This window comes from Mixophyes fleayi, chromosome 2 (assembly GCF_038048845.1).
Source record: "Mixophyes fleayi isolate aMixFle1 chromosome 2, aMixFle1.hap1, whole genome shotgun sequence".
NCBI classification, from domain to species: domain Eukaryota; kingdom Metazoa; phylum Chordata; class Amphibia; order Anura; family Limnodynastidae; genus Mixophyes; species Mixophyes fleayi.
The window spans coordinates 303906768-304483483 of NC_134403.1; the positions used below are offsets into that span (position 1 = coordinate 303906768).

The window sequence follows — 576716 nt, forward strand, 5'->3', positions numbered from 1 at the left end:
GATGAGTCCCATATAGCCAGGGAGATTGTGGGATACCACATTGATTTTTACAATACTGATCTTCCCCTAATCATACTACTACCCATACAATCTATTTGAATGCAGCAGTTAGACTAATTTTCCTCATAAAACTTTGTTGTACTGCTGTTCCACAATGCAAGTTTTTACATTGGGTGTCTGTATTATACAGAATCCAAGATAAATAAAAACTTCTATTAAACATGCACGGCTATAAGCAAAACTGCACCAAAGTACATGTCATCACGTGTTTTCAAAATATCTCTCACATCGATGCTTTCACGGTGTCTCTCTCAACCATACTCATTACCATCTTCCTGGTTCCGGCAGCAAAGAGCAAGCGGTCATGGATAGCCCTCTTGAATTCTTGGGGCTGGGAAAATAAAGGGAGGGCAACACACAGAAGGGAGGACATGCCCTGTTCTTCATGGCACATTTCTAGAGATTTGTCCAGAGTAAAAAGGGACTGCAAATGTGGCTAACTTGGTTGATGTGTTGGCCCCTAGGTATTTTGTCAAACTACAACTGCCAGTGGTACTTCCCGAAATGTAACAAAAAAAACAAAACAAACCAACACATATATAAAAAAAAATGTTTTATTTACTAGAGTACATAATAATCAAATTGGCAAGCTTTAAAATAAAGAAAATACAAGGAGGTCAAACCCTATGTGTAGACATGATTTGTACATACACAACATTTTTTCCTTCTGTCTTTCATGTGCCAAGTGTAACCACCCACCTGTTATGTCCCGAGTGAATTTTGTGTAGCTTGGGGGAAAGACTTGACAGGACATTGCAATTATCACTTCTAGTTATGGCAAATTATAGTAAAACACTTCTGACACCAGTTACGTTGACAGTATCTAGCTCTAACAAGCCAATATTAATAATCTAAACATGTAATGGTTCATTATCTAAAAGCTTATTATAAACATAGGGCTCGTACAACGGGGAAGAATAGTCAGCAGCATCACTTGGATGCCATTTAAGAAGTGGTGTTCAACCTTATTTTTTTAGCAAATACCTCAACTGTCAGTGTCTATATCCCAGGACCCCAAAAAGAGAAGATTCCCAATAGAACGCATTACATATCTGACAGTCAGGGGACCACATGAACAGGCTCTGAAAACTTACAGCCTGCCAATAAAGAGAATGAAAATGGATAAGTATGTTTCTAGTGACCCAACATGTTAAAATGTACTCTTAAGGCTGCACTACCATGTAAGTAGAACATTTCAGTTTTCCACTTTAAAATGGCTGTGGAAAGACAAGGGGTAGAATTTCTGAGCATGAGAATCAATCAGGAGAAGCAATATCTATGATTGTGGCTCCCGATTGGTCCTTCTATTTGGACCCTGCTCAACCACAGATCTAGCCAGGACTTGAGACTAACCCATGAGTCACAGGAAAAAATAGTTGCAGAGAGCAACCCCGGGGCTTGGTGAATGGGGTCTTTGCTTGGGCAGTTTTTCACTCTAACTGCAAGTGGTAGCTTTAAATGGATTAATGTGGTACTGCACACATATATAACACAATTGTGGCAATTTAATGTTAACGTTTTAGAATTCAAGGTCTATTTTTCTGAACCTTAAGAAATGCCAGCGGTAGAAAGCACTATGTGGGAGGGCACGGGGCTCAAAATGCCTTGCTGAAAATTAAAGAACTAAAAGTAAAATCAATTAATGTAAGCATTTAAAAAAAAACAAAAAAAACCCAAACAAGTAAAACAAAAACAATTTAGGTTCAAATGCAATTTTAACAAAAAAAATAAGAAAGGCAAAATGGACTCTTAAAACCCATCAAAAATACACAATTTTCAGCTTTCATTACTCAAATATATATTAGGCAGAGCTCAGAGAAGTCCACAAAAAATCCTAATTGTGCTGCATTTTGCTGTCCACTAAACCTTGGTTTTCAAAAGCCTCGATTGGGGGGATAAAAATAAAAAATAAAAACTCCCTCCAGGAAATATGTTTCTGTGGGCAGCTTTGTGGGGCAAGTTCATAATTCTTCACTCCAGCATTTACTTTGCAAGTAGAGTACTTTGAACTGAAAAAGAAAAAAGAAGCCATTGTAAAACCACTGGAATACAAAGCAAATTTTAAAACCACCACAGGGAACCCTTCATTCATAAGATGTAGCCCCATCACTTACAAAAACAATAAATCTATGATGAAACTGTATGTCTCTAATAGAGGAGGAACAGAACATCAATTATTTTAGTGTGTGGTATATTAAAGGAGAAGTCCAACCTTAGGAGAATTGTATTTGGGCAGATTTGTTTATTTCGTTGCCCACAGTTATGACAACAGATCAGCTTTTTGGCTTCAGTTAATGCTGGCAACACAGCAAGTCTGCTGTTCAGCTCAAGATTTGAGCAACGGCACTGTCCAATCCCTGGGGTCTGTGTTGTATTTTATTTCCAACCAGAGGCAGAGATTTGTCATCTTCAGACAATTTACCAACATGCTCCATATAAAAATCCATTAAACTTTGAGAGGTTCATAATCTGGGCATTACATTTTACAGACACACACACCAACTGGCCAATAATTGTAGAAAATAACCTTAAACCTGGCCAAACACACAGATATCTGATAATTTGCAGATTTAAAACAAAAATAAACAAATCTGCCTTGATAGAATTCTCTGAAGGAGTTCCCTTGTAAAATACCCTATTTATCCAGTTAATTAAATGTACATACTCTAGAAGAAACCCTTTAAGCTATTACGTCTACAAAACCTGCTTCACCATCTGAAGAGTTCTAAAGTTGGTTTTAAAGTTTAAAAGCCTGCTAAAAAAAAATATTTGCTAGCTAAATAGTTTTCCTGATATCTTAGCATTAAAAAGATTAGTTATTGTGGGATCTATCTTGGAGGTTGCAATCTTTCACTCCGCCACCACTAAGGCCAATATCATTGTAATTTCCAAATCAGAACGTGACATGACTATGCAGCAATCACAGACCCATCGCATTGCTGAATTAAAATTTTCTAGCAAAATTTTGCCCATTGCATCAATTCTGGAAAATTATGCAACATTCTTTACCTTTCAGTCTCCAATGGCACAACAGAAGAAGGACCCTCTCTAAAAATCCATGTGAACCGAAGGAGCCCACCCTCTATTTTTGATGCACCGAGAAATATACTCTATTACTACAAAACCCTCTCATTTGTAACTTCTTAGTTTTGCTTATTTGCGGTCAGACTCCTTAATTACAACTTGGATACAAGCAGAGGTCCAAGTGGAAATATAGAAGAGACGGTATGAAAAATGTAATGGAATGGAATTTAATAGTTTTACAATGAAGACAGTAGGAAAAGTGATAGTATGGCATAGCACAGTATACAACGCTCTTCATCTATAACACTATTTTTGGGCTGCAACCTTAATATAATTCTTCCTACTTGTAACAGTCTTGCAAGCTACATTGGAAGATATGTTGAAAGTCATTCAGTTTATTGAAAATAAACAGCATTTATTTTTCAACTTGAACAGGTGCATGTTAAACAGATGTTTTTATTCTTTATGAGCATCAGGAAGTTGTTCAACTAAATGAATAGTCTAAGACCAATTACGAAACTAATTAGGTGTTTTTTAAACAACAAGTCAAATAAAGTCTTTAGATAAAAGTGAACTATGCCCTTCTACCAGAGCTCACTTATGACCACAACTTTCTAACCGAACACAGAGCTTGCAAGGAATGTATAATTCTAAGCTGTTGCAACAATTTAATAAAAACATATACAGCACGACATCAGCAGTGGATACATAAATACTTGTGATCGTGCATTAGACAGGCTGATATTGATAGCAATAATTTATAAGCTTTAATTCTCACCTTGTGGTTCTGACTGATCGCCTTTGTGAGTGTCTACGTTCACATTTTCTGGGTCATCTAAAATGAAACATTGGCAGACTGTTAGTTCTGAGCTTCCCATTGGGATGGATAGCAAGCTGACAGTGAAAGACTAGACGGCCTTAGGAACTAGAGAAACAACCACCTGAACAAGGAGAGAGACTCTCCTGCTAGGACTATTATATCCTGAAAGAGTATCAGGGGAGGGAAACATTTTTCTTCTTTTGTCTTCCATAATGTTACCAAAAACTAAAAATTAAAGTTGTGGAGGACGTTCTCCTTTAGTTGTGGAGAGAGGGGTTTAATTTGGAATCCTGACTGGAAATATCCTTTGAAGATATAGCAGGAAGCCCCCAAATTGAGCTCCTCTGCTCCCTGCATTCACCTGCTGCCAGTTAGACACGACTTGCTTTACGATTGCCATGAAAGGATATATAATAAAAAAACAAAAAAAAAACAAAAAACACATTTCCTGATTGGCAATTTTACCAACACATGTATGCAATCAGGGATCTCTGTTAATTATCAGTCTAATTTTATTACTGTCTTAGTCCCAATTTGTGAACTGCTAGAGTGTATGTGCTATATAAATAATTGCAAATTAACAAAAAAGTGAAAGTATCTGAAGGTTTGATGACAATGTTGGAAACCACTGCTTTAATGGAGGAGAATTTCTTGGCAAACAAAATTTAAAAAGCAAAAAAACAAAACTCCCTTTATCTTAATTGTTTTTAGGGCACCTCTGAGCTATTGAGCCCAATTTGTAAAGGTTGCAGCAGAGCTAGGTTGGTCTGCCACTAACTACCTCACTGAAACACTTATGGGGGTAGAAGATGGGACCGACAAGCTACTCTGCTGCCTTCTACTATGAAATCATTCACTCGTGTGGGAGTAAAATATCCTCAGGGACCCAAACCACACAGAGCAAGTGGTTCCCATGAGTGTCCCCTACAATTCCAGTAAGGAAAGCAAGGGAATTATTCTATACTGTCAAAAAAACGTATAGTAAGGTTACCTGCTGCTGCGCCTTTGAAACAAAGCTTTTTCTTCTGGTAAGCAATGAAACTTGACACTGCTCCAACAGCAGCCACAGCCACAGCACTCACAATACCAGCTACAACACTCTGTTTTTCTGCAGGGAACAAGATATATTGGTGAGGTTAGTAATTTCAAGACATCACTCAATGTTTAAATTCGGCTCTACCAAAGAATGTGAAACTGTGTCTATGACCGTTATGGGTCATTTTATTTAGCAAATCTATCTTGTTCACAAAGTCATGGATCCGAGAATGTTACAGATTATGATTTATTTGCACATAAAAGGTTTTCTTACACAAGTGCTATATATTCCTTACATGCTCTGTTCAATCACAAACTGCAAAGTACACAGATCTCTAGATGGACAGGTGAGTACACAACGACAATCTACCAGGCGTAGTAAACAGAATATTTTATTGAACTCACAATTTGACTTCCTTCCTTATAATGGAGTGAAACGTAAGTACATGGTGCATACTATGCATCCATCAGGTCATAGGAGTGTCCTAGATTTTGCATTTGAAACTCATTGGAGCCGTATTAATATTACCAGGAGAGATATGTGGGACAGAAGCACTGTTTCCTCACAGTGGTCAGTGTACGTATAAGTTATACAAAACAGATGGCTATGTGCACTGCTCCTCTTGTTCATTTATACATACACACAAGCTTGTTGGCTAATGGGCGAGTTTATTTAATTATGCCTACCCCTCCCCATTTTTTTACACTAATCCATGCCCTTCATTCCATACCATGTCACCCAATACTGACAACCATGGCACATAATTCAATTTAAGTACTATAGTTCTTATACGAGTGGCACTATGCTGTTGCCCATACATACAGAAAACAAATTATAACTTCAATTTACAATCAAAGTGCCAGCATCACTGATCAACACATTGCCCATGAAACAACATTTTTTAAATTAAAGGTTTTTCCTCAGGTTCAATTCTGTTCCCTTATCCAGGTGATCTCTTTTTGAATGCTACACACTGCACAGCCTCAAACTAGTTTTGTATGCAATCTTGCCTCTAACTCTTGCTGTCCACCCATAGTTACATCATGAGTCTGTACCATTTAAAAAAATATTAGTTTTTTAAACAATCATTTCAGGCACACAAAGGCTGCAATGTTCATACAGTTTGGTCAAAAGTTTCTGAACTGTCCGGATCTTAGAGTGTGGTCTTCTTCATTATTGTTGATGACAGCAATGGAGACCAATGGAACCAACAGGCTAGTAATCTTGGGGATGGGAGGAAATTAAAGCTATATGAGAAAATGTATTCATGTACAGTTTTTATGAAAATAATAAACATGTTTTTGCCAATTTTAAGAGTCCATGATCTTTCATTAACAGCCTTTTCAATGTTAAAGGTGGACCTTACATAATTTATCATGTGATGAGGAAGATTTGTCCCATACTATACTCTATTGTATTTTGTTCACAAGTTAAATGCCACACCAGAAATGGGAGGGGGAAATCTCAATTTATGCCACTAAAAAAAGATTTTATATACTGTGTTTTGGTGTACACCTATGACCCCCCCCCCCCCCCCCCCAAATTTGTAAATACACATTTGAATTTACTTTACCTTGAGGCGGTTCCTCTCCACCTCCTGAACAATAAAAAAAAGAAATAAGTTAGCAATAAATGGATGTTAAGCAATTGTAAAATTTGCTGCACATGGCTCTGTTCTGATGCATGAAGCAGAGCAAATTGCAGGAGTAGAAAAGGAACATGCATAGTATGCGCTACAACGGCATTACCCTACAAACATGCAATTAGCAGAATTTTCGGACAGCAGTGATAAGTTAGAAGAGGTAAGTAGATTTAATTTCCAAAATGGGTTTCATAGTTGGTTTCCCCTAAAATGTCAATTCCACAAATTGGAGGGCGATTTTTTAATTTTTAAAGAAGAGAAGACAATACCTCATTAAGAAAACAATTACAGCTTTTGGAGGAGAAAGAAAAAATAAAAAACAAACAAAACACAACCCCCCCCCCCACACACACACACAAAAACAGCTATACAAGTTGGGAAAGCATTAACACATACCCGATGATGGTTGCTTTGCAGGACCTATCAGTAGTTACATGTAAAAATCACATATGCACAAGTAGATAAACCAAATGACAATAAGTTGGTTAAAAAAAAAACAAAAAAAACTAAAAAACTAAAATCCCACAGCCTTTCTGCAATACCCAGGGGACTTTGCCAATTAATTAATAATTAGTTAAGTGCAAGCATGGCAAGAAGCATTTTAGAAGGCAATTCAAGTGTGAGTGAATGTTGGTAGTAAACATTACAAACATCAGTTTCACATAAATGAAAAAGATATACATACATATTTATATACACACACACACACACACACACACACACACACACACACATATTTACATATAACGGCAACTTACCACTTGGGTTATCTTCGTGTGCTGAAACAATGCAAAGTCTATATGTTAGATGTATGTATAAAAAAAGAAACATAATACAATATAAATCATACATGCCAACTTTCAAAACTTCTCACCCAGGGGAGAAGTCATGTGACAGGGGGTAGGAGGGAGCGTGGTGACGTCGACGCCTCCTCTATAAAATTCAGAAATTCACGGCATTGAATAGTGGGGACTGGGTTTAATTATCATTAAGCCTCGCCCCCACTATTCAATGCCGTGAATTTCTGCGAATCTGGGAGTTTTGCCTACTCTTTCGGGGAGGACTCCCCGAAATTCGGCTGCCTCCCGGGCCAGTAGGCAAGTATGATATAAATTTTTAGTCTTTATATTAAAAGTTTTCATTTTTGGCAAAAAACTGGGTAACAGTAGAACTCACTGTTTTTTTCTAAACAGAAAACCATGATGTTCCATGAATAAAAGTCATCCCGTGCTTCCCTTTTGGATGATAAATGCAATTCATGTAGATGCAGGTACACTAATCATGCTAACTCAAATCTCTAAACAGGCAGCACGATGGCTAAGTGAGTAGCACTTCTGCCTCACAGAGCTGGCGTCTTATCTGTGTGGAATTTGCATATTCTTCCCGTGTTTGCGTTCGTTTCCTCTGGGTGCACTGGATTCCTCCCACACTCCAAAAAATATACTAGCAGGTTAATTGGCTGCGATCAAATTAACCCTAGTCTGTCTCTGTGTATGTTAGAGAATTTAGACTAAGTTCCAATGGGGCAGGGACTGATGTGAGAGACTTCTCTGTATAGCGCTGTGGAATTAGTGGCACTATATAAATAGCTGATAATCATGATGACAGATCTAATATCATGTGCTTATCTCTTTAGAATTCTAAGTCAGCCTGTTAATAGGTTTGAAGCATAATAAGAGTGCGCTCCAATGTATGTCTTTACCAATGGTAATATTGTTAAAAACAAAAACATCCCTAGGACACTTGCACACATTGTTCACTTCTCCTTGTGTTAGAGTCAGCGGATGCGGCCTCCTATTTCACTTTTACTTTTTGTGTTAGAAAGTGGAAAGAAACTTCACTTACATTTCAGCAAGTGTACAAAAAAACATAGGAATCAAAGTAGAATGTACTTCAAAGGCCACCATTTATATGCACACATACTCTTTTAGCGATGCATCAGTTTGTCCATGCATTGAGTGGGACACACCTGCCAAAAATCTTGTCAGAACAATGCCATAGAAATCAGGAATGTCTCATCGAAATCATAACAGTTGGGAGGTATGATTTACATGTACCAACCTAAACCATTTCAAGAGTTCTAGTTGGTAATCCAGACAACTTATGATGTAGAATAATGTAGAATACTTGACACTTAAGATAGTTGCACATAATCTAATTGTTTACCAGGAATTACATTACTTTGCATCAGTTTAGAAAACCCCAGCAAATATCAATGATTGCTTGCTATACAATGCAGTATTTTTGCCTTGTGCACCAGTTTTCCATATGCGTTTTCGAACCTCTAAAGTTTGCCCAAATAATCCACTTTTATAAATAACACATGGGACAAACAAATAGGACTAAAGTCACACTGAAAATATATGGCTTGTTGACTAATGTTCCATTATAATAGCTCTGTAAGTGGCAACTAATAAATAAACCCTAAAAGAAATTTTATGAAAAAGAATGATGTGCCTGGGACCAGCGTTGGTTAAATACACTCATACTATTCTAAACTGTATCTAGTATTTTGTCAGACTATGTCTTGGTTTGTTCAAACACGAATAATGTTCCTTCAAAACCATTGTAAGAAGTAAGGGTTAAGTACATTCTAAACAGCTTATTCTTTTGCAAGAAATTAATTAAGGCTTTTGATAGGAGAGTTGACTATTAATGGTATATAGATGCCTACCAAGTTTAAATTCTATACAAGTACATTATAGGGTTTGCGGTTAACAAGTAGTCATGCTGATTGCAAAACTAAACTATTTCAGAGGGCACTGTAGGTTGCATTTGTTGCCAAGCAATTCATAACAGGGGAAGAAAAAAAACAAAACTAAAACCACAAGTCAGCATGTAAAGAATCTGATTCATCAACACTAAAACTATTCACAAGTGGGGAAGTACAGGACATGTAAGGAAGTCCTAATTTCAGAAGTATGTGGCAGGAAGCACATGTTAAAGTAATGCCAGGACAAAACCCATAGATATTAACTTCTTGTTTATAATAAACATCTATATTACAAAATTGCATCATGTGCACTTTCTACATCAGTAAGGTTTATAGGAAGCCCGAACTTTACTGTCCATGTAGATGTGTTTATTTTCATTGCCTTTTGCTACAACAGATAAGCTTAGGTCTGGGCACTGTATTCAATTGTATCTGCACAGCGGTGGTTTTTCTAAGGACAACAAAAGTGAAGAAATCTGCCTGGTCAGCAATATTCTAAGGGTAGAGTTTCTGTTAACACTAGCTCAATAAACACATAGATATGTAACACATGCACTATAATAGACAACACTGAAACATTCACATTTCCATACAATTACATAATACAATAATTCCAGCAGCAGAAGAAAAAATTGCATGGTGTCAGGATAGAAGAAGGTAAGTGTAGGGTGGCTCATAGGGTAATGTGACCATGTTGATATGTGGGGCCGTAGGGTATAAATTATTGATGGCAGGGCTGGTTGTAAAGGAACCATTTATTAAATGTGAATGCTTTTAATTATATGTTGGTGCTGAGGGGAAATAGCCTATTTGTTAAATGTGAATGCTAGTAATTTGATTTTAGGGCTATTTGGGGGCAGTGAGGCCTAATTGTTAAACGTACTTGCCAGTTATTTAACGTCAGGGATGGCTAGAATGTTTACTCGTTGTGCAGTTTTATTTCATGCACCAATCCCTTTTCTAAGGGATCCAAAATTTCAGCATCTGGCCAAGCAGCATCAGACTTTAAGACACCAGCAGCAAGTAGTCAGAACTGAAACAATAAGTAGGAGAGAGCACCACAGCTGGCTAAATATATAGATTCTGATGGTGTGACTGTCTCGCTCAATCAGGACTTAGATGGGATGCACAATGCTGCTCTTCTCAGCCACTCATACAGTGGCAGGAAGTGACAGGAAGTTGTTTGTGCAAAGCACCGGTGAAGTCATTAGTGGGAGTAACCTGTGCTGGCACAGTCTCCTTTCCTACATACTGATGGAGTTGCACTTTGAAACTGCCTTCTGACCCCCACTCCCTACATCAGACACCAAAGCAAAGTAAACAATGATGGAGAAAAGGGAAGATTAGTCTTTATATTGCTGGAAACACTTTGCATTTGAACACGTCCCCAAAGAGGGTAAATCCATGCCTCCAGAATAAATGGCATATTCCCCAACTGATTAGGCTGAACACAGTGAGTATTTCACTATTTTACACGTGTGTGCTTTAATGTCTTTGGGTGCTTCCTATAGATAAATGGTAGTTGATCCTCATCAGTGGCTGCAGGAAAATACTCAATTGCACCTCTGGCTTAATATCTAGCCAGCAGCTCACTCATGGAAATACCCAGAACATAGCTTGTCTGAGTGGAGGGAGTAAGTATTACAAAGCCACTTTGAGAAAGTCCCAGAGGGTAAATAAATCAGCAGGGAAATTCATAATCTCCAAATTTCAAGCAGCAAAACAGAATAACCACACAGGCCCAAAAACTATTATAAAATATACATTATGACAACATTACTACAACCAACATCACTACCTTACCACTATGGTTACATTACCTCACAAATGTGTCAAAAATGTCAGCATTATATAATATTATGAGATACTCTCTGTATAGTATACGGGTGACTAGAATGCCCTGCGTATTGCACTGATGACAAATATTTATGGCAATAAAAATGTCTTATTATCATGGTGGAAATTCTATGATCACACAACCCAATGGAGGAGGTACGTCCCTACTTCACACTCCTCTGCTCAAGAAGGGAGAACTACATGCACCTACCATTGGTGCACACAGTGTATTCCATTGGGAAGGGAGAGGAGAGCAGCCTAGCTCCGAATAAAGTAATAGCCTTGCCCTTTCCATAATGGCCATGCTTAGAAACAATATATCCTTACCATTGGGATCTTCATGTGGCATGCCACCAGCAGCATCAATAAGATCCGCATCCCCAAAGCCTTAAAAAAAAAATCAAAGAGGTTCAGGAGAAAATTAAAAATTGTACACTTTCAATGGATTAAAGAAATACATTAGTTCTGAGATAACAGGTCTAACTGCAGGAAAGTTATTGTTCATTCATTCGTAATATTAAACTCCTGAGACCCTATGGACCACTGCTATCCATAGAAAATTAAAACTACCACATGCCATGGGCTAAAAATCTTTAAAAAAAAATAAATAAAAATGAAATAATCCAGTGCTATATATTCTTGGTAACATTAGGCTACTCCGATTGTTCTGGGTGATTGTCCTAAAACCCCCAAAAATTAAAAGTGAAAGATATTATACATCAAATCAGTGAAAATAATAAGATCACACCAGGTTCTTCATAAGACTGATGAAATATCTGATGGGCTGGCCTAGGCTACCACACGGATTGTAGATTGGTAAACTGAACTCCTAATATAAGCTGGCCGGGAGACTTTAATGACAATAAAGAACTTACCCGCACCACCACCTGGTTGAGGCTTCACAGTTGGCTTGTCTGTTAAAAATCAAAAACAAATATACACTGTTAACAGAACCTTTTCATTACACAACAGTCCGATGCAGCAATGTAAGTATGTAACAAATGTATACCCTTATTGTCAACATTTATATAGCACCCACATAAACATTCTCTGTAAAGCACTGTGTATTAAATATTTACACCATATCATGACCCCCCAGCATGTGATCTACAGGGCCTCTCTGAGGTACTTATAACATGCAAATTATATTATTTCAACATTTCATCATATCGAATCAAGAGAAATATGATAAAGTTGTAGCTGTGAGGGAAGATATATTTCTATGCACAACAAATTGTCAATCACTGAAGGACACTGCAGAGGCAGCCTTAATGCTCATTTTTTGCAGAAAATGGTTGATAATAGATGATTCAGTTTTATTTACAATTGCTAAGCAGCTGAATATCAAATATCCCAGGTTCTGTCACAACTTTTATATATAGAATTGTGAATGTTATTAGTAGCTGTATTTGGACCACGCTTACCTATTCTCCTGGGATGTCCAGGAGGGTCCCGAAATGGGCTTAATGACCTGTTTCATGCAAGCAGTAATCAGACTTCGACAAAGACGACAAGATTTGCGGAGCAGGCACTTGCCGTGTCATTCCACCCACATAATCAACACCTTCAAATCCCACAACCAATTGTGATCACACTGTCATTTTCAAACATAACATAATGGCGCCCCAAGGCAGTAGACAGACCTCCTGGAGGCAGGGTCGACATTTTGCTCCAGTGCAACCCGCCCAGCAAATCAGATCCTACTTGTAGAAATATGGTGAATAAATAGCGAATGCTAAAGTAACCACCATCATTCCTTTGCCGGCACTCAAACATCCCAAAACTCATTCCTAATAGTTTTTACTGGAGCTTATCTGGGAAGTAAACCACACTCAATGTCAGCACTGTCTTGGAGAATTGGGTTTAGACGAATACAGATGTCATATACATTTAAATAACTCACCAGCTCCAGATTTCGGTGTAGGAGGCGCATCTGCTTTAGGAGTAGGATTTACTGCAAATCAAACACAAGCATGCTTAAATAAAAATGGTCTTTGTCGATACAAAATATATAAAAGGGTAAAGTAATTAATATACCATCGGCATATCTCCCACTGTTCAGATTAGGCAGTATAGTTCAGATTCTAAGGGGCCAACTTACCTTTTCACAATACCCCATTGGCTACTCTGCGGGAAGTTCAGTACCCAAAACACTACAATTTTTTTTATATGAAAAAAAGATCTTCGAAAAAAAAAAAACAAAAAAAAAACACCACATCACGTGGGATTCTACTGACCTTACACTAAATTAAACCCCCCTAAAGGTCTGTCCCGACTGTTTGGAGAAGCGACTGACTCGCCTGCCATGAACGCATGTGACAATAGATAGGTGTTTGTAGGGGAAAGGGCGGCTTATTTCTTCATAAGCACTTGCAAAACGTAAAATATAGAGATATAATATAGAGATATATAGATATATATATATATATATATATATATATATATATATACATATATATATATATATATACATACACACACACATATATACACACATACACAAGAAAACAGGGATACTGTGCACTCTCCAAACACATAATCCAGTACCAAGTACTGTTCTATATTAAGAACAGGGAATGTTAGTTCCACATATTGCAATATATGTTAAGCTGACCAACTCACTCAAAGTTATATATATATATACACACATATATATATTCTCCTATTGCTTCTGTCTCAAAAGAAAGGGGATCATTCTTTTAATAGATTATCAAATATCTGAAGATGAAGTATACATCTGGGGGTAAATGTATCAAGCTGAGAGTTTTCTGTCGTGTTTGAAAAGTGGAGATGTTGCCTATAGCAACCAATCAGATTCTAGCTTTCATTTTGTAGAATGTACTAAATAAATAATAGCTAGAATCTGATTGGTTTTTCAAAACTGCCAGAAAACACTCAGCTTGATACCCCCTGATCTTTTTTGGGAATATTTCAGGTACAAGATAAAGGTTCAGTGTTGTCTACCTGCCATTCTTATGTAAATATTTAAAAACAAAAACAAATAAACACCTTTTCTTATTAGTGTATTATTTACAGAGGTGTAGCTACAAAGTTTTGCAAAATACTGGTTCCTTCCATAAAATAACATTTATACATTTTAAAGTTAAAGTTAAATTGCTTACTTGGTAGCAGAAAGTTTGTTAGTTAATTTTGTTATTTTGATTTTAAATGGTTACCTAGATCTGGAAAAGTTAACAAAAAAACAAAAAAACACACATTTGCTAAGTTTGAATAAAATAATCATAAAAACTGCACACATTACATCAGTGGATATCATCAAATTAAGTCTTGACTGTTCCAGTTTGTATGAGGCATGTTTTCAACTCACCTGTATGATCATCTATAACATAAAAGACATACATACAATAGTTAGTTTTTGATACAGTTACTTTCATAAAACACAGAAATTATAGTGGTCAGCTTTAGCATATAGGCTAAATAAGTATATGCCTATGGCAAACAGTGTAGGGTCCAGCACAGAAATAAGATTAACTGTTCATGAATGGGTGAGTGGGGCAATGGGGCATAAGTTTGTATGTGGGTCAGAGAGGGGGGGGGGGGGGAATACTAATTTAGTGTATTCACTCGCATTATCTAGGGCAGCACCCACTGTAAATACAGAAATGCTGAAATACAGCCCTGCCTTGATAGTTTATAGCAATCTGTAACAAAGTGGCAGCAGATGTCAATTATAATGCACCAAAAGAATTTACTATATTTATGCAAGGAATGTAGGATAGGGATAAGCACATCAATATCCTGATGGTAGGTCAATATAAGTAATAGACAAAAAAGAATGGTCATTACGTTTTAATGCAATCACTCATTTTTTTTTTTTAGAGAGCAGTGTTTTATAATCCGTATCATGACACGGTCATCACCTGCTTAACACACTAAACACATTATTATATGCTATTTATTAAACAATTACCACAGGTAAAAATTAAGCATACCAAATAAAAAGATATGTCTGTAGATAAAATAGTCTATGGACATCACATTGAGTTACCACAAGGAATTTGACAAGTCTTTAAAATCTCTCCATTCCATATATTCCTATGCCATGGACCAGTGCAAAACAAAGATAATGACACCAAGCCACATACACTCCAGGGGTCTCTACATAGGGGTAAGGAGAAATGTCACAGTTTAACTACTATAATTAAGCTTGGAATGTCTTCAACGGTCTCATCTTCTGACCGGCTTTACCACTCACACAAGGTTAAGCGAGGGGATGTTAGAATGTCCGACTTGAACATTTGTAGTATTACCCTATGATAATCTTGCATAATGCTTTCTTGAGCAATGTGTCACCTAGCTGCAAGCCCATGACATGCTGTTTCAGCAAATGCAGAAAATAGTTTAACAGTCCACGCTACTATAGCCATATACAATTCAAGGCTTAATGGCTTTGAACACTATGATAAGTCATATTATTCAACTTACCAAATGCATCACCCAGATCAAAGTCCTCTTGACCTATATATACAAAAAAAAAAAATAGAAAAATAAAATCAGCCTTTTAATATATTCACTGTACAGATTATTTTCTGCAAATTTAGTAATTTCCAGTTCACAGAAATAAAACTCAAAAGAATTTGCACTGCATTGTCAAACATATCATGTCAGGTGATAGACTATAGAGCATTCCCATCATTGTTTGAGAAGGAATTTAGCTGAATTAACATTAGGTTTTATGTAAATGAATATTTCATCTAAACATTGGAAAATATGTGAGACTAATCAGCTACCATCCAAGTCACCTAACCTGGCGAGACCCCATTTCAACAACAATTATGAACATTCTTTTGCTCTCTATGTAACCATCATTCTTAAATCACCAAATTTCCCAGCACGAATTAAATGGATAGAGTCTAGTTTTCTCTCCATGTCTAAAGACAGTAGATACGCAAGATGTAGGGAGTGCAAGTGGGGTGTGGCCCCATTGTACAAATGGAAAAACAAACAAAAACGCCAAAGACAGAGGAGAAATTCAAGCAGGTGTAAGGTGCCACAATGTGTCTCCTGTACAGTATGCGGAGGCACATTGTAGTGAATATTATTTTATTTTTTTTATCAAATCTCTGCTCATTTTCCCTTGTGTCCCATAGAAATGCTGTGGCTGGTTCACTTATAAAATAACTTATTGTATAAATATATTTAAATTATTAGCGCAGTGCACCAATTTATATCATTGCAAATGTACTGATTTTTTTTATATTGTGTGTATTTCAGTATAGGAAATGTATTGATTTCTAAAAAAATGTGTCAGGTTAGAGGAAGTCTGTATTGCTGAAAGCAGGCAATGCTAAGTAAGTCTTTTCATCACAGAAGTGACAAAACTGCGTTAGCCTGAAGGCCCAGCAGGAGGTTACCTGTTATGTCTTGTTAGAGAAACAGGATACCTCCCAACAATGTAGACAGTAAATCTGAGGAAGTCACAGGTTGATGTGAAAGTTAAATGGTGTTAAATGCAAGATAGATGAGCTACATAAATAATGCAACCAGCAATTCATTTAGGAAATTGATATAATTTTAACAAAATTTACATTAACTGCACATCTAGAGAAATATCACATACTAATGTTAAATTATCTTAGGAGTTAACACGCGTTTCGGTGCCTGGTCAGATTAGTGGACTGGGCTATCCCCTGACAACATATGTATAAAAGGAGGATTGTTTGACCGTGTAATGTATCAGTTTCCAACTTCTGGATCATCACCAGTACCACAAACTGGTGTGTAAAGTCTTTGTCAGGACTCCTGAGTAATAGAAATATAAAAAAATTACTGCTTGAAGATTTGGCTACGACTATTACCTGCTGTATCCTGTGACCAACAGATAAGAGCTTACACTCTAATCCATTCCCTGGCTGACCTGTGTTGAATCCAGCGTCTGTGTCAACAGTGTGCCTAACCAGCAGCCCTGATCCATAGTACACAGTCAGGAGGTACCAGTCATCCCACAGCAAAGAGGCATTACCTACAATTCTCCTACAACTATTGTGCACTTCGCGAGTGTCTGGTGGCAAGATGACACCAGTAGGAGCGGTCAGTAAGAGTCGGCTACTGACGGTGAGAAGGAAACCAAGATAAACTGTGCAGGAAGAACATCCTTCAGTTCTACCTGTGCCCCTACAGATTGGGTGGTGAAGTAAGCCCATCCAGTCATGGATGCAAAGAGAAAAATTATCAGAGATTCGGTACCGTATTGGTCAGCAATGCGCGCAGCCAGACATCATGGTGGCATCCGCAGCACACTGCCAGCAACTGAATTCTCCCAATTTTATTCCACTGCAGCCATTTTTCAAGAAGAATTTAATTATTAGTACACCAGTAGGAATCCACAGCAGAGCAAGCAAGACTGATTTATCACTGCACGGATACCATATGCAGGAATGTATTTATGACTCATTTCGGGTGGATCATTAAAACAGTTACTCATCCTTTCCTGACTAGTTGTGTTAGGGAGTAGAACAACAACTCGTCTTTCTGCCAAAGCCCCAAGTCACATCACAATACAGGTCAGAAGAAAGGGTTCACGTTGATTTAATGATGGCACATGAAATACCATGGATGCCAAAAAGTTTGGCTTTTTAATAAAACACAAATTGCACTAAAAAGGTCTGATTTTGAAATCCATGCATTAGTTGTACCCATGGTTGCTTACTCTCTGGAAAAGTCTGACTTAAATTCATGGAAGACATCCCAGATTCCCATGAAAGCAGGCAATTCCCCAGGTGACCTTCCGTAAGTTGGCCAGGGACATGATGTAAATCATGCATTCATTCCAGCACCAGTACATAAACACCATGGGGGAGATTCAATTAACCGTAGAGAGCAGCAGGAGCCTGTGGCAGTGCGCTCCTGCATACACTTCCATTTAATAAGGTACTGACATATTCATCTTCTGACTGTGGCAATAAATCCAGTATGACCAGTATAGAAAAGCAGTAACCCCACAAATTTGTATTCCTCTTGACGTTGGGATGCAGGCTTGAATCTTTTGATCAAAATATGAACTAATATGTTTTCATTTTGCTAGACACACACAGATATGCAGTTTAAAGGTTGAGCGCTGACAACTGTTTTTTGTTTTTTATTCCTTTAAGTCAGAGGTAGGTAACCTGTTAAACTTCAGGTGCTGAACGGGTGGCCCTCTAGCTTCAATAAATTAATCAGAAATACAAACAAAAAGCCATTTACTCAAGAACTTGTCAGCAGGCATTTTAAATTAGTGTTGCCAGCTTTAATAAATAAATCTGACAATAAAGCAGGAAGGAGCTTGGCCTAAATGCTTGAGGATAATTTTGAGACACACATAAGCAATAAAATCAGCTTCCCAATATTTTCCTTGGATCAAATGTACAAGACCTGTTTGTGTATCCCTGGTAACTTGTATTATTAGAGCTAGGAGAGATATAGATATATACACACACACACACACACACACACACACACACATCACTGTGACAGACATAATTATATATATTTTTTCCCATAAGTTCCCTGAGGATACTGCATCATTTTACAGGCTCGACCAAAACCCCAAGGATATAGTAGCAGGTGCTGGTACAATGGCAGCAACAAACAGCCACAAGACACTTTCAAAGTAACCAATGCAACCAAGTAGCACCTACACTGTTCTGTCATCCCGCTACCCACCGTTATTTTTCTAACATTTCACTGTATAGAATTATTTACCAATGCAGATTTAGTTAGACTAAAAAAAATAAAAAAATAAAAGCAGTAGACCCATTATATTAAATAGTGTTAAACCCTGACAATTTTGTAGTGTCAGATTATAGTTTGGATATAATAAAATTATTGTTATATCTATAGATACATAACAAAAGAACAATAAACCATGGCACTCAGTCCAAAACTGCAAACACAAAATCTATGTCTGTACACACCAAAAACACTCCCTTCATACAAGGTGGCAGCCTTCCTTCAATGCTTCGGGTGGTAAGGCCGATGTAACAAATTTCTAAAATACAAAGAGAAGGAAACAAGGGTGCCTGATAGTGTAGAATTTCAAAGTCAATAATCCCAAAAACCAAAAGGTGTATATATTAACCAAAGGTGTATATGCGTATCCGATATATGTATCATACAAGCTCAAACTAAGGATCCTGGATCGTTCCACTAGAACTGCATATGCTTTCTCCAGGTTAGTGTACTCGAACGGATAAGAAAAGAGAAACCAGACTAGTGCAGTATAGTTAGATCAAACAGGTTTAAAGTGCACCCAACCACCTATGCATGTGCGTACCAAAGCAACATAGACAATCAGCTTATCCGTGGAGGTCCATGTGGTTCCAACACTACTTCATCCGCAGGGTTGTAGTTTTAAGATGTATATTAGGGATTGAGATCCTGTGTCCATGTTGCTTTTGTACGCACATACATAGGTGGTGCCCTTGTTTCCTTCTCTTTGTATTTTAGATATCTATAGATACATTTATCAAATGGTCTTTTGCATGTCATATGCGCACTGGCATGTCAAATACATGCTTTACCAAGAACAACCAATTCTATGTTGGCTTCCATGTACTGGACTAAACTTGACTCCTAAAAGCAAATACTCGGTTGCTGTAAGTTGTAATGCTCTTTAGATCATGTTATTGAATCAATACCCAAAAGTATTAGTCATCAATGAAAGGGTTAACCGTAGTTTAGAAGGATTTTCAAATATTTTGTCACACTTAATTAATCATAATAATTGTTTGCACCAAGCTGTCACAACACATCAACATTAATTTTGCTTTCAAACTTACATGACTGTGGCAATCTGTTGTGTGTACTTTGTTTTTCATATTTGGAACAAGATTTAATTGGATAGCGAAACTTGCATTCTCTCCAATTATACATGTTGAGTACTTTGCACTTATTGAAGTGTAAAATGTATGTGAAAAGCTTGTTTTGTAACAATCCCTGTCTTTGTCAGTGGTTACATTTAATATCTAGGAATTGGACTTCACCAGCAATGGTTCAGGAGATGCTGTAGCACGTGACTGTAAAGCACTATTGCTAGCTAATGGACTCCCCTGAATGTAATGCTTCCCACACATGCTGCAATATGACAGACAAAAATGCAATACCACCTAAGGAAATTATTTTCCCAAGGTGAACTGACAACTCTAAACTTATCCCCTGGAAAGACGCGAGAGGAGGAGGTGTGTGTTAACAGGCGGACCAATCACAATCTGTTTCTCTTGATTGTAGCCTGTAATAGGCCCTGCCGCTCAACCCCCTTCACTCCCCACCCATGTGACCATACTTGCTGCTCTGTTTTGAGACTGTCATAGAAAGTTATGAAGGTAAGCTTCTTTGTTAACTAACAGCACATAAGAATAACCAGTAACTGATCCCATAACAACCAACACTTGCAGACAAGGGAAACCTAGGTACCTAGTAACAGTGCAGTCGCGGGCTACACAATCAGATCACTATTGCAAAGCACTAACTTAAAGAAGGCTGTTGATGTAGTTTTAATAAGAAAATCGGTTTCATTCTTTTGGGAGGAATCAGTGTCATCTTCTAATTACAAACATGCACCTATATCAATGAATAGTTTTTGCAAAGGTGGGCCATTTTCACAGTGGCCACATGCTAACCAATAGAATGTCTTATTTTCTCAGACATCAGATTACGATTAAGCCAGAAAGCACAGGGATTTAAATAATTTCATGTGACCAAGTCTCAGTCATATAGCAGATGACTCACATCTTTGTGCTCAGAAAACTTAGCACAGTTGGCAGCATATCATTTTAGAGAGTCCTTAAAACTGGAAATTGTTTAGCAATAACTATTTGCATGGGCAAAAATTAAACATGGTACCATTATTCAAATAACAGAGGTCACTTATCTATAGTCTAGCAAGCTTAATATTTGTGGTTGAAAGCTACAAGAGGAGTTGCTAAGAACAAGTATTCAAGAATATGTTCTAGATAATATCATTAGCTACAGCATAGATTTATGTAAAATGATATTGTCAAACAAATCTACTTGAATTGTTGGGACGTTGTGAGAAGGAACTTGGACTGAGGGGTTGGCAGTGGATGAAGTATCTTTAAATTTTTCAAAAGCATTTGAGACTCACTTAATGCACACTGTCCTACAGATGTGGGAAGAGACTTCAGCTGTTATGGAGTAGGAAACTAAAACTTTTTTATTTATTACAGAGCTGCAGTGGAATATCAAGGTTAGGCTGGGTACACACTACAGGGTTTTCAGACAATTATTGGACCAATCACACAATAAACAACCGTTCGGTCCAATATCGCATTCGTGTGTACGCTGCAGCGATGAAAGATTATCGTTTTAAAGCACATCGATTTATTTCATTTGATTTTTAAACTGGACTAAAAATCTTGTTTTACAATGGAACGAGGTTGTTCCTATTATGCAGTGTGTATATACTCATGACCGGCAGTGTCCAAAGATCTCGATGGAGTGTACAAAGTCACGATCTTTTCAGGTGATAGCTATGACAGATGAAGAGCACAGATCTGAAGGTAAATCTTTGAAAATCCTGATCAGCATGCCAATAGTGTACACACTCTACACGTTTTCAGTCGTTGGTAAAATCGTTAATGATAACTCATCGAGAGAAATTTTCTATAGTGTGTATTCAGCCCAACACTGGCCAATATATTTTACATTCACGGTTCATAAATGAAAGGTAAATTAAGTGGTCCTTTAAACAAGGCTAGAACAGTTCCAAACATCAATCCTATAGTTGAACATGGCCCTTTAACCATATCATAAGAAGTAGTAAAAATACATAAGTAATCATGTGCCTGTTCATTCTCTGTGAAGTACATGCAGGGGAAATCCTGACTCATACTTCCCTTACCACCCTCAAGGCATAGTATAAGCAGAACGCCTCAACTCTATTCTTGACAATTCTTACCAGTGAAAGTACTAAAGAGGTTAAAATGGAATTGATCATAGCTCCCCGATTTCTTCAGACACAACTTTATTCTTGGAGTACATTTTTTCATATACAAACCGCAAGCCACTGCAGTTTTAGTTGCATAACCACTAACTATGCACATGAGCTCACATCTGGTACCTTTTAAAACTTGCCAAAAAATTAAAGTTTCCAAAAACTGCAAACTACGTATGATTCATATCCTCCGACTGCTTTTACAAATCTACTTAATTGTGACAGGATGAGCGACTAGCACACATTAACAAAAAAAAAAACACAAGCGACGAAACAAAACAAAGTTTATAGTTTGGGAAATTCTGGTCGTTATTCATGGCAGAAAGGTAGATAATGATAGTCATTGCTAAACCCTATGGCAACTACATTAGAAATGAGGCGTTTAATTATCACAAGTACAAAGGACAGCACACTAAAGAACAAGCTGGATGTATGGATAGGTTATTGGAGGCATATTTCAACCTCTGCTCCCTTCCTGGCTACACAATCTATTTCCCCTACTTTGCCATTCCCTTCACCCTGGATTTCCCTTTTTATATAATTGCCTTATAGATACACTCAGCAAGACTCACATCTGAATCTTGCTCGGCCCACTTAAACTAAATTGTGATTACAATATTATATGGCACCCAAATGCAACATCTTAAGTTAAGCCGTCAAACTAGCTAGACATGTTTCTGTAGTGTCAACCTTAATGAAATCTGAGACAAATTTATTTTGTTATACAAGTTGCTTATGCTGCTTCTCATTCAGTGATTAGAGGACATGCTTTTCTCTTAAAGCTTTTCTTTGAAAGCTGGAACGAGTATTGTGCATCATATAACTTTCCTCACATTGTACATATATATGCATGGAAATATCACAGGTTGAAATATCTCCTAAGTTAAGAAAACGCAAGTTTGTGTTGAGCAGACTTTTCCAAGTGTTTAACAGGGCAGAGTTATATGCTTCACTGAACGGATGCAGAGCCCCACAGCTCCATGTCACACACCAGCAGACAAGAAGCTATCATGTAGTGAAACTGCTTAACAGTGATTGATCAATAGAAGTCAAATATTATCAAATATTATCTGATAATATTCATTACAAACATTCATTTAATAGTGAATTTTGACAGAGTGGATAATTGCCCTTCAACTGCTTTTCATAAACAAACTGTTTTGCTCTTTAACTTTTACTCCAACAATAAAATGTAAACTTAGTTTTGGAAATGCACAAAATTGTAGTTTTATTTAAAGTGTGAAAGTGCAGACATCTGTTTAAGGGTGTGGCAAAGAATAGGATATGGAATGGAAGAGAGGAGCATCCTGACAAAGAGTCTTTGTTCTACTTTGAATCATCTGACTAAATTGCATTAGCCATATTTGTCTACCCAAGCATGTATTAAAGGTGCAGGCTCCTAAACAATATTAAGTCAAAGACACAAGTTTATGCCAGAATGCAAATCATAAAAATCATCAAAGACATAAAAACCATCAAATAATAAAAAAAATACATTTTACCCCATCTACTAGCATTATAAATTAAAATCCAAGTTGGAAGTGCAATGGAAAGTGCATTTGAAAATAGGTTTTGAGGAACCTCATATCACTACTCTGTACTGTTGGGGGACACTGCCCTTTTCACCATCAAATCCTCAGTCTGACTTCATGCTTACCTCCAATGCCCTCCCAATATCATGACATTGCCCATTTGTTGCATTCCTGTTGTCAGCGTGTGGAAAGGCCACAGTCTCACAAATGTTCAGTACATTCATCTACTGGTGGGGTGAACATTCAGATGATCTGATTGGCTACAGACAGCTCTATTTCTGACCCCTTCTAAACAAAGGATATTCTGGGCAAGCAGACGATGAATGTTGAATACATTATGCATTTTTTACCCTAGTCAAAAATACTTCAAACAAGTTTTATATTCCTCTTATTGAGCTGGGATATCATCGTGTGCACCTGCAGCTCTTTAACCAGTATAACACTGCATCCTGTTTGGTTTTGTTTTTATAACTGAAGTGCATTGTTAATATTGTTGAGAATAGATTTAAGTTTGAGAAAATATCAATACAGGCAAAAGCCATTGCATTTAAATAAACACGACAAGCAATAACCATGAATGTACAAATGTCTGCCAATTCGGGCCAGAATAAATTATACCTTGTAATACATTTGTGAAATATTTTTTCTATGCACACCAAACTTCCTGTATATAAAAGTTTTCTTTAAAAACACATCGTAAAATGTTAAAATAAAAGCTGCCATTCATATTGCTAGCAGGCCACATACAACCAGTCGTGAATAGACCGCCTATGGAATAATTTCATCAATGAACAGAACAAACAATAATATTAATAAAAAGTTGTGTAAGGCTGACAAAACTGAAAACTAATAAAACATGGAAGATATTTAAAAAAAAAAAATTTTTAAAGCTTTTGTTGGACTTTGCACACAAAATGGTTTCCAGTAAAATTTCTGACAGTTATTGGATATTTGTGGTTGAACAGTTTGACCGTTCCATTAACAGATAGTCCAGGATTTGGTCACCCCAGCAAAGTATACCAAGATTGGCCACTGACATGCCCGCTTGGGTAACAAGTCATTTAACCAGGTGGTGTGTGAATATGTGGTTTCTAGGGAGTCATCCCATAGGGGATCGGACACACTTGTGAATATTACAAGACTTTGTGTAATTTTTTTTTAGTCAACAGTAGGTTACGTAAGCATATTCAAGTAGAACAACTAAAATTAATATGTTTTTTTCGTAATGTAAATCAGTTACAAGACTTTTATATTGCATCAATGTATTTGTTTTCTTGATAAAAAAAAATAAAAATGATATAGTTATACAATAAAGGAAGCATAAAAGATTTGTAATTAAGCATAAATGGAGCAACAATGTGAAAATGTCATTCTATTTTGATTTGTTCATCCAAGACACATGTCCAAGGTCAGTAAGTGCTGACTTAGATCCCAGCAAAGGCTTCTTTAAAAGCAGAAAGGCCCACGGAAGACAATAAAACACAAATAAGACTGTTTTACTCTATAAAAACAGGTTTTATAAGTCTGCTAAAGTTTCTACCATTTTCTTATTAACAATATAGTTGCATTAAAACATATTGGTGAACATACATTTAAAAATTTGAAGCTACTATGACCACGAGGGCACACTACTTCATTGCAGTTCATATGATAGTACGTTTTTTTCTGGGGAAACAGTACACAGAGCAAAGGAAGTGGGAAATATGGCCTCCTGACAGAGAAGGCTTATTATACCCCATTCATACTGCACCAAAATCCCGGGTTTTTGCCGGGGCGAGCTCAAACGACCCGGGTCTTGGTGCAGTATGAATGGTACAAGTCAAAAATCCCGGGTCTAAAAACCCAGGATTTATCGAGGGGTAATTCCCGGGTCGGACCCGGGTTGCCTGCACTATGAATGGTGCAACCCGGGTTTTTCAACCCGGGTTGCACAGAAAACAAGCTGATTGGCTGTCTGCCTGTCTCTGGAGGATGATGTCATCGGTGGGAGCCCGTGGAAGATTCGAGAAGGAGTTTAGGAGAAATGGTGGATGGTGGAGTGCAGATCAAGCTGAAGCAGAATCGGAATTTGTTGGAGAAAATTGCTTTTATTTCACTGAATCACCACCCACTTTTGCATCATCTTTATGCGTCAAAAAAACAGTCACCTTTCAATGACATCACCATTTTTCAGCCAATGAAAACTGCTCTGGTGATGACTCCCACAAATTGCCAGGGCACAGACTTGTGCAGTATGAATGGGGTCAACCCGGGAAATTCCCGGGTCCAAGGTGCAGTATGAATGGTGTTTCTGAGCTGGGACGCTCCGAGCCCCGGCAAAAACCCGGCTTGAAAAACCCGGGATATTGCCGGGGCGGCAGTATGAAAGCGGTATTAGTTATCTCCACAATTGTGAGGAAGAGGTCATTTGTCAATATACCCCTCATTCACAAGAGAGGTAAAACCCAACTGGCAGCACCACAACAGTCATCCACAATATCACTAAAATAACTTGACATATACAAAAAAGGTGATCCAAGCCAAAACAAAAAGTAATAAAAAATATGGTGCCCTCCTTTTTAGATGATAATTCCTCTGCTAGGTGAGAACTTTTTGTCCGAGATGAAATACAATTAAATTGTCCAGAATTTCACTACCCCAAGACACACAGTAAGGGTCATTTAGGAATTGACAAATCTGTGCACCTGTTAAGCTTCTTTTTGTGCACACTCGCTCCACTCAGTGATGCAAACTGTGCCTAGTATATTGGTCAGCAGCCACACCAGAAAATGCACATCATGTAAATGGCAGGAAGGTGCTAAGTGCATTTTATTGTAAACATAATGTGGTAGAGAATCAAAGATCTTTTTGTAGGGAAAAGGCTGCGTGACCACCGGTAAACAAGAAAATGGGCCTATAAATGCACATTCTCCACCCATATATATTTTAATCCTGTCCTGCAAAATAACTTCATGCTCCCTTAGCAAGAAATGCCCTTGAAGCAACAAACTCTCCCATTGCAGAGAACACCATCTAGGCCTACAGAGCTCCTCAGACCAGGCTGGCCTACCAATCTGCTACTTACTACTAGCTCCCTCTAGGCTCTGGACAGGCTCAGCTGGTCCTCTAAACCAGGCCTGGCCAACCTGTGGCCCTCCAGGTGTTGTGAAACTACAAGCCCCAGCATGCTTTGCAGGTAGACAACCAGCTGATAGCTGCAAGGGCATGCTAGGACTTGTAGTTTCACAACACCTGGAGGGCCACAGGTTGGACAGACCTGCTCTAAATCATCAATACTATTTTCTCTTCCACAACATCATGCTGCTTCTACACACTAGTTATCCGAGACTCTCAAACCCTCAGATTAACTGGTTAATTAACAAAAACAGCCAATGAACTGGAAACTAATCAAAACATGTTAAATTGTTTCAGCATTTAATTAACTCATAATTGTGGCAAGAATCATGTGCCGAGTGAAGAGGATGTTTCTCCATTTCTGGAAAGCAGTGCATCCTGTATTAAAGGGAAACTTGTAACAAATGAAAAACAAGTATGGTATAGAACATCCCCATTTTCCACCTACTATAGCAGCTCATAGGAATTTCCTCTACACCAGAGGTAGAAGTGATAATAGGCTAGAACCATTAGTTGGGGGCTGTTACAATTGAAAGGGTCCATGCTCAAACATTTATGCTTATGCAGTATTGTTAAAAGGGACCAGTTTCCTGCATTTCATAGCCTGGAGCATAACTGCACACATGATTGTTACACACCATTTCCTCCAGAATGCTGTATAGCTGTTATGCCAGATACATGCTTATGGGTGTGATTGCAATGCAAAAGTTATGCAATAAAGAGGTTATGAAGGTCCTCAGAAATGTACAGACTATAAAAATATACCAGTGGTCCAACTGCTGGTCAGCTCTGCTCAAATTCATTCTGAAATCTAAACATTTTCTATAGATGGAATATCACACCTTTTGTTATGGTTTAATTTCAGCTGGGTCTGATGACTTGTACAGTGGACATTAGAACACTCAAGTTGGACTAATCTTGAGAACACTAATCCAGTATTCGCTCAGATCTCTGCTCACATCACAACAGACAATCATCCCAGTATAGTGTGCCTAAGAAGCAAGGCAATAACACATCTGAAAAACAATTATGGCAAAGCCATGTGAATAATTGGGGAGCAGAGATTAAAACCCAGGGGACAAAGTCACCAGACACTTTGTCTATATCTCCACCTCTAGGACAAAAACAAAATGGAAACAAAGCTAAAACCTTAACAGAAGCAAATAGACAACTATTCACGGATTAAAAGCAGAAACCAAGGCTGAAAGCCAAGAGCTGTAAATACAAGACTACACAAACACCTTCAGCTTAGATTGCACTAGGCATGTTCCTAAGCAATGCTGTCTTTTGCAGCTGTGGTAAAACACTTTTGTTGCAGCAGGTGATGAGATAAATTGGCTGCACAGAAAAACAAACGGTCACATAATCTGCACAAAGCCTGGGGGATGGCACGTAAATGCTAAGCAGAGCTGCTAGCTTTCAGTTAAAACACATTTTATTTCTTCAGTTCACAGAATAAAATGATTATATCATCTTTACAAAGGAGTCAAGAAAAGTCTGCCGTTATTCTACTGAAGTGCACAAGCGCTCAATCATTTATACAGCATTAAACAGGTACAGCATTTTGTGACTGACATCAAGGACTGGTCAGAATTCACCACCTATGTATGTGTAGCCTGAGAACAGACTGCAGCAGTGGTAAGGACTGGTAGTTTTCAACCACAACAACATTGCTTTTAACCCTCCCCCCCATGAAATTCTGAATGCATGAGTCATACTGTAACTCATGCAGGGTTATACCAAAGCCTTAAATTGTCCTGGAGCCTAAGGCTGGGTACACACTACAGAATTTTCCAACCAATGTGTTCTCTATAACTATTTTACAAACAACTTGCAAAAAAAAAAAAAAAAAGTCCTGATCAGCATACTATACATTATACAGGTTTTAAAAGATTTAGGGGTATATTTACTAAGCTGCAGTTTTGAAGAAGTGGCGATGTTGCCTTTAGCAACCAATCAGATTCTAGCTGTCATTTTGTAGAATGCACTAAATAAATGAAAGCTAGAATCTGGCTGCTATAGGCAACTTCTCCACTTTCAAACCCGCAGTTTAGTAAATATATCCCTTACCCTGCAATCTGTCCTCTTAAACTGTGATAAGTCGGCTAAAAAAAAAATCATGACTTTGTAAACTCTATGGAGATCCTGATTAAGAGTACATACATACTGCAGGATTGGAAGGACGTCATTCCATAACTGAATGAGACTTATATTTCAGCTGACCAACCTAAGCAAACGGTGGTCCATGCTTTTGAACAACTATCGTTCATCCTCTAAGTGTACACATTAATGTGATTTCTGGCTGAATGGTCGTTTATCGAGTGAATGGCCCCATACATGGCTGAAAAAACTGTAGTGTGTACTCAGCTTAACTGCACACATGATTGATACACTCCCATGAGTGTTTTATGAACTTAACTTGTATTTTATTTGCAAAACTTTTTTATTCTATAAAAAGATACTAACAATAATAGGCTAGTTTATGTTAAATCAAACACTGCAATCTGCCTGTAACCTAAAAATGGGCACCAATATAATGGTCAGCAAATGTAAATACAATAGTAAACATTTTAACAAGATAGAGGACTGTTTACAAATGTACACACATTACCTCTGATACTATTTATTTATTTTATGTATAATGCAACTTGTATTTTTAAGTTTAGGGACCTAAAAGTGCACCTGCCACATTGTCAACACTACAACATAAGCTACCTGGTACATGGTCTGTTCCCTTTTTTTCCACTTATTTTACAGTTCTAGTAAAATGTTGCTTGATATTTAAAAATAATATCAAACAAGAGAAACTAGAAATGGGCAACAATGGAAATATTGTGTGGGCAACCAGCCAGTCAAAACTAAAAATCAGCATAATCTTTTAAGGAACTAGCGAACACATGCATCCTTTGGCCTGAGAAGGGACTCTAAAAATTAGCGGACAGCATATATATTTTTTTTTGTGTTTTTTTTGTTTAAGGGAAATTGACTACCTACTCTTTCGTTTCCCCCCACCCTGGTATAACAAAGGAAAATAATAAAAAAAAAAACCAAAACACATGTATGGTATGTATACATTGGAATTCAGTTTTCCTGGTAACTGAACAATTATATCAGTCACAACCACATTTGTGGACAAACTGAATCTGTGAGCAGTAATTGTGGCAGACTAATCGAATTGGCAACGTGTACCCTAATATCATGATTAGCTTAATCATAATAACTATGAAAATGTTATTGTTTTTATATCTATCCCAAACTCAGAAGTTACTTTTGTCAAAATTGATTCCAGCAAATCACTGTTTAAGCAATAGTTCAAAGCATTTTGGTGAAAAAAATACCTAGAGGTTTTAAGTTGCTCTATGTCAACTTATCATGATTGTTTACTCAAATCGATAACATAGCTGCAATTAACCCTTTTTATTACCCAGTTAACATTTCAAAGGACCTTAAAAGATTGGCTGAAAATCCTTCCGCAAAACACCATATGAGGGGAAATCAGCTCACTATATATTCCATATGAGAAACAGCATTGATCAAAGAAATACATTTGTAGCCTCTGAATGCAACAAAATAACAATGTGTAAATACTGGAAGAAACCTATAGGGATGATGCATCTCTCCTAGGAATCAATATAAATAAAACATATTTCATATGTATATATGCAGAAAATTATACCATGTTTACTGCAATTAATGTCTCATGTTCCAAAAGGGAGTTATGTTATAAATTTGGAACCTAGTGATAGAACTGTTGGAAAGGGGCAATAAATTAGTCTTAAAACAGATTGGCAGGTAAGCACAAATCTCTCAGGGAGGTCACAGAAGAGGGGTGGTAAGATTAATAATAAAAAAAAAAAAAGCATTGAAATATGTTGCAATGATCAGTCCACTATAGAGAAATTACCCAAACCTTCTAGCAATGCGCTCAGGTGGCACGTAAATGAGTACGAGAATCTTTGGATAGGCTACATTTATGCAGGGAATGCTTTAGTTTATAGTGTGATTAAATTAGGTTGTGACTGCATTTTAGGATAAGAGCTGACACTCTTCAGTTGATTTAACTAAATATTAGAGCTGGCAGTATTTTATGTCCAAGACATTGATTTGTTATTTTCTGGACAAGCTATTTGAACATTGAAAGACCAAACTGATGTCCAGAGTTTAAGCACACAGCAGACAACCACATTTTAAATAATCTGTGTGCTCCCTGATCAGAAAGAAGCAATCACCAGTTTTGATTAATCTAAATAGAATTTAAAAAAAAACAAACACAATAGTAGAATCCTATCTCATACTGGATTTTTTTTTTTCTTTTAAAATGTCCACCAAGGATGGTGTATGCATACTGTTGTGATTCCCGAATGTTAATGGTTTTTGCTTTCTCAATAGGTTGGGTGATCTACTAAGAAAATAGTAACCAAATACATTGACAAGAGAAGCCTGTTCCTTATTGCAGTAGCCCAGTGAGATGTGAATCAAATCTCCTATTCTGGTCAGTCCTAACAGATCCAGTGTTCTCTCCACCCAGATAGTTTTACTTGCCACCCGGCTATTGAAACCCATCAGAGTCCTATTATAATAGAATAAACCATTTGTTTCTCCTATTTGAACAGGCACTATGTGAGCACTACAGCCAGCAGTAGACTACTGACCACTAGTTTGATCAGTCCTGGTTGATGTGGGCAATAACCTCCAAAGTTTTTCAATATTATTGCAAAGTATTACAACTGCCCCCACCCAGCTACTTCTTAATGCCACCCAGCTGGCAAAATTTTCTGGGGAGAACACGGAGATATAATGGTGTATGGCTAACTGCCCTGTATGGTACTAAAAGATCCATTTAACAAGGTTTACAAAAAGAAACACTTACATGTGGCCCTTTAACTAATGTAGTTGTGCTAACTGATACAGAAAACAAAAAAATCAATCTTCTAAAAACTTTGTTCGATATATACATTATCACTGAATACTCAAGAATATATTTCTTCCAATGAAAGCTTCAAAAAAGCCTTCTATGTCCTAAAAATATAAACTTACCGGGTTAAACAAACATATTGTAACTGGACCAAATTTTGTAATTTACAAAGTGTGAAAAACATTCAGCCATGAAGGGGTTAAGCAAGGGTATACAGACAGCTGCAAACACTTTTAAGGTTCACAAGGTTAAACTGACAAAAGAAATACAACAGTTCATTGAATTTTTGGAAGTGTTTGCACAGAGTAGATAGTGAACAGTGAGATAACAGTATTAATGACATTAAATTTAAATATTGTGTTGAATTTAAGCATTTGTTTTTTGTAAATTACTCAGTAGTAATTTGCAGAAGTTTGTAGGTGGTCAAGTCATATCACCAGAGTTGTTAACCTGACAAGCAAGCTTATACTCTGGCAAGAGGGCATCATTTCACATAGGAGGGGTGGGTAGCCTGAGGTCTTCCAGTGTACAGAGTGAACCCAAAACTGCTTGATGAATAGAAACCCCACAAATATATTAATACTTTACAATAAAGGCAGTTAAAAAAAGAAACTGTCAATTCCGTCACTAATTTGTTCTGTGATGTAAACAAGCCCTACACATGTAAATAAAGCTTAACTATTATACCAGTTCTAGCTCAAACTCATTTGCATGTGTGTCATTTACTATCATTGTATTTATATGCACTGAACCACAGCAGTCAGACATTTTTTTGCAGGACTAGGAAATGAAAGTGTAGTTGATTGAAAAAAATGCAAACATATAGAAGGGCCGCATCTGCATTTGAAAGGGCCATTAATTACTCTTAATATAAAGAATTAAAGAAAGAAAAAAGAAATCCCTATATGCCTCTGGTATGTGGGGACACTGCCACTAGTGAAAACACTTCCATCTGGAGCATGCAAAAGAAGGAGTGATAGTATGTGAAACATAGAATTTGATGGCAGATAAGAACCACTTGGCCCATCTAGTTTTCCCAATTTTTAACCTATGGTAACCCAACCCTATTTAATCCTTATTTCTTTTTAAGGATATCATCATGTTTATCCCAAGCATGTTTAAATTACTCTACATTATTACCCTCTACCACCTCTGATGGGAGTCTATTCCACTTATGCACCACCCTTTCTGTGAAGTAATTTTCCTTATATTTCCTTTGAACCTACTTCTTTCCAGCTTGTCCTCGTGTTCTAATACTTCTCCAGCTTTGAAGATTATTTCCCTCCTGTACCTTGTCTAACACCCTTAGTTTATTTGAAAGATTCTATCATGTCCCCCCCCCCCCTTTCTCTTCTCCAAACTATACACATTACGATATTTTAGTCTTTCCAGGTAAGATTTGTGGTGTAGGCCATGCACTTCTTTGTACAGCCTCTAATATATTTATATATATCCTTCTGGAGAAATGGCTTCCAGTACTGGACACCGTATTCTAGATGAGGCTATAACAACGGCTTTATTACCTCTTTCTTTCTGCTATGGATTCCTCCCCCTATGCAGCCAAGCATCTGACCTGCCTTTTCCATTGCTTTCTTACATTGCTTACCTGCCTTTATGTCACCGGAAATAGTGATGCCTAGATCCCTAGATCCTTATCCTTCTCAGTACTTTCCCTTATAGTGTCAGTAAAACTTTGGTTTTTTTGAGACCCAAGTGCATGATTTTGCATTAAACTGTGGTGGTCATGCTCTTGTCCATTCCTGGATCATCAATCATTCGTTTTAGCCTTCCTGGTGCATCTACCCTGTTGCATATCTTTGGGTCACCTGCAAAAAGGCATACTTCCCCTTCATTTTCATTTGCAATGTCACCAATAAAGATATTAAAAAGCACTGGTCCAAATACATATCCCTGGGGTACTCCACTGGTAACCTTTCCCTCCTGTGAATGTACTCCATTTATTACAATTCTCTGTTTTCTATCATGCAACCGATATCTAATCCATTCAACCATCTTAAGCTGGGTACACACTACAGAAATTTCAACCAACTTTTTATGCCGAGCGATTTTACATGCGATCGATGGTCCGATCGCTCGGTCCATGGACTGCATACACACTAGCCTTGTCGGCTGATTGAGCCGATTATTGGACGAAAACCGTGTAGTGTCTACCCAGCTTTAGAATCCAATCCCAAGCTTTTGAGTTTATTTAATAGACTGATGTGGGACAGTGTCAAAAACCTTACTAAAGTCTAATTAAGCTACATCAATGGCCCACCCTTGATCTTTTACTAATCAGTCAAATAAAGTCAATAAGATTTGTTTGACTTCACCCCCCCCCCCCCCCCCCCCAATAAATCCAAGCTGTGCAAGATCCTGTAAATTGCTGGATTTGAGATATTTTACAATACTCTCTTTTAAGAGAGTGTTTTCAGCAATTTCCCTATACTGTGCTCCCTCTTCTGGTGTGCCGCACAATCACCCTGTGTTGGGCAAATGAGGCCAAGTTATGCGGTGCTCCCCTTCAGCCTTATTCTCTGCTTTATAAGAACACAGACAATACATCAGATTGGGAGCAGTCAGCTGGGGCACGCAGGTGAAGATTCGACGGGCTGCCTGTTGCCCACCACTACACTAAGGCAATCAAATCTCATTGGTTATTAGATGCTACCACAATACTAAAGTAAACTCAAGTGTCTTTGGGCACGCCTTAAATCAAAGCCTTGCTCTGTTCAGTCTGAGTAATATAGTGATTCATAAAAAATAAATTCAGATTCTAGACTACCACAACGATTCATCACAAATGACTCGCATGAAGCTTAAATGCTGCAGAGAATAAAATAAAGAACAAATCCTGGTGTGCCCTTCTGCATGCACATTCCTGGAGGATTTTCTCACACCCAAGGCACAATCCCTTCCACTGTGCAATACAATTATTTGTAATTCTGATCCTAGCTGCTTATCAATTTGAAAGAAAGTCTACATTTTATATGGATTTAGTTGTTAGGGTCTTCAGTTAGGACAGCATAAACTAGCTCTGGTGCAAATATTATTATTATTATCATCATCTTTTATTTGTAAGGCGCCACAAGGTTTCCGCAGCGCCGTACACGTTACGAACAGTGGACTATACAGGGTAAAACAGTACAGAACAATAAACAAAAAGTACCAGTACTTCAGGGACTCAGGGCAGGCATATACAGTAGAGACGGAGCTAAAGAACAGGTTTGGAGACAGGAGGGAAGAGGGGCCCTGCTCATACGAGCTTACATCCTAAGGGAGGGTAAACAAATCAGGCACAGAATGGAGCCAGTGAAGCAAAAGGGAGAGAAAAAAGGGGCCAGGGGAGAAACAGAAGAGATGAGAGGTTAAGTGGATGGTTGGTGGGCCTTAAGGGACAGGTGAGTTTTAAGTGCCCGCTTGAAGGAGCACAGATTGGGTGAGAGATGGATGGAGCGAGGGAGGTCGTTCCAGTGAAGGGGGGCAGCGTGGGAGAAGTCTTGGATTCTAGAGTGGGAAGAGGTTATCAGAGTGGAGGAGAGGCGGCGATCATTGGCCTTAACCACCTGCCAGAGAGCAGGTGGGTGAAAAGGACTAGGTGGGTCCAGAGTACAGGTGGGCCAGAAGGATAAGGTGGGCCGATTTGGCCTCAACCACCTGCCAAGGCAGGTGGTTGAGGCCAAATACAACCTCAACACTTGACCCACAAAAATACCTACTGAAATTTAACACCCAAAACTGCTGGCAAAATCCCATATAGTAACCAAAATAATGATCACAACGACTACATTTAAAAATGTGTTTCTTTCTGTAAATCCCTTAGGTCAAGCATCATTTACTAGAATACTCCCCAAATTTGGATATTATGGTAGTACCACCTTAGGGAGGGGATGGGGGAGTAAGTGGTGGAAGGTTTTAAAAGGCTTTTGTACCTCTAAAGGGTTTCCAACAGCTCTAAGGGTCGATCTAAAGCATCTTCAAGTATGACTAGTGCCCAAGTTGAGTACAAGTTCGAGACAATCCTGATAGTCTTGATATTCTCTGTCAGCAGACCAGAGCTACTCTGAACTAAGAGCTGATAATAGAGACAATGGCATAGCTGCAGTAGAGCGATGTATTCAGGGCAAAGTCCTAAATACGAGACTAGAGATACATGTGGAGCTGCAGACACATTGAGCACATTTACTGGCATGCTGGGAGCGATAGTGCACCAACTCCCAAAATTATTTAGTCAATCCACTGATTAAGACTGTAAAGCAAATAAACCTGAGCATATAGAGTCCAGGTACCTATTTGCATAATGTCCAAGTCTAGAGAGAAAGGGGCAAGCGACACACAAGTGATGTGGAAACAAACTGATGCAGGGAGATCAGGGCAGTGGCTAAAGAGGAGTGCAGAAGTAGAGAGGGAATGAGACTATCCCTAAGGCGTGGAGCTTTTGTGTATTACCTGTCGGACATTTATTTACTTGCAACTACTAAGTATGAGCTGGAGGTATTCGATAAAGAAGCTGACTGATGAGAGATGGTTTAGTGACCATTATTTAAAAACTGTGATGTGAACTGTACTTTATGCCAGTGTCATCAGGAAACAGACTGGTTTATAAAAAATTGTATCAGAAAGGACCCCATCTCACCTTTTCTACAGACATAGCCTGAGGATAAGAAACCAAGCTTAGCTGGAGGAAACCAGAGGTAGGTAACATAGTAACATAGTTGATGAGGTTGAAAAAAAAAAAAAAAAAACAAAGACACCAGTCCATCAAGGTCAACCTATTTTTGATCTCCTACGATCCCTCACTTATATTTGAACTTGATCCAGAGTAAGCAACTCAGACCCAATATTGCAGTCCAATTTTTACCCTATATCCACTACGATCGTTCATTTTAATAAACGATCGTATCCCTGGATACACTTTTCCGCTAAAAATTTGTCTAACCATTTCTTAATCATACCCATTGAATCTGCCATCACAACCTTCCCTGGCAGTGAATTCCATATCTTGACTGCCCTTACTGTAAAGAACCCCTTCCTTTGCTGGTTGTGAAATTTCCTCTCCTCTAACCTTAGGAGGTGACTGCATGCCATGTGTATAGTTCTTGGGGTAAATAATTCCCATGAAAGTTCTCTGTATTGATCCTTAATGTATTTGTACATAGTAATTATATCTCCTGTTAGACGCCTCTTTTCTAAACATGCCTAAACTGGCTAATCTTTCCTTATAACTTAATGACTCCATGCCCTTTATCAATCTTGTCGCCCTTCTCTGGACCCTTTCTAGTTCCAAATTATCTTTTTTATAGAGTGGTGCCCAGAACTGTACTGCATATTCAAGATGAGGTCTTAAAAACTATTTATAGTGTCAAAATTACATCGTCTTCCCTTGCATCTATGCCCCTTTTTATGCATGCCAATACTTTATTTGCCCTTGCAGCTGCTGCTTGACATTGAGCATTATTGCCAAGTCTACTGTCTACGAGCACTCCCAAATCCCTTTCCATTATAGATTCTACTAAATTAATTCCATTTAATTTATAGATTGCGTTCTTGTTTTTGATCCCTAAATGCATAACCTTACATTTATCTATGTTAAACCTCATATTCCATTTGGCAACCCAATCCTCCAGTTTATTTAAGTACCTCTGTAGAGAAGCTACACCTTGCTCTGATTTTATTACCTTACAGAGTTTAGTGTCATCTGCAAAAATAGAAACTTTACTCTCTAAACCATCATCAAGATCATTAATAAATATATTAAAAAGGAGTGGCCCTAGCATGGAACCTTGAGGCACTCCACTTAAGACTTTTGACCAATTAGAAAATGTTCCATTTAACAGAACTCTGTTCCATATTCTCTAACCAGTTTTTTATCCAAGTACAAATGTTGTTTCCTAGACCCAGCTCCCTTATTTTGTAAACCAACCTCATGCGTGGCACTGTATCAAAGGCCTTTGCAAAATCTAAGTAGACCACATCTACTGTGCTGCCCTGGTCTAAGTTCCCACTAACTTCCTCATAGAAACTAATTAGATTAGTTTGACATGACCTATCCCTCACAAATCCATGCGGATTCCCACTAATAATCTTAATGCGCACCAAGTAATCCTGAATACTATCCCTTAATATACCTTCCAGTAGTTTCTCCACTATTGATATCAGGCTTACAGGTCTATAATTTCCTGGTTGTGATCTCGTCCCCCTTTTAAACAATTGCACCACATCTGATATTTGCCAATCCCTTGGTACTGAGCCTGATCAGATTGAATATATGAAAATTAAGAATAACGGTCTAGCTATTTCCGAGTTTAGCTCCATAAGAACCCTTGGGTGTATGCCATCTGGACCTGGAACTTTATTAATCTTAATATTCTTCAGTCGCCTTTGGACTTCTTCTGTCAACCAAGTAATAATTAATGGTACAGTTTAATTTGCATTTTTATGTATTATTTCCACCATTTGTTCCACTCTAGTAAATACTGAAGAAAAGAAAGTGTTTAATATTATTTCCTTGTATCATTTATCAATTCACCCATCTCACTTCTTAGGGGTCCTATATTATCTTTTTTAATCCACTTGCCATTTATATACTTAAAACTTTTTGGGGCTTGTCTTCCTTTTTTTTGCAACGTGCCTTTCATTTTCTAATTTATCCAATCTAATTTCCTTTTTGCATGTTTTATTACATTCCTTGTGCTTACAGAAGGACTCCTCAGACCCTTCAGACTTAAACAATTTAAATGCACGCTTCTTCCTTTGAATTTCTTCCCTTACCTTTTTATTTAGCCACATTGGTTTAGACTTAATTCTTTTACATTTACTTCCCATAGGAATGAACTTATATGTGTACGTTTCCAACAACATTTTAAAGACAGCCCACTTTTCTTCCGTATTTTTTTCGTTCAAATACTTTGTCCCAATTTATGCACTTTATAGACTCCTACATCATATAAAAATTTGGCTTTCTAAAGTTTAAAGTCCTAATTGATCCCTTATACAACTAGGACTGAAGGGCACCCAGGTGGCACACACCAGTAAGAAAGGGGCGACAATTCAAGTAGACAAGCAGCTACAATTAAGAGCATGCTAAGACGTACGGACTGGTGCCCTGAGAGCTGATTTGCAAGGAGTGAGGGTACAGGCCCTGGGTTTACATTTTTTTGCACTCCAGAGCCATTTTTCTCTGCTGCTGCATACTTCTACTATGGCCGTAATACTACATGGCTCACACCCCCACTGCATCCCATCTGCATAAAAACACATGGAAGTAATTCAGCTCACAGTTAAATACTGTATATAAAATCAAAACATGCAAATGGAGCAGAATGTGACCCCTGCACCCTTGCCACTATAGACTTCGACCTCTGTGACCTTTCATTACCTCCAGACATTAAGAAGGATAGGTGCGATACCATCCTTAGGTAGTGGCACTAGTGCTTTTTCTTTGTGTTTATCAGCACATGGCAGGCAATGTAGATGTAAATGGTAGAGAGAAAGTAACCTATTGTTTACATTGCATAAACAACCAATATAAGCAGATAAATTCCAGGTTCCTGTAACTGCTAAAGGCAGAGCTCAGAAAGTGCCAGCGTGCACTATACTCGGGGGCGCACGCAGGATTGTTAGCAGCTCCGTTTCAGCAGCACTGTACTATACAGCAGCCGCGGTGCTGTCAAAGAAGCGTCCTCGGCGGTGCTCTATACAATACAGCACCACCGCGGACGCTTCTTTTGACAGCGCCGCGGCTACTGTATAGTACAGTGCCGTATGTATGAGCACTTTGTTAGCGGAGGGGAGGGGTTTCTGGAGACCCAGAAAACCCCCTGCGTGCGCGACTGATACTTTCATGTCACCATGATCCTCTAAAGCTTACCTGAGCATCTAAAATGATCGTACTTTTTTTCTCATAGGCCCATCAGTGGGATATCGTAATCAGATGCCCCTCCCAACAGTCCCTGACCATTTAAAATATGAAAAAAAACTATTGTACAGGTGTTTCTAGTACAGAACAAGTTCTTGTATTTACAAATTTATGCAGGAGAGTGTACTATGCATACACAGATATTTGCTATATATACTGTATTTAATATTTGTAAAATATTCACTCATAAAAGCCAAATATTATAGAGAAAGTCAATGTTGATATCACCCTTAGATGAAAGCATAAAAGAAAACTTTCTCTGTAAAGCCTAAACAGCAGAAGAGTAAAAACAGTTATATTGACACTTTTGTCCTTTTCCTGAATCCAGATAAACCAAAATACTAACCAGTGTCCTAGACTTCCCCCTTCATTAGTAAACCTATTTAATTGAGTATCCCCTACAAACCAAACTCTGCTTTATAGGAATATGTGATTTCACATATTAACCACATGTGATTTTGCAAAGTAACCAAACCATCAGGTTTGCAGGATTTAGAACAAAGAGTTGAGGAAATGGGCTAAAAAACATCTTTTAAAATGGGACCTTCTTTAAGCTTTCTTTGTAATTCATATTTCTGTCAATTGTTACATTTTTAGCAAAAATAAAAATATACTCTTATTAGAACTCTTCTACGTTATGTTGAGAACAAAGTCAACAATAGTAATGCATGGAAAGTAGGTCTATTTAAAACCAATTGTAATAATATTTACCAACAATAAGAAACTAGATGTGTATGTATATGTCCCTTCTATACATGAAGTTGCTACTGATGTCGTCATAATTGGTTTAAATGACTACCTACCACTTAAAATTGAAAAAAAAAACTTACATAACAAAAAATTTAAATATATTGATACAACTACTGTAAGATTCATTGTCCCTATGTTTATTTAGACACGCCCCATGATAGCTGACTTGTTCCTTGCCATTAAGTAGGTAGGGCTGCTCCAGTCTCAATGAATACTCAGTAAAGCAGATATGGGGTCTCAGGAGCAGATGAACCACCATCACCAGACCTCATAGCCACCACACCCCTCTCCCCAGCAACAGCGGTAATTCAGACACTGATGTGGGCAGAAAAAAAATTCTGTGATTGGCACATCACAAGTTGATCTACAGCAATATTACTATAGCCTGGTCATATTGCTTTTTTGCAATAGCATCACTGACCACAGATCATTTTTACTGCCCATGTTATTTGCTGCAATGATTAGCCGTAAAAAAACAGAGCTATAGGTTTTTAACAACAGAGACAATAAAAAGGTCCTGTGACCAGCTGAACTCTCACAATGCTATACACCACACAGAGCATCAGGTAGCCATCTACCCTCTCAAATGACCAGAAAGTGGCTGGGTTATGACAGAGGCGTGGGCCAAATAAACAGAAGAAAAATATATATATATGTTTTCACTACTTCACTTTCATTTTGAAGTGGCAAGGTAACTTGAGGCACTTCTGAGAATTATTCTGATCACCCACTGAGAATTTACTACACCCCCTCATATGCACCTATACAATGAGCTTTCTGCCCCACCCAAATGCAGACCGATGGGACAAAGAGCTGGCATTTTACACACTGGTATACATGCTGGGTGGAGGGGCACTCATTACACATTCATACTTCTATACAGGTTATATTTAGAGCAAACTAACATTTGTCAGCTGCTGCAAGCCAAGCATGGAAAGTGGACAGAGTACACAAAGGGGAGTTGTAGCTAACAGCTCAAGTACTAAGCAGTATAGAGAAATAGAAAACTAAGAGAAACCTGGGTAGGGAAGCTTAAGTTTTCTTACCTCGGATTCCTGTTGTAAGAAATACCAAGCAAAGCAGAACGGAGAGTCTCAAAATCATGCCTGCGTCACGTCTCGGGTTCTCAGCCAGCTGTCTGATGCGCACCCGCAGACACAACTCTATAAGCAAATAGGTAAAATACTCAAATATCGACCCTCCAAGGATTGATCAGGGTTTCAGGCTGCTCAGAATAGCAAGTCAATCAACTTTAGGAGTAACACACTGCCTGATTCTGTATTCAGCCTGCAGGAAAGTTTCCACCCTATTAAAATGCAAAGACTTTAAATAACTTTCCATCCCCCTGTACCATTCCCCTCCCAAAATATGTCCATGAGATGAATAGGACCAATGAACGAGTCTGCTCAGTACTAGCTCCCCCCTCCCGGCTTAACCATCGTACTGTTTTTTTCAAAGCGTTTTAGTAACAAGACACTGGCAGCAGGGTGTGGCTCAACTAAAACAGCCTAAGTCATGATATCATATTTTTTGCTTTTAAGTTTATAAATAAATATATATATATATATATATATATATATATATATATATATACATACACACATATAGATATATATATATATAGATAGATAGATAGATATATATAGATATAGATATTATATATATATATATATATATATATATATATATATATATATATATATATATATCCACTTCACTTTTTAAACGTCTAAACATACTTGTAATTTCCATGAAAAGATACTTTTGTTTTTAATGTATCCATTTTTTAAGACAGAGCAGAACTGGAATAGATATGAAAAATATATTACGTTTTTTTTCCTTTACCTACATGTTTCTTATAAAATGCATGTACAGTGGTAATGCTGATATCTTTATAGTTTGCTTTGTTTTTTTGTCTGGCTTTGAAAATCCTGTCACCTTATTTAAATTGTTTGTTATTATACTTCTTTTTATTTGTCTTCACTGTAAATGCATAACAATGCCCGTCTTTAAACTGCTTTCATCCTCTAGCCAACAAATTTAAATTCACATTTTAATACATCTTTCGACAGTCCTTCTTTCAGATCAGCTTTGCTGAGTCAACCCTGCCGTCTGCCTAGTAGTCCCAAGCCATCATAAGCATTCAAGAAGTATTCAGCCACAGCAATCAGCAATGAGGTGCTGCAGTAGCTACATATTGCCTAAGAAACTTGAGTGGCTCCAGATGTTGTTGAAGGAGCCTGATGGTAGCAATCACCCTACTAAATCTGGGAGCAACAATGTATTTATTTGAAATTGATAAATATATGATCAGGGGTGAGGAGATAGATTCAATTCAATTTATTTTACATTCTTAAGTGACAGGGGCAGTACTGTGCTATAAAATGTATGGGAATATCTATTTATTTTTAAACAATGTGTAAACAGGTAAGGGAGGTAAGTGCCCTGAAATGTACATTATTTTTAATAGGCTCCTTTATCAGGGGTATGGAACCCCTAGCCAAAATACAGTATTTAAAGTGATTACCAGGGAAACTCACAGCAGCAGGATTTACCTGGACGAAGAGGGCATCCCAGGATTAGATGTGAGCATTAAGAAATCAGCACATATCCAGCCCTGGGACTCCATCAGTGGCCAGATAATCCAGCTGAAGTCACTTCTGGACATCAAGAGAACCTTTTTCATATTCTTGGACAGGTAAGGTAGTATAGTTCACTCTCTGTTACATTATGTCAAGCAAAACAGGGGTGGTTTAATTCTTCTTCAATTGGGGCAATGCCCCCCCCCCCCCAATCAGAGCAGCCGGGGAGCACACTGTCCCTGCCTGTCTCAGCCGAATGGACATGCACATAGTGTGCAGTCGCAGGCAGCCTTAGGTGTCAAAAAGGGGTCGGGGACTAAATGGCCCAGCCCCCCTAAATCGCCCCCTTTACAATTACTTTCTAGATTCGCCCTGGAGCACAGCATTTTATTTCTTTGTTATTTCTGAGTTTGATTCCTGACAAAGGCCTTATCGGTGTGGAGTTTGTATGCTCTCCCCGTGTTTGCGTGAGTTTCCTCCAGATGCTCCGGATTCCTCCCACACTCCAAAAATATTCTAGAAGGTTAATTGTCTGCTAGTTTGTGTACGCGTGTGTGTGTTAGGGAATTTAGACTGTAAGCACCAATGGGGCAGGGACTGATGTGAGTGAGAGATATCCTCTGCACAGCTCTGCAGAATTAGTGATGCTATATAACTAAATGTTTAGGATGATAACGTACTATAAATGGAAACAGTCAGATTTATTGTGAGAAGGTACAAGCTCAAGGCATAAAAGGCAAGCAAATGTTGTTGCCCAGGATTCCCAGGTGTTTGTGAATGATTTTGCTAAATTGTTATTTATCGCTGTGACGAATTACTTAGAAATAACTTATTATATAAATTTATTTCACTTAGTGTTGCAGTGAGCCATTGTTTATCATTACAAATCTACTGAGTTCTGTATTGTAAATATACTGATGCCTTGTTAGAGAAAATTTCTTTTCATAAGTTCCTGAAGAAATTTATATTAATTTGGCCTTTTCATTTGACAGTTACAAACACATTTTTTGGCTTGAATGCACAGGAGGGGGGTCCTTAGCCTTTCATCCTGTGTCTTGGAGAGATAGGAAACCTATCTGAATAATGTAACCACAAGTAATTTAGGAAATCACAGATCAATGTGAATTTTATTCCATTTAATTTGCGTTAAATCTTAGTTTAGAGAACATCTTACATCCTGATGCTAATCATTGAATGTAATATCTCAGGCTTTGTGGTGCCAGGTAGGAAAGTGGGCTGGTTTACTCCCTGCCAACATGTTTGTCAGAAACAGTATATAAAGAGTTCTGTTTGACCATGTAATGTAGTATATCATCTTAACTTCTGGAAGAACACTAGTACCTTTAACTATTGTGTAAATGTCCTTGTAAGGAGCAATAAACATCACTGCTTGAAGATTCTACCTGACGCCTATTGCCTGTTTTATCATGTGACCAACAGATAAGAGTTTACACTCTAATCCGTTCCCCGGCTGTCCTGTCCAGCACCTCTGTGTTAACACTCTGTCCGATAACCAGCAGTCCTGATCCATAGAATGCAGTCATGAGGTACCAGCCAGCCCAAAGCAAAGAGGCACTGCAGCAGCAATACCAGCTACCCAGAAGTAAGCGGTTCTAGGTGCTTTGAAGTAGCCTAGTTGTGGCAATGAGATTCTCCTACAATTATTACGCAGTTGAACATTCGCAGTTGGCGAGTGTCTGGTGTCAAAGTGACACCAATAGGAATGGACAGTAACAGTTGGTTAGAGTCGGTGAGAAAGAAACCCAGATAAACTGTGTAAGAAGAATATCCCTTCATCCGCCTTCCTCCAAAAGACAAGGTGGCAAAGTAACCCTAACCGGTCACAACCTTGGTCATGTATTCCATATGGTATACATCAGTGGTCAAAGTGGGAAATTAGAAATGCTGGTACGGAAAACGAAGTGAACAACCAGGGGCCTTGGGAGCGCCTAAGCCCCCATAAAATTTAGAAATTTTGATGGTGTGAAATTAATGCTTTTTAACAATCCTTAACTCTCCTGTCACCAACTGAGATAAACTCAAATCATGTACACAAGAGAGCATAGTGCCTGTACTTTACTTATAACTACGAGCTAGGTAAGCATAATAAATATTTCAGGTATAATGTGTTAAAGTAATTCTATCGTTTTACAATAAGCATTGCCCAATCAATTGTATGTGTTTCCAAAGCACAAAGTTATTTATTTTTAGCAGGTGTAAATAGTCAACAATTCAATACATTATTATATTCTAATACAGTACAGTACAGCACAGCCAATACCAAAAGATAAGTACATACCAATGCACGCTGCGCACCCACGGGACCCGGTGGACAGTATATCTGTTTAGAATACTGTGTCAGAGTTGACTGAGGGCCAGGGTGTGTGCAGCTATTATTATATACAGTACAGTGTTACACTTGAACAATAGAGATGACGTAGATTGTTTCTATAGGTCCAGACGTTGGGTGGGTCCAGATCAGACAGGTAATAGGTTGATTCAATCTAAGGAATCCAAAGGTGGGGGTCTTCTCTCCAGGGGGTCTGCTCCTTTCATAGCCAGTATCATACAAAGGTTTACTCTCTAATATCAATAACTAAAGTATGCAATGTGCGATCTCTTCGCTGACTGCACCGGACAGCTGCTGATGATTAGGGCTTCAATATGATATCAGGCATCACACCTTTCCTATAACCTAAACCTTTAATAACACTACAATGTACATATAATCACTATATATATATATATATATATATATATATATATATATATATATATTCATAGACTAATAATAAACTAAATACTATCTGCTCCTGAATTACAGTGTAACAGAACCAATATGAAATTATATAAATAACTAAATGTTGTAATGAGAGTGTGTGCGTGCGCATTTTACCGTTCGAACGCACCACGCCACGTAACACGTGGCCTACGCTTCGCAATACGCACGGCAAACCAATATTAAACCAATATACTTTCGTTCATCCAATTATACGACTTCAACAAATGACAGGTAAGTACTCTTCTGCCTATAACAATAACCCAGGTAAGATGACAGATTTCTTTCCAGTTATTCATATGATACAAGTATAAGTCTCGGCATAATGCACCCCTCCTTGTAACTATAAGTCTGGTAAGTACTTAGCAGCATTGCTTCTACTCCGGGACGGGCCTGCACAGACATTGATTTGAATCTGTCCCTAAGAATCTTGCTTGCTGTGAAATTTTATTAGAGGACTTTTAAATTGGATCCACTGATTTGCTTTGATGATAAATCAGTTCATTAAGTTCAGGCTTGAATACCTGCTCACTGTGGAGGTAAAATAAAACCTTTTCATGTTCCTTTGTGTGTGACACTTTTATCAGAAGGTAAAAAAAACCCAGAATGTCCATTTTAAGCAGATCATAGCTGTGACAAGATGGACCGCCTATGCCACCCTGTCTGTTGTTGCCGGGAACTGGCTGGGGTTACTTTGCCACCGTTCCCTTTCGGTATCCCAAATGTACCCTCTAACCGCAGTAGGAGGGGCTTACAAATGCTGCCACCACTGGACTCCTTACCGGCATCCAGTACCGGGTTTCTTCTGGGTAACTGACGCTGCTTGTGTACCCTGTTACTGGTGTTCCTGGGCTGTTGCTGTAGATGGATCCCCCCTGGCCTATTACACTGAGCTGCTGGGTAGCAGGCAGAGCAGTGGTACCGGAAAGCTGGGTCCAAACCTCAGAACAGCCGGTAATAGATTAGAGTTGGGTCTAATCTGTAGGTCACAGGGATAGATAAGTTTCCAATCAGGTCTTTGAAGCAAGTGATGTTTATTTGCTCACACTGGTTGAAGGTACCAGTAATCAGGTTAGATGAAACAAGAAGAACAATTTCAATACAAGCCTGTGATTTTTTTTATACAGTTTTGGACACAGTATCACAGGGTAAACCAGCCCCCTGAGGTCTGAGTTATTTTTAGTATCAGGATGCTATATGTTTACCCAAACATGGATTTACATGCAATGCAAAGCTAGCAATATTTACACTTATCTGTGATATCCTAAAACTTGCTGTGATTTCCTGCATCTTGTTTTAGACACAGAGGACATCTAACAACAAGTCTAATAAAACCTTTCTGTGCCCTCAGGTGTGTTGGACCTCAAACATCAACATCTCTAATTAACATGAGATTAACATGGGTCCTTTCTTCAGACAGTTGCAAAATATACTTTTCCTCCACTTGAGAATTCCCCCAAAAAAGTTGCAAAACCCCAAACAAGTCATTGCTCTACACCAAAATATACAAAAGACTTCCTCAACAAATGCTAATTTTATCAGATATATACCTCATAAATAATGCATTTCCTCTAGCAAAGTCAAAACAAAACAATTTTCCTCCCCTGAACTCAGAAATAAAGATATTTCCTTTACCAAAATACACACAATATCAAAAATGAGTACATATGCAATTATATAAATATTTCCTTTAAATAAATTTATACCATAAGTTATTTATAAGTAATCCAGTCACAATAGCCAATTAGTGGTAACACCTAATTAAGCAAACTATCTGTAAAATCTTGATTTAATGCTTACAAAAGACTGCGATAGAGATAATTAATAATCAAAATAGAATAACTGCTAAAATGTTAACTCCTTTGAATAAATTTAATCTATCAATGGAGCTGACTTCAAACATTTCATACAATTTATTCTAATCATCATAACAGCGTAAAAAGTAATACAACTGAATGTATGCTGTGTGTTGGTGTGAATCTGGATCACGATCTTCAGCTGATAATTGAAAGCGTTCTATACATCCTACACTAAAATCTGTCACTAAGCAAATCACCAGGGGGTAAATGTATCAAGGTCCGATTTGTTCAGCGTGTTAAAATCGCGGGTGATAACCTGCAATTTTAGTCCAAAATTTCTCAAATGTATCAAGCTGCGATTTTTACCATGATGTTCAAAATCGCTGGTCATCTCTGGCGATTTGCTGCAATGTAAAACACTCCCATGTTAGCTAACTCTCCTGTTTTGTAGCAGCGTGTTGTATAAACACATCACTGTTACACTGCCTGTCATACTGCCGGAGCTCCGGCAGCTGTTAAAACTGTAAAGAACAGATAAAAGTGGAAAAACAAATTGTGGGGTCCCCCCGCTATTCAGTATTAACCCTAGTGCTGCCAGACTACTGCTGGTTCCCTGAAAATTGGGGGTGGGCGGGAATTTGTGTGGGGTCCCCCTGATTTTCACGGAACCAGCACTAGGCAAGCCAGCCAGGGTTGGTGGCACTGTAGCAGGGGGACATGCGGCAGAGGTCCCCCTGCCATAATGACAACAAACCCCAGGCTGATCAGCGCTGGGCTGGATTCTCTAGGGAGTAGAATCCACCGAAAAAAAACGAGCGGACCCCCCTCTAGGGGCACCCAGCCCAGTGCTGAAAGCACTATGTCTCTTCCTATACCCCTGGGTGGTGGGTGTAGGGTAATAAACGACGATTATGGTAGAAAAAAATTAGCGGACGCCATTTTGTTTTGTGGAACAAGTCAAGTCCCAGCCAGCCCGGGTGCCATAAATAGTGTGGGCATGCTGCTACTTGTATAACTACAAGCACTAGCATGCCCATGGCAGCCAGGGCATGTTGGCACTTGGAGAACCACAAGTGCCAACATGCCCAGACACCCATGGCTGGCTGGGACCTGTAGTTCCACAAAAGAAAATATTTACAAAATCACAACACCCTCATTTAAGCCACTAATATTTAATAAATATTTCTATATATAGTTCTATATATAGTATTAGGGATTTCCCACGACAGTGTGGGAAAATCCCCATATACTATAAATAGACCTCGCGCAAGAGCTAAGCTCATTGCGTATCGGAGCTTCTACATTGTAGAAGCTGTTTGCGGCGGTCCAGCCGTTTTATTTTTTTTCTTCAATCAAGAAAGAAGAATCGTGGATTTTACAAATCATGGATTTTACAAATATGGGGCCCTCCTGGCTGAAGCAAGGAAGACCTCTATCAACAAGGGGGCCCTCCTGGCTGAAGACTGCAAGCAACAAGGGGGGCTTTGTGCCCAAGAAAAACAGAAGAGATTTCAAGCAGGGACTTTTGGATACAAATACTTTGGTGACATTTCAAGCAGGGACTTTGGATCTACAAATTTATTTTGGACTTTTCAAGCAGGTACTTTGGATCTACAAATTTATTTTGGACTTTTCAAGCAGGGACTTTGGATACAAATTTATTTTGGACTTGGATGACAGCAATTTTTGGATTAAAAGCTGCTGACGACAGATGAAAACATCTGGGGTAAGTCTAGGGTGTTTATTATTTTTAATAAAAATATATGGTATACATGATGGTGTTTACTATCTTTATTGCGGGTTTATTATTTTTATTAAATGTTAGTGATTTAAATGAGGGTGTTGTGATTTTGTAAACATTTTCTTTTGTGGAAATACAGGTCCCAGCCAGCCGTGGGTGTCAGGGCATGTTGGCATTTGTGGTCTCCAAGTGCCAACATGCCCTGGCTGCCATGGGTATGCTGGTGCTTGTAGTTATACAAGTAGCAGCATGCCCACACTATTTATGGCACCCGGGCTGGCTGAGACTTGTAGTTCCACAAAACAAAATGACGTCTGGTAATTTTTTTCTACCATAATCGTTGTTTATTACCCTACACCAGCGGTGTAGGAAGAGCCCTAATGCTTTCAGCACTGGGCTGGGTGTCCCTAGAGGGGGAGCCCGCTGTTTTTTTTGGTGGACCCCACTCCCTAGGAAATCCCACCCAGCTTGGACAGCCTGGGGTTGGTTGTCATTATGGCAGGGGGACCCCTGCCGCTTGTCCCCCTGCTATAGTGCCAGCAACCCCGGCTGGTTTGCCTAGTGCTGGTCTGTGAAAATCGGGTGGACCCCACGCAAATTTACCCCCGATTTTCACGGAACCAGCAGTAGTCTGGCAGCACTAGGGTTAATACTGAATAGAGGGGGGACCCCACAATTTTTTTTTTTAAAAAAAACCTTTTATCTATTCTTTACAGTTTTAACAGCTGCCGGAGAGTTAGTTAACATGGGAGCGTTTTTCATCGCAGCAAATCGCCAGAAATGGCCAGCGATTTTGAAGATCAGGGTAAAAATCGCAGCTTGACACATTTGATAAATTTTGGACTAAAATCACGGGTTATCACCAGCGATTTGCTGCAATTTTAACATGCTGAAAAAATCGGACCTTGATACATTTACCCCCTGATCTCTAATTCATACACTGACTTTTTTTTGTTTTTCTTTAAAAAAAGATATTGTCTTTGAAGCAGCCTGTAGTGAATAAACATTCTCCTCGTTTTTGACCAAGAAGTTCAGTAAACTGGAATAGGCTGTCTCAGTGCAGATAAAGCAATTAACTTATCATTTATTTTTCAGTCAAGAACTTATCCAATATACAGCAACAAAATATAAAAGTAGTAACTCATTAAGCAGCTTTTTATTTTGATATTCATGCATAATCATTTTTATTCTTCACATCCTTTTTACAAACAGCTGGGATTTATATTATTTCTTATGCTTCTTAATAGTGTTAGCAATTTATTTATTTTTCCCATGTAAGGGAAAAGGAATTTTTAACAATACAACTAAAAAGGATATTGTATTGTCTATTAGACCTCTATTATTATCCAGATCGGAAGAATATAAGTGTGAGTGATCCCCAAATATAGGTTAAAAAAAACAAAAACAGATTCAATCATATTGCAAAGCAAAATATAAATGCACAAATATAAAAATAAACAGGTGTATACCTAGGCGGGGGAACTCAGCCACCATGGATTCCTTGGGGTCGGAGAGGACAGTATATCATACCGACACATACTTTGAGCACTGGTATAAATACCAAATTATCTTCAGAATAGCAGTAAAGGAGGGGAGGGGGTTTGGAAGCTGAGAATAAGTGCATAAGTTTGCTTTGGTGTTTTTTTTTAGCATTGGGAGGGGCTAGAGGAAGTAAATCAAACTTAGGAGAAAGTGGAAGGTCAAATTGTAGAGCTGAGTGTATTAAGTCTCTCAGAGCATACCACCCTGGTGAATTTAAAAGCCATAACTTCATAGTAGATAGTAAACACCCTGGACTCTGTCTATTAAGATAGTTGAATATGGAGTATATTGTTTTAAATAAAGTTATGTGAGGCTCTTTATGGTCATTTGAGCTATTATGGGGCCATATGAGGCTATATGATGCCATGTGAGACTACAGTTGTGTGCAAAAATCTGGGCACCCTTGATCAAATCACATGTTTCACTGAATCTCTGAAAAATAAGTTCTCTGTGGAGTCCATTATTACTAATGGCTTATTTCAATGTACAATTACTATTTATTTGCTGAATTTCTGGATCATTGTCTTGCTGAAATATTCAACCTCTTTTCAGCTTCCATTTCTTTATGTACTCTTAGGAATAAGCTTGTCGGATTTGTTATTATTTTGTTGAATCCATTTCAACCACCCAGACAATATCTTTGCTGCCACTGACTGCCATCCATCCTCAATGCACAATACATCCACTCCCATGATTAATGATTGGCAAGAGGTTATTTCTTCAAATGCTCCACCTTTCTTCAAACCTATCTTTTGTGCTTGTGGAGAAAAAGTAACATTTTTGTGCTATTAGTCCACAGCATTTTGATCCAAAAAGTTTCTGGCATAACTAAATATTTTTTTTCTCACATCAGACATTGTCTTTTGTGATGAGGAGAGGTGTCCTCCTGACAACTCTATTATTTTTATTATAATATTTTATTTATAAGGCATTGACATATTACACAGCACTAATTATGACACAAACAAATGATATACAAAGACATGGAACAGAAGGTAAAAATGGCCCTGGCTAAATGAGTTTACAATCAAATAATTTTTGTATAAACAGCACGGTACTGTGCACCTCGAATGGGTTGAAAGCTAAATCTTTGGGCAGGGCCTTTGCAGTGACACATGGGTTCTGCTTTACATACCTGATGCCCATTGGTCATTTCTTATGAACCTTGTCGGGTGTTCCATGTATATGGGCGTGCACAGCTTCGGACTGGCCTGCCGGCCAGCCAGGCTGTACACCGGTAGGCTCGGGCGCGATTAAGCCCCACCCCCTCTGCTGTTGGGGCGGAGCTTACCGGAGGTCAGATGTCAGCGTGGGGGGCATAGGGGGCATGTGTCCTGGGCCCCCCTCTCTCCGAGGCCCCCCCGCCACCCGCATCAGATGATCTCTTCAGTTGTACAGCAGCTGCGGTGCTGCTGTACTACTGTCAAAAATGTCAGAATTGGAGCTTCTGCGCATGTGCAGCAGAAGCAGCTTCAGGAAGCAACAAGAAAGTTAGCAGGTGAGTGTCAGTTTCACTGGACACATATTTATACAGTTAAAAACAAATCAATCATATATAAATAAATATCAAGAAGGCCCTTCACAGCATAGCATGTTTATTGTTTATTGCTTGATTAAATATGTCACCTATAGCAGTGAGAATATATATATTTTCTTGCTGCTATAGGTGGCTACATTTGACATATTTAATCAAGCAGTCAAGTAATAATCATGCTATGAAGGGTCTTCTTAAATATGTATATACATATGTTTATTTTTTTTATCAGCTATATCTCAATAAATATACACTGAACATTGATATTAATGTTTCATTAGTAAAGTAATCACATTAGCCAGGCACTTATATTAAAGCTTGAATGAGAATTTAGTGTATATATATATATATATATATATATATATATATATATATATAGTGTGTGTGTAATCTAATTAAAGGCTTTAATATAAGTGCAGGCTTCGACAATTGCTTTACTATTGATTAATAAAATAGAGGATCCTCTAACATAGTTGCTGCATTTTATAAGGGTATACATACATAGCTACACACATACAGACATATATAGTCAAAATTGGTGTTATGTTATCAATGTTTATTTTTTTATGTTAGTTTTAGTGTGCAGTATAATTGCTAGTTTTAGTGTGTGGTATCAGTTGTATTTTTAATGTGCGGTATCATTGCTGGTTTTAATGTGTGATGTCAATGCCCATTTTAAAGTGGGGTTTTGATGATTGTTTTAATGTAAAGTATTTTAGTTTGTGGAAGTAATGAGTTTTCTTGTGCAGACAAGCTAGGCGAGCCCTCTGGGAGAGCTGTAAATGTCGTACTAGCGGGCTATAGGTGTCGTAATGCAGGATGTGTCAATGTTTACAGCCTTATACCCAATGAAGACACTTTGCTCTTAATTTTAGATTTTAGGGGCCCCCTCCCAAAGCCTTAATCCAGCTCTGGGCGGCGGGGCCATTTCCGTCACAAACTCACTACCGCACAGGTGTAGAGAGACGTGTCTGGACTCTCTGCATCTGCGCGGTAGTGTGTTTTTCACTTCAGTAGGGGAGGAGGAGTGTGTCTTCTTCCTGGTATCCTGGCTGCCCAGAGGAGCAGGATGCTGGAGCTTTCCACACAGGTAAGTGAGTGCCCTCCCAAGCCAGCCAGCCTGTCATTTTTTTTTTCATCCGAAAGTAGCAGAGAAGCCCTGAGGGAAATGGGGGAATGGAATCAATACACATACTGCAGACCCCATCTAAATGGCGCCTTATTATGAATATATATATATATATATATATATATATATATATATATATATATATATATATATATATATATTGTCACGGTCGTCTGAATTTCTTGATCCGATTCGGGACCCTTGGGACCAGCTGGAGCAGGAGTGAAACAGAACTTAGCAGCCTGGATGAACTTCTTGCTCATGTTCGTGCTGATTGTAGAATATAGCAGGGGAATTAGCAGTCTGGAAATGTAGACAGGAACACTGCACTTGTAATGCAGTCAGGAACACTGCACTTGTAATGCAGTCAGGAACACTGCACTTGTAATGCAGTCAGGAACACTGCACTTGTAATGCAGTCAGGAACACTGCACTTGTAATGCAGTCAGGAACACTGCATTTGTAATGCAGTCAGGAACACTGCACTTAGGAGTGCAGACAGGATTACTGCACTTGTAATGCAGTCAGGAACACTGGAGCCAAGAACTATCCTCTGGAGAGAAGTGTGTTGTTCTGGCAATGAACAGATCACAGCAGCAGGTTTAAATAGGATGTCCCAAACAACTATTGGCTGATCAGTTCATGTGATCACAGCTTCTGAATCTGGTTGGTTTGGAATGATCACCTGACTGCATCCAAGATGGCCGCGCCCATGCTGCAGGACAGACAGTATGTGTTTGTTTACAAATGAAGGTGTGGAGAACGGGAATGCTGCAGATGACCAGAAGGGACCCAGGTAGCCGTGATATGACAGCGGCGGATGAGGTAAGTGCGGCTAAGATCCCGATTTGTGACATATATATTTACCAGGTGTCCCTGTTCTTTACGTTGTAAGTTGCCCTCCATGGGCTGACCACACACCCTTGACAGGCCCCACCCACTCTTACAGTTGGCCACACCCCGATGTAGTGGGCCCCTATCACTACATTCCCCCGGTGGGCCCTTCATGCCCCAGTCCGACACTGGGCGTGCATGAGTTGCTGAGTGGGTCCATTTAATAAACACTCTTACAGTTACTCATTTTAGTTTTAAGTTTGTTACCTTGGTGCTCATATCTATTTTTGTATTTGTGTACCGACCTTAACTGAACCCTAGATATTTAGCAATCTCCACCAGCCATGACCATTTGCTTCTTCTAGTCCTGCCTTTGCCTGCTGATTTTGTAGTTTAATATCTGAATCCTGACCCTGGATTATTAGACCTTGCTTTTCCCCCCCATTTGGTAACACCAGTAACTCTATGCAATAGTCCCAGTGAGCAAAAACCTGCCATTGGACATATCTGTTTTTAAGGGCAAAGTGGCTGCTTTAGGTGAAGAGAGATGTAGCTTGATTATTGTTATAGTTATTAAAGTAATTCTATCGTTCTCAAATAAGCATTGCATAGGGGATTGTATTGTGTTTCCAAGGCACAAAGGAATTTATTTTAGCAGATGTAAAGTTTAACAGTTCAATACATGATTATAATATAATACAGTACAGTACAGCCAATAACAAAAGATACATACATATCGCTGCGTTCGCAATGCGCTTCGCTGCGCTCCCATGGGTATCAGTGGACAGTAGTTCACTCGTGAATACTGTGGTCAGAGAATGACTGAAGCTAGTGGGAGCGCAGCTATGACTATATACATTCAGTGTTATAGAGAGAACAATGCAGATGACGTGGTTTGCTTTTATAGGTCCAGACTTCGGGTGGGTCCAGGGTAAACAGGTCATAGGCTAGTTCAAACAACCCCCTCAAAGGCTGAGGTCAGCATTCCAGATGATTCTCCCACCCAGAAACCAGTTACAACTAGTCCATTAGCATTTTACAGTTTGATATCACTTTGACTATTTATTCCCTAACATCAAAAACTAGAGTATGCAATATGTGATCTTTACGGCGAAAGAACCGGACAACTGCTGATGAATAGGGGAATAAAATTATATCAAACATGACATATTTCCTATAACCTGAACCTTAAATAACACTAAAGTGTACATATAATCATAATATATAAACTAATAATAAACTAAATACTATCTGCTCATAAATCACTGTGGATCGGAATCATTTTATATATGAAATATATAAATAACTAAATGTTGTAGTGCGAGTGTGTGCGTATTTTACCGTGCGATCGCAGTATGCCACGTGTAGCAATCCCACAACAAAACAATATTAACTAATATACTTTCGTTCATCCAATTATATGACTTCGACATAGTGTCCACAGAAAGGGTTTTGAGTAGTCTGATATTAAAATTTCCCTTAACTCCCATCTTTTAAGGATGTTTCTGACAGTGGGAATTCCAAGCTTTTCCCTGCTTTGTAACAGTTAAATACTGCTTCAAGGAGGTCATGGTTGACAAGAATAGGCACATGTTCCTGAAAGGTTAGAAGGATTGAAGTATTTATTCAACTCTGGAATTGTCATCACCTGGCTTTATTTAAAGCCTAATGTAAGTTCTTGAATACTCTGGGATTGTACAACAAAATAATAGCAGGTAAATTCAAATAGCAGTCTTACCTGTCTGTACAAGAATTGTTGACAGTCCAAAGAGTAGCCAGTGATCAGGAGCCATGATGATAGTCTACCATAGCCAAGGATCAAAGGGCCCAAATGGTAGTTACCCAAAATAAAAAAGGTCAAACACAGGTAAGCAATTAGAAGGAGAGTTAAACAGGTACACTGGTCTAGAGAAGCTGGTTCAATAAACAGTGATTTTCTGATGGTCAACCAATATCTGTTATAGGGGCTGTTTTGTTTCCAGTTTGTGACGTGCCCAATAATATCATTGACAGGATCTCTAGCATGAAAACCATGGAGAACAATGTAAAATGAAACAAAGTAGTTTATTGGTACGAAGCACACAGGGTGGACTGAGATAAAGCAAATAACAAGCAGATAAACACAAGTACTGGATGTTGGATGGCAGGATTGCCAGATAGAATTGAAGACTTTGGTAGCCAGGCTCGTGAGATAATCAGCAGGCAATGAAATCCTGAATGTTCAGCTTAAGCAGGGAGCTTTGGAGCTGTGACACAGATGGCAACAGTCTGCAGGCACAGTGGTACGTGGAGGGCCAGGTAAGCAGACAGCTGGAAGGTTGAAAAAGATAAGGTGTAACAGTCTGCAGGCAGGAGTACACAGAGGTCCACATATGCTTGGAAGCAAGTTGACTGAAATAGCAGAGGTGTAACGGTCTGTAGCAGGAATACAGAGTGGTCTAGGTGTGCTAGGCAGCAAGGAGACTGGATCAGCAGAGATGTAATGGTCTGCAGCAGGAATTTACAAAGTTTCAGGTATGCTTGGAAGCAAGGTAACTAGAACAGCAGAGGAGTAACAATGGGAGGACTAGATAAGAGGCAGGTCAACTAAGCCAGATGGTCCAATAGTGCCTGGAAGAAAGTAGGAGCAAAGTCAAAGCAAAAACAGGGTCTGAGTCATAAGCTGAGATGCAAACAGAAGAACAAGAAGAACAGTCTATACCAGGAAGACAGTCAGAATCAATATACAGGAGTACACAGAAAAAACAGCAGCATCTAAGACAATAGATGAACTGGCCAAGACTGCTGGGAGAGGTAGTCTTTTTTTTTTTTATAACTATCTATTTTGAAAAATAACAATGATGTACAGATAAGAATCAAAAATTAGTACATTTGGAGGAATAAAATCAAAAACAGAGAACAATACATATCATGGGTATATGTCAATGGAGCTGAAAATATTTGAGTAGCAAATACCAGAGACAACAACAGTATGCCATTAAACAGACAGGTAAGTATACAATTGCTATCCAGAATACTCAAGATATTGTAACATTTTATAACAATATAGTGGGGGGGGGGGCGGGGGCACTGGTCGTCACCGAGAAAGAAGGAAAAATAGAACACACAACACACTTCCCTTTATCTTCACATTTCCTTACCCTTATCCTTCCCTTTCCCTTTTTAAGAAGAGAAACAAATAAATAAAAAAGGGGTAATAAAAGTTTTGAGGGAGATTATTACCTAGATACTCTGGGAAGGGAGACAGCATCAAGAGTCAGGTCACCTATGAGCATAGGGAGTTCTTCTTAGGAGGAAGGAGTTGGTACAAGAGGTATGGGGTTATAAGTAAAGCCAAGGAGCCCAAATCTGGTGAAATTTATCATCCTTGTCATGTAGGTGGTATGTAATCTGTTCCATCTGGGCAATAAACCAAATATAGGATCGCAGGGCCGCCATAGTGGGGGGTTCAACTTGTTTCCAAGACTTAGCTACTAGACATCGCGCAGCAGCAAGGACATGGGAAGCCAATTCTGCAGACTGTCTATCATCATCAATCAGAGGATAACAGAGAAGAAAAGACCATGGGTCTTTCCGAAAGGGCATGGAAGGAGGGAGGAGAGGAGGGTCCTAACTCGATCCCAAAAGGAGGATATTTTAGGGCAGTACCACCAAATATGTAAGAAAAATCCCATCTGGGCACAACCCACCCAACATAATGGAGAATTAGAGGGGAACATTTTAGTGAGTTTGTCAGGTGTGTAGTACCACCTATAGTATACTTTATATGTGTTCTCCTTCACCAAGGTGGAAATAGAGCTGGTGGCAACTTGATCCCTTATGTTTTCCCAATAATCCTCCTCTGGGGGAGGCCCAGATCCCTCTCCGACTCCCTCTCATGCCTGCCACCTGGAGGTAAAAGTGCCCCTATCCAAAGGTGAGGAGAGACATAGGGGTTCAAAGGGAGAATTAAGAGAGGGGAGAGGAGCCCCCCCCCCCCCCCCCAGGAGAGAGCCCACAAAGTGTCGTAACTGGAAATAATCGTAGAATTTAGGATGGGGACTTGGATATTTAGAGAGCAGATCATCCCAGAAGATATAGGCCCCCTGAAATAATAGGTCACCGACAAATCGAACTCCCGCAGTGACCCAGGGACTATAGAAGGCAGAGGAGAGCTCAGGAGGAAAGGCAGGGTTACCCCAAAGAGGTCGAACAGTAAGAGAGGACACCAGTATATTGAGATGGGGCCGGCAGGTCTCCCATATCGCAGCTGAGAATACTAAGGTAGGACATTGGGAGGTGAGGGGAGATCTAGCTTGTTTTGAGAGACCCCATATACAGGACAGAATTGGAAATCTAAGATAGGTGGATTCGATGTCAACCCACGACAGTGCCGCAGGGGGGGGCAAAGGAGGCAACAATCTGGCTCAGATGAGCCGTCCAATAGTAAACTTTAAAATACGGGAAACCCCTACCACCACCTCTGGTGGGTATCTTTAAGAGAGCCAGCTTAATCCTGGGAGACCGGCAGTTCCAGATAAATCTAGAAAGACATTTTTGGCTAGATGACAGGTCCGAAAGGGGGACTCGAACAGGAAGGGTCTGAAAATAATAGAGAAGCTTAGGAAGGAGGTTAATCTTGACAGATATGATCCTGCCCTGCCACGAAATGATCAATGAGCGCCAGGAGAACAGTTCAGACCTGATTTTAGCAAAGAGGCCCGGGTAGTTCTCCCGGTAGAGGGAGTCATAGAAGTCGGTAATAAAAATACCTAAGTATTTAATTTTCTTTCTCTGCCACCAAAAGTTAAAGCGGGAGATGAGTACCAGTCCTTCCGAGGAGGGAATCTTAAGGACGGCTTACGATTTCGTAATATTGATCTTGTAACCTGAGAGGTTCCCATATTGGTGTAAAATGCTAAAGAGTCCAGGAAGCGACTTCCCTGGCTGCAGGAGAGTCAGAAGAACATCATCTGCAAAAAGAGAGAGCTTACTCTCCAGATTCCCCGTTCACACACCCTGTATGTCCGGGCAGGCCCGGATAGAGGCAGCAAGAGGCTCTATGATGAGGGAGACGATGAGAGGAGACAGAGGGCATCCCTGGCAGGTACCATTGGATATAGTGGTAAGGTCAGAGGGAGAACCGTTGATCGTGACTCTTGCGGAGGGTCGAGAGTATAAGGCTAGAATACCCATGAGGAGGTTACCCGAAATCCCAAATGCCGACAAGGCTCGGGACATAAAGCTCCAGGAGATCCTATCAAAAGCCTTCTCTGCGTCAAGGGAGAGAATAATAGCCAGGGCCTTCCTGGTATTAATGATATGAATCAGATCAACAACTCTCCTGGTATTGTCTCTGGCCTTACGTCCCGGTATAAAGCCAACCTGATTGTAATGTATAAGGGAGGGAAGGACCGAATTTAATTTATTAGCCAAAATTTTAGCATATAATTTGACATCTGTATTAAGCAGGGAGATAGGACGATAACTAGCGCAGTCATGAACATCTTTACCCTCTTTATGAATGACGGAGATCCGAGCCACCAAAGAATCCCTAGACCAAGAACCCCCAGTCAAGATTGAGTTGAATAGGATGTGCAAACGGGGGACCAGAAGCCCAGCAAACCTCTTATAATACACAGCAGTAAAGCCGTCCGGCCCTGGAGCCTTTCCTGATTTCTGAGACTTTATGGTCTGTTCAATTTCATCTCTAGTAATCTCATCCCCCAGAAGAGTACTAGCCTGTGGAGAGAGTTTCGGAAGCTTAGCAGAAGAAAGAAAAGATTCAATCAACTGCGAGTGTTGTTGGGACACTAAAGGATCAGACAGTTGGGGAAGGTTATAAAGTTTAGTGTAGTGGAATTGGCAGCACGTATCCGCTGAGGGTCATAATGTAAAACTCCATCGGAGTCCCTGATAGCCAGGAGATTCCGGGCCGCTATCTTAGCTCTAAATTTGTGGCCAGCAATCTATCGGCCTTGTCACCCTTTTCATAATAGCACTGATTGAGCCACTTCAATTTATTAGCAACCTGGTGAGATAGTAAGAGATTTAGTTCACCACGAACAGAAGCAATTTCCTGGAGAATCAAGGGATCAGGGTTCAATTTATGGTGTTGCTCTAAATCTCTCAGCGAGTCCGTCAGTTGAATAGTTTTAGCCAGACGGAATCGCTTAGTCTGAGACGCCAAAGCAATAAGATGACCCCGTATTACCGCCTTATGGGCATCCCAAAGAGTCATAGGAGAGATATCAGGGGTGTCGTTCATCTCAAAATATTCAGAGAGAAGAGAATGCAGGTGAGTAGTAGTTTCTTTATCATGCAGAAGTGGAGAGGTAGTCTTTTAAAGGCCAGAGACAGGTGAAAAGTATCCAAAAGTAATGAACGTAACTCCTACAGGTAGGAGAATAGTCTGAGTGCAAAAGCAGCCCCTTGCTGATTCAAAGGTACTGCAGATTCATGTAATGTGCAAAAGAAGAAGAAAAAGAAGCTGATTTTAAATATGGTGCATAAACAGTCTTCATTCATATATATTATTTTGTATGTTACAAGTAACCAAAGACTGTATTAAAATGTAACTTTTATTTGTGATCACAAATAAAAATCTCTTGAATTATAAACAGTGAAATATTTTAGTGATAGAGTGAATAAAGTGATTCAAAATTGTTTTGTGTATCCTATGATCTCTTTATTTATTCTTGTTTCTCATTAGTTAGAATTAAAGGGTCAGTTCACTTTTATAAATATTTAATTTCTGATTTATTATCCCTTTAATAGTTATTCTGATCTATATCATCTGCTGATAGTATATAGAATACACTATATTGCTTAGTAGCAATCTGCCCTTTTAATACCCCCATCATATATAGCTCCCCGCAGCTCATCTCCACCCTCCTCCAACCCCCTGATCCAGCACCCACCAATATTTAAAGAGAGAAAGAGCCAGGGGTTTGCCCAGGGAGGGGAAAACACTGTGGAAATTTGACCCTAGATATAAGTAGGGATGAGCGGGCTCGGATATCTGAAATCCGAGCCCACCCGATCCTTGCCGATCCGAGTCGGATCCGAGACAGATCCGGGTATTCCCGCCAATTGCAAAACTGAAAGCGAGGCTCCGAGTCATAATGCCGTTGTCGGATCTCGCGATACTCGGATTCTATAAATTCCCCGCTGGCCGCCGCCATCTTCACTCAGGCATTGATCAGGGTAGAGGGAGGTTGTGTTAGGTGGTCCTCTGCCCTGCTATATCCTGTGCTGTGCTGTGCTGTGCTCAGTCCAGTGGTGCTGTGTCCTGTGCTCTGTCCTTCTGAGTTCAGTGGTGCTGCTGGGTCCTGTGCTGTGTCCTGTTCAGTCCAGTGGTGCTGTGTCCTGTGCTCTGTCCTTCTGAGTTCAGTGGTGCTGCTGGGTCCTGTGCTGTGTCCTGTTCAGCCCAGTGGTGCTGTGTCCTGTGCTCTGTCCTTCTAAGGGCATTGTTATTTCCCCATTATTCCCAAGTTATAAAACATTTAAAAAAAAGTTATAAAAAAAATAAAAAATTATAAAAAAAAGAAATTAAAAAAAAATATCCAAAAACAATCCTGCAGTATAAGTCCATTGGTACTGCAATATTACAAAGTTCACTGATTCTGCAGTATAAGTTTACCAGTGGTACTGCAATATTACAAAGTTCACTGATTCTGCAGTATAAGTCCAGTGATACTGCAATATTACAAAGTTCACTGATTCTGCAGTATAAGTCCAGTGGAACTCTCCTGTGCCCCATATAATTTTTAAAGGCTTTGCTGAGTATGTGTGGCTTAGCTTACGGGTACGCTCTCTTGTGCTACATATAATGGAAAACAAAAATTTGGAGGATAAAGCTGCGAGGAAAAAGCTCAGTTTTCCTAAAAGACCCGATGGCGGGGATGCTGATGACATCTGGTCCGGACTGAAGGACCTGCCAATCATTGCAGACATGTCTACTGTTGCTGCATTGGATGCTGTCACAATTGAAAAAAATGATTATTTTGCTGACACCATCCAAATAGACATGTCAGACAGTCCATATTGTTACTGGCAAGGAAAAAAAGGCAGTTTGGAAGCCCCTATACAAACTGGCTCTATTTTACCTGAGTTGTCCCCCCTCCAGTGTGTACTCGGAAAGAGTTTTTAGTGCAGCGGGGAACCTGGTCAGTGAGCGGCGAAGGAGGTTGCTTCCTCACAACGTTGAAAAAATGATGTTTATAAAAATGAATAATCAATTCCTCAATGAAGTACAGCACTGCCCTCCAGATAGTACAGAGGGACCTGTGGTTGTGGAGTCCAGCGGGGACGAATTGATAATGTGTGAGGAGGAGGAAGTACACACTGTAGGGGGAGAGGAATCAGAGGTTGAGGATGAGGACGACATCTTTCCTCAGTAGAGCCTGTTTAGTTTGTACAGGGAGAGATGAATTGTTTTTTTGGTGTGGGGGCCCAAACAAACCAATCATTTCAGCCACAGTTGTTTGGTAGGCCCTGTCGCTGAAATGATTGGTTTGTTAAAGTGTGTATGTCCTATTTCAACAATATAAGGGTGGGTGGGAGGGCCCAATGACAATTCCATCTTGCAACTCTTTTTTTGGCATTATGTGACCATTCAACAGTCGTTTGCCATGTTCAAAAAGTAAAACAAAATGTCAACAAATTCAAAAAATTAAATCAAAAGTTAAATGCCCTGTCATTATTTAAAACAAGAGGTATTGACATGCTAGAATTAGTGTAGTGTTAATATGTTATAAACACTACACTTGGAACTTGGAGGAGGTATTGTGGCCCCGGTACCAAATTTAGTACCGGGGCCACCCCACTACGCAGTCCAGATACTTGTTTGGTGGAATTCTGACCAGTTGAGGGTGTATTAATTATATTGTGGCCCCGGTATCAAATTGGGTACCGGGGCCACCCCACTACGCAGTCCAGATTTTTTTTGGGGGAATTCAGACCCGTGGAGGGTTTTTTATTAATTATATTGTGGTGACCACTCCTCTACGCAGTCCAGATAATTTTTTTGGTGCGATTCAGACCAGTTGATGGTTTTCTTATTATATTGTGGTGACCACTCCTCTACGCAGTCCAGGTACATTATTTGGTGCGATTCATACAAGTTCAGGGTTTTTAAATTATATTGTGGTGACCACTCCTCTACGCAGTCCAGGTACATTTTTTGGTGCGATTCAGACCAGTTGATGGTTTTCTTATTATATTGTGGTGACCACTCCTCGACGCAGTCCAGGTACATTTTTTGGTGCGAATCATACAAGTTCAGGGTTTTTAAATTATATTGTGGTGACCACTCCTCTACGCAGTCCAGGTACATTTTTTGGTGCGAATCATACAAGTTCAGGGTTTTTAAATTATATTGTGGTGACCACTCCTCTACGCAGTCCAGGTACATTATTTGGTGCGATTCATACCAGTTCAGGGTTTTTAAATTATATTGTTGTGACCACTCCTCTACGCAGTCCAGGTACATTATTTGGTGCGATTCATACCAGTTCAGGGTTTTTAAATTATATTGTGGTGACCACTCCTCTACGCAGTCCAGGTACATTTTTTGGTGCGATTAAGACCAGTTGATGGTTTTCTTATTATATTGTGGGGACCACTCCACTACGCAGTCCAGAAAGATACCTCGTTGCAACGTTTTGGACTAATAACAATATTGTGAGGTGTTCAGAATACACTGTAAATTAGTGGAAATGATTGTTATTGAATGTTATTGAGGTTAATAATAGCATAGGAGTGAAAATAAGCCCAAAAACTTGATTTTTGAACTTTTTATGCTTTTTTCAAAAAAAATCCGAATCCAAAACCTTAAATCCGAACCAAAACACTTCGGCAGGTGTTTTGCGAGACAAATCCGAACCCAAAACCTCAAGCAAATCCGAATCCAAAACACAAAACACGAGACACCAAAAGTCGCCGGTGCACATCCCTAGATATAAGGAGCAACTCCAGTGGGGAGGTGATGGTTATTCTGTGGATTGATTCCTGGAAGTTGCAAGTGTTGAATCTAAATCAGATTGTTCACCTGTAAGTGTCAGTTTATCAGTTTACGAGCTCATCAGCTGGAGAAAATTAAATACATTGCATGTTTTGCGTGTACAAATAGCTCTGCTTTATTAGTTATAAGTCCATATCTATATAGCACAAAATGACGTATTACAGAAAACTACGCCCCAAAAGGTTTTAACCACTCATGCTTTCTTTACACAGATCTTGCTACATTCTCACATTTTCACACAGGAATACTCCCCAGGGGGGAGTTGGGTTATCTCCTGTTCTGCCATATTTAAGGTCATGGACATAGTTTCTTGCAAACAATGAATAACTCCTACATACTAGCTGTATCTAATCTGTCTTTAAGCTATAAGAGAACAAAATGGCTATAAGGCTACAAGATGGCATCAGCTTAGCAAAATCACATTTCTCACAAGGTCTGGTGTTGAGTTGATATTCTGTACCAGAGACTACATATGCAGATGAGAGAGAGATCCATGGGTCTGCAATTTAGGACAGCCAGGTGACTGTAACTCCTTAAGCTAGTGGGGTAAGTGACAGATTATGTGGTGAGCCTGCCTGGCATTTATTTACTGTGTGTATATAATATTCTAGTGAGTGTTTTCATTACAATAAAAGTATTGTTTTACTTTCTAATTGCATTTGCCTGAGTGACTATACGAATCCCAGAAGGTACTGGGTAGGCTTACCTGCCATAGTAAGGCACTCCTGGGTGGCCAGCCAGTGTGAAGTGGGTAGAATTGGGCCACACTTTAAGGATGGGCTGCTACTTATGGGCCACTGCAATGTGCTTTCCCCCCGGGCTAGTCTGCCAGCCAGCCCCTGTCTGTCAGCTCCCGTCCACTGGTAGGGTACCAGGTGCCAAGCAGGGAGGCGGGCAATCACAGTGCCCTGGCCACCTGCTAACTAACAATGTCTCATTCAGAGACATTGTGAGTGTGTACCCAGCCACAGTGCTGCCCCCCAGAGCCCGGCGCCCTAGGCAGATGTCTAAAGCTGCCTAATGGTGACACCGGGCCTGCCCCATATAGGTATATGTTACAAACACAAGTACTGCTGTTACCCTCACACTTACAGAACTCATGATGGTTTGGCTGATTAGACCTGCTTCCACATTTCCCATTTTTTGAGTCATACACAGATTTGTCACTTTCTTTTTTATCCTTTCTTTAAATCAAAGTAGTTAGTTATAACTTGTTTTCTTTGCATAAAATTAAGTGGTACAGAAGTTATTGCACTACATATAAGATATCATTTGATAAACATTGCAAACAAGTACATGATAAAACAAATAGAAACAAATATCAAGATACCATAAAATATTACTCCAAAGCAACTAAACTCCTTGATTTATGTTGATGCAACTTTTCTAATTATCTTGTAATGTGTTCAGCACGATCAAATACCTCTTCTGAGTTATCAGTAATACAGACACATCATTCCTTTCCTTTCCAATTAGGGCACACACTCCTTTTTCTGTCTAGACCTCTCTGTTCTGCAATGTCGCAGTTCTAATGGCAGACTGTTCCACAGTGATCTTTTGTAATACACTTGCAGTTTCATTGCTAACACTCTAGATAATAATGTAATTTTCGTCATAGTCCTACTGACGCCATGACTGGGATATAAAATACCAGTTTTAGACATTCCTTTCTTATTCATAATTCTATCTTTAGGAAGAGAATTAGTATGCAGGAAGTGTTACGAGCCGCCGCGGCACTCACAGCCGCCGCGGCTCGCTTCCTGTTCCTTTTAGCGTCCTGGCTGTTACCTTGACGACCGGGACGTCATTTCCGCTGAAGACCCGACCAGACACTAATCTCCCCGGCGCCGCGTCCTGGCAAGATAGGAAAGCCGGGCGCGTTTGCAGTGTACCTACCAGTCTGTGGGCTAATTAATCAGCCTATAAATTAATTAGCAGGGGCCTGTGTGTTCTTTCAGAATTAGGCTCTGATTGGCTGACTGGGGTATTTAGGGCAGTGAGGTCTGTAGCCTCACTGCCGGTTATAGCGTCCAGTTTGTCTGTCTGCTAACCTGCTCCTGTGTCGTGTTGGTGAGAACCTGTGGATTGATTTCTTGTGTATGACCCCTGCCTGGATTTTTGACTCTGCCTGCTTGCCAGTGACCCTTGACCTTTCAGCCTGTACCTTGGACCTTGCTACCGTGCCTGTGACCCCGACCTTTGGCATGTTTACGACTATTCCTGCTTGCAAGTGGCCTCGACCTCGGCTTGTTCTCCGGTTACACTGTCTACCATAACTCTCTGTTCCTGGGTTCTCCACAGCCGGTACACATTTCACGACCCTCCGTTTGTCTGCAGCCAAGTCTGTCCCCACCACTAGGGGCAACAGTGAACACCAGACTTTCGGAGCAGATTCCGGGTTTTGTGGTACCGGCTGGAGGGATTCCTAACAGGAAGTATATATATTAAATGGCAACTTCATGGTCAGTCTATTTATAACCACTGGTAAGCTTTGCTTATGCAAATAATATAGTATTCCTGGTAAGTGCTTAGTTCTTTGCACTAAATCATGGACTCATATGTGCAGTCTTATTTTAAACTGTAGTATTTAGATGGGTCCCTACAGAGACATTACTATAACTACTTCCCACGGGGATAATTCTATTGTTTTCAAAGCAAATTAAGCCAGAAAAAGTTGTGACAAATTGTAGAGACACAGTTTTGTTAAAATATTTAGCTCTTGACCATGATTGCTTTTCCTAAGTTGCTGCAAACTGTTATTTTGCTTACTCTAGATCTAAATAATTGGGACCAGCATCATCGGTATATCCAAAAATTAGTGTTTTGAAAGGTTTTGGCATAATGATGCAGTATAGCTAGACAGGAATTGGAAGAAGGCAATGGTAATGTCATAAACTTACCTGTCCTTGCTCCAGCGCTGTCTGCTCTCTGCGATCGGAAGCTGCACTTCCGGGTATCGGCGGTCAGATGATCGCTAGCTCAGGGCAGGGATTTTGAACTGCTGGTTATTTAAACCTCACTCTGACACACGGTGAGTGTTAGAGCAACTTGTATGCTTCCTGGCTCCTATCCTTCGTGGATCTTTTTGCCATTCTGTTCCTGATCTGATTCCTGTTTACCAGTTCTGCCTGTTTGACTTCTCTGATTCCTCTGCGTTTCTGTACCTACCCGGCTTGCTGACCACCCGCTGCTGTTATCTTGTGCTCCTGACCCGGCTTGTCTGACGTTGCCTCTGCCTGCCTGTTTTGTACCTCTGATGCCCGATTGTGTACCGAACCAAGGAATCCCCTCACGCGGAGACTGCCTGCTGATTCTGTACTGTGCCTTCTGTGTGTGTACCAGATCCGGTTGTCTGACTATGTGTGCCTATCTGTTCACCTCATCAGCTAGTACTACATCCAGAGGCAGATCAGAGGACCTTGCGTTGGTTCTTGTTGAACAGTGGAGAGTTCGTGAGACTCTGCATCTTTGGTAAACCAGTGTCAATCGAGATTAGCACTAAGATCCAGCCTAATCCGTTACAGTTTGCTCTGACCATGGATCCAGCGGACACTCCCTCTCCTGGGGATCTCTTAGATCATCTGGTAGGAAGAGTGGAGAAGCAAGAAGCAAATCAAGACCAGCTTCTAAAATTTCTTCAGAGTCTATCCGTGCATATGGATGCTATCCAGAATTTCTTAGCAGCTTCCGGATCATCAGCACCTGTGGCCTCTACTCCTGACCCTCCTCCAATGGCTGTTGAAACCACCTCCCAGCTGTGTATACCTAATCCTCTTAAGTTTGATGGGGATCGCAAACTTTGTAGAGGGTTCTTGAATCAATGTTCCATTCAGTTTGAACTTCTGCTGGGAAATTTTCCTTCTAAAATGGCTAAGGTAGGCTATGTGATTTCACTTCTGTCTGGTCAAGCTTTAGCATGGGCCTCACCCTTGTGGTAAAGGAATGACCCCATCTTACACAATTTTGCTACCTTTCTGTTCATGTTCAAGAAAATATTCGATGAACCTGGGAGAGTCTCCAACACGGCTAATGGTATTCTATGCCTACACCAGGTAGCCCAGTCTGTGGGACAGTATGCTGTTGAAATTAGAACAATGGTGTCAGAACTCCATTGGAATAATGAGACTCTCGTGGCTACCTTCTGGCAAGGCCTATTGGACCGTATAAAGGATGAGCTGGTTTCACGGGAGCTCTCCACATCCCTAGATGATCTGTTCTTGCTCTGTGTCAAGATTGACCTACGTTTCAAGGAACGTAATTCTGAGAGAGAGCAGTCCCATCGCAGTCTGATTCATCTGGCCAGGCAAACGGCAAGGCCTAACGAGTTTGGGAGAGGTATTGTTTGGCCTTCCTAGTCAGTCTCTCTCTACTTACCAAAGTAAAGACAGTCTTGTTATTCCCATTCATTTACGAATAGGGCCCTCTACTATTTCCCAATCTGCGCTTCTCGATTCTGGAGGTGCAGATAATTTTATCTCGGCTGCCTTGGTGAAGCAATTCTCCATTTTCACCCAACCTCTAGAGCAACCTATCTCTCTTATGGCTACAGTTGGGAGTAAGATTTCTGAGGAACCCATTCTGGTTCATACATTTCCCATAATTCTTCAGATTGGCGTTCTACATCAGAGGCTATTTCCTTTCCAGAGGCCTACCAGCCCGGTCATTCTAGGGCTTCCCTGGTTACGCCTCCACTCTCGCACCTTGGACTGGCAATCTGCCCATATATTGTCCTGAGGGCAACATTGCCATTCCCATTGTCTTCAGAAAGCGGTTCCCAGACTTTCATTGCAGCGTTCCAGGGATATTCCCCTTGCTCTTCTTCCCGCTCCATATCAAGCTTCTGCTGATGTCTTTTGTAAACAGGTGGCCATGAGATTACCTCCTCATAGCGTTTGGGATTGCAGCATCGTCGTCTTACCTGGCAAACCCATTCTTCAAGGCTGTGTAAACCCAAATCTAATGCTATGGAGGAGTATACACAAGAAAATTTAAAGAGGGGCTTTATTCGTAAATCTTCCTCTCCTGCTAGTGCAGGCTTCTTTTTTGTGCAAAGAAGGATGGGTTCTCCGCCCTTGCATTGACTACAGAGGACTCAATGCCATTACGATGAAAAATTGATACCGTCTACCCCTGATCTCTGAATTATTTGATCGCATTAAAGGAGCTACCATATTGACCTCAGAGGAGCGTATAATCTCATACGAATAAAGGAGGGGGACGATTGGAAGACGGCCTTTAACACTCCAGATGGTCATTTTGAGTCCCTGGTCATGCCCTTTGAGCTATGTAAGGCTCCGGCTGCATTGCAAGGCTTTATGAATGAGCTTTTTCGAGATCTTCTTTATCAATTTGTGGTTATCTATCTGGACAATATTCTCATCTGCTCCCTAGACCTGGTAACCCATCGTAAACATGTGGCAGAGGTTCTGTCTCGTCTTAGGGAGAATCGATTATTCTGTAAATTGGAGAAATGCACGTTTGAACAGAAGCAGTTACCTTTCTTGGGCTATATCATTTCTGGGACTGGACTCCAGATGAACCCAAATGAGCTAAAAGCCATACTTGATTGGCCTCAGCCCTCAGGGCTAAAAGCCACCCAATGTTTTTTGGGATTCTCCAATTATTATCACCAGTTTATTAAAGGATACTCTACTTTTGTAGCACGCATCACAGCATTAACTCGTAAAACAGCCAACGCCAAGGTATGGTCCTCTGAGGCCGTTAAAGCTTTCAAGACTCTTTCAAGACTCTTTAAAGTCTTTCTTCTCCTAGGCGCCCATTCTCCAACAGCCTGATTGTCAACACCCCTTCTTCCTTTATGTGGATGCATCATCTGTTAGTACTGGAGCTGTTCTATCACAATGAGATTCCTCTGGTAAACTCCATCCGTGTGGGTTCTTATCTCATTGCTTATTACAAGCCGAGAGAAATTATGGAATAGGCGAAAAGGAGCTCCTGGCCATTAAATTGGCTCTTTTAGAATGAAGACATCTTTTGGAGGATGCACAATATCCTATAACTATTTATACAGATCATAAAATCTGTTTTACATATATCCTGCCTGTTGTTTAAATCCTCAGCAAGCAAGATGGTCTTTATTCTTCTTTCGCTTCGACTTTAACATCACCTTCCGCTCTTATATAAGAATGTCAAGGCGTATTCTCTGTCTCGTTCATTTGCTCCAGCTGATTCAGAACCTCTTGAGGATAATAGATCCATTCTGGACACTAGCCATATCATAGTGGTTACACACATTGTTAACAGAGGATGCCCTCCAGACAAGACCTTTATTTTGTGTCATCTCCATACCAGGTTTCTTTGTTGGGCCCATCGTTCTCTCTTTTCCGGCCGTGCTGGCATTTGTCAAACCTGGGAGTTGTTATCTCGAAAGTTATTGGTGGCCTTCCTTATACGATGATGTTAAAAAAAAATTCAGCCTGTCCTGAGTGTGCACAACATTAAACTTCTCGGAAAAAACCCTATGGACATTTAATTCCGATACCAGCGCCTTAGTATCCTTGGTCTCAAAGTTCTATGGATTTTATCACCGACCTTCTTCCTTCCAAATCTTGTACAGTTATTTGGGTCGTCACTAATCACTTTTCTAGAGTAGTTCATTTCATTCCCCTTAAGAACCTTCCATCTTCCTCCTCATTGGCAGATATTTTCATTAAGGAGATTGTTCGCCTCCATGGCTGCCCATTACACATTGTTTCCGATCGAGGATAACAGTTCATATCCAAGTTTTGGAGGGCTTTTTGTAACAAGTCTAGAATTAAACTTGATTTTTCCTCTGCATACCACCCTCAGTCCAATGGGTTGATTGAGAGAACAAATCAAGAATTAGAGAAGTTTTTAAGGTTTTATGTATCAGCTAATCAAGATAATTGGATAGTTTTTCTTTCATGGGCTGAGTTTGCCCACAATAATCATTACCACGATGCTATATCTATTTCACCCTTCTATGTTCTTTATGGCGGTCACCCCAGATTTCCCACCTTCTCACAGATATCCTCTTCTGAGGTTCCTGCAGTGGATTCTTTGTTTTGCAACTTTTAACACATCTGGAAACAAGTCAAGATTAACTTGGCGAGATCTGCCATTCGTTCTAAAGAATCATACAATAAGAAAACTCCAAGACCAATCCAAATTTGGCTATTGGAGACAGGGTATGGTTATCCACCCAAAACATCCATTTGAAAGTTCCCAGTAAAAAATTTGCTCCAAGGTTCAATGGGCCTTTTGTAATTTTGGAGGTTATCAATCCAGTGGCCTTCAGGTTGAGACTTCACCGCTCCCTGCGTATACCCAATGTTTTTTACGTATCCTTGCTGAAACCAGTGGTCACTAATAAGTTCTCCACTTTCTCCAGAACCCCACCTCCTATTGTTGAAAAGGATCAGCTGGAATATGACGTAAAACAGATTCTAGACTCTCGTGTATCCAGAGGTTCCTTACAATTCTTTGTGGACTGGAAGGGTTATGGGCCTGAGGAATGTTCCTGAGTTAGAGCCTCTAATTTTCATGCTTCCCATCCTCTGAAGCAATTTCATAAAATTTTTTCCAAAAAAAACCCTTTAAAGGTGTTCGGAGTCCACCGTTATGGCAGAGGGTACTGTCATAAACTTACCTGTCCTCACTCCAACGCTGTCTGCTCTCTGCAATTGGCAGCCGCACTTCCGTATATCGGCGGTCACTTGATCGCTAGCTCAGGGCGGGGATTTTGAACTGCTGGTTATGTAAACCTTACTCTGACACTCGGAGAGTGTCAGAGCAACTTGTATGCTTCCTGGCTCCTATCCCTTGTAGATCCTTGTGCTATTCTGTTCCTGATCTGATTCCTGTGTACCAGTTCTGCCTGTTTGACTTCTCTGATTCCTCTGCGTTTGTGTACCGACCCGGTTTGCTCACCACCCGCTGCTGTTATCTTGTGCTCCTTACCCAGCTTGTCTGATGTTTCCTCTGCCTGCCTGTTTTGTACCTCTGATGCCCGAATGTGTACCGAGCCAAGGAATCCCTCACACTGAGACTGCCTGCTGATTCTGTACTGTGCCGCCTGTGTGTGTACAAGATCCGGTTGTCTGACTACGTGTGCCTACCTGTTCATCTCATCCGCTATTGCTATATCCAGAGGCATACCAGAGGACTGGCCTAATTCGTTACCGGTAAATTCTCTTGACGATTTTTCGCAAGACCCGTCCATGCTTCTAAGCACTGAGGACCACAATATCTTAGGTGATGTAGAACATGGACTTTATTGTGTTTCCTGTGAATTGTGAGACCTACTGAACAAAACCTTATTTTTTCTTTTTTACCAGTATGTCTTAAAAGAATGACAGAGTTCCAGGCACTTAAACTAGGAGGGGAAACTTTGGCTAAGTGTCATCTATGCTCAGGCACAGGATTCTTGTCTAGGTGAGGGGTCATTGTAATCTTGCAATGTGATGTGTGTATTCAGATATCCAACCCATAGCAATTCACAGCTGTATGAGTGGTCAGCAATACTTGATATGGACCTTTCCTAATTTTCTGGCTGGATGAAATTACACAGTTGGTTCAGTTCTTTAAGCAATTGGAATAATTAGAATAAGGAGAGCCATAATACATTTTTGTAGGGCCTAGCATATAGTTCAAGAGACCGACAAGAGGATATTATTATTATTATTATTATTATAATTATAATTATGCTTTATTTATATGGCACCACAAGGTGTCCGCAGCGCCGTACAAAATACAAAAATACAGTACAGACAGTATACAAAAGTACGACAGTACAGAGTAAAACGAGTGTAGCCAAGACTTCAATATCTCCAAGCATAGCAAGTAGAGTGACGAAGGAGTAGAAGAAATGGTAGTGAGACAGAAGGGAAGAGGGCGCTGCTCATACGAGCTTGCATACTAAGGGGAGGGGAAACAGACAGCAGGCACGAGGGGAGTCAGTAGAGGGGTTCAAGTACAAGAGGAGAGAGGAAATTGGGAGGTGATAAGAATGATAAGGTTATGTGGATGATTGGTAGGCCTTAAGGAACAGAAGGTTTTTGAGAACCTGTTTGAAGGAGCCAAGATTAGAGGACAGGCGAATGGAGGGAGGGAGGTTGTTCCAGTGAAGGGGGGCAGCACGGGAGAAGTCTTGAATTCTGGCATGGGATGAGGTGATCTGTGCAGAGGAAAGGCGATGGTCATTGGCCGAACCCAGGGAACGGCGGGAGTGTGAATGGAGAAGAGGTTAGAGATATAAGGGGCAGCGGAATGTGAGAGGGCCTTGTAGGTGACAGTGAGGAGTTTAAAGAGGATTCTGAAGGGTAAAGGGAGCCAGTGAAGTGCAAGGTGTGAAAGAAAGATAAGTCTCGCAGCCGCGTTAAGAACAGAGTGAAGAGGGGCGGGATGGGAGTGGGGAAGGCCGGTGAGGAGAAGGTTACAGTAATCGAGACGGGAAATAATGAGAGCATGGATGATAGTTTTAGCAGCCTCCTGAGAGAGGGAGGGTCAGATGTGGGCAATATTTCGTAGTTGGAAGCAACAGGATTGGGCAAGAGATTGAATGGGGGGGGGGGGAGAAAGGGAGGAGCCAAGGATGACACCCAGGCAGCGGAGTTGTGGAACAGCAGAGATGGTAGTGTTATTAACAGTGATTGAGAGTTTTTTTCGAGGGGAGGTCAGGAGAGGAGATGTAGAGTTAAATGTCATCAACATAGAGGTGATACTGAAGACAAAAGGAAGAGATGAGATCACCCAGGGAGGTGGTGTACAGTGAGAAAAGAAGATTGCCAAGAACAGAACCCTAAGGGACCCCAACGAGGAGGGCGGAGGGGGGTGAGCATGAGTTAGGAGTGGAAACAGAGAAGGAGCGATTGGCAAGGTAAGAGGTGAACCAAGTGAGAACAGTACCAGAGAGGCCAAGAGAGAGAAGGATCTGCAGAAGGAAGTGGTGGTCCACGGTGTCAAAGGCCGCAGAGAGGTCCAAGAGATTGAGCAGGGAGATAGAATGGTTGCAAAATAGTAGAAAAATCAACTGTGGATTATTTTGTGTATTACGAACTGCAGTCGTGGTAATGGAGGCAACATATGTGCTACTTTTGATCTGTAATACATTTGAAGTGAGGAAGCCATGTCGTTTCTATAGTTCTTCAAAATCATTTACTACAACAAATGCAAACTGAGAGTCAGTGTAAATGTATGAATAGTTTTCCTTAAAATAGTTGTGGTATTCTATAACTCTAGAATAAAAATACTCAAGGGACCAAATACTCAAATGTATAATACTGTATAGAAACACTGTATTGAACAAATGAAAACACTGTGGTAAATAAAATCCATACTTTTACTTTTATTCATAGCATAATAAAAACATGGCTGCACCCAAAAGCGCAAATAACATATCCAAAAAACAATTATTTAGAACACTGTGATAGTCAAATTTATGGCAATGACATATTAAATTACTTGATTTTGAGACAACAATTATTGATTGTTAGATGGTATCCAATAAATTGATTACATTTGCATAATTGTATTTTATGATTTTAACTACAAAAGTAATAAATCATATTCATAGTCAATTTAAAATAAACATGATTATGTCTAAATAGTCCAAGGGACCACAACAATAAATGTACTTATACGTGTAAACACCAGTAGGTAAAGATAAGAGGAAGGCAGAGTTTTATACTGACCTCTTGCTGAGGGTGATATTTTTTAGTAGACATTAAAAGAAATTTATATTTTTTCAGTCTGGCAGTCTTGGTTTTAACATAAGACCAGCTACCAGAACAGCTACAATTAGTAAACCCAGAACAAGAGATGCTAAGGGTATCACAATAATTGCAGCTGGAACAGCCACAAGACAAGGTAGGAAACCACAGGCAATAGGGGTGTGTGTTGTAATTTTCAATAGGACAGTGTTTGACATAATGCAAATGGGTACATACCTCAAAATCCACAATCTCCTTTTCAATTCAGTAAATAGTGAATGATTTAGAGCAGTCTGGAAGACCTAGAGCAGAGAAAAAAGTGTCTGAGTGATGGGCGTGAAAGCTTCTTCTGCTTTTGTGTCACAGTAGGGAGGTTCTGAGATGTTCATATGAGTCAAAGCTTTAAGGAGTTTTACAACTGAAACAGAAACATTGGTGCCTGGCCATACCCAAAAAGGTACTCATCTGAAAGACGGTGGTAGCTGTAGGAGCCCTAAGAATGGCTTCTATAATCTCAGCAGAGAGGTATCATTCCGCCTTCTGTAATATCACGCCCTGAATAGTGCATTTTAGGTTAACATATCTGAAGTTTTACTCAGGAGGCCTTGCATTTCTTCTGAGCAAGGTAAAAAATGTGTTGCAATTAGGATGAGCCTAGCCACAAGTTATATACATACTGCTTGAAAACTATGTAATCTAGGTCTTTCTTTAAGATTTTCAAGAAGAGCAGCTTTCTGTGTCGATTTCCAGCAGTGTGGTGCAGGTATGCTCAAACCGATGACTGGTGAATGTAAACTGGAATTGGCTGTCATGGTGAATAGGTATAGAAAAAAGCAGAACATATTTTATCCACATGACAAAAATTGACTTAGGTGGTATACAGGATAGAATATTTGCTGCATTTGGATCAACAGGAATAGCAAGTAACACAACTTTTTAAACCTTCTTTGACTACGGAAGATACATTTGAATTTCAACAGGTTGGGCAGTGAGAATTTCGTCTACTCATTTGCATGTTGTGACCACAAACAAAAATCTCTTTCTGTATTTCAGACTGTTGTATAGCTGGAACAGGTGGTTGGTCTAACAAAATGATTATTATGAGATCAGTAGGCAAATCAGAGGCGTTCACTTGTGACTTCAGTACAGTAAAAGGAGTGCACGTCTAAGGGAAGAGATGTGTCATATTAAGACCTCAACACACCTATAGATATGCCTCTTAAGAGCCATATCTGTTATACTGTCCCTAATGCTGATGTAAATATATATGTGTTGAAGATGATGACAGCATCAGCACCTATCTTCACAATGTTAAAAAAAAAAGTACAGGCGCTATAGCATCAGGCTGACTACCACTAATGCAGGTGGATAATGAACATGGGGGTCCCACTGCTAAAGTGGTATCCAATTTTAAAGCACTTAGGAGTATGCTATATAAATAAATATTAATAAATTAATAATAATCTAGCTAAGTCAGACTGGAAAAATTCCACCATAACAGGGAAGCGCACATAGTGGGGTCCATCTGCCATAGTGGAAACTAGTCCCAACCCATTCAGCATGTGCTGGGCCTCTAGGGGAATGGGTGATGCAAAAAAGGTACTTCCCTCCTAGAGCCAAGCATCCCTTTCAGGAATAGCACTAGGACTATTCTTGGCATTCCTAGTGTGGTGGATGCTGAGATAATAGTATTAATACAAAAAATAGGGACCAGTGGAATGGCAAATAATACACCCCAGTGTTCCCAACTAATGTGTCATCAAGCCCTGCAAAACATTGGCTGTTTGTACATGAGAAAGCTTGTCCATGACTGCCAATGGCTGTTGCAGAATGTGTAGTTCAAGTATAGCTGAAATAGAAAAATAAAAAGAATGACACAAAGGGCCAAAGTCATTAAGGAAAGTAAGGCAAAAAAAGAAGTAAATGTCCTCTGGGACAAACCGGGAAGGTCAGCAACAAATACATTGGAGATGGTCAGCAGCAATACATTGGAGAGGATCAACTGCAATACATTGAAGATGGTCAGCAGCAATACATTGGAGAGGGTCAGCAGCGGCAATATCAGAGCTCATTATCGGACAGCGTTGGCATCAGTACACATTATTTAACAGATGATGAGAGAATAAGGGCAAAGATTATATTGTCCTTGGGACCACCCACCCTCCCATATGATGAAACTTGTCATGTCTGAGGATTTGTCTGTACCCAGACTGAGTTGTGTCTCTGTAGCTGGACTGGTGACTACGTGGACAGGGCTGGGTGGCCTGATAATGTTTTTCTGCATGTAAAGAATGGACTGGCGCAGATGGTGATTACACCAGCAGGTTAGAGCAAACAGAAACTGGAACGGACTGGAACCGGAATGCTGGACCGGACTGTAAATGGAATGCTGTAACCGGAATGCTGTAACCGGAATGCTGAAAGAGGATTGCTGTAACTGGGATGCTGAAAGAGGATTGCTGTAACCGGAATGGAACAAGAATACTATGACCGGAATGCTATAAGAGGATTGCTGTAACTGGAGTCAAACCGGAATGCTGTAACCAGAATGCTGCCGGAATGCTGTAACTGGAATGCTGGAAGAGGAATGCTGTAACCGGAATGAAACCGGAATGCTGGAAGAGGATTACTGTAATTGGAATGCTGTGACCGGAATACTGGAAGAGGATTGCTGCAACCGAAATGGAACCAGAGTGGATGGAGGGGGAGAGGGAAACAGAAAGACAGGCTGGGGGGAGACAGGCTGGGAGGGGGGAGACAGAAAGACAGGCTGGTGGGGAGAGAGACAGAGAGACAGGCTGGGGGAGAGAGAGACAGAGAGACAGGCTGGGGGAGAGAGAGAGACATAGAGACAGGCTTGGGGAGAGAGAGACAGAGAGACAGGCTGGGGGAGAGAGAGACAGGCTGGGGGAGAAAGAGAGACAGAGAGACAGGCTGGGGGAGAGAGAGACAGAGAGACAGGCTGGGGGAGAGAGAGACAGAGACACAGGCTGGGGGAGAGAGTGGCTGGTGGGGGGGCAGAGACAGGCTGGTGTGGGGGAGATACACAGGCTGGTGGGGGGGGGGGAGACAGGCTGTGGAAGGATAGAGACAGGCTGGGGGAAAGACAGGCTGGCGGGGGGAGACAGGAAGGGGGGCAGGATGGGAGGGAGACAGGAAGGAGGGGAGAAAGGCGTGGGGTGGGGTAGGGAGAGACAGGCTGGGGGGAGAGACAGGAAGGGGCAGAGAGAGACAGGAAGGTGGGAGGAGAGAGAGACAGGAAGTGGGGAGAGAGACAGGAAGGGGGGGAGAGAGACAGGAAGGGGGGGGGGAGAGAGACAGGAAGGGGGGGAGAGAGACCGGCTGGAGGTGGGGAGACAGAGAGACCGGCTGGAGGTGGGGAGACAGAGAGACTGGCTGGAGGTGGGGAGACAGAGAGAGACCGGCTGGAGGTGGGGAGACAGAGAGCAGAGAGACAGGCTGGAGGTGGGAAGACAGATACCATCTGAGGGGGAAACAGAGAGACCATCTGAGGGGGTGACAGAGAGACCATCTGAGGGGGAGACAGAGAGACAGGCTGGGGGGGAGAGACGGGCGGGGGAGAGACAGAGAGAAAGGCTGGGGGGAGAGAGACAGAGATACAGGCTGAGGGGGGAGAGAAAGAGAGACAGGCTGGGGGGGAGAGAAAGAGAGACAGGCTGGGGGGGGAGACAGAGACAGGCTGGGGGGGAGAGAAATAGAGAGCGAGGCTGGGGGGAAGAGAAAGAGAGACAGGCTGGGGGGGAGACAGAGAGAAAGGCTGGGGGGGAGGGGAGACAGAGACAGGCTGGGGGGGAGACAGAGACAGGCTTGGGGGGGAGACAAAGACAGGCTGGGGGGGAGACAGGCGGAGGATTACTTACCTACATGCTGGAGCTGCCGACATGTCTATAATGGAGGACCGCCCTCGCTACGTCCCTGGTAGTACATATTAAGCAAAATCCTAATTGCAATGTGGAATTGTTAGTACACATACTGGGCCTCATTCATTAAAGCACGCAAAATGAACGTAGTATGCAATTTTTTAAAAAACGCACGTAAATTGGGCGCACAGATGTCGGTATTCAACAAGGATGTAAAGATACATCTGTTGCCTTAAGTTTCTTAATGAATCAGACCCATAGTCATCAATGTCAAAACATTAAAAAAAAATTATTTTATTCAACCTCCCCCCCCATAAAATACATTTATGAGGATATTATGAATGTTTATTGTACAAATAATGCATTTTTACATTTGCACCTGATTGCAAACATATGTTCTAGCATACATACACAACCGTCACCACTAGTAATCAGCACTTACACCTGACCTGTAGCTGGTATGTAAGTGCTGATTACTAGTGATGACGTGTAAGCGTTGAGACAGAAAAACATGTACCTTTAGGATGCCCAAAGCTTGAATCAGACGTTGCTCCGTGCACTGAAGCTTGGCACTCCCTTAATGTACAGTACATTGACTACGTGCATACGTTCAGTCAACTCCACGTTCCGCCCATTAAATCATAGGCTGTAGTAAGGGTACTTAGCGCAGAAAGAAGTGCATTTGCGCACAAATATATGGTCCGGTTCTGCATTTCCGTTCCTTAATGAATCAGGCCCACTATTACTGAGAAAAATAAGCTGAAAATCAGTACCCATCCCTCTGTGTTGTAATTGACTTAAGAATATTTTAAAATAGCTGTTGATGTGGGTAGAAGTTTCTGTGATACTGAGCTCATTCAGAGCAAATGTACTGAAAGCAGCCAACTTGCTAATGTCACAGGATGTTTCTCAGAAGCACAGGGAGTATGAGCATGTTCCTGCTAGTACACGGGCTGTTCACATTCTCATTAATACTTATGAATACTCAAAGGTGGCTACTGTATGTAAAAAGGTAAATACAGAAGACATTATGTAACTGTAAAACATAAACATAAATATAAACATATATTTTGATATGTGCTATCTATTCAAATATCTTTTAATGTGAAGTTTTGTATACGCAAAATATTGGTCTGCTCTATCAGACAAAAGACAATGTTGCCAAACAAATTGTGCCCAGCTGTGTAAAAACAGACACCACCGCAGTGTTCCCTCTAAGCTGAGCAATCTGGAAAGGAAAGAGTTAAAATGTTACTCTAATGAGGGCTCCACCCCGAAAGGTTTGTATTCACAATCTGCAAAATAACCATGACTTACTGTGGTCAAAACTACATAGGACATAGAAATTTTTCATGTATGTGAGAAGGATACATATCACATATAGGTGTGAAATCTAAGATGACATATCAGTGGCCTGCTTTAAAATGCTTGATATGTAAAAATGACACATATATGATTTCATTTTGAGTAAATGCATTGATGATGACATCTGCTAAGAAGGAAACAGCTCAATTTAATTCACATGCATAGGTAACAAATATAGTAACTGGAACTTGTCATAAAGATCAAACAGGGTCGTAGGCAGGTTACGTGTTTTAGTGCTCCACCTTGGTTGCAAAGAAACAAAATAAATCTTTTATTTTATCAGTATGATTAAATGTATTTAGTGTTTTGGAGTTTTAGTTAATACATCTAAACCCCACATTTTAACCCCACTAACTGTGTTTGTTGTTGTGCATTTAAAGAGAAGTAACAAAGTTGTCCATGCAGTTTAAACCAAATTGGCTACTATTCTCAGAGTTTTACAACTACCAATAAAGACAATATTTGGTCAACAACATTCACATATTGATCATGACTGTCGTCCAAGTGCCAAATGGCCTGGATTTGTCCAATTGGTCGATTTAGCTTAAGCAATGTATGCATCTATGCATACAGAATAATCTAATGAGAAATGAATAAAGGCTTTTAGTGTAATTAAATGTCTTAGTGTAAAACTACAAATGTTGCTCACTATTCTTATTTAACCTTATTTAACAAAGATTAACTATCTAAACGATAAATGTACAGTACAATGGAAAAATAAAACAAAAAGTGCTGAATTTGTTGGCTGTGGCTTTGCATCAAATTTACACAAAACTTAAATTTTAAGAAGTAAACTTTATTAATTCAAATGTTACAGTTAATTGATGAGTAAGGCTACAAAACAGGAGCTTCAAATATATGGAAAGGGAGTTTCTCATTCCACCATTCTTTTGTTCTACGAAATTGAGTCTGTTCTTGAAATTGTGACAGTACAAACCCTTCTGAGTCATCTATTTACTTTTCAATTATATGGGCACAGCACAGAGTAATCACTAAATATTAATGAGGTATTTATGTAAACATATGATTAAAATAAAATACAAATGTAAACATAAAAATATGAAGGTTTAAAACCAAGCTTGCTCCAGCTTATTTATTTTTGAGTGAATTTTAACTTTATAGTCTTTAAAGTGTCTAAAGATACAGTATGTGCAATTCAAAATGCTTACATAAGGAAGCAGCTTTGCAGTCTACTCTAACTCAAACCCATGCACTCATATGGAGTGTTCAGAGTAACAAATACCATAATCCCCCTACACGTAGATCAATAAGACAATTTGGGTGAAAGGCAAAGGTATCATCAGCCCTGTGAAAATTCTGCACCTGCACAATACGTATCATCCGCTCACATTCCAGTGAATTCCATTATATATATCCAATAATATTTTACATGCAAATATGGCATTTCAATTAAAATGTTATTCCCTAATGTCATATAGAGTCAAAACAGCTTTACTAGGAAAAAAACATTTATACATACGAAAGTAGTAATCATGTTTTTATACCTAGTCAGGAAAGAGTCATAATTATTACAAAGGATACTTGTTCAGATCCTTCCTGCCATTCAAAGTAATATCCTTTTCACACATTAGTGTTAATGCACATGTTAATGCACATATTTAAAGCGATATGCCAAAGTGTCAAAATCCTACTTTTACAAGGAAACGTGCTGAAAAACCTGTGACCTTGACTGCATTGACTTGTCAGATGCGTAGTAATCATAATGGGGTAATACTTACCCATTATATCTTATGCATATCTTTTAATATGCAGAATTTTCCTAAACAGTGTTCATGTATGTGTGAAACGTGGAGCAGCTGGGTACAGGAAGGAGGACCTCAGTCTGCAGAGAGGGGGTCTATGCACTATGGGGGGAGCAATTAGGACAATTTGGTAGCGACACATTTGTTTCCTTATCATCCTAGAACGGAAGCAAAGATGGGGAACCAAGGGTCACGTCCATGGTCAGAAAAGCAGTATTGTTGTGGACAGAGAAGTGACCTTTTATAAAACATACTCTGGTTATATATTGGAGACTGAGACCAGTGTTTATACAAACTTATATATCTGTCATTCCTAAGTACACACCTATTTAGTGATATAGCTATACATACACAGTCCTGGGAGAACACTACTTTTTGTACTGTGACCGATTAAATAAATTGAAAGACTATATTTGTAACCCTGATCGTCACTTCCAGTTATTCCTATAACTAAATATTCTGCAGTTCATATGTAACTGAATTACCAACATACACATGCACCAACAGTACCTAACGTTTTCAATACCATTATATTCTTTAGCATTTGCTAGCTAGCCGGGAGTCTTAGGGGTGTATTTACTAAACTGCAGGTTTAAAAAGTGGAGATGTTGCCTATAGCAACCAATCAGATTCTAGTTATCATATATTTAGTACATTCTACAAAATGACAGCTAGAATCTGATTGGTTGCTAGCAACATCTCCACTTTTTCAAACCAGCAGTTTATTAAATATATCCCTTAGAGAGAGAGTGTGAGCCCATTGTCATTGTGATGGATGTGTAGTGTGGGCCAGTCAATTCACACCAATACCTTCAGGGTATTATTGCTAACTTTATTGTTGGCATTTATTTATTGTGATATTGTAATGCAATTGCTAGCTCCATTGCATAGTGCATGGTTTATGTCTGTTGTTGCTACACACCTCTTGTCTCTTTCCAACTACCCTTTACCCTTCAATAAACATATCAAGGCAATTTTTACATAGATTTGTCTGTGTGTGTGCTCTATGTGTCGTCTGTATTAGGTACAAGGGGTCTCCCGTGTCGTCCTCTGGTGGAAGAATCCAGAATCCACATCCACACAAGTTCTGGAGAAAAGTTTGAGACACTGTTCTAAAGTAAAGCAAAATAATACCCATTCACACAAACACTTTCTGCAACACCCCTCAGAGTGTCGGGGTCAGGGGATGCTACATATACTTGTCCCTATGAATTAGGGATGAGCGCACTCAGGTTTATGAAATCCGAGCCCACCCGAACGTTGCCGATCCGAGTCGGATCCGAGACAGATCCGGGTATTGGCGCCAAATTCAAATCTGAAACTGAGGCTCTGACTCATAATCCCGTTGTCGGATCTCGCGATACTCGGATCCTATAAATTCCCCGCTAGTCGCCGCCATCTTCACTCGGGCATTGATCAGGGTAGAGGGAGGGTGTGTTAGGTGGTCCTCTGTCCTGGTAGATTTCGTGCTGTGCTGTTTAGTTCTGTGCTGTGCTGTTTAGTTCTGTGCTGTGCTGTGCTGTGCTGTGTTCTGCAGTATCAGTCCAGTGGTGCTGTGTGCTGTGCTCTGTCCTTCTGAGGTCAGTGGTGCTGCTGGGTCCTGTGCTGTGTCCTGTTCAGTCCAGTGGTGCTGTGTCCTGTGCTCTGTGCTTCTAAGGGCATAGTTATTTCCCCAATATTCCCCTGTGTTTAAAAAAATAAAAAAAAGTTTTTTTAAAAAATACCAAAAACGAATTTAATTTTTTTTAATTACCACAAAATTTGCACAACCAATCCTGCAGTATAAGCCCATTGGTACTGCAATATTACCAAGTTCACACATTCAGCAGTAAAAGTCCAGTGGTACTGCAATATTACAAAGTTTACACATTCTGCAGTATCAGTCCAGTGGTGCTGTGTCCTGTGCTCTGTCCTGCTGAGTTCCGTAGTGCTGCTGGGTCCTGTGCCGTGTCCTGTTCAGTCCAGTGGTGCTGTGTCCTGTGCTCTGTGCTTCTAAGGGCATAGTTATTTCCCCAATATTCCCCTGTGTTTAAAAAAATAAAAAAAAGTTATTTAAAAAAATACCAAAAACTAATTTAATTTTTTTTAATTACCACAAAATTTGCACAACCAATCCTGCAGTATAAGCCCATTGGTACTGCAATATTACCAAGTTCACACATTCAGCAGTAAAAGTCCAGTGGTACTGCAATATTACAAAGTTCACACATTCTGCAGTATCAGTCCAGTGGTGCTGTGTCCTGTGCTCTGTCCTGCTGAGTTCCGTAGTGCTGCTGGGTCCTGTGCCGTGTCCTGTTCAGTCCAGTGGTGCTGTGTCCTGTGCTCTGTGCTTCTAAGGGCATAGTTATTTCCCCATTATTCCCAAGTTTTTAAAAAATAAAAAAAAAGTAAAAAAAAATAAAAAATTAAAAATTAAAAAAAAAAAATATAATTATAACCAAATTTGCAAAACCAATCCAGCAGTATAAGTCCATTGGTACTGCAATATTACCAAGTTCACACATTCTGCAGTATCTTGTGCTACATATAATGGAGACCAAAAATTTGGAGGATAAAGTAGGGAAAGATCAAGACCCACTTCCTCCTAATGCTGAAGCTGCTGCCACTAGTCATGACATAGACGATGAAATGCCATCAACGTCGTCTGGCAAGCACGATGCCCAATCTCCTAGTACAGGGCATGTAAAATCCAAAAAGCCCAAGTTCTCAAAAAACAGCAAAAAAAGAAACTTAAAATCATCTGAGGAGAAACGTAAAGTTGGCAATATGCCAATTATGACAAGTAGTGGCAAGGAACGGCTTAGGCCCTGTCCCGTGTTCATGACTAGTGGTCCAGCTTCACCCAAGGATCTAAGCCCTCCTCCCCCCCCTACAAAAAATTTAAGAGAGTTATGCTGTCAGCAACAACAACAAAACAGCAAAGAACTCTGCCTTCTAAACAGATGACATCACAAATCCCCAAGGCGAGTCCAAGGGTGTTGTTGGTTGTGAACCCTGACCTTCCCATCACTGTACGGGAAGAGGTGACTCCATCCAGCATTTGCAGCACGCCCTCTGCATATGCTGGAAGGATCACCCACAGTCCAGTTACAGATTTGGCTAATGAAGGTGTGAATGTTGTACACTGGGAGGAGGATATTGATGTAGCTGGCGCTGAGGGGGATGTTGATGATTATGATGCAGACAGATACCAAATTGCATTTCTCAATTTCTATTTATATTCTAGATTATATAACGGCTGAAAAGTTTTCTGTTTTACTCCTAGTGGAGAGGGGATCTGATGCAGACAGATACCAAACTGCCTTTGTCCATTTCTTTGTATATTTGAATTGCTAGTTCTACAGTCTATGCAGGCTGCTTTATTTATATTCAACTACAAGTGTAGGGCGGGGGGGGGGGGGCATAGATAGCCACCAAAGTAACGTGGTCCATTTAATTTCACTTTCTAGCTCCACAGTCTGTGCAGCCTGCTTTTTTTTATCTTCAAAGTATTTATATTTACAAGCCTTGCAATCTAAATTAACTAGAGGTAGTGACGTGGTAGAACTCCAAAAGGCAGTTTGGAAGCCCCTGTACAAACTGGCTCTATTTTTTAACTGAGTTGTCCCCCCTCCAGTGTGTACTCTGAAAGAGTTTTTAGTGCAGCGGGGAACCTGGTCAGTGAGCGGCGAAGGAGGTTGCTTCCTCACAACGTTGAAAAAATGATGTTTATAAAAATGAATAATCAATTCCTCAATGAAGTACAGCACTGCCCTCCAGACAGTACAGAGGGACTGTGGTTGTGGAGTCCAGCGGGGACGAATTGATAATGTGTGAGGAGGAGGAAGTACACACTGTAGGGGGAGAGGAATCAGAGGTTGAGGATAAGGACGACATCTTTCCTCAGTAGAGCCTGTTTAGTTTGTACAGGGAGAGATGAATTGTTTTATTGGTGTGGGGGCCCAAACAAACCAATCATTTCAGCCACAGTTGTTTGGTAGGCCCTGTCGCTGAAATGATTGGTTTGTTAAAGTGTGCATGTCCTATTTCAACAACATAAGGGTGGGTGGGAGGGCCCAAGGACAATTCCATCTTGCAACTTTTTTTTTGGCATTATGTGACCATTCAACAGTCGTTTGCCATGTTCAAAAAGTAAAAGAAAATGCCAACAAATTCAATAAATTAAATCAAAAGTTAAATGCCCTGTCATTATTTAAAACAAGAGGTTTTGACGTGCTAGAATTAGTGTAGTGTTAAGATGTTATAAACACTACACTTGGAAATTGGAGGAGGTAATGTGGCCCCGGTATCAAATTGGGTACCGGGGCCACCCCACTACGCAGTCCAGATACTTGTTTGGTGGAATTCAGACCAGTTGAGGGTGTATTTATTTTATTGTGGCCCCGGTATCAAAATGGGTACCGGGGCCACCCCACTACGCAGTCCAGATACTTGTTTGGTGGAATTCAGACCAGTTGAGGGTTTTATTATTATATTGTGGGGACCACTCTATCTATACCACACTACAACTCTATACCACTCTATTTAATACTTTAATTCTATTTAATACTTTAATTCTATTTAATACTTTAATTCTATTACTAATTACCATAAAGAGGAACTGCCGCTTCTATTTAATACTTTAATTCTATTAGTAGTTACCATAAAGAGGAACAAAATAAACCAATTTTACCAAAAGTATAATATGACTTAGACTTACAAACACTACACTTGAAAGATGGTGCCTTTAAATGAAAAAGTCAGTCTTCATTGCACGACTATTTGCAACAGGGAGAGTTTTTTGGTTTACAAAGTCAACCAATAACACTTCGACCCTGTCTGTCTTTAACATACTTGATGGGATCTCAATGACGAATTGTCTGTACCATGTTTGGAGGAGGTATTGTGGCCCCGGTATCAAATTGGGTACCGGGGCCACCCCACTACGCAGTCCAGATACTTGTTTGGTAGAATTCAGACCAGTTGAGGGTGTATTTATTTTATTGTGGCCCCGGCACCAAATTTACTACCGGGGCCACTCCACTGTGCAGTCCATATTTAGGTGTATCATATATTAAACAACGGTGACAGTTGATGCCCAAATTTTTCATTATATTGTGGCCTCGGTACCAAATTGTGTACCGGGGCCACCACACTACGCAGTCCATACCCTTTTTTGGTGGAATTCTGACACGTGGAGGGTTTTTTAATTATATTGTGGCCTCGGTACCAAATTGTGTACCGGGGCCACCACACTACGCAGTCAAGATAGATAGATGCGTATCATAGATAAAGTACATTCAGTGGTGTGGGGCAAATTGAAAAATATTCAAAATGCACTGACATTATCAAAAACAAGAGGTTGTCACACGCTAAAACTCCAACATGTATATGATGGAGAGGATGGAGGAGCAGCCGTATGTGTAGTGTAATGCAGACCTGTTGAAGGTTTTTTATATATTTTATTGTGGTGCCCAGTGCCCACTCCTCTAGGCAGTCCAGGTACATTTATTGGTGCGAATCATAAAAGTTCAGGGTTTTTAATATATATTGTGGTGACCCACTCCTCTACGCAGTCCAGGTACATTTATTGGTGCGATTCATAAAAGTTGAGGGTTTTTAATATATTGTGGTGACCCACTCCTCTACGCAGTCCAGGTACATTTATTGGTGCAATTCATAAAAGTTCAGGGTTTTTAATATATTGTGGTGACCCACTCCTCTACGCAGTCCAGGTACATTTATTGGTGCGATTCATAAAAGTTCAGGGTTTTTAATATATTGTGGTGACCCACTCCTCTACGCAGTCCAGGTACATTTATTGGTGCGATTCATAAAAGTTCAGGGTTTTTAATATATTGTGGTGACCCACTCCTCTACGCAGTCCAGGTACATTTATTGGTGCGATTCATAAAAGTTCAGGGTTTTTAATATATATTGTGGTGACCCACTCCTCTACGCAGTCCAGGTACATTTATTGGTGCGAATCATAAAAGTTCAGGGTTTTTAATATATATTGTGGTGACCCACTCCTCTACGCAGTCCAGAAAGATACCTTGTTGCAACGTTTTGGACTAATAACTATATTGTGAGGTGTTCAGAATACACTGTAAATTAGTGGAAATGCTTGTTATTGAATGTTATTGAGGTTAATAATAGCGTAGGAGTGAAAATAAGCCCAAAAACTTGATTTTTAAACTTTTTATGTTTTTTTCAAAAAAAATCCGAATCCAAAACCTTAAATCCGAACCGAGACCTTTCGTCAAGTGTTTTGCGAGACAAATCCGAACCCCAAAAATAACGAAAATCCGGATCCAAAACACAAAACACGAGACCTCAAAAGTCGCCGGTGCACATCCCTACTATGAATTCATTCATTCTCTGATTCCACAGTAGGTAAAAATATACACTGTGTCATGCTGTTAATCTGATCCACTTTAAAGAAACTCTGGGGTCTGTTTATTAAAGGGAGATAAGTCCTAAATCCTGCAGCTGTCCTCTGATTGCTAATGCCATCTCAAGGTGATAAAATGCATTATTATTATTATTATTATTATTATTATTAATATTATTATTATTATTATTATTATTATTATTAATAAAATATAATAAAGCATTTTTCTGTTTATTACATTTGTTTATTTTATCTTTGTAAACTTTTTTTCTTTTCTTTTTTTTGTGTAGACTATGGAAGGGCTTCCATTTCCACTTCTCATGACCGAGACTCCTCTTGCTGCTACTCGATGGAGGAATGATGGAGCTTCACACATGTGCAGTGCATATCAGTAGTCAGACAGTAATAAACGTCATAGGAATGCAATGTACATAAACTGAGATAACAGAGCACACAGATTCCTAACATAGCCCTCCAGCTTCACAGGGGCCACACAGAGTAATGAGGGAGTGCACAGTGCACTCCCTTCTCCACTGGGTATGCCACATGATCTCCCAGCACTGAGGAGGTAGTCAGCTGCTGGCCACGTGTTATCCATTTCTGATCTCTTACATTCTAGAAAATGATTGCTAGAATTGTATAGTTGCTATGGGCAACAGCTCTAATTTTCTTTTTTAGAAGTTTTAGTAAATCTACTCCTTTAGGTCATTGTCGAAGTCAGTAAATTGGATAAAGTCATTTCAATTAAAGTCTAGCAAACTTGGTTGTCTTTGTTTGAAAAGATGCGTACTGTACGCATCGACGTACAAGGGCACGCTACGGCGTGAAAGGGCGTACGCATCCACTACACGTGGCAGCAACAGTAATTGGTCTTTTACCATACATTCGCACAAACACGCATACTTATAAAATAGTACACATTAATGGTAGTTGCAACACATAGTCAGTTATGTCGAAATATAGTAGTATTTATATGTTATATCAGAGTTACATGCATATTAGTAAAATACACGGAACGGGTTAAAGGAATAACATCATGAGTGGTATCATAATGAACCTTGTTACATATCCTACTGTTTGGTTCACTCTGCGAGGGAATTGCAGAGTGCATACGCAAGTTATGAATGATAGGGAATTATGAACTACTTAAGACTAAGGAATCCTGGCGGGAAGAGCAGAGCATACCCCCTGCAGAGATGACCCCCTCCTTTGGATTCCTTAGGATGAACCAGCCAATGATTGACGACCCCTTGGACATTCCTGAGACCCGGACCAATAGATGCAAGCCATACTATCTTCATTGTATTACTGTATTTGATTGTGTATATAAGCAGCAGCTTGTGATCCAGAGTGCAGACATCTTGTCCCCAGACTTCAGGATTGAATGACTGCACTGGATCCAGAGCGCCTGCGATAAGTAACGGCTGTATTTACTATTACTTCGCTTGAGCATATTTTTCCACTTATTGCGAATAAATCTTTGTGCTTTGGAAACACAAATCGAGGTTCGACAATCGTTATTGGTTAGCGACAATACGCACATAACATCATGAAAACAGATCCATCTGTAATCAAACACATTATGATGTATAAACCTACATGCAACTGAATGTTACAAAAAGCCACAAGAAAAGGCTAAATTTTCACCACTACTCTGTCAGAATCAAAATCAGTGAATGTAGAACTGATAGCATGTGGCTAATATAGAAAGCCTGCTGATTCTTAAATGTGTTTATTCTTCTTTCAGTCGGCTGCAAAGCTTGAAAACTTTAACAGCATAACCACAGAAGGCTGAAATAATGATAAAACATTTTTGCAATTGACTTACATTGGTTGCATGCAAGCAGACACTAAAATGTTAGTTACATTATTACGTGTCTTTGTTCCTTACTCTACTGTACTGGTGTGACAATTAGGTAATATGTCACAGTCCTGTCAATCGCAGCGTCTATTACCTTTCAATCGTGAAGCAGAGCAACACAAAGGGGATTTCTTGTCAGTTGAGATAACTCATTGAAACTCCTTTTCCCTGACATCTGTTGTGGCTGTTGTATGCGAGAAATCTGTTGCACAGTACTTCTCATTCATTTCAATATAACCTTACTTACAGGAGCTTTTTGGGACTTACCTTATATCTTGTGTTTTCCAGATAGCATTCACAGCACTCAAATCGCTCTGCGCTGAAACATCCAAGTGATAAGGACTGTTCATCTGCTGTCGCATAGGAGTGATTATACTCCCATGATAAATGTTGCATGCAACACTCAGCGCAGTATAATACAAATCTATTGAAGTAATCAATACATGGAATAACATGTACACTATGTTGCAGATAGACTTTGAGAACACCCTTTTATGCTCTATTAAAAGCAAGAACAAAGTACAAGGGGCCTGATTCATTAAGGATCTTAACTGAAGAAACTTCTTATTTCAGTCTCCTGGACAAAACCATGTTACAATGCAAGGGGTGCAAATTAGCATTCTATTTTGCCCACAAGTTAAATACTGTCAACCACTAGATTTAAAATCTGCTATTACACTAACCACCAGATTTGAAATCTGCTATTACATTAACCACTCGATTTGATGTATTACATTAACCACCAAATTAGAGACCTGTTATTGTACTAACCATCATATTGAAGATCTTATTCACCTACATGAGGTGAGCTTACCCCAATATAGCAATTGTGACCTGGTAGGGGGGCCCAGTACCATTTCCTGGGGTAGATGGTATTTATAGCAGCTGAGAGATTTCACACAAGTCCAAAGGTTTCATTTACCTGGCCTCATCCAGATTTATTCAGTACGAAAACAAAAGAAAACTCCAAATTAAACAGCTTGCCTTACCTCTGGCTCTAGGTCAGGCCTGTCCAACCTGTGGCCCTCCAGATGTTGGGAAACTACAAGTCCCAGCATGCCCTTCCAGCTATCAGCAGGTTGTATATTGGCAAAGCATACTGGGGCTTGTAGTTTCACAACACCTGGAGGGCCGCAGGTTGGACAGGCCTGCTCTAGGTAAACACTGGTCAGTCCAGACTAACAAATTAAGACAAAACAAAGGGACATTATAGTATCTTACAGGCAGATATCAGGCTTTCTCTCACAGAGACTATGCAGCCTCAGTCCCAGACAATGAGAAACTGACTTAGCTGTCTTGTAGCCTTTTACTAGCACCACTCAGGTGCAATTCCTAATTATCAACAGAATCACTGGTATCTTGGAAGACCCAGTTAATAGGCCTACTGGATGGAGCCTATCCTCTCTCTCCATCCATAAACCACAGGACCCTTTTTTTCGGCTTTTCAACAAACCTATAGCTCTTCAGCAGCTCACAGACGATAACAAGTAGGTTAGGATCCTAGATTAAATATACCTGCCATCATAAACTAATCCAGTGACTTTGTCACACTATATTGTGCACAAAATTCTCCTATTTATGTATATGCTGACACATAGTGAGTCATATATTGGGTGTTTTTAAAGCGCCAAACTATCTTTTCTTTTGCTCTATTAGGATCCCATGTTCCACAGTTTCAAATGCTGAAGAGAGGTCCAGGGGGATTAAGATTCAAAAATCTCCCTTCTGTTTTGCCATCAGAAGATCATTAAGCAAACATACCACGGCTGTTACAGTGCTTTGTCTTCTCTTGAATCCTGACTGTAATGGATCATAAATATTGTGGGTTGACAAAATGATTTCCACCACTTTCTCAATAACCTTCCCTAGAAATTGAAGATTTTCTACTCGTCTGTAATTAGTCACACAGTCTTGGATATAGAAATATTTTTTTTAGAAGAGGTCTGACAACCGCTTCTCTTAGTGGTTCAGAAGAAATGCCTGTCTGCAAAGACCATAGTACTATTTTGACAAATACTGGACCAGTCACATCAATACACTCTATTAGAAGGTTTGCTGTGGATGGGTCCAGATCATAGGTGATGGGCTCAAACTTAAGGTAATTTCAATAATTGCTTCTACATCCAGGGGGTCAAAATTAGTCCAAGGGGTAAGGTAACTCACATTTGCAAGATTCTAACATAGGAACATATTTGATGGCACTGTTGTGACTCCAGCCCAAATGAAGGACACCTTATCAGTAAAGATTGCAAATTCATTGCACCTTGACTGATAGAGGGTTGTATTCGGCTGCAGACATTCCGGTCTGTAAAGCCTCTCCACTGTATGGGAAAGCAGAGCAGGACTGTTGTTTGCTGCCATAATCTCACTTGACAGGAACTTGGACTTCTTACAGGTGATTGTGGATTGGTATTCTTCAGTGTGTTTGATTAGGTTAGCTTTTCCTCTACCATGCTAGTCCATCATTTTCCTTCAAGACTGCAATTCCTTTTTAGCTCCCCAATAATGTCATCAAACCAATGTGCTTGGTGGTGTACGCATGGTTTTATACAAAGGGTCATTAGTATCCAATGAGGCGATCACACCATTGTATAGTAATAGACAAGAGAGCGAGGATCCTAACGAGAACCCATTCCCCCAGAAAGATACAGATTTGCTGTAAGAGCCTGGGGAGTAACATCTCTCATTGGACGATACCTGGTCATCTCTATGGGTGAAATTCTATTTTGAGGGGTTACGATTGAATAGTAAAAGGGGCCAAGTAACTGGGTTTATCGCTAGGTCGTTAGGTCAATGACTTCTGATCTCTCTGGAAAACAAAATCAAGTGTGTGATCATTAGGTGTCTAATAATACACTAGCTACAATGTTATAGGATTCTGTTTTGTACATCTTTGTATATTCACAACCAGAATGTTATCTGTTTTGTGCACTACCCAGTAGAATAAGCTCTGTATTGTTGAGTATTTTGGAAGATAGGGGTCCTGTTTTCAGGTTGAAAGCTGCCCCAAGCTTTTTGATAGTAACCATGATTACATTTTGATCTGAAATTTTCCTCGCCACATTGGCAACATGCCCAGACAGTGACAGTGACAAATTTGCTAGGGATGCACAGATATTACTTTCAAAGGGAATGTGAGTGTTCCAGGTTTCAAAAGTTATTTTGGACTAATTATGCTGTGAGGTAGAGGGCCTGATTCATCTTCGAATGCAGCCTGTTTTCAAGTTGCGTTTTTAAAATGAGCATGGAACTTGAGTGTACATGCGTCTGTATTCAAATCCAAGTGGGTATCATGATACATTTCCATTTGAAACTGGGTATAAGTATGCTGTGCCTAAACAGTAGTTGTTGTATGTTAACAGACCGACCAGACTGCAGAATATGCACATGCATATTTTCAATATCAGGTCCTATCAGAATGCATGCAAAAAAGAGTGTTTGTAAAATAAAATAACAACTAATAATTAGAGATGCTCAGGCTCGGTTCTACGAGAACAGAACCCACCCGAACTTAGTAGATTTGAGTACCAAGCTCGGCTTGGTACTTTCGCATGCCCTCGAAATTAAAAATGAGGAAAACGTTATCATTATGTCATCGGATCTCGCGAGTTTTGGATTCTATAAGTACACAGCGATCCAGCACCATCTCACAGAGAGACACAGAAGGGGTAGCACAGTTCTTGGCAGTCTCTAGTGCAGTTTGGCAGCGTCATAGGTAGAAAAGAAAGAGGAGGGGTAGCAGTGTTCTTCAAAATCTTCAGTGACATTCTACTGAGTTATAGCTCACACAGAAACAGGAGAGCTCCATAGCTAAGTGTCATTGCTGAAATAGAAATAATAGGGCTGTCAGTGTTCTTCAAAATCTGCAGTCACATTGTACTGTGTTATATAGCTATCAAACAAACAGGAAAGCACCATTGCTTCATTGCTAATTGAAATTGCTGAAATAGAAATAATAGGTCTGGCAGTGTTCTTCAAAATCTGCAGTTACATTGCCATAGGTCAAACAGAAACAGGAGAGGTGGCAGTGTTTAGTGCTACAACAGAAATTCAAATAATAGGGCTGGCTGTGTTATTAAAAGTCTCCAGTCACATTTTACTGTGTCATAGTTCACTCAGAAACAGGAGAGGTGGAAGGGTTCAGTTCTGAAGCAGAAATTGTAATAATAGGGCTGTCAGTGTTCTTAAATGTCTCCAGTGACATTCTACTGTGCTATAGTTCATACAGGAACAGAATGGGTGGCAGTGTCCTTGTCACGCTCCAGTCTTCAGTCACATTGTTCTGTCACTCTCCAGTCTCAGTCATGATTATACTAATCCCTCTACCTCATGTGCTAAAGCCTATGTTCAAGTGCATAGTGCTTTAAAGTAAGGGAAACAAAAATGTAAATAAAAAGCTTGTACCTTTTTAAAGAAAAAAAACTCCTCTCTAATAATGGTGAAAGTTTACTGTAGAAAAACATAAAATTGCCAACATGCCATTCTACCCAAAATATTACCAAGCATTCCAGCATCAGCTAGCTCCCTTCTCTCAGCTAGATCTCAGTATCAGCAATCTACACTGTTATCATAATCACCCTCATCAGTGTGTACATCATCCTCAAACAATATTAAATTATCCCCGCTGGAATCCACCATCACAGAAGTCTGTGTACTTTGATGTAATTGCCGGTAATGGCCTTCCTCATAGAATTTGTAGATCATTTTACCGCAGATCTATCACGATTTTTGGGCAATTTTATTTAGACCAGACTAAATGTCAAAATGTTGTGCTGACTCATCTGCATCACCACTGGGTGTCTTGGGAAAGCTACATTTTTTCCTAGAAGCAATTTCCAGAGAAACTGAAGGAGGAGACGTTGTTGTGTCATGTACCAATTCAGCTAAGGGTGGGTGGGAAGTCCCAAGAACAATTCCATTTTGCCTCACTTTTCTTTTCTGCTACTGCTGTGTGGAAATGTTTCCTAGGTGTGCTATGAAATGCCGTGTGTTTGTGTTGTTGCTCGTTCACTTAGCATCCAGCCAGCTCGGTGCAGTCTTTGCCTGAGAGTGGATGAAAATAGTATTGTGACCGGTGAGGAGGTCAAAATTGACTGTAAATGACTGTAAATTAGTGTTATTGAGGTTAATAATAACAAAAAAAGAGCAAAATTATATGATTTTAGCATATTTTAGCTATTTTTTCCTAAAAAATACAGATCCAAAACCAAAACTAAAACACACAAGGGTGGTTTTGCCACAACCAAAACCAAAACACGGGGGTCAGTGAACATCTCTACTCATAATATTATATTATAATATTAATATTATAATCATAAACGTGGTTTAAACATTTTTTTACATTAAATAAATAAATTAGGATTTTCTTAATGTGTACTGTACACACAATTCTTTCTATAGTTTACCCTCCTTGCATACACATGTTCTGAGTTATCTAGTGGCTCGCACACGTGTAGTTTTTAAAACAAAGACAATGCTCTGAGAGTCATTACTGTCAGTCAGCACTTACACCTAGCCAGGGCCGGACTGGGACTAAAAATCAGCCCTGGCATTTAAAGCACACAGGCCCACCTCTGTTGAAAAAAATGTGTGCGACAGTGCAGTGGCGGTGCCGCCAAGGGCGTAGCTACATTATGTTGGGGGCGTGGTCAAAATGGTGCGTTGATACATACATTATAATAAAACATTACATTTATCAGACCCTCCCCATCCACATTACGCCACCCCCCCAGATACATTATGACACCCCCAGCCCACTGTACTTATCTATGCTTCTGATGCTGCTGACATTCCTGTAGATTGAGCAGGGAAGCTCTTAGTTTCACGAGATTAATAAATCTCATGAGACTTAGAGCTCCTCGGCTTGCTCTGCAGGCTGTGCCCTGGGCGGAACTGGATTAAGGCTCGGGGCCCGGCACTTAAGTCATAGGGGCTCCTATAATGTAATTTGGCTATTAGACAAATTTTTTGACAAATACACAGGCTATACTGTGTGCATTACTGTTAGGTGCACGCAGTTCTGCCTTAACAAGCAGTACAGTGTGAAGTAGGACATATCTCCCAACTGTTCTTGTAGTCAGACCAAATCCTGACTAAGCGGGACAGTCACCCACCAAATTCAGAACAGTTGGCAGACTGTCCTGGTCTCTCCTACCTGTCTTGTCATGGTCACCACTTGTGGCTGCTGGTGTCTTTAGATCAGTTGCTGCTTGTCTGGATCCTGGAATGTTGGATGCCCTATTAGGAGAAAAAGTACATGAGTAAATGAAATTTAGCCCTGGTGTTAAATCAATATAGCATCCACGTTTTAAAATTAGGCCTCACTGCAGCCACTCATTAAAATACTAGTATTCACATTTGATAAATAAATCTATTTCCCTCCAACTAGCCCTGACATTAAATAGCATTCCCATTTAATAAATAAAAATATTTTCCTCTCTCCAAACAACCCCAGCAAGAAATTAAATAGCATTTAAGTTTAATAAATATATCCATTTCCTACAACCACCCCAGGCATTAAATAACTCATAATCACATTTAATAAATAGACCTCATTTTCCACACACAGCCCCACATTCAATTAATAGCTCCCAAACCACCCCAGCATTAAATTAAAAATCCAATCACCCCATCTTAAATTGATAGGCCCCAATATTAAATTGCCCCTCCATCCCCCCACAAATTGAATAGCACCCAATTATTAGCCCCTACCTGCAATTCACCATTAGATTAACCAGCCTACCTCCCACACATTATAGTCATACACCGATCCCCCCCCCCACACACACACATTATAGTCGTACGCTGGCCCACACACACACACACACACACACATTATGGTCATACACTGACCCCCACACACATACAATAGTCATACCCTGTCACACACAAAACATACTATATTTTCACTGTCACACACATACACACTATAATCATACCCTGTCACACACACATACTTTACATACCCTGGCACCCACATACTTTACATAATCTGGCACATAAACTACCCCCCTCCCTCCTTACCTTGTGCGCTCCGCGGCGCGCTGTGCAGTCTCTCCTATCACATGGGACGGCACCTATCACGTGGTGCGCGTCCCATGTGACATAGCCAGATCCATTCATAGAAGAGGAGGGGAGAAGAGGACGCGCGGCCACCAAGAAGTAAGTATACAGCCGGCCCCATTTCTCAGCGCACAGACTGTCATGCAGGAATTCTGGCATGACAGTCTGTGCGCTGAGCGATGGGGCCGGCCAGCTAGTAACCGGCCCATCTGGCCATCAGCCTTTCTGGCATTTGCCAGAAGTGCCAGATGGCCAGTCCGGCCCTGCACCTAGCTGATGCAAGTGATATGGCTAAAAACACATACTTAAGAGAGACCCAGGCCTTGAGTCAGTCCCATTTGTGTTAGCACACCTCAGCACGCCCTTACTGTACATTGCCTTCCTTTATTCATAGGCAGTAGTAAGTGTCATATGAGTTCATACATGAATTGCATGCAATTGTGTTCATTAGCGCAAGGTCCATTCCTGACCTTGCACAGAGCTATTTCATGCAAGATTCTCCTGCTAGAAATTACTAGCAATGAAGCATTTACCTTAAATGTAGCCACTCGAACGTTGGCTGTATATATATCTCACCAGACACATCTGGATTTGCTGGGAAAAAGCAAATCTAGTGCTCTCAAACATTTTACAGTGATCCATCAATTATGTTCTTTAATTATCAAGGGATATATTCGGAACAGTTCAGAGCCCAGGAAGAAACCTATATGAATATTTTGTGAATCCAGGGCAAAAGAGGTTTTACATATATTCTATTTATTTAAGAGAAATTCACCATCTAGGAGAAGTCAACGCAATAAAGGTGAGTAGGGTGGCCTATCACAGACCCAGGTCCCAGGAGCTGCTTCATTTCCATAATATAAAACATACTTACCAACTTTTGGTTGGTTTGCTCCGGGAGATCCCTGGAGCAGGTGACACGTGGGGGTCTGGGTTGGCTGAATTGAGTCATTCAGCGATGACACGATAATCGCGTCACTAAGCCCCGCCCCCACCATATTAACTAACGAAGGATGCTGCCCTGCTCTCCCGGGAGTCCGGAAAGACTCCCAGAAATTCGTAAGTCTCCCGGACATTCCGGGAGAGTAGACAACTATGAAATAAAATAGGAAAATCTTTTTAAAAAAAAATGCTTAGGTGATAAGGCAGCTTTAAACAAAAGGCTTAACTAGGAAATGCTTAAACTATACCCTTATAGTTTCATGTGGAAGAGAATGATCATTGTAACCTCTTCATTGCTAAGAAAACCTGGGACTCATCCTCCATCTCATCCATAGCACTCATGGGGTTCAAAGATGTAAAATTAATACTTAACTGTCCCCCACCGGTATTTCCTGTAGGAGAAACTAGGAGAAGAGTCAGCTAATGAAGATGTGCACAATGACTTAACAGAATGCGGGCACTCAGCCACTACGCTGTGACGAAAAGAGTTTGATAACACCTTAACCAGCCTGTTCCTCGTTTTCTTACATAATGTGGATTATAGCAAGTACTTTTTATAGCCTTTGCTTTTGTTCCCCAGCTCAACAGACTGCAACTGTAGTGTCTAATTACATGTAGATAAGGGGACATTGTAGCTCATTGTAAATATGTATATTGTGTATTGTATATTGATGATGCTGCAGTGAGGTTGTTATTCATTGTCCTTAAAGTGAAGCTGGATGGGTTATGGGTAAAGATAGATATTGTTTTGTGATCAAATGTCATCACCAGGCAAGAACACCCTATACTACAGAAAACATTAAGCCCAGTGATGGGTGAGGGGTATTTTAATGCCCAGATCTCTCCCACCCTGGCTCAAAGAAACTAGGATCCCCTTCTTTGAGAAGTCTCACCTTTAAAATTATGTTCCCCTTAGTATCTATTTTCTGGTGATCACCAGACAGCAACACCCTATACTACCGAAGTCATAAGAAGTCCAGAGATGGAGGGTTATAATACTCCGATCTCCCCATCCTGGCTTCAATATACTCCTTTGACTGTTGTAGGTTGTCTAGTTTTCAAAATTGTATGTCTAGTTGGGCTACCCATATTATTCTTGCACATTTTATGCATTTGATTCAAGACAATGCAAACTAGCAAAACAATGCATTATCATTTTAAAATATAGATTTATTATGTAGAATTCAGCTTTTTGCTGTTTTGGATTGGGCCAGAACAAGAACCCAAAAACTTTCTTGGTGATGTTTACAAAAAAAATGAAATTCATTTAGATCACCTTTTAGCAATTTCAATAAAAAGAATACAAATCTTGTTCAGCACAAGAGCGAGAAAAGCTTAATTGGAAAAGGGTTTAAATAAGGAACACATGGGGGTAAATGTATCAAGCTGAGAGTTTTTGAAAAACCAATCAGATTCTAGCTATCATTTATTTAGTACATTCTATAAAATGATAGCTAGAATCTGATTGGTTGCTATAGGCAACATCTCCACTTTTCAAACCCGTCGGAAAACTCTCAGCTTGATACATTTACCCCATGGTGTAAATTTATCAAGCTACGAGTTCAAAAAAGTGGAGATGTGGCCTATAGCAACCAATCAGATTCTAGCTGTCTAGCTAAAATCTGATTGGCTGCTTTAGGCAACATCTCCACTTTTTCAAACCTTCAGCTAAATAAATTTACCCACATAGTCTCTGTCACGCATCAGACAGGCTGATCGACGGGTTCCCCGCTGTCATTTACTTTTTTCCCGGTGGCTGTACTCCTCTAGGATGGACGCCGCGGCTCTGTTGACAGGACACCATCTTGCTGGGTGAACTGCGCATATGCGAATTGGCATTTTTCTCCATTCATTCTTTCCAGCCAATCAGCTGGCTGCTTTCCCTATTTTGACACATCTTTTGCCCTAGTATGTTGCGAGATCTTCAGGTCTCATCTCCTAGTCAGACATCCTGTACCCTGGCTCCTGTTCGCTACCTGCCTCCTGAGTCTCCAGCATACTGGTCCGCAGACGATGTCACCCTGTGGGTCTACTCCACTGTCTACGTGGTAACGCTCTCCAAGCTCCTGTGTCATTCTGAGCCCGCTTATCCGTGTTACTCCTTTTGGTGTCTTTTGTTCTCATCTCGGTCTGAGGTTTAGGAGCTGCAAAGTCCAAACTCCCTTGCGGAACTCCCTGGCGAAAACATTTCTCTCCGTTAGACTCTGCAGTTCTTGGAGGGTAGTACCAATTCGATCAGATCGTAAGGTCATTCTTCAGACCTTTGTGATCATGACAGTCTCCTTTATGAGGTATGTTTAGATATAGCTTAGGATGATGTTCCCAAATCCACAGCTTGTTGAAGTTTATTTAATTCTACCTTTGAATTTCATACCCTAAAGAAATACATTAGACAAGATTAAAAGGCCAACTTGGTGACCGCTATTTGACCTACACAGAAATTGAGTATTTAGAGTATTTAAACACTCTAAATCCTTGGAAAGTTTGCAAAATAAAGAGGGTTATTTGTTTTAAGGGAAGAATAGGAAGGGATACCTAATGCCCAAATGATTAAACAACATTCAACATGCAAACAAGATGGCCACTGGACAGGTCCACATCACTTATATCTATTCAAATCCACGGTCATCGTGATATATCTCACCTCATCTCTCAGCTGGTCTGCTGCAAAACCTTGGGCACAGAATGTGTCCAGCAAGTACAGCTTCTTCAATGGCTAACCAACTCCGGCAATACTAGGGCTTACTACTACCATGCCTACCTCCACTTCAGTATCCAACCTGCTCCTATCCATCAGGCACTGTTGATGTCCATTGCTGTGACTGGGCATGGTCGGGCTGTCATCCCCTGCCAAAAATGATGTCCTCCCAAGCCTGGTTTGCCTTCAACTCTAGCACAGCACTGGCAGTGCCCATCCTCACCTGGGCAACCTGGGCCCAGCCTCTGTACTCCACAATGACTGATTCAATTTGCATGGCTGCTTTTCTGCTCAGGCTTCATCACCAGCCCCCACCCTCAGCTCTGCACCAGTACCACTCCTCAGCTAGAGATTCTGGTCTACCTGGGCCTGAGACCCCATCATCATGGCTGCTCCGTATACATCAGGACTCCCCTGTCCCCATGACAGCCTGGAATTGCTACCTGCCAACTATCTGCCCCTTAATCTGGGGCTTGTCAATTTGGCCATCTTCTCCCTGCCAAATACCCTCGACCCAGCACCACTGCCCTCCAGTAAGGGTCTCACCTGAAGCCCAATTGCCTATTGACTCATCACAACTTCTTGTAAGAGGGGGTACTAACATTCACTAGCAACCTCTGTTCCATAACCTGGTCCATACGCCAAACTAAATTGTCTCAGTTGATCCAACAGTCTCTCTTCACCTCCCCTCCCTAATATGTAAGCTCTCAAGGGCAGGGTCTCTAATGTTCCATGTGTGTCCTCTATCCATCTCCTATGTCCCTTGTCATGTCTGATGCTGAATTTAGTCTATATGTCATGTGATTTGTTCTGTTAATTGCATACATGAATATATTATTCTGCTTAATTATACCCATGTATTATGCCTGCTGTATTTATTTATGTCAAACATGTTAGGTGCTATGGAATCTGTGGATTCATTTAAATAAAAAATGGCAAAATATCTCTTTTACATATAGGGCCTGATTCATCTTCGGACGTAAGTCCCTTTGTGTGCAGTATATTACACAAAATAGCTCTGCGCATGCTCAGAAACAGACCTTACGCCAATGTACACAATTGCATGCAATTTATGTCTAAACACAAAGGACACGACTGCCTACGACTTGAAGGGCAGAACGGGGGAGGGAAGGGGTAGATGAACGTAGCCAGTGTACAGTAAGGGCGTTCCAACACAGATGCATCCGATTCAAGTTCTGGGTATCTCCTAAGTACGTGTTATCAGTAGCAGCTGCTGACCCATAGTGATGACTGTCATGGCATCTTCTTTGTATTAAAAAACACATGTATGCATGCCACTAAATAGCACAGAACATGTGTATGCAAGCAGAAGAATATATAAAAATGGATTGTATGTACAGTACTCATGAAGAACATCCTGATTTCTGTATTTAACGAAAAAAAGTGAAAAATTATATATATTTTCTAAAACACATTTTTATTAATGATTACAGTATTATGAGTGGGTCATTTATTTTATAAAAAATGTTTTGCATGTGTTCTGTGGGACTTTATATTGCTCATATGCATGTGTGAATCCTGCAGTCTGTTCTGTTTGTTCATATACGACAATTACTGTTGAGGCATATTCCAATGAAAACGTATCTTGAGATCCACTTGGATATGAAAATGGCCGGTCGTACACTCAAGTTCTGTGCTTGCTTTAAAAAAATGCAACTTGCGTATAGTTTGAGTTCGAAGATAAATCAGGTCCATAGAGTCCTCTCCTCGTGGTATTCAGGATGGCAGCCTGCTTTGAAGTCATTTGTTTGCCAGCAATCGTCGCAATTTGTATATAATATACAGAGATGAAAAAGCAAAATTATGTGATTTTAGCAAAAAAAATAGGGATTTTAGAAAAAAATAGGGATCCAAAACCAAGGGCGGTTTGGCCAAAACATAACGTTAATCCAGATCCAAAACCAAACACAGAACACGAAGGTCAGTGAACATCTCTACTCTAAACAGTTCACAATTTACCAAAGTAAATAATTACAGTAAACAAATAAGCTATACTGTATCACATGCATGTAAATCACTGAATTCCACTAGATGGTGCTATAACACAGATTCTTGTGTTGCACTACAGACTTGTAATTCTAACATCCCTTTTTCCACTAAAAATCCTAAATACAACCAAGTGCACATAGATTATTTACCTTGGCTCTGGTGTTTAAGCTCTCTATGAGATGCCCCCACCAGCATGTTGTTGTTCAGCAGAAGCATGTTGAAATGAGCGGAGCTGAATTAGATATGTGGAATATACTGGGGATCCTTCAGATAGTCTGAATACCGGACCCCAGTTAAGTAGTCTTTTAGGACCAGGTATATTTAATATTCAGTTTTGTGTGAAATTATGCTTTGATGACTAAACAAAGGTTTTAAATAGCTAAATATTCAACATATATTTGTGAGTGTAGGGCCAATTTAACTGCAACATTTAATATGTGATGAAAATAATATTAACTGCAGACATGAGCGCATCCTTGAAAAATAGAATATACAGCTCTGTCTCTCTCACTCCCTATATTATAATCCGAGATGTTTACTTCATTGCTTGTCCTTTAAGTCTTGGTTTGCCATTTATTTTATTTTATTTTAGTGTATTTTGTATTGTTCTCTATTTTTTACAATTACCTTTATTTCTAATTTTTGCATCTTACTCCACTTTATGCATTTCTTTCCCGAAAACTAAATAAGAGACAAGTTAGTAACAATAATAACAACAATAATAATTAATAATAATGTAGCATTTATTCTATATGCATTCTTGAATTGATTAATAGGATTAATATATTGTATTTGTTGTACATGAGCACAGTAAATGCCTGTAGATTGTAAGTTTTTGGGTCAAGGACTCCTGCCAGTAAACCATGTAGAGCAGTGATGGGCAAACTACGGCCCATGGGCCAGATTGGGCCCACTTTGATGTTCTATCCGGCCCGCCAATATTTTAAAAAATGTCATCAAAATATGCATAAAATTATTAGGGCCGACCCTGTATATCAGAACCTTCATTTTTATGCCTTCCCAGCTATTTCCTCCATTACACTTCGGGGCGTATTCAATTGTTAGCGGTAACGCTGATAAACGAGCGCTCAAAAAATATTATCGTTTATATGGTAATATTGCGCGCGAAAAGCGTTAATACGGTAGTTTACTCGCGAAATTTCAGCTCGCCGCTCAGGGGGCTGCGAGCTGAAATTCCGCGAGTAAATACCGTATTAACGATAATATTTTTTGAGCGCTCGTTTATCAGCGTTACCGCTAACAATTGAATACGCCCTTTCATCCTCCTTCCTAAAAGGACACTTCGTATGTCAATCACTCAAACACCTGCCCGCCCCCTAATGGCTGAAAGTCATGTGAGAAGAGATGGGCTGGGCCATATACTAAGGTGGATTTCAATTGGCTGCTGTGTTGTCAGTTAGTGGCTCACCAGAAAGACGGATCTGCAACAACCTGCTGAAATAAGTGCTGTGTCTGTACGATCACTGCACTTATAGAGGTAACACTGCTATATAACACCCTCCCATCCCATTCAAAAAATTTGTATTATATATTTCGATATTTGAGTTTTTTAATAAATTATATTGGCCCGCTAAAGTTTTTCTTTTTTATTTGGCCCGCTCCTGAAAAAGTTTGCCCATCACTGATGTAGAGCATTTAAGGAAGTGAACAAAACAATGGAGACTTATATATATGAAATGTAGAGCTTTCACACAGGTAATCACATGTAGAATATTTTAATTAAAAATACTTCATAACCATCATTGATACTGTGCAGTCAAGTCTGACCAATGTGTACCTTCAGTGAAAAAAATAGCATACTCTTAAGCTGGGTACACACTACACTGTTTTCGTCCAATAATCGGCTCAAACAGCCGACATACGACCGCTCGTTTAAAAGTCAGGTCAGTGTGTACAGTGACACAATGGTCGAAAGTCTGCCCAAATGGACGATTATCGCCTCATTTGGTTGGTCGTACCGTTTAATATTTTCGTTCCAATCTCGTTTCCGCTGTGTAGTGTGTATAAACTTCCGACCGATCCACAACAGTGAGTGCGAAATTACAGTCATTGCTCACGACAACATGGCTGTAAAAAGTCGCTAAAGGGACATCCGCTCTTCCCTTTATCGTCCTAAACAAGGCTAGTGTGTATGCAGTCCATGGACCGAGCGATCGAACCATCGGTCGCATGTAAAATTGCCCGGCATAAAAAGTTGGTTGAAATTTCTGTAGTGTGTACCCAGCTTTATTGCGCTCCTATCATTGAGATTAACTCTTCCATTAATGAGCTCACTTAGTTTATCTACACTTGGTTCCTTTGTAACCACAGTAAATATCTTAAGGTCCATCACCAAACTTAACCTACCTCACTTCTTATTACCCACCTTTGAGACTATGGGCCTGATTCATTAAGGTACTTATCTGCTAATTTTGAGCATATACTACAAATCACTCTGCTCGTACCTAGAACCGGCAGATATGACCAAGAAACAGAGAGATACGGATATGTACGCAAGCAATGTTCCTGCGATAGTGAGCGCAAGCAGCAATTACAGGACCGGATTAAGATATTGTGGGCCCCTAGGCTACAGGTACTGTGATGGCCCCTCCTTCTGCCAATTCATCAGACAGTCCCATCACATTGAAAACAGTCTATTTCCTACCTGTTCTTGCAGTTTACACTACCTGTTGGTTTCTTAAGCTCAGCTGCTGCTAGTCCGGATACTGGAATGTTGGGCCCTGTTTGGAAAATGCATAATTACTGGAATCCTGGAAAACTGAGCAAATAATATACACCCTAACCGGCTCCAGCATTAAATTTACATAGAATTCACATTTAAAAAATGGTCCTATTTCTCCTAACTAGCAGAGATACACTCCACCACAATTCAGCCAAAAATCAGGTATACTAGTCCCACACTATGGCAATACTACCCTCACTCTCGCTGCGAACTGCACTAACACCACTCCTCTCCCCACACTGCCCCAATGCCATACTTGCCTACTTTTGAAGGCAGCTGTCCAAGAGGGGGTCTGTCGAGCGGCGTGGCGTCCTGTTAGGCCCCACCCCTGTCAATCTTAGACAATTTCGGCCAATCGTAGTGGGGGCGGGCCACAATGACACATTTAGCCCCACCCCCACTCTCTTCAACAACAGAGATGGCTGCATCTGGGATGTTTGCCTGCTTTTCTCGGGAGTACAGGAGAACTCCCAAAAATTCGGGAGTCTCTTGGACATTCCGGGAGAATAGGCAACTCTGCCCAATGCACGTATCTTGCAATTACTTATCAGGGGTGTTAATGTGCAAGTAAAGTACAAATGTGGCATGCAAGTGTAGCGCCTGTGGGGAACAGGACAGATGCACACAGATGAACTTACCTTACAAACGATGGTCACCTCCCGTCCGCTTCCGATGCACCCCAGCCGCTGTCCTATCCCAGTAGACGAGCAACCAAAACCTCTGTCCCTCCAACCACTTCCCTCTGAGGAAGAAACAAGAATTAAGGCCGTGCCTACCAGGGAAGGGCTGTCCGAGACCACAGCAATGAGCGAAGACACTCTAGTCAAGCTCGCTTGCCGCCACCTCATTTTTCTCTTGCCAAGGCGCGGGACTACGGGTACCTGAGACCAGGAAGAGTCCCGCCTCAAGTACCCCACTCACCTCTCGGTGAGGGCCTAACCGAAAGAGGGAGTCGAGCATTATACTCACCGGGCACTTCCACTTCTTCCCTGCTCCTCCCCGACACCTGTGGGCGACAGATAACACACAGCCTCCCTCTGCTCTACCAGTGAGGCTAAGATGTACACCCACAAAACTACTTACTACAACAGGCAACCCGACCCTAACAACTACTAATGGCCGGTAACGCAACTTAACAACTCTAACTGGGTGGGGTGTACTACCGGGACCTACTCACTGTACTCTACGGGGAACACCAGCCGGTGTTCACGGGCTATTCTGGATGGCTGATCCTAACACCCTCACCCAGGTTGTACCAAAAAGACTGTCTTCTTGCTATGGGGTCACCCACTGAATCCTAAGGACCGGCTGCACAAAGCCAGAAAGAGGCTCACTGGAACAGCACACCACCAGGGTGTCGACTGCCGCACGGAACCAGCGATTGTCACCGCCGGAACTCGAAACAACTGCCTCCACTCAAACAGAACACTTATCCAACTCCGGAACCGCCAGAGAACTTGCCGGAACTGTGGACTGGGACACTCAACCAGAACCATGGGCCGCCCCTGGAACTCAGTTGAGCTGTGCCACACTGCCAGTGAGGTACCCAATCACCACCTCTGGAAACCAGCGTAAACCCAGGGTCCTACCAGACGGGAAAACTGTGGTGTTCTTCCCTAGCTATGTGTAAGCTTGTAACTACACCTTGTCCCCACATTACAGGTCAATACAGGAAAACAGCAAGTAAAAGAGCCTACCTTTAATGGGGGCCTGACGTCTTGCACCTGGAAAGAAATATACAGCACACCAAAATACAATATACAAGACAATATTCGCAGCACAGACGGAATAAAACTCTGTTACTGTATATGGCAGGCTAACCACATGAGTAGTATCATGGAGAGAGATGGGGAAAGGGTAATGGGAAAACCGCTCCGCACAGGATAGTACCCTACCTCACTAATAGATATACTATTGTGTGGGGGGGTGCTAAGGTCATGTGTACAAACATACAATACAATCCAAAGGAGGAGAAACAGAATAATGACCTAAACAAGCACTCCAGGTACGTATAAGTAGTGGATTAATACATATTATTTTTATTGGTATGCATTAAAAATGGTACGTATAGATATACCACACAGATAAAAAAGCGAAATATAAAAAAGATTATAGTGTTGAAAAATATAGAGTTTAAAAATAAGTTGACCCTGTGGTGGAGCCGATCAGAGTTTATAATATTTCCAAAAGGAAAATCACTGATATAGGATCTCTTGTGGGAATATACAACACAAATTAGTCCATAAGTATCAAGATAGAATGGCAGAGATTAAACGTATTCTGCCTAGTGACAGCGTATCACTTGTATAGCCCTCAATATTTAGTGTTGTGTATAGTATAAACTGTACATGGCAGTGTTGGCCTAATATATTCCCCATGTATAGAGATTTTATCAGATTACCATGTATCTTAACAAGTATTAGAGATTCATAAGGCAGGAGCCATATCTAATATATCACAAGGTAGCCAAGTGTCTAATGGCTAATTTTCATTTATATGCACCTACTTAGGCTGATGAATAGTAGCTCTAAGAGTAATTAGGTAACTCGTATTTAATAAGTAATCTCTATACCAACGGTCTCCTCATCAAGGCGCTAAATCACTAATAATATATTCCCATATAGTATTTCATTGATCTGCTGTATTGGGATGGCGAATATGATAGCGCTAATGGAGTGTTTATGGAGGAATCTGAGTTAGACATATTCTGCCTGGTAACAGGCACCCTGCCATTTCCGGCATGTTTTTGACTGAAGGCCTCTCCGGACGCCCCATGACATCCTCTCCTTTCTCCACCAATGAACTTCTGGCAAGATGGTGTCGGCCGGCGGCTTATATACTCGCCAGCACAACGTCATTACTGGACGCAGCCGCGAGCGCTCATTGGCTCGCTGAACGGCCGGAGGTGAGCCGTGATTGGCTCACCTATCCGGCCGCTGATTGGCCAGTGGAGAAAAAAGAGCCCTGATTGGCTTATCCTTCCTCCGCTGCCAAGACTTGCGGAAAGGAAGAAATACTCACCGCTGGAATGCTGGATCGGTGAGTAGCTCCTCTTCTGTTCTTTCTTTGCCCTCTCCATGGGCAAAACAGCCAGGGCAATCTTCAGTCCCTCCAGGGTCGCAGCGGCAGCCTCCATCTTCGCCCTCCTCACGGGCATCGGATCCAGAGCTCTGGGGCAGATCCCTACACAAGCACAAAATACACACCCCATTTGAGATATATCTTATTTTACACGGATTTTGAAATATTTTAGTGGCAAGGTGTACATTTTGAATTACATAAACAAGTTTTGGAGTCAATGATGATGGTTGCCGTATATCTGCTCAGGACACGTTTGAGTTAAATTTAAGTTTGGGTAAATTTTTATCATTTCTACAGTAAAAAGTAACGCTCACTTTTGCCCGTGTCTCTATGGGGCACGAGCGAAAGTAATAATAACAGGGCAGCATGCATGTTGAAGTGAACAACATAACTAACAGATGTCATTCCGTTTATAGCTGTCACTGTACTAGTTCTGTCTCAATATGGATTTCACATCCAGTAAAGAGTAAAGAGAAACTGTATATAAGAACTGGCATGTAGGAACAAAGGTTGTCTCATCTTATCTAAAGGCACATTACAGAAAGAAAACAGATGTAAAGTCTAAGAGATTAGGATGGTAACAAACAGTACTCCAGATAAATGCAGGCTCAAATATGCCACGCATGAAAAAAAAAAATCTACAGCACAGCTCTACATAGGTAAAGCTATAAAGTGAAGATGGTAATACGAATTCTCTAGATTATCTTGGGCAACCCACATATGCAGCAATATGCACCTTAGGTGTACATCCAATTAAACCACTAGCAAAAGTTTAAAATGTAATTTTAAATGTTTCAAACAATTTAAAATGTAATTTGCGCTTATAACAAATTAGAAACTGCAGGGTTAAAACCTGGACTTATTCAATATGTATAGATATAGAGGATCATAAACACACTACAAAGTTCTTTAAAGCGCTGTAGATTCTCTTCTTTAAGTAGACTAATGACATTCCTCTTTTTCTAATATTACATGTGCAAAAAATAAAACGAAAGGATCATAGTGCAACACTCTCTGGGTAATTCCAATAACACATACATGTTACCAGATATTAAATGTGGCATTTCACTATGACTCATTAAAGGACAAATCCACTCTAAGTAAAGCATTCATTAATTAAATATTCTCCCAACATACCATTTCCTGACGTCAAGTGCCTGCATAACACCACCAGCTAAAGCTCATGCATTGCTCTAAAATATAAGCCATTCCACATAAATATATTGAAATCTATGGACATCATTGCAGTGAGCATGTTTGCACCTTTCATCGATGTTAGTAAATATCCCCCATTATACAAAGTATAATACAGCAGTCATTCTATATAAGCAAAGCTTTATGAATACAGTGCATTGTTAGCTGCAATAATTCAGCAAGTCCGTGGATTGCTAGTGAAGTGTTTCTTAAAGGGGCACTCCCATGAAAATTGACAAGTATGTATATAAGTTTATAAATACATTTGCACAAAGGTCTACAATATATTTGTTTAATTGTTGGAATTAACTTTCTTACATGGTACAGCTATAATTATCATCACTAGTTGTTTTCTCTCTTTGGCCTACATAATTATCTGGCTGGGAAGGACTTATAGAATAATTGATAGCTGATAGTGTTGTCTACAGTTGAGAGTCTGTAGCAAATATCTTGAATAAACAAAAAATTGTATTCAGTGTCAGATTATAATAAAGATGATGTGGTAACCGCATTGTTTAACAGGTGTTATGGCTAACGACTATTATCATGAGCTTGTAGAACAGGATGAAGAGGTTTTCACCTATTGCAGCCACCTTTCCCATAGAGCTCGTTGTGCTCACAGGTACCCAGATGCCCCCAGGTCTTACACTCAGCGTAGTACAAGCTTATGAATGTAGCGCAACGCAAGATAGCGGATGATGACAAGCAATGCATGGTCAGGAACAGGCCGTGGCCTAGGGTCCAAAGCAATAACTAGGTCTCCCTATGCTCCAGCACTTCTGTATCCTCTGCAGTCTCCTGCCTGATCTTTTGTGTACCGAACCGACTTGTCCTGACATTGCATTGGATCTCCCTCTGGTCTGTTTCGTGTTTCCTGGTTTTGACTGTTGGCTTCCTGACTTCGCTTTGTCTACTCCCCGGTACCTCACTTGCCCGCACGGTTACGACTCCTGCCTGTACAACTACAATTGCTCACCACTCACCTCGCTGGCCTTCCTTGGAGGGCTGCGACCTGCATGACATCTGTAGTACCTGGTGAACCGTCGCCCCACAGAGTTGAGAAACAAGAATGTGAACTTGAGTCCCTCCAAAGCTCTGTAGCCCCCTCTCAGGCGGTACAAATAACCCCTTCCGAAACTACTCCAACTACTTCTTCGTCTGCCGTTGTTTATTACCTCTACTCTGCATCTTCCTCCTGTGGAAAAGTTTGATGGGGATCCCAATAAGTGCAAAGGGTTCTTGAATCAGTGTCTTATCCACTTTGAGTGCAACGCAGCATCTTTTCCTTTGGAGCGAGTAAAAAATTGCCTTCATCATCTCCCTGCTGTCCGGGCAAGTTTTAGCATGGGTCTCTCCCCTATGGAAACGAAAGGACTCTCTCCTGCAAAACGCCTCGTCATTTGTTGAAGCCTTTTGCAAGATCTTTTAAGAGACCAGCCGGGTTTCCTATGTGGCCTCCAGTCTTTTAAACCTGCGCCAAGGTACTCAGACGGTTGGTCAGTACGCGATACAGTTCCGTATGTTTTCCTTGGTGGCAATCTTCTGGCAAGGTCGTGTCAAAGATTAATTAGTCTCCCGTGAGCTTCCAGCAGACCTGGATTCTATAATTTCCCTGTGTAACAGGATAGATCTGCGTTTTCGGGAGCGTACTCTTGAACGGTCACCTACCAGACAGTCCTCTCCTCGTCTTGCTCCTCACTTTCAGAATCCAGTGCCTCCAGAGGAACCCATGCAGATTGGCCATTCCTGGCCATTCCTGGCTCTCCCCTGAAGAGATAGAAAGACCCTTCAAGCAAAATCTCTGCCTATATTGTGGGGAACCTGGTCACGTTTGTCTACTTGTTCTAAGAGACCAGAAAATGCTACCTCCTAGCAGGTGAGCGGGAGGCCGACCTAGGAGTCAAAATAACTACTCCCTACACCGGTTCTAGTTCAGACTTTCTGATGTCCATCTCGCTGGATACTCCTGTTGGTGCCTATGTAACTTCAGCCTTTGTGGATTCTGGCTCATCCGGGAATTTCATCTCAGCCACTTTAGCTTCGCAACTCCAGATATCTACTCTTAAATTGCCTTAGCCTCTCTTTCTCACTGCCGTAGATGGGAATCAAGTCACTAATGGTTCTGTATCCCGGATTTCTGCTCCTGTACGGCTGACAGTAGGGGTGCTGCATTCAGAGTCTATTGAGTTTTTGGTGCTTCCTCAGTCGGTAAATTCTGTCATTTTGGGATTGCCTTGGCTCAAACTCCACTCACCCCAGTTTGATTGGAGTTTTGCTCAAGTTTCCTCATGGGGTACCCGAAGCTTCAAATCTTGTCTGTCTAGAATCGTAAACAACCTACAATTTCTAGTCAGATTCTTTCGTCTCAACCTGAGTTGCCTTCTCCCTATTCCTCCTTCCAAAACGTTTTCTGAAATGTTGATGCTGAGACTCTTCCTCCACATCGTCACTGGAATTGTCCCATTGAATTGCTACCTGATAAACCTCTTCCTAAGGGCAGGATATATCTACTATCTCTTCCAGATCATCAAGTTGTGTCTACATATCTTGTCGAGAATCTCCAACGAGGCTTCATCAGGAAGTCCTCCTCTCCTGCAGGTGCTGGCTTCCATTTTGTAAAGAAAAAAGATGGGACCTTGCGTCCTTGCATTGATTATAGGCAGCTGAAGACCATCACCGTAAAAAACAGATACCATCTTCCGCTCATCTCTGAGCTGTTTGACAGGATCAGTGGGTCCAAAATCTTTACTAAACTGGATTTACGTGGGGCCTATATCTAATACGCATATGGCAGGGGGGGGGCAAATCGAAGACCGCCTTCTGTACACACGAAGGACACTTCGAATATCTTGTAATGCCTATCAGGCTGTGCAATGCTCCTGCAGTATTCCGGTCTTTCATCAACGAGATTTTCCAGGATCTGCTCTAGAATTCTGTGGTTGTGTATTTGGATGATATTTTGATATTCTCTCCTGATCTGTCATCTCACCATTCTCATGTGAAAGAGGTCCTCTCACGTCTCCTCTCCTTAAACTTCGGGGTGCACTCCATGAAATTGACACCACGTTTTATTGGACCTTTTCCTATGATCCAGATTGTCAATCCGCTTACCTACAGACTCCGGCTCCCCCCCTCTCTAAGAATTCATAACACCTTCCACATTTCATTGCTTAAACCTTTGGTACTTAATTAATTTTCTCGTACTTCATCTTATCTACAACTTATTTCAACCACGGCTGCTAACGTGTTTGATATTAGTCAAATATTGGCTGTACATAAGCTTGGTGGACGCTCCCAATACTTGGTTCACTGGAAGGGCTTCGGTCCCGAAAGAGAGGTCTTGCGTGTTTGAAGAAGACTTGCATGTTCCTCATCTTTTGGCTACCTTCCAAAAGAAGCATTTGTTGACCATTGGTTTTCCCAGTTGAGGGGGGAGGGTACTGTCAAGCGCCGTCTCCACTTCTCCTTTGCCGGGACAGTCGTTGCCCGCTCCTTCCTGTGTGCCCCATTGCTAGGCAACGGGATGCTTCCTCCAGCCGGACCCAGGGCGAATGCGCGGACGTTGCTACGGCAACGGGACGCACTCCTTGGCTTCCTGTCCACCAATGGAATCCCAGTAGCCTCTATATCAGGGAGATTCTGGCACCCTAATGGTGCCAGAGTAACTAGGTCTCCCTATGCTCTTGCACTTCTGTATCCTCTACAGTCTCCTGCCTGATCTCCTGTGTACCAAACCAGCTTGTCCTGACATTGCATTGGATCTCCCTCTGGTCTGTTTCATGTTTCCTGGTTTTGACTCCTGGCTTCCTGACTTCGGTTTGTCTACTCCGCCGGTACTTCGCTTGCCTGTGTGTGTTTTTGACCGTAATTTTGTTGACTGCAGAAGTCAATGCAAGGCCTCAAGCTGACATCTTTCTTTGCAACAAAGAAACACCCGGGCCCCATCGGAGACTTGGAAGGTTGAATAAATCCTTTCTGTAGATTCTCTTCCACATACTGCTCCATTGCCTAGGTCTCAGGAATGGACAGGGAAATAAGTCTGCTTTTTTTCTTGGAAAATATATCATGAAATTCCTGGTAGGGAGCAGGAAGGGATTACAGGGTAGGCTGATGTACTCAAAGTGGTAAGGTCAAGCAGGTGGAACAACACTCAGGACTCCAGTGAACGATCTCTCCTTTCTTCCAATATATGAGGGGATTATGACCTTGAATCCAAGGCTGCCCTTGAATCAAAGGAGCGGAAGGACATGAGATCAAAAAGAATGAGAGAACCTCAGAATGAAGAATACCGACAGATAACTGAACAGGTGAAGTCCTGGCAAGAATCCTGCCTCCAGTGAAAGTTTACCGTCTAACCCACAGATGGTGAAGCTTGAGTCTTAATCATGGGAATGCCAAGACCCTGGGCCAACTTGAGGTCAAGGAAATTACCGGTTGCCCCACTGTGAAGAAAGGCTGAAACATCAGTGGACTGAGTACCATAGACAAGCCATGCAGGAATCAACACAGATTTTTGTTAAGTGATTATTTAAAGACCTAGGCGCACCTCTTCTCCAACACCTAGGCCTGATCTTTTCCAGGCTTATTAGGACAAGCACGAAGTAGGTGGCCTTTGTTGCCACAATACATGTAAAGGCACAGGGAACGTCATCTGGATTGTTCTTCTGAATAGAGACGATAGGCGCCTAACTGCATTGGCTCTGGAATGTACAACAGTGCAGTGTAAGAGGTTGGCGAAGAGCCAAAAGAGATGGACATATTTCTCTCTGCTTTCCTTTCCTTGATCCTACAATCAATCTTGATTACCAACTGCTTCAGATTTTTCAGGGAAGTTGGTATAGTGTACTCCACTAAAGAATCTTTAATTTGTTTAGAGAAAACTAGGCAGAATTGATTCCGGTGTGCCGAGTCGTTCCACTCACTATCGGTGGACCATCGCCTAAACTCTGCGCAATATTCTTTGGTGGTGAGGCGCCTGACTAAATGCCAAAGACAGAGGGTCTCCTTGGAGCAGAGAGATTATGATGCTGACTCTTTGCTGCTCAGAACCTGAAGATCGTGGTCTTAGACAAAACTAGAGCTTACAACTCTCTTTAAAATTGCGGAATAAGGCTCTATCCCCAGAGAAACAGTCAGGTAAATTCAATTTGGGCTCCACTGCGGGACCTGAAGAAGCTTGCTGGGCTTGCGAGGTTCTAAAGGCCTCTTCTTGTGCAGAAAACCAATGCGGTCAAAGTTTTCAACAAAACGGACAGGAGCAGGCAAGCTAACAAACTAGACGCTATAACCGGCAGGGAGGCTAAGCCCTCCCTGTCTTAAATAGTCATGCTGCCCAATGAGGGTGCAGGATCCCAACTGCACTAATCACCCTTAGGAGGCTGTAATTCCTTTCACCAATCAGCCTTAGGAGGCTGTAATTACTTTAAAAGATCTGCACGTTCGTGCCCGACTGTTTGACAGCTCACCGTGTGTGCCGCGGCAGAGAGGAGAAAGTATCCCGACTGTTGCCCAGACAACCGGAACGAGGAGGCAGAGGTGACATCCTGGTCGTCATGGAGACGGCCGGGATGCAGACAGGCTGGAGCAGTGAGTCGCGGTGGCCAAGGGAACCGCCACGGCTCGTGACAATAGGGGCGCCTACGACTTTGTCACCACCCACACTATGTTACCATGGGATATATCACCACCTGTCTAATTGTTTATACTGTGTACTACTGTGATAGGGTACTGTGAAATACTGTGATAGGTGATGTCAGAGCAGCAGAGCTAGCTCCAGGTGGGCAGTCTGGCCAGAGCACTGGTGATGACATCAGTGTAGGCTCTACACATGGAGCAGCAATAGTGTGAGCTGTGAGACTTCCCCATTGGATACCTCAGCAGTTAGAAATCTGTGCAGATGGGGGGGATATGTGCAGTGATGGGGGGTGGTATGGAGGGAGGGGAGAATACATGACAAAGGGAGAACATGTGTGACAATGAGAGGATAGCTGGGGGCTCCTATGTGACAAGTTGATATAGGAGGCATAAGTGACATGTCATTACATTTTTCATTTTCGATTCTAAAATACTGCTTGGTTTAGCTTCATGTATGCCTTAAATTATTATAATAGTTTATAAGCAAATTCAAATATTTCCAACTCAAATTAAGTAATATATAAAAAAAACATTTATTTTTCACATATACCCCAATGCTTCATCCCTTAGTTACATATGTACCTCAATATCACATATCCCCATACCTTCTTGTTTTCTGTCTATTAATGAACCCCTGCTTTGGAAAATGGTTTACCCTTGACTTATGCCTGCCCACAACTTCTGCCTTGGAAAATGGATTACTTTGAGAACTTGAGTTATTGTATCTAAGAGGATAACATCAAAAGATGTATGGATGCGATACAAAAGGGCGGTTTTCCCACCGGAATACACTGAGGTATATCACATTTTAGGCAAAATGCAGAGGGTACAGGTAAGAACACGCAGTGTGAGGGTTTGGTAATATGCAATGGAAAAGACAGAATTTGTAGGCACTGTAGGAAGTTTCCCTTTACAATGCAGCGCCGCTTTAAATTTAATCGCCGAAGACGCTAAACTCGCGGGTGTTGAAGAACCCGCATGTTAATACATTTACCCCTAGATGAGAAACAAAGTTAAATGTGGGGTGATCATTGTAATTTAGACTAATTGCATGTAAATGAATATAAACTATACAGACATTAAAGTAGGAATAAAAACTATAAAATGACATGATTTTGCCCTTATTATCATTGTTTTGCATCAAAAATACCAGCTTGTTTGCCAAAACCAACACTAAAACATGGATGGATTTGGAAATAAAACCACAGTATGGCTCATTCCTATCTAAATTTCTAGTGTGTTTGGGGAGTGAAAATGGCTCTGTGTTCTTACACAAACCAAGGAACACCCCAAAATGTGCGCTTTGCACCCCTATCACTAAATTAAGTAAACTTGAATGGCAAAATGAAATCATCTAATCTTTGCACTATGCAGGAAAACTGACAACAGCCGTTCACCTACTCCAGAAAGCTCTGGATTTACCCAACTCCTCCCATTTGCTGTATAAGCTTCTGTTTCTCTGCAAATACCGCCATCTTGCTCAGCAAACCAATGCACTTTGGCCAAATTAGGCCTGAATTGTTGGGTTATTCAAGGGTGCACTTAGGGGGGTTCCAGTTACCTAGAAATGAGCAAGTCTAATGGATATAGCACAGTCTTTGAATACAACCTGGATGGGTAGGATTAAAATGATGAACTTCTTTTATTGATTTTGCAACACAAAATACATACTTGATAGTATTGAACTCTGAAAAAAACAGTGATTGACATAATACAAATTTCTCAGTAAAATATATGAATATAAAGTAGTGTACATATACAAATTGCATATTCTCTTTTTTTAAAAAATATAACAAGTGCAAAGCATATTATTTGACTGCCAATATAAAATGAATACCATGAATAGACGGAATAGTACCAAAGAGTAACCCTTATTTTATCTTTTAAAAAATAGCCGTAGAAAGCATATTATTATAAAGATAATTCATTTATGGGTATAATAATCATTCAATGAAACAAATGGATATTGTACATTGAGGACATTTAGGAAACTTAAGACTTTTCTATTTTTTCCAGTTAGAACGGGATTTATTTGCATTGCATGCATTATTTTTATGACTATGGGGACATAATTATGCTTTGCACTTCTGACTTCCTGATCATGGTTGTTTTCCAATGAAAGCTTTAATATATAGTCAGGATTGCAACCTTCAAAGGAGGGATATTGTATACCTCCCAACATTAAGAACAATGGAATCGGGATAAAATAAGAGTCGTCCCTGTCCACCCAACCTCTGCCAACAAACTCACAAATTTTGTTAAAACACCTCCCACTTCTGCTGAAATCATACCCATTTTGCAACCCACAGATTGGGATGTACCACTGTAAATGGGACAATTGGGAGGTATGCTATTGTCTTTAAATAATAAAGTGGTCCTATAAGATTGGCTACTTGTTTACGGAACAATATATCCCATTTTAAATGTAGTATATTTTTTCCTTTAAAATAATTAAGCGCTTTAAATCATACTATGATGATTAATAATTTTGCTAACACTCGAGGACATAAAAAAGTTCTTGGTTGAGAACAGCTAGCTTCATCTGTTTCTAAGACAGCAAAACACTACTGAGTAGGTCTCCTGTCATTATATGATTAAGTAGTATAATGAAGCAATAAGTGATTGTGTTTAGTATTCTGCGCCCATTTTACAGTACGTGCAAATGTTGGCCGGTACGGATGACTTAAGGCTTCTTCCTGCAGAACTCTGAAAAGGGTTCCCAGTAATAAGCTTTTCTATTTCTGTCTATGTGATTGCATTAGTTAATGGCTCATTGAACTTCCTAATCATATGGCATTAGGAGGATTCCTGCTCTGTTTGTGTTTGTACCAAAGAAAGGTATGCCAATCAACTATAAATATGGATTAACCAGTAACAATATATTAATAATAAAATTGTAATTGACAGTAAGTACTCAGTCTGTCGCACAAGCTATTGACATGAGCAGCAAGTAAAGCATTTTATCTATATTTGAGAATAGACAAGACGAAAACCTATTAAATATACTATTATATTATATTATAACAATAATAAACATATAATAACTAACATTATATGGTTATACTCTGTCAGAGTATTAATATCATCAGTTATAATTGGTGAATAGCGACATCAGTTTAGTATATAGGGCCCAATTAATATAAATTGCAATTAATATAAATATAGCATTGCATGAGTTCTGGTTTTGGAAATTGCTGAATTCCAGAAGAGGAGCTTCAGTCTAAAGTCCCTAATATGAACTCAGACTAGGGTTAATTTTGTCAGAAGCCAATTAACCTACCAGTATGATTTCGGAGTGTGGGAGGAAACCAAAGCACCCAAAGGAAACCCACACAAACATGGACATACAAACTCCACACAGATAAGGCCCTGGTTGGGAATTGAACTCAGGACCCCAGCTCTGTGAGGCTTTGGATATTGGAGACTTCTGGTTCTGATTATTGACTTTGGATATGGACGGTTTCTGGCTCTGATTACTTGGCTTGCGTACGGACTACTGCTTCTTTGCAGCATTCTACAGGTATTCTTACCTTTACTAGTTGTGTCTGAATATATATGTTCACTGAGGGGCTTTGGGACCTTTACAGGAGTGGCTGAAACCTTGTAGAGTACTGTGCATACTGAACCCTGGTGGCTGGACTACATTATGTTGAAGTAAGCAGGAGGCAAACTCTGAAAAACTTTCCCCGTTTCACTATGGGGACAGCAGCAGCAGGCGAAACTGTAGTGACTGCTGCAGATATCTGATATCTAAATAGCCCCAAAGTTTAATTTTGCCATAATCTTGTGAAAAGGATGTTTTCTCAAGATTTAAGGCATAGCAGAGTTTTATTAATAGGGCCCATGGTATTAAAAATAATATTATGACTCATGCATTATAAGGAATAACATACTTTAAACATAAAGATATTTGAGATCACCTTGCAGTTCTGTCCCTGTATAACACATTTTGTTTGTTGCCTCATGTCTTTATGTAATCACAGAATTTTAGATAGTTACAAGATCACACAGTTATTTCTAAGGTCCCAATGTTCTATAGAAGGAAATACAGTGTCATTATGTATTAGCAGTATTATTAATATGCAACAGGTACTGACATAAATAGAGATTGTGAGAAGCACCCACGAGCACACTGTGGATTGAGATTTGCTGTAGCAGGGCTGCCTGCATTTCATTTATGAGTTACTTTTCAGCTCCAGTCTTGACAACTGTATTGCCACATTTTTTTTAACATTAAATTCAACACCTACAGACAATTACCAGAGGAAAAAAAATCTGCAGAGTCGAGAATGTGTGATGACAGATGACTGTGCACTGTAGATTGCATAGGGAAAATACAGAATAATGTGCTTGACCTATCAAGGTTTGACAACATTTTGTTTATATAAAATATGCTGCTTTTATTGGCAGAACTACATGATGCACAGGGTTGTGGGTGCTACAGGACCAGGTATTGCCAGGTTGCACCCCCTTCCGAGGGTTCTGCATCCCCTTCCACCACAAGGCCCACGCTCTGCTCTCAGAAGCCCAACAACATAGACCTTATAGAAGCTCATAGTTTCTCCGTTAATTTTTGTACTAAATTTTCTGATTACTAACATTTCCGGAGAGATGCAGAACATTTCACTGTTCCAACTACCGATCGAAGGATAACATTTTTCAAAATAGCTCATACCCAGAAACCTGGAAAAGCCTGGATTTCTGTACACCATGTAATTACATTAAACTTACGACTGAAGAAAGATTGCGGTGGTACTTGTACCACCACAATCCTTATGAATTGACTTCCTGTGCTTTACCAATGAGTCCAAGAGATTCTTACCACAAGTTGGAGCCGCCACTAGCCCTTGATGTATAGGGTGAAGCCTTATGTCCAGTTAAAACACATGTATTTGCCGGAGATAGCACTATATTAGACACCTCAATCTGCTTATAGAGTTGAATTGTTTAAGTTTCACTAAGCACTATTTGCCTCTGTAATCTGGCTGGAACAATATGCAGTATGTGGCATGTAGCCTCATGTATCAAATTACTATTGGCCTCTAGATTGTAAGCTTGCAATCAGAACTCTCTTACCTCTTTATCTCTTTATTAATATTGAGTCACAGTAGTTAACATTGCTGCCTTACAGTACTGTGATTATGAGTTTGATTCAGACCATGGCCTTATCGGTTGTTAAGGCTAACAGCTAATATCATAAGCTTGTAGAACAGGTGGTAGAGGTCTTCAACTATAGCAGCCGCCTTTCCCGTAGAGCTTGACGCACTCACAAGTACTCAGATGCCCCCCAATATACCCTCCCTTGAGGAGGGGTCAAGGCACCCCGACATTCAGATTTCCCAGGAAATATCTTAAAAAACTCTTTAATAAGCTTTTCAGTGTGGAGGTGCCTCTGCAGAACCTAGGATCGTTTTTAGAGACAGTAGCCTTTCCAATGTACAAAAAACTGAATTTGCCCTTGAATTCTCCTAGAATCGAGAATTTTTTCCACAATGAATTCACAATTTCCATCAATACTGACTGGCCGTGGTCTGTGCGACCTGTGCCGATTAAACTTACTAGAGGCGACAACAGGTTTCAAGAGAGAAGAGTGGAATGTGTTTTGAGTTTTTAAAGATGGAGGCAATTTAAGACTGAAAGCCACAGGATTGATCGTCTTGATAATAGTAAATGGTCCAATGAACCAGGGTCCTAGTTTCCTACAAGACTGCTTGAGCTTGATGTCCCGGAGGGAGAGCCAAACATTATCACCAACTTTAAAGAAGCAAGCTTTATGATAACGATCCGACAAGGACTTGGATCTGAATAAGGTCTGAATCAAGGCAGAGTGGAGATAACTATGAGTGTGAGGCAGTAGCAGGAGCTCTGCAAACTCCAGAAGATGTTATAGAGGAGAGAGAATTCGCCCTGGGATGGAAACCAAGGTTGCAGAAGCACGGAGATATACGGGTTGATGAATGACAAGAGTTGTTATAGGCAAACGCAGCCCACTAGAGTAAAGAGGATTAATTATCATGAAACTTGGAGATATACAAACGAAGGTACTGTTCCAGGAACTGATTAGTTCTCTTCGTCTGGCCATTGGATTGAGGATGGTAGGCGGATGATAAGCTAACCTTTATTCCCAGCAGGCTACAGAAGGATCTTCAAAAATGGGGAACCACGGTCAGAGACGATGTCCTCAGGAAGACCATGTAACTGAAAAATATATTAAATTACCAGCGAGGCCAGTGTTCGTGCATCAGGTAGTTTAGGTAACGGTACAAATCGGGCCATCTTGTTGAAGCGATCCACAACCACCCATATGGTATTGTGACCAGATGACCATGGTAGATCAGCAATGAAATCCATCGAATGGTGTGTCCATGGTTTAGCTGGAGTAGACAAGGGCATCAACTGACCTGAAGGAGGATTTGCTTCTGGCACATTCTTCACAGGAAAGGACATAACTTTGAACATCAGAAGACAAGGTGGGCCACCAAACCCAACATGAGAGGATTTTAATGGTCTTTGATATTCCTGGATGCCCAGCAGATTTGCTTTTATGGCATTTGGCCATGTCACAGTTTCCACACGAGGTATCAAGCTAATGAAGCGAAACCTAGGGTTCGTACAGTTTAGCACTACTCTAGCAGGGCGCGGAGTCTAACGAGGAGACGGTGTTCACCAGGAACCGCCACAAAGCAGTATGGTCTTAGCTGCGTCTGCCTCGCAGGTCGCGGCCCCCACTAAGAGTACTGAATGGAAGCCCTTGGGAAGGCTAGAGAAGAAGGAACTGTAGGAGTAGTCAGCGGTGCTGATAGCTAGATAGGCACATAGGAACAGTAGATGGAGTGTGGGCTCTGCCGTTAACAGAATACAGGAACAGCGGATGGAGCATCAGCTCTGCAGTCTAGCAGGTTACCACTCAGAAATGGAGTGGAGAGAATCATCCTAGAACAACTGTAGAGGGTCAGCTCTGCGGACAATAATATACGAATACAGCAGGTGGAGCGTCAGCTCTGCAGACGGTATAGGAAAACAGCAGGTGGAGTGTCAGCTCTGCAGATAACGGTATAGGAATACAGCAGGTGGAGCATCAGCTTTGCAGACAACGGTATAGGAATGCAGCAGGTGGAGCGTCAGCTCTGCGGACAATAGTAACAAACAGGGCACACAGGGAAGCCACGTCTATCCCCAGAGGGCGACTCAAAGAACAGGCACTGGAGGTAGTGAGGAGGTGCCTTTTAAACTGAGCGCTACAACAGTCCACCAATGGGAGAGGAGGAGACATTTTATTATAGACGGCGGGTCTGCGCATGCGCCCAGGACGGAGCGGACCGCCAGTGGCAGGTAAGTCTGCCAGGTGTCGCGTGCGCTGCCAGATCACCCGGCACGTGACAGGCCAGTGCCGACTTCCTAAGTTGAACTGGAACTAACAGCCTGCCATTAGGGGTTTCAGCAGGGGCAACTCTTTGAAATTAATGAAGCATAATTTCAAGGTCTTGGGTCAAACCAGCAATCAAGGAGGACAGAATGATGGGTTGAGGATCCACTGGTGGAGCATGACATGAAGCTCCGAGAGAGTGAATCGGCCTTGAGGTTCTTAGAGGTAGGCAGCAAGATGTGGCCCAGGTAAAGGGCGGGGCCGGCAGAGAGACAGGATATCCAAGAAACATGCAGAGGTCAGGGTCACTGTGATGATTATGTAGTATATCTAATGACTGATTGTTAAGTTCTGTTGAATTCATGTATGACCATGTGAATATTTTATGTAACCTTGTAATGTAATCTCAACGTGTGCTTTGCTAGATGACATAAGTTTGAACTTATACAAGTGTCATTAATCTTTTGAAATAGCTGGCTATTTCAAAAGTCTTGGAGGAGTTTGAAGCCCAAAGTTGTAAACCATCTAGCCTGAGCAGAAGGAGCAGAGGTGAGAACTCAAGGCCCTGTGAACATTCTGATCTCAGGACATCCCTAGCACTTTGAAAACCCTGTGACATTTGGGAGATCAATCATCATCATCACCACCATTTATTTATATAGCGCCACTGATTGCGCAGCGCTGTACAGAGAAATCACTCACATCAGTCCCTGCCCCATTGGGGCTTACAGTGTAAATTCCCCAACACCCACACACACAAACAGACAAGGGTCAATTTTGATAGCAGCCAATTAACCTACTAGTATGTTTTTGGAGTGCGGGAGGAAACCGGAGCACCCGGAGGAAACCCAAGCAAACACGGGGAGAACATACAAACTCCTCACAGATAAGGCCATGGTTGAACTCATGACCCCAGTACTGTAAGGAAGAAGTGCTCACCACTTAGACCCTGTGCTGCCCATCAATCTGTCTTTATTGACAGCTAAACTCCAATGATGAGGGGTGGGGGCTATGTAGATAAAAGGGTTTTAAATCTTCCTCTGTAGACATCAGAGTGTACATTTTCATGAGGGAGTCTATCAAGACTGAAATGTCTTAAACTTCTCAGTTGTGTTCCCTCACACATCAGGGGGTAAATGTATGAACGTGCGGGTTCCTCAACACCCGCGTGTTCTGCTTGTTCGGCGATTAAATTTTAAGCGGCGCTGCATTGTAAAGGGAAACTTCCCTTTACAATGCAGCGCCGCTTGAAATTTAATCGCCGAACACGCGGGTGTTGAAGAACCCGCACGTTCATACATTTACCCTCAGGTCTTAACTAGTAAGTAGTAACTCTGATTTTATTTCCTTATTTATTTTTTGAAACTCATTTGTGTAACATATTGAATGTATTGTTATTAATTTTTGCACTTAAGCTTTGGAAACATTTTTCAGATTAAATAAATTTAATCTAGTGTATTCTCCGTGATTCTTTGTGAACTTACGAAGCCCAGGGAGGCTCATGCTACATATGTATGTGATTTAAGTGTGAAACATCAATAAGTGGTTTTGGTGAACGTAAGGACACCATAATAAATCCTTCGTGGTGGCAGAAAAGGTGTATTCATTGCTAAGTGAATAAGGTAACGCTAGTCATGGCTAGCTGTTCAGATTGCTGTTTCTGGGACAGGCTGGGCTTTCGTGACAGTTACCAGAAATAAATCACGGTCCAAGGAACAAGCAGAGGTCATACACAGAAGCATCTAGCCAGGAATTCAAGACCAAAGCACAGAAGCAGAACAGCAGCCAGGAAACTGTACGCTATAACAGGCAGGGAGGCTAAGCCCTCCCTGCCTTATATACCCAGACTTGCTAGTCACAGGAAGGAGACACAAAAGAGCCTAATCAGCCCCATAAGGCTGCTAATTAATTATTTACTCTGCGCACGCGTCCAACTGTCAGTTTAGCCGGTCCGCAGCGGTGAACAAAAGAAGTGTCCCGGCTGTTGCCCTGGTGACAGCCAGGACGTGTGGGAGGTATCTCATCCCGGCCGTCACCATGATGACCGGGACGCGATACCCAGCAAAAGCGAGCCGCGGCGCCCTGCAGTGAAACCGCGGCTTGTGACATCTGTCTAAAGTCTGTGGTGGTTTCCTCCAAGTGCTGTAAATTCCTCCCACAGTTTAAAAAAAAAATAGTTGGCTAAGAGACTTTTGACAAAATTGCCACACACTAGGGGGTGTGTGTGTGTTGTGGCAGGGAACTTAAATTGTAAGCTCAAGTGGTTAAGGTACTGATGTGAATGATATTGACACTATAGAAATAAACTAAAATGATAAGAAAGTGTAAACATATTATGCACTACATTACAGAGAATAGTTGTAATCACTTTCTCTCCCATTGGAGCTGTCAGTCTCAATTCTACACAGACAGAAGATGACAGTGGCAATACTACACACACACACACGACACACACACACACACACACACACACACACACACAGAATGTCTGGGAGACTCCTAATTTCTGGGTAGGTCTCCTGGACTCTGGGAAGAACAGCCAATTTTACCACAACTTGCCCGTAGGGAGACTAAAGGATGCAATTGGTGATGAAGTACTTCATTATGGCCCCATCTCTGCAACAAAATCTACATTTTGTCACAGGGGCGTGGCCAAAAATGATGTGATTTGTTGCACCCACCTCGACCCTTTCACCCCCCTCCCTCCAAACATCCCCTCCGGGATCTCTTGGAGGGCAACAATAAAAAGTTGTCAACTATGCATAAAACTGTGCCCAGCAAATACATTCCTCTAAAATATTTGGCAAAAACAAAAATGTTTGACGTCAGTGAGTTTTTTTTATTTAGATTCTACAAGATTCCAGATTACTGGAACATTTTTATAGCGTAACATATAGTATTACACAGGTTGCCATACATAAAATAAAAACAAAACAAAAAAAACAATTTATAGATTTGGCTCCATTTGCTTTTTTTAATTGATCCTACGTAGCAATATATTTTTATTTATAGTTCTGTAATGTTTATTGCCATAAAAATACACAGCACATTAATTATTGAAATAGCAACCAATAGCAATAGTTGCCAATGAATACAGATACCCCTTCCTCATAGTGTTCAGGGTGTGTTGGACTTGTGGGATTAATCAGTTGAAGTAGAACCGTAATGCTATGTTCAGATGCATAGCAGTATGGAGGTCTCATAGGAAAATTCACAGTTGATTCAGAGTGATCAAAAGGTATTGCAAATATTCATTCACTAATTGAAGTTGAGGGTATTCTTTTTATTTCTTATGTATGAATTTACAAATGGCAGCTATCCTTAAGGGTGCACCTCCATTAACTTTCATCAGGCTCACACAAAAGTAAATTATATATAATTAATTTGATGACTCAATAATAAATAAGCTTAAGTGTCCTATATCTCTTATATTTGTCTAATGAGAAATAATTACGATAGAAGAGTAGAAGTCTGTTGGGACTAATGCACTCTGACATTATAGAGTTCCTTAATCCTATTTATTCTCATATTCAGTTTTCAATTAATAATGTCAGTGTGCTGTTGGCTACATGTTAAGTATTGTTTTATTAACACATAACTGTTAGCTGATTAGATACTTATTTATGTATCACATGTTACTACAATACTTGACAGTTTGCAGATACACCTCAAATGACATGGGACCCAGGAAACAGGTTAAAAATCCATTGGTATAAATATATTTGAATTCCAATGTCTTCATATATGAAAGATATTAAATGTATAAATAGAAATTATGCAAAGTGTGATATACTGTATCTACAAGCAGGTGCGGGCTGGGAGAGGGAAGCCGGGGGGGGGCACACAGGCGGCCGCATTACATGAAAAGGGATGCGGCCGCGTCATTGATGACGCGGCCGCATCCCCTGTCATATGATGAGTCCGCCTGTGCGCTGACACGGCCGCATCTCATGTCATCAGATGTGGCCGCCGGGGAAAAGGTAGTATATTACATCCGGGGGGCGGCCAGCCAGCCTACCCCCCGGCCCTAATAGCGGTCAGACTAAGAGGCCCAGGGGGGCGCTGCCCCCCTGCCCCTCGGGCCAGCCCGCCCCTGTCTACAAGAAAATGTGAGTCTTCCACACATACTGGGACTTCATGCCATAAGTGCTGTGACTCTGAAATCAAAATCATTTTACAGTTTTCCATTTCTTTTCCACTTGACTCATCATTGCCACATAAATATGACATCCATCCAACTAGAAATCCAGGGACTTTTATAAGCCTGTGAGGTTGGTATATTGGGATGATAGATGTATTGATGGAGGAAGATGTGGTTCTGCTGGTAAGAAATAGGTTCATAAAGGAAACAAGAGTTTAAATGGGTCAGATGACTGGTATAAACTTAAAATATGTGAATGATATTTACAAACAAGTGTAATACATATTTCGGTAAATGTAAAAGAACCCGTATTTTACTCTGTAATTGCGCACGCTATCTTATTTTATGTCTTGTTACATTACCATACCCTTTTACAATTTTACTCTTATCACACTCCTACTTCAGTCCTTTAAACCTAATTTACTGTATTACACAGATTTCTACATATAATATCTCCTGTATTAAGACATTATTAATTCCTAACCACAATGCAGATATATACGTATGAAACAGAATCTTTACTTGTACAAAAATGTAATAATATAATTTCGATAACATACGCTTACACACGGTACATATAATAGATGACATTCTGTGTGTAGGTACAAAATCTTATTAATTTCTTGCTAATTATGTATGTGTGTGTACGTGGATGTGACTGTGTATATGTATCTCAGACCATTTCCATGTTAGCGGCATTATCTCCATCTTACTCCTAATTGCACTATAGATCTATATATCCCTATTCCAGTACATATACTCATAATGAAACTTCTTACAATGCAAAGTCACCATCCAAAAGAACTGACTTAACAATGCTTTGTTACTAGCACATGTTGGCTCAAAGGCCTAATTTACTAACACTTCAAAGTCAGTAACAGGCCCTTAACCTATAACAACCAATATTAGCCAGTCCACCACAAATAGCTCTCTATTCAGCAGTTATCACATAATGTCCAATAATATTTCTTTAGTCTAACAGGGGAGGGGATATCATACAAACTTCCCAGCAACATTGCCTGATAGTGGGGTCCTAAATGGTTAAATACAACTAACAAAGTGTAAAACCTCATAGAACAGCATACCATATCTGAGTTTCCTGTATCAATTTAAATGTTTTATTAACCACATTTACATTAACCACACAAAATAACAATCATCGTGGTGATTTTCCCGTTTACGGCTCTCGCCAAACCATGGGCACACTGAAGTTTAAACTTTTCCTTTCTCAATGTTTCCCTTGTCATAAATATTATACACAGGTTTGCCAAACTTTATGAGCAGCCCAAGACTTGTCTTGGTCTCCAAGCGCCACACCAAAATATACAAGAATCACTTGCTTTACAAAGTCTGTGATGTTTTTTCTTGGTTTTTGAAAAGAGTTTATGCCACAAATGTAGCAGAATGCATTAAGATTGTTTAAGCAGTCTCTTCATGAAGAACTCATATTTGTCAGAAAAAAACAACCCAACAAAAATAGTTTATTTAATATGATATGCTCACATGGGCGTTGTAACGTTTTATTATTAATTGACTTTAATCTTACTTGACATACTTTGGATATATACAAATAGTCACTACAACCACTATATTCAACTATACTTATTTATTCAAATTACAGGACATATATACAAATATTACATGGGCAAGAAATAAAAAAATACTATAGACAACACAGACAGCTCAGCTGTCAACTGTCAACTGACTACTGGTTGGGTGACCAATTTGCCAAATTCTGTCTCTTAATTCCTCAAAACGTGGACTTTCAATTTGAATTGCATTGTCTTGTCCAGGCAGATGTTTGCCAGCTAAATCTGGATCAATGTGAGTTATATACAAACTTACTTGTGTGGGAAGACAAATTATTGCCCAGTCTGAACTGTCAAGGTACATTATTTTTTACATTTGCCTAATATAACATATATGTATTATTTATACATTCCATATTTATATACATTCCATATTGATATACATGACATATATTATATATGACATATTTATATGGTTGCAAATAAATACAAGTGACGAATCTCCTTGTTTGATTCACAATGTCAGCATTACGGCACATACTACTACTATTCAGTCAGGTCTACCTTACACAAACCATAAAAAAAACACTTATAGTAAAACAAGGTTTTTGAAAGCCCTGCTCTTGGCTCCCGAGGAATACTCTGTCCAGCGAGAAGAGCCTAGTAAAATAACTAGATGAAGGTGCAGGCCACCTTTGTCTCTTTTTATTTTTATCACTAACTGTATTAATTCTACCACTGTCCATCCAATAAACTCTGTCTGTTTCTGTAGCATAAGTGTCTAAGATGGATGATCGGTTATGTTCCACATTTATTGTATGCCAAGTTTTTTAAGATTTTTACAATTGGGTATCTATCTACTTGTCTAAATATCTACTCATGCCGCTGTCTATCTAGTGATCTTTGCGTCTTACTACCTTTTTACTCTCCAGGATGCTATCATGCATCTCACCGGTTTAGTTCCATTCTGATCCTTGTGTACATAGGTTTCCTGTGGTTACTCCTATCTGTTGTACAGCCTGGCGTTCCTCTATCCTCAGACGCCACCTTGCCAAATACTCTGCACATGCGCAACCCTGAGAACCCTTAAAAACCTCTGTTCCACGGTGATAAAAAGAACCCCAGCCAGTTCCCTTTATAGGGGTCCTCCTACTTTCTATTGGTGTCAGATATTCAGGTCCCCCTACCTGATAGGAAGCATCTTGTCAGGCGCCGCCTGTAAGTCCGTCCAGGGCACCTCATATCCGCGTGTCTGGTTGCCTAGCAACCAGACGCGTCACTTCCACCCTGCTCGGCCACCCGGCTACAGCAGTGAAAGCGTTCCCGTTGCTAGGCAACGGGACGCTGTACTCAGGAAGCGCTAGGGCGCTAATATGATGACAGCGCTGCGGCGCTGAAGCTGATTGGGCATCAGATGTATTTAAGCTTTCCATGGTCCCACCTCCAGTGCCAGAGTTTCAGGTCCTTTCCTGTCCTCCAGCGTTCCAGTGTTCCTGTGATGTCTGTCTCCTGACCTTTTGCCTGTCTTCAGACTATTGCCGTATTGCCTGTGACCCTTGTGACCCGGATTACCTTGACTACCCTTTTGGATCTCCCTTTTGTACCACGCTGCCAGAACGCTACCGACCCGGCTTGTCTCACTACCCCTTTGGATTCTCCTCGTGTACCTGCCCTGCCCACACCGTTGCCGAACCGGCCTGTCTGACAACTCCTCTCGTGCCTCGCTATCTGACTCGTGGAAGGACCGCGACCTGCGTATTTCCTGCAGCTGAGTCCATACCTCCTTGGGGTCCCTGGTGAACACCAGGGGCACATTAGACTCCTCGCCTTCCTCCGAGTAGTGCCAACGATAGCAGGTACGCTATACTCAGTCGTGACACATCTCCTCTGACTCCTGTCTATGCTCATACTTACCTTTGTTCCTGTCTTCACGAGTTAGGCTGTTCTCTCATCGGCTGTTCAGCTTATTCCACAGTCAAGACCTGTGGCCTCACTGCAGCGTATCGCTCATCATCGGTCCTGTTCTAGAGTTATAAAACCTGTGTGGATCGTAGTACTTCTGCTCCCTGCAGTTCATCGCTTCACAGCAATACCTGTTCAGCTTATTCCGCGGTTAAGACCTCTGACTATAGTGCTTCGCTCAGTATCCGACCTGTTCCTGAATTACTACACTAGCGTATACCTCAGTCCTTCTGAGTTCTGCAGCCCATCGCTTCACAGCATCATCGCTCAGCTTATTCTGCTAAGACTTGTGACTATACTGCATTGCTCAGCATCTGTCCTGTTTCTGAATTTCTACACTAGTGTATACCTCGGTTCTTCTGAGTCTGGCAGCTCACCTCTTCACAGTACTACCTGCTCAGCCTATATTATTATCGAGATTCATGGCTATACTGCTGATCATCGCACAACATCCGTCCTGTTCCTGAATTCCCATACACCTGAGGCTACATTTCATTCTGCCTTACAGTTACTTCATGGTTCTCCAAATTATCTGTTCTGCACCCCCTAGAGGACCGCAACCTGCGGTTGAGAGCAGCTAAGACCATATTCCCTTGCGGAATCCAGGGTGAATACCTCTTCTCCGTTAGACTCCGTACATCTCTGGGGGTAAGCTGTCACTCAAGCAGAAATAAAGACCATTCCAACTATCTGGCTTTCGTGACAGATGCATGCTGTCTATGGTTCAATATATACTGTTTCTGTGCATAAGTGTCTATGATGGACTCTCTATTATGTTAAAAAATTATTGTGTGCGTAGTGTTTCAATATTTTTATCTCTTGCAACTTACACTCCATACACTAAATTTTTGTTTGTTATTTAATATATCTAATTAAATTCATTTCTAATCCTTACACAAACCATACACTGATCCCAACCCTACATAAACCACATACTACACTACACAACACACCACCAGTGCATTTACAGGTCACCTCTGAGCCATGTCTCCTGGAGGCACAGGCACCTCGGGCTCCAAACACCACTGGCCTTCTGACATCAGACCAAGGAGACACACCCATTCCAGAAACAACAAATGCTACACTTGAGCTTAGCCAAAAAGACCGAATGGAGAATGATATTTCAATTAAATACATGCTAACTGGCAAACATATACAAGTCACCTTGATTGATTCACAAGGGTAACATTACAGAACATATTAATATTCAGCCAGATGTACCTTATTCATAAACAAAAGCTAAATAAAATAAATAAAATAAGGTGTTTGCAAGCTCAGCTTGCCCAATGTAGTTCCAGTCTTTGAATTTTAATATTGTGGGTACAGGCCACCTTCATCCATTTCATTTTATAAATGTCTAACTATGCATTTTACCACTGTCCAATGACCTCTGGCTGTTTCTGTAGCATCAGTCAATGATGGATGCCCTATTACGTTCCATATGTATTGCTGCTGACCATCTCCAATGTATTGCTGCTGACCCTCTATAATGTGTTGCTGTTGACTCTCAAAATTGTGTTGCTCCTAACCCTCTCCAATGTGCTGGTGCTGACCATCTCCAATGTGTCAACATACTGCCTAACAGTTACCTACATGGTGTATCTTCTTTTTCAAATGAAAATGTAATTGATGTAGACATCTTTGATGAGAATGATGAAGATGGTGATGATAACAATGTCATTTGTCACCAATGACGAAGATGACCGCTGTTATCCAAAGCTGCTTCTAGTTTTGTACACCAGTGCAAAATGAGATTTCAATTTGCATAGCAAGATTATTGAACTTAGATAAATTGGTTTTTGTACCTGCTCAGACTTGGCAGAGATTGAATCTTATTTCATATATTTTACACCCTCCAACTGCATTTCAGCGGAGATATTTGGTGGAGTGATGACTGTGTCATGTACTTGTGCCATTGCTCTGTCACTAATTTTAGCGAGCCAGATCGCTGCAGACTTTGGTCAAAATTGGTGAAGATTTGAACAGTTGTGAAAGAATCATTAGAAAATACACTGGAAATGAGTGTTAATGCTATGCATAGTAATATTGGAGCAAAAACAGCTCAAAATCACATAATTTTACCTATTTTTCACAATGTTTAATTAATTGCAGATCCAAAATCAAAACATTTCAAAATTTTGGGGCAAACCCTGTCACAACACCAAAATACAAAAATGTTTTAGAACCAAAACCACACCCAAAACACGGGGGTCAACGTACATCTCTATTTTTTACTGGATCTTATATTACAGTGGAATGTTCTGAATCTTTTCTGTTTCTGTCTCTGTAGTACATGGAAGCAATATGCTGTGGTACAATATAAAGGTTACACAGAATACATTTGTAAGATTATGAAATCAACATGAGAACATATCATTGCTCGTTTGCAATGCAGAATCTATTGCCTCTGAAATCCAATCATCCAAGCATATATTACTTTGCAGAGTACAATACCAATAATATAGTTAAATGTCAGTTTCTTATGTAGGAAAAAATGTATTTTAGCAACCAATCAGCACAGTGCTCAAAGGTATATTTACTAGATCTATACTTATAACATGCAATAGGTTTTTTCTTATGTATGGAAGATACTAGATGAATATAGTCAGGGCCGCCGAGAGGGGGGGGGAGCGGGTACATTTTACCCGGGCCCGGCCATGCCAGGGGGCCCGGGCCGGGCCCTCTCCGCTAATTTAATTTTTTTTTTTTTTATAATTTTCTTTTTTGCGATTTTTATTTATTTTTATTTTTTTTTCCCGCGGGGGGGGGTATTCGTTGGTGGGGGGAGCTGGAAGAAAAAAAGAAAAAGAAAAAAAACGATACTCACGTGATCGCGCGGCGCCGTGTCCCTCCTCTCCTCTTCTCCATTCACACTGACTGCCGGGCGTGACGTCATCAAGTCACGCCTGTCAGTCAGTGAGGAGCGCTGCAGCCAGCATGAAGAAAGAAGACAGAAGAGGAGATAGAAGAAAAGAAAGGAAAGAAGTTGACAGAAGAGAAGAAAAGAAAGGAAAGAAGTTGACAAAAGGTAAGTAAAGAAACGGAGAGGCAAGGGGAGGAAAACAGAGAGGGACAGTACTATAAAGAAAGGGGAGAGAAAAACAGAGGAGGGAAAAAAAGCAGAGAGCCACAGAGGAATTAAAAAAAAAGTGGGAAAGAGGAACAGAGGAGAAAAAAAAGGAGAGAGGAACAGAGGAGAAAAAAATGTGGGAAAGAGGAACAGTGGAGGAAAAAAAAAGTGGGAGAGAGGAACAGAGGAGAAAAAAAGTGGGAAAGAGGAACAGAGGAGGAAAAAAAAGTGGGAGAGAGGAACAAAGGAGAAAAAAAAGTGGGAAAGAGGAACAGAGGAGGAAAAAAAGTGGGAAAGAGGAACAGAGGAGGGAAAAAAAGTGGGAGAGAGGAACAGATGAGAAAAAAAAGTAGGAAAGAGGAAGAGTGGAGGAAAAAATAGTGGGAAAGAGGAACAGAGGAGAAAAAAAATTGGGAAAGAGGAACAGATGAGGAAAAAAAGTGGGAAAGAGGAACAGAGGAGAAAAAAAAGGAGAGAGGAACAGAGGAGAAAAAAATGTGGGAAAGAGGAACAGTGGAGGAAAAAAAAAGTGGGAGAGAGGAACAGAGGAGAAAAAAAGTGGGAAAGAGGAACAGAGGAGGAAAAAAAAGTGGGAGAGAGGAACAAAGGAGAAAAAAAAGTGGGAAAGAGGAACAGAGGAGGAAAAAAGTGGGAAAGAGGAACAGAGGAGGGAAAAAAAGTGGGAGAGAGGAACAGATGAGAAAAAAAAGTGGGAAAGAGGAACAGTGGAGGAAAAAATAGTGGGAAAGAGGAACAGAGGAGAAAAAAAAGTGGGAAAGAGGAACAGATGAGGAAAAAAAGTGGGAAAGAAGAACAGAGGAGAAAAAAAAAGTGGGAAAGAGGAACAGAGGAGGAAAAAAAAGTGGGAGAGAGGAACAGAGGAGAAAAAAAGTGGGAAAGAGGAACAGAGGAGGAAAAAAAGTGGGAAAGAGGAACAGAGGAGGAAAAAAAGTGGGAAAGAGGAACAGAGGAGGAAAAAAAAGTGGTAGAGAGGAACAGAGGAGAAAAAAAAGTGGGAAAGAGCAACAGAGGAGGAGAAAAAAAAGTGGGAGAGAAACAGAGGAGAAAAAAAAGTGGGAAAGAGGAACAGTGGAGGAAAAAAAGGAGAGAGGAACAGAGGAGAAAAAAAGTTTTGGGGGCTATTGAATGTTGGGGTGAGTTTAGGGAGAATGAGGTCTATTTATTAAATGTGACTGAATTATTTAATGGCAGTGATGGTTGCAAGAAATAGGTACTGCTGGGGCTGTTTGCAGGAAGTTTATTTATTAAATGTGAATAGTATTATTTTAATGTTGGGGCTGGAGGAAGGCCTAATTATTAATTGTGGGTGCTATTGATTTAACGCCGAGGCTGGCTGTAATTTTCTAAATGTAGCCATTTTTTTTTCAAAATAGGTCCTTCAACATTCCTGGATCCGGACAAGCCACAACTAAAGAAACCAGCAGCCACAGGTGGAGAAAGTGAGAAGAACAGGTAGGAGAGAGCAGCACAGTGTGTGAAATGTTGTGATTCTAGTAGGGACAATGGCAATTTTTGTTGACTGTTGTGCCCAATGTAAGGTGTAGGCCAAGACTGAACTGTTTGTGTACACACTGCATTCTTTCTATACTACCCTGTGGTGGTAGATGTCCTGAAAGTCAGGAGTGCTTGAACATATGTGACACTCCGGCGAATTGAGAGTCTAGTGATTTTGATGCTAGCCACGCCCCAATGGCACATTTGCCACGCCCCCAAATGCATGACCACACCTCCGAAAAAATTTGCACCGCCGTTAGGCTAGCCACGCCCCAACTGCCCATAGCCACGCCCCTGAATGCATTACTACACATCCAAAATTTTGGGGCTTACTCGACTATGAGGGGGGGGCCCCATGAATTTGTTGTACCCGGGCCCTGAATTTCTCTTGGCAGCCCTGAATATAGTACATTGTCAGAAAGGAAATTAAAATGAAGCTATCATAGAGAAGGTATAACTGAAAGTAGAGATAGTGTTATGCTATGCTGCTTAGGCAGGGCAGTTTAGACTGTGTAATAAGAGATTCAGTAGCACTCCAAATGTGATAACCCTTTTAAAACACATGTACATTATAGTTAAGAGGTGATACATTTTTCCCCAATATTTTTTTTTAATAATAAAAAATATGTAATAAATTGATGACAATTGTGAGGTAAAATTCTATAAAATGTATATTTTCAAAATAAATCATGCCCCTAGTATCCAGAGCTCATGAAAGGAAAAATAGTTTTTGCTTTTCACCAAGTAACTTTTGACTATTTTTGACTATTGACTAACAGGATATTCTCACAGTTTACTCAGACTTTTTAGACATTACATAACCTAGTCAGCCCCACTACCGGTGTGTTTTATTTTAAATTCTCTCTATCTCAACACTTTATTTTTAAATATTTCGCCTGTGTATCATTTTGGTTGAACACTCATTCATGTTTTTAATATATACCAATAAAGCTTTGACTGAATTCCTGAAAGAAGTCTAATGAGACATGCATGGAAGATGTATAATGCCAAACCTATATATAGTATATACTAACACAAAATAACCAGGTTTAACTGGGAAACTGGAGTCCAGGCATAACAGAGTGACTGCAGGTACAGGATCAGACAAGAGGAAGGTCAGACAAGCCAAAGTCAGAAGCCAAAAGATCCACAAACAATACCAAGGAGTAGACAGGAGCAAAGTCAAATAAGCCGGGGTCTGAGTTACAAGCAAATATTCAAAACAGTGGAACAAACAGGAGTCAGCTAATTAGGACTAGATCACTGGAGTTTCACATAGAGTCCAGCAGCAGTGACAATTGATGAATTAGCCAAGTTTGCAGGAAAATGCAGTCTTATAAAGGCCAGACACAGGTGATCATAATCCAGATCCAATAATGAGAACTTAACTCCTTGCAGACAAGATCTGGTATAGACAAAACCGCATCCACAGGAGAGATGCTGTACTGCAACAGAGGCAGATCGTGACAATGCCACTATTCTTTGCTGTAAGACAAAAACAAACCCAGCTATGACTAGTTAAAAAAACCAGGATTTTTTGATATCTAAAAATGCACAAATGTGGCAGTATGCGAAGCAGCCATTTTGATTTCCACAAATGTGAGTAGCATGCAGAACCTCATGTCTGTTTTTTAATATATTGAATGTTACTTATAGTCAAATTAGCAGGTTTGATGGTAAAATATTACCTTGATAATAAAAAAAGAAAAAATCTGCACAGACAGTGATCTAAACACACAGTAACAAATGCCTCTTTTTTACATTTCCCTATTTGTGTCTTCCAGTTAAGCTACAAACAATGCATAGCGATGTTCTCAATTAACACATTTTGTAATTGATGGCCTCAATGTGATGGATTTAGAAACAATAAGTATCTACAACAGTCTGTTGAAGTTAAACTTTACTTAGTAGAAATACTGCTATTTGTTTTGTTTTTCTGTTGGGAGACATTCCTAAATAACTTTAGTTCATAATACTATGCCAAAAAATGTGCAATTAAAAGTACTGCATTCATAAGAATTTGTCATTATAAATATCCCCCAAAAATGGATATTGCAGTAACATATTAAAATGAAAGAAAGTCACACAATAAAAAGCACTGCTGCCCCATAACCCTTGCATTGTAACATGGTTTGTCCAGGTGAAAAGTTGCTCCTTTTCTTTGCCTTGCTCCTAACTCAAAAACAGGCCCACAAAGTGAATTTGTTTTCATGCCATATCCAGATTTTACTAATTAGTGTAAATAAATAATACTCTTAAAAAAGCAATGATGACATTATGACTGTACACAGTGGCTAAGTGGTTAGCACAGTGCTGGGGCCATGAGTTCAATTCCCGACCATGGCCTTATCTGTGTGGAGTTTGTATGTTCTCCCCGTGTTTGCGTAGGTTCCTCCGGGTGCTCTGGTTTCCTCCCACACTCCAAAAACATTCTAGTAGGTTAATTGGCTGCTATCAAAATTGACCCTAGTCTGTCTCTGTCTGTGTGTGTATGTTAGGGAATTTAGACTGTAAGCTCCAATAGGACAGGGACTGATGTGAATGAGTTCTCTGTACAGCGCTGCGGAATCAGTGGCGCTATATAAAAAAATGATGTTGATTATGAAGGGTTACAAATTGACTTATTTTTTTGCATGCAAAGGAAATACTGGCTGTGTTTTCATGTAGCACAAAAATACTTAATAGCTTTATTTTTATGCTGCGGACGCCTTGTGGCGCCTTATAAATAAAAATTAATAATAATAATAAATGCTGAAATTAAAGTTGATCTATGACATGCTGTACCCCAACTACAAATCTGTTCCTATTTTTTAAATTTACCTACCCCTCCAATGCAACATGGTTTTCCCAGGGTGCATATTTTCTCCTTTTCTTTACTTTGCTCCTAACTCATAATTAGGCCCTCTGTGTAAAGCAGAGGATAACTGCAACTTGCAAAAGTTTAGGATCTTTCCCATCTTTTTAATGACCTTTCACACTTCCATGATATAAGTGCAATTTCAATTTTATCTTAAACATAAAAAGAAAGCGATTTGACTGTGTGATGTACTGCTTTACAATTTTATCATTTCTGGGAAAAACTTCAAGAGGCATACAGTGCCGGATTAAGGGAATGGAGGCCCCTGGGCTGTAGCCCAGTTAGCCCTATGGTTAATCCGGCCCTGGAGGCATACCATATGAGATGTTCATTTCTTGGAATTGATCAGAGAAAGGTTTGTTTAACACTTCCCATTGTCAGTGTTCATTTTGCACCTTTTAAAAAGAAAATATCATCTCTGCTATTGCTTAACATGGACTCGCTCCAGTCAACTAAAAGTAAGGTAAACTTATACTTCAATGAGATTTCTCTGATTTCTTTATTTTTAACATTTTCATGATATAGTAAATTACTGTATACCAGATTTGCACTAAATATAATACATCCAAATACAGTTTATGACAATATGGACACTGTTGAGTTATTACTGTCTCCTCAGAGTATTCTCAAACTTATCTTAACTTCCTAATTTGTAAATTAATTCTAATCTTCACTAAATCTGTTCAACTTTCACTACAATACTCTTGATTCGCAATGACTATATATATTTGTGGTACTCTTGTTGGGCTATTCTAGATGCCGTCTATTTTTTCTCTACTTCTGGGAAGAGTGTTTCCAGCGTCAGTGCAGGGAGAGGTGGGACCTCCAACAAGACCCCAAACAAATTAATACTTTTAAAGGAATTGCATTTATTACTATGAGCTGAGGGAAGAAGCTGGGGGGATAATTTGTTGCAAACATTGTCACATTCTAACTGACACAACAGTAAAATATTACATAAATTGCAATAAAAAGATCTTCAGTATTAATAAATTATTATATAAATTAACCTATACATGATCAGAATATTAGCATATTACTCTATAAGTAAAATCATGATGATTTCATAGATGATTTGAACAATAAAAAATATGACATTCATTTTTTTTCTACTCTTATAATTTCTCTAACGTGAGATTAAGTATTAAACACTAAATATAGGATACCAGTTTCCAATACTGTAATTTAGGATTCTATCCCTCTGGTAGACCAAAATTAGTTCTTAATTCCCTTTTCAATTCCGAATTCAATCCTTTTGAATTCAGGATTGAAAAGGGAATTAAGAACTAAGGAATTTGGGTCCTTTTTCAATCCTGAATATACTGTGTGCTGAAGGGCATTGACCTTTACTCTTACGCCCAGTCTCTATTAAGTGTAAGGCACACGTCTATAGATATTATCGCTTATCTATCTGGGGATGTATAAGGCTTGGTACACACTGGAGGTTTATCAGCTGATTATTGGTCCAATCACCCGATAAACGACCGATCGGCCACATATCGCATTAGTGTGTATAATCACACGATGAACAACAATCATTCCAAAATGTCGATCGCCTTCCGATCATGTAGTGTGTATACACTCACAATCACGATTTCCCTTCGGTTTACAGAGTCATGGTCTTTTCAGCCAATGCTGGCAATGAACATCTCCTGATGACTAAATGTAGAGAGTGCTGTAAATGGAATAGTTTGTTTGTTCTGATACTGAATATTTTGTTTCAGAATCACAGAAGCTAATGAAATTCGTAAGGATATGTGGATAGCTATAACAGGCAGTTTTAATCAGTGTGACAGGAATGAATGAATGAGTAACTTTTGTGCTGTCATTCTCTAAACGACTAGAGGAGCAGGCAAAGATCACAGATCTAAAGCTATATTGTGCGTAGTGTGTATGCATGAATCACCCGACCAGTCAGACCTTCAGTTGTAGGTACAAACGTTGTAGATAACTGATTGGTCGAAAAATTCTCCTTGGTGTACCTAGCCTAAATCAGGGGCGCCGACAAGAAGGGGGGGGGCGGGTACTAACTACAGTGGCCCGGACATGCCAGGGGGCCCAGGCCCGCACTGCAGACAACAAGTTTTTCTTTATTATTTTTTTCTCCCCCATTTACCCGGTCGGGGGGGCAGGGTTAATCGGAAGGGGGCGGAGCTAATCGGAATGGCCCTGTCAGTGACAGGCTGTCACTGAACTAATGGATACTGTGTGTGTATGTATATGGCAGCATGTATGTGTATGGAATCATGTATGTGTGACATTTTGTATGTGTATATGGCATTATGTATGCATTGTGTGTGTATGTATATGGCATTGTGCGTCTTTGTGTTGTGTCTAGGGGGGTGACGTGGTGTGTCTGGGGGGTGGCGTGATGGGTGATGTAGCTGAGTGGTGGCGTGATGTAGCTGAGGATTGGCGTGATGTGTGATGTAGTTGAGGGGTGGCGTGATGTGGCTGGGGAGGGTGTGATAAATGTAATATTTTATTATAATGTATGTATTATATACTACATGATCTGTGTTATGTACGGTGTTCACTTATTGCTCAGTTTTCCATATTTACATTTTCCAACAGCTCCCAAAATTCCAGGATCCATGCAAGAATGCATTACCAGGTTGTGATAGCTGCAATAACAGGTAGGTGAGAGTAACACGATTTTAATACATTAATAAATTCAATTATCCGCAATGTGTCTCCGGAACGTCTGCGAGACACTTTGCAGCGGACATTTCAAAGAAATCTTCTCCCATTTTTCGTTGCACCTCTATGGGGTGCGAGGAAAAAATGAGCGGAGATTTCTACCGTAATTGCCGGCAATTGCTGCTCACCTGTGCGGGGGGGGGGGGGGGGGGGCAAAAAATTTGCTGTACTGGGGCCCAAAATTTCTTTTGGCATCCCTCTTTACTCAGATGGTAATTAACTCTCAGGCAACCTTCCCCTGTCATATCTCTCTGCTGATGTCTCAATAGCTGCTGCCTTTGTAGCTGCTGTCTCTGTAGCTGCTGACTCATTTCTGTTAGCTTTCAGCCTCTCTCTTTTCATTGTGAACTATTACTTTCTGAAATGTTACCAATCTCTCTCTCTCTGTCTATATGACTCTAGTGTCTGTGTCTCTCTTTAAGTTTTCCTTCGCTCTACCTAATACTTATAATTTCCCTGCAATGCCTTACCTGGTTTTCTAACTGGACACAGCACCATTAAATTTCCCCTTCTTGCCCTGTGTGGGAATTGTCTCTCTGCTACCACTCTTCTTCCTTCACTATAATCTCCCTGATCAGCAATATGTGTCTTTCCAATTAATTTACTTGGTTCTCTCTAAGTCCCCTCACAAACCTCTATTCCTCCTTATCTGATTTCCGTTTCTACCTTCTGTACCAGTTTACCAGTCTTCCTATTTACCTCTCTCACTCCATTTTCTCTCCTCTTTCTGTTTCTTCCCCACTAATTCACTGTTTCTCCCTTTTTTGTGTCCCCATTAACAGTTTTCTTTTTCACCCTTTTGTTTCCCTCTCCACTTTGTTTCTCTCCCTATGTGCTCATCTCCATTTGCACAAACAGCTTTCCAGAGGCTCAAGGCCTTCTCTGATTGGTGGAAAATATAGGAACGGCATAGGGCTCGTTGTTATTGTGTAAGGGGCCATGTTTGCTCAACAGACACGTTAAGCAGCTGTCTTTTGCATCCCTGTTATTAGCAAACTGCTCTACTCTGCACTTTCTCCATTATATACATTTTAACCATCTAATTATAAATGTAATTGTAGGTGTTCCTCCTATTGAACACCACAGTGTCCTTTTTCATTATTCTGACACGTGTATAACATATACAAAACTACTTTTTCTAATCAGCTTTACCACTTTATATCAATAAAAGTTTTCCTTACACCATTATGTAATTGAAAGAAGAACATGCAGGGCCTATTTATGGAATGTAAATGGCGTTACGTGCCGTATTTTGTGCAAAATCACTCTGCGCATGACCAGAACCGGACTATACGCCAATGAACGCTGCAAAATCCAATAAATTTTCAAGTGCAATGGAGCCCTATGACAGCCTATGATTTCAGGGGCAGAATGGAAAGGGGACTGGGCCTAAGCATGTAGTCAATGTACAGTAAGGGCGCACCAAGCTCAAGCGCACACAGCAGTGTCCCAATCAAGCTTTGGGCATCTCAAATATACGTGTTTTTCTGTTTCACTTGCACCAGGTAAAAGGCCAGATGTAAGTTCCAAGTTATAGTGATGACGGTCATGTATGCAGGCTAGAACATTTATTTACAATCGGTAACAACTGTAAAAATGCATTTTATGTACAGTAGACATTAATAACATCATAAAAATGTATTTTATGGAAAAAAAATATGATTATATTATTAACAGGAGACATTAATTGAATACTCTGATGGGACTTCATATTCCACATATGTATTGGACGTATCCTTCAGTGTGATGTCTGTCAGAGCAGAATGTACATAGACCCGTATTCAACAAGATATGTTTCTTCAGATCCCCTCCCTGTTGAATACAGATGTGCCTGATTTATGTGCGTTTTTAATAAAAAACAAGACTCACAATATACGTTTACTTTGCTTGTCTTAATGGATCCGGCCCACAATGTTTAAATTATTACATATTTATCTGCTGTACATTTGTATGCAACTTTAAGTTAGAGCTTTTAAATACAGTTCTCTACTTTGCCATGTTCACAAAAAACTTCAATTGCTAATCCATTTGGCCACACTACATAATCTACTGTTTCCACTAAAGGTCTGCTCTTAAATATGATTGTATTGTAATTATGTCGGGCAGTCTACTGGAACAAAATGGCTGACAAACTCCATTCTCAATTGTACCTTAATTATGTTATTCTATTGTATCCCATTATTAAAATATGTTCATTGCACAAAACCATCAATATGAATGTGAAAATCTCACTCCTGAATTTAATTTAAGCATAATTAGCAATTCTCTTTTTTTAATTTTCAGTAGAATGCCTGTCAACATTACAAGCCTGAAAAAGGATATTTAAAGTTTCTCACACATGGACATCTTAAGTTTCATATGAGTTTTGTTTTTGTATCCATCTGCTTACAATAATGTTTATGTATATGTATGATCTGTTCAGCATAGGGGTAGATGATCTCTATCTGAAGTTTGGCTTCAGCCTTATTCACCCTGCAGATGAGACCAAAAAAATTTAATGTCAGAGACCTATGTTGGTGAAATACTCACTTTACTTTAGAATGACAACTACACAGCATCAGTTCTGCAATAATTCATAATGCATATGATTATTTTGCTTTTATGTATTGCTTGCCTACATTGACAATTGTAGTGAACAAAGCGATTGTTATTAAACAACAGTACACAGGTTTCAGGATGCAATTCGGTAGGGTAAGGCAATAATAGCAAGAGAATTGACAGATACTGAGGCCGGAGAGGCAGGTGAAATCACAGTTATCAGGATACCTGGATAACTCAAGAGGCAAAAGACACTGGAGGAGTCACGGGTGACAGGACTCAGGAGACACGAGGCACCGAGGAGTCACAGGTGTCAGTACTCAGGAGACACGAGGCACTGGAGGAGTCACGGGTGACAGGACTCAGGAGACACGAGGCACCGGAGGAGTCACAGGTGTCAGTACTCAGGAGACACGAGGCACTGGAGAAATCACGGGTGACTCAGGAGACACGATGGTGTAACTACTGCAGACATGGGTGCTAGAATAGTTGGGTAGCTGCTTCAGACTGAGGAAGCTGGGTAGCTGGGGAAGCAACACACTGCATACACAGTGACATAGAAGAGTCAAACAGGCCAGGGACCTGAGCCAGACGGTTCACCGCAATACAAGGGAGAAGCAGGTGCAGAGACACAATCAAAGCCGAGTCAGGGGTCACAGAAACAGGTGCCAAAACAGAGTGACAAGCAGAGGTCAGTACCAGGAGATCAATCAGGAAAACATACAGGAAAAGCAGCACAGGTAATGGCAACAGATGATCTGGCAAAGGCTGCAGGGACAAGCAGGCTTTTATAGAACAAGGACAGGTGTTAAGCATCCTCGAGTAACGAGCGCAACTCTGGCAGGTAGGAGAGCAGTCTAAGTACCACAGTGGCCACTTTGGTGGAACAGTGGTACTACAGGCAGGATACATACAAAGGCAAAAGTCCAACATGGTACCGGGCAGACAGGAGTTGCAGGAGGTAGATCATGGCAGTACCTCCCCCCCTTTAAGAGCGGATGTCAGATGCCCAAATTTCCAAGACCAGTCAAAAAAGTCAGAGTCATAATCCAAAATTGGGCATGTAGCTGAAAAGTCCTTGTCTAAGGACGGAAAAGGTGCAGAAACTACGCCAGAAGAGAGTTGATACCCAGAAGACCCTCTCTTCTTCTTCTTTGCTTTTTTTTTAATGAGTCTTTTTAGGGACACATGGTTGTTCAAATTGAATAGAACATGAAGCCAACTCCAAGGCTTGGGTAACTGGAGACAAAGAAGATGGCATAGAAGACATGCTGGGAGTACGATTGGCAAGTGAAGGAGCAAATTCTTTTATCACTGCATCAGAAAAAAAGCTGCAAATCAGAAAAAATGGGATCTCTGGTGTCAATAAAGGGCTTGTCCATTCCAGAGCTTTTCCTGTAAAGTTGAATAACAGGTAATACACTTGCTTTTGTTGGGTATCTAGGAGGTCAGGTACTGATGAAAAATAAGATATACAAAATTTTATAAGAGTATTAAATTGCTGGATATCCCCATTGAAGGTAGGTGGTCGGAAGTCTGGAACAGAAGATTAATTTGGTTTAGCACAAGACTTGGTCAGCTTGGGTTGAACACACGTCTCTGAGGACTCGGGCAGGACACCCTTGGCAGAAGACAGCCCGAACTGGGCCGTCTTCTATATATCCTCCATACAGCGCTGCTGTATGGAGTATATATGCCAGTCTCCAGTCTGTGCTCAGCAGGTACGATCCAAGCCAGTTTGACCTACTAACAGCACATTAGCTCCTCTTAGTACAGTACTTTGTTTCCATAACCGGATGAATATTCTACCATCTTTCACACTCCACTAATCGCAGTGGAATAGGCAGTTTTGCCAAGGGGAGAACCTCTAATGATACAATTTTCTAATTACACTTTTACTCTGTCTTTGGGGTCTATTTATGACCCTTCGTTTTTTTCAGTTGCAACTTTTCAATCCTTATTTCCTTGATAAGGATTGTATGTATTTTTAATGTATTAAAAAACTTTTCAGGGACTGCAGTGCCGATAACCTGCTGTCCCTAAGAAGTGACTCACTTGTTCACCGCAGTCTTTTCTCAATTTTGAAAGCTGCGGTGATCTTATCTTTTTTTTTCTTTTTTTTCTTTCTACTCTTCGTTAGTGCGCATGCGCCGACCAAAAACTTGGTACATGCGCACTAACATCCTGAAAGGCAAAAGGTACGATATGTGACAGGGAGGGATCGCATGATCCCTCCACACATGCGCTGTCCAGCTCTGCTCTGAAGAGCAGAGCTGACAGCTGCGATAGATTTCTGATATGTTAATGTACGCCAGCTTCAGATGGCGCCAGCTTCAGTTGGCATACATTAACATGTAGAAAAGGAAATACATTTCTCTAGTTTAATACATAGCGTTACTGAGCACTTCCCATACACTGTTATGCGGAGTGCTCAGTAAAACGGTGAGAAATTCAAAGCAGCAGATATCTTAGATATGTGTTGCGATGCTAGAATAATACATAGTTATTTAGCGGTCATACCCCGAAAACTGTTGTTTTCTGGAATTTACCTCAAAATTATAAGAGGGAGATCTTTGATAAATAGGCTCCTTTATGCAAAATGCCATGCTGTACTATTGAATGAATACAACTAGAATAACTACGGTCAATGTGGTTGGGGTGGAACTGGGAACACAGTTCTCTACAGAAGAACTTTATCATTTGCTTATTCAGCAACCTGTAGATGGATGGTGTGAATCAGCAATAGCCGTAAAACACAAATGTGCTTTGGAAGTGATGGATCAAAGTGTACATATTTACCAAGTGGAAAAATAAATGTCTAAGTCAACCATTGCACACCACACCTAATTAGGGATACCATCAGATCTAAAACCACTGAGGAATTAAACTAAAATATATTGTCTGCTAGGACTGAATGTATTAGGAGAAATTTTTACCACCTCAATAAAAACTAATAGTCTTCTATTAGACAGACAGAATATTCTATTTAGAACACTAGTCACTTTAAAGCAATGTTTTGACATTGAAGTAAAGGTGACATAGTTAACAGTCTTATATAGCATCAGGTATAACTGTTCTGGCTCTAAATGTATGTCACTTACCATGATACCTGATGCACTAACAAGTATCTCCCATTTATATCCCACCATGCTTATGTTATGTTGCAGCAGAACAGTGTGATCATTCACTGCACAGACAGAACGTCTCTGCACTGTACTCTGCTTTTGTATTTATATTGTAACCTGCAGCGTGCTGTCTAAACACAACATAATAATGACACCAGAGGAATGGGGGAGAGTGTGCCGTTCAGTGAATGATAGAGAAGCAGGGGAGGAGTTTTGCAGTGAGAAAGGGGGAAGACAGAGGGAGATATTGAGGTAGAAGAGGGAGGGAGAGACTTTGCTGGGTGGAATACTAATCAACCTAGTTCTCAGTCTGCAGCAGCCTAGCTGCAGACACACACACTGGAGTCTCTCACACAACACATGCTAACAAACCTTCCCTTTATCATACATGCATGCATACTGACTAATTGCCACATATATGTATGCTAACTCTAATTCGACTATAATAATACTTGTTTTGCCAGCACTGACTCATCATTAACTCCAACATCTCGTCTTATAGGTAGTAGTGCTGAACCTCACACCTCTGACCTTCTTAACCATTGCTTCTCCAACTTTCACGCCTCTTTCCAGTTATTCTGCCACCTTCTCTCTGTTCTCAGCTGATGGCTTTTGATGGAAGCAACAGCAGGAGTTCACATCAAGTTCAATTCAACTCTTTTCGCTAATTTTTTTTGTTCTTCAAGTTTGAATGTGTCCTGTGTCTTCTGCTAGGATAAAGGAAGTCAGGAGGATCAGGGCTGCTCCCATGGCAGGATTATTAGCATCATTAAGTTTCCTCCACGCCGTCCTTCTCTTTGCTCTAGCTAAAGCTTTGATCTCTTATGCTGGAGACTCAGATGGACGTGTGCAGAGCAGATTTTGAATCTGTGTATAGACAAGCTGTCATTTTCTTTCCCTTTTCCCTGTCACGGGGAATAAAGCACCGTTTGTACATCTCATTCAAGTTGGCACGAAGCAATGCAGATGATCCACAGGTCCTAGTTTGTACCTTGCTCCACAGCAGTTGCATGTCGGTGCCAGAGACCACCAGTTAACCTTTGCTTCATTAATCACAGTAATTGCAAACTATTCTTCTTAGACTAAACCTGTAGGTGAGATGCAGTCCCTCATATCTCCTGTGACCAAGGCTATTCTAGTAGCTTTGTTCATTTTTGCCATTCTGTTAATCCTCTATGTGATCTTGTGGTATATTTGCCGAGATGTGGATTGTGATCATGGGATTTAACCTAGGATGTTGGACAATGGATTAGGCAACGGAGCTGGTCACTTAAGGAATAAATGAGCCACTCATTAACCACTGTTTTCCATGAAAAGCAAAGACCAGAAACTGACCTTCAGAAGTAACTCAGGGTGACCTGGTAAGTCGTCTTTTGTCATTCCGAGGAAAATATGAGAATATATATTGCTTAACTGTCAAATTATGTAAATAGTAGTACATATTATGTAAATAGTAGTACATATTACATCGTTTCCCCACAGATGCAATGTTCCTGTATTAATATGAATTATTTCACTGTCCATTCAGCAACTCTGTAAACAAAGCTATTAAAAAGTTGAATTATATTAAATGGTAAATTACAGAACTAGTCAATCAGAATAGGCATTTAATCAATTCATCTATGTGTTAATCTGAGATTAAAATCTCAAAGAAGAATCGTCTTCAGATGACGGGGTTATCTCATGGTATTTGCAAAGGGTTAGAGGTCATTCAGGGCAACAGTTAAGGTTAACAGGTCTAATAACTATTCCAGTCCAAGTAGTGAGTCCAGACTTCCTATACTCTACTTGGTTAATAATTTGACTCTTGAAATCAGTATTACATTACAAAACAAACCTTATATCACACAACCTGTTTGTCCTTTATAAATATAGATTTATTTTGAGTACACTATGAATTAGAATTTTAAAGATTCACTGCTCATTAATGAGTTCATTCATTTAGATACTGTATACTGAAAGCATTTAATAAAAGCTATGATATTTGAGAATAGGAAGGTGTCAGGATTTGGTGTGAGCCTGTATGTGCAGCCTTGATCCACGAGAAACACAGCGCACATATGATTTATTTTGTCTCAGAACATTAATAAGGGAGACAAGGAGCGACAGATAGCGCAGTCCAAATTGATATGCAAGAGATAACAGCAGCGTTCTCAAACTGATGATGAAGGAGAACCCTTGGGATACAAGCAGGAGAGTAATTGAAAAGACAAATAGTTTATCAACACAAAGCTTGAAACGCTCACAGCAAAGATGGCGAGGCAGGAAGATTGGACACAGCTTCTTTAAATGAGGTATATTTATCAAAATGCGTTCCATCTGCAGAAAAGCTTACCTCAGACATTACCCTTTGATATGGTGTTCTGTCAAACCCCCCAGCACTGGCAGCTTTACTGTGACTGATAAGTATACACCATACTAATCCAACACTCTCAGTCTGTAAAATGAAAGTCATTTTTTCTCATCACCCAACTAATGTTAATTCATTAATCTATTTGTATATATACACAGAAACCACAATGTACACAGTGTTGTGCAAAATTACAAGATATGTACAAGAGACAAGTGTAATTTTGCATAACAACCAAAGCAAATAGGATTTTTTTTTAAATGATGATGATGATGATTTTTTTGCCCCTAAGAGCTAACATTTACAAGACATATACAGGGTGGCCAGCGGTAGTTTGAACCTTAATGACCAAACACAATTTTTGTGTATTTCTATTGTGCTGTGAATATTTTTTTATTTAGAAGTCTAAGAAAGCTATATTTTTAGGTAATTTTTTTCAGAAGAGATAGGGATATTATTTTGTAGCATAGTTAATTATTTTATGGGTATTAGCTTGGGAAAAATAGATGCAATTAGGACTACCCTAGACAATTATGGCAATATGCCTAGCTTTTCCAGGTATGGGGGATACCAGATATGTGTACAATTTGAAGGTTTGTGGTACTTTTAGGTCCACTGTATGATTTTCTCCCCAATTTCTTTATGTATGTGTTATTACCAGGAGGAGCCCCTTAAGAGTCTTTTCAATTTTCAAATGTATTTAGCGCCAACATGTTACACAGCGCTTTACAGTGAATGTTTAATCATTCTCATCTGCCCCTTCCCCTGTTCCCCAGTGCCCTATAGTCTAAATTCTCTAGCACACACATACCTGCATGTAAGATCATTTTTGTAAGCATTACTAATGCTTTGAGGGGCCTGATTCAAGTTTCAAATGCAAAAATGAGACCGTGGGGTAAATGTATCAAGCTGAGAGTTTTCCGGCGGGTTTGAAAAGTGGAGATGTTGCCTATAGCAACCAATCAGATTCTAGCTGTCATTTTGCAGAATATACTAAATAAATCATAGCTACAATCTGATTGGTTTTTCAAACCCGCCGGAAAACTCTCAGCTTGATACATTTACCCCCTTGTGACTAATTGAATCTGCCCCATGGTGTTCTTTTGAAACACTGCATGCAATTACCATGGGGCCAGTAACAACTCAGTATGACTCCTGGTCTTCCCACTGGACCTTCAGAATGTTATTAACAATGGTGGTCCAGTCTCATAGGCTGTCTCAATATCTGATGAGCACCATTTAATGGTGCTGTTTATAAATGGCACCAGAGTTTAAACCCACGTCCAGCATGTACATATGGCATGAGTTGTATTATGTAATCAACAGAGGTATTCAAATTCATAGAAATCATCCTGAGGGATTATTTCTTGTCAAATACAGCATTGATTAGGTCACTGTCTATCTGGGAAGTCCACTACCGTAGTTATATACTGTATTTATATTGTGCCTTATTTCTACAAATATTCACAAAGTAAAAAATGTCACCATTTTGGCTTAACCACAGTATCCATTTAAAACAAGGACAATGACTCTGGTGCATTACACACTTATGTGTGTAAGAAGTAACCCCTTAACCTGTTGCTTAAGTACTGAAAACTGTGCATGTATTCAAAACTGATAATCTTTCATGTTGGACTATAATATCACTAATTTATATATTTGTACCAGGAAACTGCAATATTTTTAAGTTAACTACCTTAATTTTGCTGCCACCAATAAAACTTGTTGTCTGACAAAACTACTTTAGGGCATCTCATTATAGGAACCCCCGTACCATTTAGGAATACACAGAAATAACCTAGTTTCAAATAGAAAGCTAAAGATTCCAACATGATCTCTAAACCTTCATTTTGTTACTACAGACAGTGGGCCTGATTCATTAAGGGACATAAATTCTGATTTTGTGCGTATAATCCTTATAATTATTCTGAGAACGCCCAGAACAGGGCAGTACACTATAGAATGTAGCAATGTTCAATTAATTTGTAAGTGCAAAGGACACTTACAACAGACTGCGATCTTTGGGAGGGAAAAGGACGGATGACTGTAGTTAATGTACAGCAGGAGCGTGCCGTACTTAAGCGCACAAAGCAGCACCCAATTCAGGTTCTGGTCAACTCTCAGTTACTTGTTTTTCAGCCGTATCTCTGTGATAATGGTTGTGTATGCATGTGCATGCTATGACAAGTGTTTGCAAACAGGAGCAACTGTAAAAATGTATTTTATGTACAGTAGACATTCAAAGCATCCAAACAAATATCTTTCATGGGAAAAAAACAAAACAAAATACTTTTTTTATTTTTTATATTTTTTAATGTTTTATCATTAATGTCAATGTTATTAAAAGGTGACATTAATTGAATACTTTTTTTTATTTTTCCTGTACGTTCTTTTGTGAGTTTATATTCCACATACGTATTGGATGTATCCTGTAGTGTATTGTTTGTTAGAGCAGAGTGGACCTAGACCCGTATTTATCTTCACAGATATCTTCAGATCTGCACCTTGTTGAGTGTACTTATACCCCATTAACGTGTGTTTTAAAACAAGCATGTTAACATGTTCATTAACACAAACAAATTTATGTATTTTTTGTATTTAGCCAAATTAAATATAAATTAACTTCGTAATTTATTTAACACATTTTTATTATAATTCTCCAGTTGTAACAGTACAACTTAGAAGCATACCTCTCTAAAACCAACAGCACAACCAACTTGTACTAAGCCACCCATCTGGACAATTGACCTGATATTGCATTATGTCTGGTCCCAAAAAAACCGTAACGTTGATCAAAATTGATAGAAGCAATATCAACTGGAAGATAAATGATAGATCTGGCAACCAATGAATGTAGCCAAATGAAACAATGATTCTGCCGTTTGATTCTTGGGTTGAGTGGAAGGATTGGCCAGAGTCTGGCCAGCTTGAAGCATAGGTAGCTAACATAAGGAGCACAGATTAATTGTGATCATGTAACTGATTATGGAGGCGGTTTGACTCTGTCACAATAAGATTTTAGTCTGCACAGTGTTTACTTAATTAGGTCATGGAGTAGAAATGTGACAATCAGACTATTTGGTTATATGAGAAGCACTTATCACTTGGATAGAATTAGAAAATAGCATAAAAACATAATAGCAAACTGCACTGAGCTGCAATATATTCCATTACTGGCAGAAGACAAGGAAGTGTGGCCATATGCCTGGGTTACTGGAGCTGAGCACATGAAAACATGCAAAGTTGTCTCTATGGCATATCAATTTTGATCAGGCATATTCAGTGTGCTCGCACCGCTAGATGCTGTATACTAGACTGCACTTAATTAAACAGGAACAGGTTTACCAACTGTTAGAAATATTTGCTTGTTGTTTTTCAAAATGTGTTGATTAACCATTATTTTTATTCACAAAACTTCTCCAAAAGTTATCAGTATCTGGATGAGAGATTGTAGGGAAGTGGTAAAAAAAAACAATGGTTTAGTACTTGTTCCTGTGTTGTCATAGTGTTACCTAACACATAGGAATTTTAAAGATCTCCGTTTTGGTCTTTCTGTCGGAAAAAAAATGTTTTTACAGCTGGTAAGAAAATTACATTTTGTATACTCTTGAAAGCGGCAGGATGTAATTTAAGTAACATATTTTAAGGCGAAAGATATGAATCAAAATTTGCAATATTTAATCTTAACAAATTTTAAACCCATGGTATTTTTTAAATTAAAATGCATTGATAATCAGCAGCAACTCTGTTGAAGTGTCAAATTTGATATTATTTACCTCCATTTTTTTTTTAAATAGTTTATCCCTAAACAATGAGTTCATGACACTTCTGAAACTCTGAAAGTATCTCTGTAAACAATTTACTTTTATAATTAAGTATTAATTTGTGGAGTGACTTACAAATCCATAAAACTATGGTTAAGTATTCAGCTAAGTATTTACACTAATTACAGAAACATATTCCCCAAAAGAAGGATGCACTAGAATTTATAAAATGAAACAAAAGAAAAAAAAAATGAACAGTTTGTATATATGAGTACTAAACAAGATTTTGCTGGAAACATTTATTAATACATATTCCTTTCCTTTTGGTAATTACCCAGTTAAGTTTACAATTAAATCTAACGTCTCCATCTTGAATATTGATCTTTATTCTCTAGTTTTCTACACATGAGATTTTGTATCTAATTACCTACAACTCATATACATAATGTCACACTACATAATGCCATACAGAAGCATGTACAGATGTCACATTTACACATTCCTTTACATCTTCCCTTTGCATACCCTCCAACATTTGCAATGTTTTGATTGTGACAAAACCAAGGGGTGTATTTACTAAACTGCAGGTTTGAAAAAGTGGAGATGTTGCCTATAGCAACCATTCAGATTCTAGCTTTCATTTATTTAGTGCAATCTACAAAATGACAGCTAGAATCTGATTGGTTGCCATAGGCAACATCTCCACTTTTTCAATCCCGCAGTTTAGTAAATATACCCCCAAATCTCTTCCAAAAAGGGGCGTGTCTGTGTCACATTTGGGGTTTGTCCAAATCACAATGGGCCTTAGAAGCAATACAATAACCCCAAACCTCTCCCCTCCCCTTAAACACCTCTGTCTCTGGCCCATGTGGGGACATGACACCAAATTTAGTGATGCTGACTGCAGGACGGTGGCACAATCCCCTCAAATCGGAATTGTTCCATCACAATCGGGACAGTTGGGAGATATGCTTTTATTCTTCTAGGACACACTGTTAGGCACGTACAGAAAACTCTTTGAATCATAAAGGTTTGGCCATTAAGCCCTACTTCCATGGAGTTTACTGAATATTTACTTTGTGAATATAATTAGCTTTTTTTAAAAAAAAATAAGAATTGTATTCCACAAAAGCATGATTGTAATAAATCACTCAAACATATTTTGTGGATATGTTTCAGTGATCTGTGAGCTGTGTAGAACCTACAATTTGTTATGTTTATAAGTCAGTAACTATAGGTTAAATATAATATGTGTATTGTACATAAATATGAAAATCCAAGTTGTCTGAAGGTTTGGGTCAGATTTCTTGAAGCAGACACAGCACAAATTTTACAGTAGTGAAAGTATTCAAACTGAAATAGACAAATGGAAAAAGAAAAATTTTTTTACTTGAACACGCTGAACAACATTCAGTGGCTTTGTTGTAAAAAGAAAACATTATATGAACCTTTATATTTAGTTACAGGTAGCCTTTATATTCACAATGTCCTCAGTTAAACAGTCCTTATAATTAATTCATTATAAAGGTTTACACATAGATTGGTCCAAACATTTCTTAAGAAATAATTCAATTTATTGATGGTTTTGAGCGATATTAATTGATCTACTCACTTCAGGTCGTGTCACCATATTTCAGTTGGATGAAAGCCAGAACTGTGACTGAGATTTATTTGTGTGTTTAGACTTTTTCTCACAGGTGGGTGCTCTAACATTATGCTATTGCATTTGCTGGTATCAGCATTTAACGAGCTCACAAAAATTACAAGCTTTCATTTTCACAATATTCCTTCATGGGTCCAGTGGCCAGGATCTTGTCAGGCAAATAAAACCAGAAGAACATCATCATTGGAGATGGGAAATTAATTTTTTTTTCTCTCTGTGACATTTCATTATCATCATCATCATCACCATTTATTTATATAGCGCCACTGATTCCGCAGCGCTGTACAGAGAACTCATTCACATCAGTCCCTGCCCCATTTAAACTTACAGTCTAAATTCCCTAACATACACACACATAAAGACAGACAGAGAGAGAGAGAGAGAGAGAGACTAGAGTCAATTTTGATAGCAGCCAATTAACCTACCAGTATGTTTTTGGAGTGTGGGAGGAAACCGGAGCACCCGGAGGAAACCCACGCAAACACGGGGAGAACATACAAACTCCACACAGATAAGGCCATGGTCGAGAATTGAACTCATGACCCTAGCGCTGTGAGGCAGAAGTGCTAACCACTTAGCCACCGTGCTTCCCAATGGAAATGAATTATGTAAATAAAGCTGCATCTAACAACAGAGAAATAGTCATCGTGTTTGACAGGGGTGCTAGTAGGGGTCAGGAAACCAGAGAGTCTCAAAGTTATGAAGTACACCTCAAATATATCTGCAATCAGTGCACATGTTGGCAGTGTTCGCTTGAGCAAGGGTAAGTGCCTTAGTAATTGACACAAGTTCAAACATCTGGGCAGAGTAATAAGAGGGTAAGAGACTAGACTCAAGAATGCCAACTAAGGGGACCACCGCATAGCCAGAAAAAGGGGCTCCATCTTCAAAGAAGGAGCTATTAACAAAATGTTCCCAAGTTGGGTTGTCTAATGGAACTACAGACAAATCAGGTCTTGGAAATGTTATAACCTCAGATGTCTCCAGGTAGTCATGGAGAGTCCCAGAAGTATCTGGGTTGGTTAAGATGTGTTCCACATCTGGTGATATTAACATCATGGGAAGATCAATTTCCCACATATAGAAGAGCAACATGCATCCCTAAGAAAGAATTGCCTGCACAGTTTGCGAAACATGGACAGTGAGAGGATATGCCATCACTATTTGCAGAGACTTCTACTGTGTCAACATAGTGTGCAATTGCCTGAAGACACACAGGGTACAAATATGCAACAGCTTCTTATTTGGAGGAGAGGTAGACAAGTGCATAACATTAGCCACCATGTTCTTAGTTTATCACTGAATGGGATAACACATTGGTCTCATGGACTTATCAAATATTTTCAGACAACCTATGACGTCTAAAGGTTGGGGCAAAGAATTGTTGAAATTGATAATTGGGGGTTTGTGGATGTTACAGTTCCTGCTTTCAGAATAGTAGGTTCCCTATCCCACCATAATAAATGTGTGAGGTATATGTAAAATAAAGACCTTAGTGCAGAGGAATTTCCACAGTAATTGATGTATATGTGTTATATCAAATATTGCAGTGTGGTGTATGGACTATAGTTAGGGTGTGAATATTTGTGAAATATCAAGGCAAAATATCAGGGCAGATGGTAGTCCAGAGAATGGTGTGTGTCCAAGGAAAAGGTCAGGGTAGGCAACAATCCAGAGAATGGTCAGGCAAAAGGTCAGTGAAGTTTGCTATTATGGGAGTAAGGTCCCCGCAATTGGATTCTCCACTGTGATCACAAAATTGCTGTGCAATTAATTGCATGCTCTACTACTCAGAGACATCCATAGAAACAGAGCAGAACGCGGAAGAGGAAAAGGTGGGTAGTGGTGGGCGTCTGCGCCAACCACTTATGACAATGGGTATTAAAAAATTTTTTTTTTTTGTAATTTCCAATAAATATTTTCACATTAGGGGGACAGTGACTGGGTTTGGGACACATCAAATTGGGGTATACACATGCATCAACTTTGTACAAACCTCGGTCTGACCTCGGAGACATGTTTTGTTTTCAGGGAAGAGTTTGTTGGTCACTTAATATGACCAGGAATTTAGTTATGAGTCTCGTAATTTTACATATTCTGCTCCACTTGTTTTCAGCTAAAAAAGACTGGAGAAGTCAAATACTCAAGCAAGGAATTTAGTTATGAGTCTCTTAACTTTACACATTTTGCTCCACTTGTTTTCAGGTCATGTTCTCTTTTTCAATACAAAGGTGGTAGATCTGTTATGGGACCCAAACTCCATTACCTGCAGGCTGCATCTGTGCAAAGAGAAGCCTTAATCAATCATGTTTGGTTAACTTATAACTTCATCATGTAATCTCTAGGCGATCTAGTCGATTGTATACCCCCTGGGGGAATATCATCAGTGTTTAATTGTGGTTGCGTAATGTCTGCTTTTACATCATGTTAAAAGTATTCCTAGTGAAGAGATGGTGAACACTCCCAAGAAATAAACCTATTGTAAGGCTTAAAGTCGGGTTGCACCTTCAAAGGAATCAGGCCATTCACAAAGAGAGACCGCCACTCCAGTTAGAATAGTGGAATGATTGGAGAGCACTAGAGAAGAAAATTCTCAAATAGACTAAGCGCATTTCTTACTACCAAATGATTTAAAAACATTGTACTTATAAACAATAATAAATAAGGGAATACATTAACTAGGCAGTGTAACAGTGCTGTCCAAGCGATGGTGATCATATTCAGTCTACTGACTTATCAGCTAATACAGAATACAAAATGATGTAGTAAAAAACAACCTTTGTTAAAGACTGGATAAGTCAAACACTCAAGCAAGGTAAGACACAGTACAATGCAAGAGTCAGTACACATGAATAAAGAAGACAAGCCATAGTTTTAGTAGTATGCAGGAGTCTGTAAACTGAGACTAACAGTAGTTGCAGTGGTAAGGAGGGGACACATGCAGAGAGGCAGATGTTGGAATGATTCAAAGCATAACAAACTGTCAAAAAGTACAGGAACTTGAAGGCTGGAGCCAGGATCTAGCAAAGTGCCTGTAAGCACCAATTGTCTTGAGTCAGACACTAGAGTCAGGAAATAGCACAGTGTCAGTAATCACCAACTGCCTAGAGCCATGAACTAATACAGTGCCAACAATCACCAACTGCCAGGAGCCTGGAACTAGCACAATGCCTGTAACTGCCAACAGCCTAGAGTCAAGAAATAGCACAGTACCCACAAACTGCCTGAAACTAGCACAGTGCCAATAGTCAGGGCTGTCTTTCCCATTGGGCACAATGGGCAGCTGCCCAGGGGCCCTGCAGCCCAGGGGGGCCCGTCGGAGGAAGCAAAAAAAAACCCTGAAAAAAAAGAAGAAAATACTTACCGTGCTGTCAGCTGGCGATCCGGCTCCCTCCCTGGTCTCCTCCTCCATCGCGCTCGCAGTGCATGTCGGGCGTGACGTCATCACGCCTGCCCGACATCCATTGCGGAGCGCGATGGAGGAGGAGACCATGGAGGGAGCCGGATCGCCAGCTGACAGCACGGTCAGTATTTTCTTCTTTTTTTTCAGGTTTTTTTTGTTTCCTGCCTCCGACGGGCCCCCCTGGGCTGCAGGTCCCATATATATAATCTTTTTTTTTTTTTTGTATATATAGGGGCCCCGGTGCGCTGCTGTGCCCGGGGGCCCAAGATGTTCTTAAGAGGGCCCTGCCAATAGTCACCAATCGCATGGAGCCAGGAACTAACACAACGCCTGTTATCCACCAACTTCCCACAGCCAGGAACTAGCAGTGTGCTAGTAATTATCAACTCCCTGGATCTGGGAACTAGCACAGTGCCTGGGTCCATAAAAATGTATCATCAACAACATCTTCAATTGTATCAAGTACCTTTTGCATTAAGTTTACCCCACACCTTTCAGATTGTAATCCTGTTTGGGCAGAGCCACTTCCACCTTCTGTCTTTGTATGTCATGTTTGTATCATGACCTCCTGAATGTACATCATTCCATAACATGCTGGTGCTTTATAAATAAGATAATAATAATAAAGGTAAGAAGACATGACAGAAAATGCTGCTTCCAAAATGGAAACTATGCAAATGAAGAAGGATTGGCCATCTTGGTTAATGGCAAAAGAGCAATATTCAAGGTGTCAGAAACTACTGATTTAGGAAGCAAATGTATTCATAACTGGCACCGTATTTTGATAAGATTATTTTAATGGAATGCATTAATTACATTTTCAGGTGGTCTTTGGCAAACTTCAGACAGTTGGAATATTCTCGAGCACAGGTTTCTTCCGGGTCATTCTCCAACGCACGTCACTGTAAAATATGTGCCGCAATAATTTACGTGCTTATTTTGAGTTGCATATACCTTACCACACGTGCAATTTAAATAGAATACGTAAATGCATCTATTTGAAGATATATTTAAAGGGCTGCGTAATACAGCAGCATATTCAAGACATCATATTCAAGATATCATTCATTAGCATCAACTTGATGATGACGGATTGCATTTTAAATAAAAAGAAAGCATCAAATAAAAAATTTTTTTTAAAAAAAAATAAGTGTGCTCCTCACCCAAAAAAAGTGATCAAAACAGCAGCGCTAACAGTCTGGGGTGGTTCTCACTATTGCTATGGGATGAATAGGGTGGGGTCGTCTGACACAATACCCAACCAACACTAGACTTTGACAGGCACTGACAGACATCTGCAGCTGTGTACTCTTCTAACTAGTCTAACTGCGTAGAAAAGCCCTTTCTGTACTCACCATACACTTGCATGTCTTTTCCCTCCCCCAATTGGCCTCTCCAGGAGTAAGAGAGGGCAGATCAGGAGTATGCAAAAATCTTTCTACAGTTGTACACATACGCATTTTGATGTGCAGTTCGAAAGTGAATGTTTTAAGCAAAAGATGTGTCTTAGGTCCAACACAAAAGCAAAAGCTTTTTCTTTTATCAACATTTCTGCTTTCAAATGTTGTTCTAAATTACACATTTATTTTGAAGTTATATAGAGACTTTTTATTTCATTTTCCATCATTGCAAAAACATACATTCATATTATCATCATGTGATGAAATGGATTTTGAACTCATTTGATAGCAGACTATTGGGAGACACACCAAGTACTATATTTCATATAAGCATGTATAAACGGTTACCATATGTGACATGATTGAATTAAATGAGATTTATATGTCTGCATTGTCAGTATATTACACATGCATATCTCAGATAACAGACTTTTTTAATTTCTGGAAATAACCAGTTGTGTGTTTATCAGCATTAAACTTGACATAAATTTATGTTTTTCCTATAAATGTGTAGCAAATAATTAAGAATGCACCTAATCAAGGCTTTGATTTTGGTGTCGGCCATATATAGTATAGTATAATAAGACCCAGGTTCAGCTGAACTCTTACAGTTTGAACAACCAATCTGAATCTCCAGTTAATAATGTACATATAAAATGTTAGCATTTAGATCTTTCCTGCCTAATTTTAATATATAGATTTAGTTTGGTAGCCTGCAGAATCTTCTCTAAGAGTCCATATTTGGCAAACTATGCAATGTGGATTTACTGCAACTTAAAACATTCATTTTACTCCTGTTTTTATTGTAACTGAATAATACCAGCAGCTATGTGTTCTTTCACATTTTGTATAATGCAGGTTTATAATTTGGTTTTCACACAGATTTGTTAATGAGAAAAATTGCAAAATAAATTGTCCTCTCTTCCCTCTCACCCCTTTTGTGACTATTACATGTGTTGCTCTCTCCTCTTATCCATGTTTCTATAAATCACATACTCTGCCAACTCTCCATGTGCATGATTACTCCCTTTCCAACAAACCATTCTTTACTCTGCTTCCCATCTCTCTACCCATCCTTTCTACATTACATTTTACTACTCTAACAACTAGTCCATAGTTGCCAATTTTCCCTGATTTCCAGTCCCGACTTTTATACATTTATCTCTGGAAGTTTTTTTTAAATATTGACCAATTACACAATACACAATTTTGCCTTATTTTGTGTATTGTATGGCATTCTCATTCATTCTCTTATGGGCTTTATTATTTAATAATTACTGATATGGAGCATTCACATTATAGCTCTGTTTAGTGAAGAAGGCATGGGGGGTTGCAACTATTTGACGAGTTTGCAGTGAAAATTTAAAATGGCAATGGTTTTAAAGGCAAACAATGCCTTTAAAACCATTGCTGCTTTAAATTTTTGACTGCAAACTCACAGAATAACGGCGACTTGTAAAAATCGGAAGTTAATACATTTATTGTGCATATACTGTGTATGTGGTTGGTTGCACCACTTTGACAAAGTGTCACTTTTATTCAAGTGAAATAATTTAATTTGTGCCCACAAAACAAAGATTATATTTGGGGGGTATTCTCACTTAGATCCAGTACAATCCCGTAGAGGAGCAGGATCCATTGTCTGCACCTCCTTCGTTGACTTAGGGCTAGATTTACTAAAAGGCGGGTTTGAAAAAATGGGGAAGTTGCCTATAGCAACCAATCAGATTCTAGCTGTCATTTTGTAGAAAGCACTAAATAAATGATAGCTAGAATCTGATAGGTTGCTATAGGCAACATCCCCACTTTTTCAAACCCGCAGCTTAGTAAATCAAGCCCAAAATCTCTATTTTTTCTGGTTTTATGTGCGATTGGATTTTGTATGATTTGTAACGCTGACTGTCTGACGCTGCAGAGTTTTGAACGTGCCTTACAAATAAAAGATGATGAGTACAACTTGAAAGCAGCCTGAAATGCCGAATGCTGCAATAAATTAATGTTCCTTAATAGAATCTTGCCATACACTCACCCACTTGAAACTGTACTGAGGAAATACGGCAGACTTGAAACTAGTCCAAATTGTCTCTTCTTTTGCTCACTGGAAAACAATTGATGTATAATGTGTTTTGGACAGTAACAGTCTCTGCAGTAAAAGGAACGGATGTGAAAGTTTGATAACAGCTGCCAAACATTCTTCAGAATGTCTACTAAACAAAAATACAGCTTCCAGTACACAGCCACAACTGCGTGTGTCAAAATAAATAGGGATATTGTTTTATACATTTTGCAGCAAATAGATGCTTTAAGCAGTATATGAGTCTATTCTCTTAGTTCTATACATTGGCTGAAGATAACTAAAAAGTGGTTCAATTTGACATAGCCTAAAATAATCATGAGAATTTGACATAGAACAATACAACTTACTGAACATGACCTGACCACTTGACATGTGATTGCCGACAGTCATGATGCTGACATTAAATCAGCAATGTCTGTGGGTCCAGCCGCTGCGCTGCCGGCAGTAAAAAAAAAATAAAACGTAAAAAGTTTAAAAAAAAACATGTGCCCCCCCCCTCCTCTCCAGTCATATTAACCCTAGTGCTGCCAGCTTAGGCGCTGATCGGAGGAAAATTGTGGGGACAAACAGCTTGGTAAATCCCCGATTTACCTTTAACCAGCCCTAGGCCTAGCCAGGACTGGTGACTCGATAGCAGGGAAACTTGCAGCAGTGAGTCCCCCTTCCATGATGCCACCAGCCCCAGGCTAGTGTGCACAGAGCTGGATTCCCAGGCACTCTCCCTATGGGTACTAGCCTTGTGCTGATAGCACTGTGACTATTCCCACACCCCTGGGTGGCAGGTGAGGGGTAATAAATGGTTAAGAAAAAAAGTGAATGAAACATGATTTTACATTGGTGAACTACAGGTCCCAGCAAGCCTGGGCTGTCATTAACTTTTAGTACTTCAAGCACCAGAATACCCATGGATGCCAGGGCACGCTGACAATTGGGAAACCACAAGTGCCAGCATGCCCTGGCAACCGGGGCCCCGCTATGTCCTGTAGTGTAGCAATGTAAAATGTAAATAAAAGACACCCCTCGTTCAAACCACAAAATTGTATTAAAAAATAAAACAACTCATTCATACTTACCAACTTTCTTCTGTACGATCCAATCTTGTCAACTTTTAATACAAATTGCGTTAAAAAAACAAAAACCCCCAAAAATATACCAAGCGTCTTCGCCCAAAAAAATCTTGTCTGTCTGTTTGGTCCCCCTTTGGCATAACCGATTTAATGTCGGAATTGTGACTGTTGGCATTTTCACTGTTGGTAGGATAAGTGTCAGTATTTCTTCCTTCAGAATTTTGTACCCAATCCATTTAGATCACATATAACATACTGTTATTTTTTATTTATTTTTAAATTGGAGCACATTTTATTTAATTCCCATATCATCACAATTAGGTGTATAGAGTTTACTGTTCATTACACACTTCTTCTATATGTTACAGTCAGTTTACTTTTATTTTCCTAACATTCAGATTTCTACATCTCAGCTTGTAGACCAATTACTATGATCAATTGATTGATCTACATTACGTTGTGCAGTCATGTAATCTATGACTTTCAATGCAGTTGTGCCCTGTCTAATTAAAGAATAAAGCCATGTATTTTTTCTACTTATTTGGGGGGTGTTTTAACGTGTTTCCTTGTACTACATAGGTAATACAAGTGGGGCCTCACTTTGCTGTGGGGCCCCATACTGCTGTACTCCCTGTACCCCCGATGGCAGCCCTGTCTACATCAAACACTCAGATATGTTCACCAGTCTTGACTTATAAAACCTATCATGAGCACTCAGGCCCAGGGTTACATCATTTTTTGACTGAAAAGCTGGATCTTGTTTTCTCATTCAATTTTCATTGTGTGTGCCTGGCAGCATTAATAATCATTAGTCATTTGAATTACTGATAGATTTAGTGTATTTGTTTTGTTCACGCGGTGTATGGTATGCGGTGCTAGAAAAAAATAAACGTAAAAAATGTCAATTCAGGCCTTGGAGAACTAGCAAACTATTTAGGGGTAACCATCAAAGGTACCATTAGGAAATATAAGGGAACTTTTTCAAGTAATTTAGCATATTTTAGTTATAAGATGTCAATTTACAGTAAAGTCCCTGATCCAGAGAACTCTAAGTCCCAAGCATATTTCCTATATTTACATAAAGCTAACCTCTAAAATTACCAATTCACAATACACTGAATTCTAAATGGTGTATGCAATAACATGGCAAACAGCACAAATGTGTTATAACCAGTGGTCAAAGTGGAAATTTAGAAGTGGCGGTGTGGAAAATGTAAATTAATTTGATAGTTTTATAATAAAACAGTTGGGGAAGTGGTATATACCATACACCAGCCCACTTCGACGAATGGTTATAACTCAAAACAACTATTTGCTTTTATAACTATAACTTGCTGGTTGCTCTAGGTAATAGTCGACCTTACCTTCGAACATGATCCCAGTACACAATGTTCTGCTTCTATTTTTCTAAATTAATTGGCTCTGACTTGGCTGAATTGAATAACTGATTTGTGCATAAAATCTCTCCTGGCACCATTCTATTATATTCAGTATAATATGGATCTACTAACAGTTTACATGTAAGATGCTATTACATCCAAATAATACTAGTAAAGCAGTTTTAGTTAACACGGTAGATGTATCAGAACTTTCCATCAGACATATGGGCCTATTTATTAAACAAAAAAAACCCCTAGCTCTGGCTTCTCCCTGCCTAGCAAAGGCTCACTAGTGCTATAGTCAGTAGTTGCCCCTGCTGGAGCAAAGATTTGCTGTGTCTCGCTTTACATGAGGAAGCATGTTTAGCAAGGATGGTGGCAATCCGCCTCCTACAGGACAAAGAGAATGAAAAGAAAAACTTTATTATTTCAATCAAATTTATTTTCACATGGGAGTTATTGTAAAGTATATGTTTGTTTATAAATATTTTTTTTTAATATTTTTTAAAATATTTCCATTTTTTCCAATATTCAACCACATGCCACTCATATCTCCCACTTGCACCAAAACTCCCCGACGTGCCCTCACACCAATACTTGCCATAAAATGCCCTATTATATGAAGCATTTAGATACCACATATACTCCAGAACTCACCACATGCTACTCACACTTCCCCATGTGCGACTAACACTTCCCTACATGCCTCTTAGGCCCACCCACATGCACCCCATATGCCACTCAAACCTCCTCATATGCCCCCCACATCTCCCCACGTACCCCCACTTACTGGCTAATCTGCAGTCTAAAATTGGCTTACCTTCCCAGCCAGAGCCCCACAGAGGAAAGATAGAGAACACATGGCACAGAATACAATGTACACCATCCTCCTCCTCTGATTGGATGTGCAGACTGGGAGCATAAAGCTGGGGGATACTGGTGAAGGCTGGTTGAGCCACTGGAAACCCACGGGCCACCACTAAATAAATAATCATGTTCAATAAGGTGCCAATACCAATGGATGAAGACCACACCACACAAAAACAATTGATACAATACAAGTTATAATACACAAATAATTAGTTTACTCAACAGAACTAGTTGATTACACTAATTGCGTTAAAGTAAATGTGGGAAGTATCCTATTTTTCCCTGTTTTCCCTATATAATGCACCATTCTACTATTCCATCGAAAGAAATCCCTTTAAAGTTCACTTGAACACTATAAAAAAATGTGAAAATCAGTCTTTGCCAGGATAAGTGACATACATAACAGCTTTAGATAAAAGGTAGTAGGATTCCCATATTAGTTTAAGTTTTATTTTGCTACATGTTTACACAGCCAAGAACTGAAAAGGAGCTCCACTGTGTATGTGCTGGTCCCCGTGCATGCTCAGAAGAGCAGAGCCAGAAACAGTGACCCGGCCACTGTTGTTAACCTCAATATAACTAAGGCCAAACACGACAAACCTATTATGAGAGTGGAGACAATGCAAATAGAATTTTAGCATCGACTGAGAAGAGCAAGAACCCATAATAACATAATTTCCATTAAATATTTACTAAATCATCTGATACATGACCCCACAGATATTAGATCGGAATTTCAAAATTCTTACAGCAATCTATACAATCTGCCCATACACTCCATTCCCTCCTTCTAAACATTGCACAGATAAGATAATCACAAATGTCAGAAAATCTACAAACCTTTTCAAGAACATCAGTGGAAACTTTAAAGAGCATATTAACAGTTACTAATTACATGAGGTCTCATTTAACATAAGGGTTATCTGTAATATGTGAGAATCCAATAGGAATATTGACTTTGGAGTTACTTTCATATAAAATGTGTGGCAGGAAATTATTTTAACAATTATAACTATTTGAAAATCTGCAAGTGCACTCTTGGTTTCTTTGTTCAAGTGAAGTCTTTGAGCAAGTGTAGTGAAAATGCGCCCCCTTCTGGAGACCATTAGTGTCACACATCGAAGTCCTGCAGTTGCTTTTCAAACTTGCTGTCCGGCAAGCTCTCTATTCGTCCCTATGCTCCAGGCGCACAACATTGTGTCATAATAATAATACTTTGCACAACAGAAGGTGCATAGGCCTTTAAGATCTCTGAACCTGTGATCATATGTTCTGTCCTGTGACCCGCCCTGCTCTTCAGCTCAGCTATTTAAACCTGCTCAGTGCACAGGCCTCCATACCTTTATTCCAGCATTCCTGTGCAACTTGTGGCTATATCCTGTATATCCTGACCCGGACTGTTCCTGACTGTTCTTCTGCCTGTGGTGTGGTACTGTGCATTCCCTATTGTTGCTGACAATTCTTCGGTTTCCTGATTTGGCATTCTGCAGTCCATAGTATTTCCCTCCTCCTACCATTGCGTCTCTGTCCGTCCTACCCTCCCCTTAGATTTTACGCTCCTTCGAGCAGGGCCTCCTCTCCTTCTGTTCTCCACCACCTTAACTCTGCTCTTCAGCTCCTTGTCTCTTCCACGAGGTCCTCCTGCCCTTCTACCCCTCTCTTTACCCCGCTTGGGGCTCTCACCTCTCATCTAGCTGTACATTGAGCTTCGGAGTTACTGTGCTTTTTGTTAACTGTACCGTGCTGTCTCACCCTGTATCGTGTTTCTGTCTGTCCCTGTATGGCGCTACGGATAGCTAGTGGCGCCCTATAAATAAAAAATAATAATAATAATAATAATAATAGTATAACAGTCCTGGCTACGTTGACTAATCTCTTGCACTTGATACCATCTCGTCTCGCCTGGAGGCAGCGCAGAGGGCCGCGACCTCTGAACTTACCTGCAGCATTAGACTCCGCGCCTCTGTTATTGCCAGCGCTAATCCAGGTTGGTGAAAGAGAATCCACTTTCTGCTAGAATTGTGACAATTAATCTCAAATCATTTATATCTCAATTTGGTTGAAAGAAGACTGCTATCGGCTTCTGTGCAAAGGCCCCAGTGAAGCTGAATCCGTATGTATTCCAATTTGGCCTGCAATGTGTGTATTCAAACTGGATACTGATTTTCATTCAGAACTTGGCCATAGTGATCAGCCATCAGAATCTGAAATGAATCCCCTAAAGCAGCCTACATATGGCATCACCTATAAAAGCCCTCTTTCCCATAGATAATGATATGCTCACCAGTACTCAGTGACATTCAGGACTTAAGATGTGCTAGTAGAGCAGGGTTTCCCAAACTTGATCCTCATGGCCACCTAACAGTGCATGTTTTCCATATCTGCTTGCTGGAGTACAGGTGTATTCATTACTGACTGACACATTGTAACAGAACTACAGGTGGTCCTAATTATGTCACATATGACCTGAAATACCTGCACTGTAAGAGGGCAAAAAAGACTGGGTTTGGGAAACCCTGTAGTAGAGGCTCATACCTGTTATGTTTTTACTGTTCTGCTGTCTACAGAATCCATTCTAGAGTTACTAATACTATAATTATATTGGGCCATCGTCGGTACTGAATTTTTCTGTTGATATCTAATCATTCCAGATTTTGCTGAATGTCAGAGTTGCTTTCTGTGTACTGGGGGTTGCTAAGTAACCACACTCATACTGCTTCCTGAGTTGCTGTCACGTTTCAAAGGAAGTAAGTAAGTAACAGCTCTGGAGCCCAGTATGTGATAAAGAATATAGGTGTTTATTGACCAAAATGCAGATAAATAGTACGAAAACAATAACACTGAAACTGCACAGGAATTTCTGAGATGACTGGATACTGGTTGCAAGGAATACTGCAAATACAGGAGAAATGGAGGATGAAGAGGGATCCAGAGTAGTGATGTTAAGTCCAAGAGCACAGGAGAACCAGGAGACAAACCAAAGGGGAAGGCAACAAAACAATAATGACCATCACAGGAGAGGCAGAGAGGCAGGTATAAATAGGGAACACCCAGGTGCAGGAGATAATTAATGACACAGGTTAACGACTAGTAATAACAAAGGAAAAAGGCACAATAGCAGCACCTCTGGTGAACAGATGTACTGCCATAATATAACAATGAACACAAATATAAGGTCCAATAGTCCTGGAGGCAGGAGCTGCCAATATAAAGCAGCAAGCTGCAGGCAGATCTTGACAGTTACTAACAGGAATATCATGTTGCAGTTGATTTAGCAGCTCTTGCAAAACTTGTAACTGCTCACTGCCTAGCAGCTGACCAGTCAACATTTTCTGTTCACATGATTTTAACCAGCAGCTGATCAGTCAACACTTTCTGATAACATAATTTCTATCTAGCAGCTCATTGGACAGGACCTACATAAATCTTCTAGTCTACTACATATAGTCCCTTGTGTGCTAATTTGCTGCAGTGCAACCATGTGATAACACTGATTAGGTGTTTGCTTGAAAGCTGCCCTAGGAACTGAGCAGCTAAAAGAAATGGAGGGAACAGCTCACGATCCTGACAGCCATAATTGCAAACAAAATGAACATATATGCCTGGATAATAGAAATATCTGGTTGATGAGTTTTCATTCAGTGACAGGGCTTAAGTTATCTTCCCTTGTGGATACATAAGGGCTTATTTAATAAAATAGGGATATGTTAATGTACTATAACTCAACTGTGTGCATAGTACTATCTTAATAAATAAATATAATAATATTATCACAATAATATATGATTATATCTAGAGGGAGTAAAGGTATGAAAAACACCATAAACTCTTATAGGATTAAAATTATAAAAAGTTTTCTTTATGTACACTGTATGGTTTACTGCATCTATAATCTGTCTGGGATATATATTTGTGTATTTTATAAGACAATACTTCATGTTCAGGAAATTACCGATAATCAATTCAGGTAAACTGAACCCTTGATTTGACCCTGCTTCCTGAACCCCAATGCTTACAGTCAGTACAAATTTGCTGTATAGAACACAGCTAAACCTAGCTCATAGTGTCCCACGGGTTTTGTGTTTATATTTTGGATTCTGCAAGAAACATTTTGCTAAACTAAAGACAAACTATGTCTGTTGGGTCATGCCCTGAAAATACAGCTTAAAAAAGCAGATCCACATATAAATATACTGTCTCCTGCAATTTTTGTGCTACTGCCTTAGATAATCAGCGTTTTTTCTGTAGTTTCATTTGGCATATGTTCAGGTTTTACCTCACACGAGTCAGTCAATACAACAAAACAAATATTTAACAGCAACACAATGTAAAAACAAATAGTTATACATAAAAATAGTAGAGTGCATATTTTTTGTGTTTTTGTCTGACTGTAGTCAGGTACTGACCATGTAATCTTGCTTGAATATGTTAACTTATATTTTTAAAAATGCAACATAACACAGTTATATTTAAGTAATAATCCTCTCAGAACAGGGTCAGTAATGCCATAACTGGAGGAGCTGAATGTCCGATGCAAAGCTGGGGCTGTATTTGCCAGTATCCCTGTTGTGAGGGGAATATTACTATTATACACTAAAAATATGTTATTATACTCCTGTCTACTGTACTACTAATACCCAAAACACAGAGAACTAGCTGTGCACACTGCATATATAACTCACTCAAGTCGAATGTCACATCTCAACTGCTATGGTTGGCTTGTACCACACACCTCTCTCAAGCACAATTAGGGCTATCACAGAGAATCACCACTATGTCCTCCCAACCTGAACAAGAGTTCACCTGCATCCATCAGCATTGAGATAACAGACTGTATAGCTGAGTCTGAAAATTTGGAAAAAGTATCATGGTTTGGCCTGTATAGGTCCCCAGAACAAAGGACAACTGTCACCAATTCATGGTAAATTATCACCTGAGTGAGAGAGAAGGGTAGACAGCTGTGGCTAAAGCCTTGTGAAGGTGTCACTGCAGTCCTGCTACTGGCCAACTAGCTAGCTGTATAGAACCTGATCCTGTCTCCAAAGCAGTAAGCTTTGTGTTGGCTGACTGCCAAATTTTTCAGCCAATGCCAGGAGAATAATGACCAGAAAACAGTTATTCAGCTGTTAGAACTACTAGTAATTATACAGTATAATGTACAGTATACAGATGAAACATGCCAAGCTTAGCAGTAATTAGGAATTATACAGTACAAACACATCTGTATTTCCCATGTAAGCAAACTAAGCAATACCTAGGACATCACTGTTCAGGAGACAGCATAAACAGAGTTTTTTGTTGTGTTTTTACTTTTTGTGTTTTGCACATTTGTGCTACTACTTGTTTATTGTAGTATGTATGTGGGGTGCACAATTGCTGATTTTTTCAAGGGACTAAACTGGTGTTTAGAAAACAATTATGGAGATTTACTAAACTGTGATTTGTTCAAGCCATAGGTTTTCAGGTGCGGTTTGTAAACCAAGCAAATTTCTAAACAGCAAATCACACATCAAAGGATATCCCAATTGATATAAATGGTAGCTATATGCACTGTTTCATTTACTTATTAAGCTTTGGTTTTCCAAATGTCATGGCAAACAACAGCTATTTAGTAAAAAAATAAATACATTCATAGTGCCCCCTTATAGAATTAATTCATAGTACCCCTTTATATAATAAATTAATTCATAGTGCCCCAATATGAAAACAATCATGAACAGTGTCTTATACAGTACCCACATTCCCAATATACCATAGAACACCAGCAAAAAAATAAAAATTATTTTCCAAAAATTGCATATTTCTAAAAGTTTTGTGAACTTGTGTTTTATATAAAATCTTCAGCTATACCTAAAATATATACTGCATATGTGGTATGTCTTGAGACATGTAGCACATTAGCACAGTGGACAGCATTGCTGCCTTATAGCGCTGGTATCATTGGTTTGATTCTAACCAGAGGACTATCTGTGTAGAATTTATATGTTCTCCCCATGTTTATGTGGGTTTACTCCCACACTCCAAAAACATTTTGATATGTTAATTCCGCTGATTAAATTAACCTTAATTCTTTTCTGAGATTTAGTGAATACTTGGCCCTCCCTCCAATCAGTAATGTTTAAATTAAAAAGCCAAAACTGCATATGAATCCACAGCCTATAAAGAATGTTTGGGCAAATGGAATTTATTTTTCTATGTATTTAGAATAGAAATGTGCTGTATAACTGTACATACTATCGCGTCTATTTGTGAAGGTAACCTTAATTTCAGCAATAACTATCATTTATTATTGCAGCAATAAACAATTTAGTTTTGTTGCTATTTGTGAAATCTATCTCAGTGGGACAGCATCGGTGAAGAGTGGTAGTCCCAGCAAGACATTCCTCCCCAGACATTACTCTCAGTGCAGCCTTACAGCAGCGGAAGAAGTTTCTCTTCCATGCCAAAGAGCGGATAGCATTTCAGCACCCTGGACAGTGGCCTGTCTATCTTGCACTATCAATGCATCTTATATGTCTTCCCAGTAAAAGGCAGCTGAACAGGTCTGAAGTGCATTCATTGCTTGTATACAAACTACATGAGGGCTCTTTGTTGCTTCTGGACATGGAACATTTTTGCACACAGCACAGATGGATGGGATTTTTGCTTTTTAGGCATGTGTGCTCACTGCTAAAGCAGTAAAGATTGACAGAGGACAGGCATTCATTCTGTACCTGCCAGCTGGTTCATGCAATGGCTCATGCATTGTACATGTGGGTGCTGTAGTTACCTAAGGTGCAGTAAAGTATTTACCATTTACAATGGTGTTTGCTTGGTACAGCTGTGTATGAAGAATAAGCACTTGCATGGTATAGAGGAAATCTTGCACACCAAAGCTAAGGGTGCTTTAAAGATATATTAGTGGATATAGGACACTTGTTTGTTGTATGTGGTAGTTGCAGGGTGTTTACATGGTACAGATGGGTTTGATGTGAAACCAATTTAGCAAAATCTGTACATTGCACTGCTGAGATTTCATAACGATTTTATGGTACAGTGGGAAATTCAATTAACTGTGATGTTCCTCAGAACATTGCGGCTGTGCATTTTTACAGTTACTATGGTAAAATCTCAACTCACTTTTCAGAGGTGCGAGTAAAAATCAGGGGAGATTACTGTAAAAATCCAGTGGCCACAATTTTCTGAGGAACATCGCGGCTAATTGAATTCCCCCTGGAATGCAATGTACCTGCTCCATTCTTTGGCCTTTTGTCCTGTCTGGTTTTTGTATTTGTGTTTATTTGGCGTCTGTATCAATTCCCTTTTTTCCTAAAGGAGTGCCAGGGAATAACTCTCAGGGATAACTTAATACCAAAGGACTTTTTACAAAACGAAAGTAGGCTTCTGTTAGAGATCCACACTTCCCCGTATCCTTAATACTGGCCTAATGGGCAGTCTCTGCTGCATTTTACCAGAAAAATACTAAAATCCCCATAAAAACACAAACCCAATTAGCTAAGAGAATAACATGACATACATAAATATTATGCTGATAACTTTCATGAGCCTGATTCATTAAGGCACATAAATGACGATTTTATGTGTATAAACTGCACAGTTACTCTGCGCATGCCCAGAACTGGACCATACGCCACAGAATTCAGCCACGTTCAAATCATCTTGGAGACCAAAGGACACTTACTACAGCCTACGATTTCAGGAGGGAGAAGGACGGGGAAGGGTTGGATGCCAGTAGTCAATGTACAGTAAGAGCATGCCAAACTCAAGCGCATGAAGCAGTGTCCGATTCAAGCTTTCAGCATCTCTCAGATACTTATTTTTCATCTCTATCTCCAGCTACAGGTCTAGTCTAAGTGCTGATTACAATTGATGTTGGCAATGTGTGCATGCTGGGACACGTGTATGGAATCAGGAGTTAACGGTAAAAAAATATTTTATGTTAAGCAGACATTCATCACATCCTAATTAATGTATTATTTTAATGTTGTATCATTAATGCCTATATTATTAACAGGTAGCATTAAATTAATATTTTTCCTTTCTGTGTGTTCTTTTGTGAGTATATATTCCATATATGTATTGGATGTATCCTGCAGTGTCATATCTAGTAAAGCATAGCAGACCTACACCTGTGTTCATCACTGCATGTATCTTCAGATCCGTTCTTTGTTGAATATGGGCGTACAAATATCCGGTTTACATTCGGTTTAAAAAAACATATATTGCGCTCAGTATGCGACTCTTAATGAATTAAGCCCCATATGTTTGGAATCCCCATCTATTAAATATCAAGTAAAGTGTTTATTTCATATTAACAATTATATGATCCTTAACACTGAAACATATGAAACTAAGAAAATAATGATCTCTCAGGGAGATAAAGATGAACAGAAAGGAATACATTTTATTGACTGGTAGTTGGTATTTCTATGTACTTCTGAGTAAATTTCTCTACTAAACATAAATGTCAGCTTAATTTAAACCTCTGCTAGGTATTTTAGAAATACTAAAAACGATGAGAAAGGGCATTTCAAAATTGTCTGCTCCAACAGAAACCAACGTGAAAGAAAAAGTAAGAAATAAAAATATATATTCTCAGCAAATCTATAAATGAAAAGTATGTTGGATTTTCCAGGTGTGTACAGGAATATATATGCATTGATGCAATTTCATGTACACATGTGATAAATCATGCTGTAAACTTTACTCAATACTTTATTAACAAATAAATATGGTCATTAAATGAAATGCCTGCCTAATTATCTGTTGTAATATGGTGTGGCTTAAGAAGTACCCTACAGTACTTTATTTATAGTGAAACTCTCCAGGTAGTGTCGTAGAGGTAATGTAGTAAAGCAGTTAAGCAGTCTTAGGGGTATATTCAGGGCCATCTTAACAACATTATGGGCCCCCGGGCAAAGCAGTGCACCGGGGCCCCTAGATATAGATATATATATATAGATGTATACATATATAGATATATAGAGATAGAGATAGATAGATGTACTTGCTCAGTGACCCTTATAGTTTTTTTCTTTTGCAGGATTATTTATTCTCATTAAGAGCCGTGCCTATGGGGCCCCCTTGCCCGTGGGGCCCCCGGGCAGCTGCCCATCGTGCCCAATGGAAAAGATGGCCCTGGGTATATTTACTAAACTGCGGGTTTGAAAGAGTGGAGATGTTACCTGTAGTAACCAATCAGATTCTAGCTGTCATTTTGTAGAATGAACTAAATAAATGATAAATAAAATCTGATTAGTTGCTATAGGCAACATTTCTACTTTTTCAAATCCACAGTTTAGTAAATATACCCCTTAGAGTTAATTGCTAAAGAGTGTTGTATGTTTCCATGTTTGTATAACATTTATAGAACACATTGCTTTGCTTTTAAAAATGTTACACTAATTTGGAGAGTGGGTATTATATCTGACCATGGTGGCTGTAGGGGACAATTTGAGGTGATTTGTCATTTTAAAATCATATATATTTTTTAATTTAAAAAAAATAAGAATTAAGTGATCCTCTATTTTTGAAACCTGTCTCTGCATTATACTGTAAAAATCACTTAATATCAAAAGGCAAGCAGTGAGTGTAATTGTATTAAAGTAATATCTGCCATCTACTGAAATATTTATCCCAATGAGATCAAGAGGTAGATTATTGTATCCAGATACCCAAGAACTGATAGTATTCTTCTCCACAGCAGCACTTTTCTTGTTCTGTATACTGTAATTCTCAGTGCATGGTCTTATATAGACAGCAACACAGTACCACTTCTCTTGTTCTGCACACTGGAGTATCTGTTTTTACTTTTTAGGTATGTGCAACTACATTGTACGACGCCTCTTGGGTTCTCAATGTAATTCTCAGGATCTGTCCTTATCTTTTAATTATGGACAAGTACATAGTCCCAATTTTCAAGTTGGCTGAATGCAGTTCAGTTGTTTTCAATTCTGCAAAAGAAGGTGCAGAGTGCTTTTCCTGGGGCAGACCCGAAAACTAGAATGTGCACATATTTTAAACAGAAGCTTTTCCCCAAAATAAAATGCTCTATGGTGACACATTTTGTTCTGGGTTGTAAATGACCTGTGTTATCTTATTTTGTATAACAAAATAACAATTCCAAACAACCACAATCACACTCTACATGGAGGAAAAATATGTATATTCAACAGGGCTGGTAAGCTGAGCAAGGTTATAGCTCAGAGTGTCCAAGTGACAATGTTACAGAAAGTCACAGCAGAATTTACTATTTAGCAGCAGCATGGAATGCCAATATGCCATGAACAACTAGCATAATTTTAGCAACAGAGCACATGGCATTCACAAGTCACCTTGAGGTTAATGTAAATGCCTAAATGAATTATAGTCGTACATAATAGTATAGTAATAGTATATGTCACAATACATTCCAAAATATGATGGTTTCATTTACAGTCAGTATATATTCTCTGAGATGTCAGGAGTATCATTAAAGCTATGGTTCAGTTGGACGATTTGTGGTAATGGGCCTATAGCAGTATTGTTGGCGAAATGATCCACAAATCTTTTATTACTTACAAAGCTGTATAAGGATATGTTTGTATCATACAGTTGCTCAATTTGTTATTATGTTAGGTGTGTTTGATCCCGGTCTGAGCACGTATTACATTCATTTTTTAATATTGAGCACACAATGATAAACAGGACATGTAGTGCATTGGGTTAGAACACCCAAAATGCCAACCAATTATTTAAAGTCAGATTATATAGGCAATTATGTATGAAGCGACCCAGTTCCATATTATCTTAATATGTACCCTTGGGTAACACCATCAGAGAGTATTTCAGCTAAGTGAACTCTTGCATAACCATGCAAAGGTAAGATCAGGTGAAGGTTAGAGCAGAGATGATGAATCTAAATGAAGGAGATGATGTTACATTTCTAGCTAAGAGCAGAGGGGTGAGGTTTTGCCCACAATGCTGACAGAACATAAATGTTGATAACAAACATATGTTCCTTGGAACTAATGTCAAACTAATAGTATAAATCTGTCTTTGCTAAATAAACATCTTACTACTCTTGAAAATACAAATTCTGTGTTTAATGTATTTCTTACCCGTTAATTGACCCTCACACTATCCAAATGGTAACTATTGTTTCGAGGTAGGAGAAGGATATGAACACACATACCATTCACACTCAAACAATTGAATAAGGTCTGCTGCTTAAAGGAACACTATCACCAAAACAGAAAACTAGCCTGACAATCATTATTTATCATACCTCTTATTTTCCTGCATTGGATATGTGTTCATTGGAGTAAAAATCTTTACTGAACTATTAAAACATAAACTCTTTCATGTGAAGGATGTTTATGACTGGTTATGTCTGTGCCCACACTTTTAGCTTCCAGCTGTTACCAGCAAAATCTCGCCTGGGTGGATGGCAAATTGTTCATTGCTGCGGTTATACAGAAGGGGCCTGATTCATTAAGGATCTTAAATTAAGAAGTTTCTTATTGAAATCTCCTGGACAAAACCATGTTACAATGCAATGGGTGCAAATGAGTTTTCTGTTTTGCACATAAGTTAAATACTGACTGTTTTTTCATGTAGCACACAAATACTTGATAGCTTATTTGTACACTGAAATTTAAAGTTGATATTTGTGCGCTACATGAAAAAACAGTCAGTATTTAACTTATGTGCAAAACAGAAAACTAATTTGCACCCCTTGCATTGTAACATGGTTTTGTCCAGGAGACTTGAATAAGAAACTTCTTAATTTAAGATCCTTAATGAATCAGGCCCAAGTTGTGCTGAACAGACATATCGCAACATGGTCGGGGACCTAAATGGATATGTGTACAACCAATTTGGACGTTACCACTACTCATTTTTTCTATATAAAATGTATTAAGCTCTTCATCTGCCACTGTCAAAAGGGAATCAAGACTTGCTTGTGAGAAGGGGGGGGGGGGTAGTCATTCTTAGCTGATTGAAGGAATTGTGAAATCTTGTCTATATTCATATATCCAGTGCCATTTTGCATTGAAACTATTTTTGACTTTAAAGTGGTTAGCTACGGTATGTATTAAGCTAAAAATCAAGGGAGGGAGGTTATTGGAAGATGAAAGAGTTACAGGTAGCTCATTGGCCTCTGCTGCAGATTGTACATTTAATGATGACCCTTCAGTTGAATCTCTCTTTTGCAATGAATATTTGGGTTACTGGATTAATACATAAAGTTATTGTTAGCTAATTGCAGTAATCTGCAAATGTATTACATATGTAGATGTCATTGTAATCAACTTATTCTTTTTAGTGTTTATTATTTAATCTACCTATTCCATATTACTTTCCAGCTCTTTCTCTATAATACTGTTGGCGCTTTACACAAATCAGAGGAATAAGATAGATTCAGCAGGAAATCTTCTAGTTTCAAATAAAAAGATGAGCCTTGCAGCTTTCAGTAAAGGCAGAAACGCATATTACAAAAGTTATAAAAGTTATATTGGATTCCTTAAAATGGGCAGACATGCACATATATAGACTAAATAGCAAAGTATTGTGATGTATGTGACTCCAAAAACAAGTGGAACATTCACTTATTACTTGACTGATTTTGAGAATGCCCATAAGTGTTTTAAAGATGGCTACTATGAGCCTGTTTATCTCTTGAGATTTGGAGGTGATGCTCGGACCAAAAACAGCCAGATCTTGTCCAATTTGACCAAACATTCTTGAGGTCAAACTGGCACGAGAATCTTTCGTTTAAGTCAAGGATCAGCCCATGTGGCCACTTTAACCTTTTAAAGAAATAGATGTTGCTGTTTAAGTGCCAAGTCATAAAAGGGTTTACTGTTGGTTGTAGGTCAGTAATAGACAAACTAAGCACATGTCTAGATCAGCACAGGAACAGATTTGTATTTTATTTATTGTACTTTGAGGTTTTTTATTTGTTACTTGGGGGTATATTTACTAAACTGCGGGTTTGAAAAAGTGGAGATGTTGCCTATAGCAACCAATCAGATTCTAGCTGTCATTTTGTAGAATGTACTAAATAAATGATAACTAGAATCTGCTTGGTTGCTATAGGCAACCTCTCCACTTTTTCAAACTCGTAGTTTAGTAAATATACCCTTTGGCTTTAGCAACAATCTGGAAAAATAAACATGGGGAAGGGTTTGTTGAACAAATATTAATTTAGGGGATATACACTGTATCACTTGACGTTATAGACCTACTGACAAGACAACCATATATCAGGTTCATCAATTTGATCAACTTTAATTATACATGTATTTTGCAGTAAATAATGTTTGTGGTTTAGTTTATGTACTGCTAAACATCAGGGTTCTGTTAAAGTAAGGTAACAGCAAGAAAACTCACAATTAACTAGATAAATGATAATATAACCCTTTGTGCCTCCCCCCTTCCTGAAGTCAAAGTGCCTCATGCTGAATAACATGAGAATAAATTACAAAGATATTAAATAACAAAGCATTTGGAATGGTAATCAGAATATTTAATTGGATCTCCCATCTGGCCACTTTTTAATACTGTTGCTGGCAGGCCTTCATGTTTCCCACTGTATGACCAGAAACTAAGAATATCCATTACAGGGAAAAAAGGTTCCAACATCAAAACTACTGATATGTCTTCTAGAAAATTGTGAATGCTCAGTGATCTTAACATCTCAATCTTAAGAATATCATCTGATAATATTTATTTTACGGAGTCAATAGGCAAAAGAAAATGGAAAATCAGACGCTACCCTTTTTGAGTTTAAAATGTAATTGTAATATTTCTTAAAGTGGACCTATCAGCAGGTGCGTTCTGTGGGGGACTAATTCTTTATAAAATAATGCGCGATATAGAAAAAAAAAATACCCATATCCCCTGTTCTTCCAGGGAAATATAATGTGGCCAGTATGTTAATTGATTGTGCTATTCTATCTCTCATGTTGGAGTTGTTCTATGCTTAGTACAATGGGTAGTATATTAGAAAAAATATTTAAAAGAAACAAAGTACATCTCCCTTGTGCCAGATCCACTTTGAGGGAATCAGCTATTAAAACAGATGAGAACAATACTTATGATTTTTGATCAAATAAATCTCACAGAAGATAATACTAATACAAATATTAAATACTAATAAAATGATTAAAAAAAACATAATTACTAAATATTTTACAATTTTTTTTTTGCATCTTTGCCATCACCTACTCATGTAATAAGGAATTCCACGACTTAAATACTCTAACAAGAAGCCCTTCCTATGCTAATTGTGAAACAGTTTTTCTTCCATTTGCAGTTGATGAACCATTGTCCTCAGTGTGGTCCTTGGTATGTTGCTAGAAAAAATCTTTGTATTGACCTTGAATATATTAATGAATCATATTAATTAGTTTACCTCTAAGGCACTTCTTTTTACAATGTCAAAATGTAGTTTTTCGAATCCCTCTTTATAATTTAACTTTTCCATTCTCTTTATTAATGAGGATACATACACCTTGACTTCTATGTCCTTCTTACAGTGTTGTGCCAAAATATGTGCCACATATTTAATATGTGGTCTATCTAGTGACTTATGCAATGGTAAAACTATTTTTGAGTGACATGCATTCATCCCACTTTAACTACTCCCCAGGATTTTAGCAGTCAGTGTCTGACACTGGGTGCTGCTTAACAACTTTCTGTCCACACGTATTCCTAAATCTTTTTCTACATCAGTTTACCCATACTTGCCAACTCTCCCGGAAAGTCCGGGAGACTCCCGAAATTCGAGAGAGTTGGCATTTCTCCCGCTTCCCAGAATTCCCTTGTTAAAATGGCGCGATTCACCGAGAATCACATCATTTGACGCGATTCTCTGTGAATCGCGCCAATTTGGCCCCGACCCAGCGAAACCGTCATTTCCGTCGCGGGAGCGGGGCCAAAATGCTGCGTTTGGCCGCGCCCCGCCCCCTAGTCACGCTCCTCTCCCGGAAAGGAGTAGGTAAGTATGAGTTTACCATGGCCGGGGTGCATGGTCGTACATTTATCTACATTCATCTACATTCATCTACAATAAAGTTAATCTACCAGTTCTTGGCCAAGTTTGCCAATTTGGCTAAATCTTTCTGCTGCAAACTACTATACTGCTCTGTTCTAATAACCGGACACGAGTTGATGTCATTAACAAATAAGGACAACTTACTTTGTAGGCTATGTAAAAGGGCATTATAAAGATTGAAAAGGACAGGGCCCAATACTAATACCTGTGGCGCACCACTAATAATTTTAGCCCTGTCTGAATATGTTCCATTTATAACTAATCTTTGTTTTCTGTTCTTTAACCAGTTCTTTACCCATAGTATTCTCACTCATTACAGTACTGAATGTATTTGCACAATTGAAGTCACATTAATTGCACAATCCAGTTTTAAACTTACTCCCTCCTTAAAAGTAATACTTTTGTTAGGCATGACCATTCCTTCATGAAACCATGCTGACACTGAATTATTAAAATGATTTTTTTATATATTTCAGGATCCCATTATTCAAATATCTTCAAATAATTTATCCATGACGGATGTCAAACTCATAGACCTATATTTTCCTGCTGCTGGTTTCACTCTTTTTTCAAAAATCACCACATCCACTTTCACTGACCCAGTCATGAGGGAGTCCATAAACATAGGAAATAGTGGTCTGACAGTTACTGAACTAAGTTTCATTAGCACACGTAGATGAATACTATCTGGGCCTGGTGCTTTGTCTATCTTCAGTTTTATTTAAACGCAACTGGACCTTCTCCTGTATTAGACAAATAACATTTAAATGTGTGCATAGGCTGTTGCTACACAACCTATTTCCTGTTTTTTATTCTCCTTTGCGAACACCGACAAAAAACGTTTAAAATTTCAGCTCTGCCTTTATCGTCTGAAATTACTTTGTGATTTATCATTTGGTAGCACAATGTTGTAAGTTTTATTTTTTGTTATTTATGTACTTGAAAATATATTAGACTTGCTCTTTATTGCAACCTGTTTTTCAATTTAAATCAATCTTTGAAAGCTTTATTTCATTATTACATATTTTTCTGCATTGCTTGTGTCTCCATAATATAGTTTTAGTCCCTTCTAGTTTTTACAATTCCAGTGCTCTGTTTTCTAGACCTTTTCCCGACCTCTTGGGACAGGCTTTGAGCATATGACCAGGGTCTGCACAGTATATACATAGCTTGTTCTTGAGTCTCCGGTCACGTTCTTCTGGAATCAAGCGAAACCGTCCTATTTGTGTTGGCTCGTCCTCCGAAATAGGAAGATGAAAGTGTGGTGCTAACTTAACCATTGGCTGATGGGAGTTGTCTCTTTCAGCAGCCCTCTCATGAAAATGAAGATCCACACTATTACATAAGGAGATGAGAGCATCCAAAGTAGTTGGCAATTTCTAAGAGGCCAAAGCATCTTTGATTTTGTCTGAGAGACCTTACCAGAATGCAGCCACTAGGGCATCATTGTTTCAACGAAGCTTTGATTATAAGGTACAGAAGTGGATGACATACTGAGCCACTGAACGGGAACCTTGACGGAGTCTGAGGATGCTGGAGTCTGCAGACGTAACCTGACCGGGCTCATCAAATATCTTGTGAAAAGCTGCAATGAATTCAGAGAGAAGTGGATCATCACGCTCCCTGAGAGGAGAAGCCCAAGCTAAGGCCTGAGAAGAAAGCAAAAAAAATAAGCCACCTTGGAACCTTGGATAGGGAAGTTTTGTGGCTGCAACTCAAATTGAATGGAGCATTGATTGAGGAAGCCCCGACATGTATTGGGGTCCCCATCGAATTTAGAAAGAGGAGGAATTCGTAGAGTAGAAGAGGAGGTGGTAGGTGCCTCGGGCACAGGAGGATCTGCAGCAGGGGCAGAGAGAGGTGCTGCGGGAGCAGCAGTCTGCAGAGAATCGATCTGGGAAGCTAGAGTTTGGAAACACTGTAGCAGTTGACTTTGAACACTGTCTTGTAGTTCCACTCTGTTGAGTCGATGCTGGAGCATATCCTTAGAGGAAGGTTCCCCAGCAGGATCCGACATGGCCTGTTCTTACTGTCACGGCTCTGTAGGTTTGGATCCTAGATCTGCCCAAATTAGCACTACTTCCAGCAAGGCGCGGAATTTAACAGGCAAGTTTTCACCAGTGACCGCCGCAAGGTGGTTTGGTCTTAGCTGCGTCTGCACCGCAGGTCATGGCCCTTACTTGGAGTATCAGGTGAGACCTGTAGGGGAATATAGAGAGGTGAATCCGTTTAAGCACAGCAGGTTTACCACTGGAATGATAGGATGTAACCAAAAGACGAAATAGTCCGCGGCAGCAGGTTACCACTGGAATGGAGGCATGAACACAGTCTGTGGATAACAGGTTGCTACTCCAATGGAGGTGTAGTACGCAAAAGAGTGATAATCTGTGGACAGCAGGTAAACACTGGAATGGTGGCATTGTACACAATGAGGAATTAGCCCTGCAGACAGCAGATAACCACTGGAGTGGTGTCGTTGTGCACGATGGAGTATCAGCTGTGCGGACAGCAGGTTACCACTGGAATGGTGGCATTGTACACAGTCTGCGGACAGTAGGTAGCTGCAGGATACAATCCACAAGAAGAGAAATAATACAGCAGGAGAAATGGAGCCACTTCTAGCACCTAGCTGGTAACTTGAAGAACAGGCACTGAGCAGCTGGGGAAAGTGACTTTTAAATTTGGAGTCAAAATGAGCAGCCAATGAGGAAAGAGCAAAGGACATAAAGAGATGTCAGATGAGAGAAAAGAAGATGTCAGGACAGAGCGCGGCGGTCAGCGGGTTGCAGGTAAGTGTGCTGAGCCTCGGTTATGAAAACTGAACGCCCGGCGCATGACACTGAGTTAGAAAAATAAATCAATATTATAAATATAGTTCTTATTTTGCCACTTTTTACTTTGCATTTTTAATTTATTTTAATTTATTTACAGATGGAACATGTTTCTTTAAGATTAATGATGCAATCTCTTGGCGATCAAACTGTAGTGAGTTGGATCGCTATTCAATAGATCATACCCCATTATATTTCAATGGTTGTGGTGCTATCACTAAAGGCATGTAATGTTATGTCACCATGTGCAGTTTCCTTATCCTACTGAGCTTGTTTCAGTTTACTAATTAAGACACAAATACATTGTTATACAAACAGTGCATTTACACACTAAGCTATTTGTCCTCCTGACCTCTGTGTCTAAAAGCGACACAGATGACTTTTTGAGCTTTGGTGACTGGATCAGTGTTTATGTTTTGTTGAGGGTATCATTTTCACTGGGGATAACTTTCCTATTTTTTAGTCTATCCAAGTAAATTTTATAGGTTTCTTTGAAAAATATAGAGCCTTCTTTTGGTAGTATCTTGGAATATATATTTATTTTATTGACTTTCTAGAGGTAAAATTGAGCAAAAGAAAACAAACAAAAAAACCTTTACCTGGATTCCTAAAACTACTTTTAAGTAATTAGTGCAATCTCACAGTTGTAAACATTTTTATACTGGCTAATTCCCCTGAGTATAGGGATACCAAAATATGTGTACTATATACCAATATATATGACTTTTATATTTGCCAAAGAGAAAAAGGTATACATTTTAGTTTTAGAAGCCTATTTTTGCAAATGTCCAATATCTTAGGACAATAGGTATATACACTTTATGGACAAAAGTATTTGGATGCTTGACCATTACACCAAAAGGGACTATAATGACATTGTATTGAACACATATACTTTAATATGGAGTTGGTCCCCCCTTTTGTAGAGATAACAGCTTCCATTCTTCTTCTGTCTCACAATCTCCATTCCACTTCATCCCAAAGGTGTTCGATGGGGTTCAGGTCAGGGCTCTGTGTGGGCCAGTCAAGTTCCTCCACACCAAATTCATCAAAATATATCTGTGTAGTGCTTGCTTTGTGCGCTGGGGCACAGTCATGTTGGAATAGAAAAGGTCTTTCCCAAAACCGTTGCCTCAAAGTTGGAAGCATAGCATTGTCCAAAATGACTTGGTATGCTGAAGCATTAAGATTATCCTTCACTGGAGATAAGGGGCCTACCCAAACTCTGAAAACCAGCCCCCATACAATTATCCCTCCTCCAACAAACTTCACAGCTGGCATAATGCAGTCAGGCAGGTAACGTTTTCTTGGCATCCGCCAAACTCAGACTCGCCAGTCTGACTGCCAAATAGAGAAGCAGGATTCGTCACTCACAGAACATGTTTCCACTGCTTCACAGTCCAGTGTCGGTGTGCTTTACACCACTCCATACATTTCATGGTGTTGGTCTTGGTGATGTGAGGCGTGCATGCAGCTGCTAGGCCATGGAAGCCCATTCCATTAAGCAGAGCCGTAACTTAGAATTCTAGTGCCCTGGGCGAGAAAGACAAATGCCGCCCCCCTAGCCCTCAATTTTAACCAAATTAACCTAAAATATTCCTAGATTGCGCCCCCCTTCAGCGTTGCGCCCTGGGCGGTCGCCCCTGTCGCACAGCCCTAGTTACGGCCCTGCCATTAAGCTCCCGCTTCACAGTTTTTGAGCTTGATAAAAGTGGAAGTTTGAAACTCTTCATGAAATCAGCAGAGCGTTGGTGACTTTTACGTACTATGTGCTTTAGCAGTCGTTAACCCGACTCTGTGATTTTTTCGCTGTCTTCTGTATTTTTGCCAGAAAATAGGTGACATCGATTTGGTGGATGTGAAGTGGAAATAGGGGTGATTATTAAGCATGTTCTTATTAATATATTTTTTTACTCTTTATGAAATTTGTTTTTACTTTATTTGGGGCAGGAGGAGCCATTGAGCTGCTTTAGATGTAATCGATCTATGTGTTTGACTTGTGTACGTATTAATAACAGAGCCTTGAAACTATCTTCTAAAAGTAATTTTAAGTTCAAAATTGTGGACTTCTTCATTGTGGGTCAACATATGTAATCTACATACTGCTGCGTCCTTGTAAACTGCAGCACATAGGAAGAACCACCAGGTCTTTGAATACTTGCTTTAGGCAGCCCAGGTTGAACATTATTAACCAAGTGATGACACATAGCGTGTCAAAACAATTTTCCAAGCTGACAACACATGGGCAGATCCTACTGCTCTGGCCTAGCACCAAAAGACAGGTTCTGTTTCCAATTTGTCCACACACAGAGTGGGTCAAACTGAACAGATCTAGTCAACACTCAACACGCAGACCGAATAACATGGAGGCCAGCCAGCATATGATGGATGGTACACATGGCCAATCATTTGCCATCTGGATTTTCAAGCCCCAAAATGACCCAATTGAGTTTTAAAGATTTATTATTTGGTATATGTCTCATTTTAGGGCCACATATACTGTAGCTAATACTGCTTTATTGGAAGACACTGTCTGGAATCTTTCAGAAATGTCTTACAAAGTAAGTCATTCAGTGAGGTAAATCACAGTGTTCTTATTGTATATTAAACAATTAAGTCCTGTCAAGTCATGGAATTGGATAATTCTATATTTTAGGTGTAGTGATCCTAGAAAAAAAGGTTGTAGGTATTACATAAATGATGGATTTATGTCTTGAAGAATTTACTACTAATTATTAAAATGTTTACCTACCTTTATTCCTAGGTTTCAAATTTCACCTTCCCTTTCCAAGATCATCAGAGCTTCTAGATCAACACCATTACCAGTGTGCCACTAGTCGGCACAATAGGAACCCTAGTGGATCAAATGTCTTACAATCAAGATCCAGAGATATTCTAAGAAATATGCAGAACTAGGAGCTCTGGCATCATTTGGAATATATGAAGGAAACATTTGAAATCTAAAAATGAAAATTTTTAAATAATTGTGCATGTAGAAAGAAACAATAAAATAATGTTACTTTTTCAGAGTATGTAATATTTATTTTGATATGTACTGTATGCATTAGTCAATACAGTGATTCCTGTATGATTGAGAAAACATTAGATTAATTATATTAAGTTTGCATTTAAATACGGCACTCTAAATTAATATATACTATACAAATTCAATAGCACTTACAGCAAATTTAATGGAATATGAAAGGAGTTAATTGAGGTTATAGAGATTACCTGCTGTGATGCAGCATATGAATGAAGAAAGCCCTAAGACTTCTTATTGTGAATTTTGTGATCGCATTTTTATTAAACAGAAAAACATTAAAAGCACTACATTTGGGTAATCCCTTCCTGACTAATTAAGTGTCACATGTTTATCATAAGTAAGATTCAATATTTCTTTAACACTTTTAGGAACCCAAAAACGGATTACTGAAGCATTTTGCTTTTAGGCAGGGAATGATTAAGGGTTCAGAGCGCCCTAGGCTAATATGCACGTAGCACTCGCTTGCCTTCCATGCCAGGCTAATATGTGGAAGATAAAAAAAGAACTTAGGTCTGATTCATTAAGCAAAAAAATGAGCAAGTTTTCTTACTCAAGTTTTCTGGACAAAACCATGTTGCAATGCAAGGGGTGCAAATGTGTATATTATTTTGCACATAAGGAAAATACTGGCTCTTTTTTCATGTAGCACACAAATACTTGATAGCTTATATGTACACCGAAAGTGGTGTTTTGTAAGGAGAGATGGGTGGGCTCCATACAAAGGCCCAGTCCAAGTCTTCTGGTTTGCAGCCTCACATCAGACTAATTAGGAGTTGCACATGGCACGTGCCTTAAAAGTAGAGATGCTCACTGACCCCCGTGTTTTGGTTTTGGGTTTGGATCTGGATTACAGTCGTGTTTTGGTTTTGGTTTTGGCAAACCGTGATTGCGTGTTTTGGTTTTGGTTTTGTTTGGTATTGTTTTGCCATTTTTGAAAAATAAAACTTTTTTTGGTCTAAAATAACCTAATTTAGTGCTCCACCAGTTTCTTGGATAAGTGAAGTAATTCTAAAGCTAATAAATTATGAAAAAAACAGTTTAATCCCTGGTAGGCCGTCCTTAATTCGAACACTTGCCTGCAAATTATACAGACAAACCTGGTTGTCCTCCTCCTCCATCTTTGATTATTGGCAATGTAGCCATCGTCTTTGGGTGTATATTACACCCTCCACTTGTAGTTGAATACAAAAAAAGCAGCCTGCATAGACTGTAGAATTAGAAAGTAAAAATAAGTGAACCAAGGTAGTTTGGTGGCTATCTATGCCCCCCTCCCTGCCCTCCACTTGTAGTTGAATAGAAAAAAAGCAGCCTGCATAGACTGTAGAATTAGAATGTAAAAATAAATGGACCAAGGTAGTTTGGTATCTGTCTGCATCAGACCCACTCTCCACTAGGAGCAAAGTAGAAAACTATTCAGCCGTTATAGAGTCTAGAATATAAATAGAAATTGAGAAAGGCAGTTTGGTCTGTCTGCATCATAATCATCAACATCGTCATTAGTGCCCTCGTTGCCTACACAAATCTCCCCCTCATCCTCTTCTAATTCAAAAGTGGCATCCTCAATTGGTGTATCACCGACTACACTCGGGCTATTAAGGCACACATCTGCAGAACTGCTGAAAGGAACCTTCTTTATGGGTACACTGTCACTAACGGAATGCTCACGATTAGACATACCACTGGTGGATGGACTCTCCACAGGGATTGGTGTAATTTCTGATTCAGAGCATACATTATCCTCTAATGCCTTACTGTTTTCTTGCAGCTCGGCTTTCACGCATAACAGTACTTGTGCACCACTTTTAGACTCCAAATTACTTGGTTTTGCTTGGTCACGAGTGTCCGTACAAGAAGAAGGCTCAGTAACATTTTTGGATCTGCCACTAATAGAGAAAGGCGAAGGCCTCATTCTTTCTTTGCCACTGCGTGTGTAGAGTGGCATGTTGGCAATTTTTTTTTTATCCGCTCTTAACTTTTCCTCAGTTACACTTCTTTTTCACTTCAACACGGTAATTTTTTTTTGGGTGTGTGTTTTTTTCCCAGATTTAAAAAGACTATGTACTTTTACATCGCCTTTCCCAGATGACGTACTGGGAACACTACCATCAGGACTGGTGACAGAACCTGGTTGCTGATTCTGCTCATATGTGGACAGCTTTGAATCCATTTTAATGAGCCCAAACCACTTGTAGTGCAAAAAATTGGAGAAATACTGCTGCCAAATAGGACTTTAGTTTTGACAGCCAGAAAAATGAATGCAAAAGAATGGGGGACAGCCCAAAAGCACTTGGGAGTGCTAAATATATTTTTTGGACACTGCTGCCAAATAGGACTTTAGTTTTGACAGCCAGAAAAATTAATGCAAAAGAAAGGGGGACACCCCAAAAGCACATGGGAGTGCTAAATATATTTTTTTGACACTGCTGCCAAATAGGACTTTAGTTTTGACAGCCAGAAAAATTAAAGCAAAATAATGGGGAAAACCCCAAAAGCACTTGGAGTGCCAGAAACGGAAAAAAAAAACCCTCCTCTCTCCTCCTCTTACTGCTGTAACAACTGGTATTAAGATTACAATGGTATTGAATAGAAACAATAATGTGTCCTATTACTGCTCTGTCCCTGCGCTGATATAGCCAGTGTGACCTAACCCTGCTTTCTCCCTCTGTCAAATAGCGATGGATTGCTGTGGAGGGTGGTATTTATGCTTTTCAAATCTTGCGAGAACCGAGCTCAGAAAAATGAATACGTCACGATGACGTTTTGCCTCGATTTCGAATCCGAACAGGCGGGAGAGTACCGAGCGTGCTCGGCTCGGTACTCGGATAGGCTGAATTCGGATGAATTCGGATCTCGGGGAACCGAGCCCGCCCATCTCTACTTAAAATGTTGCAGCTCTGCTTCAATATGGGTCTCAGTCCTGGGGAGGAGTCTGGATGCTGGAGGCCTCCTGAGAGACACTGCTGTGGTGGTGAGCAACGATGTGTATATGATTTGCGTGTGGGACATAAGTTTCTGCACAGGAGAGAGGGACTCCACAACTGTATAAGTAAGTGCCAGACAGGCAAGGTTTTTATTTATGGTTTGTTTATTTTGATTATGCTAATAAATCTGGTTGAGACTAGAGATGAGCGGGTCCGGAATTAGCAAATCAGAACCCCCCCCCGAACAGTGCCGATCCGAGCCCGGATCTGAGCACTGTTCGGGGGTTCCCGCCGATCACGAACCTCAGAACGAGGCAAAACCTCGTCATCAAGCCGTCGGATCTCGCAGTTCTCAAACTTCCGGTCTAGCGGTCTAACGCCATGGCTTCCAGAATGTAGAAGATCTAAACTACTTACAAGGTATACTATACAATTTGAAAATTATTCAGTGACTGGTGTACTTAGAACTACTTTGTGTTCTATGCTCATCAATCAGTGTATCTTGTATATCATTGAACACACTGAAAATACAGATTTCTGTCTTGAGGGCATTACTACAGAAGACCTTGGCAGTTGACAAATTTGTCATTAGTTTCATGCAAGCAACAAAATATTACACTATATACTCTGGCACCTCGGGATTTGAACTTGGTGAAGTTCCTTACATTGAAAATGGTATTTTTAATAGCGAAAATCTGTGTATGTCTGAGTTGCAATTGCTCTGGGTGATAGAAACTTTTCTCAATATTTTCCAAAATAAGATAGTTCCTCCAGTTTTGTCCCAAAGGCAGTATCAGGGCTTTATATAAATCAGCTAGTTTCATTCTCTATGTCCAAATCCCAACTCCTCCAACATAGAAACATTGGTGACTATTAGAAAAGTTTACATTTTTCCTGTCATGTTCTTTAGCAGTGCTCCCAAAAATAGACAATTGGATACCACAATTTTGTGTTGGGTAATGGATTACTCTGAGCTAGAGAATAAGAAGAACAAAGAGTTTACTTACTGGTTGCAAATTTTACCTTTTTATGGCAAGATATGGGCTGTGATAACATTAGAGGAGATGGTCTGGTTACTGGAAAATTAGAGTTTTACTTAATGTTCCCAATTCAATTATAACTGTTCCCACCAAGTAGCCTCACCGGATTATTTGCGTTACCTAGGAGACTGCAAGCAAGGCATTGATCCTGCCGTATAAGTCCAGCGGTACTGCTATATAAGTTCACTGATCCTGCCACGTGTTGGGCCACGTGTTTGTGCCGCCCACTTGTGTCGCTTAGCTTAGTCATCCAGCTACCTTGGTGCAACCTTTTGGACTAAAAACAATATTGTGAGGTGTGAGGTGTTCAGAATAGACTGGAAATTAGTGGAAATGAATGTCATTGAGGTTAATAATAGTGTAGGAGTGAAAAAAAAATAATAATAATGGATTTAAGCACTTTTTATGCTTTTTTAAAAAAAAATCAGAACCCGAAATCAGAACCAAAACCTTTCGTGAGGTGTTTTGGCAAAACAAATCAGAACCCAAAACCTCAAGCTAATCAGAACCCAAAACCCAAAACACCAAAAGTCGCCGGTGCACACCCTTAGTTGAGACCAGTTAAATCGAAAACCTTGCATTCAAGTAACTTATTGCTGCTGTCTGTCCCCATCTTCCCCAGGAGATAGTACCTATTTCCTTCACACAGTCACAGTATATACTGCCAATATCAACACATGTGAAACTTCAGCTAGTCTAACCCTATCTCTGCTAACAACAGATCCAGCAGCTAGACTAGACATGAATAGAATTAACACAACACATGATACAGATGATTTGTAAAAAGTTGGGGCAGAAAACAAAAGGAAAATCTCACTTTGTGTCTGTTTGATATGTGTGCCCTACCAAGAGTGCCAGTGCCAGTAGTGTTAAAATGAAAGTGGCATCAAAATTCATAGTTTTGGCTTAAACTGAATTTGATTTGATGTTTTACAACAAATGATCACAGGTGAAGCAACTGATTAATCAAAACTAGTACAGGGATGTACTTACAGTTAGTGCTGACCTAAGCATTACTCATCCGTATGCCTCACTATACAACACCCACTCCACTATTATTTTATGGGGAACAATAGATTGATGGTAAAGACTAGGTCACAAAAATATTCTCAAAAACAGTGCTGTCCTAGGTGTGTACCTAGCTTGCTTACATGGTAAAAATAGCTCTGCCAATACACAAAATATTTCTTGTGGATTCTGCTCATCTATGACGGGTTGGCTGGCAATTTTTATAGAACACTGCTTGATTTATCAAATAGTGAAAAAGCCCTTTTGCTGTAGAAAACTGTTATTTTAACTGTTGTTTTCCATGGTAGAAGGACTTGTTTTTGCATCAAACTTTATAATAATGGAGATACCGCCAGCAATAACCCCTGTTTATTAATCATCAAGGCGGTACCCACTAGTATGGGAAAAAATTGATTCAGTGCCTCCCCTAGAAAAATAAACCTTCAATTATATATTTTCTCTTGGTCTTGCCGCAGTAACTTGGAGTGTGTAGGAAATCCCAGCGTCCATTAGCATAGTCTTTGGAATGGTAGATAATTCCTTGGTGCAAAGATAGACTAAATAAAGAAAAAAACAAATATATTGTAGATATATATATATATATATATATATATATATATATATATATATATATATATATATATATAATATACAGTGATGAGCAATGGATTTGCTCAAATTAAATCTGCATATGCTGTGCTTTAAAACATGGATAATATCTTCACTCCACTCAGTAATTAGTATGGTTTAATTGAAAACTGGTTCAAATCCACCCACCTACAGAAGACTTGTACATGTGAAAATATGTATAACAAATAGAGCGAAAATCCAAACTATTAAAACTGCTAACCTGAATTCAGTGAAATCAAGCTGCGAAGCCAGAATAAATCTTCTTTTTGTCAATGTGCTCCAATTCGAACAAAAGGAAATATATAATAGTGTGAAACTGTGGGACATCGTGGAGAAGAAATAAAAGGTTGATGTTTTGCTCACCTTAACCACATCTTTCAATATTCAGCCAATAAATCAAAAAAACTCCTCACAAACCTTCACTCAAAACTGATTTTATATCTAAACCATAAAAGTACTTGCAATAGTGTAAAACCAGACAAGAGATGTACAAATGAAAGATCAGTTGAACTTACAAAAGTGTTATCTTTCAAAAGCTTTGCAAACAATCAAAGTTCCGTGAATCATCATGTAAAGATTATGTTATTGGCAGCTTAAAAATATCCAAATCAATATTAAAAATGCTCATTTTATTCATACAGGACACCATAAAAATGAACATATACTAGATCAGTTAAAAGTAACACTTAGGGCTAGATTTACTAAGCTGCAGATTTGAAAAAGTGGGGATGTTGCCTATAGCAACCAATCAGATTCTAGCTTTCATTTATTTAGTGCTTTCTACAAAATGACAGCGAGAATCTGATTGGTTTCTATAGGCAACATCCCCACTTTTTCAAACCCGCAGCTTAGTAAATCTAGCCCTTAAGCTCTAACTCAACTCACTTATAGTCCTGATTGTGTAAGACCATCTAGGAAATCTCTTTGCAGAAAAGGAGCAGATTCAAACACTACTCCAAAGCCACATCCCCAACGCATTTAATTGTCACCAGACGTCTTCCGGAGGAGTGAGTTAGCGCATACAGCAGCAGGTTTAAAGGCAACTTTCATGTTTCAATCAATGTAGAGGAGGTGTGCTTCTTTACGTCAGATCAGGGAAGAGGATTCAGAAACCAATCCGCTTAAGATGGGTGTGTGCATTCCCTTCAATGAAAAACTCTAAATCTCGATCTCCAGGCTCAGTAAGCATAGGAGAAATGAACCACATCATGTACATATTAAATGAAAGTTAAAGTACTGGTTGCTGCACTGAATATCATCGATTCAGTATAAAATAACATATTAATTACATAATTATCCCAGTTATTGCAATCATAATTGAATCAGAATTGATTCTCATAACAAAATGTATAATGGTATCATTAGACAAATAGTAACTCCTACATGTGTCAGTTTAAAATAAAATTTGAAAAAAGAAGCAATATTAACCATTATTTGAAAACTCAATAACGAATCAGTTTAAAAGGGTGTGAGCATTTTTCTCCAAAAAAATACTTGGAATCTCAATCTCCAAGATAACCAAACAAGGAGTGGCAAACAACATGTAACATATAGGGTTAGAGTTACAGACACTGTTTCTTTGGAAAGTGGTGAAAGATTATGATGTTTATTTCCATACAAATTGCAAGGAAATAGTGAAACCCTGAAGCTGTAGATTGATTTATGACATAAACAAAAACAGAGTCTAGTCCAGGATACAGGATACGAAAACACAATCAGGGTACGGCAGGATATGAATGAAATCGCAGTCTCTGAAAAACACACTGAACAGCAGGTCTATTTAACAGGAGAAGCTGAACACTTATAATGCAGGGAATATGTAGACACAGGTAAATGATGAGAACTTAATGCTGGAAAATGCAAATTGCTTCAAGGGTGCCAATAATTTTGGCCACAGATGTACATGTTCTTGCATATGTTCAGTACACATTGTCCCGTACCGGACCCGCTAACCTGGCGGTCGTGGTCCAGCACTCCTACCTGTCGCCTCCTACAGCCTGTAGCAACATTGCACTCCCCGCTGGTGGACGCCATCTTGCTGGCGGTTCTGTGCATGTGCGGACACGACTTTAAAAACTTTCCTGCATTCAATCCATTAGGTGATTACTTGCTGGCTCCCTCTATATAAAGCACCTCCTACAGATCCTAACTGCCAGATCTTCAGGTCTCCCTACCTGTTAGGTCGTTCCTTCCTCTAGCTCCTGTTGGTTTCCCACTGTTTACTGTTGTGTTTTCTTGCAGACCATTGCGCCTCCTATAAGTTTTTGTGCCAGGGGTTCCTAGCTCTTCAGGACCTCAGAGGCACACCACTGTGCAGACCATTACACTCCTGTGTTCCCCTGATTCATCACATCTGCTACCTTAACTCCAGTGATCTTTTGCAGACCATCGCGCCTCCTACAGATCCTCCCTCAGGGCTTCCCAGCTCTTCAGGACCTCAGTGCTACACCATTCCGCAGACTTTTGCACTCCTGAATAATCCTATCAGTTACCTCGCTTCAGTGTTCTCCTGCAGACCATCGCACCTCCCACAGATTTTGCATCAGGGCTTCCCAGCTCTTCAGGACCCTGACTCAGTGCTACCCTTCTCGGCAGACTAGTGTACCCCTGTGCACTCTGAATCTTTTATCCCACCTACTGTAAACTACTCCTGCTGACTCCTTCCTTTCCTCAGACCTTAGTCCCAGGGCTCTCCATCTGGTCTCATTTGTCACGCACTATAGGGCCGCGAACTGTGGTCTGGGAACCAAATCCATTTTCTCTTGCGGGAATACCTGGCGAAAACCTCCCTCTCTGCTAGACTCCATGCCTCTTTGTGCGTAGTGTCCAGCCAAGCAGACCCAATGTTCCATCTGATTCAGAGCTTGTGACACACTTGGACCCATGGTGTAGGAGACCCTAAAACAGTGACGTTTTTTTCGTATTGGATGAATAAATGAAGTAGCTAAAATATAAGGGTATAAAGACATATAGTGCCTTATATAGAGATCGACGCAAGTCCATTTTTTCTTGTAAAAAAATGCATTTCTGTATAGTGCATGCATAACTAAATGCATTCACTTTAAGAGATGAGCGTATTTTAGACATGTGGTCCCTTACTCTTGGAGAAGCATTTCAAGGGTTTTGACTAGAGATGTTCACTGATCCCCATGTTCTGGTTTTGTTTTTGGATCTGGATTAACTTTGTGTTTTGTTTTGGCAAAACCGCCCTTGTGTGTTTTGATTTTGGTTTTGGATGTGTATTTTTTAGAAAAATTGCTAAAATATGCAAAAATCACACAATTTTGCTTCTTTTTTGTTGCTACATTATTATTAACCACAATAACACTAATTTCAAGTAATTTGCAGTCAATTTTGACCACCTCACAGGTCACAATATTATTTTCATACACTTTCGGACAAATACTGCAGGGACCTGGCTGAATGCTAAGCGACAGAGCAATGACTCAAACACACGGCAGAAAGAAAAAGTGGTGCAAGATGGAATTGTCCTTGGATCATGAAAACAGTTATGGTTCATTTGATCGCTCCACCTGTTTCTTGGATAACTGTGGTAATTTTACAGCTAATACATGGCAACGAGCGATTGCAATGGAGCAATTGAGTTCTCCTGAATTTCACTGTAGACTTTGAAGACTTTGTAGAACTTTGCTACCCCCTCCTCTTTCTATTCTACCTATGACGCTGCCCAACTACAGACTGACAAGAACTGTGCTACCCCTTCTCTGTCCCTCTGTGAAATGGTGCTGGATCGCCATGGAGGGCGGTACATATAAAATCCAAAACTCGCGAGATCCATGATCCGACGACGTAACAATGACGCTTTGCCTAGTTTTCAATTCCGAGGGCGCGCGAAAGTACCGAGTATTGGGTGTGTTCGTTTCTCAGGGAACTGAGCCTTAGTATCTCTAGTTTTGACATGTAACTTCACTACAGTAAGAGTGTGGAGGCACAAGTCAACCTCATCCCTTAGATATTTATTCAATTTTGACTCAGATGCATCCTTAAGATACACATAAGAGATGTATATTTGCAGAAGCCTAAGGCATGGCGCAAGTTTCTGAGTTGGTGATGATGCCGGACACATTTTTATGTAATATCTCCTCGCTTGAGTATATGTCGCACATATCTTAAGATATTTGCAACACAAAATACACACATAAAAAACGCAGCATTGTGGCCGTCTTTTTATGCTACCATTGGGCCACATTTTTGAGTCCAACTCTAAATCAGGACTATTATTTTTGATTACTTCTAGACAGGCCAAGTTACATTAACACTGGGATCTGATCAGAACAATAAGTCAATAAGAAAGAGACAAGGTAGAAAACTTCCAGGCAACACAACTACACAACTCCCATAACACCTGTCAGCTGAAGAATGCGCATATACAGTATAAACTAAATGGCTGACAATTTGAGAAAAATAAAGGTGTCCGTCCAGGGGATTACTGAGAAACATGCCTACACTCTCTGAGCCTAGTCATACATTGTGGTAGTATCGTGGAGTGGGTTTTGGGAAAGCCGGGTAGCTATTGCTGGACATATGCTGAAGCCCACATGTGAGTCACATAGTGCTCAGTTACACAACACACACTCTTATATGATGAAATTATGAGGCAGACAGGCAGTGGCATGATGCTGTCAAGGAGGAGGAACCAAATTGGCCTACATGCTTGCAACTTTAATTTAACTATCTTAGTAGAGAGAGACCTGTGTGGGGGACCAAAGACATTGCTGTACCAGAGTCCAAACTCCCTCTTAGAGGCCCTATCTATGTACATATCGAAGGAAAATATTTGCCTGCACTAATACATGATGTTACTAAGCCCCTACACACAGTATGCATACCACATTGTGTTCAATATCATTCTGATGATTACTGTGTGGGTATTTTGAAATATGTATTAGATTTACCTCTGTAGTTAATGTGTACCACAATCTGTATTAATGTACCCCACTCACGTCACCAACTAATTTTACATCCAGCTGTATCAGGATCTTTTCAGTATAGAGAATGTGTTTACAGCTCCCAAATTAACCAATCAAAGCAAAGCATTACCACTATCACGGAAAATACTTTGTTTTAGGTACAACTTATTTTCCAGTTGTAGGAAGCTGAAATCTATCAGTAATTAGAAAGCAATCCTGCCAGCTGGTTCAATCACAACTGATGGGCTATAAAAAGGTGTCTCAATACGAAGGTGTCACATAAGAAACATCTCATGATGGGTAAAAGCAAAGAGTTCTCTCAAGAACTTTGCTACCTTGTTGTTGCAAAACATACTGATGGCATTGGTTACAGAAGGATCTCTAAACTGCTGAATGTTCCAGTGAGCACTGTTGGGGCCATAATCCAGAAGTGGAAAGAACATCATTTCACCATAAACCAGCCTCGACCCGGTGCACCTCGCAAGATTCCTGACAGACGAGTGAAAAAAATTATCAGAAGAGTTCTCCAAAAACCAAGGACCACTTGTGGAGAGCTTCAGAAGGACCTGAAATTAGCAGGTACAATTGTTTCAAAGAAAACAATAAGTAATGCACTCAACCGCCATGGCCTGTATGCACACTCACAACTCCTTGCTGAAGAAAAAACATATTAAAGCTTGTTTAAAGTTTGCTGCACAACATTTGGACAAGTCTGTGAAATACTGGGAGAATATAGTGTGGTCAGATGAGAGCAAAATTGAACTCTTTGGATGTCATAATACACACCATGTTATGAGGACAAATGGCACTGCACATCACCCCAAAAACACCATACCAACAATGAAGTTTGGAGGCGGGAACATCATGGTGTGGGGCTGTTTTTCTGCACACAGTACTGGCATTGTCACGGCTCTGAGGGTGTTTTGCAGATCCCTTGCCTCTATTATAGAGGATGGTGGAGGCAGAACACAATAATATTCTTAGGATAAGTTCACGGCTTACAAGCATAAATAATAACACAGGAGAAAGTAGTAGTGCTGCAACGTATTATATTGAATGTTGGTACAACAGGAATGGAAGGAATTAGATATATATATTGGCAAAGATGAATACACGGCAATTCGTTGTAATGCAGACATTAATCACATATGCTACTTCATAGTCGGTAACCCTTGGCAACAGCATGAGATGAGATGATATACAGTTCAACGCAGTGATGATAAACAAGGACACTAGGATCCAATAGAGAACCACACGGCAGATGAATGTGAATCACTGGTACAGCTTACAGTCCAAACAGAGTAGTATATAGAACTAGCTGATCCGAGAGTAGAGATGACTCAACATAAAAGGTGGTACTGGAAACACTGTGATTCTTATTAAGTAGAACAGCAAGCGTTAAACATCACCCAAGGACTTGGATGAACACTGACACATGCAGTAGAATGATGCCTAGAAGTAGCAGAGATGTGAGTAGTATTTAAACCATGCGTAGAACTACAGGTAGCAGGATTCGTTGTAACTGCAATGGTAAGTTCGCTGTAGTATGAAGCAAATGAACAGAGACACGTAACTTGAGCCCAAGTACTAGCCACCGGCACAACAAGTAGTTCACAATAACAGTCCAGTAAACCGGTAACAGCAGAGTAAGGATAACCCGTGTCAGACATGGAACTACAGGTGACAAGTAACTTGATAGTAGCTCTTACAGCGAGATGCAGCGATCTTAGCCAGTCAGACGTGGAAGGTGAACCAATAGATAAGGCACAGGTTTAGCAACAACTCACGATACTCGTTCAGCGTGCAGATGAATAGCGGAGAGGAGTTCCAGCTTGCAGGTGAACAGCAGTGAGGAGTTTGCAGCTTGCAGGTGAACAGCAGTGAGGAGTTTGCAGCTTGCAGGTGAACAGCAGTGAGGAGTTTGCAGCTTGCAGGTGAACAGCAGTAAGGAGTTCAGTCCAGCGAGCAGGTAACGGACACACTGAAGGAGAGGTATACAGCCAGATCCAAATGCAACCAGAGTAACACGAAGAACAGGCAATGAGCCCATAACTTAGGGAGGTTAATATAGTGCTCCAGGACCAATGAGGTTCAGGGGGAGGTCAAGATCACAGTAGCCAGGAACACCTGTGAAAGTAATGTCTCTGAGGCAGAAGCAAGCAGAATCATGGTTCTTAAAGGGAAAGTCACAGCGCTGGCACCTAACTATGGGACCGGCATGTGACAGGCATACTGCATATGATTGAAGGAAGGTGTTACAACTCTGTCTGTGTTTTGTATGTGGCAGCAGTGCCTTTGGTCCATCAGAGGTGCTGCTGTTCTGCTCCTGAGCGTGCACCATGCCTGAAGGGGTTAACCTCCTTGACAATTAGAACTGCACCTGGCTCTCAGCTTCTTATACCTGCCTTTACCTATACTCAGTGCAGTTAATTTGTTTGTTCCTGGCTACTGCTGCCCTGTTCCTGTGTTTGCTTCATTGCTTGATCTTCTGTTGTGACCGTCGGCTTGATTCCTGGACCCTGCTCGTTTGCCTGTTGCCTTGACCTTTGGCTCGACTTCTGGATCTCGCTTATTCTCTTGTGACCTTGATCTCTGCCTGGCTATTTGGATTTTGTTTATCTGATCTCTGGACTCTGTCTGCTTCCCTGCTTTTTTTCTATACAGTCTCTTTTGGAACCTGTTCTTATACGCGGATTTGAGCTATCTTTGTTTATGTATTTACCTGAATAAATACACTTTGCTTAATACTTCCGTTGCTCTTCGTGAATGCACTAGGAATCATAACAGAAGGATGAATGGAAAAATGTACCGAGACATTCTTGATAAAAATCTGCTGCCATCTACCAGGATGCTGAAGATGAAACGAGGGTGGACATTTCAGCAAGACAATGATCCCAAAACACACAGCCAAGGACATTCTCAATTGGTTTTGGAGAAAGAAAATAAAGCTGCTAGAATGGCCCAACCAATCGCCTGACTTGAATCCAACTGAAAATCTATGGAAAGATCTACAGATCACAGTTCATAGAAGAAGTCCATGGAACCTTCAATATTTGAAGACTGTTTGCGTTGAAGAATGGGGCAAAATCACACCTGAGTAATGCATGAGACTAGTTCTCCATACAGGAGGCGTCTTGAAGTTGTCATTACCAACAAAGTCTTTTGTACAAAGTATTAAATAAATGTCAGGAAGCGTGTTCAATACTTTTTCACTGTGTCATTTCACATTATTACACAAAACTTCATTTATGGACATCTATGGTTTGATTTCTTTGCATGTGTGGATTGCAAGGGTTGTTGCTGACCTTTGGTGTAAATTTCATTACAATAGCCACATTAAATATATATTTACTGAGAAAAATATTGATGTGTTCAATACTTATTTCACCGGATGTATATTTTTTTTCTAAACATGAGGAGTAACAATATTTTAAAAGTAGTACTTATCAAGAAGAGTGCATTAAGATGTGTCAAGGAAGCAGTACATGATAAATATTTACTTTTTCCTTACCACTTTCAATATTCTGTGTAAGGATTTATTACATTATTGGAATTTGTGGAGGCAAAAAGAGAATTGTCAGGATTCAGGATGATTTTAGGACTTGAACTAGTGGAGGTTTAAAGCTTTAACTTATGTTAAGTCTAGAGTTTATTTAAAATAGCACCTTGCATTCATCCAAGGTTTCAAAAATAAAAGTTTAGCATGAAAAACTGCAAGGTATTTTGTATTTGAGTGTGCAGGTTTGCTGTGGGCTTCTGTCTCCCCCCTCCATTCTATCTCTCTGCATTCCCCCCATATTTGTGTCATTCAGTATCTGTCATATTAAAGCTTCAATCCACATTTAATTTCACTGCTATAACTTACAAATGTGTAGAGGCAAACACACTATAAAAGTATGGAATTAAAAAACTGCATACCCCAATCATGCTACAAGCCAATAAAGTATAACTTAAAAGTTTAAATTAGGTGAATCTTTAAAAAACTTTACGTTTAACCCAAATGCCAATCTTGTATTAAGTGCATTCCAGTTTGAATAAGACATTTCAGTGTTTAGTTCTTCGTTACTCTCTATACTTTTGTCTCTCTCTGCCTCCATTGTAACAGAGGAACACTAAACAATATTAGAATAATTTCATAAATCATGTACAAATGACTAATTCCATACTCCAATAAGTGATGATTGTGCTGATGTTTTTATCTCACTCATTATCAAGACTATATTCATATAAGCTAAATGCCTAAGTGAATATTTGCATAAAATGTAAGTGTATTCCTAATAGTATCATTTTCCTGAATACAAAAATGGCTATTTACGAGCATTAGCATACATTCATGTGCTAGGGATGATAGTTTCACAGTCATGACCTTATTGAAGTTGTTAATATTTAACATTGCTTACTACATACAAAACAGTATAGGGTATTTACTGAAAGGCATCCTTGTTAAAACGAACCTCCACCTAGAAAATAAGTGGAAAGTTCAGTGGAAGTTCATTGTGAAATTAGTCATAGTGGAACGTCTGAATCTATAGGAGTTGCATCGTCCATGAAGTAACATAGGAAACTAATGTAACCATAGCCCGAACCACACTATCCTACTTTTCATATATTGTCAGAAAAGTTTAGTTTACCATTGAAATATGTATTAGATTTACCTCTGTAGTTATTGTGCACCACCATCTGTATTAATGTTTGCCACACTCATGTCACTGACTTATTTTACATACAGCTTTTTACATACAGCTCTATCAGGATCTTTATAGTATAGAGAACATGTCTATTTACACTTGAAAATTAGCCAATCAAAGCAAACTATTACTACTATCAAGGGAATTACTTTGTTTTATGTACAACTGAGAGTAACATGGCTCCAAGTCACCAAACTCTGAATCTCAGCTCCATTTCAGTAAAGGTCCAAAAGGGGCATTTGCCATGCGCTCCGGAGTGTGCTTTTAATAAGGCATCCTGATATAGCTATCTCAGAGAACAAGTTTGTTGTAAGCAACATAACAGGAGTTTAGGAAATTATTTAAAAATGCCCCTTTATCTCATATAAAAGTCTAAATTAGTGGAATAGACCCTAATTTTATCGGCCCTAGCATCCTAGAAGAGTGTATATAGTACATACCTATCTTGAAGCTCCTGTAATCTTTGTAAAGTTGTCCTTGATAAATCATTGGTCTGTGGCTAGACTTGTCTGGTGCATCATCTTTTGATGATGTAATTGGATTTAGTATGGAAATCTATTTGCATTGCTCAGTTCAAACCTGATGATGTTGGATTTATGATGTGGCAGAGGGTGCAGGCTTTAGACACTGGCCCACCAAACATAGCAGGACCTTCAGGACACATCAGTGCTATATGCACTGTACTAGAAAGGATGGAATATACTTTTAAAGCAGACACATTTGGAACACTGACCTCTAATTTAAAATGAGAAGTTAGCTTGTAATGTTTACATTTGTTTCTTTAAAAATAAAACACATTGCCAATATAAAAATATTTAAGGTAATTTGTATAAGAAATGAGAAGAGCAACATTTCAGTTGCCCCCTCATGTAACACCTATGGACCCATCACTGGATTTTCTAATAATGGAGCCTGGAGCTCCTAACAAACCAGAGTCCCAATGCTTCGATGAGGAGTATCTCATATTTCATGTTATATGACCATGGGTGATCATAAAACTACCTGGATAAAAAATAAAATAAGAATCACGATAGTAAAGTCTGAAAATTCTTTCACATTTCAGTCTGTACCATTGGATATTATTATATATTTTGGAGGGAAGATGAAGAGATACAAAATAGTGCAACAATTACTTTTACTCTGGTTTAAAGACACAATACATGGCCATATTAGTGGTAGCCAGACTTCATCCCAGTGTTCCCTCACTGTGTTTTTATACACAAAATTCTGGAAGTGCTGGTTTCAATATTCCTCTTCATAGACTCAGGCTCAGTATGTTTTCCCTGTGTTTGCTTTGGTTTCCACCCATACTCCAAAAACATACTGGTAGGCTAATTGGTTACTTACAAAAGTAATCCTAGTCTGTGTGTGTTTTGGGAATTCATAGTGTAAGTTCTGATGGGGCAGAGACTGATGTGAATGACATACATATTCTCTGTACAGAGCTGTGGAAATGGTGGTGCTATACAAATAAATGGTGATGATGATGTGATGATTATATATATATATATATATATATATAGAGAGAGAGAGAGAGAGAGAGATAGAGAGAGAGAGAGAGAGAGAATATAGGGGGAACAGGTGCCATCTCCTGGAGTAGATAGTAGTGTACATCATCCGAGAAATCAAGTCCTAGGTTTTAGAGTACAAATGGCCTCAGCCAGTATTATTAAAAAAAAAACCACTGTGCCTGTTTGGCAATAGCCAAACACGAGTCGTTCCTGTCTGTTAAACTATAAAAGAAAACGAACAAAGTTCCAGCAAGTACAGTTTACTCACAACCAATATAAGGCTTTCTCTTAATATCAAGCTTTCTCTTATAGAGACTCTGCAGTTCCTTCCCCGAGACAGAGCAGAGACTTATCACACTGACATCCTTTTAAACACACCTTATAGGTGTAACCAGTAATCAGTCTGCTGTCAGACTTGAAGCCCAGAAGACCCGAAATGTGGACTAATGGATGGAGCCCGCCCTCACTCTCCATCCATAACCCCAGGAACTCTTTACCATCTTTTATCAATGGCCAAAAGCCTTTAGCAAGCTGGTTAAACACAAACATTTTCCTACGGTTTTTAAAACATGTAGGTCAGAAACCTGGAGCAAACATACTTGCCCAAAAACAGTACTCCAGTGTTTTTGTTAATATATATTGATATATTGTTTATATCACCAACAGGCCAGCATACTTTCGTCCAGGTGACACCAGGAAATCCTAACTCTGACTAGTCACAGTCCTTCTGCCTAGTCAATGGCAAACTAGCTGGCATCGGTTGCCCTGCACAATACAGGTTTAAATACGATAAACCCTTCCCTTGAGTCTAATTACTTCATTAGACCCTGTCCTCAACTTGTGCATGTTTAACCTAGGAGGCTTACTCTACAAGCATTTAACCCTGTCTGCAGCCTGTACCTGCAGACTCCCCAGGACCTTACCTGTCCCTATGCAGGAAGATGTGGCTAATAACCCTCTTTGTTACATACCCCTTCCCTTAGCATTGCCAACCCCGATGATGCAGACACTGCGTAGAGCGGTGTTGTCTTCTTTCCCTATCAACTGATTGCCTCCAAATTTCACACAATGATGTTTATGAGCCATTTTCAACTGTGGCTGTACTGTAACAGTGGGACAAGTTTCCTAGCATACAGAACAAGACCTACAGAACTTTTTAATGGCTAGGTGGACTCCAATCCAGTAAAACCTGCATAGAACTTGTTCTCTAGTTCCATCTTTCCCTATGTGTCTGCCACCCACCTGAGTGTGCGCAGTTTTTAATGCTACGAGTAGATGAACCTGTGATACTACTTATCGTTCTACATTTATCCCCTTTACAATAGCTATTCAAAACAACAAAACATATTTTTTTTTTGCATCAGTTTTTTTATCCAGCATTTTCAAAAGTATATGGGGTACAAAAAAAAGAAAAGGGGGAAATCATACGAGGGGAAACACATAGGGGGTCCCCATGCAATGGGGGGGAGTCACTCAATTGAAGTAAGGCTCACAGTGTCAGCAATATACATGTAAGAGAATGCAAGAATGTATCAAGACACATTAACCCTAATTTTGACAGTCTGGAGATGCTTTCAACATGGGAGGGGTGCCGGGGGTGTAGTCTGCTCAATGGGCTAGGGGTATTCTATGAGGGCTGCTGGAGAGTGGGCTGGTGGATAGTCAGGGGTATCCCGGGGAGCCCCAGGGCCTTCTGTGATATATTCATGCCACCTAAACCATCTTATAATGGGGGCTAATGCAGATGAGGAATAGAGCATGTCTATTGTTTCCATCTCAAAGCTATACTGGATCTTGGAAATGGTTCGGGTAATAGTAGGGGAGTCAGGGGACTTCCAGTTTTGGGCTATTGTTGCTCTGGCGGCTACCAATATGTGCCCCAGGAGATATCAATCCTGTTTTGGAATGGAAGTCGGGTATACATGGAGAAGAGCTAGGGCGGGGTCTGGAGCAACGGTGGTGTTTAAAACAGTTGAGATCAAGGCAAATACCTCGCCCCAGAGCAGCTGAAGCAACAAACATGTCCAAAAGACGTGAAAAATATCGGCCTTCTGAGCACAGTGGCTCCAGCAAAATTTTGATTGACTTGGCCAGAACTTGTGTAACCGTTCCGGGGTAAGGTACAGCCGATTGATAAGTTTGACCTGCATCCCTGTGTGATTGATGCATTTTGACATGAGATAAGAAGTTACATACATTTTTTCCCATTGTTGCGCAATGAAGGTTAGGTTCACATCTGCTTCCCACCGAATTTAAGCTGGGGCTTGAGTGAAAGGGATCAAGAAGTGAATGTATTGCTACCAAAACGTTATTCCAGCTTTACTGACACCCTTTGTCAATCTATCTAAAACAGGCGGTGGGAGCGAGATGAGCGAGTAGGGGGTCTTAGAGATAGTAATCACCCAGTGCCTAACTTGCAACTATGTCTCCGATGAGGGTAAGCTGTAATGATCCTGGAGCAGAGAGAAGGGAATAAAAAGGCTCTGAGCAAACAAATCTGATAAGGAGGCAATCCCCCTATCCTTCCAAGTGGCAAGATTTAAATCTCGAATGAGTTGGCATACTGCTTAAAGGGCGAGATTGTGGGATGGAAGTGCAAAATCTGTATGCAACCTGAAAATCCTGTACCACACCTGCATGGCATCTGAGATGGACAGTATTTTATAGACAGAGGGCGGGCGGACCTGGGAGTCCAGAGAAGGTCCAGCAGGGGATAGCTAGGGCACAGGGCCCTCTCAGTATCCACCCATGGCTTAGAGGCTTGGGGAAGTGCTCAGTCCCGCAGGTGGCTCAATATGCAAGCTTCTTGGTAGTAGGTTAAGTTGGGAAGCATCAGACCCCACAACAAAATATTTTTGACAACATACAATGTCATATAGCATGCCGAGATGACAGGTTTTGTAATATTATTATTATTAGCATAGATTTGTAAGGCGCCACAGTGCTCCACAGTGCTGTACAATAGGGAAAACAGGACATACATAAAACAAGGGTATACAAGGCGGACAAAATAAATGCAGACATGAAAACAGAGGGTAGAGGACCATGCTCATTAGAGAGCTTATATTCTAAGTGGAAGAGGGCATAGCTGAAACAAGAGCGAGTGTGGCTTAGAGTGGAGATTGGGCCAGCTGCAAGGGTGTATCAGTGTCAATAGTATCATCAGGCAAGCTTTCAGAGAAGGTAAGCTTTAAAAAAAAAATAAGTTTTTAGAGAATTTCATAAGATTTGAAGGCTGTAGGAAAGCCTGATTGGGCGTGGTAGGGAATTACCTGCACAGAAGAAGTCTTGTAGGCTTAAGAGAGATGTAGTTACCAGAGAGGTGACAAGGCACAGGTCAGAGGTAGATCTAACTGGGTGGTTGGGAGAGTATTTGAGATGTGTGACAGGGTGGTGTTTTTGAAGGCTTTGTAGGTAAGGGTGAGTATATTGAAATGGATTCTGGAGGACACAGGGAGCCAGTGTAGGGATTTGCAAAGTGGTGCAGCAGATGTGGAGCAGTGAGAGAGGCAGGTCAGTCTTGCAGCTGCATTTAGGATAGATTGAAGTGTGGATATATGGGTGTTGGGAATGCTACTCATCTTCCTCTCACGCCACTCCTCCTCTGTCTCCCCTCTCTGCCTTGCCTTACACTGGCTCCCCTTCCCCTACAGAATCCTTTTCAAACTCCTCACCACCACTTACAAGGCTCTCTCCAACTCTACTGCCCCTTATATCTCTAACCTCCTCTCCATTCACACTCCTGCCCACTCCCTGCGCTCGGCCAACGACCGCCACCTCTCCTCCACTCTTATCACCTCTTCCTACTCCAGAATCCAAGACTTTTCCCGTGCAGCCCCCCTTTTCTGGAATGACCTACCTCGTTCCATCCGTCTCTCTCCTACTCTGTGCTCCTTCAAACGTGCACTCAAAACTCACCTCTTCCTCAAAGCCTACCAACCATCTACTTAACCCCCATCTCCTCCCTTTAGCTTATCCTCCCTTCTCTCCTTTTGCCTCAACTGGCTCCTCTTGTGCCTGGTCTGTTTACCCTCCCTTAGGATGTAAGCTCATATGAGCAGGGCCCCCTCCCCTCCTGTCTTCATACCTGTTCTTCCGCTCCGTCTTTTCTGCATATGACTGGCCAGAGTTTCTGAAGTATTGGTACTTTTTGTTCATTTGTCTGTATGGTTTCACCCTGTATAGTCTACTGTTAGTACTGTGTGCGGCGCTGCGGATACCTTGTGGCGCCTAACAAATAAATGATAATAATAATAATAATAATAATAGATAGCACAAGGTTACAGTAGTCAATTAGGGAGATGATGAGTGACTTGATAAGAGTTTTGGTAGCATGTTGAGTAAGAAAAGGGCATATTTTCTCAATGTTCTTAAGGTGAAATCAATAGTACTGGGAGAGAGCCTGGATGTGAGCAATAAAGCAGAAGGCGGCGTCAAGTGTGACACCAAGGCAGCGGGCTTGGGAGACTGGGAAAATTGTGATTTTATTAACATTGTGGAAGATTTGAGGGGAGATGGTGATACTGGCAGGAGGGAAGATCACCATCATTATTAGCCGAATTAAAGACATGTTGTAAAGTCACATCATATAGCTGGTCACATTAAAAAATTTGCAAATGTAATAGTTCAGGAAAGTCAGACCAGTCTACACCCTCACCCGAAAGCAAGGTACACTCCTCTGCATGGTCACCAGATATTGCGACTATTGGCTGCTCTGGTCTGGGCAACCCACAACACCTCTGTGATGGCTTGACTTTTTCCCCCATCGTTTTAGATGGCAAAGCTTTATTCTCCTTATCTACACTCCAATCAAGATTTTGTAGCAGAGCATGACCTTCAATAGGTGATTTAATTGCTGAGGTGTCAGGCTGTTCTAGCTCATGAAGGGTCTCTTTAAAAAGTGTAAAGGCACTCCCAAGTATCAATGGGTAAGGTAGCTTAGGGGCTGTGGCAGCCACCACCTTCATGGTTTGGTCTTAGCCAAAAGAGTCCTATGGAAACTCTTGTGTGCAACGCACTTTTACCCTGAGCAACCGCAACACCTTGGCTCCAGCCAGGACAGAGCTAGAACCAGTGTAAACTTACTCCCAGAGTGGTTGCAGTACTTCGGGAACAACAACTAATAAAGACAGACCATCCTGGACAAGTGAATAGTTTATAGGCTTTTGGAGTCTAGGACATTTGGTTTTGAAGTGACCAAGTTCTCCGCACTTGAAACATCCCCGGTCAGACACCATTAAAGCTGCACCACCACTAGCAGCAGTGTTCTCTTTGAGGACTTGGGGGTTCACATATTTGGACACTACTATCCTTGTTTACTAAGCCCCTTAACTCATCGTTCAGCTGCTCGTTTAGCTTTTCTAACTCCATATTAGTTTCCAATGCATCTTCAGAGAGGTTGCCAAGGCCACAGCTTATAAAAGCCTCTGCTTCAGCTCGTTCAGATTTCTCAGCATATCTAGAAGTAAGAGCCTTTTTCTCATGGAGCAACCATTCAAGCTTTTCATGCTTTCAATCCAGATGAAGCCTTTCTAACTTACATACTACAGGCATTTGTTACAAAACAGCAATTTCTTGGTCTTTCTCTGCTGTAAACTCTATTGCAGTCTATTTAGCAGCTCTCACTTATTTTCCTCATGTGACTTTTGTAATTTATGCAATTTCTCTTTCAAGGATTCAGAACCCATTTCTTGCTCTATCTACAATTTCTTTGCAGTTTATTTAAGAGCTTTATCTTTCTTTCGTCTTTCCTCATACTGTTTTTAAGTTCCACATTTTGAGCCTGATTCATTAAGGAAAGGAAAGCAAAGAAATTAGTAAATTTGAAAACCATGTTGCAATGCAAGGAGTGCAAGTGAGTTTATTATTTTTTTCATGTAGGATGCATATACTTGATAACATTATTTTTACACTGAAATTTAAAGTTAATCTAGGACATGCCCTACCTCAACTATAAAGCAGCCCCCACAGCTTAAATTTACCTCTCCCTCCAAAGCAACATGGTTTTGCCAAGGTGCAAAGTTACTACTTTTTTTTTTGCTTTGCTCTCTTTAATGTCTCAGGCCCTTATTTTTCAAGCCAGTGGTTTTCTTTTCTAGATTAAAAAAAAACAACTTTCCATAATCTTCTGCAGGAAATAACAGGTGTTTGCAGAGAACATGAGGTTTTTCAACTTAATCATCCACCTGCAAACTCCAGTGCAGGTTTTCCAAACCTCTTTGCACAGGTTGTTTTTTGTTGGACCACACCCAATTTAGTGAATCAGCAGTAATGGCACTAAAATAGCCATTAGTTTTTAAAACTTTAGCTTTCTTTGCAAAATAAATAGCTGCTCCCCAGTTCACAGTTCTATTGCTTTTTCTATGCCTCTTCACAGACCATGTTTGTATTCAAAACACTTCACTCACCACCATTGATTCTGGTTGGTTGGGCGAACAGACAATTGAAACTCCTGACTCATCTTTGGAAAAGTGTCCTAATGGGATTTGATACAGGTCAGAAAAACTGAGTTTGTGGCATATGGTTTGCTGTGACCTTACAGGCTCTATTCCTGTGTATGACTCTACCTAACTACCCAGTGGACTTCTGTAGAGCAAGTTGGGAAAACTGTCAATCACTTTCTTCCTGCTTAGTTAGAGAAGCACCTTCCTTCTAAGATGGCAACCTGCTACAGAGGATAAAAGAGGACAAAGTGCATACCTCCTAACAGTCCTGACTTTGCAGGATGGCGTTTTATAGCATTTAGGCGTCGCCTCAATGAAATGAGGGTGTGGTTGGGAAGAAACGTTAGAGTTGGTGTGCATTGAGGGCAGGTACTATTTTTTTCCAAAATTTCATGTTTAAATGTTGGGAGGTATGTGATGTACTTATTGAACTAGGTATAAAACCTTCAGTTATCTCATGTCTACTATTCAGCTCAGTAATGCACAGACTTTGATATACTATATATATATATTAATGAAAAATAATGGGTTCACAAGCTCTTCAAATGCACTATTGGAGAGATGAGCTCCATAGCATTTCCACAATTTCCAACTGCAGTAAAACAAAGAAAGCAATTTTCAGTTTAAATGCAAAATATAGCATAAAATATATTTGGACTTAAACAGAATGTTCAATATTCAAACACATTGGCCGAAACCATGGACATCTCCAGTGAAATGCCCTTCAGCAAAACCAGGGTACTCTTTCTTTCCATATACACACCGTGAATAGTTGACTGGTGAAGGTGTCAAGGCACAGAAAATGTGTATATCTATAAGTGGCCATAGCTGCTGCTGGAATGGGAATTTTCAATCAGAATATATTAAATGGGGGTTTGTTTAGATGGGGCAAATGATTTAAAACAAATTTATGTTGTGTATAAAATATAAATTATTCTGCACAACCTCATTTTTATGCGTAATAAAGCTGCAATGAGCAGCAGCCTATTGTTATCGTAAAGCTCTCTCATATTTAAACAGATTTCAAGCAACTTTAAATATATCAAACAAACTTAGAGGGGCAGAGTAAATTTGGCCATGTTAGTCTAGGAATAATGTGGCACTAATTGTATTACCATTAATATGGTAATTTTAACCTGGATTTTTGCTTGCAGCCCCGAGGGCTGCAACCAAAAATCAGTGTTAAAATTACCATACTAATGGTAATGCTGCGCATTTTTACCGTAGTAATGGTAGTACCAGCGTTATTCTATTCCTAGAATTGAATTGGCCCCATAGAATATTTGTTTCAAACATTTCCAAAGTTGACATATATTTTAGAATACAACAGTTTTGCATAACATAAAAAATAATATTTAAATTCAGAATTCCAATTTTCCCTTTTGTTTTCATAATTTAACGATTAGATACAATAGACAAAGATGATGGTCAAATAAATTATTCAGAAGAATATCAACAGATTCATTTAGTCTGACCATAAATTGGCTTACCAATGTATTGCTTGTACATGCTCTCAAGCAACTTGTTGCAAAATGTTGATAATGTTATAATTGTTTAGGGGTTTGTTTGTTTGTTTTTTAAAGCAAACACAAATATACAAGTATGTAAAAAAATTAAGTAAAAAAAATGAATAAATCAAAACCATATGTTAAAAAAGAACAAAAGAAATACATGAAAGTAATTAAGATAAAGATATTGTTGCACTTCATGTTTGTCAAGCCCTTTGTTGCGGTTAAGGGGAGGCCCGGGCTTATTGGTTGCCCCTGGAAAGGTAGGACAGTATGATTATATTTGGTAGGCCCTGGGAATTGGTAGGGGTACTGGGGACATACTCTGAAAGAAGACTGGGGGCTATATTCTCTCCACTGTTTGGTGTCATGCCAATAATTGAATGCACAACTACTGGATGATTAAGGGACAGAGGGGCAGATAGTGTTCCTGTCTAATGTCATGTTATTCTATTTAAAATTGCATTCAAAACAAGAAAATAGGTGAAATTAGTTAATACTACAAAATTAAGATATTAATAGGAAAAGACAGTTATGGTACAAACAATTAAAACAGTTGATAACTATTTAAAGACACTGTACCACATACTAAATTTATACTGTTTCTTGGTTGCATTAACACTTGGCAACCACCCAAGACAACAGACACTGCAGCACTCTTGTAAAACAGCGGAAAGAAAATAGAGAAATGGAGTCAGATTTAGAGTGCTGACACTACCATGGGATCCAGAGAGGGTGCCAGGAACCATTGCATTCAGTTTTAGAACCCGACCACAAATGCATTTGACACTTCCTCTTTTCATGAGGAAGTCCGATTACATTAATGCCCCTTCCCCCAGTAGAGGGGAATATTAAATCTATGTAAGCTGGATTTAAAAGAAGCCCAGTATACATTGAACCATTTGGTGCTATTAAATGGGGAGACATTGGCTTGTTTGATGGGTTAAAGTTAAAAGTAAGAATAATAACATAACAAATATAAAATGTATATATATATATATATATATATATATATATATATATATATATGAAAACAGAGAGACAATCCCCTCTCTCCTGAAATGAAATGTAAATTTACTTTGGTAAACTAAGAAAAAATATGTTTGCATGTATTATTGGGGATTATATTTGCAGCTCTATTACACCAATTACATATTTGTAAACATTTTCAAATACTGATGCAGGTTACACCCTACACCACTGACGGACCTTGGAACTGTACAATACTTATCTTGTTATGTTTATGGCAACTATGAAATCAAATCAACTTAAATTTGGTTATCACTTATTACAACTGATTACACATATACACATAATTAAAACATGTTTATTAATTAATATTTAAATGTAATATATGTATTTAAATGTAATATATGCATGGTTGGTCATGGGTGTGGTGCGATTATTATGTATGTTTAATATTGTGGCCTTTGATTCTCTATATCTCCTGTGTTGTCTTTAAACCATTATGTTTTTTGTCCTCTTTTTGTTTTTAGTTTCTTTCGGCTGGGACAATTAACACGTATCTGTCTGCGTAATGATGAAGCTTGATCATCTTTGTAAACGATTGCCAATAATGTTCCGAAGAAAGCCAAGGAAAAAGGATTTGTTTCTTTTCATTCTCATTTGTTAAGTGTATTTTTATTGTGTCTGTTATTTTATTCTAATAAATGTTACAGCCAATAAGAGCTAATTATTATTCTATGCTAAACAAAAAAATCTAAATAAAAATATATATATAGTGACAAAGATTGCAAAGTGAGAAACCCTGCCTTGTGAAATGGGCTGTGGTTTGTTAATATTGCTTTCCATGTCATATAAAGCACACATTGCAATTTGAATCTTTTACCAATAAAATGTCTACCTATGCTAACACCTTGCTTAAATTACTGTGTTGCATAGCACAAGGCAAACATTACCAGCCAGCTGCAGACTACTGTATGCTCTTGCCACTGTCATCCAAATGCCTATGATTCTCTGTAGACTATGTAAAGGCTATTTGCCTAGTGATGTGCCCATTTAAATCTTACAAAGAAAAGGACACTGCTTCAAAGCAACCATCACATTCTGTGACTTAACATTATGGTGTACAACATAGTGTATGACAAGCATTAACTGATTTTTTCCTAGTACTCCAATTACTTTCCAAGCTGTACATTTAAAGGGGAATTGTCAGTAATACATTGGTGTATGTATGCTATAAAACACATATAAACTTTGTAACTTATTTAATTAGAAAAAAATGATATTAATTATATTTATTATTTTCATATTTTTTATTTTATTTTTTCATTTTGTTCACAGTGCAGTATTTTCTGCCAATGGTTCTAACTGGCATATGTGAAAACTATTTTGTCAAAAGCAATTTCTATTCACAGACTGAAAAATATATATATTTTTAACTTTACATAGTAATTAACATAATACTTTTCAGGAATTGACTAATAGGATATATTCTTAAGTGATGATTCCCCTTTAAGTGAAACAACCATAATGTTGAAATTGTATATGTGCACCAACAATGCAATAATTTGTGCTTGTAGATTCATTAATACACTACTATCACACTCTGCTCAAAAACATCTGTGTCTTAAACAACCTGCAATGTAAACTATTGTGCAGTACAGATTTTCATGAAAGTCATTCTTTTTTTATCTTACTTCTCCAATATAATACCTTTTATTTACAAATCCAAAATTGTTGTTTCATAAAATTCATGTTACTGTTTGGGTAGCTGTAGCAATTGTACTGTATTACATGTTATCATAAGTAAACTAAGCTTACTAAAGATTCCCACTCTACAAGATTGAATGCAGTAAATACTAGTTTATGTTAAAATATATGTTTTGTTACCCTGTATTACATTCAATTGGATAGCCTTGCTGGGGTTATACAGCTTTAACTATATTTTTTTTACATTGGTTTATTATCTGTATACTAAGTTGTTTGTTATATTTGTTAGTCTTCTGCTGCTTAATTTACATGTTTGTTTAAATAAAAGTGTTTTGTATTTATTGGTAATAACTGTGTGCATTTGTGTCTAACTTCATTAGTGTTATTAAATGTACAAAACCTTGAAATATATTCTGCTGCACACTTAACAAAGTATCATTCATTCAGCAGACATACATTTTAATATGTTTTCTATGAATCAAAGGTGAGTAAACTGTATTGTCTTCTCTTCCATGAAAATAAGACAAGCTGTAGTCAATCAGTGTCTCAAAATCAAGAGGAAATAGTGGATAGAGCCTGTTTACGAGTGGTTACTGCTACTGAACAAAGAGGCGCGGAGTCTAACACGACCCTGATCTTCACCAGGGACAACGAGGTATGGCTTTCGCTGCATGTGACATGCATGTTGCGGTCCTCTAAGTCAGTCACTGGAGAAACATGTGGGTGAAAGAAGCATTGTCAGACAATCCTAGGGTAAGCTGGGCTGGTAGGCAGTGCCGAATTAGAATGCAGAGAGAGGTCAGGGAAGCCAAAGGTCAGAGACTATCAGAAAGTCAGGAGCCTAGACAAGATCAAAACATGGAAGTCAAGTTACAAGCCAACTGGAACAGAAGTGAGGTAGCAGAACTTAGAAACTGGTAGAAGTGCTTGAGCTAGGGTGGACCTAATACTCTGGCACCCTAATGGTGCAAGAGTCCTCCTTATATAGGGGATTCCAATAAGGGACCTGGAGGTCAGTGACATCACTGACTGCAGCCGTGAACAGGGTGAATTGCACCCATTGCCCAGGAATGGGGAGCGCATGCGCAGAAGTTCCAGGGGCGGCCGGGAGAAGCAGTTGACCATCCCCGCGCAGCGGGGAAAGTGTGGGGACGGCGCCTGACAGTACCTCCTTCCCACCTCTTCATTTGGAGAGAGCCTTGGGTGCCTTTCTCCTTAGATTAGCCAAGAGTCGAGAAGCGTGTAGATCCTCTTCATAAACCCAGGATCTCTCTTCTGGGTCATAGACCTTCCTATGAACCAGATATTGAGCCTTTGAGAGTTCAAGATACATTCTACTTTGTATTCCTCTCCAGAAACTTGATAGGAGATGACCCAGAGGGTTCCTTGAAGAACTCATCTAGGACTAGAAGTTTCAATAAGGAGATATGGAAAGAGTTATGGATTTTGAAAGAAGGGGGTAACTGGAGTTTATAGCAGACCAGATTAATGACCTGGGCCATGCAAAAGGGACCAATGAAGTGTGGAGCCAATTTCATCGAAGGCACACAGAGTTTCAGATTTTGAGTAGACAGTCATACTCTTCTGGAGCACAGGAAGATTCCTATGCCACCATTCGGCAGACTGTTTCTGCTGCAGGGAAGTCTCAGAAAGTCTGTTTTTTGTTTGAGTCGAGATATGGGAAAAGTCACGTATCGTCACATCTACTGTAGGGACCAAAGAGTCAGGAATGGGAGTGAAAGTAGTTAAAACAGGATGTTTACCAAAAACAGTAAAAAATGGCGATATTCCAGTAGACTCGTGGAGGTGGTTGCTATTGGCCAAGTCTGCCCAGGGAAGGACATCACTCCAAGAGGATTGGTGCTCAGAAGAGTAGCAGCGAAGGAACAGTTCCAAGTCTTGATTGACCTACTCTGTTTGTCCGCTGGTCTGCGGGTGGTACCCCAAAGAGAATTTCCAGTTTATTCCCAAGATTTTTTACAGAAGGACCTCTAGAACTTGGAGAATAATTGCACACCACGGTCTGAGATGATCTCACGATAGCATCTGTGGAGGTAGAATATGTTTTTAATGAAAAGGAAACAAAGTTTGGAGGCAAAGGAATAAAGTACATCTTTAACAAAACGTGGTCCACCACGACCCAGATGATGTTGTACCCCTGACTTACTGGTAGTGATAAAGTTCATAGATTTTCTGGACCAGGGGGAGTCTGGCACAGGAAGAAGGAAAAGAAGGCCAGAAGGGGACTGCCGAGGGATCTTGTGCGAGGCGTTGATGTTACAAGCTTGAACGTATTTGAGTACGGCTGAATTATGAGTGGGCCACAGGGATAACAAGAAAGAAGCACAATCGTCTTTTTGGTACCGGCATTGCCTTCAAATTTGGAGTTATGTGCCCATCTTAGGTTTTACTGCGGATGTGAGGGGCCACAAAGGACCAACGGGTGGTGTCTCCAATGGTGTGCTTGTTAGATAATAGGCCTGGGCTCTAAAAAGGAGGAAAGGTCAGTGTGACAGGATGGACCGCCTATGCCACCCTGCCTGCTGTTGCTGGAAACCGGCTGGGCTTACTTTGCCACAGTCCCCTTTCGTTATTCCGAATACACCCCTCCTGCCGCAGTCGGAGGGGCCTGATGCCACCACTGAGCTCCTTTATGGCACAGTTAGAACCACATTCCTTTTGGGTAACTGATGCTGCTAGCGTACCTCGTTACTGGTGTACCTGGGCTGGTACTCCTGACCTCTTACTATAGATCAGGGTTGCTGTGGATGGATCTCCCTGGCCTATCACACTGACCAGAGCTGCATGGGTAGCAGGCAGAGCAGTGGTACTGGAGAGCTGGGTCCAACCTCAGAATCAGCTGGAGAACGGATTATAGTTTGGGTCTAATCTGTAGGTCACAGGATTTTCAGCATGGAAGATATTTTCAAGCAGGTCTATGAAGCAAGTGATGTTTATTTGCTCAAACACTGGTTGAAGGTACCAGCGTTCAGGTCAGATGAAATCAGAAAGATACATTTCAGTGTACAAGTCAGTGCGTTATACAGATATGGACACAGGCTTTTTTTAGAATCAGGATATAACCCCGTTTACCAAAACATAGATTCACATATTCACATATATCATTGCAAAGCTGACAATATTTACACTTATCTGTGAAATTCTAGAAATGCTGTGATGTCCTGCATCTTTGCTGCAGGAAATCTAGCAGCGCGTTTTAATTAAACCTTCCTGTCTCCAAGTGAAACCTCACACATCAAAAGGCCTGATTAGCATTAGACCTTTTGTTCCAACAGTTGCAGAATACATATTCCCAAAGAAAGGTATAAACTTCTAACAAGTAATTTTCCCACATCACAATACACAGCAGACTTTCTAAACAAAAGCTCATTGTATCAGATATATACATCAGACATAATGCATTTCCTCTAGGAAGGCTAAACATAAAAAAAACACATTTTCTACCCTGGTCTCAGAAATAACGATTTCCTATCTCAAAATATACACAATATTAAAAATAAGTGCATTGGCAATTTATATAAATAAGCGCCCAGTGCTATTTCCTTAAATTAAATTTATACCAAAAGTTATTTATCAGTGATCCAGTCACAGTCAGAATTATGAAAGGATCTCAAGAGAGTGTCAAACCTGGAATTCTTGGTGCCCGGACAGAAGACTAATTGGAACCGTGACAGGATGTTTGGCCCCTTCCAGGAGAAGTTCATTTATCCAATGCCATAATTCCTCTCACTGGGATAAAACTTTTAGAGAAGACCAGAGACAATGTAATGTTGTCCCCGTGTTTGCGTGGGTTTCCTCCAGGTGCTCCGGTTTCCTCCCACATTCGAAAAACATACTGGTAGGTTAATTGGCTGCTAACAAAATTGACCCTAGTCTGTGTGTGTCTGTGTTAGGGAGTTTAGACTGTAAGCCCCAATGGGGTAGGGACTGATGTGAGTACTTTGTACAGCGCTGCAGAATTAGTGGCGCTGTATAAATAAAAGGTGATGATGATGAATGTATTGTCTATGGTTTTTTGAGATTTGTATTTTTTGTACGCTTTGAAGAAGCAGCAGCCTCCTGTTGTTGTTTTTGAACTAATGGAACTGTGTGATTTATTTAACTGAACCTATTAGGGATAATAAAGGTTACATTTTGTTTTTAGTTAGCGCCCTTAGAATTCCTTTTTTGGATAAGTATTAGTTTTTTAGAGAAGAATCCACACAAAATAAGATGATTTTTGTGGGAGAATGTGGAAGCATCCACTTCCAGTTAAAAGAGCTTGCATTGGTCAGGCTGTGCTAACACCGTGGCTGTGGTGAAGGCTTTCTTTAAGGAATTGAAGGCATTGTGTCACACTCCGGCTCCGCATTCGGGTACCAGTCCTGTATACGGGTACCAGCATCTGTACCTTCTACTCGCAGGCGGTGATACTGGCATATCCTGGCACATCAGTTCCATTACGGGCACCATCTTGCGGTCGGACCTGCACATGTGCAGAACAGCAGTCCTCCTTTGAAACCTCCTCTCTTCCCTCACTGGCCGCAGGATCATGGAGCGCTATTTAAACCACCTGTGTTCACTTGTCTGGCGCCTGTTCTTCAAGCTCACTTCCTGCAGCAGTAGAATCTGGCTCCTGCTTCCTCCGTAACCTGCTTCCATTGTCTCTCATCTTCATAGCCAGGATTGAACTACTGCTGTTCCAGTATCTCTACTACTACCTCCTGAGTTACTTATATTGTGTCAGCCTCGGTTCTCTCTCCGCTGCCTCTCTGAGCTACCGCTGCTCCTGTGACTCCTCAGCTATTGTCGTGAGTTACGACTGTTGTGTCAGCCTGCTCTCCTCTCTGTGGCAAGCATTGTGCTACCGCTGTTCCGGTGACTCCATTGCTTCTCCTGACTTACCTCCTTGTGTCAGTGTCTGTCTCCCATCATCACCTGGCTCTTCCATACCTCTCTGCTGTATACTCTCTCACGGGGTCGCGACCTGCGGAATAAGTGCCGCTAAGACCATACTCCCTTGTGGGGGTTCCTGGTGAATACCACCTACCCGTTAGACTCAGCGCCTGTGAGTGTATTTTGTCAGATCCAGCAAAGTCTGGGCATCCACAGCTCTGCCAAGACAACCGTGACACATTGATGGCGTCTGGAGGCCAGGCTTTGGGTTGGACCACTTTTCGTGTGAGGGAAGTGATAGGGGCTATAAGGGTGGAGAATATTGGTAAAGCCAAGAAGACATTGGAATGCTCTCAGACCAGTGGTTTGAGGCCATTTGAGTCATTAAGGAAAGTAAGGCAAAAAAAAAGGTGTAAATGTTCTCCGGGACAAACCATGTTACAATTCAAGGGGTGCAAATTAGTTTATTATTTTGCACAGAAGTTAAATACTGATTGTTTTTTAATCAAGCACACAAATGCTTGATAGCTTTATTTTTACACTGAAATTTAAAGTTGTTCTAGGACATGTCCTACTCCAACTATAAATCTGTTTCCACATCTTAAATTTACCTCCTCCTCCAAAGCAATATAATTTTGTCCAGGTGCAGAGATACTTCTGTTTTTTTATTTACTCTCCTTAAATCCCTCAGGCCCTAAGTATCTTAGAAATGGCACTTGGGTGCACTCAAAGAGACATTTCTCAAGCTTGCAACAAAGATTGTTTAGTTGTGATCGAAATTCTTTGACATGTGTTCGGTTAAAGGACAGGTCCCAGGAGAAAATTAAAATGACGTCAAGGTAAACCACTACTGAGTTATAGAGTAAGTCCTGAAAAATTGAATTTACAAATTACTGAAAGACAGATGGGGCATTGCACAAACCAAGTATTCGTAATGCCCATCCTGGGTAATGAAGGTGGTCTCCCACTCATTAATGACAGTGGCTGCGGAAAGGGCTGCAAAGGCAGATGGAGTTTGGTTGCAAAAGAGGCTGAAATGAAGTTCTGGGTGGATTCAGAGACCACAAAGGCTGAGATCTTGAGTGTACTTTGCATCAGAAAATCGGAGTTAACAAGAGGACAGGAAGTAGGAGACTTAGAACCTAGAACAACCTCCCTAGAACCACCTGGTATGTTGAGTTTCCGGCCTCTTGGATCAGGTAGATTAGAGTAGTCTTCCTCTCTGCAATAAACACAGAGATTATTTTAAAGTATTTATGTCGCTTCTCCTGTGCGAGACGATAGCGACCAATCTGCATAGGCTCCCCGGGTGTCGAAATGGGGTTTTGAAAATGAGGTGCAATACTGGGAGTGGGTGAAAGAAGCATGGTCAGACAAACCTAGGTCAAACTGAGCTGGTAAGTCAGGAAAGCCAAAGGTCAGAGCTTGTCAGGGAGCATAGACAAAATCAGGATCCAAAGGGAAAAGTCAGGTGCCTTACATAGGGCTACGGATTAGAGACCTGGCGGTCAGTGACTTCAATGACAGGCGTCGTGAACAGGGGGAATCTCGTCCCGTTGCCGAGCAACAGAAGGCGCATGGAGTAGGACGGCTAGGTGAAAGTCACGTCCCATTGCTAAGCGACGGGACACACGAGAAGAAGGGTGTCGTCCTTGCACAGTGGGGACACTGCAGGGACAGTGCCTGACAATCAGAAGATTATTCAAAGGGGCTGTTGCAGAGTTGTACAGTTGTAAATATTACAGTAGTACCCCTAATAGCTCATTTGTACCAGGGCTCTTGTGTGAGCAAAATTAGCATCATTACGAGGGTTTATTTTTTTTGCCAAGAACTTAATTGCCATAAGAAGACTCCCAGAGGTGCCGCCTTTGATGCCATTGCTAAGGTGAGGAAATAAAGGGATTATTGAGGGATGTGTGGGGGAGAATTTATTTAGAATAAAAGTGTTTAATCTATGTTGTGTGTCCATTTTATCACATTTTTTCAAGCTGCAATGCAGATTTCAGTGGCCCCTGGATGACAAGGCTTGCTGCACTTGAGGTTCCTCAATTGCCAGCATGCCCTGGATATGCTGGTGCCCAACCACTTAAGGGCAGCCAGGGCATGCTTGGATCAGTAGTGCACCTTGAAGAAAATTGTATGTTAACTTAAAGTGTTAACATACAATTTTCTTCAAGGTGCACTACTCATCCAAGCATTAAATAATTAACCTACATTGGCTAAGGTTGGAAGGGTTGAGGGGTTGTATGCTGTGGGTTTTCCAGCTATAGTGCCACTGGGGCTGTCCTAGCCTGGTGCTGTATCGATATTTTCAGATGGATCCCAAGCTTTTTGTTCCCCCAATTTTGCTGATAACAGCCTAGTGTGGCAGCATGAGAGTTGGTCTGGCTTTTGGGGGTACCATGCTCTTTATAAAATATTATTTATTTTTTGGGTTTCAAAGCTGCAATGTGCAAGATATTTACTTAAATATTTCTTAAGATACAAGTGTAGTACGAATTCCCTATGCAAATAATACCAACACAAACAATACTAACAAGAAAAAGACTATAAAAATACTGAAAAGTAGAAAATATCTAACATTGTAAACATGCATGAAATCCTGACATCATTTTTACTGTTGGCAATCACAGTGTCAGTATTTCTTATATGTAGGTATTTAGGCTGTCGGGATTTCTTGCATGTCAGTGTTAACAATGTTAGGTATTTCCTACTTCTCAGTATTTTTAGTGTCAGCATTGTTTGTATCTGTATTATTTACATAGGAATTATGAATGACAGTTTAACAAATGTAATTTATACCTATGGTTTTGGTGTGAATTATATCCGACTGTACATCAGCCACTGATCATTGGCTATGAAGATCCATCCCACACCCTTAGTTACAGCCCACTGTTGTAGTCTGCCATGGTTTAACATTTTTAAGTCTACCTAAGTGTGATATTTATATATGGTTTTTCTTCATTAATGATATGCTAAATTCTTCTGCATTGTATAGGCAGCAATACACAAACAGAGGACAAGGAAATGGGAAGTAAAGAGGGCCCTGCTTATAAAAACTAATATTGTAGAAGTGTAAGGAAACAAGTAGAAACAATTGGGTGTGGGAAATGAGTGGAATGGGCAATTGGAACAAGAGGATGGGGTAGGCAAGTATGAAGAGGTGAAGTGCTTGAAAGATTGGAACCGCAGCTAGGGTGAAATCCAGCAGGCGAGTGCGAGGTGGTGACAGGATCATGAAAATCATGAGCAGAGCGGTGCATAGGAGAGTATTTCTTGGGAAGGTCGGAGATGTAGTAGAGGGAGGAGTCAGAGGGCTTTATAGGTGAGGATAAGTAGCCTGAATTGCATTAGTATGTATTGTATGGTCTAGTAATAACTAGTAGTAGCTACTATTAGATCCAGTCTGCATGGATCTATTATTACTGCAATGGTTGTTTCTGTCAGAAGGAGAGAAGATAATTTTGCCTACAGCAGCATTACGTGGGGGGTGGTGAGAGTACCAGACAATAATGCTCCCTGTACGAAGAGAGGTGGTTTATAGCAGTCTCCCAGGGAACAGCATTTTGTATTATTATTATTATCGTTTATTTGTAAGGCGCCACAAGGTTTCCGCAGCACCGTACATGGTACAAACAGTAGACTATACAGGGTAAGACAGTACAGAACAATAAACACAAATTACCAGTACTTCAGAAACTCCAGGCAGGCAGATACAGTAGAGACGGAGCGGAAGAACAGGTATGGAGACAGGAGGGAAGATGGGCCCTGCTCATACGAGCTTACATCCTAAGGGAGGGTAAACAGAATCAGGTACATAAGAGAGCCAGTGAAGCAACGGGGAGAGAGAAAGGGGGCAGGGGAGAACCAAAAGAGGTGAGAGGTTAAGTGGATGGCTGGTAGGCCTTAAGGAACAGGTGAGTTTTAAGAGCCCGCTTGAAGGAGCACAGATTGGGTGAGAGACGAATGGAGCGAGGGAGGTCGTTCCAGTGAAGGGGGGCAGCACGGGAGAAGTCTTGGATTCTAGAGTGGGAAGAGGTGATCAAAGTGGAGGAGAGGCGGCGATCATTGGCTGAGCGCAGGGAGCGGGCGGGAGTGTGAATGGAGAGGTTAGAGATGTAAGGGGCAGTAGACTGAGAGAGAGCCTTGTAAGTGGTGGTGAGGAGTTTGAAAAGGATTCTGTAGGGGAAGGGGAGCCAGTGTAAGGAAAGACAGAGAGGGGAGGCAGAGGAGGAGCGGCGTGAGAGGAAGATGAGTCTCGCAGCCGCATTGAGTATAGAGCGGAGGGGGGCAAGGCGGGAGCAGGGGAGGCCAGTAAGGAGGAGGTTGCAGTAGTCGAGACGGTAGATGATGAGAGCATGGATGATAGTTTTGGTGGCATCTTGAGAGAGGAAGGGACGGATGCGGGCAATGTTACGGAGTTGGAAGCGACAGGCTTGGGCAAGGGATTGAATGTGGGGGGCAAAAGAGAGAGGAGTCGAGAGTGACACCTAGGCAGCGGAGTTAGGTGACAGAGGAGATAGTGGAGTTGTTAACAACGATATAGAGGTCATGGTGGGAAGGGAGCCTGGGTGGGGGAAAGACAATGAGTTCGGTTTTGGAGATGTTAATTTTAAGTAAGCGAGAGGACATCCAGGATGAGATGGCTGAGAGGCAGTCAGTTACATGAGAGAGGAGGGAGGAGGAAAGATCAGGAGAAGAGATGTAGAGTTGAATATCATCAGCATATAGGTGATACTGAAGACCGAAAGAGGAGATGAGAGCCCCAAGGGAGGAAGTATAGAGCGAAAAGAGTAAAGAGTCAAGAACAGAGCCCTGAGGGACTCCAACAGGGAGAGGGGAGGGGGTGGAGGAAGAACCAGACGTGGATACGGAGAAGGAGCGATTAGCAAGGTATTAGGTGAACCAGGCATGGACAGAGCCAGAGAGGCCGAGTGAGAGAAGAGTTTGCAGTAGGAGGGGGTGGTCCACGGTGTCGAAGGCCGCGGAGAGGTCAAGGAGGATGAGTATGGAGTAGTGACCCTTGGATTTGGCTGATATTAGATCATCGGTAACTTACCGATTTGTACTGGCTTACATAGGTGGGTAACTTACTGATTTGTACTGGCTTACATAGGTGGGATGTAGATTGAGTGCTGCCACCATCTTTACCTTGTCTCAAGCTGCAGTGTGGTACTGTAATGCATAACATTTTTAAAGGTCAATCTGCTTTAAAAGGTTAATTACTAAATAAACGGCCTTCTACGCTATAGCAGACATTTTTCTCTAATTGCATACTTTTTTATGAAACATATTCTTACATAAATAGACAATTAAAGCACTTGAAGTGTAAGGCAGGTGTGACAACTGCATTGGGAACCAGGCTATAGAATGTCCCCAGTGACTGAAACAAAAAAAAAAGTTTCAAAAACTTATTTCCAAGTAAACATATTAAAGGACATAACAAAAGTCTATCATACCTTGGAGAATTTTCTCCACCTATCCTACACCCATAGCACTGATTAATTCCTGCCTCAAAAAATTATCTCCATTGTTTAGTGTACATTGATTAAATAGTAGATATATTCAATTGTTCTTCACTCTTCTACTAAGTTTATTAAATAGTAGATATAATAAATTGCTCTTTACTCTTTTTAGTAAGATTATTTAATCCTTTTAATTCCCTGTATTTTACATTTGGCCCCATTCTTTTTTGACTTCTTATACTTCTTTTACAAATTAGTTCTGTTTCTGCAGCCAGTGCTTTGTTTTAAAGGCACCATGTTATAGGTATATTTCACACAGACGTACAGAAGTATCTGAATTAAACATTAATGAAAACATAATATACACATGTGGAAAAAAATATGATTTGCTGAAGGTGGCGCTAGTTTGCAAACTGTTCATGCCCTGGAATTTCATGCCCCAACAAGATTTAAAAGCCAGGAGTAGCTCAGTAGGGAGCTCATGTGACAGCTAAGTGAGGAGCTGAGGTGTGCCCTGCAAGAGGCAGGCAGGAGAAGTTGCAAGCTCAAGCTGGGAGAAATTAGAAAAACATCATCAACATCAACATTTATTTATATATATTCCATAGCGCTTTACAATTGGGGACAAACACAGGGACTGATGTGAGTGAGTTATCTGTACATCGCTGCGGAATTAGTGGCGCTATATAAATAAATGGTAATAATAATAATAATAAACAATACTGGGTAAAACAGACAAAGAGGTAAGAGGGTCCTGTTCTCAGGTTTACAATCTATAGAATATATGATCTGTTCACAAGAGAGCTGGATCATGCCAAACAGGAGCTCAGGAATGCTCTGTGTTCGAGTAGCAAGGCTCATACAGTAGCCAGTTGGAGACAAAAAGCAGCCATATATCTGGATAGCTGGAATCATGCAAAATTATTACTGTGAATGGCTGAAGAGGGACTTCAGCAGTGCAAGTACTGTGAACTGCATTTCTTATTTAGATACTTGAGCAGAGTGGTCAGTAGCTTAAATTCCCTTTTGATAGAGCAGCACGGTGGCTAAGTGGTTAGCACTTCTGCCTTACAGCACTGGGGTCGTGAGTTCAATTCCTGACCACGGCCTTATCTGTGAGGAGTTTGTATGTTCTCCCCGTTTTTGTGTGGGTTTCCTCCCACACTCCAAAAACATACTGGAAGGTTAATTGGCTGCTAACAAATTGACCCTAGTCTGTCTGTCTGTGTGTGTATGTTAGGGAATTTAGACTGTAAGCCCCAATGGGGCAGGGACTTATGTGAACGAGTTCTCTGTACAGCGCTGCGGAATTAGTGGCGCTATATAAATACATGGTGATGATGATGATAGAGAGGGGCTAAGAAGTGAAGTAGTGCCTTGAATCACGGGCTAGGCATTTGTTGTTTCCTTGCAAACATTTAGTTTGTGCCTATTTTGCTGAAGCTGATAAAACTTATTTATGCTAAAAACTCTGAGATACCTGGTGGAACTGCATATATAGCACCTAAGCACAGTGTCACTGACTAAAGGCTGCTACCTTTCAGGCTAATACTCATCACAATATATACATTGTATAAAGATGGCTAGAACCATGCAGAGCTATCATTGTGACTGGCTGAAGAGGGACTTCAGCAGTACAAGTACTGTGCATTTCTTATTTAGATACTTGAGCAAAGTGGTTAGTAGCTTAACTTTACTTTTGATAGAGAGGGGCTAAGAAGTGAAGTAAGTACCCTGAATTGGTGGCAATGTGTTTGTTGGCAAACATTAAATTTGTGCCTGGTTTGCTGAAGCTTATTTATGTTAAAAACTCTGGTGGAGACGAATATGTTGCACCCAAATACAGTGTCACTGACCAAAGGTTGCTCCCTTTCAGGCTATATATATATATATATATATATATATACACACAAGTTAACCCGTGCATGATACTCATGCATTCTAGTCAAATCGAGCTACTTAAGGTGTTAAAAAGGATTTTGTCATGCATTTGGGCCATAGCCCAGGCCTCAACCACCAACCACTCCCCACTGTCACCCCCGGCAACCACCAACCACTCCCAACTGTCACTTCTCCTTCAAGAAATATATATATATATTTTTTTAAAATCTTTATAAACACTTTTAACAAATTAAATTAACAAATTAAAAACATCTTAGTATACCAAATTTCAGCCCTTTCTGAATTTTTTTTTCCCACACACACTAAGAATTTAGTAGGTCAGTGTATAACTCAGCCCAGCAGGTGGCGCTGCAGCTTAATTTTATTTTTTCCACACACAGACAGACAGACTAACACACGCCACTAGACATTTATATTATAGAGATATATATATATATATATATATATATATATATATATATATATATATTGTCCTATACCTCTAATACAATTATAATATGCTGTTGTATTTTATATAGCACCTTTCAAGAAATTATAACAAAAGTTTCCTATATTATATTTAACCACTAACACAAAATTGTACACTAATATATCTGCTCACATTCTATGCTATTTTGGAGCCAAAAATAGTGGTTTTCTTGTCATTTTAAAGCCTTTCTTAAAGATGATTCCGTTACTTTTAGTAAGGCAGCTTTAATACTACAGTTATTTCACTCATTTTATGAACAAGGTATTTGGAAGCTTGACCATTACACCAACAAGGACTCTAAAGGCATTGTATTCAAACACATATACTTTAATACAGTTTTTCCCCCCTTTTGCTGCGATAACAGCTTCCACTGTTCTTGGATGTTGGAGTGTTTCTGTGGGAATTTGTGTCCATTAATTCTGTAGAGCATTTATAAGGTCAGGCACAGATATTGGATAAGAAGCCCTGGCTCACAATCTCCGTTATAGTTCATCGAAAAAGTGTTCGATGGGGTTGAGGTCAGGGTTCTGTGCGGGCCGGTCAAGTTTTTCAACACTGAACTCATCAAACAATGTCTTTGTAGTCTATGTTTTGTGCACTGGGGCACAGTCATGTTGGTATAGAAAAAGGCCTTCCCCAAACTGTTGCCACAAAGTTGGAAGCATAGCATTGTCCAAAATGACTTGGTATGCTGAAGCATTAAGATTGCCTTTCATTGGAGATAAGTGGCTTAGTCCAAACACTGAAAAATAGTCCCATACCATTATCCCTCCTCCGCGGAACTTAAAAGTTGGCATAATGCAGTAAGGCAGGTAACATTATTCCGGCATCCGATAAACCCAGACTTTCCCATCTGACTGCCAGAGAAGTGTGATTCATCACTCCCCAGAACACATTTCTACTGCTCCACAGTCTAGTGTCAATGTGCTTTACACCACTCCATCTGACACTAGACATTGGTCTCGGTGATGTGAGGCTTGCATGCAGCTGCTCGGCCATTGAAACCCATTCCAATAAGCTCCCACAGCAGGTTTTGTGCTTACATTAATACCAGTGAAAGTTCGGTACTCTTCAGCTATGGAATCAGCAAAGCGTTGGTGACTTTTACACACCATGCACTTTAGCAGTCATAGACCCCGCTCTGTGATTTTACGTGGTCTTCTGCTTTGTGGCTGAGTTGCTTTTGTTTCTAAACTCTTCCACTTTCAAATAATGTCACTTACAGTTGACTGTGGAATATCTAGCAGAGATAAAATTTCACGAATCGTCTTATTGCAAAGGTGGCATCCTATAACAGTACCACGCTTGGAAGTCACTGAGCTCTTCAGAACGACCCATTTTGTATCACAAATGTTTGCAAATGGAGACTGCATGACTAGCTTGCTATGCTTGATTTTATACACCTCTGACAATGGGTCTGATTGAGACACCTGAATTCAATAATTAACAGGTGTGGACAAATACTTCTGTCCATATAGGGTACATCTGTTTTAGGTGGGACTTCAAAAATGGGTGACGTCAGAAGAACAGCAATGTGTGGATATGTTGAGGCAGTTATAATACATGCAGAAGAAAATTATGCCAGGTATAAAACATTATTAGCAAAAGAACGATTAGGACATATTGTTAACAGGACAGAAATACTGTCAATATACCAGGAACAATGGACACGAGTATCTTAAGGTATATTTATGAAATTGCACTAGGAAATGCTAATACCTACTTTCATTCTTATTTGCCTTTAGATTATTTGAAATCATCTAAGGATATATGTAAAAATGTCCCAAACATGTGTAGGGAAGAGAGATTAATCTAAGGAAGGTAGGGCAATATAGCCCTTAAGTGAGGAGACAGTTCACAATTTAAGACTGAAGCTGTGTGGTTCTGTCTTCTTTTTGGGTAGAAATTCCAGATTAACTCTTAAGCACCACCTTATCCATATTAAGAAAACACTGCTTGCACCACAGTGTCAAAGTCATCCATCTCTAGGAAACTTTGAGCAGAGGCTCAAAGGGTCAGATATTAGTTCATTTAGCACTAAATTAAGATCACGCCATGCCACAAATGGTCTGATGGATGCACTAATCATCATCACTGCTTGGAAGAAATGCATAATCAAATATTGTGAGGTTAGCTTGGCATTTATGAATACATTAAACTCAGACACTATTACCTTAAGTGTAGATGCAACAAGGTATTTGCTGAAAAACCATTCTGGTGTAAGTCAAGGATCTGTGGGATATTTACGAGGGTCTGAAAAAGAGATTTGGTGGGCTTAATTATAGACCATAACTGGCCTAACATTTTCCAGAAGACTCAAGCATGTTCTGTAAGTGCAGTGGTAATAGAAACCCAATATAAATGTTTTTGGCTCCTCAATGCCAATACTCATGTATAGAAAATCTTAGTTAAAACATCTAGACTGTGCAGCAAAAGCTGTGATACCAGTTTATTGGAGACCTGCTTCGCCCTCTAACATTAAAAATATGGTGTACAAGGTTGGAATTTTACATGAACATGGATGATCTAATATTATCTTCTGCTGAGCATTTTGAAAGATTTTTGTGCAATTTAAGGTAGGCTACTGCAATCTAAAGAAACTGCGAAAAATACCTCAATATGTATTAAATTGCCTTAAACATGGATTGAAGAAATCACTCCGCCCTAACTTAAAGTATTATGCTATTCCATTTGGCTAATTTCCTCCTCTTTCCCCTTCCCTGTTCACTTCTTGATGTACTGTTCTTTTTATTATGTTGAGTTAATTTGCATCCATCCATTGAGGTGCTCTTGTCCTTCTGAACCTGTGTGTTATGCTTCCATCTGCTTTGCATTCTGCTTGTTACTCAAATCTGCTATGCAGTGCAGATGCATCTCCATCTGAGTCCTGATTAAAAGGCTGCACTTTATAAGGTATCACCAGTCCTGCAACCATTACCAGAGGAAGCAAGCGTTTAGTACGATAGTATTATATGCTAGCTTCCTCTATGTCCTGTGTGCTTCTGACCTTGCATCAAACAGTTCATAGCTCTACATTCTGCTGTCTCCTGATATCTGGCCAGGCGCTTGCAAATCAAATTGTGGAATTGGAACAAGTAGTACAGACTTTAGAATCAAGCAGTCAGTTTAGGAGAAAAGTGTTGTGCACTGCTACTGTACAGACTGCACCTGTTGAGCCTAAAATACATATTCCAGAGTGTTTCAATGGTGACAAAGATTGCTTCAGCAAATTGAACAGTTGTAAATTTTAATTCTGTTTGTGGCCAGTGTCCTCTGCTACTGAATGACAACAAGTGGGCCTCATTATCTACTCCAGGTTTTAATTAAAGTCTCATGATCTTTATTTACAGTGAATACATTTTTTTTTGTGAAATTTGTTTTTATTGGTAGTATAAAGACATGTATACATCTAATGGACTGCATATATAAGCATTATAAACTCACAGCAACATAATCCATCAACTAATAAATGGCGTTAGATATGTTGACAAACAAAACATACAAGACAGTAGAGAAGAACAAAAATGAAGATATAGAGTGTATGGAAGGGGGGTAGGAAAGGAGGAGAGTGAGAGGAAAAGGGAACTCCTCATACCTAGTACCGTGATGTCAGACAAAAATGTTTGACTCATGCCAGTCTGTCGGTGTATCTACCCAACCAATCCCCCAACCACAGTAGGCCATCCACAGTCCATAAGGGAGCAAAAAGATGAACTCTTTAAATTTAAGCCAGTGGAGCCACATCGCCACGTATTCGGTAACTTTCTTTTTACCAGATAGGGTGATGTCATCTACGAGTCTGTAAAGTTAAATCCGTTGGAACCATTCCTGCACACAAGGCGTGGCCGGGGACCTCCAATGGACCGTGTGATCAAAAACTGGTATATTGTTGAGATTGTATGTTTTGGCTCTATGGAGACACAGCACAGCTCCTCAAAACTGGAAAGGCTTCTACTTGATCCCTCCATCACAACCCTCCCCTGTAGGCAGTGCCGAGCCTGTAAGTACAACCAGAACTCTAATGTAGGCATACCCCACTTTTCCCGCAAGAAGGAAAAGGCACATAACCGACCATTGGAACAGATGATCCACTCCTGACAACTCAACCTGCAGACCATATCCTAAATGCCCCCGGCGTCAATCTGGAGAGTGAATGCATTTTTATTTTCTGCATTATCTCTCCTGCATGATGACCCAGATAGGAGATCCTCTGCACAATCTTCATTACATCCTAAAACACAAGTCAATTGTCCTGCTGAAGTAAACAACTCAGAATTTTGTAGGTGGGTAGCGGACACCTCTTGGAATGATCCTGCTCTTCTGTGTTGGACTATCTGAGGTGATGTCCTTCTGCAATACCTGCCATCCAAGATGTGAGGCACCCTCATCAATCTGTCAATCGAAATGTCACAGACACAGTGAAAGATGTCAAGAGAAGAGGCAGCAGGTACCTCCTACATCTTTTCCTCATTCCACAGTGATGGATTCACCTAGATTGTGATTGTACTGTGGTCTTATCGGGCATCATGCCACTTCTTGCTCAAATAAAAATAGAACGCGGATTGATTTATGTCTTCACAGTAGCTTGAGTATAACACTTTATTAAAGCACCTCGGACTCTGTTGACTTACTTGATCCATAACAAAAGTTTGCCAATGTTTTCAGTAAAAATGCTGCGGACACTCTGCCTTGTCACAGATTATATGACTGTGCCATTGACCTGGTTGCTAGGGCTACATTGTCTAAAGCTAGACTGTATTTTTTATCTGCTACTGAAGCCACGTTTTTGGAAAAATAAATATAAAAAACCTTGTGAAAGATTTTATTCCTCCTTCTAAATCACCAGTTGGAGCCAGATTTTTCTTTGTTTCCATGAAAGAGGGAGGGTTGCGTTCCTGCATTGACTTCTGTGAACTTAATAAAATAACTATAAAGAATCAAAATCCACTTCTTTGAGAGGACTACAATCTAATTAGAATGAAGGCTGGCGATAAATGGAAAACAGCCTTTAATACCAATTCAGGATAATATGAGTACTTGGTAATTCCATTTTAGCCTTCTTGGGACATTTTGTTGTGGCTTATCTTGATGATATCTGGATTTATTCCTCTAGTCTCACAGAACAGTGAGCCCATGTATGACAAGTCCTTGAACAGCTAAGACTTAAGTTGTTTGCCACAGAAAGATGTGACTTCCCCCATGTATTCTTTTGGGGCTATGTTATATCTGCCAGCAGGAAGAAGCTACTAACAGCAAAATGCGAGTGACTATTCCGCTGTGTGATTGATCTTCAACACTGTTAAAATTATATACCATTTAGAACCCTAAATTATATCCTGCTTAGAGTGATCCGATTGATCAATATGCCTTTATTGCCCAAATCCTAAATTATATATTATAAAGGCACGTAGGAAATCATCCTAGTCACAGAAACCTAGGCAGAAAACCGAATAATTAAATGGCATAAATTTTTATGCAGCAGCAATAGGGAGAATAGCTATGCACTAGAATACAGAACGTGAAGAGATTTCACAATAGTGATCGGATTGATTATCATATTCACATTGCCCTAATTTTGAGCCAGAACCTGTACAGGCAAGTAGAAAACTGTCATAACTTATGAGACTAATGTGGGTAGCCAAACATTGGAAATTATTTCTCTACTGCAAAAATAGAGATCTAATGGGGGAACCTAGATATAACTTATAGCACAATGTAGTAGATAGAAGCAAATGTATGATCACTGGGAGTTTAGGAGACTAACAGCTCTCCAATTATACATAATAGCAGGAGAATTAGGTCATAATATCATCATCATGCTGGTGCTTGTAGTGCTACAAGCACCACCATACCCATGGGGAACCACAAGTGCCAGCATGCCATGGCACTCTGGGCCCGCTGGAATCTGTTGTGCACAAGACAAAATGTAAATAAATTACACACCTTGTTGCCACAATAGTTGTATTGGAAACAGTAATACTCAACCAGGTTATTCTTCTGTAATAATTCCAATAGTCTGTGGTTGTCCAAATAAACACCTTGTAAAATTAATTCCTGGGGCCATGATTGTCCCAAAAAAAACCTAGTTAAATGAATCCAAACTTGGAAAAGAAATATCTTTTCTTCAAGCTTGGTAAACCAAAATAATCTACCGAAACATGCTTAGGAAAATAACAAAAACCTTAAACAGACGAGGCACAGGAGCTCCTGTTGCAAAATGAAAAACTGATAGGCGCTAGAACTATTTATAACCTATTTCTTTATGACCTCAGCTCTGACAGCATGGGAATTCCGGAATTTTGGAATTCTAACAAATGAAGAACCTAGTGTTTGCTATTAGTTTTTTAAAAATTTATTTACAATTAAATTATTTTTTGCAAAGAGGTATGTGGTTCATTTACACTTTGTCTTGGTGCACTACATGTCCAAGCAGGCCCTGTGTGCCAGAGCATGCAGGTACTTGTGGTTCCCCAAGTGCCAGTATGCCCTGGATATGCTGGTGATTGTAGAATTACAAGCACTAGCATGCCCAAACTATAATTGGCAGCCTGGGATTGCTGGGACCTGTAGTTCACCAACATAAAATGGTGTTTACTATAAAAAATATTTTATTACCTTTTCCCATCGTATAAGGGCATGGGAAGAGCTCTAGTGGAGAATGCAGACCCCATCTTCCTAGGGAATTCAGCTACATGCTAACCAGCCTGGACATGGTTGTCATTTAAGTAGGGAAACCCACTCTGCGGGTCCCCTGCTATAGTGCCACCAGGCTAGCAAAGCCTAGTGCTAGTTGCAGTCAGATAGACGGGACCCCAAGATATTGCTAGTAACAGCCTATTCTGGCAGCACTTGTGTTAATCTGTTGGGGACACATTTTAAAAGAAAAATAATAATTTAAAAAAAATGTATATCATTGGGGGGAAATCAATTTGGCCACACTCAATGCAGAGTAAATTCTATTACCATTAATACGGTAATTTTAACCCTGATTTCTGCTCGCGGCTCCCTGAGCTGCAAGCAAAAACCAGCGTTAAAGATTACCGTAATTATAGAGAGCACTATTACCGTAATATTATATCGGTAGCAGTGCGCAGGCTACATTACTTTCGGCAGTAAGGCGACCAATTGAATTCCCCCCATTGTCTATTATTGTATTATATTGTGTCAGCAGCACTAGGGTTACATTGCCGGCATCTGTTATGCCAGCTGCCATTGCCCTTTGACTGTCGACAGTCACAATGTCACTATTTTGGTGTCAACACTATAGCATATTCAGCCACCAGAATGACATCACGTTAATATAAATACACAGTGCATGTACATTCTATATGATGGATGAAATTCTCCTACATTCCTGTTCTGTATGTATGGTCGCAGTATATGCAAGTGCTTTGGTTGTTTTATATGCTGGGTGCAATTTTGTTATCTATTTGTATATAGGATATACAAAATAAACTTTTGTGTCCATCCATTGATATAAGTTCTGCACAGATGCACCCTAGATGTACATGCTTTTTACCCAAAATGGAAATGTTGCTGTTTATTCCTGTTTGTTTTGTATATATTACACAATATGGTTCTTAGGGACACATTTATCAATCTTCTCATAAAGTGAAAAATAGTTTTCAATCCTTATCGCATTGATAAGTATTGAACTATTTCTCAAATTTATTAAAAACGGAACACAGAAACAGCAGTTCTGATAAACTGCTGTTTCTGTGATAAAAAAAAACCCCCCATACTTACCGCCCCCATACTTACCGTGCCTATTCAGAATGCGCTGTCTCCAGATCTCCTCCAGGTGTTCTTCGCTCATCTTCATAGATCAATTGCGCGGACTGCACATGCGCACAAACATCTCCGCTCTGTCTCTGCAACTATAGTAGCAGAGACAGAGCGGTGAGTGACAGGGAGGGATCATGTGATCCCTCCACACATGCGCTGTCCAGCTCTGCTCTTCGGAGCAGAGCTGACAGCACTGACATTTTTCATTTATGATAATATATGCATACATTATCATGACAAGTTTCCAGGAAAAACTTTTTTTTCGGAACTTGTTAGATTGCAGCAGGGAGCTGTCACCATACTGTAGAATGGTGACTGCTCCCAAAAACGAAAAGGAATGCAAAGCAGCAGATATCCACGATATCTGCTGCGATGCACCCTTCTTAAATATGCGGGACACACAGAGGGACTTTTTTTTAAATGGTAAGCGCACGATAGTGCAGTATCATTATGAAAGAGAGCCCTACATACTAAAAAGCTTGGGGAAAAAAGAAACATAGTTGAAAGTCTTATCTAATCTCTGGAAGGATATAATTAGACAAAACACGTTTAAATAATAAAACTGTACGGTGTAGTATATAAATGGGGCAGAAAATAAATGTCTGCACACTTTTCTCCCAAATAAAATACTGTAGGACAGTAGATAAAATCCAACTTGACTCAAAATCGGAATAAATAATATTATCCATTGGAAACCTATACAGAGTATGTCATAGTACTGTCTGAGAAGGAGCCCTCCTGAGAGACACCTCAATCACTACACTGTCAGGACAGGAACTACCCCACATTCACCCCAAGCAGCGGGGTGGTTCAGTGGGTGTGACTGACATAATACAGCCTCAGCACGAGTGTAAACTTCATCCCTGCTCTCTGCAGCGAACATGTGGCTCTGGAGCCTCATATTACCGGTTCTCAGGACTTATTATGTCGCCATGAGAGTGATCTTCCAGCAGCTGTTCGGCCGCTCCTTCATCCTACCAGGTCAGACACGGGTGAGGGCGGGAATATCGGGGAGAGAACAGACTGTCTCCATATATATTATTATGTTATGGGCAACACTTGTATCACAGAAACAACAAAAGTTCCTATTACAACAGATAAATGTCACATGTCGTGACGTAACTATCACTTGCGTCGTATGTGTAGTGTCAGTCGGGATATTAAATCCCGGTCATATCGCGATGTCTCGAAGATCCTGTTCTTGGGAGCGGGGGTTGCATCCAATCGCCTGCGACATACAGTTTTCATCAGGCTGTAATCGTCTGAGGAGAGCTCCCCGCTGACGAGAACAGGTTTGTACTCCATGTTTGTTTTATTACAGATCTGCGATATAACAATGACGTTGGGTCAAATGATCGCGGATATAAGCCGGATCCGGCGATAGGACGGTAAAGGCCCGAGACGTGGCGACCTTGGCCCTTCCCCAGGACACCCTCGCACATTACGTCCTCGGGATGGAAAATGAACATGGAGACAAGAGTCAAACTGGGCAAACTGTGATCTCAGAGATTAACGCGGGAAATGGCTCAGCGACCTGAGAAATAGAAGTGCGCGTCCCCGACACAGAGCCCTCCTCTAGCACCGGAGCGCGTTCCTGTGCGCGCTCACGTGATATTGCCCAATATTTAGTCTTAAAGTATCAGTTTCTTGTATTTACCAACATACTGTATTTAGTGCATCAGAATAGCCCCTTTCTAGCCAAGTAACAGTCTTGACTATAGATTACACAATAACATATTATTCTCAAACTTTGTTACTGGCAGCAGTCTGTATCATCCTTGTGCACAGTGATAGAAATATTAACCATTATGGCACTTATACTAAATCTGGTGTTGCTGTTCACAACTACAGTATAAAAAGCATTTAATTGTTACTTTATTGAAGATGTTAAGATAATCAGTATTCGGTATTAATATTTCAATGGTCAAATGCAGTTTTTCTGCTATTTCAACAATAACGCATGTAAACTGTGGTTTAAGATTCCAAGGTGCATATTTAACAAGGACCGCAAAATAAAGAAAATAGTTTTCAAACCTTATCGCATTGATAAGGATTGAACTATTTCTCATATTTATGAAAAAACCTACACAGGAACAGCAGTTCCGATAAACTGCAGAAACGGTAATGTACATTACCACATGTGTAAACGTTTTTTTGAAATTTGCTAAATTGCGGTACATAGCAGTCCCCATAGACATCTTTGGGGACTGCTATGTATTTTTTAAAAAAATGCAAAGCAGCAGATATTTATGATATCTGCTGCTATGCACCAATTATAAATGTGCAGGGTAGTTAGATTTGTGGCTAATCCCCGGGGAATTTACAGGAAATAAATGATTGATAAATAGGTCCCCAAGGCTCTAAAAATGTATTGCATATTGAACCTGATTTGGAATTACACAATTGGCATAAATAATCTTGTTTATCATGGTGAATATATTAGTTTGACTTATTCCTGTTTTCCCCATGTACACTACAAATACAGAAAGTATTTATAGAAATGCTGGGCTTTAAAGTAATAATTGCATGCCATATAATTATTTAAATTTGCAAGGCAGTGAAATCCTGTCAAGTTAAATAACAAACTGGGGTGTTATTATTTGAAACAATCAAAACAATACATTAGGTTTTTGGCATTAAAGAAAACATAATTAAATGCTGACTTTTTGTTGACTTAAAATAAATGATAGGGATAAATTCTGTGAACATTGCCCATAATAATTTGTGATAGTTTGCATCAACTAATACATTACAATTGGACTATTGCACTTTACATGAATTATTTTCCTATAACAATAACACATTTCTACTTTTGATTTAAAAGGTATAAATAGAAGCCCAAAAGCCCTTATTCATATTTTGAGCTTTGGTGTCTTGAATACAGTAGATCATCATCATCATTTATTTATATAGCGCCAGCAAATTCCGTAGCGCTTTACAATTGGGAACAAACATTGATAACACAATACTGGGTAATACATACAGACAGAGGTAAGAGAACCCTGCTCGAAAGCTTACAATCTATAGGACAATGGGAGTTAGAGACACAAGGGCATGTGCTACATCATATTGCACAATGGACCAGCTAGACTGCAAAGGTAAAAGTATTCAGTGGGCTGTGTGTGTTGCAATATTGGTCAGAGGGTTGTTGTCTTGCCTTAGCAGTGTATAGGATGGTAATAGGGTAATCTAGGGAAATTAAGATGATGGTTGAGGAATATCATAACCTTGTCTGAAGAGATGGGTTTTCAGTGAAGGTTTGAAGACTAGAGGAAAGTCTTACTGTGCGTGGGAGGGAATTCCACAAAGTGGGTGCAGCTCGGAAAAAATCCTGTAACCGAGAATGGGAGGATGTGATAAGAGTGGAGGAGAGAAGTAGATTTTGTGCAGAACGGAGGTGTCGAGTAGGGAGATATTTCGAGACAAGTGAGGAAATATATGTCGGTACAATTTTGTTGATGGCCTTGTGTGTTAGTAGAAGAATTTTATATTGGATTCGTTGAAATACAGGCAGCCAATGTAGAGACTGACAGAGTGGCTCAGCAGAGGAATAACGGTTTGTAAGGAAAATCAATCTAGCCGCTGCGTGCAAAATAGATTGTAGGGGTTCAAGTCTGACTTTGGGAAGACCAGTAAGGAGGGAATTGCAATAGTCGATGCGGGAAATGATGAGTGCATAAATTAATGTTTTTGCGCTGTCTTGTGTCAGATATGTGCGTATTCTGGAAATGTTCTTTAGGTGTATGTAACATGATTTAGATATAGAGTTGATGTGGGGAATAAACAACAGTTGTGAATCAAGGATTACACCTAGGCATCGAGCTTGCGGGTGGGATTTATGGTCATGTTATCAACAGAAATTGAAATGTCAGGCAGGAAGCTTCTGTTTTTGGGTGGGAATATTATTAATTCAGTTTTTGAAAGATTGAGTTTGAGTTGGCAAGCAGACATCCAAGATGAAATGACAGAAAGACAGTAACGCGAGACAACAGATGGTGAAAGATCTGGAGAGGATAGATAAATTTGTGTCTCATCCACATAGAGATGATACTGAAATCCAAAGGAGCTTATTAGTTTTCCAAGAGAAGTGGTGTAGATAGAGAATAGCAGAGGACCTAGGACTGAGCCTTGTGGTACACCAACTGATAAAGGAAGCGGGGCAGAGATGGATCCAGAGAAATTAACACTGAAAGAGCGATTAGATAGGTAGGATGAGAACCAGAATAGGACAGTGCCTTCAAGACCTAGGGATTGTAGCGTTTGTATGAGGAGAGAGTGATCAACAGTGTCAAATGCAGCAGAGAGATACAGGAGAATTAGAAGAGAGTAATGGTTATTATTTTTTGCTGTGATCAAATCATTGACAACCTTAGTCAGCGCAGTCTCTGTGGAGTGTTGAGAGCGAAAGCCTGACTGAAGAGGATCCAATAGGTTGTTTGCTGTAAGAAAGTAGAGCTAACACATTCTGTTGGCTCCTGAGCAAAGCTAGGCTGAATGTACTCACTGATCCCCATAACAAACAATCTCTCTGACTCAGGAAACAAAGTTATATACCAGGGGTTGACAACCTTTTTCTATCAGTGTGCCTGCTAAAATTTAGTAAAGCCCAGGTGTGCCAGTTGTACATGTTATTATATATTTCACATACAGTGGAGGAAGTGGAAGTGGGCTGGTATACAGTGGTATACCATATAGCCACCACTTCTACTTCATTGATTGTAAAATTATCAAATTCCGTTCTCTTATAATTGCTGTACCGCCACTTCTAAGTTTCCACTTTGAACATCGTGTATATGTGTGTGTATGTACGTGTACAGCTGTTAATATCATGATAATATGAATAGTAATGAGATGAACAAATAGACATTCATGTTATGCCACACAGTAGTGCCCCCAGTCCAAATTATGCGTCATAGCTGTAGCCCCCAGTTCAAATTATGCCTCCATAGTAGTGCCATTTAGTTGATATTGTACCATACAGTTGTGACCCCAGGAGCAGCAGCTCCACTTCGGCTGATTTATTGAGAGCACTTTGAAGCTCCAGTGTGCCAGACAACACTGGTTCACGTGCCACGCCTGGCACGCGTGCCAGGGATTGCAAACCCCTTGTTTAGACTATGCACTTGTTCTTTCTATGAATGTGTAGCCAACTATGCACCACTGCCTGTAATGTTTTTTTTTCTGGATATATTTGGTGATGAGATATGTTTGTTTTTTTTCTGGCTTTAGAAGTCTTCAATTTTCACAAAAATAATTTTCCCTCATACTTTGGTTATCACCGTTATTTTCCGCTGTAAACTTGCAAAAATAAATTTAGTCAACCATAGTTGGCAACATATACAGTTTATTATCTTTTATAATTTTGCATCTTTTCGTTTTGAGTTGTTTAATGTTAAGATCCATATAGAGGTTACTTCTATATCAAACAAATTAGTTTCAATTGAAATGCAAAAGGTATACCTATTTGAAGTTTTTTTATTTTATATCGTTTTAGTAAAATAGGGAATTATCCAGGTCTAATATGTCAGAGGGGAACTGTAAGACCTTTATATTGCTTATGTTCACAAATCTTTTAGTTCTTTGTAACTGTTGGGATACATAGAGTGGTTTATACATGAATACAAATATAAAATTTGCAATTGTTTCTGCCTTTGCATTATATATACAATTTCCTGCTGTATTGCTAGAGTTGAGTATCTAGCGGGTATTATGACAAGGATTTCAATATTTGTAGCTTGTGAACAGCTAAATTAGAACTTTTTTTTATTGTCACTCAGGCTGAGTTTGCTATGTCACAGTGTCTTTATTTAAACAGTTTATATAGTGTATAGGATTTCAGTACTGTCAGTGTTAATATTTTGATAAGTATTTTGCAATTCATTTGCTTTAGTAGCTTGAGCAGAAAAATAAGTGACACAATGTTGCTGAATTAAAGGGATTGCCCATCTAAAGCTTAAAATTAACTATTTATCGCTTGTGGACTGTAAAATGGTCTCCACTGTTGGTTTAAACACCAGTGTTTTTTTGTACTCCTGGTGCCTGTGTTCTACTACCAGCACCTTACTGTGCGGGTGCCAGTACATTTACGTGGAGTTTGAACTAGGACTGGACACTCCATCCCTCTGTACAAGGTTTGGGAACCAAGTTTGAAAATGCTTAAAAATAAAAGAAGAAACTCCCCATAAAACATATTTATATATGCCCGCACATGCAATCATTTTTACTTGTTGGGTAAGGATACTAAATTAGGTCTTGCAATAATCTCTGCTCATGTGCCCAATTTGTAATCTGTGAGGTATGCCCTCTCCCCTGGGGTAGATTTAAATGTGGAAATCACATCCTTTAGGCATTTTTAACTTACCAGTCATATAGTCTGATAACCCTTTTTATGGAGCTTTCATTTTTTTCATGATACATTTATTTGGTTAACACTGAAAAACACAGATAAAACAAATTTGTGAAACAATTTGCATGTATTCCCACAGGAATAGTAAACACTGAAGTCCAGAAACCCTAACTATTTTATTTATATTGTTCAACACCAAACTATTACATTACATGTTGCTGTTTATTAAAATGGGTATGTCTAATTTTGCTCATGTTATGTTATTTTGTGCACGTTTCATAGGTGCAAATATTGTATAGTAGACTGATTTAGTGCTTATCCTTTTCAGTACAGGCATTTCAATCTGATAAAATATCTTAGAAGCTGATTGTGAGGACACCAGGGTTAGAACCTAAGTTCACTAGATACCTAGCCCTATATGTTCACAGAATCACACAGGCAAGGAGACAAGAAAGAGATAATATTTACACAGAGTAAATGCATAAACAGTGCTCCACAAAGGAGAAATACTCCCACCATCAAATATACAAAAATGTTGGCTAATAACCAGTGACAATAAAACACCGAAATAGCACATAGGAGAGGTCTCACCACAAAGGAAGTTTCACAGAGTCTGAGTCAGGCCATAAATGAGTCCCAAAGCTATTCTACAGAATGGTCAGTGGGTCGGTCTCAAGTAGTTATCCTCCAATCTTGCTGATCCCGTACGCTCGGCCAACTCTCCACTAGCTTAGTGGGACCCAGAGTACTAGTTTCCCTACTCCAAGTAGGCTCGCCAGTTTCCTGTGGATCACGAGAGACTCCCGATGGAGTAACGGTCCAACAAACTTCCTCACTGGAATAACAATGTCCAATTGGTATTTGTCCCCTGGTAGAGTTCAATAACTCTCTCCCAGTCAGAGTTCCTTCTCCTTCAAAAATCACGACACACACACACACACCTCCCCTCTCCCGGGTTCTGTGTTTTTACTCCTCTCTCCCCCTGGCCCACCCTCCTCTTCAACAGTCCATAGTCATTGGTAATAACAGCATAGGGTGGTGACTGGGGTGTAGTAAGGAGTGTCTTTTCAACAAAGCCCACCCTGTGGTTTCCCTGCCAGCAAGTCTGAGGGAGTAGGTGCTTCATGTCACATCCACAAACATAAAAAATTCCGCCCCCTGTACTTAGATCAGGGCCGGATCCTTCCCTGTTTAACCCCTTGCACTACTTTGTCATGTCACAGTGGTTTCAGCTGATCCAAACTTCCTGTAACAACCTCCCCCTCCCCACTGGGAAACATGTAGAACCGGCTCTGTCCACCAGGTGAAACTTAACAGTACAAGGGAACCGATATCCTTGGTCGGGCTCACTCATGACAGATCGGGTTGATCCGATTTTATCCTAATGGGACCGGGTCTCCTCACACTAATTGAGGAACAAACTGGTATAGAAATGGTATTCCACTTTTGGACAGCAGCTCACATTATAACCTGCACCCTTGCTATTTTAATAAAGGAATCTGAATTGCACATCAGCCCACAGGGCTGGAGCACTTAATTTGTGCAACCCTCTTCTATATAGTTGTAATAAAAAGGACTGTATAGCTTGCAATACTTTGCTGTGAAACACTGTGTCACTGCAGAAATAATGAATAAATAAAAACTCTAGCTTCAAGCAATGAGGTGTTCCCTGGAAGACTGCCCCTATTGGCTACATTAGTGGGAGAGTAGAGGGACATTATATATCCAAAAATGGACAACCTCTTTAAGAAAAGTCTCCAAAGTCTAGCATGGCCTCTTCTGTTGACCATTTAACCCTGCATTGTGCAACAGCCAGTCATATAAGGAGAAATTTTGTAACATTTTCTGCAAACCCAACTGAATATAGCAAGAGAATGAAAATCTGCAAAGCACAATAAAATTACATTCTTAGTAAATCATGCATATGTTATTTTGTTTTGTTTATTAAGTTGGCTATAAAAAGTTGTCATTTGGGCTATATGGGATGTGAAAAAAGTTGGTGCTACGATTGTGGCTGTCTGTTGGTGTGTATGGGTTCAGTACAGTTCATTTAAATTTTGAATGTTTTAATTCAGAAATGGTCATAATAGAACTGCGGGTTATTATTCTATCCGTATAACTTATCAGTTAGTAGAATTTGGGATCTAAACTGTACTAACATTTTGATCTATACTTTAACTATAATTGTGGACCTAACATAATTATCAATAGTATATCACAACTTGATTGGCACATTTTTGTTTAAATTTGTCTCTGTCATTATCATTGACATTGTATATAATTCAGTAAATGTATTGATACTACGCAGGCATACATGAAGCTTAAAAGGAAATATAGAGTCTGTCTGCCACTAGGTTCTGGTGCAACCCCCCTCCCCCCCCAAAAAAAAAATAAGAAAAAAGAACATAAATAGAATTGGTTTAAATGTACAAAATATACATTTTGATCTCAGATGTCCAGTGACAAGTAATTTTGTAGTTAAGCAAGAAGTATGAACTATTTGAGTGTGGGGTACAGTTCAGTTGACCTATACCTGACAACCATCTGACTACCTATTTGTACCAGCAACCTGCCACGTTTTCTAATCACCCACAACACACCCCATACCCTGCTGACCTTTGCCTGCATAACTCATAAAAAGTAATCTGATTAAAAACTCGGAACGGAATTATGGGACGGGACTTGTCTTATAAACTGTATTATGTTTCTAGTGGTTATTGCTTGTTGTCTTTTGCAATTCCTTCAGTTTGCAAAGCTTGCTGTTAAGTTTATTAAAGTAAGAAGTAGGCATGGTTAAACAACTCTAGTCTGTGCTTAATATAGTTAGAAGAAAGCATGGGCAAAAATGCTGCCAAAAATGTGCAACACATACCCATGATTTTGTATTCAAAGCCATAAATGTGCCAATACAAATATTTATATTCAGAATTTACAGTTCACCTTTTCAAGGTGATGTGCAATAATGATCTGTCATGTATGTAAACAAACATTTCTGCAAATGAACCAATTTTTTTTACTTGAGATGCAATCATATTAAATGAGAGGAAACCGTTACCTGAAAACAACTGTCTTTTAGTATGGAAAGGGGAATTTATTATAAATAAGTAGCAATAATTATAATTAGGCAGTTTAAATTACTTGTTTTATTTTGAGCATGCCTAAAAGCTCAGTATTTAAAAAAAATTGCAATAGCAACAGTTGTTCCATATGTGGGCATCATATGTGGCTGAGGGGTTGCTTTTTGTTTGGGAATGGCACCAGTCTTAAGAATGGACATACTAAAATAAGAAATAAAAAAATTCTAGTCTATAAAAAACACTGAGGGCAAACCTAATGCATGTTTGGGGGCTTCACTCAGTATGTTTATCTAAATAATTTTTTTATCATGTAAAAATGCTTCCATTAAAAACATTGTAAATCAACAGAATTGGCATCATTTTTTAATGGCTGATTTCACATTTGCAGAAAGAGCTAGCTTATTGTGGAATTCCAGTGCTCCTGCTAATTTTTTTTATTAATATGATGTTTAAATCTTCAATTCATTTAAATAATTCTAATTCAATTTTAAAGAGTACATTTTTTTTAAAGCGGGTGATGCCTTATTCCAAGGATCCACTGACTACTAGTAAAGTAATTCCTTTTATTGATTTTTCCTTTTTTTTTGTTTTATTAATGTGTGTGCCTAATTGTATAGTACAATAGAGTATGTTAGCTCAATATAATTTTAATACATAAACTAAAACATTTTAAATATACTATTTCTTATTATTTCACTATTTTTCTTGCAAATCATTGAGTATTCAATTCTAGTCAAAGTTTTGCTTCCTCATTTTATCTATGTCTTCCTGCCTTTTAGCAGGTACTCTTTAATGAGTGAAGGAATAATCGAAGGACAACACCTGAGACGCTATGGAGATTAAAAGTAATGAAGTCTTGCAGCCAGACCTTAAGTTGGTTGCTCATCCTAGAGCAAAGAGTAAAGTATGGAAGTACTTTGGATTTGATACCAATGCTGAGGGATGCATCATGCAGTGGAAAAAGATCTATTGCCGCATCTGTATGGCTCAAATTGCTTATTCTGGGAACACCTCCAACCTTTCTTACCACCTTGAGAAGAATCACCCAGATGAGTTCTGTGAATTTGTAAAAAGCAATACTGAGCAAATGAGGGAAGCTTTTGCTACTGCTTTCTCCAAGTTAAAGCCAGAAACATCCCAACAAGTTGTCCAGGAATCTTTAATATTGAAAAATAGCCATTCTTTTGACAACAAGAAGCACCTTGAAGTGTCATCTGCTGTAGTCAACCTGATTTGCGAGGGTATGTTCCCTGCTTCTATACTGGATGAACCTACTTTTAAATCACTTTTGAAAACTCTGGATTCTAGGTACGATATACCTAGCCGAAAGTACATATGCAGCAGGGTGTTGCCTGAGAAATATCATGCTGTTAGAGATGTTATGTTGAAAGAACTGGTTGACATTTTGTGGTGTGGTATATCCACTGATATGTGGAGAAGTGAAAACCAGAACAGGTCATATGTGACCCTTTCCATTCACTTCCTGGCTACTGGTGCTTCTAATTGTTTGTCCATAAGCTCCCGGTGTTTAAAAACGTTTGAAGTACCTGAAGAAAATAAAGCTGAAGCAATTACTCGAGTATTTTATGAAACCTTTATTGAATGGGGTATCAGTACAAAAGTGTTTGGCGCTACCACTGATTATAGTAAAGACATTGTTAAAGCATGCTCTCTTTTGGATATCCCAATAGACATGCCTTGTTTAGCTCAGACATTTAACATGGGTATACAACAAGCTTTTCAACTGCCAAAAATTTCTGGACTTCTCTCACGGTGTAGAAAGTTAGTGGAATATTTCCAGCAATCTTCCGTTGCAATGTACATGCTTTGTGAGAAACAGAAACAGCAAAATATGCTGCCTTGTATGCTCATAAGTAACCGTGTTTCATGGTGGGGCAGCACGCTTGCGTTGCTACAGCGTCTTAAGGAACAGCAGTTCACCATAGCAGGTGTTTTGGTGGAAGACAGTAATAATCATCATCTTATGCTAGAAACAAATGAGTGGAATACAATTGAAGGTCTGGTGGACTTGCTGCAACCTTTTAAACAAGTTGCGGAGATGTTGTCCATGTCAAAATATCCCACTATTAGTATGGTAAAACCTCTTCTACACATGTTGCTTAATACATCATTAAACATCAAGGAGACAGACCTGAAGGAAATAAGCATGGCCAAAGAGGTCATTGCCAAAGCTTTATCCACCACATATCAGCAGACACCAGAAATAGATATGTTCTTGAATGTTGCTACATTTTTGGATCCTAGGTACAAAAGACTTCCTTTCCTATCTGCATTTGAACGGTCACAGGTTGAAAACCGTGTGATCGAGGAAGCAAAAAGCCTGCTGGAAAGAAACAAGGAGAACTCAAGATCTGAAGATAAAGTGTTTACAATTCCAGAGGAACCACCAATGAAAAAGATGATGGTATCCTCTACCACTCTTCCAACCAGTAACATCAACAACATGCTAGCTGAAATCTTCTGTCAGTCTGGGGCATCTGAAGACCAGGAAGAGTGGCATGCCCAAGTTGTTGAGGAGTTGAGCAATTTTAAATCTCAAAAAGTTCTTGGATTAAATGAGGATCCACTAAAATGGTGGTCTGATCGTTTAGCATTATTTCCCTTGTTACCAAAGGTTCTTCAAAAATACTGGTGCATTGCTGCTACCAGAGTCTTCCCTGAACGTCTCTTTAGTTCATCCTCAAACATTGTAAATGCTAAGAGAAACAGGTTAGCTCCTGCTCACGTAGATGAGCAAGTATTTTTGTATGAAAACACACGAAATTATTCAGAAGCTGAACCAGAAGATGATGATGAAGGAGATTGGGGCTTACAACAAGAACAGTTTTTTAGTTTAAATGATTCACTCAATGTGGGCAACAGTTTCTTCTCAATTAAAGATAGTGGGTTCATTTAAATGTACTCTATTGGTACATTTTTAAGTTAAATGTGTATATATATTTTAAGGTACAGTACTGGTCTTACCAGCTACCAAAAACGTTTTATCCAATGTCTATTTTCATAGTAAATGTATACATTCTTATGTATGTGTTCCCTACTATGTTGATCAATTAATTTTAAACATGCTTTTTTAAAGTAAAATATGTTTTGAGGCTATAACATTGTTTATATACCACATGCAGTGCTTCTTCTTTATACCAGCAGCTTAACACAAGTGACTAACTGACATTATAGCAAGGATGACACAGAATGGAATTAATATATCTTAATATTGTTTTGTGCAAGTGATGGTGGCATTTTAAAAGGGTATTATAAACAAGGAGCACTTAATTTAGTATATAGGAAGTTGTAGACAATTTAATTTAATAATGGAGCTTACAGTGGCAATATAATTTATTTGGTGATTTAGATAGCAGTATTTACCTAACTTAATAGTATATGTGTTTTTGGTTTTTTTTTTAACTATTTTTTATTTTCCTTTTTAATCAGGTTTATTTTTAAACCTTTCTTTTAAACTTGGTTCTTGAAGGTAAATATATCCAATTTTTGTTTTCTTGTTCGTTTTATTTCACTACAAATACTAAATAAACAATGTGGATATATTTTCCGGTGAAAAAACTTTGTGTTTATTTGCAATTTTTAATTTGCATGTCTGAGGTAAATAAATAGCAGCAATAGTCTTCAGTTGGACATACTTAGTGGTCAAATGAAGTAAATGGTAAAACTCATTGCTAGATTTACCAAGAAATAAGTATCTTTTTGTGTCAAAGCTCTTTAAAATATGCCAGTTGTTTGTAAAACAAGACATTTTAATTTGGTGCATATGTGTGGAAGCCCAGCTAAATTTAGTTACAATTTGTACAAGCGACTGTAAACGATTTCTGCCAAACCAAAGTCTTATTGGGAGTATATAAACATAGATGGATCACTTAGGTTAGCCCTAAACACATAAGGAGAAGAAGAGAAATGATGTAAATAATATAGATAGAACTACTTGTAGTTGGTTCGGTACCACTGGTAATAGTATCACTAACTTCTCAAGATGCATTAAATGCATGAGCCAGAAAGGTAAACTGACCTGTCCAGCCTTGCTTTAAAGGGTACAACTCACAAATGATAAACATATTGTTTTTTTTCTAATCAGAACACCAATACTTGAAATAGGTGTTTTACCAAAATTGTTAGTAGAAGTCCTATTTGAAGTATCAGGAGATATATTATGATGTTCAAATGTTTGTGTATTGTATAGCTCAACATGCGTAGAAGCATTGATTACGAGTGAATAAAGGTTCATTAAAGTGTCTTAACTGTGTATATAGCTAACTACATAAAATCAGAAGTGTTACGTGGACGTAGAAAGCTATATGTGACTCTGTGTGCTTGAGTAGAAGGTTGGGAAACTTATAATGATTTGTGTAAATGATTTTGTTTATAGTTATTTTTTGGATTATCTGTACTTACTCATTTGGGGGTTCACATGCACCATTTCAGCCTTCAATTGGCTAACCAGGTATACATAAAAAATAAAAAAAAAACAAACCAAAAAATATATAATTTATGCAATTTGCCATTGTCTGGTAAACGCCAGCCTATTTTCACCAGCAGCTTAAAGAGGACCTGTCAAATATACTATATACACCTCAGCAGTGTCATATATCATATAAACCAGCTCATATCTTGAATGTTGGGTGAAAGGGCAAGTTTGCAAAAAAAATAATAATATTTTTTTCTTTAAAGGTACTATTTATTTAAATCTGACCAGTCTTCTTGAAATCTTATTATAGATATGGTAGCTGATTATTTGATTCTAGTAGTTTCATAAGTTAACAAACCTATATTATAAATGGCAAAATGCACTACATTTATTTGGGCTAATAGCGTCCACTTTTGTAAATGTTTAAAATAAAATAAAACACATTGAAAAGAAACATTCCTTGTTTTTTTTGTCTATATGTTATTTCCATTATTCTATTGTTCATGGCAATTGCATATTTATGTGTATCAAGGCTTTATATGTAAATCTTGATGCCTAACTTTTTGGACATAGATAAAATATTTGAATTAGTATTTATGAAAATGCCTGTCCCACACTTAAGTGCTGTCTCCATAAATACATTACATGCCACTCACTTTGTTCCCATTCTTAGACATTCACTTAACTGGTCTTCCGTTCTTGTTAATCACCAACTAAAACACATGAGGAAAGTGATCAGTAAAAAAAATAATAATAATTTGTAATATGAAAAAGGATAAAAAGAGAAAACAGATTTTACAAAAATGGAAAAATAAAACAATAGACAAACATGTTTTATTATGGCTGGAACGGCTAGAACACACCAGTTCTCCATTAAAGTGCGCCTATTTGATATTCCTTTAACTATTCAAAATCACAAAATGGGAAACAGGGTGTGTTTCACATAAATTAATATATTTACTCGACTGCAGTATCAAAAGAAAGCCCAATCAGTAGTAACAACCTCAAAACAACATTTTGTATGGTAGATCTGGAAAGTAAAAAAAGAACTTTTTTTTTTTTTTTTAATTTCCAGCAAAACCAAAGCAGGTTGTAAATGCAAATAACTCATTAAAATGGGTTAATTATGTGACTTTTCCATTTTCAGTGTTTCACTTCGGTGACTAACACAATTATGTGGGGTTTTTGGGGGGCAGACTGAGCTGGCATGCTATTCAGCTATGTTTAAAATTATAGCAGTATGTGCATGCTATTCAGCTATGTTTAAAATTATAGCAGTATGTTATGTTACGTAAATGTATTGTTTTCATTTACTGTTTTATAAAAAATATTTGGTAGGTGTCATGCTGATTGCTTGGTGACGGTAATGTTATTAATCCATTAATTTAATACCACATCCATTGGCCAAACATAATTTATGGATGGACAAGTATATTCGTGAAAGTAACAAACGAGCACTTCTGGGGGTGTATCTAGTAAATGGTGGTCTCCACAGCAACATTTTGAAGGTTCTATTGAGCACTGCAACACACTTGTTATATATTTACGAATATCTCACTGTGCTTTGAGGAATTCATTCATACATTTTAACAGATTATTATTATCTTTTAGTTTTAAAGCTCTGATGTGCAGCGCTGTACATTGAGGGGGCATGACACAAACAAATTACATACAATGACATGAAACTAAGGAAAAAGATTGCCTTTCCCAAATTAGCTTACAAACTAAGGTTTGGGTTTGGCTGGATCACTTCTAAATAACTTATTGTATAAATGTATTTAAAATAACTTATGTAATTGCAAATGTAATTTCTTTTCGTATTGTGTTGTATTTTGGTATAGGAAATGCATTTATTGCTGAGACATTGCCAGGGGAGGAAATAGGATTTGCGTAACTTTTCTAAAGGAATCTTCATGCTTATTTATTAATTTCTGTTGAAGTGACCAACGCTTCTTTTTTAGCCCGAAAGCACAGCAGGGAGTTGTTACCTGTTCTCCTTCATTGTTTATGTGGAAAGAAACTTCTGAACAATGTGATTTAGGATATCGCAGATTAATGTAATTTTTGTTAAGTATAAATTGCATCTAAAATTCAAATTTAAAGAATATCTCCAATCCTGATGTTACTCTTTGAACAAAAGGACCTTTTGGGCCTGGTTGGAAAAGGGGGCTGGTTTACCCCTTGCCAATCTGTGTGCGGAATATGTTATACATAAGGAAGCAGAATAACAATAAACACGAGCACTTTCTCCATTAGCAGCTACATCAGGTGACAATAATAAAGTAGTTATTGGCGACTGCCATTTCTGTACAGCTTAGGGTGGTGTAGTAGGGTTGGAACTAGGAGAACCAGCAAAAGGTGGAGACACAAAACATGAGCCAGTCACTATAAGAATCTTAAAACAGTCAGCTAACGCCAACCATTTATCTTAAGAGAGCTTCCGTCTTTTCTTTGCTGGTTCAAGAGGAGGTTTTTTCTTGCTGCACTCTTGTGGAAATCTGCCAATTTGGAGTAACAGTGTATAGCCCAGTGTTTTTCATTAGTTTTACACCCAGTTCTGAAAAAAAGAGTCACAACAGTTGTTCACAGGGTTTGGTGGCAGCAGCGATTACCAAAAGTAATATTCGAGATGGCAACGCCAGTGACAGTTGAAAACAGTGACCGTTAAACTCTCTGGGTCCAGCTGCTGAGCTGAGATAATATTTAATAGATCTTCTAACATTCTTGTCACTGGTGTCATGGTGCTCCTTGACACCACTTGTAATTTTCCACTGCATTTACACATATTTAAATGTTTTATATTCATGGGAAGATGATTATTCTTAGGATAAGCACAGAGCAGATCTAGAGTGCATGCGTCTCCCTTTGCCATCCACATGTCAATTGCTACCTAGGACTGAGGGGTCCTGTAGAGGTGCAGGTTTATCTCTTTACTTGTCACTTGTCATTTACATAATTACTGATCTAGGTTTAAAAATACACTGGCGTTTCATTCTGAACTCAACTGGTATATTTGTTAAAACACATTGACTGGCGCAAGGCTGGACAGACTTGTTTCAGTCATTCATACAGAAAGTAAAGAAAATATGTCAGAAAATTTGCAATTCGTTGAAAGCAACCTCGTGTTGGTAATAAGTAATAAAATAATAGCAAACTCTCCATACACTTTCTCTCAAGGAAAGGGGAAAATCAATTAACACTTTAAAAAATCTATTTGATTACAAAAAAAAGTATGTGTCTGGGCAGTTCTAAGCAAGATGGAGTTGGATGGGTTGGCTGTTGGGTTGAACAAGAGTGGTCCTTGGAATGTGCTGACTGAACCACAGCAAGATTAATAAAGTGAGTTAAACATGGGTTGCGGTGTTCTTTGCTTTGCGGAAGGATGTACAGCCATAGTTATTACACAAAAACATTAGAATACTGGGTAAGGGGAATTGCAATTCACCAATTTGGACTGGTTAATCGCTGGCACAAACAACAGTTTGCAAGCTTTGCATCCAAATTAGGGTACATACACTTACACAAAAGGTATGTGATACCAAGCAATCAAAAATGGTGACGTCACCACAGTTTTTGTTCACCTGCTTCCAGCCATATCTAACATACACTATATGGACAAAAGTATTTGGCCACACCTGTTAATTATTGAATTGAAGTGTTTCAATCAGACCCATTGCCAGATGTGTATAAATCAAACACCTAGCCATGCAGTCTCTGTTTGGAAACATTTGTGCTAGAAAATGGGTCGTTCTGAAGAGCTCAGTGACTTCAAGCGTGGTACTGTGATAAGATGCCACCTTTGCAATAAGACAGTTTGTGAAATTTCATCCCTGCTGGATATTCCACGGTCAACAGTAAGGGATATTATTAGTAAGTGGAAGCGTTTAGGAACAACAGCAACTCGGTCACGAAGTGGAAGACCATTCTTTCAAGCAGTGAAGATGATTAGTCCATCCATCAGACCATTTGTGACATTGCGTGATCTTAGTTTAGTGCTAAATTAACTGATAGCTGACCTTTTGAGCCTCTGCAAAATGTTTCCTTGAGATGAATGACTCTGAATGTGGTTTTCCAATTACATCTGCTTGCAGAGTTGATGAGTTGCAAGCACTGTGGTATAAGCAGCGTTTGCTTAATGTTTATATTGATAAGGTGGTGCTTAGAGTTAATCTAGAATTTCTACCCAAAAAGAAGACAACCACACAGCTGCAGTCTTAAATTGTGAACTGACTCCTCATTTAGGGGCTATGTTGCCCTACCTTCCTTAGATTTATCTCTGCTTTCCCTACACATGTTTGGGACATTTTTACATATATCCTTAGATAATTTCAAATAATTTAAAGGCAAGGATGATAGTAGGTTTTAGCATTTCCAAGTGCAATTTCATAAATATATCGTAAGATACTCGGGTCCACTGTTCCTGGTATATTGACAATATTGTCCCGTATACAATATGTCCTAATCGTCCTTTTTCTAAATGTTTTTTACTTGGCATAATTTTCTTCTCCTGCATGTATTATAACTACCTCAACGTATCCACACATCGCTGTTCTTCTGATGTCATCCATTTTTGAAGTCCCACCTAAAACAGATGTACACTATATGGATAGAAGTATTTCACACCTGTTAATTATTGAATTGAGGTGTCTCAATCAGACCCGTTGTCAGAGGTGTTTAAAATCAAGCAGCTAGTCATGCAGTTTCCATTTGCAAACATTTGTGATACATAATGGGTCGTTCTGAAGAGCTCAGTGACTTCCAAGCGTGGTACTGCGATATTATTCAACCTTTGCAGAAAGACGGTTTGTGAAGTTTTATCCCTGCTAGATATTCCACAGTCAACTGTAAGTGATATTATTGGAAAGTGGGAGAGTATAAGAACAAAAGCAACTCCGCTACAAGGCAGGGGTCAACGACTGCTAAGGTGCATGGTGCCTAAAGGTCGCCAAAGCTGATTCCATAGCTGAAGAGTTCCAAACTTCCACTTACATTAAAGTAAGCACAAAAACTGCTGTGGGAGCTTAATGGAGTGGGTTTCCATGGCTGAGCTGCTGCATGCAAGCCTCACAACAAGACCAATGCCAAGCATCGGATGGAGTAGAGCAGGGGAGGGCTGGCACATTTTAGCCTGGGAGGCAAGACTCGACTCAGCAGCCTATTTTAAAGGAAGTAAAATGCAGGTTGCCCAGTGACCCTGCCCAAGGTAGCCCACTATGGGACCAGCCCGGGGGGCAGATGCCCCCCAGCCCATCCTGCCACTGGAGTGGAGTAAAGCACACCAACACTGGACTGTGGGGCAATGGACACGTGATCCATGGAGTGATGAATAACGCTTCTCTGGCAGTCAGGTGGGAGAGTCTGGGTTTGGCGGATGCCGATAGGACGTTACCTGCTTGACTGCATTATGCCAACTATGAAGTTTGGTGGAGGAGGGATAATGGTATGGAATTGTTTTTCAGTGTTTGAGCTATCTCCGGTAAAGGTCAATATTAATGCTTCAGCATACTAAGTCATTTTGGATAATGCTATGCTTCCAACTTTGTGGCAACAGTTTGGGGAAAGGCCCTTTTCTATTCCAACATGACTGTGCCCCAGTGCACAAAGCAAGGACTACAAAGACATGGTTTCATGAGTTCAGTGTGGAAGAACTTGACTGGCCCACACAAAGCCCTGACCTCAACGCATCGAACACCTTTAGGATGAACTGGAACAGATTGTGAGCCAGTCCTCATCCAACATCGGTGCCTGACCTCATAAATGATCTACAGAATGAATGGGCACAAATTCCCACAGAAATACTCCCAACATCTTGTGGAAAGCCTTTCAAGAAGAATGGAAGTTTTATCGCAACAAAAGGGGGACCAACTCCATATGAAAGTATATGTATTTGAATACAATGTCATTACAGTCCCTGTTGGTGTAATGGTCAAGCGTCTGAATACTTTTGTCCATATAGTGTAGCTGCAAATTTAATTGCTTTGACCTATATGCATCTCTACTCCTGGCTTTTTTTTTTCTACATATTATTTGCTATTTCCTTTACTGCACAGCTGCTGCTTTTACTTTTCACTTCACCAGCTTGCTAACTTTTAATACATTAGGAAAGCTCATTCTGTCATTTGATTGAGAGGCTCCACTAGGCTTGGATTTGGACTTCAGATTCATGTTGTTTCCAAATAAATGGTCTATAGGCAAGAGGAAGTTAGAGGGTAGAAGGAAAAAAGGGATTTTTTTGTGGAGGGGGAATAAAATATTGGAGTAATCAAAACCATCATGAAAATGTATTAACACATAAAAAAGCAAGGTACATTTTATAACAAATACAAGCTCAAATCATTTAAATATTTACACTAACATAGGGATTCTTAATGTATGGGTCTGGTCCTAAACAAGTTTAATATGCCATTTGAATGCATATTTTATACATAAACACATATGATACACTTTAAAACAAATATATTGCAAGTTCATGTCTTCCAAACTCAATTACTGTTATACTCATAATGTGCCTTGCAGAGAAAAAAAAATCCTTGGATTATCACTCCAGATAAATAAGACACTGTAGAGGTCATGCAGACAAGAAAATTGCCAGGGATCTATTGATGCAGACATAATATTCTAGTGTAATCTTTGTGCCACATTCATCATTGCTATGTGGACAACATGGACAGCATTGCTTACAGATCTATTGATCCTAATCCTGCAGTGTTTATAGAATGTAGCTTGAGAAAATTAATGTGGACAAGTGCTTATGAAAACAATTAAAGGCAAACTAATTGTTCTAGATTGTATCTCTGACTGACAGCACCTACCTTATTAGGTAATTTTTCTAATTCTATCTTTTTCTGAAAAATGTGCTTAGAATGTGCTAGTGTCACGGCTCTCAGGTGGATTCCACAATATAATTGCACAGCAACAGTAATGATGGTAAACTTTAATATTTATTGTGAATACAGACAGGGGTGGATCTCAGTGGCTGAAGGGCCAGGCAAGGCAAGAAACAAAATGTCCAGAAATAATATTGAAAACAAAAGTCTTTTAAACTTGTCAGGCTCCAGAGATGCAGAGTTAAGTCAGAGTCCAAAATCCAGGTAATTATAAATAAATCCAGAGCTGTAACACAAACAGAGTTCCAGAGCTGAAACACAAACAGAGTTCCAGAGCTGAAACACATACAATGAACCAGCAGGGAATGATTGCCACAGGTCAGTCTTTATGGTCTGATGATCAGCAAAACACTTAACAGCTGAGTGAGGACACACAATCCACATAGCGGCCACTAGTGGTGAAAATGCAGAACTGCACCTGTAGGGACTTAGTGCAGAAAAGCATCAGGCCATAACAGCGAGTTGCCGCACAGAGTGAATAGTGAAACTACAAGAGCTCTTGGTATTGATGATTTCACAATCTTTTCCATTTTGATGCACTTTGTCATTGACTATTCATACTGCAAGTTTTTTTTTCTCAGGGCCCTAAATTGTTTTCCTTTGATCTGCTATTTGCTATTCATTTGTGTAATAAGAGACTAAGATGCAATCAAGGTGACTACTTTTAACAGAATAAAAACCTTTTTTCAAACTTCAAATTTAAAATAAGGCTTTCACGTTGCCTTTATGTTGAGTTTGGTTTGGGTATGTTTCATTTTGCAGCTTCTATAGTATTTGTATTAACTGCAAAAAGGGAATTATATTTAGGTAAAAAGTACTCCCACTATATGATGGCACGTCCCAATCCACATTGTTTGAAGGTAGAGAGAATTGCCTGCTCTTGGGAATCAACTCTAGTATTAATGTGTCTTTTAGGTTAGACTTTTGAGCCTCAAGGGGAACAGGGGTCTTTATTACCAATCAGAAAAAATACTTAGATAAAAGTGGGTGTCTTAGCCTGATTTAAGGATCTTTCCTATTTATTAAAGCCCCCAGGCTTTAGCCTTTACTGGGGGGGGAGGTTGCTTTATTAGTAGATACATTTATGGAAACTGGATGCCCAAGTCTCATTTTGAAGTGCGCATGTCTGTGCAGAAGGACCCTGCACTGGCATGGTAAGCGGTAAGACTTCTGTTTCTGCTGCCAGCCAGTGTCATCTTGGAGCTGAGCTGAGCTCACCAGCTGCTCTGATGACAATTTTTTGTTAAATTGCTCAATAAAATATTTTATATAGCTGCGATAAGCAGCGACCAAAAAATGTTTATAACTGATTGGTCTTGTTAAATAGACCCAGTAATTTTTTATTGGGTCCCAATCTGTAGGGCAATGTTTTGTCATCTATATAAAGATAATGTCTTGTGATTGTGTCAACTTGGGGTAAAGTATCGTCAAAACAATTACTACAGGAAAACTAAATCTAAATTAAACATATTTTGTAAGACAGATCATTTTGACTTGTTTTGTATTGTTATTAAACTCTAGAAATTTACATGTCAAACTATTGTTATGTTCTCTGGTTGACCAGAGTACTGCCTTGTTATGTCTTTCAGAATACTTTTAATAGGATTTTCAGTTGCCACATGAAATTAGTGCTGCATTCAGCACAAAGGCCGTTCATGGCTTATACTAGCTTCTGACCTTGTTTATTTAGTCTGTATACTCTGTATGTAATTCATAGGCGCCCAGATTACCTATGTGAATAGCATTACATTTTAATAAATAAATATCATATATAGCCTTGAGTTGATAGCTTCTAGAATACTACCAAGTGAAGTATGTGGAACATCAAATGTATGTTGTGAATGGTTGACTGTGACTTAAGAACATAAGAGGTACAAATATGAAGCAGTGATAGTGTAGTATTGTTTCAAAATATTATTTTTCTACAGGGAAGATTAAAAACACATAAAAGAATGATAAAAATAGTTTATCTTATATATTAATCCATTCACCGTTGTCCAGAGCAAGGCTTTTTTCTGCTACTGATGATCCAAAACCACATGGAGTTACTGGTGGAAAGAAGTAGGACTATAACCCCCGATTAAACAAATGATGAGTTAATTATGTGTAGCTCTGAAAATTTTATAAAAATAAGGTAACCTTTAGGATTGGTGGTGTATAGTGCACAACCGCTTGTTGTCTTGTGATCTACACTGGCACAGTATGCTTTTTCTCCCAATATAGAAGAACTATGCAATTCTCTGTTGGGAATAACTGCATATGCGTGCTAGTGCTGGAAAACTTGAACGTCTAGTGTCTAGCATGCACCGTGGGGATGTAATTATTAGGGACAGGAGCCGGTCCCATAGTGGGCTATCTTGGGCTGGTTCTCTAGGCTACCTGCATTTTTTTTTCTTTCAAATGATCTCAATAGGCTGCTGAGCCGAGTCTTGCCCCCGGGCTAAAATTTGCCAGCCAGCCGCTGGTTATTATAATTTATTGATGGCGCATTTTGTGAGTGCATGTTAGCTTCACATTTTGACTTAGTAACAGATAGGTGACCTTGATATTATATATATTTAGGGATAGCACAACCTTTTTTTTGTAATCTCAAAATGGCTGTTTCCTCATGGGCTGAATTATATTCACACAAAATGTTAAGCAGCTTTATTTTTCTTGCAGTTCTACAACTTCTGAGAGCAGTAGCAATTTATTAGCTCAGCAAACCTCTATATCACTTGAAGCAGGTCAAACTCAGTCTTTCAAATCCACTATCCGTAATTTCTATTGCCCTTGCAAAATATATCTCGGTCCATCAATAGCAAAAGAGCATAACACAAAACTACATCTTCAGGACTCCCCACACTATCCATATACTCTTCATCTAGAGTAGTATCTCATCCATCAGCAAATAAGTAATATAACTTTTCTGGAATTCCTCCACTCCAAAGCTTCTTGTTTGAACTCTCCCTCAATGGCTGTTGTTTTCCACGCTGACCTAAATGGCAGCTTCAGTCTTCTGATTTTTTTCTTACTTTACAGTAGCTCTGGCATTTCACCGAATGATGAAGCATAAGCAGAATTCAACGATTATATCATCGTAACTTCACAGCATTGTGAAATGATCTATTATGCCGCAAAACTGGATTGGTTTGGGTTAAATTTTGACCTACGTTTTCGCTCATCTCTATTGTTAATGTACTGGTTATCACAATGCAAAGCCTATTTTTTTTTCCTCTTCAAAGCGTTAAACAATTGTTGTACTTTTATTTGATAGGAGGTTTTACCTGATGTATTTAGTAAGTGGCAAAATGTAAACATATTTTTAAATATACTTTATAGTAGGCCAATATACATTTTTTTCTCCATATTTTTGTTGTGTATTTTGTACTTTTACTTTTTAACAGATGCTTTACAAAACAACTAGTGCTCATCTCAGAATTAGAGGTTTTTCTTTGATCATGGAGTCTGACTTATTTCACATTTTGTTGTGTTGTTTCAAAGCATTCATAGAGAATCTATTAATAGAGAATCTATACCACAGTGAGGTGAGAAAACATATTGTAAACTCAGAGTTTAAGAAGATAATCACACACCATATATTAGTCCTCTGGTTGCACAAAGCAAATATAAAACCGTGTGCAGCAAAACATTACTGCTTTATAAGAGATGACAATAACAAATTCTCCAATTTGTCCTCCTCCTTATTTGCTATTATTGTAGCTTTAGACGAATCCCTGTGGTGCTTGCATCTTTATTGGTGAAGCCTGGTTAATTTATGTGTCTGTATGTTACCAATAGTTTATTGTTAACTTTGTATTATGCTAAGTTTCCACAAAAAGCTTTCAAAGGAATCATGAGACAGTTGAGAATAATTTAGCTGTTGTGGCAAAGAGGGTTATTTGCCACACCTCTCCTGCATAGGTAGAGTTAAAATCCCAGAAGGTTTGCAGCTACAGCCTGTGGACAGGGTTAAATTCCAACTTAGTCTTTCCCATAGAACACAGACAGACAGGTGCACTACATGGGTGTGATTACTGTGTGTGTGTGTATAAAAGGATTGTGGGATCTGGGGGGCGGGGCTTCCAATCCCGAATAGCGGCTGGACAATAGTGAAGGATTGTGGGCTAAGCTAGTGTGTCACGAAGTCGTGGAATCTTTACTGTTTCTGTTATGCTGAAATAAAACAGCTACTGCTTAAAAGTCTGCACTGAGGAGTTTATTTGGTGATTTTTACACTGTATATTTAAGCTTTTTAATTTTTTGAAGGAAAATCTGTTTTTATTTTTTTTATTACCTGTTAAATAAAGCTCACATTGATCTAATTTTAGAGTGATTCTATACAATCCACATAGTTTTTATCTGGTTAAAAAGTAGTCATAAATTAAAAAACAAAACAGAAACTTGGTTTTCAAAAACTTACAAATGCAAAATGTTTTATTGTCACGTAGACATTTAATTTCCTGATTTCTTGATATGTTAACACAGTAATGGGCAATGGGTAACCTTAAGGCCCCCAAGCCTTCTCCTGTGGCACTCAGTGTATCAGGTTGCCTATCACTGTGTTAATGGTTCTGTGACTTGTAGTCATTTGAAGGTGATAAACCATATTGATATTGAAAACCATTCTGCTTTCCAAAGGCTTGATGTGACCATATACGTTGTGAAAATCTAGTGCATAATGACAAGAAAAAGATTTTCATTGTTTAAAAAGTACAGTAATCCACAAGGAACGTAGAATATCACTCTATGATGTCTACTTCAACTTGTCTGTATCAGTTTACTGGAGCTCTGTATAGTGATACTGCAGATTATCATTAAATATTGTGACACAATGTTTCAGCTACAGGTACTGCTTCATGATTCAACACATGTACATGCTACTTAATGGAAAATACAATTGCTTGTTCTAGACCTTGTTTTAAGCTTGTTAAACAAAATCCTAATTAACAATTAATCTTCAGTCTCATTTGTCTCTGTTGGAGCTGAGCTGGTTTGCTTTTGTTTATTTCTTACATAGAAACTGAAATGTCACCAAAACCTGTCAGAGTGTTCTGTGTGCATCACTTGCACTCTAAACTGCATCGATCATGTTGTTATGCTAAAGAAGGATTAATAACAGATAATAATCGGCTTACACAATTAGGGCCGTCTATATGCAGATTTTGTAGACATGTATTCCACATTGAAAGCAACTCAGGAAAACGCTGGGAATAGTGCAGCATAGAAGTATATTGTCCTTTATGCTGAGCCAGCTGTGCAGACCATGCGTACAATAATAAAATGCTCTACTTTGAGACCAATGCTGACATAATTTTCTTGTTGTGTTCTCTAAGATCAATTTATCTGTATGCCACTCTATTATCCTAGTGGTTTTCTTGAGTTCTGTTACGTTAGTTGTGGATGAGGCATTAAGCTTGAATAGGAAGATGAATATGAAAATTGGGATGTATAAGGAAGGAAGGCCATGGTCGGGAATGGAACACATGTCCCCAGTGAAGCAGAAGTGCTAACCACTGCACTACTGTGCAGCTCCAATATTACGTGACTTGTATTTTTAAGTTTAGATTTTGGTGAACTCCATGAGGTTTGACTTACTTGTCAAAAAATCAATATGGGAGACACAGCCACATACTTATGCAGTACAGTGGATTGGCTAAATGAATGGATATTACTTTATAATTCCACAGGTGGTTCCCAGAGAATTTAAAATGCAGAGAAGTTGAAAGAAGGGGCACAGTTTGATAGCGTAAAGTTTCCAACAGTGGGAATCTCACTGTTCTAGTGGCAGAGGAGCAGTTGTAATTAAATATAAAAAAACAAGAGCTTTCCTTTAAATGTCTGCTAAAACTAAAGGTACCCAAATATGCAATGATTTTATGAATTTTACACCATGAATTTTTTTTATTCAACAATCTAAGGAGCCGATTCAATTCTTAGCGATGTAACGCATTGTGCCATCGGAATGGTTGTGAAGACACTCTGCGAAGATGGAGCCTCACAGATTTATTCTCGCACCCCATTGAGGTGTACTGGAAAGCTTAAGATTTTTTTGTATGCCACACATGTAGCGATAATTGAAAAATCTCGTCTGATTGTATTGTGAGAAGAAAATGTACAATTTTTTCATTGAAGAAAACTCCAAATAAAGATCCTTCCCTCAGCAATAGTTGAAGTACATTGTCGCCCTTGCCCTTTTAACTCATTCCTTATCTTACAACCGCTGCTTAAATAGAAGCCGGAGCCACCCAGGAGCTAGAGAAGGGTAATATTAAATAGGATTTATCCTTTGGAAGTGCTGTTTGATTAGATTAGATAGACTGTGACATTTGTGCAATCAATTACCTGTTGACAACTCCAATGTCTTCAAGGCTTAGAAGATGCTGGTTCATCTTTCTGTTCAAGCAGCTATGGTAAGATATAGTAGGTTTGTCAAACTGGTGGCCCGTAAGCTAGATGAAGCCCTCCAAAGCTTTTGCCCAGAAAGCTTCATCTACCCTGTTGGACTAAATCATATTTTGAATTGTATTTGGTCTGATGTACAGTTTGTACACTGCAAATCAACTACTATTTTTTGCTTTGTTGACTTCTTGGTGTTATGTCTTAGAAACGGTCTGCTAGCACCACAGGTTGAAATTTGCAGCATGATTTTCCATTACTCTCCTTTTTTGCCTTGGAGTTCAAATGAATAGACAGATGACATGATCCTAGAGTATATGCTTCTGCCCACTGTTGCCCTTTGCTGATGAGTTTTTCCCTCAGAGTTCCATGCAGAAATCACCTTTAAATATGCTCCTGAAACATTAACAAGTTTAGCTACCTAGTGTCATGTACGGCCCCCGCATAACGGCCATAGAACGGGGATGGCTGCCTGCCACTTCCGGCCGAGTGAGCTCTGTTGCCGGCTACAGAGATGCTGCTTCCATCGGCCATCTGAACGCCTCCAGCACAGGCACAGTAGCGCGCCCCATTGCTAGGCAATGAGACGCTATTCTGGCTCCATGACTGGTCTGTGATGTCACTGACCGTCAACCTATTACTCTCTATGCACCTCTATTTAAACCTGACTGTGACACCATAAGGGTGCCAGAGAATCAGGTCTTTTCCTGCCTCCAGCGTTCCATGTGTTGTTCTTCTACTGTTGACCTGTTTGACCTGGCTTTTTCTGTGATCATTCTTCAGGATCCTGATTTGGTTTGCTTGATCTCCTGGTTTGACTTTAGCTACTACTTCGGCGACCATTCCTTTGGATCTACCTCGGTACTGCGATGTCCGATTGGCTTGACCCGATTGTCCTGACCATCCGCATCACTACTACACTGGCAACTGTCCTGGAGAAATGCGACTTGCGCACACTTTGCAGCGAAGTCCAAACCTCCTTGCGGTGGTCAGTGGTGAATACTCCGCGCCTCCTTGTACAGTTGCGCCAGTACCAGTTAGTAGCTCCATCTAATTCACAGCCCTGACACCTTGGTTCTGAAAACTCATGCAAAACATGCCCCAACAATCACCCCTGTTTTAAAACCATGCAGTTATCCTCTTGAATGCATGCAAGCCATTAATATACAGCATTTTTATACATGACCCTGACCATGATGAGATGTTATTTGCTTATGTAATGCATGAGCCACACCAGTGTGGAAGCCTTTATTTTCAATATTCTTCGTGTTACCCAGGTTTTTCCATTTTTGGTCCAATACCTGAATTTTAACATTTAAAACTGTACAGTGGGAACATTGGATTAACTATACTTTAATTGAAAATTAAGAAATTCAGCCAAGATTTCTCTGTTTTTAAGACAGTCATGAGTTGCTTAAAATGGAATCTCGCTGTTGAAGTTGTGTTCCAACCTCAGAAATGATGAGAACCATGTGAGGAAATAGTTGCTGGGAAACTATTTAGCCTTCTAGTAAAGTTTTTTTTCTTTTAGTCAAATGTCACATGCCAATTTATTATTTATGGAGTATTTGATGTTTGAGGTACAATCAAAATGTACTATTAACAGCTCATTAAACTCTTGTCCTACTGCTATTTCAATTTTACAGTAGTTATTTGTTTTACATGTTTGTCTATGCATAGTTTGTGTTAATGCAGCATCTAAACCTATCTAAATACACTATCTGAAATAGGATACAAAAAAAACACATGCAGATTACAGTTAAAAAGACACTGGTCCATAAATATCTACAATGCCTATTTTAGGATAATTTACATTTCTGTACTTATAAATCACATTTTAATATAAAATAAATGATATGCAATTATGGCCTGGTAATAAATAATGATCTGTTTAAAAAAATAAGCGCAGTAAATCACACTTTTGTTCATATCAATGCAAGAATACAAATGAATCTAAGAATTCACACACTTTTCTCACCTCTATAAATGTACCATGTAGAATAACTTGTTATCATTATGCTGACCAGTACAGTTTTTTTCACCCTGTTAGGCAGTAACTAGTTATACCCAAGCAAAGTATAATTCAGTTGCCCAGTCAACAATGAACACACAATTGGAAGGCCAAGCTGCACTATGCAACCATACCAGTTTTGATCCAAGTTACAAAGTACAGGAGTAAATTCCTATTTCCTGATTGGCTGATTACAATATCACAAAATTGCCAACCGTGTTTGTTTCCTCACAAGATACTTTAAAGCAAATTGCTGACCAGATTTGCCTTTCTATGGCTCTCTAATCCTATTATGTGTTTGTTTTTGTTTAGTGGAAATATCTTTGATATGAATGTTTAATGATATTTTCTATGAAGGTATTACTAAGTCTGAATGCAGCCTTTCAGTAGTCAGTAATAATTTTTTTCTCATAATCAATTTTCTCCTCCTAAGCCCTTCTGTCAATCTTACTCGTGTTACAAACTTTTCCCAATACGATAGATTTAGGGTGGCCTCTGGCCAATGGACGTATATGACATCATTAAGTATATGAATACACTCTATGGAGTGGAATTAAGAAGAACTTTCCTTAAATAACTACAGGGGCCAGACTTGCAAAAAACATGTCCTCTATCACGACGGCATGTCATTTTTAAGTCCCTGCAAATAAGAGGTTTCTTCTGGCTGCACAATTTTTTTACGGTTTTATATTTGTGAGAAGATGATAAGAAGGTAAAGAACAGAGCTAAGTACAGCCAAATTTAACTGTCATCTGCATGCTACAAGCAATGAATCACAATAAACACATTTTAAAAGAGATATAAGTACAAATGGAATAACATATAAGAAATAATTATTCAAACAAACCTTTCAGTACGCATCAGTTGGGAGTGTCATAGTTTTCAAGATTGTCACAATCCTTTTAAGTTTTCCTCACTTGAAAATTGGAGCAAAACATCATAGTTAACAAATACGTGTCTGGTTTTGCTCATTACCTTTTTTTTTGGTGAATAAAATGTGTCAAATTATCTTGAAGTAAGACATATTTAATAAATGATAGTAATATATCTACACAAACAATTTACACAGATTTTAACAATAGTCCTCCATGTCACAAAGCTTTAGATTCCCTAAAGTTGATAACTACAGTATTCTGGATAACTAAAGGTTCTTGGCAAAATAGATAAGATATATGCAATTACTGTTTGATTAAAATATGTTTCCTTTAGTGATTTTGACTTGCAGGCTATTTTTCTTGTAGATGGTAGTCTGTATAATGCAGCCTGACATCCTTAGTGTGCTACATTATGCTGTTGACTTGAATTTGTTTCTTTGACTCAACATGTTTGTGTAGTGCCATGGTTGCTTCAGGTCAAATATACAGCTAAACTCACATACTATTTTGTAAATCAAATAAATGTATATTGAAGAGCAGGAGAAATGGAAATGTTTTGCTCAATCTCATACTGTACAAATATAATAATAATTATAATTGAGAATACAACAATATTTTTGTAAACCTCCAATCTTCCTAATATATCTATTTTGTTTTAAAAACAAAGGTGTTCAGTCAAATGCCCTTATGTGACATTTGAAAAAGTCCCTCATGCCTCTGGCATTGAATTTAAATTCAGAGCGAGATAGGTGTTTCAGATAGAATGCCTGTCAAACGACCAAATCTGAGAGGGAAATGAAATAAAGTAAAAATCTAAAGATTATTACCACTTCACCTGTAGCAAAATCTAATGTGTAGTCTTGGCAGCATGGTGGCGTAGTAGTTAGCACTTTTGTATGTTCTCCCAGTGTTTGCGTGGGTTTCCTCCGGGTGCTCCGGTTTCCTCCCACACTCCATAAACATACTGGTAGGTTAATTGGCTGCTAACAAATGACCCTAGTCTGTCTGTCTCTGTCTCCGTCTGTGTATGTGTGAGTGTGTGTTAGGGAATTTAGACTGTAAGCCCCAATGGGGCAGGGACTGATGTGAATGAGTTCTCTGTAAAGCGCTGCGGAATTAGTGGCGCTATATAAATAAATGATGATGATGATTATGAGCTGAGAATTTGTAATATTTTTTTGTGTAAAAATAACGTGACATTCATTGAACATATAATAAATACATTATTAAAACCCTAATGTATACTAAAGGAAATACCGAGATCACCTTTTTTTGAAGGCCAAGGTTTGTGCTTCTACTACTATATGGGAAGAGCAAACCCAAAGTTTGTATTGGGTACAAGTTTTCAAAAGAGTTCTGTGCTGACAGGGTTTGAAAGTCTCCTTTGAAATAGCCAAGGTTTGCCACTTATGTAACCAGACCCAAAGGACTAAGAGCAACCTGTTGATAAGTGGTGTAGCAATAGAATGTTTGCTAGTTTGAAAGGAGTGGAGGGTGGTTAACATCATAATAGGCTAAGGCTATTATTGCCAGTGATTGTATAGCACAAGACTTCAGGGCATCGGCACCCTGGGCACATGGGAATTTATTTTACTGTAAAATGAAAAAGGAAATGAGCTATGCTCAGGGATTATGCTGACCATGTACCTCTGCAAATAGAAAATAAGAGAGAGCCCGAAAAAGTGCACACTCACAAATGACAGACTCACACGATGTTATACTCACCAAGAAGGTATTACACCACGACAGGATCCCTGTACACTTCAGGTGGTTCAATCATCTTTACAACCTGTGTGCAGCCCAAAAAATTGTGCCCGTAAATCTGATGATAACCCTGAAAAGTACTTTGGAGCTGTCAGCTTCCTCCTGCAGAAAGATGACCTTTTCCTTTCTAGGCTAGCCTTGAACTACCAAAAGTGACACACACCGGAACTGCTTGTGCATTAGTCCTAACAACTTTCCCTAGACAACTAGCCAGATGCAGAAGAAATTTCAAAGCATACAATGCACAGCAAATAGAACCTAGTCACACAACAATAATTTCACAGCAACAGCAGACACAGTGCAAAACATCGGACTCTGAGGGTGTGGCTAGATTACCTTTAATGAGTCCTGGCTGTGTCAGGGGTACTTCCACAACTTGTGCAGTTCAGGCATGTCCCTGAGGGTTTGAGCAACAGGTGAGCGGGACCCAACAGTAACCTGACCTGAGATCTTTGGATTAAAGGGCCTGGGTCTGATGTATACAAAATCCTAACATGTGAGTGAAGCCTGTTGACTGGCTGAGGCCTGGAGGCTTGCTGATGCCTGAGAGCTGGCTGAGGCCTGGTGATTGACAGTACCAAGGGTGCCCAACTTGACAGACACAGAACACTTACCTGATCCAGCCTCTTGACATGAGCCAGGTGAGGGCACAGCTATTGCTTATATTGCCTGTACCCGCTTATTGGCTGCTCCTCTGTCGGTCTGCATTGTCCCTTGTTCCAGTCAACCACCTCTGAATGTCACCTCTTGATCCCAGCTTCTTCCTTCTCGTGTCCTCCAGTTGATCCCAGCGTATTCCTTTTTCTTGGTGCCATCACTTGATACCGACATTCACCTGCTTCTCTGTGGTCTTCTTTTGTCGTGCTAAGATGTCAGATTGCCCAAACCACCCAGAGCAGCTATTTATGCGCTCAAAGGGGGGCTGATTGGCCACCACAGCAGCCACTGATTGGAGTACAGCAATTCCAGATTTGTTGAAGCCAGTCAGTGGAAAACATACTGACTCAGCAATGTCACCTGTGATCCGGTAAGTAATTTGCTTCCTCTTCTGGGCAGCCTTTCACATGAATTCTTTTCTTTTCTCACTTTGACTGAAACATGTTTTTTTGTTTTTTTTAACTAGCCTCTATTTTGTTCACAATTATAAAGTGCTCTACTGTATATCATCACCTATTTTATTGTGCTAAAACTGATTAAAATGTATGATCCTCACCTATTTTTCTATAGTGTTTCATTTAAAATATTTATGCAGTGTTTCTTGGATGCACAATGAATACTAATTGTTTCATGTCCTGCAGGTATATTTTGGGCAATGAATATAAGTCGTAAATGTAATATCCTTTGAAAGAACTATGAACAAATAACTATGTCTGTGTAAGCGACCCTTGGTATACTGACCCATTACATTAATAGTTGTATTCTGTTTACATTATAGCTTCCACTATGTCTTCCCCTTAAACCACATATGTACACTCTTTCTTAGTATGCAGAGCAGTAATTGCTATACTTAATACAATATAATGTAACATATACATATTGTATAATGTATGCGAGAAATTTTGTAGACAGTTATATTGAGATTTCCTGGATCAATTTGGGGTAGAAGATCAAATAAAAAGTACAAACGACACAATTTACTGGGATGTACGTGACATGACTGGTGAAGTTGGGGGGAAATGTGGGCTGCCTATTCAATTGAATCTGTAATCTCAAATACTTTTTTTAGTTGGCCTGTCTTTTAAACTGTAAGATTTGTACTTGCTTAACATGAAGCTGAGTTTTCAAGGATGTGCCCTACTACAACTTTGTCCTTGAAGGGGGAGGGGGTGCTAATATTACTGCAAGGTCTCTTCACTTGAGTGCATTTTCATCTTTGAATTAGAGCCAGCTCTCTCAATTTATATGATAGCAGAAGAAGGTGAAGGATTGGTGCGATTGTGCTGTGCATGAAAAAGCTAAGAAAAGAGGTGTTCTAAAGCCTCTCTGCTTACTACATCATATCACATTTCATGTGACTGTGGTTGCCATGATAGTAATGTCATACTGTAAATCATTCATGTCGGTTTACAGAAAAAAGGTGAAACAAAAAAATAAACACACTTTTTTTTCAAGATATTGCAGGTTTACTTATTGCTTTACAGTAGTGTTATTCTATATAGCCTGCATTTATCACCAATAATAAAAAAAGCCTTACCCTTATTAAAAATATTACACATAATATCAGTATTGCTGGAATACCGGAATAGATGAATAGTGCTTCCTGTGGCAGATCCTATAGGGAAATTAACTGTGCTGTCAATGCAGAGGCAAAAATATGACCGAACGGAGCATATGAATTTCGGTATGAGGTGTCGCAATGTTTCTCAGGAACAGTCTGCAGAGACACATTGCCTCAATGTTTTTACTTAAATCTCCGTTCATGTTCCCTAGCATTCCATAGAGATGTTAGGAGAAAATGAGCTCTGATTTGTTGTCGAACTGGCCTGGAATGTGTGCAGCTGGACATGGAGGTGATGTCCGGCTGCACCTCACGGCCAATTAAATCTGCCCCATACAGTGTTGCCTTTGACATGATAGAAACATAATGCTATTTCATCTAGAAGTGACAGCAGACCATAAGCTCATTATCGCAAAAATAGATATTTTCCCAAGTTGCTCCCTAAGTTTATTTTGAGAGAAACTTGCATCTTCTGGATATTTTTCTTTTCCTACTTTTCTGACACAATGGTACCATCAATGCTTACCAAAGGCACCATTAGTGCTTAATAAAGGTATTTTCATTGTACAGTTTTTCTTCTTTTTCTTCTTTTGTTTTTGACTGGATAAACATTTGGTAATGTACATAAAGATGTGCTCTTGGTAATGAATAGCCTTAGAGTGAAATAAATCCCCAATGAGAGAAATTGGTTTTGGCTTTGGGTTTCAGTTTTTGTGACTTAAATACAAACCACCACAATCCCGTCGATGTAATCAGTGGGTGAATATGTCTACAATCGGTATACATTGCACAGTGAGTGGTTTACACATTTATCTAATATTATTTGCATGGATGACAAATGCAGTGTATATTATAGCCAGAATAAACTCTTGTGATTTCACAATCTTTCTCACTTGTCCAGGCAATCTTGTAATATTTCTCATGAAATATACTCTATACTATTCTGATTGTCACAGGATAAAGTCAATTATGAACTGGACTTGGTAACTGATCATCATCACGTAGTATATTTATGCGTGTGAATGAAAAAGTAACCTGGATTTTTTTTTTAATCCGCTTTATGTCAGTGTCAAGTAATTTCATGAGGGCTTCAAGTGGCATATTTTTATAAATCTTATTTGAGACATATTAACAAGGTCTAGGACTTGATGAATATATTATTATTATTTTTTTTTTTGCTGTATCAATATAGTTCCATATTATACATGCTACATTGTACAACTAGGCAGCTACATATCAGGCAGTTGTTGAAGAGACCTTGCAGTAATATTATAATAATCTGTTTTGTGTTCTGTAATTCTGAATATAAGGTAGTCTTGTAATTAGATTTGCAGACAGCTATAAGTTAGTTATATATAAAAAGTATTTCTACATGAGCCTTATACAGCAGACAGCCTTTGCTTGGTGATATCGAATGGACCTTCATTAACCCATTTAGCTTAGTGCTTTCTCATTATCAGCTGACAGTTCTAGCTTGTATTTGCAGCACATTAAAATATAACTGGCAATTGAATCCTAGACAAACGGGTTGTTTAGTCCAGGGGCTGGCTGGGCTGGGCTGGGGGGCCGGTTACATAGTAGGCGACCTTAGGTTGGGTCACTGGACCACCGTCATTTTTTTCCGTTTAAAATAGGCTGCTAAGTTTAATCTTGCCCCCCGGGCTAAAATTCTCCTGCCCTCTCCTGGTTTAGTCCAACAAAAAACAAACAGTAAACACTGAGATGTGTGCAAATTTGTAACAGATCATCATCTTCATCATTAGTTACTTATATAGCGCCACTAATTCCGCAGCGCTCTACAGAAAACTCGCTCACATCAATCGCTGCCTCATTGGAACTTACAGTCTATATTCCCTAACATACACACACACAGACTAGGGTCAATTTGATAGCAGCCAATTAACCTAACAGTATGTGTTGGAGTGTGGGAGGAAACCCATGCAAACACGGGGAGAACATACAAACTCCACACAGATAAGGCCATGGTCGGGAATTGAACTCATGACCCCCTGTGCTAACCACTAAGCCATCGTGCTGCCCTATTATTACTATAACTATAATCTTCTTAAAGTTGTATGAAATATAAATATTTAAAAAAAAAATAGTTGTCTCATAATCACCCATTTGATAACGTAGTCTTTTTTTTCTTAAATGTTATTTGTATTTTTGGTATGCAATACACAGATATTCCGCATGAACACAAGCGGGCAAACACAAGTCATAAGTTAAATAAGGAATTACACCAATCTCGGATGGAGCAAATGCATATTGTACAAAAGTGAACGTGTGATACCAGCCGAGAGCAGATAAACAACCTGAATGAGGCATACAGTAGTATATTGGCATATGCAATAGTTAAAGTGGGGAGGGGGAAGAAAAGAGAGGAGGGGACGATGAGACCAAACCTGGATCCTCCGGTGACCGGCAGCCAACTAGAATGTAGTCTCTTTTTTTTTTTTTTTTTAAAAAAAGGATACTTACCACGATTGCAGTGATTACACTGGATCCTTTGCTATAATCTGGTTTTATATTAACCATTTTCATCAAATGCGCTACTGTGTGTACATTACCCTTTAGCAAATATTCTTTCATTAAGGAGAAAAGGCCTCACTCACGCCTGTTGAAGGCTATTTCTGTGTAGTAATGAGTGGAAACCAGATTGTAGAGGGCCTAATAGGAAATTCGAGGAAAGATATGTTAATGACTTCAAATGAGCATGCTGTTCAATTAGTTTAGACAGGGAAGGTAGAAAGGAGACTGAACGATGACTGGAGAGGTAAGTTAAAGAGTGATTTTATAGTTGGTGTAAATATTGAACAGAGAATGAAATGAGAAGTAATGAGGTCAAGAAAACCTGTAGTAAGCAGAGGCAGGCTGGGCTGGTAGGCAGGGGGGCTACTTTGGGCTGGGTCACTGGGCCACCTGTATTTTTTTCCTTTAAAATGTTCCTAATAGGCTGTTGAGTCAAGTCTTGCCCCCTGGGCTAAAATTTGCCAGCCCTCCCCTGGTAGTATTAAGTGGTAATTGGAGAGGAGAAACAAATCTGTTCTGTTAAAGGGATGAAAGATGTTTGAAAAGTAGTAAGATTGTTAGAAGGTTGGGCAGACAGTGGGCGTTGCACATCAAAATATGTCTATGTAGGTGGTATTTGTTCCTTGTGTATTACCTTGTGCACAACATGTTCATTTCAGAATTGATGTTTTCAAGCAGATATGCTTTATGCAGATATGGAAGTAGTTGTCAAAGATTTTACTCTGATAATGTTCTGTTTGACAAGTGTATTAAACACCAATTTTGACATGTTCAGAAACATTTTTAAAAACACTTATTATTTTGAGCAACAAGATCTCTTATGCTCGTACAGATATTACTGCTTCAGAGCTCTGTGTGTACAATTCAGTTTAACCATGATCAGATCGTGCTGACTGCATAAATAGCATACACACTCCCTTCACATTCTAGCACACTGTTCTTTGCACCATGCCAGGAACACATTAGGACACAGTGTTTATAACCACGCACAACTTGCTACTGTACTTACTGCCACATTACATAGGTTCAATTCTTTTTAACACTTTGTGGCCCTGATTTAACTTCATTGTATTTGGGGAAAATGTCAGCACCACCAATAGAGATTTTCCATTACTCTCACAGGCCCTCTTATACATGAGTGCCAATATGCTCCATGAGTGATTAACTGTAACAATCCCCACTGCACATGGTCTGTGTCACTATTGGAACCTTTATCTTTCTGCTCTAATATATATAACAATAATAATAATAATGATAATATATATATATATATATATATATATATATATATATATATATATATTATTTGTATTATATTATACTGTATTTTGTATTGGTGAGTGGTAAGAATTCCCAAATAAATCAATTGATTCCATTTGCAAAAAAAATAAAATGTGAAAATCCCAATTGAAATAAAACATTTGTATAGCCGCTGTACTCTCTGCGACAGTAAAAAGTGCTCCATGTGCAAGAGCCTGGATGTTAGTTGCCCACTTCAGCACAAATCATCTTATACCACACCTGTCATCTTGACTCCATTTTATAGTATGAAAATAGTCTGTTTCTCATTTTCCCACTTATTCAGGTTTTTGTAATTAGAAAATTAGTTAATACATATTAAAGAAATTCATTTAATTATGTTTACCACACTGAGCTCAAGCTGTTGCAACTAGAAAATAAATGGAAAGCTGAAACAGAGCATTATTACTCTGTGAAAGGGATTCAGGTTGGCCATTATCAAACACACAATGTAGCACTACCATTAGGCTCCAATTGTTAGGGAGTGCCTAAAACATGGACTGAGTGACATAATTTCACTCATCCAGTGTTTTTAATGCCCCAGCGGTCCTTCCACACTGAGCGTGTACCACTGACCTGGAGAAGCAGCTTCTTACCTGTCAGTGATTGTCTTGGAGTGTGGTGCTGCCCAATGGCTGCACGCTGAAGAACAGGAGATGGCACCCCCCCTACCTTCCACATGTTAAGGTAAGAAACAGTGGGGGTGCAATGCCCGAGGTGGATGGGATGCTGCCTCAGAGTGGGTGAAGGGAAACACTGCAAGTTGGGGAAGGACCCATCTAGGGCACCAACAGAGCTTTCACATCACCTGCTAACACTTAGAGGGCATGAATGGACAATCTTTCCTGGTGTTCACAGTAATGGTCCTTCCTCTCAGTCTGTAGCTGTTGCTGAGTTTTAATGAAAGACTAATCAAAAGCACTTAGTATGGGAGTTTGCCCTAAATCTGCATTTACAGAATCAGATGTCTGTTGCTGCCTTTTTGCCTACCAATTGTGAATTTATGGCACTCCTAGGCAACATCTGGATCTACGGAAATAGTCATTGCAGTCTGCTGTTTGTTTTTATGGTGGCAGATAAGTGTCATTGGAGTTTTAGCCCACCCAACGGATATATTAAATAATAGTATATCTGTTGATAAGCGTACTTCCTGGGCCTATTCTTATTTTTTTAAAATTGGAGAGAAATTGCACGCATGTACATCCATATTCAACTGCAAGTGGATCTGAAGAAACTTTTTTGTATTTGAATATGGGTATAAGTATGCTCTGCCTGTATGACATTTGCATAGGCAGACAGACATAACATACTTCAAGATGCGCGCAATGCATTTGTATATATAAGTTCCATCAGAACGCACGGGTAAAAAATAATGATTAAATACATTAACACCTGATCATGTAATAATTAATATATATATTTTTTTTTACATGAAATATATATATATATATCAGGATGTCCTTAAAGCCTTCTATATTTGTTGCTATTTATTGCAAACACATGTTCTGGCATGCATACACGACAGTCATCACTATCGATTGGCACTTATACCCGCCCTGTAGATGGTACAAGTATTACGGCTAAAAATCCTGTATCTGATATACCCAGAGCTTGAATCAGACTGATGTGTCTGTGCGCTCAACCTTGTCATACACATTGTCTACGTGCATATGCTGCTTCCCTCGTTCCGCCCTTCAAAAATTGTGCGGGAGGTGTGCCACAGCATGAACGGGTTAGAAACCATTGTCTTGAATTCATTGTTTTAATGGAAGGTTTATGAACTATTTATATAAAGTTCTTTCTGTTTTAGCTCTTCCGAGACAAGATGGAAAAGTTGCTATTGTAACTGGAGGTGCAAAAGGTATAGGCTACTACACGGCAAAACATTTATCAAGTCTTGGGATGCATGTAATAATAGGTATGTATTTTCACCTGACGACATTGTGCATGACCAGAACATACAAAGCCACATTTGTGTCTATAAACTTCATATTGTGTTGGCTACTTGTCTGAGAGTATGGATAACACTTGCTACCGAAACAGTAATTTTTGCCGCCCCCAGCTAGCAGAACTGTAAGAGTTCGGCAGAATACACCCAGACTGCACTGTAATGGCTTTTTTCTCTGTGCGGACAATTGTCAGAAGGGTGGGATTTAAACAGTGCTGTGCCAATTTATATTAAAGGTGCCTGTGTTACAAGCGGTTTGAATTTCATCTGTTCCTAGTTGGTACCAAAGGGCACAAAGTTGTTACAGCACTACCAGGGGTTAGTTATGTTTAACTATAGTGGCTCCTGCTATGGGCACACCCACAGTTCTGTAAGTAGAGGGAGAGGAATGTTAGGTGAAAACCTTTAAAGTAGAATCCTTTCTATCCCCATGTCATCTTTGTAAGAGAGGCAGAGGAGAAAGTAACATAAATCAGTTTTTTGTTAGCATTGTGCATAAAATTGCATTTAAAGCATTTCATAACCGATTATAATTAATTTCTTCCCCCCAAAAGCACACCTTTCTTGTGACTAACCAAGTTAGCTTCCTTTCCATGGCCTTACTGTACTGAATTTACACATGAATGCCCCTAACCCACCTTCCAAGCGCAAGTGGATGCAAGTATAACATGTATAACATGCACTCAACTCAAATGTAAGTTGTGCACATGCGCAGTGTAACAAGTCTTAAGCAAGTAACATTTTTATGTGGCACAAAACGACATATGTCCATCTCTAAATCAGGCCTAATTTGAAAACTAAGTATCCTCACTACTCAATAGCCGCTGAGAATTTTTATGGGAAAACCCATTGAAGTTATGAGTAACAGGCTATATTAAATATGAGTCTATGGGGCAGATTTAATTGGCCATGATGTTCCTGAGCACATCGTGGCCACGCTTTTTTAACGTTAATATGGTATAAAGTAAAGCTTACTTTTGCTTGTATCTCTATGGGGCGCGAGCAAAAGTAAGTGTTACTTTCACTAAAAAAAATCGCTGCTTAGAGTCTTGCGGCCATTCAAGGATACTCAGGATTTTTTTACTAATTGAATCTGCCCTTTTGAATGTATTTGACATATTTTACCTTATGCAACATTATTAAAGCGTTAAACCTCATTATGAGACCATAAGCAGAGTAAAGAGTGATTGAGTTATGATGTAACACAATCAACTGCTGTGTTTTTTATTTATGACTACTTTTTTTAAATACAATTGCAATGGAAATTATTATTAAAATCCCAGAAGCATTAACTTTAGTTTTTACTTTGGTTTTTTTTTACCATTTGAGGACCTATAGCAGTTTAATTTTGTTGGTATGGCCCGCATTTGTCTCTGATCCCCTGAACTTTGCTTTCCCACCCATGATCCAATCCCTATTTACATCCACCATATGGATTTGTGCCCATGTGCAAAAGAAGCATATTATGAGACTATTATACTATATAATGAAACTATTTTATTATTTGTGTATACATAAAAACAATAAATACAAAATACCTTTGTCCCTGGACCTAATGACGGTGTAGGAATTTAAACTGTTCTCATTTGGTACCCAAGAGCAGAAGTTTTTTGCACCACTGCTGGGAATTAGTTATGTAAGTACCCATATTTGGTATCCCTACACTCAGGAAAACTATTTATTACATTATTGATGAAAATATTTGGGGTACCATTAATTGTGTAAAATTAACTATGGTAAGACTTGTGCAAAAATAAATTTTCCCCTACTTTTTGCCTGTGTATTTCCTATATAAGGTCCACAATATATATACATATATATTCTGTTATTCTTCGAAAAGAAAGCCTTGTGTAGACTAAGAGACAAAATAGTTGTTCCCTGTTATATGGGCACAACACTAATGTGTGAAAATCGCCCTGGTGATGAAAGGAGGAACCCGTTCAGGGGCCCATTTATAAACTAACAGGGTTTTGCCCCCTTAATAACCATCTGTGATCGCAGCGATGATGGATGATTTTTCATAAGCATTTATTCAAAAATCCTCCCGGACTGCACACTTGATAGTAGTAGGCTGTCCAGTGATGACTTTGCGTATCTTAAAACTACCATTGTAGGTCTCTCCTCTCCAGGCATTATCGCAAAGTGGCTTGACGCTTGCATGAGCTAAGGTCACGCATCTGCAGAGACATTTTCCGATAGGAACAGGAGCAGAGAGCAGGTAAGCTGCGGTGAGGGATTCGGAGATCGCTCTACCGCAATGCTCTCCCCATAGGATTCAGTGACTAATGCCATCTTAAGATGGCGTTAGCTGTAGGGGGCAGGTTCCGAAAAGCTAAACTTTCCACAACTGGATAACGTTGCCCAGACCATAGTCGCCATTGACTGTTATGAGGACTGTAGTTAATGCGGTAATTTTCCTAATGCAGGAGATATCTCCAATACTCCTGGATTAGGCTTTTGGAAAATTAACATTTTACTTAAAAATTCCTAAACCATGCGGAAAAAGAAGTTTCCACATGGTTTAGGTCTTCATAAATAGGCCCTTTTAGTGTGAAAGTGGTTGAATTGATCATGTCATCTTGTATCAATTTTCTGTCCTTCAAACTCAAAGCCTCTATATTTATATCAAGGGGTTAAACTTTGATGGATTTTGTTTAAAATGTAATAACCATTTCTATGTAATACACCTTCCATTTTGTGGTGTAGCTTGAAATGTATAATTGATACTCTATGCATAGTATTATTATGTATTATTTGTAAGACTTACCTTATAGCTCAAATCCACAACATGAATGACATTTTCTAAAACAGAAGCATAATTATTCAACAATTGTGAGCATTTCATTGTGATTCAGGAAATTAAACGTTTCCTTGATCCATTACAGCTGGGAACAATGAAACTGACGGCAGTGAAGCGGTGAAACGAATACAACAAGATACCCTGAATAAAAAAGGTATGCATTTTATACAAAGTCAATACCATGACAGCCTGAGAACTAATGGGGCAGTTTCTGTATTAGTAATACTGCTTAGTGGACCATAAGGCTTACGTTCGTGCTGCATCTTGAATTTTCATCGTCCGCTCAAGCTTTAGTTGACTTGATAAGCCATAAATAAACATTTTCATTCTTTTTATATTCTAGAAGTTAATTTACATTTAGTCTTTAGAGATGTCCTCTTTAATGAATGGAAATGCTTTAACTATACAATTGGGTTTATTTCGATTGTAATATTGGTGAAAAGCAAACCAATGTTTATGCATAAGTCTTCAGGTGGGGCAAATGAACCCTGTCTTAAAAATGTATGCATTTTTTATATTGGGATATTTGATACGAGAAAGGTTTGATGCCTGAAACTGCAGAGCCTGCAAGAAAGGCATTGTATATTCTAAAAACAAAACAAACACAACTATTTAATAAATACATTAGTGACCACTAAATGTCACATTCTGTTCATGTGACTGAATTCCTCTTACCATTCACCTTTCTGCAACTACTAGTGGCTTAGAGAATCCTCATTGTTTACCATGTTGCAATGCAAGAGGTACATATGCATCTATTCATTTTTTTCAAGCAAGGGAAATACTTGCTGCTTTTACATGTAGTGCACAAATATTATGCAGCATTATTTTTGCACTTAAATTTAGAGTTGAGTTAGGACACGTCTGCTCTCAACTCTAAATATGTCCACATGTTTTAAACTTGCCCCTGCAATGCAACCTGGTTTTGCCAAGGTGCAAATTTGCTCATATTTTGGTTTGATCCTAAATGTTGCCCTAAATCTCTACTATGGCCAGATTCAACCAAACAATCTGATGCGAGAATGCTCTTATGCTGGCACTGCATGTAGTAATATTGTTAAGAGCCACAGCTCGCTTTCTGACCCGGTTCGCTGCATTCCGATCGGTCAGCAGGGCACCGGCAGGGACACTTCTTCAGTTTGTGCAGCGTCCTCGCATCCTGCACTGTCTGACGTGTGTGCATTAGTAGATTTAGGCATCCCTTTTGTTTCATTTATTTAATAGACAGCCTCATTAACTAATTAAGAAGCCTCCTGTGTTAGATTAATAAAGCAGCCTCCTGTGATTAATCCTGCTGCTCTGACTGCTGATTGGGCAATACAAGTATTTTAAGACAGGGAGGACTTGGCCTCCCTGCTGGTTATAGAGTTCTGTGCTGTGGATTACTGACCTGACTTCTGATTGAATTCTATGTATGACCCTTGGCCTGTTTTGGATTCCGATTGTATGCTGTTTGCCCTGACTTCTGGTTTGTTATTTGGATATTCCTGCTCGCTGCCAGCCCTGACCTTTAGCCTGTTTCTGCCCACGTTATCTGTGATGAACCCCTGACCTCATCTTAATTCTGACTACCCGCTATCATCCTGTTTACTGCTTCCTATTTCCAGTTTTGCTACGGACGCCAAGGATAAACTTTTACTATGCTAGAGAGTAAGACCCGGGGACATCTAAGTACCTGCAGGCGCATAAAGCTCTATGAGAAAGGCGGCTGCTAAAGGTGAAGACCTCTATACCATCAGTCCTAATCGTTTATCCTGGTAACTGCGAGTCCTAAGAAATATCAGCAATTTTTTCACCAATTATACAAATGTTATAGGATCCAAAAACTGTGCCGTCTTCAACATATAGGGGGGTATTCAATTGACAGCGATTATTTTTTTTGTACCATGTTAAGTCATTTTAACCCTGTTTTTTATCATTTTCGAGCGAGTTAACTTTACCCGCAATTTAATTCCATTTTTAACGCCACTTTTTTTTTTTTCATGAAACGGTCCTCTCGCGCTTCAGTAGAGGGTCTATTGAAAGTATAGGGTGTGCAAGAGGCAGCCGCGTTAAAAGCTATTCAATTGGTTTTTTTTAACGTGGCGGGTAAAACAGGCAAATATGCTGTTTTATCTCGCACTGCCTTGGGGTGTGTTAAAAATAAAAAACCTCTGAAAACTATTTGAAATCATGGAAAAAGTTTAAAAAAAGTTAAACTTACGTTTCTAACCAATGCTTAACTTGTGTAAGTTGATTTTCTTGTGAAAAAATAATGGAATAAAAAAAAAATAAAATCAAAAATCACAAATTATTATATTTATGTATGTTTTTGGTACAAATATGAATGTAGTAATGTGTTTTAACATGGTATAGATGATTGTATAGTAAAAAATAGTTCAATTAAATAATATGCTAAAGAAAGTACTGTAATGTAATTATTATCAATGTGTAATGCAATCTAATGTATGCAAAACCTTTTTTTTGTGTTATACATGACTGCGTTAAAACTCCCCTAAGATTTCGCGAACACAATTTTTAACCCGCGGGGGCAGCTTTCCCTCTTTTCCAATTGAATTGCACAAGTTTTCCCGCTGCGTTAAGTCAAAACGGTCGCTATTGTTGGCAAAAACCCGCGGGAGATTTTTTTTTTTTTTTTAACACTGCTGGAAAAAATAAAATCTTGCTAATAATTGAATACCCCCCATAGTATAAATTTATCATTTTTATCCATCCAGCACTTTCTATCCTGTCCCTATTTATATGATGTGCACTGATACCTGCATGGTTCACTACACTTCTGTCAGTGCGTCTCCAGTAATCAACTTGCCACCAACAGGGTGAGTCACCACACAAGACTATGTAAAGTGGCGCTGCAGTAGAGCAACTCCAGCATGTCACTCTGAGACCTTTGCTGGGGCAGGGAACTGTCTATAGCAACATTATATAATCACTCACAGGTTAATTTTGTTGATTTGGCACACACAGAATACCAATAACCATAGTAAATATTTTTATCTAGCCACACTATATGCCAGAACAAGATAAATAAACCCACAGCTAGACTGTTATTTTATGGAAGCCTTTTTGCATAGTATCTGCAAATATCTCACATGATTCAGCAGACATCTTCACTTAACAGAGCTGTAAGAGGTGAAAACGTAGTATTATTATTATTATTATTATTATTATTATTATTATTATTACTAATATTAATATCACCCATTTGCATTGCGTTGAACTATACACAATAACAGTACAAGACAATGAATGAAACTATTAGAAGGGCTTTGTTCGCTAGACCTTATAATACAAAGGATACTTTTACAAGGACATTCAGATCGACTAGTGACGCTTTTGCTACTTCAGTCTGACATATTACTGAGATTGTGTAATGCATGTAGATTTTCTTTTTGGCAACACAAGTTTATTTTTTATTATGTTAACTATATTGTGAAGAAGATATAAACTATAATGAATTAATTAATAATTAATTGGCTGACTGGCTGGGTGACCTTGTTTGCTGCCCAACCTATAATATTTACAGTTTAGATAACTTAATTAAACCCTTAGCAATATGATTAAAGCAGTTGCGTAAACTTTATTGTGGGTGTTTGCTTAGTGAGAGAATTAAGGGTGTTTTTCAATTTAAGCTGTTCAGTTACCAATCACACTTTCCACTAGAAACTCTGATGATGAACATGTCATGCCGACTAAGGCTAAATGAGGAAGATATTGTTTGGATTAATAATTTAAATAATTTTAGCTCTTTGGGATCATATGCGCTCAGATATAATGTACTTTTATTTCTCAATTTAGCAATACATACATTTGCTTTTTGTGTGATGAAAATTATGGAGAATGAATTTAAATGTATACGTTTTTATAAAGCTTGAAAAATAAATTGGGTTGTAAGCTTATCATGGGTTCTAAATCTATGTATGCATTGCATGCAAAATCAAAATAATTTTAACTAATAATGTTCACGTCACTGCTTTTGTGTTCAAGCAACATGTGCGTTTCCTGAGAATAAACTCTGTGTTTTTCTGATTCTAAATGGTCAGTTATATTTGACTTTGCAAGAACACTAATTGCTTTGAACTTCCTCTTTCCTGCTTTCGCTCAATACTAGGTTGCCAGCTTGCTACTTAGTCCGTTTAGCCAGCGAGTCGCCACTTCTGGGTACCTCACAGATAAATCAATCTTCTTTGCCAGGTTCCTTGGTGAAGACCAGGGTACATATTTTACTGCATGCCCCTGGCTAGCCAGCAGACAGCTGCTAACAGTATAAGGGGGTTCACTAGTCAGACCATCCTAGAAATTGCTAGCAGAATGCAAATGTGACAAATCTAAACTTTATTCCCACAAATCTATTATCATTTGCTGCTCACATTTTCTACTAGATGTTCTACATGAAGTCTACCAACCCACTCTTTTGAAGAGCTAACATTTTAAGATAAGATGGAGTCTGCAGTTCTCCAACTCGCTCATATTTCTAAGAAATTACTGTTAAACCATTCAAAAGATGAACAAACTGTTACAAATATTGCAAATGATAACACCCCAAAATTGACTTGTGTACTTTTGAGACTGTGCTATGAAGCTGACTCATTTCTTATAGATTAGTACAGTGATCCTCACCTATTTAGGGTGTAAAATATGTTGTAATACAGGATGTATGTGCTCTACATGAAAAGTGAGTGATTTTGGATGTCCATGTCGACCTAATGCTGGTCTCCACTGTCTGAAGGGAAGCTAGGGTCAGGACTTGTGAAGGTAAATGAACTAAGTGGGCCCAGAACACTACTCATGCCTCATGGAGGCTAACTTTATTCTAACAATGCAACTCTGAGCAGTGGCCTGTTTCATGCAGAGTCAGAAGTATGTAAAATTAAACAACACTAAGCTACTAACTGAACCATCAACCCCAGTCGTTAGCAATGAGATTGGGTTACTGACCTTGAAATAACAATCCCCAGCCTGGTCACTAACTGTGAACCATCACCCCCAGGCAATAACTGTGAACCATCAACCTTTGGTCACTAACAGTGATTAACAATCCCCAGTCCGGTCACTGACTGTGAACGGTCAATCCCCAGTCAATAAACGTGAACGGTCATCCCCAGTAAATAACAGTGAACCATCACCGTAAAGGGTCAACCAATAATTACTAGCAACCATCAACCCCAATCGTTGGCAATGAGCCCACAACCCTGGTCACTGACAGTGAAACAATAACAGTCTGTCTGGTCAGTGGAAGTGACCCAACAACTACCGGTGAAACATTTTCCTCAGTCACTATCAGTGGACCATCAGCCACTGGTCACTATCAGTGGACTGCCAGCCACTGGTCACTATCAGTGGACCGCCAACTCCTAATAGTGAACAAACCAAACTCAATATCATTGACTCCCAATAACTTTATTATTATTTGTCTTAGCTTGTATTAATATTTTATTATCATTTTGATTTTGTTCATCCTAAAGTGTTTCTTAAAATATGTATTTGTTTGTAAATGCTCTTATTCAGTTGTTAACTTATTATTCTACACTATAACCCACAACTGTCATGTCCCGTGATTGGATTTTTTAATACATCCACTCTCAGTCCCAATATTGGGAATTCTGTTAAGGTTTAAAAAATATTTTTTTTTTTTTATTTTTTTTTAAACATATTTTATTAAGGAGATTTTTCAGTTTTCAAAACAGTGTAAAGGTTAAGTTACATTGATCAAACAACAAGTACCTTGCAGATGAAAAGAACAATGTGAACTTTGTCAATCAAAGTAAAAACATAGAAAGGGAAAGAAAAGAGAGAAAGCAGGGAACAGGGGGAGGGGAAGGAAAGAGGGAGAGGAAAGGAGGCAATGTTAGTGTGGTAAGAGGGAGAAGGGAAAGGGGCACCTGACTTGGCATCTAGATGTATTACGTGTATCTACCATATGTTGCACATCTTCTAACTCTATATTTAATAGTTTCCATTCTAATCAGGCCTTGGTTGTTCTGAACCATAGGAGGCGAGCCAAGGATCCCAAATCGCACGAAATTTATTGGGACGGTCATTGAGGATGCTTGTAATGTGTTCACAGCTATATGTCTGCCATGTTCTATTGATGATTTCAGGCAGCGATGGGGATTCTGGATGTTTCCAATTTGCTGCTATTGCGCATTTAGCCGCATTAAGTATATGGCCTATGAGCGCCATAGTATATTTGTTAACATCCGGTATAGGCCTATGCAATAGTGAATATGAGGGGCAGGGGGGGAGTTTTACTGCGGTGACTCTATTAATTAAATTGTGAATTTTCCGCCAGAATTCCACAAGTCTCGGACAGGACCACCAAACATGTTGGAATGAGCCTTCCTGTCCACATAGTCTCCAGCATTGACCAGAGGAGTCAGGATATATGGCTTTCAAGCGGGTTGGGACCAAATACCATCTATATAAGAGCTTATACGAGTTCTGCTTGGTACGGACACAGATAGAGCTCTTAGCGACTCGTGACCTGATCTTAGCCCATTCCTCTATCTCTAGCTCGACGCCAAGGTCTTCTTCCCATTTCAGCTCGTAACGATCTTTGGCAGGTTGACGAAATGCCACCATGATACTGTAAAAAGTAGATATTAGACCAGTAGGAAGGGATTTACGTCTGCAAAAAGTTTCTAAAGGTGTACGTTGGTATATAAGCTTAAGCGTTGGGAGCGATTGATATAAGTGTCTCAACTGAAGGTATTGATAGAAACGGTCATGGGGAATGCCATATCGTCGTTGTAAGTCCGCAAATTCAGGGAATATCTGCGTGGGCGCTATGTCAGTAATAAATCTTAGACCTTGTCGGGACCAGTGGTGAAAAGAGGAGTGTTGTTGCCCTGGTGGAAAAGCTGGATTGTTCCACAGTGGGAACATAGCTTCTGGGTTTTTTATTAGCTGAAACGTGCGGGTACTGTAGTCCCACATCTGGAGGGAGAAACGGGTGGTGGATAAGAGTAACGGGAGTGGTGGTCTATGTTTGATTGATATCCAAAGCAGTGTATAGGGCGAGAGTAATTGCAAAAAAGTAGCCTCAATGTCTACCCAGAGCCTAGTGGAAGATGGAGAGTGAAATAAGACTAGCTGGGTTAGGTGTGCAGCATTATAGTATTTAGAGATGTTTGGGAGGCCCACCCCCCCTTCTGAATTTCGTCGGAAGAGCGTGCAGGCTCTTACTCTGGGTCGTTTGCCTGCCCAAACAAATCTAGTAATTTGCTTCTGGAGGGTCTGTAGCGCCAGAGAGGGTACTCGAACAGGTAGGGTTTGAAACAAATAAAGAATTCGTGGCAAGAGATTCATTTTTACCACCGCCATGCGGCCGAGCCAAGAGATATATAGCTTATCCCATTTTTCAAGATCACGTTTGAGTGAGTCTAAAAGCCTAGGGAAGTTAGCTGCGTATATCTGATTATAATGGGTCGTTAAGTAAATTCCCAGGTATTTAAGTTTATCTTGTTGCCATCGGAAGTTTGTTTGGTTCTTCAGGGTATCTAATAGGCGGGGAGGTAGGTTAAGAGGGAGAATTTCTGATTTGTCCATGTTGATCTTGAAGTTAGATACTGCGCCATACTCATCAAGTTCTTTTTGAAGGGATGGGATGGAGGCAAGGGGGTTGGTAACTGTAAGAAGAATATCATCTGCGTACATAGATATCTTATAATTAGTCGTCCCCATTTGAATTCCAGAAATTGTCGGGTTCCTGCGTATACGCGATGCCAGTGGTTCCATCGTGAGAGCGAACAGCAAGGGGGAGAGTGGGCAGCCCTGTCGAGTACCATTTGTAATGTGAAACGGAGACGATGCGGCGCCATTGGCTATAACCGTAGCTGAGGGATTGTGATAGAGAGACGCTAGGCCACATAGGAAACGGCCCCTGAACCCCATTGTGCCCAAGGTGGCTCTCATGAAGGGCCATGAGACCCTGTCGAACGCCTTTTCTGCATCAAGAGACACCACCAGAGCAGGGACCCGGGCCCGGTTTGCTATTTCAATTAGATCAATAGCCCGTCTAGTATTGTCGGCTCCTTGCCGACTAGGGATAAAACCCACCTGATCTGGGTGGACCAAGGCGGGAATCACTCTGGCTAGTCTGTTTGCTAGTAGTTTGGCGAATAGCTTTAGGTCCACATTTAATAGCGAAATTGGTCGATAGCTTGCACAGTGACTAGGGTCGCGTCCCTCTTTAGCTATAACAATAACGTCTGCTCTGGTGGTGTCCCTTTCAAAGTGCCCACCATTCAAAATTGTTTCAAAAAGCGAGAGAAGCATAGGTGCCAGATCAGAGCCAAATTTTTTATAATAGATTGCTGTGAGACCATCTGGGCCTGGAGCTGCCGAGTTTCTTAGGGTCTTAATGGTTGCTTTGATCTCTTTTATCGTGATGTCAGCGTTTAGAATTAAGAGCTCTGCCGCAGTGAGGCGGGGGAGGGAGCAGGTCTGAAGAAAGTCTCGTATCTGGGTATGAAGAATATCTGGGGAGTCTGTTGTCAAGGGGAGATTATATAGTAAAGTGTAATAGGTGCTGAATCTATCAGCTATAGATTGTGGGTCGTATAGTGATTGCTGTGCTTGATCCTTAATGGATATTATGCGATTACGGGTCCGCTTGCTCTGAAGCCTACGAGCGAGCAATGTATCAGCTTTATCCCCTTTTTCATAGTGTCGCTGTTGGAGCCATTGAAGGGTCTTAGCCGCCTTTGAGGCTAGTAGTTTACCTAGTTGTCCTCGCAGAGACAGAAGTTTTAAATAAGTTTTACGTTTGGGATATGTTTGGTGCTGTCTGGTTAGGGTTTGGATTTGGGCTTCTAAGTCAGTGACTGCTTTTTGATGTAGCTTTTTCTCGTGAGATGCTAAACTGATCAGGCGTCCTCTGATGGTCGCTTTATGAGCTTCCCATCTTACAGTAGAAGTGGTATCTTCTGGGGCATTGTCTGTTTGAAAGTCAAGAATAGCTTGTCGTATCGTATTAACATTGTCTTTTCTCAGAAATAGATGGTCATTTAGCCTCCATCGATAACATGGTGCAAAGGGTGGCAAAACGTCAAGTCGCACTAACACAGCTGAGTGGTCAGACCAGGGAACTGATGTAGTAGTAGCCGATTTCAGGGAACGAGTCGTAAGAGCATCTACCAGTACCATATCCAATCTAGAGTAAGTTCCATGTGGTACTGAATAATGTGTATACGTTCTGTCATTAGAGTATAGCACTCGCCATGTATCATAAAGATTAGCTTGAGTGATCAAGGATTGTAGTTTAAGGCTTTCACGTGCTATTTGACTACCTCGTAATGTTGGAGGTGAACGGTCTAATCGAACGTTTAAGATGGCATTAAAGTCCCCCCCTATTATTATCCTTCCAGTCCCAGTTTGTGAAAGTCTGGAGAAAAATTGAGAAAAAAAGGTGTTTTGTGATGTGTTGGGAGCATATAGTGTAGCTATAGTAATTGGTGTGCAGAGGAGAGAACCTGTTAGAATAACATATCGTCCTTGGGGGTCTGTATAGGATGTATTGATTGTTAAAGGAAGAGTATGGTGAAGTAGGATAGCTGTACCCTTGACTTTTTGGGAAGATGTGGAATAATAAACCTGAGGGTAGAGTTTGCATTGTAGATTTGGGTGTATATGTTGGAAATGCGTCTCTTGCAACATTACAATCTGAGGAGAATGACGTTTCAAGTACTGGAACAAAATAGTGCGCTTTTGTGGCGTATTAAGACCATTAGCATTTATAGTTAGAACCGAGAGGGTCATGGTTGATACCAGTAGAATTTATGCCAAGATAATTTTGGGTAGTATAAAAGGAGCAGCTCGATATCAGGCCGAGGTGCCAAGGATAGGGAGGGGAGAAAATGGGTTAGTAGGGGAATGAAAGTAGAGTGAGGGGAGAGAAGACAGCTTGACTGGCAAGTCATGTCTTCAAAAAGTCGAGACCAGTACATCCTGTGTACTTGGGGAGTGTGGGGGGTGGTTGTGTAGCCGTGGGTACACTTGCTCGGGGAGAAGGGGGAATCCTAGTCGTTGCAAATATGCGAGGAGAAATATACATGTATGTAGCTTATAAACATTTAAAAGGAAGAGATAAATACAAAAGTATTACTATGTAGAACATTATCAGTTTAGCTAACTCTATATAGTCATTTTGGCTAACAGTAACCGTAACATTAACAGAAAATAAGAACAGTGTTAACATTGGACAACAATTGAGAGACATCAGTCAGAAAACATACAAAAAATAACAACAATATTGTATCGTGAATGCAATGTAAGTCTACTTGCTTGTTGACGATAACTCAGGAACCAATATGAGTAGAATTTCCTTCATTCATGTCTCTGAAACATTATTAGAGTTGCCGCTAATCTTTTCCAGGTATCACGAACCGGTTTTCTGAACTCTCTGTCGGCAAAAGTTAGAAACTTATGTCCAAGTCTTTCATGTTTGTGTCCATGAAGCCGTGGGAGCCCCTGGTCTCACAATCTCCGCTGTGTTTGATATCAATGTTGGAGGTATCGCTATTCCCAGAGTCCGCAGCAGGGTGATTCCTTGGTCTGGCGTCTTAACCTTATGAGATTGACCTTCGTGGCCGACCAGTAGGTGGAACGGAAACCCCCATCGATATCGAATTTTGTGATCTCTTAATAGCTTAGTGATTGGGGCGAGATCTCGTCGTTTCTGCAGCATAGAGGGAGCAAGATCCTGGTAAACTTGAAGGTCAGATCCATCAAACTGAAGTGAGGATGTCGCCCGGGTGGCCATAACAAATTGTTCTTTGTATTTATAGTAATGGAACCGGACAATGACGTCTCTAGGCGGTTGGTTAGGTGGAGGTTTCGGCCGTAGTGCTCTGTGGGCTCGGTCTGTCTGTACGTCCGATGCAGAGGTATCTGGTAGATAATGAAGGAAAAGTTTCTCAAGATATTTGGGTAGTAGATCTCCATCTATTGTCTCTGGAATATTTCGAATGCGGAGATTGTTCCTCCTATTCCTGTTTTCATTATCTTCCAGCTGATCTTTGAACGATTCCATGTCCGCACGAATGTCAGATAACTCTGTAGACACAAATTCTTGGAAGTGGCAGACCTCATCAACTTTTTGCTCTAGATCTGCCGTTCTTGAGCCAATAGCCGCTTTAAAAAATATTTTACTAATGTCTCTGTGAAAGTTGCTAGATGCCTTTTTATATTGGATAAACTAGTACTTTAGTTTAAAGAGGGATTATATTTAACTGGGGAATTTGATTAATTTGAGATCTTAATCAAAACCACTTATAAGCCCCCAATTACCACTAAAAATAAAGTCATGTGAAAAAAATAACATTTCCAAATAGATAAGCATATAAAACATGAAAGTGGTGATGAAAACATATTTTACACAAAACACTTAATTTTTAACAGTAGGTACAACTAGCACCATCTAGTGACTAGGAGATGCAATTAAAAGGCAATATACATGTTTATTTGGATCTCAAGGTTTTAGAATTCAAGTATGATTTTTTTTTTTGTGTGTGAAATGTACCGTTCTAATTATACTGATGTAGAGTAATTTGGGGTTCCGCCAGTAGTAGGAAAAATCAAAGCAACAATTAGTTGAACAAACGGGACAATTCTTGCCCCTGGCACAGTAGGTACTCCAGCCAAACAGATTTTTCTCTCGTATGGAAATGTATTTTATCTTACACATGTTAAATTTAAGGGATGAAGCATTTACAGTGGTCCGCAGGAGATCGGGACACTTATTCTGATGATGGGAGCATGCCTTTTTCTTTAAGGGGTGTGTCTATTTGAAATGGCCTTATAACCAGTTCTCTGGCTCACACCATTCCCCACTGTTACCAATGCCTGTTACCAATGTGCTCCTGATACAGTAACGCAGGCAATCGGTCAGTGAATGATGCAATTCTCTATCACTGCACACTTCCTACTATGTAATTGTATTAGGAGGCTAGTAGTGAGGATTGTAAAAAAGGTGTTGGACAGTGAAGGGAGTTATTTTTTTTCTAAGTACCTACCCAGTAAGACATTTTTGTTGCACAGGACCTACACCGATATGTTTTTAAATCATATTTTCCTTTTGACAAATGTAATGTTTTGTGTTAAAAAACGTATTTTGAGCATTATCAAAGCAGAACCAGTCTGTTCTGCCAGATTATCATTTACAAATGATACTATATTCTGGTTGCCGTTATGAAGATATATATAAAAAAAAATAGAAAAAGTTATTTTGGTATCACATGTACAGCAATTGCGTACATAGAAATATACCCTAATTATAGTATTTTGGACATGTACATACATAAATATTGTTCCAGTGTAAAAATGCCTTCAGATTGCTGGGAATGGATTGCTGTTTTGAGATGGGAACAATACAAGTGCTTTGAAAAGCTTTTTCAGTGACTTGATTGTGAGTGAATCACTGAGTCAATTCCGTTGATGACTAAAAAAACCCTAGTTGCATAGGTCTTAAAAATGTGTATTGTGTATATTGTTTATTTTAAGCGTCTTCTTTTTTAAATTGTTTATTTAGGAAACAGGAATCATAATCATCATCAGATATTTATATAGCGCCACTAATTTCGCAGCGCTGTACAGAGAACTCACTCACATCAGTCCCTGCCCCATTGGAGCTTACAGTCTAAATTCCCTAACATACACACACAGAGATAGATAGAGAGACTAGGGTCAATTTTGATAGCAGCCAATTAACCTACTAGTATGTTTTTGGAGTATGGGAGGAAACCGGAGTGCCCAGAGGAAACCCATGCACACGCTACCAGCTGCCGTGACTTTGGGTGTTTGCTGTATGAGTTTGCACACAATTCCAGCCCGCAGTCTCTCTCTAACTATCACACAGGTTATAGACCTACTGAATCACCCCCAAAGAGTGTTCACACCCCCACACACTTCAGGTTTGCCACCATCTATTGAATATGTGCAATAGGACCCCAATATATTGTCCTACACTGGCACACAACGCTTCTAGCTACCCACAGGCTAACAAGGCCCACACCAGCAAACAAAAGGTTAACTCTTCACACCTCCAGACTGTTACACAAATGTAAGTGCAAGCACACACTGAGCTTGTTAATTAAATTTATCAACAAATCACACATCTGCATTCAAAGGGTTAACTTGGTCGAGCTATATTCGTTTTAACAGGCTAATGGATTTGTTAGAGTATCAAGGATACCACATATTAAATTATAGATTTAATATACAAAAGTACAGGGCATTCAGATATAAAGAAAAACAATTAATAAACAACTGATATAACATACAAAAGCAAACCGTTTGAAATAAAAGGGGTTACATTTAGAGCATCACTTATATGAATTGGATAATCTGTGATAAACTGACTTCTTTTGTCTATATAAAATTATAGCCAGCACATGGCCTCTTTGAGCTAGACACTTGCTAAGCGGTTCCTAAAAGTCTATTCCGGTGTCCAAAAACTAACTTGTGTCAGAATACAGCAGGGGGCTCTTTGAAGCTGTCACAGATGACACTGCTATCTTCTCACACTGGGATGTGCAGAGTCCCTGAATACACATACAACAGACTTTTTGACTTCACATTTTACACTTCAGTAGCTCAACTTATCAATGGATTCAATTATAATACCATATTTGCACTGCAGTTATGATTTCGGCCTTATTCCCCACAATTATGTGATGGGTTAACCCTTATAAGTAACTGAAAGTTCTCTATGTTCACAACAAGAGGTATGCGTGCTTTAGCAGAACTTAGTAGGTGCTTCAAGAGAAACCTATATGCCTCAGCCTTAAAATTTGGAATGCAGAAGTACAAAACGTGGGGTCTAAATGTGTATTCCTGTGTCTAAGGATTTGGGTGGAAGCAGGCGCGGGCTGACGGACGTCAGCCCGGGGGGCACACGCCGCCTGCGCGGCCGCATCACATTGATATTACTTCCGGGGAGCCGGCGGCCCTAACAGCCGTGATTCTGAGCGGCCCGGGGGGGCAATGCCCCCCTGTCCCCCGGCCCAGCCCGCCCCTGGGTGGAAGGGACTTCCTGCTAGAAGAGTTTTATCCTTGAACATGACCAGAAAATGTTTAGCAAAGTTCCACATTACACTCTGCAGTTCTAGCATAGTGGGGAGACTGCTGAAAATACCTTTGTATTGGCGTGCGGTACCATCTTGAGAGAAGCTTAACAATTGCCTGTTATGTCTTACTAAAAATTGGGGCTTTCTGAATGGATAGAAATATTTTGCTCCACTGTCACAGCAAAAAAACAAATTAAGTTTTTTCTTTGGTATATGCAGGAGGTCCTGGAAAAGTTTACGTAAGGTGTATTTTGTAAGTATGTGAAAGTATTTGCTAGATCTGCCGTCTGCTGTGCAATATTTTTCAAAAGTGGTCATTTGCCTAAGAATGATTGCCTAGATGGAATTGATTGTATGAAATGTTTTATTTGTGCATAACCAGGCCCGGCGCTCCCATTAGGCAACCTTAGGCAGTTGCCTAGGGCGCCGGGACCTGCAGGGTGCCGCTGACTAGATTTTCTAATCTAGTCAGCGGTTCAGCGGCTCGGGTTTTTCAATGTCCGCGGCGCATCTCACACATGATCACTGACTGACGTCAGTGATCATGTGATAGTCTGTCTGGCGGCGCCTCTGAAGTATCACACTGTCTGTCACTGACAGACAGTGTGAATAAAGTTGTTCCCGACGTCCCCCTCCCCTCCCCTCTCAGCATGCATCGCGAGGAGCAGCTAGAGGAAGAAAAGGTAAACAAAAATCTAATTATTTTTTTATTTAGTGTGTTCGGGGGCGGGGGCGCGGTAGCGAAATTTTGCCTAGGGCGCCGCGAAACCTAGCACCGGCCCTGTGCATAACACCAATGAACAAAGGAAGGTTTGTTGATGATGACACATAGTTTTTACAGAGTAGCCATCCTGCTGTTCCTAGTCCAGTTCTGAACCCAAAGGTGACCAACACCACCCCCATAGCCATCAAGAGTTTTAGATCGTGCCAGTGGGACAATAGGGTTGCACAAAATTGGAAATATCAGTGAGGAAAAAGATAAAAGCCTGTTGCAATGTAATAGCTTCTGAAACAAAGATAATGTTGCATGAAAAGTGGGTGTCTCTTGAGGTATGATGTGTAACATAGTAACATTGTTGATGAGGTTGAATTAAGACACCAGACCATCAAGTTCAACCTATTTGGATCTCCTGTGACCCCTCTCTTATATTTGAATTTGGTCCAGATAAAGAAACCGCCAATTGGGAAAAATCCCTCCTTACCCAATATTGCAGTCCTATTTCTATTTGGATCCATTACTGTCCTTCATTTTAATTAACGATCGTAACCCTGGATACCCTTTTCAGCTAAACATTTGTCTATCCCTTTCTTAAACCTATCGATTGAATCTGCCATCACAACCTTCCCTGTTGGTGAATTCCATATCTTGACTGCCCTTACTGTAAAGAACCCCTTCCTTTGCTGGTTGAGAAACTTCCTCTCTTCTAAACTTAGGGGGTGACCGCGTGTCCTGTGTAAAGTCCTTGGCGTAAAAAGTTCCCCTAAAAGTTGTCTGTATTGAATTTTAATGTACTGTATGTGTACGTAGTAATCATGTCCCCTCTGAGATGCCTTTTTGCTAAAGTAAACATGCCTAAACTGGCTAACCCTTTCTCATAACTTAATGACTCCATATCCTTTACCATTTTTGTTGCCCTTCTCTGAACCCTTTCTAGTTCCAAAATGTATTTTTTATGGAGTGGTGCCCAGAACTGTACTCCATATTCAAGAAGAGCTCTTACCAATGATTTATATAGTGGAAAATTACATCTATGCCCCTTTTTATGCATGCCATGCTTTATTGTCCCTTGCAGCTGCTGCTTGACATTGAGCACTATTGCTAAGTCTACGACCTACGATCACTCCCAAATCCTTTTCCATTTTAGATTCCCCTAAATTTGTCCCATTTAATTTATAGATTGCGTGCTTGTTTTTGATCCCTAAGCACATAACCTTACATTTATCTATGTTAAACTTCATCTTCCATTTGGCCGCCCAATCCTCCAATTTATTTAAGTCCCTCTGTAGAGAAACTACATCTTGCTCTGATTTTATTATCTTACAGAGTTTGGTGTCATCTGCAAAAATTGACCAATTAGAAAATGTTCCATTTATCACAACTCTCTGTTCCCTAATCTCCAACCAGTTTTCGACCAAATTACATATGTTGTTTCCTAGACCCAGTTCCCTTATTTTGTAAATCAACCTCTTGTGTGGCACTGTTTCAGGTCAGCACAGGATAAATTTCCTAGGCGAATCAGTTGTGTAAAATTCATGCAGGCTGCCCATCCACAAACTATTTAGATTTTTAGTGCAGGGCCTCCTAGCCTTTAGCTGCAATGTGAATTAATGAAAAGGGCCAGTACGCAAATAGTCAATTAGACAATTTTGTCTTGATTGAGATTGAGTGTGAAAAGCCACACTGATTAGCTGTAAGTGTATTGACCCACCAAGATTAATTAAGTTTGTTCATGGACCCGCGCTGCCTATCTCCCTATTACAGTGGCACAGCCAGGGGTGGTTTTTGAGTCTCCAGAAACCCCCCCCTGCGCTAACTTAGTGCCCACCATAGCGGCACTGTCCTATACAGCAGCTGCGGCGCTGTCAAAGAAGCGTCCGCGGCGGTGCTGTATTGTATTATAGTGTGACCAGTCCAGCCTGGCAAAGCCTGGTGCTGATTGCCTCTTTTGTAGGGGGACTGTCAAGTTTTTTAAGTAACTTGAAATAGTTATATCTTCTGAACTGTGCAGATGTTATTCCTAATTAACTTTAATGTTCTTACACTTACTTTGGTAAGTGAGTCTGACAGGATGGAAAACAATTACATAGTATTTTATCAATTAACTAAGGGTGTGTAAGGTTGAAGTTTTAGACCCGCATATTTTCAGTAAATAAAGGTGTGCGAACATCTGTCAAGTTTGTTGTCATCTTTATTTAATATATTGCACTGCCAAATGTTGCAAGCTGTTGAAAAAATAATTGTTATATTATTTAATATAATTTGATATCAGGTCTCTCCTATACTTACAGTATGATGGAGTGCATTTCGATCTTTTTATTTGCATGCCGGCAGAGAAGCACATTTCTTGGTGAATTTTGCCCACTATAAGAAGGAAAAAAACAAAAAAAAACTAAAAACACAAAGTAAGTGTAAAGAAAGGCTGTACCAATGTTCCATCACTCTCATGATTAATTTAACCCATAAAGGAGCAAAAAGAAGCAGTATTTTAGGATAAAAAATGTTATTTCATTAAAAGCGTGGTTCTAAAGTATGTGGTGGGCGAACCATGTAGGTGCATTGGTGCAAAGCCGGACATTTTGTGCGGTGCATCTAATGCGAGTTGTAAAGGAAATTCTTAATGTACACAATATAAAATAAAAATAATGGTTCTGTTATGGCAATCTTTACATGCTTATTTGTGAATTCTTAAAAATATTTTTGCACACATTTCCTTTCCTATGGCTTTGGTGACACAATGTTTATTACAAATTCAGTCCTTCTCTGATTATGTTCCTGCCTAAAGTGCACGTTTCCTGCAGGGCTGATAGCACCTTGCCACCCTAGGCAAAGCTTCAGCCAACCGCCGCTCCTCCCCCCCAATTCCACACACTTGACATTTGTAAAATAAAAATAGTAACTCTTACCTCCTCCTGGTTGGCTGGTAAGTCCAAATGCACTGATGTCTGGCAGAGAATGCTGTCCACGCTTCACGCAGGATATCTAGAGGAGAGGCTCCAAATGTTAGATTTCAGAACAAAACAATACAAAAAAATCACTCACCTGTTACACACTGACATGTCCCCTGCTGCCCACCAGCTTTTCTCACACATACCCTGTACCCATCAGCTCTTGTCACACATGCCACCTCCATTCCACCTGCTTTTCTCACAAGACCCCTGCTAGGTAGCTTTCCTTTCATATGCACCCTTACCCTAGATGCCCTAGCCAGCTTTTTTTCACACGTCCCCCATGTCCACCAGCTTTTTTCTCACATGCGCTCTTGCCCACAAAATTTAAATAAATCAACATTTTAATACTGTATGTCTTTCATTTAGATTACCTTTGTTTATATGTTAATGTATTCTGCAGATTTAAATTAATTATACTAATAGATAGCAACAGGGGAGGGCCAAATAATGAGCAAATACTAATAAAATGTCTGCTCAAACCTTAAGTTCCTTTAAATTAATAGTATGTAACTTGTGGAGATTTTCTGAACGTCACCCCCCCACCCGTCATTTTCTCCAGCCAGTCCCCCATTTTCTGGTGCCCCCTCTCTTCCTCCTTTTTACTGGTGCCCTGCTCTTCCTTCTTTTTGCTGGTGTCCCGCTCTTCCTCCTTTTTACTGGTGCCCCCTCTCTCCCTTCCTTTTACTGAAGCCTTCGCTCTCCCTCCTTTTTACTGGTGCCTCTTCTTTTCCTCCGTTTTCTTTGTGTTAGTGAAATTGCCTTACCTTTTCTCATCTTCTCCGCTTCTTACTTCTTCTAGCTTTTTTTCTGAGCCTCTCGGCTCCTCTACACTGGCAGCTCCAGATGTCACAACACTGTCAGGAGCCCGACATCAGAGGGATACAGAGAGACAGTGCTTCCACAAGGCGATCGCACTGATCTGGTTGCCTAACTAACAATGTCTTATTCAGAGACATTGTTAGTGTAGTTACCCGCCACAGTGCTGCCTCCAATGCCCGGCACCCTAAAGTTGTTTAAGGGTGGCCTGGTAGCCTTGGCACAACTGAGGTAGTCTTTTGTGAGCTGTACCAATATTCAATGGAATGCAGCATTTAAGTGCCTCATGAATATAGCTCCCATTTGCCTTGGTTTTCCCATAATTGAGACACTTGATGAACCCAAATTAACAGCAGAAGTTAAAACTTTAACTTTTAACTTATTTGAGACTCAAAAAGAAGCATTGAGTGGAAGTAAAAGCCTGGGAAAACTTCAGGTCACTTCACGAGAGCTCTACTAATGAATATTATTGAGGTCACATGAATAATCATCATTAAATGCCCCAGTGATGTCTCCCTCTCTATCTCTCGATCTCTTCCCCTCCCTCGCTCTCTCTCTCTCTCCCTCTCTCTCCCTCCCCTCCCTCTCTCTCTATCTCCCCTTCCCTCTCTCTCTCCCTCTCTCTCCATCCCTTCCTCTCTCTCTCGCTCTCTCTCTCTCGCTCTCTCCCTCCCTCCCCCCTCTCTCTCTATCTCCCCCTCCCTCTCTCTCTATCTCCCCCTCCCTCTCTCTCTATCTCCCCCTCCCTCTCTTTTTCCCCATTACTCTGTCTCTCGTGATCCATTCATATTTTGTAGACTGCTCTGTGTTTCTATGTTAAAGCAATTTTGACTATTTGCAGTAAAACACAAGTAATTGGAGCAATGTAACACATTGTTATTATTATGGACATAGTAATAATTCTCACCTTTATATAACCAAGGTTGTCACAGAGACTGGCTGCACAGATTACCCAGGCAGAAAGGTGTCACTGGGATTCATGCATTTCAGGCAGCTTTGATGACCACTGAGATACTCCATTGACTCCATCACTGCTGTAGTATGTTGGAGTTAGGAAAATCAATAGCAATTTATGTCAGATATAAGAAACTGGGTCTCTTTAGAGCAGGAGGGAAACATGGGAAACAAACTTAAAGTGATTATAGATGAGCAAATAGGAAGTCAAAATACCACACTAATGTGTGATGATAACACACCTCACTGCTAAAGACACTTTTAACCCATTATAGTCAGAGGTGCTTAATGTGTTTCCGGTTTTATTAATGTTTGGCATCTTAATTTAGCCATTATTAGCAACATATTTTATTGATATTAAAACATTTATTTACTGGACATAAAAACTGAAATCTTACAAATCACTCTTAGGTAAAATATTGAAATGAGGTAAATTCATGCTGTAATGCCAAACTCATGTTTGTATTACTTCCAGGTCATTTATTACTAAGTTCAGGATGCGTTGATGTTATTACCAGGCCAGGCCCAGTCAAACCACCAAATCGACATGTTTTATGTTTATGTTGTAAAAGCAATTCGATCAACTCATGTAAATGTTTTACGCCTGAAATGTCCAAAAATATCAACCAGCATCATTTTGGAGTCTTAGTTATCTTGTTTAGTTCTTGTTTACGATTTAATCAAGGGTATAGTACAAGTTCATTTAATATAGACAGAGTTATTACTAAGCAGACAAGGTATTAATAATATTAACATGTCCACACACTTGTTTTTGAGCACCAATTTCTTTATATATGAGACACTGTTGAAACATTTAAATTTGGCAGACGAGTAGTGTGGATATTAGAGTTTAAATCAATCAACCTGTACACACTCAACTACTGAAAAGCATTAGCTTTGCTTTCCAGTGCGTCATTTTCAACGTTGCCTGCAGAGTTCAGTGTTATCCCCAGATAAAATACTACCGGTATATTCATTAAGTACACAGTGCACTATGCTGCAGCTAAGTTTTAAAGTAAGTTGATGAACAAACTTTGAACACATTGTTAAAAGCAAGCATAAAGTACAAGGTTTTGACCATGCTTTAACTAGGGTTGTTTTTTACCACCCACGTCTGTAAGTCTATAAGTGTGCGTGCAGATGGAGAAACTTTATTCCGCTCACCCATAATGCTCTCTGTTGACTTCCAAGAAAATACTCTATAATATAAATATTCTCAATACTCCTTTTATTATTTTACACTTTGCTTATGTTTCCTTATGCCTGCTTTGAGCAGAATGTGACATCATTTTATAACAATATTTCAGTTTATATAACCATTTAATAGATCCCACCACCTCACGTCTCGTTTGATAACATTTGAAAATTATTGAGGTAGCACGTTTCATTACATTCATTACTGTAAGTGATGGGGCAGGTAATTATAAAAGGACATTAGTGTTTTTTTTATGTGTTTCTATCACATCACATCACATAAAAGCACACTTGTCTGGAAAAAAAGGAGAAATGGGGCACCAAGCAAAGCTATTTATAAGTCATACCGATGTAAATGTCAAACCTCCATCTTTTTTTGCGGATATTTGTCACAGGATTAGAAGTTGATGGCTACACACTATCCCTTTTTTGTGCAATCCCCTTCTGTATTTTGGATCTTGTAAATTTGATTGTATTCTTAATAATGGGACACAGGGATATATTGTGTTAGTCATTTATTTTTCCTCAGGTAATTAGTTATTTGGTTATATTTAGTAAAGGAGAATTTATTCTTAATATTTTCACACATTTCAAGAAACAGTTTTTTGTTCAACCATATAAAACCATAATGGGCAACCTGATATACTTCAAAGGCTGCATGTGCGGCCTACTGAGTTTCAAAACGACCGATGATTACCCTTAATTTCAAGAATGGAAAAACAGCCCAAAACTTGAAACGGCCCTCATACAAAAATGCCCCCACTTGTTTCACCAAATGCCGCTTAGGCCTCCACTTGCTCTAAAATAGCCCCATATGAACGCAGACCACCACAAGCCCTCTGATCCCAAATGTACTCCAAAGCCCCCACATGCCCCCAGTTCTCACCACATGCATTTCAAACCACCACCACATGCCTCACACCTCTATCTTCTGCTCACCGCCCTCCTGTCCATATGTGATTTATTTTTAATGCTTATCCCCTTTTTTATTTTAAAGTTTTATCTGTTCATATAATGATCTATCTGTAAATTTTCCAGTTCTCCATAAGTATTCCCTTCTATTACATACTAATGACTCATACTCTCCTATTCATTCCTTCTGCTCCTCTGGTCTCATGTCCTGACTTCTTTGCAGCTCTGACTTTCTGACCAAGACCTCCGCGGCTTGAGAAACTGTGGTGGGAGGCTCACGCAGCCACGTGATATGGAGCCATCAGAGGAAGAAGGGAAAGCATGCTGCACTCCCTCCTCCTACTCTGCTGCCTGACCTTCCTGCATTGTGCAGAAGAGATCACATGACGTGGAAGTCAGCTGCTCCGATTTAGTTTTGTTCTCTGCTTTAATAAGCAAATAATTAATCGGATTGGGAGCAGCTGGCTGGGTGGTGCAGGTGAAAGTTCATTGGGCTGCCTGTTGCTCACGACTGGTTTAAAATATATGAATTTAGACCTATGTTGGCTTAACTTAATACTATCAGATGTGAATCCTTTTAAAACCTATGTTAAACAGCTTGACTGAGTGCCCCCTATAGTGCTCTAATATTGGTAGAGGATCTCTAATGTGGATTACTGCTATCTGCTCTGTCTGATATTGTCCAGCTAAATCTGGGTTTACGTTCATGTAAAGCTGTCTATTCGCAAATAAGATTACGTTTTTTTGGGGGTTTTATAACTTAGAATTTTCTCTTTTCTATTAGTGACCTGTGATTAGCTTACAGAACATTTACAATAGTATTCACTGTGCAGTTAGAAAGAAACATAGTTTCCTTCACTCTGCAATTGTATCTGTCACCTAATTGTATCCTAGGAAGATCAAAGCATATGCTTTCTTGTTTTTTGTTTTTGTGTTTATGTATAGAGTATTTTAATTTGTTTATATTTTGTGTTCACTATGAGTGTGGTTTGTATAATGAACACCACTCTTCATTAACACAACATAGGTTAATTAATGAATGAATGAGGAGGTAACTCCTCTAAGGAGCAGAAAGCACAGACCCGCTCCATTTTTTCATGACTGCTCAATCGCTATGGATGCCTCCGAGCAGCCATTCGGGCAGTGCAGTGCTTTCACTGTAGATAATTATCACCAGATAGGCTTTGCTCATAAACCCATCTGCTCCATGTTCTTTAGATTGCAGGGAGATCAGTTCATCTTTGCCGATTATAGGTGCAGCCACTCCCTTTGAAATACCTTCTTGCTCCATTGCCTTGGATATTGACTACTCTTTTAACCACTGCCTACCCTAACATTGATACCCACTACCAGAGCCGTAACTTAGAATTCTAGTGCCCTGGGCGAGAAAGACAAATGCCGCCCCCCTAGCCCTCAATTTTAACCAAATTAACCTAAAATATTCCTAAATTGCGCCCCCCTTCAGCGTTGCGCCCTGGGCTGTCGCCCCTGTCGCACAGCCCTAGTTACGGCCCTGCCCACTACTCCCTTATGTATAAAAGTCTCCCACTATACGTAGAGTCCACCCAAGAATGGGACCATATATACAAAATTTACTTCACCAAGCTGGTTCCCTCTGTGGCTCAGGTTCTGCTCTGTTTATGCATGTGTGCCATGCAACACTTGAATCACTGGTACATGGTGTGGTAAAGGACCTTGTGCAATACAAATTATTAAGAGCTCCAGGGACTTCCGATATTTATTATTTAATGTACCAAGAATTGGAAAAGTAGCAGTAATACAGAAGATGTTTGCTTGACATATCAATAGGGCCAGCAACCACAGCAACGTATTGGATAGTTTAATTCCCCCAATGTATCAGTATCTTTCGTGTCTATGTGGATGGGGTCACAGTAAAAGGAGCTCTCTGAATTCTGTTTGCTAAAAGAAGATTATGCTTGAATGGTCCAGTGACCTATGTTTGGGTCAGTTAACTGACTGGTTTAATTTATAATTCTGCGAGAAATAATATAGTATTCCTAAATAAAATGTTTTGTTATTTAAATTTTCACATGAACAATTATATAAGGATAATTAGTTGCCCGGTTCTACAAAAATGTCTTCTATAACATCCAGTGTCAATAATGTAATTCATTGTGTATTGCTGTTATTTAATTAAACAGTTGACACCTAATTTACAAGCTCACAGTGTTTTCCAGAGCTATGTTTACATATGTAATCTACAATGTTATTACAGCATAAATATTTACTTTTTTAACTGTTCCTGTATTTACAACTGAGGTTAAAGGGTTATTGATTACAGCTTATTAAAACAACTTTAATTAGTACAATAGGATTTCAGGGGCCAAAATAAATCAAGTCAGTTTTCAAACATTGCTTTGACCTAGTTGACAAATAATTCTTGTCAGTGGTTTATCCATCAGATATAAAAATCTATACATGGCTTAGTGGAGCAGCCATAAGGACTCTGCTAGAGATGAGTAAAATGCTTAAAACTGTCCTATTAAATAAGTTGTTCAGCATTTGGCAGCAACAATGTGCACATTGCACCAGTGTTCCAAGTCCACCTTCAAGTACATCTCAGATAAGAATGAATCAATGATCCATCATTGTCCAGCTCCATAACACGAAATGCGAATTGACAAGTATAGTTTCTTAAGTGCTAACTGTACAGTGACTTGTAGTAAAACATGTGTTGTTTATTCTATAACCATTTTCCAGCTTTAATAGTTGTTACATTATTATTGCACAATGCTGACAGTGTTGTGCATACGACAGTAGTGAGGCATTGGGCCCTAAAGATGTAGTTTTGGACTCCTCCTATAGGGCCACACAGTTTTTTGTTTTATTTTGTAATTAAACTTAATTTAAAGTAAATGGACATAAACTACAAGAACATTTTTTGTGTTATGATTATTTCACCTGCAGTTGAAATGGGACACTGATACTGAGCCCTTATCACTGAAGGTATTCCCTAAGGAGCTTGTCAACCACCGTCGGCAGCCACAAATATGCCATGAGTAGCAGTGATGACCAGTAATATGTACCAATATAGTACTATTGTTCATTTTTATGTAAGTAGTAGTAATACTTATTGCTGAGTAAGATATCACTAGAGAGACATTTATAGAAAGGCAAAGTGAAAATTAATCAAATTAAAAATAGTTTTTTTCCTTAAAGGTAAGATACCATTTTTATCAAAATGATTACACTGGTCAACACTCATTTTATTGCCAATCATAATAGAGTGATTTTAGGGTAACTTTGTGGTGCTGATTCCGAATGTGACATGATATTTTGCTAGATTGGCTCTAATTTTTGATTGGTATCCCATTGAAAAACATGAAAAAGCAAAATATGTAATGGTCCGACAGAGCGTACTATTGAAATTTTCTCAATTCATGCAAAATTAAGCACATGAAATACATAATGTCATTTTTTGGGTATAATAACAGATAAACATAGTAAGCTGATACGGATAATTACAATTAATGGATTGTAAAACGCTGTTTGTAATGAATGAAACCTTTCACATTAACTTCACAATAATAATCGTTGTGGTGCTTATTAGGCTCTGGCCACAACAGTAGGCACACTGAAGTTTGACTGTTCCTGTGTCGATTTTTTTTCCACTGTTGCAAGAATTCTACACAGATTTGTCAAACCTTATGGAGAGTCCAAGACTTGTCTTGGTCTCCAAGTGCCACGCCAAATTACACAAGATAAGCTTGCTTTACAAAGTCTGTAATGTTTTTTCTTTGTTTTTGCAGTGAGCATTCACCGTAAATGTGGCAGAATGCATTAGGATTGTTAATCAGCCTCTTTGTGAAGAACTTCTATTTCTCTGAAAAAAAAAAACACCAATAAAAATATAGTTTAGTTAATAATATTGTCTGTTTATACAAATTGTCACTAAAACCACTCTGTATACAACTTGACTTATTTACACTAATTACATGTATACAAATATATTACATGGACGAGAAACAAGAAAAACACAGTAGACAACACGAACCGCTCAACTGTCAACCGACTGCGGTTTGGGTGATGGATCACTTGTAAGCAGAGGGGGAATATTCTAGAATGATTGCGGAGTGAATAACAAGATTATTCATGTGTCTCAAATTCTAGAATATTCTGGTAGATTCCCCTATACACTGTAAAAGCCATTGTTTCATATCTCACACTGATGAGATGTACATTTTGTAGCCTAAATTCAACATTCTAATTCTGTTGTGTATTTTTAGTTTAATGTCTTCTCTTTATCTTTATGTCTTTATTTAACACACGTGATACTTCAGTTAATTTAAAAAGGGGATTAAAATGTTGTGCAGCTATAAACATTTGACTCCTGAACGAGACAGAAAGTAGAGAGGAAGGGTAAACTCATAATGAAATCCCCATTCACAGCCTTCTGAAACAGCCCACATCCCCACCTACGGGTTTGTCCAGGAGAATAATAATTATATAGAGTACCCAGCAGGGGCGCACACAGGATTTTTAGGGGGGGTTTCCCCCCCCACCCAAAAAAAAACAAAAAACCGCGAGTGAGCAGCAGCTCCGTTTCGGCAGCACTGTACTATACAGCAGCCGCGGCACTGTCAAAGAAGCGTCTGCGGCGGTGCTGTATACAATACAGCACCACTGCGGACGCTTCTTTGACAGCACCGCGGCTGCTATATAGTACAGTGCCGCTATGTGTGGCACTTCGTTAGTGGAGGGGTTTCTGGAGACCCAGAAACCCCCCCTGTGTGCGCCCCTGCCCAGTAAGCTAATAGCCTACTGGGCAGTGTTCTGTATCTCCACCACCAGCCCCTGTTACACTGATGACATACAGCTCATATGTTCGCCTGGCTAAGGTAAATAGACAGAGTGGGGGATTTTCTGCATTTGTCTTCTATTACCCTCTGTTTCATTAAATAACTTCAGCCCCAGAGGTAACAGGTCCTCCTTAAATCAGTTAGACATGCAGTATAAAGTAAACCAAATTCGAGGGACACTTTTGAATATGCTGTGTGGACAGTGGCATATTCCTTAGTAATTTTTCATGAGCAAATATTTCCTTTTTTACCAGCAGCGCCTGGCTGCTAGCAAATATCTTTGTATCCATGGGTTTCATACCCTTTTGTCCTTTTCTCTGCAGCCCATCATTTTCTCTTGTAAAAAGCACTCCAGCAGAGTACAAGCTGTATCTCATTTGTTCACTTTAATTTCCGTTGTGAAAAAATCAATCCCGCATTAATGCTGATTACATGGGCAATAGACTAGCTACCCAAGAAGTGGAAATGCTTAGAACATTTCTTCGGCATATCATAATAATATATTATCAGAATTACCTCATCTCTTTTAAAAGTGAAATAATTTTAACAAAATAATTTTCTGCATTTGATATGGAAAAGATACATTAAATATAGTTTACATAATTTAGTGATTTTTTTTTTGCATGGGATATTTGCCACTAAGGTAGCCTAGTGTTACTGCATGGATTTCTTATCTTAGCCTGTCTCGGCTACAATGTCTATTTTCAGCCCTTTCTCGCACTTTCAGATCAAGATTGCAGGTAAGAACATTGTTTTGTTCATATACACTTATATGACATGTCTCATCTCTCTAAACAACATACATGCTCTGAGAAGGCAAACAAGCTTAAAATGACATTTTTGTATATGAAACAAAATTGTGGGGCAATGAGAAAATTCAGTTTAATTATTTGGCTGACAAGTGAAAACAAAAAGCTTGTTGACCTAATGTTTTCTCCACAGCCTTTAAGCATCTCCAAAGCCTTCTGTGTTTCAGGGTTGCACTTAATTATATTGGAACCAGAGGGGTCTATTTATTAAAATACATTGTGGCAATATAAAATCACCTGTTACTGCAATCTATTATTAGAAACTTTGTTGGTCCAATCTCATGGGATATGCACATGTGTAACCAGGGTAGCCAGTTCATGTATGAGCATTGGAAAAGAAAGACTTGGGATTGCAGTTCCACTTAGTTACAAAATATAATAATAAATAATTGTAAAAAGATTTAATTGATTTATTTCTGTTATCGCCAATTTTCGCTGGGTCTCAAGCTGGACCCGGTGAACCCTACTGCAGGCAGAGCCTACCAAGAGCAATAGCACCGCTTGGCCCTTGATGTATAGGATGGAGCCCTATTGTCAGCTAAAAAAAACCAAAACATTTTCATTGGAGATCGGGCTTTTCATCCTTTAATAGATAGGCCCCTTAAGTGACGTTTGTTAAGGGAGCAGCAATATGTGCAATATTGGGTATGAATTGTTAGTAGTACCTCGTTATCCCAGAAAATTCCTCAGCTGTATTTTATTTATTGGAGACTCTTCTGGGTTGCCTCTGTTTTGTTGATTTGTGGTTTAATTATGCCTTGCACAAGGATGTAACCAATTTTTTTTTCCTTCTGCAGTATTATGGACCACTTTTTGTGATTAACTGTTAACCATACTTTTGAGATATAGAGTCTAGTACTGCTTGCATCCAAAGCAGTTGTGTCTCCCAGTCAGACCTGTGTGTAGCGACATCATCCAGAAAACACATATTGATGTGTTTCAAAATGGAGACTTTTCCTTTCCCGGGCTGCCTCTGGTTCCCGGTTAAAATACACTTTTAGGGTGCATGCATTTGCACTACTATTTGCCATCAACACTCAGCTTTCCTTGCAAAGATGGTGAGGTAAGCATCTGCTGCAGCCCTCTTTGGTTCAACTTAAACCACAGCCATATTTGCACCACCACATGTAGAATTCCATGACAGAAAACTTGCAGCACCGATTAATTACCCACCAGTCACCCTTTTCTCTATAGATCTGATTAGGTTGCTAGGAATGTCATTTATGCAAACACAAGCTTGCACGTTTTTCAACTAAACATAGGAGAGTCTGTCTGGCAATGTTTTTGACTGCATAGCCAGGAGTAAATGACAGGGGGGCATTTTTAGAAAGGAGAATTAAAATAAAAACAATTTCTATTTAGCTTTGCTGGTCCTTTCAAATTAACTAGATTTTTGTTTATTTTCATACTTCCTTCTTAAAACAGTGTGTGGTCCTTTTTAAACTGCTAGAAAAATGTAAAAATATGATTTGTATGATTTATTTTTCTTCTACACCAGTGTGTATATTCTAGTCTTTTTTTCTAAGACAGGCCTCTGTTTATCAGCCCTAAAACAGTAGTTTTTGCCGGATTCATGGCTCCTCCCTTTTTTTTAAGACTGCTGCCAGAGGCGGCAATAGCCAGGAATCGACAACTACAGCCAGGTCGTGGCAAAGGAATCCAAGCCTAATTACCAAGGACAGCGGGGGTACAAGTACAACCGTTGTCCTTCAATTGCTATTGCATGAGTTGGCAATAGCCAGGGATCAGTTGAAGAAATAATGCTTTATTAGTAAAATAAAGTATTTTTCTTTTTTTTTATTAAAGATTTTACCATTTTTATTTTAACCAATTTGGTGAGCGGTGAGATTCCCCTCTGCCAGCCAGTATTACCAGGGACCTGAGCATCGCTTAACTGCCACTGTGCCCTTTTGTAATATTTTGTGGTAGAGAAGATTTTCTATCAACGCATTAGCAAATCTTTCATATTGCAGGGTCTTCATAAATAGACCTAACAGTGTTTAAGGGTCTGTCACTGGGAGTGTGTTTGCAATGTTTGTGTTTACTGAATTTCTGTGTATATTAGTGTCAGTACCAACAGGGTGGGTTAAATATTTAAATTTTTATGTGTTGAAGTATTACCAGTTTGCAATTTCTTTATTATTCACAAGGTTTGTTTGCACATGCCGGGGGGTAATGCTAAAGTCTTAATGTGTGACTCACAGCAATTTGCAAAAGAACCAAGTCATATATTATCAGGTTTCATTAAAATATGCTGCCAGAATGATGTAATCCACATATTTTTGTCATGCATTGAAACTTGTTACTTTTTATTTCTGGAAAATGTACAATAGACCAGGTTAGTTTGTGTGACAGTCGAGCGGTTTGGTGGTAATCGTTTAAACGATTACCATAAATCCGACAAAGAGGACGCCTCAAAAAAATTCCAATTTTACAAAAAACTGATTACAATCAATTCAGACTTACCTGAAAACCGACCCTGCAGATTACCGATCGCACCAGCATGCTGACTGCTACTCAGTCCGAATACACAGGCCTCCGGCAGTACACTTTCACGGCAGTGCGAACTCCATCAATGTTAATTTAAAACAGCAATGTCGGGACCCCGCAGGTTAAGTCTTTAAACACTTAATCTGTGGAGTTAAGGTAATGAATAGCGGGGGGCGAGGCTTAATGATGCATTTAAGCCCCGCCCCCTGCTATTCAATGCCGTGAATTTTGGCATTTTACAGGGAGCCTCCCGGAAATTCCGGGAGAGTAGGCAAGTATGCTTTTTGTGCTGACTGCTGCTCATCATTAAAGCTCCTTCATGTTAAAAAAATCTGAGTTTTCTGATTGAAGGTCAACACACAAATCACTGATCGGGAGACCACTACCTGAGTTAGTTCCTCGGTCGCAGTTGTTAAAGGGATAAGATGTTAAAGCAAGTATTAATTTCCATGGATACCTGCAGGTTGTGCTACATATTTGAACGTAACACCGTCTGGGCATTAAAGTTGTTTGTTAAATAAACCAGGGAACCCAGCTTGAATAGGACTGGTACTCATGAGCTCCACTGAATGTTTTAACAATAACAGCTTACTGGCCAGAAATACACAGCTCAAATGTGAATATTTTCCCTAGTAAATAAAAACTGTTACAACATAGTTGTATCAAAAGTATAGATGTAATGGGTAAAATCTTTGATGGAATGGAAAAACCCTTTGTGTAAGGCAGATTTGTATATCAGAAATTCTTTTGATGATCATGCATCACTTGTATACAAAATTAGAGTTCGCATCTTTTTCCTACATTTGCAGTCTGCACAGATCATCATGCTTCGTGTTGCCATTTCACATTATATATTAAATTACATGGCTTTTTTTTGTGCTGCTTGGAAAAGATGCGTGTTCAAAATTGATTTGTTCTTATAAAGTTGTTTATCTCCTAACACATAAATAATGTGAATTTCAACAACGTCCATTGCATGAGGGGGAGCATGTCAATTACCCCAAAGGGTCAGCAGATCAAGGGCTTCTGAGTTCCTTTATAATTGGCATAGACAGTGGCTGAGGCCACCCCTCATGTGACATAGAGAGAGTCTTGGGGATACAGAAGTTTAAAGCTGCACTAGCACCTACATGAAAGGTTGACTAAGGTGTCCCCAAAGTAGGACCCATGCAGGATGCTACAGTCAGTTCTATATTACAGAATCGGCAAACAACCAACTTTCCCACTAATTGTCCCCCTTTCCCCTGTTTTCAGACAGAACTGTAAGAGGAGTGGAAGAGCTCTGGGCAAAACTGCTTAGTGAAGCATCCACCATGGCTCTGGCTAGTGGGACAGGCATCTTCGTAAATCATTTTATTACATGGTAGAGCAGCTTTGAAGATTTTTTTTCCTTCCCCAGGAAACATGCACAGGAAGCTTGTCCTTCTATCTGTAACATTTTGGTGTCCCAAATATTAGCTGCAGAACATCTCTTGTAAAGGGTCATGAGTTCTCTGCTTTCTCTCACCCCAGTGTAGAACTTGAATGCTGTATACAAACAGACCTATGCAAAAGACATTCTGTCTCTGGAAAATTATGCCTAACAGAAAGTTAAATAATGGTTAAAAAATGCTGAAAAATAAGGATTTTTAGAATAATTGTGTGGGGTAGTTAATTTGTAAGACATTAATAAATCAAAATGTGCTGTAAAACTCTATATAGTGGGTGCACTGTGATTGTCAGGGGGAGAACCTACTATACGGAGTCCTGGAATCTCTGAAAGGACCCTGCGCCACTAACAGCGCTGTCAGAGGTTACATTATCAGCATTATCTATTTTGTGAGTATTTTTGCTTTTTATTTTTTGTGCATGCACATGTTTGGACTTTATTTTATATTTATTTTTTTGGACTATTCTGTGTTGAGCGTTGCCCAGCAGTGGGAAATTTAACTGGGTTTTACCCTAGAATCCCACTCTGAATCATTGGATTTATATTTGTTTTAGGGGATTGGATTTTTGTTTTAATTTTCCCTAAGAGAAGGTACTGTTCTGAAGAGACCATGCTCTACATTTACTATTCATTCCATTACCGTACCTATTGACCTACTAATGCATTCATACATTTTTTCATGATTGCTCCATTGGAATTATTTATAATAAAGACAGCTGTTTTGTATCACTTCCAATAGTGAGCTTTATAGACCGTATTAGGTTTACCTCACGGAACTAGATTTCCAACAGTTACATGTCATACATTTGCGCTGTGGGACTAAGATTATTTTTGCTTTATATGTAAAGTGTGTATTATGCCTGACAATATTGTCGCCAGAATGCATGATTCCAAGCATACTAAAACTCCATTTACAGACCAATCATGCTAACTTGGCTAATAAACTACGTGATTACATCACCAGAAAGTTAAAAGAATTCAAAGAACATCTAGGTACATTTCTTTTTAAACAAGCATCCATACCAAGCAACGTTTTTCTAGCATCCTACAAGGTGGCATATAGAGCTGTGAAGTGTAAAAAGCCTCACACCATCACACAAGAACTGATTTTTTACCAGCTGCAGTGGATATGGTCACCATTATTGTTGGGGAATCAGCGGGAAAGCTGCTTTTAATGGTACCTTTATCCAACAATACCATGAGTCGCAGAATCCAACATATGGCTGAAGATCTGAATGACCAGTTAATTGAAAAAATTAGGCTATAGCTAGATGAGGCAACAGACAGTAACAAGGATACTCATTTGATTTGTTACACAAGCTTTGTAGATGGTGAGAATCTTGTGGAAGACCTTCTCTTTTGTAAAAGTATCACTGCAGTTATAAAGGCCCAAGATGGAGGTCGCTCTATGTCAGGTTGTTATGGAGGATTGAGGGCACTCATAAGAAGCAAAGCTCCTGATGCACTGTGGACGCATTGCATTATCCACAGGGAAACCATTGCATCAAAGCAACTGAATCCTCCATTGAATGCAGCCATGGAAAGCGTGTTCAAAGTGGTGAACTTCATAAAAACTCAGCCACAGAAGGCAAGGTTTTTTTTAGAAAAATGTGTGAGGATATGTGTTCTGAGCACACATCTTTGTTGTACTACTGAAGCTCGCGATGGCTCTCCTGTGGAAATTCACTTTCCTGTGTCTTTGAATTATAGCAGGAACTTTACTCATATCTCATAGAAGAAGTACACGAGAGTGACAATAATTACTTGGATACTGACTTTTTGTCCAAATTAGCATACCTGTGTGATCTCTTTGACAAACTGAATGCATTGAATATCTCACTGCAGGGAAGGTAGGTATCAGACTTTAGAAAACAATTGCTTCTATGGAAAAGAAAATTAAATGAAGATGTTACAATGACTGTTTCCCCCTGTTGCATCAGTTTGTTACATCTAATGATGTTTACTTACCACATGAACTTAAATCAGTTTTGAGCAGCACCTAACAAACCTCAGTGACTGGTTTGAAAACTATTTCCAGAGAATATGGAAAAATTTGAATGGATCCAAGACCCATTCCGTACTAATGCCCCATCTGAATTCACTTCTATAGAAGAAGAGAAACTCATTGAGCTCTCCTGTGACAAGTATTTAAAGTAAAATTTAGCAGCATGGGAATTGAAGTTTTTTGGATATCCATTAGAGATGAATATCCAAAGCTAAGTGGTAAAGCACTGTAAATCCTCGTTCCATTTGTGACAACGTATCTCTGTTCAGCTGGGTTTTCGGCTGTTGCTGTAATAAAAAGCAAGTATCGTTCAAAAATCAATTTGAAACAGGAAATAATGGTGGCAGTGTCCAAGCTGATCCCAAGGTTTGAAAAGTTGTGTAGTGCACAACAGGCGCACACATCCCATTGATAAATAATAATAAGTTTGGTATTTTTAAAAACATTCTTTAATAGCCAAGCAGATTTTTGTTCAAATTGTTGTCTTATTTTGCATGATCTTATTCCTGTTAATGAGTGCAGTAAATTGTTCTTTTGAAATAAATATAAATATGTTTTTTTAATAATTTTCCTTGGATTTATGTGTGTTATTTTTGCAAACAACTTAATAAGAAATTTCTGTTCTGACCTTAATACTTATTACGTTATTTTGACCCAACTGCTTAAAAATCGGGACTACCCGTAATTATTTCGACTTGGGGTGCCTTGAAAAATTATGGAGACCCTAAGGGTGCCTCGAACTGAGCAAGTTTGGGAACCACTGGTTTTTACTAATAGTCATATTTTTATTTTTGTTCATCAAATGTCTTATTTGGTTCTTTTTAAGGCTACATGTATAAGATGCTTTTGTTGAAATCTTATTGCTCATAAATGTGAGGCAGGTGTTCAACTAACACTAATTTGGCCTGTGAGTAGTGTTGTATTAATCTATTTGTTGCTGAGCTGGTGTGTTTAAGTACATCACAAGCAGTTCAGCCCAAGCAGGACTTATAACTTAATTTTAATCTATTATTTGCATATGGAATACCCAGTATCTAAATGTAAAAAGAAAAAAAGCAAGTATAGATTGTGAGGCTACTTTCTGTATAGAGAATATTAATTGTACTTTGCAGTAGGTCTTTATTGGATCAGCATTTTTGAAACCAGGGGCTGTTCCTAGCAATTCACAAATATATATATATATATATATATATATATATATATATATATATATATATATATATATATATATATATATATTCCTTTTAGAGAGAATGGCGACAAATGTCAGGATACATTTCTGTGTCACTATCAGGTGCGGAAGATGGCATGGCTGGGTCCCATAGCCAAATTGTGATTCCTTTTTCCAGACCACCACTCTGGAGGCCTCCGCTCTGCTTATCTTATACTAATAGTTAATATTGATTCAAATTCTGTTTATTACATATGTTATGGGTAATCTGTCACAGAATAAATAATAATGGTTACTGTGTCAGCAAGTGTCACAGCACCAGTAAGGGAACTATTAATTTAGGGACAACTTTCCTCAGAAAATAAGCAATCACAATCTGTGTAGCTTTGGAATGGTACTTAGAGACACTTAGTTTTAAATTCAGAATAATCAGATTTGTTCAAAAATTGGATACTCCCCAAATTTAAGATAAGAAAATATTATAAGAAGGGTAGTACTGTGATTGGTAGTACTGTAATTGGCATATCCACTAGCAATGATGGGATAAACTGACACATTGAAGGAATACAATGGTATAGGAAGCAGCACATTAATGTTATGCACAGTTGATGTACTGAAACGTTTCAATGTATTGTCTACTGAAACAGGCAGGACAAATAACATTAAACAGGAATATGCTACATATCATGAAGAAGATGTGGATGTTATGAACATACAACCCTGTGTACTTTTTGTCCTGTATGTGTTCATGTTTTCTCAGTGCCACTATTACATACCTGAGATGGAATTCTCCATATTCATTCTTTTGTTTTATGTATAGCTATAAAATACAACTTCTGTTCTGGATGCTGGAATTAACTATCATGATGCTGTTGTATATGTAAGCACAACTGCCATGTGTCACATCTTCTGTCCTGCATTCAAAGACAAAAATACTTTCTAAATTCACCTCCACACCTTTCAAACGCAGCAATTTGCTCTAAGAACGTGTTGCCAGAAAGATCATTAATCTTCTCTTATCCCGATTTCACATGTGAAAAAAATATAAAAGGAAACACCATGATAGTGTAAACTTTTTGTTTTTATAATTTCTTTGGAGATAAAAAAGTAATGACAACTATAGATGAACTCTCATCTTCACTGAGTAATGAAATGCAAATAATTAGAGGTTTAATTAAACCCAATCAATTATGTTTACTCTTTACCTGGATAACATATTTATTTAATTTCTATGTTACCCAACAGTTACTTTATATTATACATTAATCATAGCAATCACATTCAAATATTAACTTACCCTTTAAGTGAAGAAACTGTTTGTGTCAGTGTGAGAACAATATTAAAAAGAGGAGTATTTTACATTGTTATTTTATATTTCTAGGTCCGTCAGACTTAATGTAACCATCAAATTGCTAGGCATGTCACATGACTTATGCCTTACCTCACATGATGTTGCTATGTCCATGTCTACCTCACAGAGACACAGATAATAGATTACGTCTATTAGAGTCTTCACTAACTTATTAGAACTATCCATGGTAAATATAAATGAAAAACCTTAAATAATTAATTTCTGCCTATGACCACCCCCAATATGACATGAAATCATGTAGAATGCATAAATGTAATGTACTTTGGATTCTCTAAGCCCCAAAAAACCTTTTGTCTGTCTAGGCCTGACCCCATTTTCCATTAATCTTACCCTAAAGGCTTGTGTGCACAGGTGTATTGCATACTTGTTTCTGGAAACACTGACGATTAAGGCTGATTACACACTATCCAAAATTTCTCCTGATGCAACATCTTTAATGATTTTAACAAGAAAAAAGTCCCAATCAGCATGACGATTCATGTGTACACACTATACACGTTTTACACAATATACCTTCAGATCTGTGCTCTTCATCCGTCATAACCATCGGCTGAAAAGATCGTGAATCTGCACACTCCATAGGGATCTATGAACGCTGCTGGTCATAAGTACATACACTTTGCAGAATTGGAACAACCTTGTTCCATCGTTGAACCACATTTTTAGTCCAGTTTAAAAATCAAATGAAATGATACAATGTGCTTTGGAACGAATCGGTCATCGTTGCATCGTACACACTAATGCGATATCAGGCCGAGTGGTTGTTAATCGTTTGATTGGCTGAAAACACTGTAGTGTGTACCCAGCCTAATTCTGTACATTGTCTAATATGTGACTGTAAAATCAAGTACAAATGTCGTTGGATTAAAACAAGCTGGTGTTATACTATATAGGTTCTAAGGCGTAGTTTCCCCTACTCCACAAACTCTTCTTTACTATTTACCGGCGGCCTGACGCATAGCACTTTCATGTGTGAGGGATCTAGCGAAGCGAATGAAGAGTATTCTCTCTTCATACTGCTACTCCCCAGTGGAATAGAATATTTATATAAGATAAAGAAAAATAAGTTTCTATATTAGTAGAAGGTCGATTTTAAAAGATCCAGGTAGTTGCTGAAATAAGTGTTGCAAGCAAACAACTACATAAGATGTTTTCTTTTATGTGATGCTGATGTCATAATTTACAATATCTTTTATAGTTGATGTTTTAATGTTTTTGTAAGGATCTTGAACTATGATGTATACAATGGGGAAAAAAGCACTTAGATTACATAAGTGTCTTCCTTGTGACTCTCTGCATAGTATTCTCTCTTCATTCTGCTACTCCCTAGTGGAAAAGCATATTTATTTTAGGCTTTCACTGTTGTTGTTGCATAAAAAAAAAACTATACAAGAACGAACAGGGAAACCAGAAACAAAATGATGTGGTATATCAACAACATATTTTTTTTAAGAGTTTTGAATTTTTAATGTATGTTTGAAAACATACAGAAAAGAAAATTGACATATATTAAATTCCAATGATTATGAGTCTATAGCGTTTATTGTGTTTTGGCCTAGATTTAGCTACATATCAGTAAAACCAATGCAGGGTCCGGATTCTAGGTAATCCTAATAAGTTTAATAATGGTAACCGTGCAGAGCACAAGATTCACTGCAGCAAAACGTATACCCATTTGCTACTTTAGATCAGATAGATACAAAGTAAGCACCACTGTTTAGTTTTTCACCTGTCAAATAATCATTCAGCATTGTGTACGAATAATATGATGTTTCTCACCCAGCTTTATAAATTGTAGTGATCAGTTCTAAATTGTTATATAAATTATATCAGAATAAATTACTATAAGTCATGTAAGTGTTCTGGAAACTTACATCATAACAGAGATAATGTTTACTAATGGTGTTACGTAGCAAAGTGACAGCCAAGAAATATTGGTTAATTTACTTGCCAATTTGTTGGAACTGTTCATGTACTGATTTGGCCTGTACAGCATGGAATGGAGTTTGATGTGTGCATGAGGATGCAGTTCACCACTATATGGTTTAAAATGGGAATATAAACATTCCAGGCTGTGTTTTAGCAAATGATGAGTCAAATGTGTTAGTCTAGATATTCTATTTATTGTAGTTCATTCTGAACAGACCCAGGATTTTTACTGAAAATGTATTTGGTTTTTTTTTCAAACTGTTTGTGATATAAATGCAAATATGTGGGCAGGATTAAAAGGGTGAACGTTTTGTTTTCATTTCATCCTCCAAAACGCTTTGTTTTTAATCAGGGTCTACATTAACATCAATCTTGTATGATGCATTCCTGAAATAATGCCTTTTTATTATAAGAGCATTGTTTGTAGCAGAATTTTTTTTTACCTTTCAGCCCTATCATATAGGAGTTGCCATTCACAGTGACACTGTAGAGTACCTGTGCCTGCAGAACCAGTAGCTAGGTCTGTCGTGTGCAATGTATATCAGTGTGATTATTGAAGCTGTATCGTTGCCGTTTCTTTGTGTTGAACCTGTCATAAATTGTGTAACTTATTATTATGCCTGTATTATTAACATATTGCCTGCATAGTACTTTAGATGCTGACTGTAATGGTTTCCATTCAATACTTATATGTTCTTATTTATATATGAAAGGACAGTTTCACTGTAAACTGAAAAGTCTGTTTTGGGTGGAATGTCATAAGTAAAACCAGATCCAAAAATATTACTTACTAAGGGTCCAGACTTCACGGAATCCAGTGGGTCACTCTGACAACTTGTGTGCGCATGCTGTTGCTCAGCATGTTTCTCTTTGCTCCCACCGACAGTGTGTTCTCGTTGTTAAACACACTGCTTACCTGAAAAAGACTGACTGAGCAGAGTAAGGAGAGTCTCTTCATGTCTGTACACTCTTCTCACTCCCGGTCTTTTCATTTAAGTAGCATGTTCACTATCAACAACACACTTCAAGTGGGAGCAAGCTGGAGTGGCCCTGCCAGATTGTGTAAATGTCAGATTCAAGGTATGTAATCTTATAAGACTGGGTTTTACTATTTTTTTTGGGGGGAAAATTCAGTTTTGGGTGGAGTTACTTTCAATGAAAAGTATTTCATACATTATTGTTTCATTGCCACTGAAAGTATAATATCTATGCTGCAGTAAATTGTTCAGCCCTCACCCTCCATCATTACCCCCATCCTCTTTCGATCTTAAACCCCATTTTCTATCATTCTAAATAAACCCCTAATCCCACATCAATCATGAACCCTTTATTCTCCATCATTAACATTCTTTCTTCATCATGAATCTCCACTAACATTCTCTAATCATTATCATCATCATTCTTCCTTTACCATCTCTCATCTTTCTTCTTCATAACACGCTCAGTTTTGTAATATCATCCATCGACCACCCTCCCATTCAGACACTTGGGTCACTGGGCTGCTTCAGAGTATTAAGCAAACAGAGGGTGGGGGTTTCCTAGTGCCTGTAAATCCCCCTTCAACCCTGGGGCACTGTATAATTGAGGTGGCTTAACCCTGCTCCACTTCACACAGCTATGCTTGAAAAAGGAAAGCTGCGTGCACCTATCAGTCGTGCACGCAGCATTGCCAATGTATGTTATGAGGATAGGAAGAGATGGAGAGCAGCCAAGCACTGTCTAAAATTATAGCCATGCCCCCATGCATGCTGGTCACACCCACTGGCGGTTTGGTGTGGAAACTCTCCTCCACAAATCCTGCGTTTGCCCCTGAGAGGGGAACTGAATGACTTGTTATCACATTAGATATTTCTCTAACCTACTCCACAACGGTAGTCTGTAACTTTCCTATATGCAGTTTCACCAACATTGACTGAAGGATTCAGGAGATTCTCTGGGATCACTATTGTAAATTCCCTCTTCTTTTGGGTCCATATCTGTACCGTGGGTTATCAATTGTGTTTCAGTTTATCTTGTTATTGCCTTAACCTAACTATCAAAAGGGTTATGCTGGTGATAACCCCATTTTATTCTGCAATTTATTATGCACTTTAAAATTTAATTAGACGTACAATTTGGGTGGAGGAACTCTTTGGAAGTGCACATATTAAAGCATTGTGAAAACCTAAACAGCTGGTAAAGAGATTATCTTTATATCTGTCTCTTTGATGTTAAAAAAAAGTCAAATTGAACAGATAATCTATTTTACCATATTTCTAATTGCAATTGTCTTATTGACCTAAGTAAATTTAGTCCGGAGAAAATGTATCTTTACGTGCAGATGGCCACATTTTTCTTCATCATATTTTGTGATATAAATTTTTTTAGAAACCTATTATGACACTACTGAACAATCCACAGAGATAACATTTTCCAGGATGAAGCAGCACAGACATCTTTGATTAATTATGTGTGAAATGAGGTACCAGCAACTGTAATAATTGTACATTAGCCATGTTGACATTTTACTGTAAGGTTTACACTGATTCTGGTACTTTATATAGATCTGCTTCACTCAGACTTAAAGGTATAATAGCCCAATTGTTAAAGTTTCCAAAAATAATTTATCTACTGGAGTTATAAAATATATTTACAAATATATTTATATAAAACTGGTACAGAAATGCTTTCAGTACATTTTCAAACAGTGGAATTAGTAAATACCTTATCTGAAGCATCACCATTGTTCTACTTGCCTAAATGTGCCTGAAAAAACTTCTTGCCCTAACCCTCACAATGGGTACTAATATTCAGCAATAAGGCCGATTTTCTATTGCCTCTTATCGCGATAGCAAATCACCTGTTGCCGAAATCTATTAATAAATTATCACCAGGGCAGCTGAGTGATACTGGCCCGGTGTTACACGCCGGACCCGCAGTTCCCCCAACCAGGGTCCAGCAAACTTACCTGGTCCCTGATGCTGTCCTCTTTGACTGTGACAGCCACAATCCTCTGTGTCCGGCTGCCATCAGAGATTTGGGTCTGCGCATGCGCAGATCTGATCGTTAGTATAAACCCTCTCCCTCATTCATTGGGCTGCTAATTACCTGGGGCAGGATATTTAAGACACATACTCTTGTTTCCCAGTGCCTGATATTCAAGTCTTTCCTTTGGAAGTACTTTGACCTGGCTCCCTGCGCTCTTAGTTACCTTTCCGCAGACTATCAGCATCCTGTTCCATTGTCCACAGTGGTTACTTACCTTTCCGCAGACTATCAGCATATTGATCCATTGTTTGCAGTGGTTACTTACCTGTCATCAGACTATCAGTATTCAGTTCCATTGTCTGCAATGGCTACTTACCTGTCCACGGACTATCAGCATCCTGAACCACTGTCTGCAGAGGTTACCTACTAGTCCACAGACTATCCTATAAACTGCTCTATTGCCCACTGAGGCTGTCAGTTACCCTACAGACGATCCTGCTTCATCTACCACCGTTGACCTGTTCCTCGTGTATTTGAGTTCTCTTTATTCCTTACGGGTCTCACCTAGCACTCTCTCAGGGGCGCGACCTGTGGAGCAGAGGACGTACCTCCTTGTGGGGGTCCCTGGCGAAGACCACCTGCTCCGTTAGACTTCGCGTCTCTGGATAGAGTAGAATCAAGTCAGGCAGACCTAAGGGGTTCTTACCTTGCCATTGTGACACTCAAAGCCATGTTAACCTGACAGGCCAGGCAGTGGGAAAATGTGCATGTGGGACCAGTTTAACCAGGTCACGTACACGCAGTGGCACTGAAAGCCCAGACTTTTTTAATCTATAAAAAAAAAAAATATATATATATATATTATAAACAAATAAAGGATATATCTGGCGCTGATCACCACAGCGTAGCTAATTTAAAATAGTAAGATGGAAAATGTATAAATATACAATATATGACACTTGAGTCCCGTATCCACAGTATATAAAAAAATCACTTGACTCTAGTGAGAGTGGCAGCCTCGATAGCCTGAAGCCAGATGGTTAGTCCGGACGGAATGGATTACTGCAACAGAAAAACAAGCAGGGCGCCTCTCAGTGATATATCAAGTATACAACGTGGAATAGAGCAATACCATGCGTACCGTGAGGTAAACAATGATGAGTCTTGTAGGAGATAGTGGAGTAGTCTTTGCTGTACTTGTAGTCCTCCAGACCTCTGGAGATCTGGAGGACTACAAGTACAGCAAAGACTACTCCACTATCTCCTACAAGACTCATCATTGTTTACCTCACGGTACGCATGGTATTGCTCTATTCCACGTTGTATACTTGATATATCACTGAGAGGCGCCCTGCTTGTTTTTCTGTTGCAATATATATATATATATATATATATATATATATATATATATATATATATATATTAGGGATGAGCGCACTCGGATTTATGAAATCCGAGCCCACCCGAACGTTGCGGATCCGAGTCGGATCCGAGACAGATCCGGGTATTGGCGCCAAATTCAAAAGTGAAACTGAGGCTCTGACTCATAATCCCGTTGTCGGATCTCGCGATACTCGGATCCTATAAATTCCCCGCTAGTCGCCGCCATCTTCACTCGGGCATTGATCAGGGTAGAGGGAGGGTGTGTTAGGTGGTCCTCTGTGCTGTTTAGTTCTGTGCTGTTTAGTTCTGTGCTGTTTAGTTCTGTGCTGTTTAGTGCTGTTTAGTTCTGTGCTGTTTAGTGCTGTTTAGTGCTGTTTAGTGCTGTGCTGTGCTGTGCTGTGCTGTGCTGTGTTCTGCAGTATCAGTCCAGTGGTGCTGTGTGCTGTGCTCTGTCCTTCTGAGGTCAGTGGTGCTGCTGGGTCCTGTGCTGTGTCCTGTTCAGTCCAGTGGTGCTGTGTCCTGTGCTCTGTGCTTCTAAGGGCATAGTTATTTCCCCATTATTCCCAAGTTTTTAAAAAATAAAAAAAAAGTAAAAAAAAATAAAAAATTTTAAAAAAATAAAAAATATATAATAATTATAACCAAATTTGCAAAACCAATCCAGCAGTATAAGTCCATTGGTACTGAAATATTACCAAGTTCACACATTCTGCAGTATCAGTCCAGTGGTGCTGTGTCCTGTGCTCTGTCCTGCTGAGTTCCGTAGTGCTGCTGGGTCCTGTGCCGTGTCCTGTTCAGTCCAGTGGTGCTGTGTCCTGTGCTCTGTGCTTCTAAGGGCATAGTTATTTCCCCACTATTCCCAAGTTTTTTAAAAATAAAAAAAAAGTAAAAAAAAATAAAAAATTTAAAAAAAAAAAAAAATATATAATAATTATAACCAAATTTGCAAAACCAATCCAGCAGTATAAGTCCATTGGTACTGCAATATTACCAAGTTCACACATTCTGCAGTATCAGTCCAGTGGTGCTGTGTCCTGTGCTCTGTCCTGCTGAGTTCCGTAGTGCTGCTGGGTCCTGTGCCGTGTCCTGTTCAGTCCAGTGGTGCTGTGTCCTGTGCTCTGTGCTTCTAAGGGCATAGTTTTTTCCCCACTATTCCCAAGTTTTTTAAAAATAAAAAAAAAGTAAAAAAAAATAAAAAATTAAAAAAAAAAAAATATATAATAATTATAACCAAATTTGCAAAACCAATCCAGCAGTATAAGTCCATTGGTACTGCAATATTACCAAGTTCACACATTCTGCAGTATATTGTGCTACATATAATGGAGACCAAAAATTTGGAGGATAAAGTAGGGAAAGATCAAGACCCACTTCCTCCTAATGCTGAAGCTGCTGCCACTAGTCATGACATAGACGATGAAATGCCATCAACGTCGTCTTCCAAGCCCGATGCCCAATCTCGTAGTACCGGGCATGTAAAATCCAAAAAGCCCAAGTTAAGAAAAAGTAGCAAAAAGAGAAACTTTAAATCATCTGAGGAGAAACGTAAAGTTGCCAATATGCCATTTACGACATGGAGTGGCAAGGAACGGCTTAGGCCCTAGCCCGTGTTCATGACTAGTGGTTCAGCTTCACCCACGGATCTTAGCCCTCCTCCTCCTCCCCCCCCCCTACAAAAAATTGAAGAGAGTTATGCTGTCAGCAACAAAACAGCAAACAACTCTGCCTTCTAAAGAGAAATTATCACAAATCCCCAAGGCGAGTCCAAGGGTGTTGGTGGTTGTCAAGCCTGACCTTCCCATCACTGTACGGGAAGAGGTGGCTCGGGAGGAGGCTATTGAATATGTAGCTGGCGCTGTGGAGGAACTTGATGATGAGGATGGTGATGTGGTTATTGTAAATGAGGCACCAGGGGGGGAAACAGCTGATGTCCATGGGATGAAAAAGCCCATCGTCATGCCTGGTCAGAAGACCAAAAAATGCACCTCTTCGGTCTGGAGTTATTTTTATCCAAATCCAGACAACCAATGTATGGCCATATGTAGCTTATGTAAAGCTCAAATAAGCAGGGGTAAGGATCTTGCCCACCTAGGAACATCCTCCCTTATACGTCACCTGAATAACCTTCATAGTTCAGTGGTTAGTTCAGGAACTGGGGCTAGGACCCTCATCGGTACAGGGACACCTAAATCCCGTGGTCCAGTTGGATACACACCAGCAACACCCTCCTTGTCAACTTCCTCCACAATCTCCATCAGATTCAGTCCTGCAGCCCAAGTCAGCAGCCAGACTGAGTCCTCCTCAATACGGGATTCATCCGAGGAATCCTGCAGCGGTACGCCTACTACTGCCACTGCTGCTGTTGCTGCTGTTAGTCGGTCATCTTCCCAGAGGGGAAGTCGTAAGACCGCTAAGTCTTTCACAAAACAATTGACCGTCCAACAGTCGTTTGCCATGACCACAAAATACGATAGTAGTCACCCTATTGCAAAGCGTATAACTGCGGCTGTAACTGCAATGTTGGTGTTAGACGTGCGCCCGGTGTCCGCCATCAGTGGAGTGGGATTTAGAGGGTTGATGGAGGTATTGTGTCCCCGGTACCAAATCCCCTCGAGATTCCACTTCACTAGGCAGGCGATACCAAAAATGTACAGAGAAGTACGATCAAGTGTCCTCAGTGCTCTTAAAAATGCGGTTGTACCCACTGTCCACTTAACCACGGACATGTGGACAAGTGGTTCTGGGCAAACGAAGGACTATATGACTGTGACAGCCCACTGGGTAGATGCATCCCCTTCCGCAGCAACAGCAACAGCTGCATCAGTAGCAGCATCTACAAAATGGCTGCTCATGCAAAGGCAGGCAACATTGTGCATTACAGGCTTTAATAAGAGGCACAACGCTGACAACATATTAGAGAAAATGAGGGAAATTATCTCCCAGTGGCTTACCCCACTTAGACTCTCATGGGGATTTGTGGTGTCAGACAATGCCAGTAACATTGTGCGGGCATTAAATATGGGCAATTTCCAGCACGTCCCATGTTTTGCCCACACCATTAATTTGGTGGTGCAGCATTACCTCAAGAGTGACAGGGGTGTGCAGGAGATGCTTGCGGTGGCGCGCAAAATTGCTGGACACTTTCGGCATTCAGCCAGTGCCTACCGCAGACTAGAGGCACATCAAAAAAGCATGAACCTGCCCTGCCATCACCTCAAACAAGAGGTTGTGACGCGCTGGAACTCCACCCTCTATATGCTGCAGAGGATGGAGGAGCAGCAAAAGGCCATTCAGGCCTACACAGCCACCTACGACATAGGCAAAGGAGTGGGGATGCGCCTCAGTCAAGCGCAGTGGAGACTGATTTCCGTGTTGTGCAAGGTTCTGCAGCCATTTGAACTTGCCACACGAGAAGTCAGTTCCGACACTGCCAGCTTGAGTCAGGTCATTCCCCTGATCAGGCTGTTGCAGAAGCAGCTGGAGAAAGTGAGGGAGGAGCTGGTAAGCCATTGCGATTACACCAAGCATGTAGCTCTTGTGGATGTAGCCCTTCGTACGCTTTGCCAGGATCCGAGGGTGGTCACTCTTTTAAAGTCAGAGGAATACATTCTGGCCACCGTGCTCGATCCTCGGTTTAAAGCGTATGTTGTGTCTCTGTTTCCGGCGGACACAAGTCTACAGCGGTGCAAAGACCTGCTGGTCAGGAGATTGTCCTCTGAAGAGGACCGTGACATGCCAACAGCTCCACCCTCATTTTCTTCCACATCTATGGCTGCGAGGAAAAAGCTCAGTTTTCCCAAAAGAGGCACTGGCGGGGATGCTGATAACATCTGGTCCGGACTGAAGGACCTGCCAACCATTGCAGACATGTCTACTCTCGCTGCATTGGATGCTGTCACAATAGAAAAAATTGTGGATGATTACTTTGCTGACACCATCCAAGTAGACATGTCAGACAGTCCATATTGTTACTGGCAGGAAAAAAAGGCAGTTTGGAAGCCCCTGTACAAACTGGCTCTATTTTACCTGAGTTGTCCCCCCTCCAGTGTGTACTCGGAAAGAGTTTTTAGTGCAGCGGGGAACCTGGTCAGTGAGCGGCGAAGGAGGTTGCTTCCTCATAACGTTGAAAAAATGATGTTTATAAAAATGAATAATCAATTCCTCAATGAAGTACAGCACTGCCCTCCAGATACTACAGAGGGACCTGTGGTTGTGGAGTCCAGCGGGGATGAATTGATAATGTGTGATGAGGAGGAAGTACACACTGTAGGGGGAGAGGAATCAGAGGTTGAGGATGAGGACGATATCTTGCCTCAGTAGAGCCTGTTTAGTCTGTACAGGGAGAGATGAATAGCTTTTTTGGTGTGGGGGCCCAAACAAACCAATCATTTCAGCCAAAGTTGTTTGGTAGGCCCTGTCGCTGAAATGATTGGTTTGTTAAAGTGTGCATGTCCTATTTAAACAACATAAGGGTGGGTGTGAGGGCCCAAGGACAATTCCATCTTGGCCCTTTTTTTTTTGCATTATATGACCAATCAACAGTCGTTTGCCATGTTCAAAAAGTAAAACCAAATTTAAAAAAATACAAGAAATTAAACCAAAAGTAAAATGCCGTGTCATAATTTAAAACAAGAGGTATTGACGTGCTCTAAAACTACTGTATTGTTGTTTATATTTTATAAACACTACACTTGACAGCTTGAGTCTTTCAATAAAAAAGTAACTGTCCATTGCACGAATATTTGCAACAGGGACAATTTTAGGGTTAAGAAAGTCAACTAATAACACTTCGACGCTGTCTGTCTTTATAAACACTACACTTGGAAGTTGGAGGAGGTATTGTGGCCCCGGCACCAAATTTACTACCGGGGCCACTCCACTGTGCAGTCCATATTTAGGTGTACCAGATATTAAACAACGGTGACAGTTGATGCCCAATTTTTTAATTATATTGTGGCCTCGGTACCAAATTGTGTACCGGGGCCACCACACTACGCAGTCCAGATACTTGTTTGGTGGAATTCAGACCAGTTGAGGGTTTTATTATTATATTGTGTGGACCACTCTATCTATACCACACTACAACTCTATACCACTCTATTTCATACTTTAATTCTATTTCATACTTTAATTCTATTTCATACTTTAATTCTATTTCATACTTTAATTCTATTACTAATTACCATAAAGAGGAACAAAATAAACCAATTTTACCAAAAGTATAATATGACTTAGACTTACAAACACTACACTTGAAAGATCGTGCCTTTAAATGAAAAAGTCAGTCTTCATTGCACGACTATGTGCAACAGGGACAGTTTTTTGGGTTTACAAAGTCAAACAATAACACTTTGACCCTGTCTGTCTGGGATCTCAATGACGAATTGTCTGTACCATGTTTGGAGGAGGTATTGTGGCCCCGGTATCAAATTGGGTACCGGGGCCACCCCACTATGCAGTCCAGATACTTGTTTGGTGGAATTCTGACACGTGGAGGTTTTTTAATTATATTGTGGCCTCGGTACCAAATTGTGTACCGGGGCCACCACACTACGCAGTCAAGATAGATAGATGCGTATTGCGTATCATAGATAAAGTACATTCAGTGGTGTGGGGCAAATTGAAAAATATTCAAAATGCACTGACATTATCAAAAACAAGAGGTTGTCACACGCTAAAACTCCAACATGTATATGATGGAGAGGATGGAGGAGCAGCCGTATGTGTAGTGTAATGCAGATCTGTTGAAGGTTTTTTATATATTTTATTGTGGTGCCCAGTGCCCACTCCTCTACGCAGTCCAGGTACATTTATTGGTGCGAATCATAAAAGTTCAGGGTTTTTAATATATTGTGGTGACCCACTCCTCTACGCAGTCCAGGTACAATTATTGGTGCGAATCATAAAAGTTCAGGGTTTTTAATATATTGTGGTGACCCACTCCTCTACGCAGTCCAGGTACATTTATTGGTGCGAATCATAAAAGTTCAGGGTTTTTAATATATATTGTGGTGACCCACTCCTCTACGCAGTCCAGGTACATTTATTGGTGCGAATCATAAAAGTTCAGGGTTTTTAATATATTGTGGTGACCCACTCCTCTACGCAGTCCAGGTACAATTATTGGTGCGATTCATAAAAGTTCGGGGTTTTTAAGATATTGTGGTGACCCACTCCTCTACGCAGTCCAGGTACATTTATTGGTGCGATTCATAAAAGTTCGGGGTTTTTAAGATATTGTGGTGACCCACTCCTCTACGCAGTCCAGGTACATTTATTGGTGCGAATCATAAAAGTTCAGGGTTTTTAATATATTGTGGTGACCCACTCCTCTACGCAGTCCAGGTACAATTATTGGTGCGATTCATAAAAGTTCGGGGTTTTTAAGATATTGTGGTGACCCACTCCTCTACGCAGTCCAGGTACATTTATTGGTGCGAATCATAAAAGTTCAGGGTTTTTAATATATATTGTGGTGACCCACTCCTCTACGCAGTCCAGGTACATTTATTGGTGCGAATCATAAAAGTTCAGGGTTTTTAATATATATTGTGGTGACCCACTCCTCTACGCAGTCCAGAAAGATACCTTGTTGCAACGTTTTGGACTAATAACTATATTGTGAGGTGTTCAGAATACACTGTAAATTAGTGGAAATGCTTGTTATTGAATGTTATTGAGGTTAATAATAGCCTAGGAGTGAAAATAAGCCCAAAAACTTGATTTTTAAACTTTTTATGTTTTTTTCAAAAAAAATCCGAATCCAAAACCTTAAATCCGAACCGAGACCTTTCGTCAAGTGTTTTGCGAGACAAATCCGAACCTCAAAAATAACGAAAATCCGGATCCAAAACACAAAACACGAGACCTCAAAAGTCGCCGGTGCACATCCCTAATATATATATATATATACAAGTTAACCCGTGCATGGTACTCATGCATTCTAGTCAAATCAAGCTACTTAAGGTCTTAAAAAGGTTCTTGTCATGCATTTGGGCCTAGCCCAGGCCTCCTCAGGGGAGGAGCGTTACTTCCCGACGCAAGCTCCCTTTTTAATGTGTGTTCATGAGGTAAAATTACCTCACGAAAATGAGTTTGACCCCTCAACTCGTAAATTTAGCCTTTACTACCCCTCCCACGGGGGAAGGGGGGATAATGGAAGTTAACTGACTTCACTATTCTAATTTTTTTGTCAAATAATGTCAGTATACCAAATTTCAGGTCAATTGGATGAGCCCTCTCTGAGAAAATTGTTTTTTCCACACACACACACACACACTAACACACGCCGCTACACATGTGTGTTCATGAGGTAAAATTACCTCACAAAAATGAGTTTGAGCCCTCAACTCACACACACTAACACACGCCGCTAGGCTTTTACTTTTATATATTAGATAATGCTAAGAATTTAGTAGGTCAGTGTATAACTCCGCCCAGCAGGTGGCGCTGCAGCTTGTTGTTGTTTTTTTCACACACAGACTAACACACGCCACTAGGCTTATATATATTAGATGCGTGTGTGTATATATATATATGTGTGTGTGTGTATGTACATATGTGTGTGTGTATGTGTATATATATATATATATATATATATATATATATATATATATATATATATATATATGTGTGTGTGTGTGTGTGTGTGTGTATATGTATATATGTGTGTGTGTATGTATGTATGTATATATGTATATATATTGTGGCAAAGAGGCTTATTTGTCTCGCCTCTCCTATAGGGAAACAGGTAAAGAAGTCCAAATGCAATCTAATACTAACCAACCTTCTTGGCTTACATTTACCACTTTACATGCTGATTGCTGCATCTGGCAGTGTTTTGCGATGAGAAGTTTGAAAGGGAGGGACATTAATTGCTGTAGGTGACTTCATATGTTTTAGTGTGTGCACCTAACAACTAATTGCACACCTCCTTCTACAGCACTGATCCCCCTTCTCAAATTCTTAAACTACTCCCAATGATCACTGTCATCATCGTCAACATTTATTTATATAGCGCCAGCAAATTCCGTAGCGTTTTACAATTGGGAACAAACATTAATAAGACAATACTGGGTAATACATACAGACAGAGAGGTAAGAGAACCCTGCTCACAAGCTTACAATCTAGCAGTGTTTTGGCTTTTTAAACAATGTTTTAGCTTTCATCAGGGATAAACATACAAACAATCATATTACCAACCTGAACAGATGCACTAAGCTGTCGCTGTACTTTCTGTGGCGTAATAACATAAGAACCAACTTGCCTGCTTAGCAACCCCACATACTGAGCACCACCGAATTTACCAGTGTACCGTCTATGTCGGGCTATTATTAGTTATCTGGGTTTTTCTTGGTAAATGATGATTATTTTGACTATTTATTAAGTACTGCAATAAACAGGCATAATAAATAGTACTCTGTATATCTTATAGTTTACAAAATCCCATCCTCCCAGAGACCCCTGCTCTGCCCTGAAAAGGGCAAAGCAGTGGTAATTTCTGAGCAGCCACGCATGCTCAGAGGGGGCCCCTGCTCTGTTCTCTTTAAAGCAGCATTAAACCCCTACTCATATTTTGCTATAGAGCACATTAATTCAGTTCCACCCTGGGGCCATTTAATTAAGGTTAGAGATGAGGGGAATGAATGGGGGCGAACACCAACTAATCAATTTTGTTTTTAGTACGTAAATGCAATCATTTATTCCTGGACTTCACAATTTCTGCTTTTGAATGTAGATGGTAGGAGAGAGCTGTTTATAACTGTTTATAAATGGCTAGTGTATTTGAACTTTGTTATTATTTAAAAGTGGTCATCTCTGTGGTTTAGTGACATTGACTAGACATTTTCCCACTCTGATTAAGTGTTCAATAGTTACAAACTTGATTTATATGCACTCAAAGATCAATTCACTTTATTGCTTGGCTCTTTGCCCAGATGCTGGTTGTATCACTTTTCTGTACCAAGCAAATAGTGTTTGTCACACAATAAGGCAAGCTCGCTTCTCATCATACTGCTCTGAAGTCTTAGGAGCACAATAAAATATTTGAACAAAATCCTTGCGGAATATTATGACATGCATTATAAATTCATTTCAATAATGAAAAACAAAGATTTTTTTGTGAACCTGAGCAGAACTGCACAGATGGTCCTCTGTCAGAAATCAGTCTCATGAGATCATATGATTACATTCTATCACTGAATGTGATTCTCAGGGATGTATTAGTTTAACTCCATGAATAAAGACATTTAATTGGGCAAACAATATTTTTTAAAATGCAAACCTTTGAAAAATATTAATAAGATAAAAAAGGGAAATTAGTCTTCAAGTTGTGCATAAATATGACAATAAAATAAATACCTTTCCTAAAAACTTTATTATCACATAAGTTCTTGGTGACATTACATTTTGTTCTATAGGTTTGACAGCATCATGAGATATCGTTAGAGTTTTACGATTAGTGATAAGAGCTAAGCTTTTCATTGCTTGATAAATTGGGACATTTCCCTGTTCCCATAGAGATCTATGGGGAAGGCGCTATTCAGTGTTAACTATGTAAATGTTAGGGAAGTCATTGATTTCTCCAGCGTTAGGATTTTACTAAATAGCCGCAATACTAAAATGACCCTTTCTCATTAGTGCATGATAAATTGGCCTCTATATCTTATAGCTTACAAAAATCTCACCCTCCTTGAGACCCCAACTTAGCAGAGGTAGACTGAGAGAATTTTTGATACTGGAAAATGGGATGTAATATGCAAGAAAAGGTAAACGGTAAAGGGAGATGTTAGAGGCCTGATTACAGGTAGCAGAATGTCAATGTTCAATGATTCTGTATACCCACTGTCTCTATGGCACTGGGCATTATAATAAAAGACTTCAGCACACCATGTGTAGAAACATAGGAAACTGTGGTAGCAAAGAAAAGATGTAGAGAAATATAGTTCAGTAAGTTATAATATCTGTAATTTTACACTATGATTTTTAGGAACAGACATTGTTAAGCTCGCTGACTTTTAGAGAGTTCTTTTTTTATATAGTTCTACTTATTACTCAGTGCTGTACAATCAGCGTGTGCCTATAATAAAGCAACCTCAGAACCAATTTTTGAGAGGCAACAAAATGGAGGGAGGATACAGTCTGGAGTTGTGGGCAGAACTCTTCCTACTTTGCTGTTGGAGTGAGAGTACATGCCTGTCTTAGTTCCTGGGATTAAGCTTCAGTCTCCTAAGAGCATCATGTTATGGCTATGAGTAGCCTGATTCCTAAACCTAAGCATGAAGGGGGAGAGTTTCTGAGCAACTTCCTGACCTCTACCTACATTCTCCTTGCTGGAATAACTCTAATAAGGGTAAGTCTCTACATATAGAAAACCTAGAGGAATATGACAACTTTAATTGTGCTTTAACTGATTTCCTACCAAAATAATAAGGTGAGTGGCACATTAATAATTTCACAAACAATCTGCTTATAATTTACAGTGAGCACTATATATCTCCTTCATATTGGTTTTTGGGTACCACGTCTGGTCTTCATTACACTTTTCAGCTTATTTCAGAAGAAAGTTGAAACTTTCTAATATTATCTGACTTGCTCCTGTGGATTTATCTGAATTGAACTTCTTTATATAAAATATGTTTATTAATATATGTATGTCAATTTAGTTGTTGAGATGAATTTTGCACATCTTATTTTTATATATTGAAGATATTTTAAAATTTTTAAATACTATTTGAATTTGATTTATGCTTCCAACGGCAATCATTTTTGCTGCGTATAGGGGAAATAAGATGATTGACACATTCATTATCCACTACTTAAGCACATAATTATCTTTTCAAAGAACATATTCTTCTATATGATATCATGGTAATATACTATTAATTTGTAATATTATCACTTATATAATAGGTTTTCATTTCTTGATGTAAGTCATAACTTTTCTATCGGACTATGTCTGTTTATAAATAAGATTAGGTATGTTATGGAAAATCTCAATGACAATGTCATATTTCTCTTGAACCTTTCCTATTCCCGTGATATTTCCACGTCAGCTTTATGTGCTCAGAACTTGGAAAGATACAAATTTGTAAAGTAACAAAACTCCTTCTTGGTGATTAATGGTTATGAAACTATATTTATTAGTGTAACATTTTTTTCAGTGAAAACTGTTTCATAAAGCCTTTGTCTTCCTTTGTATTAAAAAGTATTACAATCTCAGACACTGTGCTTCAAACTTCTATGGATAAGAAGAACATTATCAAAGATGATTAAACCTCTGCCTTCAAACCTCCCTTGCCTAATCTAAGTAAAAATGTCTCAGATTCCTACAAACACTAAAACTAGACAGGTCTAAGATGTTAAGAAACAATATTAATGAACCACAATTACAGTCCAAAAGAACCTGGAGCAGAAAACTAATGTTTGAGCAAGTGGTAATCAAATATGTAGGGGAAAGAATAATAAGGATTCTATTACAACCTATTAATCTATTTGCCTTTATTCTCCCCCAAGGGCTCACACATTTGTTGTCAGCTTCATTTGCCCATAAAATCGAAATACATTTTGTGTCCAATTAGGGAGGGCATTCTGGTATACAGTGACTCCATTCCATTGTCTGATCTGATTGTCTTGCTGGAAAACTAATGAATGTGCAAGGTTATTAACATTGCCTTGCACATTAATTGTAGATTAGCAGAAAATTGGTCTAGTAGTTGAAAGACACAAGGTAGGTTGCAACAAATAGGGGATATCATCCAGCATATTTCTTGGTCAGCAATCATTATTAGGGACAGAATCCATGGCTTCCAATAAATGGACAATTTACCCCAGCTTGCAGTGTAATTAAATGCTCGATATGTCACGCCATAGACATCTGGTTATGACATCCATACAAATCTGGTGTAATCTGTGGGATGTGTGGGTCGTGCTGCAGTCAAAGCACAATATATAGATTTGCTCCTCTTGGCAAATCCCGGGTTGCCCAACAAACCATGACTCTTCTGAGGAAATCACTATTTAGCAAGTGACCACAGATATCACATAGTGATCTACAGATATTAACAGCAACACAATATTTTCAATCTTGAAGCAGTGGGAGTTAGTTACAAACTCAAAGGGATACTCACTGGAGAGGTTGGTTCATTGATTATAGAGCCAGGAGCACCTGGCTTCTATTCTCCCACGCTTAGGAGTAGGATGTGAAGAAGATGGGAGCCACTTCAATGAACGGAAGAATTCTCATTTAAAACAGCCCAGGACTGTGGATCCAGGAGTTCAAATTGTAGTATAGTATTATTACAAAACATTACTGCGGGGATTATATGACATGCATTATTTTACCTACCAGAGTGGAACAATCTAATTCCGGTACCTTGTTTATTGAAATTTACATTTGAGGTGGACTGCTTTACACTCTTGTTTGGAAGTAATTTCCTTTCCTCTCACTAGCGGTACTACTAATACGAGACTCAAGTATCTGGATCTAATTAATTCTTGGGAAAAGTCTACATCATAATACAATCTGTATGCAGTTTTTGTGTGCCTAAAGGTTCTCCTCGTTTATTGATTTAGAACGACTGATATTTATTACATTCTTTGAGTGTGATGCTATCCCTCATAAACAGATAATTATTAATTTGCAACTCAAACAATTAAGACAATAAGACCATTTTATATTAAATCTGGTACATTTATGTTATGTTACTAAAATTGATTTGTTGGTAGTGAATGTACTATTTTATGTGGTCTTAAATTTGGAGAGTTTGAATATTAATGCTCTCTATAAATGTTAAACTCTGAGCTAATATCAAGAGTGACTTTTGAACATGAGTATTGAGAACATTTGATATATTTAATGGTGATACTACATCTATCACTTTTCTATGTTTCCTACTTCCTAGTGAAGTGGGCAGGATTTAGAGTCTCCATGATGCGATTCTCGAGGTAAAATGACACTAGTGCATCATGGGGACGGGGACAAAAATGACGCTATCCACCGAGCCACAAGCCCTCCTTGCACATCCACCTCTCCACCTAGATCTATCAGAGAGTAACATTTAAAAGTTGGCAAGTATGACCTAGTTTTCATTGTGAAGTGGTCTACAGAATAGTGCATGCATTGTTTAGTGGTCAGTAGATTGTTTTATAGTTTTGTCTAGTTTTTTTGACTCTCTAGAATGCACTATTTATTGTATAGACATCACTAGAATGTTTTCTGTATTATTTATCTATCACCAGTAAGCCCTCTGAATAGTATATTGAGTGTTAGATTGTCCTTTGTATTTATATTGTTCATTGTAGTGCATTCTGTGTGTTGATTTATCATTCTTTGAAGTAACAATCTAATAATGCTCAAAGGCTGGATAAAATCATCCATACTGTACATCAGCAAACCATACCCACAGTTCTTTGGCATGGCCTATTTTTTTTTTATATTATGACTGAATATCACAGTTTATTTTCAAACTATAGAATTTCAGGATTTACTTGACCTTTTACTTGTTTTATAGTAGTTGTTATTTTACAAATATACTTGTTATATCTTTCAACGAATCACTACCTATTACATGTTATAGACTGGGGTTCTAGAGTATAATATCACATGAAATACGTAGCAAATAAGATTTAAAAGATTGGGTGGCATTGCTACTGCACATTATGAATATTAGTGTACATTATGAAATAACCAGGACGTATGGCATATATAAGAATCTGTCAGTAGTGCTTGTCTACACGAACAATCAAGTCTTGTCAGATTGAATTCATTCCTATGGTTTTGTCATGGTGCTCATGCTAATCCTTTTCACACTTGCTCTCAGCAGTGTATCCTTGTTCTGACGGCATAGGACAAAGCCATTTTCTCTGTATTAAAATGTCCTTATGATTTATAGTGTTGACAGCATGCCTTATATGCCATATGATGGGAAAGTAGCAGCAATGAAAAATAATGGATTGCTTCCAGGCTATGATACCTTATTGTGAAACCAGACTAAGTGGTGGGGTAGCTCTAGATTATGCAACATAATAATATGTATTATGTGTATATAGAAAGAATATTATTTTTTAAACAATGTTCTGTAAGCAGCATTTTGTCTCCACAGTGTTTTTTTTTTTTTTATAAAGTCAACAACTTGTCCTGCTGCTTAATAAATAACCTGCTGTGCATGTATGATGCTTTTACCTGTTCTCCTCGAGCTAAATAATAAGATTAGGCACTAGAAGCTCGTCAAACACATATATTGTTTGTTAACTGAAGAACTGAGCTCTTTATATTCCATGTTAACATGAGACTGTGCTAGGTCCTTTACTTTGTCAATATTTGACCACTTCACTCTCAACTCTTATCATTGGGGGCCTGTATCCTGAGACAACCTTATATCACTCAGCTACCTGGCAAGAAGCAGCAATAGAAAATCATACTCATCACTGCATTTTGATAAATATGTCCCTGTGTTCTTAGTAGTAAGTGTCTAGGCACAATTAGAACTGGTAGAGTTCGGACACTATATTAGCATCTGTCGAAGCTATCGACTTTACCCTGCATATCAGACATACAGTATTTAAATATTTGAGTACAGAATGTAGATGGAAAATAATACAATTGCATAACAAAATCAACCCACAAATTAAATGGGTTGGGTACTAAATGCCGACCAACGAAATGTCTGCATTTAAACTGTCGACGTGAAAATGTCGGCAGGTAAATGCCGACACTTCCATTCTGGGGACAGGTTGAAAATGTTGGCAGTGTGTTTGTCGAAAATAACAATGCCGACATTAAAAGACCAATGCTGGCAGGTTCGGCAGCTATCTGCCGGCATAGGTCTTTTAATTTCAGCATTGTGATTGTGTCAGAAATGTGACTGCAACCGAATAAAATAGTCATGACAATTTTTATTATTTTAAATTCTATATTCAAATTATATTTCTAAAAATGGGAGTGCTGGAACAAGAGGCCATGCACTGAAGTATGGAAGGAGCATAGTAAGGAGTGATGTTAGAAAGAGCTTATGTCTGGAGCATGCTTACAGAGATTTTGTAAAGCCAACAGGTTTGTGCACATAGGTGTAATTTAACTGTTTGGTTTTAGAAAAGGTAAACAGAGCTTGTGGGGAAAGTAAACAGAATTGTGGTGCATGCAGCCAAGTGCTATGCCTTAATGCATCATGGACTGGAGAAAGTAGAGCACATTGTATGTCCAGCCATCCATGATCATTCATTATAGTATAACACTGTGTGTCTCTATAGGGATCAATGATTCCTTCCTGTACTACACCTTCTGCTCAAATTTCAGGCACCAATTTTAAAAAGCAGTGCAGCACCAGCAGGAGAAATACATTTGCACAGAGCCTAAAACTCGTAAGGTTTTTACAAATGACTGCAATTACAATTTTTACAGATTATTGGGATAAGCATAATTAAAGATTAAACATCCAAGCAAACAGTCATGTTCTTAACACAGTTAAGCAAATGGGCAGACATGATGAATGTGCCTACCTACTATTGTATTTTCACATTCCTCAATAAGTAAAATGAAACATTTCTGTCGCCAAATATGAATTAAAAGGCAAAATATGCTCTGGGCAGATCTCACACAGAGCACCTGAAGATTTCTATGTACATGGTTGTTTATATGGACTGCAGTAACAATATAGGAGGTAAATAAAATGGTCATGTTTTTGCCGCTACCTGTAATTCCAGGGTGCACAGTTTCTATAGCATTTTTAGTTGTGTGAGAATGTTTTGTTTTTTAGTCATTTAGCCAAAAGATGTTTATCTGATTGTGAAGAAAAAAAAAAAAAAGTCACTTATTGTTCTTGCTGGCTTTCGAAGTATACAAAGATACCATAATGGAAATTCCATTGTTCAGTGGGCACCTGATGATAAAATATAAAAAAAGGAAGAACAACACATGCCCTAGAGTGACACACGGAATAAAGAACAAAGCTGTCCCCGGTATCTTTTGACAAATGGGCAGATGCTGTAAATTTGTGCTTTCTTGTGTTGAGCTGTGCTGAGTGTTTGACGTTAGCTGACATACATCCTTTATCAGATCACTAGGCAAGAAGCAACGGAACACAAGACATGCATTGACCTTTTCCTTCACAATCCCTGGAGAGACAATTATACATGCTGTACATAAACTGCATTTCTGTAGACTTTATTTAAACGTTTCTTATTTTAGAGCGTTTTTACTTTTTTTTTTTTTATTTGGGGACTCTGATACAGAACATCATGTTGTAATGAAATATGATAGTACAAATTTGATGGCAAAAAAGAGAATGCAACCACTAACTCTAGTTTTGTAGATCAATCTATATCAAAGATGACTTTTTATTTGGGGATCTATTTAGCGTTAATTCTGTCCTTTGCATTGTGAGTGGATATGGCTCCATGATAACAAAGTTGCTGGTGGATTGATAAACTAACTTGTCATGAATATTGGTTCAACTGGCAAAATGGCTACCTTCCCTTCTGCATTATTTTTTTCTGGGGAAATATAGGGGACCTGGTAGCAATGGAAATAGCAATCAGATTAACATTAAAATTATTTCTATGCCCCCCCGGAAAATTGTTGCATTAGTAATTTATAACATGGGTATCAACAGTCCTACCTAACAGGGCCGCCAAGAGGAATTTGGGGCCAGGGTACAGCAACTTTTTGCCCACCCCTCAGTAGATGAGTAGGAAATCGGTTGTGTACAACCAAAAGGAGAGTGTAAGGGTTGGGGGTTTTGAATATGATGGTTATCAGCATTTTAAAAAATGATAGTGACATGCAGGAGATGCTGTCTGTGTCCCGAAATATTTCTGGTCATTTTTGGCATTCTGCAACAGCATGTAGAAGATTGCAGCAGCTGCAAGAAGAATAGAATTTGAGGGTGAATGTACTTTAGTCCAGCGCAGTGGAGAATACTTTCGTATTGTGCAAGGTGCTGAAAACACTCAAAGTAGTCACCTGTGACGTGAGTTCAAACACTGTTAGCTTCAGTAAAGTGATTCCCCTAATTAGACTTTTGAAAAAGCAGCTGGAGAAATTGAAGGAGGGGATGAAACAAAGCAATTCTGCTAACTATGTTGGACTTGTAGATCAAGTACTTTATTCGCTTTGCCAGGATCCAACATCTTGAAATTGGATCACTACATTTTGGTGACTGTGCTTGATCCTAGGTTTAAGAGCTATGTCTTCTCTTTATTTCCAACGGTCCAAGAACACAAGAGATGCAATGAGCTTCTGATGAGCAAGTTGTCTGCTCAAGTGATGCGTGACATGACGATATATGCTCCTTCAGTTTCTCTGGCAACTGCTGCTAAGAAAAAACTTAGCTTTCCCAAGACACCCAGTGGGGATGCAGATGAGTCAGCACAACATTTTTGACATTTGGTCTGGTCTAAAATAATTGCCCAAAAATTGTGACAGCTCTGCTGTAAAATGAACTACGAATTTTACGAGGAAGGTCATTACCGAAGATTACATCAGAGACTTCAGTGATGGTGGATTCAGGAACAGCGAAAAGCCATCCATGCTTACTCAACAAGCCATGACGTTGGGAAAGGAGGGAGAATGTATTTTAGTCCAGCACAGTGGAGAACACTTTCCATGTTGTGCAAGGTGCTGAATTCATTCAAAGTAGTCACCTGTGATGTGAGTTCAGACACTGCTAACTTGAGCCAAGTGATTCCCTTGATTAGTCTTTTGGAAAAGCAGCTTGAGAAATTGAAGGAGATGAAACAAAGCAAGTATGCTAAGTATGTCAGACTTGTAGATCAAGTACTTTATTCGCTTTGCCAGGATCCAAGAGTCATCAACAACTTGAAATCGGATCACTACATTTTGGCGACTGTGCTTGATCCTAGGTTTAAGAGCTATGTCTTCTCTTTATTTCCAATTGTCCAAGATCGCAAGAGATGCAATGAGCTTCTGGTGAGCAAGTTGACAGCTCAAATGGTGTGTGACGCAATGACATCTCCTCCTTTAGTTTCTCAGTCTACTGCTGCTAGGAAAAAACTAAGCATTTCCAAGAGATCCAGGGATCATACAGATGAGTCAGCACAACATTTTGACATCTGGTCTAAAAGAATTGGCCACAAATCTTGGCACCTCTACCATAGCTCCACCTGATCCTACTATCAATATCCAAAAAATGGTGGACTATTATTTTAGCGACAGCATAGAAATAGACACATAAGACAGTCCCTTTACATACTGGGGAAAAAAAAGGCAATTTGGAGACCCATGTACAAACTCGCTTTGCAATACCTAAGCTGCCCACCCTTCAGTGTGTGATCTGAAAGAGTTTTCAGCACATCCGGGAACCTTGTCAGCGATCGGTGTAGAGGATACTTTCTAAAAATGTGGAAAAGAAGATGTTCATCAAAATGTACTACAAATTCTATGAAGGAGGCCTTTACTGGCAATTGCATCACAGTACAGAGACTTCTGTAATGGTGGATTCCAGCAGAGATAAATTAATACTGTGTCAGGATAATGTACACACTGATGAGGTTGAGGATAAGGCTGAAGATGATGACAACAACATCTTGGCACTGTAGAGTTCATTGACAACACTGTTAGCTTAGCTGCCTGAAGCCCATTGTTAGCTTGTTTTGTGGGGGGCCTAAACATACCATGCACTTCAGCCACAAACGTGGCAATCATGGTCGCTGAAGTGCTTGGTTTGTGAAAGTGTGCATGTCCTTTTTCAGATCCAACATAAGGGTGGGTCGGAAGGCCCAAGGAGAATTCTATCTTGCACCACTTTTTTTTCTGACTCTGCTGTGTGGCACAGGCAGTGTTTCCTAGATGTGATATAAACTGCTGTGTGTTTGTGCCATTGCTCTAACCAGCCTCTTGCTGCAGTCTTACAGTTCAATGACAGCACTGTTAGCTTAGCTGCCTTAAGCCCATTGTTAGCTTGTTTTTTGGCGGCCCAAACAAACCATGCACTTCAGCCACAAAAATGGCACTCCTTGTCGCTGAAGTGCTTGGATTATTAAACTGTACCTGCTACCCCTCCCTGTTTCTGTGTGAGTTTGTTAAACCTTTTTAACATATGGGTGGGAGGTCCCAAGGAGAATTTCATCTTGCACCACATTTCTTTTCTGCCACTGCTGTGTGGCAATGTTTACTGCCGTGTGTTTGTGTCATTGCTCTGTTGCTTAGCATCAAGTCAGCTTGCTGCAGTCTTTGGCCGAAAGTGCATGAAATATTGTGACCTGTGAGGTGGTCAAAGATGACTGCACATGGCGGAAAATTAGGGCTGTTGAGGTTAATAATAATGTAGAAACAAAAAAAGAAGCAAAGTTATGTAATTATGGCATATTATAGCAATATTTAAAAATATACAGAACCAAAACCAAAGCACACGAGGGCGGTTTTGCCAAAACCAAAACACGGGGGTCAGTGAATATCTCTAGTTTCAATTTCGATGCCTAAATACGACAGACAGGTTGTGGACCTTTTGTTTTATCACTGGTAAAAAGAACCCCCAGCAAACAAAACAGCGCAGTAACAGAAAACTAGGTGTCTGAGCATGTCACGGACTGACCGGTCTCCACCATTAGAAAATAATCATCCAAGTAATGGGAATGCTGCAATGACCTGTTCCTGCTTCAACACACCAATGCAGGAAGGAACTGAAGCATTTGAAAACGAGCAGGTTATGGCACATCCCATGGGGAGGCATTTATCCACATAGAAGCCATCAGACAACTTCCCATGAACGGGAACAACTAAGGGTGCAGTGGAAGGTCATGAAAAGCGCAATTTGAAAGCCACCTTTGCCAGCAAGGCCCCCCAACCAAAACCTTTAACCATCTCCATAGCAGACTCAAACGATTGATAAAACACACTACAGAACCGCTCCATGATAGTATTGTTAACCGACCCACCCAGGGGAAATGGCAAGTGCTGTATTTACTGGAGCTTTCCTGCCATCTCTCCTTAGAAACCCTGAGACCCTTTAAAAGTTTTCTATCAGTGCTCAATTTTCTTTTCTTTTTTTGTCATATATTAATTTTTATTTAGTTTTATAGGATTAGAGACATGGTAAACATGCATAAGAAGAATACAAATAAAACATTTACAGGAGAGATGGGAATATTAGATTGGAAATGGTTAGGAGGAGGAGAAGTTAGCAAAGGCAAGGTAAGATTTCAATAGAATCACAAAATCCTAAAAATTCAAAAAATATGAAGAGTTAAAATCAATAACATAACCAGGATGCTCAAATTCCTACGTACACCCCATGTAAGCATGTGTCAATATTTTACAGGTAACTTTCCATTATTAGTTTTATTTGTCTTGTGCGCAGCTACATGCATCTTGCCCAATGTATGCATTTAGTTTAATGCCTTTCCCATAGATAAAGTCAGCTAATCCATAACTCCTCAGAAGAAGGAGGTAAAACTAATCCCGTTTACATCTATAATGTTGGCTTGTATCTCCACCATATTTGGCACACATTTGCACAGGGCACAAGCTAAGTTTGCCACAACTTGTAACATCAACGGGTCTATTTATGAATAAATGGCGATTGGATTGTTTTACTATCACTGCTTATTGAAATTGTCACTGGAGCAGCTGAGTGATACTGAGCTGCCCGGCGATGCTGTCTGGCAGTGGTAAAAGAATTCTTACTGCTAAGCTTGGCGTCTTGGATACATGTATCAAGGACAGACACAGAATGCTAGTTGACAGTAGCCATGTTAATCACAACAACACTAACAACGTCCAGGTCAAAGGTACAGGCAAAACACAAGAACAATAAAATTGCACTACAAGGTGGTGCCAATCATAAGGCTAACATCTGTCACAGCCAGACCAGCCTTGGTGCATATGTGCAATGGAACTAAAAGCCCACTTCTGGTGGTAGTTTTTCTTAGATCGGGAAATGCCCATTTTCCCAAGAGATATATCTTTTCTAAGCTTAATAAATAGTGCTCTTATTAACACCAATTGGATATGCTATTTTGACATGCAAGTAAACCTGTAGGACTCTCCAACATAGAAGAAGTAATTTTTACCGCAAGCACATGTTGATGAGTTTACTAAATTACCTCTTTTATCTAAATCAGCTTATATGGCAAATTTCAAAGAAAATTTTCTTTTTATTATATACCTTCAGTGTGAATACAACTGTATGATAAATACATTTAATACTTGTACCAGTTGGAACCAGAATGGAGCTATTTTATAGGTGATATTTATTATTTTCCAGCTGGCTACACTTACTGGCTAGAGAAATTATATCTCATTGGTAAGAAGAATTCTGGAAACTGAAGCATTGTTGTTAACTGTATCAAGCAGAATGACCTTTTAGTTTCACTGCCTTCCTTACTGTAGAAAAACTCAGACAAGAGAGTACGTTTTGTGAAATGGTGAAAGAGGAAACTGCTCTATAATGTGTTTATGAAATAAAATATGAATTCACTATTAGAATTGAATGAAATAAAAAAAACTCGAATGCAGCAGGTCTGTCTTTCCTTTTTATGTATGAATAAAATAAAACTCGCTAAAATAAGCCCATAAAATTCTTTAGAAAAGCAATGAAAAACACTTTTATCAGCTTTAGCAGTGAATTCGTAATTAGCCAATCAGAAGCTACTAGCTAGCGCTGGCCACCATCTTCATTATCAGCGAGTATTTGCACCTGCCCTCAGGCACCTGCAATGGATACAGCTTTGACAGGCATATATCTCTGTGTGGATCTGCATCTGTTAGCAATGACATGAACAAGCCCTTACAGCACTCACCCCTTATGGAGGCCATGTCAGACCCCCTTTCTTGCATTTCCAGTAGCAAGCAGGTGCAAGTTTCAGATTCTAGCAGATTCTAGCAATCTTTAAACATGCATATGCGTGCGGCCTGTTTTCTGGGCATGTGCAGAACCAATATTCATATTTTATGCTACACAAACTGGTATCAACATCAGTCCCTATGTATTTATTTGTGTATACAATTATGATGGAACTGGTAGTGTCAGAATAGACCTTTTTATTTTAGAGATGAGTGAAATTTTCAAAACTGTCCACCAAATAATCGCTTCATTCAGCATTTGGCCACAAAATTTTGCACGGCTGCAATTTCACTGCAATTCACCACAATTTAGCTTTCACAGGAGGCAACATAGATGGATTATTAAAATAAAAGGTTTCAAGTGTAAATCGTTAAATTGTGAGAAAATTTAGCTTAAATGAAGTTTTGTGGTGGAAATGGCCATTTTGCAGAGCCGCAAAGTTCCGGTGCTACAATTTTCGAGTTCCAGTTTTGCTTTTCCATCCTGCTGAATGCCATTCTGCACTGCTTTTGTACATTTGCATTTCACAGAATTCTTAGTTTATGAATTGAGCTATGATCATGAAGGTCAATTAATTCTGCTGTGTGTTGTGGTTATGGTAGGACTAGAAACACATAAGCTCTAATTCTGCCAGTGAAATATGGAAATTTTGCAGCCAAATGCAGCGCAACAGAACAATTTTGCAGAACAGTTTTGAAAATTTGGCTCATCTCTAGCTTTGAGTCACTTTATACATAATCAAAGGGAATATACATTTCCTAAATGGCTACCATTCCATTCCTTTTTGTTGGGACCTGTACATCAGTGTCTTCACTTATTTTATTAACTACCCAGACTCCTAATTATACTTAGGGCCTGATTCAGAGTTGCCTTTCTATGTCTGTATTTTGAATTATACACAATGTCGACATATATGTAACCTTATATCTAACCTATAGATGTTTTCTGAGCAAAGATGCAACATTCACTACCATAAGCTCCAAAACTTGCACCTGGTTTATGTAGGCACTACATCCCATAGATAATGTGTTTAAAGATCTGTGTAACTCAAAATAAGGCACATCTGAAAAAGGTGTCTGCACACCGTTCCTGTACTGCATTTCTTGCAGATTATTGTCCACGATTCTCATCACTAAGTGTGGGGTGCTGACAAGTTTAAACAAATATAGATATCTATGAGCATATAGTTCAGTGTTCTCCCCAGCAACTATTTCCCGGGTGCTCCACCCGGCTGTTTTTACTTTCCACCCAGCTCTTGGAGTCCGACTGAGTCCTATTATAATAGAATAAACCATTGTTTCTCCTGTTATAACAGCCACTATGTGAGCACTACAGCCAGCAGTGTGTGTTAGACCTCTGACCACCAGTCTGACCAGTCTTGGCAGGTGTGGGCAATAGCCTCCAACATTTTTCAATATTATTGCAAAGTATTACAACTACCCCCATCCGGCTACTTCTTAATGCCACCCGGCTGGCAACATTTTTCTGGGGAGAACACTGTAGCACTGTACCAGACTATTATCTGTTGAGCAAATGTATATTGTGATTTTCACAGTTTGTTAGAGTGTTCATGGTGAAATATCACAGTCTATTCTGACTTTTCCCTATAAGAGCATATTTGGCATTGTGTTTCTCTAAAATATAAACTTGCCAGTTTTCCCTCACGAACTGCTATATCTGTATGTTTATTTAAATGTTTGCCCTCTTATGTCCAGCCCTACGGGATATGTTGGTGCTTTATGAATACAATTTATTTTTGTAAATAGGCAGTGTGTACTGATAAGGTTATTTTTAATCTAATACTACCTTAAATGTAAGAGTGTAATTGAGGCAGTTGATGTACGCCACACTGAACGTGTAACGTTTGGGAAGTGCGTCAACAGCATATCAAAATGATACGATGCAGCACACAAGGGAGTCAAGGCAAAGGTGGCTTATATTCTCTGGAATACTGAATCATCTTATTGTTTTGTATTATTCTGTTCCCTCAATCTGATCAGCTCCACATCTGGGTTCCTTTCACTCAGTAGCATATTGTATGGCCATGCTGCTTACAGAATTCAATTATGTTTATAAAGGGAGCTGGAAGTCGATGTCCCTTGAAAGAAAGAGCTTTAATTTGGAGTGTTTCATTTGGAATTCAGGATATTACAGTCTGAAATCTGATACATTTGATAAGAAAAACACGTGGAAAGCAAACCTAAGTAGTTTTTATATCTTTAACACTTTCTCTCTCTGAACTGTAAATATCTTGTAACATGTAACTTATTTATTTTAGTGTACTGAATTATATATTTTAGTACACATTACATTAACTAATCTCAATTCAAAACCTATAAATACATAAATGATAAATCCCATACTAGTATCATTAAACTGGCCACACATCTAGGGTCTCATTCATTACGGAAGTAAGGCATAAAAAAGAGTAACTTTTCTCCTTGACAAACCATGTTAGAATTTAAAGGGCACGAATTAGTAAATTATTTTGTACATAAGTTAAATACTGGCTGTTTTTTCATGTAGCACACACATACTTGAAAGCTTTATTTTAACGCTGAAATTTATAGTTGAATCTAGGACATGTCCAAACCCAAATATAAATCTGTTCCCACATTTTAAATTTACCTCCCCCTTCAATTTAACATGGTTTTGCCAAGGTGCAAAGTTAATCCTATTTTTTGCTTTCCTTTCCTTAATGAATCAGGCCCCTAGCTGACCACATGTTGCAATCCGATAATTTTTTCTAATTATTTTCTATCAAATTGTTAAGAATAAAGATATGTGTGGGTGCCCATCTATTTAATAAAATCAAATGTACTTGGCTAACTCGAGTAGGTGCCACTAATTTCGCAGTGCTGTACAGAGAACTCACTGACATCAGTCCCTGCCCCATTGGAGCTTACAATCTAAATCCTCTAACATACACACACACAGACCGAGAGAGACTAAGGGAAATTTAATAGCAGCCAATTAACCTACCAGTATATTTTTGTAGTGTGGGAGGAAACCCACGCAGACACAGGGAGAACATATAAGCTCCACACAGATAAGGCCATGGTTGGGAAATCACACTCAGTGACCCCAGTGTTGTGAGGCAGAAGTGCTAACCACTAAGCCACTGGGCTGCTCAAATATTTTTTGTTACCTTCATTTGCTCACAAGAAAAAATATTATACATGCTGTATTACAGGGGCTTTTTTAATGTAATTAAAACTTAATAACAAATGTGTATTTGGTATAAAAACATATGTTACAAAATATGTCTTATGCTTGTGACCTGAATCGGTGTAAGTGTATCTGGTTGTAAGTAGGTTTGAAGTAAAACTAGCGCATTTGCAACTGGTGGAGAGCTGGTATCATCATGAGATATGTCTAGCTTAGTATATGGGTGCAAATATGATATTTATACTTGCAGCATTTTGGAAATGTATTTTTTAATGCATATGTGTTCAACTCAGCTTCAGCCTCTTCAAGTCTATAAATCCTATTTTGTACATGCACTGAAGTGTATTTCTGCTCTGTCAGATCAAAATTGGAATGTGTTTATTTTTTTACTTATGCACGCACATTAATTACATATTTATGTGATTGTACAGAAATGTTCAAACACAAAAGTATATTTTTAGATGTCCTCCCAAACTTCTGTGATCCCTGAAAGGACATTTATAGATGTCTTCTTAAGAGGGTCTTTTGCCCATCCCCAGCCTACTTACTTCCCATAAGGGAACCTGGGTAACTAGTGAGCAATTTAATGTGCAAATGAAACCTTGTGTCTGCAGTGCGGAAGCAGCAAGTTACAAGACATGAAAATATCCATGACAAATCATGCCATGCCCTCAGTTTTTATCTGCCACTCCTATCTGTATCATCCTTTACACATATCATAAACATTTGTGGCTGAATACCATAGGCAATTAAACTATACAGTTTATAGTGTTTCTGGGTCCTTTACCCATGTCATGTATTGAGTAATGTTGACATATTTGGCATCATCTGGCTGATTACATTTCGTATTCAACATCTGGGGATACAGTAATTGCAAATAACTATTGGAATAACTGTAGAGAATGTTATTTGCTACTTTACCTTTTTTCTATAGAAGGCCAATGAAATCAAGCAATATTTATTCTAGTATACTAAAAAAAAAACTATCTGCCCTGGAACAAATAGTATAGCATTTGCATGGATAGCCAAAGACATTTTCAAAAAAGTTATTCCTGGGAAATCAACACACTGTATAAACAGGAAATTGGTCTGGCAACCCTCTGGTAATTACGGGGCTCATGTAGAGTTAGGAGTACATCTGTGTTCTGTAAATGCTTACAAATCATTGAGAAGGTTTCAGATTGCCAATCGGTGTTTGGCATCTATTTAGTTAATTGTAAATGCGGCACTCAATATGTGGGGTGTACAATATGATCTGTGGGGTATGCTTGCAAGAGCATCGGCGTAATGTTTTGAAGAATGTTAAAACACATAGCTTATCTGCACATGTAAACCTTTGCCAGAAGGGTAAACTAGAAGGCCTAAAAGTCAGAGCGATTGAACAGATTGACACCACCAAGAGAGGAAGGGACAGGGTTAATTTACACTGTAAACGTGAGGCCTACTGGATCTTTAGACTCAAAATGTTATCACCATATGGCCTCAATGATAGTATAGAATTGAACAATATCTGATTCTATACATGGCTCTATTAAGAATATTGAATTGATTAAATATTGCTCTCTCCATTGTTGTTTTAATCAGAGACTGGTGTAGGAGTAGGTCTCAATATACAAACTTTGGCGTCTTTGAGCTCTGATGTATGTTGGACCTATGTATGTTTTTGGATCCTTTTGAGTATATATACTTAATAGTTTTATCCTGAGTATATATCTCTCTCCTTTTCTAGGGACCAGCATCAAGTGATTATGACGATCTGAGTACTTATTGAGTATGTGGTTAAGGTATTTTGAATGCAAAAATGTATATGTGTGTTAGGAACCCCTCCAGCCGGCACAACACAACCCGGAGTCTACTCTGCCAGTCAGGTGTTCACTGGAGCCCCTGATGGTGGGGACAGACTGGGCTGCAGACTGACAGAGGGTCGTGAAGTGTGTACCGGCTGGGGAGAACCCAGGCAAGAAGAGTCAGGTCCACGCAGAGGTCAAAGGCCGGCAGCAGGTAACAGTAATGATGAACAAGCTGAGGTCAGAGGTCACAGGCAAAGTAGCAGAACGGGTAAACAAGCCAAGGATCAGGGTCACAGGAAACACAAGCGAAGTCCAATACGAAGCCAAGGGTCATACACGGGAAGACAAACGTAGGATACAGGATACAGGAACTGGAACAAGCAGGTCAGCAGACTGGAGCACAGAAGCTATAACCGGCAATGAGGCAGCAGACCTCATTGCCTTAAATACCCAGCTGAACCAATCACAGGTTGAACACACTCCTGCAGGTTAATAGAGCAGTCACTAATAGAGCCAATCAGGGCTTGCCCCTGGCCTGCACAGTTGCAGGCTAATGCCTGTAATTGCCTCCTATGATCTGCCCCTATTAATTAGCCCACAGGCTGTAGAATCGCTGCGCCCGGCTTCCTCCTATTGCCGGGACGCAGCTCTGAAGCGTCTGTTGGTTGCCCCGGCAACGGCCGGGTTATGGCCGGAAATGACGTCCCGGTCGCCATGGCGACGGCCGGGACGCGGGTGAGTGAGTCGCGGCGGCTGGGCACTGCCGTGACTCGTAACAGTACCCCCCCCTTGAGGAGGGGTCGAGGGACCCCGACATCCTGGTTTCCTAGGGAATTTTTTGAAGAACTCCTTCAGTTTCTTTGGGGCATGGAGTTGTCTCCGCGGAACCCAAGATCGCTCTTCTAATCCGCGATTCCTCCATTGTATAAGGAAATGCACCTGTCCTTGAACATTTTTAGAATCAAGGACCTTTTGAATCACGAATTTTTGTGGCCCACTGGAACCTCTCCCAGGCACACTTGAAGACTGGGCTTGACCAGGATAAAGCACTGGCTTCAATAGAGAACAATGAAAGGTGTTTGGAATTCTTAACGAGCCTGGAATTTTTAACCTAAATGCGACGGAGTTCACCTGCTTGATGATAAGAAACGGCCCGATGAACTTAGGGCCCAATTTCTTGCAAGGTTGTCTGAGCCTGATATTTTTTGTAGACAGCCAGACTTTCTGGCCAACCTTAAGGGAGCAGGGGGTACGGTGTCGGTCCGAAATTTTTTTTGCAACAAGTGAGGCTTGTTTTAAAGATGAATGTACTTTCTTCCAGACAACTCTGAGATCCCTGGCAGTGGAACGGATCTCCTGGATACCAACGGACTGGAGTGAATACAAAGAGTTAGATCTGGGGTGGAAACCATAATTGCAAAAGAACGGAGAGGTTTTCGTGGATGAGTGACAGGAGTTGTTACAGGCAAATTCTGCCCAGGGCAACAAGGAGGACCAGTTGTCATGGAACTCCGATATGTAGCATCGCAAGAACTTCTCCAAGGACTGGTTAACCCTTTCAGTCTGCCCATTTGACTGAGGGTGGTATGCAGATGATAAACTGACCTTGATTCCCAGAAGGGTACAGAATGATCTCCAGAACTGCGCTATGAACTGGGAACCCCGATCGGAGACGATGTCTGTAGGGAGTCCATGGAGGCGGAAAATGTGTTGAATGAACAAAACTGCCAAATCTCGAGCAGTAGGCAGCCTAGTGAGTGGAATGAAATGTGCCATCTTGCTGAACCGGTCTACCACGACCCAAATGGTATTGTGTCCCGCAGAGGGTGGCAGATCGACTATAAAGTCCATGGACAGATGTGTCCAAGGTTTACCAGGGGCGGCCAACGGAACTAACTGACCTACCGGGCGAGTCCTGGGAACTTTGTTCCTGGCACAAACTTCACAGGACCGGACGTGACTCTTGACGTCAGCAGACAGAGACGGCCACCATACAGTACGGGAAAGGATTTCCAGTGTTTTGTAGACTCCAGGATGCCCAGCAGTCCGACTGTTGTGTGCCTCAGCAAGGACTGTCTTCCTTAAATGAACTGGGACAAACAAACATCCTGCCGGAGTGTTATCAGGAGCCAACCTCTGGAACCTTTGTAAGGTACAGCTCAAATCTTGAGTTAATCCGGCATGAATCATAGACACAGGAACAATAGGCTCTGAGCAGGTGACCGGAGCATGATGTGCCAGGAAACTTCTAGACAGGGCGTCCGCTTGAATATTTTTGGAACCAGGACGATAGGTGATAATAAAGTTGAACCGAGTGAAGAACAGCGACCACCGAGCCTGTCGGGGGTTCAGACGTTTGGCTGACTGTATATACTGTAAGTTCTTATGATCCGTTATAACGGAGATCTGGTGTGCAGCGCCTTCCAACCAGTGTCGCCATTCCTCAAAGGCCCATTTAATTGCCAGCAATTCTCGGTTTCCCACGTCATAGTTGGTTTCCGCTGATGAGAACTGACGGGAAAAAAAGGCACATGGATGTAAGCGGTGGGTCTGGGGGTCTTTTTGTGACAAGACAGCCCCAGCACCGACGTCAGAAGCATCTACCTCAAGAACAAACGGTACCCTAGGATCCGGATGTCTGAGAACCTGAGCAGACACAAAAGCTTTCTTCAGGGTTTTGAATGCATTTATTGCCTGTTGTGACCAAACAGTTGGATCACCTCCTTTGCGGGTCAAGGTGACAATAGGAGCCACGATATCAGCAAAGCCGCCAATAAACCTCCTGTAGTAATTGGCGAATCCCAGGAATCTCTGGACCGCCTTGAGGTTATTCGGTTGAATCCAATCCAGAATTGCTTGGACCTTGGTTGGGTCCATGGAGAAACCTTCTGAGGAGATTAGATAACCGAGGAAGGATACCATCTGGACCTCGAACTCGCATTTCTCGAGTTTAGCGTAGAGGTGATGTTCCCGTAATTTCTGTAGGATTTGTCTGACATGACCCTGGTGCACAGACAACGATTTTGAATATATGAGGATGTCATCAAGGTAGACAACAACAAAGTGTCCCAGGAACTCACGTAACACCTCATTAATCAAATCCTGAAATACGGCAGGAGCATTACTCAGGCCAAACGGCATGACCAGGTATTCGTAATGGCCCGAGAGCGTGTTGAACGCCGTCTTCCACTCATCACCTGCTCTAATACGTATGAGATTATAGGCTCCACGAAGATCAATTTTTGTGAAGATAGTGGCTCCTCTTAATTGATCAAAAAGAACGGAGATGAGGGGAAGGGGGTAGGTGTTCTTAACCGTAATAAGGTTCAGCCCTCGATAGTCGATACAGGGTCTGAGTCCACCGTCCTTCTTGGGTACAAAGAAACACCCTGCTCCTACTGGGGACTTGGATGGCCTGATGAAGCCCTTCTCCAAGTTTTCGTCAATATACTCCTGCATGGATTTGGTCTCTGGACCGGAGAGAGGATACAAGCGTCCCTTGGGTAACTTAGAGCCCGGAATGAGCTCAATGGCACAGTCGAAATTGCGGTGCGGTGGTAGTGTGTCAGCAGCCTTTTTGGAGAAAACATCCCAGTAGTCATGATACTGAGAAGGGAGCTGCTCCGGAATAGACTGAATAATACGTAGAGGTAGTGTCAAGCAAGACTGTGTACAATAGGGGCTCCACTGGACAATTTCTCCTTTTGCCCAATCCATGACGGGGTTATGGCAGGATAGCCAAGGGTGGCCCAGAATTAAAGGAACCGATGGACATTCGATAAGATGTAAGACTATGGATTCCGAATGGAGAGCGCCAACGTTCAACTGTAGTGGTGGGGTCTCCCAAGTAATCTTGCCTCCTGGCAACGGACTACCATCTAAGCCACATACCGTAATGGCAGATTGGAGTTTAATCCGTGGAATCCCAGCAGAGCGGGCAAACTCGATGTCAAGGAAGTTGCCAGCAGCTCCACTGTCAATGAAGGCTGATAGTTTCGTAGAACGAGCACTGAACGTGAGCTGTGCAGGGACCAATAGTGCATTTTTCTGGGAGACAATTTGTAGACCTAAGTGAACTCTCCCCTCGTTCCTTAGGCATGCCCGTTTCCCGACTTGTTTGGGCAAGAACGGGAGAAGTGGCCTCTTGCGCCACAATATAAACATAAGCCTTGTGACCGTCTCCTGTCTCTCTCCTCAGAGGAAAGACGGTATGCTCCCAATTGCATTGGTTCCTCACCATCCTGGGAGATAGGAACGAAGGCGGATGGAGGTGATGACGTTTCCTTTTCAGTTTTCCGCTCTTTATATCTCCTGTCAATTTTAATGGAGAGGTGCATCAGATCCTCCAGAGAGCTAGGAGACGGGTATTGCACTAGCGAATCTTTAATCTGTTCAGATAGGCCGACACGGAACTGACTACGTAAGGCAGGGTCGTTCCATCCACTGTCAGGTGACCATCTACGGAATTCCGCGCAGTATTCTTCTGCCGACCGTCTGCCTTGTTTCAAGGACCGTAGGTGAGCTTCCGCGGAGGCCACTCGATCCGGGTCATCATACAGTAAACCCAATGCCTCAAAGAAGGAGTCTACGGACTGCATGGCCGGACTGGTCTGTGGCAAAGAAAACGCCCAAGACTGGGGGTCACCCTGTAGAAGGGAAATAATAATCCCAACTCGTTGCTGCTCTGAACCGGAGGAGCGGGGTCTCATCCGAAAATAGAGCTTGCAGCTCTCCCTGAAGTTCCGAAACAAGGTTCTATTTCCGGAGAACCGATCCGGTAAATTCATTTTGGGCTCACAGATGGGATCTGGAGGAGATTGTGAAGCTTTTGTGGCTTCTTCTTGAACAGACATACGCTCAGCCAATCCCTGCATCATCTGATACAAAGACTCAACATGGCCTGCTAGGGTTTGTGCCGGAGACGGTGTGGATCCACTTGCATCCATCCTAATCTTGTCTCCGTGAGTGGGCCGGTTATAATGTTAGGAACCCCTCCAGCCGGCACAACACAACCCGGAGTCTACTCTGCCAGTCAGGTGTTCACTGGAGCCCCTGATGGTGGGGACAGACTGGGCTGCAGACTGACAGAGGGTCGTGAAGTGTGTACCGGCTGGGGAGAACCCAGGCAAGAAGAGTCAGGTCCACGCAGAGGTCAAAGGCCGGCAGCAGGTAACAGTAATGATGAACAAGCTGAGGTCAGAGGTCACAGGCAAAGTAGCAGAACGGGTAAACAAGCCAAGGATCAGGGTCACAGGAAACACAAGCGAAGTCCAATACGAAGCCAAGGGTCATACACGGGAAGACAAACGTAGGATACAGGATACAGGAACTGGAACAAGCAGGTCAGCAGACTGGAGCACAGAAGCTATAACCGGCAATGAGGCAGCAGACCTCATTGCCTTAAATACCCAGCTGAACCAATCACAGGTTGAACACACTCCTGCAGGTTAATAGAGCAGTCACTAATAGAGCCAATCAGGGCTTGCCCCTGGCCTGCACAGTTGCAGGCTAATGCCTGTAATTGCCTCCTATGATCTGCCCCTATTAATTAGCCCACAGGCTGTAGAATCGCTGCGCCCGGCTTCCTCCTATTGCCGGGGCGCAGCTCTGAAGCGTCTGTTGGTTGCCCCGGCAACGGCCGGGTTATGGCCGGAAATGACGTCCCGGTCGCCATGGCGACGGCCGGGACGCGGGTGAGTGAGTCGCGGCGGCTGGGCACTGCCTTGGCTCGTAACAATGTGCATGTGTTCTGATCTTATGCGCCACACACATCCAGGGGGTAGTTTTTTTTAGACATAATAAATGTATAATGTGTGTGTGTGTGTGTGTGTGTGTATATATATATATATATATATATATATATAATTTATTTATTTTTCTTGGCCAGTTTTACTTTATAACACACAGAGCTTGAGATGACATTGCTGTACTGTATTTGAGATCTGCCAGTGTCCTTCCTGTGGCCGAAAATCTCAATGCTGCAACCAGAGCCGTTCCTGGAATGTTGGTTCATTAATTCGCAGGAAATTCCTGAAGTCATCAGGGTTGTTGTCCTGTATCTCCTGCAGCAGGGACATATGAGAGAATGAGTCTCTCCTCTGGAACCACTCCTTGGTCCAACAAGACCGATTCTTTCTCCTTCTTTCCCTTCGGGTCTGTACTTGCAGTTTTCTTGCCATAGTGAGTAGCAAAAGAACAGTGGCTTTCTGTTCTTCAACAGTATCCATAAAAGTAAAAGAATATGCTGCTGTGCGGTTGCGAACGAATGTGCACTGTAATCAAGTATGTGTTACAGAATGAATGAGGAAGACATGTTTTCTTCTCCTTTTTAAGAGTTTTTGGGTGGTTCTTAATAAACATGCTTGGCCCATTATTTAAATTTCTTGGAGATATCGCTACAGGGACCACATATGTCGTTTCAGTGTGTACAAAAAAACAAATCTTTTAAAATGACAATATGGCTGTTAATAGTCGCTGCCCGGCCAGTCGATCTTTCATTAATAGTTTAAACACGTGTCTAGTTTATATGCATGAATTGCCCGATGAAGTGTACTTAGGGAACAATAAGCAGATTTTAATGTATAGTACATTTAGTGGTTTTTTTAATACATTGGATAGCAACTTGATTTTATTTACATTAAAGTACCGTTTTGTGTTTTTTTTATGTGCTCTTAAAAGTATATCCATAGTAATTTTACAAAACCATTATTTATGGAGAATTAAACAATTTGTGATTAACAACTATAGTGTATTTTCATCAAATCTGCTAATCACATCAAATTTAAACTGGCATATTTTTAGGAAACTTATCTATTTCTTTTGTCTGTATTACTAAGCGGACTTAATGTAACAAGGTAAATAAGGTGTCACAAGTGATTAGCTGTAATAATTATTTTACCAAATGCTTCGGAATTGTGCAGATCAGGTTTTCCCTGCAGGACAGTGTCTTATTGTACATAGGCTAATCAGAGCCCACCCGAACAGTGCGGATCCGATGGGATCCGAGCACTGTTCGGGAACTTCCGCCCGGCAAAAAGATCCGAAACGAGGCTATGACATCCAAGTCTCGTGTCGGATCTCGCGAGACTCGGATGTCATAAATTCTCAGCTTGCGGCCGCCATCTTCATTTCGCCTGACATCAGGAAAGAGAAAAGTTGTAGGGTAGTGGTGGTCCTGCGTGATCAGTCCAGTGGTGCTTTATGCTTGTGTCCAATGCTCTGTCCTTGCTGAGTCCAGTGGTCCTTTTGTCCTGTGCTCTGTCCTGCTGAGTCCAGTGGTGCTTTAGTCCTGTGCATTTTTGTGCTAATTCCATAGTAATTTTCTAATTATTAAAAACTCCAAAAAAAAATAAAAAAAAATTATACAAAAAAAATTAAAAAAAATATTAAAAAATAATTTAAAAAGTAGAAAAAAATTCTAGAGCAATATATTATTGCAGTCCTAAAATATTAGTACTGCAATACCTACGTTCACTGTTTCTGCAGTCCAAAAAATAGGAACTGCAATCTATATTACTACGTTCACTTTTTCTGCAGTCCCAAAGAATAGGAACTGCAATCTATATTATTACGTTCACTGTTTCTGCAGTCCAAAAAAATAGGAACTGCAATCTATATTACTACGTTCACTGTTTCTGCTGTCCAAAAAATAGGAACTGCAATCTATATTACTACGTTCACTGTTTCTACAGTCCAAAAAATAGGAACTGCAATCTATATTACTACATTCACTGTTTCTGCAGTCCAAAAAAATAGGAACTGCAATCTATATTACTACGTTCACTGTTTCAGCAGTCCAAAAAATAGGAACTGCAATCTATATTTCTACGTTCACTGTTTCTGCAGTCCAAAAAATAGGAACTGCAATCTATATTACTACGTTCACTGTTTCTGCAGTCCAAAAAGTAGGAACTGCAATCTATATTACTACGTTCACTGTTTCTGCAGTCCCAAAGAATAGGAACTGCAATCTATATTACTACATTCACTGTTTCTGCAGTCCAAAAAAATAGGAACTGCAATCTATATTACTACGTTCACTGTTTCTGCAGTCCAAAAAATAGGAACTGCAATATATATTACTACGTCCACTGTTTCTGCAGTCCCAAGGTGTGTGTGGTTTAGGGGTACGCTCTCTTGTGCTGCATATAATGGAGTACAAAACTTTGGAGGATAAAGTAGGGAAAGATCAAGACCCACTTCCTCCTAATGCTGAAGCTGCTGCCACTAGTCATGACATAGACGATGAAATGCCATCAACGTCGTCTGCCAAGGGCGATGCCCAATCTCCTAGTAGGGCATGTAAAATCCAAAAATCCAAAGTTCACTACAATTAGTAAAAAAGAAAATTCAAATCATCTGAGGAGAAACGTAAACTTGCCAATATGCCATTTACGACACGGAGTGGCAAGGAACGGCTTAGGCCCTGGCCCATGTTCATGACTAGTGGTTCAACTTCACCCAAGGATCTAAGCCCTCCTCCTCCCCACCCCTCTAAAAAATTTAAGAGAGTTATGCTGTCAGCAACAACACAGCAAACAACTCTGCCTTCTAGAGAGATGTCATCACAAAACCCCAAGGCGAGTCCAAGGGTGTTGGTGGTTGCGAAGCCTGACCTTCCCATCACTGTACGGGAAGAGGTGGCTCCTTCCACCATTTGCAGCACGCCCTCTGCATATGCTGGAAGGATCACCCACAGTCCAGTTACAGATTTGGCTAATGAAGGTGTGAATGTTTTACACCGGGAGGAGGATATTGATGTAGCTGGCGCTGAGGAGGAACTTGACTAGGAGGATGCTGATGTGGTTATCATAAATGAGTCACCAGGGGGGGAAACAGTTGTTGTCCATGGGATGAAAAAGCCCATCGTCATGCCTGGTCAGAAGACCAAAAAATCCACCTCTTCTGTCTGGAGTTATTTTTATCCCAATCCGGACAACAAATGTATGGCCATATGTAGCTTATGTAAAGCTCAAATAAGCAGGGGTAAGGATCTTGGCCACCTAGGGACATCCTCCCTTATACGTCACCTGAAGAACCTTCATAATTCAGTGTTTAGTTCAGGACCTGTGGCTAGGACCGTCAGCAGTCCAGGGACACCTAAATCCCTTGGTCCTGTTGGATACACACCACCAACACCCTCCTCGTCAACTTCCTCCACGATCTCCATCAGATTTAGTCCTGCAGGCCATGTCACCAGCCAGACTGAGTCCTCTTCAATACGGGATTCATCCAAGGAATCCTGCAGAGGTACGCCTAGTACTGCCGCTGCTGCTGTTGCTGCTGGTAGTCGGTCATCTTCCCAGAGGGGAAGTCGCAAGAATGCTATGTCTTTCACCAAACAGTTGACCGTCCAACAGTCGTTTGCCATGACCACAAACTACGACAGTAGTCACCCTATTGCAAAGCGGATAACTGCAGCTGTAACAGCTATGTTGGTGTTAGACGTGCGTCCGGTGTCCGCCATCAGTGGAGTGGGATTTAGACGGTTGATGGAGGTATTGTGTCCCCGGTTCCAAATCCCGTCGAGATTCCACTTCACTAGGCAGGCGATACCCGGGATGTACAAAGAAGTACGAAAAAGTGTCCTCAGTACTCTGATAAATGTGGTTGTACCCACTGTCCACCTAACCACCGACATGTGGACAAATGGTTCAGGGCAAATGAAGGACTACATGACTGTGACAGCCCACTGGTTAGATGCATCTCCTTCCGCAGCAACAGCAGCAGCTGCATTAGTAGCAGCATCTCCACAACGGCTGATCGTTCCAAGGCAGGCAATGTTGTGTATCACCGGTTTTAATAAGAGGCACAACGCTGACAACCTCTTAGAGAAACTGAGGGAAATAATCTCGCAGTGGCTTTCCCCACTTAGACTTTCCTGGGGATTTGTGGTGTCAGACAACGCCAGTTACATTGTGCGGGCATTACATATGGGCAATTTCCAGCACGTCCCATGTTTTGCCCACACCGTTAATGCAAAATTGCTGGACACTTTTGGCATTCTGCCAGTGCCTACCGCAGACTCGAGCAACATCAAAAAAGGCTGAACCTGCCCTGCCATCACCTCAAACAAGAGGTTGTGACGCGCTGGAACTCCACCCTCTATATGCTGCATAGGATGGAGGAGCAGTAAAAGGCCATTCAAGCCTACACAGCCACCTACGACATAGGAAAAGGAGTGGGGATGCGCCTTAGTCAAGCGCATTGAAGACTGATTTCCGTGTTGTGCAAGATTCTCCAGCCGTTTGAACTTGCCACACGAGAAGTCAGTTCCGACACTGCCAGCTTGAGTCAGATGATTCCCCTGATCAGGCTGTTGCAGAAGCAGCTGGAGAAAGTGAGGGAGGAGCTGGTAAAGCATTTTGATTCAACAAAGCATGTAGCTCTTGTGAATGAAGCCCTTCGTACGCTTTGCCATGATCCGAGGGTGGTCACTCTTTTAAAGCAGAGGAATACATTCTGGCCACCGTGCTGGATCCTCGGTTTAAAGCGTATGTTGTGTCTCTGTTTCCGGTGGACACAAGTCTACAGAGGTGCAAAGACCTGTTGTTCAGGAGATTGTCTTCTGAAGAGGACAGTGACATGCCAACAGCTCCTCCAGTTACTTCAACACCGGTGGCTGCGAGGAAAAAGCTCAGTTTTCCTAAAAGACCCGCTGGCGGGGATCCTGAGAACATCTGGTCCGGACTGAAGGACCTGCCAACCATTGCAGACATGTCTACTGTCGCTGCATTGGATGCTGTCACAATTGAAAAAATGGAGGATTACTTTGCTGACACCATCCAAGTAAACATGTCAGACAGTCCTTATTCTTACTGGCAGGAAAAAAAGCCAGTTTGGAAGCCCATGTACAAACTGGCTCTATTTTACCTGAGTTGTCCCCCCTCCAGTGTGTACTCGGAAAGAGTTTTTAGTGCAGCGGGGAACCTGGTCAGTGAGCGGCGAAGGAGGTTGCTTCCACAAAACGTTGAAAAAAATGATGTTCATAAAAATGAATTATCAATTCCTCAATCAAGAACAGCACTGCCCTCCAGAGACTACAGAGGGACCTGTGGTTGTGGAGTCCAGTGGGGACGAATTGATAATGTGTGAGGATGAGGAAGTACACACTGAAAGGGGCGAGGAATCAGAGGATGAGGATGAGGACGACATCTTGCCTCAGTAGAGCCTGTTTAGTTTGTACAGGGAGAGACGAACAGCTTTTTTTGTGTGGGGGCCCAAACAAACCAATCATTTCAGCCACAGTTTTGTAGGCCTTGTCGCTGAAATGATTGGTTTGTTAAAGTGCGCATGTCCTATTTCAACAACATCAGGGTGGGTGGGAGGGCCCAAGGACAATTCCATCTTGCAACTCTTTTTTTGGCATTATGTGCTCTTTGGGGCCTAGTTTTTTAAACTGCCATCCTGTCTGCCACTGCAGTGCCACTCCTATGGCAAAGCGGATACATGCGGCCGTAACAGCTATGTTGGTGTTAGACGTGCATCTGGTGTCCGCCATCTGTGCAGTGGTATTTAGACAGTTGATGGAGGTATTGTGTCCCCGGTTCCAAATCCCGTCGAGATTCCACTTCACTAGGCAGGCGATACCCGGGATGTACAGAGAAGTACGAAAAAGTGTCCTCAGTACTCTGATAAATGCGGTTGTACCCACTGTCCACCTAACCACCAACATGTGGACAAATGGTTCAGGGCAAACAAAGGACTACATGACTGTTGATGGAGGTATTGTGTCCCCGGTACCAAATCCCGTCGATATTCCCCTTCAATAGGCAGTCCAGAAATATTAGTGTCAGATATTAAACTACGTTCACTGTTCCTGCAGTGCATAAATATCAGTATCAGATATTAAAGTATGTTCACTGTTCCTGCAGTGCATAAATATTAGTATCAGATATTAAAGTACGTTCACTGTTCCTGCAGTGCATAAATATATTAGTATCAGATATTAAACTACGTTCACTGTTCCTGCTACATCAAAAAAGTATGAACCTGCCCTGCCATCAACTAAAGCAAGAGGTAGTGACGTGCTTGAACTCCACCCTCTATATGCTGCAGAAGATGGAGGAGCAGCAAAAAAGCCATTCAAGCCTACACAGCCACCTACGATGGGCCACGTGTCATCCAGTTACCTCGGTGCAACCTTTTGGACTAAAAACAATATTGTGAGGTGTGAGTGTTCACAATAGACTGGAAATTAGTGGAAATTAATGTTCTTGAGCTTAATAATAGTGTAGGAGTGAAAACAAACCCAAAATATGGATTTTAGCACTTTTTATGCTTTTTAAAAAAAAAAATCAGAACCCAAAATCAGAACCAAAACCTTTCGTGGGGTGTTTTGGCAAAAAAAATCAGAACCCAAAACCTCAAGCTAATCAGAACCCAGAACCCAAAACACCAAAAGTGGCCGGCGCACACCCTTAGTACATAGTATGGCAAAATTCTGCTAATATACATATTTTCTGTATCCACTGCTTGCAATCTATTCACACTTAAAATGAAATCAACAATAGTCAATTCATTTAGAGGTCAAGTTAGTTGTATGGGGGTGATACCGATATCTGTATTTTAACTTATTTTGTTACATAGCACTGTTAAAATGAGTGGTATCATGGGCGTGTAGACTCTGTAGATGTAGATGACTCGCAGTCCAAACAGTGGTGGAACTAGGGTAAGGCCCAAAATATAGTTTTGTGTCTGGGCCCTCATTCCCTATCGCCTCCAAACCCTCTGTTTTTAACCCCCTCCCACTTCACACCTCTGTTCTTAATCCAACTACACCTCAATGCCTCAGTTTGTAACCTCCACTACTTTAACCAGGCAACACATCCAAAAATACATAAAAATGCATTTGCCTCAAAGGTGGCGCAATAGTGAGTCACAGGAGTATGTAATCATATGAAAGTAATATAATATAACTGATACAAATGTAATGTATTTAATGTGTGTAAATATATATATAATACACTGTGCAAAAGTTTTAAGTGGGTGTGGAAAACTAAAAGTGTTAATAGTTGATTTGTATCAATTAACAAAATGCAAAGTGGATGATCAGAACAGAAATCTAACTCAAATCAATATTTGGTGTGACCAGCCTTTGCCTTCAAAACAATATCATTTCACTTGCACAAAGTCAGGTGTATGATTGAGCAATCATACCAAATAGGTAATAATGATCATTTTCATATGTAGGTTAAAGCACAGTCATTAACTGAAACAGAAACAGTTGTGTAGGACGCTTAAAACTGGGTAAGGAACAGCCTAACTCTGCTGCAAAGTGAGGTTGTGGATGACCGTTTCACATCACAGGTCATGCAACATGGCAAGACTGAGCACAGCAACAAGACACAAGGTAGTTATACTGCATCAGCAAGGTCTCTCCTAGGCAAAGATTTCAAAGCAGACTGGAGTTTTAAGATGTATTGTTAAAGCTCTTTTGAAGAAGCACAGAGTAACAGGCAACTTTGAAGACTGTAAACGCAGTGGTTGGCCAAGGAAACTTAGTGCATCAGATGAAAAACACATCATGCTTACTTCCCTTCAAAATCTGAAGATGTCCAGCAGTGCCATCAGCTCAGAACTGGAAAAAAAGTGGGACTCTAGCCAGAAGTGGTCTTCATGAAAGAATTGCAGTCAAAAAAACCATACTTTCGACGTGGAAACAAGGCCAAGAGAATAAACTATGCACGAAAAGATAGCTACCGGGGTGTAGAAAAATGGCAGCAGGTGCTCTGGACTGATAAGTCAAATATTTGAAATATATGAAATATTTGGTTGTAACAGATGGCTGGTTGTTTGCCGAAGGACTGGAGAGCAGTACAGTAATGAGTGTCTGCAGGCAACAGTGAAACATGGTGGAGGTTTCTTGCAAGTTTGGGGCTGCATTTCAAGAAATGGAGTTGGGGATTTGGTCAGGATTAATGGTGTCCTCAATGTTGAGAAATACAGCCAGGTAGTTAACCATCATGCTCTACCATCAGGGAAGCATCTGATTGGCGCCAACTTTATTCTGCAGCAGGACAATGACCCCAAACATGCAGCCATTGTCATTAAAAACTTTTTTCAGCATAACAAAGAACATGGAGTCCTAGAAGTGATGATAGAGCCATGATCTCAACATCACCGAGTTTGTCTGGGATTACATGAAGAGACCGAAGAATATGAGCAAGCCTACATCCACAGAAGATCTGTGGTTTGTTCTCCAAGATGTATGCAACAACCTCCCTGCTGAGTTCCTTCAAAAACTGTGTGTAAGTGTATGTAAAAGAATTGATGCTGTTTTGAAGGCAAAGGGTGGTCATACCAATTATTAATTTGATTTAGAGTTTTACAGGCTACACCTCCTCCTCCTCCTTCCCTGATTGGATAGCCTGTCATAACACAAACTCCCTGCATTAGGGAAGGAGGAGGTCACATGACCCGTCTGCTGTCAGTCAGCCGAGCTGTCAGATCTGTGGCTGTCGGCATCCGGAGCACTGCTGACACCCACAGTGTGTTACCCAGCCAGCCAGTAGCCTCAATTTTAAAATAAAAAAAAACACACTGTTGCTGTCAGCAGTGCTCCAGGTGCCAACAACAAACAGTTTTGCCACCCCTGCTTTATACCATCCCACCCCATGCTATGTCAATATATAAGGCACAAAGAAAATACTCCTCCTCACTAATTAATGAATTAGTATGAAGCTGGGTGTAAAAGGGATACATTTATCACTAATCATTTTTTTTTCTCCCATGTAAATTAATGAAAAATGAAAGTCACTTGTCCTGTTCACATAGAGTATATTAATACCGAGATAAAATCTAGGGGCAAGAAGATGTTGTATGTATGTATGTATGTATTTCGGTGGTATTCAGCATATCAATGCTGAACAATCCGACAAAATTTACCCCAGCATATTGAGAACAAACCTGTTATTCCCGACGCACTTATAATAACGACTGTTTTAAAAAGCGATGTCCAACAATTGCAATGAATGAAGAACCCGGCACCAGTATCATCTATTTAATTATACAGCGCCACTAATTTCGCAGCACTTTACAGAGAACTCATTCACATCAGTCCCATTAGGGCTTACAATCTAAACCCCCTAACATACACTCACACACAGACTGAGACAGACTACGGGCAATTTAATAGCAGTCAATTAACCTACCAGTATGTTATTGGAGTGTGGGAGGAAACAAACACAAACACGGGGAGAACATACAAACTCTACACAAAAAAGGCTATGGTCGGGAATCGAACTCATGACCCCAGTGCTGTGAGGCAGAAGTGCTAACCACTAAGATATATATATATATATATATATATATATATATATATATATATATATATATATGAAGTACAATTATACAGTGCGCCAAAAGACAGTTCAAAATAGTCTTTGAATATAGATTGAGTATCAGTCCAGCCAGGTCAATCTACATATATGGCTAGAATCCTTGTAGCACTAGCTGCATGTAGACCGCGCGTCTTCCCCTCTTTTACCCGATCTCCACGGGCATACAACATACAAGGCATCTAAAAAATCAAGCAGACAGGGGTGCTTCCATAGTGCATTATCATACTTTAATAGTTAAAAGACATCTTGTACACGTACCAGAAGAGCTCTTGTAAAACAGCATACATTAAAATGACTCGAACAGCAGTTGTAGTCCGTAATCAACAAGTATTCAGCTTGTGCAGCTCTTCAAATCCTCATTCCTGCTCCCCTGTCTGCTTGCTTTTATATATATATATATATATATATATATATATATATATATATATATATATATGCATAAGTAAGACAAGAGGTGATAGCTGCTGTTTACTTGACACTGTCTTATATCTCAGTTTAAATATAGTCTCACAATAATTAAAATATATCTAAATAATATATTGTTATAATTATACAAAATCTATTACATATTTTGTTATTTTTTCTCTTCTATGTATATATAGTGCATAAACAGAAATGTACACTTAGATCTTAATATTGTTTTATTTTATTTTCACAAACAAATTATTTATTTACCCAAATCCTCCCATTCTTTTCTGTTTAAAGCAATACAGAGAGTACAATGAAAGTCTGTCTAGCAATAGCAAAATTGCTGATATTTATCTTTAAGCATTTTATTATCTCAACACCTATCGGCTAGGGTTGTTGGGGGGATTTTTTTTCTAGTCGGGTTGGGGGGGGGGGGGGGGGGTGCGAGACCAATTACCTTATTTCATCTAATTTGGCCAAATCTACCCAGGCATTTTAGTGAAGCTGCAAAATATATGTCAGAATATCTACCAATAATAAATATAATCCATTACTTTGGGTACATATTAAATTACACAAATAGTGGATAAGAAAGAATGTAGTAATTTAAAAATATTTACATGTTCTTGGAATGGTCAGCAGTTTGAAAAAGTGAATTAAATCCCTTTCGCTTAAAGTTTATATGATTAATTTAGTCATTAAGTATTAATGACAGATTCTAATAACATTATGAATTACATTCTTGTAATTATAAAGTGACAAAGTTATTTCCATTCCAACTGGCAGCTATAAAGACATTATAATTGATTTGTTAAGTTGAGATATTTAGTATAGGGATATCTTTGTAGTATAAAAATGCTAATACTTCCCTAATTAGCAAATTGCCAATATATTTTAATTACTTAGACCAATAGCTTCTTAATAACTGATATGTAGAAAGGCCAAAATTGCTTGCCACAGAACTGTACTGCTAGATAAAGGATTACCATCTGCTTTCTGTTTTCTAGTTTAAAGTGCTCCTAATTAGCTTACTGACATTTGGTGCTCTAATTTATACTGAATGGTACTTTGGTCTTTTTAAGCTTGGCTGTCTAGTAACACCTCCTGGTGTCATAGTCCCAATCTGGACTTACATATTTTTGGTTATGATTCAGAGTAAAATGTACACGGTTTTGCATAGCGTATCTTTGCATTTTTTTGCACTGCTCAGAAAGTGAACATGTGCAACTACAGCTATTCGGACCTGCTACTTTTGGCACATTTAACTCTTGAACGCACGTTCGAGTAATTGTGTATGGATTCAGACTTGGACATAGTTGTATAATATGGCTGAAAAAGCGGTTTTGTTTGTGGGTGTTCATGGGCAGGTGTAAGATGATGATGATGAACACCCAAACTAGCAAGTCGCTCGTAATGAGAGGTTTGCCAATGTATAGTAGATAATTATTGAGACTTTATTAGTTGCACAGACATAGATTAGGATTTTCAGAGCGTGTTGATGCATAGATTAATTTAAAATATTTATTTGTATGCACATCAGGAAGTTGTTCCTGCGATAGTAGGTTGGTTATTCTGGTTTAAATAATGCTTTATAACAATTGTGTTCATAACCTATAAAATAAAACGTTTTTCTACTTATTCACAAGTTGGACATAAGTGTCTGAGGATTGTGCCTCTTGTCAAGCAGATCTGGACACATCCTCAACTCTGAATATGGCATACATACACATACAGTTGTGTGTAATTTTTTTCAGTTGTAAGTTCCACTTGTGTTCCCCTCTGAATTAGTCCCTGTGTATCTATGTGACTCCATCTATGACTGGTTCTTCTGCCACTGTCTTACCTAGGTCCTGCCCTATTCCTACAGTCATGGCCAAAAGTTTTGAGAATGACACAAGTATTGGTTTTCACAAAGTTTGCTGCTTCAGTGTTTTTAGACCTTTTTGTCAAATGTTGCTATGGTATACTTAAGTAAAATTACAAGCATTTCATAAGTGTCAAAGGCTTTTATTGACAATTACATTAAGTTTGCAGAAAGAGTCAATATTTGCAGTGTTGACCCTTCTTTTTGAAGACCTCTGTAATTCGCCCTGGCATGCTGTGAATCAACTTCTGGGTCACATACTGACTTGATGGTCGCCCATTCAATGCTTGTAGTTCGTCAGAATGTGTTTTTGCTTGTCCACCCGTCTCTTGAGAATTGACCAAAGTTCTCAATGGGATTAAGGTCTGGGGAGTTTCCAAGCCATGGACCCAAAATTTCAATGTTTTGAATCCCGAGCCACTTAGTTACCACTTTTGCCTTATGGCAAGGTGCTCCATCATGCTGGAAAAGGCATTGTTCATCACCAAACTGTTCCTGGATGGTTGGGAGAAGCTGCTCTTGGAGGATGTTTTGGTACCATTCTTTATTCATGATTTCAACATTCTTTATTCATGATTTCAACAATGATTTCAAGCACCACTCTCCTTTTAAAGCTTCCAGTCTGTTATTCTAACTCAATCAGCATTATATAGTGATCTCTAGCCTTGTCCTCATCAAAACTCTCACTTGTGTTAACAAGAGAATCACTTACCTGATGCCAGCTGGTCCTTTTGTGGCAGGACTGAAATGCAGTGCAAATGTTTTATTTGGGATAAAGTTCATTGTCATGTCAAAGTGGGACTGAAGTTAATTGCAATTCATCTGAATACTATTTGACATTCTAGAGTATATGCAAATTGTCATCATAAAATCTGAGGCAGCAGACTTTGTGAAAAATAATATTTGTGTCATTCTCAAAACTTTTGGCCATGACTGTACTATAGTGCCATCCATCACTATATCCTCCTTTCATTTTACTGGAATACCATCCACACTTCTCATGCCTCCAACCTCTCTCATTCCCATCCCCTTCTCTAAACCCTCTTTCTACTTTTCCTCACTTCATTTTGCTGTTGTTTCTTATTCACCTCATTGTTTCTGTCTGTAACAAATTACAGCACTGATATTGCTTAGTCAGAGGTATAGACACCCATAGCTGGTGGCCTCTATAAAACATTTTGAACTAACAATATGTGTACACTAGTGGTAGTGATGCAATATAACAAACGGTAAAAACAGACCTGTACACAAGGTTCAAATCTACAGACCATTAGTCTGAGGCAATGGAGATCATGAAGGTAATAGTAGTGCAGGATTTCTGGTAATAGTAGTGGGAGCTGGTGCAACCTATTCCTGTAAATACGGTTCTCCTTTGATGATGATCGTGTACAGCTTTGATAAATAGGTGAAATTAGTTTTGTACCAAAATGATGGAAAATCAAGTTGGTATATATTTGTTTTATTGTAAATAAGTCCATTACTGTTATAAGAAAGGCATCCAATTCAGATTTGCTTTGCTGGGATGTAATCATTAGAAAGCAAGGGAAAGCTGACAAATCATCATTAACATTTATTTATATAGCGCCAGCATATTCCGTAGTGTTTTACAATTGGTAATAAACAGTAATAAAACAATACTGGGTAATACATATAGAGAGGTAAGAGGGCCCTGCTCGTAAGCTTACAATCTATGGGACACAAGGGTAAGTGCCCCCTGTCCAGTCTTTTGAGTTTTATATTTTTACTGTTTATAGCTGGCACAGGAACTGTTCAACATACTTATCATATCAACAAAATAAACCCTGCCCATTTCTCGGAACCAGCTATTATTATTACTACATTAAAACAGTGGCAAAGGGGTCACATGCCTTCCCGTCCCTTCCAATGTCTTCTCCTGCTTTCTAGAGATTAAACCAGAGCTGACTTCCACATGTCTTTCCAGGGGTCGACTAGTATATTTTTCAACAGTGTATGTCTTATGGCCTGAAGATTAATCGATCCACCATTCAGAAAAATAGCAAGCCTACACAATCTTCTATTTTTATATATATATGTCATGCATTTGGGCCATAGCCCAGGCCTCCTCAGGGGAAGAGCGTTACTTCCCGACGTAAGCGCCCTTTTTTAACGTGGTTTTGTCCACATGTCACCACCTCATCATTCTTCTCCATCACCTCATCCTTCATTTTCATCGCCACATCTATCCAGATGTCTATCCAGACACAGGGATCTCTCTCAGCGGTCCTGAGTATCACACTCCTCTCACTCTGTCACCCCCGGCAACCACCAACCACTCCCAACTGTCACTTCTCCTTCAAGAAATATATATATATATTTTTTAAATCTTTATAAACACTTTTAACAATTAACAAATTAAATTAACAAATTAAAAACATCTTAGTATACCAAATTTCAGCCCTTTCTGAAATTTTTTTTCCACACACACTAAGAATTTAGTAGGTAAGTGTATAACTCCGCCCAGCAGGTGGCGCTGCAGCTTGGTTTTATTTTTTCCACACACACACAGACAGACTAACACACGCCACTAGACATTTATATTATATATATATATATATATATATATATATATATATATATATATATATATATCCACTGACATGGATTTTGTCTTTGTGTGATGTAGACTTAAAATATATACTTTCTACTTCAGAGAGCAGATAAAAAGTGGGTTAAAAATAAATAAATTACATGAGGATGACGGTATGTTTTGGTCATTTTCCAGTCAGAAGCATTTTGTGGAGATTCCACTCAGTAATAACATGCATAGTCACTTTGGACACTAATATATTCCCTCCCTCTGTGACAATAATAAAATGTATATATACAGTATGAATGTTTTCATGTGTCACTTTCTCTTTTGCAACAAACCTGAAACATACAGTTTATTACACGCTTGCCCTTACAGTGATTTATTTTGGCATATCTGAAGATAAATTACCCACTATACAGGGGATCATGTCTAAAAATATTATGTAATTAAAAATAAATGCAATGGTTTACAAAAGTAATATAATTATGTTATTATGCATGTGGGGTGCATTTGTCAGAAAATTAATTGAAAAACAGAAAACCATTATAGCACATTCATTCAGTGAATATGAATGCATTTTGAATGTATGCTGCATGAAAAGTGGATAGCACCGTAATGTAATATGCAGATAATAAGAATATTAATATTATCAGAAATATTAATTTCTGTGTGAAGTGCCTTGCTTGTGAATTGAATTCCCCCCATAAGATCATTTACTATAATACAATAAAATACAGCAGATATGGTCTTATTTTTAAGCAAGTGCACCTGTTTTTATGGGGAACGTATGGGTCTATTGGTATCTGTAGGGAGAAGTGCACCATTGTTATGAAAAGAGCTGTGCAGATCGGGCATTTCTGGCTTAATATGGGTATTATTATTATTTATTATTATTATTATTATTATTATTTAATAATATATTTTTATTTATATTGTATAACAGAGACAGCATACAGAGCAGTACAAAAATAAAGTGCAATTTAAACCAACTCACTTGAGAACAGGTGCATAGAGCAAATAGTTATAAGTGAATTCTAGAAAACGTAGAAGCTAGGAAAGGTAAGTAGTAAAGGTGGGGAGTGAACTAAAGCAAGCTGAACCTGTGTCCAGCTTTAAGGGTGGACTAACAGGTTTAGAGCAGTGATGGAGATTCAAAGGCAAAAGAGAAGAGGAGAACCAATGGCAGGGACCAAGTATAGAGATGGAAAAGTGAGGCTGGGGAGTCAAAGGTAGAGGTAACAGGAGGAGGATACGATAATTAGAGGGCCCTGCTTTCGGGAGCTTGTCATCTAAAGGGAAGGGCAAACTGACAGGATACACAAAGAGGGGAGTCAGGGTAAGGGAACTAAAAGTCTGAAAGGAAAGATGAACAAGAGTAGGTAGTATAAGGGGCGGAGGAAGAATGAGTGTGAGGTATACCACCATAGTGAATAAGGGTCAAGGGGAAGGGAAGGGCAAGGGAGATGTTAGACAGAGAAAGGGTAGGCTTTCCTAAACAAGTGGGTTTTAAAGGATCTCTTGAAGATTTCCAACCTAGTGTAGAATGATAGCCTGGTAGAACGAGGAAGTTTGTTCCAGGGATGGGAGTAGCAAAGAAGAATTCTTGAATGCAGGAGTGAGATGTGGTAACCTGATAGATGGTAAGGCAGAGGTTATTGGAGAGCATAGAGGGTGGGAAGGCGTATGAACGGAGATGAGGTTGGAGACATAAGAAGCAGATTAGTTTGAAAGGTCTTTGCAGTTGAGGGTGAGGTGCTTGAAAAGAATTCTGTAATGGAGGGGGAGTCAGTGCAGAGTGGGGAAGCAGATCTAGACTGATAGGAAGATTAGACAGGCTGCAGCATTGCAAATGGACTGAAGAGGAAAGAGGCTGGTGCAAGGGAGGCCTGTAAGGGGAGGGCTTTACAGTATGTTTGGGAGTAGAATTGAAGCCTACATGACTGTAAACATAGCCTGACTTTGAGGTAGGTCAATTTAGTACATATAGTTTGCATTTTTTGTTTGAAGGAAGGATTTAACTTTCTTAATTGCTTTGATCTCTGTCTTTGAAGCTTAAAATGAGGTTATTGTATCATAAATTGAGGAATTAATGATTACAGCAATTGTAACAGTGACTTTAATATCATAGACCATCTTTACCAACATGAGAAATTGAGACATTAATTTAATCTGTTAAATTGGGTAGTTGTACGAACATAATGTTATTTGCAGCTAATAAAGGAAAAGGAGGAAATAAAACTTAACTTGTACAAATTTCAACTTGCCACAGCTAGACTACCTAAATAAAGTTTTAGCGAATTGTTTACATTTTAGCCAAATCATTTTTCTTAAATACAATATTGTTTGAAAGTAATTCTCATTTAAAAGTTCCTGCTGTATACTCAAGTTTGGTCTGTGCAACAGACTTCTTTGTTTCCCTGATGAGTTAGCATTGTCATCACAGCGATGGGGCCATGGGTTCGATTCCAACTAGAATATTACCCAATATTATTATTTGGAGTTTGTGTGCTCATCCCATGAGTCCTGCTGACCAAAAATTTGATATTCATAATAATGATAATTGTCCGTCATAGGGGCCTATTAACAATCTCTGCATTTTTTCCTATTTAAGTTTAATTTCTTATTGCCACATATCGCAGTCTTACGAACTTTTTTAGAGAGTAATTTATCAAAAATGCTCAGCCTGGACAGCATCTCCAATAAATGGCAGTGTTGTCTTCCCCAGCTCGCTTACCTTAGCTGCAAAATGCTTCCTTTACTTAGTATTTCATCTGTGCATGCACTGATCAAAGTTTGGCCATATGCAGTTACTCTTTAACATAGTGAATTGCTGGACACCAGTAAACAGTTTAAAAAAATAGTTAGCTTTTCGAAGCTTGATAAATTGCATGAAAACGCCGTTCCCATGCAGGACTATGTAGATGGCAGAGTTCAGCCTTTCTTTGATTAGGCAGTGTTAGGCTGCCGGTCTGATAATAACCTTGCAGAACTTGTGGAAGAGGTCTTCACCTATAGCAGCCGCCTTTCCCGTAGAGCTTTATGCACTCACAGGTACTCGGATGCCCCCAGGACTTAACTCTAGACGTAGTGCAAGTTTATTAACAACACTGCAGTGGCAGGGCCAGAGGAGGCTGTACAGATGGTAACAGATGGTCAGATGTAAGCTGAGGTCAGGGGTCCGAAGCAAACAGGGTAGTCAAATAACACCCCAAAAGGTCAGGGTCACCAGCACAAAAGCAGAGTTCAGAAACAGTGCTAAGGGTCACAACAGGAGGTCCAATAGCAGAGGGGCAGAGTATCCACAGGAACACTTGGACAAACAGGAACAAGACAGGAGCAGGTCAGCAACAGACAGTATCCACGCTATAACCGGCAGGGAGGCCAAGCCCTCCCTGCCTTAAATTCTCAAGACAGCCAATCAGGGACAGGTAACTTCATGACATAATAAGCCCCCCAAGTGTGGCCTAATAAATGTAATTATTCTTAATTAGCCCACAGGCTTAACAGAAGTCCCAGCGCACACGCCCGGCTGCCCTGTATTGCCGGGGCACGATAATCTGACAGATCGGCGTCCAGCTGTTTCCCCTAGCAACGGTAGGGCCGAAAAACGGAAGTGACATCCCAGTCGCCATGGAGACGGACGGGATGTCAGGGACAGAGGGGAGTGAGTCGCAATGGTGACTGCGGCCGCCGTGGCTCATAACAGTCCCCCCGCCTTGAGGAGGGGCTAAGGAACCCCGACACCCTGGTTTCCTAGGAAATTGTTTGAAAAACCTCCTGATAAGTTTGCCAGCATGAAGGCGTTTCCGTGGAACCCAGGACCGTTCCTCCAAACCACGATTTTCCATTGAACTAGAAAATGGACATGGCCTTGGACCTTTTTAGAATTGAGAATTTTTTCGATCACAGATTCCTGACGTCCATCCAGATTAGGTGACCGAGTTCTAGGAGGATGAAGATATCACTGCGGCTCATAACAGACAGTTGATGATAAATTATCCTTAGAATCAAAATTGCCATAATTATGCGTTTCCTGATTATTTTTGGGATATATGATTCATAAATAAACCCCATAATCACTGTGCATTTGCTGGCACATAGCCTCTTTTGTTGTATTGTGATTGGGTGTCTCAGCTGACTAACAGTTATCCAACTAAACAACTGGTTAGTTGCTGAGGTTACCACTATTAAAGTGTACTATTAAAGTACTATATGTAGTAATCCAAACCTATTGTTCTTTCATGTTACTATATGTTATAAGCATCCGTATACAAATTCAGTTATACTGCTTACAGGTTAGACCTTCAATTTTACTTTTCTAACAAGATATATAATTTCGAATTTAGCTTTGCAGTTCCGCAAAACTGAAACAAAATGCTTAAATAATAGAATTTAATTTGACTTATTTATGCTTTTTGCACGTCTCCATGTTTTTCCCTAAAATGTACTGAATTTATTTAATTTGTAACTTCCAAACACATCTAAGGTTATCAATTTAATTTCCGTTCACACACAAAATAACAGCATATGCTTTGTGAATGTGAATTATAGTACAAAAGCTACAGAATAATAAATCTCTATTTTTTCTTTTGTTATAACCATATAGTATATGATATATTGCTTAGAAGTCATTGAATGCAGTAAATATTTTGAGCTAGACATCTAATACCACTGCTGTGTGGCGTGTGTCTGTATATCTATATATATCTATATATATCTATATATATATATATATATATATATATATATATATATGTGTGTGTGTGTGTATGCGTATATAGATATAGATATATATATAGATATAGATACACATACATATATCGATATATAGATAATATAGGTATAGTGCCAATATTGCCACATAAGCATCATACTCTGCATGAAGGAAGGTCTTTGTCCAGATAAGCCTTTTTTTTTTTACTTTAATTAAGATATGTTTAATTTGTACATTGTGGGTTCAATATGTGTTTAGATTACTACAGTAAATGGACATTCTCATTCTAAGTTTTCTGCATCACAAAAAATTATCATCAACCCTGTGCTGCGTGTTCTGACATCTTTCTATTATAGCCAGCATTACTTTTACAGTAGCTCTGAACAGTGGGATTGTACCAGATGGGCTAGCCTTCACTCCCCACATGTTCAATGAGCCTTAAGTGCACATGACCCTGTCACTGGTTCACCAGTTGTCCTTCCTTGCGCCAGTTTTGGTAGGTGCTAACCACTGCATACCAGCAACACCCCAGAAGACCTGCCATTTTGGAGATGCTCTAACCCAGTTGTCTAGCCATTACAATTTGGCCCTTGTCAAAGTCGCCCAGATCCTTGCGCTTGCCAATTTTTCCTGCTTCCAACACATCAACTTCAATAACCGAATAGTTACTTGCTGCCTAATTAATCCCATTCTTTAACAGTTGCCATTGTAATGAGATAATCAATGTTATTCACTTTACTTGTCAGTGGTTGTAATGTTGTGACTGATCAATGTGTGTGTGTGTGTGTTTACACATATATGTGTACACATACATGCACTGTATATTTTACTTTTGTATTATATCTATGCATTTAAATAAAGATTGCCAACAATGTATTTACTATCAGGAGTTATTTGAAACATAAGTGAGGAGCATTATGAGAAAATGTAAGCAGTTTAAATTCATGAAAAGGTGGCAGAAGGCTATGCTTAGTGATGATATGTTCACTTTAAAAATGTTAGTCTTTCATTTAAAACTGTATTGACCCATACAAATAACAAAACTCTTATACACTGTGTCATGTAAGTTTTGCTCTGCATGAATGGCCTCCAGAAACTTTATGAAGTGAGAGGAAATTAGAAGGTTGAAGCTTTGCGTAGGTGGGCTAGCTGTATTCCATCAGATATTGACAGTCTTGGTTTTGCACTGGTGCATCAGGATGGTCTGTCCACTGTAGGTGCGAAATGAGTCCTATTTTAAGTATGAGATCTGTAGGCTACTTGTTCTGAATGAAAATCTCCAAGAAATAGCCTTGAAATATGCCATCTCCACTCATTTATTGTTAATATTATTATTGTCATTGATTTGTACCACAGTGCTCCGCGGCACCGGATAGTGGGAAAAATAGGACATGTATTAAACAGTGGCATAAAAGGTCGAGAAAAAAAATGCAGACATTAAAACAAATGGTAGGGAGGACACTGCTGATGATTTTATTTTCTAGTTATCTCATTACAATAATCTTGCTACACAATGAATATTGGTTTAGCCACCAACATGGCTGTTCCAATGTGCGTAAGCAACAAATACACATTAAAATTCACAAAATATATCTGGATTTAATGTATAGCTTTTTTTTTTTTACCTAAAACAGTGCTGGCTTGAAATTAAATTGCTTGCCCTAAATATTTGGACAGACTGTTACTTCCAATTGCTCCTTTTCATCTGCCAAAAGTGTCTGATTAATCCCAATCTTATAAAGTAAAATGGAGCGGAAAGTGTACTACTTCTCAGAAGCCTTTGAAATGTATTTATGCTGCTGTTTCTTTCTTTCCCAGTGGAATTTTTATTCTGTGATTTGGCTTCAATGAAGTCCATCCGGAATTGCGTACAGAATTTCAAAGCAAAAAACCTTGACCTCTGTGTATTGGTAAACAACGGTGAGTATTTCAGTTATTTTATATTTTATTTGAAATATTTTTAGGCATATGTGAATGAAATCATACCACAATATGTTTAATAATACAGACGTGCTGAACTGTTCAATGGGTCTATGAATGAATATTTAGATCTGTAAAACTCACATTTAGTATAATTGCTACAAGCTGTTATTTATTAACAGAAAGATGTTTGTCAGGCTCTTGGTTAGGATTTAAAGCTTCCTAAATTTGAATCTCATTGTTATGCTGGATGTACATCTTTCTTATGGGAGAAAGTTAATAAACTGGTTGAGTTTCAACCATGACATGACTCTCCGAAACCTTTACTTAAACCTTTTAATTCAATAATAGACACAGACACCAGAGTTTGATAGAATAAAAGGTCAAATGTATTAGCATGAGAAAACATATGGTGGAGGAGAAAAGCATAGGCAGCTTAGTTAGAACCCTTAGATTCCCATCAAATCATAATGAGGGTCACCTCCCCTCTTGATATAAATCAACTGGGTAATATTGTCCTCATAAGGGCGCACCCTTACAACAACTGGGTATCCATAAACCCCAAGCCTTAGAGGACTAACATCCCCTCTAGGCTGATGGAACACAACCAACAATCTCACCCCCATGGGCAGTGCCTGTCATCGAAACCAAAGCCTGACGCTAGCAAGGGATGCGGACTCTTCAGCTAAGTAACCGTGCATCCATCAAGTATTGGACTGTGGCTCCTAATGCTTTCAGGTTATGCCAGGTGCCATAAAGGAGCAAGGTCTGTCACCATACAGACCTTAAAAAACCTCCTAAAACTCTCATAAATGCACTCAGTGAAAATGTCTAGATCCTACTCCATCAAGTGCACACCATCGACCGATAAAGATGTGGAAAGCAAAAATGTGCTCAATCCATATACCACCTATGAACCACTTAAATCGGGAAATAACTGTATTCACCATTCTCTACATCTTTTGTACCACTCTACCATCAGAAAAAAATCCTCCAAACCTCTCTAAGAATAATATCAGACCAGCAGATAACAAGATGAGGCCGCCTGGTCACCACAGTGGCCAGATCCACTTTAATCCTCAAAACAGACAATTGATGGGCAAAAATAGTCACTTCCCAAATGAATGACAAGACATTGAGGAGCACCTACCCTAGCCACTTCCTTACAAAAGAGAGCCCACCACCCAGACCAATGCAGACCCCTCTACCCCAACCAGGCAACAACCACCGGCCCAGGAAAATAAGAAGTGTCTTTTGCTAACAGATGAAAAGCAGCCCATTGCACAAAGGAATGGGCAATCACCCAGATATCCAGTTGCCTCTGATGACCTGTTATGCAGGAGAAATAGCCCAAATGTCACAACCTGAGAATTAGAGCAGATGGCTAACCCAACAACAAAGAGGGGCATGGAACACAAGCGGGAACAATCTACTCAAGCGGCCAGAGAGCAGAACAAGAGGGCATAAGATAAAGAGAGAACAATAATTCAGAAAGAGAAAAACAGCCAGAGAGAAGAACAGGTAACACAGACAAAGGTAAAACCATAAAAATTCTCAGAAGCCAATAACCAATCAAAATAAATTAGGTAATATCTCTTTGCACCCTTGCTTCCAAGCGCAACAAGGGACCGAAGCCCTGTGTCACCAGAAGCCAGAAAGAGGAGAGAGAATAGCAGTAAACAATGTAATCAGGATGGCAGAGAAAGCCACACATAGCGTTTATATGCATGAGATTTCCATCATCCCAACTATTGAATATTTTGAACAGATCCTAAAGGAATGCATGGCAAAACACTGATGAATCAACCGCAGCCACTACAATGTTCGTTTGAGAATAACAGAGAACTGGTACTTAGAAAGGGGGGTACCAATCATGAACCCCCCTCCCTGTCGTCGGGCCCGGGCATAATCCCGTACAATAGTTACAGGGCAAATCCAAACATCCATGTGAGGAGAGAGGGTAACCCACCTGTTCTTGCCCAACGGGTCCGTCTTAGATCACTGAACGGGACAGAGGAGTTGGAAATAACCACGTGTTTGGCAAGCATTCCAGAGGATGGGGCCAACTTGGAGGAGCAATAAGTTCGCTAACCCTAAAAGCACCAACAAAACAGCATAACAAACGCAGTGCAAAAGAAGAAACTCTCAAAACAATCATTAGTAACATCTTCAACAACCTTCCGCATTGACTCCAGCAGAGCAGGGCTAAAAAGTCTTCTCTGATTCGTTGGACAGGAAGCATGCGCAACCACCCTTTCAAAGCCTTAGTGAAGAGTGATGACAAAACTCTTAGACACATCATCCTGGCCGTACAAAAAGTCATGTGCACCGCGCAAACAACCAATGCAACCTTGGGTCTACCGCCATGATACTTAGCTCAAATAAAGGAGAGCATGTATTGGTGCAACCCTTAAACCTGTCCCGTATATATGGGCCTTCCACAAAGTCACTTTGGCAGATTCCCGTACTTCTATAATAATGGCCTGAAGCTTACCAACCTTATAGGAAAGGAGCCAACACTGGCCCAGAGTAGTGTCAATTTCAATGCGTACATAAGACAAACAGGTAGTAGGACCTTCAGCCTTATTGTGGGCAATGAGAATGCTGAGGGAATGAAAATGTGCCAACATGGAAAAAAGAGGCAGACTCATAGTCCCTGACCATGAGGAAATCGTCCAGGTAATCCGTGATACCCCCAATAACTGTTACCCGCTTCAAAACACAGGCATTAATCCACATAAATCCCCTCGGCTAAATGTAAACCCAAAGTGAGGTGTAAGGGAAGAAAAAAACCCGGTGCCATCTCCAGTGCCAAACCAAATGATCAATATACTACCTCACACAAACTTTTGTAGATAGCATGGTTAACTGAGTCACTGGCAGAAAGGAAAGGTGCTGCATCAAATAATACTCTTGGGCACCACCCTGACTGGGGAGTTCACTTTTTTTCTTATTTCTTTTTTTTTTGCAAATCTACAAATGGAGGCTCTATGAACGGCCCAACCATCTGGCCCAAAAGAACCCGCTTACAAACTTTAACAGCCACCACATCCGAATTGGCCCCGTACTAGGTAAGTGGGAGCCAAATCTAAAACCTGCTCGTAAAAATTCAGCCTTGTTCCTTCGTGGTGTCTGTATAACCCATGTCTGACACAGGCATTCCAAATCGATAGTGGTTTGGGCCTTACTCTGAAGCACCAGCGGAGGGGCTCTCAGCTCCGATAATCACTGCAAGCTTGTTGCAGGACTTAGCAGCATGGGTGCAACCACACCACAGGCAGGAGTGCAAATAAACGACACGGTGCCCCCTGAAAACAGCGGGAGTTGTTGAATCATAGCACTTTCCGTTCTGCGGGAGGCGTCTGCCAAGCCTTGCATGGTGGAAAGCTGTCAGCGGTCAGCCTACCTGCCTGGGAAACCGTAAGCCAAACCTCAACATCGAAAAATCAAAAAGCATTCTAAGATGGCCTTGAACTCCTCATCATAAGCACGCACCAGATTTAGAGGACAGGTACATGTCATGTATCATATGCATGCATTTAAATACATCCAGGAAATCGTTGGGCTGAGTGTCCAGGTAACAGGCAGCAAAACCATAATCTCCGTTCAAGCAATTGTGATAGGTCTTATAACTTTTGGCACCTCCCCCTCCCTTTGCGCTAGCCCCAGAAACCATCGCCCTCATCTAGTTTGTCAAAGAGAGCATGTCAACATACAAGCCCTTCCTGATCCTCTCCCATACGCATAGATATACCCCACTAATAATGGACGTATTGGTGCAGTGCACCATCTCACTGCCCATAATCCCCAATACTCCGCTGGGTACCCCATTGCGCTTTCCGCTCTCCTTTTTACAGAATGCCTTCGCAACACCTTAAGCTGCTTATTCGGGCTGACCCAGAAGAAACTCCGCTAGAACTGGAACAGTCAGAAAATGCAGACAAAACAACATCATTGCAAGTAATATAATTTTCACCCAGCATAATGGGGCCCTCATCTGAACCAGAAACGTCAACCGGAACCTGGTCAACCGCTGCCAGCCCAGCTCGGCTCTCATGCTCCTGCAGGCACGAAGCCTCCGGCAGCTATTACAGGATTACAATGTTTGTTTGATCTTTTTATTTCACAACACAAAAACAATATAGAATAGTTCAAGTTTCATGGACATCTATTCTAGGTATTTTGTAAGTATTTTATAAGTATACACTCGGGATTTTATAAGTTTACACTCGGGATTGAATACATAAATAAAAACAGTTTTTTGAGTGGGATCTACCATTTGCGGTCATATCAAGTTTGAATTCTGAGATGATTTAATTTATTATTTTATTTTATTGTATTTTTTTTTCTTAATATCCCCATAGATGTACCACACTGACTCTTGAGGTTATTTTTTTTATTCCATGTCCTTTTTCATACTGTTGTGTAATTCTGTAGCTGCACCTAATCTAGTTAGCTATAATAATTTTCTTAGTCTTTACTCGTAGTCTTGCTCTCAATATATTATCACTAATTCCCATTGTTTACCACCTTTATAGAAATACATATCTTCATTCCCCCATGTTTTAATAGGGAATTAATGTTCAATGTGGTCCTGGATGTTATCATAAGAAAAGAAACATAGCAAGATGTATTTTCCTTTACGGATAACATTCATTTTCTGCTGTGCAAAGACACATTTGTCTCCAGCAAATTAGTTATCTTAGAAAATATCTGGAAAGTAAGAAGAGAGGGTGGAATTGCTTACCATAGAGGAACAGCTAAAAGGAATGTTTATAAAAAGGTACACACTACTTTTATGTTTTCTTTTTCATTTGTATCCTGGTGATTTACAACTTTAAAATTGACAATGAATAAAGCTTGGCACATTTATACTACAGAATATTAACTTCGAATGATACCATTGTAATGTAAACCCAAATTCAAATATCAAATATTGGACACAATGGGGAGTGGGATAAAGGAGACTGTAAACAAGCAAGGAACAAGGAGGAGAAGGAAAAGGAAGGCAGAGGGCCAAGGGTTGAGGTAGCAGGAGACAGGGGCAGGTATAAACAGAAGTAGAAGGCAAAAGAGAAAAATTAACCAATAGTAGAAAGAAAAGGATAATGAGAAAAAGGCAGAGGGAAAGTGCATGGTAGGAAGAAGCCTCAAATTAACAGTAAAGAAAAAACCACCAGGCTGAAAGGAACAGACAAAACAGACGTCCAAGAGATCAGCAGCCCAGCTGGAAATGTATAACTAAGCGTGCTAAGCAACTACTACAGTTACACACCATGGGAGTAACCCAGGAAACCTGCCATGCCCCCATAACCCCATAAGGGACAGATGTGTATTTCAGATTTCAACACAAACTGTAGCCTTTTAATTTACTTTGGGCTGATGACCATCCCTTAGTAGTAAGGAACGGGCCCGATGTAGGATCATGTAATGTAAGTATGAACTTTATTACTAACCCTAACCCTAAGCATAATTATAAGTTCATACTTACGATACATGATCCTACGCCGGGTCCGTTGCATTACCACTTTAAATATGCAAGCACGGTTGAAAGTGACGTAATTTTCAAGTGTCGGGTTCTTCTCACATTGGAACTGTGGTGTGTCTGTGTACACGTAAGTCTGTGTTTTTGACATGTCGGAGTGCTATGATTCAGATTCTTTGATGGTGTAAACAACGAGCACCGTTAAACGGACTACCACCGGATTGATAGAGATAAGTGAGAGTAACAGGACTGCTGCTAGATAAACTATATTCTTTCTTGTTTGACAGATAAATACAAGGGTTAATATCGCTACATATTATAACTATCCTTTAGTGACCAAAGCACAACCACTCTCCTCTAGGGATAATGGAATTTAATAAAGCCATATTTACACAATTCCAAATATACTGCATTCTCAATTATGTGATGTTGTCTCTTTCTGTGTCACACTGTGTTCCCTTTCAAAAGGGTGACTTTTCATCCTATCCGGGAGTGCAACTGTAAGCTGCACCCAACAGTCTGTGCAAGTAAGTTGGGATTGGGGCAAGCACTTAGAAATGGATTCTCTTTTAGATTATCAATGCTTATTACTCATATAGTTTTGCTCCAGACCTTTAGGTATTTCCTATATACTTTCAGAGTCAGTATTAAATTGCCTAAGCTCCTAATGCATGGTACCTTTTGGACATGGACAGAAAGAAAAATATTAAACAATGAAATATAAAATCTCACACTTTATTAATTCCAGATAAAATAATGTGTGTTTTTTCTGCATAGTAAATTACTAAAGAAATGTGAAAAAGTCAAGAAGAAGTGAATAATATTATTAGACAGATACGTTCCAGTAACAATGCTTATATATCCAAATCTCCCAGTCTTATCATCCTGGGTAAATGGATACTTTCTCACAAGATAAATATCATCAACAGTAAACTATCTGATTTAAACTGTAGTCATGTAAATACAGACCATAGTTACTATAGAGCAATTAATATTGTAATATTTATCAGCTATTTCAAAGATCTGGGCTTCACATTTTTTGATATGACATAATGTTGCCGCAGACCATTTACTAGAACTCTAGTAGCTAATCAGACTGTTATTATGATTATAGGCTTGTGTCTCAATTAATATATAATAGTTGTTCCTATAATAAGATCTTCATATGTCCTATATCTGATTAGTGGTTTAACACCTCTGATTCAGATTGACATTATGTAAGGTAACTGATAAAAACAATTGAGATACATTTACTCCTTTTCCTTTGAACTAATCTGCTACACCTGTTACAGCCACAGCAAATGGCTTCTAAGTCATATTACTTACATTTCATTGTGTCTAGGAGTGCACAACCATTACAGTTTCCTTCTGATTCTGTTTGTGACCCAAGTAACATAATTATCATTAATATTACCCCCTGAGAAAATTAACTTATTTTGACAGGTCCCAAGTCTGTGATGGGAGTTTTAAGAGAGAATGAAGAATGCCTTTGTCCAACAATACTGTTTAAGAACATCTGTTCTTAGAATTAACTCTTCTCCCACTGCTGATCATATCTCACTTAAAATAAGATAAAACAATGTATATATATTTCATGCTAATATATATTGGCTTCATCCAAAAATTCCTTTGACAGGATGGATTGTCCTAACCTATAGTTATATAATAAGGAAAATAATAAGATAATTTCATCAGCTCAGAAATAACTTTTCTATCCCTCATCAGTATTTTTACCATTATCTTCAGTTAGTATATAGACTGCAAGCCCTCTCCTTCAAATTGCCACCACACCAAGTATGGTCTACTTTTATCCACAGGCGGTGACACAGGAATGGTGGGATTTTTCAACAATCTGCTTTACCAAATGTAAAGAACTAAGTGCCTATATTGTAATCTATGTTCTTTTCTCACTGTGTAATGTACCTTTGTAAGTGATAGTACCTGTCACACGCCGGGCAGTCGGGCTGCACACCCAATGCCCGGCGCACTTACCTGGTCCCCGCTGACAGCTCGCTCCGTCCCGGCCACCGCCATCTTCGTGTCTATTCATTTCCTCTGCTTCCCTCCTATTGGTTGACTCATTTTGTCTCCAACTTCAAAAGGCACCTCCTCCTGATGTCTGGTACTTGTTCTTTTAGTCACCTTCCATTAGGTGCTGGATGTGGCTCCCTTCTGCCTATTGTTGCTAACTGCAGACTACTCTCTCAGCTGTTTCAGCGCTCCTGTGTTACCTGAAGTTCATGACTGTAATATCTCTGTGATTTCTCCACCATTTCAGTGGTAACCCTGCAGTCCACAGACCACTCCTCAGTCAGTTGTATCCACGGTCTTATGTTACCTGCCCGCAATCTCTCATCCTTATGCTGTCTGCTATCGCTGACTACTTCTGTATATTCCCTAAACGGTTTTGCCTGGTACTCTTAGTGAGGGCCGTGATCTGACGCAGCTAAGACCAAACCACCTTGCGGCGGTCCCTGGTGAAAACCATCTCTCTGTTAGACTTCGCGCCTTACTGGAGTAGTGAAAATCTAGGCAAACCTAGGATCCATATTCCTGAACCGTGACAGTAACCTACTTCACAGCAGCCTACTGCATATATGACAAAATATGTATCCCATTACATTGCCTTCTTTACATGATGAAAGATGATAACATACATTTAGATGTACACGTACGCTCATCTGTAGGCAGCAAAACATTTACAGCGCTGTGCATGTGCAGTAAAATATGGCTGGATTTTAAGACTTGATTAACTTGCATTTGAGGGTCACTTAGAGGGAGATCCAATTAGCCACAATATGCCACCAGACATTGTGGTGTGCGAGGAAAAATGAGCAGAGTTTTCAGCCTCAACATCGGCGCTATATGTCTTTCTTGACTGAAATTGCTCTGAATAGATCTCCCACTTAGTGTGATGTATCTACACTAAACAGACAGGCGAGATAGCCATAGTAATTTTCTGTATTTAATTGAAATATATATGATTTGTTGAAATTAAGTTATTTTACCAGTTGCATATTTACATATTTTACATTTATGAAGTCTTTCTGTCTCATTCCCTCCTATCTGCTTCGTCCAGTCAACTCTATTACTATTCGTTGTCTGCCCTGTCAACCAGAGATTAAAAAAATTATGGTGACCGATAGTTGCCAGGGTCGGGGAGGCATAGCAACCGAGCACCTGGGTATAGTAGATAATTTTCTGTTTTAAAAAAAAAATGAAGCATACCAAAATTACAATCAAATATACAAAATTATACTGGAAATGTTCAAAAAGAGAAATATGTTGGCCATCTCCTTTAGAGAATGACCACATTTATGATAATCATTGTATTCCTATATCAGAGAGAGTCATTTTATTGGAATAAAAGTTTGCTTACACATTACTATGAAAAAACAGGCAGTGTGCTGATTGACTGCTCCAATTTTAAATATGAAATTTTTTCATTTAAAACCTTATTAAGTTGTAGTTTTATAGGACTTGTTTGGTGTATATTTGTTCATTCGATCTGGACTGAATGTAAAATCTACACACAGAAACACTGCTATTAAAGAATAAAATAGAGACATGGTCAGCAAATTCTGTAATTGCTGAATAGCTGCTCAATCTTGGGATTTAGGCTGGGAAATCAGTCACACAGAAACAATATGAGAACTACTGACATCTCTGAAGACATTAAGACTAATGGTGATCTTTTGTCTTTGGTGGCCACTGAACTGCAGGCAATGTTACAGACAGACAGCGAAAGATTAAACTCCATGATTGAGCGTGGTTTCGACAATTAGTCTAAAAAACAAATGTCTCAAGCCAAGCTACAGTAATCGAGCTATTTAGTTTTCATAGTGAAATTGTTCACATGTATAGTGTACTCTGTACACTATGCAGGTAGCAGCGCACTGCAGGTATTTGAGGAAAAGATACATTTCTTCCAACTATATATGACAGAACTTACAAAAGAATCACTTTTCCAGTAACCTGCGTGTCTGCTTATGCTGTCATGGGCTGTAAGAATACACACTTGTGTGCCTGATGTACACTTGTGTCCCGGTAGGACCTCCTGTTGGTGTACGCTGGCCAGATTTTTGTCTCGAGGAGCCTGTTCTGGGCCTACCACTGGATGGATTTGGATAACATTTAATATAAAAACAAAAAATTACACTGTGTAGCCACCTGATGGGTGTGTTGGAAGAGCTGCTAATTTTTTTTTTAAATGTTGACAGTTATATCCAACTCATTGTCAACTTGATAACTTAAAGATATATATATCTATAATATAAATGCTTAGTGGCGTGTGTTAGTCTGTCTGTGTGTGTGTGTGCGTGTGTGGAAAAAATAAACCAAGCTGCAGCGCCACCTGCTGGGAGGAGTTATACACTGACCTACTAAATTCTTAGTGTGTGTGGGAAAAAAAATTCAGAAAGGGCTGAAATTTGGTATACTAAGATGTTTTTAATTTGTTAATTTAATTTGTTAATTGTTAAAAGTGTTTATAAAGATGTAAAAAAAATATATATATATTTCTTGAAGGAGAAGTGACAGTTGTGAGTGGTTGGTGGTTGCAAGGGGTGACAGAGCGAGAGGAGTGTGATACTAAGGACCGCTGAGAGAGATCCCTGTGTCTGGATAGACATCTGGATAGATGTGGCGATGAAAATGAAGGATGAGGTGATGGAGAAGAATGATGAGGTGGTGACATGTGGACAAAACCACGTTAAAAATGGCGCTTACGTCGGGAAGTAACGCTCTTCCCCTGAGGAGGCCTGGGCTATGGCCCAAATGCATGACAAGAACCTTTTTAACACCTTAAGTAGCCTGACCTACTAAATTCTTAGTGTGTGTGGGAAAAAAAATTCAAAAAGGGCTGAAATTTGGTAGGGCTCAAACTCATTTTCGTGAGGTAATTTTACCTCATGAACACACATGTGTAGAGGCGTGCGTTAGAGTGTGTGTGTGTGTGTGTGTGGAAAAAACTATTTTCTCAGAAAGGGCTCATCCAATTGACCTGAAATTTGGTATACTGACATTATTTGACAAAAAAAATAGAATAGTGAAGTCAGTTAACTTCCATCATCCCCCCTTCCCCCCGTGGGAGGGGTAGTAAAGGCTAAATTTACGAGTTGAGGGGTCAAACTCATTTTCGTGAGGTAATTTTACCTCATGAGCACATATTAAAAAGGGCGCTTGCGTCGGGAAGTAACGATCTTTCCCTGAGGAGGCCTGGGCTAGGCCCAAATGCATGACAAGAACCTTTTTAAGACCTTAAGTATCTTGATTTGACTAGAATGCATGAGTATCATGCACGGGTTAACTTGTGTATATATATATATATATATATATATATATATATATATATATACATACATACATACATACATACATACATACATACATACATACATACAGGCACATATACTAGCTGAAGAACACAGCCCATGTTTAAATCTTTAAGGGTAACAATGAGTTGGATATAACTGTCAACATTTTGTTGTTGAACCGTCTATTCTACAGTTTAACAACCAACAACCAATCTGTTCTCTTTTGTGGGGGCCCAAACAAATCAAGCATTTCAGCCACAAGAGTGCCATTCCTTGTTGCCAAAGTGCTTTGTTTGTTAAACTATGCATATTCTTTTTAACATATGGGTGGGTGAGAGGGCCCAAGGACAATTCCCTCTTACACTAACATTATGGTTTTGGTCTATTGTCTTGTCTAAAATGTCTTTTGATGTTGCTGTCCGTCTAATGTTGAAAATATTTTGTCTATGGTCTTTCTCTCTCCATTTCACTTCTGGGTGAACCCCACTGTGGTCTATTTTCTTTTCTAAAATTACCATCCTATCAGCCAGTGCACTGACACTATGGGCTAGATTTACTAAGCTGCGGGTTTGAAAAAGCGGGGATGTTGCCTATAGCAACCAATCAGATTCTAGCTTTCATTTATTTATTAACTTCTACAAAATGATAGCTAGAATCTGATTGGTTGCTATAGGCAACTTCCTCACTTTTTCAAACCCGCAGCTTAGTAAATCTAGCCCTATGTTTCATAGGGATTGTATCTTTTATTAAACTGCCAGGTATTTGTGGCACTACTCTGTCACTAATTTAGCTAACTCGCTGCAGCCTTTGGCCAATATTGGTGAATATATTGACAGTTGTAAGGAGATCATTAGAAAACAGATTATAAATGTTATTGCTATAAATAAAAACATAGTAACAAAAACAGCTCAAATACATTACATTATTTTGCCAGCTTTTCGCAATTTTTAATGAAATCCAGATCCAAGATCAAAGCACATGAGGATTTTTGACCAAAGCACGAAGATGGTTTTAGAAACAAAACCAAGACATGGGGGGGTCTGTACACATGTCTAGTTTTTGTCTTATCCAATTATGGCTTTAGTGCTATATGCGGTGATCCTCACATCCAGGTGTATTTTGCCTTCACTTACAGCATTCTGTTATCAGTGAACACTTTCAAAATGATATTTTTACACATTTGTACTTGAAAATTGAAGATTAAGTGAGTATATAACAAATGTGTATAAATATATTAATAGCCTATGAAGAAACAGAAAAGGAAATAAATGTTTGAACATTTTCCAAGAGGGGAGGGGTTAAAGAAGATGTTCACCCAAAATGTTTATTTTATAATCTAAACCACCTTCCAATATACCAGAGACCCTCACAGTTGCATAGAAACTCGTCCTCCCCTTTGCAGTAATTTATTCCATGGCTTACACACTGAAGAAGTTGGAATGAATACACCACTCAGTTTTATTGACACATTGCACTGTGTGGTGTATTCATGTAAACGTCTTCAGTGTGACAGTTACCAGCACTTACAATGAATTAAGGAACCAAAACACATAATAGTGGGTTAAAAAATTATCTCCTCAATGAAAGTGTAATCCTAGAGGATGGGAATAAAACAGACAATTTGGGAGAATTACACCTTCTTTAGGTAACACCCAAATTATTGTGTTTGACTCCCATGCTTTTGGATGAATGTTCAAATTTAGATTTTTTTTGTTTAGCTTATGTGTGTTGCATTTTCTGTAATTGCTGCATTTGGACCAGTGGAGTTTGTCTGTATTGAACCTGCAGCAAGTACAGCCGATTTTGGAGTTGTGGTGGTAGTGGAGGGGTTTCATCTGTAAAATACAAATTTTGGGTGAACATAGCCTTTAAAGGTATGAATGGCTTAACCCACTGCTATGGTGTCTCAAATCTATACCTCTAATTCTGCTTCTCCGTTTCATGCTGCTCAGTTCAATTAACATAGGTTCCTTAACCATTTATCAAATATTAATTCAGCACTACTAGACCTTTCTGCATAGTGCAGATAAGGCCAATCATAACATTTCAAATGTAAAATCTTGCTTACCAGAGCTGCAGCTGCAGACATTATTGTCTGGATGTTTCTACATAGCCTCTAGCTAATGCGCACATCACCAAGATATAGCTTGTGCAATGTCATTTAGAGGTCAATAAATACTTGAGAATCACATAAAACTCAGGCATGAAGGGCATTGATGAGTGGCATAGGGGCTATATCATTTTGACAAGACATAAACCTCTGTGCCAGAGAAAATTAAATTAACATTTAGAAATTCATAATAAAATTATATTTTCATTTCAAGCTTAAATGAAATGCAGAGCTTGATTCAAGATAATAAATATACTTTGCTCTGTAATTTGCATATTTTTCACAACTTAGTAAATTGCCAACAATATAATATTTTATTCCTTCATTAGTACTGCGTCTTATGTTTTCTTAGATTAAGATATACTGTGGCCTAGCATATGTATGACGGCCTTTTAAGCACAAAATGGGTTAAATCATAAATAATGGTTTGACTGTGTAATAGAAGGGGAGGTAAGGGGAATTCTTATATGATTTCTAATGTAGTCATTTTTGTAGGATTTTCATGGTGGGTGCAATACCCTTTAGGCAGTGAGTGGGTTGAAGTAAATGTGTTTTCCATAAGAAGGAATAATTCTGTTTAGAAATAAGATGTTGGATTCAAGCCTATTCTTCCATAGCAATACAAAAAGTATCAAACACATAGCAAGTTATGTAATGTTGACTAAGAAAAGAAATAGCCCTGTCAAAAAAGGAGTAAGTTTTCTCATGGGCAAAACCATGTTACAATGCAAGGAGTGCAAATTAGTTTGCATGTAAGTTAAATTCTGGCTGTTTTTTCAAGTAGCACACAAATACACTATATGGACAAAACTAATTGGCCACACTTGTTAATTATTGAAACGAGGTGTTTCAATCAGACCCATTGCCAGAGGTGTATAAAATCAAGCACCTAGCCTGGTACTCTTCATTTGCAAACATTTGCGATACAAAATGGGTCGTTCTGAAGAGCTCTATGACTTCATGCGTTGTACTAGGATAGGATGCCACCTTTGCAATAAGAGAGTTTGTGATATTATTAGACAGTGGAAGCGTTTAAAAACAACAGCAAATCAGTCACGAAATGGAAGACCATGGGAAATCACAGAGAGGGGTCAACGACTTCTATGGTGCATAAAAGTCACCAGCGCTCTGCTGATTCCATAGCGAGAGAGTTGCGAACTTTCCATGGTTTCCATGGCCGAGCAGCTGCATGCAAGCCTCACATCACTAAGACCAATGCCAAGCGTCAGATGGAGTGGTGTAAAGCAAACCGACACTGGACTGTGGAGAAGTGGAAATGTGTTCTGTGGAATGATGAATCACGCTTCTCTGTTTGGCAGTCCAATGGGCTAGTCTGAGTTTGGCGGATGCCGGGAGAACATTACCTGCCTGACTGCATTATGCCAACTAAAGTTTTGTGGAGGAGGGATAATGGTATGGGGATGTTTTTCAGGGTTTGTCCTAGGCCCCTCCAGTGAAGGGCAATCTTAATGCTTCAGCATACCAAATCAATTTGGAGAATGCTATGCTTCCAACTTTCTGGCAACAGTTTGGGGAAGGCCCTTTTCTATTCCAACATGACTGTGCCCTAGTGTACAAAGCAAGGACTACAAAGACATGGTTTGATGAGTTTGATGTGGAAGAACTTAACTGGCCCAAACAGAGCCCTGACCTCAACCCCACTGGACTCCTTTGGGATAAACTGGAACGGAGACTGTGAGCCAGGCCTTCTCGTCCAACATCTGTGCCTGACCTCATAAATGCTCTACAGAATGAATGGGCACAATTTCCCACAGAAACACTCCAACATCTTGTGGAAATCCTTCCAAGAAGAGTGGAAGCTGTTATCGCTGCAAAAGGAGGACCAACTCCATATTAAAGTAAATGTATTTGAATACAATGTCATTACAGTCCCTGTTGGTGTAATTGTCAAGCGTCCGAATACTTTTTGTCCATATAGTGTACTTCATAGCTTTATTTGTATACTGAAATTTAAAGTTGATCTAGGACATGCCCTACCCCAGTTATAAATCTGCCATCACATTTTAAATTTATACCCCCTTTCAATATAACATGGTTTTGCCAAGGGGCAACCTTTCTCTTTTTTTATTTACTTTACTTTTCTTAATGAATCAGGCCATAGACAGTATTTGTTTATGAAATCATTTAGCCGGGTATATCACCGCCATAAAAATAGATAGTAGTTGATGTTTTTCAATGAAACAATTTAAACAACATAATATTTTAAACAAATTTCTGAAAAATGTGTAAAATGGAAATCATTTTGTTAAAATATGTTCTTGTGTGTGACTTTAATAGTACAGGGACTGCTGCTTACAGCAACTTTCCCCTTTTTAACAAAAGAAACACAAAATAATTTAGCTCATGTTGTTAGGGAATTATGCTAATAATGTTGAACCATGTAGACTTGGCAGCAGTTATGTTTTTATGCATTATCTAGCAAGTTTGCTCTATCAGTTGACCGCATTTCCACGTGTTTATTATACAATGTGAAATGAAAGATACAAACCGCATTGTGCTACTCCTAATCCTCTTTGTTATTTATCAATAAAATCTCTAAAAATTTAAAAATAAAAACATGTTATCCGGCACATGGAAAGATGTTTAAACCCTTTGAAGAACATAGTTCAATTCTGAACTGGCCATTAAAGCTACTAAGCAACGGCAGGCTTTAAGCTAAAATGGGTCCAACATCATGTTTGACACAATTAATATATGGCAAACCTGACTTCATTTCACTGAGTTCAGGCACAGATTTAATTATTTTTATTGCCCGGGCCACTTTTGTTGTCCCTTCCCCCTTACACAATTTAGCTCCTCAGAGATTCATGGGCTAACTCTCTAAATCACATAGACCATGTGAATAAATTAAATAAATATATTGTAAACGTAACACATTATATTATTTATTTTTTTACACTGTCAAGCATACAGTACTTAATGAAAAAAGCGATGAGGAAAAAAGAGATATTCCACTGCTAGCCCAATAATTCTGCAACTATAGACCAGGGCCTATGTGGCCTTCCATAAATCCGCAGATTTAAGCATACCTGTCTACTCTCCCGGAATTCCCGGGAGGCTCCCGAATTTCGGGGAGTCCTCACGGACTCCCGTAAGAGTAGGCAAAACTCTGGAAATTTGGCGAAATTCACAGCAGTGAATGGAGGGGGTGGGGCTTAATCGCATCATTAAGCTCCACCTCCTCCGTTCAATGCCATGAATATCAGCTCTTTTTTATAATAGGGCGGGGCTATGGTGACGCAAAATGTCACCACGCCCTCCTCCTAGCTCATGTCACATGACTTCTCCGCCGGGGGGGAGAAATCTTAGAAGTAGGCAATTATGGATTTAAGTCCATCCAGCATAAAAAAAATGTGCATTTGTGCGTTACATATATTATTTTTGACCCTGATGTGTGTAATATTTTATTTATGTGTGTGTTATTTATGTGCGTATATGTATGTGTTTGTGTGTGTGTGTGTGTGTGTGTGTGTGTGTGTGTGTGTGTATATATATATATCTACTATATAAATGCCTAGTGGCGTGTGTGAAAAAAAAAAAAACAAGCTGCAGCGCCACCTGCTGGGCAGAGTTATACACTGACCTATATATTTCTTGAAGGAGAAGTGACAGTTGGGAGTGGTTGGTGGTTGTCGGGGATGACAGTGGGGAGTTTTTAACACCTTAAGTAGCTTGATGAAGGATGTGGCGATGAAGATGAAGGATGAGGTGATGGAGAAAAATGATGAGGTGGTGACATGTGGACAAAACCACGTTAAAAAGGGCGCTTGCGTCGGGAAGTAACGCTCTTCCCCTGAGGAGGCCTGGGCTATGGCCCAAATGCATGACAAGAACCTTTTTAACACCTTAAGTAGCTTGATTTGACTAGAATGCATGAGTATCATGCACAGGTTAACTTGTATGTATGTATGTATATATATATATATATATATATATATATATATATAGCTTGCTCTGACCACCACTGTATGCCAGTACTGTAGCCAGAAACAATAGCCAGCTTTGTGGTGTATTGGCAATGCCTTCTTGTCCTTGCTATATATGCACAGTTTTATTCCTATATTAGAACTTATACAAACCAATTTAAAATGTACAATATTTCTGTGGACAAATCCATAGAATAAAGATAATTGTGCTCAGTAAAGTGCTGTACATATTTCAAACACCTATGACTAAGGAATAAAAAGCCTGAAGCACGTAGAAGCAATACACTTGATCCCATTAGTGTGTATAGTTATGCAATGAATGAGAGTCGTTCCAAGGTGCCTGCAGTCGTTTTATTTGATTGCTCGTTCTGTTTAAAAATCTCGTTCCAATAGGCTTTCTATCCTGCAGTGTGTATGAACTCACACTACTGTCGGCCAAGAGACAGAGTAGGAACCTGTCACTGTGTCTGTGTTGTTAAATGTAGAGAGTGGTGTAGGTGGAATAATATGTCTGTTCGTTCTGAGACTAAGTATTTCATTTCAGAGTCACAGAAGCAAACAAAATTTATAATGTCTTTTGTGGAAAATTCAAAGCTTATTTTGTGTGTTATAATCCGTGTGATAGGAATGACCAACTAAACTGCTCTTAGACCAGATGAAGAGCACATATCGGAAGCTAAATCTGAAGGTAAATTGTGTATAGTGCGTACACATGAATCGGCAGACTGATTGTAACTTCAGTCATTTGTAAAATCGTTAATTGGTCGAAAGTTTTTGCAGTGTGTAACTAGCCTAACAGAGGAAAAAGTTACAAATGTTTAAGTATCATCATGGAAGCCAGTTTGCCAAAAAACAAGCCTTGCAAACTTTCTGTAGGGGAGCAAAACAAAGTTAATGAATTTTAGGATGCTGGGCACTATTTATCAAGCATCTGTTTTTAAAATTGCAGCTTTTCAGCAATTTCTCCAAAAATCTGAGATTTAAAAAAACAAAACAAAACAAAAACAAACAAAATAGATATAGAACCTCCAAACTTTAATTTTCAACTACCCAATTAACTTACAATATGACTGGTCCCCAACATTGAAATGTTCATATATGAAGCTTGAATATAAAATGCATGGTTTAGTTCCAACCTGACATTGCAGCACAGATAACAGGCAAAGTGGTATTAAGTATATGCTCTCCATGACAGGGTATTAAGAAAATATATGATTATTCTACTTTGCAATTTTAATATACCTCTTCTAAGCTGACTTTTTTCTCTGAAGGATAACATAGAAAGCAATCTGGGTAGATTTAGTTAAGCATGAGCACATCAGTTTTCTTATTATTCATATATTAAATGCCGCTATTTTAAAATGTATTAATGCTGGAAAAAGTGTATTTACTTTCTCTATAAAAATTACAGCTATGCAATAACTGTTAATATGTTAATCTTCTTTAGTAATATCTATGGATACCTTAGTTATGAATAAAGATGAGCAAAATAGTGGCACAATTTTGCGTGAATTCAAGTTTCGTCGTTACCCCGACGAAATTTAAAGTGGCAATGTGGGGACCCCTAAGATTAAGTGTTTAAACGCTTAACCCGACATTGCCGCTTTAAATTTCTATTGACAGACATCGCAATGACGTCAGCCTGCAGTGCCGAACACTTCTCCAATGGGAATCACTTGCTGTTAGCATGGGTTGGGTTGAAAGTCTATTTCTTTTCCAATCGGTATCTCATCATTTCGGATTTTCTTTGTAGGCCTTCTCCATGTCGGAGTAGTGGACATCAGTAAAGCGTACCCAACTATTTTATTGCTATAAAACGTTTGTTGGTTGAAAAAGACATGCAAATGTCACAGTGAGTCAGTTCACAGCCCACCCTAGTACAGAGCTTTGGCAGCTTAATCTGTTTGATCAAAATCAGTCTGTGCCAGTACACTTTCATTACTGAACTACTGCGAGTGCATCTGCTGCAGTGATTTGTTCAACTGTTGTTAAACAAGTTATCTCCATACAAAAATGAGAAAATGCATTTTATGCGTAATCCATTTATTAGTGGATTTACTTGATAGACTTGTTTTTATGGACACAAAAGAATTAAACTTACAGTGTTATTAAACTACACATGACAAAGCCATAAATCGTCTTGTTTTGAGATCTGCTGACTGACACAAAAAACAAGGTTAGCACGGTTAGGAGCTTATTTATAATTTTTTGCTATCTCTGCCATCGCAGAGATAAGCATGATTTTTTTTTTATTACAGCTCTTCACCACCATAAGAAATCACTTCTCTTCCACGTGTATGAAAAAATATAACGAGGCATCTGAGCGTCACTTTCCTGTTCTGATGATATGGCCCAAACCCATGAACTTTGCTGGGCCAGACTCCTAGTTGTGGCCATGTGTGAGCTGGCTTGTCAGCATACGCAAGTACAATGGAAATGAAAACCCAAATTTGGACTTTCAGTTACATTTATTAAAAAAAAAAGTATAAAAAACACTATTTTATTTGTTTGAAAAATTAAATATGTTTAAATGCTTTTGTTTTGTGAACACTGCACAAAACAGAACAGGTGTTAACAGAACAGATATTGCAGCGGTACAAGTACACTTACATAAATAGATCCCTTAATTCTGTTTATATGAATGTGTGCATGGTAAATAGAATTTGTGGCACTATGACAAAGAATCTTAGTGACCATATTAAAATTATAAACAGATTGTATATATGGGTCAACTCTTCGACTTGCACTTGGCTTGTGCGGACTCAGCCTCGGACTGGCCCGCCGGACAGCCGGTCAATCCACCGGTAGGCCCCCTCCGTTGTTAGGGCGGAGCTTGATGTTGAACTTTGTTTAGATGGCGGCGGCGGTCACATCTCCTGTAACCACACTACCGCGCAGATGCAGAGAGCCCAGGCGCGGTAGTGTGTTTTTCAGCAGTTTGAGCAGGGGAGGAGGACGTCCTGATATCAACATACTGATCCAAGGTCAGTTTGGTCATCATAGGTTCATGCAACACTGGACGCAATAGACCACGCCCCCTCTGACGCTGCAGAGTTTCCCCGGGTTATCTGAAGCCCAGCCAGTTTGATCGTGGCTGGGATACAGAAGCTGGATACTGCCGTTTGATCGAGGAAACATATGGACTGAAAGATACCTTTTTAACATACAAAATGTGAGTGTTTTTAACCCCATGTTTTAACTTAATAAATAGAGAACGTAAAACACCATGAGATCTTTCTCTGTTCTCTCCCTGGTCTCCCATATGTGCACTCTGGTGAGGAGAAGAAACAGGTTTAGAGGGGAGTAAAAGTACATCGTGGTGGTGCTTTTTGAAGCAAGAGGACACATTATTCAAATACTGTATGGAATAGAAAAGGTCACATTGATGTAAGTTTACCATCTGGGACATCGGTATAGGTGGAACTAGAAGACCAACATCCTTTAATGACTTTGGGACCGTTTTCCCCTTGACTTATTCATTGACCCAATCCTTGTGTTTCTTTACCCTTCCCCCATTTGCGCCCGTCCTTTGATATTTATATTCTCTTTCATACAACACTGGCAGCATACCAGCATATATGGAATAAATGTGACAGGTTTTGGATGGGCTGTATTCTGTTCATTTTTTTGTTTTTTAAAATTTCCCTTCTCAACAAGCATTCATTGGTGAAGTACGCAACCGTAGTAGCACTGATGCTGTGTGTATGGTCTTTGACGAGTGGCATATTCTGTAAGAGTCCTTAAAAAATAATTATAACAAAGAGTCGGGCTGCACCCACTCTATGGAACTCTCTCCCTCGCACAATAAGACTCTCCTCTGTTCTACAAACTTTCAAGCGTTCTCTGAAAACCTACCTATTCAGACAAGCGTATAATATTCCTCAACCACCATCTTAACCTCACTACCTTTAGCCTGTTACACAATTTCACACAAGACAACTACCCCCGGAATAACATTGTTGTGTGACAGGATCATTTAGCTTATGAGTCACCCTACCTTTGCAGTCTGGCTGGGCCAAGATGCAAAATGTATACTTAACCTCATGTGTCAATCTCCCATTGTCCCATAGATTGTAAGCTTGCGAGCAGGGCCTTCTCACCTCTTTGTCTGTTTTACCCAGTTTGTTTATTAGTTTATTACGTTTGTCCCCAATTGTAAAGCGCTACGGAATATGTTGGCGCTATATAAATAAATGATGATGATGATGATGATGAAAGAGTCATTTTAATAATCAGACTGTGTATACAAGATCTGGCAAATGAAGGGTGCTTTTCATGTAGTCTAGTATTCCAATTGCATCCAGTTGAAAATATAATCATTCAGGGTTGTATAATATGTTGGTCTATATTGTATGTTAGTGTAGAAAGGCACATGCATAGGAGAACATAATTATATTTATATATTTTTCCTTTTGCCTATTGTGCATTCTTTTTGATGGTTGTCCTGTTTAGAATTTAGGGGTGATATAGTGAAAGTATTATAGGCATATATCAACCGTATTTAAAATGAAATTAGATGGATTTCACTGAGATTAGTTGAGAATTACAATCACTTGTTTTTTTATGAATTGACTTTTATTCCAGGACATGTCACAGCAACAACAGGTTGGTAACCATTGTACTAAAAAATTAATTGTGCAGTTTATGTCTTCTAATTGATGATGTTATTATTTGGTTTGTGTAGCCCTTGTAATGGCTTTTAATAAGCTCAATACATGATGGGCAATAACAACATATGAGGCGAGGGTTGGAGGTAACCAAATGATGCACTTATCATAAGTAACTGTCTTGGTGCATTAGGAGACAACAGGAGCTGGTACTGGAGTTTCTTCCAAACCACAAGTGTTTTATTAATGGGTCCCATGTAGTTCCCTACCAGTAGAATGGGCAGGGTCTAATGCAAAAGGTGCACATTTAAAATAGTGCTATAAGTTGTCCTCCATAGCCTGACCACACCCCCTTTACTGGCCACACCCACTCCTAAAGTTGGCCACACCCCAATATAGTGGGCCCCTATCACTGAATTCCCCCGGTGGGCCCTTCATGCCCCAGTCCGACACTGTGCGGACTCCTTCTCGAGACCCAGACTTGGCCAACTGCATATTCAAATAATAACTTTCCCAACAATAATCCAACTGACAATTGCTTCAACCCCTAACCGCACCCCACCCCCTCCTCCCGCATACTGCTATCTCCCCCTAGCAAAACCTCACAGCTCAATTTTTCTATGGAGTGCACAATATTGGGCCTGTTGCAGATACTGTATTGATTCTAGCCTGTCAGGTAATATGGCGGTTCTAACATCACTGAATGGCATGGGTATCAGTGGCCAAATGGTCTATCAAATAGGATATTCATCCTAGTAAGTAGTTCCTAACTTTCCTATTAAAACATTCAGTAGTATTGACTGCAGGAGACACACTCTCTTAGCTCCCTGTTGTATAAAAGCACCCAGCCTAACCAGTATGTCAGCTCATCCAGCAACTGCCAGGGTCTTCCTTTTCTGCTGTGGAAACTGCTCTCACAAAAAGTGATCAATGATCTACTTACTGCAAAGTCTAAGGGTCATTTCTCCATTCTCATTCTCCTGGACCTCTCTGCTGCTTTTGACACTGTTGATCACCCTCTTCTCCTACATACCCTTCACTCCATTGGCCTTCATGGCACAGTTCTTTTCTGGTTCACTTCCTCCCAACCAAACTGCTCTTTTAGTGTTTCTACCTCTGGCACAAGGCTCTCTTCTTGACTCTTTACTTTTTTCATTGTACACCTCTTTCCTTAAGACACTAATTCTTTCGTTCGGTCTCCAGTACTACCTGTACACTTATAACACTCAAATCTATATCTCTTCCCCAGACCTTTCCCCTTCTGTACTATCTCGTGTATCCAACCCTACCTAAAGCTCAACATATCCAAAACAGAGCTTATTATCTTCCCTCCTGCCGGAGTCACCACCTCCCCTCAAATCTCCCTAACCGTCAATAACACCAATTGTATTTCATTCTGTGAAATCATGTAACACAAGCTGTGCTATATCCACCAGGAGATCGATCAAGCATGGGTTACCCTTCTAATGCTTTACTTATAAAATTTTATTGATAATTACAAAACATATAAAAATATAACAACAACCCTACACTAATCCAAGCACTTGCATGTCTTGTCATCTCTATTTAAACTATCTGTAATGTTGAGGCATAAATAAAGAAAAGAGGTGTCTAGCCCATCAACTACAATGGCTCCACGTGCAGGCAAAGGACGACAAATATTAGGTCAATCAATCCATAGTAACCAAACATGAAAAAACTTATGTAGACATTTATGGCTAAGGGGAGTACATTATTTACACTAATGTTCCACCTCTCAAGGGTGGCTGCTTTTGGTATTTCAAGCCAGACCAATCTACCGTTTAATTTAAAAAAGGTACCATAATAATTATAAACAGCCATGGTAGGGACCAAGATATTCATCAGCCCCAAAAGCATCACCTGGGGGTAAATGTATGAATCTCTGGATTCTTCATCTCCGGCGTGTTCAGCCTCTTCAGCGCTTAAATTTAAAGCGGTGCTGCATTGTAAATGGAAACTTCCCTTTACAATGCAGCGCCGCTTTAAATTTAAGCGCTGAAGAGGCTGAACACGCCGGAGATGAAGAATCCGGAGATTCATACATTTACCCCCTGGTGTTTAAGATTTGAAGGGATGTTGATCAGGTCACCACTCCCGTTGGCAAGAGATTGTTTAAGAGGGTTAGAAAGACTAATTACCATCTATAGAAACAGGTGCCCATAGAGTCCCCACCAGCCCACTGCCACTTGGCTACCTCTCAGACACCAGATAGCACCATTCGTTAACTATATGGTTCCTTAACTAGCTTGTAAATCTGGGAGCTTCAATTTGATAATAACAATATTTCAATCTATGCTGCCTGCTTTAAGGCACTCCAAAATAAAGGGTCATATTCTCAACTGTCAAGCATCAATTTAATGAATGTAACACATCAAGTAGTATGGTATATCTGGACAAGCTGTGGTTGGTAGGCAGGGAGTGAGCTCATTTTATGTCCTGGGTAAAATAGCATTACTCTTACATACTTTCATACATTGCATACACCTAATTTATATATTTCTGATTCATTCCCATTAGGAAGGAGACTTGCCAAGGATGCCTGTTTTATCTGCTCTTCTTTGCAATAGCTATAGAGCCTGTGGCAATACTCCTCCATCTAATGTAAGAGTAGGTTTAGGCTGGTACGTTTACTCAATATAGAATATTGAATTGATTGGGCAACAGGCCATCATATCATATAGTGAAAATAAGTTAGATAGATCTTTATAGATATCTTTCAAGTTCTCCTGCACAATTCACTTAGTTACATAGACAGTAGATTCACTTGATATAAGAGCTAATACTCTTGCATTGTGGGATTGTCACACTTTCCCTTGCTTTTCTGCCTGTCCACAATTGTCGACAGATCAGCATACTCACACGCCTGTAGGTACAAGCTTCACTTTACTTCATTCTTGGGTTTACCGTGGAATGCAGAGTCAAACCTCTCAGGTGCCTCTTAGAGAAAGCTCACACACCCTAACTTATATGCACAAGTTAGCCACATCCTGAATGAACACTGAATGCTTCTGACCCTCCAGAGCATCACTGTTCTCTCTGTGTTCTGGAGATTCCTTTTCAGAACTCAGACACACTCGAGCAGCGGCAGCGTATCAGTAGCCCAAACTGAGGCTCATACGACAGATGGGTTTACAAAGCATCGATTGAAGGTAACAATCGATGGTGTATTACACCCAGACTCGTAGAGGAATCATTTAAAAGCATAGACCTAAAGTTCAAGTTAACACTCAAGTCCAGTGAACGATCTTAGCACTCCCCTAGAGGTGGTACACTCACATGTCACCAGCTTGTGAATCCCATTGCAGTAAATTTGAACTATGGTGTCCCACTGATAAACACTATCACTGTTCACCATAGCTTAGCACATAGAGGGGCAGAAGTTGAATTTGGCTAAACAGACAGTGCAGCACTTTTTATGAATGCCACATTTCTCACTGTACTGTTATCATTTTGCCAGAATTAAAATTAATGAGATACTGCTTGTGATAGGCTACCAAACAAGGGTAGTCACCTTCCATCTCTATTTTTTGTTCTAGTGATGATATATGCAGTTAACATGTGAAATCAAAAGCCAAAATACTAAGTACATCCCCTTCCGAAATTAATAAGTTAAGGCTAAATTTCCATATTAAGGGGGATAACTGTTACATAAAATATGCAATAGGCATACATATTTACAATCAAGTTATTCTACAAATTGTATTACTTTGTTTATGATGATTCAGAAAAATCTGATGAAGTGCAGTGAGAATTAAATGTAATGGCTCTGTCAAATACATACTTATACTAATAATAGCACAGTTATGTATTTGATTCAGAGGCCTGTTGCTCATATATAGAACATAAGGTCTGCTTCTTCCTGGCACTGTGGATTTGGCAGCAAATTGATAAACACCTAGACACATAATATTATTGCACAGACAAAAAGCATAGCAGCACTCTTGATTGATGTAGGCTAGGCTTAATCATAGTGTCGTGAACATAGGGAACTTACAGTTATTTATAATGGATGAATCATAACTGCAGTGTAAATAAGTTATATCAAATGAATCCATTGATAAGTTCAGCTACGAAAGTGTAAAATGTGGAGACAGAAAGTCTGATATAAATGTATTTGATGGCTTTGCACATTCCAGTGTGAGAAGATAGGAGTGCCACCTGTGGCAGCTTCAAACAGCTCTTGCGCTGAGATATATCCTGGCACAAGTTAGTTTTTGGACTCCTGAATAGACTTCGTGGGGCCGGTCAAAGCTGGACATCCTTGCAGTCCAAGGTAGCATTTTGAAGGCCTATACAGATATATAGAAATATGAGCTTCGAAGAAAAATGTCTTCATAGTTCATATTTTGGGGAATCCGGGTGCCACTCCACACTGAGGAGGAGAAATCACACCAGGGTTGTGAATGACAGGTACGGGTGGTATCCGGCAGCAGCTAAAATCACATATCTTTGGAAAAGGTATGTCACAGTGTCAAAATTTCATCATGTTTGGTATCAAAAGATGGACAGAGTCATAGGGGATTTATTAATGATAAAATTGGATCGATGTGACACTCTACAGAAAAGCTCACATACTAGAATTGGTTAGTAAATCAGGCGACATGCAAATGGTGATTGAAAAAAGTGTCACAGACCACAACCTCCTGGGGTAAGAAAGAGGTGTGGAAGTGTCTTTAAAAGGCTGAGACCATGTATGGCAAGAGGTCAGACTTTTTTGGGAAATCAATTCACATTGATAAGCTGTCCATCTTCCTAGCCAATTTCCCATGGCACAGATTATGCAATTCAAGTAAGTGCTATTCTGAATGTAACCTCTTTTATTTTAAACTGTTTTGCTTGTGTATGTTATGTCAATCTATTAATTGTTTATTAATTATTTTTTTATATCTGTATGCCCTGTACTTTTGTATATTAAATCTATAATTTAATATGTTGCATCCTTGATACTCTAACGAATCCATTGGCCTGTTAAGAAGAAATAGCTCTACCAAGTTAACCCTTTGCCAGTGTGTGATTTGTTGATACATTTGATTAACAAGCTGTGTGTGCTTGCATTTACATTTGTGTAACAGTCTGGAAGTGTGAAGAGTTAACCCTTTGCTTGCTGGTGTAGGTCTTGCTAGTCTGTGGATAACTAGAAGACTTGTGTGCCAGTGTGGGACATTATATTGGGGTCCTATTGCCCTATTCAATTGGTGGTGGCAAACCTGAAGTGTGTGAGGTGTGAGCGCTGTTTGGGGATGATTCAGTAGGTCTATAACCTGTGTGATAGGTAACGAGAGACTGTGGGCTAAAATCATGTGACCTCATACAGCAAATCACCCAAAGTCACGGCAGCTGGGAGCTTGTTCGTGACGCATAGCATCACATAAGAAGAAATGAAATAGGCCCTGTTTTTCCACAACATGTTTGAAATGCATTAAGGGAATTTTTTCTGGTGAGCAAACATTTTGACATTGAAACCCGTGAGTGACATCCAGGTGCTCTGGATTGTAAAGCATATCATGTAAATGTTTTACAGTGAGCATAGCTATGCTTAGTATAGTTTTTGGCCTTCCGTTAGAGAGAGTATGTATCTCTTCCCTCAATATATCCTTGCAAATGATGCATAAATGTACTGTCCAGCATAACATAGCTAGCAAGGAGCATATTTTGACTGTTCAATAGATGACCAACATACTCTTGACCAGCAAATGGATACCATTATCATACTCAGCAATTGTCCACAACCATCAAGACTTTTATTACAGAATGAACCATCACATTCCTAGTCTATGCATGTAGCTATATACCTAAGCTGGAAATATAGCTATATACCTAGGCTTGGTATATGAGGATTCATCCACTAATTAATGTGTACAGGTGTCATACCTGTTCTATTGGCAGTCATGTATTGCATAGAGAACCTCCCAACTGCCAACATACATTAGACGAGTTGCTGCATATGAGGATATAAGTAGGCTATTTCTGTATACATTGGGTTGTGTATTTTCACTTTATCAATCTGTATTCCTATTTAATTTTTCAAACCACTGTTGAAATATATTATGTTTTTTAAATTTGTATATAATTCAATGTAAAAAAAGTTGTCTAGGATTTGCAATCTGCCAGGATACCCAGTGAAAGACGGGAGCCTGGCAGATTTCATTCTTTTGTAATGTTTGCAGCAACTAGTTTCCATGGTTAGCATAATATAGCATACTATAGGAGAAACATGGAATTTTTCCAAATTGACTAGGCTTACTTACAAGTCTGACCTTTGCAGTGACATCACAAAACTTGCTAGTAACAACCTATTTCCAGTGAGTCTGGAAAATATTGGTGCCATATTTTTCCTATTGGAGCTTCCAGTGTTTCAATAACATGACCATGTACCACTCAGCCACCAATAAGATAATCCAACTTTTTACATACATTTATGCCATGGTTATAGCAATCAAAGCTCATGGAGCATATAAACTTGACCATATAACTTTAAAAGTATATTATATTATATTATATATATTTACTTATGGTGATTAGTAACATTTACAAACAGTTTTATATGCAAAGGAGTAGTTACCCTAGCCTCAGGCATCATCAGTTTGCAGATTCTGCATGAATCCAAGCATATCCTGTTCCCTCTATCTGTTTTCCAAACATTCCTTAAACTACTTTACACTTAAACACCATCCCACTACCATTATCTCAGTCTGCAAATGAGTGTGGTACACCTATCAAATGGAATATATAACGAGTATTCTGAGGAACTCCTCTCCATCTTTCAACAAGATATGGGCTCCTTGGACCTTCTTTCATGGTCATCCTTTGCTTAATCTCTAATCCAGTAATTGGTCACTGTCTTGTTTTGATCCAAACAGTCACCTCTACACACTAATGACATTTTTACGCCCTCCCCGACCCTTCCCTTTATCCTCTCCCTGAATCCAACTTTAGTTCCCCCTTCTATGATTCTCTGATAAAGTTTGTATCACCAGTTAATGTTTACATATTTTTCTTTTGCTTATAAACTGGATTTCCTGTGCATTTACATTGTGCTACTCCTATTATACCAGTGTAACCTTTTTATTAATTGTTTCTGATTCATTCAATAAATAGTAGCTAAAAAAATTGTTTTATATTTGGCAAGTTAATTCAAACAGAACAAGTCATTTCATATAATGTGTTAAGGCTATGAAAATTGTTTACAGTATATAATTTGTAATTTTAAAAAATGTAAATTACATTGTCCAAAAGCAACATGTAATGCTATAATTTGCTCAAAAACGTGATTTTAAAAGACAAATTTTAGCAATTATTATATATTTTTCTCAGAATCCCCTGCTTCAGGTAAAAAAGTAGATTTGAAACTCTCCTGAAATAGCACTATAGGTACATAAACAATAAAAATTGTTATTTTAAGGCAAAAATAACCAGATAAATGTATAATGTATATTGTGTAAACATGTTATATGCTGCATAAAGGATAATAGTAGATGGTTATATGTTCTCTTTAACTTTACATTTGATATACTTTTTGTGTTAACATTTGTGGAGATTTGTTTGCAGTGTAATTAGACAGAACTCTGCTTCCTAACCATCTATTATATTTTCCTGTTAATTGTAGCTGGTGTGATGCTGGTGCCGAAGGGAAAAACCAAGGATGGTTTTGAGGAACACTTTGGCTTGAATTACTTAGGGCATTTCTTACTGACAAATCTCTTACTGGACACAATGCGGAGATCTGGAACAGAGGATTGCAATGCTCGTGTCATCACAGTGTCATCATCGACGCATTTTTCTGGACAATTGAACTTTGACGATCTACAAAGCAGGTAAAACAAGCTTAAAACTTATCAGACCGGTATTAACATAATAATTATATGTCCTTATGATTAGCTAATTCAGACTTACAGTGCAATCAATGACTTGTCTCTAACTACCTGGCCGTAACTGGTGGTGCGACATGTACCACCGTCCAGGGTGCAAGGTCGGGGAGGGCGCTGACTCCAATGTTGGTTTTCGTGTTTTTTTGTTTTGTTTTTTTGAGATAGGCGCTAGCTATAGTTAATAACTTGCGATAGAGGTTTGTTAGTGGCAGGTCTGGTCCAGACAAGCCACCATATTGTACTCTATGATGTCTGATACAGACCCACCCGCAGCACCCTGACTGGCTCTGCTCCCTGTCACATGGAGCAGAGCAATCAATCCCAGGGCTGGGGGTTGGTCTGCAGTTCGCTCTCAACCCCCACTTGGCCTGTCACAGAACTGCTGCAACTTCATAAAAAAAGCCTCTGAAAAATACAGCCAGAGGGAGGAGGAAATGCAGTGAATGTTATTGACAGGTAAGACAATTTAATTTTTTAAGAAATAAATGCATTATGCAATTTATTTTGGTATTATCTTTATTTGTCTTATATTGGAGAGGGTATTTCTGTGGGTGAGGTATGTTGCCAGAAAGTGCTAATGTGTGAGGAGTATTTCTGTGGGTAAGGTATGGCGTCAGGGAGTGGTGGCGGTTGAGGGGTATTTCAATGGATGTCGTATAATCCCAGGAAGCGGTGGTGAGTGAGGGCTATATCAATGGGTGAGAGATGGCACCAGACAATGGTGGTGGGTGAGGGGTATTTCAGTGGGTGAGCGATGGTGCCAGAGAGTGATTATGAGTGAGGTATGGTGCCAGGGAGTAGTGTTGAGTCATGACTATGTCAGTGGGATAGGTATTCTGTCTGTCAGTAGTAGTGGATCGGAGGTATTGTATACTGTATTAATGGATGGGTGAGAGGTATTTCGGTGAGTGGATGGTGTATGTGAAGAGGGGTAAGTGTGGTAGGTGAGGTAGTGTAGCACAGGCTGAGTCGTGAGACAGCATTTGTCTATGATCTCTGCTCTTCGTTCCGCCACGCATGCTCCATTTATAAGTGAAGACATTCTGGACATTATAGAACTACAGTATAAATGCAGTAGTATCTGCCACCTTAATGTAACTTGCCTACAATACCTTTACAATATTGTCATCTATATGCCAGCAAGGAATGTTAGCTTTACGTTTTGTAATATGTGTCAATTAAAATATTGGGCTGGGTTGGAGGATTATGAGGTACTTTAAGAGGCTAAGTAAGGTAGAACCTATAGTACTATATACTAATAGAGCCAACAAAAGGGGGGGTGCCAGTGTTGCACTAAAATGTCTAGTTACAGCTCCGTCTAGCTATGCAAATTGATTTTGTTTGTTTTACTCTTTAAACCAAAGTACTTTGGCCAAAATTTAGGCTCACTTATGCAAGTTCAAAAAGGTTGTTTTGTGCTTTCTAAATGAAGCCCTATGGTGGAGCACTTTCCTAAGTCAGAGGCACAAATGAATGGTGTCTGTTCTGTTAGTACAAATGGACAGAATCCATGTATTACTGTATAATAATGCTAGTGTCCTATGGGTATTTTAGAATGCTGCACTTTTCCAGACAGATAAGTGCAGTGTTCCAAACTCTAGTACTGGCAAATAACAGTGAATGGAAAGTTCTGTATTCTGACTTACGGGAAGCCGTTTAGATATGAACATGCTGTGATCAAGCTCTGACCGTGCTTTACTGTGCAATGTTGTTTGTCATTACTGAAAATTTAGAACACTGTACTTTTTTTACCTAAACCATCGCTGTGACCAGTGGCGATTAGCCTGTGGGGTTTACCACAATTGTAGACTGTATATTGACAATATATTGGTTTTAAGTTAGAATAGGGCTCAACTTCAGATCATGTTATCCCTTATTTATCACATGCCGGAGCATTCTATAATCCACCCTCTCCCCTACATCCACACATACACACACATTTATGCAACACTTGACTATTGCAAATCTTTCACTAGTGGTGAATAATTGTATATAATTACCAAGACAATTCCAAGCAACTGAGCATATGTCTTCGGACTACCACAATCACAATATTTGAGTGCCATAGTTTTGCTGTGATGGGGATGCCTAAGGAAAGACAACTAAGCCTATGGCCAAACAATCACATACCTCTTTCCACATTAATTCTCCTGTGGCTACATAGCTCTGTTTAATACTGTAATCAGACTTTATATTGGGAGGAAACCGAAACACTTTAAAGAAAAGTTATAGCTGTACAATATAATGTAATGCTATGTAAAAGAGCAAACCTATTAACCCAGTGCATTTACATTTATAATCCGCATGCTGTATTCTAGTGGATAAATCTTGTGTCCTTAATCTACCAATTTTTCTCCCAAAGTTGGGCATATATTGTTTTAAATATGGTGTCAGATCATGCAATGTAGATTGGAGGAATTTGGTTGTACGAAAAAGATCTGTTTGCACCAATCATCATAACACATTGGTTTATTAATTCAAAGTCAAATTTACATTGACACTTTTTGTTGGATATTTTTGCTATATGTTTCATTTGGAGGCATCCAATACGTCACAGTGATGCAGAATGCTTTACAAGCTGTCTAAAACCGTTGAAGATAAAAATTAGGTCAGTTCTAGCTACACTGCAGAAAATTGTATGCCCAGTAATAGCTCTTGGCTTAAGAAAGGGTAATATGCTCTGTAGTGATTGTTCCTACTATAATCAACTACCTCAGCTGGTGACCTTGTGAGCGCTGAAATCACCTGTCACTTCACATCAGTCTGTAAGAGATGTATGTAATTACTAAGTCAACTCATAAAGACTGATAAAGACTGAGCATATAGCTTAGGTCTGTTATAAAAAGATAAGTGATGATAGGATCCGATGTTCTTAGTTTATAACTATGTATTTTGAAGGTTAAAAGGGAAATCCAAAAAATAAAAAAATCATATCCTTCAATTGAGGACTACTTGTTATTTATTGTTAACATTCTACAGCCTACAAAAATAAGCATATACAATACAATTGTTTCTAACCTATCAACTTGTGAGCTGTAGATTCCAGCTGATCGTTCAGTTTCTATAGAGAGTAATCCACTTTTCACATTCCCCTCTTTTCCCTATCTAATACAATAGAATCTCCCAGCCAGTGACAACTGTTGTTAAGGTTGTACTTTAATGCAACAAAATTACAACGCAAAGCTTAACTAATAACCCTTAGTGCTCCAGAGATGTAGTTTAAATGTTGTTTTTCAAACTTTATGGATGCAAAAAAATTGTGTAATTTATTGTGGATCATAAATAAACAACACAATAGGGCATGTCTCATTTAAATATTTTGATTTGAAAATTTGCTAAAAATCTTGCACAAATTAGCTGGAATGTGTTAAATTTTTGGATAACATCTTAAATGATTTGTATCTCTGTAATGTATTGTAATAGGTTGCTTAATAAAGTCATCTTATTAATAAAGCACATATTCCATTTCTATTACATGTTTGTCATTGCAAAGGAGAAAATTACACAGACTACGTAAAACCTTAAAAGCAATTTTATCTTTATCTAAAAATAGTTTTAAAATTGAAGGTCTTGTTTTCGATTACCACCGGGGTAATGTGCCTCAGCAGAAAAGGATTACCACATGCTCAGAAATCCACTTGATGTTACCTCTGAGAAAATTGGGGGCATTGAAAGTTAGCCGAGATTGCATCAATCTTGTTGACTGTGCTTTTGATGGTAATTTCACAAGGAAGAGCTTTGGGGAACAAAAATATTGTAACATTTGTATATAAAGGTATTAAGTGATGCTGTCATCTGGGCAGATCGATGAATGAATCAATATTTCAGAACTCTGCCCCCTGAGTGTACTGTTTAGATCCTATTCTTCTGATTGATCTGTTCTGCTTACTCAAGTGAATCAAGCTGTGAAAAAGCACAAGCAGAGTATGCTTGGCTTCTTAGAATTTTGATGAAAAGCTTTTTTGTGTTTAACTTGTTATTTGGCAAGGTTGGATGAGACATACATTTTCATAGCCCATATTATTCATTTTCTAATTCTGTATGGCTTATTTGTTGTCAAATAAAGTTACAATTTATATTAAGTTCTTTTACAAGTTCTGTATCACTCTCAAATGTGAAAATTTCAGTAACTTTTGTTCTGGGTTTATATCCCTTTAAATAAATCTTAAAAAAAATCATAAATTATAATGCCCCAGGACCCTTACAAAAACATCTGACTAATCCTGACATTTTGTCAATGATTGCTAATGTTAAAAAATCATGACAACTATGACAAATGGGGACAAATCATCTAATGACAGATAAATTACTTTGTTTTGGGATAATATATAAGTGCACATGTTACAGTGATACATTAGAGGCAGTCATATTGTGAGTTGAACCAATGATCATGAAAATGCAACCTCTCAAATCACTCGTGAATTTTAGGATGTATTTTAGTGATGTTAAGAACTTATAGGTTGCAAAGCCTATGTTTAGCGCAGGCGATAGTTGCTCTTTAAGTGTGCTCCTTAGGTATTTGAAAATTTGGGTAGCTTGAGATTGTAAAACCCATCTATCATAATGTCTAATGTAATTAGATTTTATTACTACTTATAACACATTTCTTAACTGCAGAACTGTTCCCGATTGACTTTATTAATGAGTTATAATTAGTTTTATAAATATCCGTGAACAATTAGTCAGCACACAATTTTATTTTAGCCCATTGTGTATTTGTATTTTCCTGTCTCACCCAGATCAACCTGTGGCTCCAGAGGTTTGGCAAGCAGTTTGTTGGTCCTTTTCTAACAAATACTGTGTTGCCAGCTGGAATTCACATGAGGTTCATCATACCAAACATTGTTAGATAAGATCTCAGAAGATGTATCAGCAAATGACAAGACTCTGCATGTTTATATTGTAAAAATATAAATGTTTAGAAAAATAAAATAGCTCTCACTTTAACCAATAGCTGTCGAAAACAAGTAAAAAATAAATATTTAGTATAAATTCAAACACATTTTCTAAGACTACTACAAGTACTTATTGAAAATGTGGCAAATGTTCTTATTCGTATATGTTGGCAAAATAAAGTTGTAGTTGTCTTGAAATTCAATATTACTTTTATTGAGAACACTGATAAATGAAAACATTATCCACAGGCCTGTATTTGTAATGTATTCACTAATAGGTTGTTTAATATACTCACCTCATTAATAAAGCACATATTCCATTTCTGTTACATGTTAGTCATGGCAAATGAGAAAATTAAACTAAAGTACATAAAATCTCTAAAAGCAATTTAATCTAAAAATAGTTTTAAAATGGAAGGTCTTGTTTTCGATTACCACCTGGGTAATGTGCCTCAGCAGAAAAGGATTACGAGATGCTCAGAAATTCACTACTACTACTACTGAAGAACGTGGCACATGTTCTTATTCCTATATGTTAGCAAAGTAAAGTAGTAGCTGTCTTGAAATTCAATATGGCTTTTATTGATAACACTTAGAAATAAAAACATTATCCACAGGCCTGCATAAATGAAAACAACACATAGACCTGAAACTAGAACGGCAGAATTGAAGACTTACCAAACTGCCCCTAATTCATCAGTTTATCACATCTTTTTCTTGAGTCTACCTTCTCTATATTTTTTACACTATTTTTGTGGTTGTTATACAATTGATGCCGGGGCAGGTTGGTGTCATTAATCTCTTTGAAGAAAGAAGGAGGAGGAGGGAGCAATTACAGTCCTGGGGACAAATCAGGGCTTGGTTATAGACAATGTAACCACTGCACAGCCATTAAAAACAGATGAGGAACTGAATTATTATTATTATTATTATCATGGATTTGGAAGTGCCACATTGCTCTGCAGCAAGTGTGAACAGAGTGGAGATTGGCACAATCGTGGGGGAGAACTATTGTAAGAAGTATATGTAGAAGTAGGGTAAGCTCTAATAAATAGATGAGTTTTCACAAAGTGTTTAAAAACTTGAAGGCTGCACAAGAGTCTGGCTGGGTGTGGTAGTAAAGTGAGTAGCAGCACGGAAGGAGTCTTGTAAGTGGGAGTAAGACGTGCTTATCAGGGACTAGGTAAGAATTAGAACATGGTGTGATGGAGAGTATATCGAGAAGAGATGTGAGAGGTATGAATAGGCGGTGTTGTAGGTGATACTGTTGAAGGCTTTGGAGGTATAGCTGAGTAATTTGAATTGGATTCTGAAGGATATGATAATTTTTTTTTTCAAGACTATATATTTTTTAAATTTTTTTACAGCGGGAGGCAGGGTTAGGGGCGGCACGGTCGTTGGTGGGGGGAGCAGGGTAGTAAAAAAATAAAAAATATTCATACTTGCATGATCGCGGCGTCGGCGTCCCTCTTCTCTGCTGCTCTGTGATCCATCCAGACTGTCTGAATGCCGGGTGTGACGTCATCATGTCACACCCAGCATTCAGTCAGTCTGGAGCAATGAAGCACAGAGCAGCAGAGAGGACCAAGAGAGAAGAAAAGGAAGAGGTAAGTAAAGGGAGGAAAATGGGGGGGCTATCATAGAGGGGTTAAAAAACGAGGGGGGGCCTGTCATAGAAGGGTTAAAAAAGTGAGGGGGGGGCCTGTCATAGAGGGGTTAAAAAAATGAGGGGGGGGGCTGTCATAGAGGGGTTAAAAAATGAGGGGGGCCTGTCATAGAGGGGTTAAAAAAATGAGGGGGGCCCGTCAGAGGGGTTAAAAAATGAGGGGGGGGCTGGCACAGAGGGGTTAAAAAAACGAGGGGGGGGCCTGGCACAGAGGGGTTAAAAAAACAAGGGCGGGAGTCTTTTATAGAGGGGTTAAAAAAGAGTCTATTGATTTTGATGTGTTAGCCACGCCCCAATGGCGCATTTGCCACGCCCCCAAATGCATGACCACAAATCCGAAAAATTTTGTGGCACCATACTTGACTATAAGGGGGGCCCCATTAATTTGTTGTACCGGGGCCCTGAATTCCTCTTGGCAGCCCTGGGTGCAGGGCAGATGTGGAGCAGCGAGAGAGGAAGATTAGTCTTTCTGCTGCTTTTAGTACGGAATAAACTGAATAGCCTCATAGACATAATCCATAAATTGATATATTTTTTTTAGCCAATGTCAGAAATATTTTTTTATTAGCAAACAAAAAATAAATAAATGTTCAAGTCCTTTATAGCAATATATACATAGTGTAGTAACATATATGCTATTGTTGTAGGCCAATAGTGTTTTATTAGGAAAAATAGGGGATTATAAAGACATTTAACTTCTGTTTTGTTTTAACATTTCAAGTCACACAGAATGGCGGTACCATTAGGCGAACTTAAGCGAGAAAATGGAGCGCCACACTCCAGACCTAAGGAGCAGAAGATGACACAACTCACCTCCTTGTCTGCTTTCATAAAAAGCAGGGAAAAACACAGCTCCCCAAGCTGCACACATCCCACAAAATTCAGAAGTAATGGCCATCCAGAGCTTTAACTTTAAAGTATTACTTATATATATATATATATATATATATATATATATATATATATATATATATATAATGCTAGAATAACGGGAGGATCAATCACAAACCGTAATAAAGATATTGTTCATTTTGATTGGTTCTCCCTGCAGACCATGTTATGGACTGTAGTGCAGCAGATTATGATGGGGGTGGATGGGGATCTGGCCCCATTTATGTCACCTGCTGAGCCCCCATTAAAGATTAGCATCCTGTTGGTACAAGCAGTCACACCTGTTCTAAGTTACGTGCACAGTATGAGGGAAGGGGGAGCAGCAGCACTAGGGCCTGAGATTACCATTGGCGGTTCTGCCTCCCGTGCACACCCCTCTCCACCACTGTTTAAAGAAAGAAACCTTTCTTGATTTGTCGATTCTGTATTATTGCTATTTTATTTATTTTAAATGACCGCCATAGAATGTACATGAGAGGGATATAAACTAATTTCTGTCAGTTAAGCTATGCAAAATATACATTTCTAAAGTTATCCATTTAAAAAATACTCATTTAAATGTGTGTAGAGAAAGGAAAATAAGACTTGTCACACTGCACTTATATACAAATCTGTTTAATAATCCCAAACTTTACATTATAGAATGTACACTTTTCACTAATAGTTTCTGGGGAAAGCTAAAATATCTTGCTTCTTAAAAATGAAATGTCAACGTGTATTGCAGAGATAGAGTGAGTCAGCGATACACATGTCAGTCAAATGGTAGAAGGAGATTAAAATAATTATGGCAGCTAGCCATTATTAACTTTTGATAGACAAAGCATATGTAAAGATGTATTTTAAGAGCTCTTACACACCTATCATAGTATATAATTAATTAATGCTGACCAAGACTTTTCTGCATTTTTACTGTACGTTACAACATTATTAGATGTTTTATTTTTTCATGAGTCTGTGTCAAGGAAAGTAGCAAACTATGCAGTCCTTATTTATCAGGCTTGTACCTGACATATATGCTCATAGGCATTTGAAATGAATGGACAGGGATTTTAGGAGCATCTTAGTGGTGCATCTGAAGTGTCAAACTCTTCAAACACATTTTTTTTAAAAAAAAATGTCCATCTGGATCATACTTGTCAACTCTTTCGGAATGTACGGGATACTCCGGGTCAGATTCCCGGGAGAGCAGGCAAGTCTCCCACATTCCGCAATTCTCTGGCCAAAATAACGCAATCTGCAGTGAATCGCGTCATTTAAGCCCTGCCCCTGCGACAAAACATCATTTATGTCGCGGGGGCGGGTCCAAAATAATGCGATTGGCCATGCCCCGCCCCCTCCCGCCCTTTAGTCATGCCCCTCTCCCGGACTGTACTGCCTGAAAGTAGGCAAGTATGATCTGGATATAGTCTTAGGGCCTCAATTAGAGTTAGGGGTAAATCCAGCAAAACATTACAAATCTACTACTGGCAAATCATGTTGCGATACAAGGGGTTCAAATGCATTTGCTGGTTGCAGGGAAAAATACTGCCTGCTTTTGTATGTGGCACACAAATTCTGGGTAGCTTTTATTTTATTTTAAACTGTGATTTTGAGTTAAGTTGCAAAAGGTCACCCACCCAACTCAACTCTAAATCTGTCCTCATATTTTAACGTTGCCCCCATACACACACTGTTGTGCAGCATGGTTTTGCAATGGTGCAAAATTGTACCTTCTACCTGAATTTACTCATAATTCTAAATAAGGGCTTAATGTGGAAGTAAACCCCTTCCCCCAAATAGAAATACTTAGAATGTAAGAGGCAGAAAAACAGTGGAGGGCTTCCACTTTTGTCCTGGGGAGGTAAACACAAGTGACCCAGGCTTATTTATCTGCGTACTGCAACAGAAAACTCAAAATGACATAATCCTTGTGTCTTGTCAAATGTGGGTTTGGTTATATGTAGGCAATGAAATATATGAAAAATCTCTGTTTGAGTTTAGCTATTGCATTATTATTTTGTAACAAGGTGGTTTTGTTTATTTTCCTACGCAGGTCCACTAATTCATCTTTAATCACAGAAGTGGTTCGGCGGTGTGTTTGAAAACACCCAAATGGGCCAATCATTGATGCAATCAAACCTGATTATCATGTATTGGCAGTCACCTCCCTACCAGTTTGTATAGCACTGTTCTACAACATAGTTACCTAACCTTCCGCAATGTGCATGAGGCTCACAAATTTCCCAGACTCGCAGGAGAGCCGGCTAACCTCCTGGTTCCTAATAACCTAAGTAGTAAAGTGGTGGGGGTGGGGTTTAGGAAGCGAATCGCGTGTCATTGCGGCCCCGTCTCCTGCTGCACTTGTTCAGAAAAGGTAATGTTTAGGGGCGGGGCCAAATGAGGAGGCCCGTAGGGCCTGCCTCAAACAGGCCCTACTCCAACCAATGTCCCAAAGCAGGCCTTGCCAAAGTTGGCAAGTATGTTCTACAATCTACATAATTTGACTGTCCATGCGTGCAGCCAAACTAGCTTCAGATTGGGTTTGATGGGTGGACACCATTAGTCTAGCTAATCACGGATCTCATTCAGAGGTTGGCATCACAGGGTACCCCACATTTCTATGCATGCCATTAGTCACACACTATCAGCAACCAGAGCAATCCAATACCAAAATTATATTTTTGCATCCCAAACAATGGTTGGTGGTCTGTGGAAGCAGATTTATGATAGTTGCATAATTTTATAGAGTCAGCTTTATTATCCATATCAAATTCTGCAGCTGCTTTTTCTGATTGTACTTATAGAAGTGTGTGTGTGTGTGTGTGTGTGTGTGTGTGTGTGTGTGTGTGTGTGTGTGTGTGTGTGTGTACGTGTACTTGACAGTACTGTGTTATTAACATCTAATTTTTTTTGCCTTTTTTCCTCCCTAACTTTATAAAATGAAAAGCATGGGAAAGTTTCTGCCCTAATCCGGTTAAATGTCTAAAGAATTCTTTGATGGCTTAGCATAAACTGTTTCACTTTCACCAATCTGGCCTTGAAGCTTTTCCTCTTTTGTAGATAAGACTGATTTTTGAGACTAGCAGAAAAAATAGAAAATGCTGCGGGTGGTGACATTTATATTTGTACTAGTGATAGTGTTTAAAATATATAGGAAATGCAGTTACAGTAAAATTGAAAATAATAAAATGTATCTGGGTACTCGTTGGTTATATGAATGTCTGTTATTCCAGGTACAATTCCACCCCCAAATACCCATACTTGACTTTTGTAAAACAAAATAATAACTTACCTTCTCCCGGCTGGCAGGTAAGGCTGCAGTCTAGGTGCACTGATGTCTGATGCAGAACGCTGTCCCGGGGCAACAGTAAGGGAGAAATGGGTTCCAAAATTTTAAATTTTAAGACAAAGCAAAAAAAAAAAACTCTTATGACAATAAGCCAGCAAACAGCCCAACCCCTCTCCCCACACATTACACAAATACCTCCCTCAACACCATTACCCACACATTACACAAATACCTCCTGCACCACCGCTACCCTGGTGGTAATCATCATAATGACACTGATGCCACAAACGACGACAACACTGACAAAAGAAAAACTGATTTGAAAAATCACTATTAAAACCAAATGCAGACTTAGCATAAAAATGACAATCTACATCCTGAACCCTGGCAAAGACAGCAGTTTCTATTCACGTCACTTTGAATAACAACTTCTACTTTTCTCCATTTAAAGCGGCAATGCCAACAGTCTAACACTACTAGGTTAATTACCAGGCTATACAGTTTTACATTAGACACGGCTGCTGGCATTGCCACTTTGCATAGTGTCTTGCACTTTTCTCTATTTAAAGTGCGGTGGATAGAAACTGCCATATTTGCCAGGGTTTGGGATGTATCAGAAGCAGGTCGGTGACGTACATTGAAATTTTTCTGCTAAGTCTGCATTTGGTTTTTATAGTCCTTTTTCAATTCAGATTTTATGTTGTTGGTGTTGTCGTCGTCTGTACCATCACACTCATAATTTCATACCCAACCCCCACTAACCACACATTACAATAATACACTCCCCACCCTCTCCTCACACATTACAATAATACACCCCCACCTCTCTCCTCATACATTACAGAAATACCTCCTGCACCACCACTACCCATACATTACAATAATACACCCCCCACACACACATTACACAAATACCTCCCTCAACACCACTACATACACATTACAATAATACACTCCCACCCCTCTTCTCACACATTGCAATAATACACCCCCACCTCTCTCCTCACACATTACAATAATACACCCCCATCCCTCTCCTCACACATTACAATAATACACCCCCCACCCCTCTCCTCACACATTACAATAATACACCCCCCACCCCTCTCCTCACACATTACAATAAAACACCCCCACCACTCTCCTCACACATTACAATAATACACCCTCACCTCTCTCCTCACAAATTACAATAATACCACCCCCCATCCCTCTCCTCACACATTACACCAATATCACCCCCACACACTACATGCAGGCGCTGGCTGGCAAATTTAAATCTGGAGCCAAGCACACAACAGCGGTCCTCTATAAGTAACCCCCAAATCCTGAAAAATAACCCCTCATGATAATTAACCCCCTCATCAATAATCCTGTCATTAACCTCTTCAAAATCATTACATCTGTCATCATAATAACCACTTTATCAACATTAACTTCCCCATCATTAATTAACCCCCAACATTAAAATGTAACCCCCTTATAACCATTAATTCTCATTATAACAACCCCTTCAACCCCTTTAAAATCATTAACTCCCTCATCACCATAATTAATTTACACCAACATCACTAAATAATCCCATTTATATTTATTATCCCTTAACTATTTGCTCCCTCAGCCTCATCAAAAGCACCCCATTAATGCTATCACCCATAGTATTAACTTCCTCATTATGCCTAACCCTCTCAACATCAAATTCCCACCAAGCACATCAAATCCCCCTCCATCCCCACTTCCTTGTTATACTCCGTCCTCTTTGTAATAGTCAAAGAGGAACTGATCACATGTCAGGTCCCCTCTGCTTTCTCTCCCACAGCGCACCCTGAAGGCCGGAGGTGATACAGCTGCCTATAAGCATGAGCAGGCAGCTCCATGCCAGCTGTTCGCAATGTGCTCCTTCACCTATGAGCGCCGGATACATTTCTTCTTTCTTGGCGGCAGGGACTTCCCCAAAAGCCCGGTGCCCTAGGCAGCTGCCTAATGGTAGTGCCGGGCCTGCAAGTACACAAACATCCAACCACCAGGCCATAATATTGACAATACATAAACCAAGATAGCATTGCTCTTAAGCTCCCTCTATAAGCAGCACCTGTATTAACAAGTATCTTTATTTGATTCAGTATGTAATGAATGTTTTTTTATAGAAATAAGTCATACATTGTCTAATACTTTCTTTTTTTGTTTGTGCACAGCAATTTGTACTCGCCCCATGGTGCATATGCTCAAAGCAAACTTGCCCTTGTATTGTTTACTTACTATCTACAACATCAGCTGACTGTAGAGGGTAGTCATGTGACCGCTAATGCAGTAGATCCTGGGGTTGTGAACACTGATCTCTACAAGCATGTCTGTTGGCCAGTGGGGTTTGTGAAATGGATGACAGGCTCGCTTCTTTTAAAGGTAGGTACCTTTGATGTATAATTTGCTTTTAAATATTTGCATATATTGGAGCTCACTTTTTTTTACCTTAAAGTGCGTTAAATAGTGTGTGAGCAAGGGGTTAAACACCTTCCAGATTTTCTGTAGTACAGTTTTTGAGAACGCTTAGCTTATTTACTAGTACCATATACACTGACAAACTACAACATTAAAACCACTGAAAAGTGTACTGCATAACACTGATTATTTTGTTACAATGGTACCTGTCAAGGTATGGGATATATTAGGAGACAAGTGAACCATCAGGTCTTGAAGTTGATGTGTTGGAAGCAGGAAAATTGTACAAATGTGTAAGGATCTGAGCGACTGATAAGGGACAAATTGTGATGGATAGTATCTACCAAAAGTGGCCCAAGGATGGATAACTGTGAACCGACAACAGGGTCATGGCATGGGCACTCAAGGCTCATTGATGTGTGCATGGAGTGAAGGCTAGCCCGTCTGGTCCAATTCCACAGAAGAGCTACTGTACTGCTTAAAATGTTAATGCTGGCTATGCTACAAAGGTACACAGTGCAACACAGCTTACTGCATATGGGACTGCATAGCCGCAGACCAGTCAGAGTGCCCATGCTCGCCCCTGTCCACTACCAAAAGCGCCTACAATGGGAACATGAGTGCCAGAACTGTACCATAGAGCAGTGGAAGAAGGTGACCTGGTCTGATCGATCACATTTTCTTTTACGTCATATGCACACGCTATGGCCCATAACGTGTGCATCATTTACCTGGGGAAGAGATAGCACCACGATGCACTATGCGAAGAAGGCAAGCCGGTAGAGACAGTGTGATGCTCAGAGTCCTGGCATTCATGTGGATGTTACTTTGACACATACCACCTACGTAAACATTGTGTTGTTTTTTTCTATTTTAAAAAGCATTTATTGAAATTTTTGGCAGAGACAAAAATAGGAGGAGGGAAAGAGGAAACTGAAAATCAAACAACTGCTTAAAACATAGCAGGGAGCAAAGTCAATCAAATAGTATTGCATAACAAGTGCATTCATATAAGTGGTCAAAATCACAGGTATCGGAAAACATCCTCTATACATCAGATAGCTGAGAGCAGTGTGTAAGAGAAAGAAGGAGAGAACAGAAAAGAAAGTTAGTAAGGGAAAGAAAGGGGAGGACGGATTTTCAGATCGATTTTATCAACACACAAGGGTCCATCATGCAGAATATAAGAATAAAAACTTAGATACTTATGTGGAGGAAGAGGTTAAGCAGCAGTCTCATAATAAGAAAGCAATGCATACCAGATGTCCTGAAATTTAACAGGTCGATTGTGGAGTATACTTATGATAAACTCATATTGATAAGTGGGGCAGCATGGTGGCTTAGTGGTTAGCACCTCTGCCTCACAGCACTGGGGTCATGAGTTCAATTCCCAACCATGGCGTGTGGAGTTTGTATGTTGCGTGGGTTTCCTCCGAGTGCTCCGGATTCCTCCCGTACTCCAAAATCATACTAGTAGGTTAATTGGCTGCTATCAAATTGACCCTAGTCTCTCTCTCTTTCTCTCTCTCTCTCTCTTGTATGCCCAGAACCGGGAGAGACATCAGTAAATGCAGTCCTGTCTGCTGCATCGTCGAATGCAAAGGGCACCCACTAGGGCCTACGATTTCTGGGAGTTATTAAAGTAATTCTATCGTTTTCAAATAACCATTGCACAAGCGATTGTATTGTGTTTCTAACGCGCAAAGTGATTTATTTTAGCAGATGTAAATAGTCAACAATTCAATACATTATTATATTATGATACAGTACAGTACAGCCAATACCAAAAGATACATACATACCGCTGCTATCGCATGCGCTCGCTGCGCTAACCACGGGCACCCCTGGACAGTAATTCACCTTTGAATACTGTGATCAGTGAAAATCTGAGGGCTGGGTGCACAGCTATGATCATATATACACAGTAAGTGTTACAGAGAACAATGCAAATGACGTGGCTTGCTTCTATAGGTCCAGACATCAGATGGGTCCAGGCTAAACAGGTCATAGGCTGATTCAATCTAAGGAATCCAAAGGTGGGGGTCATCTCTCCAGGGGATGAGCTCCTTTCTTTCCGCCAATGCTCCAGTTACAATTAGCATTTCATAGCCAGCATCATACAAAGGTTTATTCCCTAACATCAATAACTAGAGTATGCAATATGCGATCTCTTCGGCGATGGAATCGGACAGCTGCTGATGATTAGGGTTTTAATATGATACTAGGCATGATACCATTCCTATAACCTGAACCTTGAATATCACTGAAGTGTACATATAATCATTATATATATAGATATAGACTAATAATAAACCAAATACTATCTGCTCATAAATTACAGTGTAACGGAACCAATATGAATATGAATTATATAAATGACTAAATGTTGTAATGCGAGTGTGTGGGTGCGTATTTTACCGTGCGATCGCACCATGCCACGTGTTACGTGGCGTACGGATCTTTGTTACGTGGCGTACGGATCGCAATCGCGTGGCAAAACAATATTAACCAATATACTTTCGTTCATCCAATTATACGACTTTGACAGTTCCACCCTTTGATAGTACAATAAACTATCACCTTAAAGATGTTATATGCAGGATCTCAGTACCACGTTTCATTGCTATGTAATGCAAATCCCCCTTGGGGTATGACCCCGCTGTTTGTAGATCTAAACAAGTTATCATAAGAGAGAGTCTTAATCCTCAAAAACGATTTCTTCTTTTACTATAGACCGTACATTTCTGGAGCTTGGAGATAACCTTTTGTATGCCCTTCAATGGTGCAATAAAACATGTAATACATTATTTGGAAAGGTACAAGGTACAATAGAACATGTATCGGCTATACAGAATACTCTACTACAGTTCTTCAAGTTTAACAGGTTCTTCTGTCCAATGCATGTCTTTAAGCTCAGAATAGATTTACACACTTCATGTTCATCAATAGCATCATCCTATGTCTATCAATAATGTCATATACAATCTCCTTCAGCTTGCGTTAATATACACACTTCTAATAATGTCATCAGTTCTTTTCATCAACACTTGTGGGCGGGCTATTGTCTGTTCGTTCTCCCCAGTCTCCCAATACTCAGATTTAACAGTGATTGGCTTTCAAAGCATTGGGAGACTTCAGACTAAGGGACCTAGGTGTCGTACTTTTTCCCCTAGTGACCTCCCACCCATAGTTCGGGTACCTCAAGAATATTTAGTGGGAAGAGAACTAGTCCTACTTGATATAATCACTGAGGTATGTGAGAGCATGCCCAGCACTTTGTTTGGTCTAAAACCTTACCCTCCCAAGAATGATAATCATTCTCAAGGATGCCTGCTCAAGTCCGAATATTACTGGACTGGCATCGCTGGGTGTATCTCTTTTTTTTTTTTTAACTATGGGGTCACTGTACTTACGGACGTAATGCTACTCAGACAATAGCCCCTCACACTTTCTCCAAGCTCCAGGGTTTCCAAATTTTCCTTTACCCCTGAATTGAATAGAGTAATTGGCTGGACCGATTATTCTACTAACTTCTCCTTCATCCCCAATATCTCCTTATCATTACCTGAACCAGCCTCTGTCACCTGCTAATAATCAAAAGAATTAACCGTCCTGAGAAGAGAATGAAATGAGAGAACACAAAACAGGAAAAACTACAACTTCATACTGGACAACTGTCTTAGCCTTTCGCTCAGGTGCTACTAACTGCATTCGAGGCCTTCCAGAACAGACTCATGAGTGCCCTTGGACCCTTCTCTGAGTGTTGGCCCCTCTGCAGTGGGTGGAATGGGCACCAGTGTGTCTCTGCTACCCTTGAAGCCGTGATGCTGGTAGCCTACACCTGGTACCTGTCTGTCAAATAACCTGAGCCTAAGAAATTTCTGTTCCACAATTTACTCTCCCGATCCAACATCCTGACAATTAGTGTGACTTTTCAGGAAACATTGTTTTGGACGTTCTTGGTTACTGTCTCACTATTTACCTTCTCTCAAGATCTAACCTAGCCTCCCAGTTACAATCTCATCTCACGAAAGAACATTTCAAAAGCCAACAGGTTAAGGGTCTGCCCAGGAGTGATCTTTTGGTAGCGGGGAAGGACTAGTGGCCGAAGCTATCAGTCACTTCAATCAAGTTCCAACTCTTATTCTATTCAATTCGTTCTACCGAGTACCACTACTTTATGTTCACACTGGTTTGTGGCTAATCGAAAGTATGTGATTTGTTACCACTACTCATACATTATACATCTGTTATCAATAACATGAATACCCCATCATCTATTATACCTCTAGGACTATCACATTGAATAACAAAAGCTTTGAGTATGATACAGTAATACATTAGACACATTTCAATACACCTTTACCCAGACATATTTCATTGGTACACCAGTGCATACTTGAGGATCCTGCATGGTGGTAATTGGATGATGTGGATTTGTTTCACCTGAGAAATTCTTCAGGTAACACAAATCTTCATATATATAACTAATATGTGTATGTGTGCATGTGTGTGTGTAAGTGTTCACATTTTAGAACTAAAACAATACAACGAAAAACAAAACAAAACATAGATTTGTTAGCTGTCACATAAAACCCTGCTGTCTATTTGACAGCTGTGTTCGCCCTGGTGTAACAGCAATGTGTGGTTGTGTTTGTAAGTGTGGACTTTACTAGCAGCTACTTCAGTTGGTAACTGTGTCACTGTATAAAGTCCTCTATGTAGTGTCCTACTCATGTGCTGGTATTGTTATAAAAAGATTTCTCACTCACCTCAACATCGCCCCCTAGACTAGAAAAATGCTGAAGACCAATGTATATCAATCGATTTTCCCTCTGCCAACTCACATGTCATTCTCAGTACCTCACATTCAGCTACTTGACTAAGTGAGAAAGACAAAAGTGTCTATTTCTATAACACTTTCTTCAAATATAACAGTACCCGTACATGTCTGTCTAACAGTAAAAAAATATAAAACACGAAAATTCTACATTTTCTAGGGTTTCACATTATGTCGTATCTTGTGGTGAAAATCCTACTCCAATGTTCTACACAGAGATGCATATCTGTATGCTTGTCCTCTAGCAATCTCCTGTCCCCACCCTTTGTGCATCCATATAAAGGCACATTTTTGTACAGGAGGAACGAACCAAAACAAAAACAAAAAAACAAAACAGATATGCAATCTATAAAACATGAATCGTATTTCCACAACAGAACCTTTCTGCTTAAAATCAGCAGTTTCTATACACATGAAAACAAAACCCCTGACTGTTTCTGTGACTCATGTCAATCTATCGTGTGTATCCCTGAATTTGTCTTATGTTAAAAATAAAAATATGTCTTCGCCCCATTGATGAGACTGTGTCTGTTTTTATCTCTACCAGAGCAGAGAAAGAGAGAGAGAGAGAGAGAATTAAGAAAGATAGAGAGAGAGAGAAAGAGAGAAAAAGAAAGATAGAGAGGGACTAGCATAGATGTAAAGAATGAGAACTAAGAAAGCAATGAATAATAGGAATACAAAGATTTGAATACAAACATACATGCAGAAAGGGAGATTTTACAACACAAACGACAGCTGAATTGGACTCTATGGGAAAATGGCTGTATTCATTCCACTAATCCCCTTAGCTATTTGCTAACTATGACACCTCCCCATACTTGACTAGGGGGTCTTAACCGTGCAATCCAGTGTCGTCCGTCATTTGTTCTTTAAGAACTCGGTATCACATTAACTACATACCTTTTCAACGGACTTTCCTAACCTATGATAGAGAAATGTAAAAAATTAACAGTTGAAGACTCCTCTGAGATACATAAAACGATATTTTGGAGCAAAGTATGTACATACTTCATTGTTGTATAATGGTTCTAAGCCAAACAAATTATCATGAGACACTGCAGCTTAAATCAAAGAGTGTTCCAATTGTCTATTGTTACTTTGTCTTTCAAGAGTGATTTTTCCTATTTCTCTATCCCACCCTTGTAAACACTAAGTCTATATTTCTTTTATGTACCCTTTATCTGTAAGAGGGAAACAAGATAGTTATCTCAAAACAGCAAACAAAACAAACATTTCCATTCTTTACCATCGGCCAGCGATTAGGAAAACAAGCATTTGACAACATAAAGCAAACAGACAAAATCAATAAAGATTACCTTTTAAATCAGTTTTTTTTTTCCTTTCTAAACCTGCTCACCAATACTTACCACAGATTAATTCTAGAGTCGGCTATAGTTCTTCCCCAAAGTATTAGTTGCTATGGGGTGTGCAATCAATTGTTGGGGAACCTCTGAGACTTGTGTACGCCTGCTTTGTGGGTGTCTATATGATTTCCAACCCAGGTATCCCTTTTTCTCTCTACACAGTTCCTACTCATGTGTCCCTTCTTAAGGCAGTAAAAACACGTCCTTGTCATGTCTGCACAATCTTTTGCTAGGTGTCCTATTTTATTGCATTGAAAACACTTCCTCAACTCATGTTGTTTCTTTTCCTTAACCCAGGTGTTATTACACTGTGGTCGTGCGTGCAATCCCTCTAATGCTGGGATACTTACCATCATTACCCTATCACTTAGTGTCTCTTTCTGTTTATTTATATTCTGATCATGTCCTATGGCTGACTCCCTGAGAACATTTACAGTGATTCCTTTCCAGTGTGGTAATGAAGTTTGCACCCTTCTTTTCAAGTTTTCCCTGAGGCCATCCATTAGAACTTTAACAGCAACCTCTCTGTAGTGTACATTATCCTTTATGTCTGCTACCCCAGTATATTTGCCCATTGCTATCAGAGTCCTGCAAAAATAGTCTGTTGCATTTTCACTATCCTTTTGCTTAATAGTCAAAATTTTACTCCAGTCCACTATCACTGGAAAATATATGGCCAACTGTGTGATTATATATCTAATATTGTCCTGATTATCATCCTCGGTTAAGGATTCATCCTCCTCCAACATACAATCCTTAATGAACTTTTGTATATCAGTATTGAGAGGAAGACAGGTCTTCAATAATACTCGCCAATCGTTATTAGTTGGCTCATACACATTACCATAATATCTAATAAACTTCTGACATTTGGTCAAATCCTTCCTAGGATCAGGGAAATCAGACAAAATTGAAAATGTTTCAGACCTAGTGCATGGATCATGCTTTGCTACATGTTTTAAAGGAACTTCATCATCTCTGTCCGCCTTCCCATTGGGAACTGCTGTTGTGCAGACAGGATGTAAGTCTACCAAATCACTATGTTCTGAACTAGTTGTTGAAATTGCTGTTGCAGTACAATGAATGTCCCCCCCTGTGATAACCTTTACATTATTCTCACCACTTTCAGCCGCTGCCCCTGCTGGTGGAACCGTTCCCTTTCCTTGTCCTGAAACATTACTTTTAACATTACTTAAAACAACATGCAAGTTACTAGTTACAGTTTTCACATTTTTGGTATTGGCTGTACTTTCCGCCCCAACCGAATTTGTCAGGGGCGCGCTTGCGCTCAGTTCTCCACGCTTTGCAACGCACACTTCCGGTACGCTGATTTCCGCTGTGCGCGCACTTTTCGCCAAACTTACTTCCGCTGTGCATTCGCTGCTCTGCCACGTGCTACCTTCCATTTGCCACCATTTTAAACAATCATCATGTCTAGTTCTCGTTTTCATTGATTTGATCAACCGCACTTTATCTCTAACATTATTTAACACCTCTGCCTCGAAACTACCTATGTTTGGGAAAGGTTTCACACACTCCCGGGTCATCTTGACCCATTTGTCGCAGTATGCCGTTGCATACACACCATACTTATTAAACATACGGAACCTCGCCGAATCAATTGGTCCTTCCTTAAGCAGCACAACATCAACCATCTCTAGCGTTTGCTAAGCACCCATCCGTGGACGGTTTCACAGGCTACGCCCACACACCTCCTAACACAGAAATATCACTATGGACAACAGAAATATCAGCTCCTCGATATCCTGGCTCTCCACAAAATCTGTTCAGTATTACTGAACTGGTAGCACCGGAGTTTACCCGTTTGTACCAGCGTAATTCCTCCAGCCGTTCAACCCAAGTCACAAGCACGGTTGCACAATAAACCATGCGGTCCAATCGCACCGCTTAGCAATACTAACTATTGCTAAACTTTGCGATTACTCTTGGGGAGAAAGTTTCCAAAAGCTTTTTAACTGTTCTCTTTTCAAACAGGGCTTTTGCTGCCAGTATACCTGCCTTGTATACTACCTCGGTTGTCCAGCCCGCCTCGTCAAACGGCAACTGATATCCCTATCTTTTTGACAGTAAATCAACTTTCACTTCAAAATCATACAATCACCAAACACATACACCTTAGTTTTCTGCACAGAAAATAACTTTCCCAAACAATGGCACTATCTTTTCAGAGACTTTACCAAGTGCTTACAGTATGCATATATAATAGACATTATACACAATTGTTTTACCACGTGGCAACAATACCGGAAGTTAGCATATGCTGAGCAGGAAATAGCATATCCTATGCAATACAATACCTTTTAAAACGCAAAACGACAATAAAAAGAAAAATTTTTCTTTCTTGTCCCTAGATTCTAGTTAGCATTCCTTCAGATTACGCAACTGCGTACATTCGGCTTCTCAACACAAAATGGACAACAGGTTTGGAACACAATGCGTTCTTTCACATATGAGACGCGTCCGTCAATATCCACCCTTTGTTGAGGAACCGAATTCCGTCAGCGTTGCATACCTTCTGGCAACGTAACCTCCTAACTCAAGAGCCCCCAAATTATTAAAGTAATTCTATCGTTTTCAAATAATCATTGCTCAGGCGATTGTATTGTGTTTCTAACGCACAAAGTGATTTATTTTAGCAGATGTAAATAGTCAACAATTCAATACATTATTATATTATGATACAGTACAGTACAGCCAATACCAAAAGATACATACATACCGCTGCTATCGCATGCGCTCGCTGCGCTAACCACGGGCACCCCTGGACAGTAATTCACCTTTGAATACTGTGATCAGTGAAAATCTGAGGGCTGGGTGCACAGCTATGATCATATATACACAGTCAGTGTTACAGAGAACAATGCAAATGACGTGGCTTGCTTCTATAGGTCCAGACATCAGATGGGTCCAGGCTAAACAGGTCATAGGCTGATTCAATCTAAGGAATCCAAAGGTGGGGGTCGTCTCTCCAGGGGATGAGCTCCTTTCTTCCCGCCAATGCTCCAGTTACAATTAGCATTTCATAGCCAGCATCATACAAAGGTTTATTCCCTAACATCAATAACTAGAGTATGCAATATGCGATCTCTTCGGCGATGGAACCGGACAGCTGCTGATGATTAGGGTTTTAATATGATACTGGGCATGATACCTTTCCTATAACCTGAACCTTGAATAACACTGAAGTGTACATATAATCATTATATATATATATATATATATATATATATATATATATATATATACTAATAATAAACCAAATACTATCTGCTCATAAATTACAGTGTAACGGAACCAATATGAATTATATAAATAACTAAATGTTGTAATGCGAGTGTATGCGTGCGTATTTTACCGTGCGATCGCACCATGCCACGTGTTACGTGGCTTGCGGATCTTTGTTACGTGGCGTACAGATCGCAATTGCACGGCAAAACAATATTAACCAATATACTTTCGTTCATCCAATTATACGACTTCGACAGAGTGCACTAGGCGGGGAAGGGGCTTTTTTCCGTAGTTAATTTACAGTAAGGGCATGCTAAACTCAAGCGCACGCAGCCATGTACAAATCCAGCTCTGGCCATCTCAAAGTTAGTTGTTTTTCTGTCGTATTTCTTGCTCTAGCAAAAGGGATAGTCTAAGTCTTTATCAGTAGTGATGACAGTCCTGTCTGCATGCTAGAACATGTGTTTGCAATCACTAGCAACTTTAAAAATAAATGTTATGTTTAATAGACATTACCCTATTACCACCCTCTACACAGCTAACACAAGACAACAACCCTCTGACCAACATTGCTACACACAGCCCACTCAATACTTTACCTTTGCATTCTAGCTGGTCCAGTGTGCAATATGATGTAGCACATGCCCTTGTGTTTTAAACTTTCATTGTCCCATAGATTATAAGCTTGTGAGCAGGGTTCTCTTACCTCTCTGTCTGTATGTATTACCCAGTATAGTTTTGTTAATGTTTGTTCCCAATTGTAAAGTGCTACGGAATTTGCTGGCGCTATATAGATAAATGTTGATGATGATTATGAACAACATCCTAATGTATTTCCTAGAAATTATAACCAGGTGACATTAATATTTTTTTTATTTTCCAGTGCATTCTTTTGCGCATTTATATTCCACATAAGTACTGAACCGATCCTGCAGCCTCTTGTGTAGTAGAGCACAGCAGACCTGCCTCAGATTTCAAAAGCACGTATCTAGAGGTCCATGCCTTAATGAATTCGTGGGTGCTCAAAGCTTAAATACGTGCGTATAATACTAAACACGGGTTGCGCGTAGAATGCGTGCCTTTATGAATCAGGCCCCTTGTGTTTTTAAAGCAGGTTTCTTTTAAGATGATAAACTAAAATGATCTCAAAATTCTGTACTCCCCCTACTTAGAGGTACTTATTCACTAAATAAATGAAGCTTGAAACCTTTTTGAATGAAACTTGTAATTGAAGTAGATGTACTAAATTGTTTGCTGACTGAAGCAAGACTGTGCAATTCATGCTCAGGAATATTAATTGCATAGAAGTTTATATTAATTGTAGAACATGAACTGAGCCACCATATTCAGGTTTACTAAAAATGCCTTTGTGTTGCAGAGCATAGCAGGAAACAATTTGCAAATAAATCATTGTACTGTATGTCATTGTGAGTTTAAAAGTGTGACTTGCAGTGTGTGGAAGATTAGACTTCTCTTTGTTGCAGCAGCAGTGGATGGTATATATTGTAATACACACTGCTGCACAAAAAGTGATTTATTATTAAATGGAAATTATAAATACATCATAAAATCTGTAAGATTGCACATAAATCCTGTGTTACATAATTGTAACAGTGACTATCATCTTTCATCTCGCTGATCAATGGTAGAGAGACCATACATATCTGCAAGTGTTGGATATGAGAGAAGGGCAATATTTTGATTGGATCAGAATAACTTATTATGGAAACATATAAGTAAACAGGTTAGCTCTGATTTCACAAACACAATCCAGTATGGACCTCATTTAGGATGCACATAATGCCAATCAGTTTGAACTTATTTGGACCTTTCTTAACTCACGCACCATCAGGTACTGCAATGGAGACATTTGATCCTTTAATTCTTACTGTGTTTCATTGTTGGGGTTGAAGATTGTATTCAGCATTTTTAATGTGCTTGCCTTCTGTGTGCCTGTGCAGCATCTGACACCAAGAAGACCTGTGACCTGCAAAGCTATATAACCTCATTTACAATATATAATGAGCACGCCTTTCACCAATACCATCTGCTTTCCTTTAATGAGGGTAATTTTTGTGCACTTGACCTTCATTACCTCTGGATGTATATCTATAGAGGTATTATATTTATAATACACAAGTGGCATTGATACAGCACGGTGGCTTAGTGGTTAGCACTGCTGCCTCAGAGCACTGGGGTGATGAGTTTGATTCCCGACCAGGGCCTTATCTGTGTGGAGTTTGTATGTTCTCCCCGTGTTTGCAAGGGTTTCCTCCGAGTGCTCCGGTTTCCTCCCACGCTCCAAAAAGATACTGGTAGGTTAATTGGCTGCTATCAAAATTGACCCTAGTCTGTGTGTGTGTGTGTGTGTATGTATGTATGTATGTATGTATGTATGTTTGTTAGGGAATTTAGACTGTAACCCCCCAATGGGCAGGGACAGATATGAGTGTGTTCTCTGTACAGTGCTGCAGAATTAGTGACACTATATAAATAGATGATGCATAAACTTCTTTAAATATTCCCCCAAAATATTGACAATTAATGTCATCACATATAACCTATATAATCAATGTTATCTTCTATATTTATTGGGATTTTATTTTAAATGTTAGGACTAACATATATATATGTAGTATAACTATACACCGATCAGCCACAACATTAAAACCAGTTTCCTAATGTTATGTAGGTACCCCATAAGCCGCCAAAACAGCTTTGACTCATTGAGGTATGTACTCCTCAAGACCTGTGAAGATGTTCGGTGCTATCTGGCACCAAGGCATAAGCAACAGATCCTATAAGCCCTGAAAGTTGCGAGGTGGAACCTACGTGACTTGGACTTGTTTTTCCAGAACATCCCACAGAAGCTTGTTCAGACTGAAATCTGGGGAATTTGGCAGACAAACCAACAGCTTGAACTCTTTGTCATGTTCCTCAAACCATTCCAACAATTTTTGCAATGTGGCAGGCGCATTGTCACGGGCACTAGGAGTCTTTACCCAGGGATCACCAGGTGATAAGCTTACCAGAGCAGTATAGGTGGTAATATGGTACTCTGGTAGCGGGGTGATCACGGAACAGGAGACAGCAGCTGATAGAGATGCTCGGGAAAGTCTATGACTAGCAGCACTGGTAATATATATGTAGTAATACACGAGGAACTGTATGGACAAAGGACACGTGAGGGTAGTCAGTGGTCTGCAGTAGCAAGTTGTACCACTGCTATAGTGAGGAGGAATGTCCAACAGAAACGAGGAGGTGATGAGAGTCAGCGGTCTGCGTTTAGCAAGTTGTACCGCTGTCTGGGTGAAGGAATGGGATCCAGGTGAAGGTATCCGGGAAGTCAGTGGTCTGCGTTAGCAAGTTGTTCCACTGCTATGTGAGAGGACACTGGAACAGGTGACACTGAAAACAGGGATCAGTGGTCTGCCTCTAGCAAGTTGTACCACTGAATATATATGTGAGGAGGAGCACGGGGAGAGACTGCAATACAGAGGATACACGGGCACCTTGAACTTGATCCACAATGACATGCACAATATAGTAATGACTGAACAGCACTGCAATAATACAAAGTCATAGAAACTATCCGGGCAGAAGATAACACAGTCAATGATGGCAAAAGTCTCAGCGGATAGTAAGCTCCAGAGGAGAACAACTCAGTCCAGCAAGATATGCAATACACCAGCACAGTCAATGAGAAGTATGCATACCGTGGTTCAGGAGCAGGCTGTCAGACAGGAGTGCAGAGATACCTGAACGGCTGAAGGCCGACAGGATGCGAAGTCCCTGGAGGGTGAAGCGGTAATCAAGTAGGTGCAGCGCACAGGTAGGTAGACCAGCAGGGGAACAAATACTCAGGAAGCAGTAGTATGTAGAACTGGACTCCTGGAGGACCCTGAGGAGTAGCGATGGTCTAGACGAGAGGAAAGCAGTGAAGCGCAGATCCGATGCAGACTGGGGAGTAGAGACCAGCAGGAACACTGAGAAGCACGGAGAGCGGATAAGCTGCTGCAGACGCGAGTAGAACTGAGAAGTAGCAGCCAGCAGGACTCTGCAGGTACACAGAGGTAGCGGATAGCAACCAGCAGGTGCAGCCACGATGAAACACGGGAGAGTAGAGCTGAGCTGGAACTGTTGAGCACGGAGAGCAGCGGATAGGAATCCGTTGTAGCAGTCTCAAGGAAACACGGGAGAGTTGAGATGAGCTGAAGACTGTAGCGCACGGAGGCAGCAGATAGGAATCCGTTGTAGCAGTCTCGAGGAAACCCGGGAGAGTTGAGATGAGCTGAAGACTGTAGCGCACGGAGGAAGCAGATAGGAATCAGCCAAACAGTCACGATGAAACACAGGAGAGTGAAGTGGTCAGAGGACTGTAGTGCACGGAGGCAGCGGATAGGAATCAGCAACAGTCACGATGAAACATAGGAGAGTTGAAGTGGTCTGAAGACTGTAGTGCACGGAGGCAGCGGAACGGAATCAGCTAACAGTCACGATGAAACACAGCAGAGTTGAAGTGGTCTGAAGACTGTAGTGCACGGAGGCAGCGGATAGGAATCAGCTAACAGTCACGATGAAACATAGGAGAGTTGAAGTGGTCTGGAAACCACAGGATTAGAAGTGGTCTGGAAACCACAGGAATCAGCAGCGCTGAATACACGAGGAAACACAGGAACACCTTCAGAGGCTCATGGGGAATGAGACTCCAAGATCAGGCAACGAGGTATGGACAGCAGGTGCTTTAAATAGGGAGTGTTGCCTGATCAGCCAATTAAGTTAAAGGAACAGGTACTGAAGGTTTTGAAAGGGCTGCGCATGCGCAGACCCTCAGGATGGTGGACGGCCACGGTTCCTGAACACACGGGAAGAAGCACTCACAGTCTGGTGAGTGACAGTACCCCCCCTTTTAAAGGTGGGCACAGAACGCCTGGAACCGGGCTTGTCCGGATTTTTGGAATAAAACTTCTTAAGAGCTGGGGCGTTGAGATCTTCAGCTTTGATCCATGAACGCTCCTCAGGACCAAAGCCCTTCCAATGAACGAGGAAACGGAGAACTCCTCGCGAAATTTTTGCGTCCAATACATGAGTAATCTCGAAATCTTCCTCCTGATGAACTTGAACTGGCTGAGGTGCTGAAGGAGGAGCCGAGAAACGGTTGATGATGAGAGGTTTGAGCAAGGACACATGGAAGGCATTGGAAATACGAAGGTTCTTAGGAAGTAGAAGTTTGAAACAAACTGGATTTATCACTTGAATGATCCTATATGGACCAATAAAACGGGGAGCGAATTTCATAGATGGGACCTTCAAACGAATATTTTTGGTAGATAACCAGACACGATCTCCAATTTTCAGTGGTGGAATAGCCCGCCTCTTCTTATCTGCGAAAGACTTATATTTGGCAGATGTCTTCTTTAAACAGGTTTTGACCTGAGACCAAATATTTTTGAAGGTCTGACAAACAGTCTCTACAGCAGGAACTTGGGTGGGAGGGAGCGCAGGAAATTCCGGAAAAGACGGATGGTGACCGTAAACCACAAAGAATGGAGTTTTGAACGATGACTCATGGTACATGTTGTTATGAGCGAATTCAGCCCAAGGAAGCAATTCTACCCAGTTGTCTTGATTGGCTGATGAGAACATCCTTATAAAGGTCTTGAGATCTTGATTGACCCGTTCAGTTTGTCCGTTTGATTGCGGATGGTAAGAAGATGAGAGTGCTAATCGTATGCCCAAGGTTTTACAAAGGGCCCGCCAGAATCTGGAAACGAATTGTACTCCTCTACCTGACACAATCTCAGACGGACATCCATGAATACGAAAGATTTCCTTAACGAAATTTTCAGCCAGAGTAGACGAGGAAGGCAAACCAGACAAAGGGACAAAATGAGCCATCTTCGAAAATCTGTCTACCACTACCCAAATAGTATTACAATTTTTACTAGATGGCAGATCAGTAACAAAGTCCATACTAATATGGGTCCAGGGCTTGGACGGAATGGGTAGTGGTTGCAGCAACCCCGCTGGAGTTCTGCGGGAGGATTTAAACTGAGAACACAATTCACAAGAAGCAACAAACTCTTTGACGTCTCTCCTCATCGAGGGCCACCAGTAACTTCGAGAGAGAATCTCAAAGGTCTTGCGTTCACCAGCATGTCCAGAAAAACGAGAAGAATGGAACCACGAAAGGATTTTCCTCCTAAGAGTAGGAGGCACGAGGGTCTTCCCAAATGGTAGCACTTTAGTGGAAGAAGCAGCCAGCGAGATACATTTGGGGTCTAGTATAGGATGGTTGGAAACCTCTTCAACGTCAGAGGACGTCACAAAAGCTCGAGATAGAGCGTCAGCTTTCTTGTTCTTGGCAGCTGGTTTGAAGGTTATGATTAATTCGAAACTGGAAAAGAAAAGAGACCATCTTGCTTGACGAGGATTCAAGCATTGGGCAGACTGTAGGTATGACAAGTTCTTATGATCCGTGAAAATCGTCACAGGGTGACGAGCTCCTTCCAATAAGTATCTCCACTCCTCTAATGCAACTTTGATAGCCAGCAACTCCTTGTCCCCGATAGTGTAATTTTTCTCCGCAGGCAGGAGACCCCGAGAGTAAAAGGCACAAGGATGGAATTTTTGTTGCTCCGAGCGTTGGGAGAGAATGGCTCCTAAGCCCACATTAGAGGCATCTACTTCTAGGAAGAAAGGAAGTGTCACATCAGGCTGTCGAAGAATGGGAGCAGAGGAGAAGGACTCTTTAAGAAATTGAAAGGCTTGGAGGGCCTCGGATGACCATTGCTTAGTATTGGCCCCTTTACGAGTCAGGGCCACAATAGGAGATGCAATGGACGAGAAGTCTTGAATGAAGCGTTTATAGTAATTGGCAAAACCTAAAAAACGCTGGATAGCACGAAGAGTAGTTGGCTGGGGCCAATGTAATACAGCATTCACCTTTTCTGGATCCATTTTTAGGCCAACTCCGGAAACAATATACCCCAAAAATGGAATCTGGGGCAACTCGAATGAACATTTTTCTAGTTTGCAGAATAATGAATTTTTCCGGAGTCTGGAAAGGACCTCTGCCACATGTTGGTGATGAGAAGGCAGGTCCTGTGAAAAGATCAATATGTCGTCCAGGTAGACAACGACACATACATATAACAAGTCCCGAAAGATCTCATTAACGAAGCCCTGGAAAACAGCGGGGGCATTACACAACCCGAAAGGCATTACTAGATACTCATAATGCCCATCTCTGGTGTTGAACGCTGTCTTCCATTCGTCACCGGGCCGGATTCTAATTAAATTATAGGCACCACGAAGATCCAACTTGGTAAAGATCCGAGCTCCCTTGATGCGATCAAATAACTCAGTGATCAACGGAATGGGATACCGATTTTTAATAGTAATGGCGTTGAGTCCACGAAAATCTATACAGGGGCGTAGTGATCCATCCTTCTTTTTTACGAAGAAGAACCCGGCTCCAGCGGGAGAGGTGGAAGGTCGAATAAACCCTCGCTGGAGATTCTCCTGGATGTAATCAGATGTAGCTTGAGTTTCAGGTAACGAAAGTGGATAGACCCGACCCCTAGGAGGAGTCTTGCCAGGTAGAAGATCGATCGGACAATCCCATGAACGATGAGGAGGAAGACGTTCAGACTGAGCTTTATCAAAAACATCGGCAAATGAAGCATACTGAGGAGGGAGTCCCGGTGAGAAAGATGAGATGGAAGATTGCTGTATTTTAAGAGGAATGACTTGAGAAAGACAACGATGATGACATTCAGCTCCCCAAGACGTAACTTGAGGAGTGCGCCAGTCAATCTGGGGAGAATGACATTGAAGCCATGGAAGGCCTAAGACAATCGGACTTGTCGTAACAAGAAGAATTAAAAACGAAATCTCTTCATGGTGTAGCACACCAATCTGAAGCGTTACTGGAGACGTACTCTGGGTGATGAGACCATTGATGAGACGTGATCCATCTATAGCAGTCACAGTAATCGGTGTTTTCAAAGTAATCACTGGTAGGGACCATTGATTCACTAGGGATTTAGAAATGAAATTTCCTGCTGCTCCAGAATCAATCAGAGCTTGAGACTCAAAGGATTTGGTAGCAAAGGAAATCGTAACATCAAAAGCGCAGACTTTTAATTTCGTAGAAGATGGAGAGGACTCCAGGGACCCTAACTTCACCTCTCCAGAACTAGTTAGGGCCTGGCATTTCCCGATTTCTTAGGGCAAGAACTAAGCATATGTGTGGAATCAGCACAATAGATACAAAGTCTATTCTTTACTCTTCGGTTCCTCTCCTCTGAAGTTAATTTGGAACGTCCTATCTCCATGGGGATCACAGAAGGTGAAGCTGGACGAAATTGAGGGGTTGAGCGAAGAGGTGCTTTAACTGAAGTCGTTTTCTCAGATTCTCTTTCACGAAACCTCATGTCTACACGATGGCAAAGAGAGATCAAATCTTCTAATGACGTAGGAAGCTCTTGGGTAGTCAGTGCATCTTTAATTTTATCGGAGAGCCCCTGCCAGAAGGCGGCAATTAATGCTTCAGTGTTCCACTGAAGTTCAGAGGCTAATATCCTAAATTGAATGACGTACTGGCCTACTGTATGAGAACCCTGACGTAAACGAAGAATGCTGGAAGCAGCGGAGGTCACACGACCTGGTTCATCGAACACACTTCGGAACATAGAAATGAATTTGGCACTATCTTGTAATACAGGATCGTTTCTCTCCCACAGAGGGGAGGCCCAAGCCAGAGCTTGTCCAGAAAACAATGAGATAAGATAGGCCACTCAGGAACGATGGGTAGAAAAATTTTGAGGTTGGAGCTCAAAATGAACTGAGCATTGGTTGAGAAAACCCCTACAAGTTTTGGGGTCTCCATCGTACTTTGACGGAGTAGGCAGGTGAAGCGTGGGAGCTGTAGACACCTGGGATGGCACTGGGGAAACGGAGGAAAGCACAGGAGCTTCAACATTAGCTGTAACGGTCGGTCCAGATGTTCCTTGGGAGGCTAACGACTGGTAGCATTGAAGTAACAGCTGTTGGCGAGCATCCTGTTGCTCCACACGGGTGACCAGATGCTGCAGCATCTCTTTGGCTGTAGGTTCCGTATCTGGGTCTGTCATGGCCTGATCTTACTGTCACGGGCACTAGGAGTCTTTACCCAGGGATCACCAGGTGATAAGCTTACCAGAGCAGTATAGGTGGTAATATGGTACTCTGGTAGCGGGGTGATCACGGAACAGGAGACAGCAGCTGATAGAGATGCTCGGGAAAGTCTATGACAAGCAGCACTGGTAATATATATGTAGTAATACACGAGGAACTGTATGGACAAAGGACACGTGAGGGTAGTCAGTGGTCTGCAGTAGCAAGTTGTACCACTGCTATAGTGAGGAGGAATGTCCAACAGAAACGAGGAGGTGATGAGAGTCAGCGGTCTGCGTTTAGCAAGTTGTACCGCTGTCTGGGTGAAGGAATGGGATCCAGTTGAAGGTATCCGGGAAGTCAGTGGTCTGCGTTAGCAAGTTGTACCACTGCTATGTGAGAGGACACTGGAACAGGTGACACTGGAAACAGGGATCAGTGGTCTGCCTCTAGCAAGTTGTACCACTGAATATATATGTGAGGAGGAGCACGGGGAGAGACTGCAATACAGAGGATACACGGGCACCTTGAACTTGATCCACAATGACATGCACAATATAGTAATGACTGAACAGCACTGCAATAATACAAAGTCATAGAAACTATCCGGGCAGAAGATAACACAGTCAATGATGGCAAAAGTCTCAGCGGATAGTAAGCTCCAGAGGAGAACAACTCAGTCCAGCAAGATATGCAATACACCAGCACAGTCAATGAGAAGTATGCATACCGTGGTTCAGGAGCAGGCTGTCAGACAGGAGTGCAGAGATACCTGAACGGCTGAAGGCCGACAGGATGCGAAGTCCCTGGAGGGTGAAGCGGTAATCAAGTAGGTGCAGCGCACAGGTAGGTAGACCAGCAGGGGAACAAATACTCAGGAAGCAGTAGTATGTAGAACTGGACTCCTGGAGGACCCTGAAGAGTAGCGATGGTCTAGACGAGAGGAAAGCAGTGAAGCGCAGATCCGATGCAGACTGGCGAGTAGAGACCAGCAGGAACACTGAGAAGCACGGAGAGCGGATCAGCTGCTGCAGACGCGAGTAGAACTGAGAAGTAGCAGCCAGCAGGACTCTGCAGGTACACGGAGGTAGCGGATAGCAACCAGCAGGTGCAGCCACGATGAAACACGGGAGAGTAGAGCTGAGCTGGAACTGTTGAGCACGGAGAGCAGCGGATAGGAATCCGTTGTAGCAGTCTCGAGGAAACCCGGGAGAGTTGAGATGAGCTGAAGACTGTAGCGCACGGAGGCAGCAGATAGGAATCCGTTGTAGCAGTCTCGAGGAAACACGGGAGAGTTGAGATGAGCTGAAGACTGTAGCGCACGGAGGCAGCAGATAGGAATCAGCCAAACAGTCACGATGAAACACAGGAGAGTGAAGTGGTCAGAGGACTGTAGTGCACGGAGGTAGCGGATAGGAATCAGCAACAGTCACGATGAAACACAGCAGAGTTGAAGTGGTCTGAAGACTGTAGTGCACGGAGGCAGCGGATAGGAATCAGCTAACAGTCACGATGAAACACAGCAGAGTTGAAGTGGTCTGAAGACTGTAGTGCACGGAGGCAGCGGATAGGAATCAGCTAACAGTCACGATGAAACATAGGAGAGTTGAAGTGGTCTGGAAACCACAGGATTAGAAGTGGTCTGGAAACCACAGGAATCAGCAGCGCTGAATACACGAGGAAACACAGGAACACCTTCAGAGGCTCATGGGGAATGAGACTCCAAGATCAGGCAACGAGGTATGGACAGCAGGTGCTTTAAATAGGGAGTGTTGCCTGATCAGCCAATTAAGTTAAAGGAACAGGTACTGAAGGTTTTAAAAGGGCTGCGCATGCGCAGACCCTCAGGATGGTGGACGGCCACGGTTCCTGAACACACGGGAAGAAGCACTCACAGTCTGGTGAGTGACACGCATTATCCTGCTGATGCCACTGCCATCAGGGAATAGCATTGCCCTGAAGGGGTGAACTTGGTCGCAACAATGTTTAGGTAGGTGGTACATGTCATACTAACATGCACATGAATGCAAGTTTTCCCAGCAGAATTTTGCCCCGAGCATCACACTGCCTCCACTGACTTTTTCCCATAGTGCATCCTGGTGCCATCTCTTCTCCAGGTAAACAACTCACATGCCGTCTACATAATGTAAAAGAAACTCAGGATTCCCAATATAAAACCACAGAGACAGCGTAGTGACACAGGTTTCAGGATGCAGTACGGTAAGGTATGGCAGAAATAGTAAGATAACTCTGTAAACAACAGATGCAGAATGCGATGGTCTGCAGGATTTTACCACGAGATAGTGGAGATGACTCCCAAGGTGTGACGGTCGCGGAGCAAAGCACTGAAGGTAACGGACACAGGATGTGATGGTCTGCAGCTAGATAGCGAACAGAAGCACCGGTGAGCAGAAGGTGGAGACTGCTAGTAACATTCTGCAACAGGTTAGTCCTCTGTAACACTGGAGAGCTGAAAGCAGGTATTGGTTGTAATATTCTGCAGCAGGAGGATGCTAAAACACTGGAGAGCTGTAAGCAGTTACTGAGTCACAGACAAGCCGGGTCAGGGGTCACAGGAAGAGGTGGAAAAACGGAGGGACGAGCAAAGGTGAATGCCAGGAGATCAATTAGGATAGCACACAGGAAAAGCAACACAGGTAAGGGCAACAGATGATCTGGCAAAGGCTGCTGGGAGAAGCAGGCTTTTATTGTCCAAGGACAGGTGTTAAGCATCCTGGAGTAACAAGCCTAGATCTGGCAGTTATGAGAGCAGTCTAAGTAACACAGAGGCCCTTTTGGTGGAACAGTGGTACTAAAGGCAGGATACATACATATATATATATATATATATATACATACATACATACATACATACATACATACATACATACATACATACAAAGGTCCAACGTAGTTCCTGGCAGACAGGAGCTGCAGGATGCAGATCGTGACAGAGACATGATTTCTCAGCCCAGGCCACCTTCTTCCATTTTTCCATGGTCCTGTTCTGGCACTCGCGTGTCCATTGTATGTGCATTCGGTGGGGGACAGGGGTCAGCATAGGCACTTTGACAAGTCTGCTGCTATGTAACAATCTGCAATGCACTGTGTGTTCTGACCCATTTCTATCAGAACCAGCATTAATTTTTTCAGCAATTTTTGCTACAGTAGCTGTTCTGCGGTGTTGGACCAGGCGGGTTAGCCTTCGCTCCCCACGTGAATCAATGTGCCTTAAGCACCCATGACCCCGTCGACTGTTCCCAGATTGTTCTTCCTTGGACCACTCCACAAGACCTTCTGTTTTGGAGATGCTCTGACCCAGTCATCTAGCCATCACAATTTGGCACTTGTCAAAGTCGTTCAGATCCTTACGCTTGCCCATTTTTCCTGCTTCTAACATAACAACTTCTGTTCACTTGCTGCCTAATATATCCCACCCATTGATAGCTGCCATTGTAATGAGATAACCGGTGTTAATCTCTAGACTTGTCAGCAGGGGCTGGCTGGCAAATTTTAGCCCAGGGGCAAGTCTCGGCTTAGCAGCCTATTAGGAACATTTTAAATATAAAAAATGCAGGTAGCCAGTGACCCAGCATCAAGTAGCCCGTTATTGGATCGGCCCAAGGGGCAGATGCCACCTGCTCAGTCAGCCTGTGCTTGTCAGTGGTTTCAATGTTGGCTGGCCAGTGTGTATTTATATATATATATATATATATATATATATATATATATATATATATATATATATTTGAAACAAATAGTACAATTCTCATGCTTCAGTTAATAGAGTTAATACAGTTTAAATGAATAACATTCAATTTAAATTCCTCAACAAACCCATCTCTCTCATTTACTTTCTTCATATTGTAAAGAAACCAATTGCAACATTTGGGCTCCACATGTTCCATTGGATTTTCTGAATGTCAGAGAGTTCTTTTTAGGCTCTCCATCTGCTTCAATGTTTCCGAACATTGCAGAAGCAGCAGAAAATTGTAACCCCCTGTGGACACTGATTGCAAAGACTAGATATAGGTGCGGATTAGCAACATAAATTCAAGGAATATGTGAAGGTTACAACATTCTATTGAGTTGGGCCTGCAAGGAAACTTTTTTTTCTAGCTTCAATGTCTATAATGATTGTGGGGAAAAATCCTTTATGTCTTATGACTTCTATGATGGATGATGAGGTGAGGATTGATTAAACCTACATTGTTGTTTTGTTGTTTTACGTTTGTATTATCTTTCACCTCATAAGGTGCAATTGATTGAAGGAATGCACTTTCTTGTTTCCAACCAAAGTGATTGCTAGACTTCCATTTAGTCAGTTTTGTAGCATGTGATTGTGTTTCACTCAGAATGTGGTGAGCTCTAGTACAGTTTATTATTTATATTAAAGCTTGTTTTATTTAGGTGATAAGGAATTGATGAGTGAATTAGTAAGTGAGATTTCTTTTGAATGATTGTAATGTGTTTTAGTAAATGACTGGTGATTCTGCAAGATTCTTTGCACAAATCTAAAAGCAAATATTTCACAGTAAAATACTGATGCTTTGCTTTCTGTAAATATAGGGATGATGTGTTTTACCAAAAAGCTGTAGTTTGATGTGATCTGTCCATATGATTTTCTTCCATAAGCAATGTGGCTTGTTCGGGTGTGTTTTGGCTAACTCTGATGGGCCTTTCTTATGTCTCTCTCAGCAATGGGGGCCTTCTGGTGTTCCTAACATATTACCTCTTATCATTGAGTTGGCGACAGGTGGTGACACAAAACAGGATAATAAGTCATTTTCTCTATTCCATCACATTTATTGAGTGTTTTTTGTTTTTTTTAACTTCTTGATTAATTAGTAGAGATGAAATTCAGAACGAATTTGCAGCAGATCATATTGGGGAACTCCATTGGATCCCTGATAGCCAGTTTTCGGCCAGTCACCTTAGCCCAAAGTTTTTAAGCCAAGAGTCTATCTGCTTTATCGCCTTTCTCATAGTACCATTGGTTCAGCCATTGCAGTGTAGTAGCTTCCTGGTGGGAAAGAAGGAGATTAAGTTTGCCTCTGACAGAGCTGATCTTTAGGAGAATATGTTAGCTGATGGTACTGACATGAACTCCCAGGACAGACGGTAGAGGTCTTCGCCTTTAGCAGCCGCCTTTCCCGTAGAGCTTGTTTCGCTCACAGGTACTCTGTTTCCGCAAGGTCTTAAACTCTGTGTAGTGGGATCTTATGTACAGAAACCATAGCGCAGAAGATGGGAAGAGTAACCAGAATATAACAGACTAACGAAGAACAGTCCAAGAGTCACGGGTACGAAGCAATCAGAATAACCAGGGACAGGTCAAGAGTCAGGGCAGGTTGCAAGCAAGGAAAATCCAGTAAACAAGCAGAGGTCATGGACGATCAGCAAACAGCAGGGTCCAGAACAAGCCGAGGTCACAACAGGTATCAGTCAGATTACAGGCAGAGTATCCACAGGGATATGGAGCAGGTCAGTAAGTGTGTGAACAGAAGTTATAACCGGCAGGGAGGCTAAGCCCTCCCTGCCTTATATACTAATGGTAGCCAATCAGCAGGTCAGACTGATCCCTCCTCCTATTGTTCCATGGGGCTAATACAGTTAATCAAGGGAGTTCCCCCTATACCCTCAGGAGGTAGATAATTAATATATAGCATCTGCGCACGCACCAGTTGCCTTTCAAGCTGGGACACGGTGCTCACTGACAGCGTCCCAGCCATTGTTTGAGTGATGGCCGGGACGAAGAGGAAGTGACAACCCAGTCATCATGGTGATGGGGCGGGACACAGGCCACATCTAAACTATGAGCCGTGGCAGTTTAGGGCACCACCGTGGCTTGTAAAAGAATAGCAGGGTGTGGGGTGAATTTATGTTGTAGCCTCAAAGCGAGTAGGGAATCAGTGATGCACTTGTTCTACGCGCGTCTATAGGGAAATGAAATTTCACTGGATAACTGACTTATGGGCTTCCCACAGGGTCATTGGTTCATATCAAAATATTCGAAAAGGAGAGATTGTAAGTGTGAGATAATTTCTTTGTCGTGAAGCAGAGATTCGTTAAGTCTCCAGGTGGCATTAGGGAGTCTTAAGGCTAAAGATGAGAGGATCAGTAGGATAGGAGCATGGTCTGACCAGGTAGTAGGGAAGATTTGGGAGGAGGTAAGCTTGAGGGTAAGATCATGTCTGTGCAGGATCATGTCGATTCTGGAATATGTATACAAAAAGGTGGAGAAAAAGGTGTAGCCCATCGCGAGAGGGTCAGATATTTGCCACAAATCATATACAGTCATGACCAAAAGTTTTGAGAATGACACAAGTATTGGTTTTCACAAAGTTTGCTGCTTCAGTGTTTTTAGACCTTTTTGTCAGATGTTGCTATGGTATGCTGAAGTAAAATTAGAAGCATTTCATAAGTGTCAAAGGCTTTATTGACAATTACATTAAGTTTATGCAAAGAGTCAATGTGTTGACCCTTCTTTTTGAAGACCTCTGCAATTTGCCCTACCATGTTGTCAATCAACTTCAGGGCCACATACTGACTGATGGCTGCCCGTTTTTGCCTAATCAATGCTTGGAGTTTGTCAGAATTTGTGGGTTTTTGTTTGTCCACATGCCTCTTGAGGATTGACCACAAGGTCTCAATGGGATTAAGGTCTGGGGAGTTTCTTGGCCATAGACCCAAAATTTTGATGTTTTGATCCCTGAGCCACTTAATTATCGCTTTTGCCTTATGGCAAGGTGCTCCATCATACTGGAAAATTTATTGTTTATCATCAAACTGTTCTTGGACAGTTGGGAGAAGTTGCTCTTGAAGGATGTTTCGTTAACATTCTATATTCATGTCTGTGTTCTTAGGCAAAATTGTGAGTGAGCCCACTCTCTTGGCTGAGAAGCAACCCCTCACATGAATGGTCTCAGGATGCTTTACTGTTGGCATGACACAGGACTGATGGTAGCGTTCACCTTTCCTTCTCCGGACAAGCATTTTTACAAATGCCCCAAACAATCTGAAAGGAGATTCATCAGTCTGTCCCTGATGTTTTTCCTGGAGAGAAGTGGCTTCTTTGCTGGCCTTCTTGACACCAGGCCATCCTCCAAAAGTCTTTGCCTCACTATGCGTGCAGATGCACTCACGCCTGCCTGCTGCTATTCCTGAGCAAGCTCTGCACTGGTAGTGGCCCGATCCAGCAGCTGAATCAACTTTAGGAGACAGTCCTGGCGCTTCCTGGACGTTCTTAGGTGCCCTGAAGCCTTCACAACTGTTGAACCTCTCTCCTTAAAGTTCTTGATGATTCAATAAATGGTTGATTTAGCAATAATATCCTTGCCTGCGAAGCCCTTTTTGTGCAAAGCAATGATGACTGCACGTATTTCCTTGCAGATAACCATGTAAGGAAAGTTAGTAGAGGAGGAACAGCAGGCTAAGAGCGGCAGAGAAAGGTGGTAGAAAAGGAGTAAGGTGACGACCAGGGAAGGGGGAGAAAAGGATTGTAAGGAAAATGAAGAGGGTGACCAAGCGAAACAATGGTCAGGCGTCTACATCACTGGATGGGAGATGATGAGCGAATCATCAGGGGGACCAGCAAAGAGCCTGGGGCTCAGTGGGGGTAGGGGACTGGCAGAAACCAGGCAACAGAAGCATCAGAGAGATCAGAGGAGGAGAAATAGGTGGGAGACAACTCCCAAGTAGCCTCAAGGATACAGTGAACCTAAAAGGGGAGAAATGAGAGAAGAAGGGAAAAATAAAAATACATAGGAAGAGGCATGTGCAGCAATTACCAACATAAAACATAAGAAACAATAAACTCAACATAAAGTCACATAGCAAAACTACAAACAAGTAACAATACCAGAAGGTGTCATGAGGATAATATGAGGTAGAAACATGAATGTAGCTATGTCAAAACCTGTCTTCTTTGTTGTGGTGAACAGGCTCCGCAGACAGGAGAAAGGAGGAAGATGTGAGTGACAAAGCGAGAAAAACAAAAATAACAAAAGTACAGCAAACTAGGTGTGAGGATGAAGTGAAGAGAGCAGCTACGATCGTCCAATTCTCAGCAAAGGTATGACGTAGAAAAAGTCTCGACTTCAGGGAACGAGGTATTTAATGTAGATAAGGAGGCAGCCTATCCCCAGGGAAGCAGTCACAGGAGTAGGGGAAGAGTATCTTGGGGGATACTCATGTAGAGCAGACGGGCAAAGGATGAAAGATGTCAAAATGTCTGTTATCCCAACATTTGGGGTATTGTCTACGGAAAAAGTAATCTACAAGAGCAGGAGCAGGCTGTCAAGAGCACAGCATGCATCATTTCAAGTCAGCCAGATGGATCCAACCACACATGCAAAGCAATGTGTGTCCAATGTCAAATGGGAGAACAGCTCAGAGTTCAGGAATTTGCAAGTCGTGGGTTAAAGAGTTTCGGCACTGTAGACCAGTCTCTCCTTGGTGGTCTCTGTGTTTGCAGTGTGGAAGAGCCCGAATCAGCAGTGCTATGGAAGTCAGAGATACGAGTAAGTCGAGGGGTGAGCCCGATCTAGCGCAGAGGGTTGTGGGCTTCATCCAAAAATTTAGCCGTAAGCTGCTTGTGCTGATGCCAGAAGAAAAGGCGGAAGGGGAATACCCAATGGTATCTTATTTTGTGCTCTTGGAGGACCAAAGTCACAGATTGAAACTCCTCATCAGGGTAGTAGGGGAGAGATCTTGAAAAATTTGGACAGTGTTACCATCAAAGGTCAGGGTTTCAAATTTCCTGGACATCTGCAGAATCGCTTCCTTGGCCATAAAGAAATGAGGCAGAGTACCACATCTCTGGATAGAGACTGCTCTGATAAGCAAGGTGGGAGATCAGCTTACGGAGATAAGAGTCTAGGTAGGTTGGTTTGATGGATTCAGGGACCCTCTTGATCCGAATGTTGTTTCTTTGTGCCCGATTAGTCTTTTTGTTGATCATGGATTGCATTAATCTCTCCGCAAAATTGGGACATATCCTCAGCCCAAGTGGCCTGGTGGGCAACCGTGTCATTCATTTTCCACTCAGTGTGGTTTGTGCAGGAGCCCAGGGTTAAAACTTCAGTTCTATTAGTATGAATAGAATTTTGAACCTCAGAATGGCTGAAGGAACATAGGTCTTTCATTTCCTGTACCCTGGAAAGGAAGTCTTTTTTGATGACTAATGAGTGATTTTTATATTGCAGGCACCTGCTACTCACCACAGGTGAGTTCAGTTCAAAATGAAAGAAAATAACATGTTTAAAAATGTGAATAGTTTTGTCTGGCCCATTTAAGGATTTTTGTGTGGAATAAGCTATGACAGTGTTTCTACTTTTTGTGTTTTATTGCAGAGAATGGAAAATATCCCTCTTGCTTTGGATTTTTTTCTTTGACTAGTTTAAATTGCAACCAGTTGAAACCTTCCTCATTATATAAATAAAATATAAAATTGATCCTACCATGTAGATGCATTTGTCTGTGTTGACTTTTAATTTTAAGTTTGCACTACATATTTACTTCAAAGAAAATCTTTACAAGTGGCAGGTATCCAGCAATGTATTCAGTATTTTGCTGGGGGCAAACAAGATGATGAAGGCTGTGGGAATCCTAAGTACACTTCACCAAGGGCACAGCTCTAAATCGACGCCGAGAAAATTTCCAAAATGATATACAGGAATAAATTACAATTTCAGGGGAAAAAAATAACTGCAGGCTACACTGCAAAATAATGATTTAGCTGAATATTACCTATAACCTTCTGGAGAGAAATCATACAGTAAATGAAAACATTTTACTACATTTATAAAACACTGCCTATTTATATTTTTTAAAATGGTCTTTGTACCACACCTATGATCTCTTCGGGGACCATTAACGTTATGTGAGCAGTGTACCCTCATAATTAATTACATCAGAGCTCTAGTGTAGATATCCAATTGTCAACCAAGACCCTTTTGCTGCCAAATTGACATCCACATTGCATAGTATGAACTTCATAACACATTGGCAGTGTCACAATTCTAGCAGATAGTGGACTCACTTTCGCCAATTTGGATTACCGCTGGCAGCAACAGAGGCACAGAGTCTAACGAACCACCAGTTTTCGCCAGCGACCCCCGCAAGGAGGTGTGGACTTTGCTGCAGGTAATTTTGCAGGTTGTGTCCCTCAGGGAACCGAAGAATTGTAAGAACAAGCCAGAGCAGCAATAATCAGGAGCATAAATAGTACCAAAAAGCAGACAGAAGAGAAGAACAGTCCAAGTAAGAATACACAGGAATCGGCCATAATATGTGCTGAAGTAAAGGTTTGGAGCCTAATACTGTAACACAGGCCTGTGCACTAAGCTGGTTTAAATAGCAGAGCTGATGAGCAGGGCGGTTCTCAGGAGAGAACATATGATTACAGGTTCAGAGCTCTTAAAGGGCCATGCGCCTTCTGTTGTATAAAGTATTATTATTATTATGATTATGGCACAAGATTTTTCACCTAGAGCGGAGAAACGAATATAGGGAGTGTGCTGGACAGCGGGTTTGAAAAGTAGCTGCCAGACTTTGATGTGTGATAGGCAGCTACTTTACATAAACATCATTGCCAACCAGATTGTACCTGACTAATTGCCAGCACTGCACAAATCTAACTAGTGGTAATTTTTTCACAGATCCCATTGCAAGCTATATTGCCAGTAACTTTACTCAGAGATCTGATAGCTTCTCACACTCCACATTACCAGCTTAATTTCAGGGACACAATTTGCAGCCATATTGCTTAGATACTCCATTGCCTGCCACAATATTCAAACATTATGAGCCACATTACTTGAAGACCCCACTGATAAATGGACTGCTCTAAGGCCCAGTATGCCTAGGGTGGAGGAAATGTGCCCAGAACCTCCATGTGACATGTACACTGGGAAGGTTCTAGGCAGAGCCAACTGGCCAAGTTATAAGGTTACAACAAGGTTTGTGACCATATCACAATTTGAGCAGACCTCTTCAAACAAAAAAAAAATACACAAGGCAGATGCTGGAAAAAGTACTAGGTAATTGTAGTACAATATTTTGTTAAAAAGCACTAAGGTTGCGCTACCTAGTAAACTCCAACTAATCAGAATTCAGGCTTGTCAGGGAGATCCGCCTCTGCTGACTTCCTGATATAATAACTTATCAAACAGTCAAACAGTATATCACCTCTGTTTTGTCAGGAAACACCTCCTGACTACCTTTCACAAACTGCACTCTGCGCAATCAGGACTTGGAAGCTTACTGTATGGGGACACACAGGATTTCAGGCTAACTGTTGCGCTCAACTATCCCTTAGGTTTCAGATTTAACCGGTCCCTTCCCTAACACAGGCACAATCTTCCACACCTCTCATCAACTACCACCATCTAAGTATAAGGCCCGTAGAAAACCAATGTCTTAATTACTCAATTGTGCTCTGATAACTATAAGAATTGACACTTCCCACACTGTTATTTACAGGGTTAACACAGGCAAGCAATTAACCTCTTCCAAACAGGCAGTGAATTTGTTTAGAGCAATAAGGATTTAGATTTAATATACAAAAAGTACAATGCTTACAGGTTATGAAAACAATTAATAAAAGATGACAGGGGCAGAACATAAGCAAAACATATAAAATAAAAGGGAAAAAGTTTCAAAGTATAAACTTTCATACAAGTTGTATAAACTGCACCAAGGGGAATTGGCTTGGAAGAAGGACAGCTTATGAATGTTGATTGATTTCCCAAAAGCCTGACAATTTCTTGTACATGGTCTCATCTTTTAAAGAAACTTTTCCCACCTGTCCCCTCCTACAGGGGTTGGTCTCCAAGGGACACCAATAATACAGTTTTACAACCACAATTTACATCTTCCCTGTTTTAATCTCCAATGGTAAAATGTAACATATCTTTTCTGCGGACTTTGACACAGACCCAATTTTATCATTAATAAATCCAAAACAAATGTACAAATCTACAGATACCAAACAGAGATAGGTCAAGTGTATTAGTTGCGCTAATACTAATTTCCTCTCATTCCCTACGTGACAGAATGCTTTATTTGATATATAGGTTACCCTTTCTCATCCTATTTATAAATATATGTTTGATCACTAATTATATTGATAAGTGGTATTTTGGAAAAGGAATTATATTTGCCTATATGAAATATAGCAGGCCAATCTGTGGTTGGTTCCTTAAAGTCTCTTCAGGTGCCAAAAACTCCAGTATCAGGACATAGCTCAACCAAGGGGGCCTGTTTAACTGCCTGATTGTATCCTATAGTCCATTGGTCTGCAGAGCCACAGAATAAACATAGGCCAGTATTTCTGACCTCACATTTTACACCTTGGGTTAGGTAGGTCATTAACCCTGTGAGAGCAGGCTTCGTTTTGAAGTCATTTGCATTACACCCTAGCTTACTAAATGAATTCATTTGATATACAGTATTTACAATGTATTCCCTTATGATTGTTTTATGCACAGTTATATTATGGGTTAATCTTTGTAACTGTAATTCTTCTCGTTTCACTACAACTATGAAATATGGCCATGGCACTATGTAACCAATCACAGCATAAAAGTTACAAAATAATAGTTGACAACCAAGGTTGGTTAGAGTAGGGACTGTTGACTAATGAACAAGTGGTCTTGTGGATCTTTTCACCATGAAACAGTGATCTTGTAGAAGTGAGTAATTGCAACATCTTCAGAAACACTGTTTGATTCCCTAGCCAGTATTGGTACCAGGGTTCTTTTCCACAACTGCAATTTTCAGTGCCTGGGTTGGTGGTATTTTCTAGAGGGGTTTGTCCTTTATTTTTCCTGGGCCTGTGTATTATTATTATTATAGATTTGTAATGCGCCACAGTGCTCCGCAGCATCATATAGTAGGGAACATACATAAAACAGGGACATACATAGTGGACTAAATAAATGCAGGCATGAAAACAAAGTGTTTGAAGTGCCCTGCTCATGAGAGAGCTTACATTCTAAGTGGAAGAGGGCGCAGCTGAAACAAGAGGAGCCAGCATCGCTCGAGTGGAGATTGGGACAGTTGTGAGGGTGCATTAGTGTGAGTAGTATCATAATAGATAAGGTAAGTTCTAAAAAAGTGATGGGTTTTCAGAGAGTATCTACAGATTTGCATGTGGATGGGGAAAGTTAATGAATTTGAATTCCAAAAGTAACCAGCCCCACACAGCCTAGCCCTAGAATTTAGACTGTAAGCCCCAATGGAGCAGGGACTGATGTGAGTGAGTTCTCTGTGCAGCGCTGCAGAATTAGTGGCGCTATATAAATAAATGGTGATGATGATGAAAGGCCATTGAAGGATGTATAATTGTCACATCTTGAGGCCTCACTAGCAACCACAGGCATCAGGGCCCTTACAGTTTTTGATGCTTTGGTTTGAAATGTTATATGTGATGTCATCAGTGCCATCATTATGTCATTTGTCATGTGATTTGATGTATAATTTTATCAGAAATTCGGAGATCTGGCCAGGCAGCATTCTCCTGGGGTCATCTGCATGAGAGAAATCTAACTACAGTAAGCCTTATATCTTTATTTTTTATGTACGGGCATTAATTTGCTTTTTTGGATTGTGTTTTAATAAAACTTTTTATGAGCAACAATCGAAATTATGAATCTACTACACTATATTACTCTATATTTTTTCGAGTTCTAGTATGAATTTGGATCAGATGTGTGTTTCTGGAAGAATTTGGACTCCAGTTGAATTTCCAACCAGATAAGCTCATATTTATTTGATTTTTGGTACGCGGATACTGGAGCTCTTATATACTATTTAATATTTGTGGTATCACACTATGTCTGGCACTTCTCTTCTTATGTGTATATATATATATATATATATATATATATATATATATATATTGTTATCAAATACATATTCTTTAAAATAGATTTGGTCTTTTGCAGCTATAATGGCTTTCACTCTTCTTGGAAGGCTTTTCACAAGATGTTTGAGTGTTTCTGTGGGAATTTGTGCCCATTCATTCTGTAGAGCATTTATGAGGTCAGGCACTTATGTTGGACGAAAAGGTCTGGCTCTCAGTCACAGGCATTTTGGAATAGAAAAGGGCCTTCTCCAAACTGTTTCCACAAAGTTGGAAGCATAGCATTGTCCAAAATTACTTGGTATGCTGAAGCGTGAAGATTGCCCTTCACTGGAGATAAGGGGCCTAGCCCAAACCCTGAAAAACAGCCCCATACCATTTATCCCTCCTCCACCAAACTTCACAGTTGGCATAATGCAGTCAGGCAGGTAATGTTCTCCCGGCATCCGCTAAACCCAGACTCGCCCATCTGACTGCCAATCAGAGAAGAAAGCGTGATTCGTCACTCCACTAAACACATTTCCACTGCTCTACACTCCAGTGTCTGTGTGCTTTACATCACTACATCCAGTGCTTGTTATTGGTCTTGATGATGTGAGGCTTGCATGCAGCTGCTCGGCCATGGAAACCTGTTCCATTAAGCTTCCGTCGCACAGTTTTTGTGCTTACATTAATGCCAGTGGAAGTGTGGAACTTTTCAGCTATGGAATCAGCAGACTTTTACACACCATGCTCCTTAGCAGTCGTTTACCCCACTCTGTGATTTTACGTGGTCTTCCGCTTTGTGGCTGGTTTGTTGTTGTTCCTCAACGCTTCCACTTTCTAATAATGTCACTTACAGTTGACCGTGGAATATCCAGCTGGGATGAAATTTTGCGAACCGTCTTACTGCAAAGATGGCATCCTATCACAGTACCACACTTGAAGTCACTGAGCTCTTCAGAACGACCCATTTTGCATCACAAATATTTGCAAATGGAGACTGCATGGCTAGGTGCTTGATTTTATACACCTCTGGCAACGGGTCTGCTTGAAACACCTCAATTCATTAATTAACATGTGTGGCCAAATACTTTTGTCCATATATTGTGCGTGTATATATATATATATATATATATATATATATATATATATATATATATATATATATATATATATATATACATATATATATATATATATATATATATATTGACGTTCCTTTGTTGCTGTCTCAGCCGTTTGCTCATCTTTATAAGGTATTGAACAGTCACTTCATTGTTGCATTGATCCTTGGGGATCTCCCATCAAGTGAGGCTCTTTGCCAAAAGTATTACAAAAGGTGACAGACTGGAGGTGGTCTAGGAGTGGTTCTGATGCTGTGGAGAATTAGTGGCAAAGCTTCCAACCACGCCAATCCAGGTTCAGCCATTACCTTACTCAATTTGTTCTTGATCGTACCATTTACCCGCTCTACTTTCCGACTGGCTTGTGGCCTATAGGGAGTGTGTAACTTACTATCAATACCCAGATCATACAAATCTCTTCGCTTCACCACACACATAATGTACACTATCACAAACACACTTTGTTAGTAAAATTTCCTATTGTTGGCAACTTTCTTTCCCAGATACGTTTAACAATGTACTTAACTATATTTTAATACAACAGGATCTTTTATATATGTATATCTATATTTAAATCTGTGGCAATATAGAAATGTAGTATGCGCTAATTAAACAAACACTGTGCATAGCAATAGGACTATGTAAAACAATTTTACCTTCGTCCCTCCGGGTTCACTCCAGCACCTCTGATAGATCTTAAACCAGGAATTTGGTTTATGAACACAAGATGTAAATTAAAAGTATAGAACAATATGCGTTCTTACCTTCTTTGATGCGTCTTCCACCATTTGTGGAAAAGGTCTGCGAGTCCTAGAGTAGAGTGGAGTCCGCTCATGAGTCCCCAAACTGTTGCATCTGTATCTATCGTTTGCAATAAATATTGTCTCATGCGATCGCTGTGGTTCCGAAGCACATATGTTTTATTTGCAAAGTATTACAAGGCAGAGTTTGGCATGCATATGCTTGCACCGTTAGCACCAACACAAGCTTCTATCAGAATGCTCTGGTTTCCAAAGCCAGAGGAGAACAATTTATACATATAGTTGGAAAATGCAATGACTTCACAAAGATGCACAGTAAGAGAGATTGATGAGGTGGTCCTTCAATGCCTACAACTTGATCGAAACAAGCTATTAGAGACTAAGGACACCAATATCAATAAAATTAATTGTTTAACCTTCATCAACACTTTTTCTATTAGTTCTAAAAAGATACATGAAGTCTTTTATCGACATTGGCACATATTAAATTCAGACCCGGTTCTTGAAACAGATCTGGATTTGCCACCCATGTTTTGTTGCAAATGGAGCCACAACCTTAAAGACATTTTCGTTCGCAATGATGTAGTGCAAAATGTTGTACAAAATAAAGCCACGAGATGGCTTGCACCAAGAATGGGTGCTTTCAGATGTACAGGATACGTTAATTGTCCATTTCTTCTAACTGTGGATAAATTAACTAATCTAAGTACAGGTGAAATATTTAATATTACCCAATGGCTCACTTGCGAAAGCCAAGTTTGTAGTGTTTGTCATCGCCTGTCAATGCCATTAAATTTATGTGGATAAGACCTTGCATATGTTGAATGGCACAAATAGCTATGCATAGATCTTCTTCGATCAAAAAAAGCCATGTTACAAGTTGATATTAAAACTTCACCTGTGGCGCGCCACTTTGCTCAATTTAACCATTGTTCAATTTCGATTCATGCCAATTTATCAGGTTTCACCACTTTGGAGAGGAGGTGATCGTGACAAACTGTTATTGCAAAGAGAAGCTCGCTGGAGCCATCGGCTTAAAGCAATGGCACTTGTTTTTGGCACAGTTTTGTGTATTTATCATTTGGTATTTACTTTGTATGTGTTAGTTAACATGTATGCAGTATCTAATGGGGGTGCGTTTCTAAATAATTGGTCATTAGCAGGTTTTTAAATACTGGCTTGTGTTCATTATGTGTATAGCAGCCCTTGACAAAGGTGCAATAAGAGCATCGTAACGGCCGTTGAGTGCTTTATGACATCTACTATTATGAGCTTTGTTCCATCAGTGACAACTTGAGATGAGTATATTGTGATTATGCTTTTCTGTGTTATTCGACTTGCTGCTATGGATGGTATAATGGAACAGCTTCACTTTGGACTTTAAAAGCAATAAAAAAAAAGTTTATTTTCATGTGGAGTGAATTTGAACAGGAGTTTATATGCAATCCATTGAACCTGGCACCCATTATTATGGCACCCATTATTAAGTTTTTGGAGATGTGTGGCTTTTACTGACAGGAAGAAATAGAATCTTAAAAGAAGGATAAAGGAGATTAGTGTAGTAACAACAATCAAGTGCTCTATCATACGCGTGTAAAAAATGCGTACCATAAATTAATAAACAGCTTTTCTATAGATGTTGTATATCATGAATCCTGGATAGCTCTCAAGCAGCTCTTAGCTTCACATATTCATACGTGGTGAAAAATGAAAAAAAAAAAAAGAAGAACAATAGTGTAATATTGTAGCACAATATACACCTGTGTAAACACATATTAAAGAAGTGCCTGCATACCAGAAAGAATTCTTTCATCCAAATATATTTCTTAATTTATCCAGAATCAGCCTTAAGTGATCGTGTTTAGTTCCAAATGAAAAAGTGATGCTCACAAAACTTTATCCAATCACTGGTGACACTACAGACAAAATGCCTGCTTACCAACAATTATATATAAAATTGCTCACTCAGAAGGTCTCTCTTCCTCTATCCACCTCTTCTTTGTGGGATCCACATCTCTCAAAAAAAACAGAAGATACATGGCGTCCACATACTGTAGTATTTTAGAAAAACCTCTATTATATACATAAAACAATAATATTTCATATCTTCACATGTGATTGCAATTTATGGACATAGCCAGGAAGCAATATCTATGGATATAGTGTATGGTTAATCATTAATCAGACTTTGTCTTGTTGCTCACACTGAAAGATCTCTAGCGGTCATGTATTAACCAGTTGTATTAGATGACCAGTCATCTGTTTCTACAATACAATACAATATAATACAACATAAGGATTTGCATGTGAATGAACAAATTTTGCTTGTTATGATGATAGACTTGAACATATTTACTTAGCAACACATTGATTAGTACAATTGACAGTGATGCAAATAATAATTTATTATAATAATTTACACATCATAATTCAGGAATTGGTAATTCATTTTTAATCACTATTGCGCCCCACCTTCCCTTTGTCACGCAGTATTTGAGTGTGGTGACTGACACAGTCAATCACCACACTCAAAGTGGAGGTAGGAGATCTTCCTGTCCTCCTTCTGTCCCTGCTTCTTTCACATTGTCAGTCCTGCGCTGTAGTGGTTATAACAAAGAGCGCAGGAGGCTTATGTAACCTTGCTCTAATCTGTGATCAATTCCCGAAGGTGCCTTACTAGTATCAGTCTAATGACATTTTGAAATGACAGCAATTGTCTTATTATTAATTCTGTTTAGAGAGAAAGATATCTATGAACCTGTTTTGTTATTTTACGGAGGTAGATGTACTTTTATCTTATTCAGATTAAGCAGTGTAAGTGGTAAGGCCTACATGGGTTTCACCTTTGCCATTGCCAAAACAGACTGAATGCTTTTGACTGATAACAGAATCCATTTCTTTTTTCATTAGTGGATTGAAGAGGAGATCAATTATACCGTGAACCTTTCTGAAATTGTGATTAAAACATGCTTGCGCTCCTTCAGAGCACACTTGCATAGCTAAAATATATGCAATAAGTGAAACACAGCTCTTGTACTTGTTTAGTAGTATTTGAAATTTGTATTCAGCATAAACACTCAACAATGAGTAACTGCTGTATATTATATTACTTTCTGAAACCCTTTTCAAAAACAAAAATCTCCCTTGTACATGTTCTCTGTTTTCGATTGAAAAAACATCAGGGTCTTAAAAAAAAAAAAAAAAAAAAAGGCTGATCAGAGGTGAAATAGAGTACATTTTTCTGGTAATTTTAGGGTTTTACCTTTGTTAGCCATCAAAATGGTCGATTTGCTGTCACCTCTCATGTACAGCATCTTACATTTCTTGCTGTGATATACTCTGTGTACTTGTTATTCTAGCGCAATGTGAATCTTATTGTTCATGATGTTCCTCCTTGGAACAAAGAAAATGAAAATCATTCTGTATTCATGCTCAGAACTGCCAGGATACAGCAGTTGCATTAGCTCAGCATGTATGCACAAGAAGTAACTATTACAGTATTGAGTGATATTAAAACAGAGTCTATATAAACAGAATGAAATGAGTCAAAGCAAATAGATACTGTCTATTTTCTAAATGCATCATAATACTGCCTCATCCACAGCCTCATGCAGAGAGCTCTAGCCAATCCTGTGTTACTATGGTTTTACCTCAGAAAGATTGTTTTAACTCTTTCGGAATTAGGTTCTGCAACAATAAAATGCAGTATGTTGTATTTATATGTTGCCTGATGTTTTAGCGAGAGGTAGAAAAGAGGAGTGCAATGTCATGTCTCATACAGATCAACACAGATTTCAAGGTTTTTCGTTTCAGCTTAAATCACCCTGTCCCTCAACCATATTATTGGTCCATACCTGTGAACTTGTCAGAATAATGCTGGCAAGCATAAGAAAGTAGATCAAGATAGTAGTCCAGTGGCAGGAGCAGCAGACCGACATAGACTTGTAGTCCCCAGGAAGGGTAGAAGTAGAACAGTTGTCAAGTTCAATCAGGTAGTCAGGACAGGCAATGTTCAAGAAAAGTCCAATGACGAGCAAGATTTCTGGCACACGGGTAATAAGTGGTAGCAGTTAATATATAACAGAAGGTAGAGAGAGTTCTCTGAGCCTCTTTCTGGAATCACCCCTAAGATATCCAAGGGATGTGTCACTTGTAGAGTGAAAGTGATCAGGTGGATCGCTGTCCTATTAAATTGTTAAACAAGATCTCCGCTCACTAGCACTGTTGTATCAGACTGAAAAGAGGAACCTACTGTTGTTTGCTTTTCAATCTCTGTGTCCTTCTCAGTGTTGTAATCTAGTGCCACCTGTTACAAGCTCACTAGGTATTGATGTGCAAGTACCTACCAACAGTTGGCACCACTTAGCAAAGTGTCTAACACAACCCTGGTATTCACCCCCACAAGGAGGTTTGTTTTTTGCTTCGTTGGACATGCAGGTCGCGGCCATCGATGCCAGTCACTAGCGAGGCAGCTGTAGTCAGAGCAAAGAGTAGTCAAGTTAGTCAATGTCTGAACCAGATTTAAAAATGCGAAAGGGTAATCTAGAAATCTGAGGTCAGAACTCCAAAATGAACCAGAATCAAATACAGAAGAGTAGCAGAGAAAAGCAGGAGTGAAGCTGGAATATCAGTAATAACATGTGCAGGATGAACAAGAACAAGCACGCTGGAGCAGAAACGAAAAGGGTATGATCCAATACTCTGGCAGAGAATGACTGACAGAATCTGCCTTAAACAGGCAGTCCATTAGCCTCAGGCGGTCAGTGACATCATCCTATGACTGACTGCCAATAGGAAACCTGAATTTTCCATCCTGTTGCCTACTGGCGGCAGAAGGAGCCGGAAGTCGCATCCCGGGAGGAGGTGAAGACGTCCATCCCTGCGGCAATGCAGGTAAGCATGGATGGCGCCTGGCATGCTTTTTAGTGGCATAGGGACGCCTAGTCCACTGTACAGAATTGAAACAACAGAAAGAACTGCGTACAAACCAAATAATAAGGTAATCTGTAAAAGCAGCTAGGTACAGTATATGCAAGGTTATCCAATCTTGCATTAAGTGCATAAAAAATAGAATATATAGAACCAGTGCTATACATAGATGTATGGAAAATTGGACATAATGGTATACATAGTGGTGATCTTAAGAATAGGATAAAACAGACACTTTATTGCTAATAATAAAGGCAAAATAAACAGTGTACACGTGAAAGACAGAATAAATTTGTAGCTGTGGATAAATGCACAATAAAATGTCCATTATATAGTCCACAAATTACTTGTAGAAATAACTTTTAAAGATCACAAAGTCCTGAAAAAAAGGGTCTATCCTGATAGTCCAAATAGAAAATCCCTGAGCATGTCAGGTTTTCATCTCATATTGTTATAAAAATACCTTGTCTTTGTAGTCTCGTTGCAAAAGTAGATTGGGTGCACAAATGTTAATGTGGCTTTATACAAGGAAAATATTCACATACTAAAAACATAGAAACATAACACTAATATAACATTCATAAAACCATGGCACTAAATAGATAAACATTTATTAAACGCATATCCACGCAAGCAATCTGCAGACAGAATGGGCCTGATTCATTAAGGAAAGTAAAGAAAAACAAAAATTCTCCTGGACAAAACCATGTTACAATGCAAGGATGCAAATTAGTTTATTATTTTGCACATAAGATAAATACTGGCTGTGTTTTCACGTAGCAAACAAATACTTGTTAGTTTTCATTTTACACTGAAATTTTAAGTTGATCTAGGACATGCCCTGTCCCAACTATAAATCTGGTTTTGAATTTCATCATCCTCATCATTTATTTATATAGCCCCACTAATTCCGCAGCGCTGTACAGAGAACTCACTTATATCAGTCCCTGCCCCATTGGGGCTTACAGTCTAAATTCCCTAACACACACAGACAGATATACAGACTAGGGTCAATTTGTTAGCAGCCAATTAACCTACCAGTATGTTTTTGGAGTGTGGGAGGAAACCGGAGCACCCGGAGGAAACACACGCAAACACGGGGAGAACATACAAACTCCTCACAGATAAGGCCATGGTCGGAAATTGAACTCATGACCCCAGTGCTGTAAGGCAGAAGTGCTAACCACTTAGCCACCGTGCTGCCCGTATAATAATTTACCACCAGCTCCAATGGAACATGGTTTTGCCAAGGTTCAAAGTTGTTCATTTTTTTTGCTTTACTTTCCTTAAATGAATCAGGCCCAATGTGTTGTAAATTACAGTACACCAAAACCTTTTTCACTAACCCCAGCTTCTGTATTCTAGCAACTCTCTTAGCCACAGTGGAAGCTTGTTTATCAGCAGAGAACACAATGGGACTGGAGAGCATAAACTTCCTTTTTAATTTTCAAAGAGAAAAAGAGTAAGGTGCCCAATAGTGTAATATGTTATCTTGTAAAGTATTCACTCTGAAAAATGTATCCATGGAAAAAGGAGATTGATGGTGAACTTGCTACAGAGACATTTCACTTACTCACCTTGTTGGTCCAATTCACTATTATGTGTTGTTGTCTACCTGAGGTGGATAGTTATTATCGATTAACACAGTGCATTATTTATGCTACTGTTGTGTGGTATTTAGCTATGTTACACTAATAGTTTTTCTTTTATTTCTTTTTTCCTTTAATTTACATGTATTTGGAAATGTGGAAACACATTGTTTACACAATCACGTCTGCATCTGAAACCAGATAGCTAGGTCGACACTATTTTATTATTGCAGTGTTCTCTCCAGAAAGCTTTGCTGGCCGGATGGCATTAAGAAGCAGCCGGGTGGGGACAGTTGTAATACTTTGCAATAATATTGAAAAATGTTGGAGGTTATTGCCCACACCTGCCAGGACTGGTCAGACTGGTGGTCAGTGGTCCAACACACACTGCTGGCTGTAGTGCTCACATAGTGCCTGTTATAACAGGAAAAACAATGGTTTATTCTATTATAATAGGACTCAGTCCAACTCCAAGAGCTGGGTGGCAAGTAAAAACAACCGGGTGGAGCACCCGGGAAATAGGTGCTGGGTATTGGTATGCAGGCATTTTTTATTAATCACATGTGGGGTGTTATATGAAAGTATTACACTCTTTTTATTTCTGTGTTTTATAGTTAATTGATAAGCCTTCCATCATTTGTATCTGATACAAAGTTTTGATTATTTAGTAATATTTTCTGAGCCACTACATACCACACTATCGGACACTATCCTCTTTTTCTTCTTAGATAGATTTAGTTATACCTGATTTGACAACAGATATAAAGAGATTGGTGGCCACTTTAAATCAAGGAAGTGTTTTGAAAACGCTCTACTATATTGTACCTATTAATTTATGATACACATTGAACTTACAGCCATTTAGGCATAAGTGCCATTGACTTACCTGTTTATCTATTCCTCCTTAAAGTATATTTAATTTTTCCAGATTTTTACAATATAAACCTCTCTGGCGCCTTATGTTCTAACCAAAAATTCTGAACAGGTGTTCTGCGCAGTGCAAACAGAACAGGCTGCAACAGTTACCTCAGACCAAACAGTTTTTTATAAAATATGATGTTTCATTAGACCCCGGTGACTTTTCTGAAAATGTTATACTTGTAAGTCATCTAGTTTCTTCTAACAGGTTTTTTGTTTGTTTTAAAAAAAAAATTTTTTAAATTTTCTTATAACCTGATGCAGATCTATGTATGTATCAAACTGTCAACTTATCATGTTGCGCAAATTTTAAACCTTTATTGAGAACATTAATATCATGTGTTTCTAGTTTAAAATTGCTTAGATTAAAAATTTCTTCTGGCCTTACCATGCAAATGATGAGATTCACCGCAAATCGCGTTATTTTGGCCAGGGAATTGCAGGATGCGGGAGCCTTGCCTGCTCTCCCGGGAGTCCGGGAGACAGACCCGAATTTCCCGGAGGGAGAGTTGGCAAGTATGGGTTAAAGTTGAGTATGATATTCCTATCTTTCTTCCTTTCTATATTTTAATTCCTACATCCTATTTTATAGTCTTCTAAGTCTATTTTAAATTTATTTTGCTTGTTAGTCATAATCTTGTTCTCAATTTTATCTAACTTTGATTAATGGTTTGCTAATTATAAAACCCTCCATGTCACTTAAAGGTCATGTTTTCAACTAATACTGTCATCAATTTAATGAAACATTCATGTTTTTTTTCCCATTTTGTGAAAAACTCGTTTTCCACACTATGAGAGAAGATTTTATTTTCAGGTTTCTAAAGCTCCTATTTTCCTGCATGTATTTGCTTAGAGTGACACTATCCCACCATTTCTGTAATTTATAAGTAAGCTCTCCAATCTGAGAACTCTTGAGCAAACGTCCTAAGGGGGCCTTGTATGTTCCACTTCAAGGTTCGAAGTGCTGTGCATTCAGAGTTGCTCTTTTGCATACCACTGTTGTAATGCATGGTTATATGAGTTACTATTACCTTCCTGTTAAATTAAACCAGTCTGACCATGTTCCTCTAACCTCTTGCATTAACAAGGCGTTTTCACCAAAAGAACTGCCGATCACTGAATGGTTTTTGTTTTTTGCACAATTCTTTGTAAACTCTAGAGGCTGTTGCAAGAAAATCCCAGGAGATCAGCCCATCTGGCACCAACAACAATTCCGCGGTTAAAGTGACTAGGATCAAATTTCTTCACCATTCTGGTGTTTGTTCCATACATCAACTCAACCTCTTGACCATGTCTGCGTGCTTTTATGCATTGAGTTGTTGCCATATGATGGTCTGATTAGATATTTGCATTAACGAACAGGTGTACCTGGTAAAGTGGATACTGAGTGTGTATACAGTGGTCAAGGTGTAGATATAGAAGTCATCACTTATTATATTACACTGGGTAATGATGTATTGTGCAACATCATAGTTGACATAAAATTAGTCAACATCAATAATGAAGTAGAAAAGACATTCAGTGAAAACACAAAACCAGAATGTGTGACAACTCTACTGATTGATAGTTTTCTCCCAAATGCAGAATTTGTACTTGGTTTTGTGCTACCTGTAAATGCTCAAGCATGTCTTGGGTTTTGTACCAATGCTATTATGCTTAGTTGTACTTGTAATTCTACCTATGTGTATTCATGTATTTGTTATGTTGTATTCATGTATCTGTATGCATGCTGTCCAGTGCTGAGGAATCTGGTGCATTATATATAAATGATGATTATAATCAACATGCATTGCAAGGGTCAGCACATTCACAAACATTTTTAATTATCAGTTTGTGTTTTATCTCTACAGCTGCAAAACCTCATTAAAAATTAGTGTATAGCCTTTAGTGCTAGCTAAAACTAGGTCTCCACACAAATGTAATTAACCTTTTTGCCCTCCTGATTCCTTAGTTAGTACACAGACTTTCATAAACAAAATCTAATAACATCACAACGGGACTGATGCAGAGTGAGTACTATTCCAGTTTGTCAGTGTCAGAAAAGTGACGCATATGAGAAAGCCTATGCAGATTTCCGTGATTCCTGCACTTGCGTCTGGAGAGGTACGACAAGGGAGAGAAGGGACATTCTAATGTACAATCTAGTGTACAGTAAGGGCATATATGCCTGTTCAAGCCATATTATTTGCGGGTGATCAGAGGCCAGGTACATGGTAGATGATGACGGTAGCCAGCAATAGCAAACCAGTTGTGTTTGGCTGCTTGCAAATGTTCCGCTGAGGCTGATATCTGCTTTCTTTGACTCGTGTGCATATATTATGCGTTTGTTTGTGTTTAAGCATTTTTTTCACGTATGAGACAGGGAGTTGTTTCACATGTATTAGAGCGGTTTTTTAAGTGTTATTGATGCCTAAATGCGAATACATATTTTGCAAATAAAACAAATGGTTATAGACATTGGTGTAAATGTATGTATGTTTGGAATAAACCGGGTGACTATGCTACTGGTACAGGCCTGCACGTATCTTGCAGCTTTGCATATGCTCACAATTACAGATTTTTTAGTGAACGGAATTTACGGCTGCAATTTGAGGCGCAGTTGTGACCAACTATGCATCAGCCCCAAAGTGTTTGACATCACTTAAGTTATCATGATGCATGACATTGCAAGTAGCATGATTGATGATATCACAATGGATTACATCACCAATTATATTAAAATAGTTAATGATTAATTTTTACTGCTTATTATTTATACTGTTGTATATGGATGTATATATGGGAATTAACTTACCATGAAAGTGCCCTTTGCTTGTATGTTCCGGACTGTGGCTTCTACTGTTAAGAACTGTTTTTTTCCTTGGTGATCCATAAAGGTGAATTTCATACAATTCTTCTGATCTGACACTTTGATGTCGCTCCGCGGTATGCCATTTGCATGAATGAGATTGGGAATGTTTATATCTTCACACATAGGTCTTCTTAAGGTATGCTGAAGGAATCACTAAGCAGTGAGATGCAAAGAAACACATTTTTATCAGTCAAGATCCTGCTCTGTCTTGATAGGTAACATGAGTCACAAATCTACTTATTGGGCAATCTTCATCAAGCAGGAGGAGACATATCATCTTATGAAAGCATTTGGTGCATTTTAAAGTAAGATTGCACTTTTGAGATTGGCATTAGTTACAAAAATGTATCTTAACACTTAACCCCAACTTGTCTTGTTTCTCATAGGACAGCCATGATTTCTATGACATACTGGAAGTGCATAACAATTTGTAGGCAGAGCTCCTCAAAATTTGGGCGTTGCTTTTGGTGGACCAGGGATGAGATTTTGACAGATCAGACCTGTCTTGGATGGATCAGGGGCACTACCTGAAGTGTATTGATTGTTAAACATATGTTGCATGTATTGCATAACAATCAGGGCCTCCTAGAGGAATTTCGGGCTCCAGGACAGTAATCTTGATGACCCTTCCATAGCCACTGAGGGGGGCATGTCCACCGCAGGTTAGTGGCTCTTCCCACTACACAAGCAGGCCATGCACCCAGACAGGCTTGGGCCCCTGTATTTTGTACCTGCTCCCCTGATAACAATTAAAGGGGATGAGTCATGCATTATTTAGGATGATTAGCCGGGGAGCTTGACAGCAACTGGGTGTACCTGGCCGAAATGGGAGCCACATGAGTGGACCTGACCAACATAGGCTCATATCCAATTAATCGACTCCCTCTTCAGCCAGCCATGTAATCCTGCTGCTGCTGAGCATCCAACCGAACAGATTAAATAATGGGATGTGACTGGTGGTAAACATTAAATTATAATATGTAAAAGTAAATGATCATGATGTCTCATGTGTTGTATAATAATTGTGATTTTGTTTTGTTTTAGTTTTTACTGTACTGGAGATCATGATTTTATGCTGCCTTGCTTTATGCCATAGTTTTTGTGTACCATGACCTTGGATTAACTTGCAAGTAGATGAAAGTGCGGAAGATTGTCTGTTAGCTCTAGTGATGTGTGAACATTGTGTGAATCCCACATATACAGCATTGCTCTCCTTTGTTTCCCGTTTCCTTTTGCTAGTCCCTGTGGCTTTCCTTTTGTTTGTTAAAAAGGATTATGAGCTTTAGAAACCGTGCACGGTAAATCATAAATGAACATTTCTACATCTACAACAACATTTTTTTTTTATCTTGGACATGATCTAATTTTTTTCAGCAGATATTTCTTACTGTTCTATATGGCAAATTGCAGAGAAGCAAGCATACAATTATAATCTAGGTAATATGCTTTCCAATCAAGTAAAAGGACAGAACCTGGGTACTTCTACCAGGAGTTTAATGCAGCTCACCTCTTATTGGAACTGACACTTATCCTTCCCAATGGTCTCTCAATGTTACAAAACAATGTTTACTTCTGTTCATATTAAGTAAGAATAAAGAAAGAGAGAAAAGCAGGTTTCTATTCTTCTAACTGCTACCAATAACAGAGACTGGAGGACTAGTGAGGATTGAGCTTCCCAGCATTTCCCTTTATACTTTATTAATACACAAGTGATGCTAATGTATTTCTGTAAATATCTATATAATACACAAGTGATTTTGCTTATATGTATTAACTACTGTAAATAATATATGTATTAAGGGTGAGTACATCACTTCAGTGTTTGTATAACAAGTGTATTATAAGGAATAACTCACCCCCTGCTTTAAGTTATTACATATGCTAGGTGTCGTGACCTGGATAAAAACATATGGTCTATGTCATCATGTCTTTGCATGGTCATTATAATCCTCAGTTACTTCTAATCCACAGTAGGCAATATATTATCCCATTTATTAATACCATTTACTGTCCTGTATGTTTCATACCATAATGGTTTATTTAAGAAAATAGTGCAAGTAATCACAAGCTATAATCAGATTTTTGCTTTCAGTAGTCTTACCTACGCTAAAGATTCTTTAAATTGAACCCAGGAACACTTTGACCACACACCCCCTGTTTAAACAAGACCCAGTACTATGGAGGGGGTGGGTACAGCGAAGTATATACATAGTAAAATTGAAATAATGTAAATTAATCATACTTGCCTACTCTCCCGGGAGACTCCAGAATTTTGGGGAGTCCTCACAGACTCCTGGAAGAGTAGGCAAAACTTCTGCATTTGCAGAAATTCACAGCAGTGAATGGAGGGGGTGGGGCTTAATTGCGTCATTAAGCTTCACCCCCTCCATTCAATGCCGTGAATTTTGGCTTTTTATAGTGGGGGCGGGGCTATGGTGACGCGACAATGTCACCATGCCCTCCTCCTGCCCCAAATCACATGACTGCTCCCCTGGAGAAATCTTAAAAGTTGGCATGTATGAAATTAATGTGTTAAAATAATGCAAAGCCCGCTGCTGAAGTTTACATGTACATTTACATGTATATGTAAATGTTCATATTGTAGCATGAACTTGAATATTTAGCATGTGCACTATGGTAAATGGATACACTTTCTTCTAGGATTCATCATTTCATCATTGCCAGCCATGCATTGCACAATTATATCTCAACTGTTAGCTATATGTTGCACAGAGATAAACTCATTTGCAAGCCATATACTGCACAGAAATACCCCCATTGCTAACAATATATTATATATATAATTTATGCATTTAGACACTACTATTTGTTTTATTTATTATGGGGAACTACTATTTGTTTTATTTATTAAAGGGTGCACTGCTATTTATTTTAGATATTATGAGGGCACTGCAATTTGTTTTATTTATAAGAGGGTACAGCTATTTGTTTTATTTATTACACCACTTTCAAGAATGTACTGGTGCTCATGGGCATGCTGACGCTTGTAGTCAAAAAGAGATTCCTAGGTCTGGGGGTCCAATCATTTTTTTTTTAGATTCTCCTCTAGAAGACCGAGCTGAATGCTGAGTAGATTGTGCTCTTACAGAATGTAAGGTAAAATCTGATTTTTCACGTCCATTTTCATTATGCGGTTGGCTCTTGGTTTGGCTGCGGTTTAGGTTGTTTTCAAATCGCCACACATTGGATACAGTTTAAGTTTAGATAGTAAATCCTGTGTTTGAAAACTGCATCCAATGTGTGAAACCGCATACGAAACCACCTAATGCTTGTTTTCAGCAATTTACTGTGACTTCATGATCTCCCCAGTACTATGCAAGTAAGTAAATAAGTAAGTAAAATATATTCAGTATAATACTTTAAGTAAATCTTTCACTTAGATATAAAAAGTAATATTAAGAGTATATTTTAAAACGTACTACAGTTTTCACTGTCCTGTATGTCCGCATTCAAAGAAAATCGCACTGCACTGCCCTTTCCTCTCTCTTCTCTTTTTGACCTTATATCGAGATTTACCCAACCCAGGCAAGGGTTTGTGTTGGCCCATGTCTGGGATCTGCTAGTGACAGGCTGGAGATAGGTGTTGTAATTCTAAATAGCAATGTGAAAACCCACACTGTGAACATGGACTCAAGCATATAAGATATAAGAACATTTGCGTTCCATTGCCTCTTTCAGCTTATTGTACTGTTCTCATTGGGCTGTGTTAGTATATTGATCTTTTGTTCACATGAGTATGCTAAAAATAATGTGATTATATTTCCTGCGTATTTTGGGTTATTGATTGTGTGTTAGAAGGATTTATTCTTTAAATGTTGCCAGGTGGAATAGTTAATCAAACGTGAGGCAGGACAAGTGGTCTGGGCTAAACAAGGAGAGTAAACAAACTCCATATCATCCACTGATTTCCTCTAGTCAACAAGGACATGGCATGACTGTACTCTGGCCCAGACTCCTTGGTACCCTGTCCCCAGGAAACCAACAGCAGGGAGGAGGACACTTTAGGCCTGAGTCATTAAGGCAAAAATGGAGTAAATGTTTTCTGGGACAAACCATGTTACAATGCAAGGGGTGCAAATTAGTTTATTATTTTGCACATATGTTAAATACTGGCTGTTTTGTCATCTAGCACACAAATACTTGCTAGCTTTATTATTACACTGAAATTTAAAGTTAATCTAGGACATGCTCTACCCCTACTATAAATTTGTCCCCACATTTTAAATTTACCTCCCCCTCCAGTGCAATTGTTACTCCTTTTTCATGCTTTGCTCTCCTTAATGACTCAGGCCCTTTGAGGTTAGCCAGTCGTATTACCGGCAATCACCAGCGAGTTACCCGCCCTAATACACTCCCCTATTAGCTTCATGACTGTGGAAATAATCAGCGTTATATAAACTGTGTTTTTTGGGGTCTGTGACTGTATCTTTTGTGGTGACTAGGAACTGCACTTCCATCTTGTGCCTATGCTGTGTTTCTAGGGAATTACTCTGCCTGTTTTGCCATCATCAGCAGCAGCAACTATTTATAAGGCGCTACTAATTACGCAGCCCATCTGTTGAATAAACCATGGTTTAGTTGCAACAATTCACCTAGGTGATTTTTGAGCGAACGCACAATCATCACCAGCAAATTTATGTATTATTGTGTAGTTTCTCCTGGAATGGGGATAATTAATGGAGTCCAGAGAGGTAGAAACTATAAAATATAAGTGAGCATGTGCATGAGCACCGTGTGGGGATTAGGGAATTTAGCTCTGTGCCAATAAAAAAAAATATGACTATTCATTATCGTGATTAAAAATTAAAGATAGTGACACAGTCATTACAACCCAGCCCCACTGCTAAAAAAATGGTGATATTAATTAGCATGTAGAGCATTTTGAAAAACATCATTGCAATGAAATGATCAATAAGGTTTTCTATTCTTTTTTGCTTTTTGTTGGTAAGGCAGGTGTTAAAACGGTGTCTCATCTCCATTCAAGTTTATCTTCCAAGCAGTTTTGCTTCACTGCGCAAACGCCACCCCGTACCCAGGCACTTATTCTTCTGTTCAGAGCGGGTCTCAAGGGCTAAGGTGAAAACCGCCCAAGCTTAAAAATAATAATTGAAGTGGGTGGGCTGGCAGGGAGCACCGGTAACCATCCTGCCGCGCTTACCGTGTTCTGCTGGCCCTGAATATGGAGCTGAAGGCTGGAAATGTTCATGGAGATGTTCAGAGATAGAATATCAACGTGTCTCTCTTAGGATCACTAATATATACTCTATTAATTATACAGTATATAGATGGAGACATTAATACACAATGTATTTCAGTAGTGATCCAAGATTTAGTTTTTATACAAAAATGCATGTTTGGAAAGTATAATAATTATGCAAATTAACCAAACATTTCCTCTATTTTACCTGAAATGCACGCACAGCTGGACTTTTTTCTTTGAATTCTGACTCACAAAGATCTGATTAATTAAGTGCAGCTTTGTTAACATATTCTGTTTGATGGATACTTAGCATTTTTGTCACTTGCTTTGAAGCCTATTTTATGCTTAAAATATTTCAAGGTGACACAAAATCCCTGAGCTCTCATCTCACTTTAGAAACCACATTGCTAACTGACCTTCCAGTTATAAAATGGATCAGTGCTACTGGTAAATTGTACTGGTCATGACAACAGCACCAAGACGTAAGCTGCTAAATGTACAGCATTGTACTGGTAACAGATAAGAACTAAAGCTATTCCTTTATGTTTATTTGGATATTGCACCATATTATTATTATTTTATTTCATATAAAATTAATAATAACTTTAACCTATTTATAAAAATATTTTACCTTTACTTCACCTGAAACACATATAGGTGTAATTTGTTTTCTGCAATGAATACTGTGGGGTAATTTATGAGCTGGTAAAAAAAATGCAGATATACTGCACATTTTTTTTTACGTCTACCTATTGGGCACAGTTTTTGGGGACGAATGGAAAAATCCAGCGACTGCCAACCTATGGGGGACCTGCCTAATCAGCATCCCCACGCCTACTCAGGAATTACAGCACCAGTATGGTCAGCGTGGTGTTGGATGTGGGGGTACAATTACCAATGTACCTTTGATTTCTGTGGCCTATTCATTTCTATAACCCATTCATGTCCAAGGAGTTTTCACATGTAGCGCACAACCCCATTGAAATAAATAGTATGCAAGAAAGAATGGCCCATAAAAATCAATGACAAAAATACAGCATGGTTAAACCACTTGTGTTAACCTCATAAAAATCAAAGGGCTTTTTCAAGTATGGTGACATGATTTAAATGCACTGATATAGAACAAGCAGCATTCAGAAAACCTTGCCACAAACACACGCAGGAGCAAGCATGAGAACAAATGGGTATCGGCACACAGACTAGACTGGGTTTTGAACGTTCGTTAGTAACAACCCTAATGTTGAATGAGACTTTTATCTTCTAAACTGTCATGAGAAAAATACTGTAAATATTGCCTGACATTACACTATAGATATGGGTAATAATTAGTAATACATTAAAAACTGCAGCATTGATTTCACTTTAGAATCATCTTTTGTTATTCAGAAAAGTACTTTAAATGACTTGGAACATTTGATATCTTGTAACACTTTGGAAACTACTCAGTTAGTTATTATTTTGGATTGATGACAGAATTGCCCATTCTGTGTACCTTAGCAGTGCTGAACGCATGTAACAAATGGAATGATTTTTGGCATTTGAGTACAGCAAGCTGCTGCTTGATTTTTTCCTGGAACAGTTAATACTCAACAGCCTATTTGATTTGTACCATACAACTTATTCTTTTTCTTCCTCCTCACTTCCTTCTATTTCCAAGAACTCTGCAAGAATTTCACTCAAACATGTGAATTCTGTATACTAGGCTGTGATATTCTGTATTTAAGTAGAAATTAAAAGTTGAAACACATCAACATTAGAAATAAATGTTGTGTTCTGTACATGCTACATAGAGAAAGGTATTATTAACATGGTCAAATGTATAAACTGATTCAAATGTTGAACAACACTTTCACCTTGAAACGCTCTTTTCACTCTTGTTTTATATTGTAACTGGGTAATATCAGCAGTTGTGTGTTCTTTACAATTTTGTGTAATACAGGCTCATATTTTGGTTTTCATATAATGATAAAATAAATAGCTAAATAAAATGTCCTGTATTTCCTCTCACCCCTTTTGTGACCGTTACATGTAAAAAAAATCACTCTATGACCAAACAGAACAATATAACATATAGAAGAAAATTATATATAATATTATGATGTATTTTGGTTCACAAGGTCACAATAATAAATCATTTTTCCAAACGTTTTCAATTTTCAACTTTACAGTGTTATTATATGTTATTAGTTGTCTTAAAATAATTGCTTTCAAAGAAATTAGCACTAACTAAACCACATCCTTTTTTAAAGCACAATTTTAGTTAGTAATTTCATTAGTGCTTATTTTGCATTATGGATAAATAACACAAAGGTAAATTTGCACATTTGAGTGATTTTTTTTTATTAAATAAATACGTAAAAATCTTATCAGCAGTGTTTTTTTATGTGAATCGTACTGTAAATCTGTTGAAGAGGTATATTGAAAGACATTTAAAGGGGCAAAAAAACACAGTACACATTGTCATTTTTATTGCAACACTGTTAGGAGACTCTTCAGTTGTAGGCCGTACTTGACTGAAGAAATTATCCCAAAGTAGCATGTAAACATCACATGATCAGATCACATCCTACCATGGGACAACCTATTTGGCCAGGTGCACTCCACTACCCCCATAAATAAGACAATGTGGATGGGGATTTTATACCCCTTTTAAATGAGACTTTCAGAGCCCAAATAATGGTACATAGGTGGCATGTCCACAGATAAATAGCAAGAAGTATGTACAATTCAAGGTACAGAAACTTTTACACATGCATTTGTGTTTATTTAAAACATTTTTTATATTGTGGCACATTGCCATGAAAAAACATATGTTTGTGTTATACAATTTAACCAGTAGTACAATAATGCCATGTCCATGTTGTCTATAAAAAGCCTTGTAGTGCAGGTACCTTATGTTCCTTTCACTCTAGTAGCCTAGCTCAGTCTGACTAGGCAATAGATAACGCTGCCAACCGGTAGCATAACAAATAATGTGGAGTCACAGCAAAATGCTGTGGGGGTCTCCAGGGTTCCAGGAAGAGACACACTGTCCTCCCGTCACTAATCTTGGCTTCTTGCTTAGACAGGAAGTGAGCATCAGAGTTTCTATGTCTTCTGAGAGGAGTTTAATGCTGGTGTGCACACATGCCATTCTGGGGCTGTAGATGAAGCACTATGTAGTCTTAGTGCAGCAGTCAGAAGGAGATGGCAGAAAGGAGCAGGGTTGGGAGGAACATGGGTAACAGCGACATGGGGCCTGGCAGATTTAGGGCCTTAATGTGCTCAGTCGGCTGCCAGGTCTCATATTAACTGCTACTCCTGCTAGCCCCGGTAGTTACACCCCTGCTGCCAGCTAAGCAGTGGTAACACAGCAACCTATTCTTTAACATCACAGTAAACAGTAATAATGATAATTGTAACGTCAAACAATAAACAGTAGAAATTGAGACTTTTATGCAAACATTTACTTACACAATGCAGACAGCAACTATTCTCCCCTTCAATGCTGTGTCTAAAGACATAAATTATGCACAGTTTTTATAATAGTGACTAGTTACAGGAGTTTCTCAGAACACTTGATTTGGGCTCCTCCCCCTTTCATATGGTGACATGTGAGGTAATGGCTATTTCACATTCATTTGCACAGAATTTTCTGCTATATGGAATGGTGGAGAGTGACCCCTTCATGTTTCCTATCTGTGCCTTATCTAATAAATATGAACTTCACTAAGCTGAATCTGATGTTTGTGCTAGAACACAAAATACACCTACCTGGCTCTAGAGCTCACCCCGATATACAATTTTCCAGCTGAATGTTATGTCTGCAAGTAATCGTCACATGCACAGCTCAACAGCAGGTCACACATGATACACACCACATTTAAACTCTTTTTTTCCCCCATAATAAATTTACCCCAAGTATAGTGCTATCGTAAAACAAAATTACAACTGTAGATTAACAAAATGCATTAAAATGGTTTTAACTGATTTAACAGTAATAACACATCATAATTGTTAATAGTTTCTTACGTTGTGACTATTAAATATTAATATCAACATCAAAATAGCTGAACAGTACTCCAAATGTTTTCATAATCCTATCATCTTCCTTTTCCAAGATTTAACGATGTTACATGTACAAGGCAGTAAACAGAATCAGTTGGAAATACCTATCAAGGGATTTTTAAAAGCCAAAAATAAATGTTTAATGGGTTTTGCATAGCTGTATGCACAGTCATTTGCTTTTGAACATGATCCATGTGGTGTTCAGAGAGAGCAATGCAACAGGTGGTTTAAGTGGGTATTGGGCAAGAAGCAAAGCCTTTTACAGTGTAACTTTGTGATGTATTTTATAGATTTTATCAAGGCTGTTTATACTCAAAGGAAATGTACACTTAATTTTAATTCATATAACTCAGTCAAGTAAAATGAATATATACAGTGTTGTTTTTTGTTTTTTTTTGCTTTGTTGTATTTGAAAATCAACATTTAAACTATCATCTTCTGTGCAGCACAAAGAGTTAACTGTTTTGAATAGTGTAACAATATTTTTTTCAGAAAACTAACAATTTTCATAGCTGCTTGACAAGAATTGAAATGAATATGGAAGGGAGAAGAATTTGAGAGATTAGACAACTATCATATCAAACCCAACTGTTATTGCGTCTGAGATTTCCAGCACAGTTTAGCGTTAGGGGTAAATGTATCAAGCTGCAAGTTTTCAGCGGGTTTGAAAGTGGAGATGTTGCCTATAGCAACCAATTAGTTTCTAGTTATCATTTATTTAGAACAGACTACAAAATTATAGCTAGAATCTGATTGGTTGCTATAAGCAACATCTCACAGCTTGATAAATTTTACCCCTTAGGCTTGTATTTTCAAAATAAAGCAACAGGAAAACAACATTAATTAGCACATTTTTTTCACTATGGGATGCAAGTTGAAATTCCATATGGATACTTTGAGATTTTGGAAGCAGTAACTGTATCTGTGACTGCATTGTAACTAATTGTATGTAGCTTAATGCATTTAAAGGGGAACTCCATCTTTTATCAGGGAGAACGATGTTTGTTGGCCTAGGATCCCACAACTGATAAGCTCAGATATGTGTATTGGTAACAATTTTATGTACACAAAAGGCTGTTGTAGGCAACAGGGCTAAAAAATAAACAAACCTTCCTGGAAGACCATTTGTTGTTTGAAGGTGGAGAACTATTCTCTTCATCCTTTATTCATAAAGCGCCAACATATTATGCAGCACTGTCCATTGAGGGGGTTATGTTAAAAATTAAATATAATGACATGAAATAGAAGGTGAAAGTATTCCTGCTCAAATTACTTGACAGTCTAAGAAGTGTGGTGAACAATTGATTCATAAGTTATCAGAATAACAATTGTAGCTGCTTGTGGGGAAAGTGTGTGTGGCCACTGTTAGGCATAAGCATTATAAACTTCCAATACTAAAACATCGGCAACTGGCAGCTTCCTGTGCTGTGGTACAGTGGGAATAAAGAGAGATTGTGAAAGGTGTCAAAAGATGAACTAGTCGTTGTAGAAATCTTAAAGATAGTCAAGCTGCTATCTTAACCATTTATCTTAACCAAACTCCTTCCTCTTCTAGTTCTGGAGAAGGTTTTTGCTTTTATGCTGAAAGGGGAACCTGTGATTATCTGCCCACTCAGCATAGCTATTTACATGGTGTCTTTTCTGCTTCTAAAAGAGAAGCAGCATATTTAACTCTGGATACATTACATTGCTTACGTATGTAAAATATCAGTCATAATTATTTATGCTGTCACTTTCTACCCTTCAATGATATGTTATGTTTGCTAGAAAATATATGAATTATGTTTAACCAAAATATAACCCTGTTCTTGCTATTTTCAGGAATGTATTTTTTTAAACATTACTTTTAAATTGATTTTAGCTTAATAAAATTAACATTTTACCTAACGTGACATAAAATTCAGCAAGCATTTTTACTATACGCCAAACTTCAAGCCAACTAACTAAGAGCGTACCAGGATGGCAACCTGCATTGTAAAATTTTGTTTACACAGAATTCCCAATTTAATTATGTTTTCATTGCCTTCTAGTATGTTATAGATTTAATGACTTTACTAAAATTCACTCCATTAAGGTGTTAGTTTTCACTAACCACATTTGGCTACACAATTTTCTTTTACAGACTGCAGAAGAAGGAGCTGCCACTTCAATCTATGCATCTGTTTCACCCGACCTTGAAGGAATCGGAGGCTGTTATTTATATAATGGACAAAAGATAAAATCTGCCGACATTACATATGATGCAGAGCTTCAGAAGAAACTATGGACTGAAAGCTGCAATATGGCTGCACTTCCTGTATCTGCGTGAAGCTTTAACCATAGCCAGTGTCTTCTGATCATGTGGTGATAGTGAAACATTCCAACTGTTGTCATTACAATTCTCTTTACTATATCTGGATAATAGCAGAGAGACATTCAATACATTTGTGAGTTATCTCTCAATAATCAATATGTTTGTTTAGTTATTAAAAAATAACTCAAATTACCTTTTAGTAATCATAATGTTCAAACTGTGTGTAGCTTTCAAAATAAATTTTAGTCATCAACTTGACTATGTGCAGGTATCTTCTGAAGGATTCTGTCCTTTAATCCTGCGGCATAAATATTAATAGGTAACTGCCCCGATTAGGCAAGTTGTGGTCATGTTGTTTCAGAAGAACGCTTTCAGAATTTATTATGATGTACAGCTTGGTTTGGTTATACAGATATCTTTCACACAATGAGTAAAATTATTCCTTTGACGCACATGGCCTTAATGATTATGCTAAATTCATTAGGTATTCTCTTGTGAATAAGTTATTTTACAGAATTTAAACTGTGATCTTAGGATATTAAATAGTTCTTTATTATTGAGCATTTAACTAAAATTCTGAAAACTTTACAATGCTGTTGAAGGGATACTATAGTGAAATACTAGTTATTCTAAAAAATATACATTTTGTAGAGCTCTTCTTAATGAATATAGTAATCTCATGTCCGTGAGACACTTTGTTCAAATGTAATTGACAGCAAAGATAACCAATTAGTCTTCCATTACCGTTGATCTCTTGACCATGAGGGGCACTGTTGCACTGCAAACTATGCATAATATTACTTTTATCTTTTAAGCATTATGGTACAGCTTCTACTTTTGTTAATTACTGCAAATATACAGAGAGAAGGTTTTCGCTGCAGAATCCCTTATGTCTATAATAATTATAGTATATAGAAAAATAAAGTGGGAAATAAACTCTACTAAGTACTAATCTACTCTACTATACTACTAGATATATTTTGCACTTAAAGGACTACTATACACATGGACATTGAAAGACAACTTGTTTATTGAGACTCAGTAGCGGTCAGGTAATAACAGCAGAGCCACAGTACTGAACTGGCAATAATGATATGCATTATGATAGCTGAAGCACAACAGTAACACAAAGCTGAAAAGGAGTATACAGACGTATATGAAGATAAATGGTGTTTCAGCCGCTGACAGCTGACACACCGGTTCACAATAGCAAACACTTGAAGCAGATATCATACAGGCTGATGGTAACACAGTTCAATAAGCGCAAGCAGAAAGAACAGCGGCACTACTGAGACCGGCTCGGAGCACTGCAGTGTGGATTGAAGAAATGCTGAAATGTGAGTATGTACTCTAGTATGTTACTGCAATAGAGCTATCAGTGAGTAGTTCTCTGCAAAAAGAGGAGGTGTCCAAAAACCAAGCTAAATAGTCAACTTAATCCGGAGGTCTAAGACAAGAATCTGCACCAATGAGAATACAGAGCCAAGATCAGAAGCCAGAACCAGGAACTAATTGGGTGGAAGGTACAGGACCAATAAGCTAACATGTAAATATGAAGCTGGACAGGTGAGGACCTGATCTCAGAGAGACCCCTAGTGGGATTAGGGATTGGGCACACCTTTAACAGTGTTGAAATGTTATGAAAGCAACCAAAATTAACCAGAACACCGTGGCCACATGCATATCGAAGTACCAAGCTGGGAAAAGGACGAAAATGATGCAAGGGCTGGAGGGCAGGTTGGCACCTGCCTGCCAGGCCAGTCCCAATCTGATCTACCTTGGGCTGGGTCACTAGTCTACCTGCATTTTTATTCTTTTAAAATGTTCTTAAGAGGCGGCTGACCCAAGTCTCACACCCCAGACTAAAGTTTTCCAGCCAGCCCCTAAAGTGATCACATGCAAATCATATTCAACTATTGTCCTGTGTATCATTATTGCCAGTTCAGTACTGTGACTTTGTCATTATTCCCTGTCTGCTGCTGAATCTCAATAAACCATTTTTTGCTGCAGCACAACTTCATTCCTCCTGCCATTACATTCCTAACAATGTCCTTTCAATAGTCCCCAGAATGGAATAGAAATAGTCTAAAAAGTGCAAGTATTGGTTGCAATATGTGTGTCTACATATATACATGTATCTCAGTGTGCACCTAGGGGGGGATCCCACACACATTTATGGCCCGAGACTTAGCCTCAAAGTTCACTCACCTGCAGTTCTCACTGCATTTCAGTTCCGTTTGCACTATTTAAGGCAATACTAGCCCTAATCTAATCACCCAATACTTATAGGATCGGTCCACAACAAAAGTACACACATATACTAGGCAGGACTAGCCCGGTAGGGTACCCCTCTTTCTTTATATTAAACTGTGATTAGTCATTTGACTTTATATATTATTAATTAAATTATATTTAAAAAAAATATACTACACCATATATTTATTAATCAGCATCTACATCTAATTTCACAAATACATTTTGCAGCATTAAATTCGAAAGTGTGACCTGGTGAGAGTTATTGTAGTCAATGGGCAATTTGAATGGTTTTAAAAGTGCAATATACATTATATGTTTAAAATCTAGGAAAAAAATTATATGTATTAAATGTGAATAAAGAAAAGAAGCAACAATGCCACAGTCCTGACTCTAAAATGGTCGAAAAATGTGTACAATCAGCGGCAGCAGCTCGTCCTACCTAATTGGCACTGTGGATCTAAGAGGGCCATGTGCAGATTTGATTGGTGAGTCGTGCTGTGAAATATTATACCTGACTATATATATATATATATATATATATATATATATATATATATATATATAAATATATATACCGTATTTCCCCAAGTATATGACGCACCCATGAATAAGACGCACCTTAATTTTGGGGCCCAAAATGAAAAAAAAAAGCTTCCTGAGACAACTGGGGTCTCCCACTGCCGGCTGGTTTTCCTGCGCCATCTCATGCTCTGAGCATGCTGCCCTCCTGGCGGTTTCCAGATTCCCGGGTGCCCCCGCCTTCTGAGAGTCCCCCCTGGCCCTGGTGGCTTCTAGCTGAGTGCCTTACCTCTACCTCTCGGAGCGCCTATCACGGCAATTGTGGCCTGTTTCCGGTGGAGACCAGGGGCTGGAGTTGGAACAGCCCGGCGGACCCGCTACTTCCGGTTACGCGGCGGGACTTCCGGCGGGGACACGCAGTTCATACAGCCAGCGGGGACTCCTCTCTCCTCTCACATCCAGGTGCCGACTTCTTCATTGAGGTAAGTAAGACTTGCAGTGTTTGGGGGAAAAAGGTGCGTCTTATACATGGGTGTCACGGGCACTAGGAGTCTTTACCCAGGGATCACCAGGTGATAAGCTTACCAGAGCAGTATAGATGGTAATATGGTACTCTGGTAGCGGGGTGATCACGGAACAGGAGACAGCAGATGATAGAGATGCTCAGGAAAGTCTATGACTAGCAGCACTGGTAATATATATGTAGTAATACATGAGGAACTGAATGGACAAAGGACACGTGAGGGTAGTCAGTGGTCTGCAGTAGCAAGTTGTACCACTGCTATAGGGAGGAGGAATGTCCAACAGCAACGAGGAGGTGATGAGAGTCAGCGGTCTGCGTTTAGCAAGTTGTACCGCTGTCTAGGTGAAGGAATGGAATCCAGGTGGAGGTATCCGGGGAGTCAGTGGTCTGCGTTAGCAAGTTGTACCACTGCTATGTGAGAGGACACTGGAACAGGTGACACAGGAAACAGGGATCAGTGGTCTGCCTCTAGCAAGTTGTACCATTGAATATATATGTGAGGAGGAGCACGGGGAGAGACTGCAATACAGAGGATACACGGGCACCTTGAACTTGATCCACAATGACATGCACAATATAGTAATGACTGAACAGCACTGCAATAATACAAAGTCACAGAAACTATCCGGGCAAAAGATAACACAGTCAATGATGGCAATAGCCTCAGCGGATAGTAAGCTCCAGAGGAGAACAACTCAGTCCAGCAAGATATGCAATACACCAGCACAGTCAATGAGAAGTATGCATACCGTGGTTCAGGAGCAGGCTGTCAGACAGGAGTGCAGAGATACCTGAACGGCTGGAGGCCGGCAGGATGCGAAGTCCCTGGAGGGTGAAGCGGTAATCAAGTAGGTGCAGCCCACAGGTAGGTAGACCAGCAGGGATAGCAACAAATACTCAGGAAGCAGTAGTATGTAGAACTGGACTCCTGGAGAACCCTGAAGAGTAGCGATGGTCTAGGTGAAAGCAGCGAGGCGTAGATCCGATGCAGACTGGCGAGTAGACACCGGCAGGAACACTGAGAAGCACGGAGAGCGGATCAGCTGCTGCAGACACGAGTAGAACTGAGGGGTAGCAGCCAGCAGGACTCTGCAGGTACACAGAGGTAGCGGATAGAAATCAGCAGGTGCAGTCACGATGAAACACGGGAGAGTAGAGCTGAGCTGGAACTGTTGAGCACGGAGAGCAGCGGATAGGAATCAGCTGGTGCAGTCTCGAGGAAACACTGGAGAGTTGAAGTGGTCTGAAGACTGTAGTGCACGGAGGCAGCGGATAGGAATCAGCTAAACAGTCACGATGAAACACAGGAGAGTTGAAGTGGTCTGAAGACTAGTGCACGGAGGCAGCGGATAGGAATCAGCTAACACAGTCACGATGAAACACAGGAGAGTTGAAGTGGTCTGGAAACCACAGGAGAGTTGAAGTGGTCTGGAAACCACAGGAGAGTTGAAGTGGTCTGGAAACCACAGGAATCAGCAGCGCTGAATACACGAGGAAACACAGGAACACCTTCAGAGGCTCATGGGGAATGAGACTCCAAGATCAGGCAACGAGGTATGGAACTCAGGTGCTTTAAATAGGGAGTGTTGCCTGATCAGCCAATTAACTAAAGGGACAGGTACTGAAGGTTTGAAAGGGCTGCACATGCGCAGACCCTCAGGATGGTGGACGGCCACGGTTCCTAAATACACGGGAAGAAGCACTCACAGTCTGGTGAGTGACAATGGGGAAATATGGTATATTATATATATTTATATGTACACTGATCACCTATTATTATTATTATCGTTTATTTATAAGGCACCACAAGGTTTCACAGGTACACAGTACAAACAATGTACAGTACAGGGAATAACAGCACAAAACAATAAACGAGTAGTACCAAGACTTCAGAGGCTCCAGGCAAGGCAAATATATTGAAGTTGGAGCAGAAGAGAAGGTAGAGAGACAGGAGGGAGGAGGACCCTGCTCATACGAGCTTACATCCTATAGGGAGGGTAGACAGAGGGCAGGCACAAAGGGAGTCGGAGGAGGGGAGCAAGCGCTCCCCACTACTGAGGAGGAGCGAAGTGAAGAGACATCTACAACATTAAAATCACTGACAAGTGAAGTAAATTACATTGATTAGCTCATTACAAGACAGAGAAAGCCTCTGCAGCTTATCAAGGCTAAATATATTTTGAAGATCCAGAAATGGCTGATATCATAGCTAAGAACAAAGCATCACATATCTTCACTTTTGTCATAGTAATGGAGCTATGTACAAATTTGTATATGTTGAAAGATTTCATTTGCATTCGCCCCACAGACCAGTTTTGTCTTTCACAGGACATTCCAGATTAACTACTGTCAATTGAACAAGGTCGTGGAGAATTAAGAGTATGACTCAATGTTGTGGATTTAGTTGTGGACAATTTTTTGCTCATTTTTTATTTGGTATACATTTAGTTTTGGATGAAATTGTGTTTTTAGCTTAGTGCCTCATTGTCACATCTTCATACACATTAGTGTTTCAGTATGCATGCTCTATTTCTTGCAGTTCTCTTCTCAGTTACACTTGGACTTCAGTCTGCAAGTATTTTTTAAACTATTATTTCCTGGAAAAAGATCAAGATGTTTATTCCAAGTTTTTATCTGAGTAAATGATGAGAGTTATGTCATTTACAAATTGCCACAGTGCAAGCTGTATTTTGGGAACTTGTGAATAAGTGATGTGATTTCATGGTTTTTATTGTTTTGAGCATTGTACATTCTACAGACTATTTGCTCTATCAGTGCTATATTGTACACCACACAACAGAGATTTAGCTTACACAGTTGAGTAAACGGTTAATTCACATTCACAAAGGAAAATGCGAACTCGTGTTTGTGTTGATTTATCATCTGTGACAAATTTAAATCAGAAAACCAAATCACCAAGAACACATTAAAGCAGTAAAAAACAATTGTAAGGTCACATAGGCTACATTCAAATGTATAATTTATTCCCTTGCAAGATTGTACATTTAACAGACAAGTGCTAATACATTTTGCTGAAGTGCCTAGTTAGGTAGACCTCTAATCACTTTGAATGTTACAGCGTGCTCTGCTTTAATTTTATGAAACAGTATTGGTACTTCATAGAGGGGCCCTCTGGTGTTCAGCTGATATTGTTACAATACCTCTTATACCAGTTGCCTCTGATGTGTTCTTGAGTCAACCTTTGATGATAGAACATTACAGTACACTTTTTTTTTTTTTTTTAAAATAGGAAAATCATCATTATATTGATGGCTGTTCAGATTCACTTCCTGCCAGTAGTGCCAAGTATTAGTTATTATCAGATGTAAATGTTAAAGCAGAATCGTGTTTGTCTGTACAGAGAAAAAATACAGTACAACTCCAAAAACATATGGAACAAACTATGGTGCCATCAATTTATAAACCTTTCTATTCAAACAAGAAATCATACTGAAAGCATCCAATACGCACAGTCCATCACCCATATTAGATAAATAATTCTCTATTTTTACTTCTCTTAACTGAAAAAAAGTGTTTCTTTTATTTTATTTCAATTGGTTTGGTTGACTTTCACAAGACAATTTAATATTGGAAAGGGATTATTATATTTTTTAAATATTCAAATTTACATACCTGAAAGAGTACTTTAAAAAGTTCAGTAAATGTAGTTTTTATTACCACCAGTTTATCTAACACATGTCGGAATTATCATCATCATCAGCCATCTGTCAATGTCTACTGGACAATCAGTCTGTATTTAAATACAGAACAGTTATTTCTAATACATATATATATATATATATATATATATATATATATATATATATATATATATATATAGGTCCTCAAGACAATTGTGAGAATATTGAATGTGGATTTTGCTTACTTTACTCAGCACTTTATAATATCTGATAGATATGATATAATTTGGAAATTTTAAAAATATGCCTGTTTGTAGTTTTTGGATACTATGTTTCTGTTTGAGAATTGTGTATCCTAGACATTACATAGAAAAAGATCCTATAAACCCATGGAAAATCAAATTTCATTCTAGCACAGTAGAATTCAGTTGCATTATACATTGTATTAAGCCAGAAAAACATCTAATCAAGGCTAAATCACCTGTTGTTGAACCTACTTTTAGTGGTACCACCCTTTTACAGTAAATCGTTTCAGTGTTTTAAGACAAAAGCTGTTTTAATTCCCACAGTTGTTTTATATTCCTAGCTTAAGCCCAGTTATTGAAAAGCAACAAGGAAGACATGGGAATTTGTGGACAAGGTGCAGTAGTTCGGCTTTATCAACTGTCAGGATGTGTGAGATATAAAAAAAGAAAAACGTCTGCCAGTAAAAATTAAGATATTAATATAAATTGGAAATAATCCCAGGAAAAATTGAACTAATAAAAAAAGAGCTTGTCAAATATATGGAACAGTTATTTGAAAATGTACATATAAATGTAATAACTTGTAAATATAATAATAATCACATATTTAAATGGCTAAGGGAATTAATGGTTTCTGATTAACACAAATGAATGTATTAATAGTTAAAAGGAAAGCTAAAAATGGAAATGACCAAAAACAACAAAAAAGGTAAATAGCAGTTAATGAAAAGCTGTAAAAAATGAAAAGAGCTGGAGATAGATTTATTTAGTTATTCTATATATTTATACAAGATAAGTAAAATTCATTGGATGACTTTTCCTATAGTAGACCGCACTAACCTGTACTCATAATTAAGAGATCTCATGCCATTCATTTAGCTGTTCATTTCTGTACTTTTCACAATAGTAATATGTATTTTTTTTACAATTATACCATATAGTTAAGGTATGGTCTCATCAACTACTTATATAGACAGAAAAACACTGACATCAGACTATTCTATACATATTAATAAATGATACAATGTTGCCATTTTTGGCTTCTGCTTTATTGCATTATGTACTGTTGGACACTTTGTGCTGCACTATTACTGCTAGATCCTTCTCCATTAAGAATAGTATAATTAATAATTTTGCTTAGAGTTAATCCAGTGTCAAAAATTTTAAGTTGAACTTCATCAGTCGCAAATCAGTATGTCCAAACTTTTTATCATTGTGGAATCCAATTGCTCATTATATGCACCTGGGCTCCCCATGTGGCCATACAAGGAATTTCTTAAAGGAGATATATATCGCACCCGGTAGATTGATTTCTTCCGTACTCCATCTTTAAGTCATCCATTTATTATAATAATTTTTATTGTAATGAGACTCAGAGGACAGGTGCACCCACACATTAATCAAATGGTAATGATTTGAAGAGAGAGGAAGAAATGTGTTGATAGGGCACTCACAATTTAATAATTTAATATACAGCGATCTTTATTGATATGCATTAAAAAAAATTATCTAATTAATTAGCGAAATATTAAAAATAGGAAATGTGGTTTGAGTGAAGTACAAATACAAAAGCTGTTAAAATGGTAGTAGAACACTACCAAGGCGCGCTGCTATTAATATGGGAATAATACACCCCCTACTAGGTTTGTATCCTATAATAATGAATCTGTCTGTTCTTAAAGCTTAAGGCAAACAGTATAAATCAATATTGATCTCAATAATGTCCAAGTGGAAACATTCACTAGATGAGGTGATAGACTCAATGAATATTCACATTGCCTCTCGGAGTATTGCCTAAGTGCTATTTTCTTCCCAGCATTGTTGTATAAAGGCAATTGATTAATGCCTAGAAATAGTGTATATAATCTAAAAGCTGAACCCTGTATTATGGGATAATCTATTGTGCGCTATATAAATCCCCCTAGAGATCTATGCTAAGTCAATAGTATGGTACCTATTCGACTATTAGATCTAGGCTATTAGGCATAATTGTAATGAGATAGCGGCGCGCTATACCGCCAATGCGCATTTCGCTATGAATCTTTTTCAAGGCAACCTTGAATGCTTTCTACTAGACTCACGCTCTTTGGAATTATATGATCAATCAATTTGTTTGGATATGTTAAAATAAGCATATTTCATGGTCCCTTGAATGTCACCCACAATGTTTCCCACTCTCAACAAAGAATTGGTAATGCAAGATGGTCTAGGTCTATCCGACAGCAAGTCCCTGCACTGTCAACAGTTTTCTTTCTGAAACTAAGAAGGCTCAAAGCAGGACCATATGTCACCTCAATTCACTACAGAGATGTGTTGACACAGTGGACCAGACTGATTAAGTCAGAGTCATGCTCCTAGAATATGGGACAAGGTGAAGTATCAAAATATGCATTACTTATTAGATGTTATATTTTGTCCTGTTTTGAAGCTTTCTGGTTTATTTTATTCATTAAAATCGTATGTTAGTACAACTAATTATACTGTTTTCTAAGTCCTTGTTAGTGGAATAAAGCATGTTGTTCCATTGTCCACAGTGGTTACTCACCCTTCCGCAAACTATCAACATCATGTTCCACTGTCTGCAGAGGTTACCTAATTGTCCACAGGCTATCCAGTAATCTGCTCTTTTGCCCAGTGAGGCCATCAGCTACCCTACAGGCGATCCTGCTTCTACCACTGTTGACCTGTTCCTCGTGTATCTGGGTTCTCTTTACAGCCTCACCTAGCACTCTCTTAGGAGGCAGTGACCTGCAGAGCAAAGTCCATGCGCGGGTCCCTGGCAAAGACCACCTGCTCCATTACACTCCGCGCCTCTGGGTAGAATAGAGTCAAGTCAGGCAGACCTAAGGGATTCTTACCTTACCTTTACCTTCATGACACCCAATCATCAATCGCCATAATCAACATTTATTTATATAGCATCCTCAAATTTCATAGCGCTTTACAATTGGGGACAAACACAATAATAAAACAATACTCGGTACTACAGACAAAGAGGTAGGAAGGCCCTGCTCACTAGCTTACAATCTATGGGAGTTGGATACATGAGGTTAAGTCTACATATTGCATTTCTGTCTAGCCAGTGTGCCAATGTAAAAAGTGATTTATATGCTATATGATCCAGTTACACAGCAATGCTAGTCATGGGGTCAGAGGGATGTGTGAATTGGGTAAAGTTTGGGGCAAACAAACTGTGACTAACAGTGTGGCAAACAAACAGTGGGGCAAACAGTGAGGCTAACAGTGGGGCAAACAAACTGGGGCTAACAGTGGGGCAAACAAACAGTGTGGCTAACAGTGGGGCTAACAGTGGGGCAAACAAACAGTGGGGCTAACAAACAGTGTGGCTAACAGTGGGGCAAACAAACAGTGGGGCTAACAGTGTGGCAAACAAACAGTGTGGCTAACAGTGGGGCTAACAAACAGTGTGGCTAACAGTGGGGCAAACTAACAGTGGGGCTAACAAACAGTGTGGCTAACAGTGGGGCAAACAAACTGTGACTTACAGTGTGTCTGTGGGGCTAACAGTGTGTGTGTGGCTAATTGTAGGGCTAATTTTGAGCATGTGTGGCCCCATGTTGCTATAGTGTGCATGTGTGTTTGGCCATGTTCATAGTGTGTGTGTGTGTGTGTGTGTGTGTGTGTGCGCACAGTATTTTAAATATAGCGTGTGTGTGTGTGCGCACAGTATTTTAATATAATATGTGAGGGAAGGGAGGATCTTAAAATAGTGTGTTCGGGGTAGGCTATTTAATGGTGGAGTGTAGGTGGGGGCTAATTATTTAAGGTAAGGTGAAGGAACCTTTAATTTAATGCTGGGGTGGTTTAGGGCTATCAATTGAAAATGGGGCTCATTTTGTGGAGGAGGTCTTAGGAACCCCTCCAGTCAGCACGTCAAAACCCGGAGTCTGCTCTGAAGTCCGGTGTTCACTGGAGCCCCTAGTGGTGGGGACAGACTTGGCCGCAGACAACAGAGGGTCGAGAGATGAGCGCTAACTGGGGAGAACCCAGCGATGGAGGGTAGAAGCAATGGCAGCGTGAAATCCAGGCAGGGGTCGAGGCCGGCAGCAGACAAAGAAATTCCAAGCACAATCCAAGGTCAGGGGTCACAGGCAAAAAAAAAGGGTCCAAAAACAAGCCAAGGGTCATAAACGGGAGATCAGGTCTGAGCAAAATAATCAAGGAGCATAAACAGGAACAGGGATCCTAGCTACACTGGGAGCTATAACTGGCAGTGAGGTCCTGTCCTCACTGCCTTAAATAGTGAGGAACACCAATAGCAGCAGAGTGCCAGCGAGACTCCTCCCTGACTCCTATAACCCCTATGTAAGGCCATAATGTCCTGTACAAAGGACATAAGGATGCACACTATAATTGCAGCTAAATACACCAGGTGCCATACAAAAATATACAAAAGAGTTACTTACCTCTGTGCACATGCGCCCGGCTGTAGGGGCGCTGGCCGGGCGCTGCAGCAAAGGAGACAGAGCGTCCCGGTTGTTGCCCAGGCAACCGGTACGCAGAGGCCGGAAGTGACGTCCCGGTCGTCATGGAGACGGCCGGGACGCCCGGAGAGACCGGAAGTGAGCCGCGGCGGCCCGTCGGGGAGCCGCGGCTCGTAACAGGTGGGCTATTTATTAAATGTGAATGTGAATTATTTGTTGTTGGGGATGGTTGTGGAAAATGGCTATATTTATTAAACTGTAATGCTATTTAATTTATTGCTGAGACTGTTTGGAGTGAGGGAAATATGTTTTGAGTAAATGGGTATACTGTTAATTTAATGTTGGGGCTGGTTGGAGGGAAATAGGTCTACTTATTAAATGTGAATATTATTATTATTGTGGGGACTGGAGGGAGGCCTAATTATAAAATGTGAGTGCTATTGTTTTAACACCGGGGCTGGTTGGAGTTTTCTAAATCTCATGTACCCATTTTTTTTCAAAATAGGGAATCCAATATTCCAGGATTAAGACAAGAATGAACTGAGCTAAAGAAATCAGCTGCTACAAGTGGTGATAGTGACCAAGACAGGTAGGAGAGAGCAGGACAGCCTGCCAACTGTCCTGAATCTAGTGGGGCAGTCCTGAATTTGGGTGACTGTCTCCCTTAGTCAGGATTTGGTCCGACTGCAAGGACAGTTGGGAGGTATGTCCCGCTTCACAACGTACTGCTTGTGAAGGCAGAGCTGTGTGCTTCTAACAATAGAGCCTGTATATTTGTCTAAAATGATAACCATGTTAGGGACCATGCTGTCTTTAATACCTTGGGCCTTAATCCACCTCTGGTTAGGGGAAGGGAACTGATAGCTGCTCCCAGTTCCCGGACAGGACACAGACTGCAGAGCAAGCCGAGGAGCTTTAAGTATCACAAGATTTGGTAATCTCGTGAGACATAGAGCTTCCCTGCTCACTCTACAGGAAGTTCCCACCCTTATGGATGTCAGCAGCACCAGAAACATAAATAAGTACAGTGGGCTGGGGGTGTCATAATGTGCCTGGGGATGGCGTGATGTGGCTGGGAGGGCGTGATAAATGTAATGTATTATTATAATGTATGTATCAATGCCCCATGTTGGCCACACCCACAATACAATGAGGTCACACCCTGTTCGGCTCCACCGCATATTTTCTTCCCTGCTGGAACTGAGGTGGGCCTGTGTACTTTAAATGCCAGGGCTGATTTTTAGTCCCAGTCCGGCCCTGGGCGTAGGGTAATGTGGTTTGAAGCAAACTATGGTGGGCAGGTGTGACTTAGATATTAATTGGGAGAGTCATTTGGAATGCCCTGAGCCATTCAAACTTTTGCTATGAGGCCCAGTAATGTATGGTTATGCCTCATAAATGTTTATAGTTCTAGTTAACAACATTGAGAAAATTATTTTTTTTAAAAAATACGACAGAGTTAAATGTAATATTTGTTAGATCTTTAAGTTCCGATTCTTTGTAAATGAACACAGATGGGCGCTCTTCAGGAATAAGAATTTGGCTGTGTTCCGTATACACAGAATAAACGGAACAGCATGACTTATCTGTAACACATCCAAATAGAGGAACAACAGGGAGCATAAGACAGGAACAGGAGGGAAACAGAGAGCACAGGTATTACATGAACTAACACTGCCAAGCAATCATTTTCCCTCTGTGCAGAAATCAGTTATATGTAACGATTAACACTTCAAGTGCAGTGGAATAATCTTTGTTTGTTGTAACTCTAACAGTCTTCTCAATTGTATAAGGATTATTGCACAAGTTTCCTCTTTGTGAGTTCCTCGTGACACAGTATTGGCTTGGCCAGTGCATCTGCAATCATAGTCTCACTTGGACAGTATTGCTGTTTATTTGAGCTAATACCTTGAAAGTCTTGAAAGTCGTTGTCATCTTCGTAGTTTATTTACATTTATGTTTTATTACATATTTGATTCTGCAGTGCCAAACAGCCAAAAGAACAAGTGTGCAGTAAACAAAATATGAATACAGAAAGGGTAAAATCAATACAAAAAAATCAATACAAAATAATACATAAAAGATAACGCATACACATGGGCTGTATTAAGCGTAATACCAAGTACATGAATGCGAGTAGCTATCATAGTAAAAAAAAAAGAATACAATACACACAAATCAGCATGTGATTTTGGCAGAATGTACAACGAGGACCTTGCTTGTTAGAGCTTACAATCTAGACAGATGGGGAAATGGGAGACAGTAGGAGTAGATGGGGCAGTCATGAATGGAAGGAAGATGATGTGGAAATTGGTAAAGAGGGATCTAGAAGGGAGAAGGGTAGGAAATCAAGGAAGATGTGGGTTTTGAAAGACCATTGGAAGGATCTAAGATTGGGGGTCTGGAAGGGTGAGGTAAGGAATTGCAGAAATCTGAGAGGAAATTGCAGGAATGAGAGGAGGTAATAAGCAGGGAAGAGAGCCGAAGGCCAGAGTGTAGTGATCGAGTAGTTGTATATCTTGTTATAAAGCTATCAATTAGAAAAGGACATGAATTATCCGCACAGAGCCAGGATAAACCTCATAAATTTATGCAAAAGTTTATTTTGTAAATGAGGGGGTGCTCCATTCCATAATATATTATGAGAGAAATCAAAGAGAGAAAGATGGATTCACAGGGCACTCCTATCCACACTAAGAAATGAATCTTATATTGTTAATTGATCCGGGCAAATACCTTTATTAATAATCATAAAAACATATCTTATCCAAATGATGTTGTTTAACCTCATTGGCAAAAAAGTGAAATATTAAAATATAGAAAGGAGAAATATCTAGTGAATAGAGAAAATAGTGGTGTATTAAAAACATGGATAGTGGAGCCAAATGGGAAGATGGAGATCATGTGTTGGATCACTGAAAAACAAATATCATTGACACCCTTTAATTCCACAATTGTATAATAATTCGGACAGGTGAGAGCAGATAAAGGTATCCTTCGATCAAATAGGAGAACATATAAGAGGAAATGTATATCAATGTAGCATATATTGACTGGTTTTGGAAGATAGTAACAGAGTATGTCTGGGGCATTCATAAGGATTCACCTAAATGAGTGTACTATGTCTATCAAATATTATTCATCCCCTCATATCTATACTCTTATTGATCTTCCTAATTCATTGCTTACTAAAGGATTATATTTAATCCATTCCCCAAATAATTGTATACAATGCAACTAAAGGCTGGTGGGAAAAAGTAATATTCTGTGATTCTAATACATAAAGACAGCGTTATGAGAGACTGTCCTCACCAGATATGCATAGCTCCCCCTAAATAATCTTGGATCTCCCAGGTAGTTAAATGTACCCATTAGCTGTAGCGATATTGTTGTCTTCCCTGCCTAAATGAATAGAAAGCGCTATTATGCATGGGATTCAATCCCCATAATCATTATTGCAAGAGCGCTTGCGGCATCGCCGCTTACTGGCTCCACTTCCAGGTATGACGTCAGTGTCAGCGTCAATTACCCATGAGCCCCGACGCACGTTTCACTTCAAAAAAGCTATCAATGTAAGATTGAGAAGCTTTGTAGAGGATTTTATAAGTGAAGCTGTGCAGCTTGGATTCTGGAGGAAATGGCGAGCCAGTGGAGGGATTTACAGAGGGGTGCAGCAGATAAAGAGTGTCAGGAGGAGATTAGTCTGGTCACAATGTTCATGATGAACTCGGGAGGTAAGAGGCAGGTGAGTAGAAGGCCAGTGAGGAGAAGGTTACAAAACTTGAGGTGGGAGATAATGAATGCGCACTTTAGGGTTTTGTTACCACCTGAGTAAGGTAGGGGCAGATTTTGACAATATTGCAAAGAAGATGACAGGACTAAGAGAGGGACTGGATATGGGGAGAGAAGCTGAGGGATCTTTGCATTAAAGGGTGGGAAGATGACAAGCTCAGATTTTCAGGAGAGAAAAGATAGATCTAAGTGTTGTCAGCCTAGAGTTGATAGTGATGGCAGAAGAAAAACTCAACCTGCTTCTGATATGTGGTGGTTTGTCAACATCTATTCCGCATGCAGTTGAATACAAACTGCATGTGGTTTAGGCTAAACCAATACCGAATGAGAAATATTCAGTTTTACCCCTTACATCTATAAGAGCCCAGTGCTACTTAGCATCGTGCCCAGCCCTCTGGAGGCAGAGGGGGTGAAAAAAATTGAGTCTCCGAACCTATATAAACCTGGCCTAATGCTGAGTAGCACTGAACCCCTACTGGTGCTCCTGTTCGGTGTGCACCAAGGTATTACAACTACTTGTGCTCCCATTACTAATAAAATAAGTATTGTGTCTCCGCTTTTAATATTATTAAATAGTTGTGCGCCTGTTTAATATTATTAGTTAGTGGCGCCTTCTTTAAAAATTTCAATTATTACTCCGATTAAAAAAAAAGTGCCTTCATATTAAATACTTATATAAAATCTTATTTTCAACTTCATCTACTCTAATCCAATTGGAATCTTGATATCCTAGAGAAGAGAAATTAAAAAAGAGTTAAGCTCCGGTGAGACCGAATATTTACTAGTCAACAGCCAATGAAGCACACTGCTCATCAAATCACAGATAGCCTATCAGATCTTATAGGCTATCTGTGCAATGGCAAACACGGTATTTCTAGAAGAGAGTTTCCATGCCACACCGCTAGAGTGCTACTGTTAGGTGCATGTAGCTCTCCCTTCACAAGCAGAGCAGTGTGGAGCAGGACATACCTCCAAACTATCCTTCCAGTCAGGACACAGTCATGACTGAACGGGCAATTATCCAAAATCAGGACTGCCCCACCAAAACTTACCTCTCACTTCTTTTCCTCTAACCTGATAAGGAAAGCCTTTTCCGTTTAAAGTCTATATTTATTGGTGTCTCATCCCTGATGGGGAATTTACCTCTTAGTTGGGTTTGGCGGCACTCTCTGCCGAAGGAGCGTCCACCTTGTGCCCCAAAGAGTACTACATGTCTTTATGAGAGGGCAGGGAGGATCCATGAAGAATGTAATGGAAGCAATCAGGAGGCTACATAGTATTAGATCACAGAGGTGCAGGTACCTCCAACAGCACAGAGTGATAACATAAGATACCCATCAAAATAATGTAGGAAGATTATTGTGGTGTCAAACCTGTGTTAAGTTCAAACATATAACTTATTATTTTGCAACGTAACTAATTTGGCTATGGAACTCTAAGTCCAGTTTCATCCCAAATTGCCCTCAATTCATCAAAGGGAATATTTGCTGATTTTTTTAACTTAAAAAATTGGCAAAAGCTTCATAAAAAATACAGACATGGGTTTAGCACAAAAACGTATCCATAGTTAGATGACATAGTATAATGACCTAAAAGAAGCTAAAATGGGGTTATTTATACAAATTAAACTTATAAACTAATATTGCAACATTTTAAACTCAGTTCTGTATTTTTCCTCTTAATATGACATTTAAAATTCAATATATAATGAATGCACTCTCTGCCTCACTTGTTTTAAACTTTATCAAATGTTAATGGAATTATTAATTACAAGAGAATTTCAAGTTGCAGTAGCTCCTGGGAAGTTTATGGTTTTAGTAAACTTTTGATCTGGCACCAACATTAGGTTGACAATTAAAATGTCTACAATATTATTAGGATGACATTTCACATTGTCAACAGTATTGTTAGGTCAACAATTCAAATGTAGCCAGTGTTATTAGGACGACAATTGAAATGTATACAGTATTATTCTGTCGACAATTCAAATGTAGACAGTATTATATGGAAAGGGTTAATGTTAGGGATATTATTGTCAACCTAATAAAACTGTCTACATTTGATTTGTAGGCCTAATAAACCTGTCTACATTTGAATTGTCGACATATTGATACTTACCATATTCGAATTGTTGACCTAATAATAGTCTACATTTGAGTTGTCGACCTAATAATACTGTCTACATTTGAATTGTCAACCTAATAATACTGTCTACATTTGAATTGTCGACCTAATAATACTGTCTACATTTCAAGTCTCAACTTAATAAAACTGTCTACATTTCAACTGTTGACCTAACAATACCGTCAATGTCATTATTGTAGACTTTCTAACACCGTCTAAATTTGGTGTCGACCATATAAATGTCAATCATGTAACTGCCGAACATATGTATCACACTCATCAGAACAGAAGGAAGAAGAATTCTTCAGATATCTATCACAGGATTTGGAAGAAGTTTATCAGCTGGTGTGGCTCTAAATTGAACCTAGCAGCAGCCTCCATTCCACAGATCCTTAATTTCCTTCAGGATAGTTTCAGTAAAAGCCTTGCGTCATTGACTCTTAGGGCCTGGAGAGCAAAGCATAAAAAAAGGAATAACTTTGCATCTGTGCAAAACCATGTTGCATTGGAGGGGAAGGTAAATTTAAAATGTGGGAACTGGTTTATAGTTGCGCATGTCCTAGATCAACTTTAAATTTCAGTGTAAAAATGAAGCTATAAAGTATTTGTGTGCTAGATGAAAAAACAGCCAGTATTTAACATATATGCAAAATAATTAACTAATTTACACCCTTTGCATTATAACATGGTTTATCCCAGAGAACATTGACTCCTTTTTTTGCCTTGCTCTCCTTGATGACTCAGGCCCTGAATGTACAAGTGTCAGCATTGAGCATATTCTTAGAAACAAAGTTGGCCTCACAAGATTGGGTTATCCGATTCTTACAAACAGTGAAGAGGATTTATCCATCCATCAGGCTCTTCGTGGCCGCATGGGATCGTAATTTAGTTCTTTATACACTGAAGTCTGAGGGCCTGATTCATCAAGGCACGTATGTGGTGATTTTGAGTGTATCAAATGCAAAATCACTCTGCACATGCCCACAACTGGCAGATACATCCGGGAATGGAAGCCTGTTCAATGCGGCAGTGCACGCAAAGGACACTTACTATAGTGTCCATGTCCAGGGCGGAAAAGGGGTGTGTTGCCTTAGTCAATGCTCAATAGGTGTGTGACAAACTCAAGAAGCATACAGCACGCAGCCATGGCTGCATAGAGCTCTATGGCCATCAGAGTAACCTGTCATTCTGTCATATCTCTTAATGCACCAGCTCTGGGGATAATCTAAGTTAATCCGGCGGGTCCGGCCGCAATAGCTGCCTGACCTGCAGGTCCTATACACTGTAAAAAGAAAGATTTTTTATTTAAAAAAGGATGTGGACCCCCCATTCTAACGATTTAATTAACCCTTGTGCTGCCAGCCTAGTGCTGTTAGATGCAAAAGCAGGGGGGGTCACTACGATTTTATGAAAACCAGCACTAGGCAAGCTACCCGGGGCTGGTGGTACAATAGCAGAGGAACCTGCAGCAGGGATCCCCCTGTCATAATGGCAAACCAACCCCAGGCTGCTTAGAACGGGACTGAATTCCCTAGGGGGTGGGGTCCGCAACAAAAAAATGTGCAGCCTCCCCCTCTACGGATACCCAACCCTGTGCTGAAAGCGGTGGGTGTGGGTTAATAAAGGCTGGCACTTGGAGAACCACAAGTGGCAGCATACCCTGACACTCAGGGCCCGCTGAGTCATGTAGTACCACAAAGTACAATTTAAATAAAACACACACCTCTTTGAAACCACATTAGTTTAATTTAAAAAAAGCCTAATCTAAACTGTAAATAAATCGCATTCCTCGTGCAAACCACATAATTTTATTAAAAATAATAAAAACCCAAATATACTTATCATCTATTGTTTTCATCTGTAAAAGATCCAATCTTGTAAGCTTTCAATCCTTAAGGACTGAGTCCATAACAAAAAACATAATATTCCAAGGTAATGTAGGTGTCCAAAAAAATACTATCTGAGGCCCTGTAAAATATTCCACTGGATACTGTTTGGCAAAATAAGAAACCCTTAGGATAACGTAAACTCCTCTATGGAGGATCAACCGCCGCAGAATGTAATATTGAAAGACGCAAGATCTATTTATAAGCTAGAGAAACCCCTTGTATAGAGCTTGCAGGCCGCTGCAGGTAGTGACAAGTTTGTATAATGTGTAGTAGCGCAGAACAGAGCAGCCCTGCACCCGAATTCAACAGGGCACATATCTTAAAATCCGTGCCCTGATGAATTCGGATGAACAGAAAGCCTCAATACGTGCGTATAATACTGAGCACGGGTTGCCCTCAGAATGCGTGCCTTGATGAATCAGGCCCTGAAACTTTTAAGCCTCTGCAGAGTTTCCTTGAGATGGATGACACTGAAAATAGTTTTCTTGACATCAATTACATCTGCTCCAAATAAGGGAGTTCTATTCACTGGATCTAGTGAGATCAATCTCTATATATCTGTATAGAACAGAATGACTCAGGAAGACATAACAGCTCCTCGTGCTTATGACAGTGTACAGAAAAGGGTAGGCTCCCTCTAAACAAACCATCTCCAATTGGATCAGAGATGTTATTAAGCAGAGTAATGGTCGTAAAGTGCCAGATGTCCTCAATGCTCACTCAAACCGAAAAGTGGCAACATCTTGGACAAGCAAGGCTCACTTGTCGGCAGCTTTGCAAAGCAGGATGGTTATCTATTCATACTTTCACTAGTCATTATCATAGGATATCATATCTACCTTGGATGCTTATTTTTCAAAAAATGTTTAGCTTCCAAATAAATCTTAAATTGCAGCATATCTGGCTGACCTTGTACATAGTGTGACCCCTCCCTATTGTATAGCTTTGGTACAATCCGTAGTTATGGCTGCCATGGAGTCTCTCAAATGAATTAAAGATGTCTTCACAACATTGTTTTAATAGTAATAAAATGCATTAGTAATCTAATGACCATAATTCACAATAGCTTGTAAAGCTTGAGTTATCTTATTGCTCAATGGTCAAAAAAACTAGAATTCCATAATCTTTGTAGTCAAACATATACTGAAGTGACCATTAGGTAATTGAAAAATAAATATTTTCTGAAGATTTAGCATTTTAAGCTTTTTGTTTAAGGGTTGCACCGACTTATGTGATAGAAAAGAAGCTTTAGTTGTTATGTTTTGCAAGTAGCTTTCAGATTATCTGATTAGTGGTCACTTTTAAATATTGAGGTTTTGTGGTGTCATGATTTTCTATTTTTGTACATAGGTTTGGAACATATTGTCAACATATTTGTAAAGAGCATGCAAACAATAAGTAACAATTCAGTCTTTAATATAAAGAATTTAATATATGTATAGATAAAGATATAGATTTGAAGAGCGGATGAAGATGTTTTATATGAAAGTGTGCATTGTCATGCTTGTGAGATTTTTAATTGTAGTTATATGAAATCTACATCCTTTTTAATAAATATCCTGCATAACTGTGAATACATGATATGCTAATGTTACAACAAAGTATATTTTACATGACACCAATATATATGGCAAAAAGGTCTGTCAAAATGCTGTATAATATTACTTTTATTAAAGTAAAGGATGGGATCTGTAACAGACTAGAGATACTCATTGCTGGAGATTCAATTTGTTGCGAGGTGCAGCTGAACATTGCCTCGATGTTCTGCTGTGCCTATTGCCAGCTATTACCGTAAGAATCTCTGCTGATTTTTCTGTGTACCTCCATGAGGTGCAAGAAAATATGAGCAGAGATTCCTGTTAAATCTCCAATGCGATGTGTCTCGTGTACGTTCTGGAGACATCTTGCACTGAACGTAGTCTCCCCATTAAATCTAATTTTCACATAGCTCCAATGCAGAACCCCAACACACCAAAAGTGTCTGCTCAATACCAAACTGATGCCTAACTCTAACTTGAAATTTATATTTAAGAGGGTCATTGGAAAAATTATATTTCCTATTATTTATTTATAAAACAACAGTATGTTCTTCATCGTACAGATTGATCAAGACATACCACAAATTCTAAAAATGACATTATTTTTGACATTTACACAACCATGGGACAATAGGAAGATTAGAGAACCCTGGTCAAAGAACTTTCAATCTGAAAATGAAGGGTTTAGAAAAAAAGGTGAAGTTGACAGAGTTTGTATTGGTAATTAGATTATGTTGTGAGAAATTCTGATGAACAGCTGTTTTCATGGAATTTTCATGAACAAAGGGATTCATAATGAAGTCCCTTAATGAGAGTGGAAACCAGATTGTAGAGGATCTAGTAGGGAATTAGAAGAAACAAAGGTTGACAACACACTTTTCAAGTAATACTAGATGATGGTTAGGATGTCCCTTTTGTTTCTGAGGTTTTCTTCACCCCTGTGGCACTTTTTGGGTTGGTCACATCCCAGCATCAATATCAGTAATTTGTTTATGCAGTACCCACACAAATTATACCTTATATTTTTCAGAAGACTTTGAACATTCAGAAAATACCATTAGTTTGCTTTTACCCCCCTGACACGGTAAAGAAAAGCAATGATAAGCAATGGTTAGAGTTCAAAGCCAGGGTCCTGTATACGGGAATCACACAGTCTTGAAAGGCTACAAACTAGTTGATGAGAAATTCAATAATCTGGCAACTGCATGCTCTCATTGCCAGATAGTTATAGTCTCAAGTATACACCAGTCACCTGTGATGAAGTCACCTTCCATTCAGAGAACTATTACTTCTGCATTCCATTCAACATTCTAATTAGCGCAGACTTTGTTAATCGCCATTCACACTACACAAGTCCATGATCCAGCCTGAATGTAAATTCAGCAAATGTGATTTATATTGCTCCTATAGTCGTTTATATACAGAAGTCCTCACCACATAAGCAGCACTATGCCGTCGGGCATTACTAGTAGCCACCAATGTCATAGACACTATGAATCCAACTTCTACTCTCCATAAGGAGATATTACAACTTTATCATGGTACTTGTGTAGCAGGATATTTGGAAGTTCAAAAAACCTTTGAACAAATCAAACAACACTACTTGTGGTGTTCTATGAGTCAAAACACTCAACAATATGCAGCTTGTCTTACATTAAGATTTTAAGACAACATCTAGCTGGACTTTTGCAACCACTACTCATTCCCTCAAGACCATGGCATTTCATCTCAATTGACTTTTAGAGGAATATCAAGCTATCTTTGTACCTTTTTAAACAGACACATTTTGTTTCTCCTCAAATACTGCCCATGGCTCCACAAACTGGCCATGTATTCTTAAAAGATTTACCAATTGCATGGGTGTCTATTGGACATTGTCCAGTTCACCTCCATGTTTTAGAGGACCTTGTGCAAGTCCCTGGGTATTGCTCTCCATCTGTCTTCTGCCTACCACCACCAGTCAAAGGGGCAGACGGAGCCAGTTAATCAGACAATACATGCAAAGTTTGAGTAATTACCAACAGGACAACTGGGTAAAGTTATTACCCACTGCTGAATTTAAGTATAATGAGTCTCACAGTTTAACCAATCAGAGTGATTTCTGCTCTAATTATGGTTATCACCCACATATTTACCCATCGTCCGTGTCTGGTTGCTCATTACCTGCAGTTTCAGATCTTCCTGCTAAATTGCTTCATAACCAACAAGCACTTCAGCGTACCCTATGTAAATCTCAGCAAACCTACAACAACTAAGAGAATAAATTCCACAGATATCCTCCTGTTTATGTTGTTTATATCATTGGACATAAAGGTTGACTTTCTACAAAGAAACCTTTTTCGCTGACCCAGATGTTATGTGGTTCTACTCAATATGGCTACTGTCAACTAGCATTCTATGGGCTAGATTTACTAAGCTGCGGGTTTGAAAAAGTGGGGATGTTGCCTATAGCAACCAATCAAATTCTAGCTGTCATTTTGTAGAATGTACTAAATAAATGAAAGCTAGAATCTGATTGGTTGCTATAGGCAACATCCCAACTTTTTCAAACCCGCAGCTTAGTAAATCTAGCCCTATGTCTGTCTTCATTTCATCTGAAACAGGCTATGTCTATGAATGAAGAAACCACAAACACACCCTTTGCTGTAATCGTATTTGCACCTTGATGTATTTCATGGGGTCTGCAGCTGCTAACTAAATGGGAGAAAACAACTGTATACAAGGCTGTTAATGACTAGCGGAAGACCACTGAGACTTAGGGAAGCAGAGAGCAAAACAATGGTAGAGAAGAAAAGGCGAGCTGCACATCATCATCATCATCTACTATATAAAAGCCTAGTGGCGTGTGTCTGTGTGTGGAAAAAAACAACAAGCTGCAGCGCCACCTGCTGGGCGAAGTTATACACTGACCTACTAAATTCTTAGTGTGTGTGGGGAAAAAAACTCAGAAAGGGCTGAAATTTGCTGCAGCGCCACCTGCTGGGCGGAGTTATACACTGACCTACTAAATTCTTAGTGTGTGTGGGGAAAAAAACTCAGAAAGGGCTGAAATTTGGTATACTAAGATGTTTTTAATTTGTTAATCTAATTTGTTAATTGTTAAAAGTGTTTATAAAGATTTTAAAAATATATATATATATATTTATTGAAGGAGAAGTGACAGTTGGGAGTGGTTGGTGGTTGCCGGGGGTGACAGTGGAAAGTGGTTGGTGGTTGCTGGGGGTGACAGAGCGAGAAGAGTGTGATACTCAGGACCGCTGAGAGAGATCCCTGTGTCTGAATAGACATCTGGATACATGTGGCGATAAAGATGAAGGATGAGGTGATTGAGAAAAATGATGAGGTGTTGACATGTGGACAAAACCACGTTAAAAAAGGGCGCTTGCATCGGGAAGTAACGCTCTTCCCCTGAGGAGGCCTGGGCTATGGCCCAAATGCATGACAAGAACCTTTTTAACACCTTAAGTAGCTTGATTTGACTAGAATGCATGAGTATCATGCACGGGTTAACTTGTTTATTTATATAGCGCCAATATATTCCGTAGCGCTTTACAATTGGGGACAAACATAGTAAACTAATAAACACACTGGGTAAAATGGACGAAGAGGTGAGAGGGCCATGTTTGCAAGCTGACAACCTATGGGACAATGGGAGTTTGACACATGAGGTTAAGTCTACATTTTGCATTTCGGCCCAGCCAGACTGCAAAGGTAAAAGTGACTCATAAGCTAAATGATCCTGCCACACAACAATGTTGGTCATCTGGGATTACTTTCACTTCAATGTTATTTGAAAGAGAAATTAGATACAATTTTGCTGTTAGTAGGTACCACTGAGGACTGATAATTTATGAACATTTATTCTGATATAATGACACGCTATTGTTTGCATTAAATGAGTTTGTAAGGTTTAAAAGCAACATATTCATGACTGAAATCTAGCTGATATTAAAAATCTGTACAAATAAGCTATTATAAGCATGTTTAACCATGTGAAGTAGTGATAAGGTGTATGTATTCAGTGTATTAGTGCCTCCTAGTAAAATTTATCAATAGCGTTGATAGTAATTCATTAAAGTAAGGTCATTTTTTATAAAAAGGATTGTACATAGCCCTTGCAGAAAATCACAACCAATCAGACATTTTCCTCTATGCTACTATCCAACAAGCCTGCTGAAACCAAACATCAAATTCACAAAAGCAGATGTACATTATATAACGTTACAGAAAATAAGCACCCAAAATGTTTACTGACAGAAATCTTGTTCTAAATTAGATACGCGGAAATGAGATAATTTCATCTGTTGGTCCCTTTGTACCTTGCTTTTAAAATGTGTTATTGTTTCTGCTATATTTTAGAGGTTTTTAGTTTTATTGATGCCTAATAGTGAGTTAGTTTGTTGCAAATAAAACAAATGGATAAAAACATGGGCACCAGTGGGACATGTCTGTGACATGTGTCAGGTGTAAACCAGGCACATATGCTACTAATGCCATGGATGTTAAGCTCAACATATGTGTTTAAATATGCTATTTTTAAGTCCGACTTTCCTTAGTGGAAATTACGCCCATTTTGTTGCCATCTCTACATTAGGCTATGTAGCTCCACTTGACCATCTTGAAAACAATTAAAACTGCTTATCCTGTATATTTTTGTATGCATTTAGTTTTTTTTTTAATACATCTATTTTGAAATAATAATAATAATAATAATAATAATAATAATAATAATAATAATACAATTCCTACATTATGTAAGTAGTTTTATATTTATATTTAGTTTGGTGTTAATTTGATCATTTCTCATAGCCAACAAGCCTGCAGCAAAGAACACATATGTATTAGAGAAGGGTGAGCTGGAGAGTGAGGAGTTAACACCTTAGCCATAATGGGCCTTTTTTAGCTTTAGGACTAAATGCAGCTGGAAGGTTGCGCTATCTGTGTGTGGGGGGTTAGGGGGATTTGAATGTGCAATTCTACAAGCAAAAGTAGGTAGTATTTTCTCTGCATGCAAAACAAAATACATTTGCAAAATGGTTTATCCAAGTGGAATTCTTTAGCTGGATATGTCCCTAACTCTATAAAAAGCCACAATAAGGAACACCAGTCACCTTGGTTATATCAAATAAAAACTAAACAGATATGACAGAATACACTCATATTCCTGATAATCATTCAAAAAACATTTATTTAACATAAAATAAAAATAATATATTATGGATATAACTATATTGTTATTACAAACTTGTTTAACATTGAAATCACGTGGATATCATTCATCCATCCATTCAGTCCATGACATAACAAGGGATTTAGTTAGAGAGGGGAACAAGCTGACCACTTGACCCCTCCCGGTACTGTTTGAATTACTAACAATGTCCAGATAGGACTTGATATTAGTATATATAATATATATGTGATTTTTGTATTAGACTTGATAATCTGGTAATTATTGTTCTAACCATCTTGGACAACCCCATCACCATATACATTTGTGTACATATTCTATATATGATATCAATGTTAAATAATAAGGTTAAATGATTAGGTATAAGTATGGTTGAGGATCCGGGCATTGCTGGAAAACGCAGTGCAGTTGGCGGCCAATGACTGGTGTGCATTCTGAACCTGCTTCCCTTTGAAGAGTCAGCTATAGTATTGGTGCAAGAACCGCCCTTATGGGTTGGCTTGTGGTTGCACTGCCTTCAGCCCAGAATGGCTGCGGGTTTTGTATTGCCCAGGATAATTAATTCCCGGTGAACCTGGGTGAAATTGTTACCCACGTTGTTTGATATCCAAAGAGTAGTTGACCTGCATTGGGATATCCAGTTTTGGGCCTTGCCACACTGCCTGCTGTTTTCTCCTCCACCATACAGTTTTTGGTAACAAAATAAAGTTTATTTTGCTACATTTAAGTCTGGTGTCAATTATTTTAGGTATAAGTTAAGAGGGTAAGAGAGGTTATTGTAATATAAGAATATCAAACGTTAAGAAGTCCAGATTACTGCACTTTTAAGTTTGGTGACATTTGAGAAACTAATAAAAGTTGCAATAAGAACCTTACAAAAAAGTAGTTAGGGTTTGTTGGGTGGTGAAAATGTACTAAGTACTTACTGAGAGTCACAACGAACTATATTTTAACCCACCTTTTCCTTAAAGCCTTCCAGTCTCATGCCTAAACTCCCACCGGTCGGCTACCTCTCTTTCTCATCCCTTCTTTTCTTCTCCCCCTTCCTCGACTCCGTCTCCGTTTCTCCCGTCTTTCCGTCTCATCCATGTGTCTGTCTGTCTTCCCCTCCCTTTAGATTGTTCGCTCCTTTGAGCAGGGCTCTCCTACCTTCTGTTTCCATCACTTTTAACTGCGCTCTCCAGCTACTCAGCTCACCTCCTCTCAGTCCCTCTGCCCTCTGTCTCCTCTCGCTTCTCTCCGCTCCCCTCAGTGACTCTCAACCTGTCATCCGTGCCCACCCTCTTGGGCCATAGTTACCTGCCTATACTCACTTTTCCCCTCCCTCCCTCTCTTTCATGCTGTGCCTGAGCCCCCAGAGTTATAGTGCTTACTGTTACTTGTACTGTGCTGTTTCACCTTGTACTGTGCCATTGTTTGTCCTTGTACGGCGCTACGGATACTTTGTGGCACCCTATAAATAAAAATTAATAATAATAATAATAATAATATTTTGTTGAGCATCACAGCTTCTGTATGCTACAGGCAAGCTCAAAATTGACGCACTGAGAACACCTATTAGAAAATGTATGTGTGCAGGTCGGGTGTAGTACCAATTTCCTATTTAAATAATACCGACAGAAAGAATACTGACACTAAAATGCATATTTATACTGTAGGGGGATTTCTTGCGCCATCATGAGAAACCCTCGTACAGTATAAATAGACCTTGTGTCTGTTTCTCATTCTGCAGCGGAATGGTCTTACATAGAAAATCATAGTTCAGTTGTGTCCTCTTCTGCTTTTATTAGCCAAGCTTGTTCCATGTGATTCATTTTGGGGTCCTTAGGACTGAAGACAAGAAGATATCTCCAGACATTTTGGATACAAAAGGACAAAAGGGGTCTTTTGACCGAAGAATAAAAGATATTTACATCAACTTTTGGAATATAAGTTCACAAGAATACTGGATCCCTTACAGAAGAAGGCATCACATGGTAAATATTTGGATGTATTATTTTTAATAACTATATGTGGTTAGGGTTGTATGTTTTATTTAAGGTTATTTTTACTTTTATTTAAAGTAATGTGGTATTAAAGAGGGTGTTGTGTTTTAGTTAACATATTACTTGTGGTACTACAGGTTCGCAGCAAGCCCTCGGTGTCATGGCATAATGACACTTGTGGCTCTCCAAGTGCCAGCATGCCCTGACTGTAATGGGTATGCTGGTGCTTGTAGTTCTACAAGCACCAGCATGCCCAGACTGTTAATGGCATCCTGGGCTGGCTGGGATTTGTAGTTCCACGAACTAAAAATATGTTTTCTACTTTTTCATTCTACTTTTTTTTTCTTCAAAGTATCCTACTACACCCACCGCCCCTGGAATTTAGGAGCTTGCTAGAGGGGAAACCCGCACATTTTTTTGCAGACCTCACTTCCTAAGGAATCCAGCCCAGTGCTGAACAGCCTGGGGTTGGTTTGTTATTGTGGCAGGGGGACTCCTGCCGCGTGTCCCCTTGCTATAGTGCCACCCACCCCGGCTGGTTGGCCTAGTGCTGTTTTCATGAATCACACGGTCAGTATTTTATATGTGTCGGAATTTCTTACATGTTACATTTAGTGTTTACAATGTTAGGTATTTCTTACTTGTCAGTATTATAAGTGTCTGCATTTTAGTGTCAATATTCTTTATGTTGGTATTATTTGCATCGGAAATATGATTGCCACCCTATAGGTCAATTCACTTCAATTCATCATTTTTTTCACTACGACCATCAAAGTACATTTAGTAGGCTTTAAAAATGTGTGTTAAACAATTTAAAATGATACCCAAGTATTTTAGACCTTGAAGAAAAATATGTAGCTGGTAGTTTGTAAGATTTTGTGACGTATTTTTTCAAGACATTAATTTTTATTTGATAGACTAATTTAACTCAATATCAGTTTGGAGACTATGGTCATAATTTCTTACTTATGGTAGTCTGTGGCAGCTATTGGCTTCCATGCATAGTAATTACTGCAGCTAAATTTGTAGCATATGGGTAAAACAGTATAGTAAATCAGTATAACGTCTCTTTCCATTTTGATCATCATTGATCATCATTGTTCCTTTGCAGATGAAATAGGATGTAATCATTCTCATTGTTTAAATAGTGATGTCCCAAAATAATTGTTTTGAGTATGGCAATATAATATTTATTAAACTATATTACTTATTTTACTTCCTGAAATGTTGTTCTCTTGTATTCCTTACACTTAATTACAGAGGGGCAGTGACGGAACTGCAGGATGTGTGACAACCATGAGGCCTAGAGCTAAGGGGACCAGGCCTTGCTGGGTCACTCCACCTCCAAGGCCGTTGTTCCCCTGGTGCCCACTCTGCTATCAAAAGAGGGGAGGCCTGTTCCGACCATTCACTGGTCCTAAAAGATTAAAAAGGGGGGCTGAGGGTTGGAGCAACATCACTGGGCCCCTATTCTATTTGGTATGGAGCCTGATGATACACTTTTCCTCCCCTGCAGAAGGAATAATGTATAAATAGATCATACTTACCAACTTTTTACTCTTTCCCCCCAGGAGATATCCTGAAGGGTAAGTAAAGTGTGAAGACGGAGAGGACGGTGCCCGATGATTAATGTCATTTTGGCCCTGCTAACACGAACAATGACCAAAATGGAGGCTCCCATCCTACCAACTTCACTAGGAAGTGGGCAGGATGTGGGAGAATAACCTGCTCTCCCGGGAGTCTATGAGAACTACCCAGAATTTGGGAGGAGTGGGCAAGTATGCAATAGATGGTGCGTGGGAAATATCCCTGAAAAACTTTTGTTACATCATGACGCTACTTTGGCACACAATAAGCCAGTCAGTACATCTACAATGGCAAGAATTTATCAGTGATTATGATCAATTAAATCTTTATGGGATCATTGGCTACTCTGTGAATGATGAAACAGCATTGATTTAACTAAAAATATCCATCCACTGAGACTCAAATATTCTTTGCTATCACAGATCACATATTGACATACTAACAGAAACCTTTGATGTGTAGAGCGAAACAATAAAAGCCCCATCACTGGCAAAAAATCCCATTTGCTCCAGCTAAAGAACTTTTCACCCTATAAATCTGCCCACACAGACTCACATAAAGTCAAACAGTTTCCCTTTTTATTATTATCTTTTATTTATAAAACACTGACATAGTACGCAGTGCTATACATTTAGAGGATCATGTCATTGACAAATTACACTAAAGAAATTTAGTGTGAGAAAAGGAATAGGATAGGAACTTCTGGATTCAAAGCAATCTGCTAGGTTTAATGTTACCCACAACGTATTGTAGGTCTTCACCAGAAAGCACTGCAAGGAGGAAAGGACTTTGCTGCTAACACAAGGTATGTTTCAGTACTTCGTGCAGGTACCAGGCTAGAATGGCAGGTAGCGCATGAGAAGATATCAGGAATGTTGATGCCAATACCGAGAGTAGCACTGGAACAAATACCAGGCATTATACTTACTAAGCTGGTTTGAAAAAGTGGAGATGTTGCCTATAGCAACCAATCAGATTCTCTGTGTCATTTTGTAGAATATACTAAATAAATGATAACTAGAATCTGATTGGTTACTATAGGCAACATCTCCACTTTTTCAAACCCGCAGTTTGTAAATATACCCCCAGGAATGTTGAAATAAGTACCAGGATTGTAGGAACAGATACCAAGAGCAGATGCTGGAACAGATACCAGAAATAGATGCTAGAACAGATATCCGGAATACTCTGAACATAGAGATACCAGGAATACGTTGGAGTTGAGATACTAGGAATACACTGGACGATGATATTAACAGGAATTTGCTGAACAATATCGATAACAAATGGGAGTCAAAACGGGCAGCAGAGCTAGCTGGCACCTATCCATGGACACCGATGCCTTAAATAGTGCAGGTAGAATAAACAAATTAATGGAAGGTTTTAAATAGTGTACATGTATGCACAGACGTGTCCACTGGCTGTCAGTGAGTCTGGCTGGGGGGAGCAGAAGAGGAACCCATTGAAGCAGATATTGCCCAGTGGCGATGCTATCCCACAGCAGGAGAGTGCCCTAGATCCAGGTAAGGTCATTTTATGCTGTGCAAGTTGTATTTTTTTGTATATCCTTTGTAATAAATTGAGCTATTTTTATAAAGCGATCTAGACAATTAATTGTAGCAAACATGTCCAACTAATATTGGATGATATGCTATTTGGTCCTTAAAATAGAAATACTCTTTAGAAACCTGAACAAGCACCTAGTTTTATAGTCAAGATACACATTTTGGAAAGTGAGAGTTGAATGAATGATGAATAGCATTAAAAGGCAAACTGTAAACAGTTATTTTAGCAAGGCTGCATCCATCAATTACTGCACATATACCGACTTGATCCTGAGCGGATTGTACCAATTACATTTTAATTTAACCCACTTTCTTTTTGAACATTATCTACGGGAAAGATGAAAACAGATATCAGCTATCTGCAGGTGTTCTCTTCCTCAGTCACTTCTGAGGATGATTTTCTATGCAATGCCTGAATCAGGCTACTCAGCCTCACAGATGCACACATTGCTACTAATGTAATGCATCACTGGAAAGCCTCCAGTCATCTGCAATGCTCTCTCAACGGTACTAATAAGATTAACACTTTCTAAATTAACAGCATGATATGGAATAGAGACTTATTTTTCTGTAGAATGTATACATTCTCTATTCTGTAGATTTCCACAAATGGTGACAGTAAACTTTTTTTTTTTAAATGTAAAACTCTATAATAGTATGTGCATATCAAAAATATTTATTGTAAAACTAAGGTGTATTTCTAGAAGACATTTACTATAGTTTTATACTAATAAATGGATATATGCGGAGAAGTTGCAATATGCAATATGTAATATTGTAATATGTAATATTGCAATATGTACCTTATTTTAGCACAAATACAATACAAGAGTAAACAAGCAGTAATGGTACTTGAGCAGCAAAAGCTTGCACTGCGCAGATAGCTGTGTATTTCTTAACATATTTATATGAATTCAACTGCCAAAAGAATCTAAGGAAAATAAATGAACAATACCACCCTATCGCCACTAATGCCAGCCTCACGGATCTCTGGAAGTCTCCATGACTGCCAGGAGAGCAGGGCAACTTCCGGGTTCCTGGCCACTTCATTAGTTAAGTGGCGGGGGTGGAGCTTAGGATGTGATCCACCCCTTGCTGTACTAGGCTATAAATTGTGATGAAAGTTTAAGGGGCGTGCCTAAATGACGCAATTCACTAAGCCCCACCCCCACCCGCCCACATCCCCCTGGATCCCACAAGGGGCCAACTTGCCAAAGTTGGCAAGTATGATTTTATTGTAGGCCGCATACAGTCAGTGTGTGATACTGATAACCATATCTGACACTATTGAATCACTTGTAGTTGTAATTGACTGCTCGGATTGGTGTTTGTCACCCAGACATATGTTATATTGATGCCTAATAACAAATACATTTGTTCCATATAAACAAAAATATAAGAACCTGGGCACAAGTTAAACACAAGTCTGTGTAAAGTGTGCCTGGTTTAACCTGGGCATATATGCTACTGGTGCCAGTGGAAAGCTTATTTGTAGAAGCTGTTTAAATAGGTCTTTTCTGCTTAGCAACAGCTGGGTGATTTTCGTGTTTTTGTGTTTATATTACACTTCTCCCACATTTGCACTTTTTTAGAGTTAGAAATTGATTGAGAAATTAGCCTTTTGCAAAGTATTAAATTGAGTGCATAAGTTGTTATATATAGTATAAGACTAGCAAAAGAGACTGAGGTGTTGACCATTGCAAAAGTGTTGTTGAAGTGAAAAATATGAACAAATATGCAGTAATGTTGGCAGGCAAAGAGGTACCCTAATCATAGTACATTTGTTCCTTCTGGCATTACCTGATTATCTGCTAATAGCAGCAAAACCTAGGAAGAATTATGTGGTAATAATATATGGAGAACATTCAGTGCTGTTTCACAATGTAGATTTATGTGATTAAAGACCCCTTATATAACACAAGTAATGAATTCATTCAATAGCACAGCACATGCATTTTTCATACATATTAAAAGAAAACTTTAGTAATTTTCTCTTATTCTCTCATTTTTTTTTAAACACACGTTATTTTTTTTTAAAGGAAATATAGTAATACAGTAACAACACAGGAATACAATTTATTCAGCAAAAAAAAGTGTGGGGGTGATACAATTTAAAGAGTAAAGACAGGAAGAAAAACAATCAGAGGGTCAACATTTTAGCCATAAGTGCCACAAAATAGAGAAGCTGATAATGTCACGGCAATAGAGTTTCTGGGATCCGTTTCGGGACCCCAGGGACTAGCTATGGCAGGAGTGTAGTGGAAAGATTAAACAGTACGACCAACCAAATGAGCCAACAATTGACACTTTGGAACAACTTTTGACCATTGTGTTACTATACACACTAACCCGACTTCCGACTGTCAACTGATTTGCCTGATTATTATTATTGGACGAAAACGCTCCAGTGTGTACCTAGCAATAGACACATTACTGCTGAACTACAATCATACTATCAATCCCTCTTTCCGTTGTATCTATTTTGAGAAACAACACAGCCTTTGATCTCATAAGCACCAATTATTCACTACCCGATATTTGAGTGAATTACTCATGCTTCCCAACAATGTATGTAGGAATGATTCACTTTATAATATAATTGGATAGGATTATCATACGAGTTTGGTATGTAACAAGATTACTGTAGGATAATTAAATCGATATTTCATTTCCAATTTCTTCAATTTTCTTAATGTGCCAATTTGTTACATAGAAGTATTGCATTCACCCATTTTCTCACTATGGGCATTAATTAACTCTAGTCCCTACAACTGCATTACATTGAGCATTATATCAATATGCTCATTGAAGTTAAGAATTAAAAGGATAAGTATGAATTAATAATACAATTAATATAAATAAGGGGTATCATTGTTATATAGGTTGACTTTTGTTCCTAGTGTGTTTTTTATTTTTTTAAAGATACTACACATACACTTACATTTTTAAAATACAATTTTGCTGGTAAAATGTTTTTAATATTTTGATTCACGAAAAAATATATTATTTTAATCAGTTTCTGAAATGTGGAACTTCAAATTAGTGACACACTACATAGAACAATGTAAACTATATGTGATTTCCAGATAAGTGCACCGTTCTTGAATACATACTTTTTCTTTGTTTTGTTTTTTTGTACATGTAGTTCTGTATATTTCGGTAGCACCTCCTGATGATAGACAATGAATGCTAAACAAATTTATCAGTTTGGATAGGAGTATCTGGCATTACTTTCAATAACTTTATTACATTTAATCTGGTACAGCAGATATTTCTCTTTTTAATAAATATTGTTGCCAGAAATAGGAGAGGGAATCTATAAGAGTGACTTCCCATGGGGAGGTATTTGTTTTGTATTATGATCTTTATGGGAATGACAATATCTTAACGTGGACCCTAATTCATCTTTCTATTTAGAAATACTTGGCTTTTCCCCCCTGTATATTTTATGAAATTGCCCTCCTATATATCACTGTGCTGCAACTCTATTATATTTGCATCCAGATCCATCTCATTTTAGGAGTAAGAAATGCTGAGCTTTGTAAGAGTTTGTTCCTGACACATCAGCCCCAAAGTGAACTTTTTGTGGCTGATTGCCTGGTTTGATATAATATGCTTGTCCTGTTTGATATATACCATAACTGTGGGTGGGAGGGCAAGAGGACAGATAAACTATATCTACGTATTGTGTGTAGGTAACATATTTCACCTGTCAGCTCACTTCAGACTTTGACTATTGTTGCCCAGTCACAATATTGACAATTGTGACCTCAAATTAGGATTCTATGAAGTTTTCTTTGTCATTTCCTTCACATTTATAATTTTTGTAGAATGTCAAAGCCAGAAGCAAAATACTGGCCTGGTTTTGCCAAACCCAAAACCAATGTCCAAGGTCAATATGTACTTCAAGAATTTTCTTCTCTCTGAAAATCCTTGCACCAGTTTTTTGGGATTAATTCTCTCCTTGGTACTCTGGATATACAGACTGAATCTGCTGGACCATCCCTGTTTCTGTTTGATGGATTCTAATCTGCAAAGCAGACTGGGTTCTGTAGCCCCTTTCTACCTCCACATCCTTCAAATGTGTCACAGATTGTACTCTTCTGCAAACTTTCTTATTGTCTCATAATAAAGATCTTCCAATAATACAGACAGCTTAAAGATTTCATTTTTACCTCTTTGTTTCCTCAGCACAGTGTGGTATGCTCAGCTCCACTACAATTTAGATATATTTCAGTGGACATGAAATCATCACCACTTATTTATATAGCGCCACTAATTCCGCAGCGGTGTGCAGAGAACTCACTCACATCAGTCCCTGCCCCATTGGGGCTTACAGTCTTAATTCCCAGACAGACACACACACAGACAGAGACAAGGGTCAATTTGTTAGCAGCCAATTAACCTACCAGTATGTTTTTGGAGTGTGAGAGGAAACCGGAGCACCCGGAGGAAACCCACGCAAACATGGGGAGAACATACAAACTCCTCACAGATAAGGCCATGGTCGGGAATTGAACTCATGACCCCAGTGCTGTAAGGCAGAAGTGCTTACCACCACGCCACCGTGCTGCCCATAAATACAGCGTCCCTGGTTGGGCATGAACCACCAACCTTTCGGTTAGCAGCCGAAATGCAAAATATCCAGGCATAGGATTGTTTGTTTTATTCGTTTTTAACACTAAAGTCTATAGAGCTATGGCCTGGGGTTTTAATTTAAGCAGAGAAAAAGAAAAATCATACTAATCTTTTAATATGCTATTGGAAATATTTTTTGTTCGGATTACATTTTGCTTTTGTCTTCTCTTAATGAAAAAGATTTATTAAACTTAGTAATTTTCTCTATATATCTTTGAACTCTCATATCTGTGACATCATTTCCTAGTAGACAGGTGTTGCCGTTTGGAGTGATTAATGTACTATAATTAGTAAGCAATCACCACATTGGTTTACAAACAGACCCCTTTATGAAAGTTGCTACACAGACTGACGAAGCTTCCCAGGGAAGTTCCACTGACAATTACATTCGTGACAATCACCGGGACTTTGATTATTCTTATTTGGACTCTAAAGCAAGATTGTGGTTGTTTTGTGCTTCACACTTCTGTAGATATGTGAGAAACGACTTGGAGGAGGACATACAATTTGTATATCATTGCTACTTTCCTCTTTTTCATTCTGATACTGACCAAGAAAAACCTTCACAATATAGGAGAGACTGCACTTTATTATGTATTGCGATGGTCTGTTCTGAAGCTTCAAATCGATTAATATACCAGTATTCTTCTAATGGTCACATTTAATTTTAATCGCTACAGCAGCTTGACTTGCGTTTTAATACTGTGGGTTTTATGCTAAATACATTAGGAATGTATGATTTACAAGAGATATGATAGTATAATTTATTTATTTATTAATTATTACAATTTACTTTTTTATTGAGCAAAGTCCACTATTATTTAAAATTTTGTGTTGTTTTGAAGGAGCTTTCCATCTCCTTGGATAGCTGCTCAATAAGGTAATTGTTGTAAGTGTCATCAGCATATTTTATTTTCTAATCCATGACAAGTGATCTCCTCTGCCTGGTATTTTTGTACTTTGGCTTAGTATATTGATATCATGTTCTTAGAAGTTGGAGAGATATTGAGTGAGGATACTTGGATCCTCCAGTGGCGAGCCTAATTCTTGTTTTCTTAAACATTTGCAAATATTAGCATTTTAATCATAAAACCACCCACCAACAGGGTATAAGTCGCTTTTTCTTATATGCTGGGAGTTTCAAATGTTATTATGTGGGCAGGCTGAATAGGCAGCATAACATGATGAGAAAGAATGGTCTATACTAAGATCGACAGCTACAGTCTCTGTTGTAGAGGTTTAATTTCAGCAGCGGTCATTACAGGGGGCTTTATTAATAATAAATTTATTTTTTTCAAAATGCTATTTCTTAAACTCTATAATTGGCTGTGAAACCTGATATTGCTATTGGTTTGGAGATAATATTAATTTGTAAACAAAAGCAAATCATTTTCTTTTCAGTCAATTCTACAGATACCCTGAAAAACTAAAAGTGCCTTATCAATTATATTGTTATATACACTGACATTTTTGTTCACAAATGCAAATCTTGCATAAAAGTGCTGAAATGCCAAATAAATGATTTTCAAAATGTCATCTGCTGTAAACACTGCAGGGCTTAAATGTTGAAAAATGTCCAAAGTAAACATGATTCTATATTGAAACAGATGATAATGCTATGACTGACTGACTTAGAAACATGCAAAAAAAAAGAAGCTACATAGTTTGGATCTTACTTTATTTGCTGTTCGTGTAAAACTTTATATATAAAACTTTACCCAATTTAATGGACCACAACATTTTCAGATACAAATCGTGGAGGCAAAATGCATTGTTCATTGTTAAGTTGAGTTTCCATTGAAGCTCTGAAAAGTGTTATCTCCCCACTCCATAACAGACAGCTGATCCATGTATGCATACACCAATCCATCCAGTCTGCAGACCTACTACTCATACTCTGCTGGTTCAGATAGAGAGAACCCAAGGCCAGTGCTATCATTAGGTGAACATAGGCTGTTGCCTAGGGCTCCAATGTTTTGGGGGCACACGAAACACTGAACAAATAACATAATGTCACTCAACCACAAAGCGGTGATCACTGGCATGGAGGTGAAGCAACCGGCATTATCTTACCTGTAAAGCTGCTGCTACTCCATGTCGGTGATTGGTTGGGAGAGTGTTGTTTGGCTTGCTAAGCAGAACAAGGAAGCTTCAAACCTATCAATAGCTATTTCTGAAACAACATCCAACAAGCAAAGCAACAGTCCCTTATCAATAGGTCTCCTATCATCCTCAACCAGAGCAAGCCTAGCTGTTACGACCCTGTCTATACTTTGTATGTGGCAGCAGTACCTCAATTCCACCAGAGGTGCTGCTGCTTTGCCCCTGAACTTTACATCTTGCCTGTAGGAGTTAATCTCCTTACCTAATTAAGTACCAGCACCTGTGTCACGGCTTCAAATACCTGCCTCAATCTGTGTTCTGTGCAGTTCATTGTTTATACCTGGCTGCTGCTTGTTTTCTGTTTATACCCTGTTTCAGTTTGCTTCATTGCTGTCTGATCTCTCGTTGTGACCATCTGCCTGATTACCGGACTCTGCTTGTTTGCCTGTTGCTCCGGACTCTGCCTGTTTACCAGATTATGTTTGTTTGCTTGTGACCCTGACATCTGCCTGGCTACTGGATTCTGTTTGTACGCTTATTGCCCTGAATTCTGCCTGGTCACAGGACTCATCTAGTCCTGCTTCCATGGACTGCCTTGTGCCTCTGGCTAATTGGAATCCTGATCCTGTCCTCCTTAAACTGGTGCCTCATGCCTCCTGGCAATTGGGTAACTTAATTTACTTATCCCTGGATTTCAAACTGTATTTGCCTTTTAAATCATTGCTTGGAAGGAACCTGCTACTTATGTGGATTATTCTTGTCATTCATCACACCAGCTCATACTTGTGTATTGAAACATACTTGTTAATGCTGCTACCTGAAATCAGCATATTCCATGAACTGAATCCTTGTTCACATATTTTGCCCAAATAAAGACACTTGGTTCTTCTACTGCTATTTCAACATCCTGAATTCACTAGGAATCATAACACTAGCTCAACCTTTTTAATGCTTTGCAAAAATTAATTAGCAACTTCATGCAAACCCTTCAACTGTAAGAAAGGAGATACCCACTAGGGCTGCCACCAGGCAACCCACTAGGGGTTAAATTGGCACACACTGGGGATCAATCAAGGAGAATACTAGATAATGCTAAAAAGGTAATCAATAAGGGAGGAACTCCTAGTAAATGGCTTCCACAACTGCTGCAAACCCGTGGTGGATTGCTGTCAGCCACCAATAGTAGTCAAAGACACAGAAAAACAAACAATGAGGGTTGCACTGTAAGGTCAGCACAAAATACAATTGGTATTCTCGTGGATGATTGCTTAAGGTATAGAGAGAGGCACTGAACAAACAAGATATATGTAAAAAATCTTTATAATACTTCAACCTCGAAGATATAACATATAATATAAAACATTGCATAGAGAGATCAATAATATAAATACGTGTATCACATGTATAACACATTCAAATATAAACCATCATCATCATCATCATCATCACCATTTATTTATATAGCGCCACTGATTACGCAGCGCTGTACAGAGAACTCATTCACATCAGTCCCTGCCCCATTGGGGTTTACAGTCTAAATTCCCTAACACACACACACACAGACAGAGACTAGGGTCAATTTTGATTGCAGCCAAATAACCTACCAGTATGTTTTTTTTTGGCGTGTGGGAGGAAACCGGAGCACCCGGAGGAAACCCACGCAAACACAGGGAGAACATACAAACTCCTCACAGATAAGTCCATGGTCGGGAATTGAACTTATGACCCCAGCACTGTGAGGCAGAAGTGCTAACCACTTAGCCACCGTGCTGCCCTGAATCACGGAAGTCTGTACAGATAATCCTGTGAGCTCACACTGCCTGTAGTTCTATGACTCCCTCCTTAAATAACCGCTCCGGCTCCATACGGAGCACACGAATAACATAAAGTTGGAATCTTGCCACTCCAGACTCTAGCGTGAGCGTCAGCGGGGTTTCTGTGAGTAGGATCCGGATGTTCAAGTGCCTCCTTATTTTGATCACTACCATCTGTTCCTGTCACGGAAGGATTATCTGTATTCATCTCCTATCACTGGCCCGTCAGGCTCCGATCGCTATTACCGGCATTTACGATAAGTATCAACTTTATCTGCCACAAGACTTTGTTACACTGTTGCGTAGTTCACGCTAGAGTCTGCCGTGATTCAGGTGACCGGGTAAACTACCCGATTCTATTTACTATTGAAGGAGGATTTTTCATTGCTGGATATCATCTATTGTCACGTCTGTGATGAATTGAGTTTTCAGAAATTAACATGCTAATTTTGGATACGATTTATTCTCGGGACTGAGTTCATGAGTGATGGCCACACTCCACACAAGTAGCGCATTTTAGTTGATTTTAACATACAGCCGCGGTTGTCTTTAGCCAATTCTATCATTGGTTTATATTTGATTGTGTTATACATGTGATACACGTATTTATATTATTGATCTCTCTATGCCATGTTTTATACTATATGTTATATCTTCGAGGTTGAAGTATTATAAAGATTTTTTACATATATCTTGTTTGTTCAGTGCCTCTCTCTATACCTTAAGCAATCATCCACGAGAATACCAATTGTATTTTGTGCTGACCCTACAGCGCAACCCTCATTGTTTGTTTTTCTGCCACCATAAAAGCCTTAGATTTACCCGAAGTACAACCATTCCACACAAAAGCTAGAATATGCTGCTCTTCTGTCTTACCTTTAAGTCCACACAACGAACAGAATACTTTACACGATGACCAGGCCACCCTATATTTCTTTAAAGTAGACAGGGCTACAGCTTACCCAACAAGATTTTCTATGCCAGCCTGATAATCTGCCAAAGAAAATCAGAACAGGGGATCCCAATAACATTAGCTGACCATGGCACATCCCTCGCTTTGAAAACAATATTGAAACATAAACATTTATATAACTAAATGCTTAAGCAGCCTTACAGCAGGCGGAGAGATGACCTTCTTTATTAATAGCATGCACCGCCGCTAAATTATCGTACCATAAATGAATACTCTTATCCCACAATCACCCCACGATTTTACTGCAACTATAATTGGAAACAATTCCAGCAACAAAAGATTCTTTGACAGCCCCATTCACCGTCCAAGTAAGCCCCTAATCCAGTTGACCCAGACGCATCAGTAAACAATTGGATCTCTGCATTATTGGCAGAAGGAGGTGTCCACAAATAAACCCAATTGAAATGCTGCAATAAAAGATGGCACTTAACTAAATCCTCTCTAATGTCAGTGGACAGCCTAATAACATGATGCCTTTTAAACACACCTACTGTAGCCCTCTCCAGTTTATGGCAAAAACCCTTACTCATTGGAATGACCCAACAAGCAAATTTAAGAAGATCAAGAAGGGACTGAACTTGTTTCAAGTTGATCTTACAGACCCCCAATAAATAAATATAACATATCCCTCAATTTAGCTACTTTGGTCCAAGGAAACCTGCAATAACCAGCTTAAGTATCAATTTAGATTCCCAAATATGACAACTTAACAGTCAGGCCCTCCATCTTAGCTGGTGCAACTAGTACATTCATAATCCTGAATAGAGACTGGGAAGAGAACAATAGTTCCTGGCACAACTCAGAACCGCTCATACTAGTGAATCAAAAATCATCTACACCTGGGAAAAGTAAACCCACATATTCAAGTGAAGAAGGGTGCAATGGCAGCTTCTATAAAGGCAGATTCCATATCAACAAGCTTCACCAGAAACGTGCAAGCCCACACTGCTGTATGAGCATTAAGGCATCTTCAAAGGACTGATATACAACTCTACAACTCTACATTCATCATCTGCAATTGCATCAGTCACAGACATACCAGAAGGATTTGACAAATGTACAAGTTAAAACTTTCCCTCCTCCTTTTTGGCAACAACTCATACAGGTGATACAAACAAACCATGTAAAGGAGGTGAAGAAAAGGGTAACACATTCTGCCTAAGCTCACTGTCATGATCCGCCTGGCAGCTCCTACCTGTTGGACTTTATTATTTGTATTTGTTCTTTTTATGTGTTTGTAGCAGTACCTCTGATGTCCAGAGGTGCTGCTATTGTGCATTTCTTGTGCTTTAGGAGTTAACACTCCTCACTCATTATTCCTAGCACCTGGGTGTGTTCCTTATATACCTGTCACTCCCAGCACACATGGCTGGTTATTGTTGTCCCACCCTGTGATGTCATATTCTTGTTGCAACCTGTGGATTCTTCCTCCTGCCTTGCTCCTCTGGTTCATGCCTGCTTGGAACCTGTTCATACCTCCTGCTTCCCTGCATTAGCTGTTTACCTGCTGGTTTCTGAACATTCGTATTATTTCCTCCATCAGCTTGCACCTGGTATTTACTACTGCTCTCGATTACCTGCTATTTATACTTTTCTGCAAATAAACAGAGTGTTTTCACCATATTCGTGACTCCTAGCTGTACCCCTGTTTGTAACCGTGACACTCACTTCTTTAGCCACTTTCTCTAGAACTACCATTGGCATTTACTGGGCAGATTTCAAATTTCTAAGTGTACCAACCTGAACCTGCCCACTAACGAACAGTTTAAACCCGTTAACAAAATCATTCTCTAAAAAAGGTGCTGCTTGTCTTGGGATACCAACCCAACCATTTGCGCAATTCTGGCAACATCACTGGGGAAAAGGCTTTAACAAGCAGAGTTCCTGGCTGCCCCTGTTATAGGGACCCCCATTATAGGAAAAGTATCTGCCACGGACTGGAAAGGATGACCCATGCCTACCAGGGATTTGCAGCTGCCTCGCAACACCTATATCATTCATCACTGCTCTAGGCTGCGTCACCTCCAGTCAGACTTCAACATCTTTATATTATAAATGCATGAACAGTAGTCTATCCTGCTTCCTGTGAAAGACCTCATCATAACGCCTCCACATGTTACCTTTAGAGTGTATGTACATCCCTTGTATTAAATGGATGCACTACACCACACTCATTTGCTATTCAGGCCTAGACTCCAAATAACAAACGGAAAACACAAGCATATCTTCCAACAAATTAGAGAAATAATGACTTACTAAAATATGGGCATAAGCGTTAAAAAGTTCGGAGGAGGGGGGAAAAACAAAGGGTTGAAAAGGGGAATTGAAAAAAAAGGGGTAAGCAACCAGACTAAATGGGAACCCCTCAAACCCTAAACCTTGCAAAGATAAAGTGGGTTGTGTAAGTGCAGCATAAGAGGAGCTACTAGATACCTGGCCAATAGGCCAAGGTAAAATACTGCGTGAAGGATGGGCTTAATTCTCCAGGGGGGTGAAGAAAAACAGACATGGTGCTGCTGGACCATGGAGCTGCTCGTTGCTGACGTGATAGGGTCAGTGTGAATATTGGGGATGCCTGTGTATGGTGAGGGGTACGCAGGGGTGGCGGGAGCAGACATGGCGCTATTTAAAACGCTAACTATCGCTGCCAGGATCATAGCAGCTGAAACCTGCAAAGGCAGGAGTGCATTAAAAACAGGAGTGGAGGTAACACTGAACATAGTGACCAGCCATTAAAATTTGTATAAACAATGTATTTATGTATTTCACTTTGATGTAGAACTGTATCTGCTTCTGCTTGCCTTGACTGAAATGTCATTGTAAGAACTGAAAAATTACCTAGAGGAGGAGGCAGGGACTTTGGATGGATTGTATGCCCTCCCCATTGCCATCAATGATATTCATGACTGGAGCACAGCGGGGACGGATGGCATCCCTGCTGCAAACAAAACTCTCATACCCCCGATTCCTCTATTGGCACTAATACTGTGCGCTTCACTGATGGCAGTGGGGTCAGCTGCTCCATGAGTGCCCACAGCTAATGTGGTTGCCGGGATCGGAGGTATCACCTATGCATGCAAGATGTCCCTGAATGACGTCACGCATGTACAGATGCTCATAGAGCTATGGTGCGCTCACCAGTCTCCCCTCATTTTCCCTAATCATGGCAACCAAAGGGGACAGGGAATATGGCAATATTAGAGGGACCCTTCGTAGCATCAATGAGGCAATGTGATGGAACCTGGGATGTCTTAGGCCGCAGCATGCTAGATGTAAAATCCTTTCTAATTTGTATTCTGGGACTTGTGGTTCCACAAGTGCTGATTAGACAAACACTTGGTGCATATTTACCTGCCCACCCATCTATCCCTAACTCTTCAGCCCTTGTGGCCAGATATAGTCCAAACCCCACTTGAATAACAACAGATAGGTAAAAAATAACCAGTAACTTATCTGCACCAGTGTGTCACAGGTCTGAACCTGATTATCTCCAAAATGGCTGACTTGTAAAATGTTCTTCTTCAGAGGTGCATGGAAACCTCCTCCTACAGCTTCAAACTGTGACTTCCAGCAGGTTCCGTTCAGGACTGCACTGAGCTCTGATATCTCTGCAGACTGTCTGCTCTCTCTCCTCAGACCACCAATCCAGTGCCCTTCTGCCTAGGGTCACCTATCTGGACTGATCACACCGCTCAGTCTCTCCCAGGATGCTCCTCTCTCTCTCCGCCCTCTGGTTTCTTAGTCTTCTTAGGCTCTAAACCCTTTTCATAACAGCTTTCTGGGAGATGTAGTTCCTCCTCCTGGACTGGTAAATAGCTATATGCATCTCTTTTCTTACTGATGCAATTGTGATTATTAGCCCCTGGGTGCTCAAGTCCAACTGCAGCATCCCCAGGGGTTACATAAGCTAAAATAAATAAAAGCAGAGGGAAAAACAATTAATGAGGAATTTATAGGAGAAAATGAAAATAAAAGGAACAAATACATACCTTTGAGGAGGGTAAAAAGTTAAGTTAAAGAGAGAGTTAACAAGGAATGGGTATAGAGTAAAGAAATAAAATTAAAAAAACGAAAATATTGAAAGAAAAAATGCACAGTAAAAATCACTATCCTGAAATACTTACCAACCAGGACAGTCAGGCTATACTCACCAGGAACTTTCCAGAAGGCAAGAGAAATCCAACTGCACTTACTGCCCTTTTAATCCTTCACTAGCATAGCCCCTCCCTAACCCCTAAAACCGATTGGCTAATAACTCCTAACCCCTCAATGCTAAGCCAACTCTTGCTAAGCTCTATACTTTTTCATCAATATAAACAACCTTGGTGTTTATTTTACTTCGGGCTAATTCCTGCCCTCTGTCATCCTTTCAGCTTCACTGACTGGTCTCCTCTTATATTCCTTGTCAGAGCCAATCAAGAAGCACAACGGTTATACCTGCTGCTTTTTAATACTCTACAGTCAAAGGTGTGTTTACAAAGACTCTGGGCACTTCATCTAGGGAATTCAGGACATACTATCCTATATAAGAGTAACAAACCATGAGAGTGAAAAGGTTGCTCTTCAGGTTGTGTGTTTTTGTGGGCTGGATACTTAAGTAATTCCCACTGTTAGGTAACTGCTGGACAGGCCTTTATTTCTATATTTTGTTTTTGTTTCTCTCTTGTCTATGTGATGCTATAATCGCTGTGTCAGGGCCACCTTAACTACTTTATGGGCCCCCATGCAATGCAGTGTACCGGGCCCCTAAAAAAATAAAAATAAATATATATATATAAATAGTGTGTGTGTGTAAAAAAAATATATATGTATGTAAAAAAAAACGTGATTATATATATAATCACTTTTTTTTATATATATATATATATATATATATATATATATATATATATATATATATATATAGGGGCCCCCTTAACTTACCTTAAGTCCGATCCTCTTCTTTTTTCCGCGCCGCTGAGTCTCTTCTGCCCTCTTCCGTGCTGTGGTTGCAGTGAATGCTGGGGGGCGTGACATCACGTCCAGCATTCACTGTGAGCACAGCACGGAAGAGGGGACCAGGGAGGGAGCCGGATCACCGCCCATCGTGCCCAATGGAAGAGACGGCCATATTATGAGAGTGACACTATACATATATCCATACTGTAGCAAAGGAAGTGGTTTGACACAGGCCTCTAAGAGAGATGTTAGGTATTCAGCTGATGGTATGCAGGACAAGACTGCAAACAGGGTTACATATTTGTACAGCACTGCACCTAGTTTAAACATATACAAGTGGAGGACATATGTGTGACAAAATAATAGTATAGAGTGTGATTTAATATTTTTAAGTGGGTTAGAGGTATGTTTTTGCCCAGCTAACAGCAGCTGACGGGGTGTATCTGCAGTGAGTCTAATCAAGTAGAGCACCTGAAGAGAACTCCTCTATAAAGACCAGGTAGGAGTGTCACCTGTTCATTAAGCTAGGGCTGTAGGAAGCATGTAAAGTATTTAAGCCTGAGTTGTTAATTATGCAGTGTGACCGATGCGGAACGAGTTGGCAGGTTATTAGGGAGATGATCACTGTTAACTTAGCATTAGAATCACAAAAAAATGTGTTGAACTTTGTATTATGAGCTACTTGGCCATCCTGACAATAGAAGAAAAGTGCAAGCAAGAAGCTGTTGTGTGTGAATCATCCAAAGTGTTTTCGTGTCACAATACATACCACCCCCTCCATATAGTGAGCATTACACCTTCACTGCTAAATCACATTGCCATCACAATTGTAAGTCACAGTGCCTAGATCCTTGTTGCAATTTTTTGATTATTTGTTTTGTTATCGCTGAGGAACTTTCATCCAACGTGGGCCTATAGGCCAAAGCCTTGTGTTCTTCTTCATAATCGCTACTCCTGAGATATCACTCCAGTCTACATTCCATAACTACATTCTTAAGACCCTTATTTAATTAATACAAGCTCTGTGAAATTAGTATATGTAGAGAAAACACAAAAAGACTATATCATTTTTTTTCTGATTTGTACATGACTCTGCTACTGCATTAATTAACCTCTAAAATCAAATAATTTTTCATGATTTGCATAGCAATATCTCTGATTGACTGTAACACTTTGTCGAGTTTACTTATTCCATGAACTGTAGAACGAATTTCTGAAAATGCCTTTGTAATGAGGCAATGCTAAATACTTCTCTGCTGATAGAGATACAGTAAAATCTGTTATTTTGTTTTCACTGCTTTTCAACAAGAATATAACTTGCAGAAAATAACCCTAAGTCACATAACACCTTATAATTAGTTATTTTTTATGCATGAAAAGATAGACTTCAGTCATCACTAGCTGTGCTGTTTTTCTTACTTTTTTCAATACTTGCTATTTCTTGTTCTTAAAAATTTAATAATCCCCAATGAGTATAGATAAATATAATTTCTATATTGCTAACAATATAATTGTGGCAGCAATATTAGGCTCCTCCTATTTCTCTTCACATTTGGGATGGAACCTGTCACGTGGTGCGCGTCCCATATGATACTTGGTCTCTCGGTAGGCCACACATATGAAGGATTGGAGGGGAAGGGGAGGGAGAGGGAAGGTGGGGGGGTCAGATCCATGGCCATTGAGGGAAGGAGAAACTATGAACTGGCCAAATTGTGCTGGCTAGACCATTGGGTCAGAGCAACTCTAAAATGGCAGGTCTTGTGGCGTCTCCCTGGTATGCAGTGATTTAGTACCTACCAAAAGTGGTACAAGGAAGAAAAATCAATGAACCAGCGACAGGGTGATGGGCGCCCAAGACTAATTGATGCGTGTGGGGAGCGAAGGCTAGCCCATTTGGCCAATCCCAAAGAAGAGCTACCATAACACAAGTTGCTGAAAAAGTTAAATGCTGGCTATGATGGAAAGGTGACAGAACACAGTGCATCACAGCTTGCTGGTCAGAGTGGGCATGCTGACCTCTGTCCACCACCAAAAGTGCCTACAATGGGCACTTGATTGTCAGAACTGGACCATGGAGCAATGGAAGAAGGTGGCCTGGACTGATTAAACACACTTTCTTTTACATCATATGTCCATGTGCATCATTTGCCTGGGAAGGAGATGTCACCAAGATACACTATGGGAAGAAAGCAAGCCGGCGGAGGCAGTGTGATGCTCTGGGCAATGTTTTCCTAAAAAAACCTTGGGACCCAGCAATCATGTATTCATGTGGATGTTACTTTGTCATGTACCAACTACCTAAACATTGTTGCAGAACAACTACACCCCTTTATGGCAATGGTATTATGGTATTCCCTGAAGGCAGTGACCTCTTTCAGTAGGATATTGCGTCCTGTTACACTGCAAAAATTGTTCAGGAATGGTTTAAGAAACATAACAAAGCTTTCAAGGTGATGGCTTGGCCTCCAAATTCCCCAGGTCTCATTCCAATCGGAAAAAATAAGTCCAAGATATGGAGGCTCGAACTAAGTATTTAAAGGATCTGCTGCCAATGTCTTGGTGCCAGATACCACAGGACACCTTCAGAAGTCTTGTGGAGTCCATGCCTCGAAGGGTCAGAGCTGTTTTGGAGGCGCAAGGTGATCGACACAACATTAGGCCGTTGGTTGGCTTACCTTGCGATTAGTACGCTACGTCATACTGGGGTTAATAACGCAATCACACGGGTAAACAGCACATACATTCACACCAAGATTTGTAAAAAGGACACATTTATTAAAGTTACAACCCACATTCATTTATTAATAGTTGAATTTTAGATTATTTATACATAGATAAAACTACTGTAAAAAGTTTTTATGGTTCAGGTCCTCAGAAATCTATGGAGTTTGATCTCATATTAATTCATATTTTACCAGCAGAAATCCGGTATCAGAGAAGCGATCGCACATAGCGTTTACTAGTTATGAATAGTATGAGATTAATACTCAAAAGCACTTTGTTTATGGGTCAATTTAAACTGTTTTTTCGACGGGAAGAGACGTATGCAACAGTTGGAGTTGCTCCCACCTTTGGAAAGAGGATCAAATGAACTGACCTATGACCAGCAGTCTACTGGAACATTGTAAACCCTAGACCAATGAAGAACTTTCTTAGTGTTATCTGGGTATAATTGTGACATCATCATTGTTTTTTCTAAACCTATATATAAAATGGACTCTGGTACAGGAACAGTCTCTTTGCTAACACACATCAGCTTTGATGACTGTTCCTGGATCCAGGGAGCGCAGTATATCTATCCATCATACTTTGTAACATTCTTATTGTATTTTGCTGCTTATTGCTATTAAATCTGTTCTGTGCTTTGGAACCACATTGATCGCAACGGACAATATTTATTGGTGACGATAGGTACGGACATAACAATATATATATATATATATATATATATATATATATATATATATATATATGCAAGGTAACCCAGCATTGCGCACGTCTGATTTGTAATGTGTAGCAGTTTCTATATATTAACAAATTATTTGGTAAATAGATCAAAAATGCTGTTTAGAAACTATGATTAGTTGCTTTGTTATAGGGAGGCTGCCTTCCAGCAGTCAAACAAATATTTTATTTATGTGGTCTAATAGGTTGCTTTTTATATCCTAAAATAGCTAAATAACTATGGAAGATTTGACAGCTTTACCTTGAGAGCTGTGGAAGATATTCACCAAAAACTAAATGGAAAAATAAAAGGCTGATCAGTGTGTGTGAAAAATAATAATAATAATAATAATAATAATGGACTATTACTTTAAAATAGAAAGAAATTAAACTAGTTGTGTGTTTTTTTTATAGGCAGGTGACCTTTCAATTGACTCCTCAATCTAGTAATGTGATATGAAAACACCACAATAATTCATTATTATTAACCTCTGTTTCTTCGGCATAGTTGAAGATGAAGGGATATGCCTGTTAGCACTCATGAAATCTTTGCTGTTCCCTGTGGCCAGGATTGTAAATCAAATCTATCAGCTAGTACAATAAAGACAGCCTAAAGAAACAACCAAGAGTCACATCCAATCAGCATCATCCTATAACCCTAAAGAAAGGATGATCAATATTCATCAACCTCACATTTCTATTGCTGGAGATGGTTAATGGACTGATAATGCCATCCTCCTTATAGCCACATCTCATCAGGGAGTAGACAGCTGGAGCTAAAGGAGGAAACTTATCAGATCAGGCAGTAGACAGTTTACAGGGCTAAAATTAACCTTGGACCATTCACATAAGGAACTAATTGTTTATGACTGCTAGATTCCTGCCGGTGGCAAAGGTTTACTGCTGTACAGATATCAACTTAATGTGAATTTCTGAGCAGAAAAAAAATGTATATTTATTATTATTATAATGATAGCAAGAAAGCCAAGTTTGCTGAAATATATGCAGGATAGTTTCTGGGGACAAGTATGGAATCTTGTAAACAGAAGCAGATTCTCACCCTACAGATATGTTACATAATCAGAGGATAGTCAGCATCCATGTGATGTTCAATTTCATGCATTAACCAAAATAAATAACCAGCAGCCTTATTTAAAAAGAGCAATTTATAGCACACACAAATAGATGTGTGTAACAATTCTACAGATAGTGAGAGCTACAGGAATATTTGAAAAGGGATTTGCTCTGTGGGGAAGTAATATTTCCATGCAAGTACTAAAAGCTAGTGAAAAAGATAAACAATGAGAACTTGACATAAAATGAATGCCTCCTCGGTATACAGGTTACAGTTGTATTTCAAAAATCTTTTGAGCACCATGCAAAAGGTCAGCAAGTGGGTCACAATAACGGGCAGTTTTGCCACAATCCTTCTACTGCTCTTCATTGGGCAGGGGTAATCTCATTGATTTAGGAGGTAGAACTATGATATATCATCAAGGTTTGAGTCCTGTAAGCCAGGCTAGAATAGGAAAAGAAAAGCAGGGGCAGTGTCATATCCAGCCACTGACATCCACGTTAAGGCAATAGATGCCTCTTTTAGGATTGTTTTTTCTTGGATTTTGTGCTGCTGCTACTCTTGCTGGATTTGGTAGCTTGTTGGAAAGAGTGAAGACAGTCACAGTAGCAGGAGAATTATCTTCTCCAAACTTGGCATCTAAATAGCAGACAAACTGTGAAACAGCTTTGGAGGCTTTACTGGCTGATATTCCGGAAAATGGTCCAGTATTATTCCTATACAGACTGTATACATTAGGTGGCACTGCTAGTGCACAAGCAATGGTTGAGTCTGGTAGCATGAACTAAGCTGCTCAGCATGGGCTTGTTGAACGTACAATGGATCCCTCAATATCTGTCCTACCTTGATAGCTGTCGGGAGTGTAGGTATGGTATCCCCTTGTAAATATCCCCGACAGAATTCACCACCCTATTCCATATCCTCCTCTAGTGTCTCAGCAGAGGATCCAGCCACAAAATCATGTTGCAAACTTCACCACAGGGAGCTGAGTAACTTTATTCCATACAAAAAGCTGACAAAGCATGATAGGGGCTAAGATAAATGGCCTCTAGCGGCTGGCGCTGTGGATGTGTGATAGTAGGGAAGGCAACGTAGGAAGGCCAGGCCTCCAACAAGATGAAGCCTGGAGGTCGTAAAGGCCTCTTTTGGCAACAGTAGAGATTCAGGATCCCAAAATAGAGCAATATTTGTAAGGAAGTCTGTCTATGCTTCAGAACATGAGAAGAACAGTCCCTACAGCACTGACAGATCATGGTGCAGATGAGATACCTCTGCACTTAGTTGAGTTTTTAACACCACAGACACCTTCACAAAATCCTTACAAATATTGTTGCCCCAGCATGGGTCTGTAAGTAAAAGTAGTCAATGGACCTCAGCACATTCATCTGCACAGGTAGTACTTTTAGCTGGTGCAGGTAATGCCGCAGACATTTGGGGTAATCAAGGAGAGTTATCGTTTACCAAGAAAAAAATAAAATTAGTTGATGAGCTTCCTTCTGGTTCAGTGGGATGCGCTGCTACAACTTAATTTGATTACACCAGAATTCCACATACCTGGTTCTCAGAGCCATTAGTGGCTATTGTAAATTCTGTTGTAGGTTAATTTTCATTAAGTCAGTCATAGCAGCCTATATTGTGGTTAGGATCACAGTTCTTGGGTGGATCAGGAAACTGGGTGGAACTCTGATTTTTTTACTGTCAGGGTCATGCCCTTGGTCAGCACCAGTACAGTTATCCCACTTACCTTATGTCTCTGTAGTGTCAATTCCAGCCCAGTTTCAAACAGCACTTGCACTTTTGGCTTTGAGCTTAGTAGCGCAAGTGATTTGTGGGACCGGGAGGGAGCTCGGATGCCTTTAGGCTAATCTTGGCAGCTGCAAAAAGAGCGAGATGCATTTAGAATGATTAATTTCCTTTCCAGAGAGGCGATCAATTAATGATGCCATAAATCCTGTGTAATGTAGTGTATCACTCTTTTGATAATGCAATGCTTATAGTGAGAGGTTTTGGTAAGGAGTTGTTATTGACTAAAGCAGTTGTGGATTAATTTTTGGAGTGGGTGAATTTGACAATAAGGGAGTTATCCATTACTTGGGTTAACCCTCTATGTGTACTCCTGCTCCACGCTTCAGGTATAATCTCAAGCGAATGGAGAAAACTGTAGCTACCCAGTATTGCCAGGGCAATTTAAATTGAAATGCTGTAGATGTTTCAGTTAGCACAATAAGATCTTCAATTGGCATAATGAGTTCTAATCATACAGCATTTGGTCACGTAAAATATAACAAAAAGATAATAATAAATATCAAGTAACAGATACGTAAAACAATATATATTTCAACATTATTTACCCCTTTAAAAAACATTAAAATCAAAATCATCATTAAACCTATTGGTTATTAGAATACCAAGTGTGTATACCCAGTAAGTTTCAAGTAGGTTTCATGTTTTATTAAAATATCCAGATGGTCACCCCCTCCCCCTCTGTCATTTAATTTACCATATCAGCACATAAGCAAAATGCCTGCGGCATGAATGGTGGTTTTAATGCTGGTTTTAATGATGTGCCGCTGATTTGCATATGTATGTTCACAAAGTGTTCTGATTGTCCAGCCTATATTGTGCATTCTAATAAGTAAGTTGTATTGGAAGATTGAAATTTAAGGTCCCTTTTACAAAAAAAGTACAATCTGTACTATAGAATGCAAACCTGTCCATTTTGTCACATCCATAAATACACATTTGCATCTTCCACATGTGTTGCATCTTCTCAAGTGCTTTTAACCTGTTTTCCCCTGGATGGAGTCTTGATTTCAGTCTAGGGGCCCTGGTGTATATAAATGTGGGATTCTCCGATAGTACTGATTCAAGAAGGGTATCTAGTTCAATACTTACCTAATTCTTTTAACAGTTGATTACATTTTTCTTTTCTTGCCGATGAATCCGGCCACCAACTGCTTCTGATTCACTGGCACAGACAGATGGAAGAAATCGAAAGCCCCGTCTTAGAGTGGGAAGATGCATCACTGCTGGCTGGATGAGATCTTGTCATCTCCAGGATAATCAGTGGGTGTTGGAATTTTTATCTTTAAGTCACTTACCAGTTTGATGACAAGTAGGGAGGTCTCATGGGCTTGTGGGGAGGTCTGATGTGCATGTAAGGGGCATGCAGAAAGGACTGAGGGGCAAGTGGGGAGGTATGGGAACATGTGGGATCTGAGGGCTTGTGGGAGTCTGAGTGCATGATCTGTGTTATCTATTGTGTTCACTTATTGCTAGGTTTTTCATATTTCATGAACTTGTACATTTACCAAACAGGGCCCAACATTCCAGGATAATGCTTGTCCTGAATAGTTATCCTCCTGATGGGGTGTTATCCCTGTTTGTGGTTACTATTGGGACAGGTGGCTCTAAAAAAAGATTGGTAGGTGAATTGGCTTCTGACAAAATTAACCCTTGTCTTGGTCTAGCTGTGTGTGTGTATATGTGTGTGTTTGTGCTGTGCAGTTGGTGGTGCTATATAAATAAATGGTGATGAAGATGATGAGGAGGTGGCATGTGGGAGGCTATGCATCCAAGACCACTTGAGTATGTGGATCGGGCACAATATTTGTGACCTTACGTAATGGGATCTGGTCATGGGATCTGTGACACATGTGACACTGAGTTACCTGGTACCTCACTCCTCTTAAAATGTTTAAATGATATAATTAAGCTGTGGCAATTTTTCCTCATAACCGCATGTTATGTGATTATTGTGTAGGGGTGTCTGCTCTCATGGATTAGACAGCTAAAGTTACAGAGGTGCAAGATGCCCTGTCTATAGTCAGGTCACTTGAATTTGATAATTTTTAGATGTAGTGATTTTTCTACCCAAAGCCAATAATTTTTTATTATTTTTTTAAATTTGTTTTCAAAGAAAGGAACAAGGTCCACTTTAAAGGGGTTCTGTCTGCCATTATGACATATGACAATTGCAGTGGAAAAGTATATGGTATTTTATGCTGAGAGAAGTGTTGTTGAGAGGAATGAGAATATAACTATAAAGCGTGTGTTTGTGTTTTATAATACAGTCTAGAAGGCAAATGCTTCTTTATAAAGTTCACCTCTCACATAAAGCAAGGGAGGCAATCATATTGTGGTCTTTCGAAATATGCATTACAATGTAGTTTTTCTATTCATTAAGTAACCAGTAACAGGACTTCAGTAGCTCCAAACATAGCTTGCACATTGGAGTTGGAGGAGAGGAATAGGTAGAGAGACAGGAGGGAAGAGAATCCTGCTCATTAGAGCTTACATCTTAAAAGGAGTGCAAACAGACAGGAGGCACAATGGAGAGTCAGGGGGAATCAATCGCAAGAGGAGCAGGTAGCAGGACAGAAGAAGAAGAAAGGTGAGGAGATAAAGCATGCAGAGAAGGTTGGGTGGTTGGCTTTGAGGAACAGATGAGTTTGAAGTGCCCGCTTGAAGGTGCGCAAATTAGTGGACAGTCGGATGGAGCATGGGAGGTCGCTCCAGTGTAGGGGGCAGCCTGGAAGATATCTTGGATTCTGGAATGGTATGAGGTGATCAGAGTCGAGGAGAGATGGTCATTGACCGATCGCTGGGAATGGGATGGAGTGTGAATGGAGAGGAGGTTGGCGATGTATGGGGCAATGGAGTGGGAGAGGGACTTGTAGGTGGGGGTGAGCAGTTTGTGGCAACATAGAAAGGGGAGGCAGAAGAGGAGCGATGGGAGAGGAAAATAAGTCGTGCAGACGCGTTGAGTATAGACCTGAGGTGGGTGTGGTGGGAGAGTTTAAGGCCAGAGAGCAGACGGTTACGGTAATCAAGATCGGAAATGATGAGTGCATGGTTAGTGGTATGTTAGTTTGTGCTAACGATTTTCATCATTACATATTATTGCACCTACCCTCTGCCATCTGCAAGAAATACAACTCCTATTGTATCTGTATCTTCTTCCATGTTACTTGAATTGCAATTATGTGAACTCATCCATACTGTATTTGTTCTATCTTTGCCCACCCTTCTTTTCCATAGTCTACCTCTTAAGGCATAAGGAGCCATGTAACTCGCGCACAAATTTGGATACAGACATATGGGCATTGCACAAAAAAGCCATGTATGGTCAACACTATATGAGCCCCAATGTCTGTAATTGAAATGCTTAACTTTGCTGTGTTGGATATCCCTTGTTACTGATAGAGCCAGGCAGTGCCAAAGGTACTGCCAATATGGAAGTGTAAGGATCTTGCAAAATACAACAAATTGTGAGGGCCCCTCCCCCAAAGTACTATAATTGGGTACAGATGGGATTAAGTAAGTGATATTTAAAGTGAAAAAAACATTTAAGGTTGAAGTTAGTATTCTTTTGTTTTTTTAAATCAATTTTAATTTGAACAAATACCTTTTTCAATCAACTCACTTCAAACAGATGACTCTAGCATGTGTGTATGACTAATTACTCGTTCTATGCAAAAATGAGCATATATATTTTTGTAATAAAGAGTCCCCTGTCCACCTAGGACATCGGAGGGCTTAGATAAAATCAGCTTTAGGTGTCTCTTGCCTAAATTCAACTATACAAGGAGCAAAACTGGTGATGTCATCATGGGGTGTGTATCTATGATAGCAATGGGGCACTGCAGGCCCAGCAGCTGCACAGTATGTTTTTTCAATCCAAGTGGGTTTCTTTGTTTGGATTAGCTATCCCCACAATTTATAATGTAAGCTCTCACAAGCACTGTCATCGATCTTACAATAGGTCTGTATTGCTTTGTTATAATGATTTTATACCATCAGGTGAAAGGGGAAAATGAAAACCTGTAGTTTTCAAACTGCTCAGAAGGAATTAGAAAATTATTACACAATACTAGACTAAAAGTAAAATGTCTTTACTTTGATTTGGCTGATGGACATTTTTTTAAAATAATTTTACATACAATTAAAGAAGCATTGGGGTGATTATTGTTTTATTAGTTTGTTCCCAATTGTAAAGCGCTACAGAATCTGCTGGTATTATATAAATAAATATTGATGATCTTTTTACATTCATTGCTTTGTCAATAAAACAAGTCATAACAAACGTAAAACACATATCAAATATGTAGAAATAAATCAATAAATGCATTTCTTAAAAAGCATTTCCATCATCCCTTTAATTTATGTGCAGATTTTAAATAGAGTACATTAAATGAAATTAAATGAAAATGTATATGTAATTTGATCTCTCTCCTCAACTCACAAAGCAGATGGTTGCTTCTAAATGAAAGCTTCAACATTTTGAAAAATCAAATATGATGATGAAATGCTCTTTTACTAAATGTGTTATCAAAATGAATGCATGAATGAATTAACTTAATCAAATGTGTATTCAATTACATTTTAGCTTTTTTGAAATGATTAAATTCTACATCTAGGAATGTTTTGAGAAAGGACCTGTTGCCGACCATGACAAGTAAGGCCGTAAACCCGAACGCACTTAAACTTCCACTCACATTGTATGGCTGCACCCGGACAATGGTTTGCATACACGTATATATCTTTCTATTAAGGAATGGAAATTGTTGAAGTTTTTTTTATACCAGACACAGGTACTTATAGCCGGGTCGTGATCATCGACTTACCTGATTGGTTGATACAAGTAAATTTGTCCCATTCTGGCAGCTTTCGGTTTGCCTTGACAAAGCATACGGCAGACCACATGAGTTGCCGTGTCCACAGGGAGCTAGGGTCCTCTATTTATACGCACATGTGTATAGAGCACTAATTTCTTTGTTGCCATAGGCTACAATTATCTCTTGCCAAATTGGGTTACAATGCGGATACTGCCTGTGAGGGATAATGAGTTAGTGCCTGGTGGTCCAATCTCAGTGTCAGAAAACTCACTCATTATACCTTCTAGTGTAGCGATTATTAAATGTGTATACCCTGAAGGAGTTACATGATTTTAACGCAGTATTGACATGCAGCACATTGCGCGAAGGTTAGCTGGCTTACTATAAATACCTGTCGATGGCTCGATAATTCCGGGGCATACCTAGGTGGACTTTATCATTAAATCTAACAGCAGGTGGGCATAATCTATAACTCCCATCTGCATGCTCACTGTTTGCCCAATATGATTTTACCTATTTGTCCATATTAATGTTGTGCTCCCGAAACATGTCTGACAGCTCTTTAGGCGGTAAGTACAAAGGATCTTAACAGTTAGTGCACCCACACTGTTTTTGCCTTTGAGGACATATTATACCATATTATTTGGATGTTGCCTATAACCAAGGGCTCATTTCCAAGTCCACTTTAACTCATTACACTTTACACATTTTCATATTATGAAGCTAACTGAACCGCTAGCTTCATTGGGATAGGATACTACAGATTTTACTGAACGGAATACCTGGTGCTTTTCAGTCAGGTTAAATTTAACTACCTCGATCAGGCTCTTCTGTGTTTGTGCACCACAGCGTAATGCCTGTTACTTACACTAATCTGAGGATATACTATTACATACGTTTAGTCAATGCTAAATCTATGAAATCATTCCAGAGTCCAATACTTTTATCTACTACACATTAAACAATTTTAATACTTTCGCTGAAACACTGTCTTTTATGAGCCACAAGCAACATACAGTATGTCTTCTATTTTGTTTTGTGATACAAGTGATGGTGCTTCCCGTGAATATATATAATAATAAAATTAACTGAAAGTAAATTTTACAGTTTGGGACCACCTACAGCTATTGTCTTCTTAAATGGCTCTATTGCAGAGACACTCGCTAACTGATTAACATTCATAGGTCCGAGATGTACAATTTAGGTAATGGCTTTGGTTGCCATCTCTTTACATGCAGACTGTCACAAGTCCTATTTACACCAATCGACGGTACCACATCACCGTACATCTCCCTTTCGGTCGAAGGCAGCATTCTATCCTGGGACAAGTGTGACTTCTGTCCGCAGTACTGAAGGCTGCCATCTTGGGTGAGACATTTACTAAACATCCTGCTGAGTCTCAACATTTGATCTCATCCACCAATTAGCTTCCTCTGCAGACTATAAGAGTCTCCTCCTATACTCAGCAAATTGCCAGTGCAACACTTTCCTAGTTCCAGGTTCCAGACTACCACAGTTGCGGTTTGTTTGCTGCTTCATCCTGTCTGCTGTATACAGATCTCAACAATCAATCCTTTGTGTGAATTCAGCTTCTTCCTGTTTGCTGATTCATTCCGCCTGCTGTACACAGATTTCAATCAGTTACTCTCTGAGTGAGTTCAGCTTCAACCTGCTTGCTCTTGAATGGATGTCAAACCATTAACCCCCTGTGTGAATTCAACTTCATCTTATTGCTGTTATATGGACTTCAAACCATTAAACCTTTGTGTGAATTCAGCTTCACTCTGCTTGCTGAAATAAAGAATGTGTTTTTTTATTCCTCGTGTGGATTCACCTTCATTCTATGTGCTCATGTACATTTTTCAGATGTTACCTTCTGTGTGGATCCAAATCTCATCAATCTATTCCTGCCTCTCCTACTGACTATCAGGGCTAGTAGGTTGTTGTTGTGAGTCATCCACTTTCTGGAGCCATCTCTGTGTCTCGGGGCACCGCTACCGACTTCCAGTTCCAGGCCTACCTCAGGTTCTGAGTTGTCCAGGGCCAGCTCCAGGCTTATTCTGTTCAGGAGGTTTCCACCCCCGTATAGTCTCTGCCTCAGTTATGACTCTTCCCAGTCCCAGTTGTGGTATTATATTCCTTTGAGTTCTTGGTGGTATTGAGTCTCTGGTCGTGGGGTCAGGTCCTCCCTGTTCCCACGTACAGGTTCCAGTTCATCAGGTCCAGATTCCAATCTTTTATTCCAGTACGGAGTCCAGTCCAGAATTCTTCCTCCCAACATCTGGTATACAGGAATAGAGGTACCCCTATGAGCAAGATACTCATCTGGCCTCCCTGTTTCCACTACATCCCTGCCACAGCTAGCCCAAGGGTCCCGAGATGGATCCCAGAAACCCTATTGCCGTGACACAGACCTTACCCATGTCCTGGTAATTTGGTATAGAGTATATAGCTTTTAGATCACAGGAATTATACACCTTAATTTTCTCCCCTGACTAAACTGTAAGTGGGACGAAGCTTTCTACCATCCATTGCTTTTATTGGCTTAGCTTAAAGGAATACACCACCAATTTAATTTGGATTGGGGCAGCTACCACTGCAGCTTTGGAGGGAAATTTGCTATAATGCAGTGAGGAGGACAGAAGTCCAATAGTTACATGGCCTCACAGGCAACGCACATTGCTAGGCACAGTTTGATCGCTAGACACATGTTACTCAGAGACACACATATTGTATGTAACACTTGGAGGTTCCTGACACACCATTTATATAACAGACTTTGGGGCTTCATCCGTCCTCCTGCAGATCCGCCCATATGTCCGACAGTCTTCTGAATGGTGGGTAGCTAGCAGTCTGCAGGGGGCTGCCACATGTTTGTTCCATGGAGATGTATCACCTTGACTCCATTTTGATTTGGTGCTATTTTTGCGGTCCATTACTATTATCAGCTCAGGCCCAAAACACTATAGCACCCATTCAATTAGGTTTGGGGTGACTACAGCAAGGACTTACTATGGGTTTTCCATCACCATGTTCAAGCAATGAGGGTAAAGGAAGCATACTGCCTCCTGAACATATGTCATGCCTGCTTTAAAGTATATGCCCGACTCCTATCCTCGGTATCCCTAGGAGTTGCTGGTTGTCACTTTTAGTGAGGGCATGAAGGGATTTTTTCCGATTTTTAACTAAGACGATTGCCTGATTATCTACATGCCTCTGAAGATTTATAGGTTTACCTTCATATAGGTTACCGAACTTCCCCACCCTCCCCTTCCTAGTAACTCTTCGTGAAGGTATTCTGTTTACTGGTGTGCTCATGGACTACACGGATAAGGGACGCTGATCATTCAGTTGTATTCTGGGCGTTCAGACCCTATATGACCCATGTGTGATTATCCTTTCCCCACCCAGTTGTGATTCTTGGTTGGGTGTTAAAGCCAGATCTCTGGCCATGTTAGTCTCACAGGTTTTGACTCAAGGCCCTCCTGAAATACTTGTCATACTTCTTGGATGGAATGATTTGATTACAGCGGATCCATTGAGTTGCTGATTAAAATCAGGCTCGATTTTGAAGGATCAAACTTAGATGGTCAGTGGTAAGTGGTGCAGGACAGATACATCCCTAAGATTGGCTGTGAATGGTTAATTCCTCCAGCATGAGACAATGGCTGTAAACTGAATGGATCCACTGGGCTTTAGTTAAGGAGGTCCCAGGAGTGGTATATGGTATACCCTCGATTTAGCACATGTTTTTCGCCAGACATGATTGGTTTCACCTTCCACCTGTAAAGGGGAATATTAGTTCTCCATTATGAGGAGTCTCAAGAGAAGAGAATCCTCACGGTCATTAGTACGTTCAAGGGTATTGGTACCTAAAAGTCCATTAAGTACGGTGGATTAGGATCCCTTGTTTAGACAAGAGGGGGTCACTTCACTAGAGATAGTTATGACTGCTTCTAAAACGGATCTACTGGGGGGTAGTGGGTTTCTTTTGGTCATTTCGTGGTGACTTCTTGTCTGTTAAAGGCCTACAGCGATCAGCGACTGATACATATGGCGCTATTACTGATTGGCTGCAGGACACTGTCCCCTTTGAGTCACACAGCTGCCTACCTGCAGGGCCACCTTAATAACATTATGGGCCCCTGGGCAAAGCAGTGCACTGGGGCCCACATATATATATATATATATATATATATATATATATATATATATATATATATATATATATATATATATTTATATTGTAACAAAAGGAGGCATTTAGCTGGCAATATGCAGAGAAAGCAGGGAAGTAGAGTAAAACATTGGCACAGTTATGTACCTAGGTGGAGATTAAACCAGGTAAAAACATATGTGTAGTTTAAAATTGGTTTACTTACATGATTTAAAAGCTGCTTCCTCTCAGCAAACAGAAAGGGTGGGTCTGATAGTCTAAACAGAGCCAGGGATGGGTGTTTCCTTTTAAAGAGAAGGTGGGTGTGTCACCTGTCCATCAAGCTAGGCCTGTGGGAGGAGTGTCAGATATAAAACCCTGCTTGTTTCATTGTTCAGGGAGATCAACGCTGGGCTAGCTGGCTGATCTGGATAGAGAGCTGGACTATATATAGTAAGCATTAAGGGTCTCCATAATTGCTGTGCAAGTATACGGTGTCAAAACATTATTACCATCCTGACAATAAAGAACCATAAAAAGGAAGAAGTTGTACGCATGTGCTTCTGCAGTAGCGGGCTCTTGCCACAATATATATATATATATATATATATATATATATATATATATATATCTAATATATATAAGCCTAGCGGCGTGTGTTAGTGTGTGTGTGTATGTGGAAAAAAACTATTTTCTCAGAAAGGGCTCATCCAATTGACCTGAAATTTGGTATACTGACATTATTTGACAAAAAAATTATAATAGTGAAGTCAGTTAACTTCCATCATCCCCCTTCCCCCCGTGGGAGGGGTAGTAAAGGCTAAATTTACCAGTTGAGGGCTCAAACTCTTGACCGTGTGGGTATTTATTTACCAGAGCCTGTGTTTGGTCATGGACAATTGTATGTCACATTTTCACGAGTACGGAGAAGCAGTGATGTGAAAGTGCAGGTTATGAATACTGCCCTTTAAGGAAGACTGATTGAGCACAGCGATAAGGTGTTTAGCAGAAACGTTGTGTATCGAGAGGTTTTAGAACAGTAAGACGATGGAGATTAAGGATGTGGCGAAGATGAAGGATGAGGTGATGGAGAAGAATGATGAGGTGGTGACATGTGGACAAAACCACGTTAAAAAAGGGCGCTTACGTCGGGAAGTAACGCTCTTCCCCTGAGGAGGCCTGGCCTAGCCCCAAATGCATGACAAGAACCTTTTTAACACCTTAAGTAGTTTGATTTGACTAGAATGCATGAGAATCATGCACGGGTTAACTTGTGTATATATATATATATATATATATAGTGTGTAAAAACAAAGTGATTTTATATACATATGTGTAAAAAAAAGTGATTATATAATCACTTTTTTTATATATTTATATTAATATACATATATAGGGGTCCCCTTAATTTACCTTAAGTCCGATACCCTTCTCTTCTTTTTTCCTCGCTGAGTCTCTCTGTTCTGTGCTCCTCCATGCTGTGCTCGCAGTGAATGTCGGGCATGACATCACGCCCGACATTCACTGCGAGCACAGCACGGAAGAGGGGACCATGGAGGGAGCCGGGTCTCCACCTGACCACCTGATCTGGATGGTCAGGTGACCGCAAAAGGTAAGTTTTTTATTTTCGTTTTTCTTTTACACAGGATTTTTTTTTCACAGCAGTCCTGTCTTGCTGTCTTGTGCCCCCTTTCCCGCTGTGCATCCTGCCCATCGTGCTCGGTCGGAAAGACTGCCCTGCCTACCTGTACATCCTCCTTTGTCTCTGATCCACCCTGCTCAGCTAACCCATCAATGGTGAGCTGTAAGCTCTGCTCCAGGTTAGCAATCTCTCTCAATGTTGCAATGGTCTGCTTTAGATCAGTTACCTGGGCTTCCAAAGAGACCAATTGCTCACATTTCTCACAGAGGTATACACCTTGGAACAATTGCTCCAAGTGTGCATACATATGACAAGATATGCATTGAGTGAGATCATCAAGCCTGCTACCACACAGCTTATTATGGCTATCCTAACTTCTTATAGCCTACAGTGAACTTGAGCGTACTAACCTTTGCTAGCCACTTACCAGATTAAACCCCTTCCTGGATTCAACTCCTTACTGGATCTAACTACACACTTTAAACAAACAGCACTTGAAATCAAACAGCAGTGGAAATCACAAGCTCAATGAAATTGCTTACTACCTCCTGTTAAATAGAGCTTGCACTAACCAGCTGTATCAACTTACGCAATTAAACCACACCCACTAGCTCTAACAGTAAGAAGAGAAAAAAAAAAGAAAAAGAAAAAAAGGGACACTTAATAAACACACAGAAAAACAAATCCCCTTCAATAAACACTCAGAATAATTCCCCAATGTAACATTGCAACAGTTTGAAAGAGGTTATTATTAGACCCATGGACTCCCCTACTTCCAGCTACTGAACCGAATGTGGAAGTCAAGTGAGCATGTAAGATAACCTTCTGTAATAAAAAATTGGGTCATATGATGTCAAAGTGGGGGACTATTTGAATCGCTTGTTGACTGACACACTGCAAATATGTAACGTCACTGAACAAATGATAGCATGATTCCAGTGAAAGATCTTGCAGAAGGGGGGTTGTCAGCAAAATACACATAGTAGGAGCTATGTCCTGCTGTGTATTGGCTGCGTGCACCATAGCATATATCTTACATTGCACAAGAGCAGGAAGAGTTTAAGTGTTATTGTTTATAATGGGATTTTTCAGGGTTCTCCTCTAGAGGTCCTAGATAAATATCCAGAAAAACTATCCATTCACATACTTAACGCAGCCAGATGCCTAGTTGCAAAGCACTGAAAAACCTAAATCCTCCTTCTGGACAACAGCTCCTTGACAAAATGTAGTATTTAGTATCTATGGAAAAATATCTGCACAATAAATTCCATACATTTTCCAAAATTTTGTATAGTTGTTTTCAATTCAATAACCCCTCTACTTCAAATACACCACATAACCACTCATTACAACTCCACCCTCCTCCTGTAAACTAAGATTTAATGATTATACTTACCTTACATCTGTTTATTGACAACCAATGACCATTTGGAGCACCATGTTGGATCTCAGATCCCTCCATCCCTAGACCATCTCCATTTTCCTTTTCCCCTCATTCTCTGAGCTAAAAATATTATCACACACATGTCTCTTTTATTGAGGTTCTTGACTAGCTGCTTGTTTATATAACTTTCCAACCCCTTGTTTTGTTTGCTCATCCTATATAAAATAGGTCCATTTTAATGTTTGAATTATATGATATATAACATGTTGACCACTAATGTTCATACTGGATTATTGTATATTGTGTGCTATATATAATTTATTATTTATTGTGTGCTATATATTATAAATAAAATTATTACAAAAATAAAAAATACATCAAATGCCATATGCTAATGGTAACTGATGTCCTCCCCAATTCAGTCTATAACAGGAAAAAGAGATGTAACTAGACATTTGTAAGCCTCATAATAACATTGTGTAAGGGTGCACAATGGTAAAAAACTCACATACACACCTGAGGCTTTGACAGGGAAGGTTGCTCCCCTCAACTGTAGGGCCCATAGTAGCTTGAGAGACAATGCAGCTGAAACATTGAACTATTTAGGAGGACTACAAATGAAGAGCCATAGAAAAGTAAAACTAAATGGATCATCACCAATGCTAAATTAGTCTGAATTGTTGATGATTTTTTTAATGTTTATGTCTATGAAGCACCTTGCAAATTTATGGAAACACAGTGGGGCTGGTAATTGCAGGAACAAAGGACACTCGCAATTTGAATGATACAAGACATAGGCAATAGTAGAGAACAGGTGCTGGGAGAATGCAGAAATGGTGGTAATCAGTAGAGCCAGGGATGCACAAGAACTAAGATAGTATAGGTCTCTTTGACTAAATGCCCAAAATGAAATACAACAGTTTAAAAGAGAAGGAGAAATTTATGGTCATCATTACTCAATACAAAATTCATGCATCTGAGATTAGAACAATTATTAATAAGAATTCTGCCCTGTGGAAAAATAATACACATAAATCCAAGGGAAAAGAATATTTTTATATATTTTTTTCAATTATATTCCTGTCAAAGAATAATTTACAGCTAACTCACACTGTGCCCCTTCATCCACACACTCTGCCCTTCTTCATCTCCACACACACTGTGTCCTCCTTCATCTCCACACACTCTGTGCCCTCCTTTATATCCACAAACTATGTGCCCTCCTTCATATCCACACACTCTGTGCCCGCCTTCATATTCACACACCTGCCCCCCCTGCATCCCGGGGGCCAGGAAGAGAAAAAAAACCAAAACAAAACAAATTTACCAATCCGGCGGTGCCCAGGACCCAGCATCCTCCTCTCTCCTGCCGCTTGCCGCTGAATGTCGGGCGCACCCATTGGGAGCTGCGGCGCACACTTTGGGAACTGCTGGATTAGAGTATTGCTTTTCTCCACACATTCTCAGTGTTTTACTATATATGAATGGTAGATTTGGTAAATAATAATATAAATATAATTATGAAACATAAAGAATATAAAATAAAAACATAAAATAGAATAACATAATAATAAAAAAATAATAGTACATACAATGAAATAAAATATCAATCGACGAGATATATATATATATATATATATATATATATATATTAAAGATTTTATTTTTGCAAAGGTCATTAGTAATTAAGAATCAATAATGCATTGTGTTACAAAAGACATATGAACATGAAGCTATAATTATTTTTATTGATTAATAATCTATGAATTGATTATTGTTTATCATGAGTATTCGATATAGGTCTTCATATTGTGTAAAGATATGTGTATATGTTTCTTTTATATATAGGGTATTATTATGGCAACGATTTAGTCGTTGCTATGATTCTGCCTGTTTTTTTGTATTGAGTATTATTTTTGATTTGTTATCATTAAGCAGCTATGAGTTGTTATTATGCAAAATTTATTTATGCTTTAATGATAGATATTAAGATCCTGAATGTGTGTAATCACCATGGAAGTATTGCTGGATATGGATTTGCTAAGCCTCTTTAAAGTGACCATCTGTTTGACCATAAAAAATGAGATCTGACTCATGATAGACTGAGCCAGGATCACATGACTAGCGGCTCGGCTAATAAATGGTGCCCAAAGTTGCACACAATTTGTTTACCTCTAATGAAACTACCAGTCACTCAATAGTGGGCGGAGAAATGCATCAGGGGACAGTTACGCTTTGGTACCTGAAGTTTTGCCTGTTAACTCCAGGCTTCATAATACATTGATGGGTCTTGATAAATTAAGCCTTACTGCTTATTAATCTCTGTTTTACTGCAAAACCAACTACTTTCTGGGTAACAGAGAAAACTTAAATACTTTGTTTGCTCTATCTATTCAGCATTTTTTATGTTTGCGCTGTGGTCTGTTCTCCTGTGAAGGAGGGTTCCCTTCACAGCTTATCCATACCTTCTGTTGCTGACATTATCTTCATTGGAGAGCTCAAAAACTGCATATCTTTATTCAAGTGATGGTTTACCATTTAGTCCCAATCCGGGATGAACGTAGAGTGATCTTTAACCCATGGGATATAATAATTGATCACTAGGCACACTTGCGAAATCTATGTAGCTGTTAAATAGCTATCTATTCTTTAATAGGGCTATTGACACTGGAAGAAATGTTTAGCATCTATATTGGTTTAAATTAATTTTTAATAGCGCTCTCTTTTATTTTTGTATAATACTGGAAGCAGACAGTCCAAAAAACAAGATCAAAACATCAGCAATTAATGACTAGCAATGTTTAGGGCGATAAATAAGGCAGTGAGGCAGATGCAGGTGATGATCAGGGAAAGAGGTTACTCCTGAAGGTGAGGTACAAATAGTCCCAAAAACCCACAAGAGCAACACCTCTGTAGTACCTCTGCTAAGACAATTGTACTATAGAGAGAATATATATTACAGAGTCCTAACAGGGGAGCAGTTATGCACCTAATGTATGTAAGAAAATACGCATAAAGGAATAAATGTACTCCAGCTCAAAAACAGTAGTATTTATGCCAAGCATACAAGTATACATAGTGATGTCCCACAATAGCGTAGAGCTGTAGCACAGCAGTGTTAGTAGTAAATGCGAAAGTCACATTACCTTGTTTGTATACAACATAACAATGTAATAAAGTGTGGCATACAAGAGAGTAGATACATTGCTATTACTATAATATAATCTTGTTTCCCGCAGTAATCCAAATGAATGTATGTAATAAAGTAATGCTATTAGGCAGTTGGGAATTGAATATAGCCGCAATACCAATGATTAAACACTGTCAGTACGCAATCAATCAATCAGAAGTGGTTAGATCATCATTATAACTGCGTATCACTTTCAAGCCATCCAGTACCCACAAAAGGAGTGACTCTTAAAGGTTTATCTAGTGATTGGTGCATGACTAATTACTCATACTAGACAACTATATGTATATAGACATATGCATACGCATGTTTTGTGCACATGCACAAAATTTACCTACATACAGCTCTAAATGAGCCCATTTGTGTTTCCAACAAAGCTGTATTTTCTTCTTCTGGGTATCACCTATTTATTTCCATAAAAACAAGAAGGGTGTGGGTGTACAATTATTGATATAGGGCATATTCACTTGCACTTCCTATAGCAGTGTCAGCTGTACATTTGGCACCACCCGTCTCCAGTATACTCCACATCATTCACAGTAAAAATTTTGCACTAGCCTTGTCAAATTTTAAATATTTATCTATACTTCTATTGGCTTATTTCATATTGGAAGTAATCAATTATTTTTGAGTTGGGTGCAGAATTTTCAGCCGAGCAAACCTTGTTGCACTGCCAGGTGTGCAAGCATTGATTTTTTTGCATCCTGGGAAAATACAGCATGCTCTTCCATTCCACACACAAGTGCTGGCTCTAGCTCTATTTTTCCATTGCATTTTACAGTTGGACTAAGCTGCACACCCATCACAACTCTAGATTAGGTTGTGCATTTTAGTTTTAGGTAGGTTACATCGCAGTGCACATCCCCACAGTGGGGGTGGGGTATTATAGGGGAGATTGGGAGCTGATATCTGTTCCATGTCCCTGGACACTGTGAGGGAGAGGCTGCAGAGCAAGCTGAGGAGCTTTCCAGCTCACTCTTCAGGACGTTTCCACTCTGATGTCAGCATCACCAACACAGTACAGGTAATTACAGTGGGCTGGGGGTGTCATAATGTCATACTTTGTCTGGGGGTGACATAATGCATCTGTGAGTGTGTCATAATGTGTCTGCGGGGTGTCATTATGTGTTTGAGGGGTGTCATTATGTGTCTGGGAGGGTGGCATGATGTGGCTGGCGGGGGGGGCATGATATGGGTGGCGCGATGGGGGTGGTGTAAAGTGTGATATATACAGTGGGCTGTGGGTGTCATAATGTGTCTGGCGACTGGCATGATGTAACTAGGGTGTGTCATGATGTGTCTGCTGAGGGGGCTGTCATAATGTGTCTGGGTGCAGGGGAGGGCTGGCAAATTTTAGCCCATGGGGCAAGACTCAACTCGGCAGCCTATTAGGAACATTTTAAAGGGGATAAAAAGCAGGTGGCCCAGTGACCCAGCTCAAGGTAGCCCACTATGGGACCGGCCCGGGGGGCAGATGCCTCCCTGCCTCCCAGCACAGCCTGCCTTGTTTGGGGGGTTGGCGTGATGTAGCTTGGGGGGGCGTGATAAATGTAATGTTATATTATAATGTATGTATTATGCGCGATCTGTGTTATGTACTGTGTTCACTTATTGCTCGGTTTTCCATATTTCATTTACCTACACATTTTCCAAAGGGGTCCCAAGATTGCAGGATCCATACAAGAATCCAGTACCAGGTAGGTGGAAGCAACACAGTTTTAATACATAATATGGCATGTCGTATAGGCCCCATGTTGGTCACACCCCCAACACTATGCGACCATGACCACTTTGACAGCGCTGCAGCTACCTGTCGGCTTACAACCCTTTTCCTACTCATCTGTGGAGGGGGACTCCACATAGTTGCTGTACCAGGGCCCCAAATTCCGCTTGGCAGCCCTGTTTCCAGGTGCAAATATTGCTGGATTTGCTCCTCACTCTAATCAGCTCCTTTATGTATGTTTCCTATTCCAATTTGATTCTTCTTTTAGAAATACTTAAGTTAAACATTTTATCCCATATAAAAAGTAATGATAGGCACCATCTATTTTTTTACTTCTGGTATTTGTTTATAATTTACAAGATTACAGAGTTATTTGTATAAAAGGTAATAAGACCTGTGAACATTAGTAAAGTGCAAAATCTCTGCACACAGGTGAAAAAGTAATAAATAAGTGCATGCATATTACAACAAAACAAAATGCTATAGGACCATGTGTGGAAATCTGAAAAAGTAATAGACATTCTAAGATACTTTTATAAAAGTATTCTGAAGTGTAAAGATATGACACAATGAAATGTCTTTCATTATACATACTCTTAGGAAATTGAGGTCCTAAATGAAGTGCAGGCACACAAAAATATTACTAATGTGCTTCACAGGAAACAATTACCTTCAGGAATCTGAAGCACCACTTTAACAGCAGGGTCCTACTGACATAATCAGCCATTTTTCTACCTTAGAGTGCTTTAAACCTAAACTATACATGGCTAAAATAGGTTGGCTGCAGGATCTTTAAATTGGATTATTAACGGAAGTCTATTGTGTGCAGATTGATATCGTCCCTTATAGTGAGAACTTTATCTTAAATATCTTCTATGCTGATAAGCTCACAATACATGTACACATATATTGTGACCTGGTAGGGGGGTAGATGGTGTTTAAAGCAGCCAATTGTTTTCACAGGTCCACAGGTTTCATGCAACTGGCATGAACCAGTTTTAGTCGGTAAGAAAAACAAAAGTAAAAAAAAATAAACACCTTGCCATCCGGCTCTAACTAAACATTTGTCACTTATAGGCAAATAGCATGTTTTTCTTTCTCAGAGACTATGTAGCCTCGATCCCTAGGCAGTGAGAGACTGACTGAGCTGTCTTGCAGCCTTTAACCTGCACCACTCAGGTGCAACTCCTGATTACCAGGAGAATCACTGGTAACTTGGAAGGTCCGGTTAATAGGCCTAATGTATGGAGTCAGCTCTTTCATTGCATCCATAAACCCCAAGGGGTATATTTACTAAACGGCGGGTTTGAAAAAGTGGAGATGTTGCCTATAGCAACAAATCAGATTCTAGTTGTCATTTATTTAATGCATTCTACAAAATGACAGCTAGAATCTGATTGGTTGCTATAGGCAACATCTCCCCTTCTTCAAACCCACAGTTTAGTAAATCTAGCCCCAAGACTCTTTTCTGGCTTTTCAATTAAGCCAACAGCCCTTCAGCAAGCAGCTTCACAACACAGACATTTCCTGGGTAGTAGGTTAGGAACCTAGGTGAAATGTACTTTTCACCCTGTACTAAACCAGTGACTTTTTCACACATCCCCCAACCTTGTTTCCACCTAGGGGTCAGAACACTTGTAGACCCTCAGCAGGAGACCTGAGACAACGCATAGGCGTTGCCAGGCTAACTGTGTACCTGGTTTATGTTCCACTGTAAACCTAAAGATAGAAATCACCTCATAACCCTGACATTTCAGGTTTTATTTGTAGACATCCACTTTAACGGGACATGATGCAGCAATCTGTTCACATGTTCAATACCACTTTTATACGGAGTGGCTTGCCCTTCCCACATTTCTTTTTCCACATCCAGCAATCTTCTAGGGTGTTTCCCATATAATAAATCAAACAGAGAAAGCCCAGTAGAAGACTGAGGAACTTCTCTAACGGCCAGTAGCAAATATGGCAAAAATAGTCCAAGTTTTTCCCATATCTGTGTATATCTTTTTTGAGCATGGTTTTTAAGGTTTTGTTGAATCTTTCCACTAAACCTTCAATCTAGGGATGATAAATGAATGTTCTGAGGTAAGTGACTTTAAACAATTTACACATGTCTCTCATGATTCTACACATAAAAGAAGCACCTTGGTCAGCCAGAATTGCACCAATTCTCTGGCTATCGTCTTGATTGAAATACAGCTTCAGGATAGTGGGTAGCATAATCCATTACTACTGGGATATACTGATGTCCCCAAGCAGACTTTAACAAGGGCCCAACAATGTCCATGGCTATCCTGTCAAATGGAACTTCTATAATAGGTATGGGTACAAGAGGGCTTCTAAAATGGGGTCTGGGAGCATGAGACTGGCACTCGGAACAGGAAGAACAATAATCAGATACCTCTTATACATCCCTGACCAAAATAACTGCTGTAAATCCTTTCAGTGTTTTTTCTGCCCCTAAGTGTCTGCTGTGATGTGACCATGAGTGCGGGGCTATCAGTTGTTCTATCACATCCACACCCCTTTTTGTCACTTGGTACAGAAGCTCATTACGAATGACCTTTTGTTAGCACACAAGCCTGTCATCAGATTCTACTGGATTCCTATTTTTATTTTAATTAAACTGTAAAAAAAATTCTGAGGTCTGGGGCTGAGAAAATAACATTGTAATATTATTATTAGTACATTAACAGGATTAATAGTGTCAAAGAAAGCTGTTGGCCAAAGCTGAGGTTGTGAAAAGCAACATGCATGCTACACTTTTACCAATCACTTGATGTTTTCATTTCTTTTTCTTATGGTTAACTATAAACAAAGGAAATAAATTACAGCGCTGCAACTGGTCAAAATATAATGATGCCAAACATGATGCTGAAAGGTATATTAGATACAATTTATTTATATATAAACAATATCGCCTCTATATAGATGAGAGTATCTTAAAAATACACATATAACACACATATAAAAAATGTGAGCTCAAAATGATAAAAAGAAACACAAGTGTAAGTTGTGATAACAACGCTGTTCCAATAACTTTGAAAAATGATAAAATTCAAGAACTTTATTCTTCAATCTCTAAGATCACTAGTGAGAGTTCAACCAAGAAAAATGACATGTAGAGACTCTTAGGAAAAATTGTGGCGTGTTGACGTAAATAGATAAAATAAAGTCTTTTACTATTATCCAAAAGTGCACCTTTTGTAATGAGTGATCCAAAATACTTAAATAGGATATAATAATCCATTTCCAATCAGATATAGCACATTAATGAAGAACTTGAATTACCTGACATGCATTTAATCCGTCAGGCCGCTTGCTGCGGCAAGTCATAGATTCTGTTCCAGCTGGCAAACGAGATGTTCTGTTTCCTTCAAATATGTGCAAAATACAAAGGATATTTGGGCCACTTCACGCAATTGATGTCTGAAATTCCATAATTCCAAACTGATTTTTTTCTAAGGGTCCTTTTCTTATGGTTGAACAGTATTACATCAGTTGTGTTTGTTTTGATTATTTGATTGATGTTTTGATGTTTAGTACTAATGAATTCTAATACAGACGTGATTTAACAGTGAGTGAAATGTCATCTCCTTGCTGATTGAGGGTTTCATTGTTTCTGCTGGAACAATAACATGTAATCAAATTAAATATTTTGTTTTGTAATAGAAATTACAAAATGCATAGGGAGTTGTAGAATGTTTGTTATTATAAGAAAGAAGAGGGAATTATAACAGAAAGACATATTTAAAAAAGCAGCACTCAGAAATCAGGTCATTGTTAAGATCATTTTATAAATGGTTTGCTCAGCTGCAAATTCTGTAACTGGGCAAAGGTTGCACAAAATGCAAAATCATCCCCATTATTGCAGTTGTCACTTTTAAAATTCCATACCTCAACTGTTGATCCCGAGGAGTCCACCAGATTAAAGGGTATAAGATTATCTGAATTTTGGAAATTCCCAATTGAGCTATAACCCGTAATATACCCATGACTTCATCTATGTATTATAAACAATAACACACACATGAAGCCATGACCTTTTCATCCCAAAGTGATCAAACAAAAATCATGTCAAACAATGGAATCTATGACAATGAAGATCTGCCAAAAACGGTGTCCAGCTTGTTATGCTGGAATAACCAGCATTGACAACTGATAATTTGCTCTCAAAAGTGACCAAAAGACCACTCAAAGTCAAGTTTGTGTCTTTTTGGTAGATGTGCAGATTTTTTTTGCTTGATTGAGTTGAGTCAATTAATGGCTCAGTGCAACAGGGCATATCATGGAGCCATCTGGGAACTAGTGGCACATTTGTATAAGATGAATCCTGACCTGCTATTGAGTAATCTAGCCATGGCACTTCTGCTTTACCAGCTCACCCTCTAGGTCTGTGTAGCAGACAGCACCCCTCCTGCTGCACATTAAAAGTGATTTTGATCATTACATGCCTAGCATTGTATTAGGCATAGTTTCCAGCCTCTGTCTACTTAACCTAAACTTTTGTCTAATAGCATCACTTTTTTTCCCCTGCAGACACCTTCAACACTAGCATGGATAACGCAGGTCCAGAGAGAAACAGGATGGAAGAGTACAGGTCAGAGGGAGTCAATATTATTGAGGCTGGATGGCCAAATGCATGATGCCGTGTAAGCATTTTGGAATTTGGTAAATATACACATTTGGTTGCCAAAGCTGTTCATTTTTTTAAAATAAATTGCAAGTATGGTTTGTATACACTAGTAATTAAATGCCCTTACTTTTGGACATAAGCTGCCACTGTTGGTGCCTCTGAGTTTGTGTCAACATCAACAGTGATGTAAGTGGGCATTATATTCTTCTTCTTCTGTTGTTCAGGCACTGCTGCTATGAGATATTTATTTCCAATCTTTAAATATACAGAAATGCCAGATCATTCGACTGAGCTAGTATAGTTAATTTCAGCATTTTTCTCCTCATTAATCTCATCAAAGCTATGATTGATCAAATTACTACTGGTGCAACTGCATGCTGGCTTTAAGTTTGATTTATTACATTTTAGTAGATAGCTTCTTCTAACAATTATGTTTTTACCACATTGTCTTCCTGTTTTAGCATGCTTAATTAATATTGTCAAATATTATTAAAGCAAACTAAAGCATATATTGGTGAGTGTGTGAGACAGTGAATGAATATTGTCCAATGTTGGTCAGTTTATGACTATAAAACAGAATTATGAAATGTCAGTAAACAAGGAAAGAGCCGTTCTCACAGTGGTCAATAGATGCTATCCACTAGCCAAAAGGCAAAAATTAATAGCCAGTATAGTATTTTCTCTGGTATACCAAATTGAGAATAAACTGTATAAATATAATAACTGTGGTATATTGAATTAATTTTTATGATACAAATACATTTTAGAATTTTGAACTGCTAAATAGCTGTTCTGCTCTGGCAGTACTAATAAACTGCAGTACTTTGTGTGTACATTAAATAACAGGGATGACCAGCAAATGAGACAGACCACAGACACCCTTTATAAGTTTGTAAAAGAAAATTACACAACAGAGTAGAGAACAACTCACACAGTGATCAATATGTGTATTATTTACAACTAACCAGTGGGTCAAAAAATAACTTATCAATCCAGTAGTAATATTATATTAATTACTGTATGCCAAATCAAGATAAAAGTAAATTATATGATTTTCAGCTGATAAACTGCTGCAGCTGTGTATTGTACCTATGCTCTCCTAAAATGACAGCAGTACTAAGATGCAATGTTCTGTGTACACAGCCTGATTAATGACTTTTGACAAGACAGCCTTTTATAAGTTCCTTCAAAATAATAACTAGATGCAACAGAATAGAGAAATTATCGCACAGTGATCAATAAGTGTGTTTGCCACTAATCAGATGGCAAATAAATGAATATCCAGTGCACTAGCAATATTAATTCTAGTGCACCAAATCAAGATCAGTTCAAGTGTATACATTTCAGCTGCTGTAACTCTATTCTTGCAATGCAGTGGTTTACAGTGCTGCTTGCATGCTACTCCAGTTCTACCCCAACAACACTACATAGCAGAATGAATCAACTTTTATTGTCCCAGTGCTATTCAAAAAGTCAAAGCAAATAAAAACTTGACTATTGTTTGACCTGAAATTTGCACCTCTGTGAAACTGCTTGTTCTGCCACAAATCTTTGTGCAAAATGTTTCCCCTCAACGTTTTTCATCTCTAGTCAGCTCCTACCAATAATTTCCTTACATATATTACAACTAAACAATTCAACCAAAACTAATTTCTACAAAACTAAGTCCTATCCGACAATAAGCTTGGATCATAATAATAATAATAATAATAATAACAACAATTAATAGGCTTTCTGTCTCCACTTCACTCTTTTGGAAGGTACATTTCATTACCCTCACCCACCCCTGTTTCTGCCAAATTTAACATTGTCCTCAGCTGGCTGCCTACCAGGAAAACATGTTTATGAACTGGATATGGGTCAATTTTTTTTCTATTCATATGTTCATTTGCAGCTGTTCATCATTGGAACACCTCAAAGCGATGGTCTATGTCTAGCCACAATCTTCCCCATTTGCATGATTGACATGATTAATCCCAGGATTGTAGAATATTCTTTTTTGGACACAGTAAGCAGCTAAAAGGTTAAATATTTCTATTTTTGTAGATATCCACAATATACACAATAAAGTCAATTTAATGATATGGGAATCACTCATTCAGCGCTAATTAGTAAAACCTATTGATCTTTGAAATAGATATTGCTTAATTATAATCAATAGCTACGTAAGCATATACTTCAGGCTATGGATGAACCCACATATATTTGCAAGTGAGATTAATTCCAAGAAGTGTTTAAGTTATAAAGACTACAAGTACAGAAAGCAAATATTATCTTGCAGTACATTGAATTTGATTAGCGCAATCCTCAGCACTGGAAATTGTCGTCTAGACCAGAGATATAGTTTTACCTCTGGAAGATTGAAAGTGAAAAGTATTTTTATACTGTGTAAATAAAATAGAATAGCCTGAAGCAGTTTCCTGTGTTCACAATGGTCAAATTGGTTCAGACTAAAAGAGAACATGTCTGGAATAGTGACATAGCTCTTCTGCTTTTATAAAGCAGCTCAGTCAGACATAGAATAGGGAGGGATGTCTATGGATAGGGGAAAGAGTCTTTGCTCAGTATTTCTCAAAATATTGGCTAAATGAAGGAAAGTTTGCACCTGGCACCTGGTGCGTTTGGCATTTGTTACAGACATATATAAGAATGAAGAAGGGAAAGAAATGGGAAAAAGAGAATAACAAAGGCCTCGGATATGCCACCCTCTATCAAAGCCCCATTGTTCGGTCAATAAAGAAAATCCTTTCAACGTAACAACACATCTGGGGTCTTATTGTGACTCTATAAAATTGGTTCAATGGATGAAAGCACTCTATTGCAACCTTTAATTCCATACATGATACCTTAATGCTCTTGCTGGTGTTTTAACAGTCTTTATAAATACAAGAGCAATTGAAAAGGAAGACAAGGAGTTTGCATCCTGTGCCATAAGGCATGTCTCCTCAGAGAATTGTTTAGACACAGAACTACGGCTTAAGCAAACTATTCAGCTATGCAGTGCTTCATATAAAATATATGTTTGCTTGAAATTTTAATGCTTCCTGACATCAATGTCTTAGGTTGAATATGTTGCCTGATGCTTGATAAAACATTTTAATATGTAGTTAGGTAGGCTTATCATTCTGTAAAGTGATTTCATTAATATAAAATGTGATGGCAACTAGATTTATTTTAAACAGGAGAGTGGGCAGAAAGGTCAGCTGTTACTTCAAGGGCAGTTGTTGCACATGTATATATATTTTTTAGTACATTTTATTCCAATAGCATTTTCTCCTGTATGAAATTGAAAAAGATTGAAAGAAAATAATTACACATAATTACATGATTGAAAGAGAATACTGTCACGAACGCCCAGTCTGTCCAAGATACAGCAATCTGAACAGCTGCCCGTGACTGGCATCACCTTAGTCACTTAGCAATGAATACACCTTTTCTGCCACCACGAAGGATTTATTATGGAGTCCTTACGTTCACCAGAACCACTTATTAATGTTTCATACTTAAATCATATACACATGTAGTACGAGCCTCCCTGGGCTTCGTAAGTTCACAAAGAATGACGGAGAATAGTATGGTAAATTCCCTGTCGCTCCACCAACGTAAATGAAAAGAAATCTGTAGGATAGCATAAATATCAAACTTTATATAGCAGATAAAAAGGCTGAAATTGCTCTGGCCAGAGTCTAACAGCATACATGAGCAAATATAGGACACTGGAAAAGCAAAGGTGCGATATAAAGTTTGATATTTATACTATCCTACAGATTTCTTTTCATTTACATTGGTGGAGCGCCAGGGAATTTTCCATACTATGTATTTTTGAATGGTATGGAGACCATTCACATCCCTAAAGGCAGCACCCAAATACACTACTGTTTCTATACTTTAAGTAGACAGCGCGTGGTTTACAACATATATTAATGACGGAGAATACACTAGATTAAATTTATTTAATCTGAAAAATGTTTCCAAGGCTTAGTTCCAAAAAAGACATACAATATATTTGTACAAATAAGTTTCAGAAAATAAAATAGGAAATAAAATCAGAGTCACTATTTACTAGTTAAGGTCTGATGTGTGAGGGAACACAATTGAGTAAAATGGGACATATCAGTCTTGATAGACCCCCTCATGAGAATGCACACGTTATTGTCTAAATCAGAACATTTTAAACCTTTTTCCACATAGCTTTCACCCCCCCACCTTTGGAATTTAGCTGTCAATAGGAACAGATTGATCTCCCAAATGTCACAGGGCTTTCAATGTGAGGTAGGGATGTCCCGAGATTGCGATGTTCACAGGGCTTCTCACCTCTGCTCGCTCTGCTTGAGTGGCTAAATGGTTTACAACTTTTGGGCTTCAAACTCCTACAAGATCCAGTCTCTCTCCTTGGTCTGGCTATTTTCAACAGATTAATGACACTTGCATAAATTCAAACTCATGTCATCTAGCAAAGCACACATTGAGATTACATTACAAGGTTACATACAATATACATTGTCATACATGAATTCAACAGAAAATAACAATCAGTCATTAGATATACTACATAGTCATCACAAATACTCACACATTTAGGAAATATTTTTCTACTTTTTATAAACATAGTCATTAATTAATCTATTACTTTATCTCTAGAAATTGTGGTTAGACTATCTTTTTTGCCATTGAATAGGCTACAATTTGTTCTGTCTTATTTCTTTTTATTTACTCTACTTCATTACCTATCAGACAAAAGTGTTACTTAACATTAATTTAACATTAATATCGAAAATCACAAAAGTTCCATAAGCTCTCCTTCCAAATCTTATGATTTCTGTGAATGCATTGAAGTTTTAATTGACATTCATTATTGTATGTTTGCATATATTTTATATTATTTTCTTTTCTCTATTACAAATTTAAAAAAAAATAATAAAGAACATTGACAAACAGAAAATACAGCTGTTCATGTTTTTGAATGGGTCTCCTAATGCGCACAACGTTTCACAAAGGCTTAGAGCAACTTTTTACAAGGTGATTGACACTTTCAGTAAAAGTGGATTTGGTTACTTTAATGGGAATCCCAATACCAGCATTTGTAAACATGTCTTCTTACAGACAATTTTTTACCAGACAGATCTGGTGCCATGCTACACAAGTCACATGGTGAATGGAGCTAATCACGCTGTGAACCGTGGTCACTGGTAGAAATAAAAGAACTGGGGCCACACTAAAAACATGTTTAGCACTGTGATTGATTTCACAATGCAAAGGCCTTTATCAATAGAAATTCAGTAGAAAGTGCAACCATTACCATTTTTGCAGACCTGTGGCTACAGTACGAAGATTGTGACTACCTGTTGGTGAGTACACTGGGCTTTTATTGTTGGGTACTTAAATATATAAGAAGACATACTGTATGGGGCTATATTGCATATATACTTGCTGACTTTTCTGGCCTTTTTTTGACAAGTGGGGGGGGGGGGGACGGGACATGGTGCAGCTTGTGACATTGTGCATCAGAGTGGCCTTCTGTCCTGGATGTTGGGAGGCTTCCCAAAGTTCAAGAGCCTCCTGGAAATAGTGGGAAAGTAGACAAGTATGCTATATAGAAGCATATGAGGCTATATAATGGAATATGAAACGGATTGTTGGTATATATATGCTGGTATATGAGGCTAGGGTCAGACATATGATGCATTCAAACTAAATGATGGCACGTAAGCATATATGAGACATAATAGGCTTTATTGGGCATATAAGGGGATGTTAGAGTTTAATTTTCTGAATACTTACATATTTTGTGATACTGCATATATTAATTATGTACATTACCACTGTATTGAATAAAGTATATCTATTTTACAGTAATGCACATTTTATCTGCTAACTTTTATGCTACAATGAGTACAGCACATGTGAAGTATACATTTTTGTGCCATATATAAATTTGCTGTAGTGATTTCTTATTGTACAGTTTGATCTTAACTGTGCAGTGTGCTAAATTATTCATGTGAATCATACTGTAAAATTTAGAGATGCTCACTGATCCCCGTGTTTTGGTTTTGGTTTTGGAACCAATATATAGATGCAGTTGAGAAGACCATACTTAAGTTAAAATGTGACGAGATCACAGATTTAAGAGAGCTTGTACACGAGAGATACACTGCGTTTCAGAAGAATAATAGAGAGGAGGCCTTGAGGCAGGACGTTAAATATGTCCAATTTAAAGAACAACTAAGAGACCTGAGAAAACAAATGGGTGTGTCACCAGCCCCTGCAGACTAAGCTTTGGAAGATGAAGACGAGGAGATCGCAGTCACCCAGGGCACTCCTATAACACAGTTAGAGATGGTGAACCCAGTGAAAAACAAAGTATGTGGTCACACGTACGAGAGAGAAGCAATAGCATGGATGATTGAAAACTAACTTCAGAAGGGTAAATCCGCCAGGTGTCCAAAAATTGTCTGTGATCACTCTGACATGAGTATATGAGCTCTTGTTCCAGACAATGCACTTAAAAGAGTCATTGACATTCACAGCAAAAAGCAAGGTCATCACTGAGCTTCGATTCGGGCCAATCCCACATAATTAAAATATATCTTGGTACCTTTGACGTAAAGTGCAGATTACAAACACTTTGTGCAATACTGATGAAACAGCAGCAAAGTGGAAGGTTTGAGTAATACATATACACGTCTTTTTAGACATCCATGCTTACATTACTTCTGCAATCAACATTGTTCTTTGTAAATAAAATTGTTGTTGTTGCGGCAGAGGTGTAACAATTGTTTTTCAATTCTTTTAGAGTAGACCAGACCAGATGTCAAAATGTTGTGCTGAGTCATCTGCATCATCAATGGATGATTTGGCAAAATCTAAGTTTTGCATAGAACACAACAGTTTACAGCACATCAAGGTAACATTGGCACACAGCTGTAGCTGAAAGGAAAAGTGGTGCAAGATGGAATTGTCCTTGGGCCCCCCCTCCCACCCTTATGTTGGATTGACATAATTGACATAATATGATTGATGGGCAGCAGAGTAGATGCGGTTATAAAGTCGACAATATAATGACATCATGAGTATTATTAGGGCACCAATTGCAGTGTAGACAGTATTTATTAGGTTGACAATTCAAATATAGACAGTATAATCCCTAACTCTAACCCTGTCCCTATCCCTAGACCTATGTCCCTATCCCTAGACCTGTCCCAATCCCTATTCCTAGACCTGTCTTTATCCCTATCCCTGTCACTATCCCTATCCCTAGACCTGTGTCCCTATCCCTAGACCTGTCCCAATCCCTATTCCTAGACCTGTCCTTATCCCTATCCCTGTCACTATCCCTATCCCCAGACATGTCCCATGTCAGGCGCCGTCTCCGCACTGACACTTGGTGCAGGAGACGGACGCCTGCACCTTCTCAGCAACCACGTCCTGTTGCCAAGCAGCGGGACACTATCTCTGCTCACCTGTCTGCAGCCAGCATGTCTTACCGCCAAAATCTCCCTAACCCTATCAGGAGGCACCTTAGGGTATATAAAGCAGCCTCTGAGACATGTCTAGTGCCAGAGTATTTGGTCTTCAGCTTTGCTCCAGCATTTGTTCCTGTGTTGCTGTTATTTGGATTCTGACACCGGCTTGTTCCTGACTTCTCCTTTGGTTCCTGATTCTGGCTTTGAGTGATATTTGGTATTGACCCGGCTTCCTGACCATTCTCCTGCTTCTGATTTGGCTATATCCGTTCCTCTGGTTTTGACCCGGCTTGCTGACTACTCTTCCATCCTGCCTCCTGGTGGGCTGTCAACGCTGCCTCAATTGTTACCTCGCCAGCTGACTGATACTGAGGGCCGCGATCTGCACGTCCCTTGCAGCGAAGTCCATACCTCCTTGCGGGGTTTCCTGGTGAAAACCAGGGGCGTGTTAGACTCCACGCCTCAGTGCTCAGTAGCGCTAACTGCTGGCAGGTATCATCAATTCCACCTAGTGATTCTGACATCCCTATCCCTAGACCTGTCCTTATCCCTGTCATTAGACCTGTCCTTAACCATATCCCTAGCCCTATAATAATACTGTCCACATTTGAATAGTCTCCCTAATCATACTGTGTACCATGTGAATTGTCGACCTAATAATACTGTTGAAACCTGAATTGTCGACTGCCTTACGGTTTTCTTCCAGCTTGACTTTTACACATAAAAGTATTTGGACACCACTTTTTGAGTCAGAGTGACAAGGTCTTGTATCATCATGACTGAACTTACAATAAGATGGCTCACTGACAGTTGCAGAATTAGCACTCATAGGGGGGTATTCAATTGTTCCTCCGGGCGCCGCCGGAACGAGCGCTTTAAAACTATTACCGTTTATATGGTAATATTGCGCGTAATTACCGTTCATACAGTAATTTACCTGCTCAATTTCAGCTCGCTGCTCAGTGAGCTGCGAGCTGAAATTGAGCGAGTAATTACCGTATAAACGGTAATAGTTTTAACGCGCTCGTTCCGGCGGCGCCCGGAGGACCAATTGAATACCCCCCATAGAGAAAGGCGAAGTCCTGATTCTTTCCTTGCCATTTCGTGTGTAGAATGGCATGTTGGCAATTTTTTTTTTCAACACTTAACTTTGCCTGAATTACAGGTGTTTTTTTATTTACCAAGGTAAAAGGTTTTTTTTTACATTTTTGTTTCTCTGTCTTAAAACCACTATGCATTTTCACATAAGCATTAGCATATGACATAGAGGAATTAGTATCATCATGACTGACACTTTCAAGGGTGCGTGAAAGTACCGAGCCGGCTCGGCTTGGTACTCGGATCAGCGAAGTTCAGGGGGCTCAGTTCTTGGAGAACCGAGCCTGAGCATCTCTAGTAAAATTAAGTTGGCAGGTCTGTAGCTATTGATATAAAAATTCCAAAAACATTGTTTAACGTTGCCTAATATATAGAAAGAATAGAGAAAACAAAAGACAGTTTGGCGCTCTAAAGCAAACAATATATAAACAACTATGTGTCAGCATATACATAAATATGAGATTTTGTGCACAAATATAAATATAATATAAATATATTGGGAAATGGTCACCTGCTAATGTCCAGGCATCTCTAGTAGATGAAACCATAGCCTCTGTAACAAAACGTGTACTCTGGCAGTCTCAGTAAATGCTTTCCTGAGTCTTCGTTTTAAAAGAGTGCAGCAAAAATGAAGGGAGTGATAGGAACAGCAGGTAATTGCTGTTTTTGTTCTGCTGCTGCAGTGTTGTTATCAGTCTGGGTGTGATCACATGAACTTTACACACCTGCAGCTCAATCTGACACCTGCCCTGATTGGCTACCACTGCTTTATATACCTGTCAGGTTCACTGAACCTTTACTGGTTACAGTTCTCACAATCTTGCTTCTGTGTGTGGCTGTTCCTGAGAATATTCTGCTCCTGTCTGATACTCGGCTTTGACCTCTGCCTGTGACCTGACCACCCCTGATTGCTGCCTGAATAGACCTTTGCTTGTGACCCTAATTAAGTATATTGCTGCCTGGACCGACCCTTTGCCTGTTGTTTGACTCTGCCTTTCATCTGTTAGACCACCTCCCAGCTGCAAGATTGTGGTGCTAGCTATCCACTCCATCAGAGTCACCTGTGTCAGCTGTGTTTCACCTTCTAGATTTCCAGCTTGATCTTGCTCCTGCTCCTTCCCTTGCACTGTGCTGCTTTCCAGTTCCATCCTCTACTCTATACTGCCAAACTGTTATACTGGTGGAGATTGTTACTACATTGTATTGCAACATGCTATACCGGCCTTACATGGACCAGGTGCATCCTTCTTGCCATAGAGATACCTGCTCAACACTGCCAAGTCCTCTGTGGTGCACACCTACCTGAGTACCTTAAGTCATCAAAACTCGAGATTAAGTTGTGAGGACAACTGAGTACCAACAAACACATCTGGTTTCATGGAAAAGGGGGTTGCTAAAGGTGATGCTCTCTTCTACAACAGGTTCTGATAGCTTAACTTGTAGGGTGTTTTGTGATAGGGAGAGATTTCTCCTTTTTTCCCCACACCTTCCTTCACCTCTACCTCCACTCTTCAACCCATTCTTTACATTTCACCTCCTTTCTTTCCTACACTTTCCCTCTTCAGTCCCTAAAGCTGGGCCAGAGAAACAGTGGCCAGAGCCATCATGGAGAAAACACTGGAGAGAGCAGCAGCAGTGTGCTGGAGAATGATGGCAATTTTCTTGTAGTATACCACTCTCTGGTAAATACATTTTAAACAATAAAAGTGCCGCCACTCTTCAGAACACTCCTGCTGCTCTCCCCAGTGTTTTCTCCGTGGTGGCACTGCCCATCACTTTTACAGCCCGACTTCAGGGAAGTTGCCAGACTGCAGTGAGTCCAGAAGATTAATTACATTTTGAAAGAGTTGGAAAGTATGGTGCTAGGCAGGGACGGATTGGGAACTTAAAGTGGCATCATGTAGATGGGGCCCAGTATGTGTGTGTGCACACTGTGTCTGTTCCTGTATGTGTATGTACCCACTGTGTCTGTTCCTGTTTGTGTGCCCACTGTGTCTGTTCCTGTATGTGTGTGTGCCCACTGTGTTTGTTCCTGTATGTGTTTGCTCACTGTGTCTGTTCCTGTATGTGTGCGTGTGTGTGTGTGTGTGTGCGTGCCCACTATGTCTGTTTCTGTATGTGTGTGTGTGCGCTCACTGTGTCTGTTCCTGTATGTGTGTGTGTGCGCCCACTGTGTCTGTTCCTGTATGTGTGCACCCATTGTGTCTGTTCCTGTATGTGTGCACCCACTGTGTCTGTTCCTGTGTGTGTGCATCCACTGTGTCTGTTCCTGTGTGTGTGTGTGTGTGTGTGTGTGTGTGTGCTCCCACTGTATCTGTTCCCGTGTGTGTATGTGTGTGCTCCCACTGTGTCTGTTCCCGTGTGTGTGTGTCTGCACCCAGTGTCTGTTTCTGTGTGTGTGTGCCCACTGTGTCTGTTCCTGCATGTGCGTATGTGCCCATTGTGTCTGTTCCTGCATATGTGTGCCCACTGTGTCTGTTCCTGTGTATGGGCCTGATTCATTAGCAATCGGATCTTGTGCTTAAGTTGTGATGAGTATTTTAAGAACAAACAGGGAGATAAGAAATTCGCAATTCAGTAAGGAACGGAAAGTTGAAAAACACACCCAGTTTTAGTCCTTCACGCAACGATATATAAGATGCAACGGATCTTAAGCAATTAGCTCATCTTAAGATCCACATCTTAACTTACGCTTCTTATTTAAAGATAAGAAAGTTTGTTACGTAACGGCAAATGTGGGAGGTGCGATGGGTTTGTTTACACATGTAAAAACACAACCGGAGTGTATTTCATAGGACTATTGTAATCTAATTATTCGTTTCAACACTGACATGCTTATATATAATTTGGAACAAATGACTTTCAAGTGTTTTTAATGAGCTAAATCAACACACCTTCTTATTCACCTACATGAAGGATCGTGTAATGAGTTTGATTTGAATTTGGATGCAAACTCATTACATAATCACCAAAAAACAAATAAACATGCATATTAAACTAAACATTAGTGCATTGTAAAAATTAATATTATTAGTGTTCCAAAATGCATAGCGTTCTCTTCTGTAATAGATACATAGTAGGTCATGAGTCAGGAATCGAGCTCATGACTCCATTGTTGGAAGGTGGATTGGCTAACCTCTAAGGCAACATTCATTTGGAAATATAAATACATTCTAGAGACTACAGAAATAAGCACAACAATACAGCATGTGTGCAACAGATGTAAGAGCTAGATATTAGTACTCTTACTTATTACCCAAAAATATATGCCAATTATGATCTGCACAGGTACCTTAGTGGTTAGCATTTCTGTCTCACAACACTGGCGTCATGAGTTCGAATACCGAGCATGGCTGTAGCATCTGTGTGCAGCTTATGGGCCTTATTCATAAACGAAAGGAAGACAACAGGAACTTTGCCCAAACCAGCCTATGATATTTTTTGCAAGGGCTAGTATTAGGATTGTAGGACCCAATGAGGAAAGTAATGGTTTGTTTTCATGTAACTCACAAACAATGCTGCCGTAAAGCTGCAGATTTTACCGGTATCCCGTTGGGCCAGTCCGACGCTGACGCAAAATATTGCCGTTTGTCAGTACACTGTTACATCAGTACACTTAGTCTACATCACATTAAGCACTCTTTTAAAAGTCGATTACAATACATTTCAGTTTGAAATGGCCCTGCAATGTGTTTGCAAAGACAAATCCTATGTATTGTTTAGATTATTTTTTGGTGGAGTGTAATAATATACCTACCCAAGCATCCCCCCACAAGACAATACCACCAAACGCCAAGGTACATTATAAAATTGAAATCCTAGTTTTGGCCCACAGGGACAAGTGTATAACATAAGAGTACACAACAACATTTCAAAGTTAGTATCATGGATGCTTAATTGAGGCATTTCTGACAAATCAACAAACATTTATAGCTGTCTGCCCCTTATTTCGTGATCCATAAATGTGTGTACAACTTCAAGTAGATGAAGCAAAGGTAGAATTGTCCTGGTGTCTGTGTTGCATGTACATGATTTTTTATTTTTTTTAACGAATAAAATTTTTATTGTATTTTCAAGGTTTTTCAAAAGGGGTACAGAAGAAAAAAAAGGGGGAAAAGGGTACATGAAGGGGATGGAACACATAAACAATATACTTAAAAAAAATACAGCATCAAAATCAAGTGTATTTGACTATACGTTGTATACATTTGGCTTGACTAATACTTTACACACCATCAAACAAAAGCTCATTCACCGGCGTCATTGTCATTAGAGGGCGAGGGGAGCGAACGTGATGGATTTCCCTCCCCATCTGTCACATAATTATGCCAGGCTCTCTACTTAATCAGCGGTGACGATGTTGACGTGGAATATGGGACACCCAGGGTTTCCATTTCAAAATTGAAATTAATTTTGGAGATTTCCTTGGCCAGAGTAGGGGGGAGAGGCTGCTTCCAAGCCTGAGCTATAGCTGCTTTGGTTACTATCAGTATCTGGCCTGTCACGTATCGATCCCAAGTGGGAAGAGAGGGGGGATAATATTGCAATAATGCTAACTCTGGTGTGGGGAGGACCGAGTGACGAAGGACTGAGCTTATCAATTGAAAGGCCTTATTTCATATAGGTCTTATGTACATGATTTTAATCGGCCCTTATGTGCCAAAATTATTACTTGAAATAAAAAACCATTACACAATTTAGCCTAAAAAGTTGCGCTTTTAGTGTGCTTAAATAGGAAATTATGTGTTGTAAATGCTTGAAACATTTAGTGGATTGTGGGCAAACAGACATATTGCAACTTATCTTCAAACTAGAGCCATCAGTTGCAGCACTTGCAATGTATCATGGATTGTGTGAGAGAACGGTGTGTACCAAAGGCCTACAGTGTTCTCCTGTACGTGGGCAAATACTTACACCGAGGCATATATCCAATTTTAACAATGGCAGCTTTTATTAATGTTACAGAAGCAACAGTCCAAAAAACAACATATGGTACAGGAATAACAATTACAGTTATGCACAATGGACATGAGAGTCATACATACTATACAATACTGGTCCTATTATTATGGGCATATTTGAAAAACCTAATATAGACTTAAGCTTTCCTGGGAGTACAAAGCACCAGTGACTGCCAGCAGGGCAGTGGTCCAGCTTCATTGTCACCTTGCTTTTGGCAAGCACACAGATTCACCAGACCTGGGGTAACTTGAACCAAAGGAATAGGAACACGGTTTGTCGCTGTCGTTCACCCAAATTCCATCCTCCCTCAGCTGGTAGGAACCATTACCTAATACAGAGCATGATCTTTCTGAGAATAGCCTCCGGCTGTAGGGGTGTGTTGACTGTCTGTGGTGTCTAAGGATATTAAGACATAGGAATACAATACGCATTTCCTAATTAAGATGATTACATCAGACACAGAAAGCCACCCTGTTGTGCTTGTGAATATCCTACTAAACATTATCTACTTTGCCTGATGTACCTAAATGCACAATATTCCAATATTTCTTTTTTAGGCCGAAATATGTAGATTATTAGCAATGTTAATAGCAGGGCTAAATATACACAATCTATATAAAAGGCTACAGCATAATGTAATGTTGCCTATTCACTCCATTGAGTTTTAACCATAACACTTGCCTGACTAGAATTTAACAGAGGACAGGTGACTACCCCAAGCTAGATATCTTGTTGTTTATGTAAACAAAGATCGTTTATGTAATCCAAAAATCTCCTCTACCTTTGAATATAATTATTCACCAGACATAGACTTACCCATTTGGCCTAAGTGAACAATAGGAAGTGTCAGACTAACATGAAGGCATCACCTACAGTGTAATAGATAATGTTACACAATCTCATCTCATATATGGCCAATCTTAAGGCTGATATCCAAACACAGTATGGTGGTGAGCACAGACATACTATGTGAAGGAAAGCACACATACTAAAATCCCAGTTTTAATGTGTGCTAGGACAGACCCTTTAGGGGGACATGGGGATAACAAGTACATCTTCAACGGTATCGTGACAGTTTGGGCCTTGAGATAACTTAATATATAATGAAAAACCCATAAAGAATGGTTGGAAGATTTGGAGTAGGGTAGAACAGTGGACTTGATTGTGTGGACTTTGTGCTTTGCATTTGTCTGTGGGCACTATTCAGAGCAAAGTGGTGATTGTGACTGGGGTCCAAATTGATCAATGTGGTTTGAACATGTCCTAGACTAGGAAGTGTGGTGGCCAATGATTCTAACATTTAAGGACCCTACTTTACCCACATTTACAGAGGTTATGGCAAAATAGATAGGAGTAAGTTCAGATGCAATGTTGATCTTGCAAAATACATAATCCTAACACGTGGGCCAAGAAAAGAGTGATTACATACTAACCACACAAATATCACTAATATTAGCTAGTTCAAACACACAAAATATAGTGTGCGTTAAGGGAAAGGGCTGTATGAGGCTGATGGTAAAATAAGCTAGGATGGCTACAATAGATAGTACAAGTATACATGTACTTAAATGGACCCAAAAGGACTATGGAGTGATTGTTGTGTATGACAAGAGGAAGAACAGCAGTGTAGTAAGCAGCAGATTCTTATTTGGGACAGGTTGCTGACACTATTACAGGGTAATATTTATTATCAACAGACAATAATACATATTTTCACCACAATACATGGAAACTAAGACAGTGATCTTTGACATAAAGTTCCTTTGGTGAGGACCAAACAATCAGGGCCAAGTGTAGAAACACATAAGCAGGGTTGGAGCAATTGCTAAATACTTCAACATTTGATAAGACACGAAATGCAGAGTTGTCAAATGCATGTCATCTTTTGCTGTTGAAGGGAAAATAAAAAAAAATGTTCAACAATATTAGCTCATATATAACTTTACTGCCTGTACTAAGTTTATGCCTTTGTGCACATGAAGGTGGCCACTGTAACATAACATGCAAAGGGTCTTGTAAGGCTCAACACAGTACTCTTCGGAGTACTGACTTGAGCATTTCAGCTATATCTTGGTTTTGGAGTGTGCTTTGTGTATATGTTAATGCATGTGTTGTGTTGGGAATTTTCATATCCAAACATTTAAACTGTGTATGTACCAAGGATTTAGGGCTCCAATATTTTTTTTTAGAATTAATAATAATAAGTACCCCCCCAACCATTTAATTTTTAGAGAGAATATTCTAAAAAAAAACATCAGCTAGTAAACCTGTAGATTGGATAATGTTGCCTAAGCAGACACACAAATCAGCATCTGTTTCACAAAGCGTATTAACAGGCAAATTGTATGCTACACCCACACTTTAAAATAAGATTGCATGTTCCTTTTCAGAACACTATAGATACTTACATTCTTCAACTGGCTAATACACCATGGCCACCTCCAGCAACTGAAAATGCAAGTTGTGCGGACCCTCGCCCTGCCAGCACCTACATGTCCAGCATGTGGGTGAAACAGCCTGTTCAAATACAGAGAAGCATCCCCACTCGACTTAACCAAGGCCACATGCGTCCCATCTAATGCCCCTATGATGTACAGAAAGCCGGCTATGGTGGCAAACTGCCGCTTAATCCGCACAAGGGACTCCTCATCAAGTGGCAGATGGATTAACTGAGAGAGCCATGACAGGAATGCCCGGAGCACAACCTTCAGCACACGACTGAAGGTGGCCTGGGACATACCTTCCGCGACCCCCACTGTGTTCTGGAAGGATCCAGACACACAGAAGTGCAGTACTGCCAACAATTTTGTCAAAGACGGTACTGCTGTCAGGATGTGGCGCATTGGCTCAAGGTCACACTGCACAATGCGCAGGGTGTGCAAGATGACATGAGGAGTAAGCAAAAGCGACGGACAAACTCAGCATCGGACATGCCAAAGAGGCTGACACGTGGCCTGCAGACATGCTCCCTAGGACAGCGATCTCCTGTATGTGTGACAAAAGGCTGAGTTTACAAACAAACAAAGACTTTAGCTGAGGACTTTACAGCTTTGCATTTACACTGTAGACTCCAAACATGAAACTGATACTTACAACAAAATCCCGATTCATCTTCAATCCTTGTTTATGCAAGTACAGTCAGGAATTATAAAAATAAAAATAAAAAAAAACATTTGTCAATACTCAAGCCATAGTGAAAGAGCAAAGACACCACATCAGAGACAACCTAACCATGAAGAGTCAGAAAGAGAAACACAACAGACATAAAAGTGGGTGGCACTGGATACTTACCACACAGAACAACAACAAAGGCAACTTGCCAAAATGAAAATTAAATTATGTCCCTTCGAATCTGAAAATCTGTTTGGGGGGGGGGGGGGAAGCAGGTAAGAAAGAAAGACAAGAAAAGGGGCCAAAAAATAAAGCAAAAAAAAAAAAACAATTCTGTCAACATGCAGACCTTAGTCAAAGTGACAAGACACAGTGCAAGAAGCTTGTCAATTCAAAATAATTTACAATGCTTTACTCCTACCACCCAAAATACAATTTAAAAAAGCAAATGTAAACACTTTACATAGAAAAGTAGAGATGCTTATAATTAAACTAGCATTGGTATATTAACAATAAAATGCTTCGCAATGCTATTTTCATTCGTAAAACGCACTTTGATTGATTTGTGAAAGATATCGCTCCAAATACCTCTATACAGCACTCCTTCGCCTCTTCTACTCACATAAATGACTAAACTCTCAACAAAATACAAGTGCAGCAAATGCTGTTTTAAAGTGAAGCATAATTTAAGAAGTATCTGCAGGTGCACACGCTGCCACAGATCAGATGACAACAGATGCAGGTGCGTTTTGCATAAAATTCCCCCAGGCATATTTTTGCATCGGATAACAGAAAATGATGTAAGTGTATGTGTTTAGTTATATCTTTTGTTAATATACTTAGGTGTTCCTTCTGTGGAATGAATCAGGTTTTTCAACTGCAGATATGTTGTATGATCTATTGTTTCAGTGCAGTCTATATAATGTATATACTTTTTAGTCTGGACGTTAGCGTTGTGGTTAGCCATTTCATCTGGCTCCAGTAGGGGACTTGGTTCGAATCCTAAGTGAGGAATGTATCTGTGCAGACTTTTGCATATCCCCATATTTCGGCGAGTATTGCCGATGCATCACTCAAAGCACACTACGCAAGTATATGTTTTTGGTGTTTGCGCTGTTTGTTGAGTATCGTACACATTTCTGATTGCGAATTATTAGCCGTTACTTCCGCATCCATGTTTATTTACATTTATAAATTTCCTATGACACATTTTTCGTGATGGAGAACAAGAGAATGTGTGTGTGTAATTCTTTATTGTTAATCCTTAAACCTTCATATGGTCAGTAATGCATGTGTTGTGTTGGGAATTTTCATATCCAAACATTTAAACTGTGTATGTACCAAGGATTTAGGGCTCCAATACTTTTTTTTAGAATTGATAATAATAAGTACCCCCCCCCAAAAAAATACAATCAATTTGAAGTCCAATTATAAATATTATTTATATACTATTTCTTTATGACGGTCACATGAAAAAACAGCCAGTATTTAACTTATGTGCAAAATAATAAACTAATTTGCACCCCTTGCATTGTAACATGGTTTTGTCCAGAAAACTTGAGTAAGAAAACGTACTCAATTTCTTGCCGTTATGAATCAGGCCCTATGTGTGCCCCTTGCCTACACATGGTTGAACAGGAGTCGGTGGCCTGCAACAATCTGTGATGCTGTTAACATTCAGATTCTGATTGGCTACAGTTTGTTCTAACATTGGTGGTTCTATATTTGTTAAGTTGGTATGGGGTTTATAGTACTAATGCAAAATACTACTAATGGAATATATCAGACACAAGACAGCCCCATCTGACCAGCATTTTTGTAACCTCTGTACAATAGAGAGGCTATTTTAATGACCTCTCTGCAAAACAGAGAGCATCTTAGTGATCAGTATAAAACACAGAGATAATATTTGTGACCAATATATAGTACAGAGAGCTTTCTAGTGACAGATAAACAAAACAATGCTCCTCTTTTTCCTATGCCAACAGTCCCGTAACCGCACCTCCATCAGAACACTCCACTTCCCCCTAAGGGAGAAACAGAAGTGAGACCCGGGTCTACCAGAAAAGAACTGTCCAAGGCTACCGTAGAAACCTTCACTCAACCCCGCCTGCCGTCACTCGGGACTATGAGTATTTGGGACCAGGATCAGTCCCGCCCAAAATACTCCACTCACCCCTCGGTGAGGGCCTAACCAGAAGTAGGAATCGAGAGTTATACTCACCCGGGCACTCCAACTTCTGGTCACCCTGCTCTCCTGATCCTCTCCATCACCTGTGGACAACAGAACACAACATGACCTCCCTCTACTCTACAGGTGAGGCTAGTATGTACCACCCACCCAACTGGTACTAGCTAACAACAGGCACCCTGACTCTACAACAACTAATGGTTGGGTAACACAACTTCGCTAAGTACTGGACTAGATGAATGAAAATAAAAATGGTGGATTAGATGAATGGAAATAAAAATGGTGGATTGCGTTAATTCCAGCTGCCGCTAGTCCTCCTATTGGAACTATACAGTATTCACAAATAAAGTAATATCAATAAGAAATATATAGGAGTACTCAGCGCTGCTAAATGTAGTCACATAAATAAAACAAGATAGAAAAATCCACAAATCCCACCTTGTAACAAGTGAATGCAATATAAAATATGAATTGAAAATACTTATATTCGAATGAAGTATAGATCCGTGTATCACAGTGTTCTGATCTTTTCCTCCATATTATGTGGAATAGAGATATACCGTAAAGAGAATATAAAAATACAACATAGTGTAATATTGTAAAAGCAAAAAATGTTATACAAAATATCAGTGAAGTGGTATTGATATTCTTCTTAAACGTGAAATGGATAAAGGCATGTTGTTATAAGTTCCCGGGGTGCACAGTCACCACTTCTCTGGCTGTCCAGATGGTAAGAATAGGAACCAGATAAGTTCCAAATTTGGTAGCCCTATTGTTCCAACATGTTTCAACCTCTTAGTTTAGGTCTTTTTCAAGGATCACTAAGTACTGGGTGTAGTGTACTTCCTAAACCTCCTCCCTCTACCTGTGGGGAACACCAGCCTGTGTTTGCCTTCTACTCCAGGGCTGACCCTAACCCTCACCCAGGTCGTACCGAGAAGACTATCTTCTCACTATGGAGTCACTCACAGAATCCCACTATCTGCTGCCACGGGCCTTGTGCCGGACAGTGCTCACGGGCCTTGTGCCCGAAATTACAAATGAGGTGTGCGGGCGGGGGCCCGGGAGAGGTGGTGCCCAGCCGGGCCTTACCTGTATCCACCGTCTTCAAGGATCTTCTTCTGGATCCTCCTCAGCTGCCGCTGCCTCCACGCACTGCCACGGTCTTCTTATGTTGATCCCCCCGGTCTGATGGCAGAGTAGCTCCTAGCCCTGACAAGGGCTCCCTGCCACCGTGGTCTTTTCTCGCTGGCTTCTTATCTTTTGTTGATTGCGCAGCTCTCCGTCCGATGTCTACTTTCTCTGCTCTCCACAGATGAACTAAAGATGAGGGCGTGCGCCGGCTTACATATCCGGCGGTGCGCTGACGTCATCACTTGGTGTAGACACGTGACAGTGCCAGACATTCAAACGGCTGGGACGTAAGTCCTGATTGGCTCACCACCCCAGCCGGACAGGAATTAACGCCGCCGTTGCGGGATGAAGGGAACCCATGGGAGCTTGTCGCGCAGGTAAGTCCCCCACGCCACACCCAGAAGACAGCTCCCGGATCTCTGATTAATAAAAAGTGCTGGCCATTCACTACACTATATTCACCATTCATAGACTCTGTAGTCTAATTAATGAGTAGAAGGCAATATTCAAGCAAAGTGCTGTGCTGACCTGCTGATAAGGGGATTAATTGCCCATATAGCACCTTTGCCTGCCATCATCTAAGCCTACCTAATCTTCTGCTTGACCATGTGTTCCTGTTTTCAAAGAATTATGAAAATTGCTATACAAATCAATGTCAAATGTGGCAAAAATCTGTAAAAAAAAATCTAAATAATTGTATAATTTATTTCTTCAGACGAAATTGCAAATCCTTTAATATCTAGTTAAGGGAAATATATGGAATGCTTGTTACTTAAATATTTCTTGGATAAGTGTTTTTTCTGTTATTAAAAGCAGTATTCCAAAAATATATTAAATGATATTTAAAAAAGACCCATGTGTGTTCTTGCAGCTGCGCTGGCATTTACCTCATTACCTTTCTTAGCAGTGCTCCTCAAAATGACTATAGGAGGAGGTTCTTTGTCACCACATTTCTGTGTATAATTTTATCAACTAGAACAGCAGTAACAGTATTTGTTTCTGTGTTCTTAAACAATTTTCCAAATGAAATATGCTCATACCTTTGTTTTGTTATCTTGCTAATGTGTATGGGCCTGAATCATTAAGGAAAGTAAGGCAAAAAAAAATGAGTTATTGTTCTCCGGGACAAACCATGTTGCAATGCAATTAGTTTATTATTTTGCACATCAGTTAAATACTGGCTGATTTTTCATCACAAATACTTTATAGCTTTTTTTTTTACACTGAAATTTAAAATTGATCTAGGACATGCCCTATCCCAACTATAAATCTGTCCCTGATTTTAAATTTATTTCCCCCTCCACTGTAACATGGTTTTGCCCGGTGCAAAGTTAGTTCTTTTTTATGCTTTATTCTCCTTAACGACTCAGGTCCTATGACATTGGTGGCCAACAAAAAAAGGGTAGACAGTGTAACATAAAATAGTAGCTGGGTTATCAAGTAGGAAGAAGTGTCACAGTAAAACATTAAATTAGAAAACCATTTAATAAATATAATACCATACATTTAATAAATATAAAAATAGCATAGAGTTACTAAAAAGGTTACACAATAAAACATCCTCAGAGATAGCTTATATGGAAACGGAAACATACAATGCCTTACTAATCTCCAACATCAGGACACAAAAAATAAAAATACATCAAAAGGACAAAAACTGTTTCACTGTTCCTAGAATAATTACACTTGTAAACAGATAACAATGATATAATTGTCTTTCATTTCCAGCTTTTATTCATTCGTCAATTTCCTTTAGAAATTGTTGCAAAATAGCAGCAGGCAAAGTCATTGTTTCCATACTGAAAAACTTGAATAGCCTCCGATGCCATCTGGAAGTATTGGCCATTTTACAGGCAATCATTTTGATGGTGTGATTGCTTGTGAATGACTTTAAATTGTGCTCATTATTTTAGAACACCATGGTCTTAAAATTAAAAAATATGCTGCAATATTACTTGTACTAAAACTAATATACATTTTGTAGATCTCCCGTTGCTTAGTAAAGCTGTGGTACTTTCATGTGATGCACTTTTCTCAGTCTTTATATAAAAAGTCATATATTTTGAGAAGGACACCCCTGCACCATGGAGTAAACAGAGTAAAAATGAAACATTGGATTGGCTGAAATGAATTTGTTAGGCAGTTTTTAATCTTAAGATGTTTGAAAATGTCATGCTTGATTGAATTTCAGAACCCCAATTTGGCTGGGTTCAAAATTTGCCATTCACACGCTCATCGTCATTTATTTATATAGCGCCAACATATTCCGTAGCGCTTTACAATTGGGGACAAGCACAGTAAACTAATAAACTAACTGGGTAAAACAGACAAATAGGTGAGAAGGCCCTGCTCGCAAGCTTACAATCTATGGGACAATGGGAGTTTGATACATGAGGTTAAGTCTACATTTTGCATTTCGGCCCAGCCAGACTGCAAAGGTAAAAGTGATAATTTAATAATAATAAAATAATATTTTTAATTGATAAAAAAACTTTTACATTTCTTTAAAGTGAACTGCGAACACTACTGTATTCGATGTTTGTAGTTCAATTTGCATTAGTTGTGTTTGATGTTTACTATTTGCAATAGAAAACCCAGTGAAAATGTTTCAAATTTAAATCAAATGCATGTGATCCAGCTTGAGCACAGTCTTGAAAATGGCTGAACCTGTTTGACTTTCACAATTATTTTAATGGTTCTAAAATTCAAGAAATTCAATTGAATTTTTGAACACATTTGTCAAACTGGTTATAGAATGGTGGCTGGTTTTGAATGTCTGTAATGGCTAGGGCTAGCACTTATAGTCAGAATCAGACCATCAGAATGTTCACAGTAGCAAAGAGTATTTCAGGAGATGATAGTGATGTGCTCTTGTTGGAGGCAGTGACCTTTTCACTGGTATAACTGTGTAAGTAAGAACAAAGCTATATGTGATAGGGGCATGATATGAGGAGGGAACTGGAGAGTTGCAGTCATGAACTAATTTTAATATACTATGAAGAATTGCATATTATGTATTTATTACTGCTTATTTATATAGCACCACCACATACATATACTGTACAGAGAATATTTAATCATTCACATCAGCCATCCCACCACTCCCCAATTTATAGTCTAAATTCAATACCACACAAACACACCAAGATACCTATCCAAGTAACCTATCAGCATGTTTATGTACTGTGGGAGGAACCTGGGGGAACATTCCAATAGTTTATACATTATTGTAAAATCATGCAATACTATTTTCTGGTTTAGTTTTACATGCAAAATCCACGTTGAGAAACAATTTTTTTTGTTTTCTCTAAAATAGGCAAAAATGATGCCTAGAGCCGGACTCAAGTCTGAACGCAAATTGGCCATAATTTATGTGTTTATAAAGAGAATGCAACTTTTGCATAGTTTCATTGATGCATACAATACGTTTACAAATACATGCAATGCTTCTGTTATAGCTACTGAGACACATACATGTAATTTTTTAATCAAAGACTATACCATGCCAGTCATCCCTATCATCCAGTATAAACACCTGGCCTGTGAGCACTTACGATAACACATGAATAGAATTGGCCACATCTGCGTTAACACGCCTTTACTGTACACAACTTACTTTAGTCCTCCAGAATATTTTTGGAGCAAAATATGGGGAGGAAAAGAATAACCACTGCACGGGGTCTGCAACCCCATGATATCAACAATATATAGCAAAACAAAAATGCAGTGGACTATCAGTTCCCCCAAAAAACTGGAATTGCAATGTGATTGGATTAAACAGATTTATTAAAAAATATTACATTGGTATATAAAACATTTAAAACATTCCTCAATAGGCATGCAGAATCAAGTGAGTCCCAATTTGGAAGGATATCAGAAATAGGTGCACCTATATAAAATTAAATACTTTAGTCCTCCCCTTGCCTCCCTTGTTCCGTCTGTTCCGCCATTTAGTGCAACTGCGTTCACATAGATAACTTTGATTTCTGGACATACTATTTGTATTTAGAATTGCACATACTTTGCACTTGCGGCAACAACAGCATAAGCATGCAAATTAAGCACCTCCTTTGAGATTGGTCTTATTTTGAGCTGCAAAGATCTTGAAATACATTAGCTACAAGACTTTTAAATTTTACATTTACATAAACCACATGCAAGATTTAGAGTTGATGATAATGATTGTCACTTTGTGCATCAATACACTAGATTTAAGTTTGCACATATCTTACGGTGCATGCGGCTCAAAATATAGGTGTGGAAATGCAAATGTGTAGTCAAATTCTTGCTCATATCCAAATGGAACTTCTTTATAGTCAACCAAACAAAAGAAAATGAACCGCGCTGTGTGGAGTACTGAAAAACATAACAATGATCTTCACATAATGAAAGGGATTGGTTCAAATGGTATAAAATGATTTATTATATAAAAAACAGTAGCATATAAATAAAGTAAACAAAACAAAAAACACATAAAAATGCAGAATATGACGAGTATAATAAAACAAGCTCACATAGACTGCGCGCAAATATTATAAGCTGTAGAGGATCAATAAAACCTCATTCCAAACAATTGTTAAGGAATCCCCCATGAATCAATAGAGAAAAAGATATTCTCAAATCAGTCTCAATCCTATGGAGTGACGATCCCCAAATCCAATCCAATAGTATTAATAGGTATGTGAGGTGTATAAGTGAAACATAAAGGATAAGATTCCAGATTAAGGTCTTCAAATAAATTGAACTCCTAAACAAATCTCGGGATTAGTAATCCATATGCCGATGAGGGCTCAGAAAAAAACAGCTGTATCTTTCCGGTAAGTATATTAAATAATCCCTCCGGAGGAGTCCGTTGTCTACTGAAAATAGTCACGGCACTAGCTGCGTTTTCTGTGAGATTGTTTCCACGGCAGCCTGGCAGATAACGCTATGCGTCCTTGATAATATCCCATCCGGAGACTGCTTAGCAACTTAAATTTTCTATGTCTCTCAGTTACTCTATCCGGCTAAGATATTACAGCTATCTGTATATGGAGCTTGCATCCATTGTGAGTAGACAATGATGTCAATTGGCTGACGCGTTTCGTTCTGCAAACCAGAACTTTCTCAAAGATCTTTATAGTCAACTCTAAATCTAGACCATAGGGTCTATTTTATAAATATTAGTCCCTTCCTATCTCTTATGATTGACTGCAAGGTCTCCAAATGTTAGTAAATTTACTCACAGTCCTTTTTAATAGTAGCCATTGAATCTACATTCAGTACTGGACACATTTTGAAATACCATTTTAATGTGTCAGTTAGAAATGCTAGCATTAGAACCTTTTTCTACTACGGTCCGTAAGAAATGTTTTCAATAACAACATATGTGGTGCAAAGCAGTGGCGGATCCAGGGGTGGGGGGCGATAGGAGCGATCGCCCCCCCTAGCAGACACTTGCTGCCGACGGCTGCACAGTATGTGCAGGTCCGTCCAGCCGTGACAGGCAGGGACAGTGTGCTGCCCGGCTGCTCTGACTGTGTTTAACACAATCAGAGCAGCCGGGCAGCACACTGTACCTGCCTGTCACGGCTGGACGGACCTGCACATAGTGTGCAGCCGTCGACAGCCTAAGATTTTAGAAAGGGGCGGGGCCTAAATCGCCCCGGGTAGAGTACTTTTCTAGATCCGCCCCTGGTGCAAAGAACATATAATTTTGTACAAATGTGCCTATTTATCTGCCTTATACATACCAATGTCCACAGACTGGTTTTTGGTCGGTATATGCTTACTTTAGTGATATTGCAGATGTGAATGGATATGTCCATGGTATAAAGTCTAGACTACTAACCCTTTAATAATCTTCATTAATGCATCTCTCTATAAATGGGGGTAATTGCTCAAAAACATGTGTATCATATCACAAAAATCATTTCAGTACATATTTTCATCAGTTTATCTTTTTGTACTTTTCTAAATGACCCTTAGGGGATCACCCAAACAGTGATTTTTCCATATATTTAAATAAAATTTAAATTGCCAAAAATAATAAAGGAGTTACTTGTCCCAACTTTTGGTTGATTTAAAAATACAGAAAATATCAGCAATGTTTTAAAAAAATAAAAAGAGCATTCTCAGAGGGTTTCCAGAATGTGTGCTACATGCATAAACCCCTTTGAAATAAGTAGGTCACTGTAATTAATTGGAGAATCTCCATGTATGCATAAAATAAATATTTTTTAACTTCACTCACTTATTGGTTTCGAAGCAATCTCATGTGTTTTAAACCAGTAAAAGTTTTCTCAGTGATTTCCACAGTGATGTACTAAATCAACTGATTCATAGAACACTAGTGTCTAAATAAATGGAATGTATCTAAATAAATATAAGCACTAGGAAGCTTAAACTTAAAAGTATACCCTAGAGTCTACTAAATGGAGCCAGTTCTCAGCTGAATTCCCTTTTGTAACTTAACTGAACTGAACTTTGCTATTAGTTTGGGTATAAAAATTTGAGATATCTCTTCAATCACATTAAAGCTTATATCAAGTTTTGATTTTAAGACTTGCTCTGCTCAAAAGCTATAAAACGCAATGCTTTTTCTGACTAGGGTGCATTATGTGTTTTCTGAGTAGAAGTCAATTATTTATGAAAAACGTTTATGGTAAATTCAGGTTTTTTTAGCACAAACTATAAAATATTGATTGCCTACTATAGTATTATACTATATCACCTACAGAAATACACGGCTTACTGAGCCAAATATATTTCTTTTTGACACAAAAGAACAAAATTACATTGTACTAGTATGCTGTCAATTTGTCCTTTTTTAGTGCCAATCTCTTAGAATGGGTTTCCCGTTGTCCAGAATCCTCCACCCCATTGCGCTTGGACAAGGACTAACTGTAGCAGTTCAGATCAATCAAAGCAGCCACAACTCAGCTGAATATAAAGCAACAATTGCACAAGAAGTCAATCATTAGGAGCTTGCAGATTTACACCGGCCAACGAGATCAGGTCTAGGTCGTCCTGACATTGGCGGTTGTGCATCATCAGAAACAGATGATTGGCTTCCTGTCTGGTAGATATTTTGTATTTTAAATGCAGCAAGTCTAGTTGGCCTGAACAACTGCAAATGTCACTTTGAAAGGGTTGGTGAAAAGAGCACTGTTTTCTTTACATTTGCTTCTCTCATTAAATCTTTCTGTAAGATGTCACAAGTGATGTTCAGTGACATCAGGGAGAAGAGAAAATCAGGCAGAGTAGAGAGAGAGAAGAAGTAATGAAATAAAAGAGAACTAGGCAATAAAAGAAAGCCTGAAAAAGGGAAAGTAAAAGAAGGGAGAACTGCGGGATAAAGGAGAGGACACATCAAACAAGGAAATAACTGATGACAAAAAACAGAGTTGAGGGGAAAAAAGCAATGTTGTTGGCGAAAATGAACTGTGGAGTGAGGCCTTGCTGGAGAAAAGACAAATCAAGTGTGCTGGTGAAGAGAATTGTCACAATTCTAACGGATACAGTGGATTCACTGTCGCCAACCTGAATTAGTGCTGGCAGTAACAGAGGAGCACAAGGAGGTTTGGGCTTCACTTCTGGTGGGTTTGCAAGTTTTCACCCTTTGTGGTCATGGCCCTGTGTGTAACGAGCTGGTATCAACAGCAAGAAGGGTCTGGTCAACATAGCTGGGTCTGGTACACAAAAAGGGACTGCAGGATGCCAAATCAAAAAATGAGTGTCAGAAAAAGCTGGGTCAGCAACAATCAGGCAAAAACAGTATCAACGACAGGCAGAAGAGAAATCAGGAACAGTCTGGGTCAGAATACACAGGAATCAGCCACAATATGCTGCTGTTCTACCTCCTTCATTGAAATTCAGATTCGGTTGGTACAAGAATGAATATGGGTGACACTTACGGTCTTCTCCAGGGTCCCCGCAAGGAGGTAGGGGTTTTGATGCCTGAGGCACACAGGTTGCGGTCCTTCCACTGAGTCACCAGCGAGATACAGTAAATAGAGAGTGGTCAGTCTATCCGAGTCGGTAACGTTCTGGCAGTTGCAGTACACAGAGGTATCCAGGAGGGGTGTTCTTGAACTAGCTGGGTCGATAATGTTCTGACAACAACAGTACACAAGGAGGATCCAGAAGAGTGGTTGGTAACAGGCAAGGAACAAATGCCAGTTAACCAAATCAGAGGAGAGATCATAAGAAGAGAGGTCAGGAATCAGCCGAGGTCATACACAAGAGAGCAAACAGATTGGAGGCTACTGGATTGCTGAAGCTGGGGGACCCAATACTCTGCTTTATATTGAGGTGTGCTCCCAATGATTAGCGCTGTCAGCACTGCCTCATCGGGTGCTGCCGGAGCTCCTAGTTGTGTCCCGTTTCCTGGTAACAAGACGCACATGCGCAGAAGACCCACTCAAGGGGATGGAAGTATCACTTCTGGTTGCTCAGCAACTAAGGGCAGCAGGGGCATGGACAGGCAGTCATCCCGGCACAGAATAGGGACGGCATCGGACAGTACACCCCACCTCCCTCCTTTTGTCCGAAGGAACAACAGAACATTGTTTGTAGTATTTTTAAGTAATTGAGGAGCATGCAGATCTTTATTGTTTACCCAGGATCTCTCTTCAGCATTTCCATCGGGCCAAGAATTGTTTATGACTATGAAAGATACAGGAATCCAGAATCTTGCTGATCTCATACACTTCGCCTGAAGAAGACTGAATGGGAGCCAGATGTGGAGGAAGCTGAGAAAATTCATTTAGAATCAATGGGCTTAACAGGGATACATGAAAGATATTGTGACTATTAGGGGAGGGAGTCAATTCAAGTTTATAAGTGGCAAAAGCAAAAAGATAAGCGCTACAATTGATTCACTCAAACTCACCCTGAAGCGAGCAGCTCATAGGATGAATTCCCAATTCAAAAAATACGCTAAGGTTTATGGCCCTTACCCAGGTCCAACGGGATTGGAGGGGAGGTGATTTCAATAATAAGATCAACAGAGAAGAGATGAAGTGGATTTTCAAATTGAAAACCCTGGCCCCAAAGGGGATGAATATCGATTTTGAGATTAACAGCATATTATAAATTATAATCGGTTGGTTATCAATCCATTTTAGGACCTATTGGTATTTTATATTTGAGTTCAAATACCACTACTATCCTTAGTATTGGTTACCTCTGTTTAGGTACCCTAGGTGATCAATTTGTTTATTTTCATTAATTATTGTATATGTGTACATGTATGTATGTACATATATACTGTATGTATAAATATATATATATATGTGTGTATATATGTAAGTGTTTTTTATTTTCATTTATTATGTATATATATATATATATATATATATATATATATATATATATATATATTATTTTTTTTTCAGCTTTATATTATATTATTCAGTTGTATTACATTATTGTATAGTATATTGTGTGTTTTATACCTTTGCATATAGGAATTTATTTAAGTCGATTTTTACTGTATCATTTGTATACATTATCATATCATTATTTATATGTTGAGACTTAAACTAGTCCCTTTATGATCAAGGGGTTAATTGATTGGGACCATCTGAAGTAACAATATTCCATCGCACCAATGCACCTATTGGAATGATTTTGTAATCATCCAATGGGAGAAGTACATTTGAGTATTTAAGGATCACAACCTATTTATTTAACACTCTTGATAAAGTTCCATAAGGGAACGAAACATGTTGAGTGACAGCTACTACATACGCTGAATTGTGATTGGTAACTTCAGAGAAAAGAGTTGGGTCTGTTCCTACATGTAAGTGTATATTTTGTTATTTGTCAATAAAGTTACACTTTACTAATACCACCTCTCCGCCCCTTTATGGTTTGGTCCCGGCTTGACCAGAGAGATTTCTGGGGAGAACTGTCTGCCTTCGTTCCCAGCCGGTTTAGATGAGGAGTTATCGAGACTGAGCCAGTCTGGTGGAGGAGTTACTGTGTATGACACAACTATTTGCCCTATCACATCACGGACACCCGGTTATTCCCAGCTAGGAAGTCAACTTAGGAATAGTATTTTTGGATTCTCTATCAAACATTGGATTTTAATTTGGCTCGTTACAGACATTGATCAATAGGATGGTATATTATTTAATTGCATCCATCTGAACATTTTCACGGAAGAAGCTGTGAGTATATCCCTGCTAGGAATTATCATACGTTATTATTGGTGTGGCTATTGTTTGTAATATAAACATCCAGTATACATCCCTATCATACACAGGATTGGTCATCATACTGTATGGATGTTATTGTCATTTCTATTTCTATTTCGATTTTATTGATATTTTTATATTTACCCATTAATTAATTTAATTTATATTAATTTTATTATTTTTTAACTATATTATTATTATTTTTTCATTTTTATCCGAACACCATCATCATATGTGCAAATCATCCATTTTTTAGGTTTAGGTTGTCTGGTTCATGACACTGAGCTCTTTAGGTTCATTCTTAAGTTTATAAGTGACAGGATTCATGACATGGATGATGCTGAAAGGGCCAATTTCATAGAGGGTACCTTGAACATCAGATTCCAGGTGGATAATCACACTTTATCACCAACGTTCATTAAATGTGTAAGTCTCTGGCAGCGAGCCACAAAATATTTGTAGCGTTGAGATGATTTTAGTAGTCTGGCTTTAGTACGAAACCAAATGAGGGAAAAGTCTCAGAGAAGAGAGTCTGCAGCAGGAAACGAGGAGACAGAGCATGGAAATGGGTCCAGGAGAATAGGGTGGGTCCCAAGAACAGTAAAGAAGGGGGAGAATCCGATGGATTTGTGCACATGGTAGTAGTGTGAAAATTCAGCCCCAGGAATACCAGTTGGTTTGATTTTCAGAGGAGAAATACTAAAGAAAGGTCTTGAGGTCTTGATTTACACTCTGCATGACCATTAGTTTGGGGGTGGTAATTAGAAGAAAACTTTAAATCCATCCCCAGATTATTACAACAAGCTCTCCAGAAACAGGAAATGAACTGAACTCCACGATCAGAAATAATCTCCTTAGGACAGGGGCAGGCTGGGCTAGGGGGCAGGGGGGCATCCGTACAAAATGGGCCATTTTAGAAAATCTGTTGATAACGACCCAACCAGTATCAAAACCAGCACTACAAGGAAGATCTATGATGAAGTTCATCTAGATGCTCACCCAAAGTATATCAGAAATCGGCAAGGGGAGAAGGAAACCTGCAGGTGAACTTCTAGAACTCTTATGTTGAGCACAGATGGTGCAACCTGAAATAAACTTACGGATATCCGAGAGGATGGTGGGACACCAGAATCGACGACACAACAGAACAGTGGTCTTTTTAACACCGGCATGACCAGTGATCTGGGAAGAGTGAGCACAATGTGTAAAACCTTAGGCCTGAGAAACGATTCTAGGAAAGAACATCCGAGAGGAGGTATTCGAACCTTATCCTAGTAAGAGCCACAATGTTAGAAGGAACAATGATAGGTTGAGGCTCAGAGGGCGACAGAAGGTCGGAATTATCAAAGGAGAGAGACAAGGCATCCGCCTGACAGTTCTTGGACCCAGGACAATAGGTCAAAATTAGGCCAAATCGTCAGAAGACGGATGCCCAGCAAGCCTTTGAGGATTTAGGCAACGTGCTTCACAAATAAAAATAAGATTCCTGTGGTCTGTTAAGACAGTTACTGAATGTAGGGCACCTTCCAGAAGATGACACCATTCTTCATGGGCGGATTTGATGGCTAATAATTCCTTTCCCCCAACTCTATAGTTGCTCTCACTAGGGGAGAATCTTCAAGAGAAGAAGCCACACGGTGTATGAATGCCGGAATCTGTCTTCTGAAAGAATATAGCCCCAACGCTTACTGAAGATGCATCAACCTCCAGGAAAAAGGGTCGTTGTGGGTCTCATTGAGCCAGCAAAGAAGCAGAAGAGAAGGCCTCTTTTGAAGTATGGAAGGCTGATGCTGCCTCAAGGGGCCAGGATTTAGAATCAGCAGACCTCTGGATTAGGGCTGTGATGGGAGCTATAATGATTGAAAATCCCTTATTAAACTGTGGGTAATAATTGGCAAACCCAACATATCTTTGGATGGCCTTGAGACCATGGGTGCTAGTCGGAGATTGCTGAAACCTTCGCTGGATTCATTTGTAAACCATCTCCAGAACCAAGGAAACCGAGTAACGGAACCTGTTGAACTTCAAAAATAAATTTTTCTAGCTTGCAATACAAGCGATGTTTGCGTAGTCAGCTCAATACCTCCTTGACATGGAATCGATGAGAGGTAAGATTCTGAGAAAATCTCATTCACAAAAGAGTAGAAGACCACCGGGGCATTGCAGATGCCAAAAGGCATTATAAGATATTCAAAATGCCCATTTTGAGTGTTGAAGGCGGTCTTCCACCCCTCTCCTTCACGATTACTAACCAGATTATAAGCTCCTCGAACATCGAATTTGTTAAAAGTCCTGGAACCACTGATCCTATCAAACAGAGATGAGAGGCAGAGGGTCGTGATTTTTCATGGTTATATTATTGAGGGCGCAGTTATCGATACAAGGACGGAGTAAACCGTCCTTCTTGTTAATGAAGAAGAAGAAGCCTGCTCCGGCCTGAGAGGTAGATTGCATGATAAAACCGAATTTAAATTCTCTGAAATGTATTGGGACATTGCGGAATCTAAGGTATGGAGAGAGGGTCAAGGCTTCCCTTGGGAATTTGTTTGCCAGGAATCAGGGATGATGAGGTGGCAAAATGTCAGATTCAGATTCACTGAAGACATCCTGGAACGGTAAGTGCGCTGTAGGTAGAACAGGCTCAGAGGAGATTTTATGACAAGATACACGAGTAGCTGAAGGAGTCACCTAATTAAGACATCTCAAAGGACACTGAGGACCCCAAGAAATGACCTGAGCACGACCCCAGTCGAACTGGGGAGAATGAATACGGAGCCATGGCAACCCCAAAATAAGAGAATTAATAGATTGGGGTAGGATCAGAAACTGGATCCACTCATGATGTAATGCTGCTACCATCAGCCGAATGGGAGAGGTAATGTATGAGATGGAGCCGTTACTTACCTGGTTACCATCCACTGCGGTGAGGGAAAGTGGCCGAGGCAACACACATAGGGAAAGTTGGAGCTTTAAAACATGAGCAGCCGAAATAAAGTTTCCGGATGG

General features: G+C 39.6%; 3 protein-coding genes and 2 long non-coding RNA genes across 11 annotated transcripts; 2 read left to right on the forward strand and 3 right to left on the reverse strand.

Moving 5' to 3' along the window:
* Positions 1 to 596: 596 nt before the first annotated feature.
* On the reverse strand, positions 597 to 13400 carry CD99 (CD99 molecule (Xg blood group)). Of its 2 annotated transcripts, XM_075196482.1 has the most exons (9): positions 13035 to 13400; positions 12007 to 12045; positions 11459 to 11518; positions 7341 to 7361; positions 6979 to 7002; positions 6514 to 6537; positions 4896 to 5012; positions 3863 to 3919; positions 597 to 2069 (listed from the first exon to the last, which is right to left on the reverse strand). In XM_075196482.1, exons 3-9 carry the CDS (start codon positions 11478 to 11480, stop codon positions 2044 to 2046), a joined length of 291 nt encoding a protein of 96 aa, XP_075052583.1. In that variant the 5' UTR covers positions 11481 to 11518; positions 12007 to 12045; positions 13035 to 13400; the 3' UTR covers positions 597 to 2043. The 2 variants fall into 2 exon arrangements, with proteins under 2 accessions (XP_075052583.1, XP_075052584.1); XM_075196483.1 differs by lacking the exon at positions 6979 to 7002 and having other exon boundaries at positions 13035 to 13366.
* Positions 13401 to 13596: 196 nt separating this feature from the next.
* Positions 13597 to 41658, reverse strand: LOC142140434 (uncharacterized). Its single transcript, XR_012688475.1, has 3 exons — positions 41361 to 41658; positions 15578 to 15610; positions 13597 to 14471 (listed from the first exon to the last, which is right to left on the reverse strand). It is a non-coding gene; the product is annotated as an uncharacterized LOC142140434 (long non-coding RNA).
* Positions 41659 to 74287: 32629 nt separating this feature from the next.
* On the reverse strand, positions 74288 to 79620 carry LOC142140435 (uncharacterized). The gene is made up of 3 exons (XR_012688476.1): positions 79347 to 79620; positions 75186 to 75250; positions 74288 to 74338 (listed from the first exon to the last, which is right to left on the reverse strand). It is a non-coding gene; the product is annotated as an uncharacterized LOC142140435 (long non-coding RNA).
* A 67029-nt stretch (positions 79621 to 146649) lies between these two features.
* Positions 146650 to 470190, forward strand: DHRSX (dehydrogenase/reductase X-linked). 4 transcript variants are annotated; one of them, XM_075196491.1, is made up of 7 exons: positions 146650 to 147719; positions 272748 to 272855; positions 275771 to 275839; positions 371127 to 371228; positions 400320 to 400527; positions 413497 to 413704; positions 469767 to 470190. In XM_075196491.1, the coding sequence occupies exons 2-7, from the start codon at positions 272840 to 272842 to the stop codon at positions 469950 to 469952; spliced, it is 789 nt and encodes a 262-aa protein (XP_075052592.1). In that variant the 5' UTR covers positions 146650 to 147719; positions 272748 to 272839; the 3' UTR covers positions 469953 to 470190. The 4 variants fall into 4 exon arrangements, with proteins under 4 accessions (XP_075052592.1, XP_075052589.1, XP_075052588.1 ...); XM_075196487.1 differs by lacking the exon at positions 146650 to 147719 and adding an exon at positions 233917 to 234096; XM_075196490.1 differs by lacking the exon at positions 146650 to 147719 and adding an exon at positions 234317 to 234407.
* On the forward strand, positions 234012 to 247415 carry ZBED1 (zinc finger BED-type containing 1). Of its 3 annotated transcripts, none has more exons than XM_075196486.1 (2): positions 234012 to 234096; positions 243321 to 247415. In XM_075196486.1, exon 2 carries the CDS (start codon positions 243371 to 243373, stop codon positions 245453 to 245455), a length of 2085 nt encoding a protein of 694 aa, XP_075052587.1. In that variant the 5' UTR covers positions 234012 to 234096; positions 243321 to 243370; the 3' UTR covers positions 245456 to 247415. The 3 variants fall into 3 exon arrangements, with proteins under 3 accessions (XP_075052587.1, XP_075052586.1, XP_075052585.1); XM_075196485.1 differs by having other exon boundaries at positions 234014 to 234096; positions 243318 to 247415; XM_075196484.1 differs by lacking the exon at positions 234012 to 234096 and adding an exon at positions 234301 to 234407 and having other exon boundaries at positions 243318 to 245958.
* Positions 470191 to 576716: the final 106526 nt, after the last annotated feature.

What these genes read in the sequence shown, in the direction of transcription:
- CD99 (XM_075196482.1), bottom strand. Translation starts at nt 11,480, where the DNA reads ATGCCACATGAAGATCCCAATG. An exon ending in GCCACATGAAGATCCCAATG is followed by an intron (nt 7,362 to 11,458) that starts GTAAGGATATAT and finishes GCATTGTTTCAG; the next exon opens with CACACGAAGATAACCCAAGT. An exon ending in ACACGAAGATAACCCAAGTG is followed by an intron (nt 7,003 to 7,340) that starts GTAAGTTGCCGT and finishes AACTACTGATAG; the next exon opens with GTCCTGCAAAGCAACCATCA.
- ZBED1 (XM_075196486.1), top strand. Translation starts at nt 243,371, where the DNA reads ATGGAGATTAAAAGTAATGAAGTCTTGCAGCCAGACCTTAAGTTGGTT.
- DHRSX (XM_075196487.1), top strand. Translation starts at nt 233,997, where the DNA reads ATGTGGCTCTGGAGCCTCATATTACCGGTTCTCAGGACTTATTATGTC. An exon ending in AGATACCCTGAATAAAAAAG is followed by an intron (nt 275,840 to 371,126) that starts GTATGCATTTTA and finishes TTTCTTTCCCAG; the next exon opens with TGGAATTTTTATTCTGTGAT. An exon ending in TTTGACGATCTACAAAGCAG is followed by an intron (nt 400,528 to 413,496) that starts GTAAAACAAGCT and finishes GTTTGTGCACAG; the next exon opens with CAATTTGTACTCGCCCCATG.